The sequence below is a fragment of the Globicephala melas genome, chromosome 18, assembly GCF_963455315.2.
Source record: "Globicephala melas chromosome 18, mGloMel1.2, whole genome shotgun sequence".
Taxonomy (NCBI): domain Eukaryota; kingdom Metazoa; phylum Chordata; class Mammalia; order Artiodactyla; family Delphinidae; genus Globicephala; species Globicephala melas.
In genome coordinates, this window is record NC_083331.1 from 50,057,437 (window position 1) to 50,634,152 (window position 576,716).

The window sequence follows — 576,716 nt, forward strand, 5'->3', positions numbered from 1 at the left end:
ACTAGAGATCCTAAACTTTGCATTAAGGCAAGAAAAATATAAAAGGCATAAAAATGGGAAGGGAAGAAATAAAAACAGTTTTTAGTCACAGATGACATGACCATCTAAATAGAAAGTCCCAAATAATCTACCAAAAAAACCCCACAACAACTAGAACTAATAAGTTAGTTTAGCAAGTTTGAATGATAAATGTCAATATGCAAAAATCAAATGTTTTCCATATAGTGCCAATGCACAATTAGAAATAAAATTTTTTAAAACAGTGTCATTTACAATAGGACCATACATGAAATTCCATACATGAAATTCCTGGATATAATCTTTAAAAATAATTGCAAGATCTGCTGGAAATTACAAAAATTAATGGAAAAATTAATAAAATCTAAACAAATGGGAGTTACATCATACCCATAGATTGAAATAACTAATATTGTTAAGATATTAATTTTCCATAAATTGATATGCAGATTAAACACAATTCCAATCAAAATTCCAAAATGTTCTTTTTTGTAGAAATCGTAAAGTGACATATATAACGAAAACAATTTTGAAAAGAAGAAAAAAGTTGGAGTACTTAGACTCCATGATTTCAGATTAACTATAAAGCTGTAATGATAAAGACAGTATTAGTGTAAAACAGGAACAAGTGAAGTTTAGAAATGAACCTCCACACATACATATGGTCAACTGATTTTCAACAAATGTATCACAGTAAATCAATGGCCAAAGGATAGTCTTTCCAAAAATATATGCACTTCCACATACAAAAAATTAAGTTTGACCCATACCTGACACTTTAAGCATAAATCAACTCAAAATGGATTACAGACCTAAATGTAAAACCTGAAACTATACATCTTTTAGAAGAAAACATAAGAGAAAATCTTTATGACATTGGTTTAGGAAAAAACTTATTTGGACCAAAAAAGCATGTGCCATTAAAGAAAAAGAAAAAAACTTGGTAAGTTGGGCTTCATAAATCAAAATTTCCTGCTTTTTAAGAATGCTGTTAAGAAAATGAAAGGACAAGCCACTGACTGGGAGAAAATGTTTACAAAATCTGATAAACAACTTGTATCCAAAGTGTAGTTTTAAAAACTCTTACAACTCATTTATAATAATAACAAAAAACAATTTAGAAAAATGAGTTAAGAAATTTGAACAGATATTTCAACAAAAGGAACTAGAAGAGGTTAATAGGAAGGTTTATGTTATTTGATAAGATGAGCATGTTTGATAAGCTATTTGATTTCAAAAGAAAAATATGTAATTTCAGTAAAGATTTGGGCACTGTGTTTGACTGTGGATACAGTGTTAGGACTCAATCCCATCTCACATGTATATGAATAAACAGTCGCTTAATAATATGGTATTTCTATAACAGTATATTCACAGTACTCTATAGCAAAAGGGAATGTTTTCACACTTGTCCCTTTTTCTGGGATAACCATGAGATAATTAATTTTACTTTTGTTCACGTCACAGAGAAGTTTAAAAAATGAATTTTCGAGGTCATGAATTTGTTTAATAACAAAGCATGTTCACTCTAATATTGTATATTTATTCCAAAAGAACTCTCCTCAAGACAACAGTCCTTTCTGTTTTTTCTTTATAAAATATGTAAGATGATCCACGTTGTTTGAGTTCATACAATTGTTTGGAGCATTCAGCTAACTAGGTCAATTCGCTTCACTTTTTTTTACCAGTCTCATACCACACACTTCTTTTCTAATCATCATCTCAAAGTGAAATTTTGTATAAGCCCAGAACCACTGCTACAAAGTCAAGGCAAAAGTCTTGATAGAGATTTAGTATAATCAACTTGAATCAGAAGACTCAGGGACATACAATGAAGAGTAGGATCCTTTCTTGCTGATTTTCATTTGTCATTGGTGCTATGATTAGATCAGAGGTTAGTTTCACATATTCAACATCCTTAGCCAAATCTTACCGACTCAGCTGGCTCAAGGCTGTGTGAAATGACCTCCAAGGTTTTGCTGCTGCATCTCCTTGTCAAGCTTTTTTTTTCCCTTTATTTAATTCATCTTTTATTTCTTCAACAACGTTTTGTAGTTTTCAGAGTATACATTTTGTACTCCTTTTGTTAAATTTACTCCTAAATATTTTATTATTTGTGATGCTATTGTAAATGAACTGTTTTCTTAAAGTCATTTTTGAATAGTTAATTGCTGGTATAAAAAATACAGATGATCTTTGTACAAATGACCTGCAAACTTGTTGAACTTATTTACTAATTAAATTTTTTTTTAGTGGGTTCATTAGGACATTCTACATACAAGATCATGTCAACTGCAAATACAGATAGTTTTTTTTCTTCTTTAAAAAGGAGCATGTCTTTATTATTTATTTATTTGTTAACATCTTTATTGGAGTATAATTGCTCTACAGTGGTGTGTTAGTTTCTGCTTTATAACAAAGTGAATCAGCTATACATATACATATATCCCCATATACCCTCCCTCTTGCATCTCTCTCCCACCCTTCCTATCCCACCCCTCTAGATGGACATAAAGCACCAAGATGATCTCCTGGTGCTATGTGGCTGCTTCCCACTAGCTATCTATTTTATATTTGGTAGTGCATATATGTCCATGCCACTCTCTCACTTCGTCCCAGCCTACCCTTCCCCCTCCCCGTGTCCTCAAGTCCATTCTCTATGTCTGCGTCTTTATTCCTGTCCCATCCCTAGGTTCTTCAGAACCTTTTTTTTTAGATTCCGTATATATGTGTTAGCATACGGTATTTGTTTTTCTCTTTCTGCTTGTCAACCTTCTATTATGTTTTTTCATTCAATATTTATTAAATATGTTCTCTTTATGAAGTAATGTATTCGGCACTGGGAATACAATAAATATGTATTTAATGCCTATTATATTTATTCATTTATTTAACACCAATTTTTAAGTGTCTACTTTGTTCTAGACAGTGTATTAGTTGCTAGATACATATCGGTAAAGATAAGAGTTCTTGCTTTCATAAAACTTATAGTCTGGAAAGTTGGGAAGGATAATCAAAAGCTGTAACAGAAAATAAATCAGCATGCATGGATAGTATTCTTTAATAGCAATTCATGGGAATGTCTCTTTGTCTGCTTCTCTTTTCCTTTTTATCATCTTCAGGAAGCAGCTGTCTCTGTGTTCATTAATTGATGGAGGTTTGAAGCAAGGCAGGAAGTAGAAGTGTATTAGTAGACTCCTAGGCCTTTATTCCAAACGTCTATGCCCACTGATGATATTCAAAGTTGAGTTAAACAGATGCTACCTTCAAATTAAGACAGAGTTTTCATAGGCTGGGCAAGAGGAAAAAGGTTTAAGGACTCTAGAATGGAGAGAACAAGTTGCAGATATTGAACCATCCTTGCATCCTTGGAATAAATTCCACTTGATCATTGTATATTATCCTTTTAATATATTGTTGAGTTTGATTTGCTAATATTTTGTTGAAAATTTTTGTATCTATGTTCATCAATAATATTAGCCTGTAATTTTCTTTTGGAGGGATATCTTTGTCTGGTTTTGGTATCAGGGTGAAACTGGCCTTGTAGAATGAATTTGGAAACAATCCTTTCTCTGCGAATTGTCAAATAGTTTGAGAAGGGTAAGTGTTAACTCTTCTGTAAATGTTTAGTAGAATTCACCTGTGAAACTGTCTGGTTCAGGATTTTTGTTTTGGGGCAGTTTCTTAAATTACTGATTCAATTTCTTTATGGTAATTGTCTGTTCACATTTTCTATTTCTTCCTGACTCAGTCTTGGAAATTGTACATTTCTAGGAATTTACCCATTTCTTCTAGTTTGTTCATTTTATTGGTGCATAATTTCATAGTAAACTCCTATGATCTTTTGTATGTCTGTGGTGTTGGTTGTAACTTCTTTTCAGTTTCTGATTTTATTGACTTGGGGTCACACTCTTTTTATCTTGATTAGTCTGGCTAACAGTTTTTCAATTTTGCTTATCTTTCCAATGAACCGGCTCCTGGGTTCATTGATCTTTTCTATTGTTTTTTTAGTCTCCAATCCAGTTATTTCTGCTCTGATCTTTATGACTTCTGTTTTACTAATTTGGGTTTTTTTTTTTCTTTTTCAGTACCTTGAGGTATAATATTAGATTGTCTATTTGAGATTTGTCTAGGTTCCTGAGGTAAGCTTGTATTATTATGAATGTCCTTCTTAGAACTGCTTTTGCTGTGTTCCATAAATTTTGGAGCGTTGTGTTTTCATTTTCATTTGTCTTCAGGTATTTTTTATTTCTGTTTTGATTTCTTCAGTGATCCATTCATTGCTTAGTAGCATATTGTTTACTCTCCACATGTTTGTGGTTTTTGTATTTTTTTTTAAATTGCAGTTGATTTCTGGTCTCATAGCATTGTGGTTGCAAAAGATGCTTGCTATGATTTCAACTTTCTCAAATTTATTGAGACTTTTTTGTGACCTAGCATGTGATCTATCCTGGAGAATGCTCCATCTGCACTTGAAAAGAATGTGTATTTTGCTAGTTTTGGATGAGGCCCTCCTACTGGTAGGTGAGCCCTATTAGAACAATGTCATAGTTCTAGTACTAGCCACTGATGGGTGAGCCTTTTCCTGGGGCTACTGCAGGTGTGCTGGTGGATAGGCCAAGATCCTGGGCCCTCTGGTGGGTGGGGGCCAGGTCCCACATCGGCTGGGCACTCAGGGGGCCCCAAGGCAGACAGCCTCAGAAAATGTTTTAAAATTATTTTTTGAAGTAGAGAAGAGCTACGGAAGCATTTTAGTGGACATTCATAAGAAAAGTTGGCTTATGAGGTAGGTTCTAGACCTTCCCCTCATTGCCTCATCTTTAGACCTGAGATTATAATGCTTCAGAAGGGGGCTGCCTGGACTTTGTATTTCCTTGAGAGTGCTTCCTGTTCTAAGATCAATGATTAAAATAGTTATTATTATTGGGCATCATAATTTGCTGGGCACTCTTCTAAACATTTTACATGTGTGAACTCACTGAATCTTTGCAACCTAAGAGAAAGTATTGTAATTTTCCTAGTGAAGAAGTTGAAGCACAGAAGAACATGCTCTAGGAAACCCAGGCCACAACTTTGATGTTAGTCCATCCCTCTAGTCCTCAGTCTCATCTTAATCTAGAAATGTTGATTTCCCCAGCAATTTTTAAAATATTTTAATGTTGTTTTTAACTTATAAAATGTCAAAGAAGAAGATCCATCTCTCATTAGATCTAAACATATAGTAATGAATGTTGGTTTCTTCATCAATGAATGAAAAAAATAATTAGTTGCACAGGTAGTATATGTCCATTTGCCCACATAGCTGCATGAGTGCAAATGTCTTCATTTGTGCCTTCAATGAGTGTGCTGTATAATTAACACAAAACCTTCTTATAGGAAAAAATAGTCATGCTGTGTTTTTCTGGTGCCAACCCCATTACAGAATATCAGCATGAAGTTAAATATTTTAATTAATGATTTTTTTCACACTAATTCCCAGGACTTTTTTTAAACTATTTTATACAGAGTGAACTTTTAAAGTTATCAAAAATAAATATGTTGTCCCCAAAGTAACCACATACAAATATGCAAAAAATTATCCTGAAAGAGTCATTTATTTGAGTCTATAATTAAATGGCATCTCAGTTCATACACATGAGGCCATAAAACTTTTTTATTTTTAATAATGTTATTCATATATCAGTGTGCCCATCCCTTTCATATCATTTTCTGCATGATGAATAGGGTGTTAAGAATGTAATCTAAAACATCTGATTGGCAATTGCACATTATTTTAAAGTTTGACAAGTCTTCTCTTCCTGAGAATTGATATTGCAATATGAATGAGAGGAAAACATCAATCTCTTTCCCACTCAATATTTCAAAAACAAACATATGTATAATAAATATTTTATATAAATAATGTTATGTAAGTATGTACATAATTTTTAAAATGCTTATTAAGTATGTATATATGTAGAATATTAATCAAATTTGGATGTGATCAAACTTCTGTCCCTGGTAATTTCAAAGCTAAATTCATGATCCCCTAGATCAGGCAAACATGTAAATAATTAGAAATGGTCATACATAGGGTCAGTCATTTTATTTAGTTACTGGGAAAAGGTAAAGCTACGTTCATCTAATTCCTGGTAGGATTATAGGAAAGTTTTCCCTTTGGTTCAAATTGTTCCCACTTCATCAGAATCTGCAGAGCTCAGGAATAGAGAGGAACTTGAGACTAAGTATTTTTAACAAGCTCATCCACTGACCCTTAAGACCAACAAGCTTGGAAAATATCGGTTAGGGTATTTGACAATCCAGGTTGGTGGATTAGTTAATTTTGTTTTCCACTCTATTATAGATATTTCAGCTTCCTACTCTTACTCTGCAAGATACTGCTGGATTGAGGCATGTAGTGATGGGCTACGATTTCTTCAAATCATACAGTGTCTGGTTGGAAGGTAACTTAAAGATCATCTTGCCCAATATTAAGTGATTTCCTGATTTCAAATTTAGCCTGACCCTCAGGCTATCATCTCCCACTCGTCCTTCAGGTTTGTCTGTGTCAATTACATGAAGCTAACCTAATTCAATTAGAGAAAGTAATATATTTTAAAGAAAGCAATATAGTCCAATAGATTCTGCAATCCCCAGCCAGTCATTTTTGGCCTACCTTGTTCAAATATTTTTGGATTGATAGGTGGCTAAAATGAGTCATGTCTAATTTACATGCTAATTCATTCCCTAAGGCAAAAATAAGTCAAGCTAAGGCAGAAGAATTACAGTTCCTTAGTTGTCATCAGCAGGTGTTTTCCAAGATACCGGTGTATAAAAAAAAAAAAAAAAAAAAAAAAAAGGGAGGAAAATGACTATGAGAAAACTTAATTGGTTGGTGTTACGGTTATTTAAGTAGACAGTTCACATCAGTCTTCAAAACTGCATTTGCTACCAAATATTACTGCTATTATTGATGGATTTTAGGGCAAAAACAACTCTGAATCATTTATTCTGTGACTGAATTGCGCAGTATAACTTCATTGTGTTTCAACAAAAATTTTTCTGTAATTCAGAGTCTGGGAGACATTAAGCAGTTATGTATTGATTTTGATTCTTTTTTTCCCCCTCAAGTAATCAATTCAGATTCTGTGGTCTTAAGTTCCACAAAGACTGTAACATCCATAAACATTTTATTTCTGTGAGTATAAGGTTCTATATACTACAAAATGCCATCAGACAGTTTTGAGGCCCATCTGTACTGTTGTCACTTCAGCAACAGAAGTAGTAAAGAGAATTGACTCTAGCAGAAACTCCAGAAACTAAAAAGAAAAAAAAAGCTTTGCTGAAAATAAGATGTCTTAATACATGTTTGAAAGACATGAAATCCATTGGAGTCCACAGTTCTTTTCTGAATAGGATAGGAACAGGATTTTTCTTATAATTCTTATATTATTTATTGACTGGACATTTTTCCTTGACCATAGGTGACTGTAAAATGTTATGATTAAAAGACTCACTAGTCTAAAATCTTAAATCAATGAGGAAATTATAGGTTACCTGATACTGACAGTTCATTGAACAATAAACATTTATTAAGGGGTTAGTGTGTACCAACCACTGTCCAGGGCACTGGAAACAGAGCAATGAACAAAATAAACAAACCCTTTTTATCTTCATAGGCTTACATTCTAGTGGAAAGAGACAGATAATGAACAAACATGTTGTAAGGACTATAAAGCAAAATAAGTTCAGGTAAGGGGACAGAACATTTGAGCGGGTCCTCTGTGAAATGAAGTTGTGAGTCATGTAGATATGTACATGTCTCTGCCCCTCAACTAGGATTTATGCTGCTTAATGGCAGAGACACACTATTGTGTCTTTGATCTCTCCCCTCCTTGAACAATAGGGGTCCAAAAAATTTTAATTGCTTTGAAAGTTATTTCAAAGAGATCGCTAGCATCTCTTCCCAGCCAGTAAAGCAAAGATACAACTACTAAGTTCATGAAACAGCAGTACAGATCCTATCAAGCATAAGTGGTTTCCCAACTATTCTACTTAGTTCAACCCATATGAGAAATCTCATAGAACAAAATAGTAAACCCGTTTTGATAAATTGGAAAGAAATTCATTTTATGTTGTCCTCGTATCAGTTATCAGTTCACTGACTTACCAGCTCTGGTAGGGGGACAAATCTCTAGCTGTTTTGGCAGAAGTGATCCTACTGAAACTTCCATAAAAATAACGCAGATGAGAATTATAACACCTACTTGGAAAAGGCTTCAATCTGACAAAACTAGGCTATATTTTATTCATCCAGCAAACACCTGCTGTGCACATACTATGTGCCAGCTACTGGGGATGTAATGTAGAAAAGAGTCCTGCCCTCAGAGAGTTTATCTGCTGGCACATTTCAGATAGAACATATTCTCTCTCACTGTAAAGGCTGGTTCTTAGGGTCGAGGCACCACTCCCACCCAGCATTGCTGAAGAAATACAGAACACTCAGAGTCTAGTGAAAGGCAGCCCCAGGATTCAGTATTCCACTGTCCCAAAGGACAGCAGTTTCCTGGACTTGGCAATTCCAACCCAAGTGTCTCTTTGGAGACAGGGACAATGGTGTTCAAAACTGAGTCCCTTACTGAGCTGAAAGGCAAAGGCCCAACACAAGCAGCCATAAACACATACATCACAGCTGCCACCACTGTACCCACCGTTACTCCTGTCTGGGAGTCTGCTCCACCTTCTCCATTACTGGGCTTTCTCTGCCAGGTGTTGGTCCATGACAGACAGATAGTCCTTGAACCACTGACCTCTGGATGGGTCATTAAGAGGCCTCTGCTCCTGGAAAAATCAAGAAGCGTATGGGTACAAAGGAAAACATAGTCATGTCATTGTTTCGACATATTCAAATTACCAAGTTTAGGCTTTGGTTCTAGATAGGTATCTAAGTCCTTATAAATAAGGACTTATAAAATAAGTCCTTATTTTATACTGAAAAGGAGAAAATCTAGCATTATCTACTTTCCCTCTGTTTTATACTGGCTCTTACATTTCTCAGACCGCCCCTAAGTTACGATAGTTAGAGCTGGGGTTGGTGTCTTGTTGCTTTTAGAACCTCCCCACTCGGAGGGGAATACTCTTTGATTGGACATATTTTCCATCTCATCTGTCCCTTCTGCCGTTTGCTTTACCTGTTTCTTTGGGGAAACCATCATTTTTTTAGTAGCTTCCCAACATGACACTTCATGAGTACAGATGTGTCAAGCTGCTATCTGATCTTTCCAGAGTCATGTGGCTTTCCTGTCCAGTTCTGATGGGAAATCCGACATACTCTGTGATTGTGCTGCAATTTTGACAAGGGAAATCTAGCTGAAAACACCATTGTCTCCACACAAATGACCTAGAATGTCTCCTTGTCTTCTAGCCATAAAACAAATGGCTATGCCAACTTGAGGTGTAGAGCCATGAAGAGAATGACACATTATGCTGTCAGCGATGAGAAATTTGTGCTTTATAGGCTCAGGATAGCAACCTTCAGGCACACAAACAGGTTATATTATATTATATTATTATAGTATATCAATTTGTATTTTCTTAAAAATATTATACTTTTTTTTTTACAAGATATTGAGTATAGTTCCCTATGCTATATAGTAGGTTCTTATTGTTTATATCTAGTTTAGATGTAGTACTGTGTACCCGTTAATCCCCCCTTTCCTCTTTGGTAACCATAAGTTTGTTTTTTATATCTGTGAGTCAGTTTCTGTTTTATAAATAAGTTCGTTTGTACCATACTTTTTAATTGTTTTCTAACCAATAGAAAGTATATGATATTGTTATATAACCAGCAAACTAAAAGTCTGGGACTAGAAGAATGGAACTGGTGCTGAATTTTAGGATTTAGGGTCTCCGAAAATGAAGAGTAAAAGGAAAATGATCAATAAAATTACAGATTGGACAATACAGTATTTCCTTTTCTGCATAGTTGTAAAGATTCTATAATTTCACAATCTGGTCAATGATCCTTTTTAGATACAACAGCCATTTTAACACAGACCTCTGGGGAATTTGGAATTATTTACTGTAGCTTTGAAAAAAACAGTATTTACCCTAACTTTTGCTTCTCCATAACATTCACTATACAAAAACAATCTTCAAAAAAACCTGAAGTATCTGCTTTTTATCTTTGATACAGCATAGCCTTTTATTCATATGCAAGATCACCTTGGAAAAGTTAACAGGTTATATTTAATGAATCTTTGTTAGGAATGACAGAGTTCAAATGTGTCAATTCTTTCATTTTTATCAGAAGAAAAGCACAGTTTATTCAAGCTTATGCATCTCACATTTACAGAGCCTTCTGTTCGTACAGCATCATTTACTTTATTACAGGCTTTGCAAACCTTTTTTCATAAAGTGAATCTGCCTGTTTTACGACTGTCAGATTGGAAGCCAACAACTGAGAATTTTGAACTAGTATTTCTTATTATAGAATATACATTTTCATTCTCCTTAAAGAATACATACTTATTGTTTTTTAATTAAACAACAGAAAGTATATAATATTCTTGTAAAAGAACTTTTATTAAGCAAAAAAATGACTAAGTCATGTGTAAAATAAGATTGTGGTCAAAACAAATTTTGCCATAAGAAAGAGAAGTTCAAATAAATGGTCTACAAAAAGAGCCTTCCTAAGAAAGACTTTAGTTATAATCTGGAAGTAGTTTATGCTGGAAAGAACTGCAAGGCGACAGAATTACAAGATTTATAAAAAAGAAAGAAAACCTTAACTATAGGTCTTTCGACTAAAAACATGACCCAAGTTAATTATTTAAGTTACTCCAACCTGATTTCTCATCTTTAAAAATCTATATCTACCCAACAAGGATAGAATAAATAAGAGAATAGATATAAAAGTGCTTGTAGCTTATAAAGCACCCTAAACAGTCAAGTTACTTTAATTCTTTTTGTGGTATTACAAAACTAGATATCTTACAACCAGAAACACAATATTAGTTTCCATTTATGAAGTCAAAATATTATGTCTCATCAAGTGTGTGTATAATGTATATCGCTTTCAGAAAGGAAGAGAGTCTTAATATGTAACATGGTAGAAGGGATACTGCTTATTGAGTCTAATCTACCAGAATCTTGCCAGTTGGGATCCAACTGGCTCAGATATAGATCCACAAGAATACATGAAGTTAATGCATGACCATAAAAAGACACCAAGAACTCAACTGAGAATGACTGAACTTATGTTCTGAAATTTAGAGCTGTAGACATCTTAGTATACAATTGACAGAAGTATGGGTGAACACAACAAGCTATAAGTGATGCAAAATGGTGTTCCATCATTAACTCCCTCCCCTTCCCCTACTCACTGAAGAGTTCATGGGGCTGGGGGAATATTTTTAATGTTCTACGCTCCCTCTTGCTTCCATCTTTCTGACTTAATGATCTCTCCGTGTCCTCCTTGCTTTTGTCCCATTCTGCTTTGCACTGAGTCAACTGCACCCATATTTCTTTTCCCTTATAACTAAATAGAGCAAATTCTAAGTCTCTCTGGAATTGCTCAAAGTTCAGACTTCAAAGAGGAAAGACCTCATTAACTCTCTTGCTAAGGAGTTGCTTCCTCCAACAGATTCAGAAAAATGCCACTGCCATGTACTTTGATTTAGAGGATGACTCCTCTTCCCATTTGCCTTGCACTGAAACGTTATTTCTGAATACTTTGTTTGGAGTCATGTAGGTAGTTATACCATGACAGGCAAAGTTTTTGTTTTTATAATTCTTGCCTTTTGAGTTAGGAAAAAATTTTCTATATTTGTCTTGTCTGTAAGGGGTCTCCCTTTGGGTAGAAAATGGATGCCAAAACACTCCTAATTGCAGCAGTCTGAAACTACATTGTTTACTTCTGCATGCCTTCTATAATCGAGGCTACATATGTCTGATTCTTGAGAGATCTGAATTCTAACGTTTGCCAAAAGATGAGTCATCAAGCCATAGCTAATAAAATGTATACTACTGTTACTACTGCTAATACTATGAATTAACCCAGCTAGACTTTTAGAAGCTCAGATTTCATAAATAGGAAACAAGAAGAAGAAGAAATAGTCCTCTAATATTTGGATGCTCTCATACTATTTGAGAAATAAATATTTTAAAAAATCAAAAGAAAACGTTAAGAAAAACTTTGCCAGAGAACGCCTTTTTTCACTTTCATTTCATGAGCTGTAACTATTGTCAGTGCTACAGCCATCTCTCCAGTAAAGCACCTTGTGTTTAGAATCAGCCAAATGAAAGGCCTGCAGCTATTTTACAAAAATTAATTATTAATGACTGTTTGATTTAACTTTAGCTCAGGCCAAGAAAAGAGCCTTGTACTCTGCAGCTTCTGTTTCTACCTGAGGTTTTATTTTCTTTTGTTTCCAACGTGTTTCCTATTGAATCGTATCTGTTTATCTCCTATGTGGATTCTGTACCCAGTATATTGACAATTAGGCTATTTGTCATTCTTGCTCGAAACTCAGAAAGTTACATACTTTTTAAAGGCTTTAAGAACCCTTCAAGATTAAAGCCCAGCAGAAAACTCCTCTCTCCAGATTTGCATTTTACAATCCATTATTTATTATTGTTGTTTGCCCTCAGAACACTGTTCTTTATGTACTGCTGTGAGTTATATATACATAGTCCAAACTCATTATCTTTTTCCCTCTGTCTATCCAAACCTAAAACCCAAGAGAAGACTCTCATTTTCCATACTTGAGATAATGCCTCAAGTGGCAATGCCTCAGCCAAACAGCAGACCTGTTTTAAGTGACCTGTTTTCAACTTTGAGCTTGAAATGTCTAGGTGCATGTCATCTGTGGCAATTCATACATAAACCACTCCTGTTTCTGATTTCTCCAGGATCCTAGTGTCTGAATGGGTTGTTCTAGAGAGAAAATAATAAATGAAACATCAGACTAACTGCTTTCTAGCTCTCTTGGCTCATAACAATCTTTATTGTTCCAGATGCTCCCAATATATATCAACAGAATCAGATTCAAGACACAGAGCTCGCTTTCATAATTTTAACCACAAAGAACGCTTTCTCCCTTTCACTATTTCTAATAAAGTGACACGTTTTCCTTCAAAGGTTCTTCTATTTAGTATTGGGAGAACCACAGACAATTGTCTTTTCCAAACCATGAAATGTATATTGCCCAATAGCCTGAAAAATAAAAAAATAAAAGTCACGAGATAAAGGGGGCACACAAGAAAATCGATTCTAGTAACATAGAGTGTGTGTCATTTTAATCATTCTGCTTTACTCAGCTACTGACCCAAATCACTGGAAGTCTATCTTACTTACTGAGTTAAGCAATCTTTCAAATAGTATTTTGAATAAGGAATTGCTGTTACATTTTTTTTAGTTGAAATAAACTGTGGTTCAGCTTAAAGAAAACAATCCTGGTAGAGCTGATACAGCTGCCAAGAGTAGGATGTTACATGTAAAATTTACTTTTAGGAAAAGATTTAAGATCCTTTCAAGACAGATTTATCAGCCCAGACTCAGATAGTGAGTATAGGAAATCAATATTATGAATAAAGTTATTACCCATAAAAGTAAAATATTTTGGTACTTCTGTAAAATTACACAGCTATCTGAATAGCATGCTCTGCCTGGAATAGAACCTAATATAATAAGGCTTTTTACACATTATCTTGAATACTGATGTCTGTCATCACTCCGTGGTAATATATGTACGTAATATATATATATAAAATAAAAAGATAATTATATAAAATCCAGATAAAAATAATTATAATTTCTCATGCACATGTTTGGTGGTCTGCTGACTGCTGGCTGGGGCAGCCTGGTAATGGATACAGGAAGAACTGCCCCACTGACCCCAACCCAAATTGTTAACCTGTAAATTCTTAAACTAAATAGATACAAATTGTTTTAAGGCAGTGAGTTTTTCCAGTAGTTTGTTACACAGAGTTACTGGGGCTACAGATAATGGATGATCTTTTGATGGAGGAAAGAACTTCATAAAGGGAGGCATAAGGGTACCAAAGAAAATCCTCCAATTCGCCACTGCTGCCCGTCAACATTCTAGAGTCCTAGTCTCCCTTTCCAAGGTATTGCTTTAGTCTGCAACCTTGGTTGCTAAAACTTCATCTAGAGTTAGAAGAAAAAAAGGATTTAAATCCTAGTTCTGGAGCTAATTGCTTCATTGAACCTCTTTAGGTTTCAATGTCCTCAGTAGTAGTACCTATGGTATGGAATTACTGTGGGAAGTGTACTGGGAAAATATAAATGATTCACATGTTGCCTGAACCATAGCACATGCTCAATAAATGATAGGCACTAAGGAAACACTGGCCAATAAATGACCATGTGTTTTTCTCATTCTTCAGGAAGCCAAATGGGTAAACATAGAGAAACAGGCAAGGGCAAACCCAAATGCACAAGGACTGGTCAAGGCCCTGCTTTGCCAAAGCTGCTAACATCTCGCTAGACAAAGCAAATCACATGCCTGACACAGAGTGTAAGTGAAGGGACGTTAACCACGCTATACAGCAAATGGTTTGAAAACACGAGGTTGGACAATTGGGCCCACTAGTCAAATCAATATACCAGAATCTATAACTTTTAATCTTATTTCTGAAGACTCCTTTCACCCTTGGCTTTCTCAGGCTATGATTCCACAAGAACAGTGATTTACAATAAATATAGATGTAGCTATATAAAATGATCTTCCAATACTGCTGGGCTCCATCATCAGAGAAGCACTGATTGCTTTGCTACTCAAAGGTGGTAACTGGACCAGAGGTTTTGACATTTGCAGTACCTTGACAGAAATTCAGGATCTTGGGCCATACCCAAGGCATATTGAATCATAACAAACATTTTAACAGGATATCCAGGTGACTTGTGAAAAACCACTGGCTATTAGATTTAGAATTCTGTTCTTAAATTTGTTCTCAATTGTGTTTGCTAAAGAAACAAACTGATATAATCAGAGGATTTTTAACTATAAGAATGGGAAACAAAAAATGGGTTTGACTCTCCAGTAATAACCTAACTTTTAAATAGATAAAAGACACTTCAGCAAAGAATATACACAAATAACCTATAAGCACATGAAAAGATGATTCGCTCCATTAGTCATTAGGGAAATGCAAATTAAAGCCATACTGAAACCCACGAGAATGGCTGAAATTAAAGAGACTGAAAAGATCTGCATGGATGTGGTGCATCTGGGACCCTTATAAAACTATTTTGGAAAGCAGTTTAACAATTTCTTACAAAGGTAAAGTTGTACCTACAACCACAGACCAGCAATTCCACTTTGAGTACATATCCAAGGGAAATGAAAGTGTATATCCACCAAATAACATGTACAAGAATGTTCATAGTCATTTTATTCATAATAGCTAAAACTGGAAATAATCCAAATGTCCATAAACGGGGGTATGGATAAACAAAATGTGGTTTATTCATGCAATGAAATACCCCTCAGCCGTAAAAAGGGATGACACACAGAACATACATTATCTCACTGACATTATTTTAGAGAACAAGGTCAAGTACAAGAAAACACTTATTGTATGATCCCATTTATCTGAAATTAAGGGACAGGGAAAATGAATCTATTTCTATAGAAATCCGAATGGTGGTTTTCTGTGGGTTGGTGGGAGATGTGGCTTGGATTAATCATAAAAGAACAAAAGAGATCCTTTACAGTGATGGTGAGCTATTGTATCTTGCTTTGGGCATTTTTACACAAGTATATCTATTTGGCAAAAACATATGGAACTTTGTGCATTTTATTATTTATAGATTAAACTTCAATAAAGAGGTGTTTATCACCTCACAGTTTTCAAATCACATATTCCCACATATGATCCTGTTTCAACACCCCTGTGGGTCCAGCAGGGCAGGTATTACTATGAACTTTACAGATGAGAACATTAAAGCTCAGAGAGAGGTAACTTGCTAAAGTCTCCTGCACGCCCGTAGGTCTTTGACCACTATTTCACCTTCTTTACACTGTGTTTTCATTTTCCCAGCAGCAAGTGGGACCAAAACCCTAAGTATTCAAATAGAAAAGAGTTAACGGATTTAAAAGTGCTGAGAACTTTCCTGCTGGGATAGCACTATTTGAATACTAAGCATAGTCTTTGCATGTCAAATATACACTTTTGTCTCTTGCCCGCTGTTCCAGAGAATGCGGAAGCTTTCCAAACAGAGAACTGGAAAAGACCCTAGAAAAAGGAGACAATTGCTGCTAGGGGAGCACTCTTCTTTGTTTGCCCTGGAGCTACTCTTTCCTATGGTTTTTCCGAACCTTAGGGGAAAGATAAACATTTTGGACCAGTACTGAGAGACTACGTGGAAACTACAAAGTCCTGCGTCAAAGCCAACCTGAAGAGAGAAAGATTTAAGAGAAGCCATAGTGGGAGCCATGGGTCCAGCTAGCCATTGTGATTTGGTGATTTCTATACCCGAGGTGTCAGCAAGACAATAAAGAAGACAGAATTGGGATTGTGGCCTGGTTGCCAGAGGTCAGGGTAGGGCTTCAGATAGGACAGTTTCTCTACGCTCATCGGCTGCTTCAGAACACCAATAACTATTTCTAGTCCCCTGGCTGAACCTCTAGACCCACATCCTTGAAGCTAAGGGAATGATTTATTTGCTGGTACTAATATATATTTGAACCACTAAATCAATATGAAATTGATTCTATGCATATAACACACTGAACTGTCCCTTGCAGGAGAAATTGGTGACCTAACAAAAGGGCACCCTTGTGATACTTATCACAATTAGGCTTACGTGCACCTATGTAGTAAGACTGTATGTTGTTTACCATATTGTTGTTCTGATTCTTCTCAATAAAATCCAAGCTGGAGCTGGCTAGAAAAAAGACATGCGTATATATGGAGGGGGACGGTGTGAAGAGAATTGGTTCCTGTGATAACTGAAAGGTGGAAATAAATTAGTCCCGTGGTTTTTTTTAGCCTGGATGCACATTAGTGTCTTATCTGGAGCGTTTAATAAAGCACTTCTGTGTCCAGGTCTCATAGCCCAGAGATTCTAGTTTAATTGGTCTGAGGGGATAGAAAGGGAAGAGAGGTATGAATTGCCTTGGAAGCTCCACAGCCGTGTCTAATGTGCTGACCAGAGCTGAAGTAGGCAGAGGAGAGAGGATAGTTATTCAGAATGAAGCCCAGGTGTGTAGACCGGCCCTCCAAAATGCGTTGGTTCCAACAACTCCTACAGAAAAAAGAAAAGCATTCAAAGAGGTGGCCCTACTTTCAAGTCAGATGGAAAGTCAAAGGTAGACACACCAGAGACCCTAAAGCCAAGAAACTCTCCCAAAGGAAAAAGAAACACAGCCCCACAAGGGCCCTCATTGCTTCCGTCTTTGCTCCCAGCACATCTCATCCTGCTGCCACTTCTTATGCGAAATAAACATGGACTCAGGCTGTCGACAGGGGTTCTCTGAATTAGGTATTGCCCCACATCCCACCTCATCTTACAAAGTGCTCAACAGCAACTTTCCCACTTTGAGTCACTTTGATCCAAGTTACACAGATAAGTCCCGAGGACTACATTAAAATACATTCACTTTACTGTTTCCTCTATACTGGAAAGTTGCATACCCACATCCTCCCAGCAATTAAAGATATATAAATTACAACTATCAGATATTCTTAGGATCAGATTTAGAGAAGATTAAAAAATAATACTCAACATAGGCAACAATGAGGGAAAGATGCTTTCTCATATTCTGCTGTTAGAACTCTAAATTTGTAAATTTGCCTGGGAGGACAATTTTTGTTTTTATATCAAGAGAAAACTTAAAAGTTCAGAACATATTTGATCCAACATTCCTCCTCTGGAAATTTATCATAAGGATACATACAAATACTTACCTAATCATGAGGACCATAACATTAGAACAACCTACATATTAATAAGGGTTTGAATAATTAAATCACTAAGTCCTTTCCATAAAAAATGATAGAAAAGAATATTTTACAAGATTAATATATGATCAGACAAAAAGTGAGTCATAAAGCAGAACATACACTAAAATCCCACTTTTGGTAAATATATATGCATAGAAAAAAGAGTGGACGCATATATGTGGAATCCGAAAAAATTGGTACAGACAATCTTATTTACAAAGCAGAAACAGAGACACAGACTTAGAGAACAAACATATGGTTACTGAGAGGGAAGGGTGGCTGATGGGATGAATTGGGAGATTGGGATTGACATATATACACTATTGATACTATGTATAAAATAGATAACAATGAGAACCTACTGTATAGCACAGGGAACTCTACTCAATGCTCTGTGGTGACCTAAATGAGAAGAAAATCCAAAAAAGAGGGGATATATGTATACATATAGCTGATTCACTTTGCTGTACAGTATAACCTAACACAATATTGTAAAGCAACTATACTCCAATAAAATTTAGAATAAAATAAAATTAAATTTAAAAAGAGTGGAACTTGACAACAAACTCTTGGCAGTGATTATCTGGGTGAAGGAGCACTTTCTCCTATTGGACTATAACTTCCTGTTATATTTTATAACTTTAATTTGTATTCCTTATATAATTAAGGCAAATGCATAAGAGCAAAGAAAAAAGACTAAAAATCTATATGACAAAATATTAATAGTTGAGATGCAAACTTTGCCTACGTGTATTTTCAACATTTATAACAATGAATATCTATTACTATTATAACAAAAAATACCCCAAGTAATTTTAGTGTTTTTTTTTGTTTTGTTTTGTTTTTTTGTGGTACGCGGGCCTCTCACCACTGCGGCCTCTCCCGTTGCGGAACACAGGCTCCGGACGCGCAGGCTCAGCAGCCATGGCTCACGGGCCCAGCAGCTCCGCGGCATGTGGGATCTCCCCGGACCGGGGCACGAACCCATGTTCCCTGCATCGGCAGGCAGACTCTCAACCACTGCGCCACTAGGGAAGCCCCCAAAATTATTTTTAAAAACAACTGCAAATAAAAACTTTAAGCATTAACACAAGCCGACTTCAGCTTGAGAGGAAGAATCTGACCTTCCACTGCTGACAGTCTGTATGGGTTTTGAGAAGTGTCCTTGCCATTATGTGTAGCTTTGAGACCTCATAGCAGAAACCACTTGGACCTTTGTTCTACTTAGATATCTCCATTTTCTTTTGTGATGTTTCATTCTGCATTTAGAAGCAAAGGGAAATTTAACAACTTTGTGTCCTATGTTTTTTCACTCATATTTTTAATTGATCATTTTCCCACATTCAATTGCCCTCGTTCTTGACAACCCATACCCTATAAGCATCAAGCAATACTCTGATTACGTTGTGTCTGCAAATTTTCAGGTACCATTTAATACAGGAAATCCATCAGAGTATTCCCCTTGAAATTTCACATTCAGAAAAGGAGGAAGCTCTTTCAGGACTTCCAAACCTATCATCTTGAGGTACCAAAAGTATGCCAACTGAGAAAAGTTAACTGTCCACCAACTGTAGTCCGAGAATGCTGCTTATATACAAAGTTAACACCCCCTCCCCCACTTCCTTCTGTGGAAGAGCAATGTGTAATTTCCTGCAGACGTTACCTGAGATATCTGCCTCTGGACTGGAAGAACCTCTGCAGCCTCAGACTGACATGCTCTTACAGGAAGTGGTAAATGTTCACTGGAGATATTTCACAGTCAGACCCAGGCATTGTCCAGATAGATAAAAGGATATCTCAGGAAGAACTCCTGGGTTCATCCCAATACACACTTCTGGCCAGAGAGGCAGTGACATCACTCTCTACAACTCCCTGAGAGCAGACACTAAAACTTGTGCCCCATCATATTCTCAGCATTAGATGTACAGAAGTGTTTAATAATACTTACAGAGTAAGTGAATAAAAACATAAATGGATGAATGAATGAATGAATGAATGATGTTCCATGAAATTCTTCAGAGAGGGGAAATCTTTATACGAAAGAATTTTCATAGGATAAGATGTGGAATAAAAGCAAAAATTAAGACCCCATAACAGACAAATGACTGAAAACAGATTCTTTCTTAAGAATAAGTTTTAACAGATAAAAGGATGGAGACAGCACAAGGCCCCAAGCAGAAAAGGAAGAGGAGACTGTTAGAGGATGAATCTCCAGGAACACTGGAGGAAAACCTGGCCTACTTCAATGTTTACTGAAGACCATGGGGACCTTTCCACTGGTCCTTGCCATGGACCCACCAACCTCAGGGGTGTCTCAAGGATCTGCCCTCTTTGTTACCAAAGTTCTATCTTCCAAAATAGTTGACATAGAAGAGAAGATAGCCTCATTTCTGCAGAGAAGAAGCTGTTTCCTTCTCTTTTATCAGAAACTGAAATTATAAAATTCAAGGAGAGTTCCAGCTTCCCAAAGGAGTGAAAACAGAGCCATTGGGTGGGGCAAAAGCAGATTTAATCATTGTATCTGCTGCCTAACTCATTTCTGCTCCTCTCCTTCTTTACTCCTTGGTGATTAAAGATTAAAGATCCCATGGTGAATGTTCTGATAATATACTGCTATGTAATAAACTACTCTAAAACCTAGTGACTTAAAACCACCCCTATTTTATGGTATCTTATATTGATGTGGGTCAGAAATTCAGGCTCCACATAACGTCTGCTCTTTAAAAGACACTGCTAATATATCTGGTGAAGAACTTGTAACCAGAATATATTAAAAACTCTGAAAACCCAATAATAAAAAAGCAAACAATCCAAGAAAAAGCAGGCAAGACATTGAAAGATGCTGCACCAGAGAAGATATATAAATGGCAAATAATCCCATGAAAAGATACGCGATATCATTAGTCATTAGGGTTCTGCAAATCAAAACCATGAGGAGATACTGCCACATAGTAATTTAAAGAGACTAAAAGAAGATTAGTAGTTTTCTGCCTGGAGACAGGAGCTGAAGGAAGGAAGAGGCGGTATCACAAAGGGACGCAAGCTAATTTGGGAAGTGACAGATACGTTCACTATCTTGACTGTGGTGATGGTTTCCCAGGGGTATACACAAATCAAAGCACATGAAGTTATTCAATTTAAATTTGTGCAGTTTACTGTGTGCCAATTGTACCTCAATACAGTTGTTTAAAAGAGAGAATGGAGAGCAGGAATCTTCCCTCCCACCTCTCATCCCACCATGAAAACCCAGAAATTTAGAACTTGTGGAGACATTAGTGTTAAAGAAATTTGAGGCTGATACTTTATGTTCCAAATGAGGAAATCACACCTCAGACAAAAGAGGTGATTTGCTTAAGGTCACACAGCTGTTGGCTACAGTTTCAAGCTCCTGTCTCTCTACTTCCTACTGATCTCTGCAAAAAGGCGCCTCGTTTTACAACTGCAAAGGAAACACGCTCAAAGTGTTTCAGGATCAGTTAATCTGATTGAAAGTGTGATTTAAAAGTAGACTAACATAGGTACTAATTTAATTGAAGGACATCTAAAACTCTGATTTAAAAAAGCCACAATCTTTCTGGCCTAAAGAACTTGAGGATAGAGTTTGGAATAATCACAGGCCCTGGAAAGTGAGTGGGGGAATCCTGGAAAGGTGAGAGCTAGAAAAGGAGAATCCCAAATTTTATTTATAAATTCCACCCAAATCTCTGTTTAATCCCTGAGCCAGGCATGCATAAAACAGTCAAACAGAAGATAGAAGAACTAAACTGATATTGGAGTTGCTGCCTAAGATACAAAGTTGGCAGTTTCAGCCCATTCATTTAATTGCCTGCTAAAACAATACAATCAACACTCTTCAGTAGAATACAACAGAATCCAGAGACTCTAACATAATATTCAGGATACAATCCAAAATTACTAGACATATTAAAAATAGCAAAATGTAATCCATTTTCAACAGAAAAGATAATCAACAGAGACTGACTCCAAGATGGCCCAGATGTTAGAATTAGCAGACAGGAATCACTATTACAGCTATGTTCAATGATGTAAAGAATGATGTGGCTTAACGTAAACTCAACTATTGAGGTATTCTTCTCTTAGTCTACTATCAGACACTGAGTAATAGCTTACTGTTTTCTGGAAACTATACTGACTTCTGTGGGATATCTTTTCCATCCCTCACCCAAAGGGATTTCTGATCCCAATACTCCACTCTTCCAGCCACAGGTAGGTCCAGGCAGGGGTTACATGATCCAAACCATGTGAACCTAAGTCTCTCCATAGGATTTTTCATACTGAGATTTGGGATGGAGATTCTGAGATGAAAGACTTGAAAGCTACTGGCAGCCATCTCCCACACAATGGGGAGAAAGTTGATCTCTAGTAGAAGTAAAGTAGATGCAGCTTCCCTAAGAAAGAAGTCACATAAAAAATCTTGGCAACATTTGAATACTGGTTCCAGTTGATCCTGAGTCCAGCTATATCCACTGGTTACATGAGATAACAAATTCCCACATTTTTGTTTAATTTAGTTCAAATTGGAATTCTGATAACCAAAAACTAAGTGTTTTGTAAAATACAGACCTAAAGAACAGAGAAGATGTGTCAATGGAAGAAATCACAATGTCAAAATAAGTAGTGCCAGAGAACTTTCAGGATAGAGAGTAGTTTCAGAGAGAGAGATACCAGAAAACACAATGAAGGGCTTGCTTAGCACTTGCACACAACCTCTTCTTTCCACTTCTACTTCACTTGAGATAAAACATTGAGAGAGGTAGACAGGAAGCAGCAGTAGGAACTGAAAAGTCTTTGGGAGGTTGCCAAGGAAACCATTCATTCATTCATTACTAAAGACTTACCATGGTTGAAGGTGTATATGGGTTGCTAAGAATACAACAAAGAAAAATAGACAGTTCCTCTCCTCATGGAGCTTCAGTCTTGTGCTGTGCTACTTTTGAGAAAGAATACTATTGCTATAGCATAACTTGAGGCCAAGGAAGATGTCAGCTTAACACACCAAAAATCACAAGCTGCTTCTGGCATGCAGAACCAGGTAAGAAGTTGCTGGTACACTGTCACAAAAAAAGAGAGAATTCCAGAAAGATCAGTGATCAACGAGCCCTATAAGCATGTTGAATCCCATGACAGATCTTCATAAGTAAGAATAGATATGCCTCAATGTAGAGAAACACAAAGGAAGGAAATTAGGAGGATGTTGACATTGCTAGGAGGCATGTTTCTCCAGAGATTCAACTAAGAAGCCATCTCCACTCTCCTCTCTACCAGGCTTGGAGGAGAGGGGTTGTCTATAGATGGGTGCACAGTGTCCTTAGTGTCAGCTGAGCTAAAGGTCACGGACAGTGCATGATTAGAACTTGGAGGTCTGAAAGCAGACTTCTCCAACTGTGTGAAGGGTCCTTCCTTCTCCACAGGAGAGTTGGAAACACTGATCACAGCCAAACAAAGCAGTTCTGTGACCTCATTTAACAAGTAAATGAAATCTCATGGCCATCCCAGGATGTCAGCTGTCATCCCAGCCATCACATTCTGCCTGGCAGGCTGGGAAATGAGGTGCAGAATAACATATTCAGCTTTTGCCGATGAGCGCTGGCTCTTAGGCTCATCAGTCAGCCCTGGTATACTCCAGAGTGTTCCTGGAGGGGCTTTCAGCACCAAAAGTGTTTTCTGAAGGCAAAATTCTGTACAAATGGAGGAGAGAGTACCTTGATTTTATTCAACTGTCAGATGGCTCAAGATCACCCAAGTTGTCTGTGTTGTTAACAAGCCCTGTCTCCTGTCAAGACTGTCTACCCAGGAGTATCCTCAGCAGTCCTCAAAGTCTGCAAACTCTAAAGTAGATCAAAGTGCATACGTGTGAATACACGTATGGGCAGCTGAAAACCAGATCTGAGCAGGTCCGCAGTCAACAGGGGTTGTCTTTGGAGATGGGACATTTTTCTTGGATTGAGAGTCCTCTCAAGGACATTATATCAGGTGCATGATAAATATCTGTTGAATGGATCATGTTTCCAAGAACAGCTGAACATAGTTTTGTCTCAGCAGTTGGCTTAATGAGACTGAAGAGCAGTGAATGGGTGCTGAGCAGTAAAGCTTTGTCCAGGAATCAGGGAAGGCTTCCCTAACACAGTGGCCTGGAGGATGAGGGAAATGAACCCAAATTCAAGAGAGAGAGAGGATTAACCTTTGAGGCAAAGGGAATGTTATCTGAAGGCCTGGTGCATGTGGCTGGACCAGAGCAAGTGAGGAGTGATGAAATGAGGCTGGAGGGCAAGCCAGCTAGTCAGGACCAAAGACAAGGGCTAGGGAATGCAGCCCGCACTGGCGGCAGGGACTGCAAAGTTCAAGGCAAAGAGTTTGGGCACAGAAAGGGAGAAGAACTGGGGCCAATAATTCAATTCACCAGTGAAGACCACCACTACCACATTCTTTTAAGAATTAAAAAAAAAAAAGATAGAAGGAGGTTTTAAATTGTTTTGAAAATAACTACAGATTTAATAAAATGAAAATAGTGATGACCTCACTCTTCCTCTGGAATGCTAAGTACCAGGATAAATGGAACATGATATGGTAGGCTGAATAATAGCCTCCCCCCAAGAGGTCCCCATCCAAATTCCCACAACATGTGAATATGTTGTCTTACTAGGTAAAAGGGACTTTGCAGATGATCAGTTAACGATTTTGAGAGGAGGTGATCCTAGATTATACAAGTAGGCCCAGTGTAATCATAAGGGTCTTTATAAGAGAAAGGCAGGAAGATCAAATCAGAAAGAGATGAAATAATGGAAAAGCAGAGGTCAGAGAGGAGAGCAGATGTTATGGTGCTGGCTTGGAAGATGGAGGAAGCAACACTGAGTCAAAATGTGAGTGCCCTCTATAAGCTGGAAAAGGCAAGCAAACAGACTCTCCCCTAGAGCTTCCAAAAGGAACCAGTCCTGCTAACGCCTTTATGTTAGTCCATGAAATTGATTTCAGACTTCCAACTCCCAAAACTGTAAGATAACATATTAGTGTTGTTTTAAGCCACTGTCTGTGGCAATTTGTTAAAGGAGCAATAGGATACTAATATACATGGTCTAAAGAAATTTGAAGGGGAAAAGTTGTGCCTTAAATTTATTTACCTGCTAAGTTATTTTTAATGTATGAAGGAAATAGAAAAATACTATCAGGAAGTCAAGGGCTCAGTAAATATACTTATGTATAGCAATTTATTGATCAAATCTCTGTTTAGATAGTTTCAATGAATAATATCACTTCGTTTCATAATACCCGTTAGACACTACTGAATTTTTGTGATCAATTTTTTGGTTGACTGTAATATGTCTTAAGTAATTTATCAAGAAAAAGCATGTGCATGTTATTTCAGAGTTTTTGTGTATCTAGGAAGATATGTTTATTGCTGTAGTACATAAGCATTAGCTTGGCTTGTTTTAAATTTTTAGGGCAAAATCTTTTGTTCATAAACATAGCTTTAAGTGTTTTCATGTTGAACAATAAGGAATAAAAATTAATCGAGCTTTGTGTTAAACCTCAGATCTTTATGAAAGATACAACAACAAGCAAAACATAAAATAATTCAGAATAGAGTTAGTTACTGTTACTGTTGGGCAAAATCAAGCGAAATCAATCAAATGGACAGACTTTTGGCATATCCAATTTTTAAAAGAGAATAAAACACAAATAAGACTATTAGGAAAGATATATGAGAGAGAGAGGGAGAGGTTAACATTAATAAAGAAATATTTTTTACAATCACTATTAAAACTCTGCATTAAAAAAAATGGACAATATCTAGATAGAACTGTAATGCTCAAAACTTTTCTCAGGACCCCTTTAAACACTTAAAATGTATTGAGGAACCCAAAGTGCCTTTGTTTATGTTTGTCATACCTATTACTATTTACCATATTAGAAATTAAACTATTTATTTAATAATAAATTAATAGTCATATCTATTAGGAATTTTTTGAGTTAGGAATTGTTTTTCATTATTTTTTGTTAAAGAATAGTTGATTTACAAAACTAGGAATATTTAAAACACAAGAATATGGAAGCACGTTTCTCTCAGATATCAGAATAATGACATCATTACACATAATTTACTTTCTGGAAAACTCCATACACCCAGAAGAGAATGAGAATAAAAGAGCAAACAACAGCTTGGTTTTATTATGAAAATAATTTTGACCTCACAGTGCCCTAAAAAATATTTCAGACTGCACTTTGAAAATCAGTGGTCTAGTATAGACTACCAACTTACAACTGTGTAATGAAAATTATCAAAATTAATTCAAAGAAAGTTTAAAAATAAAAAAAGCAGAATAAAACAAATACCTACAAAGGACTTGAAAATGTTATCAAAGATTTAGGTACAAATAAGACTCCAACCTGAGGTGGGGCTAATATAAGTTGCATATAACATCCTAAAATAGAGCCCAAAATAAAAGAAGGAAACTAAAAATCAGTTTTATTAATGAAATTAGTGCAAAAATATTGAGTAAAATATTAGTAAGTTAGAGAGGTGGGTTAACAGTTAATAGTGGTGGTCAAGGATTGGTCTGGCCAAGCTCTGACATCAGTGCTTTTTCATGAAGCAAGGTAACCCCCTAACCCCTTTTGCCTGCAATGCTGCTGAACTTTTTGCTTTATCAATCCTTTTCCAGTTTTGTCATTTAAAGAGCTTTAAAATTTCTATCCTCTGTAAGAGTTATTCCTGTCTTTGCAGTAAAAGCAGGAAACAAAATTCTTGTATTGATAAAATATCTGAACCTATGTAAATGCTTAATGATGTACTAATTTCCTGTTTGAGTAGCTATAAGTTTGCACACTTTTCTTAAAAATTGTGTAAGAACGTAAGAGTATATTAAATTATTTACCCACACAAAGAATCGTTTTTCCCAGAAATTCAATGTTGACTTACTATTCATTTGATTCATATTGCTAATATATAGTACATTACATTAAGAAATTTAAAAATATTTCAATAAGTGTCAGAAAAATATTTGCTAATATTCACCATACTTATCACTGACTTTTTAAGAAAACTAAGAATAAAAGAATCTTTTTCAACATAATAAAGAATATCTAACTTATGCCAATAAACAACATAATACTGGATAGTAAAATACTAGAGTGATTTCCATTTAAATCAAAGAATCACATTAGAAAATCTTTAATCACCATTATCATTTTACATGGTTCCGAGAGATATTAGAAAGAAATGGGACAAGAAGCAAAATTATACATTCAACTGCATAAAAAATTTTTAAAAGCATGTATTAAGAAGACAAATTGGAAAGTAAACCATGAACTTGGAAAACATATATAACAATCTCTAATCAATCAATAAGAAAATTGCTTATGTGCAATATTAATTATCTATTACTGCATAACAAATAATCCCCAAATTTGGTGGCTTAAAATAGTAACCATTTAGTATTCCTCTCAGTCTCTGTGGGTCAGGAATTTGGGAATTCTAGGTTGGGTCTCACCTGAGGTCATAGTCAAACGCTGCAGTCACCTGGAGGTTGGCTGCGGCTGGAGGATCCCATTCACCCCTGGTTCACATACATGGTGCTGGCTGCTGGTGAGAGTCCTCACTTCCTCTCCTCAGGGACTGCTTGTGCATCTTCATGTCATGATGTCTGGTTACCTCCAGAGCAAGAGACCTAAGAGATCACGTCAGAAGCCACAAAGCTTTTTAATGACTTAATCGTGGAAGTCTTAGTCCATCAATAATCAGCTGGTCACATAGGCCAGTCTTAATGTAAAAGGGAGATGTTCAAGGGCCTGAATACCAGGATCACTGGGGGCCCTCTTGGAAAATAACAACTGCACACACCAATAGGAAAATGTGGCCAAAGACATTCGTGGACAGTTCATAGAACAATAAATACAAATGGCTAATTAATGTTTTAAAATTCTAATCTCATTATATTCAAAGAGGTAGAAAGTAGAATAAGAGAGTATTTTTCATACATTACAAATAGATAACTCAAAGTAAAAAACAAAACAAAAACAAACAAAAAAAACTTGAAGAAAAAATACAATGAAAAGTTTCTATTCCACTATCCCAAACTGAAGCAACTCATGCTACCAGATCCTATGTGCTTTTCTAGAAAGATTCTTTGCATATACAAGCAAATATGTGTGTTTTCATAATTAACATCTTATTGTTATTTTTAGGCTTATATTATATCCTGGAGTTTATTTGGTATCAGTACATATAAAACTACCTTATATATTAATTTCTGCATAAAAATTGTAGTGGATATCGAGGTTGCTTCCCAGTGACCTTCCACTTTTCCACCTCCTTTGTGTCTCTGCACTAAAGTTTGAGTGAGACTCATACCGTCTGTAACTCCAGGGATGTTGTCCCTGTTCAACAGTGATTATTTCAGTGTCAAATGGCCAATGTTGGCCCAATCAAAATGAAGCCTAGATTTTTTTTTTTTTTTAATGACTGGGGAGTTGCTCCCTCTCTCCATGAGATGAAGAAGCCCAGAGCATTTTTTAATCACAAGTGGAGGCAGCCAAGCCATGTACTTTAGCAGATAATGCAGAAGGCAGAGCAGAGAAAGTAGGTCTTTGGGGATAGTAAGAGTCAAGAATATGAGAGTCAGGAGGTTAAGGTCACCCTGAAGTCTACTCTGCCTCTGGACTGTCAAGTTATCAATGGATTTTCTTATAGTGTAAGGCAATTTGGGTTAGATTTCTGTTATTTTTAGCACTGAGAGCTCTAATTGATCCAGTAGTCTATGGTGTGACTATACCATATTTATATAACCAACCTCCTATAGATGGATAGTTGGGTGGCTTACAGCCTTTGGCTATTACAAACAAGGGGTCATGAATATTTTTGTACACATGACTTTGAGACCAAGCTTGAACATATCTGGAGAAACCCTAGAAACTAATTAAATTGCTATCAAAAGAGAAACGAAATTTTAGCAGGAGTTTCCAAATTTCCCTCCATATAATTTGTAGCAATTTTTACACATATTCACAAAATATGAAAATATCTGTTTCTCAAACACTCATTGACACAGTGTTATCAAAGTTTTTAATCATCAAAGATTTTGTTTCCAGGAGCAATATTTAAAGTTGATAAAGGTATCATAAAGCAGGTACCCCGTATGCTTCTGTTTAATTATGTACAACCTTTCTGGGAAGCAGTCAGCAATATGAATCAAGGAATTAAAATTCGCTTTTTTAAACTGAGATTTAATTAACATATAACATTATGTATGTTTAAAGTGTACAATATGTTGATTTGATACACACGTTGTATTGCAATATAATTACCACTGAGGCATTAGCTAACACCTCCATCACCTCACATAATTATTATTTCTTTTTTCTGGTGAGAACATTTAAGATCTTTTCTCTCCACTTTGGGGACTCAATCATGAGGAAAACTTCAGCGATGTGGATAGCAGTTTATACATAAGAAAACGCTGAATTATTATTTTTAAAGATACTGAAAATAAGAACAAGTTGTAAAATAAGTTATGGCTTATCCATAGGATGAATAGTATCTAGACATTAAATATCATGTTTTTGAAAAACAATAATAGTGAAATATGCTTCTTATATAAAATTAAATAAGCATTCATTTAAAGTAACATGCTAATTTTGAAGTATACACACTCATACACACATATGTATATGTATTCCTCTGTATTTGACATATATGTATAAATATGATTTATATATCTATATATGCATATAGGTGTTAAAGGATTTAGGCACCAAACTATTCTGGTTTTTCTTTTTTTGGCAGATTTAGCAGTAATTGATTCTTAATTTCTTCTTAAAAATCTTTTACATTTCTAAAATTCCATGTAATGAACATGTGTTATTTCATAATCAGAAAAATGTTCCCTTCTTTTACTATTCCTTGACTTAAGCTTGACAAGGAATTTGAATTCATAATTAATTGGAGGAAGGGAAATGAAACATCATGAAACTTTCTGGTTCATGAAACTTTCAACATGAGTGAAAAATGAATATTCTCTAACATTTCTGACATGCTGATATCTCTACTTAAGACCCTCCATTTTTTAAGTTGTTAGGCCATGAAAATATTCATTACCTATTTTAAATACCTCTGCCAAGGCTCATATATATTTTTTTGGAAATAATTAACCTAGCAGTATGAAATTCCAGAGCACAGGACACCTATGAGAGGAAGTTAACATCCAAAATACAGACTGATATAAATAGTTCAATATTTTATTCATTCGGTTTTCATTCCTTCATTTCTACTTGCATTATGTACCATAATAATGAGTAAAACAGATCATTATCTTTAGAATGGGAAAATAGACATTCACACAAATAAATGTAAGTTGTGACTTTGAAAAATGTCACTAAGGGAGAGAGGCAGCATAAGTAAGTTCCTTAAAACATGGACCCCTTCTGTTGGTTCCATGGATCCCCTTCATGGATCTGATGAGATTGATCCCTTCTGTCATATACTAGCTATGTGACCATGGGAAAGTTACTTAACCTCTCTGTCCTCAGTTTGCTGATATGTAAAATGGAAAATTTTAAAGTATCTATTTCATAGGATTGTTATAAGTATTAATCGAGCTAATATTTTAAATGCTTATATAATGTTTGACACATAGCCACTTCTAGTTGAATGTTTCATAAATAAGGGTACAGAATGGAGTACATGTATAGAGCACATTTAACGGGGAGCAATAAATGACTGAGATGGCCAGAGAAGTCCTTCCTGCATCACTGGTGATTGAATGGCAAGAGCTCCCTACTTGAAGAGCGTGGGGTGAGGGAGTTGTGTAAGATTAAAGCACAATGTGGAGAAAAGTGAGGACAGACAATGCAGGGCGTGTTTGGCCACATTAAATATTTGGGGTTTTATTTTACTAAACTGTTATACAGAAGGTGTGACTTGATCAGGTTTCTGTTTGAAGAGAAAAAATTATTCTGACTATGGAGTAAGGACTGGAAGAGGACAACTGACAATAAGGGAGAGTCTGTTAGAAAACGATTACAATACTCTAGGCGAGAGTATTCTACAACAAGGGCAGAGGCAGTAGAGAAGAAAGAGGGACACATTGGAAAAGCATTGGGAGGAAAAATAAATCTTCCTAGTGGGAGATCAGGTATTGAGAATAAGAGAGAGGGAAATGTTAAGATTAATTCCTTTGTTTTCTAGAGCTATACTGAGTCAAAGACCACTGGGTGTAAAGACTGTAAGTGGCAAATGGAGCATGACTTTGAATCTAAATAAGTTGAGTTTGAGGTAACATTGAATCATCCAAGTAAAAAGATTATGTACTCAGTTAGTTATATGAATCTGAAGCTCAAGGGGATTGCAAAGCTGGAATACAACATCAAATTTTATTACATGATAGATATTAAAACCAAATTGGAAAATTTTGACTATAAGGTGGGACAAGGTAAAGGGATGGAAACAAGGATAGATGGGAATTTGGGGTAAAGGAAGGATTTTCAGAGTTTGTTTTTATGGAGAGCTTCAAAAATTGATAAGAAAAAGCTATTTGAGAAGATGTTAAATATACAAGACAAGGAAAGTATAATCAATAGCACAAGAATTTTGAGTAGGCAAATAAATGAATTAGGCTTAAAGAAAAGAAGACCTCTATTGATGAAAAGGAGGACAGGCTAGATCCTGATGTAGGATCCAGAGCCTGTAGCAAATAGCCACCTCTTGTTCATCCTGCCCAATCAACATAATGTCATTGATATGATGTATGCATGCAATGTTCTGTGGGCTCCAGATCCCCTTATATCCTATTATGAGAGAAGGAGAATGAGTTAACATAGCCCTAGGTAGGGCAAACCTATTAATAAATACTTTTGTCCATTCCATGAAAATATGGACTATTTCTGATCCTCTTATTAGAATACAAAAAAAATGCATTTACCAAATTAATGGCCCAGTGTCATTTAGCTGAGGCTTTCTATATCTCCTCAAGCAACAATGAAACACCTGGCACAATGGCTGCTTACAGGGCTACTATGTGTTTGAACTTGCAGTGATCTACAGTTATTCTCTAGGATCCATCAGTATCTGAAAGAGGCCAGACTGACAAATTAAAAGGAGATAAGGAAATGATAAGGGACTACCGCCCCACTATCTGTGCCATGCTCTACTACACCCTTGCCCCAGAATGTGCGAGCCAGCATGGGTGGAGGAAGTTTCAGAGGTTTCTATTAGGCTGTCCTCATTATGTTATCTCTTATCTAACAGGCAAAATACTCAATGAAAAAATGACCCCAACTACAAGTATGTTCATCCTAGTTATGCATTCGGGAAATGACCACTGAGTAGATCCGTGGAACCAGTAGACCCATTAGAAACTGGATTTTAGTCAGAACTCCATTTATTATCTTACCTTCATAAACCAGTATTCTAGCAGGGGAACCGTGATGATGCTTTGGTTCCCCAAGCATCAAATTCACTTTCTACTTGTGTCTAATAGTCCTTGAAATGTCTGAGCATTTCCCTCTCCCACGTATGTAGCAATCTGAGTAAATGACTTAGGTCTTTCAGGGGAGGGACTGTGAAATCATTATAATATACAATTGCCAGGAAGTTGCTGTGACCTTCTTCCTAGGAATGAGGCCACCTGTTAGTCAATGGGTTCCAGATCTGAAAATTGGCTCAGGTCCTAGAACTAAGCAAGGGATTATGACTTTTTATTGGACTGGCTGCACTCAGCTTCCCGACACATATCTACAACATGATTTAGCTAAGAAAAATGAATGCATGTATTCATACCAAAGCTTGTACATAAATGTTCGCAGCAGCTTTATTTGCAATACCCAAAAGCTGAAAACAAAAACCCAAACAAACTCAAAATGTCCATCAACTTGTGAATTGATAAACATAACATTGTGGTATATTCATACGCAGCAATACAGTGGAATTTCAATACATGAAGTCAATTAAAATATGAAACACCATGGGTGGAAGACTGTAAAATGAAAGCAGTCAAAGACAAAAGCAACTTATACGATTCTATTCATATAAATTCTGGCTGGAAAAGGCAAAACTATAGTTCCAGAAAAATCTGTAATCACCTAAGTCTATGGATTAAAGGAGGATAGGTTTCAAAGATGCAGAGAAAACTTTTTATAGTATTAGAAATATTGTATATCTTGATTATGGTATGATAACTGTATGTAACTACCAAAATTCATCAAACTGTACACTTAAATGGATTTCACTGTACGTAATTATGGTACAATAAAGCTGGAGGGAAAAGATGCTATGCTAAGCACTAAGGAAATAAAAGGATATTAAAAACAATATTCCTGTACTCAAACAATGTATAATTTTGTAAACAAGAGAAAAATATATAGAATATGTTGAATAAATACATAATGTGAGGCATACCATGAAAAGAGTTCAAAATGTTATGAAGATTTACAGGTGAAAGAGGTCACTTCCATTTGGGGAGCTCTGACAGAGCTTACTGAAGGAGGTAACATTTGAATTAAATCCTGACAGATGGGTTAGATAGCTAAGGGAAGAAGAAATTTCAGAAGAAATGGATTAGGAAGGCATTTATCTTTATTTATATTTATAAAAACCATGGAGTATATTTGAAAAATGTTTAACTGGGACATAAATTTCATATAGGAAATTTTTCAGAGATAAGGCAATAAAGACCAATTAGAGCTTACAATTCTAGTGTGTAAGCAACAGAAGCTGCTGAGAGTTGTGTGGCCAGAACTTTGTTTCAGATGAAGATTATACTGGTAGCTCAGTGCAGGATGGATTGAACAAGAGGCATGGATACTGTGCTAGGCTATGGTACTGAAATTTTCCCATTTGAGAATGCTGAAATAAGAACAGATAAGAAAAGTATACATATGAGAGTTTGTAGAACAAGAAACTGGGGGCTGACTGGATATCTTGGTGGAAATGAAAGATGAGGAAGATAATCCTCAAAGAATGTTTCCTCATAAAATTACTATTGAGCAGAATTATTATCAGAAGTCTCTGAAAATTAAAGTTGGTTTGGATTAGGTGATTACCTGGTCACTCAGTGAACAGTTATAGAGTACCAACTCTGCACCAGACAGGATATGTAGGATATACAGTGAGGAACCAGACAGATAAAGTCTTTGTCTTGAAAGGGTTTTTATTCTCCTTTGAGAAGACAGACAAAAGCATGTAAATATTTGTGATTTATTTTAAATATAAGGTGATTCATTACAATTAGGAGATTGTGACTTCCTCTCAATGGAATACTACACATCAAATTGTGTTTATGGAATCAGCAAGTTAAAAAATGGAGCTAGTGAGCATAGAATGCTACTGAAAAGGAAACTCATAGAAAGTAGCAGTTTCAAGAAAGATACCAGCATGTTGAAAGAAAGAAAAGGAAAAAAAAAGAAAGAAAGAAAGAAGGAAAGGAAGAAAGAAAGGGAAAGAAAGTTCTTGAAGATGTGAAATAAAGGAAATAATTAATAGTTCAAGTTCTGCAAAAGGGATGGGATTGTGAGCATAGTATAAACCACTGGCCTTGAGAGGAAAATGAATCTTCTTTCTCCATTATAAGAATTAAGGCTTTATAAGAATTAAGAATAAGGTGACAGATGAAAATATTAATACAAAGTAAATGTAAGGTGGGAAATACCTGAGGGAATATGAGTTGGGAAACGTTTGACTTTTTTTTAGATGGTGTTATTAATCTTGGTGAAAATAAAAGGGGATATGGATTGGTTTCCAGGTCTGAAGAGAGAAAAACATCTATGGAATAGCAGCTATGAAGACTATGGCTCTGCAGCATAGCAACTGGCTAGCAGGGTTCGCTGAGAGCTCATCAAAGGTTATTTGCCATGAATTTAGAGCACCTAAATCAGTATGACTTTCTCCAGCAATCCAAGAGCAGGGAATGTAAAAAATTCAGGTTGTAGATCAAAGTTAAATCAAATTAAATACATAAATAAATGAAAAATACGGAGGAAAGTCAAGGGCATCAGGTATAAAAACGTGTTATTGAAATGGATGATGATGATGTGTTCAAATGTAAGTTGAAAATTCAGAATCTTGGGGAGAAGTCACCATCAGTCCATGATAAAATGGCAAGCTGATAAGAATAAGGCAGTTGTGAAAGCAGAAAGAAGACTGTAGACAGAAAGCAATAGCAGAAACTAAGATAAAGGATTACAGAAGTTCCTAGAAATAATATAGTCAGGAGGAGGTATTAGGCGTTAATTAAAAGTATTGTATACAGTAAAGGTTTCAAAAGTATTTTTTCAAATTTCAATCCACTGTTTATTTACAGATCTCTAAGTGAAATCCCAAGGTGTTAATTAAAGCCTTTATAAACATTTACACATAGTAATTTCACAATTCTTTGAGGAGATATGAAGAAGCACTTCTCTTTTGAATACGGTTTATTTTTACAAGTGGTTGTTATTAATGTGAAGTTTAAAAAAGGAAACTTCAGATGCCTTCTCTGTGCTGTTGGCAACAGTCTCTTTTTTGGCCAGAAAAGCAAGATGATGTGATTGGATTACAGACTAGAAAATTCCTAAATGGGCCTCATGCTACATTTATGATGATTGAATTAGATTCTGTTACCCCTAGGGTTTGGTAATCAACTTGGGGAACAAAAAAAACTAAAGAAATAGAAGGGAACATTTTCTCCTAATGTTGTGCTTCTCAGAAGTAGAGAAAATGAATTTTTAAGAGCTACGTTATTTTGACTGGAAGAAACAAAACTCTGGCAGGGCAGCAGGTGGTTATCGTTTTGAAACAAAAATAAGCACAAATTCCCATACCTTAAAATTCAAAGTATTCTTTTGAATTTAGTCCAACTGAGTATCAATGTCTCTTGAGTATTGATGTCCAGGGGCGAGCTCTGAAATCCTAATACAATGAATGCCTTATACTCTGTGTCACATACTCAAAGTGCCCCCCAAAAGAATAAGAAACAGAATATCTTACCCCTCCTTGTCTTATAAAAGACACATTTTTGAAAGCAACATCTATTAGGGAACACCCACTGTAAATATTGCCATGATAATAGAACCGAAATATTTGGTTATACCAGTTCCCTGAGAGCATCCTTTTACATTACCTGAGCAACACACACAGTACTGGGAGGTCTCCCCAGAATAATCTGCCTGTTTTAGATGAATTATAGAATAGCAAACTGACTACATTGCTTAGTCCAATTTGGTCACATCTCTATAGATATGTTTGTTTAGTTTGTTTTCTTCTATAATAGAAAAACTTTTTTCTCTCCTTTTCTGGAACACAGAGAGGAAATTCATCCTCTTAGTGTGGTTTAGAAGTTCTGCAAAAAGCTGATGGTCTGCACTGATAGGTATAAAACGGAAGCAGATGGAGCAAGGCCTCCAAATTATACAACACCAGGAGACATTATTCTCGGAGAACACAATAATGGGCCTCCGGGGGTGTCATTCACATTATATTCTATATTGTGCGATACGGTGGCCCCGTGGAGAGCACATGACAAATGAGCTGACCAGGTAAGTGTGCATGATCAAATGTTTGCTGTGTGGAACAGGCTGTCTATTCATCTTGCAAATAATAGGAAGAGCTAAAGTTCTGGCTGGCACTCTTTTAACCCTATGGGAAAGATAACATCATTTTCTCATTTTATACATAAAGAAGCTAAGTTAAAGAGAGCTTACGTGCCTGGCCCTGGGTCATAAAGCTAATCAGCGGCAGAGCCAAGATTTGAAAACAGGTAGTCTGCCTCCAGAATCGGGGCTCATCTGCTTTTTAAGTAGAGATCCTGTTTTTCTCCCCAAATCAAAGGAAAACAACAACAAAGCTTAGAGTTCATGAGATCTGCAATGAAAGAAATATTTGGTATGGAACTTGATTTAATATCCAGGCTGGGTCTTTCAAAAGCAAGTACTAGATATATTTTCTAGAAACTTATAAAAATATAAAGCAAAATAGATTGACAGTGACATCTGAGAGAGCAGAGTTAATTATGTAACAATTACTCCTTCCCTCTTAATATGGTAACATCAAATCTGCACAGAAAAATAAAGAAACCAAGAAGGCTTCTTTAGAGAGGATTATCACATCCTACTCTTCACTTTCATTTTTCTTCTTTTAAATGGAACACAGCAAAAGAAAAGTATGGGCTATATTTTGCCATATGTTTCTTTACCTTTAACATAATAAAATTAAAGTTAATAAACAACAAAAGAGAAATACACGAAAGCCTAGATTTATAAAGGATAAACCAAATATCCTAAAAGGGAGACCATTACTGATGCAATTACTTTTCTACTGGTTTTATTCACATGCTTCCTGATGATGCCGTATCTGATTTTTGTCCCTCCTCTGATAATGCCTAATAAAACTAAGTTCTTCAGGAACATGAGAGAACTTCTCACAGTATGTTATACAGAATTTTACACCATAATTTGCTTTTATCAAACACAGAAACTATTTTCCTTGAGTTAAAACAAGCATTGCTGATTTAAATGTGCCAAGCAACCACATAATATAGTTTTTTCCGGCAAGGTGTATCTTCAACTTGACAGTGTTCATACATCGTTCTCAGATCCTGACAGTTTACATGATTGTAAACATTTTACAGCCTCACTAGTAATGTATGCCAAGGTTCCCATAAAGAGAACTCTGGCAATGGTAGAAGGCTTCTCAATAAAACGCAGCACCCTTCCACCTGAAATAGCGATTGTTAAAGATTGGGAGATACAGGCATTCAGATGAATGTTGCTTGCCAAAGTTAAAAGTGGCAAACACACTTTCGGATCCAACTTGACTCTGTACCCCAAAATGAAAGTCACAAAACAAGAGTGAAGACATTATCTTCAGAGAGCAAGGATGAAAATTTCCATCTTGAAAGATTTTAAGAATAAAATAAGTTTCCCACCTAGGTTTAAACGTGCCAAAAAGCAAATGCCTTCGTGAGAACTAAACTTCCTTTTAGAAAAATGTTGTTGATTTTTCTGGAGGTTGATATAGCAAAGTTAAATTGAACAGAGTATTAAAGCCACTTCTTGGAAACCTCAAAAACCACAGGCTTGTTTCTATTGATCAGGAAGAAAAGTGAAGGCTGTATGCAATTTATTTTGCCATCTCTTTGAATGCACAGGAGTATTGCACTCAAGAGTATCGAAAATATTCTTCAGGAGAGAGTTACACCTGTCTCTGGTTGTAAGGAAGAGTACACCCTGAGCCCTCAGCTGGCTGAGTTCTCTACCCCAAACAGCGGGTCTAGGGTGCACTTGAGACAAGCCTTCCCATATAGAAAGTGTCAACATGTGTCTTTGGAAAAGCATAAAATTTGGTTTTTCCACCACCTTGTCTTTTATTGACCCAGCAAACAATTCATATTTTACAAAATATACATTGAAGGGGAAATTTTAGTCAAGACTGAAAAGTGAATTTGAGAAGCAGAAATAATGGGGGGTGTGTGTGTGTGTGTGTGTGTGTGTGTGTGTAGTTACTGATCTTTCTATTCCTCTAGCTAGCCCAGGAGCATGAGTGATGCATGATTTAATAAAGGGATGTAATACCAATAAGAGCTTTTCCTCATCCTTCGTTCTAGCTGGATTTGAAGGTCAGTGTGATTTTACAAACAAATGCTGCCTATGAGAATCCATGGCAGAAAACAAAGATAAGCAACAAGGCACAAACAAAACAGGAAAGTAAGGAATTGGAAGCTTTTGTTCCTTACTTTCTCCTTGCCCCTCTTGTCACCCCCCCAACCTGAGCCTCTCTGCCTGAATCTTGTGGACAATGGGCAGTTGTTAGGGTTTTGCTCTTTTGTTTCCAAGTAACAAGAAGCCACTTGGGTTATCCCAAGGGCAGAGGTACCTTAAGTATAAGGATGCTCACCTGAAGAATTCAAGCTGCTGTGCAAAATATTCGTTTACTTTCCATCTGTCTCTGTTCATCCCTGTTTCACTATACACGCCACCTGTCTTTTACTCTTTCCACCTGTTTATATCTTTTCTGCTCCCTTACAATTTCAGTTTGCACAAGGCTTTGGCTAGTCACAGTCATGATCCATGACATCCTTTAAAAAAAAAAAACTTCCTATTTTGCTTTGATTTCAGATTCCCAAGATAGAGAATGTGTTGGCCTCAATTCATCCTTTTGTGTCCAGTCATGGTTCATAAACATTTGGTCACTGTTATGGCTTGAACTGTGTCCCGCCCAAAAGATATGTTGATGTGTTAGCCTTCCTGATACCTATGAATGTGACCTTATTTGGAAATAGGGTCTTTGCAGATGTAATCAAGTTAAGATGAGGTCCTTAAGGTGGGCCCTTAATTCACTATGACTGGTGTCCTTATAAAAAGAGGGAAATTTGGGCACAGGCAGAGAGGGAAGATGGCCATGTGAAGACGGAGGCAGGGATTGGAGCCACACTTCCATTGGTGACAAAATGCCTGGGGCTACCAGAAGCTGGAAGAGGCAAGGAAGGATCTTCCCCTAGAGGCTCCCTACCAATACCTTAATTTTGGACTTCTGGCCTCCAGAACGGTGAGAGAATACATTTCTGTTGTTTTAAGCTGCTCAGCTTGCGGTACATTATTATAGGAGTTCTAGGAAACTAATACAGTCTCTGTAGTCCATTGTTCAACCTTCATCCAAATATTTAGCTGGTGTCTTATGTCCACAAAAATGACACTTTTGCTCTTTGGCTGAACTGTGGAAGACTTTTTTTTTCCTTTGAAACTATGGAAGTAAGTAGCTGATGTCCGTGTCTCTTGTCAAGAACATACCTGGTAACTATTGCTGAGAAAGATCTTCTCTAAAAAAAAGTGAAGGAAGGGTCTGTTCTTTTATCAGAGGTACATAGTTTATTCTCCAATTTCTGGGAAAGAGGAACTTTTCAAAAGGAAGAACAATCAGTTCTTTCTTCTAAAATTAGAACTAATGAAATTCCTTTAATATTTGTTTTCCTATACACAAGGTCTCATACTTTTCAAAAGAGAATTTAAATACTTAACATTGAAGAATTTCACACTTAACACTGACCATCATTCATCATTTTTTTGAAGTCATCTGTGCTTATTAACATCATGGAAAGTCCTTAAACCTGAGTTAAAGCCCAAGGAAGAAAGAGGTACAATATGCCATCCAACATATCCTATTCAGTCCCTTCAATTTTTAAAATTGAAATATAATGGATGTATAACATTGTGTAAAGGGGTACAACTTGTTGACTGAGTACATTTACATATTGCAATATGATTCCCAACACAGTGTTAGCTAACACCTCTATCGCGTTGCATAATTACCAACACAGAAGTAGAAAAATCAGGAAAATGAAGATGTGGGTCAGTGGAGCAGGGAAACAGGAGGAACTCTGAAACAATTCTTTGTAAAGGGCCAGAGAGGAAAGGTTGCTGGCTTTGCAGGCTGTACAGTCTCTGTCACAAGTTGTAGCACAATCAGCCACAGACAGCATGCAAATGAATGGGCATGGCCTAGTTACAATCAAACTTTATAAAAACAGGAACGGGGATTGGATTTGACCAGGAGGCCACGGTTTGCCAACCCCTCTTCTAGAGGATAAGTGCAAACACTCATGGTGGTTTTTGATGAGGCTCTTTATTGGTTTGCACTTAGCATGGACGTGTATAACATTCTATCCAGGAGGATGCTAGCCTGAATGACCTCATCCCTTCCCTGTTTCTCCAAAAATGGGTCTCAGCCACAGTCAATTCCAGTGTAGGGGAACACACGTGGTCAATGATAGAAGCTTCAAGGCATAGAGGCACGACCCCCTGGTGCTCCTTGAAGATGTGTTAAGACCTTCCTCTGTCACTTGGAACAACTTAGAAACACTTGACGTTCAGTGTGTGCTGGCAGTCACACTTCACCATTTGTTGACAGATTGCCACACTAATGTTCTTTCTCAGAAACGAAAGCAGAGGGAATCCTTACCACAAGCACATCTAGATGCAAAACCCCAAATAGGTCTATAGCCCCATAGACTGAACAAATTCTTAATGACAGTAGAATGCACATGAGTACCTACTGGTGTCCCTAGAGGCACAAAAAGAAGTTAGTACCTTGTTCTACAAGGACAGGACACAATATACACTGTCACTGGCCACAGAGACACATAACTCCTGATGCCATCCTGGCCAGTCCTCAGAGCCATTCACATGGTCAACAAAACTCACAAAGACCTTGCACCCACCAACACATGCTCAGAATGTTGCTACTTGCAACAACTCATGTCAAAGACTGACCAGAGATGCCACACAGTTTTCTGACCCACCAATGTCCAAATATCCCGAAGACCCTTGGCTATTAGACTGTACAGACATAAACCACTTCCGTTTATAATGGAGTATCCCGTCGCATACACACACACACACAGAGCACATTTCAGCCCCCGTCTTGCCAATGATGTGCTGGATCTGGCTCTTAAGAGCTTGTCAGAGCCCAATGTCAAGCTTCCAGAAATTTTTTGAGCCAATTGATATCACGTTGTAGCTTAAAAGCAGCCATCTTGGGGGTATTTATTTCATAAACATTAGCAAATGCTACAAATCAGGATCTTTTTCCAGAGAGCTGAATGTTAAACATCTACCAGAACAGCACTGACCCTGGTGCCCTAGTGCATCAGCCAAAATGTCCTTGTTTTTTGTCCTTCTTGAACTGACCAGCCACTCTATCACCAAGTTCCAGCTTCTCAGCGTCTTCCATTTTGGAATCACCCCCCCCTTCCCTCCCCCGCCATAGAACAATAATGAAACAAAATCAGCTGTTATGTCTCCCACCAGGAACAACAATGAAACAAATAAAATGAGCTGTTATATCTCCCACCAAGAACACATCTGGTCCACACATCAGAGAATTCATCTGATAATCACTCACGCTATTACTACAGCAGTGACAGCTATTATCACTGCAATCATTTTCCAACCCAACCTCACCACCTACAGATCCTCCAAAAGGAGGCATAAAATGCTTTTAAAAGATTAAATTTAAAAGTGAGCATTTAGTAATGAATATTTTAATTCCAGACTAAGTCAAAAGGAGCACAGCCCCCAAAAGAAATACAGAGTGAGACTAATTCCTCGGATAAGCTGCTTCTGCAAAGTCGAGAAGAAAGAGCAGCTGTGAATGTTGGCTTCAATTCAGTGTGACAAGTTAGGGATGGTCTGCTGCTCTTCATGGAAACTGTTCACAACTCCACTGTTTAAGATCTATAACAGGGGTTGTTTATCCCTTGAGGGTTTCAACTGATTTTTTTCCCACATAAAGGGAAATAAGCATTGGTCTAAGTGTAAACCCTTCTAGACTGCAATAATAACATAAGGGGTTGAATCCTACTTTTTCATTATTTTTATAACTGCACTCCTTTTGCCCTATTGTGCTAATGAGACAGAAAGAAATACTGATATAAAATAGCTGATTTATCAATAGATTATTCCTGAAATGTACACAAAAAATGAAATTCTGACTAAAAAATCACCATTATGAGCCAGCCATAATGTATAAACTTCTACCATTAGATATTCATCCCTTTGGTTTTAAAAAGTGCTATGTTAAACCATTCAAATTTTAATATGAACCAAATTATCCAAATTTTGAAAAACGTACACTCTCCACACTATAATCTCTGAATGCCCAGAGATTTATCAAACTGCAATAAAGGAATACATACATGAAACTCAGACTTGATGAAGAGAGATCTTCATGGAGATCACAAGGTTCCTTTGAAGTGTCTCTGAAGATGGTACTAGGACAAGTTTATCTCCAGTGTTGCAAGGTAAGAGGCTAGGTAACATGCCTAAGTTCACACATCTAATAAGTGGTAGAGCTGAGTTGAGGCAAATATATTGTGTTGCTTAGGGGAGTAGAACTGGGGGGACTAATCTCTGGTAATGTGCAACAATTCCAGGAATTATGTATAACATGTCTTTGTCCTGAATGTCAGCTTCTCCAGACTATGAAAATGTTAACTGGTGTTTTGTGAAAATCCTTGACCAGACAAAACATGATCTAATAATTTTGTTTTCTATATCTTGAAACTCATGTGTTAAGGATTGAAAGGAAAGTGATAAGGGTGATTTTCATTTAATAGTACTGTATTAGTTTCCCATGATTGCTATGACAGATTACCACAAACTGTGTGACTTAAAACAGCAGGAATTTATTTCCTCATAGTTCTGGAGACAGAAGTCCAAAACCAAGGTGTCAGCAGCATTGCACTCTCTCTGCAGGCTCTAGGGGAGAATCCTTTACTTGGCTCTTCCAGCTTCTGGTGGCTCTTGGCAGTCCATGGCTTATAGACACAGCTCTCTCTACTGTGTCTCCACATAACCTTCTCCTCTGTCTGTATTATCTCCCTTTGCCTCTCTCATAAGGATATTTGTGATGGCATTTAGGGACCACTCAGATAATTCAGGGTAATCTCCTCATGTCAAGATCCTTAATTAAATTGCATCTACAAAGACTCTTTTACCATTTAAGGTACCATTTACAAGTTCCAAGGGTTTGAGACTTAATATCTCTGAGTCATTATTATTCGACCCACTATAATATTATATTTGGTGGAATCTATTTTTCACTCACAAAGAAGAGAACTACATGTAGTAGAGTTACATTATCAGTCTATCTTTGCTTCTATGGAAAAAATGAACAAGATACTACACTTTATCCCTTTTTCTCCCATATCTCTACCACCCTCGCCACTCCCTAGTGACCCCCACCCCGCCTTCATCCCTTGCTAAATCGGGTCATGTTTAGACGGAACTGTTCCTGGAGTATGGTGAGCCATAGGCTGTCAGTAACACTGCCCTTAGACCCAGGTTACTAGGGCCCCTGCCATGGGTCCTGCACTTTGGGGGCCCCACAATGACTGCATCCTTCCTCACAAGGCAAGGAGTTTATGGGTCAAGGAGAAGGGCCTATGGAGAGCTCACACCCTCCCCTTCACATTCTAGACCACATTCTGGGCATCTGAAATCTTAATATTTCCTGCCCAAAGAGACCCCAAGTCTTTCCTCCTGAACATGGGCTGCACTGCCAGTATAGACACCCCTAGTCCCAAGAAATGCCCAAGATGAAACTACTTAAGGTGTGGATTTACTTGGATGAAGAAGCTGGAACACCTACACACATGCATTCAAAGACACAGTCGCATGTGGGAAGTGAAGGTGGGGGTCTATGAGTTGAGAGCTTGCATTCATTCTTTAACCCAAGGCCCTACAAATATCAGAGGTGAATCTTGCAGTGAGGATTGAGGTAAAGCCAGACATGGCTTCTTCATGACATGGTAGGAGACAAGAGAATATCAGATAATTGTGAATAGCCAGGTCACTGCTCTACTGATTTAATTTCTACTAAATGCTAAAAATATGTAATGCCTGCTTTAATGTGTTAATGGCCTTAATAATATTTCACTTCCTGGAATTTAGTCCTTAAAAATATTTCCAAATACAGAAAAGACCTTATTCACAGATTTTCATTCCCCATTTTAAAAAAATGTTATAAAAAGGGAAACATCCCAATTGCTCAGTTATAGACATATGGCTACTTAAACTGTGGTATATTGAAATCAATATAATGGAACTTATAAAAAAATGTTAACAAATTGGATAATAACATGGAAAATTCCTATAGTGTTGAGTAAAAATAAAAGATATAACATTATACCACAAAATGGTCTCAACTATGTAAAAAATAATTTTCGAAAAAAATGACTTCAAGAAAATTACCCACAGAAAGTAGGATTCTGGATTATTTTTATTACACTTTATAATTTAAAAATTTTCTAAAATAACACACAGCCAGATATTTTTTAACATCTTTATTGTAGTAAAATTGCTTTACAATGTTGTGTTAGTTTCTGCTGTATAACAAAGTGAATCAGCTATATGTATACATATATCCCCATATCCCCTCCCTCTTGCGTCTCCCTCCCACCCTCCCTATCCCACCCATCTAGGTGGTCACAAAGTACCGAGCTGATTTCCCTGTGCTATGTGGCTGCTTCCCACTAGCTATCTATTTTACAGTTGGTAGAGTATATATGTAAATGCCACTCTCTCACTTCGTCCCAGCTTACCCTTCCCCCTCCCCGTGTCCTCAAGTCCCTTCTCTACATCTGCATCTTTCTTCCTCTCCTGCCTCTAGGTTCTTCAGAAGATTTTTTTTTTAATTCCATACATACATGTTAGCATACGGTATTTGTTATTCTCTTTCTGACTTACTTCACTCTGTATGACAGACACTAGGTCCATCAACCTCACTGCAAATAACTCAATTTCGTTTCTTTTTATGGCTGAATAATATTCCATTGTATATATGGGCCACCACATTATCTTTATCCATTCATCTGTCGATGCACACTTAGGTTGCTTCCATGTCCTGGCTACTGTAAACAGTGCTGCAATGAACATTGTGGTACATGACTCTTTTTGAATTATCATTTTCTCAGGGTATATGCCCAGTAGTGGGATTGCTGGGTCATATGGTAGTTCTATTTTTAGTTTTTTAAGGTAGCTCCACACTGTTCTACATAGTGGCTGTATCAATTTACTTTCCCACCAACACTGAAAGAGGGTTCCCTTTTGTCCACCCTCTCCAGCATTTACTGTTTGTAGATTTTTTGATGATGGCCATTCTGATCAGTGTGAGATGATACCACATTGTAGTTTTGATTTGCATTTCTCTAGATTAGTGACGTTGAGCATCCTTTCATGTGTTTGTTGGCAATCTGTACATCTTCTCTGGAGAAATGTCTATTTAGGTCTTCTGCCCATTTTTGGATTCGGTTGTTTGTTTTTTTGATATTGAGCTGCATGCACTGCTTCTATATTTTGGAGATTAATCCTTTGTCAGTTGCTTCATTTGCAAATATTTTCTCCCATTCTGAGGGTTGTCTTTTTGTCTTACTTATGGTTTCCTTTGCTGTGCAAAAGCTTTTAAGTTTCATTAGGTCTCATTTGTTTTTTTTGTTTTTATTTCCATTTCCTTAGGAGGTGGGTCAAAAAGGATCTGGCTGTGATTTATGTCATAGAGTGTTCTGCCTATGTTTTCTTCTAAGAGTTTTATACTGTCTGGCCTTACATTTAAGTCTTTAACCCATTTTGAGTTTATTTTTGTGTATGGTGTTAGGAAGTGTTCTAATTTCATTCTTTTACATGTAGCTGTCCAGTTTTCCCAGCACCACTTATGGAAGAGGCTGTCTTTTCTCCATTGTATATTCTTGCCTCCTTTATCAAAGATAATTTGACCATTTGTGTGTGGGTTTATCTCTGGGCATTCTGTCCTGTTCCATTCATCTATACTTCTGTTTTTGTGCCAGTACCATACTGTCTTTATTACTGTAGCTTTTTAGTATAGTCTGAAGTCAGAGAGCCTGATTCCTCCAGCTCTGTTTTTCTTTCTCAAGATTGCTTTGGCTATTCCAGGTCTTTTGTGTTTCCATACAAATTGTGAAATTTCTTGTTCTACTTCTATGAAAAATGCCATTGGTAATTTGATAGGGATTGCATTGAATCAGTAGATTACTTTGGGCAGTACAGTGATTTTCACAATGTTGATTCTTCCAATTCAAGAACATGGTATATCTCTCCATTGTTTGTATCATCTTTAATTTCTTTCATCAGTGTCTTATAGTTTTCTGCATACAGGTCTTTTGTCTCCTTAGGTAGGTTTATTCCTAGGTATTTTATTCTTTTTGTTACAGTGGTAAATGGGAGTGTTTCCCCAATTTCTCTTTCAGATTTTTCATCACTAGTGTATAGGAATGCAAGAGATGTCTGTGCATTAATTTTTTACCCTGCTACTTTACCAAATTCATTGATTAGCTCTAGTAATTTCCTGGTAGCATCTCTAGGATTCTCTATGTGTAGTATCATAGAGAATCTGCAAACAGTGACAGCTATACTTCTTCTTTTCCGATTTGGATTCCTTTTACTTCTAATTCTTCCTGATTGCTGTGGCTAAAACTTCCAAAACTATACTGAATAATAGTGGTGAGAGTGAGTATCCTTGTCTTGTTCCTGATTTTAGAGGAAATGGTTTCAGCCTTTCACCACTGAGAATGATGTTAGCTGTGGGTCTGTCATATATGGTCTGTATTATGTTGAGGTGAATTCCCTCTATGCCTACTTTCTGGAGAGCTTTTATCATAAATGGGTGTTGAATTATGTCAAAACCTTTTTCTGGGTCTATTGAGATGATCATATGGTTTTTATCCTTCAATTTGTTAAAATGGTGTAGCACATTGACTGATTTGCGTATATTGAAGAATCCTTGCATTCCTAGGATAAATCCCACTTGATCATGGTGTATGATCCTTTAATGTCCTGTTGGATTCTGTTTGCTAGTATTTTGTTGAGGATACTTGCATCTATGTTCATCAGAGATATTGGCCTGTAGTTTCCTTTTTTTTTGTGCCATGTTTGTCTGGTTTTGGTATCAGGGTGATGGTGGCTTCATAGAATGAGTTTGGGAGTGTTCCTCCCTCTGCTATATTTTGGAAGAGTTTGAGAAGGATAGGTGTTAGCTCTTCTTTAACTGTTTGATAGAATTCACCTGTAAAGCTATCTGGTCCTGGGCTTTTGTTTGTTGGAAGATTTGTAGTCACAGTTTCAATTTTAGTGTTTGTGATTGGTCTAGTTATGTTTTCTATTTCTTCCTGGTTCAGTCTTGGAAGGTTGTGCTTTTCTAAGAATTCGTCCATTTCTTCCAGGTTGTCCATTTTATTGGCATATAGTTGCCTGTAGTAATCTCTCATGATCCTTTGTATTTCTGCAGTATCAGTTGTTACCTCTCCTTTTTCATTTTTAATTCTGTTGATTTGAGTCTTCTCCCTTTTTTTCTTGATGAGTCTGGCTAATGGTTGATCCATTTTGCTTATCTTCTCAAAGAACCAGGTTTTAGTTTTATTGATATTTACTATTGTTTCCTTCATTTCTTTTTCATTTATTTCTGATCTGATCTTTATGATTTCTTTCCTCCTGCTAACTTCTCCTTTCTTTCCTTTTGCTAACTTCTGCTAACTTTGGGTGTTTTTTGCTTTTCTTTCTGTAATTGCTTTAGGTGTAAGGTTAGGTTCTTTATTTGAGATATTTCTTGTTTCTTGAGGTAGGACTGTTTTGCTATAAACTTCCCTCTTAGAACTGCTTTTGCTGCATCCCATAGGTTTTGGGTCATTGTGTTTTCATTGCCATTTGTTTACAGATGATTTTTGATTTCCTCTTTGTTTTCTTCAGTGATCTCTTGGCTATTTAGTAGTGTATTGTTTAGCCTCCATGTGTTTGTATTTTTTACAGTTTTTTTCCTGTAATTGATATCTAGTCTCATAGCGTTGTGGTTGCAAAAGATACTTGATACGATCTCAATTTTCTTAAATTTACGAAGGCTTGATTTGTGACCCAAGATATGATCTATCCTGGCGAATGTTCCATGAGCACTTGAGAACAAAGTGTATTCTGTTGTTTTTGGATGGAATGTCCTATAAATATCAATTAAGTCTGTCTTGTTTACTGTATCATTTAAAGCTTATTTATTTTCATTTTGGATGACCTGTCCATTGGTGAAAGTGGGGTGTTAAAGTCCCCTACTGTGATTGTGTTACTGTCGATTTCCCCTTTTATGGCTATTAACATTTTCCCTATGTATTGAGGTGCACCTATGTTGGGTGCATAAATATTTACAATTGTTATATCTTCTTCTTGGATTGATCCCTTGATCATTATGTAGTGTCCTTCTTTGTCTCTTGTAATAGTCTTTATTTTAAAGTCTATTTTGTTTGATATGAGAATTGCTACTCCAGCTTTCTTTTGATTTCCATTTGCATGGAGTATCTTTTTCCATCCCCTCACTTTCAGTCTGTATGTGTCCCTAGGTCTGAAGTGGGTCTCTTGTAGACAGCATATATATGGGTCTTCTTTTGGTATCCATTCAGCCAGTATATGTCTTTTGCTTGGAGCATTTAATCCATTTACACTTAAGGTAATTATCGATATGTATGTTCCTATTATCATTTTCTTAATTGTTTGGGTTTGTTTTTGTTGGTCTTTTCCTTCTCTTGCGTTTCCTGCCCAGAGAATTTCCTTTAGCATTTGTTGTAAAGCTGGTTTTGTGGTGCTGACTTCTCTTAACTTTTGCTTGTCTGTAAAGGTTTTAATTTCTCCTTCGAATCCGAGTGAGAGCCTTGCTCTGTAAAGTAATCTTGGTTGTAGGTTTTTCCCTTCCAGCACTTTAGATATGTCCTGCCACTCCTTTCTGGCTTGCAGAGTTTCTGCTGAAAGATCAGCTGTTAACCTTATGGGGATTCCCTTGTATGTTATTTGTTGCTTTTCCCGTGCTGCTTTTAATACTTTTTCTTTGTATTTAATTTTTGATAGTTTAATTAATATTTGTCTTGGCATATTTCTCCTTGGATTTATTCTGTATGGCTCTCTCTGAGCTTCCTGGACTTGATTGACTATTTCCTTTCCCATGTTAGAGAAATTCAACTATAATCTCTTCAAATATTTTCTCAGACCCATCCTTCTTCTCTTCTTCTTCTTGGACCCCTATAATTCAAATGTTGGTGCATTTAATGTTGTCCCAGAGGTCTCTGAGACTGTCCTCAATTCTTTTCACTCTTTTTTTAAATTCTGCTCTGCGGTAGTTATTTCCATTATTTTATCTTCCAGGTCACTTGTCTGCTCTTCTGCCTCAGTTATTCTGCTATTGATTTCTTCTAGAGAATTTTAAATTTCATTTATTGTGTTGTTCTTCATTGTTTGTTTGCTCTTTAGTTCTTCTAGGCCCTTGTTAAACGTTTCTTGTATTTTCTCCATTCTATTTCCAAGATTTTGGATCACATTTACTATCATTACTCTGAATTCTTTTTCAGGTAGACTGCCTTTTTCTTCTTCATTTGCTTGGTCTGTTGGGTTTTTACCTTCCTCCTTCATCTCCTGCATATTTCTCTGTCTTCTCATTTTTCTTAACTTACTGTGTTTGAGGTCTCCTTTCCTCAGGCTTCAGGTTCACAGTTCCCATTGTTTTTGGTGTCTTCTCCCTGTGGGTAAGGTTGGTTCAGTGGCTTGTGTAGGCTTCCTGGTGGAGGGGACTGGTGCTGTGTTCTGGTGGGTGCACTGGATCTTGTCTTTCTGGTGGGCAGGGCTGCGTCTGGTGGTGTGTTTTGGGGTGTCTGTGAACTTAGTATGATTTTAGGCAGCCTCTCTGCTAATGGGTGGGGTTGTGTTCCTGCCTTGCTAGTTGTTTGGCATTGGGTGTCCAGCACTGGAGCTTGCTGGCCGTTGGGTGGACCTGGGTCTTAGCATTGAGATGGAGATCTCTGGGAGAGCTTTCACAGATTGATATTACGTGGCCCTGGGAGGTCTCTGGTGGTCTAATGTCCTGAACTCGGCTCTCCCACCTCAGAGGCTCGCCTGACACCAGACCGGAGCACTAAGACCCTGTCAGCCAAACGGCTGCTTGTGTTGGAGAGTCTCCTGGAAAGGCAGGGAGTGGCTGTGGCTCACCGCGGGGACAAGGACACTGACAGCAGAAGTTCTGGGAAGTACTCCTTGGCATGAGACCTCCCAGAGTCCAATGGTAGATTATTTTTGTTTTTAAAAATATTTATGATAATTAGCTGGCTAGAACAGATATTTGTACTATTTCCTATGCTTTCATTCTTACTCTGAAACCCCAGCAGTTCTAAGATTCCTTTCCTGCTACACCCAAGTTCCTGAGGAAAACTAGAGAACAAGTCTCAGAGAAACAGACTGTCTTTGCCAAAAATATCTTGCCCCCGGTCCTTAAACTTCTACCAGAGTGTACTCTACCCAATACACAGTGACTGTAAACATTCCCAGCATGTTGGAATTTGATGGAAAACTGTATGTGTTTCAAATGGTTCAGTGCATGTTTTTTTCCTTTTTGGTTAGGCAGTTTAGGTGCAACTACTGTTAGATTACAGCGAGGTTAGTGAAAATTTGGGGAGAAACTCCGTATCTTTTCTTATCAAGGCCTGGTGATTTTTGAGCTCAGTAGTGTTTTCCAACAGAATCCACTTTGATGATTGGCAACAGCCATCTTCTCCCTCCTTCTGACACCTTCCACATGATGCTCACTGTGGAAGTTCCAAGTTCTTTGACAAGTGCTCATGGAGGCCAGTTGGATGAGGCCAGTTGGATTCTCTTGAACAGTTTAAATTTCTCCACCCTACCTTTGGGAACCAAGTGCAGGGCAGGAAGCTGGGAACTGTAATTGATGAACTGATGGTGGCTCAGCACAGACAAGCCTGAGAGTTAAAAATCTCCATCGAAACCCAGTCATAGGGGGATTTACCTCCAGGAACCCGACCAGATTCCCTCATAAAACATCAGAGAAAAACCCTCTCATGCTTCCAGCAGAGGGAAGGAGAAAAGGAACCATTTTGAAATATCCCACAGTGCTCTGTTTTTAATAGGCTTGCCCTCAGGGGAAACTAGTTCCAGATTTTTTAAAGCAATATTGAAAACAAACACTGAGACCACTTACACATGGTGTTTATCACTTCCTTCCCAAAACCACACTGGATGACAGTAGAGAGATTCTTTTTTTAAGAGCATAAACTCACGAAGAAGAAGAGAACGAGAAAAAAGACAACAGCGAAACAACTTTGGAAACTAGAAAGCTGGTGGATAAGAGGTAATGGATGACACAGAGCTGAGAAAAGTGACGCACCACCAGCAGCGGGAAGAAGCCAGGCTGATCCACAGAAAACCTCAGGAATTGAGGCAGCCTATTATATGGGAGTGAGAGTACAGATGGGCTATAAAAACAAGAGGATAAATTGAAAATCTGCACAAAATGCATTTAGAACCCCAGAAGTCTCTCCCACCCCAACAGAAGACGGAGGTCTTACTCTTTAAAAAGAGTGAACCAGAGAGATTCTGAGCTCAAAGCATAGGCAGAACTGAGGGTCTGTGTGTTACATTGTAAATATGGGCATTAAGTAAATGGTGAGAGCCCTGCTCATTTCCTCCAGCATGCAGATAGAAAGGCTTATAACTTTCAGAGAGGAAAATGACCAAACCAAAAGAAAAGACTTGCATGTACTGACAGGTGGGGTCCATCAATAGAGAAGTCACCCATTGATAAACACTTCCCATTTATACATAGTGATTGACCAAATTTTATTGCCTCATTCTTAAAAATGAGTGGAAGTCAAGAATCATTAGTCATTTGAGGAAAGTTTCCAACGTGAAAGAGAGAAGTTAAGATATGTAAAAAGTAAAAAATAACTTAGGAAAAATAAAAATATTGCAGTAAGCAGAGAGGAACTCTGAATAAACTGTAATTGAAACCCTCAGGGAAGTAAGATAGTAGTATACTTAATCCACAAATTAAAAACACAAAACTAGGGGCTTCCCTGGTGGCACAGTGGTTGAGAGTCTGCCTGCCGATGCAGGGGACGCGGGTTCGTGCCCCGGTCCGGGAGGATCCCACATGCCGCGGAGCGGCTGGGCCCGTGAGCCATGGCCACTGGAGCCTGCGCGTCTGGAGCCTGTGCTCCGCAACGGGAGAGGCCACAACAGTGAGAGGCCCGCGTACCGCAAAAAAAAAAAAAAAAAAAAACTATACAGCTAAGAACATTGAGAGAAAAAAAAAAGGCCTTTGAACTTAAAAAATAATATGATGACAAAATTAAAATCTCAAAAAAGTTTTGAAATCAGAGTTAACCATTGCAGGGTGAGTGATACAGCTGATCCTCAAACCTGAGTTCCCAGTATTTCTCTTCCTGCCTTCCATCAATGCCTGCCCCCAATGTATTCTCACGGTTGGTGGCTATGGTTTAGAGAATTCATCCGGGGCATTCTAAACTTCTCTTAGAACTGTTACAGGAGGCACTCTAACTTCATGAGCAATGAAATTTTATTGCCAGACTCTGCCATTTATCTGGAAATAGAATAAGTCTCCCCTGCCCTCTACTCATTCTTAAATGCATTCTGTGTGGTAATTTTATAATACCAGTTGCCCACTGGGTATTTTGCTTTCTTTTTTTCAGGCAGCCCACACAAAATTGACTTTCCTTTTATAGACTTTGGAAATAGTAACTCGAATTAGGAAGAAGTATTTACATGCTCCCAGAGGCAATACACAGCTCCAGGAGTAACTTTCACTAACACCAGCCAGCTCCAGCCAGAGGGGCAGCCCCACCCTCAACCATTTTTCACTCAGCCCTCCAATCTCTCCAAGATCATTAATTACCCACTCCAGCACCTTCATGCTGCACTTGTAGGTGCTGACAGCACAAGCCTGTCTCCTTTTGTGTGGTTGTTTGAAACTTTCACAGCAGGCAAAGCTCAAATTTAATCATTTGATTCTGATGCACTTTCTAACAGCATTTTGCAAATTGTAACAGCATTTAAGTACAGTATGATAGATCTGGGACTATGACAACACTGTTGATCAGTGTTATTCTCACAGCCAGGGGTCTAGCTTTGTGGAAAGTTAAAAACCTGATTTTAAAAAGATTTCAGGGACTTCCCTGGTGGTGCAGTGGTTAAGAATCCACCTGCCAATGCAGGGGACACGGGTTCAAGCCCTGGTCCCGGAAGATCCCACATGCCTGCTGCGGAACAACTAAGTCCATGCGCCACAACTACCGAGCCTGCACTCTAGAGCCTGTGAGCCACAACTACTGAGCCCATGTGCCACAACTGCTGAAGCCCACATGCCTAGAGCCCATGCTCCACAACAAGAGAAGCCAATGCAATGAGAAGCCTGTGCACTGCAATGAAGGGTAGCGCCTACTCGCCACAACTAGAGAAAGCCCATGCGCAGCAACAAAGACCCAATGCAGCCAAAAATTTAAAAATTAATAAATAAATTAATTTTTTAAAGAAGGTTTCAGACTTTGAATCTGGTTGTGCTAAAAGCTTTCACTGGTTTTTGTTGTGATCTGAGAAACACTGGACTTCTAGAAAAAACAAAAATACAAGGATCAAACTGGCTTCTAGTTGTATTGAAACAGAGGTATTACATAAAACAGAAGTCCATTAAAATAGATGTGCTTTATACAGGAAGGGCAAGTGTGTCCTGCTATGAGAAATGTCAACGCCTAAACCCATAAAACAAAAGTTTTAGAGGAAGTCCTTTGCACCACTAAGATGTTTAATCAATTAGAATTTGTTTCAAAAATAAAATCCTTTAGCCCACCTAAACCACACCACACACTTTGCAATTTATGAACTACATACTTTGGAGCACACAAGTTTACTTTTACAAGAGCTACTATATTTACCTGATAGAGTTCCCCAAATAATTTTGCATATATTATCTAAGTTTATCTCATTTACATCCCTAAATATTCAGTACAACTCTTATCTCCAATTTACAGGTAGTGAAATGACTTGTTATAATGAGTGAAAACAGGCTTTTTTCAAATAAATGTTACTCTTTGCATATACCAATGTATTTGAAAGCAGTACCAGAAAGCTAGAAAAAGCTCAATAAATATTTCTAGAAAAAATATAAAACTGAAGAAAATCTTCACTTTTAAAGTTATATCTTACTTAAGGGATTTCAAAGAACAGTGTTTGCAAGCATAATGCATATGGTGAAATACTGATGCAGCAAGGGTACTGCTTTCTAGTTTCCTGGAGGACACAAAAAGTTTCTTGACTCATACTCAGAACCTAAGTCATCCTTTGGATGAAATGTCAGCCTTGTTTGCTGTATCTTTTACAGTATCCCTCTCTCAGAAATCAACAAGGTATATAAGGTAAAACCTAACTAATGTTGGGCTACTTGGTGAGTGGCCAGCCTTAAATAGTATAATCTGAACTACTGAAAGCTATTAAAGAAATGAAGTTAGTTCTACTATTTGAATTACACAAAGCAACTCAAAGAATGCCAACAATATGACTTTGGTAGAGCAATAAGTAAAATTCATTATTAGCAAATAAGTGTGTCTTTTGTGGTTACTTTGTGTACAGAGCTCAGTGACAGATTTGGCCACATTGTTTAGTGATCATCTCCTGCCCCCAGGCTAGGGTCATTTTGGTACTGCCAGAGCCTGTCTGGTCCATGTGTTATAAGGACTCAGTAAATGCTTAATGAGTAAGTGAATTAATTAATAAATAAGCTGATGAATGGTTGTTGGATGCACCTTGGCAAAGAAAATGGCACAGGCTGTGGAGTCAGAAAAACTTGGGTTGACTTTCCAGCTGAGCCAAACAGTACCTGTGTGATCCTAAGTTTGTCAACCTCTCTTCCACTCCCTTGTCTCAACTGTAAAAGGAGTTTATGGTGGGTAATAATGCCTGTCTTATAGTGTTGCTCTGACAAGGAAATGAGAGAACAAAGTAAGCTTTTTAACTGTTTTTCCTGACACTTTGTTTGCACTATAAGTTTACTTTAACTATGAAAAAGATTTTTACCAAGCAAGCTAAATATCAGATCTCAAACTAACATTACCTTAAATGATCAAGTTCCGAAATGGTAGAGTTCAACTAAATTCACTGTCCTCTTTCAATACACAAGGTAGGGAATGATTAATTTAAAATGTATACCAGTGACCATTAATTAAAATAACAAAACAAATAGTGCATGTCACCATCCATTAAAACATTTCCATGAATATGGCTTTGATATCAGTTTGAGTATTAATTTTATTGATAATGAATATTAATTTGACTGTTTTAAGATAAAAAATTTGACTCTGTAATTTGTTGAAATTTGGATTCTGGGATTTTTTTTTTTTTTTTTGCGGTACGCGGGCCTCTCACTGTTGTGGCCTCTCCCACTGCGGAGCACAGGCTCCGGACGCGCAGGCTCAGCAGCCATGGCTCACGGACCCAGCCGCTCCGCGGCATGTGGGATCCTCCCGGACCGGGGCACGAACCCTGTCTCCTGCATCGGCAGGCGCACTCTCAACCACTGCGCCACCAGGGAAGCCCTCTGGGGTGTTTTTTTTTTTTTTTAAACATCTTTATGGGGGTATAATTGCTTTACAATGGTGTGTTAGTTTCTGCTTTATAACAAAGTGAATCAGTTACACATACACATATGTTCCCATATCTCTTCCCTGGGGTGTTTTAATGATAGCAATTTCTACATAGGAAAAGTATGGTTCATGGAAGAAGAAGAAAAAAAAAAAGCTTTGAAACCAACGTTAAGCCCAAAAAATAACTGAAAGAAACAAAAACAAAATATTCGCAAAACCTCTGTAGGAATCCCCTTTTTTGATCAGAGCAGAGGGTAAAAAAAAAAATCTGGCCTGTGGTGATTTCTAATTCCCTGCAAGCCTTTCTACAATGCAAATGTCATGCAGAAAAATTTGTCAATTGCATTAGGGAAAGGTAAGTTGCCCAGATAACTGGAAAATGTTTTGACATTTATGTGACCCTTCCATTCTGCTTTACAAATGAAGTTCCAATTAAGTGCAGAGCTTTTCTCTTATTTACTATACTGACCCTGAAAATGAAAGCTGTGAAAAGTTGAATGCTTTTCTTGCTGTGGGAGCAGGGCTGAATCCTCTGCTCCGCAAGAGGGAACGAAAACTCTAAGCTGCCTCCCAAGAAGCTGAAAGCTGAGGAAAACTGCTGCTTTTCATAAAGTTCGTCACCATTTCCCCATAGCACTGGTTTCCTTTCCTTGGCTGCAGTCTAACACAGATGCTCACTTCAGGTGGTGGTACACAGGCAGGAGACATATCGGAAGGTTCTGGTCCTGGCTTTGCTTCTGATTTGTCACGTAATGTTGAATAAGCCTCTTCATTCCCTTGAACCTCTGTTTTCTCATTTATTAAATGAGAGGGTTGCACCAGATGATTTCTGAGCTCCTTCCACCTCTGATAATCTATGGGATGTGCCTTTGTGGTCAGTAATGAAGGAAGGAGAGGATAACGCTTGGGTAATGATGTGATTTGCCCAAAGCAGCCAACTGCATGGAAGCCTAAGTGTTGGAATGGAACAACTGAAACAATCAGGGGCTGAGGGTGGTAGACTCCACAGCTACTCACCTCCGGAGTCCAGAAATGAGACACGGACCCCAGCAGGTACAGGAGACTCTGGCCATCTAGACAGAGTTTGACTTCCAGACTTACTTGAAATAATTCTAGATGAAAGGCACAATTACTTCTTCTCTAGTTTTAATTAGGACTCTTACCTTGCAGGTAGCAGAAATCAAACCAATGCAGTTTGAGGAAAAAGGAACAAATGGTTACAGGAATATACTTTGGACCTAGGAAGGCACCAGAACTGTGAATCCCTCGGGAACACAGGTGGTCCTCTCCTTCTCTTACTGTCTCTTGCCTCCGCTTCTTTCTGCACACCTGGTTTCTCACACACCTCCCCTCTTCCTTTTTTTTTTTTTTGGTGGTACGCGGGCCTCTCACTGTTGTGGCCTCTCCTGTTACGGAACACAGGCTCCGGACGCGCAGGCTCAGCAGCCATGGCTCACGGGCCCAGCCGCTCCGCGGCATGTGGGATCCTCCCAGACCGGGGCACGAACCCGTGTCCCCTGCATCGGCAGGCGGACTCTCAACCACTGCACTACCAGGGAAGTCCTCCCCTCTTCCTTTTCCTCCTCATCCCTCATCTTCCTCCTTCTCCTATTCCCCTCCCCTCGCCTCCCTCTCGCCTCTTGCCCTCCCAATTGTCTTTCCCTACTGTCCATCCACATAGAGAAATATGAAGCTACCACCACTCCTGACTTTCAATGTCACACCTATCCATATCTAGAGAACTGGCTTCCTGAATCCATTTCCACTTTCCCTGGACAGAGACACTGAATGGTCCAGGTATCTATGCCTGGTCCAACTGTGAAAATAAAAAAGGTTGGGAAAGGGGGTCTCCTGGGAGCATGTGAAGAGACAACAGTTCTAAAACTTCAACTGTAAGACCTAGTCTTTTTAAGCTCTCCTCAGACATAAAGCCAACTTCAGTCACTGGGTTTCATTTAACCACTTGAAATTGGTTATGTGAATGTCCGACCTCACTCACCTTCATGATGTAGCTAATGGCCAAAATATTTTTTTTAAACTGTCAAGGTTAATACCGTTTTTTAAGCAGTGCTATACAATTAAGCATAATCACATTTAAAATAAGTCTTTAAATGACATTCAAAATCTTATTTGATACAGTTGCTACCACTAGGTTCACATGATTCAGAATATTGGACTCCAGAGATGATTTCCTCTGGAATTTCTTCTTGAGATAATTTACTCTTTATCAACAGGAAACATTGTGCTTGAGTTTCCTAATAGGTTATGTTTATACTTTGTATTATATGAAGATTCCAAGTTGATGTCAGGACACTGAAGATAGCTTCAGGAATTGCAAACAGAACGAAAGAAAACACCAGAGATATTTGAACACTTCTTCTTTCCTCAGGTAACATCAAAGAAATGAGTGTTGGTCCCTATGGGAGATTTATAGAGCCTTTCCTTTCTTAGCTATGAAAGCATGTCACTTTTCTTCTATTTACTCATTTATTCATTCAGCAAGTAGTTATTTGTTGTCTACTCTGCAAAATAATAATTTGCTAGATTCTTTCTTCCACATGTAATCAGAGTGGTCATTTGTTAGCACGAGAAGAATATTCTTCACTGTGCTCAGTTGAATATTCTCCACTGTGCTCAATTAAGTCACGTAAGAGTCATAAAAACTCTAACGTTTTCACCATTCTATGAGTTTTTTATTCCTGGATAAAAAAGCATGTGCTGTAAAAAAAATCAAATGATAGAGAAATAAATAAAACGGAAGGCAAAAGCCTCCTGTAATCACAACCTTTCCTCTGTTAACCGTTTGCTTGTAAATTCTGAAAGATTTTTTTCCAAGTATATACTGATATAAATTATTTGTGCATGTAATTCACAAATATATAAATGCACATAACACATATATACATTTTCTGATAGAATCAGAATGTACATATTTTTGACTAGCTTTGGTCACTTATCAATGTATTATAAAGATTGTCTCTTATCTACCTCAATACTTTAAAGGGACCATAGTAGTCCATTATTTGAATATGGCAAATGTCTTTCAAACATTCTCCTAATTATACCCATTTTAGTTTATTTCCATGTAAGCAATGCTACTATGAATGCTCTTATGTATATATATCTTTGTTCACGAGTCAGCATTTTTAAAGAATGAAATCGTAGAAATGAAATTGCTAAATCAAAGAGTAAGTACAGTTATCAGTTAAGTAATAAATGCCAAATTACTGTCTAGAAAGCTTTTACCAAATTACAACGTCACCTAGAGTTTATGGCAGTGTTTGTTGTTCCCTATACGCTGGCCAGCGCTGGGTGTCTAATAAATCACTGCTGCTTGTCCAGATTAGAAAAAGCTTATTTCAATGTTTTAATCTGCATTTCTTAGCAACACATATTTACCTATTTGTTTTTGGATTTCTTTTGACATTAACAATTTATTATTCTTTTCTCACTTTCTATTAGATTAGTCTTTTTATACTGATTTTAGTTTGCTTTGTATTAGCATTGTTTTTAACTCTTTTTTGTCTGCACATATATTGCCTTTTGTATAACCTTTCTCGGTTTTCAATTGTCTTGCAGCAGGTTTATGATTTGGAACTAATACAAAAAGTTTAAAACTTTTTAAGAACAGCCATTTTCCCTTTGCTTTTTGGTTTCCATCTCATATCTTCCTGTATTAGCTTTCTATGCTACTGTAACAAATTACCCCCAAATTGTGGCTTAAAGCAACACAAAATTGTTAGCTTGAAATTCAGGAGGTCAGAAGTCTTGCAATCAAGGTGTTGGCAGGGCTGCATTCCTTCTGGAGGCTCTAGGAAAGAATCCATTTCCTTTCCTTTTCCAGCTTCTAAAGGCTACTCGCATTCTTTGGCTCATGGCCCCTTCCTTCTCCATCTTTAAGTCTAGCAGTGTAGTATCTTCAAATCTCTCTCTCTCTCTCTAACACACACACACACACACACACACACACAAACACATCTGTGCTTCCTTCATCACATCTCCCGTCTCCATCTCTGATTCTGACCCTCCTACCTCCCTTTTATGAAGATTCTTAGGATTATATTGCATTTTCCCAAATAATCCGGAATAATCTCCCCAACTCAACACCCTTAATCTAATAAACTTTCAAGCCCCTTCAGCTATGTAAGGTAATATATTAACAGGCTTCAAGAAATAGGACATGGAAATCTGTGAGGGGCCATTCTTCTGTCTACCATACTTTTCCATCAAAAGATTATAAACATCATTACCTATATTATCTTCTAATATATTGTGAGATTCTGATTTTTATCATTAGAAAAATCTGGACCTTATTTCAGTATTGCATATTATTTATTTAAGCCTCATAAAAAATAAACTTGCCTCTCATATTTCTAGTGCCTTTCTTTCCTTGTTTCTTCCATTTAACCAATAAGCTTTCTGAAGTCTCACACGTTAGACAAACAAACAAACAAATAAATAAATAAAAAGCACTTTTGACCCTGTAGCTCTCTCAGGGTAGTGTCTCCCCCTCCTTTGCCTCCCAACTTATCTTCTCTGGGGACAAACCTGCACTTCCGGTAACACAACTCACCTTTCACTCTTCAGCCCACTGGAATCGACCTTCTGTCATCTGACTCCTTCTCTCACTGAATTTCCCAAATGTCCTCCAGCACCAGTATCATTCTCCATCCTCAGTGCTGCAGCCAGAATGTTCTTCCCAAAAGTCAAACCAATCATGTGGCCTCCAGGCTTTAAAACCCATCAAAATATCCCATTGCCCCAATGCAAACTCTGTGGTGAGGTGGACCTTACCCTGAAAGTTTGGACCAGTGAGGGTCTCTCTAGGTTTCCTTCTGCCAACCCCCTGTACTCTAGTCACACTGAGCAATTTGCAGTTCTGAGGATTCCCAATGCCTTCTTCTACTTTCAGGCTTCTGATTCTTATGCTCCTCTACCTGGAACACTCTTCCTTTCCCCATATCTACCAGGCAAAGGACCTCCATCTTCCAAGACTCAACACAAGAGTTGCCTGCTCTTTGGCGTCTTCCCTGACTGGCCACGCTACCTCTCAATCCACATCTCATAGACCAGTCGTATTATTACCTTATCAGGACCTTTATTATTCTTTCTAGACTGTAGAAACTAGGGAGACAGTACAAGGGATTGTTTGGGATGGCTGTTATACTCTCTCTGTTGTTTTTTTTTTCAAGCAGGGCATTTTAACAAATGGGTATTTATTAAAAGCCAGAAGTGCACCGGGCACAGTTCTTGCCTGGTAGGCTAAAATGATGAAACCAATTCACTTATTAGCTTACATGATTAAACAAATACATTTCATAGAAATGATTATAAGATGCATCGCAGATAGAAGCAAAATATTTTTTATACTTACAGATCTTAAGGTACCTAAATAATTATTTTTTTCCTTTATATTGTTTTATTGATGTATAGTTGACATGTAAGATTATATTTACTAGTTCCAGGTATACAACATATTCAATGTTTATATACATTATGAATTGATCACCACAATAAGTCTAGTAACCATCTGTCACCATATGAAGTTATTACAATATTATCGACTATATTCCCTACGCTATGCATTACAGCATTACATTCTCGTGACTTATGTATTTTATAACTGGAAGTTTATACTTCTTAATCCCCTTCACCTATTTTGCCCAACTCCCCCAACCCCTCCTCTCTGAGGACCACCAGTTTGTTCTCTGCATTTATGAGTCTATTTCTGTTTTGTTTGTTCATTTGCTTTGGTTTTTGGATTTCACATGTAAGTGAAATCATAGAGTATTTGTCTTTCTCTGTCTGACTTATTTCACTTAGCATAATAACCTCTAGGTCCACACTTGTTGCAAACGGCACATAAGTAATTATTAATAAAAACCAGCAAATCCATATAGAAGTTAGCAAACCGCCAGTTATTTATTTTAGTCAGTAAAAGAGAAAAACATGCTATCGTCATGCTGAAATGGGTTTCAGCATTCAATACAGACATCTTGTTTCAAAACTAACATAGTCTAATATAATGTTAAAAATTCAGTGTTTTTCTGTATCAAATCACTATTATACTTTTTGGTTTAAAGATTAGTTTTGGTTTCAAAGTAAGTTTAATTTAGTGCTTCGTCCCATGTCTCACAGATTCTTGACCTGGGATGGATGAGAATCATTCCAACTAATATTAGCTACAGGAACAAAACAAAACATAAATGGGATAGTTTAATTGGCTTTGTCTGATATTCTTGCCTATATTCAATTGAGAGGTTAGGATACACAGGTGATTTAAACCGGAACATAACAGCAGAAAGAAAGAAAAAAAAGACAGAGAAAATGTTGGTGTTATTTGTTTGGAGCAAGCGTATCCATTAAAGCCATTTATTGCCTAAGCCAACTGAAGTAAACACACAATTACAGAGACGCAAAGTGCTCGCCATGCAAATGACTTCTCCAGAAAAGTTCTTTACTCCCTCCCCCTTCCAAACAATTCCTCTCCCTAAACCTCTTTATATCCATCAGGCATTTGGCCAGGAAATAGATCCTACTCTACATATATAAATAAGAAAGAGATTGATTAAAGGATTAAGTGCTTATAAAATTGTTGGAAGGAGGAGAAGGAACGAGGGGTGACCCCGGAATTATTGGATTCAGGAACCCTCCGCCATAAGAATCAAGACGATCCTGTCACCAACCCAACTGTTGCAGCCATCACAACTGTCTTATGACTCATCACAACTGTCTTATATGACTCCCACTGTCTTATGACTCTTATGACTCCCACTGTCTTATGACTCTTATGACTCCCACAAGGCAAGTGATAGAGAAATTGGTTTTAGCTGCTATACCTGCCTCCGGACATTTGACATCCACAAGTCTGAGCCCAGCTTATCAGCAGGAGCATCAAGAAGATGACCTCTGCCTCTCTCTGCTTTCCAAGACTCATGCATATGCATCTCTTTGGCAGAACCTATTTTACACTGAGAACCCTAGCTGTAAGAGAGTCTGGGCAAACTAGACTTTTGCTTTCTAGCCTTTTGCAGCATAAGACAGGACATAGAAAGAGGTGGGAATGGATATTCAGAGCCAACTGACAAGATCCAATTGCCCCTTCTATATAGAACTTTTACAACTACCTTTGCTCTTACACATCCGAGTACTTAGAATACTTTCCTGCAATCTTTTAGTGATTATTCCTCTGCTTACAAGACCCTAAATTCCTTGAAGATGGGGACTGTGCCAGCTTCATCTCTATCTTACAGTATCTTGAGAATAGTCAGCAAGCAATGTATGAAACAATGAATTAATAAATGTGTACAGAGAGTCAGGCAATGTTGTTCACATATCTCTTCTTACCCCACTACCCACCCCTTGTCCAGCTCTCGCACTTACTTTTAAGATGTACACATAAACCAAGGGAAGAAATCAACCTATCTTAAGAGCATGGCTTTTGGAGTTAGAAAGGTCTGCATTCAAGTCTAGGTATTGTGTGATCTGGAGAAATGTATCCTTTCTGACCCTCAGTTTTCTTACCTTTCTCTCTTTGGAGGGGCTTTTTAGAAATATTGAATGAGGCAATATGAATCAGGCAACATCCTGCTCAACATACACTGAGTAAGGACTAGTTTTTGCCCCCCCAGAACCCCCTGCAAATGAATCCCACCCTTTCTGTTCTCTTAGCTCATCTCCTGTATCTGCAACAGGGGGGATAAGAACTAAGCATAATGGAATATGATGGACACTACATGGAACATTGATTTAAACTTTTTTCTGCTGTAACTAATCATTTTAATTACTTTGTCCCTTTAGAGTCTTATGTCTGAATATTTCAAAGGACTTTACAAGCAAGAATTATGATACATAATTGATAACTACAGTAGATGAGGCTTACAGGCTGAGTGATTTGTCAATTTTCTTGTGATCCTCAAAACACCAGCAGTCTACTGGGTCTTTTGCTGTGCTTTCTTTTGCTCTTTCTTTTCTTTCTTTTTTTTTTTTTTCAGCGTTTTAGTTGTTGCTGCTTAAAAGCTGATGCAAAAGACTTTGAAAAGATGGATTGTTGTCAAGTGGTCGGACCAAAATGACATGTTTAAGGGCAGAGGAGGATAAGAACTAAGGAGACTGGAGCTGAACTAGCAGATCTCTTTTCTGCTTCTAACCTGGTATAATTTAGGGATCATTTTGCATTTCATTATGTAGTTTATTTTTCCTCAGATTCCTGAATCTTCAGTCTTTAGTTTTGAGGGGAAGGGTCACAGACCCAATTTCTACCCCCAAATTTCCCACTAGTCGGCTTTGCTGGGTTAAGTAAGTCAAAATCTCTGGGTTTTGATGTCTCATCTCTAAATTAGGAATTGGGTAACCTCTTTTCCAGCTCAATTTTTCTGTGACTCTTTATGTAAAACTCCTAGGACCCTGAACCACAAGAGACCAACTGCACTTTTCATCAGGGGTACATGAGAAGCCCCAAATACGGTCTCTCTACTTTCCTTTCTGAGTAGAAACAGCAACAGACAGCCAAGAAGGACATAGGTCTATCTGTCCTTGCCAGGGACAGGGCAAAGAAGCCATAGGGTTGGGAGCTGAGAGTGGCTTAAAGGACCAAGCAAAGCTGGAGAGCAAGCTGCGAAGGCAGCTCACAGCCAAGATGCTGAGATGCTCAAAAAGCCTGCACACTCCCAGCCTGGCTGGCACCAAACTCAGTTGATCTGTTGATGGTTCCGTTTAGTGATGCAACCTGTAGTTCTTTACTCTAATAAAATCCCAAATAATTGAAGTGGCATGTCTATGCAGGAGCCTTCCATATATTAATTTGGCCCCTTCTGTGGATACACCTAAACTATCTAGGCATACAAAGAACTAAAGCAAAACTGTTTCAACAGAAGATCAGAGAAAAAAATAACACTAAAAACAGGGACCTTTGAAAATGGGTAAACTAACTCTTATCCACCCTTACGCCCCTTCATTTTTATGGATGATAAAAAAATGAGGCTGAGGAGAGAGATTAGTGATTTGTTCAAGGTCATCCAGTTTATCAGTATCTGAGTTAATTTAAGCCATCTCATTCCTAGATTGAATCCCACTGAAGTATTGTTCATATTGTATATGCTTTTGTGAACCATACTTGGCTACCCCTGGACTCAATCAGTACCAGAAAACCAGTGCCATTCCAAAGTATATACTCAGACTGGGCCAATCCATTCATTGTTCGTTTGGTCTGAATTTGCTCCAGGAGGTTAAGGCTGGAAGCGCCAGAGGCCCCAGGAACTCCTATGTGTGAAATCCTCTTTGGTCTCATTGTCTTCTTTGGTCTTTTAGCCTCAACAGCCTTCCACAAGTACCTCTCACATTTTAAGCTCTGCCCATGCAGTTTCTGACCCTGTTGAGCAGTCTAGCTGGAGAATCAGACATTCTCTTAGATTTTTAATAATAATAATAATAATAATAAACCTGAAAATCACAGTGGCTTACTCAACAACAATCATGTATTTCTCACTTATTGGTCTGCAGGTCATCTGGGGCTCTGCTTGTCTCTGCTCCACGTGTCTTCTCATTCTGGACGTTGGCTGAAAGTGTGACCCCCACCTAGATACCCTGTTCTCATGGCTGATAGCACAAACAAAAGGATGAACTAAACCACACAGCATGTATAAGTTGCTGTTTGAAAGGACACACGTCCACTCATATTCTATCAGCCAAAGAAAGTCATATGGCCCATCCTGATTACGGAACAGGAAAACACCATCTACTTGGCATCATGGCAAGTGTGGGGATGTGTTATACTCTTACAGGGGAAGGAGCAGACAATTGGAAACAATAATGTAACATACCACAGTATCATAATATTGGTATGTGAATGAAGCATTCTTGAAGCATAAAAAAAGCAACCAGCTTTGCCTACAGCAGATCAGTTAAAGAGGCTGAAAGAAATAAAAACACAGTCCAAAGGCCTTTGCGGGATGACTAGGAATTTTTCAGTCACAGAAGGATGCAAAAGCATTCTAGAAATAACACTATGAGCATTAGCATGAAAGCACTAAATAGCATATTACATTCAGAAAACTGTGAATAATCTTACAAGAATGAATCACGTTTGTTTTACAAGTGTCTTCCTTTCACCTTAGCTAGATCACAAGATTCTTCAGAGTGTAAAACACATACACATGCACACACAATGCACACATGATTCAAGGGGACAGCATGGGGAATAAGTAAGGTTTAGGAGATGATGTTTACCTAGATTTCCTAGGACTTTCTCAAACCTCTGAGATATGACATAGTGGCTAAATGTTCAAAACACCACAGAGTAACTAGGGCTGGGAATGTGGGCCTAAGTCAGCCAAAACTTGGCTCTAAAATCTCTGAAAGGCAGTGAGAGCTAAACCATAAGTTACATGAGTTGTTATGTTCGGAACATAAAAGCAAACCATAACAGGGTTCTTTTTCCAGGTAATATGGAGTAAGCACTCACCGCCCTGTCTCTGACACTGAATGCAGCCATAAAAGCTGGACAGAATGCAAGGAAGAGCTGTTTAAAGACTCTGGAATGTAGCAGGTATATTAGAAAAGCAGACCAAAATCCAAAGTATTGACGAACTGTTGGTGAGTTCAGCGCCGTCTTTCTCCAGTTGTTACAGCCAGGACTTAGAAGAAACAGAGGTAAGGGCATTAATGAGGACTGGAATAGCCCAAGACTGAGGCTCAAGGAATGAGAAAGAGGTCTACCGGCACCAATAGCAGCAGCACCTGGAACAGCAGGCAACTAACACTGTGGAAACTTCTTCCCTGATCAGAGGAGCTTCAGTCCCAAGAGAATGGGTGAACCCCTGATGCTTTTTCTCTCTCCCTGTCCTTTCACCTCTTGGCCCCAGACATGGGCACAATCATAGAAGTGCATGGCAATGTGAGGTAAATAAAGTCTTAAGTTTCTGGCCAAAAGATTGAAAAGAGTATCCAAAGAACTGGAAAGTACCAGGGAGATCACTGAGAGGGAAGAACTCAGGAAACTGATCCCATAAAGTAGTTTATGACCACTGAGACTCACCTTGAGCTGCACATGTGTGGACTGAATCCTAAACACCATAGTAAAGACTCTGAGAACGGAATCAAGCTATAGAATACCACCCAGGTCAGATCACCACCTGGGTCCTGGAAATGGCCACTGGGTAACACACATGTGAAATAGAACCGAATAGTACCAAAAAGGCTTTGAAGATGAAAGAACATTGAAACCACAGCCAATAGAAGATTGGTGGAAATATTCAGGCTGAGCCCAACTGGACTGATTGCCTGCTGAAAGAAAAATATCAACACCCTCCATTGGATTTAAACAATATGTACAGTTTCATAATATTCAAAATGTCCAGTATACAATCCAAATTAACTCAACATATGAAGAAACAGGAAAATCTTAATTTACATGGGTAAAGAAAACAAATAGATGTCACTACCAAGGTGACACACATGTTGAAATTGTGTGACAAAGACTTTAAAGCAGCTACTATAAAAAATGTACCAACAAGCAACTGCAAGCACAGTTGAAACAAGTGGAGAGCTAGAAAGTTTTGGCAAAGAAACAGAAGATTGAAAGAAGAACAAAGAAGAAATTTTAGGACTGAAAAAAATATAATAAGCAAAGTAAAAAAAAAAAACATACTATATGGGCTTAATAGCAAAATGGAAATGACAGAGGACAGATTCAATGAACTTGAAAATAGATCAATAGAAATTATCCAATCTGAAAAACACAGAGGAACATTGTGTTTTTTTTAATGAACAGAGCTTCAGGGACCTACCCATGAGATAATATCAGAAGATCTAATACTTATGTCATCAGAATCCCAGAATAAAAGGAAAGAGCAGAATGCAGACAAAATATTTGAAAAAATAATGGATGAAAATTTCCTAAATTTGATGGAATACAGAAAGTGCAGTGAATCCCAAATACAATAAATTCACGTCCATACGTATTATGATCAAACTGCTGAAAACTAAACACAAAGAAAATATCTTGAAAACATCCAGAGAAAAATAATGCATTGTTTATACAAGAACAATGATTTTAATTCTTGTGTATTTCTCACTAGAAACCATGGAGGCCAGAAGAAAGTGGAACAACATTTACAGAATACTCCACTCAGCAACAGCAGAATACACATTGTTTTCAAATGTCCACAGATACACTAAGATACATATATCTTGGACCATTTAAAAATCCTCAACAAATTTAAAAGAATTGAATTCCAGAAAATGAATCTTCAGATTTAAATGGTTGCACTGGTGAATTCTACCAAACATTTGAAAAAGAAATAACATCAATTCTACACAATCTTTTCCAGAGAACATAAGAAAAGGAAACACCTCCTAGTCATTTTATAAAGCCAGCATCACTCTCATAACATAACCAAACAAAGACTGAACAAGAAAGATAACCACAGAATAAACCACAAATGCAAAAATCCTTAATGAAGTATCAGCAAGTCAAATCCAGCAATATATAAAAAGTATGACCCATCACAACAAATGCAAAGCTGGTTTAATATATGAAAATCAGTCAATGTATCCACCATATTTTAACACTCTAAAGAAGAAAAGCCACGTGATCATATAAATTGATGCAGAGAAGACATGTGACAAAATCCAGTATCCATTCATGATAAAAACTCTAAGCAACCTAGGAACAGAAGAGAATTTCCTCAGCCTGATAAAAGACATCTACAACCCACAGCTAACATCACACTAAGAGTGAAAGGTGGAATACTTTCCTCCTAAGGTAAGGAACAACACAGGAAGTCCATCTCACCTCCTCTATTCAAAATTGTACTGGCATTCTTAGTCGGAACAGTAAGGCAAGAACAAGAACAAAAATGCATACACACTGGAAAGGAAGAAATAAAACTCTCTCTTTTGATATATGGCATGATTGTCGGCCTCGAAAATCCCATGTAATCTACAATAAATCTCCTAAGACAAATAAGTGAGTTTGGCAAGGATGTAGGATACAAACTCAACACACCAAAATCAATTGTATTTATATCACTAATGAACAAGTAGAAACTGAAATTTTTTAAAATACCATTTATATTAGCTCCAAAAGATAAAATATTTAGGTATAAATCTAAACAAACACCTGCAGGATTTGTATGCTGAAAATTACAAAATGATGAAAGAAGACCTTTATAAATCGAGTCACCTCACGTTTGTGGATTTGAAGACACCATATTATTAAGATGCCGGTTCTTCCCCCAAATGATCTATAGGTTTAACTCAATCTTAATCAAAGTCTTTGCAGGATTTTTGGTAGATACAGACAAGCTAATTCTAAAATTTATATGGAAAGCAAAGGCACTGAAATAGTCAAGGCAATTTTCAAAACTAAGAGTAAAGTTGAAGTAATCTCACCACCCCATTTTAAGTCTTACTATAAAGTTATGGTATCAAAACAGTCTAATATTGGAAAAAGGATAGACATATAGATTAATAGAACAGAATAGACAGTGCAGGAATAGACTCATGCAAATATAGCAAATATGGCCAGTTCATATTCAGAGCTATTTAACAAAGGAATAGGCTTTTCAACAAATGGTACAGAGCAATTGGTCATCCATAAGCAAAAGAAAGAAAGAAAAAAGAAGAACCTCAACCAAAACATTACCCCTTATGTAAAAATTAACTGAAATGAATGTCAGACCTAAATATAGATGCAAAATTATAAAACTTTCAGAGAAAAACAGAAGAAAATTTATGACAAACATTTCCTATGGTTAAGGCAAAAAATTGGCAAAAATTCATAGATATAATAGAAAAAAATTAATAAATTGGACCCAATCAGAATTAAGTAGGTTTACTCTGTGAAAGACACTGTTAAAAGAAAGAAAGACAAAGTATAGACTGGGAGAAAATATTTGCAAATCACATATTCAGCGAAGATCTTTTATCCAAAATACACAAAGAAATCTCAAAACTCAACAGTAAGAAAATAACCCAGTCTTTAAAAAATGAGCAAGAGATTTGAACACTTCACAAAAGAGTATATACAGAAGGCAGTTAAGCACCTGATAAGATATACAATATCACTAACCATTAGGGAAACAAAAATTAAAACTATGATGAGATACTATAACATATCTATTAGAATGTCCAAAACAATTACTGACAACACTAAGGGTTGGCAAGCATGCAGAGCAACCAGAACTCTCATACATCACTGGTAGGAATGTAAAACAGTACCCCTGCTCTGGAAAGCAGTTGGCAGTTTATTACAAAGGTACACATACACTTACTGTATGATCCCATATTCTCACCTTTAGTTATTTCCCCTGAGTTACAAAAATTTATACATGCCCACACACACAACAGTACATGAATGATCACAGCAGCTTTATGTATAATAACTAAAACCTGAAACAACCCAAACACCTTTCAATGGGTGAGAAGATAATGTTACATTCATATGATGGAATACTATCCAGCAATAAAAAGAAATAAATTAACGATACAACAACTTGGATGATCTCAAAGGCATTATGCTAAATGAAAGAAGTCATTCTCAAAAGGTTACATATTGTATCATTCTATTTTTATGATATTGTCAAAAAGACAAAACTGTAGTGATTGACAACAGATCAGTGGCTAGGGATTAGGGGGAGGGAGAAAGTATGACTACAAAATGAAAGCACAAGGGAGTTTTTTGGTGTGATGAAACTGTTCTGTATCCTGTCGTGGCGATGGTTACCTGAAGGTAGACATACGTTAAAATTCTACTGCACACCTACTGACTGTACATTCTACTGACTCTATGCCCCCCAAAAAGTTAATTTTACCATATGTTAACTTAAAAATAAAAAGATTTTAAATACTGGTAAAATGCTTCTAGTCTTAGTACTAAGTCCTATGAGAAATTTCTCCCATCCTAATGAATGTAGTGTGATGAATACCAAATACCTATGTAATCATTTAGTCATTTGTTTATTCATTCACTAAACAAATACTGAACACTTACAATTTTTCTACACACTCTACCACTCACCAGATTTAGCAGTAAGTAACAAAAGCCCTTAGTTTGAGACATCTAATGCAGGCTGACAGCACAATCACAAAACCCAATTTGTAAAAGCAATCCTACGTAAGCCAAAATGATACAATCCAGGTACTCAACTGTCCTGTTCTGACTTAAATTTAGCATAGATTTTAGAAAGCATAGAGGAATAAATGGATCACAACATGTAAGTATTAGTTCTCTAAACGGCGCTTTTTTTTTTTTTTTCTCTGCTGTACACGGGCCTCTCACTGCTGTGGCCTCTCCCGTTGTGGAGCACAGGCTCCGGACGCACAGGCCCAGCGGCCGCGGCTCACAGGCCCAGCCGCTCTGCGGCACGTGGGATCCTCCCGGACCGGGGCACAAACCCGCGTCCCCCGCATCGGCAGGCGGACTCCCAACCATTGCGCCACCAGGGAAGCCCTCTAAACGGAGCTTTTAATGAACAGTAAGTGGCAGAGAGTTTGAGATAATACTCAATAAGTACCTGAAGTGCAATATTTTATCTTTTCAGTTAAATCCAGAGCCACTTGTCTTCTGAGTCAGCCCAGCTAGGGGGGGAACTTCCATTCTTTTACAAAAGCTGAGAATTCTGATAATTGCTTCAGTCCTAATAGAAAGCCACACTGCCTCAGCCCAGAGAGGCTGGAGGAGGCACAGATGGGAAAGGTCATGAAAAATCTCCATAAGGGACTTGTAGAAAGTGTAACCTTGAACCATGTAAATTTTTGATATATCCTACAGAACGTACTGTATCACATGATTAACTATAAACCAATATTGAGGGAATTGACCACCAAAAATTATTACTTGGGTTTTAATATAGTTACTTTTTAGCTCTTTCATGAGTTAAAAGAGAAGACCAGTTGCTGTAAACTGAATTAGGTGTTCCCAGAATTCATATGCTGGAGCCCTAACCCCCATTGTGATGGCATTTGGAGATGGGCCTTTGGAAGATAACTAGGTTTAGATGAGGTCATGAGGGTGGGACCTCCATGGTGGGATTAGTGCCCTTAGAAGAAGAGACCAGAGAGCTTGTGCTCATTCACATTCTCTCTCCCTCTCTCTCTCTCTCTCTCTCTCTCTCTATGTTGGCATGTTAATCTTAGACTTTCAGTCTCCAGAACTGAGAAATAAATTTCTGTTGGTTGAGCTACCTGGTCTATGGTATTTTGTTATGTCAACCTGAGCAGACTAACATACCACTCCTAAGTCATGATAATAGTGAAAATCATTATAATTGCTAAAATATATTGAGTGCTTAATATATGACATATTATCTCACTCAATCCTCACAACATCCCTGTGAATATGGTACTATCATCATCCATTTCACAATAGCTAAACACCTTTTCCAAAGTCACACAGCTAGTACTAGTAGCTGGACTACTAAAAATAGATTCAAGGCATAGCTCTAGTTTACCCACTGCAAACTGATGTAAGAGCTATCCAAAATCTTTACTACTGACCTTGCATAAAGTGCAAATACTAAATAACTGTCAATAACTGGGTGGGACTGGTGTCTATGGAGATCATATTGATAATCCATAAACTATTCCTATCAAAGACAACCACAATTAACCTTCTATTACTCCCAGATTTCTCCAAGGTAATAAAGTGTGTAACTAAAGATGTTAATGGAACACACTATGCTTAAATCTTTCCTCTTGCTGAATAACTAAACTTTGTCAACGGCCTCCAGCCAAAATCTACCAGGAGAAACACCTCTGTATTTAAACATTAGACTTATTGCTCATTGTAATAAGGGAGACACACACCATGGAGAGCCATGGGATGTCTCAGTAAGAGGATATTAGAAAGAACTTACTACAGTTATCAGGCTTGGGTTAGGCGACTTTGGGGAAGTTTCAGGATGTGAAGCAATGCTTTCAGGAAACAGGAGAAATTCTAGAACCATATTTTATAGACAAGAAGGGGAGTGTAGAGTGAGGCTAAAGCTGTGATCAGAAAAGAAGCAGCAGTCACTCATATTACGGAAGATTGGGGAATGTGTGGTATTTTGTGGTTTGCACATAACCCTGTTCTGTTTGTGTGTAGACAAGATTACAGAGCAGTCTCCTTTTGTGCCTCACTTCATCTCATGGTCACAGAGTGGCCTTGCCTGATGCTCGTACTTTGTGAGACAGACAACAACAAGGCCTTGCTGTGAGTTTCTCAAGGCCAGCTCTGAGAAACACCAACACCCAGCTGATAGTGTCAGGCCAGTTCTTAGGTATCAAAGGCTACTCTTCCCTTTCTCAGCTTAAACCTTTCCTTCTCTTTTCATAAAATATAGGCCTAGGAGAAGGAAGTCTGCAGTATGCCAATTAGGTAATTGGCATTGAGCTGCTTTTCAGATGGAACAGCTAAGAAACTAATTAGCCTATAATTTTAAGGAAATAGTGCTGCCCTTTAACAAAAATGAGTTAGATCACTCCCTGAGTCAACAAGCTATATATTACGTAGCAGTGGGTGTCCTTTCAAAAATAACAAAAGCCCTTTTAGCCTTCTTCCTTGTCATTGAGATTATAAAACCATTTTTCATTTTATTCAAATGCATCGAAATGTTTTCTTAGTGTCCATCAATTCTTTCCAAGGCAAAAAGGGAAAGAGGTCACGGAGGCTAAGGGAGCAGTTAGATTTTAGTAGAGGGGCTTTCCCAGCGGTAAATACAAGTAGCTTGCTCCAACAGAAAGAGTACGGCTTTTGGAGTTAAGATCGTATTTGTCCAAACATCAACTCCACCACTTCGCATACATGACCTTGAGCTTGTTGCTTTGAATTTCTGTAGAATAGAAATATTATTTACATCTGCCATCATAGGTTAAAAATAACTGAGATAAAAAGAAAACACTCTGTAATCTCTCAAAGCATTCTAAATACTAGTCAATATTATTATTACATATATAAATATTGATATTAATTAAAAGTTCATCAATAATGTCTTAGAAATAAGGATACTGATATAAAAAATAAACTGATCGTGTTAGGCAATCCCTGCAAATTAGGCAAAGGATGTTTCTGAGTTGTAAAAATCCTCTAAAATTCCAAGTAAGCTTACATAGATGTTTACCTCCAGAAAGTTAAAAAGATTCTCCAAGAGTCACGGCACCTACTATCTAGCTGGCTCAAAGCCAGCAATGTAAAATAAATGACACAGTATCATATTGATTTATTATTTCACCTTATAAAAAATATTCCAGTCCTCAGGATTCTGAGGGCATGTAATTTTCAAAGAAGAATAAATAGTGAGACTAAGTTGAAATTAAAGTCACAGAAAATGGTTAGATTCTGAGACAGAGGGTTGGACAAACAGTTCAATCAATATGCCTGTATAAACAGGGAGTTGAACTTAGGAGTCTCTCCCTGGTTTTGAAGGTGCAAAACTCTTAAGGATGGAAAGAAACAACTCAAGGAATAAACAATAGATTTGAAGGAACACGTGATGAGCAAGGTCGAAATGAGATTCGTTGGGCTTTGCTGAGGAGGCAAAAAGAGACCATGTGGAAATTGGTGGAGCTTGGGACAAGAGATTCCACTGTAAAGAGACTGAAGATTGAAGCCAAGTCAGAAGGCAGAGATGGCCCAGCCAGAAGTCCAGGCCATTGCTAACAACCAGACACACCATGGGTGCAGAAACAGAGCCCATAAGCCACTCAGTCTCCACTCACGTGAGTGGTGCTTGTACCAAAGAGCTAGTTATCGTCCCCACTGGAGTTCAGAGAGGACCTCTCCTTGACAGCCGCTAGAACTGATCAATAGCTATTGACCAGCCAGCATGAACAACATCCATCAGAGCCCCAAGTCTCTGCTTGGTCTTTATCAACCTCACTTCTATGTAAAATCCCCTTGTCCCAAAAAACTCATAAGCCCACATCTGTATGGGGCTGGGAAGTGTGACATCTTGTGAAGTGGTCAAGGTGCAACAGAAAGCACACATATCAGCTGAAACTGAACATATCCAGTAAGAGCCCCCTCTCCAAGTAAATATGTACATAAAACTAGTGAGAGCAAAGACAGAATCCCTACTGTCCTCCAGTTTACTGAGCCCCGTGATGAAGAAGTCAAGAGTTTTATCATTTAAAGAGACAGAGCATAATGGAGTGGGCTTTCGGTTGATAATTAATTTTTATGGACAGATACATGCATGATTGACGGTCCCGTGTTGGTTCTACCACTCCTCATTGTGCATCAGCAGTGCGGTGTTGGGGATTGACCCTACTCCAGAGTTTGTACTAAGCAGTCTTTGCCAATAATGAAAATTTCTTCACTCACACAAACATCAAGAAGCCAGGCGTAGGCCAACGAATCACGGCATTTCCCCGGAAACAGAAATCAGTTCAGGAATAGGCATGTGACTCAAATCAGGTCAATGAGACATCAGGGGCCAATTTCCAGAGAGAGAGAGTTACAGGAGGAAATTCCTTCTCTCTTTTCTGCTGAAATGGCTGAAAAAGCAGGTAGCATCATTTGCTACTAGCAGTTCCTCTATGACTGTCAGGGATCCAGCTTTAGCATGAAGTCTACACTGTGAACAACAGATGAAATGGAAAGAATCTGGATCCTTTATGACACCCTGAGCTGCTGGCTCAATCAAACCTGAGGCCTGCCCTGCTTCTGTTAAATGACCCTATATATTTCCTCAACATTTAAGCCAATGAAGTCAAGTTTCTGTCACTCTTGACCAAAAGCAAATTAATTGATACATATGGCTCTGATGCTGGTTTAAGGGAATATCATATTTTGAGGTTCTAGAGGCCAAGCCACTTCCTATACATATAGCTAATTACCACCTAGAAATGTGTCCTGCTCTGGCATTCTTTTAGGGTGAAGGCTTGTCACTCAGGTTAAAAACCAAAAATTTGGAAGGGCTCAGGAAAGGATCGGAGTTAAAACACCCTTTCGTGACTTTGTAGCAAAGAGACCAAGTGAATAGAGGCATTTTTTTTCTGGAAACAAGGCACGAAATGCAATCGGGAAGCTAGAAAATGAGGAATTCGTCTAAAGGCCCTCTTTTAGGAATGAAGCTAAGGTTAGCCATAGCAGGAAAATCCTAATATTATTAGGTTGGTCAAAAAGTTCGTTCGGGTTTTTCATAAGATGGTACCAAAAACCCGAACGAACTTTTTGGCCAACTATATATATATATATATATATATATATATATATATATATATATATATATGCTGGCTGTAATTTTCTGCTTATAATTTCTGTATTTTATAACTTTGTTTGCCCTTTTTGAAAGCTCTAGTCTGTCTGCTGTTCTGTGAGAAAATCAAAGTGCTTTTAAGGGACTGAGTGTATCCCTAATGGTACAAGGATTCAGAGTGAGAGGACGCTCAGATAAAACAGAACAGTTAGGGCACCTGACGCTGGCTCCTCCCCTTTGGAGATTCTCTTCCAGGGCTTGACCCAGGAGGTCCTAGGTTTTATTTTGCTGATGAGCATCATGTCCCCTGCATCATGGTGACCTTGTGGCTGTGTTGGATCATAAATGGACCAAACTCAGCATCTCGGCTGAGCAGTCACATTGGTGACAGATACACAGTCCTGGTGTAGTGTTTCCTCACCTTAGAAATGTCCAGGTTTAGAGCCACTGTCCAGTGTACTCATAAAAGCCTCAGGCGCCACCAACACCCAGTGTGCAGTAGGAACCCACTTCCTTCCAAGTGGCACATGCAGCCTGAAAACAGAAGTTTCCCCGAATCAGTACCAGCACACCACTTTACAGAGGTTAAGACCCTGCCCATCCATTTTAGAGCACCTCGCAGATTCTCATTTCAACAGAAAATCAATATATGGAAAGTAATTCATGTATCAGCACAGTCAGCAGTGCACAAAAGCAGAGACTAGTAAAGTAAGCTTTTTTTTTTTTTTTTTTTTTTACTATTTGGAGTAAAATAGTAAGTTATGGCAATTTTTTCTCCCAATCACTCAGCAAAAGAAAATACAGTTTTAGTACGTCCACCTTTACTGGATGGTTATAGATCTATTTGACTTTAATGCCTTTCTTGGAGTAATTTTAATCTGTTATATGAATGCACCAGGCTTACTTACTAAAAAAAGCTTTAGAATCATTTCACTGGGAACACAACAAAGTTCCTGAAAGAAAACAGACCTAAGAAACAAAATACCATACAAATTCTGAACAATGTAATTTATGTTTTTCAATTCAGTTGCATTTTTCTGCATGTCCCCAAGCAATTGCACACATTATCAGTTGCTTCTTGTGCAATTTTAATTCAGAGTGATGAAAATATTTTTGATTTCTAAATATATAAAAAGAAAACATTAGCTTACTGTCTTGCTTTTGCAATTTATTTGAATCCCACATATGTGCTTTATTTTTTTAAATTGTGCCATAGTGTAAAATATCCTTGGTTTTTGCCCTTAATTTTAGTCCATGGTTCTATGTTTTATTGTTTTGAAGTTAGAAATCACTCAAGAGAGACACAACAGCACTCTTCTTAGAATGTCCCAGCTATGAACTCTATTTGAATGTCATCAATATTATATAATGTTTTTGAGTTCTTTAAAAAATTAGAAAGTCCAAAAAATCAAAAGGGAATTTCTTAGATATGTACCACATGCCACCTCTTTGTTTAAAAATGGAAAGCTAGTCTCTGGAGCAGGAATTTGTGGTGACACTGGATCTATGCTTCCAGTTACTGTTACTTTCAATATTGCTCCGAAATTTGGTTCATAGGCCACTAAAATATAGGACACCATGAGACACACTTTCAGCACAGCAAGCAGTTATAGGGTTTCACCATGCAACTTGCAATAGCCTTACTGTGCAATGAGAAATACACTTCCACCCACCATACTGAAATTGATGCCAGTAGGACCGCATTCAGAATACAGTACAACAGAAAACAGCAAAATACACCATCTGTGGTTGGGCAGGTAAAGCACAAAGAGAGTAGAGGATCTGAGAGATCAGTTAATTTGGACAAGGGAGACTACCTAAGTGAGCTCACTTAAGTTCTAAGATGGATCTAGGAACTAGTCTCCTTATTGGTCAAATTAATCGTATAATTGTCAGATATTGTTTGTGATCGTAGGCAGTTCTGTTTGCATCAGGTGCAGATGAATGTGATTCAGATACCTGGTTTTTCTGATTTACTAACATTACTAAGAGGGTCTGTGAACAGTGAATGAGGTAGTTTACTTTCCTAATACTTCTTAAACCATTCATGATATGAAAACTAACAAACCCAGCCAACAGTCATTAGTCACATCTCATTCCTTGAGAAATGTTCAGATTTGATGAATGTATTCATGCATCTATTTATTCTTCCCACAAACATGTAGTGGGACCTTCTGAACAAGGCACTGTGCTGGGAACTGTGGGTCATCGTGGGAAGAGGCAGGCACTGAGCCTGCTGTCCTGTGGCTGTCCACTAGAGCAGGAAGAACATAAACCAGGTGCCTATTTATTTCATTCTATTTCTATAGGGATTAAAGCATTACCTTCAGAGCCAGGTGGACTTGGAGCACAATCTGAGCTCAAACAGCAAACATCCACCACTTGGGTGCCTTTGCCACGTCAATTTCTCTATTGGTTCTCTTATATGTCAAAAGGGAAGAGTAATATCTACCTGGCAGAGGTTTTTTTTAGGAATCAGATAATCTTGTAAGATGCCAAGGAAAGTGCTCAAGTGACTATTCTTATTCAAATGATAACAACCACAATGATGAGGATGTGATAGTGACCAGTCGTAAATGAGCAAGGAAGTTGATTAGAATTTTAAACAACTAGAGTTGACCACTGCCTTCCATCTATGGCTTGAAATCAATATTCTAGCACTAAACACCAATGGAAATATATCCCATCTTAAAGCCTACCCTTTAGGAATTCGTGCTTTAAATTAAGATCTTGTGCCCTATTTAAATACAAAGACAGGGAAGAAAGAACATGCATAGATATTTTCAGTCATTAACATCTTAGGATGAATTATTTTATTATATCTTAAGTGGAGAACGTGCTGTACAAGGTTTTCAGTTATGGGTTAGAGGAAGGGTGGGTCCAGAGAACAGGGCACTGCTATCATATATACATGGGACCTACCCAGTCAGGAGTATGAAGCCCCAGCATATGTAGCCAAAGAGGGGAAATAGGGAAGGAGAAACAGCAACAAGTGGGAAGATGGGAAATTTTAAAATAATTGGTAACACATGACAAGGACTATTCTAAAAACCTTGTATGCACATCTCACACAGTGTGTCAGGGAGGGAGAAATTTTCTTTTACTTTCCTAGGCTCTTCTGGCTGGTCTAAGAATTAAATTGACATGACACAGATTAACAGGAGAAAATCAAACAAAAGTTTAATACCATGTATGCATGGGAGAGACCCAGGAAACCTGAGTAATTTGCCAAAAAGGCCAAAACCCTCACCTCAAATACCATCTTCAACTAAAGACAAAAGAGGATGCTGGGGGTAGTGCTTTGGAACCTCAAAAGGGAGGCAGGCAATTCACATGAAGATGGAAAAGACTATGTTTGGTAAATAAATGTTTGATGGGTCATGCAGAGACAACAGGACACAGAGTGGACTCTGGTCTCTAGCATTTCCCCCACTGCACCTGGCCCATACTCTGCAGCTATCTCAGCAAAGCTCTATTCCAGGAACAGGCCCTCTATACAAATTCTTTTAGACAGCTATGGGAAAGGTCAAAGTTTCTTCCTGGGCCTTGAATTTTTTCCCCTCCAAATAATCTGCATGCCAAGGAGGCATTTTGGGGTTGCAAGTTTTGCTCCCCTACAGATGTTTACAAACAATCTTATTAGGTAAGCACTAGTCATACTCCCAGTTTACAGCTGAGAAATTTGAAATAAAGAGCTGTCAAATAACTTCCCCAATATGCACAGGCAATGAGAACAGCAAAGCCAAGATTCACACTCTAGCAGCCTGGCTCCAGAGCCCTTTTATTTTTTTAATTTTTATTGGAGTATAGTTGCTTTACAATGTCGTGCTAGTTTCTGCTGTACAGCAAAGTGAATCAGTTATATGTATACATATATCCCCTCTTTTTTTAGATTTCCTTCCCATTTAGGTCACCACAGAGCACAACTACTGCCCTACACAGGCTGATTCAGGTCTTTAGTCACATGACTAATTTGAACTTGCATGATGACATCTAGCAAATGTATTAGTAGTTAGGATTCTCCTGAAATGCAGAACTAATGGGATGGATATACATATGCATATATATATATATATATATATATACTTACAGGATTTATTATGAGTCCTTGGCTCATGCAATTATAGAGGCTGAGAAGTCCCAAGACACGCCTGCCATCTGCAAGTTGGAGATTCAGGAAAGCCAGTGGTATAGTTCCAATTCAAACTTGAAGGCCTGAGAACTAGGGGAGCCAATGTCTAAAGGCAGAAGAGGAGGGAGGTCCCAGCTATAGCAGAGAGCAAATTCGCCCTTCCTCTGCCTTTTTGTTCTACTCAGACACTCAGTGAATTGAATGCTGGCCCCCTGCACTGGGGAGGGCCATCTACTTTACTCAGTCTACTGATGCAAATGTTAATCTCTTCCTGAAATGCCCGCATAGATACTCCAGAAATAATGTTTTACCACCTAGCTGGGTTTATCCCTTAGCCAAGCAAGTTGACACATAAAATTAACCATCACGGCCAAGACTCTCAAAGTTCTTTGTATGTGTAAGTCCACCCTCTGAATCAATGAGAAAACCCATTTTTACACTGAGAACTTCGTGAGGGTGCAACACAAAGGGTGGTAAAATAGAAATAAGACCAAGGGATTGTGTGTCCTAATATTTTTATGGAGAACATCTGAAGACAGTACAATATATGATGACACATAAGTGAGGCATTTTGGAAGCTCTTCATAAGGAAGGGACGATTGCTTACCGTGGAGCACAGCTGTCAGAGTGCAGTAAAGAGTGCTTCTCTGAGACAAGCCCAGACATTGATACTTAACAAAACAAGGCTCCCAAGTCTATCTACTTGGTAATAAATGAAATAGGAACACTACAACCTACCAATTTATTTTCTGGCAGTAAATGCAGCTTGGGGCTGTATTTGACATTGGAGGTCCAAACCTCAGCAAGAATTTCTATGGTGCAGAAATTTGGGAACATGGGCAGAGGGAGAAGGAACAGGGGGCATGTGAAATTTCTTGGCTAAAAACAGGAACATCTTGTGGTGTGGGAACTGAATCTTTTCTCCCTATTATAATAGTTCTCAGGGGCTTTCCTGAGTTAAAAGTAAAATGAATTCTCACCCTGAAGACCAATATGTCCATTTTAATTTCTGGCTTTAGCTTGGGACAACTTATGTCTTATTACTAATGTTCCTCTTTGCCTTACAGTAAGTGCACGTGGCAGAAATGGGATGCTAGCTCCCCTACTGAGGACGATTGCGGAATGAAGGACAGGATCAAAGGGTGGGAGAGGTCTTTTCCCTCCCCACGGACCAACGTTGTCTTTTAATTTCTATCAGTGTTATGACTTTGGAGGAGGGCATAGAATCAAGAAGAAAGAATGAGGAAGCTGGCACTTGCAAAATGACTTCCAGACCTATTAAAACATCAAAGCCAAAATATTCCCCCCAGGAATGAACTTCAGACGACAGTTTAAGAGAAGACATACCAAGGAATATTTCATTTCATATTCACAAAGCCTAAGCTTCCCATCTCCACAGTATTCTATGTTTTTATGTGTTTTAACAGCTTGTAACATCTTCAAATAAAAAGAGTAAAAATGTAAGCATGTGGCTAAGCTATATATATATATATATATATATATATATATATATATATATACACAATTCTTAATCATTCAATATCACTCTAGTCTTATCCAATACGGACAGGATAAAAGTCGAAGTTGTCATGCAAATTAAAATAGAGAAAGAGTGCTTTTACTGGATTACTCTTTACAGAGATCTTTTTTTTATTTTTACAAAAATGTTTCCAACCACTGGAACACAAAAAGGTACACAAATACATAAAAGCATGAAAGGGGCTATGAACCTATTGTTAAGAGGAAATCTGCTTGTAGAAAAGCACACATGTCCTTTTAAGTGTATAGCTCTGCGTGAATCTCTTTCATATAGAAAGAGCACAGTGACGCAGTTAAGAATCAAGCCTGACTTTAATCAACTTTTTAGTGCATAGTAAAGTTAATAAGATATGCAGTTTTGTGCTCTTAGTAACCTTATGAATGCTTTCCTGGAGTTTTTACATTAGAAAAGCCAGTGTTATCAAACATTGGAACTTTGGTAAGAGATTTTGCTACTTGAAGCCTGCTGATCCTTTCACGGGAATGGGGGAATGAATTTCCCTTCTCTGTCAATATCACCTTGAGAACAAGAGCTGAAGGGTTTAAATGGACCCTCTCCAAGGATCCACTTGTGCCCTCCGTAGCTGGCAGTGGTAGGCGCCCATATAGGTCCCTTATTCTAAGGCTTGTAGAAATCATAAAAGCCAAGTTGCAGGAATACTCATGGTATAATATATTTGGTGTTATTGTCCCTAGATAGACACACACTGGTCAGACCGTGTGTACTGATGTTTCATGCAGGAAATATGGTGACCATATGTTCAGGTTTCTATGTTTCACTAGTTCTATTTCCTCCCCCCACTTTCTTTAGCAGTTTATGGTTTCTTTTCATTGACAAATTGCCAACTGTTAATTTATAAAACAGACTAAGTGTAAAGTAACCACAGTGAGGAAACCAAAACGAAGACGACTAAAGCAAAGAAATAATTATATCAAAATATCTCCCAACAGGGACTTCCCTGGCAGTCCAGTGGTGAAGACTTTGGTTAAGACTTTGCCTTCCAGTGCATGGGGTGTGGGTTCCATCCCTGGTTGGGGAGCTAAGATCCCACATGCCTCACGGCCAAAAAACCAAAACATAAAACAGAAGTATTGTAACAAATTCAATAAAGACTTTAAAAATGGTCCACGTCAAAAAAAAAAAAATCTTAAAAAAAGTATCTCCCATCACAGAGGTATGCACTATCTTGGACCTTCATGATGTGAGCCCCTAGAACACTCAAGGGGAATGAGAACGACTCAGAGGTGACCAGACTACTACCATGTTCTACCTTTTATGTTTGTTTGGTGAGGGTGGGAGGAGACTCATTCAATTTTCAAACAAGCCAGGCTCCTAAAAGAAGTACAAAGGAACTGATAGTTTATTGAGCATTTTTAGAGAACACATTTTCTTATTCTGGCTTTATCAAAATAAAATGTCTTAAATTAGAAAACCCTGGGAAACTCCCAAATCCTCCCTAGTATCTAAGTGTCTAAACAGAATCTCACAAAGCTAGTAAGCAAGGATCTTTCCTTTGAGCTTCTTTCCCCCTCCTTCAACTCCTTAGACACAGCTCCCCTCAAGACTGCCCTTCTGTTAAGTCTGACATCAGCTAGAGGCACCCACAAAGGCCAGGTCACTGCCCTAATGGAGGATTATAGATTCTCTGTTCACGATAAAATACTTGCTTATTCTGACTCACTAAAACATCATTTATTTGCCTAAATCCCACCCCCTTAACCTGAGTAAAGACTTGATCTTACAGTAAAAAAGATAGAGTGCTTTCCATACCCTAAGGAATTATCTCCCTGCCTCTAGCTTTCCTACCTAAGAATGTGTGCTTGAAAGAAGATGAACGGAGTGAGGATTTGGAATAGAATTTGCAGAAGTAACCTTTGGCAGCTGTGCCTGGAATAGGGCAGGAGAGGTGCTATCGTGATGCTACTCACTAGTAACTCATCAGTTCTCAGAGTAGAGGGATGGAGGAGAAACCATCCTCCCTGCTTCCAGGCTACTTTCTATCCTTACTCCCTCTCCAGGCTCACAAGGTGCTCTGATGACTGGATTGGCTTCCCAAGGGGCTTGATGATTGGGGTAGTGCCCTGAGTGGGGGACATAAGCACTGGAAAGGGATGATGGTGCTTTGGTTGGTGTCAGTCCATTTCTGAGAGTCTCTTCGCCTCTAGAAATACTGGTAATGCCAAGGTCCTGGATCTGCAGGGATGAAGATCAGACCTGACCTCAGTATCTTCACCAAGGCCAGGTTACCCTAAAGAAGAGAAGCCTATTGATGAAGAGTCAGTCAATCAGTGATACACTTTGGCCTCACAGAACACTTCTGTTCGAAGGTCAACAAACTATACTCAATCAACCTCTTTTAATCATTTCTTTCCCAGGTTTATTCTTTCTTCCTCTGAGCCTCTATGCTGCTCACCATTCCCCTAACATGCCAAGAACATTCATATCATTATCCTTTCCTCAAATTGTTCTTTCTGTCTAAAATTCTTTATGACTAACTCTACCCAAAAAGTCAGGGGAAGAGAGCTTTTGAGGATAATTCTGATGGTGCCTAATTTAGATGGATGGAAGGATAGTAGTGCCATTAAGTGAACTGAGATGCAGACATAGGGTGAAGGGAGGGAAGGGGATATTGGAGATGAATTTTGGGACCTGCTGTCTTTAGAGTACCTATGAAACGTTCCAGAAGAGAGAGATGTAGCATATATTTCAGGCAGAGATTGGGCATGGAAATAATACATGAGAATCATCAAAACAAAGTGGTGATAGATGAAGAGATTTCCAGAGGAAGGGCACTAGAGTGGGAAAACAAACAAGAAGAATGAGGACAGTGCCTTGGTAAGTGTATGAATATAGAGCACACACAAAAAAGTAAACACTATAATAAAATCCACAAAAAAGGAAGAAAGCAGATAACTAGGAGAACCAGAAGACTTCATGGTCACAGAATCCAAGGGAGGACTGAAAGAGGAAGATTACCAGGGTCGAGTACTATCAAGATGCCAAGCAACAGGAGAACTAAAAACAAGTCATTTGATGTGGTAACTAAGAGCTCATGTAAACCTTGAGTGGGAGGCAGCCTGGGTAACTCTGGAGTGGGGCTGCCCGGGTTTGCATCCTAGCTGCACCTTTTGCTCGCTCTGTGATGCTGGGCAGGTTATTTATTCTCTCTCTGCCTCAGCTTCCACATCTATTAAATGGAGATAAGGACAGCACCTACTTCAGAGAGTGGACATGAAAATCACATGAGTTAACGTATTTAAAGTGCTGAGATCACTGCCTGATGCAAGCTTTATGTGAATGTTTGCTGCTATAATTTATTATTATAAGATTCCAAGGAATCAGAGAGCAATACATATATAGCACAATAAAATAATCTTTGAAGAAGCATGGCAATAAATGGAAGGGGCAAATAGGGCAACAGCTTAAGGAGCAGAAAGTTGAGTATAGGCACTTTTCCTTTTGATTCCCCCCTACAACAATACAAAGAGGAGGAGAAAATAATATGAAATTCATGGAGAGTTACAGTATAAATACTAGTAACATGGAAACCAAAGTCAAATACTGGAAATCTCCACGAAAGTCCTTATGGGCACTCCTACTCTTTCTTTAAAACATGAAGTCAGCACTTTCCTTTCTGATTTACTTAAGGTTTATTTTTATTTCTGCCAGCTCTGCAATTGTATAAATTGGTTAATTAAGTGTCTATCAAGTTTAATGCTTAGCCTCATTGTTCCTAACATGGTTTCAAGAAGTAAATATTGCTTTAAAATAAATTTATTAATAAATTAATCACTCTTTTCAAAGAAATATTACAGAATAATTAATCTAAACAACACATACCATTCGTTTAAGTAAGAACAAATTATACTTCCCCAAATAATTTTGCCTTAACTCTGGTCATCAATCATCTCATGATTAGTAAAGAAAATGGTTCTTCTAATTATATAAACCCTTACATCTATGAGTAAAAAGTGGGAAATAGAGTAAGAATTTATTATAAGGAATGCTTTTGTAAATTGAAAAATGACTATTATGTTTTAGTTTTCCTAGCATTTGACAGCATTCTGCTGATACAGTATTTCGTTGTATTCTTATTCCTTATCCTTACAAAGGCTTCCATTCACATCAAAAGTATGTTGAAGGCCCCAACCTTGACCATGAAAGTTCTCTTTGTCTTCATGATTACAGCTGGGGAACCTTAACTAGCCACCTGTTACCAATTATTTTTAATTAGCATCGTAGGATATTTTGGCCTGTTCAATAGAACCTTTTGAGTAGGGTTTGGTTGGAATTTTTTGTTTTGTTCCTCTTCTTTTTTTTTTTTTTTTGGAAGCAAGAGAAACTAAGGTAACAGGAAACGATTTTTAATTTACAAGTAAATTAATGAGTCACATTTGGAAAACAAAACAACCAGGATTTTCACAAGCAAGTTACCAACTGACCATAGCATTACCCGCATAGAGCCAGCAGGTATGTTGGGTGCTGTAAGTTATGGTTTGCCAAGTTATCTGCATCATGCTCCACCAATTATTCTACCAAAGAACCTTGGTCCCACAGTGGGCTCCCCTTGTAAAGAATATTTTTCATCAACAGTGAGGAGCAGAAGTGAACATTCACCTGACTGGACAGGTATTAAGGACGGGAAGGAGGACTTCCAGTGGCAGGAAAACTACATCCAAGAAAAATCCCAGCAGTCAATTCTGCCAAGGGAGAGCAAAACCAGGAGACTGGGAGGATCCCTAGTAAAGATCTCAAGCACACAACTTCCTTTAGACAGATCACTTTCAATCCATACATTTCTCTTGTTATCTAGAACAGTAGAGTTTATTCATAACTTGACATTTTCTATCATTTTATGACTATTAAATTTGTAGATTACAATGGATTTCTCATATGGGCAACCTAATTACTGGACTAAAAAAAGAAAACCTTAAAAACGTGTGTCCTCCTTAGAAAGAAATTCCTGTTCTTCTGTGGCTCATTATATATGGTTATGGACTATTTTCCAAAAACGTTTATGCTTAAGGTTTTATTTCCCCAGAATTATGCTGCATGTGACACCAAGCCCTGTGTGGCCTTAAGGAGAAGCTGCCCCATGGTTGCCCTGGTGAGGGGTAACCCCAGCTGCTGCCTGCATATCTGGTTTGGGGATATGCAAACCTGATTCTGGCTATGTGTACTGGCCACAGACCTGAAAGGGTCATCTACCTTCTAAGAGACTGCTGTGCCTCACTGCAGGATGTTTAATTCTATGGATAAATTGACTTTAAAATGCTGATTAAGCCAATTCCAGAAAATTAAAAATTAGCATTGGTTTAGATTAGATTGAGCATCAATAGAAAACACCCTGCTGCCCAGGATCACTGGCAAACTTGCCAATTGATGTAATTTTGTTGCAGGGGGTGGGGGGAGGGTAGGCATCCTGACTGCTACTCACCAGTTGTCTGAATTGTTGACATGGATGTGTAGAGTTTCCTCCTTGCTCTTCAAGCCTAAGACTCCTAACTCCACAATTAGACACAACAAGAACTTTGAAGGACACTGCATAAACCATATCCTATTCTCCATCAACTACCAGGGTTGATCCAAGCGTTACTTTTGGGTTAGTGTTTACTGCCACTTTTTATTGTCTTTCATTCCATGAGCCAGCTGATGAGTCAACAGAAATCTCACAAATAAATACTTTAACACTGGAATGTCTGTTGCCAAATTCAGCAAAGAATATTGAACAACTGTTTAATGTTTCCTACAGTAAGCTATCACACAACAATCATTTTAAAAAGGTAAGAGGGAAAAGAGGACTGCGGAGTGAAATTCTGTTTCTTGATGCAGAACAGACACTAATAACTTACCGGAAAAGTGTTCAATTCATACACAAGTAACTCAAATTCCTTTAAATAAATACGAATGTCAAATTTGTTACTTTTTTATCTTAACGATGATACCCTGGAAATAATCTTTTGAATCAAGAAACACCAGCAATTTGAAGTATGCCAACTAAATTTAGATTTCTGGCTAAATTTATTATTAGGACTTATTACCAGACTACAGCAAATAGCAATATATGTTTTACATTAATGAGATATTAAGAAAACTTTTTTTTTTTTTTTTTTTTTTTTGCGGTACGTGGGCCTCTCACTGTTGTGGCCTCTCCTGTTGCGGAGCACAGGCTCTGGACGTGCAGGCTCAGCGGCCATGGCTCACGGGCCCAGCCGCTCCGCGGCATGTGGGATCTTCCCGGACCGGGGCACGAACCCGCGTTCCCTGCATCGGCAGGCGGACACTCAACCACTGCGCCACCAGGGAAGCCTTAAGAAAACATTTTACGTGTGCATTGTTATGGTGTATCACATTCAACCATAAATGTGGCGTCAAAAAGCTTCATAGTCAATATATATAACAAAAAATTCCATCCCATCATCAAATCTCTAGTACTTATATTAACCTTCCTAGTTCAAGTATGCCTGTGTTCTCAATGAAAGAGAAGTTGATAAAATGGACGAATATATAATATTTTAAGTGTTTCTCCTATCTTTTAAAGAAATGTATTTTGGCTAAAGCTATTCCTCTGTCAAACTCATTACCTATATTGAATTTTACTACAGGATTGGTTCCTATTTGACTTATAGAGATGCTAAAATTTGGACAATATCTTCGTGAAGTCCACAAAGGAAAAAAAACTATGTCACTGATGTTAATCTTCATGATATAAATAAAGGCAGCCATGATCATTATGACCTATAAATAGCCATGGAGGATGACTAGGATACCTATCAGTAAGCTTTCTCATTATGACATCAATATGTTTTCTCTACTATAAATGTAGAGAAAACAAAGGTAGGTCCTTGATCACTGAGGGGCTGATACTCCATTGAGAATACAAAATAAAATATGCCTTGACTGTACAACAAAAATAACAGAAGACAAGGAGTGTTCTTTCATATAATTCTAGCCTTGCCCCTTCCTCGATATGATTTTAACCTAATACTTAATCTCTTCAAGGCCAGATTCATATTCTGAAAATGGGGAGATTAGAATCAATTCTTGCTTAGAGCACTCATAGCTCTAAAATGTCAATGAGTTCAGGTTAAACAAAAACATAAATACCTGAACAAGGTAGTTTATGCTAAGCGTTGAATAACTACAGGTTATCAGGTACTGAGCAGGTTCAGAGTAGGCATCAGTCACTGCAGCCTGGCCAGGGGAAGACACACAGAAGCATTGCAGAGAGGCTAGGTTTGAATGATTGCAGCTGGTTGGGGTCACTCAGAACCAGAACTGGTCTACCGAGGTGAGGTGGTGCAGAGTCTAGGAGCAGATTCTGGGGACCAAGGGCAAGGCCAGCTGAGCAGAAACAGTTACTTGAGGCTGAATCATCAGCCCGTAAACCTAATTTGGCCATGGTCAGGCTACGTCCAGGTGTTGGGATCAGGCTCCTTGTGCTGCGGGGACCAATTACACCAGCCGAGGGGAAAGAAGAATTACAGAAGCTGAGACCAAGCAGTTCTTAAGGGGTTGTTTCTTTCACATTTTGTTGACTTCATAAGTTACTGGTGCATAATTTTAAACCGGATATAAACAAAAAGCCAAATTCTATTTCACAATACAGCGTGTAACTTTCACTTTCTGTTGAAACAGTTACACTGGATTCTTCTTATTAAGTAAAGGATAAAAATACATCGTCCAGGGAAAACAGTGATTTAGAAATTAGAGGATCTAAGGAAATAGGCATGTATGTATTCCTTTTCCAAGCCCAAATAATACCCTGAGAAGCTGAGAATATGAATATCAGTTTCAATCCAAGGATTCTGCATTTATAGATTTCATCAGGATTTCTGGGTCTCTAACCGTATCAGGTCAGCTCCCACATGCCCAAGCTCCTGCCCAAGGATGAGGGTTGAAGAGTTCCTTGCTGCTTGCTCAACCCAGCCCCTCAGTTAATCAGCAAGCCCTGCCATGTACAGGATTAGCCCCACCCCTAGTCTGGCTGCCCTGTGGATGTTATCCAGTTTGTCCCACGTGAGCCCTTGAAGATCTCTTTGCTCTCAGGCTGCCAGTTTATGTCTGAGCCCTACCCTGTGTGCCCCATTCATGTGACAGGACTTCTCTTGTTCCTATTTGTTCCTTGAGTTCCCCCACTGACTCTTAAATTTTGTCCTAATTCCAACCTGCTTGTCTGGGGCCACGATTAACTAATCTGTGGCAATTTCGTATTTCTAGGAACACTGATATAAAAGACTGGACGTTTCCAATGAAAACGTCTCCATTGCTTACAGGGATGGCTGCTGTCGATATATTTATTCTGGCACTCCCAGGAAGCCCCTTTAGCAGGGCTCAACAGTGGCTTCAGCTGTCCTTTAATAGCACAGCAAATTCTTGAATTGCCCCTTAACCCCCAGAAACTTCCAGGATCTGTTTCCCCTGCTAGTCATAGTCTGTCCCCCAAATCTGATTGTCAGCAGCTCTTGTAGGGAAGGGGAAATTAACTGTTATTTAAGAACTGTTCTAGATCCCAGTGTGGCTCTCTTAGCATAAATTCTAGAGATGAGTTCATAGCACTCTGTACTGTGCTAGCTTTTTACTGCTATATAAAAATTACCATAAATTTAGTGACTTAAAACAATATCCATTTATTTCGTAGTTCTGTAGGTCAGAAGTCCAGGTGGACTCAGCTAAGTTTTCATGGGGCCAAAATCAAGATATTGACTGACTCTTATCTGAAGGCTCAGGAGAAGCATCCACTTTCAAAACCATTCAGGTTGCTGGCAGAACTCTCATTTCCTTGCAGCTCTACAGCTGAGATTCCTTTCCTTGGTGACTACCAACCAGAGTCCACCCACAGATCCCAGAGGATGCCCGCATTCCTTGATTCATGGCCCTCTCCATCTTCAAGCCAGCAACAACACAGCAAATCCTACTCATGCTTCAGATCTCTCTCAATTCTTATTCTGCCACCAGGCAGAGAAATTTCTCTGCTTTTAAAAGCTCATGTGATTATATTAGGCCCACCTAGATAATCTCCCTTTTCTAAGGTCAGCTATGCCTTATGTTACGGGTTCAACTGTATCCCCCCAAAAAGATATATTCAAGTCCTACCCCCAGGACCCCACAATGTGACTTTATTTGGAAATAGGGTCTTTAAAGGGGTAATCAAGTAAAAATGAGGTCATTAAGGTGGACCCTCATCCAATATAATGGTATCTTTATAAAAAGGGGAAATTTGGACATAGAGACTGGCACAGAAGGAAAATGATATGAAGACACATGGGGAAAATGTCATGTAAAGACAAAGACAGAGACTGACTGAGGCAAATGTAAATGAACGCCAAGGATTATACACCCCCATCAGAAGCTAGGAAGAGGCAAGGAAGTGTTCTATCCAGAGTCTCAGAGGGAGCGTGGTCCTGACAATACCTTGATTTCAGATATCTGCTCCTAGAACTGGGAGGCAATACATTTTTGTTGTTTTAAGCCATCTAATTTGTGGTGCTGTGTTACGGTAGTCCTAGCAAACTAATATACCATATAACATAACACAATCAAGGAAATGTAGCTCATCACATTCACAGGTTCCAGGGATTAAGAGGTGTATAAGGCTGAAGACCCATCCAAGAAGTTCTGCCTACCATACTTAGTCTATAGCCCATTAATAATCTGAGATTTAATCAGAAGATTATAAACTTCTTCCCCTTGGCCACATCTTATCACCACACCAACAGGGCTCTAGTATAAAACAGTGGATTACAGTTGAAAAAGCTTCAAGACACAGTCTCTTTTTGAGAAGGATTAATTAGGAAATCCCAAAGTCAAGAAGGGAAACAAAAACAAGGACATTGGAGGAATTTGAAGCCTCTAGCGCCTATAGCTACAGCAAACATTAAACACAGCCCAGCTCCTAGGCAGACTAACATAAATTTTCACATGAAAGATCCATTTACCTTAGTTCTTATTACCTGATACAACATGTCCAGCTTTCTACAAAAAATTACAGGGCATATGAAAAGCAAAGATAAAAAACAATCTGAAGAGACAAAGCCATCGAGACCTAGGTATGATATAGATGTTAAAATTATCAGGTAGGGAATTTAAAATAACTACATGTTAAGGACTCTATCCTTTTTCTGTTAGAAAAAGTAGGCAACATGCAAGAACAGATAGATAATGTAAGTAAAGGGGTGGAAACTCTAAAAGAATCAAAGGAAATGCTATAAGCCACAAACGCTGTAACAGAAATGAAGGATTGTTTCAATGTGTTCATCACTGCACTGGATATGACCAGTGAAAGAAAAGAAAAAAAGAATAGAGTATGCAGGAACAGTGGGGCAATATAAAAAAGTATAATATATACATAATTGGAATACTATAAAGAGAAGAAAGAGAGAAAGGAGCAGAAGAAACATTAGAAGTAACGAATATATTGGTATAAATACTCTTGTATATGTCTCTTGGTACACAAGCACATGCATTTCTGTTGGAGTGGCAACTTTGGAAGATAATGCCAAACATTGTCCCAAGGTTTGTTGTATTAATTTACAGCCTCACCAATTATATGGGCATTCTGGTTGCTCTATATCCTCACCAACACTTTATTATATCCGTTCTGATGGTTGTATAATGGTATTCATTGTGGTTTTACTTTACATTTGACTTATTCCCAATGCAGTTGAGCACCTTCCATGTTACTGGCCATTTGTACATCCTTCTTTGGGAAGTGTTTGGTCAAGTCTTCTGGCTTCTATTTCATTGCCTGTCTTTAGCTTATTGATTTGTGGGAGTTATTTATACATTCTGGATGTAAATAGATTTTCAGTCTACTTCTTGTTCATCCTTACTGTGATTTTGTACCCTTGGTCTCATGTAGCTGTCAAAAGCCCTGCTGTATTTTTCAGCCTCTCTGCTACCTCTTTCAGAATCAGCAGATATCCTTAGAGAAAAACTGACCCAAATGCTGGGCTTACTTCTCTGGACCTCATTTTTTTTTTTCCAGATCTTGCTTCTGTAATTTTTTACTGCCTTACTAGCTCACCAATGCTTTCTAGTAGGTATTTTTAGTTTATTTTTTCCACCTTTTAAAGCAATTTTCAATATTAGAATTATACTGAATTACCTTATCAGCCATTACCAGAAGTTGAAGTCCCAGGTAGATGAAACATACAGTCACTCTTTTTAATCTCTTTCCTCTCAGTGATGAAGAGTGTGAGGGTATATTTGTGGCTTGGCCTGCAGACATAGAGTAGTGAACTTGACTCTAGTATTTTACCTTCTTTTATATTAGGCTACAGTCTTCTTTTATACATAGTACTTAGCACTTTAGCAACATTTTTCAATTTACCTTCTAAACACTAAGTGATTATTTAACTACTTAATTTAGGGATTCTAGTGCTTATCCATGTAACCCTTGCCTAACCAGAAGTCTGATTTTCATTCATTCATACATCTATTCAAATATTTATTGATGATTTGTATGTGTCAAACATTGTTCTGCCTAGAAGATAGAGACAAAATGAATGCTTGAATAAATCAGAAAATTGACAGAGGAATAAAAATGATTACATATTAACAAACAATACACAAAGAATTAACATAGATTTACTTGAGAGAGTAAAGAAGAATCACACTTTACAACTGGAATCATAAAAGTCTTGACTGAAGAGTTGATGTTAAAACTGAGATCTGTGGGCTTCCCTGGTAGCGCAGTGGTTGAGAGTCCGCCTGCCGATGCAGGGGACGCGGGTTCGTGCCCCGGTCCGGGAAGATCCCACATGCCGCGGAGCGGCTGGGCCCCGTGAGCCATGGCCACTGAGCCTGTGCGTCCGGAGCCTGTGGTCCGCAACGGGAGAGGCCACAGCAGTGAGAGGCCCGCGTACCGCAAAAAAAAAAAAAACAACAACAACTGAGATCTGAATGATAGGAAGGAGCACAGCATGAAGATCAGAGAGAAGAGCATTCCAGGTAAAGGGATGATTTTGTGCAAAATTCCTGAAGCCAGAACAACTTGCCTTATGCAAAGAATAGAACAAAGGCCAGCATGGCTGGAGTATAATGAGTGAAAGGTAAAGTGGTATAAATGAGATAAGAGTCACAAAATGGAACCAGATCATGGTAGACTTTGTCAGCCAGTATAGGAAGTTTAAATTTCATTCTCATTGTGATAAGAAGTTTTGGGAAAGACTTAAATGAGTTTGGGAAGGGAGAGGTGACAGCATCTAAGTTTCATTTTTGAAACGATTTCTCTGGCTGCTGTGTGGAAATTATACTGTGTAGGAGTATATTAATTAATGTTAAATAAAGAAATGCTTTAAAAATCACTTAGGGTCTTTTAAACAAAGGACATTTAGTACTAGCAACTGGGCACACAGCTGATAGAAAAGCTAAGAATTCAAACAGGGTATGATGAAGCAATGTGAGTTTCACCATAGCCATAGCCAGGGACTGAAGGAACCAAGGAAAGAGGTAGTATGAGCAGGGTCACGATGCTGCAGTCATCCAACTGACAGTAGCATGGAAAGGCTTTCCAGTAGAGTTAGGTGGAACTATCTGGCAGGAGCTGAAGCCACAGAGAAAAATGTGTAAGAGACATCACAAAAGGCAGTCTTCCACCAATTCCTTCTTTTGGCCCAATCTATTCAGAAACCAGAGGTTAAGGGAGGCTGGGAAATTTAGTTCTCTGAGGCACAGAGCTGAACAAGAGGTCAGAGAACAAAAAAGACAGTTCACCGGCCCAGGTAAAAGTAGAAACAAAGAGACCAAGAGGGCGCTTATATAGTAGGTCAAATGACAATTATGGAAGATTGGACTAGGAGGGTAAAGGTGGAAATGAAAACAAATGAATGGGGTCCATGTATCTGAGATATAATCAACAAAACTTCCTAGGAAAGTGGATGCAGCAAGTGGGATAAATATAAACTTAGGGATAACTCCCAGTTTCTTTACTTGAGCAACTGAAGGGATAGTGACACCATTTATCAGCATGAGAAAGACTAAAAAAAAAAAAAAAAAAAAAAAAAATCAGTGGAGTTCTGGTGTGCCTAAAATTAAAAATTCTGTTTGGTCACGTTAAGTTTAAAGTATCAATTAGACTTCTATGTGGAGAGTTCCAGTAGGCACTGGGTATATGAATCTAGAATTATGGGGAAATATCAGGACTCAAGATACAGGGCGGGGAGTCGTCGGCCTATACTTTTTTTTGTTTTGCTTCTTTTTTTTTAATAGACTGGATGAAATTATCAAGGGAGAATATAGAGAGAGGAGAAGGGTCCCAGGAACATTCTAATGCTGAATGCTGTTGAGAGGTCAACAAGATTAAAAAAACAGAGAAGTGAACTCTACTCAATACTCTGTAATGGCCTATATGGGAAAAGAATCTAAAAAAAGAGCAGATATATGTATATGTATGGCTGATTCACTTTGCTGTACACCTCAAACTAACACAACATTGTAAATCAACTATACTCCAATAAAAATTAAAACAAACAAATAAATAAGCATTCTATTGGCAACCCAGAGGTCATTTCATGATTTTGACAGGAGCCACCCCAGCTTAGTTGAGGGGATAGAAGGCAAATTAGAGTTGATTGAGGGGAGAATATAAATATCATGTGGGAAAAAAGATAAACTATTTTGAAGAAATTTTGTTCCAAAGGGGAGCAGAGAAATGGGGCTATAACCACAGAGAAATGAGTTTTTCTTCTTTTTTAAGAAAGGATATTTAAGACAGAAGGGAAATTTCATTAGATATCAATGGAAATTATACAGTGGAAAATCACAGAAGATGCAAGAGTCAGAGGGAGAAAACTGGTGGAGCCAAGATATTAAAAAATTAAGAAAAATTATGATATGATTTCAATAGTGAAATATGAGACAAAGTCATCAGCTAAGAGTGAGGAAGGAGGGTGTGTAAGAGTTTGAGGAAAGTTTGAAAGAGAGTTGGAAATTGTTTTGAAAAATGAAAAATAAAATATGCAAAAGATGTATCGTAGGATTGCCCTGTATGACAGCCTCATTGGAGTAGCTGACTCATAGTGTCTAACTAGGCAAGGGCACCAGACCAGACGAAGGACTTCAGGGATGCTGTGGGTTTATAATGGTGAACCATGGAAACTAAGTTGTTTCACGTGGGAAGTAAGTAAATGGCTAGCTCTCTCCAGAGTGGATGCATGACACACTGAGTGAATTATTTACATGAGAGCATGCAAGACAGCTTTCTTTTAGTTCAAAAGAAGTGTGTATATGGCAGAACATCTGCTCATAGACAGGAATGACCAACTTGACCAAATTAAGGAACTGAATCCAAGAGTCTTCACTAAAATGTTATGTATGTCTTCTACCCTGGGAGTTCATTCTTAATTCCTTACAAAATACATGCTTGCATCATCCAATCCTTTCTTCATATGGGATGACTGGGTTTTTTTAATTAGTATTTTTATCTACTGACAGCATTTTTTTAAAATTTTGGTGTTGAGACCCCCTAAATGAAGCTCTGTAAACCCCACTAAACTTGGTCAAGTGAAGCAGATTCTGTCTGAAACAAAGATGCCCTTATTGTATAAACGATATAATTTTCGCCAAAAATATGAAGTAGCCAAGCATTAGGAACACTTTTAGGAATCAGAAAACAGGTCATGATAAGACGATTTGGGGAAAAATCATTTTAAAACCATTTTATACACTATTGTTTACAGGATATCCAAGAAGTTGAAAGACTTAAGGACAAAATTAATTGGATTATATATCACTATGTAGACCTAACCATAGTAATGGGAGTGTCCTTTTTTCTTTCAATAATTTAAGCAACTAAAAAAATTCCCCAAGCTCCATAAATATATTAAGCAATATTCAACCTTTGGGGGAACTTATTTCCTCTTCTGCTAAGTGAAGGGTTACTTTCCCATAATTTCAAAAGTTTTTTTCTTATTTTATGATTCTGTAACTGTGACTAAGGAACAGAGGCTAAAATTTTTAATAACAGAAGTCACAGCTGGGAATAAGAGTAAGCTTATTTAAAGGCCTTATACTGCATGTCTGTGCCGTTATTAAGAATGGCTGTGGCTTTATTTGTAGGAAGTGGCCCAAATAGAAGGAAGTAAGATCATAATGCAAATAACTCCAACAGAATATGATATCAGTGGGGAAAAAAGATGCAGATAACTGGGAAAAAGGAATGTGACGGATGAAGCAGTGGTCTCACTGCTTAATCTATAACCAACCTAATACAACAAGTGTTATGAACGACTTCGATATTCAGAGTGAACACGCGAACAATGCTGTGTTGCACACCATACCTAAGACCCAGTGAAAGAACAAAGCTTTGTAGTCACAGAGCTGAGCTCACCCTCCAGCTCCTCCTCTTACTGTGTGGCCTTGGGCAAACTACTTAACTCTGCTGATTTTTAGCATCCATGTGCCTCAAAGGGCAATATTCTAATTGCTGCAAGAGTTTAATGATGTTGAATATGGTGAAGTACGTAGTATAGTAACTGGAACTTAGTAGACCTGAATAAATGATAGCTATTGTCAGACAATAATAAATAATGCAGTGAACCCTGTCTGCTAATGTGCTCCAAATTCTAATACTACAGAATATAAAAAGGGAGTCACATAGAAAGGGAGTCAAGGAGTAATGTGAACAGGTTGAAAATAGGTGCCAATCATTCACCAAGGAAGGTGAACTTGCAGCTATCCTTGGTTGAGGCATCCTGTACCCAGCAAACCAAACTCCCTGGGGGTCTGTAGAAACATTTAATTAGAAAGCTTCTGATATAAAAGGCGAGAAGCTGGGAGGCTATAAGCACTTTTTTTCTCTATTATAGACAATTCTACTTGCTAAACTAGCAGCACCAGTGACAACTCAGGAGCTCAGCCTGTATAAAACTTGCTCCAAGAGAGTCCTAAAATACAAGACTAGGCTTTCTAGCGGATGTGAAACTTATTGGCTCTAAGGGAATGATTTCTTGAAACAACAGAAGACTATTGAAAGACTTGTCAGAAACCAGAAAAATAATTTTCTCTTCTGCAGTTTCAGTAAGCACATGGCAAAACATTCCCATCTAGGAATCAGTAATGTGACAAAGTAGCTTTTGTTTTACTCTAGGTAGACAATAAATACGATGGCAGTGATTTAATATAACTGTACGAACGTCTTTCTCCTTTACTGACATGCCACATGCATGATTTGTCATCTACCACACTAGCTGATATTATAAATGTACTGACATTTTACTCTTTAAAATAACCCATTTGACATCATTTGTGTGATATGCCCATGCAGAACAAATTTGACATAGAAATCAAATAACCACATATAATCTTCTATTGCAGAAATCCATTTGGAGACTGAAATTTCCAGTGAAGAACTTTAATCAATTTATAATCCCGAGATATTGGAACTACAAAGGATCTCAGGCACCGTCTAGACCAATCTTGTCGTCTACAAAATGAGGAAACTGAATACCAGAAAGAACAAGTGTCTTATACAGGGACACACAATTAGTTAGAAGCAGAATAGGGACAAAAGCCCAGATTTCCTGACTCCACAGAAAGCGCTCAAAACAGTGGGCTGGCAATCAATTTAGAGTAGATAGATCATTCCCAGAAATAACAGATCCATTTTAAAAATTTTCATGTAAAGTATAAGGCAGCTCTGTAAGCAAACACTCAGGAACTTAATGAAATTAGGATGAGATTAGTGAAAATTAATAACTAGACTAAGGAAGACAGGCAGCAATTATTAAACAAGTAGCTAACATATGTTAATCCTTTTCCCCCACTAACTTGTGTTGCCTTACTGGGGAATTTAACATTGTATGAGATTGTGTCTTACATCTTTCATCCTAGGTCTTAGAGCATCTGGAAAGGCCACTAATGCCAAGAAGTAGAAGGACAAGCAAAAGTAAATATAAATGTACAACCAAATTAACTTGAGAAAACTTAGGCAAGAGCCCATGCATCAAAAGTGATTTTGAGAACCAGGTGTTCTACAAACAGAAAGAATTTAGACATGGAAATCCAATTTTAGTAATCCACTTTGTGCAAACCAAAGTGGATTCCTAAACTGCCTTTGTGCAAAGCAGTTTGCAATGAGGTTGTCTGTCATTACCGAGAACGCTTTTACATTCATAGAAGGTTCCTAGGCAAAATCATGCCAAGAATCACTCTCTTTCAGGATGGTATTGTTAAAGGATTCAGCTGTAAAATCAATGCGTTTACCACAATAAAAATTCTATGTGTTTAATTTAAATATTGAGAAACATTTTTTAGCTGTGAATTCTAGTTCCCAAATTTAAAAATCCAGTGGGAAAATGGCTGCAATAAAAGATATTGAGCCTATGACTATCTATATTGAGGCACCAAATGCCACCAGCAGAGCCAGCCATCCTACAAGTTTCAGTCTCTTAATGACCAACAGCAATATCCATGGCTGAAATGATTGTGGGGTGATCCACATACGTCCCTGAGAGGGCCAACAGGCTACTTCAGCATTGCCATATGTATACATTTTAATCTCACAGTTACAACCTACAAAACCAAAACACGAATATCTGAGATTTTAAAGTTATATCTATGCTTAATCTCAAGAAAGAGAACTCTAAGATTGTATCTGATTCATTAAAATATTGAAAATCAACACTATTAGCTACTAACATTAGTTCCCATATTCAGAGATCAGCATTTCCTTGTTTTTAATTATCTTTTACATAAGAAATAATGTGTTTATTATAGAAAATTAGAAAATATATCTATAAATTAAAAGAATAAAAAAGAATTACAAGTGACACAGTGAGAACAAGGCAAGGATGTCGGCTCTCTCCTTTTCTATATAATATTTGAGGTCCTAGTCAGTCTGGCTATAAGTCAAGAAAAAGAAAAGGCATTCCAACTGGAAAGAAAGAAGTAAAACTTTCTTTGTTTATAAATGACATAATTTTGTACACAGGAAATCCTAAGGAACCTACAGAATAAGCTATGTAAAAACTCAATCATATTTCTATAAATCAACAACAATATTTATATTCCAATAAACAATTGGAAGCCTAACCCTAATTTAAATGCCATTTAGCATATTATTTAAAAGTAAAATACTGAGGATAAGCTTAAAACACATGTACAAGACCTCCAAACTAAAACTACAAAACAATGCTGAAAAAACAAATGAAGACCTAAATAAGTGGAGAAATATACCATGTCCATGGAATGATCGATACAAGGTTAAGATATCAATTCTCCCCAAACTGATCTATAGATTCAACGCAATTTAAAAAAAAAAAAAATGCCATTAGGTTTTTTTTGAACTGACAAATTGATTCGCATAATCATGTGAAAATGGAAAGGACCTAAAATAGCTGAAATAATTTAGAATATGAAAAACAAAGTTAAAAGATGTAAATCACCTGACTTTAACACTTATTATATAAAGCTACAGTTGTCAAGACAGTGTGATAGTAGCATAAAAATAGACATAAAAAATGGAACAAAATAGAGAATCCAAATATAGACCTACATGTGTCTGCTCCGTTTGGGGTGAGGTTTTTCAGGGAGTGAGGGTTTCGGGGGTAGGTTATTTTTTTGTTTTTTTTTTAGCAAAGTCACCAAGATAATTTGGGGAGGAAAAAATTGTATTTTCAATAAATGGTAATGAATAACTGGATGTCAGTGTGGAAAAAAAGATGAACTCTGACCCTTACTTCACATGGCAAACAAAAATCAACTCCAGATGGATTATAAACCTAAATATAAACATTGAAACTATAAAAACTACTAGAAAAAATTGAGCAAAACCCTCTGAAACCTTGAGAGAGACAAAGATTTTATAAAGAGAATACACAAAAATGAACCATTTTTAAGTAAGTGATTAATTAGAAGTTTTTAAAAATTTAAAATCTTGCTCCTCAAAACACACCACTAAGAAAGTGGAAAAGCCAAGTCAAAGAGTGGGAAAGCCAAGATTGGAAAACTTTTTGCAATACATATAGCTGGCAAAAGACGTATGTCCAGAAGATATAAGAATTCTTACAACTCAAGAAGAAGATAATTAAAAAGCAATGTGTGCAAAGGATTTAAACAGACACTTCACACACTAAAAAACATATGTATGGCTAATAAGTGCATGGAAGGATGCGCAATATCTTTAGTCATCAGGGAAAAGCTAATTGAAACAAGAATGAGATACTATTATAAGCCACTCACAATTGTTAACATTAAGAAGACAGATAGTACCGATTGTTGACATGAATGTGGAGCAACTGGAACTATTATACATTATTCACGGCAATGTAAAATGGTACAATCCCATTGGAGAATTCATTAGAGAAAGTTTTGACCCAGCAATTGCACTGTCAGATATTTATCAAAGAGAAATGAAAATGTGTGTTTACAAAAGCCTTGAAATAAATATTCATAGAAGCTTTATTAATAATAGCCCCAAAAATAAAACAACCCAAATTTCTATCAAAAGATGAAAGGATAGGGAGACCGTCAAGATGGCGGAGATCACCTTCCTCCCCACAAATACACCAGAAATAAATCTACACGTGGAGCAACTCCTACAGAACACCTACTGAACGCTGGCAGAAGACCTCAGACTTCCCAAAAGGCAAGAAACTCCCCACACACCTGGGTAGGGCAAAAGAAAAAAGAATAAACAGAGACAAAAGAATAGGAACGGGACCCGCACCAGTGGGAGGGAGCTGTGAAGGAGGAAAGCTTTCCACACACTACGAAGCCCCTTCGCAGGCGGAGACTGTGGGGGTCGGAGGGGGGGAAGCTTCGGAGCCACGGAGGAGAGCGCAGCAACAGGGGTGCGGAGGGCAAAGCTGAGAGATTCCCGCACAGAGGATCGGTGCCGACCAGCACTCACCTGCCCGAGAGGCTTGTCTGCTCACCCGCCAGGGCGGGCGGGCCTGGGAGCTGAGGCTCGGGCTTCGGTCCGCAGGGAGAGGGCTGGGGCTGGCGGCGTGAACACTGCCTGAAGGGGCTAGTGCGCCACGGCTAGCCGGGAGGGAGTCCGGGAAAAAGTCTGGAGCTGCCGAAGAGGCAAGAGACTTTTTCTGGCTTCTTTGTTTCCTGGTGCGTGAGGAGAGGGGATTAACAGCACTGCTTAAAGGAGCTCCAGAGACGGGCGCGAGCCTCGGCTAAAAACGTGGACCCCAGAGACGGGCATGAGACACTAAGGCTGCTGCTGCCGCCACCAAGAAGCCTGTGTGCAAACACAGGTCACTCTCCACACCTCCTCTCCCGGGAGCCTGTGCAGCCCGCCACGGCCAGGGTCCCGTGATCCAGGGACAACTTCCCCAGGAGAACACGCAGCGCGCCTCAGGCTGGTACAACGTCACGCAGGCCTCTGCCGCCGCAGGCTCGCCCCTGCACTCCCTCCCCCAGGCCTCCCTCCCCCAGGCCTGAGTGAGCCAGAGCGCCAGAAACAGCTGCTCCTTTAACCCCGTCGTGTCTGAGTGGGAAACAGACATCCTCAGGCAACCTACACACAGAGGCGGGGCCAAATCCAAAGCTGAACCCTGGGAGATGTGCGAACAAAGAAGAGAAAGGGAAATAAATCTCTCCCAGCAGCCTCAGGAGCAGCGGATTAAAGCTCCACAATCAACTTGAAATACCCTGCATCTGTGGAATACCTGAATAGACAACGAATCAACCCAAAATTAAGGCGGTGGCCTTTAAGAGGAACTGTAGACTTGGGGTTTGCTTTCTGCATCTAACTTGTTTCTGGTCTTACGTTTATCTTAGTTCTTAGTTTAGTATTTACAGTTTATTATCACTGGTAGATGTGTTTATTGATTTGGCTGCTCTTTTTTTTTTTTTGCAGTACGCGGGCCTCTCACTGTTGTGGCCTCTCCCATTGCGCAGCACAGGCTCCAGACGCGCAGGCTCAGCGGCCATGGCTCACGGGCCCAGCCGCTCCGCGGCATGTGGGATCTTCCCGGACCGGGGCACGAACCCGTGTCCCTTGCATCGGCAGGGGGACTCTCAACCACTGCGCCACCATGGAAGCCCTTTTTTATATATGTATATAGATATTTTTTTTTCTTTTTCTCTTTTTTTGAGTGTGTATGTGTATGAATCTTTCTGTGATTTTGTCTGTATAGCTTTGCTTTTACATTTGTCCTAGGGTTCTATCTGTCCGTTTTTTCTTTTTTCTTTTTTTTTCTAGCATAGTTTTTAGCACTTGTTATCATTGGTAGATTTATTTTTTGGTTTGGTTGTTCTGTTCTTTCTTTCTTTCTTGTATTTTTCATTTTATTACTTTTTTTTCAAATTTTTCAGAACTTTACTTTTTTACTTCTTTTTAACATCTTTACTGGGGTATAATTGCTTTACAGTGGTGTGTTAGTTTCTACATTATAACAAAGTGAATCAGTTATACATATACATATATCCCCATATCTCCTCCCTCTTGTGTCTCCCTCCCTCCCACCCTCCCTATCCCAGCCCTCTAGGTGGTCACAAAGCACGGGGCTGATCTCCCTGTGCTATGTGACTGCTTCCCACTAGCTATCTATTTTACATTTGGTAGTGTATATATGTCCATGCCACTCTCCCACTTCGTCTCAGCTTAACCTTCTCCCTCCCCATGTCCTCAAGTCCATTCTCTATGTCTTTATTCTTGTCCTGCCCCTAGGTTCTTAAGAACCCCCTTTTTTTTTTTTTTTAGATTCCATATATATGTGTTAGCATACGGTATTTGTTTTTCTCTTTCTGACTTACTTCACTCTGTATGACAGTCTCTAGGTCCATCCACCTCACTACAAATAACTCAATTTCGTTTCTTTTTATTGTGGAGTAATATTCCATTGTATATATGGGCCACATCTTCTTTATCCATTCATCTGTCGATGGACACTTAGTTTGTTTCCATGTCCTGGCTATTGTAAATAGAGCTGCAATGAATATTGGGGTACATGACTTTTTGAATTATGGTTTTCTCAGGGTATAGGCCCAGTGGTGGAATTGCTGGGTCGTATGGTAGTTCTATTTTTGGTTTTTCAAGGAACCTCCATACTGTTCTCCATAGTGGCTGTATCAATTTCCTTTCCCACCAACAGTGCAAAAGGGTTCGCTTTTCTCCACACCCTCTCCAGCATTTATTGGTTATAGATTTTTTGATGATGGCTATTCTGACTGGTGTGAGGTGATACCTCATTGTAGTTTTGATTTGCATTTCTCTAATGATTAGTGATGTTAAGCAACTTTTCATGTGCTTGTTGGCAATCTGTATATCTTCTTTGGAGAAATGCCTCCTTAGGTTTTCTGCCCATTTTTGGATTGGATTGCTTGTTTTTTTGATATTGAGCTGCATGAGCTGCTGTAAATTTTGGAGATTAATCCTTTGTTGGGCTTCCCTGGTGACACAGTGGTTAAGAAACTGCCTACCAATGCAGGGGACATGGGTTCGAGCCCTGGTCCGGGAAGTTCCCACATGCCGTGGAGCAACTAAGGCTGTGTGCCACACCTACTAAGCCTGAGCTCGAAAACCCGCAAGCCACAGCTACTGAATCTCGTGCACCTAGAGCCCATGCACCACAACAAGAGAAGCCACCACAATGAGAAGCCCGTGCACCACAATGAAGAGTAACCCCAGCTCACTGCAACTAGAGAGAGCCCGTGCGCAAGAGCAAAGACACAAAGCAGCCAAAAATAAATAAGTAAATGGATAGATAAATAAACAAATAAAATTATTTTTAAAAAATCCTTTCTCAGTTGCTTCACGTGCAAATATTTTCTCCCATTCTCAGGGTTGTCTTTTTGTCTTGTTTACGATTTCCTTTGCTGTCCAAAAGCTTTTAAGTTTCATTAGGTCCAATTTGTTTATTTTTGTTTTTATTTCCATTTCTCTAGGAGGTGGGTCAAAAAGGATCTGGCTATGATTTATATCATAGAGTGTTCTGCCTATGTTTTCCTCTAAGAGTTTTATGGAGTCTGGCCTTACATTTAGGTCCTTAATCCATTTTGAGTTTATTTTTGTATATGGTGTTAGGGAGTGTTCTAATTTCATTCTTTTACACATAGCTGTCCAGTTTTCCCAGCACCACTTATTGAAGAAGCTCTCTTTTCTCCATTGTATATTCTTGTCTCCATAATCAAAAATAAGGTGACCATATGTGCGTGGGTGTATCTCTGGGCTTTCTATCCTGTTCCATTGATCTATATTTCTGTTTTTGTGCCAGTACCATACTGTCTTGATTACTGTAGCTTTTCAGTATAGTCTGAAGCCCAGGAGCCTGATTCCTCTGGCTCTGTTTTTCTTTCTCAAGATTGCTTTGGCTATTCAGGGTCTTTTGTGTTTCCATACATATTGTGATTTTTTTTTGGTTCTAGTTCTGTGAAAAATGCCACTGGTAGTTTCATAGGGATTGCACTGAATCTGTAGATTGCTTTGGGTAGTAGAGTCATTTTCACAATGTTGATTCTCCCAATCCAAGAACATGGTCTATCTCCACATCTGTTTGTATCATCTTTAATTTTCTTCATCAGTGTCTTATTGTTTTCTGCATACAGGTCTTTTGTTTCCTTAGGTAGGTTTATTCCTAGGTATTTTATTCTTTTTGTTGCAGTGGGAAATGGGAGGGTTTCCTTAATTTCTCTTTCAGATTTTTCGTCATTAGTGTATACGAATGCAAGAGATTTCTGTGCATTAATTTTGTATCCTGATACGACTACCAAATTCCTTGATTAGCTCTAGTAGTCTTCTGATAGCATCCTTAGGATTCTCTATGTATAGTATCATGTCATCTGCAAACAGTGACAGCTTTACTTCTTTTCTGATTTGGATTCCTTTTATTTCTTTTTCTTCTCTGATTGCTGTAGCTAAAACTTCCAAAACTATGTTGAGTAATAGTGGTGAGAGTGGGCAACCTTGTCTTGTTTCTGATCTTAGAGGAAAAGGTTTCAGCTTTTCACCACTGAGAACGGTGTTGGCTGTGGGTTTGTCATATATGGCCTTTATTATGTTGAGGTAAGTTCCCTCTATGCCTACTTTCTGGAGGGTTTTTATCATAAATCGGTGTTGAATTTTGTCAAAAGCTTTTCCTGCATCTATTGAGATGATCATTTGGTTTTTATCCTTCAGCTGGTTGATATGGTGTATCACATTGATTGATTTGCATATATTGAAGAATCCTTGCATTCCTGGGATAAACCCCACTTGATCGTGGTGTATGATCCTTTTCATGTGCTGTTGGATTCTGTTTGCTAGTATTTTCTTGAGGAGTTTTGCATCTATGCTCATCAGTGATTTGGCCTGTAGTTTTCTTTCTTTGTGTCATCTTATCTGGTTTTGATATCAGGGTGGTGGTGGCCTCATAGTATGAGTTTGGGAGTGTTCCTCCCTCTGCTATATTTTGGAAGAGTTTGAGAAGGATAGGTGTTACCTCTTCTCTAAATGTTTGATAGAATTCACCTGTGAAGCCATCTGGTCCTGGGCTTTTGTTTGTTGGAACATTTTTACTCACAGTCTCAATTTCAGTGTTTGTGATTGGTCTGTTTATACTTTCTAGTTCTTCCTGGTTCAGTCTCAGAAGGTTGTGCTTTTCTAAGAATTTGTCCATTTCTTCCAGGTTGTCCATTTTATTGGCATATAGTTGTTTGTAGTAATCGCTCATGATCTTTGTATTTCTGCAGTGTCACTTGTTACTTCTCCTTTTTCATTTCTAATTCTAATGATTTGAGTCTTCTCCCTTTTTTTCTTGATGAGTCTCACTAATGGTTTATCAATTTTGTTTTTCTTCTCAAAGAACCAGCTTTTAGTTTTATTGATCTTTCCTGTCATTTCCTTCATGTCTTTTTTCATTTATTTCTGATCTGATCTTTATGGTTTCTTTCCTTCTGGTAACTTTGGGGATTTTTTGTTCTTTCTCTGACTGCTTTAGGTGTAAGCTTAGGTTGTTTATTTGAGATGTTTCTTGTTTCTTGTGGTAGGATTATATTGTTACAAACTTCCCTCTTAGAACTGGATTTGCTGCATCCCATATGTTTTGGGTCGTTGTGTTATCCTTGTCAGTTGTTTCTAGGTATTTTTTGATTTCCTCTTTGATTTCTTCAGTGATCTTTTGGTTATTTAGTAGTGTATTGTTTAGCCTCCATGTGTTTGTATATTTTACAGATTTGTTCCTGTAATTGATATCTAGTCTCATAGCATTGTGGTCAGAAAAGAAACTTGATATGATTTCAATTTTCTTAAATTTACCAAGGCTTGATTTCTGACCCAAGATATGATCTATCCTGGAGAATGTTCCATGAGCACTTGAGAGGAAAGTGTATTCTGTTGTTTTGGGATGGAATGTACTTTAAATATCAATTAAGTCCATCTGGTTTAATATATCATTTAAAGCTTTTGTTTCCTTATTTAATTTCACTTTGGATGATCTGTCCATTGGTGAAAGTGGGGTGTTAAAGTCCCTTACTATGACTGTCTTACTGTCGATTTCCCAGTTTATGGCTGTTAGCATTTGCCTTATGTATTAAGGTGCTCCTATGTTGGGTGCATAGATGTTTACAGCTGTTATATCTTCATCTTGGATTGATCCCTTGATCATTATGCAGTGTCCTTCTTTGTCTCTTGTAATAGTTTTTATTTGAAAGTGTATTTTGACTGATATGAGAATTGCTACTCCGGCTTTCTTTTGATTTTCATTTGCATACAATATTTTTTTCCACCCCTCACTTTCAGTCTGTATGTGTCCCTAGGCCTGAAGTGGGTCTCTTGTAGACAGCATATATATGGGTCTTGTTTTTGTATCCATTCAGCAAGCCTGTATCTCTTGGTTGGAGCATTTAATCCATTTACATTAAAGGTAGTTATCAATATGTATGTTCCTATTACCATTTCTTTATTTGTTTTTGGTTTGTTATTGTAGGTCTTTTCCTTCTCATGTGTTTCTTGCCTAGAAAAGTTCCTTTAGCATTTGTTGTAGAGCTGGTTTGGTGGTGCTGAACTCTCTCAGCTTTTGCCTGTCTGTAAAGTTTTTGATTTCTCTGTCGAATCTGAATGAGATTCTTGCTGGGTACAGTAATCTAGGTTGTAGGTTTTTCCCTTTCATAACTTTAAATATGTCCTGCCACTCCCTTCTGGCTTGCAGAGTTTCTACTAAAGATCAGCTGTTAACCTTATGGGGATTCCCTTATGTTATTTGTTGTTTTTCCCTTGCTGCTTTTAAAGAGGCTTAATGGATACAAAAACAAGACCCATATATATGTTGCCTACAAGAGACCCACTTCAGGCCTAGGGACACATACAGACTGAAAGTGAGGGGTGGAAAAAGATATTCCATGCAAATGAAAATCAAAAGAAAGCCGGAGTAGCAATTCTCATATCAGTCAAAATGGACTTTCTAATAAAAACTATTACAAGAGACAAAGAAGGAAACTGCATAATGATCAAGGGATCAATCCAAGAAGAAGATATAACAGTTGTAAACATCTATGCACCCAACATAGGAGCACCTTAATACATAAGGCAAATGCTAACAGCCATAAACTGGGAAATCGACAGTAAGACAGTCATAGTAAGGGACTTTTAACACCCCACTTTCACCAATGGACAGATCATCCAAAGTGAAATTAAATAAGGAAACAAAAGCTTTAAATGATACATTAAACAAGGTGAGCTTAATTGATATTTAAAGGACATTCCATCCCAAAACAACAATACACTTTCCTCTCAAGAGCTCGTGGAACAATCTCCAGGATAGATCATATCTTGGGTCAGAAATCAAGCCTTGGTAAATTTAAGAAAATTGAAGTCATATCAAGTATCTTTTCTGACCACAATGCTATGAGACTACATATCAATTACAGGAACAAATCTGTAAAAATTACAAACACATGGAGGCTAAACAAACACTACTAAATAACCAAGAGATCAATGAAAAAATCAAAGGGGAAATCAAAACATACCTAGAAACAACTGACAATGAAAACACAATGACCCAAAACCTATGGGATGCAGCAAATCCAGTTCTAAGAGGGAAGTTTATAGCAATACAATCCTACCACAAGAAACAAGAAACATCTCAAATAAACAACCTAAGCTTACACCTAAAGCAGTCAGAGAAAGAACAAAAAATCCCCAAAGTTACCAGAAGGAAAGAAACCATAAAGATCAGATCAGAAATAAATGAAAAAAGACATGAAGGAAATGACAGGAAAGATCAATAAAACTAAAAGCTGGTTCTTTGAGAAGAAAAACAAAATTGATAAACCATTAGTGAGACTCATCAAGAAAAAAAGGGAGAAGACTCAAATCATTAGAATTAGAAATGAAAAAGGAGAAGTAACAAGTGACACTGCAGAAATACAAAGATCATGAGCGTTTACTACAAACAACTATATGCCAATAAAATGGACAACCTGGAAGAAATGGACAAATTCTTAGAAAAGCACAACCTTCTGAGACTGAACCAGGAAGAACTAGAAAGTATAAACAGACCAATCAGAAGCACTGAAATTGAGACTGTGAATAAAAATGTTCCAACAAACAAAAGCCCAGGACCAGATGGCTTCACAGGTGAATTCTATCAAACATTTAGAGAAGAGGTAACACCTATCCTTCTCAAGCTCTTCCAAAATATAGCAGAGGGAGGAACACTCCCAAACTCATACTATGAGGCCACCACCACCCTGATATCAAAACCAGATAAGATGACACAAAGAAAGAAAACTACAGGCCAAATCACTGATGAGCATAGATGCAAAACTCCTCAAGAAAATACTAGCAAACAGAATCCAACAGCACATGAAAAGGATCATACACCATGATCAAGTGGGGTTTATCCCAGGAATGCAAGGATTCTTCAATATATGCAAATCAATCAATGTGATACACCATATCAACCAGCTGAAGGATAAAAACCAAATGATCATCTCAATAGATGCAGGAAAAGCTTTTGACAAAATTCAACACCGATTTATGATAAAAACCCTCCAGAAAGTAGGCATAGAGGGAACTTACCTCAACATAATAAAGGCCATATATGACAAACCCACAGCCAACACCGTTCTCAGTGGTGAAAAGCTGAAACCTTTTCCTCTAAGATCAGAAACAAGACAAGGTTGCCCACTCTCACCACTATTACTCAACATAGTTTTGGAAGTTTTAGCTACAGCAATCAGAGAAGAAAAAGAAATAAAAGGAATCCAAATCAGAAAAGAAGTAAAGCTGTCACTGTTTGCAGATGACATGATACTATACATAGAGAATCCTAAGGATGCTATCAGAAGACTACTAGAGCTAATCAAGGAATTTGGTAGTCGTATCAGGATACAAAATTAATGCACAGAAATCTCTTGCATTCGTATACACTAATGACGAAAAATCTGAAAGAGAAATTAAGGAAACCCTCCCATTTCCCACTGCAACAAAAAGAATAAAATACCTAGGAATAAACCTACCTAAGGAAACAAAAGACCTGTATGCAGAAAACAATAAGACACTGATGAAGAAAATTAAAGATGATACAAACAGATGTGGAGATAGACCATGTTCTTGGATTGGGAGAATCAACATTGTGAAAATGACTCTACTACCCAAAGCAATCTACAGATTCAGTGCAATCCCTATGAAACTACCAGTGGCATTTTTCACAGAACTAGAACCAAAAAAAAATCACAATATGTATGGAAACACAAAAGACCCTGAATAGCCAAAGCAATCTTGAGAAAGAAAAACAGAGCCAGAAGAAGCAGGCTCCTGGACTTCAGACTATACTGAAAAGCTACAGTAATCAAGACAGTATGGTACTGGCACAAAAACAGAAATATAGATCAGTGGAACAGGATAGAAAGCCCAGAGATACACCCACGCTCATATGGTCATCTTATCTTTGATAAAGGAGGCAAGAATATACAATGGAGAAAAGACAGCCTCTTTAATAAGTGGTACTGTGAATTCTGGACAGCTACATGTAAAAGAATGAAATTAGAACACTTTGTAACACCATACACAAAAATAAACTCAAAATGGATTAAGGACCTAAATGTAAGGCCAGACACCATTAAACTCTTAGAGTAAAACATAAGCAGAACACTCTATGACATAAATCATAGCCAGATCCTTTTTGACCCACCTCCTAGAGAAATGGAAATAAAAACAAAAATAAACAAATGGGACCTAATTAACTTAAAAGCTTTTGCACAGCAAAGGAAACCATAAACAAGATGAAAAGACAACTCTCAGAATTGGAGAAAATATTTTCAGGTAAAGCAACTGACAATGGATTAATCTCCAAATTTACAAGGAGCTCATGCAGCTCAATATCAAAAAAACAAATAATTGAATCCAAAAATGGGCAGAAGACCTAAATAGACATTTCTCCAAAGAAGATATACAGATTGCCAACAAACACATGAATGGATGCTCAACATCACTAATCATTAGAGAAATGCAAATCAAAAGTACAATGAGGTAGCCCCTCACACCGGTCAGAATGGCCATTATCAGAAAATCTACAAACAATTAATGAGGGAGAGGGTATGAAGAAAAGGGAAACCTCCTGCACTGTTGGTGGGAATGTAAATTGATACAGTCACTATGGAATACAGTATAGAGGTTCCTTAAAAAACTAAAAATAGAACTACCATATGACCCAGCAATCCCACTACTGGGCATACCCTGAGTAAACTATAATTCAAAAAGTGTCATGTACTGCAATGTTCATTGCTGCTCTATTTACAATAACCAGTACATGGAAGCGACCTAAATGTCCATCGACGGATGAATGGATAAAGAAGATGTGGCACATATATGCAATGGAATATTACTCAGCCATAAAAATAAACGAAATTGAGTTATTTGTAGTGAGATGGATGGACCTAGAGACTCTCATATAGAGTGAAGTTGTCAGAAAGAGAAAAACAAATACCATATGCTAACACATATATATGGAATCTGAAAAAAAAAAAGGTTCTGAAGAACCTAGGGCCAGGACAGGAATAAAGACACAGACGTAGAGAATGGACTTGAGGACATGGGGATGGGGAAGGGTAATCTGGGATGAAGTGAGAGAGTGGCATGGACATATATACACTACCAGCTGTAAAATAGATAGCTAGTGGGAAGCAGTCACATAGCACAGGGAAATCAGCTCGGTTCTTTGCGACCACCTAGAGGGGTGGCATAAGGAGGATGGGAGGGAGACACAAGAGAGAGGAGATATGGGGATATATGTATATGTATAGCTGATTCAGTTTGTTATAAAGCAGGACCTAACACACCATTGTAAAGCAATTATACACCAATAAAGATGTTTAAAAAAAAAGATGAAAGCATAAAGTATGGCATATCTACACAATGGGGTACCACTCAATAATAAATAAGGAATTAATTAAAATACATGCAACAGCACAGCTGAATCTCTAAGTCATTATGCTAAGCAAAATAAACCAGAATCAAAAGAGTATATACTTAAGGAGTCTATTTATATAAAATGTTAGAATATGCAAAACTAACACAGAAAACAAGTTAGTGGTTGCCTGGGTGAGGAATTAAGAGCTTGGCTTCAAAGGAGCGTGCAAACTTTGTTGGGGGGGGAGCGATGGAAGTGTTTTACATCTTTATTTTGGTGGTGGTTATATAGGCTTATACATTCGTCACAACTTAAAAGTATAATAGAACTTCCAAACTGACAAGCAGATAAAAGGAAAATTTTAGTAAGCCAACAAAAGTAGAGAAATGGAGAGGGAAAAATAAATGTTAAGTATCAATTTGAAAGGTATAAAATCAAGTATATCGCATGCTCTGATATATTTTTAAAGGCTTTCTGGCTTCTGTTTTGAGAAGAGACTGAAACCATAGAAGCAAGGTTTCTTCTAGCTGCTCCTTCTACATAGAAGTCTTCCCTGGCTCCCTTGTCTAAAGTAGTCACACAGAATGAGATGATTGTAATACACAGAAAATTTTGTAAACAGACAGGATGAATTATCAGGATTAATGTGATGCTACCAAAAGTTCTGGATACAAACATCAGTATACAAAAATAATTTTGTTTCTATATAGTATAAATAACTAAGTTTTTTTAAATAGCATTTAAAATAGCATCAAAATATCAAATACTTAGGAATCAATAACTTTTAAAACATTATTAAGAGAAATTAAATAAGACCTAAATAAATGGATGGTTATAACTGTTTTCATGAATTGGAAAACTCAGTGTTATAAAGATGTCAATTGTTTCAAAATTTGTCTATGGATTCATATGTCTACAGCTTTTGACAGAAGCTGGCAATCTAAACTCCATATTAAAATGCAAAAAATCAAGAATAATCAAGATGATGAACAAGGTGGGAGTATCTACTCAACTAGATATACAGCTGCAGTAATTAAAACAGTGTGGTATTGCCTCAAGGATAGATAAATAGACCAATACAGCCAATTAAAGTGTCTAGACAGAAACTTACATATATTTGATGACTTCATTTATGATAAAGATAACACTGCAGAGCACTAGAGGAAAAGGGAGTCTGTCAATAGATGGTTCTATGTCAACTGGATATCCAACTAGGAAAAAGTGAAACCAGGTCCCTACCTCATGTCATATAGAAGAGTCAATTTTAGGTGGATTGAAGATCTAAATGTGAAATGCCAGACAAATTTCCTAGATGAAAATGTTTTCATATATCTTTAGGACCTTGAAGTAGTTTGACTGAATATAAAAAGTCCTAGTGATAAAGAAAAAGGTTGGTACATTAGGTTAAAATGATGTGAAGAACTCTATTGAAATATCCCAAAACAAAACAAGTAATAAGGCAAGTCACAGAAGTGGAGAAGATATTTGCAACAATTATAACTAACAAAAGGTTCATACATAGACTAAAGAGCTATTACAAATCATCATTGAAGAGATGACTCTATAAATTTGAATAGGAATTTCACCAAAAAGGATGACCAAATGGCCAATAAAATTATGAACACTGTCCAACTCAATAGTAATCAAGGAAATGCAAGCTAAGATCATAAATCACTATCACTATAAACCCACCAGAGTGACAGAAATTAAAAAGATTGCTACCATTTGTGATACCACAATGATATTGTGATAATTCACTAACTGGTGTTTTTTAATGTTTCTATGCATATGTCCTTCGTAATAAAAGTTACAAGTCCAAAATCCACTGAAGTGTACATTTTAAATGGATAGATTGTATGGTATTTGAATGATATCTAAATAAAGCTGTCATAAAAAATAACAACAAAAAAATAGTAATAAAATCCCAACTAATTAAAAAATAAAAAGGATCTGTGTTGGGGTGGGTGGAATCAACATTATAAAGTCATTGAAGAGAGGAAGCAAAAATAGTCTATTGAGTGCACAAATACTCAAACAATTCTTATAAAAAGTAGGAGCTTCTTCCAAAAATTTTGTTCATCCAATATTAATTTAATAATTTAATGCAATTTCAATCAAAATCCTAATTTTGATGATCCTTTTGTTGTTTTTGGTGGAGGGATGGATCAAATTGTTTTAAAGTTTATAAATAAAGGAAGTGTCTATGGTAGAAAAGAAAATTATAAACAAAGAAAAACGATGAGGAGAATATGTTCATTATCAGATATTTAAATTTACTATAAAGTCACTATAGTCTCTAACACTGACACAGAAATAGACAAATATATTTGTGGAACAAAACAGAGGGCAGAAGTAAATCCACAAAAGTGATGTTTTAATTCAGTGGGAAATAATTGGTTAATTAATACATGATCCTGGCATAATTGGCTAGAAGAAAACAAGCTAGATCATCTGTCTCGTACCATATGCCAAAATGAATTCCAGATGGATAAAAGTTTAGTGCAAAAATATTTTTCAAGTTTTTAAAAATTAGAAAAGATATTCTCATAAACCTGAGGCAGAGGAAAAATTTCCTATGCAAAATGTAATTGCCTGAAATCATAAATAAAAGAAAGACATATTTTGACTTTAAAAAATTAAAACATATTATATGGCCAATTCACTACAAACAAAATCAAAATAAAAAAGATAAACTAGGGAAACATTTGCACTTCATGTGACAAAGGGCCAGTCCTTCCAAAAAGCAAAAAGAATGCCTCTAGTTTCAAAAAACGAAAAATAGACAAAAGCTGCAAACAAGCAATTCACAGACGATGAAACACAGTTGGCAATAAACGTGAAAAGATGCTTAGCTTCACTAGTATCCAGAGAAGTGGTATTTTTCACCCTAATCAGCAAAAATAAGCTTTGGGGCATTCGATGCTGATGAAGATATGGGAAAATGGGCGCTCCCATATTTTATTGATGGGACTACGAGTTGCTCAAGCTCCTTATAGTAAGCTAACGTTAAAGAGGTCCAGGGGTTTCCCTGGTGGCGCAGTGTTTGAGAGTCCACCTGCCGATGCAGGGGACGTGGGTTCGTGCCCCAGTCTGAGAAGATCCCACATGCCGCGGAGCGGCTGGGCCCGTGAGCCATGGCCGCTGAGCCTGCGCGTCCGGAGCCTGTGCTCTGCAGCGGGAGAGGCCACAACAGTGAGAGGCCCGCGTACCGCAAAAAAAAAAAAAAAGAGGTCCAGGAATTGCTATCAACATCCAAACTATACATACCGTCTGAATAAGTAATTTCACTTTGGAAAGTCTATCCTGCAGAAAGAAAAGTATCAGTGCATGATAATAAATACAAGGATGATTGCTTCAACTATTTTTGTGAAGATAAAAAAGAAAAAGAAAATACCCTGGAAACAAAGTATGTCATCAATACAGAAATAGTGAAATAGATTGTGGAATATCCATTCTGGAGATATGTCTCTTCAAAAGGAGAAGAAAGGAAGAGGGAAATGGGGGGTTGCTAATCTACAGGTATAAAGTTGCAGTAATGCAAGTTCTGAGATCTGGTGTCCAACGTTGTGCCTATAGATAACAATATTGTATTGCCCGCTTAAACATCTGTTAAAAGGGCAGATATCATGTTGTGTTATTACCACAGTAAAACAAAATTTTAAATTAAGAAAAGGAAAGAAAGGAAAGAAAAAATGGAAAAGAAAAAGAAAGGAAAATAAAAGAAAGGAAAAGACAGATCAGTATTCACTACAGGGATATCCAAGATGCATTGCTAATTTGCATGTGAGGAAGTATAGTATGATAAGTTTTTTGTGTGAAAGAAGAGCACATGAGATCCTACAAATGTACATGCATTTGTATGAGCACTGAGAAAATCATGGAACCATAACATCCAACAAGCAAATTAATTTGGAACAACCGGGAATAAAGGAAAGAAAAGCAAATCTTTAAGTACATCTTTGCATTGTTTCACTAATTTCAATAAACACATATTTTGTAATTACAGATTTTTATTAAAGTACTCTTTTCTAGAAAAATACAGTATTTTCTAGAATGCTTGTTGACTGATTCAAAATGGACATTTGACCCTGTTGATCTCACATATTCGGATATAAACTCTTCCCTTAACTTCTCTCTCACTCTTCTCTCCTAGATTTCCTTTTGACTTCTTTCTATCTCTTATCTATCTCTTCTATTTTAGCACATTTTCCTTACTCATTCTTGAAATAAATTATTTCTGCTAATTTCTTCCCATAGCCATTTTCTCCATGTGTGTATGGTCTCTTATTTATTCATTCTACTTATCTGTGATATCAAATCCCCCTACAAATTCAGAGAAATGTAGGAGACAGATATGGAAAATGAAAAATTAAAATAGAGTGAGATAATCCCTTAATGTAACAAAATGTTGAATCCCTAGAGGTAAGTATGCAAAAACACATTTTGAAATACCAAGAAGTAACCAGCTACGTGAGGCTAAGCCTTTGGAGCAGAATCCTGGAGAAAGAGAAGTAGCTTTGGCAGATGAACAAAAAGGAGGGCTGGCATTCCTGACACTCCAAACAGCGATTGTATGTTGCCATTCATTCATTCTCTCCTTTTATCGAGTAACATTCAGTTTTTAGATAAGCTGCATGAATTATAGAAGACTGCCTGCTGGACTAAAATTGTGCTAAAAGTAGATTTCCTTTTCTGAAAAACATAGAGAAGTAAAGATGTTGCCTAGCTAGTAAAAATGGTCAATAAAAAGTATTAATTTGGAATTCCAATCAAGGAGGAGAACATCATGTAAATGCTATCTGTTTTCCTCTAAGTTTCTGGCATTTATGTTCTTATTCATTTTATAGGACAAGTAGAGTCCCTAGCCTCACAGAGCTATGCAGGTATAATGAGCGTAGAAATGAAGGAAACACAGGGTGCTGCGGTAGTGCATATATTTTTCATCATTTTGTTTGCTTAGTTAGTTGATTATAAAAATATTTGTTATACATGTTGATCCTCATGGTTTGTTGCGGGGTAGTTTTCCTTGAGGTTGGTTGGTGGTTTTTCTTTAAGGAGAAATGAAGACGTTTGAGTTGGGAAGCGGAGTGAAAAGAAGCATTAAAAGATGATTGCTACTTGCAACTGCTCTGTTGGAACAAAAGAACCTGGGAGAATTCAGATATAGCTCTACAGGTTTCTTCTCCTCCCATCACACCACAGATTATGACTGCTACAGGAACAGGAACCAGAGGGGAGAAGGTGTTAGAATCAGATAAGCCTCTTCTGCTCTTTGGCTAGGTTATCTTTTACCACACAGAAATTCATTTGCACAGTGACATGAAAGAGACTTTTTAAGAAACTTTGTCTTGTATGTAGCAGAATTATAGACCTACAGAGAAGATAACTGGAAGCTCTCTTAGAAATACCTATCTCAGCTCTTTCCTTTTATAGATTAGATCAAAGCAGAGCAGTTAAAAGAGATGCTCAAGATCTCACAGCTACTGAGTAATCTTTCCTCCATAATTCTATGCCCCTAATATACATCTTTTAAATAAGAAGCAAGCAAATTTTGAATTTCCGCAAGCGTGAATTTAAATCTTTCTGAAAATTTGTACAATAGGAATGCTGCTTTAAATACACAAAGGAAATTGTCTATTAAAAGAAAGTCTGAAATTAATTAATTTTTTTTTTTTTTGCGGTACGCGGGCCTCTCCCTGTTGTGGCCTCTCCCGTTGCAGAGCACAGGCTCCAGATGCGCAGGCTCAGCGGCCATGGCTCACGGGCCCAGCCGCTCCGCGGCATGTGGGATCTTCCCGGATCAGGGCACACACCTGTGTCCCCTGAATCGGCAGGCGGACTCTCAACCACTGCACCACCAGGGAAGCCCTGAAATTAATTATTTTTAACGCAAATAAATATGCTTTCCGCAATATTAGGTTGGGATTTTTAAATACTATTGTATGTTCCTGAGAGAAGGAAGTATCTGTATTATATTCTTAAGCAGTGCCAATGAAAAATCAATGCTCTTGTCACAATAACTAGAGAAATCACTGCAATAATCCCGTCAACTTTATTATTAATTACTGAGAGATGCATAATATTTCTATTCTACTAGAAAATGTGTATTTTTAACCAATAAAGGAAATCTTGAGATTGTCCAATTAGAATCAGATCAGCACATTGAACCAAATTCAACCCCCCCTGGAAGTCCCGTTAATTCTGACTTGCCTTTTGCTTCTCTATCTACTGTACACCTTTTCTTCCCCTGGGATTTTAATTTATTGACTACACTTTTTTGTCAGCTGCAGGGCACCACAGATTTCTAAACACTTGGCATTCACGTCTGATAATGTCTCAAGACCCCTTCTCCCTGGCTGTTCCCACCACGGAGCTTCTCCAGTTCTTACAAACTGTAATTCCTCACTCTCATCTCTAAACATTCCCCTGGTGGCTGGAATTGGCTTTAGAGTCTGGAACTAGAATCAATCACTAATTTAGGGAGCCCAAAGCACTTCCTGCTTTCCACCCACAAACAATAACTGATATTAGCACAAATAAGGCATCAGCATAAGAGATCATGAACTCAGGATTAGGAAACCTGGCCAAAAAACTAGAAATGAAAGAGGTAGTAAAAAGAGTCACAGCCTATCAAGACAGGGCAGAAAGAAGATTTTAAGTGGAATAGCAAAGTCTGAGTGGATTTTCAAAGCGTTCTCCAAGGTCAGCAGGGTGATTGCTTCTTCTTCTCCTGATTTGGGGTTTTTGTTGGAGTTCTGTTTTGTTTTGTTTTGAATGCCTCCAATAGCTTCTTCCCACATCTTGATCACCCAAAAGAAAAACTATAGTTTTCTCATCATCCAGATGCCACATTTAGCCACTTCAACCCACACTTAGGGCACCAAGAATTCTGTGTAGAGAACCAAGTGGGGAGAAAACGTTAAGGGCTCTGGTTGCATCTGGATTTGATCAGTCCCAACCTTCCAGCGGGCACCTGAAAGGCTTTTTAAGCCTCACGATACTTTGAAGAAATCTTGCCCCTTCAAAGGCGCGTCAGTGAGAACCTTCCCTCAGTGTATTTTCTAGCTTCTCTGTGATCTGAATCTTCCCAGCTGAAACTCAGGTGGACCCTGATGTCTTCAGACTTCCTATCTCAGCCTGAGCCATGGAACACTTAGCCTGGTTTCTTTCTGTGGGAGAAGCTGATTCTTTGCTACTTGTCCCAGACTTTTGTGTGGTTATCTCATGCCTTTTTTGAAACTATAAACAACTTTGGGCAAGGAATGTCTACATGTTTTCTAAGCCAGGGTTTAAGAGCAGCTATTATCTAAGGGCAAGTTCTCCAGCTCTACTTCTCACACAGGATGTAGTGTTTTCGGGACTTCCCTGGCAGTCCAGTGATTAAGACTCCACACTTCCCATGCAGAGCTCACACGGGCTCGATCCCTAGTTGGGGAACTAAGGTCCTGTATGCCACATGGTGTAGCACGCCCCCCACCCCCACAAAAGATGTAGTGTTTTCAAACATCATCCTGTCTATTATCTTATAATATGCATCTCAACTGAAACCTTATTTAGTCATTATTCATCGTGATAATATTTCTTGTGTAAACTTGTGTCATGAAAATATTACCTTATGAATATTAAATAATAAATGTGGGAAGACAAAATTATTCTGCATTTTCTCAGAAAATTTGGATAATTTCAGCATATTTAACCTGAAATGCTTATATGAATCCTATGCAGTTCAGACCAAATAGGGACCAGTGTTGGTTCAAAGGTTTATCATCACTTATTTAGGATTCAGTGAATTTCTCCACAGAGACCATATAAATGATGTTTAAATGAGGGCACCAATCTTCGTTAGCATATTTGATTCCATTTGGCACTAGTCGTACCATTTCCACTGTAGCAAACCTCCAACTATACTCAAGAATCCAGAGCATATCACCTACTTCACCATACCTCCTCCTCTTGATACCCTTCCCTGTCCCACCTCCAGGACTGCATAAAGGGGTAGAAGAAAATTAAATTTTATTTAGCAACTATTAAGTTCTGAGGTAAGGCAGCATTTAAGTCCTACTTAATTTTCTATCAAGAGATTTGAAAATCCAGTCTTTGAAAATCTGATAGGGCCTATAATTATTATATATGTTAAGGTTGCAATCTTTCCAATTATTGCAGACATAGAACATTCCTCTATGTACCAGGGGATACTGCTTGGTGATAGATGTAGAGATGAAGAAGACAGTATTTCTACTCTCGGTGGAGCTCATAGAAGAGGGGGCAAAGTAAATACCTAAACAGGCAATGCCCTTGTAACAATATTGCATTCAACCTGCATCTTCACAAGCAGCATGGGACTCATAACATGTTTGGAGTCAGAATAAGCTGAGCAAGACAGTTTTGCTACGTATTAACCCTACAACTTTAACACATCGTGAAACCTAACTTCTGCCACTGTCTTGAGGTTTCCCCACCTCATGACAGTGGTGGAAGTTAGGTTTCATGGGAGAACACATGAAAACTACAACTTGCCGTGTCCCATATGAAATAAGAAATTTTAAAAATGCTTGCTCTCTTTTCTTCCCACTGCCCCCCAATATTTCACGCCATATGTGAAATTTTAAACACTTTTTAAAAAGATGAAATTCCAGATTTTTGAACCACAGAGATAAACAAAAGCTAGGAGCATAATCGCTACTCTGTTGGAGAGCCTGCAGAGTAATCATACCTTACTGGTACCTTACTTCTTCCACTGTAAACAGTTATTTTCTGATCCAAAAAGTGGTGGGAACGTGGATCATCTAGAGAGGATGGACCTTTCATTATCACTTAACACAGACCACAACTTGCTGTGGAGTGGAGCCCTACATGCAATAGCAGAGGCTGCATTGCTGAAAAAACAAAACAAAAACAAAAACAAAACAAAACCAAAAACCACATTTCCAAGCTGATCCAGTACCATTACTTAGAAATAACATTCTACTATTTTCCTTTATTTTCTCATTTAGTAAGTGTCCCTTTGTTCAGAGTGACCTGGCAAAGTGTAGTTAACAGACACTTGCAGTATATTTTTAAAATTCCTTTCAGAAGGCTCAGTTGAGGGAGGGAAAAACTGAGAGCCCAAGAACATTTGAGAAAATGCCAGGGGCTTATTCAGAACTTGCTTATTAAAACTCAAGACCTGGTTAGCAACAAGTTCTTCTATTTTAGGTGAATAAGGAATGATCTCTAAGGTGCCTTCTGGCTTGAAATTTCTATGATTTAAAGTGAGCAGGGTTTCCTTAAGAGATCAAGATTTTTAATGATATGAGCAGTGGATCTGAACCCTTAAGCTCTTCTTCAGAAATTCATTTCAAGGGACTGATTTCTGCTTTCAGTATTCATCAAAGCCCAAGCCTGTACATACTGCATGGAGGCAAGTCTCTTTAGAGGAGCTTGCCTTTATGCGTTGTGCACTGCCAAAGTAGCGTGCATTTTTAACCCAGGTTCACAGTATTGGAGTGAGTCCACAGGAGATGCTTTGAGCTGATCAAAAGTTCTCTAACCCCTTTGACCCAGTCTGTGGTAAGAAATGAAATACAATATTCTATCAATTCTAGTTGTCTATTTAATTAAAATTCTAATCTGTCCTCAGTCTAAATTCTTAATCTAGGCTCATCCTTAATTCTATCCAACACACATCTCTGAGTGATTTGAGACAACCCAATACACAAAAATTACCATGGAGACTGTCTTCTTCGAGAAAGTCTTCTCCAAGAGGCCCCACTAACAGCAAGAAACTGAGCTAAGAGAGACAAATAAGAGCTAACATGCCTGACATTCATCTAAGGGCCTCAGATAAACTCCTTTAATCTTCGTAATTACCCTCAGAGGTAGGGACAGTTAATATCACCATTTTATAGCTGGGAAAATAGAGGCATAATGTCTCCTAACGTTGCAAAAATATTAAGGGATAGAGACAGGTTACAAACCCAGGGTGCCCAGCACTGCCTTACAAAGGTTCTATGTAGACAGATTTCCTTGGTTTGATCCTCAGAGATTCTGATTCATTTATGGCGGGGCTGGGTGGGATGAGGGAGGAGGCAGTGGATACTGGTGCTGATACTGGCTTGGGAAACAGCCACTGCCCCCCCCCCTCACCCCACAGAGCCAGCTGGAAGGTATCAGCATATTTTCCAAACTCCTCCGATAATTCCAACAGACAGGTATACTTGAAGACTACTCCTGATAGACTGTTAACTCTAGTTTCTTCAAGGAGTGAGATCAGATGAAAATAAAGGTGGACTGTTCACTGCTTTTTACTACTTGGTGTATTTGATATAAACATGCATTTCATAAAAATAATTTGCCGAATTTAAAGAAAGCAGTAAGCAATAACTTTTTCAAGTTGCCACTGTCTTTTACTTATAAATACAGAAATAGCAGTTGATGTTATGCTTCAGCCATGGCAATGGGGTGGAGACAGCAGGTAATGAGGAAAGATCCTTATCACTTTCTGTAAGGAAAAAGCAAAGCTTCAAAGAGTCAGTACTGTGAACAGCCAAGAGCAGATTCTCAGCAGACAGAGCACAGTTCCAAGGAGGAGACTTCAGCGGGCTCTGGTACCAGGTAGCACACAAAGATGGAGGAAACTAGGCAGAGAGTTCTGACACCAAAGAACTGGAATCCAGTCCTGATGCCTGGGATTTGGAGACAAGAGAAGGGTTCAGATCTGACAAGATTGGCAAGAAACAAGAGAAAATTTGGTCATGGAGGAACTGGGATCCTAAGCAGAATGTCTGGATATAAAAAGAATGTGGAGAAGTAACACTGAGGCCTGGTTACTGAAAGACCAATTAACTAGGCCAAGGTTCTGAAAGGACTAGCAACAAAGCTGACCTGACTATGAGCCCCTGCCTGAGCTTGTTAAATGCCTGGGGCCTTGGCCATGTCCCTACCATATCCACAGGAACAAAGACAAACTGCTGGCACTGAAGTTCTGCAGGGGCAGTGGGCCAACAAATTTGAACATATATAGTTTCACTTCAGCAATTGTGACACTGCGATTTATAGCTTTTCTTGGTGTGCCACTTCAGTTACTAGGCCAAAGAAAATAAAATAAAATCAGACGCCATTACAATTAATGAACATATGAGGCCAAAGCATCCCTGTTACAAAATTTCTTATATAACACAAACTCTTTATCTTGGTCTAGTTTCATGATCTTTTGCAAAAAACAACTCATGTAGTAAAAGTGAATAAATTAATAAATAGGAAGAGTAGATGCGGACAGAACAGCATGGATGCAAAATATAAGGGATGTGTATCATATCAAAGCCAAAATTTAGAGCAGAGGACATGGCCCCATTATGTTCATATAACGCTTAAGTTATCCTTAAATTTCTTCAATCAACACAAGAGAGGAAACTTTTGAGAATGAGAAATGGCTCCCAATGCTGACCACTAAGAACTATGTAGATAGACAAGAAACCTACTGTATTGGCAAAATTTTTTCAGCAGCCTAATTCAGACGTATCCTTTGAAAACAGCTTCATCCTTTCAATCTGACCCATTTACTTAGCTGTGATAATGATAGAGCAAATAAAGTTATTGTCCATAAAACTTCAAATTCATGGAGCTCCCTGGAGACAGAAACTTCAGTAGTGTCTAACACACAGTAGATATTCAATGAATATTTACTGAATTGAAAAGATGGTGTGTGATGATCTCAATATTGTGTATGGCTCGGGCAGATCTGAGAGTGAAAGAATAGAAGGAATTTAGGTGATCCTCTAGAACGAATTCTTGATGAAGGCTTTTTGGTCAGTTACTGGAGTAAAATAAGGGTCTTTGGCGGGTTACACTTACTAGAAAGATATGTGCTACGGACATTTGCAGTCTTTAAAACATTAGAATTACTTCATACCATATATGGGACTATGTGGACTCATTTCCTTATTAATTTCTAGTGGCATATTCACCTAAAGTCCATTTTTATCAAAATTTAATTTATTTATGCTATATCAATATAACTCTTCCTGAGATTTTTTTCTATTGCTTTAGTTTTCTATTTTAACAAATTAAGTATTTCAAAAATGTCTTTAGTCAAGTTGGAGACATTTCTGTTTTAATTTCGTACTTCTAAAAAGAATTCAATAACTGACAGCATTTCATACATGTTTGCATGTTCTCAGCTTCTTTGATATTTTTGTCATCCTTTCAAATGTATCCTTTTCAATTTTGTTTATATTCAGAAATTTTTGCCCAATTTATCTAAGACAACTTTCATTTTATTTACATTCTTGCTGAATATTTAGCTCTGTGGCTATGCCAGGAGGCTCGACATTGGAGACTCTGAAGCTGCATAACAGAAAAGGCATGAATCACTCCTTTTTGCCTAAAATCTCTAATTAGTTGGCAGGTAAATTCCACTTGAAATAGATGCTCTGGCAAGGAGCTCAAGCTGCTGGACAGTAAAGGGAAGACAGAGAAGAGATATCTAGAGCATTCTGCCTCAGGCTCTCCACTAACCAGGGGTTCCACCCCAGAGAGGGTTTCCATTCAGGTGGGGCTCTTCAATTCTATAGGAAGCCAGAGCCAGCTCAGATCTCTTTTAAAAACTTCAGCATGTGCATTAGTTTCCCATGACTGCTGTCGCAAAGTACCACAAATCTGGTGACCTAAAATGTTACTTATTCTGACAATTCTGGAGACCAGAAGTCCAAAATGGTTTCACTAGGATGAAACCAAAGAGTTAGTAGGACTGTGCTCTAGAGGAAAATCCATTCCCTTGTCTTTCCCATTTTCTAGAGCTGCATTCCTTGCATTGTGGCTCTTGGTCCCATCTTTCATCTTCAAAACCAGAAGCAAAAGTTTTACTTCTGTGGTCACATTGCCTAAACTTGCAATTGCATTTAAGGGCCACCCAGATAATCCAGGATAGCTTCCCCTCTCAAGATCCTTAATTTAATCCCATGTGAAAAGTCTCTTTCATCATGTAAAGTAATATTCACAGGTAACAGGGATTAGGATCTAGATATCTTTGGGAGTGATTATTCAATCTATTACAATGTGTTACCATTCTTTCCATTTTTAATCTTTTTTTTACTAAACATATATCTGTATGTTTTTAAACCTTTGTACTTCAGTAAGAGATTTCTGTTATACTTACTTATTCTACTTTTCATTTTCTCACTCTTCCCACTCAGAGTCGAAACCTACTTTGTGCCAGACAAAGCAATAATAAAAGCAGATTCGTATATGACACGGATGTTGACATGATTAAACAAAAAAAAATTTAAGATAACTATGACTTATGCATAAAGAGCTCTAATATAAAACGGAGACCATAAGACAGGATAGGTGGGTAAGGTAAGCAGACAGAGGGAAACTATTAGAAAGAATCAAAAGGAAATACTACACATCAAAACACTAGCAGAAATGAAGAATACCTTTGATGGATTCATTCATAGACTAGACAGCTAAGGAAAGAATCAGTGAGCTTGAATATAGGGCAGTAAAAATTTCCCAAAGTGAAATTAAAGCAAAATAAGAATTAAAAATAAAATAGAGAAGAACATCCAAGAACTGTGAGACTATATGAAAAGACATAAGTACACATAATTAGCATACCAGAAGGAAAGAGAGAAAGAATAAAGCAGAAGAAATATTTTAAGTTATAATGACCAAGAACTTTTCAAAATTAATGATAGACACCAAATCACAGATCCAGGAACTCAAAGAATACCAAGCAGGATTAAAAAATAAACAAACAAAAAACTTAAACCCAGGCATATCATGTTCATACTGCAGAAGATCAAAGACAAAGAAAGAATCTTGAAAGAAACCAAGAAGCCAGAGGGAGAAAAAACACATTAGCTCTAGAAGAACAAGAATGAGAATGAGAATGAAATATGTAAAGCACTGAACAAAAATCACTAACCTAGAATTCTATTTACAGTAAAATTATCTTTAAAAAATGAAAAGAAGTAAAGACTTCCTAAGAAGTTCTCAGACAAACAAAACATGGAACTCATCACCAGCAGACCTACTGACAGAAGGAGAAGAACATTGGTCAGAAACATGGATCTACATTAAGAACGCAGAGTGTCAAAGAAGGAATAAATGAAGGCATGATGGTCAGTTTTATGCATCAAGTTGGCTGAGCTACAGTCTTCAGTTGTTCAGTCAAACACTAATCTAGGTGTTGTTATGATAGTATCTTGTAGATGTGATGAAAGTACATAATAAATTTACTTTAAGTAAGGGAGATTATCCTAGATAATCTGAATGGGCTGACTCAATCAGTTCAAAGTTCTTTAGAGCAGAGCTTAAGTTTTCCTAAAAAAGAAATTGCTTGTGTGGACAGTGGCTTCAGCTTCAGAAGCCCCAGAATTCCAGCCTTCCCTTCCTGACAGCCTGCTCTGTGGATTTTGGACTTGCCTAGCAAGCCCCCAAAATTACCTAAGCCAATTCCTTGCAATAAATCTCAATATATATCTCCTACTGGTTCTGTTTCTTTGATTGAATCTCAATAGATATAGAGTTAAAATATTTAAAAATTTTTTCTCATTATTAACTTATTTTAAAAATAACAGTTTGTTAAACAATATAGTAACACTGTATCGGGTGAATATAGCATATAGATAAGTCAAATGAATCATAGCAATATCATGAGGGATGGAAGGGAGGAATTGAGAATACTATGCCCTAAGTTACCTGCATTATATGTGATGTGGTAGAGAGTTATTCAAAACTAGACTGAGATTGGTTTAAAATGTATATTTTAAACTCTAGGACAACCACTAAACATTTTTAGGGAAATATAATTGATACATTAAGAGAGAAGATAACTTGGAATCATATGAAATGGTCAATTAAAGAGGGAGAAATACAAAGAATGAAAGAAAACAGTTACAAGTATTGCCGATATTTTCCAATTATATCAGAGGGTGTTATATGCATGAAGCATGGAGGAGTTTTAAGGTGGTGAATCTATTTTTTATGATATTGTAATGGTAGCTAAATGACATTACACATTTGTCAAAATCCATAATGCTTTTCAGCACAAAGAGTAAACGTTACACAAATTTTTAAAAATTTAGAAGGTCAGGGAATACCAGGATGGAATATAGTATGTGACAAAAGAATCTAACTGTATTACAAATATGTGAAACAACCTCACTGAAAGGAATGGAAGAAAAAGTGCTGATCTAAGTAACTCTGGAAATGAGTGGAGACTGTAAGACTAAAGGCAAAAGAAGTTATAGATAAGCACTATACTCTAGTTGACAAGTTATTTCCCATGGGAGTTCTGGTTAACAATTCTGTAACCACCATACAAGTATACTGGAAGTTAACAAATAAGTGGATGGTGGAGGGTTGGAACCATCTCTCACTGTTGTAGTAGGAGCTTACAGACAAGCAAGGTGAGGGGGAGGGGAGAGGCTAGAATTATCTACCTGGTAATGGATTAGAGTTGGAGTTATATATCCATCCATATAAATTGATGTTTAGCTTAATACAGATACAGATGGATATATTATGGAAATATTTACAGATATATGGATATGCACAGATTAGTGTACACACATATATTTCCTTGCTCTGTCAACTGCAAGGTCCAAAAAGCAATTACACCCCAGTAGCAGCAAGCACACTTCACACCCAAGTTGTGGTTTCTAATACCCATTCTCCAATAAAAGAAACTGGGGGCTTCCCTGGTGGCTCAGTGGTTGAAAGCCCGCCTGCCGATGCAGGGGACACGGGTTCGTGCCCCGGTCCGGGAAGATCCCACATGCCGCGGAGCGGCTGGGCCCGTGAGCCATGGCCGCTGAGCCTGCGCGTCCGGAGCCTGTGCTCCGCGACGGGAGAGGCCACAACAGTGAGAGGCCTGCGTACCAAAAAAAAAAAAAAAAAAAGAAACTGGGATTCCTTGGAGAAAAGGCCAATTCTAGAACTGGAGCACAAAATACACAAAATGAGCTTGGAGCATCTTGTAGTTCCAGAAAGTAAGGAAGTGGCTTTTTTTGTTTTGCTTTGTTTTAAAAAAAAAGGTAAAAACACAGTGACGGGTGTATGTAAAAGGGACACTGAAGCCAACTGAAGGAGCCTGGAATAGCCAAAGATGCAACAATTTGAGCAACAAAATAAATGAAGTAGTATTGGATTATAACCCAGATTATAAAATAAATACCTGAATTCATACAGATATAAATAAATAACTGAATAATAAATAAATGAGGGAGAAAATACAAATCTATGCAGAAGAATTCCACATTTATGTAGATACACTGCTCTCAAGGAGGTGGAATATAACTCTCCTTAAATATGGGATACACATAGTGACTTCCTGCCAGAGAGTAGAGTGTGGAAACTCTAGGAAAAAGAGTAACTTTACCGTGGAGAAACCTGACAAACTCTATGTCCCCCAGATGATCGACTAATATCAGCAAGGATAAATCATGTTGATAGGATATACCTTTGATATGATATGATGAGAATGATTATTTACTTCTGTGGTCTTCCTCCACTTCCTTCCTCTGATCATGAGGAAAAGATCAGACCCAATTGAGAGATATTCTGCAAAATACCTGAACAGCACTCCTCAAACTTTTCAAGGACATCAAAAACAAGGACAGTATGAGAAACTGTCATAGCCAAGAGGAAAATAGGAGACATGATAACTAAATGTAGTGTGGTGTCCTGGATGAGATCCTGGAACACAAAAGGACATCCAGTAAAAAACAAGGAAATCTGAATAAAGGATGGACCTTAGTATAAAATGTATGTGTATATATATATATATAATATTTATGTGTATGTATATATATTCATACATATTTAATTGGAATTTCAATTTGAAAGTCAGCTGTGAGTAAAATTGATTATCATTTCATATGTTTAATTCTTTTTTATAAGGACAGGTTTTACTTGAAAATTGGTTCTTTGTGAAAGGAAGGGAGGAAGGGAAAGAGGGAAGGAGGGAGGAGACAAGACATAGGATAAGGAACACTGAAACAAAAAGTGGATTTCTCATTTTAACATTTTTAATTCCTTTTATTTATATTACTCCTAACTTTGATTTTATTTTTTTATTAAATTTTTTTAATTTTATTTTTTTAAATTTTAATTGGTGTATACTTGATTTACAATTTAACTTTGATTCTAAATTTTACTTTAGTTTAAAATTTTTTCTTTTACTTTTATTCTTAATCTTTATAGTTTTAATTTATATTAATATTTTAATTGTTAATTTTCAATCACTTTACTTTTTAAATAACCATTTTAACCTTTTATCCTCCTCTTGGAACTCTATTTCAATTTCCTCTTTTTTTTATACAAACTTCATGTATTGACTTTGTTTATGAAGAAGGATGTCCTGACTACAGTGGGAAAAGCCAGCAAGCAGGAGAGGGGGAAAATTACTCTGCTGCCTGTACTGAAACCTGCTGCTGCATAATAATCACTCCAGAGTGTAGTGGCTTAAAACCACAACAGTCATTTATTATCGCTCATGATTTCTGTGTGTCGGAATTCATACAGGGCACTGTGGGGGAACTGGGGTCTACTCCATTAGACCTGGGGCCTCAGCTAGAAGACTGAAGGCTGGCACCTGGAATCATCTGAAGGCTTGTTTACTCACAAGTCTGGCATTAGATTCCAGCTGTCAGCTGAGTCTTGAGCTAGGGCTATTGCATGGAGACTCATACACACAGCCTCACCATGTGGCCTGGGCTTCCACACAACATGGTGGCTCTGTTCTAAAAGTGAGCAAGCTGAAAGAGAGAGAAAAAGAGAGCAAAATGGAATCATACTGCCTAATTATATCATAGACTTGAAAGTCACGCAGAATCACTTCTGCCACATTCTGTGGGTCAAGGCAGTTGCAAACACACACCTAGTTTTAATGGGCAAAAAATATCGTCAATGTCATATTCTCTGAAGAGCACGTGGGATGGGATACATATTGGTGCAGCCATATCCAGAAAACGCAATTGCTGGTGTGCCAGATGCATCTGAAACCATCCTTCAGGTTCTGCCTAAATGAACTTCACGCCTTCCCAGTTTGGCTCTAAAAATAAATAAATAAATGCGTGAATGAATGACTTCACCTGGTTAACTTAAAATGATTCAGAACAATACTTCTCTCTGCCCTCCATTTGGTGCATTGAAGATTGTTTCTCCTAGATATTGTCAAAAACTTACACTTTCTACAAATACTTCAGAGTGCCTACCATGTCTAAGTCATTGTGCTAGTATCTGAAGAAATAATGGTAACATGACAGAATCCCTGTAGCAATGGCTACAATTCTGTGGACAGGACAGAAAGTCAACCAGAAATTATAATTCGATGTGTTTTGTATAATGACAGTTGTTAAGTACAAGATTCTATGGAAGTACATGGGATAGACTCACTACCTAGGCCTGGGAATTGGGAACAACTTCCCAAGGGAAGGAACATCTGACCCAGGAAGGATGAATGAGTAGCAGTTAGCCAGGAAATAAGTATCCAAGATGGAGGAAGGGGAGGAAGCAGAATTATTCAAAACAGAAAGAAGAGCAGGTTCACAGTTTCAGAGGTAAGAAACAGGAATGCCGAGTCATAAAAGAGTAAATAGTTCATTACGGATAGAATGATCGTTTTGAAAGCAGGCATGGAAATAGTCAAGGCTAAATTGTTAAGTAAGAGTTAGATCAAGAAAGGTATTGTAAGTCATGCTAAAGAGATTAAATACATCCCATCACTCAGACCTTTCGATCTCAAGCCGCTCTACCCAGGGCTTCAGAAGGCCTATGCAGAGCATCTGGGTCTACACTCTTCAGCACAAAGACTCCTTCAGGCTCTACTCTACCCCCTACTCTACCCTTATATGCCATCTATGTATATGTGCTAGGTATACAGGTTTAGTATGCCTAAACCTGTGCCTCGTATATCTTATTGTACATAAGGATGCAATAAATATCTGTTGAATGAATAAACCTCTTTCACCTTATCTTTTCCCTATGGTTTCATACTTGGACAGCTCCAACTCCCATCACTCCTGAGTATTCCTTTTGGATGAAAACACCACCGGACAATCTTGCTATCAGTCAATTTCCACCTTGGATGCTGCCTTTTGACTTATTCTCAACTCCATTAAGTGTGGCCTGAAAACAAAATCTGTCCTCCTGCACTTTCCAGCCACTGCTCCAAACCAGGCTGGCAACAGAGTTACTGCTGCCCTGAAAGTTTGTCAGACACTTAAAAAGAAGGGTGCTTTTGAAAATTCATGGTCTCCAACATCTTCAAAATTTGCCAGAAGTCATGGCCATAGACCCAGGAGTTGGTTATACCCAGGGAATAATAGGGCTCATGCAAAAACCACTGATCTACCTTGGTAATGAGCCAAGTGGTGCTGGACCTCCTGATGCACATGCATACAAGATGGCACAATAGAAGGGCTACGGCCACAGAGCCGGGATTATTACATCAGCCTCGTCCTAGAGACTCATCTATAGTTTGGTTCTAAACTAAAGATCTGTCTTCTTTATCAGCAGTATTATTGAAAATATTATGGATACCCCATTTACTACCATCTAGCTCTGTTCCTGTTTCATTCATCAAACTTCCTGGAATTAGAGCATTCCACAACAGCAGGGAATCTCAAACTTTAGAGTTTCCTTGGGCAGTTTAAACAAATGATTCAACGAGATCACAGAAGTAAGGATCTCCAACATATTGCCTGGTTAGATTTTGATAACCTGATTTCTAGCCACTAGAACTAGCAAAGGGAAAAAAACCTGAGAAAATATTTTTGTTTGGAGTATGGTCAATCACATTGTGTAAGTTAAGATCTTGATTTTTGCCTGGGAATGCCTTTCTGGCAGCAATGTAAAAGAAGACCACCTGCTCCAAAATGGGTTGAGTTTTCACCTCTGTATGTCTAGGCCAGGTTATGTTCCCGCCTATAAGTGCCCTTAACTCTTAACTAACATTCTTAAGCTGGATAAAACATCTGCTGACAGTTCTATATCTTCAGAATTGTTCAAGGCCACCCTGCATGGCAGGCACACATATGTATCCTTTGACTCATTAATTATTAATTCTGGAGATATGGAGGTATCTGAGGCAGCCCTTATGTCCTACAAATTTGAAGATGCAAAGTTGTTTAATTTCAGTCACAGACATCCCTGAAATTGCCAGTCAGCTTCACCCTTGGCCTTCAGAAAGCTGAATAGCCAATGCATATTTCAACATCACTTGCAGCATCGGTAAACTTGCAGCTAATCAATTTTCATAAGAATGCTTAGTTATTATCATAACTACTCAGCCTAATAACATCTAATAAATGTTTGTTCGCATTCTTTATAGCCTTCATTATATCTGGACCAGAGATGATTTTCATGGATGTTGTACATTATTTTGAAGATTTTCCTGCTTTGAAAATCTTTGGGTGGCACAACTGACCTTCTGTTCTTAATTTTCCTCACAAATGTGAAGAAAGGATTTTTTTCTTAAAAGATGTAAGCCCTAAATGGAAATAAATAAGTAAAAATTAAATGCAAGTTTTACAAGTCATTTTGTTGACATTTATGAATGTTAATACCCCAGATGATTCTGTAATGTTTAAAATTATATTATCTACTCCCTCTTACTCTGTCTTGCATTATTTAAACTTCTAGAACCATATATCTAAAAGTATATACTATCCTTCCTAAAGTTTCCGAGTTAAGGCACTTGCAATATTTTAGTAACTGCCAATCTGTTTCCTTACTCAATTATTTAAAAGTTTTCATCACTGTTTTTATATAAAACGAATGACTTTTCTAATCATCTTTTATTACTGTACATTTGATTTCAGACATTGATAGAATTTCAACATGTAAAGCGCATAAAGATATTATTTGGCTCCAAGATACATCAAACATTCATACCTCTATTTGAAAGTGAAGTCAAATATTAACAATGACTCCAAAAACATGCCTTGTTCATATCGCTAATTTGTTATGGTTGATAAGATATGATAGAATCTACTTTGTTCAAAGTGCAAATGCCAGGATGCCAGAAATGAAGTAAACCTTCAGCTATTTGGCTTTCCAAGGGCTAAGATGCAGGCCTAAGAGCAGAGCTGAGCCAAAAGCAGTGGTCCAAGGTGCCCTTTGCTGCCCTAGGAGTTCTGATGGTAATCCCAGAATTCCCTAGGACCCAGTCAGCGGTGTCACAAGACATACAAGTTGAAAACTGCAGCTTTGGGGTTGGTTAGATACTTTTTCTCAAAGTTTTTGCCTCATATTCTAGTTCTCATTCAACCCTGGATTTAGGCTTTGACAAATATATAAAATATTATTCATATGAAAGGTAATTCCTCATAGTAGCTACTTTCTGCATTTCCCACATTTGTAAATATGCTGACTTTCCCCTCATTTTTTAAAATACATAAAATGTGCATGCTAAAGCTGTAGATAAGGGGAAATGCTTCCTGGAGAGTCTCAGATTTCCAATTGTCAGTATCTTATAATGTCACTGTCCTGAAAATTTGTCTCCACTTTTAGGAATTGGCTGGTCTCAGAAAAATAATCGGGTCAGCAAAGTTTATCCTTATAGCTACTTGTGCCCACTACACACTCCCTCCTTCCTCCAGAGGACTGCCGTTCCAGACACCTGGGCCTCCACACTTTCACCAACTCTCTCCCAGCCTTTTCGCCGCAACTCTTTTATCCTTGTTCGTATTCCCAAAGCCATGACCTGATTCCAGGTAACAAGGAAGAAAAGAAAGGGCAGGGGGATAGGTTCTGAATGTCACCCCACTTTTTGGACATATTTGTATTTTATTGAGGTTCTTTAGAGAAAAGACTTATCCCAAAGAAGTTATTACAACAGTGGCAATTTTAGGCATTCAAGCATTATGTTATTGAGAGTAACAGTTGATGATAGAGAGAAATATTCTTGAACAAGAGAGTTTTTCTGCATCTCACAAATTACACTGCAGACCTTGATATTAGCCTCTCAATCGCGGAGGGTCAGGTATAACCTCTTCAACATCCCCAGCCTTGCTGGGGCCCCTTATCCACATTTTCATAGCATCCTGGACTTGTCCCAATCAGTGCACATGCTATGCAGATTCCATACTTCTACTTGTATGTTGGTTTCCCCCACGTCATGCTGGCCATGAGTAACAACCAGTAGATGATGGAGTTAGGATTTGAACCTGGGGCTCTCTGATATCAGAGCCTATGTTCTTGTGATTTTTATGTTGCGGCTTCTTATCTGAAAATGTATACCAAAAGTGTGTCAAACCATTTATTTGGAATCATTACTCATGAAATAACAAATCCTATTACTTTGTATTCAAGTGCCCTTCTTTTAGGTGAATTATTTCTGTCATTTGTTTGGTTTGCTTAGGTCCAATTTCTTTTTCTTTTTTTTTTTTTCTTGCGGTACGCGGGCCTCTCTCTGTTGTGACCTCTCCCGTTGCGGAGCACAGGCTCTGGACGCGCAGGCTCAGCGGCCATGGCTCACGGGCCCAGCCGCTCTGCGGCATGTGGGATCTTCCCGGACCGGGGCACGAACCCGTGTCCCCTGCATCGGCAGGTGGACTCTCAACCACTGCGCCACCAGGGAAGCCCAGGTCCAATTTCTTAAACAAAATTTATTTAAATAACTGTTAATGTGCTTCTCTCAGTATATATACTCTGAAGTTTGGGAAGCCATAAAGATTAAGGAGAAATATATACCATATAAAAATAGCATCCTGAGAAAAATGGTCGAATATGTTCCTCACACATATCCCCCCCAACAACAGTAATTTGGCATCACTTCACGGACAAAAGTGCCTTTGTGGGAGCTTTGCGATCCAGGTAGAAGACAGTGAAAGTGCAGTCCAAGACCAAGGAGCTGTTTTAAGAAGACAGGCTTGTTATCTGGTAGCTGACCTGCCAACTCTGGTCTTAGCTGTAGAAATGGAAACAGCTCCATACCCCTGAGGACTTGGCTGCAGCCCCATTTGGCTTTGTATCTTCACCAGCACTATACACCAAGGGACCCAGGAGACCAAGGGACCCCGTCCTGGCTGTAGACTTTGGAGTGGCCCGTAAACTGGCTCCAGCCCTTCTCAGTCATTATTGGTGGTTTCACAAAATTGGCCCCCATACACTGAGGGCAAGGAGAGACAAAAGTAAGAGGCAGCCCACTCCAGATTGGTAGACGGCAGGTTTAATGAACGAGGGAACTTATATGTGAAGCTTGTCTTGGGCAGCCACAAGAGGAGTAGATCTCCACACCCTCCCACAGAACATACATTCCAAGGACAGGGGAGGGGAGAAGAGCCTCAAATTGCCCTGGTCCAGTTCATGGGTCAGCCAGTGGTCACAACCTCTTGATGATCTCCTCCAACAATCATCAAAAAGACAAGAGCTAACAAGTTTTGGCAAGGATGTGGAAAAAAGGGAACCCTAGTGTACAGTTGGTGGTACAGCTATGATGGAAAACAGTGTGGAGATTCCTTTTAAAAACTAAACATAGAACTACCATATGATCCAGCAATCCCATTTCTGGGTATATATCTGAAGGAAGTGAAATCAGGATCTCAAAAAGACATCTGCAACCCCATGTTCATTGCAGTACTGTTCACAATGACCAAGACATGGAAACAAACCAAGTGTCCATCAACGGATACATAGATAAAGAAAATGCTCATATATATATATATGTATACATATATAATATATATAATATAATATTATTTAGCCATAAAAGAAGAAGGAAATCCTGCATTTTGCAACAACATGGCTGGACCTTGAGGACATTATGCTAAGTGAAACAAGTCAGATAAAGAGAAATACTGTCTGATTACATTTACATATGAACTCCTAAAAAAAAAAAAAAAGCCAAACTCATAGAAACAGAGTAGAATGGTGGTTTCCAGGGGCTGGGGGTGGGAGGAAGGGGAATATGTTGGTCAAAGGGTGCAAATTTCCAGTTATAAGATGAGTAAACTCTGGGAATCTAGTATTCAGCATGTTGACTATAGTTAACAGTACTGTATTACGTACTTGAAAGTTTCTAGATCTTAAATGTTCTTACCACACACCAAAAAAATATTGTGATGATATGAGGTGATGGGTGTGTTAACTAACCTTATTGTGGTACCAATTTTGCAATATACACGTGTAACAAATCATTACACTGTACACCTTAAATATACCTGATGTTATGTGTCAGTTAGGTCTTGGTAAAGTTGAAAAACATTCAATTAAAGAAATGTCTCCTATATAGTCTTGGCATGCAGTAGGAGTTCAGTGAATGTGGAAAGGCTTCTAGATGAGAGGCAGCAGGTTGTACCCAAAAGAGCACTGAACTCTGCCAGTAACTTAGATGAGTCACTTTTCTTCTATGAGTTTCAGCTCTTCTTCTCCAAAATGAGGGGATGGGTGCTATTATTAAGAAAGCCTAGTGTTGAATAATTCGCTGCTGGCCCTGCAACTCCAAATCAAGAACACTTATAATGTTTTTCCTCAGAAAGGGACATATTTCTACGGAATAGTCCAATTCTAGAACTATAGGAAGAGAAAAATATTCTACTTACTCAACATATCAGTTTATATAAAAATAGAAGAGCCCAAGAAAACACTAAAACTTAATAAAGTGTTTTAAATGCCTAAGTGAAAATAATATGTATATGTAAAAACCCCGAGAGCAAAGAATAAACTTTCTTCGATATTTGGCAACCCCAGAAAGGGGTGATCGATTATGCATTTGCTTGTTTGGAATTCTATTTATATTCAATTCAGTGCTATAAGATTTAGAACATCACAAAAATGCTTCAGCTCCTAGGGAAGAAAAAAGAGAGAAGAGATAATAAAGTTAATCCTTCGATTAAATGAAAAAAAAATTAAAGGAAGATTAAACACATCTCAGAAAAAGACAAAAAGAGATACCTTCCAAGGAAAAAAGGGAGGGTATCATGCAGGTAAATGCAAGCTTAATAAAGAGAAAGATAAATTTATAGATTTGCCATATGGCTGAAGCATACGCCAGGGCTTCACTGTAGATTTAAACACATCATTGCTTCAGAGTCCTACGTACTGAATTCAAACCTGTAATTGTTTAAGTCCCTATTGTAAGCAAAGTTTTGCAAACTCAAATATGTTCAGGAAAAAATACTACACTCAGCTGTGGCTAGACGAACAATCAGAAGACATTCAATAGCATTTGTTAAGCTCTAAGAGAATATTCAGCTAATTTAGACCAGCATCCAATTAAACCCAAATCTTGCACAGATCTTCACTTGAGTATTAAAACCTGTTTTTATTAAAAACTTTAAAAAGCATTCATTTGAGCTTTCTTAAGTATTCCCAGCTGGTTGCATTATCTGTACTGAATTTATAATTCAGAGTAGCAGTACCAGGTGGTCCCATAGGCTTAATGAGGATTTGATTATAAGTGCAGGGGGAAAAACTGCAATGGAAATATTTTTAGGACACCTATATTTCTAACTTGTCTCAATATGCTACCTTTTAGCTAAAGCTTCATCTTTATCCCTAACAGAGACGTGGCAGAAATAGCAGAGCTTATCAACATCAATTGGACAAATTCCAACTGTGTTGGAATTTTATGTGGGCCTCACTTTCCCAGACCATATCCTATGTAACTAGAGACTCTGGAATAAACAGAGGCAGGTTACCTCCAAACAGTTCCAGATGGGTTGCTATGCCAGGGAGCAATGTTTGGGAGATAATTTTAAAGGAAGAGAGGCTGTAAAAGGAAAGAGGAAGAAATTCTTTTGTAGCTGATATTTGGGGAAGGAGAGCTATTGTAATCAAATATGACATATGTCTAATAAACTGCTATCTTGCCAAAGTGACTAGTTATCCTAGAGAAAATCATCTCCGAGTTTAGGTATGCAGGTTCAATGCGGGAGAAGGAGGGAGTGAAAATTACTTTGAAAAAAAGCAGGAAAATAATTTGGAACTCTGTGGTTGATGTGGAATAAAAGAGAGGCAGAAAAATAGAGGCTTTTCACTATATGAGTGAAAGTTCTGAAAATTAACAGAAATCATGAGGCAAGCTCTAAACTCTCAAAACCATGTATTTTAGCAAGGCTTTAGACATCAGGAGCATAAGAGGCTTTATTTCATATCTGGGTTACATACGAAAATAATCAATGGGGCATATAGGGGTCTAAATATGGAGACTGAAATTGCTGATACTTAACAGCAATTACAGTTAATTACAGGAAATGCTCTTCCGTCTAGAAGAAACCTCTAAAGTCATTTAGCCCATTCCTCTGATTGCAGCCTGGACACATTCACACCATCACAAGTGAACAGCATTCCTCACAGACTTCCTCCTGTAAAAGGAATCCACTGGCTCCTCCAGCTACATCTCCCAGTTTTCACATTTCACGGCAGTGTTTACTGAGGATTTGCATAACTAAATGACCACCTAGTGCTTACAGATTTACCTACCATAAAAAAATCAACAGAACTTGTCAGGTTTCATGAATTAATCCATTTTCCTAAGAAATACTTTAATAGTTTAGCAATAAGATTAATAGTAGAAAATGTTGCTGAAACTACAGCTAATATGTTTTCCAGAAGGAATTAGCAATTGTATCAAGGCTTTCAAATACCTTTTCTCTTACTTTTAAGTATGATTTCAAATTTAGTTTCTCCTAGAGTGAAAAAAATACTTTATGAAAATGTACTGGCTGAAAATTAATTTTTCAGAGTTGTTTACAGTTAATTGGGATAGAACCACTGTCATTTAAAATAGGTTGCCATACCCTACTAGACCAAAACAGCTGAGAGGCTACAGGAGAAATTCAGCACATCATTAAAATTTAGTGACACTCAGGGTTGGAAGTGGCCTTAACAAATGAGGAGACAAGGCCAGAATGGGTGACTAAAATATATTTCAAACAATATAATTTAGCCATCACTGTTAGTTCATTCTTTGTTAATCTTTAATTTATATTTTCTCTGGTGGAGCGACTAAAATGAAGGCAGGTTTTAAAAAAGAGAGAAAATAAAGGAACTAGATAATCCATGAATTCAATACACATCTGTTGAATAATGTAACATTTACCACAATAGAAATAGCCTACTTTGGGTTTTAAAAATGCTTTTTTTTTTTCAATCAAAAGTAGAGGCACCAGTGCTACAACTGAAACAGTACACTTTTTGTAGCCCCCAAACTTCTCCCTTTCATTCACCAAAAGACATTATAAACTTTGTTTTTTGTTTACAAATGGCATTCATAAAAATATACATTATACTATATTTAAATAATGGTCTATTTTAAATATTAGTTGGAAAGAAACATTTTTATTCTTAAACTTTTATTACATATTACTTCTAAGTGTCATATTCTGATAGAATGCCTATATATATATATATATTTTTTTTTTTTTTTTGCGGTACACGGGCCTCTCACTGTTGTGGCCTCTCCCGTTGCGGAGCACAGGCTCCGGACGCACAGGCTCAGCGGCCATGGCTCATGGGCCCAGCCGCTCCGCGGCATGTGGGATCTTCCTGAACCGGGGCACGAACCCGTGTCCCCTGCATCGGCAGGCAGACTCTCAACCACTACGCCACCAGGGAAGCCCCAATATATATTTTTATGTCAGTATTTTTCTTCCTGTGAATGTGTGCAGGCTACACATCATGGAATAAAGGTATTTATTACCTATAAAAACCTTTGCATCAACTGTCCATGCAGATGACCTTGTTGACTTTGGTTGTAATCAAAGCATTGAAAAAACCAAAACAATTTTGGAATAAGAAAGAGTTCAAGGTGCAAATAGAAAAAAACAATTAGCCTACTTTTCAAATGAGACTAAACAGGTAAATGCTGGTCCATTGCCACATCTTTATCCATCTGGGTTTAGGTTCTAGCCTTTGCTAGATACTGTTTAATATTTTGGGTCTTTCATGGAGGAATCCTCCCAACTAAGCCTGTGAATGGAAAAGGACCGACACAGGTGTTTCCACTGGAATCCCAGAGCACCAGTCACAAATGGAAGCCATAAGAAAACATAACACTGTACAATGTAATTCATTTAGAAAGTTTAGATTAAAATAACATAATTTAATAAAAATAAATTTATTTATGACAAAAGTGATTGGTCTCAGATGTCTTAAACTACTCAATTAAGGTAGATTTTGTTGATGCTGCTGCTGTTATCTTATCCTGAACTGCATATATTAGGTGACTGAGCAATTTCCAATTGAACGTTCTCCTCTCTCCTGGAAAAGCCCTGCTTGGAAGTTGGTAATTCTGTTTGCTTCGCTGAATGCTTTCTGTTTCTTTTTTGCTTCTTTCCATCTGATTGGATTTTGGTTTTGTTTACATCTATCTTTGACTTACTTTATAATATTTGGGTTTTCAGATATGTTAACGGCTTCATGTTTTTAAAATGCAATCTAATTTGTGAGACATTCTATGAAGTATCCACAAAAAGTCAATAAGAGGGAATTAAGTACCAAACTGCCTTTTTTATTTCATAGGAGAATGGGTTTACTTAGATATAAATAAATGCCCTCTAAAACTGACCCAGGCAGAGATTAATTGCTTTGTCCAGAGGTATATCACTGGCAAGGAAAGACTCAAACTCAAGATTTTTCATCTTGCCTTAGTTCAGGGGAGTATTTATAATCAACAAACAGTTTCTGAATCCTAAAATCCTAGACATTAGAATACATAGGAGATACATCTGTCTACAAAAAATTAATAGTTAATCTAAGAAAGAAATAGAGAATTTTATTCGAGCCAACCTGAGGACTGTAATCTGGGAGTTAGTCTTTCAGAAAGTTCTACGGACTGTTCCAAAGACGTGAGGGGGGAGGCCAGTATATATGTGACCATACAAAGCAGTATGTGTAATCAAGCACACAGCTTGGTAGAAGGTTACTGCTATTCACGAGGACAGATATCTTGGTTAATGGTTTTAGTGCTTTTCTAAGTATGGGAAGATGCAAGAAGCTGGGTTCATGAAATTTTCTCCTGAAAATATCTAACTATCTGAGCGCCAGTTCTGCGAGTTTTCCCAAAGCACAAAGTGCCTTATCCTGATGTTCACCATGAATTCCTTTCAGGGTATATTGTAGGTCAGTGACTGCAGTGGCTAATGACTTGATTCTTAGAGAACTGAATGATGGGCAACACTCTTTATTTTACAATCCCCTCCCTTTCAGTATTAATTTCAATGAAGGTTTGTGAGGCATCTCATGACCAGTTTGTCCCAATGTGTTAGTAACACATCCCCAGGTCAGGCAAAGATTTCGTTTGTAGGCCACTCAATGTGCTATTACTGGACCAGGCCCTGTTAACAGTAAGCAAAAGCCTCTGGACTGCCTGTCTTACTTGCCTGCGCTGGTCCAAGAAATGGTTCCCTGTTGTTGCTTTTTCCCATACCTAGAGTTACACTACTACAATCATTGATCTTATAGAAATGTATATTTGGTAATCATTTCAAGTCACCTAATCATCGTTATTTTTATCAGTCACACATTTGGTAATGCAAGAAACAATAATCTTGTAAAACAGGCAGAATACAAGTAATATAGCTAGTAACATTGACAGCATCAGATGTAAATATCTAAGCTAAGAACTTCCATTAGGTGCAGGCCAGTATGTTCCATACCAATCGCTATGCTTAAGGGAAATGATATATTGACTTTGTATATAAAGTTCACCAAAGATGTCTGCACATACGACACAAGTGGTGGGTCATCGTAACCCCTTACAGGATGAGAAAGGCATGTTACCTTCTAAGGTGCCAGAAGAAGAAAAAACGATCTTTACAGTTAAGCAGGTATTTCTGCCATTGGGGAGGTCTGGTTAATGCATAAGACAGATACACAAGGCACATTAGTGGGGAGGGAGGAGGTCCATTGGGCAGAGAAAAATTTCTGTGTTTAACTTTTTCTTGTCTTGCCTTAAAATATGAATTTTATTTCATTATGCTCCTTGCCTTAAAAAGTATATTCTCTAGTTAAGGAGATTAGGACATCAAGGAAAATAATAGACACATAGTACATGATATAATGAAAAGGCCTGGGGTCAGTGTCAGGAGGATGATGTTAGTACTATCACTTTACCTTTCTATCTCTGGTTTCTATCTCTGTGAAATAAAGACATTTATATTTGCCCTGCCTTCTTACATGGGTCTATTAAGGATCAGATCAAAAGAATGTGAAACGCTCAGGCAAATTAAATTGGAATTATGTAATTGAAAAATTGATAATGAAGAATCAACATTTTACTAATTATCCTATTTAAAATGTGACAAATGTCAAAATTCCACATTGAACTTCTTTATTCTAAAAAAATTGGGATTTTGAAAATCATCTTAAGGGTTAGTAAGGAAGACCTATTTCTTGCTGCTTTTCCCTTAGTGATGTCAGTATGACACATTTCCCAAGAATACAAACCACTCTTTAATATTTTTAACACCAATCTCTGAAGAAGTTCTTATGTCATTGAGGTTGCTCACACAATCTTGGAAAATGTACCTCTTCCCTCAGAGAAAGCTGATCCCATCTTTAGATCCAGAAGTTGTACTTAATTAGTCTAAGGGGACTCTCACTTCCTTTGTTAGTGACTAGTTCAGTAACAGGCTTATGACTCAACTGAGAACAAAGGAAAAAAGTATGAAGATGTCTTCTAGAGAGCTTCTAAGAAAAGTATCCTTGCTTAAAGAGAGCTGCTATATGGAATAGCTTCCCTTGTTCTACAGGGTTTTTTCAAGGAAACTACTATGGCCATGTTACTATCTATGCCTGAAGCCAACATAAAAACTGCAGATCACAGGTGGAAAGAATATGAGCTATGGACCCAACCTCCCCTTCAGGGCAGTAACCAGTGTCCTACCACTGATCTTCCTATCATATGAGAAAGTAAATTTCCTTAGTGTTTAAGCCAGTTTGAGTCAAATTTCTGTTACATTTAGATGAAAGCACTCTGATCTAACATACATATCATAATAACATTTATTTAGTTCTTATTATGAACAAGACCCATGCTAAAGAGTTCGTACATTATCTCATTTTATCTCATCATCCTCCCGACACGCTAAATGTTATCATTTAGAGATGAGGAAAGCAATGCCCCCCAAATTAAGTGACTTGTTCAAAATCACACAGAGCCAGGTTTAAAACTCAGCCAGTCTGCCTCTAGGGCACTCCCCCCTTTTTTAACAAAATATTATCTTCTAGAGAATTTAATAATCCCTTATTAGAACCATGGGAAAAGTCATTTTTCTTTAAAAATGAACTTGATAAATTAAACACGTAATAGGTAGATTATTACACTGTTTTCCAATCTTCTATCCATTTCACAAATATGACTAGCCAAAAGTTCGTTTAGAGACCCTACTTCTTGCAGACTTTCATGAGCTTCCCCCAAAGATGAAAAAAATAATAGAAATAATTTTACAGAGAAGCCAATGGAATGTGTAATTTTTAATGAATAAGCTGTAGTTAATATTAATTCACAGTTTTAAAATGGAAGTACAAACACTGCTATAATAACACAGAACATCTGGACCCCCTAACCAGAAAGCAGGAGTCTTACACTTACTTTGTTGCAAAGAACATAGAAACAGTCAAACAATATATGATTTTTTTCTTCTTGAGCAGGCTGCTGACCTGACTCAACATGGCTTATGATTAAGTATTTGGTCGAGATCAGGATCAGATTCCCTAGGTTTTAATGGAAACTGTAGAGGCAGTGAATACTCATGGCCAGGGGGTTAGCTGATGGAGAACCACTGGGAAAAAATGAGGTTCAAAAGCCCAAGAGAGAGAAGCTTAGTGTCAAATCCAAGAGTAAAAGGCAAGAATCAACACAAGAAACAAAAAGCCCTTGATCTTGAAGTCAAAATTCTAGCGGACCAGAACCAGTCCAACAAGACATGCATTTTCAGGAGAAGTGTCTCCACTACTTCTAGGTATTCATGCTCCCTTGAAGGAGCCAGAAGGTATATGATGGCTGGGAAGATGACAATGGCTTCAAAGACTGAGGCTGGGCAGACTTGCATGGATCTCAAAATAAAGGCCAAGATTTAAACACTTAAATGTGAATAACCTTAGTGGCTTGTAGCAAAATAGTTCTTGCCGTGGTGAAAACCTGAAAGCAGCATCTTTCTCTTGGTGCAGCAAAGTATCTCTGGTAAGAAATAGCACGAGAAGGGCTTCCCTGGTGGCGCAGTGGTTGAGAGTCCGCCTGCCGATGCAGGGGTTCGTGCCCCGGTCCGGGAAGATCCCACATACCGCGGAGCGGCTGGGGCCGTGAGCCGTGGCCGCTGAGCCTGCGCGTCCGGAGCCTGTGCTCCGCAGCGGGAGAGGCCACAACAGTGAGAGGCCCGCATACCGAAAAAAAAAAAAAAAAAAAGAAATAGCATGAGAAGACACAGGTGTTATGGTCATTATAAAGGTCAATAATTCTCAAGTACACTTGAGGATGTTAAAGTCTGAATACTATTCAAATGGTGAGGAAGAGTAGAGCTCAAGTGTCCTTTACATAATCCTTCCACCAAAAGACATCAAGATTCACTGAAATTCAAATCTGGACTTCAGGACAGCCATCTGAAAATAATGTTGCAAAACTACTAAACAGCAAGGAAGTTAATCTACAAAGATGAAGTGAACTGTAGCCTGCTGGAGATATGTACCAGAGGCCACACCAGACCACGCATGCCAGTGACTGTCAATATTCAAACTTGAAATAATTTCAGTGATGAGAATAAATATTAAATATTTACCAGCTGGTGCACTGCTGGATCGATGGGCTCATATTCCTCCCTTGAATACACACAATAATAAATGAATAGATTTGGGCTTCCACCAGCAGGATGGTTTTCCTGGAAATTGGAAATCAATGCTACCACTATCATTGGTTGATGATGGTTACATCAATAGGTTAAGCAGTAAATGGGGGCTGCTGTCATTTTTTTAACTACTATAATAACAAGAAAAAAAGACAAGGTAAATAAAAAGAAAATTTTTTCTTACGTTTGCTTTATTTACTTTGAATTTACAAAATGAAGCCCTACAGAAGTCCCAGGCTATGGGTAGTTTTTAAAGGAACATATTGTCCGAAACTAAAAACGTCTCCTAATACTAAGTCCAGTTCCTGTCAATCAGTCCCTAAAAATATTTTAGGTTCTGATTCAGTTCCTGTCTATGCTAAGAAAAAAGTATGATGACTAAGCTTGTTAAGGAGGAATGGGAGATGGAGTTGCAATAAATAGTGTCATAGAAACCTGTTAAAGAAAGAAGAATGCTTATTTTTTCTTTTAATCTCTATTGTATTCTATTAAATCTCATGCCATATAAGATCTGCTGAATCAAAAAAGTTCCCCAATCATGACTTAATCATGGAAAATTCTGGTGTTAATGTTGTCTCTCTGGAAAAATGATACTGGGCACTAAGAGTAGATAACTAGCCTTGGAAGCTTATTTAAGGAAATGGTTGATAGTAAGATTGCCACTAAAATACTAACTTAGTCCCTTTATCCATCCTTTCAATAGCCCCAGTGAGCATTTCCAGCAGCATAATAATAGCACCTTCGTCAAGTGGCTATGTGACAAAACCCGATCTAAGACATGACTGATTGAATCCCAGGCCACATCGGTCAGAGGCTTCATCCCTGACTACTGCATTCCTACTAACCTGAACCAAGAGTTGGCCCCCGTCGACTCTAGGGATGAGACAACAGTGACAGAAGATACTAAGGGGACATGTTGGTGGAAACAGAAAATATGTATCCTCTTTGAGAAGAGAATTGGCACTAATTAAAAGGGAAATATAAGTTACAATTCATTTCAAGCCAGGAGCCTTATAACATAGAAAGCCATTTTGGGAACCTAAAAATATTTTGTTTCTTCAATTGCTATTTTGAAAATTGCTTTTCCTTGTATGATAGTATTCAGTAGGTTTCAGAATATTTGAAATGAACAAAAAGACTTAGCTTTTGTCTTTGTCATAAGTCTATTCATCATTTTACACAATCTGTCTCTGTATCTTCTCATGTGCAATATAAAAAAGCCCTCCAGGGCTTCCCTAGTGGTGCAGTGGTTGAGAGTCCCCCTAAAAGTTAGATTATTTTTCTGTGGAATCTATCTTTTCTAGCAAAGCTAGAAAGCATTGCTTGTAAAATGATATGAAGGCAGACATGTGTCAATAGTAAGAGCTAGTTCAAATTCCCCTGTTATTAACCACTTAAGTTGTAGATTAATAGACTAATCTGGTTTGGTTTTCTTTTCCTTTCTTTGTTCTTCCAAATCTATACAGATTCTGTAAACTCCCTGGAGAAAAGGCACAGTCAGTGTGTGTTTCCTGCAGCTTCTGTATCAAGCCATACTGAAAAGCAGATACCAATAATGCCACCTCTTATTAAAATGACAACCTCATTTGATAAGCATTCAGCATTCATTTATTGAGCCTCTAGTATGAGCTACTACTGCTAGGTTACACCATGAAGAGACAAGACAGTAATCTGGCAGTAAATCATTCAATTCCTAGCTCTTCAATTTAATATAGTTCAAATGTGAAAACATACATGTAAAAAGTTGGAGGTAAAGAATATTTCAGTTCTCAAAATTCCTCTTGATGCAAGCGTTGCACATTTTAGTGAGATTTGAGACACCAGAGGACACACTCAAGTAAAAGATTTTCATTAAAGTGTTTGCTAAGGATTGGAAACCTCCGCAACGGGAGAGGCCACAACAGTGACAGGCTCGCATACCGCAAAACAAACAAACAAACAAACAAAAAACCAAAATACACTAACAAAAATTCTTGATGTTTATTGGATTTCTTGACAAAACCATTGAATGTACTATGTTCCAAATTTGGGTTGATGCAGCCTAAAACAGAATTAGGGTGTGGTTGAGGGAACCAACATTGCATTGGTTACATACATAAAGTCTAAAGGCAGGGTAGAGCCAGGTTTTCTGGGGCCTAAAGTGATAAAATTTGAGGAATTATCTTTTAAAGAAAAAAATTCCACAAAAATACAAAGTTAGATACAGGGGCTTGGAAGGAGCCCAGATAAGTGAGGGGTACTGAAACTAAAGCTTCATTTGCTTCAAAGTAAACCCACCTCTGCCTATAAGTCAGTGAAATTGTGGAGAATTTTCCTAAAATAAATACAAATATTGTGCAAGACTGTTTTTAAATAAGACAAGAACCACAGAACTCTGGATAGAATGGAGAAAAGATGGGAATATATAAAAATAAAGTTGTTTGTAATGTCAATGTTTATCATTCGTTATCTAAATTATTTCCTATATGCCTATCATTGACACATTCTTTTAATTAGATGGGTGTCAGATATAGAAACCATCTCATTATGCTACTATAATCAGATGGGAGCAGTTTATGTCATTACACTTAAATATATGGCAATTCCCAGTGTCGAGGTAAGTATGTATAGAATGTTGATTGCACTGGTTTCCAGTTACTCTTATTAAGAGTTGCAGATAATCTGCATGAATTATAGAGCATACTATTATGATAATTATGGGGCTAAAATAAACAGAAAGTAGATTGGACTTTTAAAAAAATTCTTCTAACAATGAGGGATGCCTATCTGAGAAAGAAGAAAGAGGTATCACATCACTGCCAGCAGGCTTTGACCACCCAACTTTCCTAATCCTGTCCTTCCAGACGCTTGGGGATTCAGCAATTACTTGGAATGTGTAAGCTCTCCAGAATCCTTCCTACAAAGTCCTTATACACTTAAGCCAGAAAGAATTGGTATCTGTTGCTTGCAACCAATATGCCCTAGCATAGCATGTGTTGATCTCTCTGTGGAGGGTAAGCTATCACTTAGTTAACAGGGCCTCACTTTCTGAGTTTCCAGTTATGTCAATTCTCCCTATAATCTTGGATCTGAATTTTGGGGAAATCTAAAAGCAATCTTCAAACTAAAAATTCCCTTCCTTTCCCCCTCAAAAAACTATCCATGCAAACTTTAAAACATTTAGTTCCTTTCATACTTCATTAAATCTGCCATACTGTGTCTAAAAATACAAACAAAATGCAATATGAGAATAATAGTGTCTCATATGAAAATCCCCAAAAGACAATTACTTTTTTTAAATGCTTATAAGGCCAGATGAATTTTGGAGTTAAAACATTCTCTCTTGTGATTTGAGACCTCACTGAGATTTTTTTTTTTAAATCCTCTTTAAGATCTAATGTGCAAGTTTGTAGTCACACTTGGGGGACTTTTAGTTTCAAAATATTAATTAAAAATGATTAGCTAATTTTTAAATCAATTAAAATATTTTTGGCAGATTTATATTTGGGTGTCTGTTTATATACCATAAAAGAGATTACTGTTGACAAATTGAAATTAGATAGCCAGTTACCTCTGATAGCAGCCTAATTGCTTTATCTATTTAAACAACAAAAAGGAGTATAGATATAGAGAATTTTCCAAGCACAGCATTTTCCTGATATTTTCACTACCAGCCTAGTGAATCACAAGACTCTCAAATATACACAGAGAAAGTGAGCCCTCTGTGGAATTACTCAGAAGAGACCTCCACTTACCTAGCTTTCCATATCAGATATGCAGGAGACAGGCCTTTCCTCTTCCCCGATCAAGACAGGACTTAAATTCAACAACTGCAGAGCTACCCGCTGTAGTATCTTCAACGTATATTTCTCAGAGTTGGGCCAAATGTATTTCTAGGCTTGGGTATGAAAGTGCTTTTTATTTACTTTTTTATTTGTTTGTTTATTTATTTATATTTTGGTCCTCGTTGCTGCGCGCAGGCTTTCTCTAGTTGCGGCGAGCGGGAGCTACTCTTTGTTGCGTTGCGCAGGCTTCTCATTGCCATGGCTTCTCTTATTGCAGAGCATGGGCTCCAGGTGCACAGGCTTCAGTAGTTGTGGCTCACGGGCTCTAGAGCGCAGGCTCAGTATTTGTGGCACACGGGCTTAGTTGCTCTGCGGCATGTGTCATCTTCCCGGACCAGGGCTCAAACCTGTGTCCCCTGCATTGGTAGGCGGATTCTTAACCACTACGCCACCAGGGAAGCCCCTGAAAGTGCTTTTAAAACAGCAAAGACATCTATGTCCAATGTTGTATTGCATTAAACATTCATAAATTGCTGATAATTACAAAATAACCTTTGACTTTTTCTGCCTGTACTTCTGAATCACTCAAATTAGGACATGCTCTCTCAAGAAACAGTGTATCTGATCTTTTAGAGATGACTTACTAACCCTAGTTCAAGGCAGGGTATGGGAGCGGAAAGCTATGGTTTCAGCACCACCTATACATTTCTAGATAACATTTGCTGATATTGAGATTATAGAGATGGTGTGTGCTATAATGTCAAAGAGACATGCAAATGATAAAAGTCTCGGTGACACCCATATTTTGGGTCTTCTTGAGAAATCAAAATTGAAGTGGAATATTAACTGGGATTTTTAAAAAATAGCAATGTGAGTTATGGGGTGGGGAGATGGCTTCAGAAAGTGTGGTTCTGTGGCTCACATAGCAGAGATGGCACACACGGCCATGTTTCCACGTGTCCCAGCTCTGAGAAAGGATCTCAAGTTGTCTCTCTTCAGTCACACCAAGTAAAGGCAGTAGGGTTTTCTCTCCCATGTTCCACATCCCCCTGTTTGTCAAGGGCCTAAATTTCTGGGTTTGTGTGTATTCTGTAGAGGGGCTTGGGAGTGACATTCCAACCTGTAAGTGTTCTGGGTCACTACAAGGGGAAGATCCATACTGAGGGTTTCAGATGGAGCTGAACAGGCATCAGTTTTTCCCATCACATCAGTTCTCACCAAATATCCACTAGAAGGACAGCTGCTGTAGCTCCTCTGCATAAAGTGCAGGCACAGGCTACATGGATGGGAATGCATGGGCACTGATGCACCGCCATGCCCTCAATAGTGGTCACATGGCAGGAGCCAGCAGAGGCTCAAGGTTCCTCTGCTCTTCCTCATGTGGTCCCTCCAAATCTTTTCCTCTCATTGTATGACCTCCTTACATGTCACAGTCCATGCATACTCCTCTTGTGCCACCCACCACTGCTGGCCACCCTACTGCAATCTGCTGAGGGATCTTCATCTGTTTTCTTCACTGGTAATTGTGTGCATGTGTGTCATCCTGCTTCAGTTCTCCCCTTGACTAGCTTTACTAGCTTTGCATTCCTACAAGTGACAGCTGCTGGCCTCTGAGTGCACCCCACACAACCTGCCCTTCCCAGAAGGTGGGACAGAGTTAAAAACTGGAATCTGTTTCTTCGGAGCAGTAAGCTACCCAAGAGCATGTAGGTGGAACCCAAATCCTAGTGAAGTGCTCACATCTTTCCAGTAGAGAATCACTACTTCTTTCTCTAGACACTCTCCTTACTCCCAGCATCACTGACCACACCCACCCCACCCAACCCAGATTGCTCAACCTCAGATATAGCCACGGCTTCCCTTGAGAGCCACAAGCTCGGGCAGCGCTTGCTCAGTGAGGGTGGGCAGCTGCTCTTGCTTAAAGGCAGGGAGAAGTATCGCGTGAAACACCAACACAATCTCCTGGAATTCCTTCTTCCTCCCCAGGGTCACTGAGTCTCTGAGGTGTGGTCACCTAGTTAGAGTAGTTTTTCTCTCCACTTTCTGGATCCTGTCTCATGCCCACTCCCACCCCTCCTTCAGATCTCCCAAGCCTGCTCTAGTATCCCAATTCCTAGCTTTAAAATCTCTTCCTTGCCTAATTATGGGGTGCATCCTCTCGTTTCAAAGCAAAGACCTTCTTAATATATCCCCGGACTCCGTACTTTTCACCTAAGATTGTACAGCGTTCTCTCTTCAGGAAGAGTCAATAGTTTCAGCACCTATATGTCTGCAGTTGGGGTCTTTCCATGCCCATCTTTTTCTGTGATACACTTTCAATCACGGGCCTATGATAGTCTCTGTTCCAAAATCAGCTGGGACTTCAGAAAATTTTCTTCCTTGCTGCAAACCATTTTTCTCATAGGCTCACAACTCTGATTTCAAGCTGACTTGTTCCAATGCTCATCTAAGAATATATTAGTTTGTGGAGCAGAGGTGCCGTATACCAGGATTCTTCATCATTTCAGACAAGTGTCCATGTGTAAGGGATATGAGTTTCAACAATCACAAAAGTTGAGTATACAGAGATAGAGTTTTCTTTATACCTTCATAACTAAACACACCTCAGACACTCCTTTTTTTCTGCTGATGCTAAAAACGTAATCATTTATGAATTGATTTTAAATCACAATCATTTACGAATATTAAAATAGAATGCTACAGTCTGAGTTGTGGCTGAAACTCCAAAATAATGGATGCCAACCATTCCCACCTTTGACTTCCTACAGTGGAGGTAATTAAAACAGAAACAAAAACAATTATGCAATCATTGGCTCCTAACCCACTTGTGAGTATAAAGGGAGTAGTGTGGACTCTTTCCTGCAACTTCTAACCAAGTGAGAAAAAGTTCAACGGGCCCAGTCACAAAGCTTCCCACGCACAGATGGGATGAGAAGCATTCAACTGTGTTCTTCTCTCACAATTTTCTTTGCATAATTGTTCAGCATGGAGAGAAAAGGCTAATTTATTCTTACTACTTTAGACGAACTCTAGGGCAGGCCCCTTAGGTTATCTGACTTTCCTCAGATGACTCCCTCTAGTCATGTCAGTGCTGCCTAAAACCGCCTTGTTTTAGTAATTAACGTGTGCTTTATGTAACAATCAAAAACTTAAATTTCATTCAGAGTTAAAGTTTCCACTTCCCTTAGCTCAAGCCCATGATGGATGGGAAGCCAGCAGTGGAAAAGAAGAAGGCAGATTCTTCCTTCTTTCTTCTGTCAGCATCTCCAGGAACCTGCCGTATTTACCAGCTACAGTTCCTGATCCCTCAGGGCTTGGAGCGTGGAAAGGGAGAAGAGATAAGGCAAGGAAAAGTTTTGCTCAATTGGCACCAATCTGGAATTGGTCTCCACAGAGATTGGCGGGTATGTAAAATAGATTCTTTCTCTTGTGGTTGTCTCTTCATAGACTTGGAAGGATGCTCTATGCCGGCCCCGGGTCTGTTTGCTGTCAGATCCACTCTTACTCTACCTGCCCTGTATTTCAACAGAGCTGGCTTCTTTGGGTTTCACCAACTGGAGGTGCTGAACGGGGATTGGAAGGTGGGTTGGGGGGAGAAGCCAGGGAACTTCTCCCCATCACTTTCCCTCCTGTGGCCTCTCCAGCAGCAAATGGCTGCACTTCCTCAGAGAGTCAGTCCTGCTGAAAAGCCCCGCTCTGATTCCAGCTTCTTTCTCGTGGTCCCAGCCCATGGGGTCCAATATCACCACCCCTCACTTTGCTCTCCAACCTGAGGATGTAATGGTTTCCTGCTCTTTCCAATCTCTGGGTTACCTCTCCATCCCCTTTCTGGTTCTCAGCTCCTCTGTTACCTGCGTAAACAGTTCCCTGCAGTAAGTTTCCTTCACGGTAAACACTTGAAGGTGCTTTCTGTTTTCCTAGTTAGACCCTGATGATACACTCCAACACACATACACACCGCCTCCCCCAATACTGGGGATCTCATCTTCAGTTCCCGGACATGGGCATGTACTCTGGCTAACCATTTGCTGCTTCTCCTTCCTTCCCTGGTCCTTGGGGATACTTGAGTATCTTTCAGTTGAGACCTCTTTTCCCTGCCAATGGCCATCTTAGATGGAATCTAAGTCAAACCAACTACACGTGTCCTAAATCTGATCCTCAAGAAAAACACACGGTTAGAAACTGTCAGTGGAAGTCTAATTACTTCCTGTTTCAGCCTGGGTTCCCCTAAAAGCAGTCTCTGAGCCAAAGGTGTCTGTATAAGCAATTTCTATGGGAATATGATCCCAAGGGATAGGAGTAAGGGATGAGGGAATGAAACATGGATGCCCTATTAGTTTCCTATTACTTCTGCGTCTTAAAAACAATACAAATTTATTATCTTATAGTCCTGAAGTCAGAAGTCTGAAGTGGACTTTACAGGCTAAAATCAAGGTGCTGGCAGTGCTGGTTTCTCTTGGAGCCTCTGAAAGTAGAATCCGTTCCCTCGGTTTTTTTCACATTCTAGATGCTGCCAGTATTCCTTAGCTCATGACTCCTTTTCCACAAAACTCCAACCTCTTGCTTCCATCATCATACCTTCTACTGCCTCCTTCTTAAAAAGACTCTTGTAATTACATTTTGGCCCATCCAGATAACTTGGGATAATCTACCCATCTCAAAATCCTTAACTTAATAATGTCTGAAAAGTCCCTTATGCCATAAAAGATAACATATTTACAGATTCCAGGGTAAGAACATGGTCATCTTTGGGTGTCATTTTTCAACCTAACACAGATGCACTGGCCACTGCTATGGACAAATCATTCCTGCGGAACCTTCTAAGTAGTCTTATGCAATCCATCTCAGGACCACCCACCTAGGGGAAGAGAGGGAGACAAAGTTCTCTGGCAGCACCCATCCCTTATTGATCAAGGTTGTCCCATGGGTGTTAACTCCCCCATAAGTCCAGGAGTCAGTGCATTAGTGCCAAGTGGGGTCCTACGGCATCCCATGCCACAGCCTTAGAGAAGCCCCAGCACAGGAAACAAGAGGTTCTAGGTAAGATATAGTCAATTTTCACTTCCCCAAATAGATTGAAGCCTTGATGGCTAGAGTAAGAGGTGAAACCTAAAGAACCTAAAGGGATTAATAATAGGTACCCAGTTGACTTCCTTGCTCTAATCTGAAGACACAGGAAATTTTAGTCAGTTTGTTTCTCTTTCTCAGGCATCAGGCCACTCTTTCTTCCATAGAACCCTTCTCACAAGGCTTCAGGTGAAAAGGAAGCATCCCATGGCCACATCTCATGGGGGAGAAAGAAGGACAAGGGTACAAACACTTCAAAAGCCTAAAATGAAAGAATCAAAGTATATCTCCAGTGACCACCACAAGAAACTGATACAGAAAGAAGCTCCCAAAGATTGGACTGAAGCACCAAGAAAGGAAATAAAAAAAAAAAGTTTCCCCCTCTGGCTAGAGACAATTATTACCAAGAGTTCAAACTCTTCTCAGAGAGCACCAGGGAGAGAGCATTTGAGTCCTAACCTGGCATTCTTCTAAAATGTTACCAAAGTGACAGAATCAGTAGGTAAACAAGATCAGCTTTTTAGGTCATTCATGTTCTCAAGGACAACTGCCCTTTGATGAATAAATATCTGGATTTGTTGAAAACCTTAGGGCTGACTTCACTCTTCTACCATTTATCAGAAATGGGAGAAAAGTATTTGCTTGTGTCTGGGGACTGGAGTTGGAGTAAAGCACAACACCTCCACACTGATGCTCAAGAGTGTGAACTAAGACACTACTGTCTCGCTTATCAGATAAGCAAAGACACAAAGGAGAAAATAAATGTAATTTTGAAGAGGGGATGAAAAAATGAACATTCTGACAATTGCTTGGAATGTATAAATTGATCTCTTTTTTTTTTGGTAAATTGATCATTTTTGAAACGCGATCTGGTCTTATCTATCAAAATACGACAGGTGCTTGCCATGTGACTCATAATTATACTTCTGGGAAAAAATATCTTACAGAAATACATAAGCAAATGAGCAAAGAGGTATGTTAAAGCATATTTGTTACAACATTGTTTTGAATTGGAAACCATCTGAGAAGCTATTTTAGAAAGAAAAAGAGTTAGTTCTTTATGTACTGACATGGAAGGTGCTCACAATCTATGAAGAGAAATTAGCAATTTGCAGAACAGTGGATGTGTTATGATCCAGTTTATATATTTTTAAAATAATATTTGCATCTGTGAAAACTTAGGTAGGATTTCATTATAATGTCATATCCTTAATATGTTTTGGAACAAACAGTGCATTATGTTGTCCCTGTCATGGCCAACATCAAGGTCATGGAAGAGAAGCTGTAGCACTAGAGCTACTTCCTCTGTGGTTCAGATAAACTCTTTTGTTTATCATAATAATGGTAAAATGGGTGATTAAGATGACAGGAATGAATATAAGCTCTGTGTTAATGAGAGTGCTAATAGTGATAAGAAAAGGAAATCTATTCCCTTGAACAGAAATTGTATATAATTAAATGCTAGATGTGCCTAGTGATGTTTACATTTTGTTGCTATTCTTACGAGTTACTCAAATCCTCAGAGGTAAAAGATAATTTTGCTTTAAAATTCTAAACTCTACAGTTCCAACTCCTTTTCCTTTTAAAATAATTTATTATGTGCCTTTTTAAAAAGCAAGACAAGGGGCTTCCCTGGTGGCGCAGTGGTTGGGAGTCTGCCTGCCGATGCAGGGGACATGGGTTCGTGCCCCGGTCCGGGAGGATCCCACATGCCGCGGAGTGGCTGGGCCCGTGAGCCATGGCCGCTGAGCCTGCACGTCCGGAGCCTGTGCTCCGCAACGGGAGAGGCCACAACATTGAGAGGCCTGCGTACCACACACACACACAAAAAAACAAAAACAACAACAAGAAAACAAAACAAAACAAAAAAAAGCAAGACAAGATTCCTGAAGAAGACAATTATTGAGCTACAGCAGAACAAATTTATATATGTTCATAAAAATCTAAAAAGTCTGAAGACTTCAGGCTAACGTGGCAGATGGAACGTGACTGTAACTTTCTTGCAAAACCCCACTAAAATAAGAGTGAAAGAATCAAATCAAGATATAAACCCCCCTCGTAGCATCAAGTTTTATATGTTACATCTGAGGGTGTATTTATTTTCATTTTACTGTTAATAAGATTTATTATATTTATTCAATATTTCTTCATATTGATGTATGTCATTTTTATCATTATCTTTATGGATGTGATAGTAAATAATGTTTTAATTGTTTTTATATATTATTAAATAGCTTAGGCATAAAAGGCATGAAAATTAATGTTAAGCATTTTTGTACTTTCGAAGCTTAATAAAAGTGAATAATGCCTTCAAAAAGAAGATTCACAAGGACTAAGAGAATGTAAGAGGATATAGTAGTAAAAAATAGGTGTCAACACAATTTTGGAAGATGGAAAAATGTTCAAGGAACTAAAAGCTGAACAAGTGCCCCAATTAGGGGGTGGGGAAAGGGAGGAGCAAGTGAATGAAGCAAGTCACCTCATTACACAAAGCCCAGAAAGACTCAGGTACTGGGGGCACAGTTGCCTCAAAAGTTGGGCTAAGGACCACAAACAGGAGGGGGGTCTGAAAGCCTGGGACAGGGAGCGAGACGTCCAGATCCCCTTTCTCATCTGACACATCCAGGCAATGGCTGCTGACCGGACCTCAGAAACATGCGGCTCTCTTGCTTTCCCATCCACAAGATATTGAAACTCCTGCATGGGAGTCGGGGTTAAGAGAGTCTCTGGAGGGAGAATAGCAAAAAGATTGGGACTGCCGCCCGCATCTTTGTAATCCTGGGAAAACTGCCACCACCCCAGTAAGAAGGAGGAGGAACCCAAGAGGGTGGAAAAGGCAGAGGAAAAGCTTGAGTCCTTGTAAAGGAGAAAACCAGAGAAGAAGAACCAGAATTTAACTTCAAGTCTGAAAAAGTAAAGCTGTTTAATCAGCATTATATGAAATGATAGAATGTCCCTTTGTAATTGGTTTTGCCTCAAAGCAGTACCCCACTGTTCTGAGAGCACTTTAAAAAAAATAACCATTGTCTACCCTGGGAGACGGAAAAAAGAAATGTTTAATCTAAGGTGGCTGAAGACATCAAATTTAAATTCCAGACTTGCACCCACTACAGTCAGCAGAAAACTCTGCCAACATAGATAGCTTATTTGGGAAATACCCAAAGCAGCAAAAACCTAGAGCAAGTATGAGATTTCCTGTTCTTGGAATTAGATAGAAAGAAATCCAGGGACATATTGTGGTGACCACAACTTCAGTCAGTATGCACAAGCCAAAGACACCAGGGGTTAGGCAAGCACCCAGAACTACCCTGTGTTAGAAGAGAAATATTTTTTCACGTATGAGATTTCTATTCAAATCCACTTGGATCAAGAGAAGGGGAACCTATTAAGAAGTGTTCACTATACCTGGTTACAAAGGTCTAAGAGCAGTCCCAAGAAGACCAACAATTTGAAAAATTCAACAAACTTAACTCAACTTGTCGGCAACAGTGAAACTTGGGTCACCATCCAGACCCAGCTGTACGAGTTATCTCTTGCTATAACACTGTTACCTAAATACAACCACAAACTCTAAGTGACTCACAATCATAAACATTTATTTTTATCACTAGTCTACAGGCCATTTGGGTAATCCTGGTGCTCTGGGATAGGCTTAGCTGGTCTTGGCTGGACTCACTCATGGATCTGCAGTCAGCTGGGGCCTGGCTGTCTACAGTGGCCTCAGTATACATCTGGGATATCTCCTGTCTCATTCATGTAGTTCCTCGATTCAGCAGGCTAGCCCAGCCTTGCTCTTATGAGGGAGGCTGGGGTCCAAGAGAGGGAGCAGTAGTACCTGAGGCCTCTTGGGGCCTAGGCTTAGAATGAGCACATCTTTATATCTGCTGCATTGTATTGGCCAAAGCAAGTCACAAGGTCAGCCCAGATTGAAGCCTGGGGAGGTAGAGCACTTCTTTCTAGGAAGTGCTAAAATTTCACATCATAAGGAGCACGGTTACAGGGATGGGCAATCAATGGAGGCCATTAGGACAATTAATCTACCACACCAGCATTTGACATAAGAGAATCAGTTCTGTGAGTAAATCAAAAGAACTTGGTTAAAGGCAATGTGATATCCTGGAAGAAAAAAAAAAACATATTAGTGAGAAAACTGCTGAAATCTGAATGAAGTTTGTATTTTAGTTTAGAGTAATATTAATTTCCTAGTTCTGAAAAATTCATCTTGGTTATAAGATGTCAGCAAGAGGAGAAGCCAGGTGAAGAACATATGGGAACTGTACTGTCTTTGCAACTTTTCTGTAAAACTAAAATTAATTCAACATAAGAGGTTTATTTAAGGGGGGACATTATAAAAAGAACCCAGAGTGTAGGCCATGTCGGTGTGCAGCACCCTTAACCGGGAGCATTCCTGCTCTATCCTGTATGCAGAAACCCTACTGGCCTGGGAAAGTTTGACAGCATGGGGGGCACTGAACGGCCAGAGCAGGTGGCTTGGCCAGGGCCACGTCTCTGCAGACCTCCCAGGTGACAGCTACACTGAGCCGCAGGCTTCGGCAGGGCAGGCGCCAGGCCCAGCAGGGCAAGTGTTTGTGCCAGGATCCTTTCTCAGTGCGCATAATGGGGTGTTGACCCAGCTGGGCCTGGTGCTCAGAGCACAGGGCACACAGCCACAGGGCTGCAGTGCTTGGAGAGTCTCTTTTCTTCCCTTTTTAAACAAGTGAAATCCAGACTGAACCGTCGTCGTCTGACTTTGTGAGAGGGTCAAACTGTGATCTTCTTCTCCATGCTGTATCTCTGAGTCTAACGTGGAGGCTAAATGAGACACAGAAACACACAATTATGGTACAACGCAGTAAGTTCCAGGAAGTGGGCATAGGTTTCTTGTCTGTTCTGCTCTCTTCCTTCAGGAAATGCCAACTTCCTTCCAGGGTGGTTAAGATGGGGTATCTCCCCCACCCCTGTGTGCTCCAGAGGCAGGCATATGACATAGGACCCAGACCTGGTTGCTCAGAGCATCCCATCCCTCTGGGCACTGTATGGTTAAGGGAGAGGCACATGCTCCAAGTGGGCTAATGAGACCTTCTCCATCACATCTGAGATAAGGTCTCTGGAAAAAGAAGAGTCTTCTTTCTCTGGTACCAGAAGCAGTTACAAAAATAGACTGTCTGGGGCTTCCCTGGTGGCACAGTGGTTGAGAGTCCGCCTGCCGATGCAGGGGACACGGTTTCATTTCCCTGTCCGGGAGGATCCCACATGCCTCGGAGCAGCTGGGCCCGTGAGCCATGGCCGCTGAGCCTGCGCGTCCGGAGCCTGTGCTCCGCAACGGGAGAGGCCACAACAGTGAGAGGCCCGTGTACTGCAAAAAAAAAAAAAAAGACTGTCTGAAGCTAAAGACTACCGGAGGGAAGAGCCAAGATATGGAGAGAAAAAAAATCATCATAAGGTAGTTTAAGGTCCTGGATGCAGCCAAGCCTGAGGTCAGGGACACCTCTTGGGTTTCCATGCTTCTGGCTATAATCTAGTTTGAGTTGGGTTTCTCTCACTTGCACCCACAAGACTTCTGCCTAATGCAGAGATCAGTAGTCGGAAGTCGGATGTTGCAATTGACAGGCATTACAATGTGAATTCGATTGAAAACAAGTGGTATGCTGGGCAGTGAAAGTGACCTTTCATTACCTGGGAATGCGACAGTAATTTGTAAGTGATAACAAAGCAGCTGGGAAGATTTTTCCTATCTGTGTCCTGGGGACTCAATCCAGTTCATTTCTGTGTGTCTGGGGAACCAACTATGACAAAGTTAAAATGGGTTGACTGTGTTTAAGTCAACCTTCAGTGTGGTCCTTAAAGTTTCAAGCCAAGCTCACCTTCTGACAGGAGACAGGAAGGGTCCAGGTAGCCTCACCAAAGAGATCATTTCTTTCTCGAGCAATCTTTATGAAGACACAAAAACTTATTTTTCTATATTGAAAGGAGATAATATTGAGGAAACCTAATTTCCCCAGTGCTTACCGAACACTTCAGGCTATACGCTTCCAACCTCAAAAACACTGTAATTTCACCATTTTAAAGGGACATCCCCAAGGATGAACCCCATCTCATTATCCCAGCCTGTTCCAAGGACAGGGACCAAGAGACAAAAAGGTAAAGACATTGCTGAGAGACAGAAACTCTGAAACCAAGTTGGATTCAAGGACCATGATGTGGTATGATTGCATCTTAATTGCTAGCCTATTGGATTTCCAGAAATTGTACAGGCTGGCCTCCCTCTGAGATTTTAAGGAAGTGTTATTTCAGAGACTCTGCAAGCCCTGTAAACAGGCTTTGTGATTGATTGCTCAACCCTTGAGGCAGTCCCCAGACCGCCGGAAACCTGCACCAAAAGGAAATGGGCTACAGTTCTCCAGCACCTCTTCCTGAACTTTATGGTTAGGTTCAAGGAAAGGACTGCAGGAAGCCATATTTTAGCCTGCCTCTGGCCCAAGCCCCAGTGCAGCGTGATCAGCGGTAAACCGGATACTGCATTTTCATGCCCATCTGGTTTGTGTGTCCAACACACAATTAATTCCAAATCTGGAATCAAAGGAAGAAAGGTAAATAATTAAGCTCTGCCTCAAACCCCAACACTGGGGAGTTGGTACTTTCTCCTGTAGGCATTCGGGAACAGTAGGGACTTATCACCAGTTTTAAACAGGTTTAAGGCAGATAAAACCTGTGGTGTGCTTTGTAAAGGTAACTACAGCAGCACAGTGGATTGGCAGGAAAAGGGTAAGACTGGAAAAATGAACAAAAGAAAATTAGTAAGCGATAGCAATAGGAAAACTAATAAAGACTTGAACAGAGTTACAATGAGTAGGGGAAGCACTGAGAGACACCCAGATTATGCAGAAGATGAAAAGCTCACTAATGTAGGAAGCACAGCAAAAGGAATACATCCTGTAAGAGAGCACCAAGATTAAACTTTGTGGATTGTAAATGGATACAAGTCACTGGTTTTGTTTCTGCTGGAGAGAAGGAAGAAGCAGACAGCTGGAATTCTGTCCAAAACAGAAGGAAAGATTTTTAAATCCCTGTTTATTTTACACTTGAAAAGGATTCGTCCTGAAAATTGCCAAGCTGTTAAGATGCTCTTTAGGGATTTTGGCAAGATACACACAAAAGAACGCCTTGGTTAGCTACTGAAACACAGCCCCCTGGGACCTTAAGGCATAGCGGGCACTCAGGAGACTCTAGGTCCACTGCACAAGGTTTTAGTTTAGATAATGAGGCTAATTACATTCTTTTTAGCTTCCCTTTAACCTGGATGAGAGCATGGTGCTAAGCAATCCTCAGGGACTCAGAAGACTATAGAAATATGCAGACCAGAAAAACTTACAACACACTTTTGTGATTTATAAAGGCCAAAAGAGATGATTACCTGCCCAAGGGAGTTTAGCATCAGTCCTGTTACTTGAACATCCCTTCCCTTACTGGGATTCTATTAAACACTGAATTTCTCAGTGCTGTACCTTCCCTGCTTTGTCACAGCTTTACTTTAGTCCCTAAATAATTCTACCAGGGGTGCTGAAATAAATACTCATTGGTCTCTCAGGCAAATGTAGGATCCAGTACGGCAGTTACCGTCTGTCCATCATACAGGGTCTCTGTGAGGATTAAATGAAATCTTGTGGGGTGAGTGCCTAGCTTAGATCCCAGCATGTAATGAGAAAGCACATACGGCGGCTAGCCACAATTACATATAGCACTGAAAATTGTGGCTTTAGCTACAGAAGAGTTTAGAGAAAAGACACTTTGCTATTACAAATATCTGATAACCCATCCCTATTTTCACTCCAGTATGTACTCCTTCCCCCCCGATGCTTCTCCAGAATTACATTTATGACAAGAATTCAGGAACTTAGATGTTTAACTTAAAAAAAAAAATTAACGGTAATCAAAACACCCCTCAAAACATTCTTTGTCTAAGTCTAAGATTATTATTATTATTCACTAGCATACTTATGCTTCTAACTCTTTGCAAAGAGTAAAAATTGTTTCTCACCATGAGTGAGAAGACAAGTTCTTTCCCAGAAACAGCTTAAAGTTCTTTCCCCAACTTGGCCTGCTGCACTTGAATTCAGGGTTTCCGCCCTAGAAAGAATGTGGTGTGTTCGGAGTGGAATGAGTCACTGAATTCTAAGCAGAGAAGTTTTCGCCTCTTTAAGAGGGGCAACGGTGAGTTGTTTTTTTATGGTGAAATAATGCTTAAAGTGGACCAGGACGAGAGCCGAGAGCCATCCCAGCTCATATCCTCTTTTCCATGCTTGGCAGCTAGGAGAGGAAAGGCAGAACTGATGAGAGAGAAAGAGGATATTTGAACTCTGGCAATGGGCCACTCGGCTTTGTTGATTTACCAAGTAATGCTGGCTCCGAAGAAAGGTCCTTGGGTGACGGTATGGAACATTAAGCCACTCTGGGATGCCCATTAAATACTCGTTGGCCGTCTGTAGGGAGCCCTAGACCTCATCAAGTCCTGCTGCCCTATGTGCTGCTGAGAGCTCTACATATAGACTGCATCCCAGCTCGACCTTCTTTGGACTCTATCTATAGAGCTCGGCCATTGTTTTTGAGATTTGCAACAGTTCAGCATGGCTCCATCATCAATCATGTAAAGATGAGGGGGATTTTTTTTGTTTTTTTTTTTGCTGTACGTGGGCCTCTCACTGTTGTGGCCTCTCCCGTTGCGGAGCACAGGCTCCGGACACGCAGGCTCAGCGGCCATGTCTCACGGGCCCAGCCGCTCCGCGGCACGTGGGATCTTCCCGGACCGGGGCACAAACCCGTGTCCCCTGAATCGGCAGGCGGACTCTCAACCACTGCACCACCAGGGAAGCCCTAAAGATGAGTTTTTACTGAGTAGTCCATACAAAGAATGAAGTTTTCAGATGGACTTATGAATATGTGACTCACCCAGGCTTTTTTTTTTTTAATACTGTTGAGGATGGATCGATTTAATTTTACCAATGGTCTTCTATATAATACTTCATGGAATCATCACATCTAATTTGAGAAAGATAAAGTCAATAACATAATTTCTATTTGACAGACTCACATAATAGGCATATAGTGAACACTTACTAGAGTGTGAGCTGTTCTGCTAAATGCTTTGGGAAATGCAAAGCTGAGTAACACATAGTCCCTGCTCTCTAATAGCTTATAATCAAGAGGAACGACAAAGCAAAGACACATGTAACTACAGTACAAAGTGGGCTATGAAAAGCTTTCGATTGTTTTCCGTAGACTAATGGAAAGCATTGAAGGATTGTATGCAGGAGAGGGACACAGTTGTAACTTTAGAAAGATCACTAGGCCAGCAGGGTGGAGAACAGATTTAAAGGGACGAAGTGAAGCAAAAAGCATTAGGAGGTTACGGCAACAATCGAGGCAAAATATAAAGGAGGCCCAACCTAGTGCATGGACTACAGAGGGAATGCATGAGAAGATTTTAATCAGAGGAAATTAATAAGATGGGGTGGCAAGTGATCAACTGATGAGGGATGCAGAGGGAATGTAAAAAGGAACAGCGAGACCTCTGCCTTCGGCATTGGGTGGGAAGTAGTATGTTCACTGTAGGAGACCATGGCAGGGATGGAGATGGGCATTCAGGCCAGGCCAAGACAAGAGAGCAAGGGAAGCCCTAGGGAACAATGCCACCCATGACAGAGTGCGGGGTACGTGAAGCAGCTTCACAGCAGACCAGGTCCGGAAAGCAGGCTGTGGATGCCAGGCACAGAGTTGGACTTTAATTCAGTGAGCAAAGGAGAGACGCTCAAGCAGTAGAACAACATGATAGAAGCAGTTCTCCCGGAAAACTAACCTAATCGACAAAGAGACTAAGATCCCCAAAGGTTAAGTGGTAAGAAGACACCTAGTCAGTGGAACTAAAATGCAGGTCTTTGGACTCTGGTCCATTCTGTGCAAGGGAGAGGAACTTAGCTGCTTCTCAGAATTCTAAATGTGCCCTCCTCTCTCCAGGAAGGCTTCCTCCCTTAATGAATTCCCCAGCTATGATATTTAGTTTGAACCAGATATTTAGCACATTAAGAAAATGAATGAATACTTCCACTATTTTTTAGTAACAACCAAAGAGCCCGGTCCAGTGTTCTAACCACAAATGCTCAAAAAAATCCCAGTGATTGCTAAATGTAAATAATGGCAATGGTCTTTAAGACTCCGTCAAAGGTAGGAATCTAGTGGGAATAACAAGGGTATAAAAACACTTTAAAAATAATAAAATGGCTTCCAAGCACACATCAGTATTATAAGACAGCAATAATAAGAGATACATTTTACTGAGGTTTTATTCTGTGATAGCAGTTATTCCATGAATGATTTCATTTTGTCTTTACAAATATCTATTTGATAGATGAGAAAACAGACAGAGAGGTTAAATAATTTGCTCGATGCCATGTAGTAAATGGCGGAGTCACAATTTAAGCCCCAAGGGAACCCTCCGACCCTGTTAGTAGGAACGTAAATTGGTGTAGCCATTATGGAGAACGGTATGGAGATTCCTTAAAAAACTAAAAGTAGAACTACCATATGATCCAGCAATCCCACTCTTGAGCATATATCCAGAAAAAATGAAAACTCTAATTCAAAAAGATACATGTACCCCAGTGTTCGCAGCAGCACTATTTACAATAGCCAAGACATGGAAGAAACTTAAATGTCCATCGACAGATGAATGGATAAAGAAGATGTGAGATTTTATATATATATATATATATATATATATAATTGAATACTACTCAGCTACTCAGCCACAGAAAAGAATGAAATAATGCCATGTGCAGCAACATGGATGGACCTAGAGATTATCATACTAAGTGAAGTAAGTCAGACAGAGAAAGATAAATATTATGTGATATCACTTGTATCTTCAATCTAAAAACAGTATAAATGGACTTATTTAAAAAACTGAAACAGACTCACAGACATAGAAAACAAATTATGATTATCAAAGGGGAAGGGGGGAGGGATAAATTGGGAGTATGAGATTAACAGATGCACACTATCATATATAAAATAAACAACAAGAATTCACTGTATAGCACAGGGAACTATATTGTATTCAATATTCTGTAATAAACTATAATGGAAAAGAATTTTTAAAAAGAATATAGATAGATAATGTATAACCGAATGACTTTGCTATACACCTGAAACTAACACAATATTGTGAATAAACTATACTTCAATAAGAAAAAAAAAAAAGAATTTAAGCCCGGATCTAACTCCAAAACCCAGCTTTTAAATAGTCCGCTATTCTGCCCTTCAAAGTAGTTGGCTAGAGAGAGTTTAAAAGAAGCTAGAAAGAGAGCAGCAGGGTTTGTTTGTTTTTCTCGTTTTTTTTTTTTTAATCAGGAAAACAGTGATTTTCATTGGGCTGTACAGGCCATTATAGCAGACAGTTGTCTTTTACTCAGAGCTACAGTGAGAATCTGCCAACTCAGGAGAAAAATGTTCCCAATTGCAGCCGAACTATTTGGGAAGAACAAGTTCTTATCACACTGGAAATAAAGACCGGGAAGGAGGACAGAATGAGAGAGGGAAGTGGGCTGCCATTAACCTCGTTTATTTTAAATAAGCACTTTGATGAACAAAAACAATCACGAAACCTCAGTAAACCAGCTTCTAATCAGCGCGTGTGCTTTAGGCACACGTGAGCTTGCGTGCACTCATGCTCTCCCAACACGCACAGAACTTGAGGGGAAGCGCTGGAAAACCGAATAGCCGAAGTCAGCCTAAAGCAGTGGGCCTTCCTGTGAACTTCTCAGAGCTATTATTTTCATGACATAAAATGCTGTGTTTTGGTTCTCCCTTTTCATTAAGGCCCTTGGGTAGATCTTTTTTTTTATGGATGTCATTATTTGCTAAAGTAAATTTAAGAGAGAAATTCCCATGAGAGCAAAATGATGAGTTTTTTAAACAAATATTTTGTAATATAACTTTACCACAACAGCTCTCTTTACCATCTTTATTCATGAGCAGGCAGCGAATTTTAAATCTGCTCCTTCTGTAATCCATCTCTTGAGAAGAATGAAGGTTGAGCTTGATGAGAGGGAAGGCTCACAGGAGAGTAACTCCTGTGCTGGGCTAAGCAGTCATCCTAGTTGAGAAGGGATTATGGGAAAGAGGAACCATAAAAAAATACCATGATCAAAGCAACATGTGGGAAAAGAAAGAGAAAGAAGTGGGGTGCTAAAAGTATATAAAAGCAACATGATTAGAGCATGAAAAAACTGATTTTTTTTTACAAGTACTGATTCTTTAATTTTTTTCCAACATTATTTGACCTAATATTCTCAGTTTCATAGTACTGTCTGGATTATATCAAAAGTGTTGGCCCACTGTAGTATCAAATTTGGGAGCAATATGGTCAATCCCATCAGCAGCAAAGCAATTAATTATATATGACTACTCCAAAATAATCAAGTGTTGATTCAGAGGAGGAGTATACACAGAAGTAAAGGATGAGAATAAAAAAGGCAGGGGGCAGTGGGGGGAGGAAGGGGGAAGGAATCACTCACAAGCACAAGAAATTATTCCTTATGGAACAAAATGCATGTTTAAATTTTATATTTAAGTTGCTAAGAGCAGACAAAACAATTGAAGTAGTTTAAGAAAAAGGAAACAAATAGTAAATCTCAAAGATGTTGTTACTACAGCTATTCAAAACTATAAATTAAATAGATATAATACACACTGAAATTAAATGCATTCAAAAAAAGAGAGGAAATGGAAAATATCAAATAAAGCAACAGATAATCTCAATAAATGTACTGACCCTCAAAATGTTGTAAGTCTAGATGAACACTTAAAGGCAACTTATTCAAGAATACCCAAACTTAAAAGAAAAGTTATTTGTTTACATGACAGAATTATCTGAGAGCTTATGAATACCGTTTACCATGTTTTACAAGTGAGACAAATGTCTTTAACAGAAAAATAAAAGATTTTTGCACTCGGTATGTCAAATGAGCTGTTAAAAAAATTTTTAAAAGGACTTGGTCTAGGATCACCAGAGATATTACAAGAAATTATTTACCATAACTCCTTCTTTCCTGGTTTTTCTATAAATAGTAGTTTTACATTGGAAAACTTGGGAAGGATTTACCATTGAATCATAGATCTGGAAAGAATCTCAAGCAGTTGTCTAAAAATCCACATTCTTCCAAATGGTAATGATTTCAAACCAGGCAAAACTCATTCCTATTTAACCTTTTCTTACAAGGCTCAGAAAAGGAGATGCTACAATCAGTCCTGAAAATGCCCAACAACCTTGAAAGATCGTTTTTAATTCTATCATGAGACCAATAAAAATAAAACAATCAACTTTCAGAAAAGACATTTTTCCTAAATATGATTGTCTTTTGGAATTATATTAATGTGTTGCTTTCTTCTTCTGATTAAAATGTATAAACTAAATTATTTTGAGCCTATTTTGATAAAATCAAAAAATTATTTAGATTAAGTAAAGAGGCCAGCTGGTCCAAGGAAGAGCCTGAGAAAGACCCAGACAAGCACCAGTCTGGCTCCAAGGAGACCCCATGTCTGCTGTAGGCAAACTACGAAGTGACTGACTCACTGGGTGAATCACAACAGCCTATCTATGTCTGGATATGACAATGCAGGCGTAATTAACACTGCTGTGCACTATCTATAGTTGGGATCTTCAGCCCTAGACTTGGAAAAGGCCCTCCACAGCCCAGCTTCCTTGTAACAAAGATGAAAAGCTAAGAGAAATGTTCCTCCCTTCTAAATCAATGCCCCTAATTTCAGCTTGGAGGATGTAAAAAAGGGAAAAGTTGGTACCTTGTGGAAGTCACAGACTCAACAGCAAAAGTGCTCCCTTCTGAATCCTCCCCATCTCCTCTCACACTCTGACTCTCTTAAAGTTCTACCCCAGATCTTCACATCCACAATTAATCAGTAATTACCATGTACCTCCTATGGGCCTGGAAATATGCTATCTGTTGTTGAATATAGCATAAAAGCATTTTTGGTCAGCTTGCCACCCTAAAAAACCCACAAAAACAACCAAAAATATCTAAAAATAAGGAGAAAAATCTCCCACTTCTACAAAACATGGGCAGTGGCACAACCACAAACTACACACCCTGAGGGCCAACCTGTCAGGCACTGTGCAATCTGGACTAAAGTAACTGCCTATGTGCACAGTTTCTCAGACATCAGGTGGGATAAAGACATCCCCTACTAGAAGTGAAGGTCATAGCCAATGATCTTTGAACTGAAACCATGTGTTCTTATCATGAGGACAGATGATAAGAGATGCAGGGAATGTTCCTGAACCGTCATAGTGCAATATTACAAAACTGGAGAAAGGAGAAGGAGCTCAGAGTGAAAGCATGTCATCTTGCCTTTTCAATGGGATGATCCAGCCTCTTATCCAAGGGAAATAGCCAGACATGAAGCAGAGTGGAGGGAAGAGAGGAAACAGTGATGGGCAGAGAACTGTGAGCCTGTGATCCAAATGGCTTTGCTGTTAGCTATACTATCCTCTATATACCGAAAAACACAGGGAAATTGTGTCCCTAGGCAAAAGGGGAATGTCACTTTGGGGAGGGAGAAAGTTTTCAAGACAAGAAACCCTAAGGGGGCAGTGGGTATCCATGACTTACTCCACCACTGCTATCCCTTCAATGTTACCCCCAATACCCCTTCTCTACACACACACACACACACACACACACACACATACACACCAGGACCAGGAGTAAGGTGAGGCAAGCAAGGAGACCAGGGAAACCCTGAAAGTCTGTTGTTTTTAAATTTTGCACCCCAGGCACCTTGCTTGCCTCACCCTAATCCCAGTTCTGACACACAAATGTATCAGTTTGTCAGTAAACAATTGGTTCTATTCAAAAATGAAAAATGAATAGGGAAAAGAAAGAAGAGGAAGGTAAGAGACAAATAGCTCTCCTTGGTTTCATAGAAAAGGTAGGCAAAATTATCTGAAGGAGAGGGGGGAGTATAAGCCCAAAGAAAAAAACAGTTCAAAGAAGAGCTTGTTCAATTATAGAAGAATATCATATGCAAGTAAGCAGAGCTCAGGAAATAAATGGAAGAGAAAAATAAAAACATCTCAGAGATAGATGCTACACAAGAAGAAATTAAGAAAATGGAATAAGCAGAACTGAAAATATCCTCAGGGACATAATAAATAGGAAATTAAACAAAATGAGGGACACAATTGAGAAAATTAAACAAAATGAGATGGAAAGAAATAATACAATTAAAATGTCTAGAAAAAGTGATAGATATGGAAGACAGACCAAAAAAATTAACATACACATAATATTTCTTGAAGAAAGAACAGAATAAATGGAACAGAAGAAAACATACAAAGATATCCTAGAAAAATAAATAAATTTTCTTGAACTAGATCCTTCCACCTACAAATTATAAGACTACAACATGTAGCTGTATAAACAGTACCAGTATGATCAATGGCAGTATATACCCTGGCAAAGTTACTGATTGCCATTAAAAAATAACAAACATTATTTAAATCTGGGTATAAATACCAGGTAACTAATCAGGTGGACCCCAGATTTCTCCACAAAATTTCTTAATTCTAGAAAACAGTGATGAAATATTTATAGTCTTGAGAATAAGTTTGAGCCAAGAACTTTATATACAGCCAATTTTTTCTTCAAGAGCTAAAACAAAAGCAAAAGAGAAATATCTTCAAGTGGGCAAGAACTTGGAAACTCCATAACCCATGAAGACCTAAAAAAGGAAAAAAGAATGAAAAACTGGGAATTCCCTGGCAGTCCAGTGGTTAGGACTCGGCACTTTCAGGTTTGATCCCTGGTCGGGGAACTCAGATCCCGCAAGCCATATCGCACAACCAAAAAAAACTTAATTTAATTTAAAAAATTAAAAAACTACTAGAAGGTAAAATTCAGTCAACACAAAAGTGAACCAAAATAAATTACTTTGGAAATGACAGGTGGTAAACACTGAATCAATGTGTACATAGAACTATGCTTAAACAAAATATGTATCCCCAAAATCTTGAAAATAAAAAAATTATAATATGAGTAATTTAAAAAACTGCCATAGAGGTGAAAGTTGGAGGGAGGAAGTGTGCTAATTTTGTAATCTTCAGAGCAAGGAGTCAACAGATACTGTCTAAAATTTAAATCTGTAGTTTTAAAAAGTCACTACATTCTCTCTATCCTCTTAGCAGGATTCCTTGAGAGCCACTTTGCCTTACAGTGAAAAATTATCTTAATTTCAGCAATACTTCATTTTAATTCAGTTTCTTCTTTTTTATTAAATTAAAATGAAAATGCATATCACGTTCAAGTAGCACACCTAGAATAACCCTGTTTTCCTTTTTTTTTTTTTCTTGGAGTACAGTTGCTTTACAATGTTGTGTTAGTTTCGGGTGTAGAGCAAAGTGAATCAGCTATACATATACATATATCCCCTCCTTTTTGGATTTCCTTCCCATTTAGGTCACCACACAGCACTGAATAGAGTTCCCTGTGCTATAGAGCAGGGCTCTCATTAGCTATCTATTTTATACATAGTAGTGTATATATGTCAATCCCAATCTCCCAATTCATCCCACCACCCCCCTTCCCCCACCTTGGTGTCCATACGATTGTTCTCTATGTCTGTGTCTCTATTTCTGCTTTGCAAATAGGTTCATCTGTACTATTTTTCTAGATTCCACATATATGCATTAATATATAGTATTAATTTTTCTCTTTCTGACTTACTTCACTCTGTATGACACTTTCTAGGTCCATACATGTCTGTGCAAATGGCACAATTTTGTTCCTTCTTATGGATGAGTAACATTCCATTGTACATATGAACCACATCTTCTTTATCCATTCCTCTGTTGATGGACATTTAGTTGCCTCCACGTTGGCTATTGTAAATAGAAACAGTGCTGCAGTGAACACTAGGGTGCATGTTTTTTGAATTATGGTTTTCTCTGGGTATATGCCTGGTAGTGGGATTGCTGGGTCATAAGTTACTTTTAGTTTTTTAAGGAACCTACATACTGTTCTCCATAGCGGCTATATCAATTCACATTCCCACCAAAAGTGTAAGAGGGTTCTCTTTTCTCCACACCCTCTCCAGCATTTATTGTTTGCAGATTTTTTGATGATGGCCATTCTGTCCTGTGTGAGGTGACATCTCATTGTAGTTTTGATCTACATTTCTCTAATAATTAGTGATGCTGAGCATCTTTTCAAGTGCCTCTTGGCCATCTGTATGTCTTCTTTGGAGAAATATCTGTTTAGGTTTTCTGCCCGTTTTTCGATTGGGTTCTTTGCTTTCTTGAGATTGAGCTGCATGAGCTTTTTGTATATTTTGGAGATTAATCCCTTGTCAGTTGCTTTGTTTGCAAATATTTTCTCCCATTCTGAGGGTTGTCTTTTCGTCTTGTTTATGGTTTCCTTTGCTGTGCCAAAGCTTTTAAGTTTAATTAGGTCCCATTTGTTTATTTTTGTTTTTATTTTCATTACTCTAGGAGCGGGTTAAAAACGATCTTGCTTTCATCGGTATCTTTCTTTCATCGGTATCTTATAGTTTTCTAAGTACAGATCTTTTGTCTCCTTAGGTAGGAAAATAGCCCTGTTTTTCTATAAGTATTTATATCTCTGTGTATCTATCTTTCTAATATACAAAGAAAGGTGTCTAAAATAACCATAGGTTATTTCTGGGTGGAGAAATTGAAGAAGATATTTAATTTCAGTTTTGTACTTTTCAGCATTGTTTGATTTTTTAATGGTGAGCAAGAATTTCTTTTTTTAGAGATAATGTCAATATTCTTTATATGATCAGGTACAGAGAGAAGGAAACAGGAGGAGGAGAAAAAAGAAGGGAGGAAGGTGTGAAAAGAGGAAATTTTCACTGCATACACTCAAGCCATGTGTGGCCTTTGAGGGAAACAAGACTAACACACATTGAACAATTAGTGAGGAAGTGCTGAACATGCTGCTGCCAATAAGAACTGCCCTGGAGATTCACTAAAGGAAAACTTCATTTGGGATGGAATCCTAGGCAGAACAGCAATAGTGATGGGCAAGAAGTGAGTTTGGCCCAGAGTCCTGCTGCTACGTTCTCACCAGCAAAGAGCCCAGGAGTGCTTGTGCACTTATCTCTCTCTTCCCCAACAAAATACAGCCAATTCTACTTCTCCTTCCTTTTGCTCTGATAAGGGGTGCCAATGGGAAACAATGTATGCTTGTGTTGCTCACTCCTTCCCTTGAAATATGCATTTGGTTAGCTTTTTGGTGGACATCGTGCCTTAATATAAAGGGGAAATTATAAAGGTGAGAATTTCTCAAACCATTGCTAGGCAGTGGCAGGGACTTTCTTGTCAAGGGAATTTCAGCTGAATTAAGTTCCTCAGGCTAGTACTTGTCAATTGTTTGTCCAGACCATCCTACCAGAAACAAAACTCTTTATTTCAATGTGGGAATTTTTGATGGCATGGTTCTGACATGAGGACATTTGTGACTTTCCCTCCATCCTGAGATATTACTCCACACCTGAGCAGTTCAGGAGAGGATGAGCTGCAGGAATGGGATAAGCCCGTGACTGGAAAAGGATCCAGGATACAGTCTGGCATAGAGATGGAATGGGGTATCTGTTACACATATTGTATAGTGATTTCTTTTTAAGATGGAAGTTTAACATTTTTTTAAAGGTAACCCTCTGCCCATTCAAGAGATAAGTAATTGACTCTTCATGCTTAAATGGCTTTCTGCATCTCTCTGCCTGTGTTGGCAGTCTCTGACTGTGGGAGAATCTTTGCAGGCTAGAAGTTGCCCCAGGAGGGACCCTCAATGAATGAGTGGTATGAGTCAGTGAATAAATACTCTGCAGTAGGAGGGTTCTGAGATGTGTTCCACAGTCCTTCAGAAGCCCCCCAGAAGGACTGAGACCCAATTCCTCATAGCCCCAGTCCACTCATTACTGAACTTTTCATTGGTTTTCCTCCTTTCTTTGTCTCACATCCCCACCATCTCACAGTGCTTTCTGGGACCACATCCCAAAGAAATTACTGGTACTCAAAACATTTATCTTAGGTTCAGTTTTTGGCAGAAGCCACCTATATTAGTCAGCTCAGACTGCTGTAACAAAATACCACAGACTGGGTGGCTTAAACAATAGAAATTAATTTTCTCACAGTCCTAGAGGCTAGAAGTCCAAGATCATGGTGTTGTGAGGGTTGGTTTCTAGTGAAGCCTCTCTTCCCGGCTTGTAGATGGACACCTTCTTGCTGTATCCTCACATGACCTCTTCTCTGTGTACAGACACAGAGAGAGGGAGAAAGATCTGATATCTCTTCCTCTTCTTATAAGGACACCAGTCCTATTGGATTAAGGCCCTTACCCTTATGATTCATTTAATCTTTATGACCTTCTCACAGGCTCTGTTTCCAAATACAGTCATATTGGGAGCTTAAGCTTCAAGATATGAATTGGGGGAAGGGGAAGACACAATTCAGTCTATAACGACATTTCCAGGAGGGAGACATCAGTTCCACTTTGCTTCCCCAGGGACTCTCCATCACAAATGTGAAAGGTGCTTAACCTGAGTCAATAAAAGGATGGGTAAGTTGTCCCACTGTCTGGCTACAGGCTTAACAAGTTTCAACAGGTGTTACCATCAGCACTGCAGGCAAAGCTTCAGAATGGCAGGGCATCACGGCTTGGAGGTTTCCAGCTCTTCTTACCAGCTCAGTTGAGATGAGTAGTATCCAAGTAGTGGCAGTGGTAGGAAGTGTAGGATCTCAACATACTCTCACAGAAGACAGGAGCTAGCAATTTCTCAAAAGAAATCTCATGGCCTTAAAAGTCAAGCTACAGACTTACGTTTGAATCCAAACCCCAGATATCCAATGAATGGAAGATATTGTTTAAAAAATTACTTATGGTCCATATATTTTTGTCCCTAAGTGACAGAACCATAGTTTCCTCTTTTGCAAAATAGTAAAAGTAATACTGAATTGCAGGGTTGTGATGAATAAATGAGACTGAAGATGCAGAATGCTTAGCCCAGGGCCTGGCACTCCACAAATATGAGCATCCTTCTTCCTCCCCAGGAAACCGGGACCTATACTGGTCCACTCGGTATATCATTCACACGTATTTTACTACTGTCATTATTAGTTTATAAGAACCACCTCCAGGTTCTTGTGTCTCCAATCAAATATTGTTAAGTGAAAAAAAAATTCTCTCTTTTCATTGGACTTCTTAAGCTTTCTGAGTTTAACCAATGTGAAATTTTGGATGCACTAAGAATTTTCTGCTCTGTTTTTTTTTTTTTTTTTTTTTTCTAGTACACAGGCCTCTCGCTGTTGTGGCCTCTCCCGTTGTGGAGCACAGGCTCCAGACGCACAGGCTCAGCGGCCATGGCTCACGGGCCCAGCTGCTCCGCGGCATGTGGGATCTTCCCAGACCGGGGCACGAACCCGTGTCCCCTGCATCGGCAGGCGGACTCTCAACCACTGCGCCACCAGGGAAGCCCTCTGTTTTTTTTTTAACATCTTTATTGGAGTATAACTGCTTTACAGGGTTCTGTTAATTCCTGCTGTACAGCAAAGTGAATCATCTATATGCATACATATATCCCCATATCCCCTCCCTTTTGCGTCTCCCTTCCACCCTCCCTATCCCACCCCTCTAGGTGGTCACAAAGCACTGAGCTGATCTCCCTGTGCTATGCGCTGCTTCCCACTAGCTATCTATTTTACGTTTGGTAGTGTATATATGTCCATGCCACTCTCTCACTTCGTCCCAGCTTCCCCTTCCCCTTCCCTGAGTCCTTCCCCTCCCTCTAGTCCTTGTGAGACTTAATTCAACAAGGACTAGAAGGAAATGCATGTTAAAATGTGTGGAAGGGCCTCCCTGGTGGCACAGTGGTTGAGAGTCCGCCTGTCGATGCAGGCGACACGGGTTCGTGCCCCGGTCCGGGAAGATCCCACATGCCGCAGAGCGGCTGGGCCCGTGAGCCATGGCCACTGAGCCTGCGCGTCCGGAGCCTGTGCTCCACGACGGGAGAGGCCACAACAGGGAGAGGCCCACATACCGAAAAAAAAAAAAAAAAAAAACGTGGAAAATCTATGTGACACTAAAGAGGATCACAGAGTCAAGCTAAACACGGGAGCCAAACTTTTAAAAAATTCTGATTGTGCGTCCATAAGCTAAAATGCAGCTGAACAAGTAGATATTAAAGAAAGCAGCAAACCCAGGCACAGTCCTGCTTCCTATATGAAGTGGGTAAATATTAAAAAGACACTGGGAGGTCATAGTTTAGAATCACTGCATAGCAGGCTAAGAATAGGGAAGGAGAAATGGAAGTCAAGGACAGAAGGAAGGAAGAGAAGGAAGGATTAAATCAGTAACAGAACAAACCAAGCCTACTTTCCTCTACAAATACCATTTCTGCCAAGAGAATAGAGGACGCTAATAGTGTTCCATCTTCAATAATCCACCTAACAACAACCTCTAGTGTAGCTACTGTAATGATTTATGCAGTAATTAGCAGAAACCCTCCTTATCTATATTATCTAATGTGGATTTGCAGAAAAGAACATAATGTAAAAACCCTGAAATAAGAAAATTCTAAGAGACATAAGCACACACCCAAAGCTACTATTGGACATAGAGGAGTAAAAAGAAACAATTGTTCTTTCCTGACGTCAGAATGTGGCAGGTTTAACACGAAAAGGGAAGTTATCTGTGGATTTGTCCTGTTTTGTTTTGTTTTGTTTCGATGATAACATCTGCTGAGAGACTTTTAAAAATGGAAGGAAGAGCTACAGCAGATCTAGCAGAGACAAAATGAAAAGCTGTCTTTCCTGAATCCCAAACAGCAGCAGATAAAAAGGAGAGAGTAAACGAAAAGGTCATCTCACACTCGTGGCCTTCTGGGTTTGGGGTTTTCCTTTTTCCTTTGGCCACTACCCTGCCATCCATTTCCATGTTGTTTTTCTTGTTGAATCAAAAGTGATTATTTTCCAGAAGCTCTGCTTGTTTAGGTCATGGGAATTGGAGGTTGTTATCATTGTTGTTACATTTGGGATGATTTTCCAGAGTAACAACAAAGTCTACAATGTTTATGAATTTATTTTCTAGTTTGATCTTTCTATCACCTTTACTCTTCCAGATGGGTTTCAATTGCATCTGTATGCCTCCCCTGTTGTTTATGAAAGTACACCTAATGTTCGTTATCCAAGGCTGCCCTGCATTAACCTCATAGAATTATATGAGCAGAGAAATTTTAAAGCATAAGAGACACAGAGTTTTTCTTAAGTCTTATTAATCATATTTTGAAAGGGATAAATGTCTTGACAAACTAGTCTGATTATCTGGTCAAGTAAAAGGAAGGTCTTCAAATCATCAGACAAAATGTATTCAATTTACATCTATAGTGTGTCTAAAACTATACCCAGGCACCGTAAGGGACGGGGCATTTTTAAAATACAAGACTTGGTCCTTGCTCCTACACAGTTTAAAATTTAACTGAAACAATTTAGAGAGCCATGAAAAGGCAAGCAAGAGGATGAGAGGTCTCAGGAGGAACAGAAATGCCAGTAAGACCTTGAACTCTTAGGATTCGTAGAGAGGTAGACAAGGGACTCCAGCCTGGGAATAGCAAGATTAAAGACATGTGGGAGGGTTGCTTTGAGAATTTTCAGGAACACTGAGTAAGCCTAAGAGGAAGCAAGCAGAGAAAGCCAATTAACATGTTAAAAGGGAGTTTCAATTATTTCAACTCTAAGAAGGGGTCATTTTTCTGCTCATTACGGCATCAAATGCTCTGACTAGATGAGGTATTTTTCCCCATTTATCTCAAGTTCTATTTCCTTTAATGCACAACTTTTTTGGTAGTAAACTAAATACAAGATCTGAAGTAGTGCTTCTCCATAACCGAAGTATGACCTCTTTCCTACAGAAACCACATGTTAGCAGCACATGTTCCTCACACCACCTGCCCACCCTACTGTCAGCCTAGTAATAGTTGGGTGCAGGGAAGGGCTCAGAAAGCATGAGGGCCATATGGGCTGGGTTTGACTTTTTCTGTTTGGGGGGTTTGGTGGGATTTTTCTGTTAGTAGTTTATATAGAGATAATGTTCTATTAATTACTTAACTTCCACTCCTTTGGAAATGGAAATAGTGCTAAAAAGCCACACCTGTAAAACTCTGGGTTCTGCTGTTTAATTTTGAAATTTCCCTTTAATTCTCCTCCTTCAATTGGACCAATGTTCAGGTAAAGCTGTGAAACAACCTGAAGACAAATAAAAGGGAAGACAAATAACAATAGGTACCATTTACTAGTATCTTTCATATGTCAGATCTCTGCCAAGGACTTTACCTGCATTATCTCATTTAATCCTTCCCACCATGCTAGGAGGTCGGCATTATAATCCCCACTTTATAAATAGGGAAACCGACAGGTTGAGCAGTTTCCCAAAGTCACGTTCTAGTGAGTGATGGAGCTAGAATTCAAGGCCTAGGACTGCCCTTAACTACCATGCAAATTTCAATATGGAATGTGGAGAAAGTGAAAGGGAAGAAGGGCTACAGAAGAGAACAACTGAAAAGATGGTACTGGTGTCAAAATGACTGATCTATCAGTCTGAAGCAAGAAGGTAGCTGAAGAAGTACCAGGATTAAAGACTTTAAAACTGATGAGAGAAACAGAACTGATGAGCAATACCTAGAGAGTTAATATTTGGTCTCAGCTATAAGTACTCTGAGCCATTAAAATGCAAATCAAAACCACGAGATAAAAAAAACAACCCACGAGATACCACCTCATACCTGTCATAATGGCTATTATCAAAAAGACAACAAATAACAAATGTTGGCAAGGAGGTGGAGAAAAGGAAAGCCTGTTGGTGGGAATGTAAATTGGTGCAGTCACTATGGAAAACAGTATGGAGTTTCCTCAAAAAATTAAAAATATAACTACTCTACAGTCTAGCAATTCCACTCCTGGGTATTTATCCAAAGGAAGAGAAAACACTAGCTTGAAAAGATATAAGCACCCCCATGTTTATTGCAGCATTATTTACAATAGCCAAGATATGGAAATACACAAGTTCCCACTGAGGGATGAATGAATAAGAAAAATGTGGCATATACATACAGTGGAATATCATTCAGCCATAAAAAAAAATGAAATCTTGCCATTTACAACAACATGGATGGATCTTGAGGGCATTATGCTAAGTGAAATAAGTCAGATGGAGAAAGACAAATACTGTTATCAACTCACTTATATGTGGAATCTAAAAAACCTGAACTCATAGAAACAGAGAACACATTGGTGATGCCAGAGGCAATCTAGGGTAGGAGAAATGTGTGAAGAGAGTCAAAAGGTACAAACGTACAATTATAAAATAATCAAGTCATGGGGATACAATGTACAGCATGGTGACTGTATTGCATATTTGAAAGTTGCTAAGAGAATAGATCTTAAAAGTTCTCATCATAGAACTTTGCTGGTGGTCCGGAGGGTAAGACTCAGTGCTCCCAGTGCAGGGGGCCTGGGTTCGATCCCTGGTCAGGGAACTAGATCCCACATGCATGCTGCAACTAAGACCCAGTGCAGCCAAAAATAAATAAATAAATATTTTTAAAAAGTTCTTATCATAAGAAAAAAAATTTGTAACTATATGAGGTGACAGATGTTAACTGGACTTATTCTCTATTTTTACCATCAATTATCTGTGTGGGCTCTGCTCTGCATGGATATAGTCAAAATGAAAAAAAGTGACCTTCTCAGAAAAGCCAAAGATTAGAAGCTCCAGAGGTGGTGCCCAAGAAGGAGAAATGGTCTCTAGTTTTATACTTTCTTATGAGGAAATAATATCAACAGAAGAACCAAGGAGTAGAGGAATAAGCTCTCTCAACAATATCATGCTTATCTGCAAAGCACACTATCTGGAACATTTTGTCATTTTTTTAGACCACCAGTGTTGAGAAAAGACTATTTAGAAAGACAATAATTTAAATGTAACAGGATCTTTTTTTGTAGGCTAGACCAGGATTTGTGTTGGACCAGTATCTGGATTTAGGCAACACTCCTGGAAGTACTTAGGATCTTCCCTAAGACCCTAAAAAATTGTCTTTCAGCATCACAGGATGTTCAGGGACATGCAAGACATGGAAAGGACTCAAACTGTGACAACAGCGATATTTAGGTACATTAGAAATATGTCTTCTGGAAAAGTCCAGGGAAAAGTAGATGTCAGGAAAGGACAGCCAAGTGCCCAAAGAAAAGCACTGTAAATAAGGAGAGTATCTGGGATGGTAGATGAGAAGCAGCACAAGACCTGAGTATCCAAAGCTGAAATGCTGACTGGTCCAGAGCAAGGAGATGCACGACACCTTTTAAAACTCAGTCTCTTGATGGTGCCTAAGCCCTTAAACCCAAGCAAAAGGAATTCACTAAACAACACCTGGGCATCTTTGTCTCTTGCGATCCAAGACTCAGAATTTAAGCACAATCCATAATCCTACATATCTGCTCTCGTCACTAGTTTGTTCAAGCCTCAGGGAAACTCTTCTCATCTCTCATCCTGTCTTTGAAAGAAATGACAACTGTGTCCACATGCCATGAAGGTTTGTGGGCTATGCCCCTGCCAACTTCACAGACTGACAACGCTTCAGAGCACAGGGATGATGTGAGCAGCAAAAAGTACTTAAGGCAGGGAAAAACATATTAAATAATGTGTCACAATCATCCCCAATATTATGAATATAATGGATTCTTGCATAATGAAGTATCATTTCCCGTTACTACTGAGCATCCACTGTCTTCCTTCTCTTCACGTCTCAAATTGGGGTTCTAGAGGCATTCACAAATCAGCACACCACTTACAGCAGTTGCATATGCAAGATGAGAAACGTTCTTCAATATTAAATAGTTCACATTACTCTTAAATTATACATACATAAGTTTATCTTTAAAACTATGCATAAAGATCTAGAAAAAACATGCATGAAGCAAAATATCTTTTTTTTTTTTTCCTCTGCAGTACGCGGGCCTCTCACTGTTGTGGCCTCTCCCGTTGCGGAGCACAGGCTCCAGACGCGCAAGCTCAGCGGCCATGGCTCACGGGCCCAGCCACTCCGCGGCATGTGGGATCCTCCCGGACCCGGGCACGAACCCATGTCCCCTGCATCGGCAGGCGGACTCTCAACCACTGCGCCACCAGGGAAGCCCCAAAATATCTTTTTTTTTTACATTGGCAACTAGATGGACATTGAACCCTAGAAGTAGTAATAGCTGTATTTTTATAGGTATATTTAAATTATTTAATTTATATTCAGAAAATTAAAATACCAGCTTTATTTTTTAAATTGATTAAAATTTATGATATTCATTAATTCCCATTTGAATTTTACCTCTTAATTTCAATAGATCTTTAATATTTCAGAAGAAAAAAAGAACCATTTGGAAAATATGAAAAGATTTTATTTTTCAATGTTTATATTTACCTTAATTTGTTTTAAAAAAGTGTGTTCAAATTTAGTACACTATAAATAAAATTATTTTTTTCATACTTTAGATCATCAAGGTTGAAAACAAGATAAAATCATGGTAGAAATACAAAATGGAGTTCAGAAAAGTAAAAAGATTGTAATTTAAAAAATAGAAATTTCATTTTAATGAAGGGACATTTGTCAAGAAAGAAGGATAAGATATATTAAAAAAAAAAACACAAAATTTTTTTTAATGTGCAAAACTGTATCAGCACGATCCTAAGCCACTCTGCTGTACGAATTGCCACTTGGCCACTGGAGAGCTTGTAACATAATTGAAACAGATGTATCTCTTGAAGTCTGTTTATGAGACAGTCTAATTATCTCCCACATACCCATGTGCCCAAGAAGGAGAGAGCTGGGCTCTAGAAGGAGAGGACACTTTCCTGTTGACCAAAGGGTGAAATGAACAGCTTGGGTCAGCAGCAGCAGAATTCCAGACCATGGCAACTCAGAGGATAAACACTCCAGGTCACTAGAGGTCAAGGGCAAGTTGTGCATGCCAAGCAGAGAGGCAGCAGCCAACTTACAGGACCAGAAGGGCCCAGACAGCCAGCTTCTGCCCTCTCTTCCTCTGTCTTCTGGAGGATTCCCTGAGTGACACAGTAGCCATAACAAATCAGGGCCTGCCTCTCAGAAGAAGTTGTCATTGACCCACCAAATGAGAGGACTACTACTGTGAAAGTCACCTCTACCGGGGGACTTCCACAAGCTGGTGGAATCTAAGAAATATTCAGCTTCTATTGATACAAATGAAAGTATTTTATATGAATATTATTAAGTAACAATATCCCAAGGCCAGCCCTTAAGTAATATAAAACTTAGAAATAAAGACATTATTAAGGGCTTCCCTGGTGGCACAGTGGTTAAGAATCCGCCTGCCAATGCAGGGGACATGGGTTCGAGCCCTGGTCCGGGAAGACCCCCACATGCCGCGGAGCAACTAAGCCTGTGCACTACAACTACTGAGCCTGCATTCTAGAGCCAGCGAGCCACAACTACTGGGTCCACAAGCCACAACTGCTGCAGCCTGCGCGCTTAGAGCCCGTGCTCCACAACAAGAGAAGCCACCACAATGAGAAGCTCGCGCACGGCAACGAAGAGTAGCCCTCGCTTGCTGCAACTAGAGAAAGCCCACGTGCAGCAACGAAGACCCAACTCAGCCAATAAATGAATAAATAAATAAAAAGACATTATTAAGCAAGACTAATCCATTTAAAAAATTTCCCTGAATACAATAAAATACTATTTTGAGATATATATTTAAAAATCTGGGATTTTCAGCTTCTTTTGTCTCACACTTTAACTACCTAATACAACATATGAGGTACTTTAAGAAACCAAAAAGTCTCAGAGATAACTTGGTGAACTTTAGGTTGGCTAGTTTCTTTAAGACATAATTGATATGTTATAGTCTTCTACGCCATAAATGTCATAGGTACCACTGAATAAACATACTTGAAAGAGAGGCTCTCTGTTCTAAATCAAGCATAGCAAAGAAAATGTGTTCGGAAAGGATTCTTTTTCTAAGAACTATAGAACTTATTATTATCAGCTTTTTTCTGGGGAGAGGATTCCATTCTTTTACAATTGTCAACATTTCCTTGAAAACAAATGGGAGTTTCTCTCTCTGCTTGGGATATTTGTCACCAAAGGACAATTTTACTGAAGAACTTATCTCTCCAGTCATTGGTGAAAATGTGAGAACTTTCCAGAAGAACATGTCCTGTAAGTCTCCCATCGGGAGGAACCTCTAATGCCCTCAACCACATTCAAATCTTTCCAGTGACTAAATTTCTATGCAGGAGGCAGTCTTCCCAGATTGGTCCACTCGAGGCAGATGAGGGGAACTGAGGCATAATGTAATGGAATTGTCTGAATGGTTAATATTTCTCTCTGCTACTTAGGGAGCTTTTCTTCAGACCATTTAAATAGGCATAATATTCACCACACATGTTAGCTGTCCTAGAACTATTTTAAAAAGACTCTTCCAACTGACCTCTTTTAAACAAATCACGCCTCTCTCTGCAGTTGGAGAAGCAGTCCACACTCAAATACCAGTTTCCCACTTGGAACACACAGGCTGGGGAATTTTCCCATTCATCTCTTCATTTTGTTGGCTCTCTTATGTTAGCTATGTCTCTCACTAAGCTATTTTGAGGGCAAGATCTTAATGATCTAGCAATCCCACTCCTGGGTATATATCCGGAAAAGATGAAAATCGTAATTCGAAAAGGTACATGCACCCCAATGTTCATAGCAGCACTACTTACAATAGCCAAGACATGGAAACAATCCAAGTGTCCATCAACAGACAACTGGCTTAAGAAGATGTGGTACATATATACAATGGAATATCACTTAGCCTTAAAAAGGAACAAAGTTGGGTCATTTGGAGAGACGTGGATGGACCTAGAGAGTGTCATACAGAGTGAAGTAAGTCAGAAAGAGAAAAACAAATATCATATATTAACACATATATGTGGAGCCTAGAAGAATGGTATAGATGATCTTATTTGCAAAGCAGAAATAGAGACACAGACATAGAGAACAAACGTATGGATAGCAAGGGGGGTAGTGGGCGGTGAGAGGAACTGGGAGACTGGGATTGACACATATACATTACTGATACTATGTATAAAATAGACAGCTAATGAGAACATTCTATATGGCACAAAAAAATCTACTTAATGCACTGTGGCGACCTAAATGGAAAGGAAATCCAAAAAAGAGGGGATATATTCATTTTGCTATACAGTGTAAACTAATACAACATTGTAAAGCAACTATACTCCAACAAAATTTAATAAAAATAACCTATAATAGAAAATAATCTGAAAAAAAATATTTATAACTGAATCACATTGCTATACACCTGAAACTAACACAATATTGTAAATCAACTATGCTTCAATAAAAAAAATTAAAATAAAATAAATTAATTGATTAAATAAAGCCATTAAAAGCCAGTATTTAATGAGCATTCACTATATGTCTGACATTGGGCTATAAGCTATGCATGAATTATCTCATTTAATCCTTTTGCAACACTGTGAGTTTGGATCTGTTAATATGCTCATTTTTCAGATGGAGGTGCTGAGGTTTAGAGAGATTAAATAAACTGCTCCAAAAATCTGATACCAGAATCCAGACTCTGAAGTATTTAATTGCATTATTTCTAAGAGACATATTTTTTCACATTTAAATATCTCTGGAATTGCTGGGATATCTGACAACGTAAAATTTATTACAATTAAAACTGGCAGTGGTTTTCTTCCTTAATGGTACTTAAAATAACACTGTGCCTCACAACCTATGGCATCTCCATTTCTCTGACCTATTTTAGTCATTTTTAATTTCCGTCTTAGTCATATTTAATTCTCCCATAGAACCTGACCCCATCCCAGTACAGGGTAGACATTCAGTAATTCCTTGCTTATCCTCCTCATTTACTCCTCTTTTCCCCCCAGTTTTACTGAGATATAACTGATATATAATATTGTATTAGTTTAATGTATACAACATAATGATTTGATATATGTTTATACCGCAAAATGATTACCACAATAAGTTTAGTTAACATCCATCAGTTCACAATAGGGCTCCCCAATGTGCCTGCCCCTTCAGGGTGATTCCAGGTCTCTCTTTCCATTGACCAAGTTGCCCTGTGATTTCAGGGTAAAAGGTTGGACATCCCTAGTAGCTTATTATACTAGCTTGTGAACTGGCACAAGAATGACTAGTGTGTAGTCATACTTATAATTCAGACCCCAGAAAATTTCATACACATCATACAGCTCAGACAAAAATGACAAAATAACTGGGTGACATGTTGTCTGTAGATCAAATGAGCTTGTCACACCTGCATCTGCTCTTCTCACGAAGCAATGGAGACCACATGGTATGGTGGTCTCCATCACCAGTTATACTCAGCACCCACATGTGTCTCCCACATGGGCAAATATCCCACACCCATCAGTGCTTGCAGCTCCCTAACACCGTCCTTTCAAACAGACCTGAGCAGCATCTTTTCTGGTCCCACAGAAACCTCCCAGACGCCCCGCCACTCTTTCCTTTATATACCACTGATGATAGCTTTGGTAGAATTCATATAACTTTGTTCTTAGAAAGAAAGCTAGACAAAAAATCCAAGTGTAAATATAATGAGAATGACCTGGAGTACCCCTCATTTACATATCATAAAAATGTCTGAGGGACAAACAAGAATCATACTAATTTTTAAAATAAGACTGCAATGTTTACCTAGAGTACGGGAGTAATCGCACCGAAGTGAGTTGAAGCCAAGACATAAACTTCCGGTGGTGCCGGAAGGAAATCTGCCATGTATGTGGGCCGTTCACTTTCCGGCCCTGGGCCTATGAGGCTTTAAAAGCAGGCAACACACATACACCCCAGCACCTCCAAACTATCTGTCTAAATTTGCATTTATGGAGTTTGTTTTCAGGTGAAACTTCTGCCCAAACCTAAAGACAAGCAAGCAAGTCAACTAAATGAAAACAGTAAAAAAGTAAAGAGGAAACAGCTCCTGAGGGGAGAATGAACAGGATTCGACCTCATTTAAATAAATTTCAATCACCTATTGTGGCTCTGCAGGCCTACCGGGGCATCCTCTAGTGCATGTGGTGGGTAAAATGGCGTAGAGTGGAGCCAGCCTTCATTTGCCCTCTATGCCTATCACCCTCCTGGCTCATTATTTGAAGCTCTCCCCTTCCTCCAAATTCTTGAGACTTGCAGTCCTCACCTGTCTCCTTACTGGCCCCTTTTTGCTCTAATTTACTTGGTTGACTTAATACAATTCACATTTTCCATCTTCAACAACACCCCCATCCCTTCCTGTCCCCCCCAAAAGTACACTACACCTTCAGAGCCTGAAATGTTCTATTTTTCCTGCCACATCTTCCCTACCTACCTGAAATGTTCTATTTTTCCTGCCACATCTTCCCTTCCCTCTCCACCTTTGTCAGGAAAGCCACTAATACTTCAGAGCCAGGAGACGCAAATGCCGAGACCTTGCCGTATACTCACAGTAGGCTAAATATATCCCAATCTGCAAATATAAACAACCCATCAGTCACCCATGAGACTCGGAGGCGCATGAGCTACCACAATCTGCTGACATTGAAGTCTGAACCACAGGGCAGCCTGAGTGAACTGGGGACTTGAGGTCAGCTTGGAAGGGCAGCCACACTTGGAATCCCCATGGCTGCCCACAGTTCCAGATGAAGTTCCCTCCAGCAGTCCCAAGAACACATGCTGAAGTCTCAACCCAGGATCCAATGGGCTTCTGAATTAGTCAGGGCTCTCTAGAGAAACAGAACCAATAGGACGTATATACATAGATTTATTTTAAGTGATTGGCGCAAGTGATCGTAGGGCCTGGTAAGTCTAAATTGTGCAGGGCAGACTAGCAGGCTGGAAACTCCAGCAGAGTTGATGTTATAGTCTTGAGTTCAAAGGCAGACTGGAAGCTGAATTCCTTCCTCTTCCAGGAACCTCAGTCTTTTCTCTGAAGGCCTTCAACTGATTAGATGAGGCCCACCCATACTATGGAGGGTAATCTGCCTTATTCAAAGTCTACTGATTTAAATGCTAATCATATTTGAAAAATACCTGCACAGCAACATCTAGATTCACATTTGACCAAACAATCATGGCCTAGCCAAGTTGACACATAAAATTAACCACCACAGGTTCCAAGAAGCCTGGTCTCTTCCCAGGAAGCTCCAAGTACTATCCCCTCTTCTCCAGGCCACTTAGCCTGGGAGCTGATCCAGCCTCCATAAGAACAAAGTCACACACACACACACACCCCATAGTCTTATCCCAAACATCGGTGAAGGATCCCAAAGGCCCAGAGACTTCTTAGTCACCCCAGATTCCAAGGGCAAGTCTCTCCTCTCCAGAGCACAACACGCTGTCTGAACATGGAGTGTGGGGTTCTCATTCCCTACACCCTTGCATAGATCTTAACAGAACCCCGTCACCCCACCAAAAGAATTGAACTGGGCAGTTGATAGAGTCACAAAATCCACCTGTCACATACTTCTAGACTGTGTCTCTTGAACATCCAAACAGAACACTCTTAATTATTTATTCTTAAATTACATTCTTAATTACTCAGAGATCTCTAGACTGGTATCATTTTACTTAAAAATTGGGCATCTTTAGTATGTCAACATTTATACACATCAGGAAATGTGTTCATTTAATCTCTAAGCTTACTCTTAATTTCAGAAATAGACCAATTCCCTACTGTTTTTGGTAACAGAAATGATAGCAGTGAGAAAACACACATATAAGAAGATACATCCCAGACTCAGAGGCCATGTGAATTTGGTCCCTGAAGCCACAAAGTAAGTCAGGAGGCAGAGATCACCGAAAACAAAACAAGGGGAAAGTCTGTAGAGCACTCACTTCCCTACGGTTGGCGTCACTTCTATACACAGAGGCTTTGTAAAGCATTCTGGAGACCAAGGGAGAGGAATGTCATTCAGCAGAGTGAAAAACAAAATATGAACCACGGCATCACCACCAGGGAGAAGATTTTCCAAATACCTCTTCATTTTCTGGCAAGACAATTTCAAGCAACTGTAACATCCTAAAATAAGTTACTGCAGATCCTAGTATCATTGTAGAAATGAAATTAGTTCCTCTATTCTTAGTACAATAGATTATTCAAATAGTAATGGACGGCTGCTGCCAGTGCCCAAAGAGCCTTGCATTCAAGGAGGAAGTGGCCACAATTTCTGCTTCATGCTGGTCTGCTCCCTCCCCTAAGAGGGAAGCGGAGCAGTGCGATCTGCTGATCTAATCTGCCTTGTTATCGTCATCGGTAGTTAACATTTATTGAGCGTCAGTGGTACGTAAGCGTCTGGCAGAGACTAAAGCTACTCAGTGGGCCCCTTGGCCTGGTTTCAGCCCCAAAATGTCAAAAAGACCAACCACCAAAAATCCATAGCAAGAGGGAGCAGACTTGCCTCATCGGACAGAGAGTTGCCTGATTACACAACAGGAAGAAGAAGTGGCCAGAAAAGAAGTTGAAAGAGGAAAGCAGATTTTTGGAAATGTGTCATTTCTTTCCTTCACCCGTTGGCCTCTTTGGTAGGGCTTTTGTAACGAAAGGATAATTATTTACAGAAATGGTTCACAGCCTGCCAGAGAGAAGATCAGAAAAATATTAAAGATTTCTTGTTGAACAGAGGAGGTTTTGATTTCTGAAGAATGACAAAGTTCTTCTCCACTCAAGTTGTAGTCAGTCTGGGAAAACCGAACATTTACAGTTGCCCTGGTGCCACAAGTTGAATCTGGCATACAGAGAAAATGTCCTCATACCAAACAGGAAAGTGTGCATACCTGTTTTCTAGTAGGTCATGTGGGCCTGAGTCAAATTCTTGGTATACTAGTCATGTGACTTTAAACAACTCACAACTTCTGTGTCAGTCTCCTCATTTGTAAAACAGAGATGACAATGAAACCAATGTGAAAGGGTTGTTGTGAGGATCAAGTGAAATAACACATGTAAAACTGTACTAACTCTGTAACTAGCACAGTACTTGGCGCACAGTAGGTACTCAAAAAATATTAACTATAATGTGAGAGCACTTTGCAAACATCGAGTAGGACACAAATGCCAGTTACCTTGTATGACATAAATGGTTACAGAATCATCTTTTAATTGCTTCCAAATAACATGTTTCCTTTCTGTAAACAGACCCACATGGTAAAAGGTGTCTTGTGATGGTGAGTTTCCTGTCTGGCTAGAGGCCGAGTTAAGAGGGAGGTGCCCTCCAGAGCTGAGGAGGAAGGTGAGGGAAGAGGTGCTAGTTCCAACCTCCCCCTCTTTCATTTTAACGGAGCTGGAGAGCCTGGACCCCTGGAAAGTTCTTCTGTTGTTCGTGCAGCCACATTTTTCATCTTGCTACGCAATATTATCACTTTAAAACATTTGAGAGTCAACTGACAGAAAGGGTCTCTCCTGGCAGCATTCGACTGGGGAGGAATGAGGCATTCCCCAGCCCTCACCATTTTTCCCTTTCCCCTCCTCTACTCATACCCTGCAATGGAGCTCTGGATCTCTGCACAGAGCTGCCATTCCTGTACATGGGACGCAGCCTAGTGTGATGCTGAAATGTCAGCCAGGGTCAGACGACATGAATTCAAATGCCGTGTGACTTTGAGAAAGTTACCTTACCTCTCTGTACCTCAATTTCCTCATCTGTTAAATGCAGATAACGGAAATGCTTACATCAAAGGTTTGTTGTGAGTATTAAACGTGATAACATATGTAAAAAATAGGTGATCAATAAACATTAGCTATTAGAATCACCATCTTCATCATCATCATTATTGCACACATTCCTCACTCCTCTCAGAACATCCACCCACAAGCTTGACAGTCATCCTCTCTGTGAAAGTACTAAATCATCTTCTATGGCAACTGGTGACACTAAGTGAGAGGAGACTAAGAGGACAAATGTAGAGGGGCCACAAATGCATTACCAGCGGTCTGAATTAGAATAGTTCACCATCATGAAAGACGGCAAGCCCTGTGTGGAGAGTTGAGCGGGGAATGAAATAGGATATCCTTGAAGTCACTAAGGTTTAATATCTAGTACAAGGTTACATTCTTTAGGAATGACTCATCTGTGCTTCAGGGCTACCGCCTGGTTTCACAGATGAGAAAAGTAGGGCCCTGGAGTAAATGAGTTGCCCAGAAGTTCACAACAGACACTAGAACCCAGGTCTCCTGACATCTAGTCCAGCACTCTTCCATGACTTCCATGACTCTCCCTTGTACTGACAAGTTGTACAAACTCTGACCCCAGGTTGAGAGGGAGGGAAAGGCAGGCTCAGGGCTGGAGCCTCACTCATTGGGGACCATCCCAGCTGCATCTACCAGTAAGTTGACCTTCTTCCTGTCCTGTCCTTACTTCCTTATTGGTCAATTCCTCTTCCTCTCCCAGGTCCCAGCCAGGCTTGCAAGAAGATACAGCATGAACATGGCTAAAGCAATAAAATGCAGGTTCCCAGGTTCAAAGCCCTTCTCCGGCCCCTCTCCTGTCTTCCTTACTCCCCCACACTTCCTCTGTGTTCTCGTCCTTTCCATCTAGGCCCTGTGACCACTAGCCCTATAGACTCTCCCTTGGAGCCCTTCTTTCCCTGCTTCCCTTCCCTTCTACTCTCACACACTGCAGGAAATGCCTTTCTTTGCCCTTCCATCCAGCCACCTGGCTATCCCCCCCTCCTGTAAGTCTCAACTGCGGCCTCCCTAGCTCAGCATCTTTCTGAATCACTCCCACCCGCTGTCGGATGGGATTCAAGAGCCACCCTTCCTGGTTCCCACGTGTGTATTTCTATCTTTGCATCCTTGCACTTACCACACTTTTTACAGTTTGCTTCCCTGGTACCTAGAGCCCTTTGAGGGCAGTGACCATCTGCTTTCACATCCCTGGGACATAGCATAGTGCCTGATCCAATACTAGGTTCTTAATAAGTATTGGTTTGAATGAATGTAACACAAGTAAAGCTCTCCCAGCTATGCCATTAGGTACAACTGCCCCTGTTTGCATGTCAGTGACTTAAAACCCTTTCACGAGTTCCTTAACTGATGAAATAAGCAGTGGTGTTATTTTCTGTTCTGATTCTGATTTTCATACCTCCTTTCATGAGACGTCCCCTCACTTCTTTTTCTCTCTTCCAAAATCTACAATTTCAAAATTAACCTCTCAACTTAAGAGGTTAAAACGGACTTGATGTCACAGGGGTTGCACAAATTGTGGAATCCTTGACTAAGCAGGAAATACAGTTCTTGCAATGACAGACACACCAAACTAATGGTAGAGAGGTCTCACTGCATTCAATACACATGCTATAGCTGAAGGAAGGTGTCCTGGAAAACCACACCTCCACGCTCAGGGTCACTTACTCACTTCTTGCCACCCAAGAAGCTTACGAGGTGCCCCTGGTGCATTCCTTCTTCTCAGTTTCCTACTTAACCCCTTTCTCCTCAAACCTCCAGCCCCGCCTCCTTATTCTCACCCTCAGCTGCTGTGATCTTGCTTGCCCTTTCACTGGAAAGAGAATCCACCCAAAGGGAACTCCCACAAGCTTGCACCTCGGCACACATACCTCACGCATCCACACCTGCGCCTTTGGACTCTCCTCCTCTATCCTGGAAAAGGCTAACGCTTCCACCTGTGCACTTGATCCCAACCCTTCTTGCCTCTTCTAGGACATTTCTTCAGCTCTTCTCCCCAATCTCATGCAGCATTAATTTTTTCTTCTTACGCTGAGTACATCCATCAGAAAACATGCTCTCTCCCACTCACCTGACAAAAAAAAAAAAAAAAAAGAAAACAAAAGCCTCTCTCCCTAGCTACTTCCACATTTTCTCCTTCCCTTTATAGCAATGCTCCCCAGGAACTGTCATGAGAAGTGTTTTCAACTTAATGCTCTCTGTTGTGACTTGAATCTACTCCAGTCATACTTTTACCCTCAAAACTCCATCAAGATCCCAAGCCCCCTCCGCATTGCTAAAGCTATGGTCCAAACTCTGTCTTCATCTTACTGATATTTCAGCAGCATTCGAGGCAGGTGATAACTCTATTTTTCTGTCACCTCCCTCTCTGACTTTAAGGACCCCTCACTCTCCTGGATTTTCTCCTACCTGTCTGGACACACCATCCTGATCTTCTTTTCTGGTTCCTCTTCATCTCTCAAATCTCTAAATGTTGGTATATCCCAAGCTCAGACCCCAAATTCTCTATCTATACTCACTCCCTTGATAATCTTATTTAGATTTATAGCTTGAAATACCGTTTTCATGTTGGCCATTTCCAAAGATGTCTAATTAGCATCTTCAGCTTATCATGTCTAAACCTGAACTCCTTTTTTTTTTTTTACATCTTTATTGGAGTATAATTGCTTTACAATGGTGTGTTAGTTTCTGCTTTATAACAAAGTGAATCAGTTATATGTATACATATGTTCCCATATCTCTTCCCTCTTGCGTCTCCCTCCCTCCCACCCTCCCTCTCCCACCCATCTAGGTGGTCACAAAACACCGAGCTGACCTTCCTGTGCTATGCGGCTGCTTCCCACTAGCTATCTATTTTACGTTTGGTAGTGTACATATGTCCATGCCACTCTCGCTTTGTCACAGCTTACCCTTCCCCCTCCCCATATCCTCAAGTCCATTCTCTAGTAGGTCTGTGTCTTTATTCCTGTCTTATCCCTAGGTTCTTCATGACATTTTTTTCCCTTAGATTCCATATATAAATGTGTTAGCATACCGTATTTGTCTTTCTCTTTCTGACTTACTTCACTCTGTATGACAGACTCTAGGTCCATCCACCTCATTACAAATAGCTCAATTTGGTTTCTTTTTATGGCTGAGTAATATTCCATTGTATAGATGTGCCACATCATCTTTATCCATTCATTCGATGATGGACACTTATGTTGCTTCCATGTCCTGGCTATTGTAAACAGTGCTGCAATGAACATTGTGGTACATGACTCTTTTTGAATTATGGTTTTCTCAGGGTATATGTCCAGTAGTGGGATTGCTGGGTCATATGGAAGTTCTATTTGTAGTTTTTTACGGAACTCTTGATACATACCCCCAAATTAGCTCATTTGACGCTAACTGCAACTCAGTTCTTTCAGGTGCTCCGTCAGAAACTCTTGGAGTCATCTTCAGCTCCTTTTTCTCTTTACCCTACAGCAGCTCTGTCGGCAAATCCTGTTGACTCCACTCATGTTCTGCCTTCCTCAGAATCTTCTATTATTATTAAAAAGCTCTAAGCCTTACACAACTACAGAAATTCAAAAGGAACCACAGATGCTGTCAAGAATGCCAGAGAACACAGACGACCCCAAGAAAGAGCCACAACTCTGCCTGACCCTCAGAGCCCTCCTCACTCCTTGCCTCCCGACACTTCTGCCCTACCCACTTGTTAGCTAATAACATTGCTTAATTTTTTGTTTTGAAATATTTACAGATTCACAGGAAGTTGCAAAGAAAGTACAGAGATCCCACGTATTTTTTTATCCACTTTCCATCGATGTTACATCTTACGTAACTATCGCACATTATCAAAACCAGGAAATTGACATCCGTGTGTATGTATTGCTCCATGCATTTAATCATATATGTAGATTCCTGTAACAACCACTGCAATCAGGAGACAGAACTATTCCATCATGAAAATGAAATTTCTCATGCTACCCCTTTATACTATCTACTTCCCCTCACCCTTAACCTCTGCAAATCACTAATCTGTTTTCCATCTCTCTGATTTTTGTCATTTCTTTAATGTCATACAAATGGAGCCATATCGTGTGTGACCCTTTGAGACAGGCTTGTTTTCACTCAGCGTAATACCCTTGAGGTCCTTAGAAGTTATTGTGTGTATCAACAATTTGTTCCTTTTTTATTGCTAAGTAGTATTTTGTGGTATGGACGTTCCACAGTTGTTTAACCACTCACTTGCTGAAGGATGTTTTGGTTGTTTCCAGTTTTTTTTTACTATTGCAAATGAAGCTGCTATGAATAACCCTGTACTGGTTTTTGTGTGAACATAAGCATTTATTTCTCAGAGATGATTGCCCAGGACTGCAATTGCTGGGTTATATGGTAAATGTACGTTTAGGGTTTTATGCTCATTTGTTCTTTTTGTTTTGTTTTAGAAACTGCCTAACTATTTTCTCGAGTGGCTGTACCATTTTACATTCCAAGACTTTTCCAGAATCCTACCACTTCTCACTACTAGGAGACTACCCTGATCCGAGTTGATGTCCTCTCTCCCCTGGATCACTTTAATAGCACCGTAACTGCTGCCTCTACTTGGTGTTCTCTCCCTACTCCTTCTATCTACTTTTCAATCCAGCAACCAGAGTGATCCTGGTGAAATGAAATTCAGGTTGGGTTACTCTCTTGCCTGAGACCATACAATAGCTTCTCATGCCACCCTGAGAAAAGTCAAATCCCTGACCATGACCTAGATAGTGTGCCTATCCTCTGACTCTGTTTCCCATTGCTCTCCCCATCACTCACTCCTCTCCAGCTATGACAACAGCTCCCTTGACCTGCCCTACACTCTTGTCGACTTCACATTTGCGGTTCCCTCTGCCTGGAACGCCTTCCCACATATCCCATTCCCAGACTCCTCAGAACTTTATTCAAACATCCCTCTCAGGGAGGCTTCCCTAGCCACCCTACCTCCCTACCAAACCTCCTCCCCTGTTTTGTTCTTCTCCTTAGTACATTATCACCTCCTAACACGTCACATGCTTTACTTACCTTATTACCTCTCACCCTTCACTAGAATGCAAAAGCACCCTGAAGGCAGAGATTTGTGTCTGTTTTGTTCACTGCTGAATCCCCAGTGTCTAGAATAATTCCCGGCACATAATAGATGCTCAACGAACAGGTTTTAAGTGAATGGATGGATAGGTGAGTCAACAATCACTAACTACAAAAATGTGATTGCCAGCATTTCATATTTGTACACAACATCCCTGGGTGGAATGCCATTCACAGCACATTGAAATGGAGGCCAGAACAAAGCATCGAGACCACTTAAAAATGTTCCCAGGAAATAATGACAAATACATATTTGTAAATGGGCTCATCAGTACTGCACTGGGCCACCCTGCTAGAGTCTTGGCATTTCTGTGTCACTAGAACAAAACTCTGGAACTGTCCCAGTTCTGAAGAGTCACATTGGTACACACAGCTCAGGAAGCTGAACAGCAAATCAGAAGTTTAGTCCCTGATAACCTGGACAACAAGGACACATACAGTTCACATCACCCTTTGGTTGTCGATCCAAACACAAAGATGGAATCCTTCACTCCTTCAATGACTGCTTCTCAAAGCCTAAAAGAACAAAATCTCACCTCATTACCCACTGCATTACACTTTGGAACCAACCTTATACTTGGTAAGAGATAAAATTTAACCAAAACACAAAGAGTTCACAGTGGGTAGAAGAAAGTTCAAAGCCAATGAAAAGAGCCTCTATAGACTGACAGGTAGCAAGGCATGGCATGGACATGCTAGAAAAAAATTCGGAGGCTGATTTATACTTACTGATATCAATTGCTAGTTTTTTGAGTGTTTCCTCTGCAAACAGCCAGCAATTCTATAGCACATATTACATACCAAGGACTATTCTAAACAGCTTACTAACTCAATCAGCACCCCCAGCCCAAGACAACACTAGGAGGCAGATACTATAATGAGCCTCAGATTACAGAAAGTTTCACTAATGTGTCCAAAGACACACAGCCGATGAGTGAGGCCCCCTGGACTTGAACCTGGGCAGCCTGGCTCTGGAATTCGTGTTCTTCACTTTGCGTCTCCATTTGGTGCTAATGTCTCTGCTAAAATGTTACCCTCATTATCTCATTGAGTGTTTAAAACCACACCAAGCGGTAAGAGAAGGGGAAACCGAAGCTTAGAGAGGTGAACTAAGAAGCCTGGGAAGTGGCAGCGAGGGTTTCAAACTCAAGTCGGCCTGACTCTTAATATCCATCTGCGCGGCCTCTTCCAGCCCCTACTACCTTTTCCTATGCGGTTCCCCTGGTGGAGGGTAGGTTGCTGTCCCTTGGCTACCCACCCTCACCGCCCTCTGTCCAGACCGCAAGCCTCCACACACACAAATTAACCTCTCCTTCCTGCACATTTCCCTCAGTTCTGTAGGAAAGGAAATGTGACTCGTGTCTCACTGAGGCTTTCCTTTGAATGAAGTCTGCTACTTAACTCAAATGAAGTTTTTTTTTTTTTTTTTTTTGTGGTACGCGGGCCTCTCACCATTGTGGCCTCTCCCGCTGCGGAGCCTGTGCTCCAGACGTGCAGGCTCAGCGGCCATGGCTCACGGGCCCAGCCGCTCCGCGGCATGTGGGATCTTCCTGGACCGGGGCACGAACCCGCGTCCCCTGCATCGGCAGGCGGACTCTCAACCACTGCGCCACCAGGGAAGGCCCCTCAAATGAAGTTTTTATCGGTCTGGCTTCAGACACTAAGGTAAGAATCTCAGAGAGCATTATGGACATATTTTTGACCAAGAAGGTCTCTTCCTGATAGGCCATAAATCATATCCCCTGAGCAGTCATCTAGATCTATAAGGAAAGCTGGCCAAACCACAGGAGGCCACATACTGGTTGTGTGAGCTCTGACAAGTCATATCATCTCTGTGCCTCAGTTTCCCATGTGCAAAAATATACCTACCTCGTGGGGTGTGAGAGGATTCCTTGAGCTATATACAGTGCTTAGAATAGCAGTGCTTAGAAAAGTTCCTGGCACAAGGTAAGTGCTGTGTAAGTGTTTGCTATTGTTACCACGATTATTAAATGCCTGGCTCACTGCCCTGGCACGGAGCGAGGAGATGGGCTCCCTATCTCTTCATTCCCAAAGTCCTCTCAATCTAGAAATACTTTCTGCCACGGGTTTTCAAGTAAAACTTGCTTTCTGCCTCGTGAAGTGGAGAATTTGGGCTGATTTAATAATACTTGCTATTTATATAGTGTTTTTCTTCCTTGAAAGACCTCTGCGCAACCAACAGTTCTTTCCATGACCCTGAACAAAGAAAGATTCTTTAATGGGAAATTTGTGAAAGAAATGTCGTGGGCCTCCTTTTCAGAAATGGCTGAGCTAGTCAAAGTCTGCTTACTGTGAGAAACATGACACAAACTACCACAAAACAAGAACTTGCAGGTTACAAGAAAATGCCCTTTGTTCAAATGCAAAAAAAAAAAAAACTCTTTTACATTTATCGGCATTTGAGAGTAAATTTGCATTATTCTGAACGCTTTGCATGCTGCTTCTTAGGCTTCTTTTAAAAGAAATTTAAGAGAAGGAAAAGAAAAGAGAACAGCACAATAAAAAAAAAAAAAGCATCCTTTCCTTATCTAACTCCCTCAGTGGACATTTAGCAGAATTAGACTGCTAAGCAATGTTATCCCATTTCTTTGCACAATCCACTGACAATTTTCACCTCCTTTGTTGGAACCTTCTACGTTTCCTCCCTCTTCTTCAGTGTACTGTTCATCTTCCTCATTCAGAATCTATTATTTCCCAATCCCTGAATTTTAAATTAGTCACACTTAACTCTTTCCTTACTTTGTGCACTAAGTTCTGAAACAGGCAGGAAATGCATTCTGCTTCCTACAACTTCAGAAACATCTGAATACACACTTCCATAATAATTCACCGCAGTAACTCACAACATTGCAACTTCAAATGAAAGGATTTGCTCAGGAAGTTATGAAAGAAATCAGATAAATGGTTAAACACTACATGGTCAGAGATGAAGGGGTTTTCCTAAGTAGGGTATCATAAGGCACTCTGCTTCCTGTGAGCCTGAGGACAAGAGCTCCAGTCCTCCGAGGCAAACCATCTATGTCTAGCCAACAGTGACTCCCCCCTTTTACCAATCTGATTAAAAGATCAGCTTCTGTACCCACGTGGCTTTCCTTTCCAGATGTCTGGCCTGTATTTGGCATAAAAGACATTGGGCTATTCACAGGTGGGAGCCCTGTGATTCTGCCCCATGGGTAAGACATGCCTGGCTGAGGGCCTCATCTAGAATGACAACTCAGTGGGGTCGGTCTGCAGCCACATCTCCCCCATGTCAATGGCTCTCACACATGCCTTTGACTGTAACCTCTGTCTGCAAACAGTGCAACCATTGCTTTGACTTCTGATTACCACACAGCCTGTTCACAGGCACAGGTAAGAGCTGTGTCCGAATAAGCAGAGTGCTGTTGTATTTTCTTCATTAGATTGAAGGATTCAGTTACCTAATTATGGGTGTCCTTAAGTCCATGGTGGCCAGGTTTATACAGTTGAGTAGGATTTGTGTTGCTGGGAAAACATACACTCGTTGTGCATTTTATCCCTGTAGCTTTGCTTGGTTCCAAGAATTCTCTGTTTTTGTTTTTTTTTTTGGTGGTACGCGGGCCTCTCACTGTTGTGGCCTCTCCCGTTGCGGAGCACAGGCTCCGGACGAGCAGGCTCAGCGGCCATGGCTCATGGGCCCAGCCGCTCCGCGGCATGTGGGATCTTCCCGCACCGGGACGCGAACCCGTGTCCCCTGCATCAGCAGGTGGACTCTCAACCACTGCGCCACCAGGGAAGCCCCAAGAATTCTCTTTGAAGTCAGTGCTCTTCAGTTCAGATGATTAGCACCTGACTTTAATAAGGTCAGAGCCATCAATCTATTCATTTGTCAGTTATTGTCACTCAGTTCCATGTCACAGACTATACTAGTCCTAGTCGATTGACTCAGAAATGATGGTAGGTTACCAAGAAGACCAACTTATGAAAATGCGGCCAGATCAGCACAAATCCACCATCCTAAGAGATGAAACAATTCAAGCATCTATCCCACCGAAAAGAAATGGGTCATTGCCCTGTGAAAACAGCTGCACTGAATATAGAAGTGTTCCATTAAGAGTGCCATTCACCCAGTGTTTATGTACACAGCTCCAAGCCAGCACCTGTATTAATACCTAATGTCTGTAATTAATATCTACAGTGTCAAAAGATGAGAGTCTAAGGTTCACACAATTAAGGACATCACCACAACCAAAGCCTTCATGGATTTTCTCTATGGTCTAAAAGCATAAAATGCAATGAAATTGGCTTTGCCTCCAGAGTAATTGTGGCAAAGTTTAGAATGCCATCAGAATGTATTACATCAGTAAACTGAGCATGAAGGCCGATCACCAATATAGATCATTTTTAACAAAAAACATAAAGAGCCGGAAGTCGGTATTTCCCATATCAAAACAGCCGGAAGTGAATGTTCTGGCCCAAGGGCAGGGCTCACTGTGTCTCAAGCGTAGATATATCCCCGTCAATGAAGACGAATTAATAGAGCTCCTTTTGCCAAATGCCAGGGATTAGTCAAATCACACAACTAACTCTCCTGGTTCTAAATAGAATACCTGTGGCTTGTCCATAGGGATAAGATGCACTCATCTGCTGATACCAGCACTCATATATTAACTAAGTTCAACAAATAAGCCTTAACCACCTAATTCAGGCTTGAATTCCAGACAGCCATTGATCAAAGAATTATATAAATACATATAAACTCCCATCTGTGATAAATACTATGTGTGAAAGGTTTCTAGTCCTAAAAGAGCAGAAAATAATCAGAACATATCAGTATTGTGATTATACTGATCAAGCGGAGATAAATATAATATTTAATTTTCAGAATTCTTGTGGAGATTAAGTTTGATATATACAAAAACATATTTTTAAACGATACATACTTAGATAAAAATATGGATCATTTTACTATAGTGGATAGACTATGTTGCAATAATAAGTAGTAAATAAAATCTCAGTAACTAAATACATAAAAGGTTTATTTCTTACTCGGGCAAAATCACTGGCAAGTCTGGAAGCTCTCCAGGGCAGTTCCCTTCAAGCAGAGAATCAGGAATCCAGTCCACTTGCATCCTGGGGCTCCAACATCGCAAGATGTGGCTTCTAGATCATGGTGGCAACAAAGACCCTCAGAGCAAGGGATCGCAGAGTCATGCACTGGTTCTTAAATGCTCCATCTTCCCACAAGGGCACTAGCAAATGTCAGGGAGACATGACTATTCAGTAAATAGTTCTGCTATGAGTGGGAAAAGCATGGTTATTGAACAAGTTATCCAACTTTTTCTGAGACCATTTTCTCATTGATCAAGTGGAAAAGGTGATTCACGCTATCTCACAAGGCTAGAGAATTAATGTGAAGAACTTATATACCGCAAGGAGCCATAGAAAAGGCTGTTACTGCTCTGTCTACCACAATCACCAATGACACCAACACCAAGGGGAAGAATAAAAACTGAGTTGAAGAATGATAGGCCTGGACTACTTTCTGTTGACGGAACAGGCCAGCCAGCCTGGCACCTAAGAATTGACAGTATCCTAAATCATGTTATTTGCAGGTAGAGTAGGGGAGTGAAAACAGCACTGAAGAAAACCGGTGCAGACCCTGGCCCTCTCCGCTAACCTCCTGGAAAGCACAATTTGGTTTCTGGGTCACTGCACATTTACCTAATTTTCTTACTGGGCTAGTCTAAAACTGTCTAATTGTTAAGAGACCCAGTTTTTTTGTTTTTTTTTAAGAAGGCTAAATATACCTCGTTGCCTAAGTACTTTCTCATCCTGAATCATATAATCCTGGGTCAGAGATGAGGTATATTACTTGTTTAGCTGGCATTATTATTCCCTATTTGACCATTATAGAGCCAATGGTCCTGATCTAAATTCCAGACCCTTCTTTACCTGACTAAAAACCAAGAAACCAATAAAGAAGCAATTCCTGGTTATCATTACGGCTCCCAGTTGTCTTTGCTCAGATGGAAACTCAGGTGGTATTTATCTATTTGAAAAATATTGTGCTTATTTATACTCTCTTAAGCAACCATCCTCAGCACCAATATGTCTGCTAAATATGCTCCCTTTATTGCTTTGGTGATAGATTCGACAGTTAGGTACACAGCATGACAAATGTATATCTTCTTCATCATGGGTTTTAGTCCTCTATTTGCTCGTGCAGGCTAGTCACAGCTAGAGTGAAGAAAGCAGTGTGCTGTAACATTAAAGGCAATACCAAAAGCAGAAAAAGGATAGTTCTATAAAAAAAGGATATTTCTATAAATATTTCTATAAAAAAAGGTGAAAGAGAATGAAAGGAAAGTAATTGACTGTAAGAAAAACGTCTCAGAGGTTCCAAAAATCAAAGATTAAAAAAAAAAATCCAAACGCTTGGGAGATTAATTTAACCACTACAAAAAGATGATTCTGAGAGAAACAACCTACAAGACCAACTGAAAAATAGATGGCTGTTTCAGAAAATAGAATAAAATTGGAAATGCTGAGAAGGTAGAAAGGATATGGTAGACAAAACGGCACTTATTTAAGAAGGTTGATAGCCAGAAATGTATGTTACTATTAAATAGTGTGGTGACCCAAAGCAAATAAAATACCCCAGTAACATTACATTTCTGTTGTCTATTAAGAGAAGTTATAGGATCTTGGGGGCTTTCCCTCAAAAATAAACTTTGAGAAATCACACAAAGGAAAGCGATTCACTACATGACCTTGTAGAGATTCATTCTTAACTAAGTAGTCGAGTGTCTTTTTTTAGCTTGTTTCATGAAAATTGTCTATGCATTAATATTACATCATATTATGAAAATAAATACATTGGGATGTTTCGAAAGGTGCTTGCGGGGCTTCCCTGGTGGCGCAGTGGTTGAGAGTCCGCCTGCAAATGCAGGGGACACGGGTTCGCGCCCTGGAAGATCCCACATGCCGTGGAGTGGCTGGGCCCATGAGCCATGGCTGCTGAGCCTGCGCGTCCGGAGCATGTGCTCCGCAACAGGAGAGGCCACAACAGTGAGAGGCCCACATACCGCAAAAAAAAAAAAAAAAAGGTGCTTGCGCATCTGTGTTTATGTGTGTATGTTCTGCGGGAGGTGTGACTACAGGTGGGTGATTGCTTGTATGTGTACGGTACGTTTACTTATGTCTGCGTGACTTGAGTGTGCCCACATGTGGTTGTGCGTGATGTGTGTGGTCGTGCATATGAATGCTGTGTAAGTGTGTGGCCTGTGTGTGTGAATGTGTGACAGGGTATATGAGTGTAGGTGACTCTATGCATGAGTGTCTGTGGGAGGTGTAATTGTGAATATATGCAACTCTGTGTGAATGTGGATGTACATGGGTGTATGTGTTTGTACGTATGTAAGTATGCGTGTATGAGTGTATATGTGAGTGTGATGTGAGTGTGCGTGTGTGTGCACATGGGCACATGTAAGCATAAGGAAGAGCTGTTACTAACAGTAGATCACTTCTAATAACCCCAACGGTAAGGTGTTTCCATGGCTTAGAAGGAGACAAAGAGTAGAGATATTTAGGGGCTAAGCAGCATAGCAACTTGCTTCTTATGAGATCCCTTAGACCAGAACCACATCAGTGCTGAGTCATTTCCTAAATGGTCCCCTAGAGGCTGAGGCCTGCTTTCCTCACTGCCCCATTCACTGCTCTTTTTATCCCCATTAGCTTGAGAAGGCAAACACCAGCAGTAGCCCTTATTTGCTGCTAACCAGGTCCTTCTCATTTCTAGGCCTCCTCTGTGAAGAAGGTGCCAGGCTCCACCTGTTCATGCCTGCCCATGACGCCTTCCAAGCCCTGATTACAAACACTTTCATTCAAGAAAGCCTCCCTATCCAGCGCTCCCTCACACTGATCTCTCCCTCAGCCCTTAAGAATAGCATTTATCATTTTGAATTACAGATTAAATTGAATTAACTGTACAAAGAGATGAAATCACGTGGCTATCTGCCCAGGGTGATTATAATTATAATAGTTAACTTTTATTGAGAACTTACTATGTGCCTGGCATTCTGACAAATAAGCCTTTTATATACATCTCAATTAATCGTCACAACATGCCTTTGACATAGCTACAAACATGACTTCCATTTTAAAAATGAGGAAAGTGAAATCCAGACGGTTTAAGTAACTTGTCCAAAGCTTTTTTTCTGTCTACGTTCTCTGCTGTTCATATCGATTATGTTCTATTGATCTGTTCTCGAATTCACAGATTTTATCCTGTCTTTTCCACTCTACTATTGAGCCCACCCAATGAGTTTTTACATTGGTTATTGTATTATTTTTTTGGTTCTATAATTTCCTTTCAGTTCCTTTTTAATATTTTCTATTTTATTTCCTGAAATTTCATAATTTTCCATTTGTTTCAAGAGAATTTGTAATTCCTTGGGAAGCACTTTTAGAAGGCTGTTGTCAGATCATTTCAAAATCCGATTCATCTTGGTATTGGCATTTGTTGACTGTCTTTTCAAATTCGTGTTCTGATCTTTCTGGTTCTTGGTATCAGTGATTTCTATTGTTCTCTGAGCATTTTGGATATAGTAGTAGGAGACTCTTGATCTTATTTTATCTTATTTTTAGCAGACAGCCCCCCTAGTGAGGTGTACTGCAAGAGTGTATATGTTCAAGTTCCCCCTGGGCCCTGCCAACACCAACTTGGCAAGAGCAGGGCACTGACTCACCCTGCCTCACTGCAGATGGGGTTCCTAGTCAGCTCCCCCTTCTGCCCTATTGATGTCTTCCTGGTGAAAGTGGGGCACCAGCTCCCACCTTGCTGGGCTCTGCTGCCACCAGGGGAGGGGAGGGAGTGGGGCGTAGTGCCAGCAAGCCCTGCCTCAAACCTAATTCTGTCTTGCTGCTACCGAATCGGAGCCGGTGGAGGCTCAGCTCCCCACTGGGTCCCGCTGAGCCCAGGGGAAAGTGGAGGGCCGACTAGTCCTGGCCTGTACCACCTCCTTAAGGTTCATTGCTGCCGGGTGAAGACGAAGACTCAGGTCAACACTGGGCCCTGCTGACACTATGCCAGCAGAATTGGTTCCACTGGGCAGGGCACCCCACTTGGTCCTGCCAACACCATCCGGTGGAAGAAGTGAAGCCCGCTTCTGCCGTGCACAGGAGAGAAGGTTAGCTTCCTGCTCAGCTCTGCTGACACCACCCTGTGGGGTTAAGGGAGAAGGCTGCCTGCCTGCTTCCACCCAGCCAGGGGGTAGAAGATAGAGCGGGCATCTTTCCACTGGTGTCTGTCACTTGGCTAGAGTGTTTTCAAATGTTCCTGATCCTTTGCTCAGGGAGAACAGGCTTTCCCTGGAGCTTTTTAGTCTGTGCCCGTTGGTGGCTCTGGCTTGGAGGCTTCTGCAGTGCCTGTACAGAATATATAGATGACAATAAGGTAACTCGGGGATGCACCACCGTGTCATTCCTCAAGGTCCCAAGGTCCAGTCAGCTCATTCTTCTTCCACCTCTCAGAGACTTCCTATGCTTTTTTGTCGTATCATGTCCAGAGATGTTCAGTTGTAATGGGGGGAACCTGGGAGAAATGGGGCTACTCCATCTCAGTGAAATAAGAACTATTCAAGTCTTATAAACTCAGAAATAGTAAGGCCAGAATTTGAACCCAGGAGGTCTAGTCATAGAAACTATTATTTTAATTGTCAAGCTAGCACTACTCATAATAAAATTTATATGTGTCTGAGTTTGCTAGGGCTGCCATAACAAAATACCATAGACTGGGTGGCTTAAGTGACAGACATTTATTTGCTCACAATTCTGGAGCCTAGAAGTCCACGATCAAGGTGTCAGCAGGGTAGGTTTCTTCTGAGGCCTCTCTGCTTGTCTTACAGATAGCTGCCTTATCACGTGTCTTCACATGGACTTCCTTCTGGATGTGTCTGTGTCCAAATGTTCTCTTTTCATAAGGCTAGTCACGTTGGATTAGGGCCCATACCAAGAACCTAAACCTCATCTTAATTACGTCTTTAAGACCCCATCTCCAAATACAGTTGCATGCTGAGGTACTGGGGGTTGGGACTTTAGCATATGAATTTGGGGCAGGGGACACAACTTAGCCCATAACAATGTATCAAATAATAATATAGTATATAAAAGAGTATATTACATAAAGGTAAGATATAATAAATGTATGTTATACATAATATGAGAAAAATAGCCTGAATGTACAGTTGGCTCTTGGCATCAGGGTGAATTGACCAATTTGCACAATTCGCACATTGGATGTTCTTTTTTTTTTGAATTTTTGAATTTATTTTCTTATACAGCAGGTTCTCATTAGTCATCAATTTTATACACATCAGTGTATACATGTCAATCCCAATCGCCCAATTCATCACACCACCACCTCACCCCATAGCCGCTTCCCCCCCTTGGTGTCCATACGTTTGTTCTCTACATCTGTGTCTCTATTTCCGCACTGCAAACCGGTTCATATGCACCATTTTTCTAGGTTCCACATACATGTGTTAATATACGATATTTGTTTTTCTCTTTCTGACTTACTTCACTCTGTATCACAGTCTCTAGATCCATCCACGTCTCAACAAATGACCCAATTTCGTTCCTTTCTATGGCTGAGTAATATTCCATTGTATATATGTACCATATCTTCTTTACCCATTCATCTGTCGATGGGCATTTAGGTTGCTTCCATGACCTAGCTATTGTAAATAGTGCTGCAATGAACATTGGGGTTCATGTGTCTTTTTGAATTATGGTTTTCTCTGGGTATATGCCCAGTAGTGGGATTGGTGGATCATGTGGTAATTCTATTTTTAGTTTTGTAAGGAACCTCCATACTGTTCTCCATAGTGGCTGTATCAATTTACATTCCCACCAACAGTGCAAGAGGGTTCCCTTTTCTCCACACCCTCACCAATTTTGTTGTTTGTAGATTTTCTGATGATGCCCATTCTAACTGGTGTGAGGTGATACCTCATGGTAGTTTTGATTTGCATTTCTCTAATAATTAATGATGTTGAGCAGCTTTTCATGTGCCTCTTGGCCACCTGTATGTCTTCTTTGGAGAAATGTCTAATTAGGTCTTCTGCCCATTTTTGGATTGGGTCGTTTGCTTCTTTAATATTGAGCTGCATGAGCTGTTGATATATTTTGGAGACTAATCCTTTGTCTGTTGATTCATTTGCAAATATTTTCTCCCATTCTGAGGGTTATCTTTCCATCCTGTTTATGGTTTCCTTTGCTGTGCAAAAGCTTTTAAGTTTCATTAGGTCCCATTTGTTTATTTTTATTTTTATTTCCATTACTCTAGGAGGTGGATCAAAACAGATCTTGCTGTGATTTATGGCAAAGAGTGTTCTTCCTATGTTTTCCTCTAAGAGTTTTATAGTGTCTGATCTTAAATTTAGGTCTCGAATCCATTTTGAGTTTATTATTGTGTATGGTGTTAGGGAATGTTCTAATTTCATTCTTTTACATATAGCTGTCCAGTTTTCCCAGCACCACTTATTGAAGAGACTATCTTTTTTCCATTGTATATCCTTGCCTCCTTTGTCATAGATTAGTTGACCATAGGTGCATGGGTTTATCTCTGGGCTTTCTATCTTGTTCCATTGATTTATGTTTCTGTTTTTGTGCCAGTACCATATTGTCTTGATAACTGTAGCTTTGTAGTATAGTCTGCAGTCAGGGAGTCTGATTCCTCCAGCTCCGTTTTTTTCCCTCGATACTGCTTTGGCTATACGGGGTATTTTGTGTCTCCATACAAATTTTAATATTTTTTGTTCTAGTTCCGTAAAAAATGCCATTGGTAATTTGATAGGGATTGTACTGAATCTGTAGATTGCTTTGGGTAGTATAGTCATTTTCACAATATTGATTCTTCCAATCCAAGAATATGGTATATCTCTCCATCGGTTGGTATCATCTTTAATTTCTTTCATCAGTGTCTTATAGTTTTCTGCATACAGGTCTTTTGTCTCCCTAGGTAGGTTTATTCCTAGGTATTTTATTCTTTTTGTTGCAATGGTAAATGGGAGTGTTTCCATAATTTCTCTTTCAGATTTTTCATCATTGGTGTATAGGAATGCAAGAGATTTCTGTACATTAATTTTGTATCTGGCAAGTTTACCAAATTCATTGATTAGCTCTAATAGTTTTCTGGTGACATTTTTAGGATTCTCTATGTACAGTATCATGTCATCTGCAGTGACAGTTTTACTTCTGCTTTTCCAATCTGGATTCCTTTTATTTCTTTTTCTTCTCTGATTGCCATGGCTAGGACTTCCAAAACTATGTTGAATAATAGTGGAAAGAGTGGACATCCTTGTCTTGTTCCTGATCTTAGAGGAAATGCTTTCAGTTTTTCACCATTGAGAATGATGTTTGCTGTGGCTTTGTCATATATGGCCTTTACTATGTTGAGGTACGTTCCCTCTATGCCCACTTTCTGAAGAGTTTTTATCATAAATGAGTGTTGAATTTTGTAGAAAGCTTTTTCTGCATCTATTGAGATGATCATATGGTTTTTATTCTTCAATTTGTTAATATGGTGTACCACATTGATTGATTTGCGTATATTGAAGAATCCTTGCATCCCTGGGATAAATCTCACTTGATCGTGGTTTATGACCCTTTTAATGTGTTGTTGGATTCTGTTTGCTCGTATTTTGTTGAGGATATTTGCATCTATATTCATCAGTGATATTGGTCTGTAATTTTCTTTTTTTGTAGTATCTTTTTCTGGTTTTGGTATCAGGGTGATGGTGGCCTCATAGAATGAGTTTGGGAGTGTTCCTTCCTCTGCAATTTTTTGGAAGAGTTTGAGAAGGATGGGTGTTAGCTCTTCTCTAAATGTTTGATAGAATTCACCTGTGAAGCCATCTGGTCCTGGACTTCTGTTTGTTGGAAGATTTTTTTTTTTTTTTGCTGTACGTGGGCCTCTCACTGTTGCGGCCTCTCCCGTTGCGGAGCACAGGCTCCAGACGCGCAGGCTCAGTGGCCATGGCTCATGGGCCCAGCTGCTCCGTGGCATGTGGGATCTTCCATGACTGGGGCACGAACCCATGTCCCCTGCATCGGCAGGCAGACTCCCAACCACGGCGCCACCAGGGAAGCCCTGTTGGAAGATTTTTAATCACAGTTTCAATTTCATTACTTGTGATTGGTCTGTGCATATTTTTTATTTCTTCCTGGTTCAGTCTTGGAAGGTTATACCTTTCTAAGAATTTGTCCATTTCTTCCAGGTTGTCCATTTTATTGGCATAGAGTTGTTTGTAGTAGTCTCTTAGGATGCTTCGCATTTTTGCGGTGTCTGTTGTAACTTCTACTTTTTCATTTCTGATTTTATTGATTTGAGTCGTCTCCCTCTTTTTCTTGATGAGTCTGGCTAATGGTTTATCAATTTTGTTTATCTTCTCAAAGAACCAGAGATTAGTTTTATTGATCCTTGCTATTGTTTTCTTTGTTTCTATTCCATTTATTTCTGCTCTGATCTTTATGATTTCTTTCCTTCTGCTAACTTTAGGTTTTGTTTGTGCTTCTTTCTCTAGTTCCTTTAGGTGTAAGGTTAGATTGTTTATTTGAGATTTTTCTTGTTTCTTGAGGTAGGCTTGTATAGCTATAAACTTCCCTCTTAGAACTGCTTTTGCTGCACTGCTTTTGTGTTTGTTTTTGTAGGTCCTTTTCTTCTCTTGTGTTTCCCACTTAGAGAAGTTCCTTTAGCATTTGTTGTAGAGCTGGTTTGGTGGTGCTGAATTCTCTTACCTTTTGCTTGTCTGTAAAGCTTTTGATTTCTCCATTGAATCTGAATGAGATCCTTGCCGGGTAGAGTAGTCTTGGTTGCAGGTCCTTCCCTTTCATCACTTTAAGTATATCATGCCACTCCCTTCTGGCTTGTAGAGTTTCTGCTGAGAAATCAGCTGTTAACCTTATGGGAGTTCCCTTGTATGTTATTTGTCGTTTTTCCCTTGCTGCTTTCAATAATTTTTCTTTGTCTTTAATTTTTGCCAGTTTGATCACTGTGTGTCTCATCATGTTTCTATTTGTGTTTACCCTGTATAGGACTCTCTGTGCTTCCTGGACTTGGATGGCTATTTCCTTTCCCATGTTAGGGAAGTTTTCGACTACAATCTCTTCAAATATTTTCTCGGGTCCCTTCTCTCTCTCTTCTTCTTCTGGGACCTCTATAATGCAAATGTTGTTGTGTTTAATGTTGTCCCAGAGGGCTCTTAGGCTGTCTTCATTTCTTTTCCTTCTTTTTTCTTTATTCTGTTCCACAGCAGTGAATTCCACCATTCTGTCTTCCAGGTCACTTATCCGTTCTTCTGCCTCAGTTATTCTGCTATTGATTCCTTCTAGTGTAGTTTTCATTTCAGTTATTGTATTGTTCTTCTCTGTTTGTTTGTTCTTCAATTCTCCTTGGTCTTTGTTAAACATTTCTTGCATCTTCTCGATCTTTGCCTCCATTCTTTTTCTGAGGTCCTGGATCATCTTCATTATCATTATTCTGAATTCTTTTTCTGGAAGGTTGCCTATCTCCACTTCATTTAGTTGTTTTTCTGGGGTTTTATCTTGTTCCTTCATCTGGTACATAGCCCTCTGCCTTTTCATCTTGTCTATCTTTCTGTGAATGTGGTTTTTGTTCCACAGGCTGCAGGACTGTAGTTCTTGCTTCTCCAGATGTTCTTAATATCACGGCAGGCATGGATTATAACTGCCAAAGGTATGCAGAGGAAGAAGCTATTGCCCCCTCTGAGCCACTCTGGTTGAGGAATAGGAAATCCATGGGCTCATCCTCCCCTTTTCCTGAAAAGACACCAGGGCATGGCCTCTCGCCTCCTGACCTGGGAAGGGGAAGCTGCTAGAGACAGTCAATGTCTCTTAACTGCTTGTTGGGGTAATTTGCAAGCTCAGTCCAGGTCCTAGTGCCCATTTCCACTGTTCCTCCAAAAGCTTGGTCACCTGAACTACAGTGACACCCAACGACATGGAAGAATCTTAGCAATTTAATATTAAAATTTAAAAGTAAGTTTCAAAACACTGCTTACAACGTGTTACCCTTTTTATAAAGTGAGAACAATTAAAACAAAACTGCATATACTTTGTAAGAACACTACAATGACACATAGAATTAACAGTGATAAATACAACAAACTATATAAAAAGAAAAGCAAGAAAATGATGACTATAGGATCCAGGATGGTGGTTACCTCTGGCAGTAAACATCCATACAATGAGGTGGGGATGGAGGCATGGAACAGGTTAGATTTAGTAACAGCCAGGGTCCCAGCTTTTGTTTTGGATGGTGGATCAAAGGAGATCATTACATTATTTAAAATAACAGAACAGTCAATTAAATAAACAAAAGTGGGGGGAAACTAGGTTGTTAAGAGTTGATCTCAGTCTTAAATTAGCTAAGAGTCAGGGTTACTTATTACTTTCCTCTCCTCTCCCATTCCTCCAGTTAATGAAGAATGAACTGTATATTTTAAAGGATGATATAGGTTTCCTACCTAAACATTTTAGTTTGTCACCACCCAAGCTGAAAAATAGCAGATCAAGAATTATTTAGGTGGGCTTCCCTGGTGGTGCAGTGGTTGAGAGTCCGCCTGCCAATGCAGGGGACACGGGTTTGTGCCCCGGTCCGGGAAGATCCCACATGCCGCGGAGCGGCTGGGCCCGTGAGCCATGGCCGCTGAGACTGCACGTCCGGAGCCTGTGCTCTGCAACGGGAGAGGCCACAGCAGTGAGAGGCCCATGTACCACAAAAAAAAAAAAAAAAAAAAAAGAATCATTTAGGTGTATCCTCAGCATTTGCTACCTAAGGAATTTTCCAAACATAGTTCCCAGCCCTAACCCCAGAGATTCTGATTCTACAGCGGCAATAAGATCTGAGAATCTATATTTTATGTTGAACTCCAAAGCAGCTCCTAGGAAGTTTGACTTCAGGGTCTTGGTGATTGACTGTGTCTTATACTTTGCTACTACATTCACTCTCTGAAACCTTTCTGTTTCCATATTACTCTTCCTTCAGGAATCTTTACTGGTTCATTTTTGCTGGCCAAATCTAAATCCCCTGCCCACCTTTCAAGGCCCTCTACAATCCGGTGCCACCCTAATTATGCAGATTTACCTTGCACATTCTCCACAGGCATGTGTCAATACAATCAGGCCGCCTCTCGCCGCCACCAAATGTGGAGCTCATTCGAGCCCCCAGTCTAGTTTCTGTGCAGTCCTTGTCTGGAAAAGCTTCTTCCCTCTCCTCTGTCTCTCCAGATCCAGCCCCAGATCCAGGCCAGCCCCAGGCCAGAATCAAAGCTGTCCTTCTCATATAAGCCATTTCTGACTTTACCAGCACAGAGTAGCCTGCAATGGATTCCTGTGAAGCGACAGACACATTTCCTCATTTCTCTTTACTCATAGTAGACCTCTGTGTGGCTACTTTTTTTTTCTTCCTCTTCATCCACTTATGATTTGGATTACACTGAAACCAGTGGACACTAACAGTACCATCACTTTGGCGATTCCTTCTAGGAAATGTCCATCTCCTTTTGCTCCCCGGCTAATGCCTGAGCCACGCTGTTGACAGAATGACATCCCACCACTGATCCTAGTCAATGGAATAGGAATGACTCTGTAATCCAAATCAGGCCAAGGAGGTCCTTCCCCAGGATTTTTAGACTCAGTGCCCAAAGATTTGAAGCAGAAAAAGATAACAGTTTGGATGCCGATGTCTTAATATCTGCCATGTGTTCTGCTATGGGTAAAAGAGAGGCAGAGAGGGCTAATGTTCCAATAGAGAAAAGAAGGAGCAGTTGAACAGAAACAAGCAGAATCAAGGACTGGAGAGAAAGTTCCGGTAGTGGTTGAGTGCATGTTTCTGGCTAGTTCCTGAGTCTTGACTGAATTCCTTTTCTTGGGTTAGTGAAACCCCTCAGTATTTAATAAATTCTTCCCTTTCAGTTTTGCTACTTTAAATGGAGTTTCTTTTACTTTCATGCAAAGAATCAATCTTCTTTATGATCCATTCTCCACGAAGCTGACCCTGCTCATCCCCGTCCACTTTCCTGAGTCCTCTCTCGCCTGCCAGTCAAGAAAGCATGTTGGGCTTCCCTGGTGGCGCAGTGGTTGAAAGCCCGCCTGCCAATGCAGGGGACACGGGTTCATGCCCCGGTCCGGGAAGATCCCACATGCCGCGGAGCGGCTGGGCCCGTGAGCCATGGCCGCTGAGGCTGCGCGTCCGGAGCCTGTGCTCCGCAACGGGAGAGGCCGCAACAGTGAGAGGCCCGCGTACCAGAAAAAAAAAAGCGCATGCTATGACAGGGATGACTACTATTAACTAGTTCAGTTCTCATTTACTGAGTGCCCTGTGACCATGTGATGCTAGGTGCTAGAGATATCAGACCCTAACACCCAGGAGAGAAAAGCAACATTAGACCACACTCTAAAGAAGGAGTTGACATTCAGCCATTCGCTCAGCTCACCTCAACTTTGACCTTCCCCAGAATCTCCTTTCGTTTCTAGAATGTAAGCTCCCAACATTCCTGGAACCACCCTTCTGGGTCTCAGGATTAACATTTACTGATTAAAAGAGAGAAGTGTAATTATATGTAATTAAATACATTCTCTCAGGTTTGGCAAAAAAGGAAAGAAGACTAAACCCTCTTCTTACTGCAGTGCAGGGAATGCATATTCTCAAACTTCACAAAATAGATTATCTCCTTGATACCTGACTTTCAGAGAACAAATCATTGACACACATATCAGCTCACTCAATGTGTTGACTATTTTTACTCCAAAGCTTCACATTTATATAGCATATATCCATATTCTTAAACTATGGATTTCATGAAGCAATAAGAATTCTGAGCACATTTAATACATCTAATATAAATTAGTTAATTATTTGCTCTGTGACCAAAGCAAGGATTGTGCTTTGCTCCCAACCTGGGTTTCACAGATAACACTGTAGCTGGTGTCCCAAACTGCACTGTGGCCATGAAGAAATGTTCCCACTCACTTTGCACCAGATCTATAGAGCACACATATTTATGCCTGCCAAGTATTCAGGCTTTTGAAAGGCTCACCCTGTGTCAGGGCTCCGAATTCTGTAGTATCAATGGAATTTCGACACACAAAATAAAGTTAGCTGTGGTAAATGATTAGCAAGGGAAAACTGTGGGTCCCATGGAAAAATCAGAACAATAAAAAGTGTTAAAAAAACCCCAGTCTTTTGGACACTCCCAGAGTCTCTCCCTGTGGATCAATTAACTGACACACTCAGATGCTGGCTGTCCTTCTTGTTTTCAGAAACACAGTCCCAATTACTGGGCTCCAAACTGCTACATTTTATAGCTGAGATGATTTACAGCCGATGTTTTCATTGCACAGTATGTGTTCCTCTTTGCTAAACAAAAAGTTCACAGAGAAGAATGGCAATTGAGGAGGGAGAAAGGGAAACAGGCACCTGAAAGATCAGACTCAAAAAGCCAAATGCAAATTAAGGAAAAAAACAGCAGTCTTTGGACTTCGGCCCATATTCTTTTGCATTTGTTGCCAAATGCGTATTTAAAGAAATACCCGCAGTTTAGAATTTACTTTTTGCCTTTGTTGGAAGTGCTGTTCTGCCATAGGGTTGGTTGAACAGTAAACCTAATTCAGTCACCAAAGGACAAAAAGCTATCAGTCAATCTATTTTGCTATCTTGCTTTATTTATGACCAAGTCAGATAGACTATCGGAGATCCTTTTACTTGCTTAATGCTCAACCATTAAAAATATTTCTAGTGAAGTGTGGGAAGTAGGCTTCAAATTTAATACAGATGTGGACGAAGCCTCAAACCTATCCCAAACCATCCGCTGAGGAGGAGAGTTTACTTGCTGTAACAGATTTGGACTATTTAGTTTAAATAAATGAGGCATCCACCTCTTCGATGTGATGGTACAAAACCACTCTTCCCTGACCTGTGGCTTATAAATGAATTTTATTTTCCAAGTTCTGTCTTGGGAAATTAAGAAATTACACACGATAAAAAGGGAATCTAACTCAGAAAACGGTACAGATTTATCTGCTGTAAAACCTTTGTACTCAGGGGTTTTCAGTGAGGGGAGAGAGGGATATTACCTTCCAGGAATCATCTGGCAATGTCTGGAGACACTGTTGGTGTCACAACTAAGGTGAAGGGGGCTATTGGCATATGGTGGGTAGAGGCCAGAGATTTGGTTAAAGGTCCTCTATTGTGGAGGACAGCCCCCCACAATAGGGAATTATCCAGTCCAAAGGTCAAGAGTGAGGGGATTGAGAAACTCCGCTTTATACCTTCACATGAATTAATTATCAGATCCTTTCATAAATTTAGCTAACTAACAGCAGGTTTCTGTACAGTTTTATCTCATCGAGGAAAGTGCCTTGGGTGAGGAGGAATTAAGAAAAAGGCAGCAGAGACCTCAGAGGGAAAGAAGAAAACTAAAAAGGGCAGTTACCAGAGTTGAACACAAACCTCTCCCTACGTTTCACCTGGGCTTAAAAACCAATTACCTACTAGAACCTAATTAATAATCAGCCTTGTTACACCCTCATCTCTGTTCTAAAAGATGACTTGGCTCTACTCCTGTTCCCACAGGTGTTCAAATTTTCCATTAACTTCTTTGCACAAGGAAACAAATTTCCCTTTTTTTCCTCACCTCTTGGGGCTTCTTTCTGGACTTTTAGGTCCTAGAATTTAGCTTTTGATGTTCAAGACAGAAAATAGGCCTCATTTACAACAACCTTTGTGTATTATATTTCAAAGTCAATTTCGCATTATTCACCCCAAAGTCTATATGTTTTGTCTATGATACAACACTGGGACAGAGGTATCTGCCAACTTAACAGAGAATTCTCAATGATATAAAGGGTACTAACCCTCTCAGTTCTTTAAAAGTATTGATACACATCACAATCTGTCAGATCAACATTTCCCATCACTTTTCCTTAGAAGAGTAGTTCCTTGTATGTTGCCTGGAGAAGAGTCATACAACCACATAAGATAATAACATTATACTACAAATGAGAAACTGAGTGTAGACTATGATCCTGCGCTCTGCGGAATGTTTTATATACATTATATTTTTCCTTTCCACAACAGCCTGAGTTGGGACTCGTTTTTCCCATTGTACAGGGAAGTAGCTTGCCCAAGTTTCATGGCTAATAGTGAGCCTGGGATTTCAGTACAAGTCCATCTGTGTTCAAATCAGTGCTCTCAAATATTGTGATCTACTACTGGGTTAAACAGTTAAGTAGAAATTCTTTACTGCAGAATTTCTTAGACCCTTTAATATACTACTTCTATTTATAAGCTCTGAACTCATTTCCCAAACTGATTTGTCCCATGCATCCTTTTCACCATGAAGCATCCTGCATGATCAGATCTCCACAGGACCTCTTTAGAACCAAACCATGTTCTGCACCTGGCAGGACCTGGTCAGAGAAAGATCTGAAGGGAAGCTCACACCAGTTAGTTGTTCACTGAGTAACCTGAACTGGTGACCACAGAATCACCACCGAAAAGCCTTGAGAAGCACGACAAGTGTCAGGGGGCTGATGAGAGAAGGTGTATTTTCTGAGAGCAGAGGCTAAAGGGAGTCAGGCTTTTTGTAGAGTTGCTTTTAGAACTTAAATCAAGCACAATTTTCTCCCTACAAGCTTCATGTTGGGGTCTTTACCAATGAACAGCTGGAGAGTATTGAAAGCTGTGTGAATATTTTCTTACATTTGAGAACAGGAGATGTTAAAATAAACTGGCAAGGCAGGTTTGGTGACTTATGAAGTGTCCCGCGCTATAAGCAGTCTGGCTGACTGCGAGATTGGTTCATAAAGGCCAAAAATGAAGTGTTACCATTGAATGCATTTCCACATTTCCATAAAAACATTGTTAGCTTGCTATGCTTTTCAAAACTTTCCTCTCTGTTCCTTATTTTTATAGTCAATACTTAAGTGGGATCATGATTCTGGGAAAATTCAGACTGGGAAACAAAGGACAGTCAGATAAAGGGATACAATGTATCCCATAAGTCATATACACTTAGAGAAACCAAGAGGAGAGACAGCAAAATAAAGCCAGATGCGAATTTGATATGATTATATCATCCCTTCCAATAAGAAGAACACTTCCAAATTCACATCTTTTTTTTCTCTTGGAATTAGTTGCATCACTGAATTCTTTCAAATAAGTGAAGCGTTGAGCAGCTCTTGCCCAAAAAGAATTACATGAAGCCCACACAGGGCTTTGAACATTCATTTGCATTTGAATGATGCAAATTGTAATTTGGTATAATAAAGTCTATGTGACTGAGCAGGAGAAATTATATGAACAACCAGAATTCCATTCAAGTCCTCTCCTACTTCTAATCCCAACATGCTAACTTCAATCTACATGTTCCATCAGAAATGTGTTTCTGTAAAATAAATAATAGCCTTCCTAACCCTGACACATCTGCCTGGCTTAATAGGATCAAATTATTGGTTATTATGGGCTATTTTCATTTAATGTATTCTCAAGGATTCCCCATGAACAATATATGTTTCTGAGTCTTCTTTGGTACAGCAGTTACAGCATTGTGGTGCCACAATAAGAGCGAACCTAAGACATGTTCAGGTTCTGACGTGGAATTAGCACAGTGACAAATCTGTATTATGAAAGATCATATCTTTGCAGGAAAAACAATATTGATCATTTGACTATCAGACTACAAACCTCTATAAAGGTACCTCCTTATTTTCAAATACAAATAGACAGCAAGGCAAGAAAAGCTGTCTGATCTTTCTTCAAAAGGGTTAATTTATATAATTTCTAAGCCTGAATATTACACCGTAGGATAAGGGGGACTAAGGTATCACAATTTGGCGGAATGCCAACATGAAGGGGAAATGCCATTTCTCTTCACCGTGTGAGTGTGTGTTTCTTTGTCACTATAGCATTGCACCGTCCCCTTGAAGCTGAGCTTAAATTTTGCAAAGCACTTTCATAAAAAAGTATGACTTTTTTTAGTCTTTGTATCGACTCCTAGACTTCAGAGAATCTTAGAAGTCATCTAGTGTCCCCACCAGCCCCTCCAATCGGGACTTACTTCTTCATTGATGGGCAGTAAGGCTCTCTTTAATGGGGAGGCAGCTAAGGATGCTTTGGGGTAGTTACATCCCCTGTTGTGTGTTTCCATGTTTTGAAAGTGCTTCCATAAACAAAAGCAGAATTTACTTCCATAAAGTTCTTCAGTACCCTCAGGAGGAGCAACACAGACTAAATCTAGTCCCTCTTTAAAAGACCAAAAGGCACACCAGCCCACCCTTGGAAGGATCTGCTCTCCCGAGAGCCAAACATGGCTGTTCATTCAAGCATTCCTCATGTGATGGTGAGGAGACTCAAGCATCCTTGCCTCCTTTCTCTGACACTCCTTCACAATCTCGTCTTCTCTACCCACCCTTTCATGTTTCGGTTTTCTCATTTTCCTTCCCCTTGTCTTCTCAAACCACACACTCCCAACTGTCATATGGATGAAGATAACCAATTCTGAATCTCCAATACAGATTTCTCTTTTGAGCTCAACTCCTACCTGAACCATATGCAGGCACCAAAGGCATCTCAATCGCAAAATGTCACAGCAGCGTCTTTCCTCTGCATTCCCAATCTCGATCAATGCTATTTACCATCACCCAAGGAAGACATTTTGAGTCATAATAAATCCTCTTTCCCCCCTCAATAAATTTCCCTTCCAGTAACTCTACTTCCTAGAAAATCCTTGAATTCTGTTCCCTCTTCTCCATACCTCTCCTACTAACCTTCAATCTGGTCTCCTTAGTTCCAGTCTCACCTTATTTCCCTCACTATGGCCAGGGTGATCTTCCCAAAACACAGCATGTTTGTGTCACATCCATTCTAATCACAATAAAGGAAACTGTATCTAACAAAACCCCCTTTCACATCATGCAAAAACTACCCTTATTGGTCATGTTCTATCGACAAAAAATATGCAAATAAATCGTATTCTGTTTTTTAGAAGAAGTTTGAGTTAAACAAAAGAAACAGTTGTCAGAAAGGAAGAACTGCTGCTTTCCAAAACATTTCCACCCAGCTCATCAGTTCTCAGCTGTTAGTTGACAGTAAACATATGGGAGGAAACTACAGTATCAGACAAAGATTTAAGAGCCCCATAAAAATACCTGTATATTTAAAGAAGACATTTTCCAGACCCTCATACTTGTGTAGAATAAAAGGATATGTTCTGAGATTCTTTCAGTTTTTAAGAAAGAAGTTAATCTTCCATCTCCCCCATCATTAGTAACTCCACTGGACTTTTATGCGTTCCTACACACAAACATTATAGGGGGTTCCGATAGAGTTCTCTAGGAGGGATAAATGCACTGAGGAGAAGAGTTTGAAAGGTTTGTGATTCAGTGGCAGAAACAGAAACCTTTATTACAGTTTTTTCATGAGGCAGGTTAGCTTCTATTTCATACAAATTGTCCCTGTCACGAACAGCATCACACTAGAGATGAAAATGGATTTCATTAATCTTCAGTCACTTTTATGGAACAAAGCAGGGTGATTTAATTATATATTCTTAGGATCCTAAAATTGACTCTCCCTTTCTTGGCTCTTACAATTTTCAGTAAATACACACTAAGACTCACAACTTTGGAGTTTCTTGATGAGTTTCCAAACAAAATATCTCAGATGTGTTCATTTGTCTAAATTTATTTGAACAAAATATTTAAAGGATGATGATGGAATGGACCCTTCCAGATGAGTAGGATGTCTTGAGTTTTCAAATTTACTTACTTCTCTTTTGACAAAATCCACAGTACAGTCTCATTGGCAGTGAAGTAAAATTAAAAAGTTCTTCTTTATTATTGTTATTTTTTAAATTGACATATAGTTGATTTACAATATTGTGTTAGTTTCATTTATTATTGTTATTGGATCTTGAAGAGTAATGAACTCTGAAAAAAATAAAACACTAAATCATTAATAATAAATAATTCCAGTTAGGTCCCAGGCCTGAAGTCTGAATTTTTTCATCTCAAAAGGACTGACATACACTCTAGAAACAAAACTGGTTTTCTTGCATGTTTATAAGTGTTTATGTAAGTGTGAAGCAATGAGTTTTATTCTTCACTTCCTTCAAAAACAGGAATATTTGGGGTTAGATTTGCTGGTGCAGATCTTCAAAGCCACAGTCAGGTGTTGCCAGCAGCTTCTGAATAAGTTCATTTTTACTTGGTGTAGGTTTAAAAAAAATTGGTCCATTAATGAATATTATTTGAATTGAACTTCCATAGTTCTGTGGAAAATCAAGCAGCACACATGTTTTGGTGGCCATATCACAAGCTCTTCACCCTCCCCAAGGACTTGTGAGGGTGGACATGTTCATGGTCAAGTCACTGTCCTGTTTGTCTACCCAAACCAGATGATCTGGGTCACCATTACGCAGAAAAATGAGACTTGATACTGTTTCAAAGAAGGAAAAATAATTGCAATAGTTTTTGCTCTAAATTTTGCTATAAAATGCTTTTTTAATCCTCTCCAGAAACTTAGAGACTATTTCAGATGCAACAGAAAACTTGAAAAAAAAGAATGGAATGGGAAAGAACGGGAAGGACATCCTTAAACATGATGCTTGAACAACATCAATCTCCTACCTAAATGCAACAAAAAATGAGGACAATAGCTCTCTACGGTGGATAAAAAATAAATAAAACCTGTGAGTGTAAAAAAAGAGCACTCTGAGAAGATGTGTTAACAGAGGATTAACCCCTGAAATGCTAATCAGATAGGGAGGAAATGATAAGAAAATTAGACTGCATTTCTCCATACTGAGCCAAAGAGGTAACAGTGCATCATTAGCCAAAACTTTTATATGTGTTGCCATATATGAAAATCTACATACATTTTGCCCTATTTTTAAAAATGGATGTGAAATAGGAACATTTTAAAATACCTCAAAACAGCACTAGTTTCAGAATATTTTATTTAACTTTAACCTCTTCTCAGGACCCATAACTCATTAATTAAGGATTCATCTCTATATTTTAGATCTTGGTTTAAGGCCCCTCCTACCACATCTGTCAATCCAGGGCTATCTAAAGCACTAATTTAAAATGTCAAAAGCATCATTTTTCTTTACAGCAGAAGTAGAATCATAAAAATTAGATCTTTCCATTACAGATGACATTTACCACTCTAATCAAGGTTAGCCTTACATGTGGTTGGGGTCAGAGGTTGAATGAGAATGATTCTCTACTCCAAAATAACTCCAGCACAGGTCTGCCATTGAGATTTTGCTTCCACCTTGGTAAATACTCCCATTATCCTGGTTCTGAGTCATAACAACCATAATCATAGTTATTGTATCTTATTGTGGATTCTCTATGAACCAAATACTATGTTCAGCTCTTAATAATTGACATAAATGAGTCCTTAAGTATGGACACTAAAGTCAAGCTCCATGTATTTGAACCCTAGTTCTTGAGAAAATTACCTTACCTTGCCGAACTTCTGGTTTTTCAAGTGCCAAATGGGCTTAATAGTATCTAAAATCATAAGGTGGCTGTGAAAATGATGAACAAGAAAAATTAAACAATTTTCCTAAGGTCACACACAGCTAAGAAGTGGAAGAAACAGATTCCAACCTAGTTCTTATAATTCCAAATTCCCATAACTTTCCACTATATCACACAGCCTCTAAGGGTGCCCAGGATGACATGCAGATAGAAAGTACCAGAGAAGAACAAGACACAAACACACACAGTGTTTCTATTCTTGGGAGGAGACACGGACCTTTTGGGGTCCTGGGATAACCTAAAGAAGACAGATTCTGTTTGACTCTCAAAATCTTAGGAAAGCATATTGGCGACATGTTGATCTGGACATCATGGGAGCTGACAAGGAGTTTCCAACCGACTGTGCCCAGCATACCACAGAATATAAGAAAGAGAAAAACTCTTTCTCCCGGTAAAACATTTTACAGTCCACTCCCAGCTTCAGCATCCTTTGAACCCCTCAAATACTTACATTTTATGATAGAAGATGAGGGTACCTTTCAAGAAAGTTGGGATGAGTGATGCTACTCCTTGGTTGTAAGCTCCACCAGGGCAGGCAGACCATCAGTTTTACGGACCACACTATTCATACTACCTGACACAGGCTGAGTCAACTCTCAATAAGTGTTTCTTGAATTGAATTCAATCCAATTGCTACTCTGATCTTCATCTATAATGCACAGATATTTGACCCTCCTGTTTTCTCTTGAACTCTTAATTAACTTCTAGCAAATATTCCATTTGTCATGCATTTGGATGCCACCCGCATTAAGCATCTGTAAGGCAAAGACCCAAAGCCACACAGATAGACATATCAGCCCGAGGAAAATGGAAACATTCCACATCAAAAGGAATGTGCATTATTTTAAATGTTTCTGCTTCACATGTAAGATAATTGATGTTGATAGAGAGATGTAATATTACATGATACTGACCTAGATTTAATGTAGACTTTCCTCCTTCTTCATGGAATCCAGAAAGTCTCTTTTCTTGGTAAGATGTTACAGTCATCTGAAGAATATATGGTCCAAAATAGCAAGGGGGGAGGTACAATCCTGTAAGACCAAGTCTCAAAGCCACATGCCACCACTCTGAATCTTTGGTGCCATCCTGCAGGCTACCTACCACAGCTTTCCTCCATTAAGTCAAGATTAGGAAGCTGAAATAGCATTGTTCATAAGACTATATAAATGCAACTACCTTTCTGTGAAGCTATTTGGAAATACATGTCAAAAACCTTTAAAATATGTCTATCCTTTGACTGCATAATTCCTCTTCTCAGAATCTATTCCAAGGAAATAATCACAGATGCAAAGAAACATCTGTGTTATAAGAGAAAATAAGTTTATCTTTTATAAATAAATAAATTTTTATAAATAAAAGATCCAGAATAACAAAATGGTCGATTAAATTCAGGTGCATTCATTGATACTAAGACTCACTTTTTTCCAGATTTTAACATCTCTGAAATTGGAATGTGTCTTATGGTAGCTGGCCCCTTATTGTCACCATCAGCTACGAAGTAGCCACAAAGTAGCTGTCACCGGCAGGCATGCATTAACTTGGTCACAGATGTTCATCTTGTCATTACCTCAAATGATTGATGTACATTGTTGGTACTACACATGTTGATTTCACTGCCATTTAAAATGTCTTCAGAAGTAACACTGTGATTGGGTATTGAGATGAAAAGTTATTGTGTACACAAATAGGCATGTAAACAGAGCTGCAGTGGGTAAATTTTATATTGGTGAAGCACATATTCATCCTAGGGGAAATGATCACTATTCCATATTTTGTTCCAAAGCAAAAAAATCGTGTGTTTTATAGAACCTAAGTAGATGAAACTGTGCTACATTTTGTTTGCTGAGGAATATGCAAAAGAAGCATCTCCTACACGCTAAGTAGTGCAACTCAAGCCAAGAGCATTGCCAAACGCTTAGGAGAGATGAAAGAAATGTCAAAGCATCAAAAGGCTGGTGTAAGCAACAAATGTGTTTCAGGAGATCATTAAGGCTTTGTGTCATAGCTTAATTGGAAACATTTTTTTTTCCTTTCGTAGTAGTATGTAAAATAAGGTGTTGTACAGTTAATGGCATCTTAAAATCATTTAAAATAAAGACTTCCTGGAGACATAGAGAAAACTTTGGGCTTAAATAAAAATATAAAAGAAGAATAAGAAACTGCAAACTCACAACCATGTGAAATAATTTTTAAATAGTGTAGAAAAGTGAAAGAAAATATATTAAAATGTTAAAAATTCTGTCAAGTGAGACTATAATTAATCCTTATTTTCTTCTTCCTTTTTATGTTGCCCAGATTGTTTTTTTCAACTTTCCATGTTTTTTTTCTAATAATAGAATGTAAAATTGGAAACGTTTTTCTTTTTTTTAAATTGAAGTATAGTTGATTTACAATGTTGTGTTAATTACTGATGTAGAGCAAAGTGATTCAGTTATACATATATATACATTCTTTTTTTAAAAAAGAATGTTTTTTTAATTAGTTCAAAATAATATTTAGAATATTAAAAACAAAGGTGGAAATGCACCCTCCAGGGTCTCACCACTTCCTTTAGAACCATGACTGTTATTTATCTAAGCCTTTTTTGAATCTGTTTATACTTTATATCCTTATTCTTCTGTGAGATTCATAAGCTTCCCGTTCCACCTCCTGCCAGGTATTCCTAGATTGGGCACGTGCATGTCAACCCCAACTATATTCTTTACACCTTCATAATGTTCAGTCAAACTTTCTTGGCCTTTGCTATTCCAACCACAAATGCTAATTTATTAAATTTTTTCTAAATATTGAAGCTCTTTCAGAAAAAGTAAGGATCTTTCCAACTCAACTTTCTTAATACTTATAATTATTTTGAGTTCACTACCCTAGGCTATTCTGAGATCAGGTCTATAGCAGAGCACGTTTATTCCTAAGTTATTCATCCAGTTGTGGCATCTTTCAGTTTCTTTTCTGTATGACAGAAACTAAGAGGAACAAAAGAGGAAACACATCTTTTTTCTGGGTATATTATCGATCAAAGGGCTGTCTAGCTGGTACAGTTTGCAGCCATGGACTTTTTGATAGTAACCTTACTATCATAAACTAGAATTTCTGAGTTCACTGAGAAGATGAACAAGGAGAGCATAAGGTGAAGATGGAACAGAAATAAGGAAACACAGAGGCTGAATTAAACCTCAGAACCAGGGGACTCTGGACAAGCTGAATTCATGCTGGGGAATGTATCCCCAGGCCCATCTTTTTCTCTGCCCTGGATCTTTCTAAGTTTTACTGCATTTACAAAATCCGTCTCTGTCTTCTCTGGTCTCTCTCATTCTTCTACAGTTGAAAAAAAAAAATGTGCCCAAATGCCACAGGCAGCCTTGGGTTGCAAACAGGAAACAGGATGAACCCCAACTTCACATGCTTGGGCTCCTCCTCTGACAGAAGACTTCCCCCAGAGGAGCATCTCTATTTGTCTCTGCAGTTAGCAAGGTTGCATCCTTTGTGCCTCAGGCACATACACACTTTTGTCACTCGTGGAATCTGTGAATGGCCCTCCTGCAGATGTGGCGAGACTATCAGAGCAATCAGTTCCACAAAGAAAGATCACCGTGCCCCAAACTAAGCTCTCCACTGGCACCATCAATCAGCCAAGTCCTTCAGTCCCCCACAAGTAAACTTATTTGATGGTATAATTATAAAATCATCTAAGCATTTAACCTGCAGCCCATAAGCTTGTTCAGCTCCCTATTTATGCCCCATCCCACCCCCAACTAGTTAAAATAATAAATAAATAAAATGTGGTTTGATGCTACTCGCTAACAACTGTTAATCAATACCTGACTTGGTCTGAGATTGAAGTTCAAGACTTAACTTTGCCGGAGCTAGACTTTTCCCAGCGACTTGGACACAGAGGCATGGTGGGAAAGGATGAGATGCAGAGATGACACGGCAATATAGAGCTTACTGCAAATCAGAGACACAACACATCAGCTCAGCGTGGGGAGAGGAACATCCGGAGTGCAAAGTTGAAGGAGATGGGAGAAGGGTGTGCTGGAAGTGTCTTGTCACCGTCACATTAAGACTTAGACTTTGTGGGACTTCCCTGCTGGCACAGTGGTTAAGAATCCGCCTGCCAATGCAGGGGACATGGGTTCGATCCCTGGTCCAGGAAGGTCCCACATGCCGCAGAGCAACTAAGCCCGTGTGCTACAACTACTGAGCCCACATGCCACAACTACTGAAGCCTGCGCGCCTAGAGCCCGTGCTCCGCAACAAGAGAAGCCACAGCAATGAGAAGCCCACGCGCTGCAACTAACAGTAGCCCCCGCTCGCCGCAACTGGAGAAAATCCACGCACAGCAACAAAGACCCAATGCAACCAAAAACCTTTTAAAATTTTTAAAAAAGACTTAGACTTTGTAAAGTCGAATCTGCCAAAACTTGTAAAATAAGGATACATCTCATTGCTCTGTCATGTGTGAGATGTTCATTAGCATTTCATGCAGGCAGGCAGAAAATTGCTGGGGGAAAAAGGAAGAAATCACATTCCGAGCTCATCCCTCACCAAGAGCTGCAAATGTGGCACTTCTGCACAGGAGGAAACCATAGCCTGCTGGCAACAGACGCTTCATCAACCCAACCCACAATGAAAACACAAAGCAAGCAAAAGACGCTGCATCTTTACTGCTCTCAGGACGCTGAGAGTATGTATCAGTCTTAGGAACATTTCCTGGGATCATTACATAAACTCTCTTTGCACCTGAAGTACTGTGCTCCCTACCTGAATTCTGTTTAACTCATTAGAACAGAGGTATGATTCACTTCTTTAATGATCAAATATACTAGAAATCCGGGGAAATGAGGAAAGAGGGAAGGAAAGGCATTACCGCAGCCAGAGCACTAGAGGGAGGCTGGGTTTCATCTCTGTCCCAGCCCCATTCTTCCAGGACTTTTCAGAAGAGGAGCCCTCTCGAATCACGCAGGGCTCCACAGCCCCAAGTGATAAACCAACCTCGATGCTGGATTTGACTTTCATCTTTCAGGTTATGTTGGTCCTTGCCACTCTGCAAGTTCCCAGTTATCCATGGCAACAGGGAACACATGAAGCAAACGAAGGCAAGGCCTTCAAATCCTTTACCTCATCCTTCAACACCCTTTTAGCAAAACCAATTAACATGGAACAAAGTGGACTGCTTGACATTTTACCCCTTCCGCCTTTAATTGCCCTGTTTCTGGTGGCAGAGTAATGAAGAGCGACATGTTCTAAAGGCCGGATGTCTAAAGAGGACAAAGTGGGCCGGACTATTGGCGCCTGAATTCTGAAGAGTCAGTTTTGTATCTGAGTCACTTCCAAGATGAGGGCGTTATCTTGCGGGAGCCTAGACTGACCAGTGTTTGGCCTAAGTAGTGCTTTGCGTTACAAATGTATGCTGAGGGGGAGGACAAAATAAGAAGCTATTACATTGTCTTAAATGTGTGTCTTTGAATTGACTTCCTGTCACCTGCCACTAAACACCCTCATGTTGCTGCCTGCAAAGGACTGACAGCTTTCAGCTGCTGCTGTCACCGTTCCTTGCACGCTGACACCTCAGATCGTAGCACCAAACCTTAGCACCCCTTTCTTTTAATATACCAGGATTTATTCCACATCATCCAGTTCTGACGGTTCATCTCTTAAAACAACAAGAACCACCTGAGACTATTATTTAGCCGTTTAAAAACCATACTGATGCAGAACATTCGATGACATGGGAAAGTGCTCATCATATAATATTAAATGAAAACACCCAGATACAAAATTATATATGCAACACGATCTGATTTGATTATGCATATATATGTGTGTGTGATTCCAAAATATTAATCTTGATCATTTCTTGGCAAAGTGGTTAAGAGTAATTTTGATTTTCTTCTTTATGCTTTCAAAAATTTACTAAATTGAGCATGTATTATTTTCATAAGCAGAAAAGAAATAATCTTTTCAGACTGCTACACAGAGGTAAGATAGTCCTCAGTTTAAACCTGCATGTTATTGTTTATTTATACCACATTCTACTCCACTAACTTCACTTCCTATCGTCTGGATTTCCCAAGGCCCACACGGTTCAACTTTGTTTCCGGCATCCGGGATGCAAATGAGGTCAGCAGGCTGACTTCTGGGTGACTCAGCGCATCATGTGTCAGGAAGCAGAAGGAACCAGAAGACCTGGATCCTGGTCCCCAACCTGCCCCCAAGAGTAATCAGGGCCTTGGAAACCCCTGAGCATCCTGGGCCAAACTCTCCCCCTATATGAATGGAAAGATTGGGCCCATCTCACTCAAAATTTCTACTTTCCATGAGCTGCTAGATCCAATGGCAACAGAATGCTCTAATCGCCACGAGTGTGAGGTTACTGCAAAGTTCTGTTCACAGAGCAAATGATTCTCACGCAACCAGGAATGGTGAAAGCCAAGAGTCATAAATATGCAGGAGATCCAGCATGCTGCTTTATCTCAGAACAAATCTCTCAGGCAAAATGTTCATTGCAGATGTAAATACAGCCCAAATTTGGGGCGGGGGCTCAAAAAAGAGATAGGCAAGGTAGTCTTTGAGAAACATTAAATTATGTAATATTCCAAACATAAATAAGGAGTTAATATTTAAGTTTATTATTTAAGTTTAATAGTCTGAATTCATCTGAATCATCAGGTGACCCAAGTATAAACACCTGGAATGATTACAATAACCTGATCTGAACAATTAGTCACAGAAAATATAACCCTTAACTTGGATGGGATTATTGACATTTTAAAGCTAAACTCTGAAAATTATACAAGCAATACATAAATTCACTGTAAGATAAAATTCAAACCATACAGATATACATAGAGTAAAAACTGGAAGTTCTCCTTCAAGTCTCACCCTCTGCCCACCCACGCCTCTACTTATAGGTAACCTATTTTAGACCTTTTAAAAGTACATATCTTTACATAGTTCCTGTCTGTCTCTCGCAAAACACCACAAGAATATCTATAAATATCACAAGTCTTTGTTCTGTCAAATTTAACCAAAAACTTGACAAATTTCTTACTAAAATGGAATAGTTGCTTTTCAAAGAAAAGTCCATTATTTATAGCTTCTAGAATTGATGCTGACCATTATTCTCTATCTCTGCTAAATCTTGTTATCTTTAAAATAATAAGCAAATAAACATGGATATTAGAGGAAGAAATGTTACTAGGACAGCAAGAACAGCACAGAAGCCTCTGTGTGCGCAATTCTTGGCCTCCCAGACACAGGCATATGCCACCCTTATTAGCTCAGACTCTTAACTGAGCTCAACAGATGCCCCAGGTTAGTTCCCATTTGACAACACATCCTGCCTGTGGGCACTGCTAGGAAACAGCATCACAACTCTTGCTTCTCTGCAAAACTCGGACAGAGCTTTGGGCTCGAGAGGAAGGATCAGGTATTTTGCAGGTACTAGAAGTCCAGAGATGGCACTTAGGGACCAGCCCTTAAGGTTTCATTATTTAAATGCTGACACGGACAATTTATTACTGGCAAAACCAACTCTGTGCAGAGATCACTTAAGTATAGAGCTCACCTAAGAGGGGAAAAACATAAGGAATTAAATACAATTAGCCAGACAGCTAAGGCCCTAAAAATTATTACATTAGGCTCAGGGAGGGGAAATGATGCTTTTGTTAAAGTAGAGGAAATACACTCTATCTACTAATAAAAACTATCATTTATTGGTGCTTCCTATTCTAAGCATCTTATGTGTAAGTTAAACAATTTAATTTTACAACAAACCCAGACAAAGGTGCTATTATCATATCCATTTTAAAGATGAGGAAACTGAAGAACAAAGAGCTAGTCAGCTTCATCTTGACAGGATCTTGGCTCTCCCTCCTAGTAGCAAAATGGCTGCAGTAGTGTCAGCCTTTACATCGCCTCACCACACCATTCAGAGGAAAAGAAGCCCTTTTCTGGAATCTACATTCTCACTGGCCTGATTGTGTTACATGCTCTTCCCTTATGGACAGGGAGACTGAAATATTCAGATTAGACTAAGCCAATCAGAACCATCTGATTACATACCTGGAGGTATAAGTAGGATCAGTGTCATGTAAACTTCCTGGGGGATAACAGATGCTGGAGAGGTGAACACCAAGCGTCTACTACAGTACTCATCAGCCAGAAAAGCACAGAGAGTTCCTCCAACAGTATAATTATAATCATACTCCAGCTTGAATCTCTTAATTCCCATTGGCACTATTTGTTCTGGAACAATATGTCCTCCACGTAGTTACCTTTTTTTTTTAAGTCAAAGTTTTATTCTATCTCCTCTTCCCCAGGATCAATTTTTCCTAGGGACAATAGGTTTGCAATACATGTTGGGCACTCTTAGGCATATATGTGATAATTATTTTAATTAGAAAATTTGATAGTGCAGAAGTATCATATACTTTGTGATTAGAGAAAAATCAAGATTTCAAATGAGAAGATTCTTTCTACCTAGTCGTCGTACGTATGCGTTATTTTACCCCTGAGTTATAGAGTTAGTGCTTACACACAAGCAAAGCGCACAAGTGAAAACAAGAACTGTATGAGCCCTTATGAAGTGCTCAGAATTGCTCCTCTGCTTTTATTCTAAACAGATAATTAGCTAACCAATTTAAAAGATGTTCTCAAATGAAGATGCCACGGTGTTCCTTGGGAACACATTTTAAAGTTTAATGAATGACCTTCACTATCAGTGTGACGCTTATACTGAAACTAACATTGAATTCAAGTTAATCCAATAAATATTTGTTAAATTTAGTGTACCTACTATGTAACCATCTTGATCATGCCCGTGTCTCAGTAGAAAACATCCTCTACAGTAGCCTCCATAAACTAGAAGACCACAGTTGTACATAAGTTGATCAACACATAGGTATCTGAGCATCTGTGCTAGGAAAATAGGCATGCAAACAAGTGTAAATGTTATCCTCGACCTTACCTCTCCAGGATACATGGTTGAATTCCATTTTCCTAGTTCTTCATCATTTCCATGGCTTTCCTCTGGACCTTCTGCTAGTTTTCCACAGGTACGATAAATTGATGTCTCACAATTGAACTCCACAAATACAAACAACAAAATGGATTCTAGAAAAAAATAAGTGGTTTATTTTGAGAAGCAGATTCCCAACCACAGTGCTTTTACATTAAGTTGTGCTTGAATGGAAAAGAAAAATAAATATAAAACTGAAAGAGTAAACATAAAAGATATCACCTAATAATCCAGAAACATCTCATATGATTGTTACTAGGGACGACTAATCCAGTACATCCCTTGGCTAACACCAGCTGTCCATAACTGAAGCAGACCAGCAACCATTCCCAGGCCTACAACATACATGCACGCTGCCGAGAAGGACTAATTCTATCAAAGCCTGAGCAGCTCCAAAGTTCCTTCAGTTCTGCTCTTAAAGAAGTTTCAGAATCATTTTAGACCTCTCCAGTGTGATTTAAAGCTCCAGAACAGGCCTATTAAGGGGTGATTGAGGTCATCTTGTTTAATGCAAGAATCCCTCTACACCCATGGTTATCCATCGACCCAGAAATGGGAAGCTAAGCATGGTTGCTCCTATGATTGTCAAGTTCCAAATATTGGGAAGCCATTCCTTACACTAGGTCAAAGCCAAGTCCTTATACACCTCCACTCTGCCATTCCTACCAAAATATGTCTAATCCTTCTTCCAATGACAAGCCTTTAAATAGAGGAAGTCAGCTATCATATTCCCTTCTTAGTCATATCTCCTCTGTCTTCATAGAACATCCTGCAGCTCCCATATATTTTGTATCATCTTTCTCCTTGTCACTTCGGTTAAGCAAGTTAAGTGATACAAAATCTAGACGTTTTGGAAAATGTACCTGCTTCCTTTTCTACCACACTGCTTTTGTTAAAGGTGTTTATATTCATTTTGCAGTCACTCCGAATTAAACAAATAAGTGAACCAGTATACAACCCAATAAGCATTTACCCTGAGGATGTCCATTTTGTCATGAGTCAACATTCATACTGCTTTGTGTCTCTTTAAATGATACTCTGCTGATTTCCTCCACCTTTGAGTCTCTCTGTATTCGGCCTTCCCCATTCAGTCATTCTTGCCCAGGAGATTAAGGTCAGGTAGCAAATGCCTCTTTTCTCCATCATCTAACTGATCATGCTGGGTGTGACACTTCAACCTCTCCTTCATCTGGAGAAGTGACCTCATGTTAGATGGTAATGCTATGGAGGAAAAAACAAAGAGAAAAAGCCTATTAACCTTCAGAAAATGATCGTACAATTTGTGCTTCTCAACACCTGATTATTTTCTAAGCAGCAAAACTTTCAATTTATTGAGCCCTAGGTGGGTAAGTGATGCTTTTATAAACAGAGAACATGAGATATCATTTTTCAGTGATCCTGTGGCAACTACACAAACTGGGACAGATTGAAGTAATGACCAACTATGAAAACCACAGATCTGAGTTCCAAACACAAGGTGTTCTCTCTGCACATTTCTACATTGTTATTTAGATAGGTAATTCTAACATGTAACTCCAAAAGGCGGAATTCAGACTTGGTCTGAAAGACCTGGGTTATAATTGTAGGTCTGACCGAAGTATTCAGTATAGACCCAGCTTCTACTGTGTATAGTACCCTTACCTATCTTTACCTTCAAAACACCCTGTCAAGACCCAGGAAGAAGGGCTCCATTTTACAGATGAGATCACTGAGGCTTGGAGACTTATGACTCGATGAAGCTCACGTAAGTGCCAGATGGAGTTAAAATAGGAAATAAATCAATCATTGAATCAGGATACCATGCTAAGTATTCATCGTAGTAGTCTTCAGTGTTTATTATAGCCTCTCTTCTCTGAGATCTAATATAACAAAATTAACTTCTGCTTTTACTTGCCCTAGATTTTTGACAAGTGACACAAGCAAAAGTCAAAAGAGAAGAAGGATCCTAAGAAGGTTGCAAACATGTGTCCTGAAGGATACATCCCCAGGGCACTGCCCGGCAGCCAACCCTAATCTTGACTTCAGGGATGAGAAGCCATCACATGCTCTGATAATGCACGAACACTGCAAGGTTATCTCAGCACCTGTTAGTGGCCACGCCTCCTTCTGTTCCTTGCTACAGAAACCTGACTCTAGATACCTATTTCCAGCAAGTATATAGGACCTTACAAAATACTGGGTCTCAAGACAGGAGTACCCAATGTTCCACCCTCTCTGGATTAAGGTATGAAAACATTTTTTTTTAATGTACCAGTGTGGGGAGGGCATATTTTTTTCTTTCTCATTTTCTGAGATCACTGGGAATTTTCTCACTGAAACTTTTTCAGAAAAAAAAATCCTTGGGGGGGCTGTGCAATTTTCCAGGTATTTCTGAACCTTCACACCACTTACTCTGGGATTAACCACATGAATATCATGAATCATTTTTAGGTAATTTAGCACAGAACAATTTTCTAATCTCTGCTTTGCCATTTTCTTTATAACTGTGGGCTAGTGACATATGTTCCTTCATCTGTAAAATGGTGATAATATTAGCCTACTCCAGGGAGACTTTGTAAGAATAATAGAAGAAAAACCTTTAAGTTCATCTATAGCAACCACCCCCATGGATGAAGATTTCTAAGGGATTTGGGAGGAGTCAGAGGGAGCACAGAGGGAGTGGGATGATATAAGGAACTGAGAGCAAGAAGCCCAGCCCACCCCTCCCCCAAATATATTATCCCACCTTATCTTTCTCTAGTACAAGCACTCTCTTATGATCTACTTCTTCTGGTGAAAGTTTCTCCATCAGACCTCCTGTAGGTCCCAGGTAACTACAAATCCCATGTTAAGAACACTTGCTTAAGATTTTGCTGGAGCTTCTCACATTTCTATATATGCATTGCTGATTTTAAGACTACCCGAAATATGTGAAAGCCATGGCTAAAGATTCTTTCATTAAGGAAATTATAGTGATGTGGAATCTGTTTACTTTTCACCTTGGAAACCAAATACATTACCTGCCACTTCCTGTTTTAGGCTTAATATGGTTGACAAGCTCATATAGCCCCATATCAGTAAAGCAAAAGCTGGTCTCCAGTGGAGACCATCCTGTCATTCTTACATACACAGTCAGCCTTGGAGGGAATAAAGTAATACCCACCACTGGAGAGCTAAGGAAAACAAAAGAGACTAACCTCAACTGAACACCAGCATGGCAGAATTGTGAAAAAATAAAGCCACAACTTTACTGGATTTAAAAGGAAATTACATAGAGAAAAGCACATTTTTTTTGGTTCACCCAAATAAATAATATTTAACTCTATTAGTAACTTCTACTAGTAGTTAATGCCTACTCTCTTCTACTGAAAACACTTAGTTTGCAGACAATGTGCATCAGTGCTTACAGGTCAAGACACTGACAAAACCTCAATTCAGGAGCTTCCCTGGTGGCGCAGTGGTTGAGAGTCCACCTGCCGATGCAGGGGACGTGGGTTCGTGCCCCGGTCTGGGAAGATCCCACATGCTGCGGAGCGGCTGGTCCCGTGAGCCATGGCCGCTGAGCCTGAGTGTCCAGAGCCTGTGCTCCGCAACGGGAGAGGCCACAACAGTGAGAGGCCCGTGTACCGCAAAAAAAAAAAAAAAAAAAAAAAAAAAAATTGATTCAAAACATAACAACTTAGACAGGATTTTTGATCACAGATGTCAGTGTTTTCAAAATGCTAGAATATCACTTAATAGCAAGCACTTTTTTTAAAAAGAGAACTCAACTGTATTTGTCTATAAATTTAATGTGATAACCCTACTTTTTTAATTACATAAAATTTTAGTATCTATATTGATTTGATGAAGATGTTTACCCATAAATATAGCTAAACAACAACTAACTCCTTCTTATGGGAACAAAATCAAGACAAAGGATATACTCGTCAAGTATAAAATCTGATAAATTTTAGTTTAGCTTCACAAGTCTTAAAAATGACCTAGACTAGATGATTACATATTCGTTCTCCTCTTCCTTTCCAACCACCTGCTTTGTATCATAAGCCATACCCCTCCATGCTTTTGATCCCTTTCCTGCATATGTTAAAAAGCCAGTGGTCCAGTAATTTCAACCCCTCTCTCTCTATGTGTTTCCATCTACCTTTTCAACAGTTATCAAATTAACGATCTGTTCATCTCCAAGTCACTACTGAAGCACCCCATAAATCTACAGATGTGCTTTTGATTCAATACATTTTACCCTCATTCCTTCTCTGCTAGACCCTAAAGAAGTCATTCAGATTAGGGAAAATTATTTCCAGAAGAGAATCATCAAAGGAGTGTTTCATAGCCTTCAAAAATCCACATCAAATCTGTAAAACTTTGACTGTGAAGTATTAATTAAGCACTACCATTGCAAGGTACCGTTAAAAAGTGGCAAATATCTGTGTATATACACAAATGCATATATGTAAAATCAATCAAATATAAATACATAGGTATAAACTATTTCAGTAGATAGTTGTGTGCATGTGTGTTTACTATTTTTGGCAGCTCAGTATCCACTTATCCTTTCTATAAAATACCAATTTTCTTTTGGAGAATTACATCTTTCCAGTAGTATTGTTTTAGTGGAACAGTAAATCCAGTGCCTGCCTCCCACTAGGAAAGTCAAATAAAACAGCATTCCTCACACTTTCTCAGAAGAGTCAGAAGCCCAGGGAATCAGCTGCTGTCTTCCAGGATTTACGTCTTATGTGAGAGACGCTGGGCTGGAGGAAACGCTTGAAATCATTCTTTCCAGCTATGGTTCCCTGACATGGCTGTTCCTTGTCTGGAAACATTCTGAGCCCTTCAGAGCAACCTTAAGAAATGACTATTGCCAAACCCTGTTCTCAGCCTTCCAATTGATTTGCTGAGCTCCTGGTCAATTTCCAGGAGATTCCCTTCTTAAATTGCCCAAAGTCAGTTTCTGTTGCCTGCAACCCAAGGACTCTGACCATTACAGTTACTGATGAAATAAACACTGAGTAGGAACACACATCAAACATATTATTTACATTTGGGGTAATTAGTATATATGGATAGATGCATCCAGTTGATCGAGGAGTAGAGGACCCAGGGAGGTTGAATTTCCAAGCAGGAAGGCTACCATGAGCTCTCTCCAGGGAAATGACAAGAGCTGAGAAAACATCTTTTTCAGGCATGATACACACACACATATACCTAGCAATATGTTCTGAAGTTTCATTAGTACCTCCAATGGAATATCAATTAAAATTCTCAACAGGGTTTTTCAGTGAGAATTCCAATAGTGAAGAAATGAGTCATCTCCCGGTGTTGAAAAATTTTGTACTTTATGCAGCAAGTTTAAAGAACATTTCATCCAACTATTCAATATATTTGTAGATTATTATACTCAAATGGCTGAGGGTATTTCATTGTTCACCCTTGCTATCTCTTTTAATAGCTACTTACTGTCCTGATTCCCCTACATCACCCAGCAAAGAGGGGATTTCTTCACTTTGTTGATGCAGAGCATTAACTTAATGTTGCAGAATTTAAGATCTTCTCTTTTATAAACTTATAATACCCTTTCTCTCCCTGTGCTGTAAGTCTGATGTAATTATCTCCCAGAAATCAGTAAAGGTACTATTATTATCTTTGCTTGCCCTTAATCCTTATTTGATTAAAGTACCACATGCTTATTAATTGGACTGGGTTTACCTCAACCTGCTCAATTGTAAATATCAAAGGCAACAGTGGGACTGCTGGGGTGACTTTAACAGGCACCCTGGATTCAACAGATGGTTCTGGGATAATCAGTAAACCGATAGAATCCACAAAATGCCAGTTCCTCTCCTTCGTGCCGCCCTGTACTGCCAAGCCCCCCGCACCTCCTCTGGGCCCAGGTCCCCTTCTCTTTCAGAGCTCTAGCCAGCAAGGGAAGGGAGATATTTATAGGAATCAGGAGGGTGTGTGAAACCTATTATTCCCCATTCGAACAGGCTGGAATCTTTTTCAGTCTTGTAGGCCTTTGAAAGACTTCAAGTGCTATTTGATTGAAGCCCTGCAGTATTGACAAGAAAGGGCTCACTAAAAATTTCAGCATTTGAAAAAGAAAGAGAAAAACATAGGCCCCTGTCAACACACTTTTTTAAAGAAAGTACATGTATCATTGTGATGCTTTTACCAGTGAGTGACCTTTAAGATTCTAGGACAAATAGAGAAGGAAGGAGGGAAGGGAGGGAGAGAAAGAGAGGGCTGGTTGTCTTAGCTCTAAGAGGGAGCAGTATTACACCAAAATCATTTTCCCACCAGTAGGCATTTCCAGGGTTTCCACGAATACCAGGCACACCTGCAGCATAGGAGAAGACATTTCAATATTACCCTAAGTGTTAGTTTCCTATAGGGCTGTCATAACAAAGCATAACGAACTGAGTAGCTTAAAGCAACAGAATATTTTCCTTTTGCAGCTCTGGAGTCTAGAAGTCTGAAATCAAGGTGCTGGCAGGGCTGGTTCCTTCTGGAGCCTCCAAGGGAGAATCCGTTCCTTGCCTCTCTCCTGTCTCCTGGTGCTTGCTGCCATTCCTCGGCGTTCCTTGGCTTGCAGCCACGTGGCACTCGCCCTGTATGTCTCTGTGTCCCTGTGTACAAACCTGCTTCCTCTTATAAGGACACCAGTCATTGAATTAAGGCCCCACCATAATCCAGGATGATCTCATCTTTACTTGATTACATTGGCAGAGGCTCTATTCCCAAATAAGGTCACATTCACAGGTACTGCGGGTTAAGACTTCAACATATCTTTTTAGGAGACACAATCAACCCACAACACCCTCTATAGTACAAAGTAGCCTTGTGCTACTGCTTAGCTATTCCGTGTTCCTCTTTGTCTATTCAACCCTTTCTTGAACTGGTTCTCAGTCACTGTGGGCCTTACATGGATGTACTGTCATATTTTAATTTAAATTTTATAGAGTAGAAGACAATTTGCTGTGAATAAGAGGTGAGGAACATAATCTATCTGGATCCAAATAAAGACTGCTCACTAGAACACAAGAATTTTGCCTTGTAAGTATATGAGAGAAGGGCAAGCAATAAGTCCACCAAAATGAACACCACTGGAGCAAACTAGTGAGCAGTGTGAGAAAGGGGAAGGCTTTCCTGGACACCTTGAAGCATCACTACACTGCGACAGCAATTGCACTGTAATTGTTGCTTGCTTGTTGTGCTGTTGGGAGACCCTCAGTCTCTTGCAGTGTGCTGTCAATCTGTTAATGCCTAGAACACAAAAATGTTAAGAACCTCTAGATTCATTGTTGAGTGTAGATCAAATGCTCCAACTCTAGCACCACTTCCACTGAATAATCATAATTTACCAGGTGCTTAACTCAGTACATTGTCTACAGATGAGAATTTCAGACCTATAAAGGAAATGATTTGGGGTAGCAGAGAACCTTTTCACGTTTATTCAGTGATTTGTTCCATGTATATAGGAAAATAAACCCAACTCAGGGCTCAGATAAAATCACCAAATGTCACTGGAAAAAAACAAAAACTGATCTCAAGAATATGAATCTCAAGACATTTGTAGCTTCTGGAGAGCACCTAGAAGACTCTGCCCAGGCTCTAAGCCCCAGCAGGTCACTGAGGAGCAAGAAATCCTGTCACTGGGGATTTGTTCTGAAGATGTGTGAAGAGCTGCTCGACACAATGCAATACCCACCCCCACGTAACAGCTAAGAACTTATAGAGATTCTTTCATCAGATACTTTTCCAGTCGAGAGAGAGGAAGGAACCTTTCTGGGACACATAATGAAAGGAGAAGCAAAAGGGACCCAAATAATGTCACCCTTTCCTGGCTGTGCCCAGGGTCTGGTGCTGTAACTCTTCTCCCCATGGAGCTTCTGTACAGCATGTCCCTAGATGACATTTTCCATAACTTGGATGATGAATCCATGAGGTATGAGATCTGCACAATTATTTTCTCAGAGAAAATTCATGTTCAGTGAAGAGAAATGAGGGAAAGAGATCTGGGGAAAAGGAAAAATAATGTGTTCTGTTTTTGCTCCAATGATCAACTTCTTCATCCCTCTGCCACCCTAACCTGCTGACTGCCGAGTCCTGTGTGTCTGATCCTGAAAGGCCAAGTGAACGTTAGGTCGTAAAATGAGAGCCCAGGTCCCAGTGGCCTTCCATCACTCTGTACAGTCCACAGCAATCTACTCAAGAAGACACTTCCCATGCCCCACTGAGATGCTGGGTCAGATGCAGAAACATCACCGATTAAATGCCAATAAGAGTGCGTAAATTTGTAGATGAGAGGAGGACTCTAGAAATGTGAGTGGTGCTGAATCTCTCCTGTGCTCACCTTTCCGTCTCTCTCCTTCAGAAACCTCTTCCCTACTTTTCTCCACAAAATCCTCCAGCCAGAACTCCTGGGCCACTATGCTGAGGCTATAACCAAAATAGCATGTTCTCTTTCATGGGACACAGTGGTGCTGCCGAGTTACTTATGCTTTTTGGTACTGAGGTGCAGCAAGACCATCTTGTGGCAGTGACTGGTAGTCATTTCCCTCTTCTTTCCTGGGCACACAGCTGGACCTCCCTTTCCAGCTCCCTCGTAGTTAGTTATAGCCACAAAATTGAATTCTAATTGGTGGATTGTGAGGGCTGAGTGACACTCACAGGTCTGGCCCATGAAACTCCCATGCACAGTAATCCGTGTTCTTTCTCCATCCACTAGTCTGATGCAACAAATACAACCACTTTGGAAGCCACATGGGGAGGACAGCAGAGCCACAAGATAGAAGGAGCCTGGGTCTCTGAATCACCACTAGGAGCCTCCAATCAAACCCTTTAGGGTGTTACATAAGTGAGAAGTAAACTTCTATTGTATTTGAGCCATTCTACATTCTTTACTCAGATTTGTTTGTTACAGCAATGAATCTACCTTAATTAATATGCACCTTCTTTCTGAGCTGCCCATCATGGGGCCTGTGTGCTTTCCTATACTGCCTATCACTAGAGCTTCTGAAACAATACAGCTGATATAAGAGAACTTGTTCCTTACTGGTGATAAAACTTTACTAAACAACAGGCTTCTATATTATTGTACAGAAGAAACAGGGTAAGTTTTAGAGTCAGACTGAGCTTGATCCCTTTTCCATAACATTCTGCCCAGGTGATCAACATCAGCTCACTTAATCTCCCTGACCCCAAACCCTTCTCTGTAACTGGGATCACTAGCCCCAATTAAATATTAGAATAGAGTTGCAAAGCATAATGTTTAAGGGGTAGAATCAAAGCATTTAGGACAGTGCCTGATACACAGTAGATCCTCAATGACTAGAAGGTATTATTATTTATATCTATTAGCATTTACTTGATTGTACCCTTTAAGTATAGGAACAATATCTTATTCATCCTTCTATCTTCAACATCAAGCATGAGTTCCTAGAAGATGTGGATTATGTCTAATTTATCTCTGTAACTCCAAATCTAGAACAGTGCTGATTACTTCAGTGAAAGGAAGCTCTCCTTAGTATTAATATTCTCACCAACTGTGACCTCCAAAGCAAGCATCGTGTCTATAAATCTTTCTCTAGAATCCAGGAGGGGGACCTGCATATAACAGGCACTCAACAATAGTAATTAATAAACTAATTTCTCGCTGGTAGGTAGATGATGTGATTCTGGTTATGGGCATTGGTAGGAGGCAGTGACTGTTATATCGCAGATGGGTCTGTGAGAGAATCTAGGTTCCAAATCAGTAGTAGCCTGAATTTTCAAAACCTCCTGTACTACGTATGTGGCAGCACTGCCCACCACAAACAGAACACTCATTCAAAACTAAGCATTCTCCAGTTCCCACTTGCATAAATAAGGCAGACAATGTAGCCTTCCCAGTGGCCTCACAAAGTTGTCATGAAGGTCAAACACCATAATAGATGTGAAATGATATACATATATAGAAGGATACTATTATGGTTGTTATTATCAAAAAAGCCATCTTCTGTTATCTTTGTTATCAGCACTCTCATGGTTTGCATTCTTTCCCCTCATCTGGTAGGATATCCTGTGTCATATCCTCTCCCTGCATGAGGCACGACCATAAAGTAAAATATTAAGACAAATATTCTTATATTACATATTACATAAAGACAAATACTTTTATTATTAAATTGACTGTTTCCTGGAAACACACCCAGAAATGACTCATCCCTTAGAATATAGGGTAATAAAGCATTTCATTTTGTCCAGGACAAGACTGTATCACACACAAGAAAGACTAGCAGGTGATAAGCCCCATTGCACTTTCTCAGATTGTTTCAACAATGAGTAGACCCGTAAGCAGCCTCTGAAATGAAAAACAGGAATTGGGAGGAGAAGGTAGAGCAAGAGCTGAAATGAGGAAAATAGGATGAAGTTAAGCTTTGACGTAGCTGGAAGAAATGTAGTTCAATTACACTGTATGCATATAAATAATTGCCCTGATTACATCAAACGAAGCTTGAAAGAAGGTTAGATGTGTCGCCAGGAGAGCTGCCAGGCTTAGGGCCAAATGACCCCACAAAGTTACATTCCCTTGGTGCTTTCTCCAAGTCCTCCCCTTTGGAGGCTCTGATATTTCACGCTGTTAGCACACACAAGTGAATTCATCTCTTGAGGATTTAAGCTCATGGGAGATTGAGGGATAAACAAAAAGGCCAGCACGTGCCTTTATGCTGAGCCATGTAGCATTCAGGATCTTCATGCCTGTCTCCTCAAGCCAGCCCAGCCTCTGCAATTATGAATACAACACGGAACGCAGACTGAAAGCAGAAGTTCACTTTGTGAGCCTAGCCTTGGAGCTAGCCTGAGTCCATGAGTGAACCACTTCTGGTCCATTCATCAGCACAACAGGAACACACCTGTCTCCAGGAGTCCGTGCATCAAGTCGGGGAAGATGGGTACCTTTTGCCTTCCCAGGAGACAGCCTGAAATGTCAATGCCAAAGTTGACCTCTCTTGATTCCCTGCATCCCACACTCACCTGTCCTTTACTCCCCCACCTAAACCTGGATGTCATACGCTTTCTCATTCTTCATAACATTGATAAGGTCACACAAGGTTCTTGAGCCTCATGTTGATTGTATGTGAAATGTCTTATTTCTAAGGTTAATATTGCCAATAGACGATCTCAAGGACAATGTGATTTTTTTGTGTGTGGTACGCAGGCCTCTCACTGCTGTGGCCTCTTCCGTTGCGGAGCACAGGCTCCGGACGCGCAGGCTCAGCGGCCATGGCTCATGGGCACAGCCGCTCTGCGGCATGTGGGATCTTCCCGGACCAGGGCACGAACCTGTGTGCCCTGCATCAGCAGGCGGACTCTCAACCACTGCACCACCAGGGAAGCCTGACAATGTGATGTTTTTATTCAAGTTGTCACCTCTGCTTAGAAGAACTAGTGCTACGTTTCCTTAGAGAAGAATATATTTGGCCTGTTTATGATGCAAGTGCTATTCATTTGATGGTCGCATCTGCAAATCCTCAGGTATTCAACTTTCTTCTAAGAGACAAATATTCTTTTTATTAAAATTACTTAATAAGCACAAATTCCTTGCCAAAGGAAGTCTGAAATGGCAGGTTTTGTAACTAAAATAACAACCGGTACCTGAGGCACAAGGAAGTTGTTGAAATAACAATAGACTGGGATTCAGAATACCTGGGTTCTTGACCTTGTGCAGCCACTAAAGCTCTGGGAAGCCTGTTTTTCACACTTTCATTCTCAGTTCCTTATCTAAGAAGTGAGAGAGCTAGATGAGATCATTTCCAGGGTTTCTTTCTGCTCTAAATTTTTATGATTCTAAGGTACTTGAGCTGGAAAACATTGCTAAGATGGAAGAAAAAGAGCTACCAGTGACTACATCTTTACCATGTTTCAGGTGTTTTGCACACACCATCTCATTCAGTCCCTAAAACCACCCTATGAGTAGGTCCTATCATTATCTGCGTTTCGCAGATAAAGAAACTGAGGTCCAGAGCTGTTACGTGATTTGCCCAGTGTTATGGATTGAATGTGTCCCCCAGAACTCATTTGTCAAAGCTCTAACCCTCAATGTGATGGTCTTTGGAGGTGGAGCTTTTGGGAGATGATTAGGTTTAGATGAGGTCATGAGGGTGGGATCACTGCCCATCCTCATGATAGGATTAGTGCCCTTATAAGAAGAGACCAAAGAGAGACTCCCCCTCCCCCTGACCTGCTCCCTCTCCCTCTCTTTCTCTCTCTGCCCTGTGAGGACATAACACTACAAGAAGGCAGCTGTCTGCAAGACAGGCATTGAGCCCTTACCAGGAACCAAATCAGCCAGCACCTTGATCTTGGACTTCCAGCCTCCAGAATGATAAGAAATAAATGTCTATTGTTTAAGCCACACAGTCTGTGGTATTTTGTTATAGCAAGCTGAGCTAAGACACCCAATGCCCTATAGTTAGTACAACGTCTGAGCCCTGTGCTAAAAACAGAGGCTGAATTAAACTACAGAAATGTCTGAAGAAACTGTCCCCAGGGCAATCAGCTGAATGCCAAGAGTTCCCGTTCTTGGGTGCCGCTACTCTGAAGGCAGGATTAAAATTAATTAGTGTCAGTGCCAACCCTACCCCCGATTGCATAGCAAATGACCTAGATGGTCTGTCTGATCTGAAGGACAGGCATCTAGAGGCAGCTTTGTATAGAAGAATCTCATTGGCCCAGGAGCTAGTAAGCGGGGCACCTGCTAAGCCACTGTTCGAAAGTCCATTCTTCAGGAATAAGCACTGCTCTCTCCCCGGGGCTCTCTTTCAAAGTGCAAACTCCACTGGATCAGGACGCAGAAGTTCATTGCTCCAAGCTGGCCTCTTAGGTGCAGTCGGCAAGGCAAGCAAGCCGCAGATGATGAGAGAGGGTGGGAATTGGGAGGACAGAACTGACAAGAGGGAGGAAAGAAACGAGGGGGAGGGCAGATGAAGACAACCACCTACTTCTCCCTTTGCTGGGACCAATCCTAGAGTAGAGAATTCTGCTCCAGACTCGAGCGCAGACGCTAACACCATTATTTATAGCTTACAGCCTCCCAAACCAGGCGGCACTACTCATATGGGAAGGGTACCAGAAGAAGCAGGGAGATATGATGGCGGGGACATTACCACCGCAGATGGTGGCCATGCAAGCTGTGGCGGCAGCTTGTTCAGAGTGGATTCTGTTCTGCTTTAATGGCATCTGTTTGCAAGTTAGGGTTGAGCTTCCAGGTCTGCTGACTCTGTTCCGCTTGAATCCAAGTCGGTGGCGGGCACCACATCCGGACCTCTCAGCCCTCGGGCAGGCTGCCTTGAGCCCAGGCAGAAAATGGAATTTCCCCTTCCTGCCTCGTTAAAGGAACCATCTAAGTTCACTTCTCTAACAGAAGCAATTTGGGCTGAACCGAGTCTTGAGCAGTAATGAGCAAAGGCATCAAGTTCCATGATCCTTCCTCTGTCTCAGTAACAAATGCACTGGAGTAAGAAGGAAATCTCTACACATGTCCTTACTCCCGCGGGGAATATGCGACTCCATCTGCTGTTTCACATGGGAAGGGCCGTGGATGGCAGCCGTTTCTAAGAAACCATTTAGAAAAGTTTTTTACAGGCCATACTTTGCATGTTTATCTCCATTAAGTATTTCGCTAGGCAGCAGGCAGAGAACATGGGGCACAAAATGTCCTCAGTGTCTTTAGCTGTATCTATATTCAAGGGAGCAAGCCATTCTAGAGGTTTCATCTGGAATATCCAGATAATGAAGTTGCCACATTAATGAGATGTTTCTTATAACACGTCTCCTAATCCATTCTTCCATCACCGTGTTGACCCAGCTTTCATTTCGGCCTCTTCAGCCCCATCTCAGGCACCAGATTTGTGGTTCAAGTGTGGACTTGTGAGGAGGAAAGTGTGAGAATTAGATCATAGGTTGAACCAAACCTCACTGCCTCAAAACACAATGAACCACTTTTGGCAGCCTGGCCAGTCCAACAGGAAGGCCAGCGGCTGAGGAACAGCGCCAAGCTTTAGCTAAGCACTCAAGTGTTGAGAGGTTTCATGCAAAAATCCTGAAGCAGAGCAGTGGAATTTTCCGGGAGTAGAGCCCCCTGACTCCTGTCCTGGAAATCATGCTTATTGGATGGTTTCTGGCTCCCAGCAACCCGGCTCAATTTCCTTCAGGCAAATAGAAATGAGCGCCAACTTTCCGCTGCCCCATCCTAACCAACAGGGGTTTGCAACAGGCTCTGACTCCTCTCAGCACCCTCTGCTCCACACAGAAGGTGGGTGGCAAACAGCCAGGCTCTGGGCTGGGTCAGGGGAGCAGAGACTCAAGCAGAGCCCTGGTTCTGTGCAACAGGAATGTGGGCCACCGTGGCAGCGGAGGGGGGATTTGCGGGAGGTTCTAAGTGTCCTTAGGGTTCAATTTCAACAGAAAGGAATCTCCGTCCACCTTCATCCTTTACTGATGCAAACACTACCTTGGTGGGGCACTGGGAACCCACAGTTACACAAAGGCAGAGCCAGGACTAGAACTCGAGGCTCCCGATGACTCCCCATCTACTCCTCCTCTCAGTCTCCTGGTGCAAGGGATGAGAAGAGAAGAAGGTAAAGAGGGTCCTGGGGGCTTCCCTGGTGGCGCAGCGGTTGAGAGTCTGCCTGCTAATGCAGGGGACACGGGTTCAAGCCCTGGTCTGGGAGGATCCCACATGCCGCGGAGCAACTAGGCCTGTGAGCCACAACTACTGAGCCTGCGCGTCTGGAGCCTGTGCTCCGCAACAAGAGAAGCCGTGATAGTGAGAGGCCCGCGCACCGCGATGAAGAGTGGACCCCGCTTGCCACAACTAGAGAAAGCCCTCGCACAGAAACGAAGACCCAATACAGCAAAAATAAAATTAATTAATTAATAAACTCCTACCCCCAACATCTAAAAAAAAAAGAAGGTCCTGGAGTGGAAAAATTTGAGAACGTCCATCAAGGGTTTTCTGAATCAGAAATTGTGCAGTTTTCATCTGTTGTGCCCACAGTGCTCACGAGGTATCTGACTGGCTCCTCCAAAGACCTGTCCTTATTGAGTGGTGCCAGCTCTGGATGCAGGGGAACAGAACTCAGCTCTGTCCCCAGGCACAGAGAAAGAGCCCTCTGCCTCCCAAGGCCTCTTTCTTGCAGGCTGGGCAGCCTGCAGCTACAGTGGAAACATGCGGAAACCTAGAAAAGGGAAGCTGTGGTTCAGCCTTAGCAGACAAAATGCAGAGATGGAGCATGGAGGGCTTTCAGCTAACCCACAACTGCAGAGGCCCCTGCCCTACTGCCTCCACGGGCGCTGTTCAAAAGCCAGTGTGAAAGCACGTGAATTCCCCTGCCTGTGGCAGAAACCGTCCCATTAACTCATTGTAAAACGGGGCTTTGAGAGTCTAAAAATAAAAGCACAGTTTCTTCTTCTTTAGATTGTGGATCGACATGTAGCACAAAAGCTAGATTTTAAGCCGGGGCTCATGCCATCTTTAGGAAACGTGTATTCATACTGAAATCCAAGCCTCCAGGATTTTTCTTGTGGGTCCTCCAGATGATATTACTTGTTTTGTCCCTTCTTATGTACAGAGATAACAGTAATCACTCTTTGTGGTCCATGCCAGGGACCTCAAATACATCAGACAGAGTACATGTTCTTATTCCCGTTTTACAGATGAATAAAATGAGGCTGAGAATGTCTGGTTGCATGATTTGCCCTGGATCGTACAGCTAACAGGTAACAGGGTGGTGACTCAAAACCAGGCCTGGACCTGGAAGCCGGGCTCTTTCCACCCACCTCAGGTGCAGCTGGCCGCATCTCACAATCAGTTCAATCCTACTCTCCGTAAAGCTGAGCACATAGAACCCCCAGTACACCCACCCACCACCCATCCCACACTCTCCTGGACCACTAAGACTCAGCAAAGGTCAACTCTACTCTCACCATTCCACTGAATGCTAACCGGAGAAAGGCGAACTACCTCGTTTTCTTTGATACCTAAAAGCTCTTGATATGCCAATCAGGGGTCTACTTTGTAAGTGTTCTCCCCATGCTGGCTGCCAGCAGGCTGGTTTCATCTTTCTCCAATACCTATACACTTGTGGCCATACTGATGGGTTTACCTGAGGTTACAATCCTAGACAGAAGGAATCTAGACTGTTTAATTTTTGATTCAGTATCAAATAGAAAATCACTTAGAATTAGGTCTTTAATAAATGTTTGCTCTCTAACTGGAGAGAGCGGTGATAATGATGATTGATGATGATGATGACGACGGGATAAAGGCCTGTGAGGCTCTGGTCTGTAAAAAGCATCCAGAGTGCTTTACCAGGATTATCTCTTGAGATTTCCCAACAAGTTGCAGTAGGAGACTCAGTGGACACGGGAAGCACAGTCTCTGTGAACTGGTTTTCTCTGGTGGTACCAAATACTGGTTAGGGTCTCCCCTCTCCCAGGGCACTGAATGAAGGGGCAGAAGAGGCTCAGAGGCTGTGGAAGGCAACTGCTTCAGGAAGAGTGCCTGTCAGCACACGGAAGCATCACCTGCTCCCATAACAGGGAGCCAACTGTGTCTGAGTCATCAAGCTCACAGCCAAACAGACAGGCTGGAGAAAGAAATCAACAAACCTTCACATTGGTGCATGGATTACTGGTTTGCCTGATAACATGCTGAGCATGACTCAACGGGGGGGATGCCGGAGGAGAGAGCCGGTCCCCCTGGTGAGCCAGCTGCATGTTGGGGTTTTCTCCCAGAAGGCTCTGCATCCCATGACCGAGCCCACGAAGCAGAGTCAGTGCGATAGCACGGAGCCTCACCCACAAACGGTTAACAGCCATAGCTGTGGTCTGAGTATAAAATGAGAGCAGAAATAATAGGGATAAGAATGGTGGGGACACTCTTGAGCCAGGATGGGGCATCCTCCCAAAGAAGACACTCAGACCCTGGCTGTGAATAGCTTTTAAAATGCTTCAAAACTGTTCCCCCAGGTATTCTACATCAGTCAAAAATTACCTTTAGCTTCTAAAGCAATTAAGTGACTGTAAATAAAGAATACAATAGCTTATGTTATGCCTTGAGTCCATACATCACACACCCCAGACTAAGAGCCATTGCCCTGATTCCATCTTGCATTTAGGACATTTGCTTTCCGTGGTTTGCTGAGTGCTTTCAGGGAGAATAAATAAGGCTTTGAAGGAACAGCACAGGAAGTTTATAAACTGGAAGTCTTTTTTTACTTTTAAAATAATTTTAGACATATAAACAATTATACGTCAATGGTTTGTAATCTGTTAAGAAGATGTACATTTTTTTTGGAAATCAAATCTTTAATATGAATACTTTCTGGCTTACTTTAGAAATAGGACACAGAAATTAACCCACAGATTCATATTTCAACCATCTCTAGTCAGTTTTGTTATTTTATTCTACAGTTCATGGAGATTAGAACTGTAAAAGAATTAAAATGTGTTTTTTAACTCATAGATCCTTATTCCGTTTTAACTGCAGGTAAAGATGACACACTATGGTGAAGGCATTTTATTACAGTTCAGAAGGGCAAAGACTGTGTGAGTTATGAGCTGTATGGGATGGGGGGCACTGAAAGATGCATGACAATTAAATTCAGAAATACCCATCATTTCTTGCATATGGTACTGGAACAGATAAATAACACTCATGTCATTCTTTGCATTTGCTTAAATAAATGGCCTTGGCTTACTAGAAATACTGAATGTTGTCTTTTATATTAGAGCAAGCATTAGTAATGATACCACTGTCTCTGCACTTGAGGTCAGTTGGAAAGATGAGCGTGCCAGTTGCTAAGATGATGAACTCTGAGCCTTCCTTCTCTCGGACACCCACACACCCACATGCAAACAGTGAGCAGCCCTGCCACGTGGTCTCAGAGCCGCAGGGGAAAGCGCACAGTCTGCAGCCAGCCCAAGCCCAGATCCTGACTCTACCACTCACTAGCGCTATCGCCTTGACCAGTTGCTCAGTCACTCACTCTCTGCCTCATTCTCCTCCTGTGGAAAGAGGGGCTAGTAACACCTCCTGTTATGTGGGTTCCTTGAGTTATATGGAAAGCACTTGGAACAGTGTCTGGCACATAATAAATGCTACATAGCAGCAGCTTTTCCGATGATAAGAATCTTTTTTTTCAGATCAGTGCCTTCAGATCAGTGTTCCTACAACCTCCACTTCTACTCCTCTCCAGATCCTACACCCACCCTCCCCAGGTCACTTGCAATGAGTAGGATCCTAGCTGAGCTTCCTGCTTCTAGTATATTCCACGCCACCCACCTCCAGTTCAAATCAAACATCCCCTCCTTTGTGGCTCACTCCACCCAGTAGACACTTCTATTACAGCACCTACTGCACTTTTGACTTTATTTGTCTATCTATATTCATGTGTAGTGGAGCTGAAAAACACATTTAAAAATTTTTTTTCAGTCTTATTGAGATATAATTTTTATACGTGATGGTATGAGTTTCAAACGTACAGAATAAATGTTCGACTTATACTGTGAAAGGATTACCACAATAGGTTTAGTGAACATCTGTCATCTCATATAGAAACAAAACCAAAAATACCTTTTCCTTGTGATGAGAAATCTTAAGATTTACTCGCCTAAAAACTTTCATATATAACATAGAGCAGCGTTAATTATATTAATCATGCTGTATGTTACATTCCTAGTATTTATTTATCTTATAACTGGAAGTACTTTGACTATCTTCCTGCAAGTCCCCCTCCCCTTATCCCCCATCTCTGGTAAACACATATCTGATCTTTTTTTCTATGAATTTGGGTTTTTTTTTCTTATTTTAGATTCAAAATATAAATGAACTTACATGGGTTTGTCTTTATCTGACTTATTTCACTTAGCATAATGCCTTCAAGGTCCATCCCTGTATGTTGTCACAAATGGTAGGATTTCCTCATTTTTTATGGCTGAATAATATTCCATTATACATATATGTTTATATATATGTATATATACACATATTCCATTAATATTCCTATATATATATACATTCCATTAATATTGCATTATATGTATGTGTGTGTGTACGTATATATATATATATATATATATCACAACTTCTTTATCTATTCATCAATCAACAGACATTTAGGTTGTTTCCATGTCTTAGCTATTATAAATAAAGCTGCTATGAACACAGGGGTGCAGGTATCTTTTCGAGTTAGTGTTTTCATCTCCCTTGGATATGTTCCCAGAAGTGGGATTGCTGGATCATATGGTAGTTCTATTTTTAATTTTTTGAGGATCTTCCATACTGTTTTCCATAATGGCTGTACCAATTTACAATTCCACCAACCGTGCACAAGGGTTCCTTTTTCTCCACACCCTTGTCAGCATTTGTTATCTCTTGTCTTTTGGGGGATCATTCTAACAGTTGTGAGGTGATATCTCACTGGGATCCTGATTTGCATTTCCCTAATGACTAGTGATGTTGAGCATGTCTTCAGGTACCTGTTAGTCATTCATATATCTTCTTTGGAAAAATATCTGTACAGAAGCTTTTTAGTTTGATGTAGTGCTTTAGGTGTCATATCCAAAAAAAAAAAAAATCATTGCCAAGACCCATGTCAAGGAGCTTTTTTCCTACATTATCTTCTAGAATTTTTCATGAAAAACACATATTTTGAGAGCTGATATCAGAAGCAGACTTAGATAGGAAATTGTCTTCATTTAAGAAAAATACCTTGACAGGTAAATTTTGGCAGGAAAGATGAGTCCCAAAGACTCTGACTGTAACGAGAAAAAGAAAGAGATATAGTTCCTGTGCATGAGAGGGACACATACATTTGGGCATCAGGGTGAGAAGGGAAGAATAAGTCGGGTAAATGGGGCAAAGGCAGTCAAACAACATGAAAAAGATTTCAGCTTGCAAGAAAAAGGTGGCCAGTGAGAGACTCCTGGTGACAGGAGCTGAAGGACATTTAAAACAGGAATGGGTCATCTTTAAGTTCAAATTGTTTGTATTTATGAGACGTGAGAAAGACCTAACACTTGGGTAAAGCCTGATACACCCACAAAGGGCTTGTGTTAAGTGGTTTGGGACCAAATCAAGGAAACGAAGCCGAGGTCCAGGCAGGAGTTGAGATGAAGTAGAGGGAAGAGGAGAACCACAGAAATGAGATAGAAGTGAATGTAGGAGTTCAGAGGCTTACAGCTTGGAGCCTAAATGAAAATATATACCTTCGGGAATTTGCAGAAATCTTGCTCATGAGGTTGGGCTTCCCAGCATATATGCAGTGAAAGGCTCAAGGCCATATTATTTAAATCCCAAAACCCAAGTGTCTTGGCTTAGGTCTGCCGAGAAGCAGACATGATTGGACATTTAAGAGATTTACTGGGGAAACACCTGTGAAAGAGTAAGGGGAGGGTGCTGGAGAAAGTAAGAAGAGACTTCAGAGAGAGATGTAATTCTGACACTCGTGAAAGAAGAGGGGCCAGGAAGGAAAATTGGGTGGAAAGAGCCTCAGATCACAGAGCAGTTCTACAAAAGATCCAGCCAGGTTGGTGGAAAGTCCTCAAGTCAAATACACTGTTGGAGGAGTCCTGAAATAATGCCCTCACCATGCTGGTAGCAGCCCACCAAAAGTGTGTACTCAGTGCAAACATGATAGTAGATCCGGGGGGGGCGGGCAGCAACTGGGGCTGTCAATTAGCCATGTTCCCAGAGCAGGGCATTGGAGCTGCACATTTTCATCACCAGCACCCAGAGGTACCGCAGCTGATAGGAATCATGCCTGATTCATCATTGGATACTCAACTGCTCAACCCATGTTTTCTGAATCGCTAAAGTGATCCAACCTGCACATCAAACAATCATCCTAAATAATCTTCAAAACCAAATGTTGTGTACATGAGGATTCATTATGCTATTCTTTCTATTTTGTGTATTTAAAATTTCCCTTAATAAAAAAAGTTTATTACAGGGAATTCCCTGGTTGCCCAGTGGTTAGGACTTGGTACTTTCACTGCTGGGGCCCGGGTTCAATACCTGGGAGGAAAACTGAGATCCCACAAGCTGTGCAGCACAGCCAAAAAAAAAAAAAAAAAAAAAGAAAGTTCATTACAAATATTATTTAGAAACATTATTGTGTTTCCTCAAAAAATTAAATATAGAATTAATTAAATCTAGCAATTCCATTTCTGGGTATATACCCAAAAGAACTGAAAGCAGGGACTCAACCAGCTCTCTTCATTCTCAAGTTCATAGCAGCACTATTCACAATAGCCAAAAAGTGGAGACAACAAAAATGCCCATCAGCAGAAGAAGGGATAAACAAAATGTGGTATATGCATACACTGGAATATTATTTGGTGTTCAAAAGGAAAGAAATTCTGACACATGGTACAACATGGATGAACCTTGACAGCATTATGCTAAGGGAAACAAGGCAGTCACCGAAATGCATACACTCTACAGTTCCACTTATATGAGGTAACCAGAGTAGTCAAACTCACAGAGCCAGAAAGTAGAATGACTGGTATTCACCGGGGGCCGGGAGGAGGGGGAAATGGAGAGATAAGCTTTCATGGGTGCAGAGTGTCACTCTGGGCAGAAGAAAAAGTTCTAGCAATGGATGGTGGTGATGACTGCACAATAATGTGAATATACTTAACGCCACTAACACACAGCTAAAAATGGTTCAAATGGTAAAGTGTACCTTGTACATATTTTACCACAATGCGCCGCGTGGCATGTGGGATCTTAATTCCCCAACCAGGGATCGAACCTGTGTCCCCAGCAGTGAAGCTCAGAGTCCTAACTACTGGACTGCCAGGGAATTCCCAAAAATATATTATTCAGAGGATATATCTGACAGGGAGAAAAAGGTAAACAGGGCTACTCCACGTGACCATGTGGTCTCATGCTTTGAGTCCACCTCTCTGCCTCCAGACCCCTAATGAAGTCAGTACAGCTCCCGACTTCTCCTAGCCCAGCCATGTGGCTGGTGGGCTGGGTCCAGGGCTCTCCCTAATTGTTTTCCTCCCAAAGTCTGCTTAGGGCAACTTCTCAGACTCCACACAGGAGCTTCCTCTCCAAGCAGCCATTCCCAGCCAGCTGATCCCACCAAAGGCCACAAAGCCCAGGAGTCTGTAGCTTCTTAAACCCCAGACGCTGGCCCTGTGCTTTGGCCCCTTTAACTGAGCTTCTGCTTTGTAAAAATAAAAGTTAACTTGTTATGGTGAAAGTAGCTTGATGGCCTCTCTTTCCCTCAAAGACTTCTGCCAGGAGATGGAGTGAGAAAGAAAACCCAGGTGAGAAGCAAATTGAGTCTTTGTCAGGAGGGTGCTACAAGGGGCTTGCCCTGGGGGGTACGTGTTCTCTGTGTTAACAACAAACCGGATAAACGGAGGAGGGGGCAAGAGGCAAGCCTGGGTGTGCCTTTGGTACCTGCTTTCCCCCTCTTCTTTTGCTCATGCTTCTGACCCCTGATCATGACACCCTTCTCGCTTTCTACTCTGCTTCAGACACTAAATGACTGCAGACACCCTGTCCTTCTCTCCACTTCCATCTTCCTTCCTGCACATCTGTCCACTCCCTCTAATTTTATCACTCTAGAAGTTCCAAGTCATCAGGAAGCCTGAGTTCAGAGTTTGGGCTCCACATCCTATGTGTTCAAGGCAGTGCATCAAGTGTGTCAAATAAGATAATATGAAATCAGTGTGATCAATTATGCTTATAAAGGTGGCAAAGACAGCTAACCCAAGGCACCAAAAAGCCTATAAATCACCTAGATGGATTTATAGATCAAGGCACCTGGGTCTATAAATTGTTCAGAAGGTCAGGGGAAGAGGACAGAGAGAGCATAGGATGTTCAGATAAAGGATGCAAAAGTGTGGCTCTTCTCTACGGTGAGGATACTCAGAGTGCCTGGCCCCCTCTGCCCCCTGAGCCACTTGCCGTGTTAGTTTCCTTTTAGGTAATCCAAAACCAGTTCTAAAGAGTTTAAGCAGAAAAAAATATGATTAAAAGAGATTAATTCACTTACAGAAAATTTAGAAAAGCCCCTCAGTAGGCTTGGGGGCCAAGCTGCCCAGAAAATGCCCCAAATCACATTGAATCAGCCCGGTGGTTACAGAGACCTAGGCGACCACAGCCAACGCTGCCAGCATGGGCACACCAGGCTCCTCTCGCCCCGCTGAGGCAACCGTCTCCAGACACTGGATGCTCTTCCCACAACACTAGCCAAGGTGCACCTCACACCATCCCTGGCTTCACTGGCTTCCAGTTCAAAGTCTGACTGGTGGGACCCATGTCACATGCCTGTGCCCTAACTGGAGGGATGCTGGGTAAGGGCCGGGGGGACTGGTAGGTCTCTTCATTGGGGAATTCTCCACTCATGGGCACAATGTTCATAGGTCCCACTTATGAATGTTGAGCACACAAAAAGAATGGAACATGTGCCTGGGGGCACTGCGGCCACCAAAATGCCCTCCTACTTCTATTACTCCTCAGCAGTGTCTCACATAAAGCTTTGCTACCTAGAAAATGAGATTCTATCCTTGCTAATAAATTAAGAAAGGCCAATTGCGTAGACTCAAAAACGCTCACTAGTACCAAAAGTACCCACAACCTTCAGGGAAAAGAGCAAAGTCCTTAGACCACCATTCAAAGTCGTCCACAACAGGCTCCCGGTCTGCCTTTCCAGCGTCTCCACTTACCTTCCAAAATTCTCTACCCTCCCACAGCCATACTGGTGGGCTCCTGCCGCCCATCCTGGGACCCAGCACGTGTTTTCACCTCGTTTCATATCCCTACAGGGCCAGCCACCATCTGCTCAGCCTACCCAAACCGTATATCCCTCAACACACAGCTCTGGTTCCACATCCACCACCCTCCATAATTTCCCTAATAGGAAGGACTTCTCCTCAAACTCCAGTGGTATGTAGAAAACAAATCTGTGGTTTCCAGGGAGGAAGGGGAGGGATAAATTGGGAGATTGGGATTGACATATACATACTGCTATACATAAACTAGATAAATAATAAGAACCTACTGTATAGCACAGGGAACTCTACTCAGTACTCTGTAATGACCTATATGGGAAAAGAATCTAAAAAAGGGTGGATATATGTATAATTGATTCACTTTGATGTACAGCAGAAGCTAACACAACATTGTAAATCCACTATACGCCAATAAAAATTAATTTAAAAAAACTCCAGGGGTAACTATTACCTCATACTCCATTGTCAGTAGATCATGTACCGTGTGACATTACTTCTATCATTGTCTCAAACTCTTCTTTGTGTCTTTTCTTATTTATTTATTTATACATCTTATCTCCCCAACCAGCCACTAAAGCCCTTAATGGCAGAAGCCCTTGTTAGATTTCTTGGAACACGCACAGCATTTCACATGAGGCTTCTTCATTGCAGGCAGTCCATAAAGATATGTGACTTTAAATTTACTTTACTCCACAGAGTTTTTACTTATCAAAGTGACAGTGTCTACCCTTGCTTCTTAGCATGGCCCTGCTCCGCATGCTGACACTCGTGCATTTCCTTAAGTAGAACACAGGGCGGAAGAAGTCAGCAGTGGCCTCTTCCCCAGCAGGCACGCTGGCAGAAACAGAGATAACACCTCAGCATCTCTCATTAATCTGGAAACATTGGCCCAACATTTATCGGAATGGTGCTGATTAGGTGTTAGGTATTCTGAGAGCTCACAAATCCTTACGGCAACTCCATCAAGTAAGTGACATTATTTCCATTTTACAGATGGGGAGCCTGTGGAAAACTCAACCGGGGTCACACAGCATGTAAGGGACAGACCCAGCACTGAACCCAGACAAGCCAGTTCCAGGGGCAGTGCTTTTCACCACTGGCTAGTGACCAAGATACCCTCTTTCATATTGCAAACTTAATCATGGTGTCTACAGAAAGAGTATATTCTAAGAAGTTTAAAGAAAAATTTCACAAAACAGTTTGTTTTAACATGGAGAATGGTTCAACAGAAGAAACCTTACCAATATTTCTCTGTTTCTAATTTTATTTGATAAATAAATATGATAAATAAATATTGAGAGATATTTATTTATCTCTCCTTCAGAGAGCACATGCTGAACTTCCTCTCACCATTCCTAAAGAGTCAAGTCAGATAAAACAGGTGAGAGAAACATCTGCCTTTTTGTGGCACAGAGATTCACGTAGAAACATCTCATACATTCAAAAGTGTCTATGAAGAAACCAGACTTGCCCTCACCTCTTCAAATTAATGGTATGCTAATCATTCTATCGGAGGTATGTCTGAGAATAAACTCCAAAAGCCTCAGTTTTCAAGAAAATACTAAGAGTGTGGTATAGATGGGTATATACATCCTAGAAATCAAACCCTAATTCAAATATTTGTAACAAGAGTTAATGGGAAGGTTAACATTTTCTAGTGGCCCAAGTCAAAAACCCTTTTTTGCCTTCTTCTTTTTCGTTCTGTTATGCTCTGTTCATCCAAGGAGAGTATTATTGGTAATCTCTTGCTAGGTGCTTGACTCTCTTCTCTCATCAGAAATATAGTTGACTTTATTTTTCCTACCTCAGTGTTTCCTACACAGGATGGTAAGCTTCTAAACATCAGTGTCCGATTAAAAAGTAAGATTTCCATAATATGTTATGCTTTCAGCTTTCATTGGGGGAAAATATAAAATTATAAAAAATCCATTTACTATGGGAATGTTGTGCCGTCCCTCTTCTGGTGTTTTCTGGAAGCAGGTACCACATGAGAAAATGTCTCTAAACTTTTGTTCTACAAAAAGTTTTCCCTCAAAATCACTTGTCTTACAAACAATGAAAAGTGATCATGTTTTTCATTTTACCTTGGCCACCAGGGAACTCAGGACCAATTTCAGGCCAATCATATTTATCTATTTTAGATACAACTAGAATTGAAGCCATTTATGACTCAGTAGGCCAGTTAACAATTTATTGCTTCTCAGCTCTAAATGCATCCTTTTTGTGTCTGCTCTGTGAAAATGGGCATGGGCCCTTTAAATGTTTTTCCTTTGTCAGCTGGCCCTATTAACCTTTATCAGCAGTGGGCTCTGGAGAGACAGTTCAGGATGAAAGGATTTTGTTTCCTGGTCTGGTGCTTGCTCTCCAGGCTCCTGCAGGATGCACAGCTTCTCTAGGGTCCTCTGACAGCACACATGGCTTCCCCAGCACCCAGCACCTGCAGCAGAAGCAGCTTCCCCAGGCCCCAGGGACTCCTGCAAGGCACGGTGGTCAATATCGCCCGGCAGCCAGCAGCTTCCCCAGCATGCCTTTGGGATGACTTATAGCAGAGTCAGTTTCTCCGGTCAGGCGCCTCCCTGTGTGTTCACCTCCCAGTGAACAGCTTACTTCAACACCCTGGAGGGCAGATTGCCAGCAAGTTCCTGGGGCAAATTTCTAGATAATTCTACAGCACAGCATCACAGTGACTGCTCTGCTAACCAGTCAGCCACAGCCGTGCCAACCGGGACTGGGTCTCAGCCCCGGGGGAGTCCTCCTCCCACTCTATCTCAGCCCTTGGAATAGTGTCTGCTCCACATCTCTGCTATTCCCATATTCTACAGAGTTCTCTTGACTTCCTCCCAGGCAACTCCTTTGTTGCTTCAATTCCCTGTTACAGTCAATAATTCTTTACATTAAACTTGCCATGTTCAAATGACTGTGTTTCTCTCTCCTGATCAGTTCCAAACTGAGAGGCTTAACACATGTGCATTTTATGTTTTCTTCCTACCCTGACATCTACCCAAAAATGTTTTACACCGTGGTTTTATTATTATTATTATTATTATATTTTTTGCGATACATGGGCCTCTCACTGTTGTGGCCTCTCCCGTTGCGGAGCACAGGCTCCGGACTCGCAGGCTCAGCGGCCATGGCTCACGGGCCCAGCCGCTTCGCGGCATGTGGGATCTTCCTGGACCGGGGCACGAACCCGTGTCCCCTGCATCGGCAGGCGGACTCTCAACCACTGCGCCACCAGGGAAGCCCTCTATTATTTTTAAATTTAGATTTTACTACTTTATTGTGTGTATGCTTTCTTTAGTCTACTTTAAAGTGTTTGTGGAATTTAAAGGTTATTAATTCACTGAAATGTGTATGCAAATGAGGGGCATGCCTATTTAATTTGCTGTGTACCTTTCCCAGAAAAGAAGCAGACTCAATACAGTAGACCGATTATTTTTGATGAAGATAATGAGGTTGATGATCTTAGGTCTTTCCGTCCCAGGTTAGCCTTTCCTACAACTGAAATAAGGACTCTAGAAGTTTCGATGTTAGTACAAAGAATAACAAAGCTAGTAGAGAGACCCATGATAATAATAGTTCATCATTGTATTCCTCAAATCAAAATTTTCCAACTAGTGTAACAGAGCAGAGGATGACAATTTCAGATGAATATAGGAGAGACTAGTGAGCTTTGTGATGACTAAGAAGTAAAGGCTCAGCCAAATTCCCAGTGTGGCCGCAAACTGAAAACTTCCCAGGTTAACCATCAATTCCATTGCCACTGCCCAGGGAACTGAGAACTGCAGTGTGGTGAGACGACCTGGCTTTTGTTTGAAACTCTGGGGTCTACTGAGCACTAATTATATACCCTTGAGCAATTATCTAACCTCAATATCATAACAATGCCTGCCTCCCAAGGTTGCCGTGAAGATAAAGATGACCACTGACTATGATATCCTTTTCACAGTGCCTGGCACATAGGAAGCCTTAGCAAATGTAATTACCTTCTCCCTTGATATTAGTTTCCTAGGGCAGCCACAAAAAAATACCACAAATGTAGTAATTTAGAACAACAGAAGCTTATTGTCTCACAGTTCTGTAGGCAAGAAGTCTAAAATCAAGGTGAAGCTTGACCATGCTTCCTCTGATCCCGTAGAGGAAGGATCCTTCCCTGCCCTTTCCAGTTGCAGGTAGTCCCGGACTGGGCATGTGGCAGCATAATTCCAACCTCTGCCGCCATCTTCATGTGACATTTTCCCTGTGTCACTTCACGTGGCCTTTCCTCCGTGCATGTCTGTCTCTGTGTCCAAATTTCCCCTTTTTATAAGGATATTTGTCATGTTGGATTAGGGCCCATACTAATGACCTCATTTTAACCTGATTAACTCTCTGAAGACTCTATTTCTAAATAAGGTCACATTCTGAGGTACTGGGGGCTGGGACTTCTACATACCTTTTTTTTGGGAGGGGGGCAGAATGCCCCCCTCTTTAGTTTTTTGCCTAGAGGTTGCAGCCTAGTTCCCTTCCTCCATAGTGAATTATCAATTAGCTCTTTAGAGTACAACTTGTGCTTTATCACAGATTCTGGAATATGGGCTTACAAAATACACCCATCGAGGTAAAGCATAAGTAAGTCCATAACTTAGAAAACTCCTAACTCTTCTCGGCTTCCCTCATTCTGGGCACTGGGCATCGATGGCTGTCCTCAGCCTTGCTCTCTCCAGCCTCTCCTGGTCTCTAACTGCTCCAGGCCCTGCCTCTCATTACCAGCCCTGAACTCACCAGATACTTTTCCTTTTTCCTCTTTCTTAATCTGATTCCTTAACCAAAGACCCATAACTATCTATCAGCTGTATTAAAATCTGTATACTCTGCTAAACAGGTGCAATCTATAAAAAATGGCCCAGAGGGGCTTCCCTGGGGCACAGTGGTTGAGAGCCCACCTGCCAATGCAGGGGACATGGGTTCGTGCCCCGGTCCGGGAAGATGCCACATGCCGCAGAGCGGCTAGGCCCGTGAGCCATGGCCGCTGAGCCTGCACATCCGGAGTCTGTGTTCCGCAACGGGAGAGGCCACAACAATGAGAGGCCCGCATATCGCAAAAAAAAAAAAAAAAAAAAAAAGGCCCAGAGGTAAGAAGGACATTTTAGTTCACCTAAAGGGAAGCCCTTCACAGTCCTATGTCTAAGTCCAAGTCCTTAACTGAAATGTAAGAACTTTAGGGATTAATCATTTGTCAGTTGCTTCATTTGCAAATATTTTCTCCCATTCTGAGGGTTGTCTTTTCATCTTGTTTATGGCTTCCTTTGCTGTGCAAAAGCTTTTAAGTTTCATTAGGTCCCATTTGTTTATTTTTGTTTTTATTTCCATTTCTCTAGGAGGTGGGTCAAAAAGGATCTTGCTGTGATTTATGTCATACAGTGTTCTGCCTATGTTTTCCTCTAAGATTTTATAGTGTCTGGCCTTACATTTAGGTCTTTAATCCATTTTGAGTTTATTTTTGTGTATGGTGTTAGGGAGTGTTCTAATTTCATTCTTTTACATGTAGCTGTCCAGTTTTCCCAGCACCACTTATTGAAAGGCTGTCTTTTATCCACTGTATATTCTTGGCTCCTTTATCAAAGATAAGGTGACCATAGGTGCATGGGTTTATCTCTGGGCTTCCTAACCTGTTCCATTGATCTATATTTCTGTCTTTGTGCCAGTACCATACTGTCTTGATTACTGTAGCTTTGTAGAATAGTCTGAAGTCCGGGAACCTGATTCCTCCAGCTCCGTTTTTCTTTCTCAAGATTGCTTTGGCTATTCGGGGTCTTTTGTGTTTCCATACAAATTGTGAAATTTTTTGTTCTAGTTCTGTGAAAAATGCCAGTGGTAGTTTCATAGGGATTGCACTGAATCTGTAGATTGCTTTGGGTAGTAGAGTCATTTTCACAATGTTGATTCTTCCAATCCAAGAACATGGTATATCTCTCCATCTATTTGTATCATCTTTAATTTCTTTCATTAATGTCTTATAATTTTCTGCATACAGGTCTTTTGTCTCCTTAGGTAGGTTTATTCCTCGGTATTTTACTCTTTTTGTTGCAATGGTAAATGGGAGTGTTTTCTTAATTTCACTTTCAGATTTTTCATCATTAGTGTATAGGAATGCAAGAGATTTCTGTGCATTAATTTTGTATCCTGCTACTTTACCAAATTCATTGATTAGCTCTAGTAGTTTTCTGGTAGCATCTTTAGGATTCTCTATGTATAGTATCATGTCATCTGCAAACAGTGACAGCTTTACTTCTTCTTTTCTGATTTGGATTCCTTTTATTTCTTTTTCTTCTCTGATTGCTGTGGCTAAAACTTCTGAAACTATGTTGAATAATGGGAATGTAAATTGATACAGCCACTATGGAGAACAGTATGGAGGTTCCTTGAAAAACTAAAAATAGAACTACCATATGACCCAGCAATCCCACTACTGAGCATATTTCCTGAGAAAACCATAATTTAAAAAGAGTCATGTACCAAACTGTTCATTGCAGCTCTATTTACAATAGTCAGGACATGGAAGCAACCTAAGTGTCCATCGACAGATGAATGGATAAAGAAGATGTAGCACATATATACAGTGGAATATTACTCAGCCATAAAAAGAAACGAAATTGAGTTATTTGTAGTGAGGTGGATGGACCTAGAGTCTGTCATACAGAGTGAAGTAAGTCAGAAAGAGAAAAACAAATACCGTATGCTAACACATATATATGGAATCTTAAAAAAAAAAAAAAAGGTCATGAAGAACCTAGGGGCAAGACAGGAATAAAGACGCAGACCTACTAGAGAATGGACTTGAGGATATGGGGAGGGGAAGGGTAAGCTGTGACAAAGTGAGAGAGTGGCATGGACATATATCCACTACCAGACGTAAAGTAGATAGCTAGTGGGAAGCAGCCACATAGCACAGGGAGATCAGCTCGGTGCTTTGTGACCGCCTGGAGGGGTGGGATAGGGAGGGTGGGAGGGAGGGCGATGCAAGAGGGAAGAGATATGGGAACACATGTATATGTAAAACTGATTCACTTTGTTATAAAGCAGAAACTAACACACGATTGTAAAGCAATTATACTCTAATAAAGATGTTAAAAAGAAAATAAAAAAGAACTTTAGGGAAGGGTAATGCATTTTGCCACTAACTCCTTTGTATGAATTGCAGGGGTAGGGTTCATATTAGGACACTGTGCTCCCTTGTGGAAAAAGAAGACCATAAGGGAAGAAGCATAGACTGTGCACATGTGTGTGAACAGAGACATAAATGTACACTCGAACTGGCCCAAGCCAAGGAAAACCAGCTAACGGAGCGGGGTCCCTAAGTTTTGTCATAGGCCTAAAGTCTTAGCAAAAATTGACATGTACGCACTGCCTCTCTCTGTGTCCCAGTATAGGCACCCCTGCTTCTCCTGCTCTATAAATCCCAGTAGAAAGGGAAAAGCTGGATGGTCTGGAGGAGGCAGCTCCACTTAGGCAGCCACGTGCAGGTGTGCTTCAAGCGGGAAATAAAGACTTCTCGGTGAAAAATCGTCTCCCCAACACTCCCCTCAGGTCTAAAACTCCCGTCATTAGGGTCGTTCTTAAGTTAAAGACATCTTATCTTCCCAAGACATTTGATAAAAGCAGAACACTTCCCAGGAGGGATACACTGTGTCCTTGGTGCCCATTAAGATTTTCACGAGCACTGGGTGTTGTATTCCCTGGTGGTCACCTTAGTCAGCTGTCCCAAGGGAATAAGTCCAACCGTAGACATACGTTCGTTTTGTTCTCTGCTATGTCCTCAGAGCCGTGCAAATCCCTGGATGTAAAATGCAATCTGAATCTGCCTCTATAAAGTGGAGACAGAATAGCACCTAGCACATCATGTCGTTGTGAAGAGTTAATGATTAATACCTCTAAAATGCTTAGAACAGTTCCTGACATATAGTAAGCTCATGATTATTATTATTGTTGTTGTTGTTATTACGACTGATTAAACACACAGGGAGAGGAAAAAGATCTAGGAACTCTGAACAGGAAGGCCCCATGGGGTGATGTGAATGAGGGGAAGGGTAAAAGAAGTGGTGGAGGAAGTGCAGGGTGGGCTGAAAGGGAAATAGAGCAGACCAGCTTGTCTCACCATCCGAGAGCGTACAGAACAACCTATGGACACTGCCCACGCCCCAGGCCCACGGCACTGACCAGGGCCCACTGAGGGCCTGGCACTGAACTGTGGTCCTCGTTTTCCTGCAGCGTTGAGCCAGAGGCCTTTGCCTCTCGGCCCTGCTGTGGCCGGAGAGGGGTGATAGAATGCAGGAGAGTGCGGTGGTGAGCAGCCTCCATACCTTAGAGAGTGACTGTGTCCCGAAATCTCTGAAACTGAACCAGATTAACAGGGAGCACCCGGCACTGGAAAGTAGGTACCCCAGATTCCCAACCAGGACCCACAGCATAGCATCCAGCCTAAAGGAGAGGCAAGGTGCTGCAACACAGTTTCCCTAAGTGTGTTACTGGTGGCTCATGAAAAGAAAAAGTATTCAAATAGGTTTCTGGGTTAAATACAGTTAAATGTACTTCTTTAGAATACGATTTCTCAGAGCCTGTAATATGCCTCAATGTATTGGGAATCTCCAGAGGTAGATACTGTGCATAGCGTTTCCCAAATGTATTTGATCAGAGAAGCCTGTTTTTAACACAGTATCCAGAGGCCAGTGTCCTGCTAGAAAACCCAGTGGGGTGTGGATAAAGCTGGATACAGTGTCTCCAAAGCCAAGACATCGAGAGTTTCGGAGTCCTCACTTCCTCATCTGAAAAAAGTGACGGGTTCTTAATTCAGTGGTCCTTATCTGAGAAGCTGGTAAAAGCCATGGATCCTCTCCCTGAAACTAGGCACATTTATATATGTGTCAGACTCTTTTATTCATACAAGTTCAGGGAATCATAAATTTCTCAACTCTAAGATGTTCTAAGATCCCATCCATCTCTCAGACGCTGAAGGTACCTGAATTAGAAGGACATCATGGTAGACAGCCAGCGCTTTCGCCTGCCCAGCATCCCTTCCCTTTCCTTTTGGTGACAGCACTAGTTCCCCTTTGTGAAACTACCTTTTTCCCATTCTTAGTCCATGCAATTCAAGAAAAGTGGACCAACTCCCTTCAACTCCAGAAGTGGGCACGTCACCCAAACTTAACCAGTCACAATACCTTATTCCCCTTGCCCCAGCAAAGAAATCAGGGATAGCACAATGTTGATGAGAGAGTTCTCTAGGACTTGTGCTAGAGCTATCAGATCAGAAAAAAGAGAGGAAGAGATGGAGAGAGGGAGGGAAGGAAAGAAGGAGCGAAAGAAGGGAGGACGGAAGGAAGGGAGGGAGGGATTAAAGACTACATTGTGGCTTCTAAACTAGCAGAATGAAAGTTGGCAGTCTAGGCAGCAACTTTTATCTTTGACAGGGAAAGCAATTCCTAACCATATTAGCTGAATCATCCCTAAAATCTACTTCCTCCCCCCAAATACCCCATTTTTGTGAGCCAATAAATCGTCTCCTCTGTTTAACTTGCAACTGAAAGAGTGCTACATAATTCAGACCTCAATCTTGGGACTCCCAGGCCTGCTGGGAGGCTCAATTAAGATGCTCACTGTATTAATGCTGAGTCTATACTCGACAGATAATAAGCCTGTAAGGATGTTTAATGGAGGACTGTGTGTTGGTAGGTACCGGTAGGACCTGACCACTGACCCATGTGAGCTGTGCACCAAGAAGACCCCAGAGACCTCAGCTAGTTTCTTCCACCTGCTACCTGCTGCCTGAAATGCCATCCTGGAGCATCTGGGACGCTGGCGGAGGTAGCAGGAGGTATGGGGGTATTGCTTAGCCTTTTGAGAATCTAAGGAATCTAATCAATCCTCTTCTTCGAAAAATAAGGGAACATATTTGTGGGCCGTTTCAGGGGTTTACAGACTCTCGGAAGCCCCATAGAGACTCCTTCCTCAAGGGGTCTCAGGGCTGCATGACCTCATTTAGGTAGAGAGGAGTTGCTAGACTTGTTCCATGAGAGATCTCAGTCTCCCAAAGGCCTGAAGATGCCAAGGAAGAAAAAAGGGAGACCACCACCAGCACAAGAATGGAAAGGAAGGTGGCCGATAATCTGCAAAGACTCTGGCATTTAAACACACAGCATGAATAAGTCTCATTACCCCCAACTGCCCTTTGAGAAGGTTTTCTGTTCATGGGACAGGGAGGCAGCATAGCTAGAGTCCCCCTCAGTCAGATTTGGAATTAACCTGTGGCCTAAGGTTTGGATTCCTGTTAAAAGTGATTCCCGGACAGAGAACATTTTAAACTCTTATCAGTCATTCATACCTTTTCCCAGGTAACATATTTTAATAAGAAGAATCGGGAACGCCTGAATAAAAAGCAGGAGGGAGAGTAGAGACGACAGATGTCCTCTGCGGGCGGCTTTGTCTGGGCTGCCTGGTGGAAGCACTAGTCTCTAAAAAAAGCGATCAATCCTAACTTTGAAACATTTTGCTGAATAACTGTTTTAAATGGCTACGTTCTTCCCATCTGTGGGAGATTTTCCTAAAAACACAAAAATTAAGCCAAGATCTCACAACGAAGGAACTACTGAGTTTAATTGCAAAGTTAGAAGCTGATGGTTTGACAAAGCCTCACCTATTTTTCTTCCCATCCTTAAAATATTTTTTTTATCAAAACTGGCCTCCCCTACTGAAGTCTGTGCTGCACTCCCAGCCCATCCCCCCAGCCCCCTACTCCCACACCCCACTCCCAGCAAGCCCGTGCTTGGGATCCTGCCCAGCCCTCGTGAGGCCTCCTACACATCCAAGGTCCAAGGCAAGGGAAGGAGGGGACAGCTGCAGCTCAGCTCCTGGCCACAATCCTTCCACCAAACCATCATCTGGGATCTTTTCCTCCTGCCCTACAAGATGTCAGAGCTAGGGTCTCATATGAGGAGTGCTCAGATGAACCTCCTGCGAAAAACACATTTTACAATCCAGAGCCTTTTGCCAAGGATAAGAATAGTCTCCCCTGTGCCTATTTCGGGCTCACACTGAGAACAGATAATAATTTACGTGTGCCTAACTCCTCCACAGCTTGAAAGTGCTTTTCTTTACCATTCTGCCTGTTTGTTTGTTCTACTCGGGAACCCAGAGGGGAGCCAAGATTGTCAAATCTGCTCCGTAGCAACTGTCTCCCTCTAATTTCAATAGGGCCCGAGTCAGCATCACTATGGCACATGCAGACGCAGCCTGAGATTCGGGCTGGGTCCTCGAGTTCACTTCATGGTATGGCTGCTGGTAGATGTGAATATTGTTAAAAGTTTGCCACCATAAATCCTTGAAAAATAAGAACAACTTATTTCTTATATGAAATAAGATTTTTACATCTAAAAAGCGAAGAATTAAGCCAAGCCGTTGAGTTTCACCTTGTTTTGAAAGACTTGTTTCAGTACCAAAATCACTGAGCTTGGCATATTCCAAGAGGAAGCTCAGGGTGGGAGGGAGGGAGACGCAAGACGGAAGAGATATGGGAACATATGTATATGTATAACTGATTCACTTTGTTATAAAGCAGAAACTAACATACCTTTGTAAAGCAATTATACTCCAATAAAGATGTAAAAAATAAAAAAAAAAACCCTAAGGAACAGCTTTGGGCAAGAGCCTTACACCATCAGCTCAAATCTGCTACAAACACAGGTCAAGAATCTGGTCACCAGGATCTGTGCTTTATGAATGACCATGTACTGGCACAGCCTCGGGCACTGAGCGGGGCATTTCACCGCAGCACCGCTAAGGAGGCTTAGAAAGTATGTGAGGTTTGTACGGGTGGTCCCCTTCTCTCTGTCTTGCCCCCTCTTACACTCTGTAGACTCCCTTGGAAGCCTCTCTTTGTTCTGCATCTTCACGTTGCCCGTCCACATCAAAGGGCTTTGTGCTTTGAACCACCTACCCAGGATGGCAGTTTGAAGACTTTGTGTTGCAGCTCGCCCGGTGAAAGCAGTTCCGTGCCCTGGAGATAGCAGGCACCAACTGGCAGGATGCTTTCGCCTTGGTCCCTAGCAACTGCTCCCACACCCACGCCTCTACTTACCTTGCTCGCTTCCCTAGCTACCAGGGCCCCCCATCCTAGCACACCTCTGACACCACCCTGTCTGTTCACAGTGTTCCCCGTGAACTCCTAGAACCCTACAGAGGGGGATCCCAGGGATTCCGCCTCTTGGAGCACGGACTGACTCTCAGCACTGACTCCCATTTTAATCCTGCCAGGCCCACAGTCTGTTAGTCAAACCCCCCAGTGCCAGCGTCTTAATTCAGTGTTAGACAATCTGGTCAGTAACCCAGTAGATCTCAATCCTGGATGTACATTTGGATCTCTTGGAAGCCTTTCAAAATGACTAACCCTCAGGCACCAGCCCCAGAGATTCTGATTTCATTGGCCTGGCGTAAAGCAGTATTTTTTTTAGCTCTGCAGGTGGTTCAAAGGTGAGTCAGGGTTCTGAATCAAGGGTCTAAACCCAAGACAAGCAGAGTACCGAGCCCATTTGCAAATGCAAAACGTAATTTCTTGCTCAATTATGACGGTTGAGACAAATACTGAAAAGGTTATTCCAATTTAATTTAAACAAGTCATTCCTCTAGATTCTTACATGTGTCTAACACTCAGTAAAATACATATTTTATAATGATATTTTATAAAAAACAACCAATTTTTTTCTCTTTCAGGACAGCTCCATAAAACTGTGTTACCTGTTGAATGTAAACTTTGTCTATGTGACTCCCTGGTTGAATATTATGCACCTTTGGACATAACGCTTTCACGCCTCCAAAGTGCTATGTAAAAGCCTGAAATAGTCGGGTTATGTCATATACAATGAGAATATCATTTACCATTTTTCCAATTAAATCTTCACAACTTTTCACTTAGTCCTCCAATCTGTTGCTGTGAGGTCCATGGAGTAGCAGAATGGTAGAAATGCAGAATCTACAGCCCCCACCCCAGACCAAGTGAATCAAAATCTACATTTTTAACTAGAGCCTCAGGAGAACCCACAGCTACATTCACGTTTGAGACACACCCTCCAGTAAGCCACTTTTATCAGCCTTTTTGTTAGAGCGGCTTCTTTCAGGGCTCTCCCTTTGTGGTCTTAGCCCCCCCATGAATGCTCTGCTTCCACCAAACCACACTGCCCCAGGTTCCAGGCCTCTCAGGCCTCCTCCCCACCATCTGCAAAGCCCCCTCCCCTTCTTTTTGCCTAAAGGCGGCACTCGTATTTCTCAATGTCCCAGTTGAGTCTCTCAACTCCAAAACCTTCTCCATAGCCCAAGGGCTCTTACCTGCCTCTAATTTTACAGAACCTGTCTAGCTACACTTTCATCCAGCATCGTAGCTGTGCTTGTTCTGTTATTTAACCCTTATTCTGCCCTTAATTTTCCAAGTACTTCTGCTTTGTGTCTCCTGCTAGTCTATCACTTACATGTTTTTGCACCTGTCATGGGACTTTGCATATAATAGATTCAACAAATATTTGGTGTTTGGCTTTGACTTGGATCTCTGATGGCAAACTATATAATCTGAAAAACCTATAAATCTGAGTCTAGAAACCTAGTAAAAAATATACAACCTCTAAGTTTTGCTGGTATTAAACCTTCCAATATGCTGAACCCAGAAGTTGCACAATAATGTACTGTACAGATACTGAACTATTTTTAAATAACTGGAGAAAATAAATATCAAAAATAAAAATAAGACAACATAATATCAGGTATCAACTAACACTGTAAGTAGAAACATCTCATATTATTGTCGCTAAGGACAACTAAACAAATAAAATCCCTTAGCTACCAGCAGCTGCCACGGACCAAAATACAATGACAGCCAACCCCAGCCTATGATGTGCAAAGAAAAGCATACAGGGCTTCTGACCAAAATTGTGTCTACCAGGATACAGGCAGTCTCAAAACTCATTCCATTCCACTCCTGGATAGAATGACCCCATACACCGTGGCAGGTGTTTTTCTCTATCCTTTCATCAAGTCCATAAGTATTATTAGAATTTAACAATGTGTCTTATAGCAGGTCATAGAAATACAAAGATGGCTAAGACATGTCCTTACTGTCAATGTGCTCACAGTCCTAGTGGGAAGAGGCATAAACAGATCATTCTAACACAATGTGGAACATACAGTACTACAGTACACGTACACAGGGCATTATGGGAACACAAGGAAGGGCTGCCTAACTCAACCTGAAGCAATCAAGATTGTGGACTTTCTGTGGCTTCCCTGGTGGCGCAGTGGTTGAGAGTCCGCCTGCCGATGCAGGGGACACGGGTTCGTGCCCTGGTCCGGGAAGATCCCACATGCCACGGAGCGGCCAGGCCCGTGAGCCGTGGTTAATGAGCCTGCGTGTCCGGAGCCTGTGCTCCGCAACGGGAGAGGCCACAACAGTGAGAGGCCCGCGTACCGCGAAAAAAAAAAAAAAAGATTGTGGACTTTCTGGAGGTGGTGATACTTGAGTTGAGACTTAGAGATGACAAAGGAATTAGCCAACTGAAAGATGAAGAGTGATATTCCAGGTAAGGAGAAGTACGTAAGGAGAGGGAAGAGGACACTGACAACATGGTATATGGAAGGAGCCTAGAAAGCTCTGCATAGTAAGAGGCCAGAAGTGATGAGGTTTTCTCTACAGAGGCAGTGGCCACTTGCTAGTTGATAAGCTTGGAGGCAAAAGACTTGGGACTTTATCCAAAAGGCAAGTGGAAAATGTCTAGGTTTGAAAAGACTTCATGCAGCTTCCAAGATCTAATAAGCAAAATTAGAACAGCTTTGATTCTAGATGAACCAACTACATTAAAGCCATAGAATCCTCATCAACATGGCTACTTAGATACTAATTCAAACATTTCATGAATCATCTCTGCAGATGGATATTGGAGAACAAGACCTCTGAGATAAATCCCTTCCAGCCAAGATTCTATTTTCTGATTTTAAATGGCCAACAAAACTATGGACCCATAACATGGATCTGTCCTTCTGAAGGCACTAAACCATACCGCAGGACAAATACCACAGTCTTATTAAGATAGTGAAGTGAAAGGAGCATTAAAAGGGCCATAGAATGGGAGCCTGCTTCTTCTCACTTCTAGCTAACTTCTCTTTCCAGCAAACTATATTTTTCTCCAATTATAGCTCACCATGTCAGGCAAATGTATGCGATTATTATGTCTTTATTCTGAGTATTTTAATTTAAATTTTTTACTGAGTTTTTTCATTTGCAACCAAACAGTTCAATTATTTGCTTTACACTTATTGATACACACATACACACACAGATTTTTACTCAATTTTGAGAGGTAAGACGCTGGTTGATTTGAATGTTGGCATTTTGTGAAATGTTGCCTCAGTATAAAAAATAGTTTACTCTGGATGTTCAAAACCATTAACACAGAAGAAAAATACCAGCAGGAAATAATTCTGTGTGGTTCAGGCAGATGACTAGATACATTATACCCAATGGTATATATGAGCTGGAATCATTCAACTGCCTGCCTTTTAAATACGTCATGTCTCCAAACTGCACCTTGCACACTGCTTCCTCTAAGAGCTCCTAATCTGGGCCAGGCTTCTCAAAATGGATGAAACTAAACTAACTCAGCCATCTTTTGCCAATTTCACTGTATCTGGATTCAGCATTTCATCTTCCCATATAACCCGTGTAGGTATTATTTTCCTAGCAGTGATTTTACTTTTTGGCGATGGGCAAATGTCCATATTTACAATTTTAGCCTTTTCAGGACCACAGAATTAAGCAATCATCAGGAAAAAATAACAGTGATGATAAAATTTAGAATAATATTAAAGAGGTAAGTGTGATAGTTAAATAAAAATTAAAAAATCAAGTAGACCAGGGATGAAGGGCATGGGCCCTGGGGCCAGACTGCAGAGTGTAGTTCTTGGTTTCCCCACTTATACTATACTAGTATAGTATACTATACTAGCTTTGGATAGGTCATTTAATCATTCAGAGGTCTCAGTTATCCAGTATGTAAAATGGGAATAATAATGCTAGTTCCTATCTTTAATGTAGTTGATAAGATTTTTAACAGTAATTTATACACAGCATTTAAATCAGAGATTGGCACATAAGAAGTTATATGTGCTAGCTATTATTAGTATTATCATCAACATCATCATCATCATCATCATTATAAGGTACCACAATCCATTAATCTCAATTCTCAAAAATAGTTTCATGGAATGTCACAGGGTATTTTCACATTCACATGTCCTCTTCTTTTCTAGCACTTCTTGGGATGTTTGAAATACAAGAGAAAACAAAAATAACTCTTCTCAAGAGATGATATTACAAAGATTAGCTAGCAGAAAATATGTTGCGGCAGACATTTTTGGTTGAATGACCCAACCCCATTTCCAGTCTCTTCCCTAGGTCCTCTTCCAGCTTGCAATGTGCACATGACACAGTGCAGCAGGAAAAGCATTTTCCCCTCTTCCTACTGAAATGATCGCCAGCCTACGAAGGAAGCCCCCAAAGAATCAGAGACCTCAATGCTAACCTTGCTGACCCCCCTTCAACCAGTGCCAACAGCTACCCGCCCTCAGACTTTTCATCATATATGAAAAGTAAACCCCTTTACAATTGAGACTTCATATTCAGGTTTTCTAATGCATGCAGCCAAAAGCTTTCCTGACTGATACATTTATAGACTCCACGTTGCTCATGAGACGACCCGAGAGATCTCAGTCTGCAGCAGTCATTCTCACTGATGCCTGATTTCTTTTCCTAGGGTAAAACTAGGTCCCTGGTGCTTGTGCTTCTGCGTTCAGTGTTCCAACTTGCCCTGCATAAGTTGCATCCTGGAGATCCAGGGAGCCCTTCCTTCTAGGTCTTCCCCATTCCATCTTTCTGCTCCCAGGTGCTGATCCCACTTCAGCTGCTCATGCTGCAGGCTTTTCATTTCTTGCCCTCCAGGAAGCCACACTCTGGGTGACCAGCATCCCTACACTGGTGCTACTTATTCCCCTTGACACCAAGCTCATAAGTTTTCTCTTCAGTGTCACCTGGTAATGGGGGCAGACATCTTCCCATCACTTGTCTCTCTCCACCTTATCAGTTTTATTATTGTGGCCAATTTTTCTTGTCCCCAGTGGTTCTCAAAAAGCCCACCTGCCCAATCACTCCTCAGCCCCTTCCGGTTCACTAACGAAGTCTAGTTGCAGCTGTATACACGATAAAACTGGTAAAAGCTACACAGCTTGCAAATAGTGTTTCCAATTGTCATACTGTATTATTGTTGTTTAGACAATCAAACTGTTCACTGAAATAATTACATTATTAAAATATTTTTAAATTGTCTATGGACTTATTTCAGATAGTACTTCTTCAGCTCTAAAATTATTCAACAACAAAGAAAAAACTGTAACTTGGACTTGGTGATTGATATTTTCTTCTTCATCAACTTAGTTCACAATTTGGAAACAAAGGTTTGTCTGTTTAATATCATATGAAAAATTATAGTCATCTTGGATAAACAATAGTGTCAATAAATAACATCTACATAAGAATGAAAAAGAAAACCTATATTCTTGCTGCCAGCAGACATAACTTTTGTTGACCTTTGAAAGCCAGGGGATTAACCAGCATTTGGGGGGAGACATTTTGAAAGACACAGAACCTGTCATATTTTCTGCTTCATGAGCTAAACATAAACAGTGGGGAGACTGTTACAGCTGTCTGCTAACAGATGAGGCTTTGGAGGTTGTGAGCCAAAGGAACAGCAAAGACCATTCTGTGTTTAATAAACCATATACCCTCCAGTACTGAGATAACCCCTGCCAGGGAGTTAACATTTGGAAAAAAAAAAACAAAACAGTTCTTCCAAGTCATGGAGGTATAATATAAGATCCTGTGATTGTAAAGAAATCACATGGGTTGTGAAGAGAAGCAATTGTGAGGGATGTCATTTTTAAAATTTACTATAATTTACAAATAAGAGAGACCTGAGCTGATAAAGTATCATCCAAATTACTATTTGAAAATGATTTATACCACAGGGAACACAAAACAGTATTTCTATTTGTTTTTCTAGCAAAACATAACATATGTGCAGCAAAGTGAATCAGAAACTCTTCCCAACTCAGAAAAACTTTAAATCATAATAATAATGAAGATAAAAGTCATTTTCTGGCAGTAGCTCAATAATACACTGAGAATGGAGTCACCACATACATAATTCAGGCATAATGTAATCCTCAAGACACATATTCCTAAAATAAAGAGGCAGACAGCCTAGGTGTGGATCTGGCTCTTGCTGTGTTACTTTGTGCAAGTAACTGAATATCTCTGAGCCTCAGGATCCACATCTATAAAATGCAGGTAATAGCTACGGTGAAGGGTTGTTAAAATAAGTGAAATGAATTGATATTTTTACAGTTTTAGAACAGTTCCCAAACATATACTAAGTGGTACTTAAGTATAAATAACAAATAATAACAGCTGTGTAGCTTACCTGATGCCTGATGGGATAAATTTAAACTAATCCGTCAGTGGAAGAGCTATGGAAGCCTCCAGTCTAACCTCTTCTCTCACACAAGAATCCTCTAAGAACCAAAACCAAAACCAAAAGCATGACCCAGCAATTCCGCTCCTGGGTATATATCTGAAAAAAACAAAAACACTAATTCGAAAAGACACACGGGTCCCAATGTTCATAGCAGCATTATTTACAATTGCCAAGATATGGAAACAACCAAAGTATCCATTAACAGATGAATGGACAAAGAAGATGTGGTATATATACACAATAGACTACTACCCAGCCATAAAAAAGAATGAAATTTTGCCGTTTTGCAGCAGTATGGATGGACTTGGAGGGTATTATGCACAGTGAAATAAGTCCGACAGAGAAAGACACTGTATGATATACTTTATATGTGGAATCTAAAAAATACAACAAACTAGTGAATATGACAAAAATGAAGTGGACTTGCAGATATAGAGAACAAACTAGTGGTCACCAGCAGGGAGCTGGGGAGGGGCAGAATAGGAGTGGGGGAGTGGGAGATAAAAGCTGTTGGGTGCAAGATAGGCTACAAGGACATATTGTACAACATGAGAAATATAGCCAATATTTTTAAATGGAGTGTAACCTTTTAAAATTGTATAAAAAATTAAAACAAAAACAATCCTTGACACACTCTGACCTGAGGAAGAGGACACTGGAAAATACCTCCCTGTAATTCCCACCTTGAATTCTAAATCTGAACCTATAACAAATAAATCCAAGCCTGCTTCCACATGGCAAACCATCACAATTTTTAAGGAACCACCATCACCTTCTCTTCCTCAAGCCAAGCATCCTCTATCTGTTCATCCTCTGAGACTTTGATGGGGCTCCAGCTCCCTCACCATCTAGGACACTGGCCTCTACAGACAGCAAGTTTGTTCGGTTCCCCAGGAAAGTTGGGCAGGAAGTACCGGGATGTGATTCACGTGGCGGCCTATCTGCCACTCTCATTCTGGACCTTGATTTCTATTAGCTGAGGCTCAGATGGCGCTCCAGTTTTCTGGCATCTGTGTCACGCTATTGCCTTATACTTAAAACTAGCCTCTTGATCTGCTGAAAAGCCAGAGCACTCAGCTCCATCCTTACAATGACATTTTTAAGCCTAAACTCAATAATGTGTATTTATCCCTATTAAGTCTCACTTGATTATTAATCAGGATAAATGTGCATGCAAATGGAATCACAGTAGTACACCAAATCAGATTTTAAATTCTCTAGAGGAAATTCATTTTTTTTTACAGGAATCTTATGATCAAATTTTGTAAAGCAAATATCCTTCAATTGATATTTTTGGTAACTATCTATTAGCATATTATAGCTGTCTACAGCAGGAAACATATATTAAGCTTTGGATTCTACCATATTATGTTATTAAAGCAGATCCGACTTCCTGTACTTTGATTAGGCTAATACTAAAATTAGTTTATTTTCCTGCAATGTACTGCAACCAGAAGATTAGCATGCAGAGGAGAGAGCCGGGAGGCCACAGACCCAAAACCTATGACCAGGTCTAAAATCTCCTAAAAGTGTACAGTCCTCAAAGGGCAAACCAAGAGTTAATTCTTGGCTTAAAATTTCCCTCCCATGCCTTTTATATGGATGAAATAATACTGTGAAAAAAACATTACCGCTGACCCTCTCCTATTTGTTCAGTTTCCACTTAATTTGGTTCCACAATTGGGTCACTGTCCTCCAGGGTTCTCTACCAGGTAAGGCCCTTAGGCTAAGCCTTCTACAGGCTGAGTCCAGTTCACCTCTCTTGCCTCATCTCTAATGACACTCCAACACTGTCACCCCTAGAGTTTCACCAGCCCACTCACCTGTACTCTCAGCTCCATCCATGTCTCAAAACCAGTCCTGACAAAGGAGGCAGTTGGTAAGGTCTTAAACCAATCCTGTGGTAAGATAACTAGTATCTCATGTGCCTGGGTGAGCCCTGGGAACCAGAACTGAGCTAATTCTACCCAACCACTGAGCACACTGTGCATGGCCTTCCTGCTCAGATTCTGACTGAGCCTTCCTGTCGTCCCCTTACTGGGGTTGAAGCTCTTCCCTAAGCCTGGACACTTAACTGAGGCCCTGAGAACTTTCCCCGCCCATTTGCAGATCCCTGTTATTCAGTTATTACCTGGGATCCAGCCATAAATCAGAAAAACCTCCACATACCACCATGTACCTCCCATTAGACTTTCAATGTCAGTATTACTGCCCATGGATCTCCCACCACATTGGAGACTGAACCAAAATTTACCCTGGATCTTTCAACACCACAATTTGAACTACTGATACTAAAGAAAAACTTGAAGAAGAAATACGCAAACCCATGCATAAAGAAAGTCACAACTCCTTTTTCTGAGGAATAAAAGACATCTCAAATAGCTGAAGATACATGGCATGTTCCTGGGAATGGCAAGTAGTCAAGGCCAAGATATACCAAGAATCCAAACCTTTGGCAGCACCAATCTACGCATGGGGAGATTTTTTAATCAGCATGACTCAGGTGTGGAAGACTGATGGTTTGAATTCAGCCAGGCTTGGGATTTTGCTAAGCAGGTGTGAAAGAAGAACATGGGGCAAAAGAGCTGATACTGTCAAAGAGAGACAGAAGTGATGGAACATAAAATCTAAATGGCTTGGGAAACAAATGTAGAAAGTGGGTAACAGAGAAAACAAGAATCTAGAGTCTGGAGAGCCTAATGGGACAAAGATGAATGAAACTTGCCAGAGGCTATGTCAAGAGACCAAGGTCTGGATATAAAATTTCAGTGCTGAAGACACTGGTGATGAAAACATGCTGAGTATGCAAACAGAAGGACATGATGAAGAGGGGCTATGGTAGAAGCTATTGGAGATGAGTAACTCAAAGCCCAGAGAAGCCTGTGTCATTTGGGCGGGTGTTGAAGTCATCCAGGATACAAGACAGCCTGAGGATCCACGGAAGGACTGAAGCCAAGTGCCAAAGTGGAGCCTCTTTAGAATGGTGGGAGCATTGGCTCATTTAGGACAATAAATTAGACACAGGACAAAAAACAGAAACCTGGCTTGTCTTTAACTTTTCCATTTCTAAGATTGAGAAAGGGGAGATAAGAGTTCTTGGTTTAAATGTTCTGGTTAATTTCACAAATCAAATTTAACTTCACTAAGAAAAGTTATGAAACACGGTTCCTTGGCAGTAACAGTACCAGTCAAGCGATATGGTACCACAGCATGAGATTTCAAAGATCTATATTTCAACACTAATGAAATAGAATCCATTCTAGAATTGCATTTAGCATGGCAAGGAAATGAACTCAGGGGGATTAATTATTAAAACATAAAATGTAAAAACATACATTTGACACATTTATTTCATTAGTTTAGAAAACTATTTACAAATCATTAAAATTCTTGACACCTATAACCAAAAAGAAAATGGTGGAAGAAAGGAAATGAGACTGATTCTAGCTAGGACAGTGGATAGGAACTAAAACAAAACTGTAGAATGTTATATAAAAGTGACTGCCATGGGAAAATTCCAATCACCTGTAGCCTCCCTAGTACCAGCCATCAATTTCCTTGGAATGCCGTTCCGTTTCAGTACATCAGTTCAAAGAAGATGTGCTTGAAGCACTGAAGTTCTAATATCAAACCAAAAGTAAAAACTCAGTCATGTAAAAGCAAAAGGTAAAGTTCTCTTGGTCCTGATTCCTTAGATAAATAATTAAATAACAATGAAATTGGAGGGCTAATTTCATTTTAAAAATTCCAACTTGTTCAGATGAAAGTCTACTAAAAATGGCATATTAAATGACCTTGCTTTGAGGCCCCAGTGCTTGATCCAAGGAAAAAGTCCTTTGCAGTTTTGGTTAAAGTAAAAGCTTCTCAACAAATAATCCCCGAGTATTTTTCTGATTATTACTCATACAGTAAGTTCATAAAAACTCAGAAAACTATTAGGTTGGGGAAAGAAAAGATTGCGCAAACTATGACTGACTTTTGGGTTTTCTTATTTCTTCTACGAAGTGAAATTCTGTTCATCTTGCTCATTGATATCTCAGACCACCAGACATCCTCAAGTTCTATACCTTATGCAACATCCAACTGAGACTATGGGAGAAGAGTAACCGACATTATCCACTTCCTCTGCTAAGGTCAGACCACTGTCACCACTGACTAATTTACCATGGAGAGTGGGACTCTTCCTAACACCATACACAAAAGTAAACTCAAAATGGATTAAAGATCTAAATGTAAGGCCGGACACTATAAAACTCTTAGAGGAAAACATAGGCAGAACACTCTATGACATAAATCGCAGCAAGATCTTTTCTGACCCACCTCCTAGAGTAATGAAAACAAAACCAAAAATAAGCAAATGGGACCTAGTTAAACTTAAAAGCTTTTGCACAGCAAAGTAAACCATAAAAAAAACGAAAAAACAACCCTCAGAATGGGAGAAAACATTTGCAAACGAAGCAACTGACAAGGGATTAATCTCCAAAATGTACAAACAGCTCATGCAGCTCAATATAAAAAAAAAAAACAAACAACCCAATGGAAAATGGATGGAAGACCTACATAGACATTTCTCCAAAGACATACAGATGGTTAAGAGGCACGTGAAAAGCTGCTCAGCATCACAAATTATTAGAGAAATGCAAATCAAAACTACAATGAGGTATCACCTCACACTGGTCAGAATGGCCATCATCAAAAAATCTACAAACAATGAATTCTGGAGAGGATGTGGAGAAGAGGGAACCCTCCTACACTGTTGGTGGGAATGTAAATTGGTACAGCCACTATGGAGAACAGTATGGAGGTTCCTTAAAAAACTAAAAATAGAACTACCATATGACTCAGCAATCCCACTCCTGGGCATATACCTGGAGAAAACCATAATTCAAAGAGATACATGCAGGGCTTCCCTGGTGGTGCAGTGGTTGAGAGTCTGCCTGCAGATGCAGGGGACACAGGTTCGTGCCCCTGTCCGGGAAGATCCCACATGCCACGGAGCAGCTGGGCCCGTAAGTCATGGCCGCTAAGCCTGTGCGTCTGGAGCCTGTGCTCCGCAACGGGAGACGCCACAACAGTGAGAGGCCCGCATACCGCAAAAAAAAAAAAAAAAAAAAAAAAGATACATGCACCCCAGTGTTCATTGCAGCACTATTTACAATAGCCAGGACATGGAAACCACCTAAATGTCCATCAACGGAGGAACAGATAAAGAAGATGTGGTATATATATATATAATGGAATATTATGCAGCCATAAAAAGGAACGAAATAGTGCCATTTGCAGAAATGTGGATAGACCTAGAGACTGTCATAGGGAGTGAAGTAAGTCAGAAAGAGAAAAACAAATATTGTATAATATCGCTTATATGTGGAATCTAGAAAAATGGTACAGATGAACTTATTTGCAAAGCAGAAATAGAGACACAGATGTAGAGAACAAACTTACAGATACCAAGGTGGGGAAGAGGAGGTAGGATGAATTGGGAGATTGGGATTTACATATATACACTACTATGTATAAAATAGATAGCTAATGAGAACCTACTGTTTAGCACAGGGAACTCTATTCAGTGCTCTGTGGTGACCTAAATGGGAATGAAATTTAAAAAAGAAGGGATATATGTATATGTATAACTGATTTACTTTGCTGTATAGCAGAAACTAACACAACATTGTAAAACAACTATACTCCAATAAAAATTAAGTAAAAAAAAAAAAACAGTTCTGGTAGAACCAGGATTCTTGACAGGAAATTAATTTTTAACTAAACATATTTATTTTAATATTTGTCTTTCTATGCAGTTCCCTCTCTTAAACTTGGGTTGGGTTTATTACTCTTTTTCATTTGAGAATGAATTTTTATTCATCCTGCTTACATATGTTGTACATGGAGACTGAGACCTTTAATTGAAACTTCAAAAGCTCTAAAGATTAATAACTTCATTGTTGAGGGCTCATATACCTTAACAGGTAAGTCAACTTTTGATATTAACGTTTGAAACCGGTTTTTGTTTTTAAATTACAGGTAGTAAATTAGGCAAAATAATGAGGGAAAAAAGGAAGAAACAAACAAAAAAACTTTTTGTTTTATTCTTCTAAAGTGACAAAGTGACAAAGATACTATCAATCAGTTTCTGGGTAGCATATGAGTATGCCAGTATAACAGTTAAACCAGACAAGGATTCTGTAACCTCTCTGTTTCAATTTGACAACTTAATCTCCAAGACTCAAGTCTGGAACACTTGCTAACCAAAGTATTTTATGACCTATACCTGGAATTATTCAAAAGAAAATAATAAAACATATCCTACTGAGTACTTTTTCTTTTTGGAACGCCAGGGTAAAATCTTGCAAAGATCTGATTGAGCAGCAGTGTCCCTCCGGAGATAAATTTAGCAAAGATGTTTTGACCAGGAAAATCTTTTTCTCGCAAGATATGTAAAAAGAGATACAAAGCAATACGTATTCATTTGTGCTTTTCCTTCCTACAGTGACAATGTACAAAGGTTTTATCTACCTTTATTTTTGATTGCAGCTCAAATTTCAGATAAGCTCTTCCCTTTGTAGACAATCCACCTGTAGATGCTTTGGCCCTGGAGCCTGTGTTCTTCCAAGTTCTTTCTCTAAGAAGAAATTCTTTATGCTCAGAAGAAATCTGTCACAAAATAATGCATGAATGGAAAGGGTGAGTATAACTCGGCATTTTTTCCTTTAAAATTAGTCACTTCAGAAGAAGACAGATCATTAAAATTTGCCTTAAATATCAAAGGTTCTAATTCAGCAAAATATTTTGAGATTCATGAGTGACTCAAAGTAGATAACGATTAGAGTTTAAATCAAGAGAAGGACTATAAAGCATTAGCCAAAATACTGGAGACCAAAGAAGAGAGATAATGATAAATAATATCAGCAAAACCACTCACAAACAAGTTTTTTACTTTGTAAAAGCTTCAAATACAGTGCCATACTAATTCATTGTATTGATTAAAATGACAGTTTCTCAACATGTCAGAATAAAAATAATCAAATAGCTTTGCCTTTAAACATCTTGTATGTTGTCGAGAGGGTATTCATTTATCCTTTTCGTCTTTGAAAAAGATTAGATTTTCAACCAAAGTGTGACTAGCAGACTCATAAAAATTGCTATCATATTCACTTTAAAAATATACTGCTCAACCTTTGCCAGATCCCCTGGCTTACCTTTGTTCTTACATCAATGAAGCATTTAATCTTGCCTGTCTTCTTCAACAAAACCAGTGAAATAGTCAAACCATCCAGCAAGAACTGTTCTTTAGAAATATGAAGCTTTGGTGTCAGATCTTAGCCAGAACGTGTGCTCCCACACACCGCCAGAAATTTATGGTCAGCTGGATAGAATCTTTCTTCTGCAACACCATTTGCCCTTTCTCCAAGTCCAAAGCAAAGATCTTTTTTGAGCAAAGTAGCTGAAAAGACAGGCTCAGGATAAAGGGCAAATACAGACTGATTTTGTATAATTGACCTTTCTTTAAGCTAGAAAGAAAATAATTTAGAATTTCTATACAAGAATCAGAGAGATGTTTTTCTTTTTGTAACTTTTTTTAAAAGTAAAAATGCACTTTTTACCCAAATTTTGAAGGAAATATTGCTAGAATAAGACATATGAATTTAACATATTAAACTAGGTAAAAATCTGAAAAATCTTTTTAGTGCAGGTGGCTTATTAATACTTCCCATGTATTACTTCCTCTCACTTTTCTACCTCTCTCTTTGTCAATTTTCTACTCTACTCTCTTTTGTGTTTTCTCTTATCCCTGTCCTCAGGTTAGGGAAGTTTCCATGGTTCAACCTTCTTCCAATTTCTTGTCTCTCTCCACTTGATATTTCATAGTTGGGTCACATTGTATAGCACTTAATACATTTTTACAACAATTACCACATTTGATTCTCATAGCCATCCTATGATATAGTCCTGTATAATCGTCCATTATACACCTGAAATCACACACCTATTAAGTGGAAATCACATACGCATTAAGTGGTAACATAGAAACTCACAAGAATCTTCCAATTGTCTTCACCCACTTCCAAGAGACCACACAGACCACATAGAAAAAAAACAAATCTGTCTTTTTCATCAATGTGGCCTCAACAATTAGCACAGAACGAGCATATAATATAGTTATACATATACGATATATGACTATACATATTTCAGCAGTGTAATGCGCTCAATATATTAAATAAATGAATGAATGAAAGTTATCTCTACTTCTAATCTTTGCAGGAATCTTTGTAGGAAATGTTACACTTTTCAAAGTGCTTTTTAAAATATGAACTTCTCTGATGAACAAAACATTTTACGAATTAGAAAGATCAACTACTCTGGTCCCCTATTTTACTGATGAAGATATTGTGGCTCAGAAAAGCTAAAGAACTTATTCATAAGTAGCCAATAGTAGTGCCAAGCTAGAGCCTAAAGAATATCAGTATGAAAGGAATTTTCAATCCCATACGAACCTGTGGGCTATTCTTTACTATAATGTTACAGTTAGGAGTTATGACTAGTTATTTTCATCATTCTGCACAGACCCGATAGTGCATACATATCTATTTAATGTCACATGGGCTAGGCTATCGGGATAGGGAAAAAAAACTTAAATATTTTTACAAGCAGATTGCCTTTAAGCTGTGCATTGAATTAAATACAATTACTCAGTTCCTTCTACATTTTAAAATATATAATTAAAAGATCAAAATATTTTGATAACCATTTAAGCCAAGATAATAGTTCCCCATGTCTCTGTTCTGTATTAACACTCCTTTAAATAGAAAGCATTCATGAACTGAGACATTCCTAACACATTACATGTATGCTCACACACGTGTGATGCACACACACTGTTTCTTGCAATATTCATCACGATTCACTGCCTTGCCTTTTGGCCCTCCAGATGGCCCATTGGTTCTATTCAAACTGAACTCTGAGATTCCTCTTTCCTAATTGCTGGCTTCCAGAAGGAGCCCTTTGTGGCAGCTATTCCCCCCAGTCAACTGCAACATTCCATTGCTTGAGCCTAAGTTTCAACACAGTCTTCAGGCTCTTCCTCTGCCTACCTAGTTCATAGCCACAACCAATCCTTGATTATCTAGGCAGAAAGGGGGGAGGGGTAACAATAATTTAAAATATCATCATCAAAGGAAAATTGTTTGAAAGAACAAAAACTGTCATACCAGCTCAGACCTGTGATCTCAGTTTTTTTGGTCTCTGAAAGCAGCAACTAGACTTGTGGAAGAATTTGGTTATCAAGATGAAGCGTATATTTCTTATTTGTCATATATTCACTCATTTATTCATTCAGTAATTTTAATAAAGAGTGTAGGATATATAAGACCTCAATTAAGTGCCTGGGGGATGAAATTAGGGGAGAGAGAAAGAAAGGAAAAAATAAAAGGAAGGAAAAAGAGAGAGAAAGAGAAAGGAAGGAAAGAAGGAAGGAGGGAAGGCATGCAAATCATTATTTCAAAGCACTTAAATCCTAAATGGAGACCTCCAGCTAACATTTCTGTGAGGTGATTTTTTTCTCTCAGCCTCTGTGCTTCTCCACTCTCTCCCCCTACCTAGTTAATGCTGATTCGTCTTTCACATCCAACATCCAATTTTGCCCAGTAGAAACTTTCCCTAAACCTACCTCCCAACCACAGTAGTTGCCCCTCTGATTTTGCCTTCCTCTCCCATCTATTATCACATTAGATCTAATTTTATATTTTAAATATATTGTTTTATTTTAATTATATTTAAAATATATTTAACATAGGCATTAACTAAGACATTGTATTTAATCATATTCCATTATTATATTTAATAAATATAGTATTATAGATTTCAATTATTTACTGTCTCCCCAGAAGCGTATACCATGCCAACCACTTAAGAGGTCTCCAATAAATATTCCTGAATAAAGAAATGAGTTAGTAAATGATAGATATAAGACAAAATGATGTAAGCTCTTAGTGGTTAAAAATTCAAGTTTTGAGTCAGATTTCTGGGTTCAAATCCTTCTTCAAACCCTTCCTAGCTGATAAAACTTGAGAACGGTGCAGAGGTTAAAGTTGCCTCAAGCAAGAGGAGATTTTTAGTAAGGATTTTGGGAGGGTTGATTTTATGTGTCAGCTTAGCTAGTCTATGGTACCCACTTGTTTGGTCAAACACCAGGCTACATGTTGCAGTGAAGGTATTTTTTTACATGTTATTAACAATTAAATCAGTAGACTTTGAGTAAAGCAGTTTACTCTCCATAGTGTGGGTGTGACTCATCCAATCAGCTGAAGACCTTAGAAAACTGAGGTTCCTCAAAGAGGAAGAAATTCTCCCCCAAATTGCGACATAGAAACCCTGCCTGAGTTTCCAACTTGATGCTCTGAGGCATTCAGACTCAAGACTGCAGCATCAACTCTTACCTGAATTTCGGATCTCAGATTTTCCAGTTCCCACAATCACGCGACCCAATTCCTAAAAATAAACCTATTTCTCTCTCTCTCTCTTTCTTTCTCTCCCTCCTTCCCTCCCTCATTCTCTCTCTCTCTATATATATACACACATATATGATATAGAATAGTATGCAATATAATAATACATAAATATATATTATATATTTTACATATATAAAAATATATAAATTACATATTATATGTATATCTATATATACTATATAGATATAATATACATACAATATATAAAGTATACATGTTTATTTACTATATATTATACATACATAATAATTAAATATTTATATATTATATATAATATGTTTTCTAGAGAAACAGCATACGTATATATATATTATATATATACGTATGCTGTTTCTCTAGAAAACCCTGCCTAATACAGATCTATACTAGGTAACCCAAGAGAAGCCAACAGCCCTGTCTCACACAGAAAAGGAAAGACAGAATCAGGCTCCTGGGACCAGGGCCATTTAGATGCCCAGTTACCGAGGGCCTCAGCAGCTGGAATTTGTACTTCTCATTCTATGGCTTTGCCATCAATGTGGCTCTGCTGCTCCTTCCCGTGTCTATCATTCTCCAGTAGCTGGAGATTGACTCTTCATATGCTGATCTGTTTATCTGTTCCCTGCCTTACCTGCTTATGCATAGTTTCTGTCTTTTCATCTTCCTCATCACTTCTGCTTCCTCATGACTTTGGTTTGTCGTGATTCTCACGGTGCAACGCTACTCCATCGCTTTTCTCTAAGCAGTCTTCTACTTTCAGCTCCCATGGCTGGCCTCTTCTCTATCATTACGATTCACAGATCACATTCCTGACAGAGAGAATTGAGTCGGCACAGCTCATCTTTTGGAGCCAGCTGATGGTATAGGGCTCTGTTTAGCCTGGGAATCAGCTGCCTTTGGGGCAGGTACCCGTCTCTGGAACAATGAACTACAACCGGGGACCAGAGTCATGGGATACCTAGCATGGCCACCTGAGACTGTTTCTTCCCATAAAAATATTTCCCTTGGAAGACCCTTAAAGGAAAATAGAACTACCACATGATCCAGCAATTTCACTTCTGGGAACATACCCAGAGAAAATGAAAACACTAACTTGAGAAGATATCTGCACCCCCATGTTCACAGCAACATAATTCACTATAGCCAAAGCCTGGAAACGAAGTGTCCATCAATGGATGGATGGATAAAGAAGTAATAAAAGGAATATTATTCTGCTACAAAAACAAGGAAATCCTGCCATTTGCCACAACATGGACGGACCTGGAGGGCATTATGCTGAATGAGGGAAGTCAGACAAAGACACGTGCCATATGATCTCACTTACCTGGGGGATCGAAAAGAAAAAAGGTCAAATTCACAGAAAAAGAGATCAGACGCTTGTGTTTACCAGAGGCAGAGGGCGGGGGAGGGGAAATTGGAGGATGGGTGGAAGAAACGTACAAGCTTCCGCTTACAAAAAAGGGAAGTACTAGAGAGGTAATGTACAATACGAAGACTGTAGTTAACACTGCTGTATGATATACAGGAAAACTGTTACGAGAGTAAATCCTGGGAGTCCTCATCGCTAGGAAAATATTTTTTCCTTTCCTTTCTTTTTATTGTATCTATATGAGAAGACGGATATTAACTCAACCGATTGTGATAATCATTTTACAGTATATGTAAATCAAACCATGATGCTGTATGCCTTAAACGTATACAGTGATGTATTTCAATTAGTTCTCAGTAAAACTTGGTGGCGGGGAAGAACGTGTAACTTCAGGAACGGCAAAGACATAACACACTAAATCATTATGATGCATTTGGATGGGCTGAAGTATTAGGTGTAGGATGGCTGTCCTGAGAGATATGTCACATAGGCTTTCTCTTCTGTAGACAATTTGGCTTTTAAATCATTAGGACTCGATGCTCCCTGGTAGTCTAGTGGTTAGGATTTGGTGTTCTCATTAGGACTCTACTGCTTTGGAAAACAGTTTGTCTATTCCTTGAAATGTTAAACATAGTGTCACCATAGAAGCCCATAATCCACTCCTAGATATACACCCAAGGGAATTAAAACAGCTTTCCATATCAAACCTGTACATGAATGTTCAAAGCAACATTATTCATAATAGCCAAAAAATCGAAAGAATCCAAATGTCCATCACCTGATGAATGAAAAACTACAATGTGGCATATCTACACAAAGGAATATTATCCAGCAATAATAAGGAATGAAGTGCTGACACAGGCTATAATGCTGATGAACCCTTAAAACTTATGCTAAGTGAAAGAAGTCACTCACAAAAGACCACATACTGTATGATTCCACGTATGTGAAACCTCCAAAATAGGTAGAACTGTCATGACAGAAAATAGATTACTGTTTCCTAGTACTGGGAGTGATATGATGAGGAGAAATGGGAATTAACTACTTATGGGTACAAGGTTTCTTTTGTGGATGATGAAAATGTTCTAAAATTGATTGTGGTAATGGTTGCCCAACTCTGTGAATAAACAAAATCCATTGAATTTTACAACATAAATTGGCGAATTGCATAGCATGCAAATTACATCTTAATAATGTTGTTTAAAAAAGTGTTAAGGAAGGAGCTGTGAGTACATGATGACATGTCTACAAAAAAGGAAAATGGCATCGGCAGAAAAGGGACCAGCCATGGCATCATGACTAGGGTGGGCGCTATCTCTGCCCAGCCTTGTGGAGGGATCATTTGCACCGTCAACGGCTGCAGCGCAGACCACTTCTGACCTGTACTCAGTCACTACCAGGGACAAAGAAGACTTGGAAGTTGCATTGGTTACAAAATTGAGTCAGATATGATGACATTATTCATAGTGTTGTTACGAATAGTATAAACAGTACTCACAGTATTCGTAGTACTACCGTGAGCCCTATTCTTTTATTCCTACATTAGATTGGGGAGCCTTCAGAAATATTTATAATCTTTGAGGGAGAAGGGGTTTGACCAGGAATAGCCCAAATTTCAGTGCAATATTCAGCTACACCATAGACTAGCTGCCCGCTCTTGATTTCAACTCCTTGATATTGTGGGAAATTGCAGTGAGACTTTGAAATGATCTCAGATCAATGTGGGCCCTTAAAGATCACTCCAAGCTTGGGAAGTATTGCTGAACTGAACTGCAACAAGGGCATCACTGAATAGACAGAGCTTAGAGCCACTGGGTTGGTATGGAGCTGTACTGCTCAATACAGCAGCCGCTCGCTCTAAGTGGCTATTTACATTTAAATGAACTTAAATTTTAAATTTAGTTTTCAGTCATATTAGCCACATTTCAAATACTCAATAGCCACATATAGAAAATGGCTATTAGGGCTTCCCTGGTGGCACAGTGGTTGAGAGTCCGCCTGCCGATGCAGGGGACGCGGGTTCGTGCCCTGGTCCAGGAAGATCCCACGTGCCGCGGAGCGGCTGGGCCCGTGAGCCATGGCCACTGAGCCTGCGCGTCCGGAGCCTGTGCTCCGCAACGGGAGAGGCCACAACAGTGAGGCCCGCGTACCACAAAAAAAAGAAAGAAAAAAAAGAAAATGGCTATTATATTGGACAGCCCAGATATAGAACATTTCCATCATCACAGAAAGGTCTGTTACACAATGCCATTTGACATGCTCACTTGATGTTCAGGATGAAAGGAATGGGAACACAGTCTTACTAGAGATTTCCTTACAGAAAAATGACCTTAAGATTTCTAGGAAGATACTTGTGAAGAGAGTTCCAAGAAAAAGAATGTTTGAGTCCCTTGCCTCTGATACTGAATTTTTAAAGTTCGACCCATTTCCTGGAAAGTAAAGTGAATACACTGTGAAATACGGCCAAAGCCCCAGAGCATGAAATCACCTTTGCAGTGCCAAATGCAGCCCCATTATATCATGAGAAATGTATGCCCAGATATTGGAGCACAAGTTGGGTGTGTAATTCAGCAAAGCCTTTATGGAAGCCATAAAAATCAGAAAATTGGGGATTTTCAAGACAAATCCTATACGAGTCTCTGAGAAAGAGTCCTGAAAGCTGACCAAAACAAACAGCTATGATGAACAATGGCAAGTTTGAGGAAGGAAAACCATGGAGCTCAATAGAGTTTCATGAACCCTTCTCTCCAGGGCAGCCATTCTTGCACATGGTTCCTACCCAGCTGTCGGGAGTGCTGAGTAGCTTAATCATTCAAGCAGAACAAAGAAAAAAGGCTAGAAATATTACAGGAAACAGCATAAAGAAGAGGACTTAATGAGTAACTGGAAATTGGAGAGTGTCTGGGCCCACAGTGTTCAACACTGACAAGTACAACAAGAACAGTTACCCTAGGGCTGCCTCCACCAGGTTACGAGACAACAGAAGGAGATGGGGCTCCACAGTTCCTCACATATTTTTTGTTGTTTATTCAACATTACTATGAATCACCTCCTTTTACTTTTTAACCCTCTCATAATGGGAAAACAATTAATATCACTATAGCCTCTTGGAATATTTATTATAACCTTTTCATTGTAATATTTATCGGTCAAGTTCTTTTAACCAGTTGGGTTGGAAACTGGGTTGCCAGTGGTAGAGCCTGTAATTAGTGTGTTCATACATCCTGGTTTGCTTCTATGGCTCTGGTTTATGTTGTTGTTCAGAAGTAATTATTAACAGAGCCCCCTTTCACTCACGGAAGTCCTAGTTTGGACAATAAATATATGGTTCCTTACCCATAATGCTATTCTCTACATGTGTTCCAACATGCCAAAGGCAAAATGTGTTGTTTTTCAGTGGCTGGTGGTTTTAGTGCCACTTTCCATTTCAGCAAATGTCACCTTGGGTGGAAGACATTACTTCACCAAGTTGGTATTGCTGACCATTTTCAAAACTATTTCATTCTGATGCCTTTTTTAACCTCCCTGTACTTCTCAAATTCAATTTTAGTGTCAATTTTGCTTAGCACAGTCTTCTTCCTGTCCTTCACTCTTCAAGAAGTTTTTCCTTTGGCTTTCTAGTTTCTTAACTCTGTTGTCTATTTTTCTACATTTACTGTAACATGTGCCTTCTATTTGTGGTTTCCTTTCTTCCCACATTCAATCTGTCTGTCATGTTTTAAATGACTATCTTTTTAATAAATGATAGCATTTCACAAACATCCACTGGTAGAAGGCGCAACACCTGATAACTAAACTTTTTATTCTACCTCAACTATATGATATGGAACTTTAGTCTGAGAGGTTAAAATTTCTAGTTCCTTTAAAACTGTCTGAAAAGCGGTAGTCTGCTGGTAAATGTTTACCAACCAGTTTGGCGGGGGCAGGGAGGGGAGCATGTGGAATGTCCTGATTTGTAGCATTGCTGATTTCTATGGTGTAAACACCCACACCACAGACAACTTCAAGCTACCAACATGACCTCAACCAATCTGTGAAAATTTAATAATTGTTCCAGATGAGCCAATACGAGCCAGCTCCAGAAGACCACAGCAAAACCCTTTGTAGAGATACAGAAATTAAAGTTCCGGGGGGGTCGGGTGGTGGGGAATCACATAGAAAAAAATCATTCTAATTATCTGAATTTTGTGTTATCATTAAAGGAGAAAAACATACACTGAAAAAATAGATTGAAATCAGCTTATATATGAAAAAATAACACTTAAGTTTCCATTTGGTAACTAAAAATTCAGTAGGAGCTATTTCTGGGACATAAAAGTGCCAGGTAAACTAACTTGATTCTATCCTCCCAAAGATTATTCCCAAATCCCCAGAACATTATTATAGAGTTAGAACTCCAGGTTACATGACTGCCACACTATAGCAAATCCATGGGTCAGAAAACTTCCACAAGCTGGAACTGAGCCTCAGGGCAGAAAGTGAAAAAGTCAGATACTATTAGAGCTAAGGTCACTTGACTAGCTATGGAAAATCCTTTGGCATTCAGCAAGGTTCTAAGATTGTCTTTTCTCTGTTCTGAGAGATTCCAGAAGGCCTAAAGGTTACATTTGGTATCAGCGCTTTTTTACAGATCTAAGCATTATTTTTATTCAAAGCCAATGTACAGCTTTGTTTAGTCTTGATGGCATAATACATAATAGAAACTAAAATAGGTTAGAGGTGGGGAAAGCCCTTTGAGGAATAAGTAGTCTAAGCCCACTCACATCAATTCAAATGCTTTCATCCGATGTAAGAGAATATGCACAGAATGCACTAGCTAGAGACACCCAGTGAAGGTGTCTAGAGGACATTCTGTAGCCAACACAATGTCACCTCTGAACTTGAAATATTTGGCCTGAAGGAAAAACATAAAGGCTGAAGATTTACTGACCCCAAATTTATTAAGATAAATGTCTTTGAACACATCAGCCATAAATCATTTTAGATTCCTTTAAAACTCATATGCTAAACTTTACAGAGAGCAGATTAAAAATAAAATAGGTTCTGTTTAGACTTGTAAATTGATGCATCATTTCTAGAAAGGCTCATATTTACTGTTAGACATTGTGCTAAAACCTCTCCACAAATTATTTTATTTAACCTATTATAAACCCCAGGAGGTAGATATTATGATCCTCATTTTACGATTAGGAAACTAAGACTTGGGTCAGTCACTTACCCAAAGTCACATACCTAGAAAATGGCAGAATCTGAGTTAAAACTCAAGCATGACCCAGAGCACCTACATTTAACCAAATTGCTGCCCTGACAAAAAGCCTTAAAATTATCTTACACTTTTTGAACCGCTCATCCCACTGTTACAAACCTATCCCAAGATAATAAGTCATAGGCAGGCACAATGTAGCAAACAAAAGTTGGAAACAATGTAAATGTTCATTAACTGAAGAATGTTAAATGACCTATTCAAACAATAGAATATTTTTCAGTCAAAAAATTGTATTTATCAAGAGCATTTCATGAGATGAGAAACTCGTCATATAGTATTAAGGAAAAAACAAGTTATAAAGCAAGATAGTATTTCACTATACAAAATAAATACAAATGTGGATGGGGAGAGCTAAAAGAGAAACAGCAATATATCTCTGATGATCTCTGTGGATTAGGGTTATATATATTTTTACTTTTCCTTCAGCATCTTTTTATTTTTCATTTTTTTATGATGAATACATACCATTTTTACCATGAGAAAAGAGTCATTTCTAAATTCGACAAAAGCATATACACAGTTCTTATTGCCACATCCGACGAAGGAAATGTTGGCACTAAGGAGGGTCAAAGAAAAGTAACTAGAATGGTCAGAGGAATGGATAATAAACTAACATTATCAGATCTGGGAATTATTCAAAAACTCCTGAAATGTGTAGGCGGGGAATGGCACAGCCAACACAGTCCTGGCTGGGGAGCATAATGAATAGGATTCCCAGCCAGGAACAGGACAGAGACCCGGGCCAGCTCCATTGTCTCTCATCTACCTCATAACCAAGACCCTTGGACAATTTGCCTTCCCTCCCTACCTCTACACTCTCATCCCCCACTTACTTTTTAACTCACCATAACCGGGTCTCTTCCACCTAATTTCCTCTGCCAACTCCACAGCGATTGCTCTCACCACCACCATCAATGTTCTCCTTGTTGTGAAATCCAATAGTCCCATTCAATCCTTGTCTTATATGAATGACCTCTCAGTCACAAATGACCCAACTGACTCCTTCCTTGAACATCTCTTTCCTTGAATCCTGTGACAGAATACCCTGCTGGTTGTCTCCTCAGTAGACATTACCCCAGTTTCCAGGAACACACCCCTACTTCTTTGCCAGCACATTGCCAGCTGTGTTCAGGTGTGGGCAGCAGTATACTCAGGGGAAGTAATCCCCTATCCTAGCCCCAGGAGATGAACCGTGTTGGCCTAGACCAATCAAGGGAATCTCATTCCCCTTTGCTGTACTTGGTTTGGGAGTTGGTCCTGGCCAATGGAACCTGAGGATGTGTTCCTCCTGATGTATAATTCTTGTCTTTAAACTCAGTTTTTGCCAATTGGCCCTGTGACAGCCTTTTTTGTGACCATGAGGGGAAAACCAGGAGAATCACCAGAAGCCAATGTAAAGCTTGGACACTGAAGAAATACTGAATTAATCAACCCTGGAACTACCTACCTCCAGACCATTATGTGAGATAATAAGCCCCTATTGTTTAAGCCACTCTTAGCTACATGTTCAGTCCCTTGCAGGCAAAGGATCCTAGTTGTTATTGATATACTTCTTTCCTGGCCTCCCTTCTACATTCTGCCTACTCTACAGGCCTTCTCCTCAACTCTACCACCTCCTGCAGGTTAATGTTCTGGAAAGTCTCACCTCTGGCCTACTTCTCTTATTCCATTTACTTTCTCTTCGAGCTTTCTCTCCTCTGCTTGGATGATTTCACCTACATGTATTTATTTGCAGTTTACATAAATATTATTGAAGGACTAGTATGAGCCAGATCCTGTTCCATTTTCTATGATCTGGGAACTTGCTGATGAATAGAACCACTGGGGTCCCTGGACAAGAGGGAGGGGGTAAAGGAGGAGGGGAGGGGAGAGGAGAAGTTGAGGTTGAGGATCTTTTCATGAGACCTACTGTACAACATTGTATCTTTCATTAACAATTCAATATTGTACACTTAAAAATTTGTGAAGAGGATAGATCTCATGCTAAGTGTTCTTACCACAAAAAAGGAGGGTGGGAGCAGAAGGAAACTTTTAGAGGTAATGGATACTTTATTGCCTTAATTGTGGTGATGTTTTCACAGGTATATGCATATCTCCAAAATCAGCAAATTGTATACATTAAATATGTCCAGTTATTTTTTGTATATCAATTATATCCCAATAAAGCTGTTTAAAAAAATTTTTAAATACAAAATAAAAAGGTCTTTTTGTGAAGATGTTCAAGTCTTTTGCCTCTTTTTCTATGGGACTGTCTTTTTTATATTGATTCTAAGCAGTTTTTATTCTAAACATTACTCCTCTTTTTCTATTCTCTAAGTTTGTATAGTATTGTATAGTTGTTTCTTGAAGATTTTGTAAAACTTCTGGTAAAGTTATCTGGACCTTAAATGCTCTCTGTAGGATGGCTTTTTATTTCTTCTTGAGTCAGTTTTTGGAAGTTGTGTTTTTCTAGAAATCCATTTATATTTTCAAATGCATTAGCATAAAGTTTTCTGAAATATAAATTTAGGGCTAAAAATTCTCCTCTGTGTACAGTTTTGGTTGCACCCCATCAGTTTTTATACATAGTATCTTTTTTTAGGTGTGATTCTAAATATTTTCTAATTTCTATTATGATTTATTCTTTGACCCATGGGTTATTTAGAACCTTGTTTCTTAATTTTAACATATATTTATTTTTTTCTACTTATCTTTTTTTTAGTGACTTTTAACCTAATTGCATTTGTGGTCAGAAAACATGTTGTGTATGATTTTACTATTTTAAATTTGTTTAGACTTCCATTATGGCACAGGATACATCAATTTTTATAAATGATCCATCTGTTCTTAAAGAAATGTATTCTTCACTTCTTGGATTTAATATATGTGACCATTAGATCAAACTTGTTAATATGCTGCTCACAATTTTCTCTCTCCTTATTGATTCTGTTGTTAACTAGTCCTGTTACTTAGTTACCTAGTTCTGTTGTTAACTACTTCTGTTACATATCCCACTATGATTGTAAAGTTATTTCTCTTCACAATTCTGTTGATTTTGCTTTATACATTTGAAACTGTATTGTTTGGAGCATACAACTTTAATACTGCTACATCATTCAAAGGCACAGAGCATGTTATCTTTATCTCTAGTGATGCTTTTTTGCCTTAAAAGTCTATTTTTTAATAAATTAATACAGCTAGCTTTAACTTCCAAAATAAGATTATTCACTTCTCATAAGAAAAAAGAAACAGAACTAACATTTCTGGAATTATGGTTTGTGGTTTTGAATATCATTGGTTTGCCATGGTAAACACTGTTCTTTCTCTGACAACCAGTTCTTGTTTTTACCGAGCTCAGGGACTCTGTTCGAAAAACATATATGGGTGGGTAGATGCCAGGGCAGGAAGAGGGAAGATGTGGGCAAGACAGGTAGAGGTGGGTAAGCAATGCTAATTGTAGAGTGGGTGTCACAAATCCAAATGTCTACAAGGGGCAAACAGCTGATTTAGGCAATTACACAAGGCAGGGGAGAACTGTCTGATCTGGGGAGCACTTGCCCTTCCAAAGGCAGCTATTTGTCATCCATTGATCCTTACCCTGTTCAGATGTTGCCAGATCTTTCTAGGAGGAACCTGAATCTAAATCTACTGAATTTGAAAATTTTGCAGCTAATTCATTTTTTAAATTTTATGCAAGTCAAATAAATCATGTCTGTTATCTACATCTGCAAATCCTTGCTTCCACTGGCAAATCCTGGAAGAGACTGCACTTAGGAGCAAGAGAACAAGTAGAGAAGGCCTTTCCCAGCCCTGCTTATCCTCCCAAATGGGTTAACCCACTCCTCTTTACACAGAGAAATTTCTCCTGGGAAATGCAAACTTAATTCATGTTCTAGGTCTTCAGAAATGGGTTTTTGAGATCTTTGGCCTCATTGACTGCCACAAGCAGCATGATACGCTGATCATCCCTAGAGACAGAATTGGAAAATAGTGAGAAGCAAAAGTGGGGCTCACATATGAAGGGATACCAAAAAGTTGCTACCAAAACAAAATTCAAAACTTTGTCCAGGGCCCCGTTAGCAGCCCTATGCCAATGTCCACATTTGAACTAGTCCAGTCTGAGAAATACAGAAAAAAGAAGGAAGGAAAAGACAAGACGTCCCCTCAAAAATATATAATATATATATACACACACACACACATATACACATATACATATATAGGTATATGCAGGCGTATGCACATCCAAAGTCCTTAATTCTTCCGCTCATTTGTTATTTCAAAATAATAAAATATTTGTGAAATATCTCCAGGGAACCAGTTTAGACCACCACCCAGAGGAGGTGCTTCGATGACTGGCTGAATAAGATGCTCTTTACAAAAAATAAAAAGATAGAAAGAAAGAAAGAAAAAGACTGAGTCCCTACTACTTACAAATCACGTTTAGATGTTTTCACATACATTATTTTATGTAATACTTGAAACAAAACTGTGCAGTACTTCCATTTTATAGTGAGAAAACTGAAGCACAAAAGAGATAACTTACCAAGGTCACAGAGTTAATAAGTGTTAGGATTCAAAACCAGGTCTCCTGTGTGGAAATCCTGTTTTCTACTCTATCACACCTTCTTTAGCTGACAATCAGGCGAGAATCTCAGCTCCAGCAGCCTGATTCCTAGATCAGCAAGACTTCTGATAAAGTGTGGGAGCTGGGAGGTGCCAGTGTTGAGGACTCAAAACTGTGAAATCAGACTTGAGTAGCGGGACTCAGTGTGTAGCAAAGGCAAGACCATTGGATGGTTGCAAGGAAACACTTAAGTCTGAGTTTTAAAACACTTTTATTTCTCACCCTCCCCAAACCGAATCCCCCTTCCCTTCCCTCCACACAAACTTATCCAAACATAAAAGACATTTTACTCCAGATTCAAAAAACTACTTTTCTATTTTTTTGATCCCCTTACACAACTCAATCAACTAATCACTTAGCAAATCTCAACTTTAGATGATACCATTTCACTACCCACCTTCTTATATTTTTAGTATATTAAGATAGGTAAGTCAATGTGTATTGCCTCAGATAAAGAAAACATACTCCTTATATAGATTAGAACACTTTGAATAACAAAAACATTCTATCTACTTTCACCATAGTTTCACTTAACAAAATCGTTAGTTGTGCAAAAAAAAAAACTCAGTGTTTTCTTTCAGATAAAAAATAGATAAATAATAAGCAACAGAAAGTGGACAATTAAATTAATTATTCTTTTCGATATGCACAATGTAAAATTTCCTAAGGAATTGTGATAAAAGAGATTTCACTGGAAAGGAAAATTCTTAATTCATTTGCCATCTCTCTGGTCAATCCTCAGACTGACACTTACAGAGCAAAGCCTGTCATAATTCTTCAGCTTTTAATTTATCAAAGCTTTATTTTACACATAAAAATCACACATGCGTAACCCACCTCCCAACTGAGTGAAATTTAACTTATTCTTGGTCTTTGTTAGATCCATTCCAAAGTGAACAGCTTCTCCCCTCTCAATCTGATCTCAGGCCCACCTGGCTCACAAATGCTTTGAATGTGAAAATTCATGAGAGCTTTGATAAAACATTTAAAAGAAAAACAATGTCTTATTTACATCAATCAGTATCTACTGAGCTGCCCTGGACTGAATTATGGAAGGGAGGGAGAGCATCTGAAAAGTGTAAACTCCTAGATTTTGTCCATAAACAAAATTAATCTTTAAGTAAAGATTTCCTCTACCATTGACTGAAATCTATCTTTGAAGAGTTCGGTGCGGGGTGGGGGAACCTTCAATATGGCAGAGGAGTAAGACGTGGAGATCACCTTCCTCCCCACAACTACATCAAAAATACATCTACATGTGGAGCAACTCTTACAGAACACCTACTGAATGCTGGCAGAAGACCTCAGACCTCCCCAAAGGCAAGAAACTCCCCATATACCTGGGTAGGGCAGAAGAAAAAAGAAAACACAGAGACAAAAGAATAGGGATGCGACTTGCCCCTCTGGGAGGGAGCTGTGAAGGAGGAAAACTTTCCATATACTAGGAAGCCCCTTCACTGATGGAGAAGGGGGAAGGGGTGGGTAGGCTTCAGAGCCACAGAGGAGAGTGCAGCAAAGGGGTGCAGAGGGCAAAGTGGAGAGATTCCCACATGGAGGATCAGTGCCGACCAGCACTCACCAGCCTGAGAAGCTTGTCTGCTCACCCGCCTGGTGGGTGGGGGCTGGGAGCTGAGGCTCAGGCTTCGGAGGTCAGATCCCAGGGAGAAGACTGAGGTTGGCTGCATGAACACAGCCTGAAGGGGGCTAGTGCGCCACAGCTAGCCAGGAGGGAGTCCGGGAAAAAGTCTGGAACTGCCTAAGAGGCAAGAGACCATTGTTTCAGGGTGCGCGAGGAGAGGGGATTCACAGCACCGCCTAAACGAGCTCCAGAGAAGGGTGTGAGCCACGGCTATCAGTGCAGACACCACAGATGGGCATGAAACACTAAGGCGGCTGCTGCAGCCACCAGGAAGCCTGTGTGCAAGCACAGATCACTATCCACACCTCCCCTCCCGGTAGCCTGTGCGGACTGCCAATGCCAGGGTCCCGTGATCCAGGGACAACCTACCCAGAAGAACACACGGCGCACCTCAGGCTGTTGCAACATCACACCAGCCTCTGCAGCCACAGGCTCGCCCTGCATTCCGTACCCCTCTCTCACCAAGGCCTGAGTGAGCCAGAGCCCCCGAATCAGCTGCTACTTTACCCCCACCCTGTCTGGGCAGGGAACAGACGCCCTCAGGTGACCTACATGCAGAGGCAGAGCCAAACCCAAAGGTAAACCCCAGTAGATGTGGGAACAAGGAAGAGAAAGGGAAATCTCTCCCAGCAGCCTCAGGAGCAGCAGATTAAATCTCCACAATCAACTTGATGTACCCTGCGACTGTGAAATACCTGAATAGACAGCAAATCATCCCAAAATTGAGGCGGTGGACTTTGGGAGCAACTGTAGACTTGGGGTTTGCTTTCTGCATCTAATTTGTTTCTGGCTTTATGTTTATATTAGTTTAGTATTTAGAGCTTATTATCCTTGGTAGATTTGTTTACTGATTTGGCTTCTATCCTCTTTATATATATATTTTTTCCCTTTTTCTCTTTTTGTGAGTGTGTATGTGTATGTTTCTTTGTGTGATTTTGTCTGTATAGCTTTGCTTTTACCACTTGTCCTATGGTTCTGCCTGTCCATTTTTGTTGTTGTATTTTTCAGTATAGTTTTTAGTGCTTGTTACCATTGGTGGATTTGTTTTTCAGTTTGGTTGCTCTCTTCTTTCTTTCTTTTTTTAATTAATTTTTATTTTTAATATTTTTTTATTCTTTATTTTAATAACTTTATTTTATTTTGATTTCTATTTTTTTTTTCCCTTTTCTTCTGAGCTGTGTGGCTGACAGGGTCTTGGTGCTCCAGCCTGGTGTCAGGCCTGAGCCTCTGCAGTGGGAGAGCTGAGTTCAGGACATTGGTCCACCAGAGACCTCTCAGCCCCACATAATATCAAACGGCAAAAGGTCTCCAAGACATCTCCATCTCAACACTAAGACCCAGCTCCACTCAATGACCAGCAAGCTACAGTGCTGGACACCCTATGCCAAACAACTAGCAAGACAGGACAACAACCCCACCCTATAGCAGAAAGGCTGCCTAAAATCATAATAAGTTCAGACACCCCAAAACACACCACAAGATGTGGTCCTGATGACTACAAAGACAAGATCCAGCTTCATCCAACAGAACACAGACACCAGTACCCTCCACCAGGAAGCCTACACAACTCACCAAACAAACCTTACCCACTGGGGCAGACACCAAAAACAATAAGAACTATGAATCTGCAGTCTGCGAAAAGGAGACCCCCAAAACAGTAAGTTAAGCAAAATGAGAAGACAGAGAAATACAGAGCAGATGAAGGAGCAAGGTAAAAACCCACCAGACCAAACAAATGAAGAGGAAACAGGCAGTCTACCTAAAAAAGAATTCAGAGTAATGATAGTGAATGTGATCAAAAATCTTGGAAATAGAATGGAGAAAATACAAGAAACGTTTAACAAGGACCTAGAAGAACTAAAGAGCAAACAAACAATGATAAACAACACACCAAATGAAATTAAAAGTTCTCTAGAAGTAATCAATAGCAGAATAACTGAGGCAGAAAAATGGATAAGTGACCTGGAAGATAAAATAGTGGAAATAACTACCACAGAGCAGAATAAAGAAAAAAGAATGAAAAGAATTGAGGACAAAGACCTCTGGGACAACATTCAACACACCAACATTTGAATTATAGGGGTCCCAGAAGACAAAAACAAAAGGGACTGAGAAAATATTTAAAGAGATTATAGTTGAAAACTTCCCTAACATAGGAAAGGAAATAATCAGTCAAGTCCATGAAGCACATAGAGTCCTATACAGGATAAATCCAAGGAGAAACACGCCAAGACACATATTAATCAAACTATTAAGAATTAAATACAAAGAAAAAATATTAAAAGCAGCAAGGGAAAAGCAACAAATAACAAACCAGGGAATCCCCATAAGGTTAACAGCTGATGTTTCAGCAGAAACTCTGCAAGCCAGAAGGGAGTGGCAGGACATATTTAAAGTGATGAGAAAGTAAAACCTACAACCAAGATTACTCTAACCAGCAAGAATCTCATTCATATTTGATGGAGAACTTAAAACCTTTACAGACAAGCAAAAGCTAAGAGAATTCAGCACCACCAAACCACCTTTACAACAAATGCTAAAGAAACTTCTCTAGGCAGGAAACAGAAGAGAAGGAAAAGAACTACAAAAACAAACCCAAAACAATTAAGAAAATGGTAATAGGAACATACATATCAATAATTACCTTAAATGTAAATGGATTAAATGCTCCAACCGAAAGACACAGACTGGCTGAATGGATATAAAAACAAGACCCATATATATGCTGTCTATAAGAGACCCACTTCAGACCTAGGAACACATACAGACTGAAAGTGAGGGGACAGAAAAAGATATTCCATGTAAATGGAAATCAAAAGAAAGCAGGGGTAGGAATTCTCATATCAGACAAAATGGACTTTAAAATAAAGACTATTACAAGAGACAAAGAAGGACACAATATAATGATCAAGGGATCAATCCAAGAAGAAGATATAACAATTGTAAATATTTATGTACCCAACACAGGAGAACCTCAATACATAAGGCAAATACTAACAGCTATAAAAGGGGAAATCGACAGTAACACAATCATAGTAGGGGGCTTTAACACCCCACTTTCACCAATGGACAAATCATTCAAAATGAAAATAAATAAGGAAACACAAGCTTTAAATGATACATTAAACAAGATGGACTTAATTGATATTTATAGGACACTCCATCCAACAACAACAGAATACACTTTGTTCTCAAGTGCTCATGGAACATTCTCCAGGATAGATCATATCTTGGGCCACAAATCAAGCCTCAGTAAATTTAAGAAAACTGAAATCATATCAAGTATCTTTTCCTACCACAACACTATGAGACTAGATATCAATTACAGTAAAAATCTGTAAAAAATACAAACACATGGAGGCTAAACAATATACTACTAAACAACCAAGAGATCAGTGAAGAAATCAAAGAGGAAATCAAAAAATACCTAGAAATAAATGACAATGAAAACACAATGACCCAAAACCTATGGGATGCAGCAAAAGCAGTTCTAAGAGGGACGTCTATAGCAATACAATCCTACCTCAAGAAACAAGAAATACCTCAAATAAACAACCTAAGCTTACACTTAAAGCAATCAGAGAAAGAACAAAAAAAACCCGAAGTTAGCAGAAGGAAAGAAATCATAAACATCAGATCAGAAATAAATGAAAAAAACATGAAGGAAAAACTTAAAAACATCAATAAAACTAAAATCTGGTTCTTTAAGAAGATAGACAAAAATTGATAAACCATTAGCCAGACTCATCATGAAAAAAAGGGAGAAGACTCAAATCAACAGAATTAGAAATGAAAATAGGTAACAACTGACACTGCAGAAATACAAAGGATCATGAACAATTACTATAAGTAACTATATGCCAATAATATGGACAACCTCGAAGAAATGGACAAATTCTTAGAAAAGCACATTCCAAGACTGAACCAGGAAGAAATACAAAATATAAACAGACCACTCACAAGCACTGAAATTGAAACTGTGATTAAAAATCTTCCAACAAACAAAAGCCCAGGACCAGATGGCTTCACAGGTGAATTCTATCAAACATTTAGAGAAAAGCTAACACCTACCCTTCTCAAACTCTTCCAAAATATAGCAGAGGGAGGAACACTCCCAAACTCATTCTAGGAGGCCACCATCACCCTGATACCAAAATCAGACAAAGATCTCACAAAAAAGAAAACTACAGGCCAATATCACTGATGAACGTAGATGCAAAAGTCCTCAAAAAATACTAGCAAATAGAGTCCAACAGCACACTAAAGGATCATACACTATGATCAAGTGGTGTTTATGCAAGGAAGGCAAGGATTCTTCAATATATGCAAATCAATCAATGTGATAAACCATATTAACAAGCTGAAGAATAAAAACCATATGATCACCTCAACAGATGCAGAAAAAGCTTTCACCAAAATTCCACACCCAATTATGATAAAAACCCTCCAGAAAGTAGGCATAGAGGGAACTCACCTCCCCCTAATAAACACCATATATGACAAACCCAAAGCCAGTATCATTCTCAATGGTGAAAAACTGAAACCATTTCCACTAAGATCAGGAACAAGAAAAGGTTGCCCACTCTCACCACTATTACGCAACATAGTTTTGGAAGTTTTAGTCACAGCAATCAATCATAAAAAAGAAATAAAAGAAATCCAAATCAGAAAAATAGAAGCAAAACTGTCACTGTTTGCAGATGACATGGTACTATACATAGAGAATCTTAAAGATGCTACCAGAAAACTATTACAGGTAATCAATGAATTTGGTAAAGTAACAGGATACAAAATTAATGCACAGAAATCTCTTGCATTCCTATAAACTAATGATGAAAAATCTGAAAGAGAAATTAAGGAAACACTCCCATTTAGTATTGCAACAAAAAGAAAAAAATACCTAGGAATAAACCTACCGAAGGAGACAAAAGACCTGTATACAGAAAACTATAAGACACTGATGAAAGAAATTAAAGATGATACAAACAGATGGAGAGATATACCATGTTCTTGGATTGGGAGAATCAACGGAGCTGGAGGAATCAGGCTCCCAGACTTCAGAATCTAGTACAAAGCTACAGTAATCAAGACAGTATGGTACTGGAACAAAAACAGAAATATAGATCAATGGAACAGGATAGAAAGTCCAGCGATAAACCCACACATATAGTCACCTTATCTTTTTTTTTTTTCGGCACACGGGCCTCTCACTGTTGTGGCCTCTCCCGCTGCGGAGCACAGGCTCTGGACGCGCAGGCTCAGTGGCCATGGCTCACGGGTCCAGCTGCTCTGAGGCATGTGGGATCTTCCCAGACCAGGGCATGATCCCGTGTCCCCTGCAATGGCAGGCGGACTCTCAACCACTGCGCCACCAGGGAAGCCCTAGTCACCTTATCTTTGAAAACGGAGGCAAGAATATACAATGGAAAAAATGACAGCCTCTTCAATAATTGGTGCTGGGAAAACTGGACAGCTACATGTAAAAGAATGAAATTAGAACACTCCCTAACACCATACACAAAAATAAACTCAAAATGCATTAAAGACCTAAATGTAAGGCCAGACACTATCAAACTCTTAGAGGAAAACATAGGCAGAACACTCTATGACATAAATTTCAGCAAGATCCTTTTGGATCCACCTCCTAGAGAAAGGGAAATAAAAATAAAAATAAACAAATGGGACCAATGAAACTTAAAAGCTTTTGCACATCAAAGGAAACCATAAACAAGACAAAAAGACAACCCTCAGAATGGGAGAAAGTATTTGCAAGTGAAGCAGCTGACAAAGGATTAATCTCCAAATATACAAGCAGCTCATGCAGCTCAATAGCAAAAAACAAACAACCCAATCCAAAAATGGGTAGAAGACCTGAATCGACATTCTCCAAAGAAGTTATACAGATTGCCAACAAACACATGAAAGGATGCTCAACATCACTAATCATTAAAGAAATGCAAATCAAAACTACAATGAGGTATCACCTCACACCGCTCAGAATGGCCATCATCAGAAAATCTACAAACAATAAATGCTGGAGAGGGTGGAGAGAAGGGAACCCTCTTGCACTGTTGGTGGGAATGTAAATTGATACAGCCACTATGGACAACAGTATGGAGGTTCCTTAAAAACTAAAAATAGAACTATCATACGACCCAGCAATCCCACTACTGGGCATATACCCAGAGAAAACCATAATTCAAAAAGAGTCATGTATCACAATGTTCCTTGCAGCACTATTTACAATAGTCAGGACATGGAAGCAATATAAGTGTCCATCGACAGATGAATGGATAAAGAAGATGTGGCACATATATACCATGGAATATTACTCAGCCATAAAAAGAAATGAAATTGAGTTTTTTGTAGTGAGGTAGATGGACCTAGAGACTGTTTTACAGAGTGAAGTAAGTCAGAAAGTGAAAAACAAATACCGTATGCTAACACATACATATGTAATCTAAAAAAAAAAAAAAAAAAGTGGTTCTGAAGCACCTAGGGGCAGGAGAGGATAAAGATGCGGAGGTAGAGAATGGACTTGAGGACACAGGAAGGGGGAATGGTAAGCTGAGACAAAGTGAGAGAGTGGCATGGATATATATACACTACCAATTGCAAAATAAATAGCTTGTGGGAAGCAGCCACATAGCACAGGGAGATCAGCTTGGTACTCTGTGTACACCTAGATGGATGGGATAGGGAGGGTGGGAGAGAGACGCAAGAGGGAGGAGATATGGGGATCTATGTATATATATAGCTGATTCACTTTTTTATACAGCAGAAACTAGCACACCATTGTAAAGCAATTATACTCCAATAAAGATGTTAATTTAAAAAAAAAAGAGTTCGCCCATTTCCAACAGGCAGGTCCTTGGGAAAATAGAATCATTTACGTTTAACTGAGAATTTACTTAACAATTTTGTCATAATATTAAGTCTTCAAAGAAATGCTTGCTTATTGATATCTTTTGGTAAACACATAGGCACACATAGCATGATTAAAATTCTTTGCAAAACATAGCCATTTCAGTTTTTCCAACCCTATTATAAAGTTTTGACTGTTCCCTTTAAGAAGTGCTTATTGTCACACAAGGGGGTCAATGATTAAAAAAGAATTATGTCTCTCTGGTTTTTTAATAGGAGAATTCAAGAAGTGCTTTTACAAAGAACATTTTAAAATCTTCAGCAGTTTGTTTCATTCATAGCTCCAGGACCTTTGGCTAAAACCAAAAACCCATTAGCTTTTCTGAAACATTTCACTGGGCATCACATCTTATGTATGAATAGGCTCCCCTAAGGGCCCACATTATCCTCAGTGACACCTGTATTACAGTGTCCCATAATTCATAAGCCGGCCCCAGTGCATCATGGTCATATCACAGCAGACGAAGCAAAGTCTGACAGTACTCTGCTATTGACTAAACAGGACAAGGACATCCTGGTTCTATTTTCTCCACTTCAGTCTAGAATCATAACAATCTGTAACTCATACCAATAACCATTCCATAGAGTATAATTCCAGTTCTAAGGTAGAACACTACTTTATACTGATAAAATACAGTGGGTCTATCCATCTAATGGAAACTGGAAAGGAAAGTAAAATGCTGAAATGATAAGCATTCAATATATAGCAGAGAATAGTGTCTCTCTTTCCTGGAATAACAAATCTTCTGGGTTACTTGTTCACAAATGTTTTGCCCCACGTTTGGGGATTTCTTTAGCAGATCAACTAATCCTACAGCTCCTCTACCCTGCTTGTCTCTGGTTGCCCAAATAGAAAGGACTCAGTAGAATGAATGGATCCTAAGTAAGATACCAAATGAAAAATATCAAGAAAATTAACAATTTCTAGAAAAAATACACTGACATTGACATACTAGAAAAAATAAGCTACCTGTCTAAAACCATGGGATAGACTCTTATAGACTATATTAGTTTCCTATGACTGCTGTAACAAATTACCACAAATGTGGTGGTTTAAAACAACAGAAATTTATTCTCTCATAGTCCAGAGGCCAGGTGTCCAAAATCAGGTTCACTGGGCTGAAATTACTGTGTTGGCAGCTCCATACTCCCTCCAGAGGCTCTGGGGGAGAATCCTTTCCTTGCCTCTTCCAGCTTCTAGTGGCTGCAGCATTCCTTGGCTTATGGCCCCATCACTCCAACCTCTGCCTCCACAGTCTCATGACCTCTTCCTCTTCTGTCTGTGTTCCAATCTTCCTCTGCCTCTCTAATAAACACACTTGTGATGGCATTGAAGAACCACCCATATAACCAAAAATCCTGATCTCAAAATCCTTAACTCTATCAACATCTGCAAAGACACTTTTTTCACAATTACACATTCCAGGAATTAGGAAGGAGATATCTCTTGTTTTCGGGGTGGTGGTGGTATTTTTCAGTCTATCACACAGACCAAGACCACAGTTCAAAAATTTAAACAAAATTTAGACAAAGAAAATGGTAAAACAAAACAAAACAAAACCCTGAGTTGTCCATAAGCCTCACACCATGTCCTTATGTCATGACTGTGTGATGTCAGGTGTTCAGAGTCATGTTCAGGCCTCAGTCACAATGATGCTTGTGGATTAATGGATTATCTGTCTTTAGGCAGCCACTGACCAACTAAGAAACCAATTTCTCTAACATTTGTCTAATAACAGAGATCATTGTAATGGGAGAAGGCAATATCCTTACCCGATACTAAAGTAGGACCCAACCTGTTCTCTGATTATCCTTTAAGGTTTTTGATCAAAGTGTTTTAGCTTAAAAGTTATCTGGAGACCAACAGTTTTTTTTAAACTGTTCACAGGATAGTGTCACTGACACCGATAGTTTACAAATAGGGAGGAAGAGTTTATTTCACAAAATGTCAGGTGAGGCTCTGGGAAAATATCAGGCCAGCTTCTGGGTCACTGGTGCTTAGCTTTCAGCTGCTAATGTATGTAAATGAGTCCATCCAGGGGCCCAGCTGTTGTATGTTGAAATGTACTGATGAAACTAAATTGGGATTTTAGAGAACACAAATCAAATTGCAAGCAAAATGACTGAAATACACCAGCCCTCCTTTGAAGCGTCATAGGCCAACCCAAGAAAAATGACTAATGGGTAATAATACACAGTCCCGACAGGAACCATAAGCTAGGAAGGAAGTCGCATGTAAAATAATAATAAAGAATATTAAATTGCCACCAGGCCCTGCTAGAGACAAATGAAAACGGAACAGACTTCTCACCACCGGTCACTTATTCAATCCCTTTGAAAATGTCCCCAGAATCTGCAGACAGAGAATGCTTTCACTCATATTCCGTTTCTACTAGAAATGACTGTTTTCTCAGATCTGGAAAAGGCTGATAAGGGATAACCTTCTGAAAAGGAGGCCCTTAGAGGTAACCTCTGGCCAGTTCATCATCCTTCCTTGGGCAACGAGGTAAGAAAACAGGCTGCCTTTATCAGCTACTGGTAGAGAAAATCATGAACTTTCTCCAAGATATCCATAGTTTGATGGCTTTTCATTTCTTCTCTTATAACATCATTCTTTTTTTTTTAAGTCTACATCTTTATTTTTTATAACATCATTCTTATATGTAGAATATGAAGTAATTTTTAATTGTCCACGTAACTTACATAATATTATTATTACTTTTTTTTTAATTTATTTTTTTTTTGTGGTACGCAGGCCTCTCTCACTGTTGTGGCCTCTCCCGTTGCGGAGCACAGGCTCCAGACACGCAGGCTCAGCGGCCATGGCTCACGGGCCCAGCCGCTCAGCGGCATGTGGGATCTTCCCAGACCGGGGCACAAACCCGTGTCCCCTGCATCAGCAGGCAGACTCTCAACCCCTGCACCACCAGGGAAGCCCCATAATATTATTTTTACTTTAAGTGATTTCTTTCCTTCACAAGGTAATTAGGGGATTCTGCAAGTTTAAACCCAAAGCTCAGTCATTAGTCACTAGTAAGGAGTGAGCCCCTGCTGCCTGCTCGCTCCTTATATCAAATTATAAGCAAAACCCAGCCTGAAGCTCCTGGCCCACGCACCTCAGCGACAGCCCACACAGACCCCTGCAAAGGACAGGTAGCAAAACACCGCAACACAGGACAAGCAGCCCCTAATCTTAGATGGCAGCTTATTTCAGAGTATTGTTCTAGTCAGTCACCCTGTTTGCTCCTCCTTGACTTTACTGACCTGTTAGGACAGCAGTTCTCAGCCCTAGCTGCTCATTAGAAATATCTGGGAAATGTCTGTCAACATACCTGAAGTCCAGAACCCACCCTGGTCTGAGATGGGGCCAAGGCATCAGCATTTTTCTTAATTCTCTAGGTGACTCTAATGTGTAAAAGGTTTGAGAACCATTGTTCCACCTCGTTAGCTTCTGTTCCTTTTTACCTTCCACTTCTTCCCAGACTTTCTTCCACACTCACCTACCCAGACCCACCATATTTACCCATTCCTTTTCCGATCAATTCTTTTCCAGGTCCTGGCTTCTCCTGGCTCTTCCCAATGGAACACCCACCAAGGTTACAAAAATACCTTAGCAAGAGTCTAACTACACACCCACCATTTCCCTCCTTCACTTAAGCCCAGCTCAAATCTGACAATCCACATAACCTTTTCTTCTTGGAACCCAGCAACATTCAACACCTTGCTCTACATGTGGACCAAACGTCTTACCTTGGCCAGTCCCTTGTCCACCTAGCCATTCTCCTTTCTGTCACAGGGCTTCTCAACTTCAGAACTATCACATGTAAGGGCAAATCATTCTTTGTTGTGGGAGGCTGCCCTGTATACTAACAGAATGTTTAGCAGCATCCCCGCTCTCTGCTCACTAGATGCCAGTAGCACTCTTCCCCCAACCTGTAAAACAAAAATGTCTCAAGACATTGCCAAATGATCCCTGAGGAGGGGGAAGAACTGCCCCCCATCCCAAATCCTATTGAGAACCACTGCTCTGTCTGTATGTCTAATCCCCCAAACTACTTCAATAGAGTTGGTTCCTCTGCCATCTGGTATGTATTTCCTTCCCAGTTTCAATTTCACCCAAGTTTACAATCCATTACTCTGAAGCATCTACTTCCACATGAGTTGACAACCTTCAGCTTTGATTCAGCTTCCCAAATGATGCCAACTTCAAAGCAGCTAAAACAGATTCTCACATCTGTTACTCATCCTTAACCCTCCTGTTGCAGAGGAACAACTGTAACTTCTCCATTACATACCTTTGTTCCATAAAGACTGGCCTTATGCTATAAGCCCCTGTAAACACTAAATTAATTTATATAACAATGAAAATATTAATAGACAGAACATAGACCAAACCCTTTCTTAACATTAGAAATGCTAAGGTGCTTCCTGACTCTGAACACACTTACCTTCATTCCTCCCTTTGACTTGTGGAACAGGAATTATAATGTTCTTGCAAAGCCCTTTGAAATTCCAGATTGGGTGGAATTTCATTTCAATTCATTTTGAGTAAGAAATCTTAATTATTTGAGCTAATGGAGAGGAATGAAGCAGCAAAAATAGAAAATCCATGAAATACAAATTTAAGCACATACTGACACAAACACATATTCTCAAATTTTCAGAAATTAAAAGGTTACTAAAAGTTATTAGACTGGTTTTATTGTGTGACTCATAAATCATCCAAATGGAGAATTGCTAATATGTTTGAGAATTACATTACTGGCATAACATAGCCAGAGAAGTGACCTTCCATAGTTCTTCATCACAATTGGAGGTGATTTTAATGTCAACTTTTTTGGTAGCGTTAAATAAAAATTTTTATTTGCTTTATAGTTTTCTATATTTTATATTATCTTTATTAAACCCATATTATTTTTATTGTGATAAACTATACATAAAATTAATCATTTTAAGTGTACAATTCTGTGGCATTACATGCATTCATTGTTGTGCAGCCATAACCACCATCCACCTCCAGAACTTTTTCATCTTCTCCGACAACAGTTTTTTTTTTTGTTTTTTTTTTAACATCTTTATTGGAGTATAATTGCTTTACGATGGTGTGTTAGTTTCTGCTCTATAACAAAGTGAATCAGTTATACATATACATATATCCCCATATCTCTTCCCTCTTGCATCTCCCTCCCACCTTCCCTATCCCACCCCTCCAGGTGGTCACAAAGCACCGAGCTTATCTCCCTGTGCTATGCGGCTGCTTCCCACTAGCTATGTATACCGACAACAGTTTTTAAGAGATACTCCCTCCCTTATGTCTACTAATAATCTGCTAAATGTCATTTTAAGTTAATTTCCTGTAGCTCTTATTAAAATAAATGTAAAGTCTACCAAAACAGTAGTTCAAAAAGTTGTTTTGAAGGACAGCATTTATATAGGTTTGTAAATTCAATTTTCTTATACAAAAAGAGAATTCTTGTCTTTCATAATCATGCTTCAAACATTCTCACTACTCAATGTCTGACTAATCCTGTCCATCCTCCATCTTCCTGTCAACAGCCTACACGGACTTAACATGTGCAAGCCCCAAAGGTTCTTTTCACCTGTTAGATCCAGAAACTAAAATAAAAGTAGTGATTTTCCTCACTTATACCCAAATTGACTCAAACCTAGAATGAAACTACATGATGATAAAAACATGAAGCTTTTTTGAGAATTCTTTTAAGATGCTGGGTAGAAGAAGACTATGCATTACAGGGGAGAAATATAACAACAATATAAGGAAGTTTCACTGTTGTGAAACTTTGTCATAGTCAGTTTGGGCTGCTGTAACAAAAATACCATAGACTGGCTAGCTTAAACAACAAACATTTGCTTCTCACAGTTCTGGAGGCTGAGAAGTCCAAGATCAAGGAGCTGGCAGATTTGTTGTCTGATGAGGGGCTGCTTTCTGGTTCTAGACACCTGTCTTCTCATGTGTCTTCACATGGTGGGAGAAACGAGGGGTCTCTCTGGGGTCTCTTTTTTTTAACTTTTTATTTTATATTGGAGTATAGTTGATTAACAATGTTGTGTTAGTTTCAGGTGTACAGCAAAGCAATTCAGTTATACATATACATGTATCTATTCTTTTCCAAATTCTTTTCTCTGGGGTCTCTTTTATAAGGACAGTAACCTCATTCATAACGGCTCCATCCTCATGACCTAATCACCTCCCAAAATCCCCACCATCAAACACCATCACATTGGGGGTTGGGATTTCAACATATGAATTTTGGGAGGACATAAACATTCAGTCCTTAGCACTGTTTTTTTTCTTGCTCACGTTTTAAAATAAACCCTCTCAGATCCCGAGGATAAAACTTTGACCTTACAGCTGTGCTTCTGACATAAACTCAGGGAGAGAATTTATACTTTGAATACACATGGTTCTGAGCAGAGAAAAAAAAAAAACATATCTGCTATTGTAAGGTCGGAGCATCATTGTACACGTCATTTATTTTTTAAAAGTCCCTGAAACTGTCATTTAAAAAACCCACAACTCTCACCAGCTGAACATTTGGAACCGTATACTCTAGCATTTCAGGGAAGTCAAATTTCTTTCCTACAACTCTTAAGAGGCACCTCTTGAAACTTTCCAGTTAAGATTTTCAAAACTGTGTGACAAATAACAGCCCTAGGGGAAAGCCCATAATATGGCTGTCAGTGAACTTAACTTCCATCATAAAATGGAAATGTTGTCAAGTATTTTGGGCTTTGGAGCAGCTGCCACCTAATAACTATTCAGAAACAAATGCCCAAATCAGTTTAGGTCTCATCATAAACTCTGACTTTCAATTCAAAGAGAAGGATAGTCATTTTTATGTATTTATTTATGAAAACTACAGTTAGAAATTTCTCAAAAAAAACACATATATAGGTACACAGAGGGATAATTGATTCTTGGTAGTGTTATCAAAAAAGTTAAGGGCAATTTTAAGTTAGTTCTTTTTCTCCTTAATACCTAAATTAACATAAGCATTCATTCATTTATTCAACAAATTTTTACTGAAGATCTATTATGTTCTAGGCAGCATGGAGCCCTGAAACAAAAATAAAGAAATAAATGCTTTTTTCCCCCTCCTACGAATGGGCAGATAGAGGTCAAAGGTGAGTGAATATTAAGACCACGCCATAAAGTAGAAGTAAGCAACCCACGTCACCAGGAAATCTAAAATCCTAGTTTCATTTCCCTTACATTCCTCTCACTCTAACCTGTGACTTTTATTCAATGCTTTCCAAAGAAGAAAGATAAAGGCTAAATAAGAAAATACTTCTACTCCCCTTTCCTTTTATATACAGAAATGAGGGCTTGCTCTTACCTTGGATTCTTTCTCACCCACTCAGAAAGTAACAGAATGAATTCATGAGGAATAATTTGTAAATAATTTGGGAAATTGATGTCAGCTACTATAACAAAAGAGAAGCCCAAAATTTTAGAATCTGCCATTACTGTGCTTCATCTTTTCCACTTCGAAAAACCAGGTGGGTGGGAAGAGGGGGGGCAACACGCACAGGGTATCATTCCTAGTAGCTATTAAATGTATCAATATTTTTTAAATTGTAGGGGGGAAGTGCAAACATGCAAAGTGTGTAAGGCCTAACATGGCTAAGTTTTCTGTGATTTTTGGTAGTTCCAGAGGTAAAGGCCCTTTAACTGACCTGTTCACCATTTTGCTCTCTGTTGTTGAAGGTAAGGAAAACACACCTGAAAGGATATGCCTGTGTCTCAAATATATTAGGGGCTCAATTAATGATTGTTGAAAGTTGAACAGATGAGCTGCTATTTCAGCATTCTTGACGCATTACAGCAGGTGCTTGATAAACTACCTACTAAATAAATAATTTATTATGTCCCTCTCAACACTCCCTAATATGTCTCTTGATGATGAGATCTAGGGATGAGCAGAAAAAAAGAGTTTCTCATTCAAACACGGTGTTCCCAATATTATTGCAACCGAATCTCATGTAAAATTGCATGACCTGAGAGGTTTGAAGGGAGAAGAAAGGTGAACAAAACCTTATCCCACCCCTGCAGCCAGGTGCTCTGCATGTGACTTAATGTACATAAACCTTACCCCATAAACAGCTGCCTAAGTAGTTTCTAACTTGCTGTGCCCACCAAACACATCCCCCACAGAGCCTCAAGGGGTCTTTGCAAAAAGGAATCCTCTGATTATTCCACACTTGCTTAAAACTCTTCATCCCTAATAACTAATGTCCAAATCCTTCAACATGGTATGTGAGGCTCTCATTGTCCCTTCAGCTGTTTTTTGTTTGGTTGGTGGGCTTTTTCAGTTTTTTTTTGGCTGTGGGTTTTTTTGGGGGGGGGGCAGGGGGCTTTTTTTCCCATGAGTTTCTGGTTCTTACTATCTCCAGGTCTTTCCTCATTAAGTTGGCCTCTGCTTAGAAGGCACCTCCACTTCCTCTTCTCTACCTTTAAGCCTCACTTCTGGCATCTCCTCCTCTAGCAAGTCTATGGCAGGACTTAGATATCCCCCTTTCTCACTCCTATAACTTCTCAGACTATCCCAGAACTGCACTTCCTACTTATTTTGTCATTATTCATTCAGCCCCCTTACTAATTCTCAGTGCTTACTCATTCGTGTATCTATATCAGACTGGCACAGTCCAGCACATCGTAGGTACTCAAGAGATTTTGAATGAATGAGTGACTGAGTGGTTGTACATGGAGAAATGTTGCAGGACCAAGTTAAAAGCTAATGACTTAAAGTGGCCCGTGATACCTCTTTTTTACTCAGCCCCATAGGCCACTCTTATCTGTGAGTAGAAGGAGAGGTGATTTCTGGCTCCAAAGGAGCATTGGCCTTGAAACTTATTTTGTGAGCAGAGTGAAGCGGAGAACTTGAGAGACTAATATTTCCCTAAACTATCCATCAAATACAAGCCCAGCAGATACCAGCAGTTTTCAACCCCATCACCACCACCCCCATCACCAAGTTCTTTTTTTTTTTTACATGTTGTTGTTTTTTATTTACTTTCTCATATAATTTTTTTTTTCACATCTCCACTGGAGTATAACTGCTCTACCATGGCGTGCTAGCCCCTTGCCTACAACAAAGCGAATGAGCTATACACATACACATGCTCCCACATCTCTTCCCTCCCACGTCCCCCTTCCTCCCACCCCCCCACCCCACCCCTCCACCACCAAGTTCTTAACCACAAATGAAGGTGAACTCCTCCCTGTAATTCTACAAGTTCAGTATATCTTTAATGTTTAGGACTTTTGTCTTTTAAATTCATGTAAATTTCCAGTGAACCGACTTAATTCCCCAACTCATACATCCACACCTCAATTAGCTAAACCGATGTTCCAGGAAGGTGTCCCATATTCACTTTATAGCTTCCCATCCTTTTCCAACTCCCCCAAGAAGTGCCTCGTTAAGAAATATGGGATACGTTGTAGTTCCTCTTCCGTACTACATTCTTACAAACCAAGCATCAGCCATAATTAACGAAAAAAAAACTAGAATAAAAACAGAGTGGGGGGGCTTCCCTGGTGGCACAGTGGTTGAGAGTCCGCCTGCCAATGCAGGGGACACAGGTTTGTGCCCCGGTCCGGGAAGATCCCACATGCCGCGGAGAGGCTGGGCCCATGAGCCATGGCCGCTGAGCCTGCGCATCCGGAGCCTGTGCTCTGCAAACAGAGAGGCCACAACAGTGAGAGGCCCATGTACAAAAAAAAAAAAAAAAAAAAAAAAAAAAAAACAGAGAGGGGAGGACCTTCAGAAATAGAAAAAAGGGGGAGACTCGTTCAAGATGGCAGAGTAGAAGGACGTGTGCTCACTCCCTCTTGTGAGAGCACCGGAATCACAACTAACCTCTGAACAATCATTGACAGGAAGACGCTGGAACTCACCAAAAAAGATATCCCACATCCAAAGACAAAGGAGAAGCCACAATGAGATGGTAGGAGGGGCGCAATCACAGTAAAATCAAATCCCATAACTGCTGGGTGGGTGACTCACAAACTGGAGAACACTTACACCACAGAAGTCCACCCACTGGAGTGTAGGTTCTGAGCCCCAGGTCAGGCTTCCCAACCTGGGGGTCCGGCAAGGCAAGGAGGAATTCCTAGAGAATCAGACTTTGAAGGCGGGCGGGATTTGGTTACAGGACTTCGACAGGACTGGGGGAAAGAGAGACTCCACTCCTGGAGGGCACACACAAAATAATGTGCGCATCAGGACCCAGAGGAAGGAGCAGTGACCCCATCGGAGACTGAACCAGACCTACCTGCTAGTGTTGGAGGGTCTGCTGCAGAGGCGGGGGGAAGCTGGGGCTCATCGTGAGGACAAGGACACTGGCAGCAGAATTTCTGGGAAGTACTCCTTGGAGAGAGCACGCCCAGAGTCTGCCATTAGAGCAGACCACCAAAGAGCCCGGGTAGGCTCCAGTGTTGGCTTGCCTCAGGCCAAACAACAAACAGGGAGGGAACCCAGCCTCACCCATCAGCAAACAAGCAGATTAAAGTTTTACTGAGCTCAGCACACCAGAGCAACAGCCAGCTCTACCCACCACTAGACCCAAGCTTTAACACAAGCTTTAAATGACACAATAGAGCAGATAGATTTAACTGATATTTATAGGACATTCCATCCCAAAACAGCAGATTACAGTTTCTTCTCAAGTGCGCACAGTACATTCTCCAGGATAGATCACATCTTGGGTCACAAATCAAGCCTCAGTAAACTTAAGAAAATTGAAATCATATCAAGCATCTTTTCTGACCACAACACTATGAGATTAGGAATCAATTACAGGGAAAAAACCGAAAAAAACACAAACACATGGAGGCTAAACAATACGTTACTAAATAACCAAGAGATCACTGACGAAATCAAAGAGGAAATCAAAAAATACCTAGAGACAAATGAGAATGAAACATGACGATCCGAAACCTATGAGATGCAGCAAAAGCAGCTGTAATAGGGAAGTTTATAGCCATACAAGCCTACCTCAAGAAACAACAAACATCTCAAATAAACAATCTAACCTTACACCTAAAGGAACTAGAGAAGGAAGAACAAACAAAACCCAAAGTTAGCAGAAGGGAAGAAATCATAAAGATCAGAGCAAAAATAATGAAACAGAAACAAAGTAGACAATAGCATCGATCAATAAAACTAAAAGCTGGTTCTTTGAGAAGGTAAACAAAATTGATAAACCATTAGCCAGACTCATCAGGAGGGAGAGGACTTAGATCAATAAAATTAGAAATGAAAAAAAAAATACGACACCACAGACATAAAAAGCATCCTAAGAGACTACTACCAGCAACGCTATGACAGTACAATGGACAACCTGGAAGAAACAGACAAATTCTTAGAGAGGTATACCTTCTAAGACTGAACTAGGAAGAAATAGAAAGTATGAAGAGACCAATCACAAGTAATGAAATCGAAACTGTGATTAAAAATCTTCCAACAAACAAAAGTCCAGGACCAGATGACTTCACAGGTGAATTCTATCAAACATTTAGAGAAGACCTAACACCCATCCTTCTCAAACTCTTCCAAAAAATTTCAGAGGAAAGAACACTCCCTAACTCATTCTATGAGGCCACCATAACCTGATACCAAAACCAGACAAAGATACTACAAAAAAGAGAAAATTACAGACCAACATCACTGATGAATACAGATGCAAAAATTCTCAAAAATATACTACCAAACAGAATCCAACAACACATTAAAAGGATCATACACCATGATCAAGTGGAATTTATCACAGGCATGCAAGGATTCTGCAATACACACAAATCAAACAATGTATTACACCATATTAACAAACTGAAGAAGAAAAACCATATGATCATCTCAATAGATGCAGAAAAAGCTTTTGACAAAATTCAACACCCATTTATCATAAAAACTCTTCAGAAAGTGGGCATACAGGGAACCTACCTCAACATAATAAAGGCCATATATGACAAACCCACAGAAAACATCATTCTCAATGGTGAAAAACTGAAAGCATTTCCTCTAAGATCAGGAACAAGACAAGGATGTCCTCTCTCACCACTATTATTCAACATGGTTTTGGAAGTCCTAGCCATGGCAATCAGAGAAGAAAAAGAAAAATACACACTGGAATACACACTGGAAAAGAAGAAGTAAAACTGTCAGTGTTTGCCGATGACATGATCTATACATAGAAAATCCTAAAGCTGCTACCAGAAAACTACTAGAACTAATCAATGAATTTGGTAACGTTGCAGGATACAAAATTAATGCACAGACGTCTCTGGCATTCCTACACACCAACAATGAAAAATCAGAAAAAGAAATTAAGGAAACACTCCCATTTACCATTGCAACAAAAAGAATAAAATACCTAGGAATAAACGTACCTAGGGAGACAAAAGACCTGTATGCAGAAAATTATAAGACATTGCTGAAAGAAATTAAAGATGATACAAACAGTGGGAGAGATATACCATGTTCTTACATTGGAAGAATCAATATTGTGAAAATAACTATAGTACCCAAAGCAATCTACAGATTCAATGCAATCCCTATCAAATTACCAATGGCATTTTTTTACAGAACTAGAACAAAGTATCTCAAATTTTGTATGGAGACACAAAAGACCCAGAATAGCCAAAGCAATCTTGAGGGAAAAAAACGGAGCTGGAACAATCAGACCCCCTGACTTCAGACTATACTACAAAGCTACAGTAATCAAGACAATATGGTACTGGCACAAAAACAGAAATATAGATCAATGGAACAGGATAGAAAGGCCAGAGATAAACTCACACACCTATGGTCAACTAATCTATGACAAAGGAGGCAAGGCTATACAATGGAGAAAAGACAGTCTCTTCAATAAGTGGTGCTGAGAAAAATGGACAGCTACATGTAAAAGAATGAAATTAGAACACTCCCTAACACCATACACAAAAATAAACTCAAAATGGAGTAGACACCTAAATGTAAGACTGGAAAATATAAAACTCTTAGAGGAAAACATAGGCAGAACACTCTATGACATAAATTTCAGCAGGATCCTTTTGGACACACCTCCTAGAGAAGGGGAAATAAAAACAAAAATAAACAAATGGGACCTTAAGAAACTGTAAAACTTTTGCACAGCAAAGGAAACCATAAACAAGACGAAAAGACAACCCTCAGAATGGGAGAAAATATTTGCAAACGAAGCAATGGACAAAGGATTAATCTCCAAAATATACTATATATATAAATAATCTCCAAAATATATAAACAGCCCATGCAGCTCAATATTAAAAAAAACAAATAACCCAATCCAAAAATGGGCAGAAGACCTAAAAAGACATTTCTCCAAAGAAGACATACAGATGGCCAAGAAGCACATGAAAAGCTGCTCAGCATCACTAATCATTAGAGAAATGCAAATCAAAACTACAATGAGGTATCACGTCACATCTGTCAGAATGGGCATCATCAGAAAATCTACAAACAACAAATGCTGGAGAGGGTGTGGAGAAAAGGGAAGCCTCTTGCACTGTTGGTGGGAATGTAAATTGATACAGTCACTATGGAGAACAGTATGGAGGTTTCTTAAAAACTAAAAATAGACTACCATACGACCCAGCAATCCCACTACTGGGCATATACCCAGAGAAAACCATAATTCAAAAAGACACATGTGGGCTTCCCTGATGGCACAGTGGTTGAGAGTCCGCCTGCCGATGCAGGGGACACGAGTTCGTGCCCCAGTCCGGAAGGATCCCATATGCTGCGGAGGAGTTGGGCCCATGAGCCATGGCCGCTGAACCTGCGCATCTGGAGCCTGTACTCCACAACGGGAGAGGCCACAGCAGTGAGAGGCCCGCGTACCACAAAAAAAAAAAAAAAAAAAAAGACACATGCACCCCAATGTTCACTGCAGCACTATTTACCATAGCCAGGACATGGAAGCAACCTAAATGTCCAATGACAGATGAATGGATAAAGAAGATGTGGTACATATACATAATGGAATATTACTCAGCCATAAAAAGGAATGAAATTGAGTCATTTGTAGAGGCGTGGATGGATCTACAGACTGTCATACAGAGTGAACTAAGTCAGGAAGAGTAAAACAAATATCGTATATTAACGCACATATGTGGAATCTTGAAAAATGGTACAGATGAACTGGTTTGCAGGGTAAAAATCGAGACACAGATGTACAGAACAAATATATGAACACCAAGGGGGGAAAGTGGCGAGGGTGGTGGTGGCGTGATGATTTGGGAGGTTGGAATTGACATATATACACTAATATGTATAAAATGATAACTAATAAGAACCTGCTGTATAAAGAAAAAGAAAAAAGAAATTAAAAAGGAGAAGTTACAATGGACACCACAGAAATACAAAGCATCATAAGAGACTACTACAAGCAACTCTATGCCAATAAAATCGACAACCTGGAAGAAATGGACAAATTCTCAGAAAGGTATAACCTTCCAAGACTGAACCAGGAAGAAACAGAAAATATGAACAGACCAATCACAAGTAATGAAATTGAAACTGTGATTAAAAATCTTACAACAAAGAGAAGTTCAGGACCAGACGGATTTACAGGTGAATTCTATCAAACATTTAGAAAAGAGCTAACACCCATCCTTCTCAAACTCTTGCAAAAAACTGCAGAGGGGGCTTCCCTGGTGGCGCAGTGGTTGAGAGTCCACCTGCCGATGCAGGGGACACGGGTTCGTGCCCCGGTCCAGGAAGATCCCACATGCCGCAGAGCGGCTGGGCCCGTGAGCCGTGGCCGCTGAGCCTGCGCGTCCGGAGAGGCCACAGCAGTGAGAGGCCCGTGTACTGAAAAAAAAAAAAAAAAAAAAAAAAACTGCAGAGGAAGGAACACTCCCAAATTCATTCAACAAGGCCACCATCACCCTGATACCACAACCAGACAAAGATACTATAAAAAAAGAAAATTACAGACCAATATCACTGATGAATATAGATGCAAAAATTCTCAACAAAATACTAGCAAACAGAAACCAACAACACATTAAAAGGATCACACACCATAATCAAGTGGGATTTATCACAGGCTTGCAAGGATTCTTCAGTATATGCAAATTAATCAATGTGATACACCACAGTAACAAACTGAAGAAGAAAAACCATATGATCATCTCAATAGATGCAGAAAAAGCTTTTGACAAAATTCAACACCCATTTATGATAAAAACTCTCCAGAGAATGGGCATAGAGGGAACCTACCTCAACATAGTAAAGGCCATATATGACAAACAGCAAACATCATTCTCAATGGTGAAAAGCTGATAGCATTTCCTCTAAGATCAGGAACAAGACAAGGATGTCCACTCTTGCCACTATTATTCAACATGGTTTTGGCAGTGCTAGCCACAGCAATCAGAGAAGAAAAAGAAAAAAAAAGGAACACAAATTGGAAAGGAAGAAGTAAAACTGTCACTGTTTGCAGATGACATGATACTATACATACATAATCCTAAAGATGCCACCAGAAAACTACTAGAACTAATCAATGCATTTGGTAAAGTTGAAGGATACAAAGTTAATGCACAGAAATCTTGTGCAGTCCTATACACTAACAATGAAAGATCAGAAAGAGAAATTAAGGAAACAATCCCATTCACCACTGCAACAAAAAGAATAAAATACCTAGAAATAAACCTACCTAAGGAGGTAAAAGACCTATATTCAGAAAATTATAAGACACTGATTAAAGAAATCAAAGATGACACAAACAGAGGGAGAGATATACCATATTCTTTGACTGGAAGAATCAATATTGTGAAAATGACTATACTACCCAAAGAAATCTACCGATTCAATGCAATCCCTATCAAATTACCAACGGCATTTTTTTACAGAACTAGAACAAAGTATCTTAAAATTTGTATGGAGACACAAAAGACCCAGAATAGCCAAAGCAATCTTGAGGGAAAAAAACGGAACTGGAACAATCAGACCCCCTGACTTCAGACTATACGACAAAGCTACAGTAATCAAGACAATATGGTACTGGCACAAAAACAGAAATATAGATCAATGGAACCAGATAGAAAGCCCAGAGATAAACCCACACACCTATGGTTAACTAATCTATGACAAAGGAGGCAAGGCTATACAATGGACAAAAGACAGTCTCTTCAATAAGTGGTGCTGGGGAAACTGGACAGCTGCATGTAAAAGAATGAAATTAGAACACTCCCTAACACTATACACAATAATAAACTCAAAATGGATTAAAGACCTAAATGTAAGACCAGACACTATAAAACTCTCCTAGAGGAAATCATAGGAAAAATACTCTTTGACATAAATCACAGCAATATCTTTTTTGATCCACCTCCTAGAGTAATGGAAATAAAAACAAAACAAATGGGACCTAATGAAACTTAAAAGGTTTTCCACAGCAAAGGAAACTATAAACAAGACAAGAAGACAACCCTCAGAATGGCAGAAAATATTTGCAAATGAATCAACGGGCGAGGATTAATCTCCCAAATATATAAACAGCTCATTCAGCTCAATATTAAAAAAACAAACAACCCAATTAAAAAATGGGCAGAAGACCTAAATAGACATTTCTCCAAAGAAGACATACAGATGGCAAAGAGGCACATGAAAAGCTGCTCAACAACACTAACTAATTATTAGAGAAATGGAAATCAAAAGTACAATGAGGTACCACCTCATGCCGGTTAGAATGGGCATCACTAGAAAATCTACAAACAACAAATGCTGGAGAGGGTGTGGAGAAAAGGGAACCCTCTTGCCCTGTTGGTGGGAATGTTCAATACAGCCACTATGGAGAACAGTATGGAGGTTCCTTAAAAAACTAAAAATAGAATTACCATATGACCCAGCAATCCTACTACTGGACATATACCCTGAGAAAACCATAATTCAAAAAGACACATGCACCCCAATGTTCATTGTAGCACTATTTACCATAGCCAGGTCATGGAAGCAACCTAAATGCCCATTGACAGATGAATGGATAAAGAAGATGTGGTACATATATACAATGGAATATTACTCAGCCATAAAAAGGAACGAAAGTGGTCATTTGCAGAGACGTGGATGGACCTAGGGACTGTCATACAGAGCAAAGTAAGTCAGAAAGGGAAAAAGAAATATCATATGTTAACGCATGTATGTGGAATCTAGAAAAATGGTACAGATGAACCAGTTTGCAAGGCAGAAATTGAGACACAGATGAAGAGAACAAATGTATGGACACCAAGGCAGGAAAGCAGTGGGGGGGGGGATGAATTGGGAGATTGGGATTGACATATATACACTAACATGTATAAAATAGATAAGTAATAAGAACCTGCTATATAAAAATATATATTTTAAAAAAGAAATCAAAAAAAAAAGTGTGTGTGTTTTTAGTGTGTGTGTGTGTGAGGGGGGCTTGTCCTTAATATGAAAGCTACGCAGAACTTCATACTTGTATACCTAATGATTCTAGAGTTATTTCACACCACCATCATCCACATTCCCTTGAGAGCTTCCAATGAATCCTATTATTTCCATAGTTCTTAAAGAAGAAAGAAGTACCTCCAGGTGCTTTCTCTCTTGGCATCACTTCATACAAAAAAGACTCAGATATATTTGCATTTATGTAAAAAGATATTCAATACAGCACTCTTTGAAGTAGAAATTTTTTTAAAAACCTGGAAATTTAAACGCCCATCAAAGAAAGACTGGTAAAATAAATGACAGCACATCTAGACAATGGCATTTCATGCACAGTATCATGTAGCCATTAAATAAGATGAGGTAGATAGATCATTGTTACGTGTACGAGCATGCATTGCAGGAGCTCCAGGATAAGTGGTTAAGAGAAGAAAGCAAGGCAAGGAATAGGCATAAATTCTACTGAATACAAAAAAAGAGGGGAATTAGTTATGTATTCATTCATTCATATATTCATTCATTTATATGTAATGTCTCTGTAAATGCACTAGTGATTATCCCTGGGAAAAACTAGGGGTTACTGGAGGGTGGAGATCTACTTTTTACGATACACACTCTTATATTGCTTAAATTTTTCACCATAAACTTTTCAAAAACTAAAACAAAAGCTATCTGGAGGAAGTAAAGGCAAAAGCAAAGAGGAAGGGCAAAGCCTGCCTCACTGCCCACCTGATTCACTGCTTCCTGGCCACAGTCCAGCAGCCCGGGGCTGGTGTGATGGGCTCCAACTTCTGTGATTTCTCAACGTGGGAGACACTATGCTTTCTCTCGAGACGGGGGACATCAGTGACTGAGGATGGTTCAGGAAAGAGCCCCTATATCCGAAATGCAGAGCCTCTCCCCACATTCTTTAGAATTTTATCTTCATGCATTATACTTTTTATTAAGGCCCATCTCGCAGCATCTATTTCCTTTTCCCCACAAACTTTAAGAGGTCATCTCTACCTACATCCCCCATGTTCAAAGTAATTCACACGTGTTGCCAAGACTGTGGTCAAAGAAAATGTTTGTGAAGGACTTTTACTCCACATTGAGGACCAAACCACCTTGACAACAGGGGTTTTTGACAATAAACTCTGGGGAAAGGGCCCATTCATTCCTGGCCCTCCTCGCCAATTACCCAGTGAGGAGTCCTTCTGATGCCATTAGCCCTACAACAATTTAGGAAGCATTCCCAGTGTTCAGAGAACCCCTGAAATGAAATTAGACCAGTGTTTGAGCCATACCAAAGAGCCAAGACGAATAATTAAAGGGTGAATGTTTTATTCTTTAGTGTTTAATAGAATACATCACAAGTCACATAATCAATGATTCATTACTTCACACGCAGGGAGGAAAGCAATATTGAGGATTTCTGTTATACAACTGGTTGTGAACACAGAGAGAGAACCAAAATCTCTAGAGCATTTAGATGGTTGAAGAAATTCTCACTTAAAGTTTGGGCATGTCTGAAAAAACTTCCTCAGTTCTTAAAATATAAAAGGATTTTTCTTTTTCTTGGCTTTCTGTTTCATTAGAAAGCCTGATAATTGTATAATGATTTTTTCCCTTTCTCCTTCAATTTTGAGAAAATGGCTCAGTGATATGTATCACCGAGCATATAATATTTTCAACAATTTCATAATCCCAGATAACTCTGAGGGAATCTTACATTGTTTCTCAGGTAAGAGTTTTTCAGATGCCCAGAAAAATTTAAATAACGCGTAATTTGCATCTTCAAAATTAATATCCACAATGGATGTTTTAACCTTTGTCATTAAATGTCACAAATGCTGTTTGAGTGGTCATAAATGAATTGTCATCCTTTGTATTCAATATTAATAGCAAAATTCACCAGCCTATAAAGTCAGAAAGACAGTTGTATAATAGTTTACATTACAATTAATGTTCACGTACCTCAAAACACATTTAGAATTAAAAAAAGAAAAAAACCTTGGAAAAAAATCACAAAATGTATAAGGTGACAAGAATTCTTGGTCAACTAGTTCAGCTTCCTACCACACGAGCTTATACTCTAATGTAAATATTCTGGTTGAATTTCTTCCATCTTAGTTTCAAGGGCCCCAGTAGAGAATAGAAATCTTCAAACATTAATACTTTTAGATGTTTATCATCCAAAACTGTGACAAAGAAAAGTTAACTTCAACATAGCATGTTTCTGGCTCTAGGAAAGCCTATTTTAGGTACTATAGCCACTGGAAACACATGACTATTTTATTTATTTCTCAAGAGATAGATTTAGGTTATCTAAGAAAACTAATTCAGCTTTTAAATGAGTTATAATAAGGAAAAACAGAAAAAAATTCCAAAGGATTTATTTACTCTGGTAGGTTTACAATAAAAATACTCAGTTTACAATTTTGAAATTTAAGTCAACTGAGTAAAGTATTTATGATTTAGATTATAAAAGAAATTCTTAAGGAATTCAATGCCTCCAGTCAATACTGTTCTAAATGCCTGCACTATCATTTATCACTTTTCATGTGGAGTACAAAAATGTTTTTGAATATTAGATTAGAATTTACCATAATTTAAAAAGTAAAAAATTATCAAAGCCTCACCTTACATGGCTTTAATGTAATAATAACATTCCATGGAAAATTCCAATAAAAATTGGAATATGTTATGAGCATGCCAGTTGCCTATTTTGTCTGAGAATTCACAGATTATGCATTTCCCCAGAAAAGCAACAGGCTCCTTATATATATATGGATCTGGTTTGAAAGAGAAGACAATTTTGTCTAGTATTATAAATTATCACTTTGCTATCAATGCAAAAACCAAATCAAACACAAGAATAAAAATCGTACTGAAAGGGAAAATATTTAAGTCCCACACATTCAAGGAATATTTTCCACAACACGTAATTTGAAAAACTAAAATGAACATGGTTCATAGTCTACATGTTTTAAAAAACAGACAATATGTCAAACACTTGGTGCAAAAGCACTGAACATGGTACCTGTTTTTTAACCACCACTGTCAACCATTCTTTTTTAAAAAGTTAAATTTGTTATTAAAATCTAATGTCACTCAGTTGTATTTATGAACCAAATGGTAATTAGAGCCATTACATATGTAAATGCATGCTACGCTGAGTCAGATTAATGCAGTCATAATTTCTGAATAATTTATGACACCCTCCCAGGTTACTGAATGTCTTTGGAGAGCTTACTCAAATGGACGCTCAATATCTCATCCAAGCTCACAGATGACAACCAACACTCCAGCCCACTTTGTAGACCACTAAGGGTCCTTCTGTGGCTCAGAACACATGGTGAATAAGGGACCCAAAAGTGCAGAGGCCAAGTCATCTTATCTCAGTTATAGTATCCACCCAATGTAAAAATGAGTTTCCTACCCAGCCTTTACTTTGGGCTAAGGTAGAATTTGTCATGTATCAACTTCCAACTTTAGAGGGGATAATCATCATAGAAAAAAGGTTGGTTTACCATCTCTAACCATTCAATTCCCAGTCCTTGAGATAATGAAAGGGGTTAGGGAGTACTGCGGGGCAGCAAGGATGTGTGGAGGAGTGAGACGTGCATGCACAAAGCTGTGAAACAGTTCAACTCAAAGTTTTACAAGATAAAACTTTTAAGACTTGGGTGGCAGAGACAAAACTTGAGCAATTTCCCTTGACTCCTGGAGCTGAGCAGATTTAACAAGGCAAATCAGAAATCTCTGAGTCTTGCCATACGTCAGTGGCTTTGATCTGTCCCAAGATGTTCTCAATTACGTGCTTTTTGTTGCACAATCTAACAGAATACCACATAGGGTGCAGAAGTCTCTGTGACACTTACTTTTGGCCAGTGAGTGACATTCCCAAATCACTTCAGGCTTGAAACAGGGGTAAGTTCTGATGTGTTACCTAGCCCGAGAATACACCCAACACATAAGCAAGTGTGACTTCCTGAATGTTTCTGCTTCCCTTACAATTACGGTCTTTGTAATTGTAAAGCTAACTTTACTTTTCTAAACAGGCACCTCCAACAAAAGACCTCAAATCTTTCTCTTCCCCAATTAAAAAAAAAAAAAGAATTGGTGGATTAAAAATACAGGCACCGTGGTTTATGTAGACAATTAATCGACATATTAGTATACAACTAATATCCAAGCAAAAAGTATGGGGCAAACTCAGCTTTATGTATTTTTTTCCTAACCCAATTTCCCAATAGACAAGGATATAAGAAACTCATTGAAACATGTTGCTTTAGTATATACACCATCTGATGCAAGTTACTGGGGGTAAAGACAGGAACGTTTATAGCATTAGTAAATTAATTAAAAAACTAAGTGATTCATGTAAAATGTTTATATATGGTATATACAGATTGGATCACGTGAGTCTAATAATAAAACTGTTCCAATTCTTAACATCTGTTATGGACATATAGTAAGATACAGTACAAGATTCATTTTTAAAAAGAAGAAAAAATAGCGCTAATTTAAACACTGAAAACGACTCTTACAAAATCTTTTAAAAACCTACTTCAAGAGAATGATGCTGAAACAAATGAAAAAGGACAGGCTTCTCCATCATCACAGAATATCCAAAGGAGCCTCACAGCATGAGAGACAAGGATTCATTTCCCTTCACTTACAGTGTAGATACGATATACAGTGGGGATTTATTCCATGTTAGAGTAAAGGTATAAGGCAACCAGGTCTCCTTCTGTTTCAGTTGCATTTACGTGGAACACAATTTTATTGCTCAGCTCACTTTTAAGTACTTATTTGCCTTCATTTAAAAATATTCCACTTTACAGCTGTCTACAGATGGCAGCCCTTGGCGATTCTATTCTCTGCAGCTCTGTCATTCGAAAAGATTCCACCTTAACTTCAAACAACCTGCATCAAAGTGGCATTTTTCAGGTTTGCCCAGAAGTCAACATTGGCTGGGCTTGCAGACAGTTAGGATTTTTAATAAGAGAACTTAAGTCTAAGTAACCTAAATCAACATATTTTGTTCAAGGAAATAGATTTTAAAATCAGGACTTATAATCAACAAGAAAATAAAGTTCAAAAACTAAAACCCTACTGGGTAACTCTTTGGTTAGGTTATATAAGTATCAGCAAAACAGTTAGTTCAATAAACTGCCAGGTGAGAGTAGATCTGTGATTCACCTTTACAAAATGCTTTGCATGTTTTCGTGTGCTATTTTGTTAATGTGCATGTACTCAGACGGACGGTACAAACTTCCAACTTTCAAATAATAAATGAGTATATCCGCTCCTCCCTTCCCACCCCTCCTACCCTCCTTCCTCCCTCCCCACCCCACCCCCCAAGGCTTAAGAGCTAAGGTCCTACTGACAGTCACTGCAATAATACAGGTTTTCTTAATACCCACGACGTGCATTACTACCCCGCTCCGTTCACAGTCACAGCCAGGTGACCTCCCGCAATGCTCGGCGACCTGAGCTGTCATTCTCTCTTTCCCCCTCTTGCCAATAACGGGTGCCATGTCAAGCAGTCGAACCAAGGGCTTCTGGCGGTGAGCCCAGGAGAAAGGGTGCCTCTTCAGGCAGGAGGGGGACTTTCTACAAGTATAAACCACAGACGAAGACCTTTAAATCTGCACAGAAACCAAACGCTCCTTCATTATGCCATCACCATATTCTTCTCCTACTTCTACCTGTAACTTTTCAAAACTTTGTTCATTTATAGTCCCTGAACGGCCTCCGCGGGATCCTAATTCCAGCTCTGGAGTCTTCCAATCAGCCTCCTAAAACTTCACCTTTAAAGAGGGTCAAAAGACTACGCAATAAATGACCTTTCAAAACTATTCCCACACACTGCTACCAACTCTCTCTCTTAAACCGCGAATGAGTCATCAGGGCTTGAGAAGATTTCAAGGAATCTTCTATACACTGGACAGGGTCCAGTTAGGTTCGGAACAATTCAGTCATTCCCAGGTACTAGGTGACTTTGTAGCCACACTGCCCCACTACATCCAGACTGAAGGACAATCCGGGGGAGGGGTGGTTTGAGGCCGGGGGCAGAGGAAGCATGGGGTGGAGAGGTACGTCTGGGCGCTCTCTTTTAGTGGGGTCCAGAGAAGACGAAGAAGCCGAGAGGATCTGTGGCTGCAGGTACTAAAGTGAGGGGTCAGTGGGTCTACCGCAGGTGGGGAACAGGGGAATGGGAGAACGTGGGGTGGGAGGGGAAATCTATAGCCCTTTCCCCGGCAAGAAGGAGAGGGAATGGGCGCGCTGGAGTCGCAAGAGGGTGTGGGGAGTTCACTCCCTGCAGAAGACGTACTCGGTGTAGCTGGTCCAGATCTTGTCCTCGTTCTGATCGGTGCTGCTGGCGAAGGCGCAGGTGCCCGTGGAACTGCACGCCACCATGTGGAAGCCCGACTCGGACAGCTTGTCGAAGGCCTGCTCCAGGAAGTTGAACTTGAGGTAATAGCGCGAGGTGTAGCGCTCCGGAGGCCGGTCGGGGTCCCGGCTCTCGTTCAGGGTATCCCCGAAGACCTCCTTGGCCAGCGATGTCTTGCCGCACACGGTGATGCGCGCCACTCGCCGGAACTTGGCGTCCGCCTGCGCGTCCCGCCCGATGGTGTAGGAGCCGCGGTAGCCGATGGTGATGTAGCCCGAGCGTCGGCTGCCGTCCAACGACTGGGACGGCGTGAGCAGCGGGCCGGCCGCGCCCCCCGACGGGCTGCGGCTAGCCACCTCCAGGGTGGGCGACGGCGCCCCAGCCGAGGCGCCCTCCTGCTGCTCAGGCTCCGCGTAGCCGAGCGGCAGCAGTTCGTCGCCCAGCGAGCCCTCCTTCTGCACCCCGCGCCGCGAGTGCGGCGGCGGCGGCCCGGGGCCGGGCTGCTGGGGCTCCCCGAGGCGGCGCACGAGCTCCGGCAGCTCGAAGTACTCGGCCTCGCGCTGCAGCCGGCTGCGCTCGGGGAAGTAGTCAGGCAGCACGAGCTGCAAGTCCCGCAGGTAATCCAAGATGTAGCGGAAGAGGAAGCCGTCTCGGTCTAGAAAGAAGCGGCCTTTGCTGTCCCGGGCCAGCTCCTGCGGCTGCTGCTGCGTGAACATGCGCCAGAGCAACGAGTCGGGAACCGACACCACCGTGCAGCGCCGGGTCACATACACCTGGCCCCCCACGTTCAGCTCCACGATGTCGGGAAAGAGCGGCGGCTCAGCCGAAGACGACGAGGAGCCGCTGCCGCCGCCACCACCCCCGTTGGGTAGTCCACGAGTGCTGTCCGCCAGAGCCATGGCCAGGAGGTGACCGGGCTAGGGCAGTGGCCGAGAGCCGGGCCGCGCGCCGGATCAGCCGCCGCCGCCTTTCTCGGACGCTCGTTCAGCCCTGCGCCCCGGCCCGCCGCTGCCACCGAGAGCCGCGCGGAGCCGAGCGCACGACGCGAGCGCGCCTCTGTGCGCCCCCGCGAGCGCCGCTGCACTCCTCCCGCCTCGCCCGCGCGCTTCAGGGGAGTGCCGGGTGGCGACCAGCGCGCTGCTTAAGTAGAGCCGGGCGCCGCGGCGCGCAGAAGGCGGGGGCGGCTGCGGAGCGGCGGAGCCTCGCTCCCAGGGCGGGAGGGGGTGGTGGGGCGGGGAATCGATCTGCATCTGAAACGCTGACGCCGCGGCCGGCTGCTGGCTCCACCCCGGCTCGCGCGCCGCCGGGACACCCCGACTTCCCTACCGCCTCCTCGCCCGGTGCTCTAGCCCCTTCCCGCTCCTGCCCAACTTTCTTCCTCTTCCAAAGCGGACAGAACCTGGGCTTGGCCGCTTCGGAAGACGAACCTTCTTTGGAGGGGCAGTCACTGCGCCCCCTCTCCTCCTAACTGCAGCCGGAGACTGTGGAAGGAGCACGTGAACTTTCGGGCTCCCCCCACCCGGGGAGTGGAAGGGCCTGGCTGCCCCCGGAGACTAGCCGCTTTAAACACGCGGCTCGTCTCGTTGCTGAAAGTTCTAGAGAGAGCCCAAAAAATCTGGAGAGGCGGTGGGGCCGCCCCGGCCTGGAGGCAGCTAGATTTTGTTCGCGCGTACGAGTAGCCTCGTAAAAACCCTAGAAACAAAAAGCTAACCTCGGTATCCTGCTATAGAACGCTCTCCCATAGTTTATTTTCTGGGTAAAAAGGCAAACTCATTAGTTGGGAGGCCTCAAAATTGGAGGAAATGGCAAAAGGGGAACTTGGGTGAGTTCAAGGAATGACTTCGGGGCGTGTTCCCCTCCCGGTGGCGGACGCGACCTTCCCCCACTCCCGCTTTTTGGCCAAGCTGAAGGGGCATGCACTGTGAGGCCTAAGGGAAAGCTACGTGTCCGCGGCCCTATCAGCCCCGGGTGAATCGCGCTATGGAACTCGGAGGGTTTGAAGATCAAATATAATTTAGAAAACCTACCTTTCAAACCCTGCGTCTTTATCCTCCCAAAGGTCCAGGCTCACCCGCGGGCCTGGGTCACTCTGTTCAGCCCTTTCCGAGTACCCTCTAGCCTAAGGGTCCTTGTACACTTGAAGGCCCGCTCTAGATCCCTTCCGGTCCTCTCCCTTCGCACTCGTATTCGCCCTTCACAATGCAGCACCCAGGTCTCCGCCGCCGCGAAAGCTTCCCTGACTTCTCAGGTGGGTGGGGCTTCGGATGGCCCCTTCCACGTGCCCTAACGCCCAACACATTCTGACATTACGCGTCTGTGAGTGATTATCTAATCTCTGACTTTGGTAAATAGCTTCCTGAGCACTGCAGAATGAGGACGGAAGAGAGGGTAGTGAAGAATGTTTAGCAATCATCAAGTCAATGGTTATTTGTTGTGCACCAGCTATTCATTCGGCCGCGCCGGGTAGAAGAATAATGTAAGACGGAATAGGCTCCACAGAGCTTTCCGTGTAGCCTGGTAGGCAAGGGTCAGAAGTCTGAGCAGTTATCAGATCGGTTTGAAGTACAGACTGTCAATCAGTATAAATCAGGCGAGATCTTTGTTCTTGATAATAATGTTTCACCTTTTGTTTAACTACCCGATGAGCTTTACAGTCTCCTCATGGATGTGTGTCATTTTTACTTTGAAATGTTTATGTCTGCTGAACAGTTATCCATGTCAGTGTACTGAAATAAGATCAAGTAAGACCAGCTCACTTAACTGCAAGTACAGATTGTGATACTGAATGTATTTGACCACTCTTTTTTTGTTTGTTCTTTGGTATAAATAATAGCTGACACAAAAGTTCCAAGTTCCAAAGCTGAATTTCTAGGCGGCTGGGCTACTACTTGTAATATCAGTGTCAAAGCCCTAAAGAAACCAGTCTCTTTTTTTGTAAATCCAAGAAAAGCCTTTTTCATATCAATTCCGTACATATTTTTGTATCATTACTTTGTTCATCATATCAGCAAATCCTGTCAGTTCTGCCTTCAGAATTCTTCCAGGCTATTAACATGTTTCACCACCTTCCTGCCATCACCCAGGACAAAGCCACCCATCACCTCTTGCACTGGCCTCCTAACTGCTTCCACCTTTGCCTCCTACAGTCTTTTATCACCAGAACAAAAAGAGAGATCCTATTATAACCTAAGTCAGATCATGTCACTGTGTCCAAAGCCCCTCTCTGGCTTCCCATCTCACCAAAAGTAAAAACCAAAGTACTTTCATTGCTTACAATACTCTACAAGATTGGAGCTGTCCCACCAGAACCTCTTAGACCCGTCCCCTGCCACTCTCCCAGGAGCTCCATGCTTTAACCACATTGCCCCCACCCCCTACTGTTTGCTCAGGGCCTTTGCACTCCCTGCTCCCTGTGCTGAAAGACTCACTTCCCCTCCCCCTCTTATCGTCCTCATCTTGTTCAGGTGTCTCCCTTCTCACCTTCTTCAGCCTCTGCAGCAAGACCTTCCCTTGATCACCCTATTTAATATAGCACAACTCCGCCCAAGCGGCATCCATTTCCCTGCTTTAGTTGTTTACTGTTTGTTTCCCTGCATTAGAATAGAAAGTCCAAGAGAGCATAGATTTGGGTTCGCTTGATTCATCACCACATCCCCAGTGCCTAGAACAGAACTGTCATATAATAGACATTGGATAAATATCTGTTTCCTACTTGTTTATTCCACCAATATTTATTAAAGGTCTACTACTAGGTTCTAGGCAACATGTTAAAAAAAAATAATCTCTGCTTTCTTGGAGCTTCCAGGCTTGTGAGGGAGACAGATAATAAATATACAGATGAGTAAGTCTACTTCAGGTAGAGATAAATGCCATGAAGAAAATAAAATTATGAAATGAGATAGAGGGACTGAGTACAGGGATACTAGTTTATATAGACTGGCTGGGAGCCTCTCCACGAAAGTGGCATTTGAGCTGAATAATAAGCAAGAAAGCCATGAGAAGTTCTGGAGGAAGAACATTCCAGGCAGAGGGCAAAGCAAGTGAAAGGAGTTTGGGTTAGGAATGATTTGGGTACATCTCACAGTAGAAGTCTGTCTATTGTATCATCTGCTTGTATCTCCAGAGTGCCCTTGAAGAGATCAGCACAAGCTCAAATGTGAGCCATACTGCAGGCCTAGACACTACCTTCATTCTCCATCACTTAACACATTCATCCTCCATAGGCTGGTCTACTGCAGGAAGCCATCAGGATTTCCTTACAGAAGTCTCAGTTGTGCATGAGAGGAATAATAATGAATGAAACAGGTGATGTGAGACTGAAGGAATAATTTTCTGGTTAATTTGTATGTTCTATTTCCTGCCTACTGGTTGGTGTCATGAAATTCAAGAGGAAATAAAACAGGGAACTTTAATGCTGGGAGTTAAAGGCCTGAGTGTTTATAGAGGAAGGGAGGGGCCATAACTCTTCAGCTTCTTCAATAGGTTAAATATGCTTAATTGTCAGAGGATAAGGGAGGATTTGGGAAGCCACTAGCTCTGTGTCTCATCTCAATCCAGCTTCTAGTGATGGATACGTTGATGGTCATTGTTTCTTTTCAAGTGACTGTGTACTTTCCTCCATAACAGACAGCTGTCCTTTTATCCTAAAGTGTAGGGTATTGGAAACATCTCTGGACCTACATTCTCATCTGATTTGTATCTCTTCCCCACCTATTGCCTTCCAATCAGCTTCCCACCCTACCTCCACTGCACGTAGTAAATATTCTGAACACGAAAGATTTAAGAAAAGAATGAGGAAGACCACAAGAAATATAAAGTTAAAAGGGGAGGAAGAACTGGGGTGAAATGAAGTGAGTGCCTCTGAGGACTGAATAAATTTAATGTATGTGAAAACGGTCTGTAAGCTGTAAAACACCATTCAAGTGTCAGAATCAGTATTTTCTACTGTCTATCATGCTTGACAAGTCTACTCAGTAAATACTGAATGAATAAATGAATGGCAGAAACATTAAAATGAATGCTGTGAGGAAAGGGGAGAAGAGACAGAATCAGAAATTGTCCCAAGCAAGTGTTTAGCTCATTCATCTTCCTCCCAATATGTGTGAATCTTATCTGTATGCAGGCTTTAAAAAGCATTGACTTTTTGCATTCAGGGAGAGAAAAGAATTAGATACAGAGAGATTAAATAACATTAAGCTTAAATGAACCAGGGGGTAAAATGATCTTAATGAAGATCTGGTAAAAGATATGCCAATAACTAATCTTTAAAAAAGAGAGTGAAAATGTTATGTGAGGGACATTGCCGAAATACTAGGTCTAGAAAGTAAATTCCAACATCACTATTATATGATTTTTATACCTAAGAGAACCAAAAATTAATAATGTTGGAAATTTTTATTTCCATATCCTTATAAACAGTATCTGAAGCTTTTCCAGGAAACAGGTAATAATATGATAGCAAGCATTTATATAGCACTTACTATGTGCCAGCCCAGTTAATAGAACTATACGAGTATTAGCACGTTTAATCTTCACGATAACTCCATGGGGTTGGTACTGTTATTACCTGATTTTTAGAAGAGCAAATGAGTGGTGGAGCTGGGATTTGAACCCAGGCGGTCTAACTTTAAAATCTGTGCTTTTAAATACTGTGTGTGTGTATGTAACTATGTATATAAAAACACTTCTATGAATGCTTTATATGTAGGAAAGAAATAGGTTCTATGATTTTCCCCACTTTACAGATGATGAGCCCAAGGCAAAGAGAGGTTAGGTAATGTGACCAAGATAATGCAGCCATTTAGCCCTGCTAAGCACAAGAATGGTGTCCTAACGTCCATGGACTTCTGATCTACAGGATTGGTAACCAGAAACTCAAAGTAGCTACTGTGAAAGAATTAGGATTAGGAAGGAGTTAAATCCTTGGCTCTCGTTTCTCCTTCTATCGATGGCACAATCCTGCCTCAAGTAAGAATCTCCAAGGACATACTAAGCCCACAGACAGAATGGACACATTGTTGTCCTACACACAATTAATACATGATTTTACTTCTGGCTCTCTAAAATACCATGATGCTTTACAAAGCACCAGGTTTGTGGTATGTTTACTCAGTTTTATTCTGATCTCATTTACTGTGGACTAGGATAAAGTGAGTCCATGGAAACTGTTGAGACCTAGGTTCTAGTATTCAAAAGCAAGTAGTATCTACTGGTCTTCTGGAGCTTGTAAAATTGAACAAATGTATTCTACTGTGGCGTTAGATGTCACACTGAGCACAAAAATAACTGGCCCTCATGCACATGGGTGATTCTGGAATTTCTGACAGAGGCTAATTATTAACATCACTGATGTTTCATGTGAATCTGAGGGTTTTGGTTTCAAATTGTGATATTAAACCTAGAGGTTAATTATAAATGAGTTATCACATGGTATTCTAGTGCTTCACTGTTTTGAGGGCTTTCATATTGTCAGGTTCACTTGATGATCACAACTTTGGAGGATGTTATTCAACAGTGTCACAAATGAAGAAAGAATCTCAGAAAGGTTAGTGACTGACATTGCCTCTCAGGTAGCACCAGAATGCAAATGGTGCCTTTCGGGTAGCTGGGATGCAGTGCTGGGATGCAAATGGATGCTTCCTGACTCCTCGTTCAGTGCTCTTCAAACTCCTTAGCAGCCCTATCAAATCTGCTCCATTAATACCCCCAATGAGGGCTGGCACTCAGAATAATCACCTTGGGGACTCTAGGCTTATTTGAGAGATGTCAGAATCACCCACCACTTTTGGCATATCTGTTTAGGAATTTTCTTCAGGGCTAGTTTACACAAGAATAGTATTTCATTAATTTACACCTATGCCAAATTTTGGGTTGATCACTTTTTACAAGGCTGTAATACAGGGCACCACACTGCAGGACACACCCACATGCCTGAGAATAATTAGGACAAAGCCAGTTTTCATGAGTGTGAAACTAAAGTAATGATTATCAGACAGTCAGTAAAGACTAGACTATCACCTTTTGACATTGGGTTTTAAAGATCTCATCCCTGGAATTCCCTAATCAGCTGAATGGCATTGAGTTTAGGTTACTCAGAAAGAAGAAAGGCTGATTCAACTTCAAAGATTTTAATATGTGGTTCCAGAAAGTCTGCATATTTCACTGTGTGTATGTATGTAACTATGTACATAAACATTTTCACATAATGGGCAACTACTTATGTAATTGTAAGATCATTTGTTTGATATAATTAAGGGGGGGAAAAACACCTTTCCCCAGTTTGCTTTCCAGAAATATGCATAATATTTCACAGTAGGGAAATGGCCTCAAACTATGCTAAACTTTAAATTTATATTACATAATAGGATTTGTTTTTAGAAAATAGGTTTCTTTTCCTACAGTAAAGTATAGATGAGAAAATCATACACATTGGAGTTGGATGAACCTACGTCCTTCTTCTGGCCTTAAAATCTAAGATACTGGGTGAAGTTATTTAAATATTCTGAACTTTAGATCTTTATCTTATAATGGAGCAAAAACACCTGTTTCATCAGACTCCTGTGAAGTTAAATGAGATGATATAAAGCATTTCATTTCACACTGTCCAGCACATAACAGACACATCATAAACATAAGTTTCTGCCTCTACCCTCCCACTCCCCCGTTTCCATTGACTTCTGTAACCCAAACAGTTTCTTGTTGAGTGTGCTTTCCTTGCTCTCCTCCTAGCTTTATTTCTTTTTCTTGGATGACATCTCTTCAGTAGTATCTATAGTGGACCAGGGTCAACAGCATTTCATCTGCAGTTCTCACTCTTCCCAGGAGTCAGTCATTTCTCACAAATTTGCTCTTTGGTTGGAAGATGTAATCAAAATCTAAATAGCTTGGGACTCTCCATTTCAGAGCTTATTTCTCATCCTAGTCTTTGCATCTCAAGTGACAGTTACTAACATAGCTTAGTTTTATCTCTAACTAAAAACTCAGCCTGCCATTGGCAACACCTGGGAGAGAAAGTCTAGGTAGAAATGGGCAGAGGTGCTGTAAGGAGGGGCCTAAAAAACTCCAGATGTCCTCAGAATCCTGAGAGTGACTTCCTCCAGGAACTGATGAAGATCCAAGACTAAAGAGGGCGGAGCAGCAAGAATGCCATCCCCAAGGGCAACTGTGGTGGTTCCCCATATCTCCCAGGCTGTGATGAGGCACAGGAGGAAGACACAAATGCAGACTGCATCACTGTAGCAGATATTACTGGAAGGAATATCAACAGTGCAGGGGATGTTTAGCTCCTCCTTACGTTGTATTCAACATCCCTTCAAGTATTTATGAAGTGGTTGCTATGTGCCTGATCTTCCTGGAAGTCATGGATGGTCCATGATTTATAAGAAAGTATGAAATATCAAAGTGAGTGGCCAGTAATGGCAGGAGCCATCAGGAGTTCCACATGTCACATATGCAGATCATAGGGAGGGAAGTTACCTTCCTTGTCACTCAGTATTCTCTAAAGAAGCAGAACCGGGCCTCCCTGGTGGTGCAGTGGTTGGGAGTCCGCCTGCCAATGCAGGGGATGCGGGTTCGTGCCCCGGTCCAGGAGGGTCCCGCATGCCATGGAGCGGCTGGGCCCGTGAGCCATGGCCGCTGAGCCTGTGCGTCCGGAGCCTGTGCTCCGCAACAGGAGAGGCCACGACAGTGAGAGGCCCGCGTACTGCAAAAAAATAATAATAATAATAAAAAAAAGAAACAGAACAAATAGGATAGATGTCTGTATATACAGTTGTATCTATATCTATGAAATGATAGATATACAGAGAGAGAGGTTGATTGATTTTAAAGAATTGTCTCACATAATTGTGGAGGCTGGTAAGTCTTATGTCTGTAGGGCAAACCAGTTGGCTGCAAATTCAGGCAAGAGTTGAAGTTGCAGTCTTAAGTCTAAGATGGAAACTCAGGCAGGATTTCTATGCTACACTGACGTGGAATTCCTTCTTCTCTGAGAATCATCAGTTTTTTGTTCTTATGGCCTTCAGTTGACTGGATGAGGCCCACCTGCATTATCAAGGATAATCTACTTAAAGCTAACTAATTGTAAGTATTAATCATGTCTTCAAAATACCATTGCAGCAACATCTAGACTAGTGTTTGACCAGACAGCTGGGCACCGTCATCTAGCTAAGCTGACACGTAACATTAACCATCATGATTTCCAAGCAGTGTTTTATTGGAAGTGAGACTGAGCTTCTTTTGAGGAAAGATGCCTATTCATCAGCAAGAAGCCACAGCTTCATAAGCTATAAAAAACTGATACTATACTCGTGTTTAGTGTAAGAGCATCTGTGGTTTAGTCTTCTTAGTCCCCCTGTACTTATGATTAAGTTTCAGACAGACTTGTGGAGTCCAAGCTGTTTTTAACAGAGGAACTATAGTAGTTCCACTCTCAGCTTTATTAGTTTGGGAGTGGAGGAGACCCTCTACTGTATTTATAGTACCATGAGTAGAGATAAACTAGGTGTTTTGGATACACTGCATAAGGTACATAAATGCTCAATCATTGATGAAGATATTCTCTATTATTTATTAATCTATTATGTATCATTTATTATGCCTCTATTCAAAAGGCATGAAGTGATCACAGAGGAAGGAAGCATTTTGTAACTAAACTGACAACGCTCAAATTCCCTCCGAAAATCACTTTTCCCACCCCCTACAGATCTTTCTATGTCTTCCATCTATATGAACAGCATGTCAAAGGGTTGACCTTTCCTACTCATGAATGAGACAATCAAATGTTCTGCTTTCCAAGAAGAGAGAAAAGATGGTTCCCAGAAAATAGAGACTAGAAAACCTAACATTCCTCCCCATAAAAATTCCATAATGGATGATTAAATAGACTGTTTTTGACCTTTTGAGAGAGAGGGAGAGAGAGAGAGAGAGGGAGAGAGAGAGAGAGAGAGAGAGAGAGAGAAAGAGAGAGAGCGAGAATTGCCTTCTGGAGACAATATGAGCTCACCCTGAGTAAGGCAGGTCAAACAAAATACTTTCCCTTCTTGGACAGCATTATTAATCTCATGAACTGTAGTAATACTGTAGACACAGTATATTATATTTTTGCAAGGATTTCCCAGCTCATTCATGATATCTTTTTGAACAATGAGAAATGTAAGCTAGATAATAGTTTCAATTAGATGGACACATTGTTGATAAGACAGGTCTATTCAAAGATTGTTGATGAATGGAACAATGGCAAACTGAAGAGAAAAGCTAGAAATAAGATTTTGTTTTAGCCCTTTTCTACTGAACTTTTAATTTATCAACAACTAAGTTAATCAAAACTAAATGAATCGGGCTTCCCTGGTGGCGCAGTTGTTGAGAGTCCGCCTGCCGATGCAGGGGACACGGGTTCGTGCCCCTGTCCGGGAAGATCCCACATGCCGCGGACTGGCTGGGCCCAGGGGCCATGGCCGCTGAGCCTGTGCGTCCGGAGCCTGTGCTCTGCAATGGGAGAGGCCGCAACAGTGAGAGGCCCGCATACCTCAAAACACAAACAAACAAACAAAAACTAAATGAATCAAAATAAAAAATTAAGTGCATATGTGGGAATCATGCTAAAAAATATTTATAGATGACATGGATCTTGGTGGGCTAACCAATCCAACAAATAGGGAACTGACATTCAAAATCATTCACATGGGTTTCAGTAACAAAGAGAAACAAACAAGAGAGGACATAATAAGGATAAATGTAAAGTTATGCAGCTGCTTAAGATATAGCTTAGCAGAACTTCATGTGAAAAATTATCTGGGAATCTGCATCAGCTGCAAGTTCAAGAAGCCAATAAGATGGCATGGCTGTAACACACACATGCACACACACCCAAATACAATAGCTTTTAAAAGTTGGAAAGGACCTTAGAAATTATTCAAGTCAAATCTCCCATGTTTCAGAGAAAAGCTGAGCATGCAATAATAAAAACACAAGTGATAGTAAAGCTACATCTGATATTTACGTATGTTTTATTGTAGACATCGTACTCTTTAAAGTTACTTTATTGTGTTCTTGATTTGCATGTCTCTAATGATTAGTGATGTTGAGCACCTTTTCATATATTTCTTGTCCATCTGGATGTCTTCTTTGTAGAAATATCTATTCAATTCCTTTGCCCATTTTTTAGTTGGGTTACTTGTTTTTTTGCTCTTGAGGTAAAGGAGTTCCTCATATATTTTGGATATTAACCTCTTATCAGATATATGGTTTGCAAACATGCTCTCCATTTCTGTTGGTTGCCTTTTCATTTTGTTGACTTTTTCCTTTGCTGTGCAGTAGTTTTTTACTTTGATGTAGTCCCATTTGTCTATTTTTGCTTTTATTGCCTAAATCTATTCATCGACAGATAAATAGATTAAGAAAAGGTGGTATATACACATACAATGGAATATTATTTGGCCTTAAAAAAAAAGAAGGAAATCATGCCATTTGGGGGACAACATGGATGAGTCTGGAGGACACTAGGCTATGCGAAATAATCCAGACACAGAAGGACAAATACTACATAATATCACTTATATAAGGAATCTAAAATAGTCAAACTCATAGAAGCAGAGAGCAGAATGTGGTTGCCAGGGGCTGGGAGAAGAGAGGAACAGGGAGGTACTAGTAAAATGACACAATATTTCAGTTGATAGAATGATGAAATGATGAATATGTCCTAGAGAAGTACAGCACATCATAGTGCCTATAGTTCACAACACTGTACTGTATAGTTAAAATTTTGCTACAACAGTAGGTCTTATGTTAAGTGTTCTTATCGCAAATGATAATAACAGTAAGTAAAGAAAAAGAGTTACTTTAATAGCCATGAATGTATTTTCATAGAGTGTAAGGTTGTGAGGAACCTAAAAACCATATAACAAATATAAAATGTCAAGAGTTTTTTTGTGGTTTTTTTTTAGCCTAGAATATAGTAGAATAGCATAGAAGGGAGTACTATTAGAGGCAGCATGGCAGGTGTATTCTTTACAAAATGAAAGGGCGAAACTAGAGCCTACAGATAGAAGTTCTTAAAAGGAAAAGTTCAGGTTTAGCTTAAGGAAAGTTTTTTGAACAACTAGTGCCACCCATTGATGGGAAAGGCCACTTCAACAAGAGCTGGTTTCCTATTCCCACCGTAGATCTAAGCTATAGACCCACCAAAGACAGGCAACAGAGAAGGGATTCATGATTTGAGTTAAGAAGCTGTACTAAGTGATCTCTATTCCTTTCTATTTCTAAGATTCTACAATTTCAGAGCACAACAGGTGCTGTTTCTTTCTAACTTTGTCTCCCATTTTCAGGGACCTGTACTTTCTATTCAATTTTTCTTTACACTTACAATTTTCTAAGAAATAAATTCTAGGGCTCACTTCGGCAGCACATATACTAAAAATTAGAACACAGAGAAGATTAGCATGGCCCCTGAACAAAGATGACACGCAAATTTGTGAAGCATTCCATGTCTGAGGGGGATTAGCAGATACAGATTACTATATATAAAACAGATAAACAACAAGGTCCTGTTGTATAACACAGGGAACTATATTCAATATCCTGTAATGAACCATAATGGAAAAGAATATGAAAAAGAATATATGTGTGTGTGTGTGTGTGTATCTGAATCACTTTGCTGTCCACCAGAAACTAACACAACATTGTAAATCAACTACACTTCAATTTAAAAAAATGCATTCCCTTTACCCCAGCAATTTCACTTCCAGAAACCCAGCTTGAAGAAATATTGGCCCATGTGCAAAAGATATACATACAATGATAGTTGTTGTAGCTTGGTTTGTAATAGCAAAACCACAAGGGGTTGGGGAATTCATAAATGTACATCAATAGGAGAACGGCTAAATAAATTATGGAACAACAGAAAAAAAAGAAATAAAGTCTATTAATTTTTTTAAATGAATCAGTCAAAAGTTCATCCGCCCTCTGATTATTTACCCTTGGTCCATGCCCTAAAAGGGTCTACCACCCTGCATTCATAATTGTTTACAAATATCTCATCCATAGAGATACTAAAAATAGAAAGAAACAGCTTTCATTTATCTCAGGAACAGTTCCAATGAGTGACACTGTCATAATCTGGAATTTTAACTTAACCTTACCCAATTTAATATAAAACCAGGTGTCCTTAATATATATCCCAAGGACAGTGGGATAGTTTTTCCACGGTTAAGAATTTTATACATATTTGGATTATCTGATCCCTTTTCCTGAAACAGTCTTCATCACCCTTCTGACTCTTCTAACCATCTAACTAGAAGTTACACTGACCCATCCTATGCCACCTAAGTATTCAGGGATGCTGTTTTGGGCAGTGGAAGTAGCTGTTGAGTGCCTATCACACATAAAGCACTGTGTTGAGTTCTGGGTCTACAGCTCTGTCTAAGGCAGGCAGAATTCCTATCCTCAGCAGCGAATTCAGACAGAGGACAAACTCATTTTACAATAAATAAACAACTCTATGTTTATTACATTCATAACATGCACTCAATAAATATTGGTTGAATGAATGAATGAACTCAACTGATGAAGAAAATAACTTGGACTTAATTAAAATTTTCCTTTATACCACCTAGAGTTTACTAAGAAAAAAAGAAATCAAATAATGTATGCATATTCAACCTCCTTAAAACTGAACATCTTTTAAAAACATTGGAATAACCACTTACTTGATAAGTTTCAAATAAGCTGTATTTTTTATTTAATATTTTTCCTGAGTTATACAGCAGTTTTAACCAACCAAATGATTATCCCTGAATGCTTTGTCAGAGCACTTTAGGAAAGCTAAATATATACTAATATGTGTTAGGTATTTAAATATTCTGATCAAACCTTCAGATACTCAATCCGAGAAGTAATGAGTAACTCTTTTTTTTTTTTTTTTCTGCCCTACCAGCAGGTTAAGGCAATAACAATGCACCCTGTACAGCACCATCAAAAGGCATATGTTTTCTTCCTCCAGCTACTCAGGTGAAGCTAAGAGTTGGATTTACCCAGGGAGAGAGTTGAAGGTGTAGTCAAGGGAGTGATTAAAATGATGGAATGAATCCAACCTGTGCAAGGAGGAAAATGAGGTCACGAGTAGGGCCTGCTAAAAATAGCACTAAAAGACACGGGATTACTCTTCAATATTCTTTTCTCCTCAAAGGAGGAGTTCAGGGAGCCACCAGAGCATATAATGGGATTTCCAACCAAGAGGGGATAAAGGGAAGATGGTTCCCCACCTCTCGCCTTTGCAGTCTCTCATTATCTCTTTAGCCTCCTTTTTACACATCATGTGTCTGAAGCCCGCAGCTCGAGTCCGTGAGAGCAGAGCCTTTCCAGCTTCTCCTGGATTCATCAATATTTCCTTCACTTAAATTCTCTTTCGACCTTCAAATATAACCTTTGTTGGTGACTTGCACTCTTGCTTGTATGAAAGAGGTTGAATTGCTAGATTTGATCATTATGTTGTTTCTCTTTATTTGTCTGGCTGAAAACTTGATCCCATTACAGTCAATGGGAGTAGATCTCACCACTCCTGACCTTGGCACGTGCTGGTGGTGGCGGAGAGGAAGGCAGACAACACCTGGCAGCTCAGCTGTCCCAGAGGTGCCGTCCAACACTTTCACATCAATCTCTTTGGCCAAAACTTAGTCATGTGGCCTCATCCAGGGCAGTGACATAACAGGGGTGGGCAGGTGGGAGCACCTGAAGGACTGTCAGGCGATGGGACAGCAGGCCACCAGCAGGGCCAGCAACACATCTGTTCAGTCAGTGAAACATTTTCATCCACTTAGTCTCAAGATGTGTTAGAGTCACCAAAAGGCCCTTATATTCATATTTTGTTGTTATGCCCAAATAAAAGATGATCTCGTGAGCTGTCACTGTGCCACTTTTCTGTTTACAAATCTGACTCCTTCTCCTCCTTACCAGCCCCACTTTACCCTAATCTTTAAGCCTCCACAAAATAGAGGCCATTTTACTTCATTTTTGTACCTGAAATATATGAGCTCGCCCACTAAAAGTTTGTTCAATGAATAAATGAATGAATGAGACAGTGAATGAACAACTAAACCGGATGGGTGAATCTGAGGGAAGAAGTGAATAAATATGTTCCAAGTATCTAATTTGCCGGGTTGGCTCGTTCTAATTTAGTTTCTAATTATTTCAGTGTATTTAGCAGTGTATTTAGCTTCTAATTATTTCCTGCCTCATACTTTTTTATCCATTGGGGAGAGAAATTTTTAAAATTTCAATAGTTAGAATTGGTGGATTTAAAATCAGATGCCTTGGTAAAACGTATGACCCTTTTCTCGAAAGGGCCTAGTAGACATAAATATGAGGGTGGTTTATGTCCTCTTTATCTTCAAAAATGTTCACTGTGCATTCACAGGCAGAGGGTGGGAGAGATGCTTCCAAGAAAGTTAAACAAAAAGTTACCTTCTAGCTCAAAATATTTAGCAGGACACTATAAACAGATGCTATACATTTCCCTCTTTCATGGATGTACAGTATATCAATAATAATACCTTTGGTTGATTAATAATACATAATTCATAGCTCAGAATTTTCTATTTTTAATCATCTCACATGTAAAATTGTTTAGATACTACAATATATCACCTTTTCAGGGAGAAGTCATGGGTAAGTCAGCTATCTTTTTTAAACCCTGTAGCTTCCTTCCATTAAGAAGAATTAACAGCAACTAGAGGTATTGATCGTCTTTAGTTTTCTGACACCTGGTGTGGGATGATACTACAGAAAGCAGAAATAAACTTCACTGTCTACGGTGCTGAGTGCTCAAATGGTTATGACGATAAGTAAGTATTCGAGGTAAAGCTGTATCTTGGGTTCAAACAGTAGCCAGGAGATAGAGAAGTTTGTTGCTTTTGGATGCACAACATTCTTTTGAGACTAGATTCATATGTGATGGAGGAAGAGTAGCACCTAGTGGTAAAAAGTATCAGCTGCACCCACCGGGGAGCTGACTGCAAGTCTTCCAGGAAGTATTTCAGCCACATTTTAAAAAAACACATTTCAGGCATCTTAAATGCTGGTATCTTTAATTCCCAAGATGGTGTTTGTCATGTATGTCAGTTACAGATTTGAGTCAACTTAATGTGTTTGAATATTTTCAAATAAACTGTATAGATGATCAATATATCCAAGAATTTAGAAAAAGACCCTAAACTTTTCACAGATACCCAAAGCATATATAGTAAAATGTACAGGTTAAAATAGTATATTTCTTAGATGATCTGAAAGTTTATTTAATTATTACTTACGTAAGTCTACTAACATATTTGAGCGAAAGAGTGCTGCTTTCTTAAGCAAGACGTTGTATTTCAGTGAGATTATTTCGAGAACTTGGAGGTACCTGTAAATAGCTACTCTGAAATTCTCTTTTCTTCCAGGGATGGATATTGTAAACATAATGCAGTATTTCACACACTTTGGACACACAATAAATTAATAATTGAACACTTAAAAACTTATATAGTGGAAACTAGTTTTAATTATATAGCTTATAGTTTGGTTGACAATGATAGTGGTAAGGAGAAATAATTGGAAAAATTATGAATAAGCATTTGTGCATACTTCAATTCCTAAATTAAATGGAAACTCAACTAAAATTTTATTCCCTTGGTGGGAGTGTAATCATATGAATGTGTCATCTGTCCTTGAGACCCTGACATAAAAACAAAGAATTGTGAAATTCAAATCACACCTATTTTTTTAAAGATGCTCACTCTGTATCTTTTCTTTTTTAAATTAATTAATTAATTTTTATTTTTGGCCGTGTTGGGTCTTCCTTGCTCCCACGGGCTTTCTCTAGTTGCAGCGAAGGGGGGCTACTCTTTGCTGCAGTGTGTGGGCGTCTCATTGTGGTGGCTTCTCTTGTTGTGGAGCACGTGGGCTTCAGTAGTTGCAGCACACAGGCTCAGTAGTTGTGGCACATGGGCTTAGTTGCTCCGCAGCACATGGGATCTTGCTGGACCAGGGTTCGAACCCGTGTCCCCTGCACTGGCAGGCAGATTCTTAACCACTGCGCCACTTGGGAAGTCCCACCTATTTTGTTTTTATTCCCCAAACTCCTTTCTCTAGTAGCAGACATCACACAGGCGTGCACACACACACACAGGCCAGGCCAATCATCATACCCCACCCCTTGGCCTTTGGGAGTTATTCCAAGATTGTCCAATCAAAGTGCAGCTTCCAGAAGTGATGTCTTGAACCACAGCAGGCAGAGAGGTCCACTCCTTCCCTTTTAATGGGCAGCTGTAAGAGGTGATGCTCCAGCCATAAGAAACTTAGCAAAGCAGAGAATGAAGTCAAATAGAGAGGAGAGGAGAGGAGAAAGACCCCTTAGGACAGGAGTCTCTTGTTGTGGTTGCTGATGTCCGTGGCTCCTCTTTCCTGTTCCTGCTTCTCTCCCCCAGTTTCCCTTCCCATAAATCTCTTTGAGACAAAATTTACTTTGAGATAAGTTTCTGCAACATAAAGATAACTGACTTATACTGCATTTTAAAAATAAGGCACAGGGCTTCCCTGGTGGCGCAGTGGTTGAGAGTCCGCCTGCCGATGCAGGGGACACGGGTTCGTGCCCCAGTCCGGGAAGATCCCACATGCTGCGGAGCGGCTGGGCCCATGAGCCATAGCCGCTGAGCCTGTGCGTCCGGAGCCTGTGCTCCGCAACGCGAGAGAACACAGCAGTGAGAGGCCCGCGTACCGCAAAAATAAATAAATAAAAATAAGGCATAACTATGGAAAAGAGTATAGAGGCTCCTTTAAAAACTAAAAATAGAGGGGCTTTCCTGGTGGCGCAGTGGTTGGGAGTCCGCCTGCCGATGCAGGGGACGCGGCTTCATGCCCTGGTCCCGGAGGATCCCACATGCCGTGGAGCAGCTGGGCCCGTGAGCAATGGCCGCTGAGCCTGCGAGTCCGGAGCCTGTGCTCCACAACAGGAGAGGCCACGGCAGAAAGAGGCCCTCATACCACACACACACACACAAAACTAAAAATAGAGCTACCATATGGTCCAGCAATCCTACTCCTGGGCATTTATCCAGAAAATACTAAAACTCTAATTCAAAACGATACATGCACCCCAGTGATCATTGTAGCACTATTTACAATAGCCAGAACATAGAAGCAAAATAAACAAAATCTCAAACAACCTAACCTTATACCTAAAGCAATTAGAGAAAGAAGAAAGAAAAAAACCCCAAAGTTAGCTGAAGGAAAGAAAACATAAAGATCAGATCAGAAATAAATGAAAAAGAAATGAAGGAAATGATAGCAAGGATCAATAAAACTAAAAGCTGGTTCTTCGAGAAGATAAACAAAATTGATAAAACATTAGCAAGACTCATCAAGAAAAAGAGGGAGAGGACTCAAATCAATAAAATTAGAAATGAAAAAGGAGATGTTACAACGGACACCGCAGAAATACAAAGCATCATAAGAGACTACTACAAGCAACTCTATTCCAATAAAATGGACAACCTGGAAGAAATGGACACATTCTTAGAAAAGCACAACCTTCCGAGACTGAACCAGGAAGAAATAGAAAATATGAACAGACCAATCACAAGTAATGAAATTGCAACTGTGGTTAAAATCTTCCAACAAAGAAAAGTCCAGGGCCAGATGGCTTCAGAGGTGAATTCTATCAAACAGTTAGAGAAGAGCTAACACCCATCCTTCTCATACTCTTCCAAAAAATTGCAGAGGAAGGAACACTCCCAAATTCATTCTACAAGGCCACACTCACCCTGATACTATAACCAGACAAAGATACTACAAAAAAAGAAAATTACAGATCAATATCACTGATGAATATAGATGCAAAAATCCTCAACAAAATACTAGCAAACAGAATCCAGCAGCACATTAAAAGGATCATACACCATGATCAAGTGGGGTTTATCCCAGGAATGCAAGGATTCTTCAATATACACAAATCAGTCAATGTGATTCACCATATTAACAAACTGAAGGATAAAAACCTTATGATAATCTCAATAGATGCAGAAAAAGCTTTCAACAAAACTGAACACCCATTTATGATAAAAAAATTTATGAGTGTAGGCATACAGGGAACTTACCTTAACATAAGAAAGGCCATATATGACAAACCCACAGCCAACATCACTCTCAATGGTGAAAAACTGAAACCATTTCCACTAAGATTAGGAACAAGACAAGGTTGCCCACTCTCACCATTATTATTCAACATAGTTTTGGAAGTTTTAGCCACAGCAGTCAGAGAAGAAAAAGAAATAAAAGGAATCCAAATCGGAAAAGATGAAGTAAAATTGTCACTATTTGCAGACAACATGATACTACACATAGAGAATCCTAAAGATGTTACCAGAAAACTGCTAGAACTAATCAATGAATTTGGTAAAGTAGCAGGATAAAAAATAAATGCACAAAAAGCTCTTGCATTCCTATACACTAATGATGAAAAATCTGAAAGAGAAATTAAGGAAACACTCTCATTTACCATTGCAACAAAAAGAATAAAATACCTGGGAATAAATCTACCTAAGGAGACAAAAGACCTGTATGCAGAAAACTATAAGACACTGATGAAAGAAATTAAACATGATACAAACAGATGGAGAGATATGTACCATATGTACCATGTTCTTGGACTGGAAGAATCAACATTGTTAAAAGCACTGTACTACAGAAAGCAATCTACTGATTCAATGCAATCCCTATCAAATTACAATAGCATTTTTACAATAGCATATTTCACAGAACCAGAACAAAAAATTTCACAATTTGTATGGAAACACAAAAGACCCTGAATAGCCAAAGCAATCTTGAGAAAGAAAATCAGAGCTGGAGGAATCAGGCTCCCTGACTTCAGACTATACTACAAAGCTACAGTAATCAAGACAGTATGGTATTGGCACAAAAACAGGAATATAGATCAATGGAACAGTATAGAAATCCCAGAGATAAACCCACGCACATATGGTCACCTTATCTTTGATAAAGGGGGCAAGAATATACAATGGAGAAAAGACAGCCTCTTCAATAAGTGGTGTGGGGAATACTGGACAGCTATATGTAAAAGAATGAAATTAAAACACTCCTGAACACCATACACAAAAATTTATTCAAAATGGACTAAAGACCTAAATGTAAGGCCAGACAGTATCAAACTCTTAGAGGAAAACATAGGCAGAACACTCCATGACATAAATCACAGCAAGATCCTTTTTGACCCACCTCCTAGAGAAATGGAAATAAAAACAAAAATAAACAAATGGGACCTAATTAAACTTAAAAGCTTTTACACAGCAAAGGAAACCATAAACAAGACGAAAAGACACACCTCAGAATGAGAGAAAAATATTTGCAAACGAAGCAACTGACAAAGGATTAATCTCCAAAATACACAAGCAGCGCATGCAGCTCAATATCAAAAAAACAAACAATGCAATCCAAAAGTGGGCAGAAGACCTAAATAGACATTTCTCCAGAGAAGATATACAGATTGCCAACAAACACACGAAAGGATGCTCAACATCACTAATCATTAGAGAAATGCAAATCAAAACTACAATGAGTTATCACCTCACACCGCTCAGAATGGCCATCATCAGAAAATCTACAAACAATAAATGCTGGAGAGGGTGTGGAGAAAAGGGAAGCCTCTGGCACTGTTGGTGGGAATGTAAATTGATACAGCCACTATGGAGAATAGTATGGAGGTTCCTTAAAAACTAAAAATAGAACTACCATATGACCCAGCAATCCCACTATTGGGCATATACCCTGAGAAAACCATAATTCAAAAAGAGTCATGTACCACAATGTTCATTGCAGCACTATTTACAATAGTCAGGACATGGAAGCAACCTAAGTGTCCATCAACAGATGAATGGATAAAGAAGATGTGGCACATATATACAATGGAATATTACTCAACCACGAAAAGAAACAAAATTGATTTATTTGTAGTGAGGTGGATGGACCTAGAGTCTGTCATACAGAGTGAAGTAAGTCAGAAAGAGAAAAACAAATACCGTATGCTAACACATATATATGGAATCTAAAAAAAAAAAAAAAAGGTTCTGAAGAACCTAGGGGCAGGACAGGAATAAAGACACAGACGTAGAGAATGGACTTGAGGACAAGGGGAGGGGGAAGGGTAAGCTGGGACAAAGTGAGAGTGGCATTGACATATATACACTACCAAACGTAAAATAGATAGCTAGTGGGAAGCAGCCACATACCACAGGGAGATCAGCTCGGTGCTCTGTGACCACCTAGAAGGGTGGGATACAGAGGGTGGGAGGGAGATGCAAGAGGGAGGGGATATGGGGATATATGTATATGTATAGCTGATTCACTCTGTTATACAGCAGAAACTAACACAACAATGTAAAGCAATTATACTCCAATAAAGATGTTAAAAAAAAAAGAAGAGAACTGACTCATACTGCATTGTAAAAATAAGGCATAACTGTGGAGAACAGTATGGAGGTTCCTTTAAAAACAAAATATAGAGCTACCATATGATCCAGCAATCTCACTCCTGGGCATATATCCAGAAAGGACTAAAACTCTAATTCAAAAAGATACATGCACTCCAATGTTCATTGTAGCACTATTTACAATAGCCAGGACATGGAAGCAACGTAAATGTTCATCAACAGAGGAATGGATAAAGAAGATGTGGTAAATATATACAATGGAATATTACACAGCCATAAAAAAGAACAAAATTATGCCATTTGTAGCAACATGGATGGACCTAGAGATTATCACACTAAGTGAAGTAAGTCAGACAAAGACAGACAAATATCATATGATATCACTCATATGTGGAATCTAAATTTTAAAAATGATACAAATGATCTTATTAACAAAACAGAAACAGACTCACAGATTTCAGAAACAAAATTCTGGTTATCAAAGGGGAAACATGGGTGGGAAGGATAAATTAGGAGCTTAGGATTAACATACATACACTGCTATATATAAAATAGATAACCAACACAAGGACCTACTGTATAGCATAGGGAACTCTATTCAATATTCTATAATGATGTGTATGGGTAAAGAATCTGAAAAAGGATGAATATATGTATATGTATAACTGAATCACTTTGCTATACACCTGAAACTAACACAACATTGTAAACCAACTATACTCCAATAAAATTTTTAAATTAATTAATTAATTAATTGAAAAACAGTTGAATGGATAAAGAAGATATTATATATGTACATACACATATATACATACACATACATAGAGTGGAATATTACTCAGCTCCCATGTTTATATTACATTGTATGGCATATTGCTCAGACATAAAAGAGAATGAAATATTGCCATTTGAAGCAACATGGATAGGCCTAGAGATTATCATACTAAGTGAAGTAAGTCAGACAGAGAAAGATAAATATCCTATGATATCACTTATATGTAGAATCTAAAAAAAACGATGCAAACGAACTTATTTACAAAACAGAAACAGAGTCACAGACATAGAAAATAAACTTACAGTTACCAAAGGGGAAAGGGCAGGAAGTGGAAAAATTTGGAGTTTGTGATTAACAGATACACACTACTATATATAAAATAAATAAACAACAAGGATTTACTGTATAGTGCAGGGAACTATATTCACTATCTTGTAATAATCTATAATGAAGAGAATCTGAAAAAGAATATATGTACATATTTGTATAACTGAATCACTCTGCTGTACAACTGAAACTAACACAATGTTGTAAATAAACATACTTCTATTTTTAAAATAATAAATAAATAAATAAACAAATAATAAATAACTAAATGAAAATAAGTCATCGTTCTGATCATGTTACTACCTTGGTCAGAGAATCTCCATGTTCTCCAGTGCTTGAAAAATAATCCCCAAACCCATTTGGATTTGTGACGTGGCTCTAATCTACCTTTTTATCCTCACCTCACTCAATCTAGTGAAACTGAATTATTCTTTTTTTCTTCAAAATACCTACTACTCTACTTTATTCATTCTGTCCCATGAAAATGATTTTCTACATCCAGCCACCCAGTTTCCATCTTCTAAAACTGTATTCATTTTTCAAGGTCAACCACAAATGATTGATCTTCCATAAGTCCTTCCTCATTGCTCAATGAATCAGTTAAATTTAGGTTAAGATGCCTAATGAAAATCTAAAATCACAATGGCTTAAAGAAGGAAGAAATTTAATTCTTGCTCATGTAAAACAAGCCTGGAGGTAGGCATCCCTGGGCTGTTACAGTAACAACATGGACATCGATGTATTAGTGTTCTATGCTGCATAAGAAATTAGCCCAAACTTAAAAGCTTTAAACAACACACATTGATTATCTCACAATTTCCATGGGTCAGGAGTCTGGTTATGTCTTAGTTGGGGCTGTTCTCACAAGACTGAAATCAAGGTGTTGGCTTGGCTGCATTCCCTTCTGAAAACAAGGGAAAAATCCCTTAGGTTTTTGGCAGAATTTATTGCCTTGTAGCTGTAAAATTCCTGGAGCATTACTTCTTCAAGGCCAGCAACAAAGGAAAAGTCTCTCTGCTGGTTGTGGTCTCTGAATGCAGGGAAGGCATAGGCCTTCTTTTAAAGGGCTCACATGATTAGGTCAGGCCTACCTGGAATAATCTCCCTTTTGACAAATTAAAAGACAACTGATGAGGGACCTTAATTACATGTGCAAAATTCCTTCACCCTTGCCATACAATGTAATATAAACATGGGAGCAATATCCCATCTCCCTTGCCATATTCAACTGATTAGAAGAAGCAAGTCCTGGGTTTCATCCTAACTCAATGAAAGGGCATTACACTTTCATTGAGGGTGTGACTCATTGGTGGTCACCTTAGTGTGTGTCCGCACAATCAAGGACCCAGGTCCTCTATTTTTCCTGGTCTACCCTATCACTAGCTTCCATCCTCAGATTCCCCTCATGGTTCAAAAAAGCATGCTAGATCTCTAATCACCACATTCACCTAACGCACTTTAGAGAGGAGGAAAGAAATAGAACAAGAAGGAGTATTCCTTCCTGCAGTCAGCTTGACTCCAGCAGAGAACAGGCCAGTGGGGCAAAAGTAGAGGAGGTGGAGCCTGGTGGCTCTGCCTCAAAACTCCTGTTCCTTCCAGGATTTCTCAAAATGGTCTTCTGTGGCTCATAAGAGATTTGCCCTTCCAGACACCACCTAAAGCCTAAGTCAGTAAATGATTCTGGGACAGATGCTCCCAAGATTACAATTTGAGAAACTCTGACCTTTTAAACAAACTGAGCTTGAGATCGTTTTAATACTACAGAGTAAAACAATGCTTTAATGGTAGGATTTAGCTTACTGGATATATAAGACCAATGTTTTTTAACTTAACACAGAAATTAGCGGGAAAGGCAAGAAGAAAAAGTATCAGAGACAAACCAGTGAGGTTGGGTGGGGATGTTTGTGGGCTCCAGCGAAGTGCAGCCCTGAAAGGAAATACACGAGGTACAAACTAATGAGAATCTGAAGCCCCAAAATGCAGATTAAAAAGGTTTACTCCATGAGAAAAAGAATGCCCTGAGGTGGAAAAACCAATCTTGGAAAATTTGAATAAGGCCTCATAAAACCAAATGCAAAGGAGACTCAAAGAATAAATTACAGCAAAAAAAGTTTTTTTAAGCACACAGAATTTTTTAATGTATTATTCAGCACCCCTACACACACACACACACACACACACACACACACACACACACACACACACGGTTTTCTACTTTGCAATAGTAACCTTCAGTGTCAGCAGAGATTTTTCTAAGCAGATGTTCTTTCTCCTTTAGGGGCCAAATTGTAAAATTGACATCCAACAGTTTGCCCTGGGCTGGGATGCTAAGTCTGCACCCCATCCAGCTACTACCCTCCCAGCTTTTCTCCCTCGTTCCATCTTTCTCTTGCTACCCCTGCTGGTGATCCCCTGCCCTTGTGCCCTATTTGCTATTCTCTGTCTTCTGTAATCTCCGACATTCCTTTTCTACTGACTTCTTGTCTGGCCATAAATATATACCCTGTCTCCTTTCATAAAAGATACCCTCAAGTGCCCCTGTATCCCCCTCTATTTCGCTTCATAATGGAGCCCTACCAAACAATCATATGCAAACTGTCATCTCCACTCTTCCACTCCCACTCTCTTCACCACTGTACACTGTTCCTGCCCCCATTAATGCGCTGAAAATGACAAAGATCCCCAGAGGCCTCCTCATTGCCAAATCTAATTTCTTTTCAATCCTCAGCTTCCCGCAAACTCTCTGTGACACGTGATTCTCTTGATCACTCCATGTCTTTGAAACTTTTCCCTCCTTTGGGTTCTGACAAAACACTCTTAATTCTGCTGCCTTCCTTCTATTCCTGCTCAGATTCTTCTCCTGGTTAAATGCTGGTATTGCCCATGGCTCTGCACTCATGCTTGTCCAAACTGCGGTGTCCAGACCAGCAACCAGAGTCCTTGCTAGAAATGCAAATCTAGTTGCCAGATAGAATACAGGACACCCAGACAAACTGGAATTTCAGATAAGCAATGAATAAATTTTATGATAAAAAAATTCAGGATAAGTATGTTCCGTGCAATATTTGGGATATACTTATCCTTTAAAAATTTGTTATTTACCTGAAATTCAAATTTAGTTGGGATATTGTATTTTTATTTGCTAAATCCTGCCATCCTGAATGCAAAATACTGGCCCCTCTTGCAGTCCTATTGAAATCCATGTTTTAACAAGCCCTCCAGGTGATTCTTTTTTTTAAACATCTTTATTGGAGTATAATTGCTTTACAATGGTGTGTTAGTTTCTGCCATATAACAAAGTGAATCAGCTATACGTATACATACATCCCCATATCCCCTCCCTCTTGCGTCTCCCTCCCACCCTCCCTATCCCACCCCTCTAGGTGGTCACAAAGCACCGAGCTGATCTCCCTGTGCCATGCAGCTGCTCTTTAAAGTTAGAGGGGCCAGGCCCTACATCACACCCTCAAGTGACCTGATCTGCTCCCATGATGCTTATCATAAGTGTGGGATGTTCTCAAACTGCTACCTGATGTGGGTTTTCCTGAAATGGATTTAACCGCTTGACCCACCCTTATATGGAGAACCAGGAGGAATGCAAGAAAAAAATTATCACATTCTTGACTTTAGAGCAATTTTGACCTGTATGGTGCGAGACAGAAAGATTTGGGGGTAGACATAATGAGGGAGCATTTGTTTTTTCTGCTACTACCTGCATAGAGTTACGAAAAAATATTTTTAAAAAAAGAAAAAATATTTAGTCATTGGAAACAGGTTTCCTGTTTCCCACCTCTTCAGTCAAGGGAAGACGACAGAGGGCTCCATGTGAGTTTGGGGATCTGAGAGTAGAGGAGCCACTGCCCTGCGATCTACCTCTAAGTCACCACGGAGAGGGAGAGGAGAGATGGAAGTGTGGGAAACAATGGGAGATGGGCTTGGGCAGTGCCACAGTCCTCGTGAGCCCAGAAGGAAAGGGAGGTAGATGGGACCTTGAGAGCTGGTGGTCTCCAAAGGGTCCCATAGACATGACAAGGGGATTTAGCCCCAGACGGCAGTGTGGCCTATGCCACAGAGGCCAGGTGGATTAGGGACAGCTCAGCAGGTGCAGTCTGAAGGGGCGGCCATTCCCAAGAGCAGCTGAGTCTGCACATCAACGCGTGTCATCACAAGACGGCCACAGACAAGATCCTGCTCTCACCACACTGCGGCTCTCGGCAGCTTCAGCTGCTAAAGGCAGTGTGTATGAGAAATCACTGATACGACTGAGCTGACCTGGAAGAGACTAGATTAAGTGCCCATTGGGCATTTAATATACATTAATATACATTGTGAAATGATTACCACAATCACGTTAATAACACATCTGTCACCTCACATAGTTACTTGTGTGTGTGTATGGTAAGAACACTTAAGATCTACTCTCTTAGCAAATTTCAAGTATACAATATGGTGTTGTTAACGACAGTCACCTTGACGTACATTAGATCTCCAGAAATTATTCATCTTGGAACTGCAGGTTTGTATCATTTGATCAGCATCTCCCCATTTCTCCCACCCAATCCCCCACCCCTGGCATCCACCATTCTACTCTCTGCTTCTATAAGTAGTTTATAATATACAATGGGGTATGATTCAGTCATTAAAATAAGATGGAAATCCTGGTATTTGTGACAACACGGATGAATTTGGAGGACATTGTGCTAAGTGAATAAGCCAGACAGAGAAATACCATATGATCTCACTTATATGTGGAATCTAAAGAACTCTAACTCTTAGAACCAACTCATTTTAACAAATGAATGGAAATAGAAAAGAAGGGATGCCCTCAGGAACCTCTGATCTGCGGAAAGACTCAGACAGTGAATTGTGCTTCACAGTTGCCTGTTTTTCCCTCCAGAATAGGCTTTAAGGACTTTAAGGACCTCTGAAATTTTGGAGGAAAAAGTAGCCTTACATAGAAATAGCACCATGCAAACACTGGTAGATCGCAAGATCAAATTGACTGAAAGCAATGCTTTCTTGCTACTCACTGCAGCTTATCAAGCACCCCACGAGGTGCTTAGAACTGTGTCAGATACAATACAGCTTGTAACCATTTTAACTCTGGGCATTACTGATAAAACAAGGAATATTGAAAGAGCTGGATTCCAATTAACTTTACCAGTAATTGTGGTATCATTCTTGGCGTGTCACTATTTTATGGAAATAAAAATCTCAACAGTGAAAGAAGGTTACTAAAAGTAGGAGCAGTGATTATAAGCCTCCAATACTTACATAACTTTAGAATGAAAACATCAAGAAAGGGAAAGGGAAAATCACACAAGCAAATGAGATACGTTCCATAGAATAATGAAAGACAGGGACTTTTTTAAAATGCTGAATGCAAGAAAATGTCACAAGCAAGATAATGCTTATCATCACGTGGTGAATGTGTTCTATACCTCACGCACATGGCTTTTCTAGTCTACGAGAGGTTTTAACTTAAACTTGCGCTGTGCTGACCAGAAAATGAGTGACTTACTAGCTTCTGCCCAGGCACGGGGCTGGGAAAGCAATTTGCCACAATAGGGGGCACCGCCTCCCCGGGTTTCTCAGTCAGTGTCACGTGGCTGTCCCAGAGCTCTCCCCAGGGGGCCTTGTGATCCGTGGTCCTGCTGCAAGCTTCCTCCCGGCTCACCTGCTGCCACTCCCCTTGGGTCACCCTGGGCCCAGCCGTGCCAAAGTGCCCACCTTGCCCTGAAAGTCCCCTCTGCCAGCAATCCCCTTTTCCCTTTTGCTCTACTAGCAAGTGTCTCCGCATCCTTTTCCCTAAGGCCTTAATGAAATATCACCTTGCCTGTGATACCTGCTTGGGTCTTCCAAGCCGAATCTGTAATCCCTACTTCAGTGGTTCCTCAGCGCTCTATCCATGCCCTCTGTTTTGCTGCACTAACACCCTATATTCATCCATTTATTTCTTCAACAAATATTAATTGAGCATCTGGCGTGGATCAGACATTGTTATCTATCCCTGGAAATGGAGAGATGAATGGTCCCCTGTCAAGAAGCTGGCAAACTAGACAGGGGACAGGAGCATATTTACAGGATGGTACACTGAGGCTGGACCAGGATTTGCAGCAGTGGGAGAGGTGGCGTTAGGGAAACACAGAGGGGGCACAGTTATTGAGCCTGCAGTGGCACGCTTGGGGAAGTCAAGAGACTTCACAAGAGGAAAGGGTACCTGAGACGGGCAGTGGAGGAGCAATCAACAGCTTGAAGGAAGGAAAAGGCATCCTGGGCACAGGGGACACTGGGAAGTCCAGTGAGTGAGTTGTGTGTGCGTGGAGTTGGGTAGAACACATAAACTGCTGGGTATTTGGGGAAACTCTGAGAGACTGGTAAGAGAGAAGGTTGGAGAGAGGAATAGAGATCAGAACATTCACATCCTTTTAGGGTGCTTAGATTTTATCCAGGTGGCAAATTAGGAATCACCCTGGTAGCATCATGAAAGTACACATCCCTATGCAGCCCCAGAGGTGATGACATAGCAGGTCTGGGCAAGGCCCAGAAATCTTCCATTTTAACAAACTCCCACGTGGCTCTGATACATCTTACCCAAGAACCACATTTTTAAGAAACACTTCTGTAAATGATGGGAAGCCTTTGAGGGATTTCCACAAAGAAATAACAAAGAGTTGTATTTTAGAGAGAACACTCTTTGGGTTTAAAGGAGGATACATTGAAGAGGACGATACTGGAAGCAGAGAGACCACCTAGGAGGCCTTCTCAGCTGTCAAAGTAAGAACCGATAAGGGCTCCAACCAGAGCAACAGTCAAGGGAAAATGAAAGTCCCCAAACTTGGTGATTATATAGACTGGAGGATGGGGGGAAAGCCCAGGTGACTCCTACTTCTCCAGCGTGGATGGGCCCACTGAGATCTGGAGCACACAGGAGAAGTCACTTAAGGGGGAAAGATGATGCATTAGGTGCCTAAGGACATCCAGGTGGAGGTAGCTGAGAGACAGCGGAACGTCTGAGCCTGAAGCTTGGGGTGGCAGAACAAGCCAAGGAGACAGATCTGGGAGTCAGGGCCCACAAGACCTACAAAGAGCCCCTGGCGAGAGAGCTCAGCATGAGAAGAAGGAAGCCAAGGCGGAGCTCAGACAGCACCAGGGGAAGTGGGCTGGCTGAGGAAGAGGAACCATGGGGGACACAGAGAAGCATGCTTAGAGGGGCTGGAGGAGAATCAGGACAGCCTGGTGTGATGGGGTCCAAACGAAGGGTGTTTCAGGAGGGAGCACAGCGCTGGGATTAAGGGCATAGGTTCCGACTTTAGTCTGCCTCCGTGCTGGTCCCAGCTCCAGCACTTACTAATTGGCTGAGAGAGAGTAAATTATTTTTCACTCTCCGTGTCTCAGTTGCCTCAGTTGTAAAAATGGGCACACTGATGGGTACCCATCTCATAAGGTCTATTGTGATAGTGCAATAAGTTAACATAAAAAGCATTTAGACCACTACCTGCCACATATTATGTTCTTTTTTTAAACAGCTTTTTAAAAAGAGTCGTATATCAACTGAGGTACAGTTGACACACAAAAACCTGCACATATTTTATGTATGTAATTTGATGAGTTTGGACATATGCATACACACATGAAACGATCACCCCGATCAAGGTAACAGAAATACTCAGCACCTCCAAAAGTCTCCTTGTACCCTTTTGTATGTGTGTGTGAAGAACATCTGACATGACATCTTTGCTCAACCAATTTTTAAGTGCACACTACAGTTTTGTTAACTAGAGACACGATGTTGTGCAGCACATCGCTAGGCTTAGGTGGGCCAGAGACCACAGGCCAGAAGGAGCAGGGGTGTCTCCACTGAAGCCAGTTTAGACAGATGATGACAACGCCGCCCTGACAGCTGACACCTGGTGTCTCCTACCCAATCCCTTGAGACAGCGCCACCCCACCTCCCCACACGGTACAGGAAGATGAGGGAGGGGGACATCCTGGCACCAACTGAGATTTAACTTCTGACATTCAGCAGAATAAAGATTCAGTGAGAAAAGATATTCAGTTATAGAAATTTTACAGAAGATACGCTCCTTAAACACCTGTGTTTATGGATGGAGATGCATGCCCGCCCCAGAAATCATGAGAAACTCTGACAAACGTCCTGCTGAAATCACACAGTACTGTGCGATGGTGTCTATGGTGTCACCCTGGCCCACACAGGGTGACAGCTTTCCATGAAGGAAGTGACAGGACAATGTGGCAGGCCTTTTCCCAAACCCAGCGCTGATCTACACCAAATGCCCACCACCCTTCCATTTAATGAGCCAGGAATGGCCTGTCAGGTCCTTATCTGGCTGAAGCAGTCCATAATCAAAGGCCCTTAAAATGTTCAGACACAAATAATCTTTTACAGGATATGTTTTATGGTGCTAAATGCTGGTCTCTTAAATAGCTAATGAAGGATTTAAGGAAATTTAATGTTCCTTTTTGAAGAAAATATCGATCCTTCCCACAGTCCCATGGGACTGACGGATGACAGAAGACAGAAATCAGGCTCTTGAACTTCTACAACACGTTGGCATTTCTGCCTCCTTATGGCCTCTAAATTGAACGGATAGATGGATTCTTCTTGCCAACAACACAGAACATAATTTAAGGTTAGGTTTGGGTTGAAAAATCCCAAACACCCATCACTTCGAAAACAACCCCTTCCATAGGCTCATGTGAGGCCGCTGATATGAGAGTTCCAAGGGTCATCTAACGACATACGCGTCCTTGTCCCTCTTCCAGCAGTGCCGTTCCCTCCCCCACCCACCCCTGCCATGGGTTAGACAGCACAAAGCAATCAATCTGGCTTATATTACCTAACTCCCTGCAGAAATGCCTTCCCTTAATTAAGATTTTTGTTTTCAGTTTTTATAGATAGTTTATACCAGGAATCTCCATTTAAACAATGTTCCCGTGACTTCTGCAAGGCCAAATTTAGAGTTATTGCCTGTTAAGTTGTGAAATGCCTTTCATATGAAGACCCAGTTGATAAATTGCTTCTCTTTTTTTTTTTTACTGGTACGCGGGCCTCTCACTGCTGTGGCCTCTCCCGTTGCGGAGCACAGGCTCCGGACGCGCAGGCTCAGCGGCCACGGCTCACGGGCCCAGCCGCTCCGCGGCATGTGGGATCTTCCTGGACCGGGGCACGAACCCGTGTCCCCTGCATCGGCAGGCGGACTCTCAACTACTGTGCCACCAGGGAAGCCCGATAAATTGCTTCTTGATTCAGGGCAGGAAAAAGTTCATTTCCTCAAAGATCTAGCCTGCGTCCTGCTGTCAAACAATAAGAACTGTATTACCCAACTATCTCCCTTTTTGCCTTAGCTCCAGAAAGTAGAAATAATTATTGTGCCCTACTGCGGTAGTTGGTTCATCTCACGGCCCTATGACATTGATTCCTCTGCCATTATTAATGTGTCTCTTGTCTAAGTTCTACATTGTGTTTGATTTCGCAAACAGCTTCAGGCTTTTCTGGAAATAGGTGGGGTATCATTTTAAAGAAATGCATGTTAATTTTACCAAGAATTGGTTTCCTTCAAAACTTTCACTTTTACGTTTTCTGTTTGATTAATTTTTGTCACTTCTCTTAGAACCTAAGTTCCCTGAGGGGAAAGACCACACCTAATCAGCTCACTGTTGCATCTTCAGTGCCTGGCTTCGTGCCTGAGGACCGATGGTATCTGTGTCAGTCAAGATAGACCAAGTTGTGCTGCAGTAACAAACAGCCTGAAAACCCCAGTGGCTTAAAAGAACAAAGGGCTTTTTCTTGCTCAGGCTATATATCCATCATAGAGGTTGGCTATACACAGCCCAGTCTACCTCATATCTGCTAGAAGAGTGCCATGGCAGAGAGAAAAGAGATATGACAAACCACAAATCACTTCCTAGCACTTCTGCTTCCCTAGCCAAACCCCAGTCACATGGCCTGGAAGGGGGTGTGTGGGGTGTGTACCCCTCCCAGGGAGGGGCACTACAAGGAGGGAACCGAATACTTGGTGACCCGTAATGCCATCTGTTTATAACACTACCCTAGGAGCTGAGTCACCTGGACTTACAAATTACATGTTCTTAAATTAGTTAGGTGCTCTGTTAATTACTTCTTCCCATGTATCTTTAACCCTTGGTACATTTGAAATTGTTTGTTTTATAATAACCTGACTTCAAAGTATCTCACCATACCACTGACTTGGTCATACTTTGGTCAAATATAATTTATCATGCATAACATCTCCCTCCTATTAATAGCTCAGAAAGCCTGGAGACTTTTAACTTTTAACAGCATGTTAACTTTCCCAACACCAATATAATATCAGAGAACTTAGTTGACTGTTTCAGAACCTATGTCCTAAGTTCCATCTTCTGTGATAGGGCAGACCAGATAAACTGAAACCCTTTCACTTCAAAACATCTGAAAATCCTGGACAAAACATAACAAACATTCTCTTCAAGGCATGCCTGGACTTAGAAGAAAATAAGACAACTCCAAGGGGCCGAAACTGAAACTGAAAACTGCAGCAGGAATCCAGAGAACCAAGAGTGCAGCCGTCAAGTGGGTTGACTCAACCCAGGGCTGAAGTTTCCAAGGCTTCATGGAAGCAGGAGACCCACCCCCATCATGTTGGGGAGTTACCACTGAGACCCCGTATAAAGCTAGACTTCCCAAAGACCTCAGCTTCATAAAAGGTACACCCAGGGCAGCCATATTTAGCAAGAAAATACAAGACATCCAGTTAAACTGCTGTTGTAGATGAACAACAACTAAACATTTGAAACAAGCATGTCCTGTGCAGTATTTGTGATACACTTACACTAGAAAATTATTTGTTGTTTACCTGAAATTCAGATTTAACTGGGAGCTCTATATTTCACCTGGTCACCCTAGGTACACGAGAAAAATTACTCACCAGTATAGGAAGTCAACAGGAATACATGTGCATCTCCACATGGGCTCTCAGTTGGGGGCAGTGGGGAGAGTATCCTCCCAAGAATTAAGTCATAGGCCTGCCCTTACGTGGATTTATGATTCAACTTTTTTTTTTTTTTGCGGTACGCAGGCCTCTCACTGTTGTGGCCTCTCCCGTTGCGGAGCACAGGCTCCGGATGTGCAGGCTCAGTGGCCATGGCTCACGGGCCCAGCTGCTCCGCGGCATGTGGGATCTTCGCGGACCAGGGCACGAACCTGTGTCCCCTGCATCGGCAGGTGGACTCTCAACCACTGCACCACCAGGGAAGCCCATGATTCAACTTTTTATCCTACCTTCATGACCCTCACCTACCAGGCCAGAAATTACTATAAGAAATGTGCAAACGGTGATACCCCAGGATTCCCAATACAAGCAAATACAAACCCACTCTGGGTGGGGAGGGGTCACACCCTCAACTCAGGCCACTGTGGAAGTTCACAGACTAAGCCTCACTAAAGATAAGCTCACAACCCCAAATTACAAAACACAGGTGGGAGTGGGAGTGCTTGTGTAGCAAGCAAGGTAGGCATTTTCACTTCCCAGCTAGAAAAGTCCAAAGGCACAAAGTCTTGGAGACATATCCAGAGTGAGGGTCCTTCAAAGCTGAGTTCTTCCCTGTGTTCCCTTAGGTCACTAATCACAGTATCTATGACTTCAGAATATGATTCTCATCTGGCCATCCATCACTACCACTGAGAATAACAAAGCAAAACCAAAAAAAGCCAGTTCTAGTGACAAGCAGGTTCAGCATTCTTTAATCCATTCAGCATAGACCTTCAGTGCTTTTAGTTCGCTTTTATCATAAGAACTGCTTGTTAACTAAAACTCGAGAAAAGTTCAAGCAATCTGCTTTTATAGGCTTGGCTCCAATGCTTCACTTCCCTGAAATCCCAATAGGCTGATCAACTGTCCCAATTTGCCTGAGACTTTCTGGTTTTAGCACTGGAAAAAAAAAACAAGACAGCTGGTCACAGGAAGTATTCTTCATTCTAATTAAAGGCAAATTAAGTAAATCTGTGAAGGTATTCCTCTTTATCCTCCTACCAGCAACATTCAGGCAACATAAGCTAATAATTATTTCTTCGGGAGGTAGGTTATGCAGAGTGTAACTGCAGTGTACATGTATTAACATGCATACATACATACTCACTCTTAAGCCTCCTTGAGCTTCGGTTTCCTCATCTGTAAAATACAAATCACTGTAGAACCCAAAGGTTTTGGCAAGGATTAATGAGATCATGTAGAACATATAGATAAAGCACTTAGCTTAATTCCTGGCACACAGTAAGCACCCAAGAAGGATAGCTATTTTGAGTATTAAGTTTCAGACTGTTGTAGCACTTAGATTTTATACTTCAGAAACATTTCAAATGCTTCCATTTCCCACACTGTTTGGTTTGAAGCAGTAGCTTTGCTGATATTGCTTGTTCTCACCCAGCTTGTCAGAATCTATTGACAGATGCAAGTTATTTTCTCTTACTGTGTTGGAGACTTATCTGATTGTTCATCCTTTGACTTCCAAAATCCAAAAATCTTTATCAAGACAGGGAAAATAACAGTAATCTCAGTAACTATTTTCTTCATGTTTTAAAGAATCTGGACTTCCCTGGTGGCGCAGTGGTTAACAGTCCGCCTTTCAATGCAGGAGACACGGGTTTGAACCCTGGTCCGGGAAGATCCCACATGCCGTGGAGCAACTAAGCTGGTGCACCACAACTACTGAGCCTGAGCTCTAGAGCCCACGAGCCACAACTACTGAGCCCTCATGCCACAACTACTGAAGCCCTCGAGCCTAAAGCCCATGCTCCGCAACAAGAGAGGCCACTGCAATGAGAAGCCCGTGCACTGCAACGAAGAGTAGCCCCCGCTCACCACAGCTAAAGCCAACGTGCAGCAATGTAGACCCAATGCAGCCAAAAATAATTAAATAAATTTATTTTTTAAAAAAAGAGCTCGATGTTTATCTTGTCTGCCTATCTTTTTTTCCAAAATATAAAAGAAACAGTGAAAATAGCTTTCCCTTTTCCCCACCTCTTAACCTCAGTGACCCAAAATTAGCAGTTTTAATTTCTGACTGCCTGATTTTCAAAGTATTCGAACTCTAAATAACCTTTAAATGGAGTGTATATTTTATGCCATTGTTTTACTGATAGAAAAGGAGCTAAAAATCTCTTTCGCCCACCCCCCAGCATTAGGCTGCATGGAGCATGTGCATATTAACAATCTTTTAAATTGCTATCACTTTGAACACATCATCCTGCCTCTGGTGGAAAGACACGACGCTGAGCCGTTTGGAGCTTGGAACGACTTCTGATAGATTTGTCCCAAATCACCCACATAATCTTATTTGGTCTTTTTTGTGGCCAGAATATAGTTTAATGTGGTAACTATTTTGGATATTGCTGCCAAATAAGGTTTATCTTTGTTTGACATTAAAAGTCCCAGAAGGAATCAAGACAGGCGACCTAAACCCGTGCCTCGTTCAGACTGTAATGTGCATACATAGCACATTTTGAGAAACTTGTTAAACACAGATGCTGAGTCTAGAGGTTTGAGCTATGGCCTGCAATTCTACGTTTCTAGTAAGCTCCCAGGTGATGCCGAGCTGTGGACCACACAGCAGCAGCCCGGGTCTAAGGCAGTGGCTCTCAGAGTGTGGTCATGGGACCAGCAGCACGGGCATCGCCTGGGAACTTGTCAGAAATGCCAATTCTCTGGTCCCATCCTAGACCAGAATAAGTCTGGGTTTGAGAAAGCCCTCCAGGTGACTCTGACACACAGAAAGTTTGAAACCCACTGCTCTAAACAAGTAATCTCTTTGCCTAAAGGGACCAGGTATTGCATTGTTTCCCGTAAGGAAGGGAACCGAGGCTGTCTAGGGGCTGAGACACCCAGGACAGACAAGCCAGTGCTCAGTTAGCTGCAGGAAAGGAGTTTGTAACGGATCTGCCTACGTTGGCGAGTGGGCTTTGGGGAGACAGGCCCTGCCAGGGACTGGCCGAAGCCTCATCAAGTGGCTGCATTCTCTGCATGCAAATATCCGGGGTTGGTGGGGGGCACTGACGCAAGCTTTCAACATCAGGGAAGCCTGACATGGGTTAACCGAGCAGCGGTGGATCATCTGACAGTAGGAATAGGCATGTGCTTAAGGTATCTGCTAAGCAGGGACACCAAAAGGATGAGAAAAATGTTTTTGAAAGAATTTGACATTTCCAGAAAAAGAGCATCAAAGTAGACCCAATGGGAAAATCACATTATTCGCCTCCTTTAAGCTCATTTTACTGTTTGGCGTGGCTTAGTGTAGTCTCTGGAGCCAGACTGTCCTGGCTGTACCGTGTACCAGCTGTGTTGTCCTGGGTTGGTTACTTGTCTCTCACTGCCTCAGTTGCCTCATCTATAAAATGGGGATAATGATGTTTTGTGGAAATTAAACATTGCTTTAATACAGCATATGTAAAACTTTTAGAATAGTGCGTGATATACAGTAAGTGCTTCATCAATATTAAATTTTTATTGTAAGTTGGGGAAAGAGCAGAAGGGCCCTACATTGTTTTTTTCAATGCTTGGGGTCTTCAAAGAATTCATTTGTTCCCCAGTGGAGCCTGACACAGCTTGTAAGAAATCAGACAAAAGTCAGAAATGCAAGGAGACAGAGACAGCATCTGGAGGGTTCTGTGGGTCCTGGGGAAAGACCCAGCAAAAGCAGGGTAGAATCAGAGGAACAGTGGGGCTCTGCACAAAGTCAGGCGCGTCTCAGGAACAGAACAAGCCTGAAATCCTGGAGTATAAGCCAGGACATTTGTGAGTGCTGAGCACCCATGAGGGGGTAACAGCAGCAGTAAGCCCCAGAACTTCAGGCTGGACCACTACTGGCTCACACCTTGGCTGCAAACAGAATCACCTGGGAGCCTTAAAAATTACTGATGCGTGGGGCTCCCCCCAGGAGTCTGGTTCATCGGTCTGCGCATCAGATTTCTGAAATCTCCCTAAGTGAGTTTATTAAATAGCCAGGGTTGAGCATCTTACACTCCTTTACACTTGTCAGCACTGATCCTGGAAGTTGCGATGGGCCCAAACATAGGTAAATGAGAAACAAAATGGCTAGAAACACATAATCCCTGTGTATTTATCTCCTCCTTCTCTCCTTCATAGTTATGCTCTGGGCTTACCTCCTTCCCCAGCCGCTGCTAGTCTATATAGTGTCTTTTGTGATTCAGAAAAATGTTTCCCTTCTTTAAGACACTGTGTTAATAATTGAGAAGGGTCTGAGGTGTCAGACCTACATGCAAGCTAACATGTTAGCCAGCCAGTTTCATGTATGGTGGCAGAAGACCATCCATGAAACTCCTGGGCCAGAGACAAAGGACTTTATTACTCACAGAAATAGCTGTAGCCAGAGTATCTGCTTTTTCTTGCACCAATTCCCCAAGCTCCTTTTCTCACAACAATGCACAGAGGGCCAGGTGACATCTGCACATGCGTGGGTTTTGCTACAGGAGAAGACTCCTGAACTTAGGGAACCTAAATCTTTTATAATGACCAGTAAGCCTGCCTACCCTTTACTCCAGAGAGGTAATATTTCTACTTTCCATGGCTGTTTGCTCCATACATCCTTGAAAAGACAATCCAGAATAAACAGTCCGTGCCTCTGCTAGCAAAATGTGAAGATACATGTGAGACCCATGAGGAACTATCTCCCAGCACACTTGCACTGTCAGAAAAATTGTTATAATATACTGATTTTATTAGAATTAAAAAATGTTATGTCCTCTCTTCTGCAATTATAATAAATATGCAAAACTACAAATGCCTATGGTGTGAATGGAGCCTCTTATGTACGGCATCATTGAACAGTTCACAACCTGCACAACTGTACCCTGGGGCATTGTATCTCAGCTCTTATTTTTTTACCTCACTCTCCTACTCTATCCTTATTGGTCCTTATGCAACCTTGCATTTAGACTTATTTTTTCAGTCATCTCATTCCTAATCATTTTCTTTCTTCCACCCCAACTTTCCACTAATTATTTACCTTAAGACTTTGAGACTTTCAGACATGATTAGTCTCATACACTCATGGGTCTAATCCTTATTATTAGCACATTGGAGCAATACAAGGTGCCCCCCAGACTGGGACTGATTCTACAGATTACCACTCGAAGTTACACTAGCAAAATCTGCATATAATGACTGAGTTCTCCACAAATGACCTGTGCTAAGGAAGGGAGGAAAGGAGAGATTTCTAAGAGTTATGACAGGAACTCAGGACACGAGGATACTTCAGGGACACATGATTTTCCAAAGTAAGCTGCCAATTTCCCAGTTACGAGAACTCAGTTTTAACTCCTTATTAGAACTACACGGTGGCCAAACAATGTGCTGTCACGTGTCTGTGTGTTGCAGCAACGGGAAGATGATCAATATGGAATTTCAAAAGAGGAACAGAGTAAAAAAAGCAAACAAAGGCAAGATCTTACATTTGGTGAAGACCAAAGAGAAGTATCCATCGTGTGGAACAGGGATGTCTAGATTTTCCAAAGTCCTGGTAAATGTCCCTCAAATTTCTGCCACTGCTTACTCCAGTTTCACACTCAGCAAGCAACATCCTATTACTCATCTGACGTCCCAGCCACAGTGCCATAGGGAAGGACCCTACACAGTGAATACATCCAGCCTTGCAATGTAAAGGAACATCCAAAGTGTAAAATGATACACTGGCCTACTGGTCCATGCCTCAGCCTCCTGTGAGGGGTGAGATCCCTCACCAGAGGAGCTGAGCACTCAGGGCTGGATCCAGCCCACTCACTCACGTAACCCCATGGAGATATTTTCCCAGAGGGACCTGCTGGAGTGGCCAGCTTGCCTCTCTAAACTCTCCCTCTTTACTCCCTGATGGTAACTGGTCCCACTGTCAGCTTTCATCCTTCCCCCAGGTGAGTTCCCGAACTGAAACTGGTCCCTGACATTCCAGAAGTCCATGGATGCAGAGCAATTCCAGAGCCTTTCAGGAAAGCCCCACTGTCCATTGTGGGATATACAGGTGGAATGTCACTCCCAGCACTAAAATGCGATTTCTCAGCTGGTCAAAAAACAGAACAAGGTAGGGACTTGGAACCACCATACTCACCTAGGGTCCAGATGTATGCACTCCCTCACACATTCATTCACACAGCACCCAGAATGGCGCAGCGACTGCTGATAGGTACTGGAGCCTAACTTTGGTGGGTGCCTTGCTCCAAACTGCAAAGCTACTTCCTTTCATGAAGAGATGAGAAGTGTGTTTTTCCTCTGGATAAAGTCAATTAGCCAACAGTCACCTCAATTACCAGGTAAATTTAGAATGAAGTATGTATGACAAAAGGTGCTATCAAGTCCTCTGACTTGAGGACTAGTTATTGTTTATCTCGAGAACATGTATGCAATGCATAGTGTCTGCTTGGCTATAGAAGGGGGTGAGATTCTTTTCTGTCTTTGCAGTCTCTTTGGGGATTGCCTGCGATGGGCATCACATTCTGGTTTAATGCTTATTCAATAATTAAAGTGTTTTCTTTCTCTGTTACCTCTGTGGAGCAGATTTCAGGGTTGAGAGAAGATTTTGATTTTAATTACATCTTCCCACCATCTTATTATTCTGTTGCAGGAAAATGGGATGAGAGAGGATGGTCATGTCCCAGGTCTCGGGTGAGTCCCTGGGATGGGACCACCAAGTGAGGGTCCTTGGCTTTGTGCCATAGTAAAGTGAAAGCAAGTTTCTTCAGGTAGATACACACTACAGAGACAGAGTTTGGGCCATCTCAGAAGGAGAGGCAGCCCCAAAACATGGGGTGGTTAGTTTTTATGGGCTGGGTAATTTCATAGGCTAACGAGTAGGTGGATTATTCCAGCTATTTTGGGGAAGGGGTGGTGATTTCCAGGAATTGGGCCACTGCCCACTTTTTGGCCTTTTATGCTCAGCCTTGGTACTGTCGTGGCACATGCTAATGTATCACAACGAGTGTATGATGAGGCTCAAGGTCTGCTGGAAGTCAAATCTTGGGCCATCTTGGGCCAAATCGGTTCTGACCAGTTTTTGTTTTATCCTCAGCAGTAATGGTTGTGCCCTGCCCCCTTCCCTCCTGTCTCACTTCCACATCCACAGTCCTTAGCGCAGTGTTCTCCCACATACAGAAGATTCTTGTTGATTTTGACCATTCCTTTTCCCATTTTTCACACATCTGAGACCAAGACAGATTTTTTTTTTTTTTTACTTGCTGGAAAAAAGAATAACACTGATTCAAGGAATGAAACCAGTCAGAAATTTTAAAAATCTTTGCAAACTACATTCTGTTATGTTTGTTAAACTGCAGAAAAAGAAGAATGTTCTCTGTCAATTATAGAGGGAGGAAAGGAGCAGGGCTAAGTAGAAATGTCAGAAGGCAGAACCCAAGTAGTCATATGGAAAAAAAAAAAAATCAGAAGACGCCACATTAATTTTAAGTGTTTTTCTAAAATTTTGAGGAAATACTAAGATGTTGAAACGCACGGCTAATTCTGTATACTTTGAATGAATCAGGACAGACATTTCAACAGACAGGAATTTTTCTCTTATTGAAACATGACAACAGTGAGTTTTACCTATTAGTTTTCATGCTGTTGCTACCCAGAGACTGTGTTTTATTGTGTAGTAAATGAAGAGGGTATAGAGCTCACCCAGCATGTCAACAGACAAGGCTGATGTGTTTGGGGCGTAAGTTAGTACCATGTCTTCACAAAGCAAAGACTAAAAGGCTAACAACATAAAGGTAATTTATGGAGAGCAAAGTAAGAATCTGGCTAAATGTATCTAGCAGAGAATCTGGTGGACGCATGTGTCTGGGCACCAGGGAGGTGGGAGATTTCATGGGGCAAGGACAGCAGTTCTTCCACGGCCTGGACAGGCAGCTCTTAGCACCCGCTCCTCTGCTACTGACCAAGTGAACATTGCTAACTTAACTTCTTGGGGACCCTGATACAGAAAAGGGCTTAAATGGAAGACCCTATGGAATTCTGATCAATGTGAATTAACCAATTGGCATTCTGATTAACTCTCTGTTCTCAAATAATTTGGGTTAGTGTGAGTGAGCCCCCAAGACTCAAGTCAGTCATGGGTGCACTGATAAAAAAAAGACCTGCGAAACTGATAACGAGTCCTGTGAATGTGCTCACGTACCAAGGTGGGTCCATAGCTGATGTTTCCATGTGGCCCAGCCCCAGCTGTCACGTGATGTCTCTTTGTTCTCTCTCTTTCTCTCTGTCTCTCCCCCTGCTCTAATTTCATGAAGCAAGTTTTAGAACTCTAGTTTATCAACCATAAGGAAAATACGCAAATGGAGGACAAGGGGATAAAATCACTGAGACATCAGCAAAATATCCTGCTTAATGGCCTACGCTGAGCTGAATGGGGGCAGTCAAAGCCACATGTAAGATAAGAAAAGAATATGAAAAGTAGACAATGACAAGGAAGATCATCACACCTGAGAAGACAAGCCAAATGTACGGCACACCCATGGTCCCCCTCTGATGACTAAGTGACCACACAGGTCCCACAAGACCCCAGCACCCCTGCCATGACTGACTGGCCAAGCAGCAGACACTGACCTAAGGAGAGAAATCTAGAGACTACCAGTGGTCTGGTGGTGGTTTGATCCAAAATTTCTACCAAAGTGAGATGGCATTGAGTAAACGTGAAGTTCTCTCTGTAGGTTCTGCGGTCTGCAGATTTTTTTTTCTTTTTGTGAGTTAAAACTGTAATATGCAAGCATGGCTGACCATGTTAGCCCTCATATATATATTTTTTTATTTTGCGGTACGTGGGCCTCTCACTGTTGTGGTCTCTCCCGTAGCAGAGCACAGGCTCCGGACGCGCAGGCCCAGCGGCCACGGCTCACGGGCCCAGCCACTCCGCGGCATGTGGGATCTTCCCGGACTGGGGCACGAACCCGTGTCCCCTGCATCGGCAGGCGGACTCTCAACCACTGCGCCACCAGGGAAGCCCAGCCCTCATATTTTTGTATCCTGACCAGTACCTCTCACCTTAGCTAAGTTTGAGAACTACCTTAAGATCTGGCCCCATGGTCTCCAAGCCCAGGAGTCATCATTCTAGATCAGGGGACTGAAGGGATGGAAGAGCATCCACCATAGACAGAGTGATGCTGCAGTCAAGAGTCACGTCCCGACACTGGTGAGCTGTCTGGGTGGGACTCATCATGAATAAACAGCAGAAAACCAACAGCCTGAAAGAGAGGTACCAGATGAAGAAGTACTGTGAGTGACCCCAGAAGAAACAGAAAAAAAAGATTATTTTTTTAAATTTTAAAGTAATTTTCTCAAGGAGATTAACTTACAGTAGCCATAAAATAAGAAAATGATGCTATGTAAAATGTTAATCAGAGAACAATAAGAGTTCTTATAAAATAAAATTTAAAAAAAATTATTGCCAAACTAAGAAACTCATTAAAAGAGCTGAATAGCAGAAGGGCACAAATGAAGACTAAATTAGTGATTGGAAGACCAGGCCATGCAGTCCTATCAGAACATTAGACAGAAGTGTAAAAATATGGAAATTACAAGAATCAAGTGGAGATATGTAGGATACAGGCAAGAGAAACAATATCTACCTAATACATATTCAGAAGGAGAACAGACAGGGAACTGAGTCAGGAAAACAACAGAAGAAAATTTCTTGGAGCTGAAGAAAGACTTGATCGTCTGAAAAAGAGTCTCCGGTGTGAAATGGGAATATCAAAAGGAAATAACTAGACTTTTGCTGCTGAAATGCTTAACCACATTTCTTTTGAGGTCCACAACAATTCTAGCTTCAAAAGTGGAGGAAGTACTTAGAATCTATTCTGCCTGGTAAATGTGCATACACAATTTCCGAAGGAATATTTTTTAAATGTCTGCCAGATTTCTTCAGATAAGGCATCCATCCATTTTATTCTTCTTTTTGCCAACATCTGATGCAGAGCAATACAGCCTGTGGATAATCATTCAGCATTTACGAGTTAACTAAGAAATATTAACAAGCTATTTTGTGCTTATGAGAAAAGCTACAAACAATACTTTTCTTTGAGGTAGAGTGCTTTAGAGGATAAATTATAACCACCCTCAGCTTCCACAAATGGAAAAATGTTTTCACAAAAAATGATGCTGAGTCAATTATATTGAAGTGATGATTTTACAGCCACACATTCCTTTGCTATTTTAAAGTCCTCACTTCATAGGAACCTAATTCCTTCCTGAGCACTTTCAAAATTCCATCCAAAATTTAATAAGTTGGTAAAAAGTTCACATACACACACAGAGAGAGAACATATAAAGAACATATACACAAGGTAACCATTGACTCTGTGAGACATTCTCTTAAATATTGCTTTAAAACATTCTCTCTTGATGTCTTACTGAAGTTTTCACGTTAAAATTTGGTTTTATCTTATTGTCTAGGGCCTGGGGAAAATGGAACCAGAACAATGGCAGATAGATAATGGTGGAAGGCTTGGAGATTTTGATGGCTGTTATCACTGTGTTGCTGTTTTAAGGAAATTAAATACACTTTACCCCAAAGTTTTCTCCTTTACAAAACGTTCTTATGGTAAGTATGTTTCAATATCCCAAAGGAACTAACAAAGAACTAATCAGGGGAAGGAACCCTGGTTGCTACCACTGTGCTCTCTGATAAAACATAACCGTTCCCCAGAAATGAAACTTAGTAATTACAGTTTGGAGATTGACTCATCAGACTACACAGGAAGGGCAAGGCAGAAAAAGGAAAACCGAAATTCAAATATGCGAAATCAGCTATTCTGGGCAAAGTTGACTGTATTAAATGGTTTTTCCTTTTTAGAAATAGTCTGCATTCTCACATTTCTCATTTGTTGTTTCAAATATTCCTGATTTACTCTGATAGCTCATGTTCACAAGCCATCCCGAATACGTGGACCTGCTGTTGTCAAGAGAAACAGAAAGATCTGTTCATTGTATTCTTCTTGCTGGCAGACCAGCACTCCACAGTAGTATAAAACCACAGACATTAAAAAGAATACCTTCCTGACACATTTCCACTGGGAATAAAGAAGGATTAAATGTCATTCATGTGTTAGTATGATTGACTTATAGAAAGCATTGGGTTTCCATTAATTCATTCAACAAAAATTTATTGAGCACCTATTATGTGTGAGACTCTGGAGGTAGTGATCAATGGGGTATATCAGTTCCCTTCCTAAACAGAACTACCCTGTCTAATAAGGAATATAAAGAGGGGAACTTTGTGCCCTATAGGTACATGCAGGTGAGCGTGTTGACCTAAACTTGGCATGTTTTGGAGGCCTCCTAGATGTAACCTCTACACTTAGGTTGGGGTTTCTCAACTTCGATACCATTAACATTTTGGACCAATCAATTTGTTGTTGTAGGGGGCTGTTCTCCACATCGTAGGATGTGTAGCAGCATCCCTGGGCCCTACCCACTAGATGCCACGACTTGGTGAATGTCTCCAGACATTGCCAAATGTCCCTTGGGGGACAACTCATCTCCGGCTAAGAACCACTGACTTAGATGGAAGATGAGGAGAAGAAAGTTGTGGGGTGAGGGGAGAAGAAAGGAGTATGATGTGGGGAGAAGACACAGGAAGTAGGAGGGAATCACTGGTACAAAGGTCCCTAAGGCATGAAGATCTTGGCCCCTTGGGTGGCCCAATGTGAGAATGAAGAGAGAACTCAGGTCCGATCCTAAGGTCCCGTGTAAGGCATATTAACAGGTTGGAGTTTGTATTGTCTATTACTGTGTAACAAATTACCCTCAAGACTTTTCCCCTTAAAAGAACAAACCTTTATCATCTTAACAGTTTCCGAGGGTCAGGATTCCTGGAGCAGCTTACCTGGGAGGCATAGCTTTGGGTCTCTCAGGAGGTTGCAGTTAAGTTGCCAGCCAGGTCTCTGAAGACTGGGCTTGCTATGGAAAGATGCTCACCCAAACCCACCATTAGCAGGAGGCTTCAGTTCCGCCCCACGTGGGCCTTCATGGGGCTGCTCTCTACACTGCTTCCCCTCCAGACAGTGATGGAAGATCAAATTTGCTTTTAAAAATAATCTGGCTTCTACTTAGAGCTAGGAGCAAGGAGGCAACTGGAAGCCATCAATTGTTTTTGATTAGAGAGGTGTCGGTCAATCTACAATTTATCATTTAAGCCCCTAGATAGTTAGAAAGTGATTCTAATTACAGAGGGCTTTAGTCTTTAAATTGGTCACAGTTCCATAAAAGTACGAAGTATTTAAGCAAGCAAATAATTGAACTAAAGCGTCTTCGAATTCAATAGTGACAAAAAGTGAGAGCCCAGAGACGCTACATGACAGCACTTCCATCAAAGCTCATCAGAGTTGATGAAGCTCATCATCACTTTATAAAGTTTTTCCATGGTGAGACGGTTGAAGCCAGCATAGCCCATTCTTCACTTTCATGTAGAAGTGGTCTTAGGAGTCTCTAAATATCTAAGTAAGCTGAAAACTCCAGAACTCCCAACTGAGATAATTCTTAGAGAGTTCTATTTTGAGTGTTTTTCAAACTAGATGTCTGTTTCCTTTCAACTCAATGAGATTACTCTTAACACCAATTTATGTAAACTATCTAGCAATAAATCACAAAATCTTATAGTACGATTGTTCTTACTTGCTGGAGTCTATCCAAATGGCCCCAAATACCCAACTTGCTCCCTATTCCCAAATATTCATTTTACTTTTGGATACAGAAATTCACCCGTCCACTGGAACCTGGGTTTGGAGTCCACTGATCTAAAACAGATTGTCTGAAACAGTACCCTGTTGCCCACAACCAATGTGGGTGTCAATACTGAGCCTGGCTCTGGGTTTCCCCAATCTGGACCATGGTTGGGAAGCCCGCCTCAGGCCACAGTTGGCTTAAGAAGAGAATCCAAACATCCCCCAGTGTCATCCTTTCAAGTCCCTCTTTCTTGTATCATTCAACTAGATACAATCAGACCCCCTTCTTTTGACTTTTCTACTACTTAGGATAACCAAAATGTACCTCCACCCCCAGTCTGCTGCCGGTCACTTCTCCCTCTGACTGGTACCCCCAGCCTTCTTTATGCACAAACAACCGCCCTGCCATCACTCCCCAAAGCATGGCTGACACTAGGTTGTAGTATGTAACAAACTTTCCTGAGGATGACAAACAATTATTATATTGCAAAGAAAAAGTTCAAAGTAGATATTTGATTCCACTGCTCCTTAAATCTGTCTGCCTAAGTCCTTCCACATGGGGGTCCCCACTGACCACCTCCCCACCTCCAGCCTCACCCCTCACCTGTGTGTAGTTCTGACTTATAACCAGGGTATCACCCCCAACAATCCATGGGGATTCCCACTGACCCTACCCTTGACCCTGTCTCCAGAGCCCCAGACTCTTTCTTCACAGGCTCCAACCAAGAGAAGCAAACCATCTAACCTCTTCTCCTAGAGGTACTGTCTGATCACAAGAAAGACAGCCTTTTGCATGTTTATGCAGAGCCATTTAGTTTCTTTTTGTCTCAAACTCTCCCTGTAACAGGATGGGGGTAGAGCCACAAGGCTCCTGGAGACTTCCTCTAAAATTAAAATACAATCCCCCCTCAAAGAAGAATTCCGCCACTACACCTGGAACAACAAGCTCAAATTTTAAATAACCTGATTGTTGGTACCCACTGTAAGTACAAACCAGTTGGCCAGGACTAGACAGCCCAAGGGCAATCACAATTCCCTAGAGGACCAGAGCTGCGTTCAGACTAGCCAACTCACAGTGACTGATTATAAACAAAAAGGCTTGGACAAGCTGTGTTGAAGCCCACTTGGGCAACAGCAGGGTGGCAGGCAATAGATCCCAGAAGCCCGGAGAGGACCAGCAACCACAGATCTGCATATACTGAAAAAATGCAGTTCAGGAACAAGTCAAGGAACACCTGAGAAGAAGTGTGATTAATGCCCAATGCCCTTCTAAGTTCTCAGTCGCAAGCTACCAGGAACTTCTGGTACTTTTGTCCCTTGACAAATGGTGACTAGCAGATGTGAAATGGAAGGGAAAAATGAGAGTGTACCTTAAATACCGTACATGCCGTATTTTACTTAACCAAGCCACTATTGGGGGGGGCATTTGATTTTTTCCAATTTTTAATATTGTAAGTAAGTCTATGAATTTTATTTTATTTCATTTGCTAATTTTTCCCCATAAATCCATGTCCATTTCCTTAGGATAAATTTTTAGAAGTAGAATACCTAGATAAAAGAGTGTGAATATTTTTCTGATTTTGACATATGGCGTCTAGGCACAAGATGCAAGCCTAGTTTTTTTGTTTTTGTTTTTTTAAATTTATTTATTTTATTTACTTTATTTTTGGCTTTGTTGGGTCTTTGTTGCTGCACGCCGGCTTTCTCTAGCTGCGGTGAGCGGGGGCTACTCTTCGTTGCGGTGTGTGGGCTTCTCATGGGGGTGGCTTCTCTTGTTGTGGAGCACAGGCTCTGGGTGCACAGGCTTCAGTAGTTGTGGCTCGCGGGTTCTAGAGCACAGGCTCAGTAGTTGTGGCGGTCGAGCTTAGCTGCTCTACGTCATGTGGGAATCTTCCTGGAACCAGGGCTTGAACCTATGTCCCCTGCATTGGCAGGCGGATTCTTAACCACTGCGCCACCAGGGAAGCCCACAAGATGCAAGCCTAGTTTTGCCATCAAGGTACTTTTCTTATATCTGTGAGGAATCATATGATCATCGCTCCTGTGCTTCTTAGGTTTGTTTATTTATTTATTTATTTATTTATTTATTTATTTATTTATTTATTTATTTATTTATTTATTTATTTTGCGGTACGCGGGCCTCTCACTGTTGTGGCCTCTCCCGTTGCGGAGCACAGGCTCCGGACGCACAGGCTCAGCGGCCATGGCTCACGGGCCCAGCCGCTCCGCGGCATGTGGGATCTTCCCGGACTGGGGCACAAACCTGTGTCCCCTGCATCGGCAGGCGGACCCCCAACCGCTGCGCCACCAGGGAAGCCCAGGTTTATTTATTTAGTTTACTGGTAAGTTAAACAACTCATGGAAGAGGAAGTTGAAGTAAGTTTAACTGGGAGGTGTTGAAATGGTGGAAATTTTCAAGTTAAAACAAAGTGAAAGAGAGTGAGTTTGAGAGAAGAGAGGAGTATAAAGACAGACAGCAACCAAATTTCTCCCCAGTTCACTCCTGAGACAGACCTCCTCTTTAGAACAACATGATGCTCAAGGTATTGTTTCCTTTTATGTGGCTTATTTAAATTGGTTTTTCTAGCTTTCCTTTTCTTCTCGATTTCCTCAGTTGCCCTCTCCTTTTAAGAGCTACCTGCTTCTACTTTAAAAATGTGATTTTAATATTTCTCATAGCCTCTGGGTGGTCTAATTAACTGCATCTTGTTTTTATCAATGTTTTACCAAGAATAGACATAATTCTCTAGTATAAAATCAGGAAGAAAATGAATCATTATAAGTTCATAGGATTTTAACCTTCTCGTTTGGCATGTATCCATTATGGCATTGTCAGATTGATTTTCTAATTATCTGTCTACTGTCCTTAGTCCCCTGGGGAAGATAAGCCTTTTGTGGTGGGAGCCATAACATCTGGTTTGGTATTCTAGAGTGCTTAGCACAGGGCAGACTCATAACAAGAACTCCTGAAATATTTATTAAATAACTGCATATTTCACCTTAATTTATACATTAATCATAGTATTTTACTAAGAACAGATGTAAATGCCAGGAGAAAATCAAGAAGACCAAAAAGATATTTTAGAAATAGATGGGCACAAGGCTAAAGACAGCGGAGCAGCTGCAGGCTTATTTCCTACTGTTCCCTTCCTCAGGGGCCAGAAGGAGGCTGTCTGCTCTTTGGCACATGGGGTGGTGTGCAGGACTTGTCAGGGGGTCCATTGGGGCCCTACTTTCAGAAGTCACTAGCACCATGGGATCGTGTGGATGGATGCCCCAATCACCTCTCGCGCTCCATGGTGGCGCCCTGAAAATACATGCTCCCCAGGCATACACGTTGCCCCAGAAGGCACTCCCAGGTCAGATCTAACCCTGAAGAGATGAACAGTCCATCATTAATTGCCTCCACTGTGGGAACTGTGGGGATGGGAAGAGAGGTCAAAAACAGGTAGTTTTGCTTATAAGAAAGGACCCAACCAGTGCTTGAATCTCTAAGTTTTAGTTGGCAAATCATCAAGCCAGTTCTTTTCCCTCCTTCCCTTCTCTGTCCCTAAAATGTTTACCCAGATTTCTAGCCACATGAAAATCCAAGTTGCTGTTATTCTCCACCCTAACCTGAAACTTGAATCCCACACCCCTTTCTCTGTTCCAGCCATCTCCTCTCCTGCTTCCTCCCACGTCAGCCCCCTCTCATTGTTCTAGCAAAGCTTCAGAGACATAAAAAGCAACCCATTGTTTCGCAAATGGCAAGGTTTCCCTGGCTTGACAGCCTAGGGGTTGAAAATATAGGACAAGTCGACAAGCCAGGTTGAAGGACTTTCAGCTGGGAACTGGTTCTATCTTTGCGCCTCTGCTCTTGCACTGAGCTTAGCGTCAGAGAGCCCCAGACACCCCAGATCCTCTATCCAACAAGCCCCCACCCCCATCCTATAGCTCACGCTTTAAAATGAGTTATCTGATGTTCACAGAGACAAAGAAGTTGTATAATGATGCAATAATCAGAGCAGGGAAGGGAAGCGACCTAACATTTACTAAGTGGTACCAAGTGCTAGGCATATAGTGAAACATGAAAGGGTGTTTTTAACTACGTAACAGACATGCTCTTTATCTGGTTTGTGGGTAGAAACATAAGGTCTTCTCGATTAGGATGACCACACGCACGTCACATTCAACAAGTTCACGATGAGCCCAGCATCGTTGCCCAGAAGTCTGCTCCTCTTTCTGTGTTACCTCTCACGGCAAATGGCACTGCCGTTTCCCCATCCAGAACCTGTGGCGTCGGTCTCTTACCTGCCCTGTCTACCCCTCCCCATCCATTCTCTACATGAGTACCTACAGAGATCTTTGCAAAACACAGTTGTGATCACGCCTCTTCCTCTCTTAAGACAGCACTACTATGGCTCCCTGATGACGTCACAGTCTTTGGCATAATATCACTTTCACCATTGGGCCCTGGCCTGCAAATCCATTCTCCCTGTCATCTCTGCCCCTTGCGGGCAGCCCTGCGGCTGGAGTTTGCCCAGTTCACGGCACCGCCCCGCACCAACACCCCCAAGGCCCAGCCCATGCTGCTACCTCTGCCTTTAACCTCCATCTTCATTCTCAGCACCTTCGCCTGGCTGACTCCCAGAAGTTTTCATAAGCAGCTCAGGTATCTACTCCTCCAGCAAGTCTCCACCAACAGAAAGAGCAGGCAGTGGTTCTCGAGTGTAATTTTAAAGTTTCCAGTAGCCATATTGTAAAAAAGTAAGAAGAAACTGATGGGGCTTCCCTGGGGCTTCCCTGGTGGCGCAGTGGTTGAGAGTCCACCTGCCGATGCAGGGGACACGGGTTCGTGCCCCGGTCCGGGAAGATCCCACATGCCGCGGAGCGGCTGGGCCCGTGAGCCATGGCCGCTGAGCCTGTGCGTCCGGAGCCTGTGCTCCACAACGGGAGAGGCTGCAACAGTGAGAGGCCCGCGTACCGCAAAAAAAAAAAAAAGAAGAAACTGATGAAATGAATTTTAATCATATATTTTATTTAACCAATATACCCCAAATATTATCAATTTCAGCATGTAATTAATATTTTAAAATTATTAATGAAATGCTTTATATTCCTTTGTTTTCCTACTAAGTCTTCAAAACCCAGTGTTTATTCTCCTCTGATGACACGTCTCAGTTTGGACTAGTCACATGTAGCGCTCCATCACCAGATGTGGAGAGTAGCTACCACATTGGACATGACAGCACTACAGCTATCTTAGGAATCACTTAGGGATCACCTAGAGAGCTTAATGGAAACCTAGAACCCTGTACTAAGCTTCCAAATGTTCTGGTTCTGAGAAGGGTCTAATTCTGGAGGTGTGGGATGGAGAACCAGAAATGTTCATTCTCAGCAAGAAATCCAGGTTTCTGATGTATGTGTTCCACAGGAAATGGGGGCTTAAGAGCTAGATGCATCGATTTTGGAGTTAGACCTACAGGGGTTTGTGTCCAGACTAAGTTACAGCTGTGTGACTTGGGGACTTCACCTTTCTGGGTCTTGGTCTCCTCACCTGCAGAAAGAAACTCACGATACATACCTAGAGACCAGTGAGTATTAAGTAGACACTGTATTTAAAACATTCGGCTCAACACCTGGCACGTGTCTACCAGTGCCAGCTCCACGCCCAGGCGTGCCCACATGGTGGGCGAGACGTCCCTCCCCTGCTCCCCCTCTGAGCCTCTGCGTGCCTCCACCAGAGCCCACCACCCAAGCACACATTATCTGCTTGCTACTCTGTGTCCTCCACTGGACTGAGGACAGAAACTGGCTATCGCTCATTTCCACATCCCTCTGCCTCACACATGTGTTCAGTACACATCATTTTTTTTTTTTTTTTTAAGTTTTGGGAAGGATTTGTGACTTATTTGTTGCATGACCTTGGTCAGTTAATTTTAATTAATTAATTTTTTTATCTTTGCTGTGTTGCGTCTTCGTTTCTGTGCGAGGGCTTTCTCCAGTTGTGGCAAGCGGGGGGCCACTCTTCATCGCGGTGCGCAGGCCTCTCACTATGGCGGCCTCTTGTTGCACAGCACAGGCTCCAGACGTGCAGGCTCAGTAGTTGTGGCTCACGGGCCTAGTTGCTCCGCGGCATGTGGGATCCTCCCAGACCAGGGCTCGAACCCGTGTCCCCTGCATTAGCAGGCAGATTCTCAACCACTGCACCACCAGGGAAGCCCAGTACACATCATTTTTTAGAAACTGAACTTAATTTAACCAACTGCGTTTCCTATAGTGGAGTATAAAGTCTTTGCGTAAAAGTACCTCCGGTTCTCATGTAGAAAGGAAGTGTGTGAATACAGAGTGAGTGAAGCATTGTTCTAACACTCTTCCCTTTAAAGTCTGTCACAGAAAGCTTTGCCAAAGTGATCCATGGCTTGAAAGTGGGACACCTGACAGATCGCGTTATCCAGAGGAGCAAGAGGATGATTCTGGATACCCTGGGTGTTGGGTTCCTGGGAGCCAGTACAGAAGTGTTCCAAAAAGCCAGGGAATACAGTAAAGTAAGAAGCTCAATGTCTACTTTGGAGCTAAAAACCAAGTGTGCACATGCGCCTTTTTGTGAGGTGTACCCAGAAGCGCGCCCAGGGACGTGCGTTTGTGTTCTACTGCCCTACTCTTCATTTTAGAGATAGTGCTTTGTGTATACAGCATCGTTGTATATAGTTTTATGCTTTTCTATGCTTTATTACCTGAGTCTTAATATTCACCCACATCCTTTACTAAGTCACTATCTTAAGACCAGTCTTAATCTTAAGGCTAGCAAAATCTCAAAGTTGATTACTAGTCTGACTGAAAGCACATTTTTACCTGAGAGTCTTAGCGGCCATAGCCCCAGCCCATTTGTTCATGCAAAGACTTCAAGACTCTCTGGAGAAAAGCCTGGGCCAGCACCCTGAGCAGAGAGTAAGTGATTACGTGAGAGATGTAGCATCCACTCTCCAAAGAATATGCCTGGTCTATAGACGATGAGTCCACCTTTCCTAGTATTTATCCTCAAGGAGTAAATCAGAGTAAATTCAGACTTCATTCCTTGGTGCACTTATGGATCACGGTCTGGGACTGAGCAACAGCTTCTCCTCTCCCTTCCACAGAAAAAGTTATATATTCTTCTACAAGGAAGAAAGAAATCCAATGACTAGGGCTTCAGTCTAGCACAAAGGGCTCAATAAGAAGTATTAAAGTGATGCTTCCAAACATGAAGAACAACTCTTGAAATAGTGACTTGGCATGTTGGGTTCACACTCTGTATCACTGACTGATACTCTTTTGTTTCAGATCTATAGTTCCAACGTATCCAGCACTGTTTGGGGCCAGCCAGACTTCAGGCTACCACCAACATATGCTGCTTTCGTTAACGGTGTGGCTGTAAGGAGATTTCCATGCCTTTGTAACTGTTCAACAATCAGAACAATTTCAGGGCCAGAAAATATCTCAGAAATTGCCCAGTTTCCATATCTTACTGATGAGATCACTGAAGTTCAGAGAGGTGAAGTGGCCTGCCCTCTCTCCTTGTAGTAATTTCAGTTTTCACGTTTTTACAGTGAATTGATGTTTTTCAAACAAATTGTGAAGTAGAGGAAATAAGATGGACGTATTTAGATAAAAATGCCCCTGAGGTATCTCAACTCTAAACTAAATATCCAGACTCAGTTCCTTGTCAGTTCTTTCTGTGGTGGGCAGTATCAGCTTCTATCCAGTAACCAGCCTTTCATTCATTCATTCATTCAACAGATACTTATTGAGAAAGAAACAATGACCATAAGGTGTCTACATTTTCTGAACCGAAAATCAGCACTTCTCATCTGACAATTTTTATGCTTTTTCTGTGTGTCATGGGCAGTCTAAAGGATATAATTTGGACATGAATCTGTTGGGATTTCTGAGATATTTTTATGGTTTATGGGACAGTAGTTCAGAATATTGAAAGTCAAACCTAATGGTGCATCCCGAAGTAAGCATCCAGTAAGTAAGCGGTGGGAAAGGCACCAGCCACAACTAGTAGACAAAAATCTATCTTTAAATGAACTTCTGGTTATTACTATTTCGTATAAGGAAAAACCAAATGATTTTAAAATGTAGCTTAATAGTTAAACTGGGTTCAAGAGTTCTTGCAACTTCTCCATAAGTTTGAAATTATTTATAATAAAAGGGTTCAAAAAATATGGCCTGATGTGGAATAAATGACATTAAGCTTTTCATGTGACTTGTTTGAAAGGTGGAAGAGGGAGGGAGGGAGGAACAGCCACCTAATTCTACAGCTTTGTTTGTAAGGTAGATAAAGATCTTTCCAAGGGCTGTGGCACCTGAGTAAGAGCCAAGCTCCCTGTGGTTCACTAGCTGCTCCCAAGGTCGCACCTGATCTGGACAGAGGACAGCCTGTCTAGTGCCAAGTCATGTGATTAAGAATCGCAGCCAGGGCCTCCCTGGTGGTGCAGTGGTTGGGAGTCCGCCTGCCAATGCAGGGCACACGGGTTTGTGCCCTGGTCCGGGAGGATCCCACATGCCGTGGAGCGGCTGGGCCCGTGAGCCGTGGCCGCTGAGGCTGCGCGTCCGGAGCCTGTGCTCCACAACGGGAGAGGCCACAACAGTGAGAGGCCCGCGTACCGCAAAAAAAAAAAAAAAAAAAAAAAAAAAAAGAATCGCAGCCAGTTCATAGGTTTAATTTTCAGAGAATCAGATCTAAAAATCTCACATCAAACAAGGTTATTATTGAACTAAACCCTGACTGGTCCAAAAGTCATTGCATTCGGGGAAATACATTTAGGTTTTGGTTGTTGTTTACGTGTCTGTTCACATAGGTTCACTCAATGGATTTTGATGACACGTGGTACCCTGCCACCCACCCTTCTGGAGCTGTCCTTCCTGTCCTCATGGCTTTGTCAGAAGCCCTGCCTCCAAGTCCAAAGTGTTCTGGCCTTGACCTGCTGCTGGCTTTCAACGTTGGTATTGAAGTGCAAGGCCGATTAATGCATTTCTCCAAGGAAGCCAAGGACATACCAAAGAGGTACGGAGAAACTGTGCCTCATCGTGAGGCGGCCACATTCCTCTTCATCTGTTAGTCGTTATCTCTGTAGATCTTTCTGACATAGAGGTTGGCTCAGTTGAAGATGTTGACGTTAGTGCTGGCAGATAAGTCAACTCAACCAGTCACATATCAAACTGTACATCCATATACAAAGGTGTGACCTCAGAAGTACTAGTGAAAAGTCTCCTCTGGGTTTAGAGAGCCTATCAAGCAACGAGGACCATGCACTAAATTGGAGCCTCCCACCCCAGGATGATCATGTCATTCTGGCCTCTGTGGGTACTCTGAATATCCCTCATCTCATCTCAAAGCGGAGTCTACTTTGGTATTTGCTAGGGTCCTTCAGACTAATGGGAACATTCAGAATATCCTAAACTCGACTGCTCAATCCACAGATCAAAAATGGTCAAACGTTGACTGTATCATATGGTTCAATCGAATATTTATTTTGCCCCGTGGTCCAGCCTGCTGGGGGAGGAATAAATCGGAATACTGAGTGAACTTTCACGGTTTCTACAAGGCCCTCAATTGTTACAGTTATTTACACAGGCTTTCAGCACTCAACAACTTTTGCCTTTTGGCAATAATTGCAGAAGTACCATTTATAAATAATTTACTATGTCGGGCACTGTTGTAATCATGCGAATTTGTTCAAAACTCACAAAACCCTATGAAGTAGATACTATTATTATGACCATTTTATATAAGAGAAAACAGATACAGAGAAGTCAAATAACTTTTCCAAAACTCACACAGCTAATAAGAGGAAGAGCTGAGATTTGAACCTAGGCATTAGGGCTGCTCCATTAGCTAAGCTCCTGACCACTGTGCTATACTGCCCCCTGGGGGCTGAGGTTTGTAAGTCTCCAACTCTTGTGTTTTTTGTTTTTCAGATTCCATCCCCCCTCAGTGGTGGGAACTTTGGGTAGTGCTGCTGCGGCATCTAAGTTTTTGGGGCTCAGCATGACAGAGTGCCAAGAGGCCCTGGCTATTGCTGTTTCTCATGCTGGGGCACCCATGGCGAATGCCGCCACTCAGACCAAGCCTCTTCACGTCGGCAATGCCGCCAGGCATGGGCTAGAAGCTGCTTTTCTGGCAATGCTGGGTCTCCAGGGAAACAAACAGGTCTTGGACATGGAGTCAGGGTTTGGGGCCTTCTATGCCAACTATGCCCCCAAAATCCTTCCAGACGTAGATTCACACACTTGGCTGCTGGACCAGCAGGATGTGGCCTTCAAGCTTTTCCCTGCCCATTTGGCCACGCACTGGGTGGCAGACGCAGCTGCATCTGTGAGAAAACAGCTTGTAAGAGACAGAGCCGTGCTTCCCACTGACCACATGGAGAGAATTGTGCTTAGAATTCCAGATGTCCAGTATGTGAACAGGCCCTTCCCAGACTCGGAGCCTGAGGCCCGACACTCCTTCCAGTACGTGGCCTGCGCCATGCTGCTGGATGGTGCCATCACTGCCTCATCATTCCACAAACACCAGGTCAACAGGCCACGGGTAAGAGAGCTGCTCGGTAAGGTAGAGCTGGAGCACCCTCAGGACAACCTACCAAATTTCAACACCCTCTACTGCGAGGTAAGTGTTGCCCTCAAGGATGGAGCCATCTTCACAGAGCACTCTGATACCTTCTACGGTCACTGGAGGAAGCCTCTGAGCCAGAAAGACCTACAGGAAAAGTTCAGAGCCAATGCCTGCAGGATGCTGTCCTGCCACACTGTAGAAAGGCTTATAGAGATAGTAGAAAACCTAGAAGACCTGGAAGACTGCTCTGTGTTAACTGCACTTCTGAAAGAACCCTCTCCACCAGAGATAGTTTCAAAATCTCTCTAGCATTTAACAGTTCCATCATGCAACCTCTCCTGAGGCTTAACGACATCTAAATGATTTTATATTGGGGAAAATTCAATGCTTTGCTTTACAGAGCAAGGGTCTGTTCTTGGTCTGCCTGGGAATAAATGCAGCATGCTGAAGAGAGTCCAGACACAGAACTGGATATACATGGAAGAAGTCTTGTCCTGTAAATTTTGCAAGACAGTTCCAGTTACCTATAGCAAGATAATGGTGCAAGAAACACAGAGAAATTTATTTTATAAGCATTCATAAGGCTGAAATTCAGGTCACCTGTGATTTGCTTAATCTTTTCAGAGGAGTTATTTATGAACTTCAAGAGCCTCAAGGCTTGAGAGGGATTTGAACTTCTGCATACAACTTGCTGACAGAAGAAGGGCTCTGGTCTGTTGTGCCACCAATGGACTTCTTACTCTATGGCTTATCAGAAGCCCTTCACAATGGAGGGGATGCCACTGGGTTTAAAATAAGGTCTTCGTGGGTTCAAATCCTGCCTCTGCCATTGACTAGATGTGACCCTGGCCATGGTTCTGGATAACCCTCTACTTAAGTTTCTCTATCTTTAAAGCATAAATTAAAAACAGTCTAAAAAATAAAGCAGTTTGGCTCTAGAAGTCATGCTCTTAATCACTACAATAGATCACCTTTCATTACAGAAAAATTTTTGAGACAAATATCATGGATGTAGAGTCTGAGATGTAATAAAGAATGACAGCCAAAACATAGTATATATGTGGGTAGTCAGATATATATTAAACTGTATAAAGTAATAAAAATGTCTTGTGGGGTTAAAAACTGCAACATTAGCATTAAATACATATTTATATATATATATATATATATATATAAAAGCAGGGAGTTATTATAGTTAATGTATTCTAAGTTCCTCATGTTGTTCAAGAAAAGGGCAACACTATTAACTCTAGACTTTGATTTGTAAGTATGTATGTTGACATTTCTAGGGTGACTTATAAAACAGCAGTGGAACGTATCACTTCAGGTTAATAGAGAGAGAAATATGGAATTAGGAAAAAAAATAATCCAAAGAAAGGTAAGAAAGGAGGGGGAAAAGAAATATAGAAAAGGCAGGACAGAAAGCACAATATAAAATGATAGGAGGGACTTCCCTGGTTGCTCAGTGGTTAAGAATCCACCTGCCAATGCAGGGGACATGGGTTCGATCCCTGGTCCGGGAATATCCCACATGCCGCAGAACAACTAAGCCCATGCACCACGGCTGCTGAGCCTGTGCTCTAGAGCCTGCGAGCCACGACTACTGAGCCTATGTGTCACAACTACTGAGGCCCACGCGCCTAGAGCCCGTGCTCCACAAGAGAGCCACTGCAATGAGAAGCCTGTGCACTGCAATGAAGAGTGGGCCCCACCTGCCTCAACTAGAGGGAGCCCGCACACAGCAGCAAAGACCAAACACAGCCAAAAAATAATAAATTAATTAAATAAATTTATTTAAAAATAAATAAATTTTAAAAATGATAGGAAAAATCCAAATATATATATATAATTATGAAGAGAGTAAATGAACTAAATGCTCCAGTTAAAAAATACGAAGACTATGAACACATTTTAAAATGTTTGTTTTATTAACACCTACTGTACATATCATTAATTCATCCATTTTACATTTTATGAGTTTTAGTAAATGTATAGAGTTGTGCAAATATCACTGAAATCCAGTTTTAGAATACTTCTATCACTTCCAAACATTCCTCAGGCCTGTTTGCAATCAATTCCCAATCTCCAGCCCTCAGCAGCCAATGATCTGCTTTCTATCTCTATAGTTTTGTCTTTTCCAACATTTCATATAAATGGAATCATACAATATATAGTCTTATGTGTCTGGCTCTTTCACTTAGCATAATAGTTTTAAGATTTTTCCACATATGTATCAGTACTTTATTCCCTTTCATTACCAAGTAGCATTCCATTGTATGGATATACCGCATTTGTTTACCCATTAATTAGTTAAAGAGCGGCTGGATTGTTTCCAGTTTGGTGCTATTATGAATAATGCTTCTATGAACACACACAAACATGTCTTTCCATGGACGTATCTTTCCATTTCTCTCCGGTTGATTCCTAGGAATTGGAATGCTGAGTCATTTGGTAAGTACATGTTTAACTTTAGTAAAACCTGTTTTCTATAAAGTAGTTCTATCATGTTACATTTCCACCAGCAATGTACAATGGTTCCAGTTTTTCCTTATCCTCACCAACCTTTGGAATTATCAGTCTTTATAATTTTAGCCAGTCAAGTGTGTGTATAATGGTATCTCATTTTGGTTTTAATTTGCATTTCCCTAATGACTAACTCTTGCCCATTTTTGCCTATTATTATAATTAGGTTGTCTTCTTATTGAGTTGTATGAGTTCATTTTATATTCTGGCCATAAGTTCTTGAACAGATATCTCTTTTGCAAATATTTTCTCCTAGTCTGTGGCTTGTCTTACTGTGATTTTAATGGTCTCTCTCTCTCTCTTTTTTTTTTTTTGCAGTATGCGGGCCTCTCACTGTCGTGGCCTCTCCCGTTGCGGAGCACAGGCTCCGGACGCGCAGGCTCAGCGGCCATGGCTCACAGGCCCAGCTGCTCCGTGGCATGTGGGATCTTCCCGGACCGGGGCACAAACCTGTGTCCCCTGCCTCGGCAGGTGGACTCTCAACCACTGCACCACCAGGGAAGCCCTAATGGTCTCTTTTGAAGAACAGAAGTTTTAAATTTTGTTCAAGTCCATTTTGCTATTTTTTAAAAAAAATTTTTGTTCCTACTTCTGGTGTTATTAGAAGGATTTTTTTTTTTTTTTTTTTTTGGTCGTGCCATGCAGCATGTGGGATATTAGTCTCCCAACCAGGGATTGAACCCGCACCTGCTGTATTGGAAGATTGGAGATTTAACCACTGGACAGCCAGGGAAGTCCCTAGAAAGCATTTTTAAAATTCAGTTATATACTTTATTCAAGACACACAAGGATGTAGAAAAGTTGAAAGTAAAAAATATAGGGGAAATGTGGATGGAATATTAACAAAAGAAAGCTAGAATAAATAAATGTTAATATTAAACAAAAAAGAATTATTAGAAAAGAGATAATAATGATAAATTCAAGTCACTAGGTAACTAAAATAATTCTAAACTTCCATGCATCTAAATACTATTAAACTGCAAGGAGAAACAGATAAATCCAACACTACACTGAGAGAATTTAAACATTTCTCTTTTAGTAATTTATATTTCAAGGAAACCAAAAATAAATAGACTATATAAGATTTAAACACAATCAACATGTCTTATCTAATGGACATATAGAGGACTCTGTACTCAAAAACTAGAGAATTCACAATATTTTAAAAATCTCACAGAACATTTACAAAAATTGACCATATACTTAGGCATAAAGCAAGTCTCAACTTTTCAAAGCACTGGATCATCCAGATCATTTTCTCTAATCATAATGTAATCAAGTTAAAAATCAAAATTAAAAAGACAATTAGAAAAGCCTGAAGTGTTTAGTAATAAACATTCCTCTAAATAACTCTTGGGTCACAAAAGAAATTACAGAGAAAATTATAAAACATTTAGAACTAACCAATAACAAAAATACCACATATCAAAATATATAGAATGTAGCAGAAGCACTACTTAGAAATGGGTAGAATTTTTTACTGCTGGCTCTGTATTACATGGATTATATTGTTCCATAGGACACATCATGGTAACACTTATAAATTTGAACAAGGTTGATAAAAGAGGAGATAGAAGAGGTGGTTTCTACCGTGACCTTGAGATTAAATTTAATTATCCTATCTTGATACATTTCAGAAGTTTCTAGGGTCAAGATCTGAGGGCCATTAATAATATCCTCAGATAACCCCTGTTATAAACAAGACAACAAACCCCAAATGGAGTTATGCTAAGCCCATATCCACCAAATCGAGACTAACTGAATTACACTTTTGGCTCTTCCAAAAATGGAATCTTGAACCAGCAAATCAGGAATCTCTGATCAGCACTAGTTAGGTAATCTGCCTGATAGACCCCTGCCATCCCCTAAGGAAAGGAACCTTGCAATAACCAATTTGTTGTTTGTTTGTTTCTTTGTTTTGCCTAGTGTAACTTCCTTGCTTCCACTCCCTTCTGCCTATAAAAGTCTTTCATTTTGCACAGCTCTTTAGATCCCCTTTCTACCTGCTAGATTGGGTACTGCATGATTCAAATCGATTTGTGCTCAACTAAACTCTTTAAAAAAAAACCTTAATATGACTCAGTTTAACTTGTAACACCCCCAAAGCTTGTTTCGGACCAACAGCAGGTATTGGGGAAGACAGTCTCTCCTGAGGGGGACAACAGCACTCAAGGTGACCTTGATATTGGCTATTATGCCCACTGAGTTAACTGAAGGCAGGAGAAAATATGGGGGGCTATGGGTCTGTAGAGAGAGCTCAAGGGTCCTCTTCACTGACAACCCTGCACACCACCCACCCCCATCTTACCACATACAAATGATAGAGGAGAGAGAGAAAGAGAGAGATTGGCTCCCCACGTTCTTTTCTAGATGATTCCTTTCAAAAAGCTAGGGCCACAGTGCTGGTGGAGACTTTGGATGGAATGAGAGAGTTAAAGCTGAGCTAGCATCTCTTCCTTCCACGAGGCTGGGGAGCAAGGACAGCTTGTGAGCTATTCTATCCTGAGAAAGCCCAAGATGGGACTCCGGCAGCTCTGATCTGATGTCTAGGCATTGTGGCAAATGGTTGTTTCTTCCCTTCCTTTCCCTTGGGTACAACAATGAAGGATGCAGCTCAGCCCACTGTTAGTGTGATAGGCCCTGTGTGTAGGCAAATGAGTCCTCCACATGGATCAGGCCAGATGGCCAAGGAGAAAATCCACCATGAGACTGAGACAAAGGCTCTAGCTCACAGAGAGAGGTTTATTCCAGCTCCCTCTCTGTATTTCTGCATCCTCAGCACATACTCATGACCTTGAGCCAAAGTGCCTCAGTCCCCAGGCATACCTTTGCCCACTCTGGGGACCCCTGGTGCTCTAGCATATATCTGGGGGACCCCCAAGACCAGGCACATATTTGGGTGCATGCCAAAAGAACTCATGGGGCTCTGCATATAGCTGTGCTCATGGTTAAGATTTACTATAGTGAAAGGACACAGGATCCACAAGAGAATAAGATACAGGCAGAGTCTGGAGAAACCCCTGCATAGGCTTTCAACACTCCCTCCCTCCAGGTTGAGGAGGGAGGTGAATGTGTTCCTTTCTCCAGGAGAGAAAAGTTCAGTAAAATGTGTTCAATGCAAACACATGAGAGAATGCTCAACATCATAAATCATTAGAGAAATGCAAATCAAAACTACAATGAGATATCATCTCACACCAGTCAGAATGGCCATCAACAAAAAATCTAGAAACAATAAATGCTGGAGAGGGTGTGGAGAAAAGGGAACACTCTTGCACTGCTGGTGGGAATGTGAATTGATACAGCCACTATGGAGAACAGTATGGAGGTTCCTTAAAAAAGTACAAATAGAACTACCATATGACCCAGCAATCCCACTACTGGGCATATACCCTGAGAAAACCATAATTCAAAAAGAGTCATGTACCAAAATGTTCATTGAAGCTCTACAATAGCCAGGAGATGGAAACCACCTAAGTGTCCATCATCGGATGAATGGATAAAGAAGATGTGGCACATATATACAATGGAATATTACTCAGCCATAAAAAGAAACGAAATTGAGCTATTTGTAGTGAGGTGGATGGACCTAGAGTCTGTCATACAGAGTGAAGTAAGTCAGAAAGAGAAAGACAAATACCGTATGCTAACACATATATATGGAATTTAAGTAAAAAAGAAAAAATGTCATGAAGAACCTAGGGGTAAGACAGGAATAAAGGCACAGACCTACTAGAGGATGGACTTGAGGATATGGGGAGGGGAAGGGTAAGCTGTGACAAAGTGAGAGAGTGGCATGGACATATATACACTACCAAACGTAAAATAGATAGCTAGTGGGAAGCAGCCGCATAGCACAGGGAGATCAGCTCGGTGCTTTGTGACCACCTAAAGGGGTAGGATAGGGAGGGTGGGAGGGAGGGAGACGCAAGAGGGAAGAGATATGGGAACATATGTATGTGTACAACTGATTCACTTTGTTATAAAGCAGAAACTAACACACCATTGTAAAGCAATTATACTCCAATGAAGATGTAAAAAAAAAAATGTGTTCAATGTTCCTGCCCTGGGAAGAGACTTACCACCCAAGGTTTTTATAAGCAGCTGGTCAGGAAGGCATCCTCTGCCCAGCAACAATGATAATTCCAAACTCCAAGAAGGAAAGCAGGTGTTCAGCATAATTCACATTGTTTGCACCGTCTAGGCAAAGTGGATCATTTTTATCAGTTAGGGAGTGGGTCAAGTGCCAAGTTCCCAGATGCCAGCCAAGTACCAACCCTGTAAAGCGGTCCCAATTAAGATAGTAGCCTCCAGCCTGCTATGTTCTCTCTTGTCTGCACAACTTGTCCCATCCTGAATGCCTTCCATTCCTGTTCGTGTGGCTTTGTAGGGTAGAATAATGATACAGAAAAACTGGACATTACCTCCACTTGAAGAACTGTCTCTGCCCTGTAGCACTTGAGGTCTATAAACGGTGTGTTTTATCATTGCATTAAGTAAAACTGATATCTTCAGTAGGCTTAGAGCTGCCACAGACCAAAGAGCTGTAATCATTTTAACCCAGGCATTTAAAATGAGAATGTGAGTTTAAAGGGAATTTTTATATGTTATAACAAATTTACTTTGAAGTCCTATCTAAAAAATATCTCAGACAGACAGATAAGTCCCGTACGAAAACTGGGCCCGCCTTAAGGTCTGTGATAGTTTATGTAGGGGAACCTCTTTGGGGATGTGAAGTAAATGGTGGGTGTCCATTCAATTCAACAAATGTGTACTGAAGGCTTAATATGTGCCAGAGGATGTTCTTGGCGCAGGTGATTAGAGCAGTGAACAAAATAGGCAAAAACCCCTTACAACCGTGAGCTTACAACCTAGAGTGAGTACAGAGACAAGCAACAGGACAAAGAAAGTGCTCTGTACCTCTTCTGGGCCAGCTGTGCTTCCTTCGTTCCTCCCCTGGTGGGAATGTGAGTTTCTGGAGCCTGAGTTGGGTTCAGGGACCAGGGAGCCCAATGCATGTGAATAAATAGCCCCAGTTCTTCCTGGGAGAATATAGTCTGTGACAACAAAGGAACTGTCGGGGTGTATCTTCCTTGTCAATTCTGGCAGGACTGCCCTGCATGGAGCAAAGCTACAGGGAACTGAAGGAAGGAGGAAACATCACGACCAGATGCACTGTTTTCCTTCCAGGAGAGCTGCACACGTGCGTGCGGGCACCCACCATGGTGTGGGGTCTCTTCCCACCACTGAAATCTATCTGCAGCACTGCAGTTTTTATTATGCACTAGTGAAATTGCCCTATTATTCCTCTCTTCTCCTACCCTACATTTTAAAAAGTAGCTTAGTGATAGTTCACAGAAAGTGACCATTCAAAAGGCATCCAAAGCAGGTGTTTCAGAAGCCACTACTCTGGCTCCTGATGAAACCCTGCCCAGCAGTTGACAGCTGCACAGCACATTAAAAGAATGTATGATGCTTCAAGTGTCATGGCTTTATCTGAATCAGACAGAATAAATACCTTCAGAGAAATAATGAAAATTTGTCTAGTCGCCAAGTTCAGTTGCTAATGCAGATATCTACACTCAGATATCATTGTCTTAAAAAATTCTCCTTGCTCTTTGTTGGAGTTAATTCTAAAAACAAGTCAACCCACTCCAGTGACGGCTGGTGCCCATATAGAAGCCAACCTGGAGGTTCAGTAAAAAGCCTTTGCAATGGCCCAATGCCCAACTGTTTAAAACACGGCATGAAAGTATTGCTTCTGACTTTAACAAATGAAAAATAAAAATGACAAGGTGCTTGTCTAGAAACCACGGATATCTGGATAATTCGATGACAGTTATTTCATCGTTGAGTCATGATCCCATTGAAAGCACCTATCATCAAGTGGTAAAATGTGTAATTCAATTGGTTGGAGCTCAACTATTTTTACTTGAACAATTTCTTCCAAAGACTGTGAAGTATCACTTTTCAAATACATTATAAAGCACTCCCCACATCATTTTCCCCATTCCATCACGATTTTCACGCGAGGGACCATGCCACGAAGGCACATGTCTGCACCATCTCGTTGGTAGTATCCTGGCAGGATTCCCTCACATCCCCATAGCTGTGTTTGCATCTAGGCTTCTGGGTGGCAGTGGCTGGGTCTGCATCAGCAAACCTATCAGAAGAGGAGCTCTAACTGAGGGGGAGAAAATGTTTCTTAGGCACCTGACAGCATGACTGTGAAGAGAGTTAAAATTATCAGCTCACACCAGCCTCTCAAACACTACAATATTTGGAACAAAAGCTCACAAGCACTGTGCACATAAGAAATCTGTTCCAACATGAGGCTTCATTGAAATACCCAGTTAGTAAGAGAAAGGAAGGCTATATGGACTAGGGTCAAGAGGAAATAATTCAAGTAAGCACAAGTGGATCCATGTAGCTGAATGACATCATACAAGAGGACTGCTACATTGAAACTGTTTCCTTACAGACTAAGCCAGAGTATTTTGTAAGAATACGTCTTCTCGATGGTTCAATGCCACCTGGTCTTATCACTTTAAACCACAGCCCCTTGCCATGGCCGCCCCGACCTTAAGGCCAATCACCAAATACTGCAGCCCCATCATGAAAGATACTTTGTTAAGCTATTAGAAAAGCAGTCACACATATTCATCTGGAAGAAGGGAAACAGGAGAGTGCTTACCTGACAGGAAACTTTTCATCCTTTTCTTCTCCATCCACAATATTATCCTGACCCACTGTGACTTCACAGGCAGGAAGGTTTCAGCTGCCAGCACAGGGAAAGGCAGCACCAGCTCATGGGCTTCTTAGCGCAGCAGAAGGGTTGAAATGTCCTTTACAGAACTGTTGACAGTGCAGCTCTGGGTCACCCCAAAACCACCTGCAAAGACAGGGGGCCTGGGATTATTTGAGGCAGAACCTATGATCAATTAATTTTTAAGCAAAGAATTAAGGCATATAAGAGCAATAACACGTGAATCAAATGGCAGAAGAGCATTTCCTTAAAGTCTTCTGGAGTTGGTAATGATTTGATTAATTCATTAACTTAGTTTTTAAAAAAATATTTATTTATGTATTTATTTGGCTGCACCGGGTCTCAGTTGCGGCACGCAGGATCTTCGTTGCAGCATGCAAACTCTTAGTTGTGGCATGTGGGATCTAGTTCCCTGACCAGGGATCGAAGCTGGGCCACCTGCATTGGGAGCCCAGAGTCTTAGCCACTGGTCCACCAGGGGGGTCCCTCATTAACTTGGTTTTAAAGTCAGGATAGCAATCTATATATGTCAAAGTGGCTCAGAGACGTTTTTGTAAAAGTTGGTGCAAAATGCTAGAACACAGACCTAATCATTATGGCTTCAGTGTAGCCCTTGTAGCAAGTGGACTTTATAGACAGACATAAAGGGTTTATATTAACCTAATAATAATAAAAATAATAAACATTTTGCATCAACAGTATGAAATTCTGAATCGCAAGCTGGAATACCCATCATGATGCTAATTTTTGCTAAATATTTCAAGTTTGGTACAAAGTAGAACTATATATATTTTTAAAGCATTTGAGATAATTTCATTTCTCCTAAAAACAAAAACCTCTTTTTATGTGCTAGAATAAAAGAGTTTTTTAAAAATAGCAGTAATTTTTTTATTGATTTACAAATAATACTGTCTTAGATGTGAACACACTAATTTTAGCATCAGACCTGCCAGGCAATAATCTTTATAAAGTTGTCTTAGGGCAAACCTATTTGCAATGGAAGAAAAGAATAAATTGTCAAAACACCAGCAGCTCAAATACGATAATTTCCCTCACCCTCCCTGGGGTTTTGTAAATAGATATTTCAATTTGTTTATACATAATAAACTTGGTGCACACATAATGTGTAGCAAGTCTCCAAAGATGGCGTCCCAGTATCCATGCCTCCCAATGTTCATGCCCTTTTATAGTCTCCCCTCCTTGAATCTGGTCTCACTTTTAATCAATAGAATGTAGCAGAAATGATGCTGAGGAACTCCTGTGGTTAGATAGTAAAAGGAAAGCCTGGTTCTCTTGGAACGTTTGTTCTGAGCGATGCCAGCTCTCACATGAGCAACTTAAGTACCTGAGGTCTATGGGTTATAAGGAAGCCCAAGACTGCCACGTGGCCACACGCCAGCCAATCCCAGCTCAGGCACCAGACATGGGAGTGAAGACACCATCGTGGTGTTTTGCAGCCCCAGCTACTACCCGACTGCAACTGCGTGAGAGATCTTAAGCAAACCCAGCTAAGCCCAGTCAACCTACAGAAACAGGAAAGATGATAAATTACTGTTTAAGCCACTCAATTTTGGTGCTGCTTTTTACACAGCAATAGATATCTGGAATACTGTATATGTAAAGGAGCAGTAAGCAACCAATTTAGATAGATAAGTATCCACATATTAGGGTTAGGAGCAACACACTCCTAATCTAAAACAATGACCCCCAGTTCTCACTGTGGGACATCTCCAAATTGCCTCCCAAAATATCAAGAATATTGTGAACGTTTAAAATAATCTTAGGGGCTTCCCTGGTGGCGCAGTGGTTGAGAGTCTGCCTGCCGATGCAGGGGACGCGGGTTCGTGCCCCGGTCCGGGAAGATCCCACATGCCGCGGAGCAGCTGGGCCCGTGAGCCATGGCCGCTGAGCCTGCGCGTCCGGAGCCTGTGCTCCGCAACGAGAGAGGCCACAACAGTAAGAGGCCCGCGTATCGCAAAAAAAAAAAAAAAAAAAAAAAATCTTAAAACTGATTTTAGCTGTTGAGTTTGAAAAAGAAGTATATAACATATAGCTCCTTATGAAGGGAACTCAATTAAAAGAAATCAAAAATATCTAAGACAGTTATAGTTGTAAATCAATCTTTTATTTTAAAAGATGGAGTCACCTATTTATAAATGATTCCTGCACAGAAAAGGTCCAGAAACAGTCCTCCACTGTGATTCCCAGAGCCCAACTGTCAGCCGCACTCCTCGTGCCACCTGTCACCTAGGAGCTGAATCAGAATTGCAGTGTACCAGGATCTCCAGGTGATTCGTATACTCATTAGGTCTAGATTGGTGGCTCCCAAACTTGCTTGCATATAAAAATCATCCAGGAATCTTAATTCCAAAATCCAGGCCCTAAGGCCACAGGCCTTGATGGTTTTGAAGCCCACCAGGTAAGTTCAGGTGCAGCCATGCCTGAGAACCACTGGCCCCTCTAGGGAGAGCACTGGTTCTCAAACTCAGCCACATAGTAGAATCACCTGGGGAGTATCAAAAACCACTAATGTCTGTTTCTACCCTCAGAGTCCTATGTAACTGGTCTCAGGTGTTACCTGGGCATTGGGAGGTTTTAAAAATTCTCCAAGTGTTTCTCATGTGCTGCAGACCCAGAGCCTGGAACAGAGGTTCAAAATGGTAGCTGAACGTGCACCACTCTTTCAGGAAGACGGTTTGGAAGTCAGGGAGCATTAATAAAAATGAACAGTTGGCCTCACAGTTTTCAGCTCACTCACCAGGTATCCTGACTGCATCAAGCTTGCTGAAGTTCAGGTCTGCCAAGTCTTGTACATCCCCATGGGCCCTCCTGGCACTTTCCTCCGGCATATTTCTCTGCTCTTCTGTTGGGCTCTCTTTCAAGTGATTAATAATGTGCATCTGCTCAACATTAGGAGCAAATATCTTCACCTTCAAAAATAGAAATAAAAACAAATGATGTCATTACCTCTATGAAAACAATCAAGCAAATCAATCTCAGATCCTAAACCAGAAAGGAAAGTCAGAAAACTACTAAGTAATTCTGTGTGTCTTCACGGCCAACACCAACTGCAAATATTACAGGCCAACTGCAAGGGAGAAATTGCAGGGGATTTCTAGAGGAAAAAAAAAATAGAGCTATAAATTAGCTTCCAGAAAGGAAGCCGAACAGAAAGAGGTTGGTTGCCTGTATTGTGTGTGAGTGTGTGTGTGTAGTTAAAGCATATATATATGCTTTTTTTAAAAATTAATTCATTTATTTTTGGCTGTGTTGGGTCTTCGTTTCTGTGCGAGGGCTTTCTCCAGTTGCGGCGAGCAGAGGCCACTCTTTATCACGGTGCGTGGGCTTCTCACTGTCACGGCCTCTCCCTTTGTGGAGCGCAGGCTCCAGACGCGCAGGCTCAGTAGTTGTGGCTCACGGGCTTAGTTGCTCCACGGCATGTGGGATCTTCCCAGACCAGGGCTTGAACCCGTGTCCCCTGCATTGGCAGGCAGACTCTCATCCACTGCGCCACCAGGGAAGCCCTACGTTTTTTAAACAGATGGATGAAAATATCCAATTTGACAGACAGGAACATATAGGGCTGCAAAACATGGGAGAATTGATTAAATCAGCCCTTGAAATATTTCCAAAGCAGTGATTCTAAACCCTGGTTGCATATTAGAATCCCCTGGGGTGTTTGAGGCCAAATAGACCATTTACATGGGAATCTTTGGGAGTAAAGCACTAGCCTGGGCAATGGTATGTCTTAAACCTCCCCAGGTGATTCCATCATTTGCCAGGTTGGCAATCCAGGATCTAAAGCAAGTGAGATATAAAACTCACAACCTCAGGGCTCTGAGTTAAAATCCCAGGGCTTTTAATACCAAGAGCCCAAAGCAGATTTGGAAGTTCTCACTTGCCCCACTTATATCCATCTAGCCTCACCAAACTCTGGATTAACACCCACCCAGGCCTGCCATCAGAAACGCTTGGACGGGGAGGGAATCACTGCAGTTCCCTTGCCCCCAACCCTTAAGTCCTGCAGGGGCACTGATGTGGGGAGACATGAGAATTTGGAGGTTCAGGGCAGGCATCTGTATACTGGGGGACAGCCTTTGAGTCATACCTTCTTCACTGCCTTCTTCTCTACTCCCAAGCTTGAGGTCCAGTTCTTCTGGAGGTGGACAGGGCTGGTCTGAGTCAAATGTCCCCTGACTCTGAGAAGGCATCACTAGGGCTAGAAAGCATAAGGTCATGAGTCTCAGCCTTCTGTTACTAAACTTTGTATTTGATTAAAATTTATATTAATATTCTAAACATGCTCTCTGCTCCATAGTTTTGTTTTTACAAAATTGAGTAATATCTCCTACCTTTGATATATGTGAGAGAGATTCTAAACACATACATATCCCATTATTTGTGAAAAGACTTAGAACATTCTGAAGGGAAAGACAGATGCAAACAAACATGAAGTGGTTTTTAAACCAATAATCTGGAAACAGATTGGCCCGCAGTTGCTTCATGGAATTAATTGGATCCACCAGCCCAAGGTGGAGGTGAAGGTCAAACATACTTCTACCACTAGGGTGTCCCTTGGACCCTTTAACAACGTGTTGCATTGTAATCAAGAGTAAACAAGTCCCCAGAACCAAACAACCCAATCCAAAAATGGGAAGAAGACCTAAGTAGACATTTCTCCAAAGCAGACATACAGATGGCCAAATGGCACATGGAAAGATGTTTGACATCACTAATTATTAGAGAAATGCAAATCAAAACTACAAGGGGGTATCACCTCACACCAGTCAGAATGGCCATCATTAAAAAGTCTACAGAGAAAGCTTCAAAATGGAGGAGTATGACATGGAGACCACCTTCCTCCCCACAGCTACATCAAAAATACATCTAAATGTGGAACAGCTCCTACAGAACACCTACTGAACGCTGGCAGAAGACCTCAGACCTCCCAAAAGGCAAGAAACTCCCTCACGTACCTGCGTAGGGCAAAAGAGAAAAGGAAAAACAGAGACAAAAGAATAGGGACGGGACCTGCACCAGTGGGAGGGAGCTGTGAAGAAGGAAAGGTTTCCACACACTAGGAAGCCCCTTTGCGGGCGGAGACTGCGGGAGGCGGAGGGGGAAGCTTCGGAGCCACGGAGGACAGCACAACAATAGGGGTGTAGAGGGCAAAGCACAGAGATTCCCGCACAGAAGATCGGTGCCGACCAGCACTCACCAGCCCGAGAGGCTTGTTTGCTCACCCGCGGGGCCGGGCTGGGGGAGGGGGCGGTGCTGGGAGCTGAGGCTCGGGCTTCGGAGATCAGATCCCAGGGAGAGGACTGGCGGCGTGAACACAGCCTGAAGGGGGCTAGTACGCCACAGTTAGCCGGGAGGGAGTCCAGGAAAAAGTCTGGAACTGCCTAAGAGGCAAGAGACCATTGTTTTGGAGTGTGCAAAGAGAGGGGATTCAGAGCACCGCCGCGAGCCATGGCTATCAGCGCAGACAACAGAGACGGGCATGAGACGCTAAGGCTGCTGCTGCAGCCACCAAGAAGCCTGTGTGAAACACAGGTCACTCTCCACACCTCCCCTCCCGGGAGCCTGTGCAGCCCGCCACTGCCAGGGTCCCATGATCCAGGAACAACTTCCCGGGAGAACACACGGCACGCCTCAGGCTGGTGCGACGTCATGCCGGCCTCTGCAGCTACAGGCTCGCCCCGCATTCCGTACCCCTCCCTCCCCCCGGCCTGAGTGAGCCAGAGCCCCCGAAGCAGCTGCTCCTTTAACTCCGTCCTGTATGCGTGAAAAACAGACGCCCTCAGGCGACCTACAAACAGACACAGGGTCAAATACAAAGCTGAACCCCAGGAGCTGTAAGAACAAAGAAGAGAAAGAGAAATCTCTCCCAGCAGCCTCAGGAGCAGCGGATTAAATCTCCACAATCAACTTGATGTGCCTGCATCTGTGGAATACCTGAGTAGACAACAAATCATCCCAAAATTGAGGCAGTGGACTTTGGGAGCAACTGTAGACATGGGGTTTGCTTTCTGCCTCTAATGTTTTCCTGGTTTTATGTTTACCTTAGTATAGTAGTTAGAGCTTATTCACACTGGTAGATTTGTTTATTGATTTGGTTGCTCTCTTCCTTTTTTTTTTTTATATGTATATATTTTTTTCTTTTTCTCCCTTTGTGTGTGTGTGTATGTGTATGCTTCCTTGTGTGATTTTGTCTGTATAGCTTTGCTTTTACCATTTGTCCTAGGGTTCTGTCTGTCCGTGTTTTTTGTTTGTTTTTAGTATAATTCTTAGCACTTTTTATCATTGGTGGATTTGTTTTGGTTTGGTTGCTGTCTTTCTTTTATTTCTTATTACTTTCTTATTGTTAATTATTTTCTTTTTTTTTTTAATTATTTTATTTTTTTCTTTATTTCTTTCTTTTTCCTCCCTTTTCTTCTGAGCCATGTGGCTGACACAGCCTTGGTGCTCCAGCTGGGTGTCAGGCCTGAGCCTCTGAGGTGGGAGAGCCGAGTTCAGGACATTGGTCCACCAGAGACCTCTCGGCTCCACATAATATCAAATGGTGAAAGCTCTCCCAGAGATCTCCATATCAACACTAAGACCCAGCTCCACTCAACAACAGCAAGCTACAGTGCTGGACACCCTATGGCAAACAACTAGCAAGACAGGAACACAACCCCACCCATTAGCAGAGACGCTGCCTAAGACAATAATAAGTTCACAGACACCCAAAAACACAGCACTAGACACGGTACTGCCCACCAAAAAGACAAGATTCAGCCTCATCCAGCAGAACACAGGCACCAGTCCCCTCCATCAGGAAGCCTACACAACCCACTGAACCAACCTTACCCACTGGGGGCAGATACCAAAAACAACGGCAACTATGAACCTGCAACCTGCAGAAAGGAGACTCCAAACACAGTAAGTTTAACAAAATGAGAAGACAGAGAAGTACACAGCAGATGAAGGAGCATGGTAAAAACCCACCAGACCAAATAAATAAAGAGGAAACAGTGGGTCTACCTGAAAAAGAACTCAGAGTAATGATAGTAAAGATGACCCAACATCTTGGAAATAGAATGGAGAAAATACAAGAAATGTTTAACAAGGACCTAGAAGAACTAAAGAGCAAACAAACAATGATGAACAACACAATAAATGAAATTAAAAATTCTCTAGGGCTTCCCTGGTGGCGCAGTGGTTGAGAGTCCGCCTGCCGATGCAGGGGACATGGGTTCATGACCTGGTCCGGGAGGATCCCACATGCTGTGGAGCGGCTAGGCCCATGAACCATGGCCGCTGAGCCTGTGCTCCACAACGGGAGAGGCCACAACAGTGAGAGGCCTGCATACCATAAAAAAAAAGAAAATTCTCTAGAAGGAATCAATAGCAGAATAACTGAGGCAGAGGAACGGATAAGTGACCTGGAAAATAAAATAGTGGAAATGACTACTACAGAGCAGAATAAAGAAAAAAGAATGAAAAGAATTGAGGACAGTCTCAGAGACCTCTGGGACAACATTAAACGCACCAACATTCGAATTATAGGGGTCTCAGAAGAAGAAGAGAAAAAGAAAGGGTCTGAGAAAATATTTGAAGAGATTATAGTTGAAAACTTCCCTAATATGGGAAAGGAAATTGTCAATCAAGTCCAGGAAGCACAGAGAGTCCCATACAGGATAAATCCAAGGAAAAACACACCAAAACACATATTAATCAAACTATCAAAAATTAAATACAGAGAAAAAAAATTAAAAGCAGCAAGGGAAAAGCAACAAATAACATACAAGGGAATCTCCATAAGGTTAACAGCTGATCTTTCAGCAGAAACTCTGCAAGCCAGAAGGGAGTGGCAGGACATATTTAAAGTGATGAGAAAGAAAAACCTACAACCAAGATTACTCTAACCAGTAAGAATCTCATTCATATTTGATGGAGAACTTAAAACCTTTACAGACAAGCAAAACCTAAGAGAATTCAGCACCACCAAACCAGCTTTACAACAAATACTAAAGGAACATCTCTAGGCAGGAAACACAGGAGAAAGAAAAGACCTACAATAACAAACGCAAAACTAAGAAATTAAGAAAATGGTAATAGGAACACACATATCGATAACCACCTTATATGTAAATGGATTAAATGCTCTAACCAAAAGGCATAGACTGGCTGAATGGATACAAAAGGAAGACCCATATATATGCTGTCTACAAGAGACCCACTTCAGACCTAGGGACACATACAGACTGAAAGTGAGGGGATGGAAATAGATATTCCATGCAAATGGAAATCAAAAGAAAGCTGGCGTAGCAATTTTCATATCAGACAAAATAGACTTTAAAATAAAGACTATTACAAGACACAAAGAAGGACACTACATAATGATCAAGGGATCAATCCAAGAAGAAGATATAACAATTGCAAATATTTATGCACCCAACATAGAAGCACCTCAGTACTTAAGGCAAATGCTAACAGCCATAAAAGGGGAAATCGACAGTAACACAATCATAGTAGGGGACTTTAACATCCCACTTTCACCAATGGAAAGATCATCCAAAATGAAAATAAATAAGGAAACACAAGCTTTAAATGATACATTAAACAGATGGACTTAATTGATATTTATAGGACATACAATCCAAAAACAACAGAATACACTTTCTTCTCAAGTGCTCATGGAACATTCTCCAGGATAGATCATATCTTGGGTCACAAATCAAGCCTTGGTAAATTTAAGAACATTGAAATTGTATCAAGTATCTTTTCCGACCACAACACTATGAGACTAGATATCAATTATAGGAGAAAATCTGTAAAAAATACAAACACATGGAGGCTAAACAATACACTACTAAATAACCAAGAGATCACTGAAGAAATCAAGGAGGAAATCAAAAAATACCTAGAAACAAATAATGAAAACAGGGTGACCCAAAACCTATGGGATGCAGCAAAAGCAGTTCTAAGAGGGAAGTTTATAGCAAAACAATCCTACCTCAAGAAACAAGAAACATCTCAAATAACAACCTAACATAACACCGAAAGCAATTAGAGAAAGAAGAACAAAGAACACCCAAAGTGAGCAGAAAGAAAGAAATCATAAAGATCAGATCAGAAATAAATGAAAAAGAAAGGAAGGAAATGAGAGCTAAAATCAATAAAACTAAAAGCTGGTTCTTTGAGAAGATAAACAGAATTGGTAAACCACTAGCCAGACTCATCAAGAAGAAAAGGGAGAAGACTCAAATCAGTAGAATTAGATATGAAAAAGTAGAAGTAACAACTGACACTGGAGAAATACAAAAGATCATGAGAGATTACCATATGATAATCTCAATAGATGCAGAAAAAGCTTTTGACAAAATTCAACACCCATTTATGATAAAAACTCTCCAGAAAGTAGAAATAGAGGGAACTTACCTCAACATAATAAAGGCCATATATGACAAACCCACAGCCAACATCATTCTCAATGGTGAAAAACTGAAACATTTCCTCTAAGATCAGGAACAAGACAAGGTTGCCCACTCTCACCACTATTATTCAACAGAGTTTTGGAAGTTTTAGCCACAGCAATCAGAGAAGAAAAAGAAATAAAAGGAATCCAAATCGGAAAAGAAGAAGTAAAACTGTCACTGTTTCCAGACGACATGATACTATACATAGAGAATTCCAAAGATGCTACCAGGAAACTACTAGAGCTATGAATTTGGTAAAGTAGCAGGATACAAAGTTAATGCACACAAATCTCTTGCATTCCTATACACTAATGATGAAAAATCTGAAAGAGAAATTAAGGAAACACTCCCATTTACCTCTGCAACAACAAAAAATAAAATACGTAGGATTAAACCTACCAAAGGAGACAAAAGACCTGTATGCAGAAAACTATAAGACACTGATGAAAGAAATTAAACATGATACAAACAGATAGAGAGATATACCATGTTCTTGGATTGGAAGAATCAACATTGTGAAAATGACTATACTACCCAAAGCAATCCACAGATTCAATGCAATCCCTATCAAACTACCAATGGCATTTTCACAGAACTAGAACAAAAAAATTCACAATGTGTATGGAAACACAAAAGAACCCAAATAGCCAAAGCAATTGTGAGAAAAAAAAACGGAGCTGGCGGAATCAGGCTCCCTGACTTCAGACTCTACTACAAAGCTACAGTAATCAAGACAGTATGGTACTGGACAAAAACAGAAATATACATCAATGGAACAGGATAGAAAGCCCAGAGATAAACCCACACACATATGGTCACCGTATTTTTGATAAAGGAGGCAAGAATATACAATGGAGAAAAGACAGTCTCTTCAATAAGTGGTGCTGGGAAAACTGGAGAGCTACATGTAAAAGAATGAAATTAGAACACTCCCTAACTCCATACACAAAAATAAACTCGAAATGGATTAAAGACCTAAATGTAAGACCAGACACCATAAAACTCTTAGAGGAAAATATAGGCAGAACACTCTATGACATAAATCACAGCAAGATCCTTTTTGACCCACCTCCTAGAGAAATAGAAATAAAAACAAAAAGCAACAAATGGGACCTAATGCAACTTAGAAGCTTTTGCACAGCAAAGGAAACCATAAATAAGATGAAAAAACAACTTCAGGATGGGAGAAAATATTTGCAAATGAAGCAACTGACAAAGGATTAATCTCCAATATATACAAGCAGCGCATGCAGCTCAATATCAAAAAAACAAACAGCCTAATCCAAAACGGGCAGAAGACCTAAATAGACATTTCTCCAAAGAAGATACACAGATTGCCAACAAACACATGAAAGGATGCTCAACATCACTAATTACTAGATAAATGCAAATCAAAACTACAATGAGGTATCACCTCACACCAGTCAGAATGGCCATCATCTAAAATCTATAAACAATAAATGCTGGAGATGGTGTAGAGAAGAGGGAACCCTCTTGAACTCTTGGTGGGAATGTAAATTGATACAGCCACTATGGAGAACAGTATGGAGGTTCCTTAAAAAACTAAAAATAGAACTGCCATATGACCCAGCAATCCCACTACTGGGCATATACCCTGAGAAAACCATAATTCAAAAAGAGTCATGTACCACAATGTTCATTGCAGCTCTATTTACAATAGCCAGGACATGGAAGCAACCTAAGTGTCCATTGACAGATGAATGGATAAAGAAGATGTGGCACATATATACAATGGAATATACTCAGCCATAAAAAGAAACGAAGCTGAGTTATTTGTACTGAGGTGGATGGAACTAGAGACTGTCATACAGAGTGAAGTAAGTCAGAAAGAGAAAAACAAATACCGTGTACTAACACATATATATGGAATCTAAAAAAAAAAAAAAAAAGGTTCTGAAGAACATAGGGGCAGGACAGGAATAAAGACGCAGACGTAGAAAATGGACTTGAGGACATGGGGAAGGGGAAGGGGAAGCCGGGATGAAGTGAGAGAATGGCATGGACATACATACACTACCAAATATAAAAAAGACAGCTACTGGGAAGCAGCCACATAGCACAGGGAGATCAACTCTGTGCTTTGTGTCCACCTAGAGGGGTGGGATAAGGAGGGTGGGAGGGAGACACAAAAGGGAGGGGATATGGGGATATATGTATACACATAGCTGATTCACTTTGTTATACAGCAGAAACTAACACACCATTGTAAAGCAATTATACTCCAATAAAGATGTTAGAAAAAAAATGCCTACAAACAACATGCTAGAGAGGGTGTAGAGAAAAGGAACCCTCCTACACTGGTGGTGAGAATGTAAGTTGGTACAGCTACTGTGGAAATCAGTATGAAGCTTCCTCAGAAAACTAAAAATAGAATTACCATATGATCCAGCAACCCAGCAACCCACTCCTGGTCATATATCTGCACAAATCTATAATTCAAAAAGGTATATGCACCCCTATGTTTATAGCAGCACTATTCACAATAGCCAAACCATGGAAACAACCTAAATGTCCATCAATAGTTGAATGGATAAAGAAGATGTGGTACACACATGCAATGGAATACTACTCAGCTACAAAAAAGAACAAAATAATGCCATTTGTGGCAACATGGGTGCAACTAGAGATTATCATACTAAGTGAAGTCATAAAGAAAAAGACAAATTCCATATGATATCACTTATATGTGGAATCTAAAATGACACAAATGAACCTGTCTATGAAGCAGAAACAGAATCATGGACATAGAAAACAGACTGGTGGTTGCCAAGGGGGGAGGCTTGGGGAAGGGATGGAGTGGGGGTTTGGTGTTAGCAGATGTGAGCTTTTATATATAGGATGGATAGACAACAAGGTTCTACTGTATAGCACAGAGAACTGTATGAAATATCCTATGATAAACCATATTGGAAAAGAATATTTTTTAAAAAGAATGTATATATATGTATAACAGAATCACTTTGCTGTACAGCAATAATTAACACAACACTGTAAATCAACTATACTTCAATAAAAAACGAGTAAACAAGTCCCTCTACTTCTGAGGAACTTCACCTCAAGGACAGACACCTGGCTTCATTAAACAACAGCAACAACCCAGAGCTGGTAGGACGTTGCCCTCCACCCTCTAGGAAGTCAATAACACCCTGTTGAACAAATGAATGAATAACAGCCACATAAATTTTAATACCCTTCAAGGTAAATAGGTGCTAGGTTTAAATGGTTTCTTTTCCTAAGTTTTAGAAGCAGGAGACCTGTTTTCTAAAAGGAGGAGCTTTGTCACTACCTAGTAATGACTTTAAGCAAGTCATTTTTCCTCCTGGGGAAACTCAGTGAGTTCCTCATGAATAGACATGTTCTCTGACTTCAAACTTCAAGTCTTGCAGTCAAAAAAATGAACGGGTAGCATATCTTAAACTATTATTTAAAAGAATGGTGTAGCCACTGTGGAAATCAGTATGGTGGTTCCTCAAAAAGTTAAACATAGGATTACCGTATGATCCAATGATTCCACATATAGGTATGTACCCAAAAGAATTAAAAGAAGGTACTCAGCAGATACTTGTACACCAATGTTCATAGCAGCATTATTCACTATAGCCAAAAGATAAAAACAACCCAAATGTCTTGGACAGGTGAACAGATCAATTAATGTGATATATGCATACAGTGGAATATTATTCATCATTAAAAAGGAATGAAATTCTGATACACACTACAACCTGGATGAGCCTTGAAGACATTATGCTAAGTGAAATAAGCCAGCCACAAAAGGACAAATATTGTATGATTCCATTTACATGAGGTACCTAGAGTAGTCAAATCCATGGAGACAGAAAGTAGAGTAGAGGTTAGCAGAGGCTGGGAGAGGGGGTAATGGGGAATTATTGTTCAATGGTAAGATTCCACACCCAACTCCAGCCTGTCCAGGTTTTCTCCACCTGAACTGACAAGCAATTTTCATAACACCTGCTGGGTGTCCTACAATTCAACTCAATTCTGACACTATCTACCTGGAGATAGCTTCAGATCCCACAGGGTAAGGACTCACCCTACAACACTGCCCCAACTTCAGACACTAGTCTCAAGTCCAGGTTGTCACCTGTGCTTCTGACCAACCAGCTATAGATCAGAGACTCCAATGACCGCACCCCCCCCCCCGGATTTGATTAATGTGCTAGAGCAGCTCACAGAACTCGGAGAAACATTTTACTTCCTAGATGACCAGTTTATTATAAAAAGATATAACTCAGGAACAGCCAGACAGAAGAGAAGCGTAGGGCAAGGTATGGGAAAGGGTGTAGACTTTCCAAGTACTCTCTGAACCTTCCAGTCTTCCCAAATTACCACGTGTTCACCAACCCAGAAGCTCTCCCAACTCTGTCCTTCTGGGTATTTAAGGAGGCGTCATTTATAGGCATGATTGATTAAATCACTGGTCGTTGACAATTGAGTCAACTTCCAGCCCTTCTCCTCTAACGTGGACATCAGGGGATGTGGGACAGGAAGTTCCAATCCTCTAATCATCTGGTTCGTTCCCCTGGCAACCAGTCCCCTTAGGTGCATCCAAAAGTCACCTTATAAACATAACAAAAGACAACTTTAAAGTTCACTTCACTTAGGAATTTCCTTGGGTTTTAGGTGCTTTGAGCCAGAAACCGGAGGATGACCATATGTATATTTATAAAAAAACACAATATCAAAAACGGGTACAGAGTTTCAGTTTGCCATGATGAAAATGTTCTGGAAATGGATAGTGGTATGGTGGTACAGCATTGTGGATGTACTTAATGGCACTGAATTGCACACTTAAAAATGCTTAAGATGGGGCTTCCCTGGTGGCGCAGAGGTTGAGAGTCCACCTGCCGATGCAGGGGACACGGGTTCTTGCCCCGGTCCGGGAAGATCCCACATGCTGCGGAGCGGCTGGGCCCGTGAGCCATGGCCGCTGAGCCTGCGCGTCCGGAGCCTGTGCCCCGCAACGGGAGAGGCCACAACAGTGAGAGGCCCGCATACTGCCAAAAAAAAAAAAAAAAGCTTAAGATGATAAAATTTGTTATGTATTTTTTACTGCAAGAAAACCCAAACCAAACCAGAAACACGCTGTTGGCCATGGGCAACCACGTGGAGGTGCCTGTCAGGCTGCTGCAGATGAACGATAGGCCTCTTAGGCCGAAGCCCTGCCTTCACACTAGGATGGTTAACATTCCCAGGGGGCCCGCTTTTCTTTGTCTAAAGCGCAGTTCAGTAGCTGGCGACCGAGTGGAGGGGACAAAGGGGGAGAGTTGAATACAGTTCAAAATTAGAAAGACGTAAACCGCACGAAAGGAAAAAGTCCTCGGATGCGTCTGCCCCGCAACTCCTCAGAGGGAAAGCGCGCCCTCCTCCTGCCCTCGGGCTGTCCTGACCTTGCCCTGGTGTCTCAGGTGCACCAGCCTCGCCAAAGTTTGATGGGTTGCCATAGAAACGGGCTGCCAGGGCTGCCATAGAAACGCCACATCCGCCAGGATGAAGGTGAGACAGCTGGGCCTTGCTGCGTGATGGGACTGCAGCTGGCTGCACTCGATCGCTGCCTGGCGGCGGATTGGCCTCGCGCACAGCCTGATGGAGAGGGTGTTGGCCAGGGGTCACCAGTCAGGCGGGAGAGAGAGCGCGCCTGATGAAACTGCACATCCGGACTAGGGGAAGCTGCAGCTATTGTCCTTTGTGCTGGCAAGGAAGAAAAGGTGTGCCAGGCAGCCGTAACCCAGATTTTATTAACCAGAATGTTTCATTTCAAAATTAAATTTAAGAGGGAAAAAAATACGTAATCTACCTTTACCTGGACTAAAGTAACTTCCATGCAATTTATTCCAAAAGAGAACATCAATATTTATATACGATAATTGTTTAATTAAAAAAATTTCAATAATACAAATGAATCTATATACAAAACAGAAATAGACTCACAGGCATAGAAAACAAACTTACGGTTACCAAAGTGGAAAACGGGGGAGAGGGATAAATTACGAGTATGGGTTTAACAGACACAAAGTACTATACATAAAATAGATAAGCAACAAGGTTTTACTGCATAGCACAGGGAACTATATGCAACATCTTGTAATAACCTATAGTGGAAAATAATCTGAAATACATATATATATATATATATGTATAACTGAATCACTTTGCTCTACACCTGAAACTAATACAATATTGTAAATCAACTATATTTCAATTGAAACAATTTTTTTCATCGTGTTCAATAGATTTTTTAACTGCTCAGCTCCAAAGGCAGAAGTTGAAGTGGTGTTTTTGACAGAAAAAAACTGAACAAGAAGTGCGACTGCATCCTTTCATCTGCATCAGAGCTGAAGGACAAATAATTTCTTAGGTCACTTAAAATGGAAAGGTTGATGACCAGATACAGTGTGGACTGTAACTGAGAGCGGTGAAAGGAGGCAGTCTTGGCTAGGATGCAGTGTTCCTCGTGATATTTTGCGTTTCACAAATGTAGCAAGCATTTAGAAAGTCCAGTAACCATATCTGTAACCTAGTTTTCTTCTACGATCACAGGAAAGAAACAGCGAAGAATGTGTTTACCTTGTTTAGCTAGTATGCCCCCCGAGTTTCTTTTGTATGACCTCATATATTGACCAGATATCTGAAAGAAATTTAGTCTTGTATTATTAAAGGGTGAAATCTACAATCTCCATCAATTACATCTCTACTTCCCCTGTTAGATCTTTAAATTACTAACCCTATCTTCCTCCAACAAAAATTTACTAAGCCCTTGTTATGTGCGGTGTTATAAATAAAGGACTACATCTACTTTCAAGAAGAAACCTACCTTTCTTGGCCTGGAGATAGATGCTGGTCATAAGTCATAGATGGAAGATTGCAAACCCATGAGGCTGATTCTAACTCTTGACCCAGAAGGACATTTTCATAGCCTAAGACTGTCAGTGATGCCTAAATTTAGAAAGAAGAAGTGTACATGGTACCGACATCAGGCAGGGGAAAGAGCAGCTGCCTATGAAAACGCATAGGCATCCGCCCACATCACTGAGGATACGGAGGAACAGGAGAAGAAGGAGGAGAAGATATTAGTCAACTCGAGAAGCAGGATAACCTGGTGGCCGGAGCAAGTTCCATGTCTGCCTGTTGGGGATCTACCTTGAGTGATGTTGCGAAAGTTACTAATATCTCTGTGTCAACACTTCCGCAATCTGCAAGAGGGAAGTAGCACCTTTTTCACAGTGCTGTTGGGAGGATTAAACATAGTAAATGTCAAGTGTGTCAAAACCTTAACAACGGGCTTCCCTGGTGGCGCAGTGGTTGAGAGTCCGCCTGCCGATGCAGGGGACACGGGTTCGTGCCCTGGTCCGGGAAGATCCCACATGCCGCGGCGGCTGGGCCCGTGAGCCATGGCCGCTGAGCCTGCGCGTCCGGAGCCTGTGCTCCGCAACGGGAGAGACCACAACAGTGAGAGGCCCGCGTACTGCCAAAAAAAAAAAAATTACAAAGAAAAAGAAAAAAAACAAAAAACCTTAATAATCATGTATTTCTGCTCACTGAATGGTAGGCACTGCTTCCTTTTGCTTGATATACATGAAAGCAAAGAGATATTTTTGTTCTGAAGCTGGCTTTCTTGACAATATTAGTAAACTGTTCACAACAAAAGTAAAAATATATGCAATAAATAACTAGAAGATTGTAAAGAATTGTTTAAAAGATTTAATGTAACAAGTAAAAGAGTATAAATCCAGAATTACTTGATTTAGGATTAGGGTAGAGGGTTAATTATAGCTCCACAGTCGTTTGTTTTAAAGTATCACATATTAAGTATGTGACACTAATTCCTTCATGTGGATATAATGTGTAACTTTATTAAATTCACACTAAATTATACTGTTAACTTATCTTTGACCTAAAATAAGTTATGCTGTAGGTAAGTGAAATGCCAATAAAAATCTGAAAATAGGGCCTATATATTGCTATATAGTTGATTGTATTTGTTTAAGCCAGTTAAGCACCTGTAAAACAGGTACGTGTACCCAAGTTTCATAGCTTTTGGGGGAGGGGGGCTGTTAATGAATTGATTAACATCAAGATACTATTAACCTCTTGCATTAAAATTAGTACAGCCCCAGCCCTAGGGCAAGGGCTCTTAACCTTTCTTCATGTTCCATGGATCTCTTTGGCAGCCTGGTTAAACCCCTTCTCAGACTAATGTTTTTTAGTAAGTAAAATAATATTAACACTGGATTTATAATATTGACAGTGCATTATAAGTGTCAATGAAGAAACTAATCAACAGTCTAAGAAAGAAATGGAAAATCTCATTCAAGTCAAACTGAGGATTATAACCCAGGAGACAGTCTCTCAGAGAGCTCTGAGAACTGTTCCAAAGAGTGAAGAGGGGAGGTCAGTATATATGTGATTCTGGGGAAGCCGGTGTGTGCAGTCAAGCACACAGCTTGGCAGAAGTTTGTTGCTAGTCACGAGGAACAGATATCTTAGTTAATGGGTTTTTTTTTTTTTAATGTTTTTCTAAGTATGGGAAGATGTAAGAATCCAGGTTCATAAAATTTTTTCTTCTGAACATATCTAACTCTCTGAAGGCCAGTTCTGTCAGTTTTCCCAGAGCACAGAGTGCCTTATCCTATCTTCACCCTTAATTCCTTTTAGGGTGTATTGTAGGTCAGGGACTGCAGTGGCTAATGAAATGATTCTTGTAGAACTGGATGGTGGGCAACATTCTTTGTTTTCCAATCCCTTCCCTTACAGTCTTAATTTCAGCCAAGGTCTGGGAGGCATTTCATGACCAGTTTGTCCCAAGGTGCTAGGAATGTGCATTCTCAGGTTAGGCAAGGATTTCCTTGGTAGGCCACTCAGTGTGTTGTCACTAAACTAGGCCCTGTTAACATAGGCGAAAGCTTCTGTACCACCTGTTTTATTAGTCTGTTATGGTCCAGGACATGGTCCCCTCTTGTTGCTTCTTCCCATATCTACAGTTACACTATTACAATCATTGATCTTACAGAACTGTATATTTGGCCAATCATTTCAAGTCGCATAATCATCATTAACTTTATCTGAGGCTCATCACACATTTGGTAATGCAAGAAACAATAATCTTGTAAAAGAGGCAGAATATTTACTAACATAGCCAGTAACATTAATAGGTCATACGTAAGTATTTAAGCTAAGAACTTCCATTAGGTGCGGCCCAGGATCTCCCCAGGTCCTCTGACCAGTCTGTTCTGCACCAATCCCTATCTTTAAGGGAAATGATATATTGGCATTGTACATAAAGTTCATTAAAGATGTCTGCCCATACAAGGCCAGTGGTGAGTCATCGTGACCTCTTACAGGACTGAGAAATGAATGATATCTTCTAAGGAGTTACAACATGGCTGGTGCCAGAAGGAGAAAAATTGATCTCTATGTTGAGCAGGTATTTCTGCCACCGGAGAGGTCTCGTTAACACATAATGCAGATGCACAGTGCACACTAGAGGGGAGCGAGGAAGCCCAGATGGAGAGAGAAAATATTTACATTTAAAATTTTCTTGTCTTGCCTTAAAATATGAATTTTTATTTCATCATAAGTGAGAAAGTAAAATTAGCTTGGACTGTAAAAATCTGTCTGCCATCCAGGAGCCTGGAATAAAAGGCTGATAAAATCAGTTGCAAAATTAACATAAAACAATATTTCTCCCCAAACAGAGCTGTAAAGTGTCATAACCACCTCCTGCTTTCTGACTCACTGAGAAAATTTGTTCTCTAAAGTTAAAGACTTAGAGAGTTTTTGCTGTTGGAAATTACATCAGTAAGAATGAAATATCTCACCTTTACCTGGAGATTCTCAGCCCCTTGACACAGATAAGCAGCTTCAATTTACAGCCTTTACAACCCAGGTGCAGAGCTCGCAATAAGGGGTTTCTAGACACAAAAATTCCATCTCTATTTAAACTTCATAGTATCCAAGGAAATAGGACCCCAGGTCCACTTTGTCATCTAAGCTGCACATTGACTCTGTGTGTTGACACAGCCTTGCTTTGAGCCTACCAAAATACTGCTCACTTAAATTTCACTTAAACTCCACCCTATCTCAGAATCCTATAACTCTATATTTTCCTTTGCTTGGGGAGATGCCACGCAGTTCCTCTGTGCGCAACCTCCCACGATGCAATGGTTAATAAACCTGATTTTACTAGACTACAGTATTGTTCCACTATTGTGGTCTTAGGCTAATTGGAAAAGCCTGCAAAATAAACCAATTGGATTAAAATTCAGTCTATTTGTTGGGTCCTCAAAGTTTAAAAACGTCGGACTAGAGAGAAGTAGCAAGTATGATGAGGGATCAGCCAACAAAAGTCTGGAAGCATTCTTAGCCCGGGGTGCTAGGGTCATAGCCAAGAAGAACAGAAGGCAGACCAGAGCAGAGCAGATGGGAGCTACCGAGAGACTGAGTCAGGGCTAATATGAGGAAACGCTTTGTTAACCATGAGAGCTCCTTGCACACAGAGTGGAGAGACTGCACACCCAAGAGGGGAGATCCCCACCACTAACCAAGGTCGATCTGAAGCTTGGTTTTGTAGCTCTGGGAAATCCTGAGCAGGATAGAAAGTTCCACTGTGGCCCTCTAGCGTCTGGTCTCTTTATTTGTAAAATCTATAATGTTTCTTCCGAGAGCTGCTTCTTTTAGCTTTAAGCCATGCTCAAGTGTGGGCCCACTCAGAATCCTACAGGTGCCCTTCAGATCAAGCAGTACCCGTCTGCTGTCACCGCTAGGATGAGTTTCCCTCTCATCTTGGGTGGGTCTTTGGAGAAGCCAGCTTAGGTTTGGTGATTTTGAACTGGGTGGTGGTATACGGAGGAGGGCTAGGGTTGGAGCCATCTAAATGCTTAGGTAAGTGAGGGTTAAAATGAAGCCCTGCCTGAACCTCCCCAGAATCCCCAACCTGCTGTAGCAAGTGGGCAAAGGCGTGTGTGCGTAGAGGGGAACAATTCCCATCGACCCTCAGAAGGCCTGGCAGGCGTGGGGAAGCCAATGACGCTCCCACCTCTCACCGTGCCCTCACCCCCGACCCCCCGCCCACCGGGTCACAACAGTCCCCTCTGGCCACTGCAGTCACCCTGCTCATTCCAACATACTTACAAATACTATGCTGGTTCACTCATGTTGTGGGTGACGTGAAAGCGTTGGAAAGCCCTGGTCTGAGTCCTGCAGGCCGCCCTCTTGTGACACGAGTGACTGTAAGTGACCATAAGTGACTATAAATGATTATGTGTCTTTAATACACTATTTATTTATTTATTTTTGGCCGCATTGGGTCTTCGTTGCTGTGCGCGGGCTTTCTCTAGTTGCTGTGAGCGGGGGCTCCTCTTCCTTGCAGTGCTCGGGCTTCTCATTGCAGTGGCTTCTCTTGTGGAGCACGGGCTCTAGGCGTGTGGGCTTCAGTAGTTGTGACACGCGGGCTCAGTAGTTGTGGCTCGCGGGTTCTAGAGTGCAGGCTCAGTAGTTGTGGCCCACGGGCTTAGCTGCTCTGCAGCATGTGGGATCTTCCCGGACCAGGGCTCGAACCCTTGTCCCCTGCATTGGCAGGCGGATTCTTAACTGCTGCGCCACCAGGGAAGTCCATAATGCACTATTTATAGACATACGTCAACCTCTGTCTATGAGAGCAGGGCAGGCCATGAATGCCTCATCAGAAGCAGGGCAGCTGATCCCATTGTTTTCTTCAGGTGGCTGAAGGGTCAAAGAAGACAGAGTAATGCAGAATCTCCTTCGCAACTGAAGCGGTAGATCCAACAAGGATGAACATTGAGGGGGGGAGGTGGGTGGATGTGAGCTACTTGTTAGTGTGGCCACTGTCGTCACCGGCTTAGTCAGGTGAGGGCCAGTCACTCCCCCATCATTGTCTTCCTCAGTGCACTCACCTCCCCCATATATTCTCCTTCACTCAAATGTCTGTTGTCTCCTAGTCTGGGCCCTGAGGGATGAGGTAAGAGTTCGGTGCTAGAGAATCCAAACGAGACCAAAGCTGGACTTTCTGTTTGCTTGCTTGTGGTGACTGTAGCTGGGGGAACGTCAGCAGAAGCTCCAAAGAAGTGGTGACCTTTAAACTGAGACGTGAGGCCGAAAGAACTCGTCATTAAGAGTCAGAGAAAAAGAAGGCCCACGGCCTGTTTGGGCTGCTCGGGGGAACTGGACCAAAGCGCCTTCCGGGTCGGCCTAGTCCAGAAGCCGCCCGCGCTCGGGACGGGCGCGCCGGGACGCGCCGGACCGGGGGTGGAGCCGCCGTCGAGGGCGTGGCTCTGCGCATGCTCTGCTCGCCGGCCCTCCGCCGTCGCGGGGCGCGGGGGGCGCTGCAAGCAGCGGGAATCGCCTCATGACGCAGGCGGGGAGAGTTGGTCCGGGGGCCTGGGGGCGGCGGTGCGTGGGCGGGGATGTGGCTCCGGTCTGCGCGCCTTGGCGCTGGGCCTCCGCGCTGCTCTGGCTGGCGGCGGCGGCAGCGGTGGCGGCGAGCGGCCCCTCCCGGCGCCAGTGGCCGGTGCCTTACAAGTGAGTGCGCTGGCGCGGCGGGGCGGGCGCTCGCGCGCGCGGCCGAAGTTCGCGGGTCAAAGGCGGGGGGGCGGGGAGGGGATTGTGTCCCGGTCGCGCAGTTGTGCGGGGGCGGCGCTCGGCGACCCTGAGGGCGCGGCGTTGAATGAAGTAAGAGAGCTGTTGAGTCGCGGCTGTTTGCTGCGCGCCGCCCTGGGGTCACCTCCTCCCGGGACCCTTGAGCCAGTTACGAGGTGACCTAGACTCAGGGCTGCCCCGAATCGTGGATGAAAAGGGAGTAATGTTATTTCGTCGCGTGACTGTCGGGTGCAAGTCACTGACAGTTTGAATAGTTTGGGGAGACCTTTAATATCGCATTTATTACCGTGCCATGCCCTGTCATTTAGTTATCTTGAGTGCATAACATTTGCACGTCAAGTGTCCAGTTTACCCAGCTTGCCTGGGTTTGCCTGGGACTTCCCGTTTTTAGCACTATAAGTCCGGCGACCCGGGAATCCGCTCGGCCCCTCGGTTGGCGACCTCGTTTGTCCACTGTCTTCAGCCTGGAGGTAGGACGCTGGTCATAAGCTGAGGACACGGAGACTGCAGATATGCGAAGCATATTTGAGCCTTTGAACTAGAAGGGTATTTACATGGCCTAATTGTCAGAGATGGCTAAGCAGAGAGAAAGAAAGAAAACATGGTGTCAACATCAGGCAGGGGAAGGGCCAGCAGCTTTTGGAAATGCACAACTATTCTGGATGACGAAATGGTGAGTTGGGAGACAGGATAACCTAGAGGTCGCGAGTGAGTTCTGGGCTCCGACCACTGCGGATCAAGTCAGGCTCCACCATCACTAGCTGTGTGATCTTGGGAAAGTTGCTCAGTATCTCAGTGTCCACATGTCCTGAGTCAAAAAGTAGGAACAGTAGTTACTTCAGGTTTGTTGGGGGGATTAAATCTAGTAAATGCTAGCCAGCTATTTTCAAACCTGAATACAGTATTGGTGTATTCTGCTCACTAAATGGCTCGCAGTACTTCCTTGTTTTGCTTGATATACATGAAAAGAGAAATTTGAGTTTGAAGCTGGTTTTCTTGAAAGTGTTAATAAAATGTTCAAAAGAAGTAAAAATTTAATATTCAATAAAACAAGGAAGAGATTGGAAATCCAAAACTACTTGATTTAAGGACAAGATATTGACTATGACTTCTTATGTTTCTTTAAAAGTTTGAAGTGTTAAGTACATGCCTTCATCTAATCCCCATCATAAAATTTTAACTTTATTAAGTTCACACTTAAATCATACTTTTGAAATTACCTTTGACCTAAAATAGATTTTGCTGTGGGTAAGTGAAGCCTATATGTAGTTGCCCATTTGCTTAAACCAGGTAAGCACCTATAAAACAGTTAAGTATATCCAAGACTCGTAAGCTTTTAGGAGGGGTTGTCAATATTTTTGTCTAAATAAAGGTGTTTTTTTTTTGGCTGTACCGCAGGGCTTGCGGGAACTTAGTTCCCTGACCAGGGATTGAACCCAGGCCAAGGCAGTGCAAGAACCGAATCCTAACCACTAGACCACCAGGGAACTCCCTAAATCAAGATTTTAACTCTTTAAATTAGAATAGACATTTTTGTTGATGTGTTAGGATTGTAAAACAATAGATTGGGCTAGAACCTGAGGGAATCTAGGATTCTTAGAGGATAGAGGCAGCTACTTTCTCTTTCATCTTTCTCTCCAGTGAAAGGTGTGTAGTGAGTGTCTGCTGATTTGAAATCACCACAGTCCCTCCTCCCCAGTCCTACTGCCGTGGCCTTCTCAGGCTGCTTCCTTGCTTGTTGTATTATTGCTGTGACCTCCTCACTGCCCTCTCAGCCTTAATTTGGCCTTTCTCCCCACCCTTTTCTAATTCATAAAATGAGGCTTATTTAGAGCAAATTCAGTTATATCACATCTGCTACTTCAGATCCTTTAACTGATCTCCCTCCCGGGCTCAGCCCTCCCCAAGCTGTGGCACTCGAGAGGGTGCCCTTCACATTGTCCAGACATACCTCTCGTTTTATTGCACTTCTCAGATACCGCATTTTTTACCAACTGAAGATTTGTGGCAACCTTGTGTGGTCAGATGGTAGTTAGCATTTTTTAGCAGTAAAGTATTTTTTAATTGAGGCACATACAATATGTTGGGGTTTTTAAGACATAATACTATTGCACGCTGAATAGACCACGGTATGATTTAAACGTAACTTTTATATGCACTGGGAAACTAAAAAGCTCGGATGACTCCCTTCCCTTTACAGCGTCATCCGACACATGTGGTGGTCTGGAAGCGACCCACGCTGTCTCCGAGGTGCACCTGAATTAGGGCGAAGTGACAGTCCCTGCCTCCCTCTCCTCTCACCGCTGCTGCCTTGAAGCCTGAACTCCAGTCTTCCTTACCCACTTGAGACTCTTCCAGTGTGTCATGCTTGTCTTAGAGTATTTAGTGTTTTGTTTCCTTTTCCGTACTGACTTCCTAAAGTATTTTAAAAACCTAGGCTAGGCCTTCATCTCTTCCTTTGCCTCCTTACCCCCAGGCATCCCGCAGCAGGTAAAAATGATTTCTCCCTCTTTTGCACCCTCAGGCCTTTGTGTATTTCTTTGTAAGCACTCACCGTGCTGCGCTTCATCACTTGTTTAATGTCTTACCAGCCCTCACCCAGAGCTCCTTGAGGGGAGGAACAGCATTTTAACTTTTGTTTCCCTCCTTTCTAGTATAGTCGTAGATCCTCGATAATATTGGTTGAAGGGGATGTCGGCTAATCCTCAAGAAAATAGAAAATGTGTTCTATTTAATTATGATTATCTTTGAATAATCTTAACATATGGATTGTTTGGGAAGTTCAATATCATTTGAAAGCTATTCCTTTATTCAGTAAATATCTGTCTACTAAATAAGGTGTGGAGCTATAAACATTTTCACGTGTGGTCCGTCTTCAGCATTCTCACAATGGGAGCGGGGAACCAGGAAGCATGCAATTATCAGTTGCTTTCAATGTATCATTTGCTATTAAAGACATCATTGGAGTTTGTTCACAGGATAACATATAAAATGTATATGTATACACTATGGCTGAGCTTTGGGTGTTTTTTCTAAAAATGTGATTGACAGTGAAATTAAAATCTGGATTCTACGATGTGCGAGAACCAAATTCCTATTAGAATCTAAGTTGATGATTTTTTTTTGTTAGACGCTTTTCCTTCCGTCCGGAACCAGATCCTTACTGTCAAGCTAAATACACTTTCTGTCCCACTGGCTCCCCTGTCCCAGTGATGAAGGATGATGATGTCATTGAAGTCTTTCGTTTACAAGCCCCAGTGTGGGAATTTAAATATGGAGACCTCCTGGGACACTTGGTAAGGCTGCATCTTGATCTTGTGGCTGGTTAATTAAGTGATTTGATTAAGTGGATTTGAGGGAATAATCTCTATTCAGTCACTAGTTTTAGATTATGTTTATTGGTGTTCCTCTTAGCACATTTTAAATAAGTAGTCCAAAAAAATAATCAGGTTTTATGATCCTGACAATAATCAATGCAATTGCTTTAATCCATTTTAATATTATGGATCCAAATGCAATTCCTGTACCCAGATCCTGGAAAGAAAGAAAGGAGGAGGCCCCGAGCAAGGGGCAAGGCAGGTGGGAATCACTTCTTCACATCCAGTTCCTATTGTGCACACTTTTCCTAGGTTAGCTCACCATTTGAGCCTCTCATCACCTGAGAGGTACACAGACTTCCTTCCTGTGTCTGGGGCATGGAGGCTGCTCAACATGAGAATAGCAACAGGGAAGGGGAATAACTGGTCTACTCTATATGCAGCTGCGGTATCGCACTTTCTCCCATCTGGCTCCTGAACCAGCGGTTACTTCACAGATGCTTTGATACATGTATGATCTTTACACAGAAAATTATGCACGACGCCATTGGATTCAGGAGTACTTTAACTGAAAAGAACTACACAATGGAATGGTATGAACTTTTCCAGCTTGGAAACTGCACATTTCCCCATCTCCGACCTGAAATGAATGCCCCTTTCTGGTGTAATCAAGGAGCTGCCTGCTTTTTTGAAGGAATTGATGATATTCACTGGAAGGAAAATGGGACGTTAGTTCTAGTAGCAACCATATCAGGTAAGTTTCAAAACTATGGCAGCATTTGATGATTGCATCAATATCCAAAAATGACAGAAATTACTTTCATTGAGGCCTCTCAGTAACGGTCTGCTTTTCAGAGATCAACTTATAAAATACACTTCTGGAATCACTAACCTTTGATCCAAACTATTACTCATGCAAAACTTCACCTTATTTACAGATTATCTTTTCTATTTTCAAAATAAAAATAAATGATATAAAGTTGTACAATTAAATTGGACTTTCTAAATAAAATAATAGAGGTAAATCTCTATTTTAGAGGTGACCACCAGTTTGTTCTCTGTATCTGTGGGTCTGTTTCTGTTTTCTTTTGTTTGTTCATTTGTTTTATTTTTTAGATTCTACATACCGTATGAAATCATATGGTAATTTGCCTTTCTCTGTCTGACTTACTAAACATAATATCCTCTAGGTCCATCCATGTTGTCACAAATGGCAAGATTTCATTCGTTTTTACGGCTGAATAATATTCCATTGTATGTACATGCCACATTTTCCTTATTCATTCATCCCTCGATGGAAACTTGGGTCATTTCCATGTCTTGGCTATTGTAAATAATGCTGCAGGAAACTTAGGGGTGCTTATATCTTTTCAAGTTAGTGTTTTCTCTTCCTTTGGATAAATGCCCAGGAGTGGAATTGCTGGATCATATGGTAGTTCTATGTTTAATTTTTTGAGGAACCTCCATACTGTTCTCCATAGTGGCTGCACCAATTTACATTCCCATCAATAGTGCACGAGGGTTCCCTTTTCTCCACACCCTCACCAACACTTGTTATTTGGTGTCTTTTTGATGATGGCCATTCTGACAGGTGTGAGGTAATATCTCATTGGGGTTTTGATTTGCAGAATTGGTATCTTTTAAATGTAATCTGGGAATCTTTTAACTATTTATCATGCTGTTTTCTATATTTCTTCCTATTTTCTAATTGCTGTGCCCCAAACCATCCAACAATATAAAAGTCCATTTCTCTTTTAGCAATGCTCATTGTGGTAAATAGCTATCCTTCTTTCATTCCAGGCCAGTTCACATCTCTCTTTTCTCCATTTCCACCTACCTCATTATCTACAAAATCTTCCTTCTGACATCAAAGTATGATCATATGAACAAGTGATCACTATTTTCTGTAGAAGAGTTTGCAATATGCTGGTACTTAAATCTTTTAAGTTATCCATCTGCCTTGTGATTAATCCTGTTCATTGACCTTTTTTTCACATTACAGAATAGGGTTTTGAAGCATTCATATCTCTTCATTACAAGCAGTGGCTTTTCAAAGTTGAACACTATGAACAGTATCCCCAGCTCTAAGAAAACAGGATTTATATTATTTCACCATTTTAATACCATAAAATTGATAAAAGCAGCTACTCTGTTCATTCTGTAGGGCTTTAAATATTGATTTTATGGACTCAAGCTGGAGTAACCTAAGAAAGATTCACACACAGTGACAAAGTGAAATGTTGGGGCCATGCTGTTTTAGGCCCAGATGTGGTTGCAGCCATGCAGAGTATTTTGTTAACATTTGGAGAGATTCCTCTGGTCTGGTACAAGGTGGTAAGAGAGAGTGTTAGCCATCCTGGAGTCTGTATAATCCATGAACTTGGTCAAAAACATTTCCAGTTTAGTTGATTCACTGGAAGAATTTGTGTAGTGGGTAGAAAGGTTGTAAGCAGTAGCCACAAGTACAGGGAGCAAAGGGAGATACCATATATTGAAGGTGAATGGGGCACGGTGCTTCCTTCTCAAGTCAAGTAGCTGTTCCTCAGGCAGCCATTCATACCTTGCTTTGCACAGAAAAGCTTCATGTTTCACCTTCCTCAGTTCTTCTTACACTGTCTTTGCCTCATTCACTTTTTCCTCTTCCACAATTTTTCCCTTGCTTCTTTTTTCTCTTTTGCCTCTGAATCCAAGATTTGTTGAGTGGAGTAGAGAAAGAGGGCTTTGGCACATGTACAATTTAGCTTTTGACTGTAGCTTAAATGATTACAGAATTTGTATGTAAGACTCCTCTTTATACACCTATTATATCTAATGTTTAGTTCAGAAATACCTTGTGCCTTGAAAAATGGAACAGTAATTGGCTGAGCTTGGATTCCTTTTGTGAGATGCAGGTTTGGAAATTCAAAAACTGTTGTTTAATCATGTAGTCATGGCCTTGATCTGGTTAGAGCATTTTACTTAAAACTAACATGATTAGCTTTGATGTTCACATAGTGTTGTGTTTTTTTGTTTGTTTTTAACTAGGAGACATATTTAACAAAATGGCAAAGTGGGTAAAACAGGACAATGAAACGGGGATTTATTATGAGACATGGACTGTCCAAGCCAGCCCAGAAAAAGGGGCAGAGACATGGTTTGAATCCTACGACTGTTCCAAATTTGTGTTAAGGACATATAAGAAGTTGGCTGAACTTGGAGCAGACTTCAAGAAGATAGAAACCAACTATACAAGAATATTTCTTTACAGTGGAGAACCTACTTACTTGGGAAATGAAACATCTGTTTTTGGGCCAACAGGAGACAAGACTCTTGCTTTAGCCATAAAAAGATTTTATTGTCCTTTCAAACCACATTTGTCAACTAAAGAGTTTCTTTTGAGTCTCTTGCAAATTTTTGATGCTGTGATTATACACAGACAGTTCTATTTGTTTTATAATTTTGAATATTGGTTTTTACCTATGAAATTCCCTTTTATTAAAATAACATATGAAGAAATCCCTTTACCTAACAGAAACAGAACACCCTCTGGTTTATAAAACCTTAATTCTACTGCTTTTTTTTTCCTACTAGCTCATCAGTTTTTCAGGGAGTGGTTTTACATGTGTGGATTTCTTAGGCCTTTCTTCCTTGGGACAGAAAGGTAAAATACACATGGGCAGAATTGCTGCATAATAATATCTCGGGAATTTTTTTGGAAAGAAGCTGAAAACTCTTATTGTGTTGGCCAAAGTGAACCCATTAGGTGATCTTGATTTCAATCGCCAAGGCTTTGTTAATATGGAGAATTATATCATGTCATCAGATATACAGGATCTTTGGACTCAGAATGTGAAATTGTGGATATGGTGTGCCAAAACTAAAAATACTGTCAGTGACATTGTCATGGTGGGAGCTACTTTTTGCAGATATGGTAATTACACTTTCTCATTTAGGTACTTTCTGGTAGTTTTGACTGACTTTACAGCCTTTGTAACTTCTAGAGCCAGTCCTAGTAGTTTGATTTTGTTCTATTCACTTAACCTTAAAGAGTAATTGGGACACCACAGCTGGAGTGGTCATGCTTCCAGATGTGGTAAAATCAGTGATAAAGAGCATAAGTTTCTGGCTAGCATTTTAGAACTAGCCAGTAACTGGTATTTTGTGATTTAAGCAACTTATCATTTCCAAACCTTAGTTTCCTTATCTCGAAAATGATTCATCTGTCACGAGCGTTGTAAAGACTGAAGCCATGTATAGTTTGGCCTAGTAAGGTCACAGTAAGTGGTAACTATGACGATTAATCAGAGAACAAACTGCCATCATTGATCTTGCCTAATGTGGTTTACAGGCCAGCCTTTCCTGGCTTTGTAATAATCACCCAGACTCTGAGCGGGCAGCATAGTGCTTCTGCGGTTCTTCACACATATGGAACATGGAAGTATCTGACTGCAGGTACATCTGGGTGAACGGGCACCCTTTACCTAACTCCTTCACTGCTTCACACAGTCCCTCCGCCGCCCACTAAAGCTGCCAGCAGTGGAAGAAGGTACACTTCCCAGAGAGAGGGCAGGTTTTTGTCAAGGATCGCCAAGTAGCCGTGCTTCCATTAGGGCCATCAAACAAGGTTTCAAGGTCCTTTAAGTGTCTGATAACTGAACACCTTGTTTCTATTCATGGAAAAAATACCTACCAGTCAGGAAAATGATGAGGCAGAGATCAGAGAAAACAGTCTGTATTTAATATGTAAATGTACCAATTCTATTCAGTTTCTGCCCACATTTGAGTGCTTCCTAAGAGGTTAGTACATTGAGTTCTCATAAAAAGCCTAAGCGTAGGTACTCTTCACGTGACTCAAATGAGGAAATTGAGACTTAGAAAGGTTACGTGACCTTTCCACAGCTACCCACCTAGTGGTAATGGAGCCTCATTTTGAACCAGGTTCTGCTGACTGAATGGGATGCACCAGCAAGCAGGTTTTTCGGCGCTGCTCAAAGTGTGGTCCTCAGACCAGTGCCTGGACCATAAGTAAGTTACTAACACCATATGTTCTGGTCTGTGAGGAGGAACTCTTAAAGCAACTTGTTGGACTAATTTTGTTTCTGTTGAATCCAATTAAAAAAAAAAAAACGGGGGCTTGTACTTTGCTTTTATTTCGTCTAGGAATTTATCACTGTCTTCAAAACTATAGGCACTAAAACTCAGTCTAAAAATAAAAACCCAGTCCTTCAGCACAGATAGAAGCACTGCATCATTATGATGCCTGCTGCACAGAGGATGTCTCACCCTCAAGCACAGGGAGAAGTGGCTTTCACTGCCTACAGTTTAGCCTTGTCTACTCATGTTAATAGCGCCAAACATTCCTGATTACTTTAACCTCTTTAACCTGCTAGTTGTCTTCAAAATATGTCACAAGAAAACTTGGATCTTTGCACTGGCACCATCTAGCGGCTAAAATCGGGCAATGTCAGCCTCTACGGATTCAGGAAAATTGCTCTGGAAAAAGTGTTTGGATTTCCAGACCTACATTGGGGTAACAAGCAGAAACTCCTATGCCAAGTTTGTATTAACTGTAAATCACAGAACTTGGTTCCATGGCAACAACAAATGAGGACATCCGTACATGGAACTTGAATATTAAAGCAAGAATCTACTAGTTACATTAAAAAGCGTTCATGATTTTCCACTGTTCCTAAGAATACTGATGTGAAGAAATTCTACTGAGAATTTGACATACAGACTCAGGATACTATAACAGAGTGTGTAGCATTCATATAAGTAAGTACTTCTTAAGAACTTATCAAGCCTATCAGCTATACTTACAAGTTGAAGTAGGGCTTTGAAGCAGACATGATTCAGGAAAAAGCTTTTAAAATGGTAGCTGGAAAACCAAGACACAAGCCAGGCAGGAATCTGCCAATTAAATTTTGCTGTCCTTTGAACTTCTGTATAACTAACTTAAATGTGATTTCTGTTTTTCTCGTTAAGTTGTAAATGTATAAAATTTCCTCTACAAGAAACCATTAGTTGAAGTCTTAAGTTATATTAGGGCTTTAGAATAATCTTATTAATAACTTATTAATTCTGGCTCCATATTAGGTAAGTATACCCACAGTGTGTCATCAGTTGTAGGTACAGGAAAATAGGCAAAAGGTGAAAATAAACTGTAAATATTTGGAACCCTCACTCAATATTGGCTCCTTATTAGAAATCAGAAAAATAAAATAAAAAATCTTAAGACATCTCATCCAGTTTTATAATCTGCTCTGGTGGCACTTAACAAATTCCCTAGGACTGTATTTCCTTTAAGATGACTTTTTTTTTTAAAAGAAATTATTGGTATGTTAAAAAAACAGCAACGTTCCCAAACCCCACACACGCTTTTCCCCTCACAGCAAATGAGTTGGCCAAAGTTTGTTTCCAGCATCTTCCTCGTATTTACCCTTTGTTGTCCAAATAGCATCCTGCTTCTTAAACCATCTACATTTTCTTTCCCTTATTTAAAACAAAACAGCATGGTAATCATATATTCTTTTACTGGACTGATTATTCTAAGGATAAGCTCTTAATTCACTTTGGAGTAAAAGGCTTTGTGTTCTTTTTTATATATCATATGATATGTCCTTTTTTTTAAAGGAAAATTGGGTATCAGCAAGTAGGTAAAATTTTTCTGGCTGCTTGGTAACATTTAAAAACCAGCCCCACAGATAAACTGAGCTGGAATCTGTGCAAAGATTGTGCCCAGCTGTGTATGGGGTAGAGATTACTTTACAGCTTATTAAAGGACCTAGTTCAGGCCTGAGCCTTCTTCATACCAACCCTTGCCTTCTATCCTAAGCTTTTCCATAAATATAAAGAATTCTCCTTTGATTGCAGTAAATTGACTTATCTTTAGTCATGCCTTTTTACTGATAATATTGTTAATAAAATAGCCCAGATTAAGATTACCAAGGTAAACCGAAGTTATTTTATGGAAGCTGGAGATGAAAATAATTTCAATAGTTTAAAAACTATTCTGATTGTATGGATTTATATAAAGGTGTTTCTCTCTAAAAATGCTAGCTGGTTTCAAGGATCCTGACTAAGATTTCTATTCCTGAACAATCTGTTTTTTAAATTCTTATTCTAAATGCCTAATCTTGTATCTCAAAAAGGCCACTCTACCATAAATATTTAATATTAAACATTACATCCATCAGATATGGATTTGAAACTAAAACTATAAATCTGTAAGCTTAACTTGTTTTAAAATCAAATAAGTACATTTGTTAGGGTAGTTTTAAAAAATAATACAACAGCATTAATAACTATCTTTATTCTAAAATTGATAAAAGCATTTAACATATACTTTACAGTATAAACAAGTGCTATGCATTTTGCTTAAGAAGTGACTTAAAGTTTTTCAAGCATTATATAATTCAATTTGTACAGAAAGTAAATTTCCAAATAAAGCTTTGGTTAGTAGAACTGATTACATACTGTCAAATCCATTTTCCAAAGCTGTTCAAAGAAAAAAGTTTCATCCACTAACACAGGTATTTCTTGTACAAAGTTTTTCACTGTTTAGTAAGAGGGAGGAATATTACAATAATTGCTTTTGATTTCCATGTCTGGACCAGCCTTTTTTCTTCTCATTTATATGCGCTCAATACCATCACTTTTGGAAGCATAAATTATGCAGAAAATCACCTTTTTACTTGATTCTTAGGAAGGTAATCTATTTTAAAAATAGATCCGTAAGACTGTTAGCTTCCATATCTACCAAGATGCCTTCTAAGTTTCAAGCACTAATACATCCCACTGGGGGTAAATCACTTCTAATTTCCCTTAGGAGGGTAATATCTACTAGCACTAGTGCTCAGAATCAAGTTTATGTAATATCTAAAAAAAACTAAATATAGCCCCAAACAATATTTTTACAGTTTCTACAATGTATGGATTACCTTTATTCATATGAAAGTAATAAAAATGCTGCCTAACTTAAATAATATATCAGTTTAACCAAATAAACTATCACAAAACTGCAGACATTTTTCTATTAAAATTTTCCAGTCCACTGAGCAATATTTACTCAAAAATATGATTATGAACTTAAATATATGCTCTTTTAAATTTACTGTTTATGCTGAACTGTACATTGGTGCTTTTATGATTTTTGAAAATTCTACTTACATAACTATATAATTCCAAAATGTAAAAATAAGCCATCACTAAAATTCACTGGAGACGAATATTCTTTCATGGAAACAATTTATAAACATTTTAAAGTTCTACCTTTAATTATTTCAATTTGGCTTTTTAAAATAAACTTCTCATTTCAATTATTGTGTAATACTTCAAAACTAAGTTTAAACAAAGATAAACCCAAGAAGAACTAGTAAAAGCATTCCTTACTTTACATATGATGCCCCAAGTGCCACATACATAGTAATGTATCACAGAAAAGAATTTATATAGTTTAGCAGATTACAGAGCAATCCTAAAAGTTTATACAAAGCTAAACACTGCCTCCCTTTTATTCCACTCATTTTCTTTTAATTTGATCTTGGCTCTATTTATTATTATCTTTCTACAGTAACCACTGTGTGACATTTATCAGTTTTTCTAAGTGTTCCAATTAATTGTATATACTACTTTCAACAGCTTTGTAACATTTTAGAACATTCAACCAAACTTTTTCATTAGATACAATATATCCTACATTTTTCTCACAAAATGCTCACTTTCCTGAGCTATATTAAACACCTTATAACAGGTGTATGTATAACTGAAGACCCTAAAATGTCAAGTTTACATTTTTAAAAAATGCATAGAGAACATAACATTTTGGAAAACCTATTAGTACTCACTTATTAGATATTACAATATATATGTTTTGTTTCCTTCAGACTGTAAAATGTTTAATCTTTACTACTTTCAGATCTGAATCACTTTTCTAATTTTTTGAGATTTAACTGCTATTAGGCTAAAGAAATAGATGAAGTTTTCTGACCAAAACTGGTCCATGAGTCTTCCAAAAAACAATCCTTATATACTCAATGAAGATATCAAATTTCTGTGCCACAAAATAGTAGAATTATATCAGACCTACAGGAAATAAACTTTTATTATAATACAATATGCTTAAAATTAAGGTGCTATTATTCATCATGCCCTATGTCATGTGGTCTTTACCAAGTGGGCATCATGTCTGGAAACCATACTCTACCAAGATGCTTAGACACTTCCCAGTGAATCTGCTCCAAACTATACTTTTGGTCAGGAATTAATACTTCTTCCATAATGGATAATTGAGACAGGCGGCCACCACACATCTTCACAAACTCAACAAAGGCACTGCATGAGACTTCGCATTCCCCTAGTCCAATAGCCGACAGATTTTTGCAACGTTCTGCAATGCGAATTAACTCTTCATCAAGTGGCCGTAATCCATTAGCACACACTACTAGCTCAACTAGTCTAGGACATGTCATTCCGACACGGCCAAGCACATCTTTGCTTACTGATCTCCCAAAGTAAAGATGGGTGGCAGGTATTTCATACCGAAAGAACGGATCAAATTCCTCTTCATATAAAAAAAAATACATTACTAAGTTCACTTTGGGTGAATGTCTGATGAAAGCATCCCAGCTGCTCTTCTGAATAGCATGGAAGTGTGTCTGTCCAGGATTCTCACTGACCACGTCAATGCGCAAATGTTCTAATCGAACGTGTTTTTCAGAAGATAGAGCAAGCAGCAACTCATCGCTTAGCAAGTGGTAATTCAGGGCCAGTTCACGTAAGCCATGACACCGATCTGCCACACAAAGGACACCTTGGAAGAAAGAAGACCCAGTTACTTATAAAGTTTTCTACAAGTCCACCATCTCCAAGAATTTGATCAAGTACATGGCCTACAATAAAGTTTTACCACGTTTCGTTACCACAGAGCTATACAATTTACAATCTAGTTGTACTGACTGAACCAGCAGGAAGTCACACATACTTAAAAATCTATTACCAATTCTGTCCGTAAGAAAATGAGACCAATTCTAAATCTGATACCTTAAAAGAAATGAAGCTCACTTACCAACTCAGAAAAATCTTAAATTATTCACTATCATTTAAAAATATACCATGACTAAATAAGACTTATCCCAGTAATGCACAGTGTCATATTTTTTTTAAAAACTGATGACTAACACTAAGTTTATAGGTTAAGCAAGAAAAATCACATGATCATTGTGACAGGCTAAAAGACATTTTTTTGAAATTCAAAATCTAATCTTAATGAAAAAAATAAGGTAAAACCAGATAAAATGAGATTTATGTAACTAAATAAGACATCTGAAAAATTTTAAAAAAAGACTTCCATCAAATGAACAAAAAGTTTAACTGCTAATAGTAACGTAACAAGCCTGTCAAATTTCTAAGAAAAAAATACCAAGATATCAACTAGATAGATGAATCAAAAGATAACTGCTCAATTCACATTAATGGAAATATACATCATGACTTTTAAAGCTCTAACGTTCTCAGAAAGCAACTCCTTATATGGTTCCTTATACTTCGGGCACTATGCTTCAAAAACTGCCCAAAACCCCTAGCACAGGAGCAGGTTTCACCAAAGGTCAGTATCTGATCTCTGAAGTGGTCTAGTGTAAGAACTCTGCCGCAAAGAGACACACCCTGATACTACTTGATAAATGACCCACTCAAACCATTTCTTTTCTGTGTTTAGAAACAAGGATAGGAACAACAAAACAGACAACATATTATCTACTATTTATTGTACAAGTATGATATGTTAGGTTCTAGATATGTTATCCCACAAATACTCAAAAAAAATCTAGAAAAATAAGTGTCTTTTTTAGTTTGAAGTTGAGTCAGCTAGCTAAAGATAGCAAAGCTGGAATTCAAACACAGACTGAGCGACTCTTAAGTGCATGTGTTCACCTCCTGCCTAAGAAGCAACAAGACGGAGGTCACCAATAAGCCAAAGCTTTATACAGCTGTGGGAGGAGAATACAGGCAACAGAGTCAATGACGTGATAAACTGAACCACCAGTATAAGAGAGTCACCAGAAGAGGGAGTAAAAGACATCTGTGCTTCACTATTCAGCCACTGCAAAACTTCTGTTCTCCACAAGGTATGGATATACTTTGAAATAAACCCTGATCATCCAAGGTAACCTGGACACATCTCTGTTCTCCGCAATCTCATAAAGCCTGATATAAAAAGAAATAAACACATGGGAAATGGTAACCAAAGACGCAAATAAAAGAAACTTTGAGGTATCATTTAATGACTACTAAAACATTTGTGGCAGGCATAATTCTAAAAGTTGTCTTCAAGATTCCATGCCCTAACCTCCAGAACCTGTGAATGTGGTAAGATGATCACTCCCATGATTTTTGTTATACTATAGACAGCACAGTTAGCTTTAAAGTAAGATTAGCCAGGCGATCCTAATCTAATCACATGAGCCCTATAAACAGTTTTCTCTGGCTGGTTGCAGAAGAGGAAGTCAGATTCAGAGCTTCTCTAGCTAAACAGAGAAGCCTGCTGAGCCATGCCTCTAGCTCTGACCTACAGAACTGGGATGCTAATAAACGGGTGATGCTTAAAGCTGCTATATTTGCAGCTGTTGGTTATGCAGCAATAGAAAACACACAGTTACAAGTGCTTAAATACTTAACACGAAATAGTGACAAAGATAAAACTGGTAAACTATTACAACTCAATAATACAAAGACAAGTAACCTAACTGAAACATAGGCAAAGGATCTGAATAGACATCTCTCCAAGGAAGATATACACGTGATCAATAAGCACATGAAAAGACATCTGAGTCATCAAGAAAATACAAATCAAAACCACAAGATACCAGTTTACATTCACTAGGATGGCTATACTCAAAAAGACAAATAAGTGTTGATGAGGATGTGAAAAAGTTGGAGCCCTCGTACACTGCTAGTGGAAATGTAAAATGATGCAGCTGCTTTGGAAAACAGTCTAGCAGTTCCTCAAATGGTTAAACAGAGTTACTACATGATTCAGCAATTCTAATTCTTGTTATACACCCAAGAGAAATTAAAGTGTCCACACAAAAACTTGCATATACATTTTCACAGCATTATTCATAATAGCCAAAAGGTAGAAACAACCCAAATATCCATCAACTGATCAACAGAAAAATGTGGTATTATCCATAAATGCAATATTATTTGGCAATAAGAAGAGAAATACTGATACATGCTACAACATGGATGAACCTTGAAAACATCACACTAAGTGAAAGAAGCCAGTCACAAAGGACCACATACGGTTCCATGTACATGAAATGTCCAAAATAGGTACATCTACAGAGACAGAAAGTAGATTAGTGATTGCGTAGGGCTGGTTGGAATGAGGGTTTTGGGGAGTGACAGCTAAGAGGTACTTTTGGGGATAGTAAAAGTTTTTTAAAAGTCACTGTAGTGATGGATGCACTACTCTGTCAATACACTAAAAGTCAATACATTGTAAACTGTACGATATATGAATTATATCTCAATAAAGCTGTTATAAAACTGGTACAGAAATCCATTGGTGGTGGTGTATAAACTTATACAACTCATGTTGGAAAAAAACACAGCAAGAAGCATTAAAAAAATCTAAACCCTTTGACCTAGCTCTTCCACTTCTAAATAATTTGTCCAAAAGAAGAAATTAACAGAAGCAGACTATATGCTAAAACAGTTCATTTTTTAAATCACAGCAAATAGCAGAAACAAGTTAAGTGATCAACTGTAAAAGAACTATGAGGCAAATGTTGGCCTATCAACAAGACAGAAAACTAAGTAGCTAAATGTTCATTAGTTCAGCTGATAATTAATGAGTGTCTTATATGTTAACAACTGGTGCTAGGATGGTAAAGAGTCAACAGAAACAAAACATCCTTATCCTAACAGAAGCCAGCAGATAATTAAACAAGAATGCTCTGGGAGTCACAGCAAGGAAATCAGGGAAGAATTTCTGGAACTAACACAGACCTACAGAATTTAGAAGGATCAAGCTAGGGCAAAAGGCGAGTAAAGAAGGAAAGAGAATAGCATTTCTGTGCGAATACTCAGACATGGACGAAAACACAAGCACTGTAAGAAATGAAGGGAGCTCAACATACAGTATGTAAGTAAGAGAATATCTTAAAGGCCGAAATCCAATAGACAGGCAAGGACCAGATCATATGGGACCTTGTCAGCCTCAGTAAGGAGTTTGGAACTTACCTAAAGTATAGTGAGAAGTTTTGAAGGAAACTGGAGGGAAAAAAATCAGATGTATATGTTAGAAAGATTACTCTGGCTATACCATGGAAATCAAATTAGAGAAGAGCAAGACTGCAAGTTAGGAGATCAGTTAAGAGGGTACTCACAAAGCTCACAGGGCTAGATTAGAGTGGACATGAAGAAAGGTAGAGTGTATTAGTTTCAGCTGCTTAACAGAACACCACAGACTGGGTGGCTTAAACAATAAACATTTATTTCTCACAGTTCTGGAGGCTGGAAGTCCAAGATCGGGTGCCAGCGAGGTTGGGTTCTGGTGAGGCCAGAACTCTTTCTGGCTTCTTGCTGTGTCTTCACATGGCAGAAAGAGAGATCAGATCATCTTTCCTATCCCTTCTTAGAAGGGCACTAATCCCATTTATGAGGATTTCTTCCTTATGACCTAAATACCTCCCAACCCACTTTCAAACACTGGGGAGTAGGGCTTCAACATGTGAACTGGGGCAGTGAGTGAGGGGTGGAGGAGAACACCACAAACATTCAGTAAATAGCATAGAGATTCAAAGCATATATCAGTGATGGAGTCACTAGACCTCAGTGACTAAAGGGATGTAGAAAGTAAGGGTAGAAGAAATCAAGGATATCTGTTCGGTCCCTGACAACCAAACAAGCAGTACCATTCACTGAGACAGTAAAAAGGGAGAAGCAAGAGATTTCAATAGGGGGAAAAGGAAGTTCATTAATCTGACGTACCAGTGAGACATTCTAGAGGCACTAGGCCATCAGCAGCTCAACACATAGCTCTGGAGTTCCAGAAACACTAAAAGTAGGAGGTGTTAACATATAGAACATAACTGAAGCCACTGATGAAGCTGACACAGCCCAGAGTTTACAGAATAAAACAATAAAGGGCCCAGTACGGAACACAGTGAAACACCAAAATTTAAGGAATGAAAAGAGAAACTAGCAAAGGAAACACAGTAGGAACTATCAGAGAGGAAGGAGGAAAATCAAGTCACTAGTGTCAAATGGTGCTTAGAGGTCCAGTAATAGACAATTATAAGGACTATATGAAATGGGAAACATTTTTTGATAAAAATTGAACTGAAAAACTGTTCAGTGAAGAAAAAGGCATAGAAAATTGCCCTTAATTACAACTTAGAGAAAGAAACTATCTAAATATACAAAATATGGATAGAAAAAAAATACGTAAGTGTTAAATTTTATATTAAATCCTGTGTTTATACTCTTAAAGTATTACAGGTGCTCTTTCTCTCCCCTTCCCAACAACTAATCCAAATGCCATTAAAGCTCAGTAAGACCAAGCAAGCTTATACTATATTATGAGCACTGATCTGTATATTTAATAAAAATAAATGAGCATGAGATGTACCAGGATAAAGAGAATAATGAGCTCAGTTTCACAGAGAAACCAGAGACCCAAAGGTTCTCGTACAGTGTGGTAAGTGCTACAAGCTATGTTGAGAGTGCTATGGAAACAGCAAGTGGGGCTTCTAAACCAGACGGGAGGAGGAAGAAACTGGAACAGCTGAACTAAATTTTGAAGGCTGGACTGGAGTTAGCCAGGTGAAGAAGTAAAAAAAAATTTTTTTATAGAGGCATTCTCCAAGGTACAGTGTACTGGCCACACACACATACAAAGAACTGTTGTTACATAGGGCTCAAATAAAAGCTACACATGAGTAAAAAGCAAACAAGATTAAAGAGAGAGGTGGGGGTCAGGATACAAAGATCTTTGTACACTATGAAGTATGGACTGTACTCTCACAGGAACCTATATACGGTAGACAGTAAAATGTGACCATGGTCACATAAGGAGCTGCCAATGCCCGATCTTCTTAACTTCTATTTTATTTAGATTATCACCTTCAATGATAATCTAGAAGCGGCAGAAAAAGATAGGAAAACACTGCAATAGACCTCACCATTCCCATCACCACACCCTCCGTGTGGGAGACATGGGAGGATAGAAAGTAATCTCCATCCAAGAAGGAATCATTTTCTTGGGGGAAGGCCAGGCTTTAGTTATGGCAAAAAGGTGGGAGGTGTTCTGTAAAGAGATCAAAACAGGTTTTCCAAAGTAACACAGCAAAATGGTTGGGAGAGATGTCAACAGTTGGAGGATGAGTCAGGAATGAAGCATCAGACTAACACAAAGTGTAGGTTTATAACTGCTTTATAATACAAACCATTTGGAATTTAAATGCTCTCAAAGTGAATAATCTAGTAATGCTTAGTCTATACAAGAAAAGCTGGGAAGAGCATTAATAATGCTGCTCCTCCATTTGATGCACTCGGCTCTAAAACTCAACTTAGGAAAAGGACTATTTTGCAAAATGTAAGGTAATAACTTCAGCACAACTCCTCTCCCTCCACATAGTGAGACAAAAAGCAACTGTGAGATTTCTATGACTCAAAACCTACCCTGTTAGCTCAACCACAATTAGAGAAAATTCTACTTTACCTAAAGGGCCATCTCAGGCTGACCTCGCAGTGTCCTTTCCTTTTATTTTTTTAATTTATCCATTTTCTAGCACAGGTTGGACACAAATTGCCAAATAAAAAGATTAGAAAATAAGTTGAAAGTAAGTGGCTACACTAGGAATGCTACAGAATTTATGCTACTGTATTATAACAATAAAAATATTTTTATTCAATAGAGAGGAAATAATCATATGAACTCACCTTCAAGGTTAATGATCATAATTCTCCTTAATTTGATAAACACATCAATACATTTTACTAAAATATTATCTGGCAAAAGCCACACATACCTGCTGGAGAGACGTGAGGACAGCTGCTCATTTTTAGCAACTTGAGTGTATCACTGTTGTTGGCCACTAGTACTTTGAGGGAGGGATCATCTACTGGGGTGTCATCTATCTTAAGGGAGGACAAAGACTTGGAGTTTACAAACACAACCGTCAGTGCAGAGATAAAGTGAGACTGAAAAACAAAAAAATTGAAACACTGTTTCAATTTTTACAAATGAGAATTGAGGGGTTTTCATATAATACACACATAGTTCATCTGAACCCTAACGTATTTCACAACTGTTTTGGGGTAGCAGCCCCTCACTCTGTTGTGGGAATATGGTAAAAAAGAGAGGTGACTTCCCACCATCTTTGAGAACGACCTTTTTACGTGGGGGAAAAAAGATTTCAAACCTCAGGATGGGTGTCTCTGAATCACAACAGTCACTGGTAAGTAAAAAGAGGAACTCTGGAACACAGAATGAGAATACCTCTCAGACACTTCACATCACCTTATCTGGAAATCCTACTCCAGTGTATTAACACTGAACTGCATTCTTTTTTGGTGATAGTAATGACCACTAAAATAGTTAATAACTATTAGCAAAATCATCAAAAATTAAAACAACAGTCAATCAACCTAGAAGCTATGAAAGACTTATTTGGAATATGGAAGCTCATACAAAATTTGATTCTAAAATAATAAAAATCATAACTAAATAAAATTCCAAACTTAAAACTCCTTTAGGGACTTCCCTGGTGGTCCAGTGGCTAAGACTATGTGCTCCCAATGCAGGGGGCCCAGGTTTGATCCCGGGTCAGCGAACTAGAGCCCACATGCCACAACTAAGAGTTTGCATGTCGCAACTAAAGATCCTGTGTGCCGCAGCTAAGGGCTGGAGCACCCAAATAAATAAATATTAAAAAAAAAAAAACTCCTTTAAATTTGCTAAATTATCTACAATTATCTATATATGTAATATTCTGTTGGACACAGAATCTGACCTAAAGACCACTGTAGGAAACCATTTCCTAACCATTGTAGGAAATAGGAATTAAAGCACAAAGTATGGGACTCTGGATCAGAGCTAATAAGCCATAACCAATGGACTCACTACAGCAGTGAAAGGGAGGGATGAGGGCCAAGTAGTACAAGTAGTAGCCAAGAAAGTACAACGAAACATCTTCTTGGTCACATTCCCTAAATTACTTTTTTCCTACTGTGATTAAATAACTACTTAAATTTTGATTAAGTATCTGTTTAACAACTTAAATGTTAACATCTTTCTCCTAATATTTCCATATTAAATTCAACTATATATGTATTAGTATATGCATGACTCCATCACTGACTTCTTTTTCCCATTTCCCTCAGAGTTAGCTCTGGTCAAATACAGTTGTTTCACGTTCTCTTCAGTTCTCCCAGGATTTCCAAGATATAGCAATATAGGCTTTCAATATTCTACGAAAGCCATAATAAGAAAAGAAAGAAAAACAGCATAAACATCCTAGGCCCATTTAATAAGGAAGGAAGAGTCCCAGATGCACCCATAGTTCCCAAAACCAAAATGACTGCATGTAAGTATAATACTAGTACTAGATATGCATAATGATCATCCTGAGTAATAAAAAAAGAAGGAAATTATGTTCAACATACCTTTTACTATGGTATCTTTTACATACTGTATGTGTACTTATATTTTAACTACAATATGTACACAGAAAAATCAATTCAAAATAATTCATTTCCCATATGAAGCTTGAACAAGGCATTACTATACCACATAACTCAGTGCTTCTTAGAGGGCCATGAACCATCTTAATCAGAACCACCTGGACTGCTCTTAGGAAAAGGAAATTTGGAAGGATACCCAAAACTTAGAAGTTCCTCAGATGATTGTTATGCATATTAAGTTTGAGAACCACAGTGATTGAACTCCTATACTTAGAACCTTAAAATGTTGACATGAACAGACTCTTGCTGATTTCCCTCATGTTACACATGAGGAAAACAATTTATCTCAAATGTACATATTCAATGAACCTTTTAAAAAATTAATTAAGACTTTGAAATCAACTGGTGATACATTTGTTACTGATATTCCATTGAACAGCCTGGGTTATAATATAAATTCAATTTAGTAATACAGACGTACCTCGGAGATAGGGCAGGAACTGGTTCCAGACTACCACAATAAAGCGACTGTTACAATAAAGCTAGTCACACAAGTTTTCTAGTTTCCCAGTTCATATAAAAGTAATGTTTACACTACACTGTAGTCTATTAAGTATGCAATAGCATTATATTTAAAAACACAATGTATATACATTAAAAAATACTTTATTGCTAAAATATGCTAATCATCACCTGAGGCTTCAGCAAGCTGTCATCTTTTTGCAATAGTAACGTCAAAGATCACTGATCACAGATCACTATAACCAGTAAAACAATAATGAAAAAGTCTGAAATACTGCAAGAATTACCAAAATGTGACATAGAGACATGAAGTGAGCAAATGCTGTTGGAAAAATGGTGCCAAGTGACTTGCCTGCACGCCACAAACCTTCAATTTGTTAAAAATGCATTATTTGTGAAGTGCTGCAATAAAGTGAAGTGCAATAAAAGGAGGCATATTTCTTTCTGAATCATCCTAGTAAATTAAACGATTAGGTGTTTAAAGGGGTGTCTATATTTTAGTTTGTGGCGTATTCTGATAAAATCTTACAGATTACTGCTGGATACTAACCTAACTGAACATGAGCTAACTTACACAGGGATTTTATCAGTTGCCTTTCTAAAAATGCACACTTATTTTTCTATTTTAAGAGAATAGTTATTAGAGAAAGAGACTATCTCGAATTACATGCAGGACCATGTCAGAACATATATATGAATATAAAATTTATATAAATTTCACCAAAAAAAAGTTTTAAGTAAAGTCTGTAAATTAATCTAAGCTGTACTTATACTAACTCTGCTCAAGAACAAATCTGTACACACTTACCAGAAGACTTCCTAGGCGAGCTCTACCTGCTCTTAATACTGGCACTGTCTACTTTTCTTTGATTATAATCTCACCAATCTGCTCTGAAAGTCCAAAAGGGAGCATCTGTATGTCTCTTTTTTTCTAATACGCTTATTTCTCAGTTTTACTTAGTCTCTTTCAGTGCTTCCTATAGAATACTCTGCAAATTCACTCACTCTTTAATATTACCCATAAGGAAACACAAAGTTTTTAAAAAAGGAAAAGTGCTCTAAAAAATCTTAATACTTAACATTCTAAATAGTAACTGGTTTTCCATTTTACATACCACTTTTCTTACATTCTCATTATCAGTACAAGAAATGGGTAGGATTTCACTGGATTTCTCAGTAAAAGCTAATAAAACAAAACCAGCAGATACCTTTGGTAAATCCATAAAGCTTGGCCGAGCAGTTGAAATAAGTCCAAGTGTTTTTAAAGAGCAATTCACAAGTTGTGATAATATATCACAAGCTGCTTCAGCTGATTCTTTGCTGCTGTCCACCTGGGAAAAGAAAACATCCTTTACACATGAATATGGTCGCATTTCTCCGTGCATATTTTAACTTTACAAAAGCAAGAAATACAGTTATTAGTTTATTGCATTATAATTTAAAGAATTAATATTTATCCTTTCAATCATCTACCCTCACATACAATGTCAAGCTTCTCTGAATCTCCCTGAAAAACTGTAAGGGCAACTGTCAAGGCTTAACTTTCACTATGATAAGATATCTATTTAATGTTAAAAAGACCTGGCTTTTAAGTTGACTTATTACAAACAGACTATATAACCTAATGGAAATATGAACTTACAATCTTTGAAAAATAATTATATATTTGGCAGTGGATCAGATCATACATGTAAATACAGTGGCTATGGTACAAATGCTTCAAAACAAACTGAATGAGTATTTACTCAGAAGGTTCCAGTGAATCACAACCTGGGATTTACCATTAATGTTATTAATTGAAAGATGAATGTGAAGTAAAATGAGGGTGTCCAACTAGTCAAGCATGAAAATCTGAACCAAACAAGAAGTGGCTGCTCCCATGCACTCTTTTGCATAGACATTTCCTGGGGGAAGGAAAATATGGCCAAAAAACTCCTTAAGGATATAAGAAGGAGCTCGTCTATCAAAAAGGAAGCTGTTCCCTGGGCTAAAAAGCATCTTAGAGTAGTTAAAAGTAATATTCCTTTAATTTCCAGATTGACGTAAATTACCTTAACCCAAAAATGTCCTGAAGAGCTCGTTGTAAAACTGATATACCAATTTACATTACACAGTTTCAGAACTATTTTCAATCCCACCCTTTGGCTACGTTTCTCTACACCAGCGGTTCTTTTGAGAACTGCTGTTCTGGACCAGCAGCAGCAGCTGGGGACTTGCTAGAAATGCACATTCTCACGCCCAATACAGACTATCCGAATCAGTAATGGAGCGCTGGAACCCAGCAAACTTTGTCTCAGTAAGCACTCCAGGCATTTCCGATGCACATAGAATCTGAGAACCACTGTTCTACATTAATAACTCTGACTATAAGACTCTGGCCTATGGTCAGTGAAGAATTAAACACAAATATTATCAGGAGAGCTCAGAAGAATCCTGGGATGTGGCTCTTTCTACAAAACAGAAATTTCCTCAGAAAAATAAACAATCCCTAATAAAAATGTTTAAGCTTATAGGACAAATGGTTTTGTGAAGGTTACACATGTTGGATACAGCTGAATTGTGTCACAGGTTAACACTGACCCAGCCAATCCACTGGATGGCACTGGTCTTTAGACCTAGGAGATTAATGTATTATACTCATCTTTTTATAGGATTTACCATTATAACACTTTTAGACAACTCAAAGATGACTGAAACCGAGGGGAAGGCTCTTCAGGTTTCCTCATGGGCAGGCGGAGAGGGACAACACATAAGGAGTTCCTGGATTTTTGTTTGTTCTATCCTCCCACTATTCCCCCACCCTTGTCCTCAGTTAGGATGCAACATAACATCCAGGACATCCAATTAAATAAGTATTAAGTATGTCCCAAATAATGCCAGGGATACTTACACTAAAAATTATCCGCTGATTATCTGAAATTCAAATTTAACTAGGCATCCCCTATTTTTATTTGCTAAATCTAGCAATCCTACACTTGGTGGCCTAAGTGCCTTTGTGCATTTTTCTGGAAAGACAGCCGTAATACACCCAACCATTCCCAACACCAGGTCTCTCTCCTCTTGTGACACATATGGGAGAATAAACAGGTAATCCCCATTTTAAAAGGAATGACAGGGCTTCACTGGTGGCGCAGTGGTTGAGAGTCCGCCTGCCGATGCAGGGGACACGGGTTCGTGCCCCGGTCCGGGAGGATCCCACATGCCGCGGAGCGGCTGGGCCTGTGAGCCACGGCCGCTGAGCCTGCGCGTCTGGAGCCTGTGCTCCGCAACGGGAGAGGCCACAGCAGTGAGAGGCCCGCGTACCACAGAAAAAAGAAAAAAAAAAAAAGGAATGACAGTCTTGGAAGCAGATAAGACTTTAGTTTTGGCAAGGGATCTCTGGGTTAAGAACCATTGCTATATATGGGTTAAAGTGACGTGTTTAACAACAGCTGCATATGGCAAATCAGGTATTCATGTGTTACTTTTCAACAATAATTATCAGGTGTATTAAGGATTTAGTGAACGTACCCACATTTCATTACTCAACCCCAAAACAAAACACTACAAGCCTCTGTACTCATACAAACCACTATGATTCCTTAAACTATTCTGGACATCTCAAAAAGCCACCCCTTTTCATTTATCTCATCACTACCTAATTTCCAGTACGTCCCTGCTGGCAATGAAAAGAAACAAACAGTTCTGTCTGGCATTCTTCCATGTACCTTTGTCTATTTCTCTCTAAAATATACTCATCCAAACCTTTTACAGAGAGTTTCTGTATCTCTTTTTTCTTTAAAAACTCCATATCACAAAGCCATCAATAAGCAAAACTCAGTCCTATTAAATAAAAATAACAATTAAGTTTTAGTGAAAATTTCCACATCTTTTATTTATTTTACTGTATTATTTCTTTTGGTTCAAATTTGTTCACAGTAATTCAATGTGACAGCTTTGGTATATGTTTATTTAATGGTTGCTTCCACTCTTTTAAGAAATTAGTAACATTTATAATAAAATGGAATAATTTAGCTCAATATAGTTATTGATGATCGCCTCTAAGGTACACGATTACTCTAAATCTTTCAGCACTTTCCCTGAAAAGGCAATAGTTTAAAGACATGAGAAGAGGTATTGGTTTAGGACACAAAAGCCACTAAATATGCTTTATTTTTAAAAGAAGGATTTAAAGTATTACCTTGAAGCTGACATACTGTAGATGGTTTGAATGTCTTTTAATAATCTGTTTGATCAGCTCTGGATGTGTTGCTTTCAAATAAGATGTAGCTGGCTGATTCAGTTCAAATTCAAAACATCTCCACAGGTCAGGCATGTGAAATACCTGGTTCCAGTTGCGGCAAACTTGTGAAGCACGAGCCCGGTCAAGAAGAGGCAGATACTTAAACACTTGGAGAATAACGTCCTGAAGGAGATTACCCCAATCGCAAGTCTGAGAACGCTCATTTGTAGTCCTCAGTTTCTTGGAGTTCTCTGCAGTACCTTCTTCTGATGAATTATGGTCACTATCTCTTCCTCCTCCTCGTTTCATCCTATTCAGAAAAAATGCATCATTTTTTTTTATACTTTTCAATAGAAATAAATCCAAAATTCATTCTTCTGTCACTGAGATGTGTGTACATGTGCTTACAAATACCAACAGAAACATGCAGGAAGAAGTGGATCAGGAATTCAAGGAGACGAATGTCAAAACAAAATATAATGAAAAACGCCAGCAGAGACCAACTGTCGTTTTACAAACTTATGTCTTTGGTAGGTGCTTTTAAACATTTGTACTGTACTACCTGGGGGGAGAAGTTGATCATAATTTTGAAGCTAAACCAAGAATTTATATTTCAAAAGTTGCAGTCAACTAGAAGGAATGTAAAAGAGAACCTACAGTGACACTTTCTCAAGATTTCTTAAAAGTCATCTAAGGGTACCTACTATATTTGAATTCCTGAATTCATGGCAGAGTCCCAGGAACCTCCAGAGAAGACCTGAATTAAGTAATCAACAGATCTCTCCACACTGGGTAGCCTGTGATATGTGTTACTGCCAGACCCAATCTCTGCTTAAAATGAGCAAACTCATCCCCACTGTGCGTATTTGGTCTGGAATGTGGCTGCTTCTTCCAACACATCACTTGCTGTTGCAATGTTTTATCCAAGTTGTATTTTTGAATGAGAGTTAAGTGTTTATTCTATCTGTTTGTATGACCTGCATTCCATTTGATTTTTTGAAAGTAGTTTTGTTGTTGTTGTGTAAAACAGTAGTACGGTTAAAGAGAATGGGTTCTGGAATCAAGCTCCCTGGTTTAATTCCTGGCTCTGCCTCTCACTGGTTATGTGGCCTTGAACAAATTACTTGACTTGCCTGTGCTTCAGTTTGTGAAATGGGAATAACAGAAATACGCAGGGTTCTTGTTAGGAATTAAACAGTTATTAGGGCTTTTGAAAGGAGATATCGATGATTGCTGAACTCAGGTATAGGAAAGCAGTCTAGTATTAAGGACATTAAAGTGCAACACAAGAAACAGAGGTTACCAACCAGAGGGCAAAGAATGATCCTAGATTTGTTTTAAAATGAAGTGTGTATGAGAGAGAACGAGAACGCAAGCTTATGTATGAGAAAGATACACTGGAAGTAGATTACCACATTAATATAGTAACTATAATAGTGGGATTATATAATAATAGTGGGACAATAATAGTGGTGGGATTACAGGTGATTTTTTCTTTTGCCAGTATGCTTCCCTATATTTTACACGTTTCTTTTAATGTCAGTGAATTAAACTGTAATCAGATAAAAGGTCTCGTTTTGATTTATTTGGAAAAATAAATATTGCAGGCTCTAACTAAATGGGGGTAACTGCAGACCACTCACTGGTATCCCTATTTAGTTTAGAGCCTGCAATACTTTTGTCTCTAGAGAGCAGTTCTGGCAGGGTATGGTTTGGATTTAGAGTCACAACTTTTTCACAAAGGATGGCTTGTAGCTCTAGCTCCCTTCGTCTGGCACATCAGTATGTAAGAATTCTGACTCCTGTGTGGGACAAATGTACACAAGCATGGCTCTTAACCAAATATGTCTCTGCAGACTCTCTCTCTAGTAGCTAGCTAAAATTGTGAAGGAGGATTAGGGCCTGGAGGAAAATGGCAGAGGACCCTGACTTTCATGCCATTAAAATCAGCCCAGGAGGTCTTAGTACATGTGCAGTAAACCACCTATTCCTCATTACTCCTACTTCCAACTCTAAGTTAAGTAAATTAAATTATGTATATAATATTGTGCAGGGGGAGAGGAAGGGAGAAAACAGAATGACAGAGGTGATAGCAAGAGGGTAGTTTTATAGAAGACTAAAACTTACATCTGAATCTAAGAATACATTTTTAAAATGTGTTGAGAGACAAGGCAGTATAATCTACAATGTCATATTTAATATTAAAAAAGGTCTCTCCTAGGAATAATTCTCACTAGAGGTTGAGATAACAGTGTCATTATGACCCATTTTTCTGCTTTAACTTATCCTGAAGGCTTACTTTAGTTTTAGCATATAAAATCTGGGTCAAAGAACAAAGAGTTTGCTACTCAGGGCTTATAATTTCTCTTCTGACTACCTAAAACTACTCAGAATTTTGAGAAACAGATTAAAAACATAATGAAGTTATCTTTATAATTTCTACTCCTTATTAAAGAATGCTGATCTATTTCTGGAGAAAAGTCTTCTAAAACCAGAACTATTCAACTTAAAGACAGAATGATTCGGGCTTCCCTAGTGGCGCAGTGGTTGAGAGTCTGCCTGCCGATGCATGGACACGGGTTCGTGCCCAGGTCCAGGAGGATCCCACATGCCGCAGAGCGGCTGGGCCCTTGAGCCATGGCCGCTGAGTCTGCGCATCCGGAGCCTGTGCTCCGCAATGGGAGAGATCACAACAGTGAGAGGCCCGTGTACCGCAAAAAAAAAAAAGACAGAATGATTCATTTTACTTTAAAGTATATGGCCATATAAACAAAAATGACAGCCTTTTTTACACAGTTATCTTTGCTGATCCTAACAAATACCTTCTTTTGTCTGTTGCAGTCTTGTTTTTAAATAAAGTATATTTCAATACCTTTCCAAATTGAGGGGAGAAAAAAGTTGACATATCAAAAAAAAGTATGCAACATTGAGGAAAAGTATCTCTTGGTCTAGATATATAACACTATATGATCACCAAAGTATATTTTAAGCACTTACTAGTCTATGACTAGTCTGTAAATTATCAATATATGACTGTAATATGTCAGAATTACAGTATACTAAGCAATAGAAAAAATGTAAGACCAAATGCCAATATAAATGTCTCTGTATTATCCTCATGTATGCATAAAAATGTGAGCTCATAGTGGGCACCTAAGAAAAAATTTTAATGTCTAATTTTTTCCACGATGATCTCATTTATTCATGCAAAAATTTACATTGCTTTCAAAAGTATTTTATTAAATCTATTTACACATGAAGCTGTTATACAGAAAGTTAAACAATTTTGAGCATCCACCAGTCTGCAAAGAATTTACTTCAATGGATTATCTTATCTCCTACTTTTAGTCAAAGTGAAAATACCTCTCACACTTGAACAGGAGTGCAGAGGAGAAGCTGGATGATCAACATCTCTTAGATTTTGTAGAGCACCCGAACTAGGCCTCTTCATGCCTCCGGCAGTTCAGTTCAAACTGTAACTTTTCCAGGCCCCAAATAATCGATGCAACTTAGGCCCCTAAAAGCATCTGGTGAGGGACTTATACTGCTACGAAGCATCAAAAAGCAAACTAATGAGGAAAGACTCCAGCCTCGTTGAGCAGCACAGGGAATTATGCAATTTACTCTTCACATTTCCATACACTCTGAAAGAAGCAGTCCACTTGAACATCAGTTGAAGAGCAGCAGAGGAAAACACTTAGCCGCGTGCCCCTCGTTGTATTTTTAGTACATTGCACTGGTAGTAATTTTAAAAGCCCATTTGTAGTTAGCTCTAAAAAGCCTGTTTTGGGCAACACACTTCCTTTCCATTTATGTTCTTCTTTGACTAATATCACAATTAATATGCATTCTTTGGCTGGAACACAAGACTAAAACAGCGCAAAGAGCTTAACTCAGGACTAGATGGTATCAGAGAGTGTGGTGGTGCGATCATTTGTAGATACTAGAAGTTGATGGCGTGTTTATAAAGATTTCAGGAGTAGAAGGAAGACGACTCTAATTAAAAGATCTGGGCCGTTCCATTGGACATGATCAGCAACAAAATAGCTCATCTCTTAGCCTGGAGATACAGGCCAATCATTTAACAGGCTGTTTTCCCGATCCCTGCACGCAACCCCATCTGAAAGGGGTGCTCTTGCTCAAAGCAGGCGCGAAGCTGCTAATCACAAGTTGACCAACTTTTCCACGTGGCTACGAGCGGCCCGGGCGTCCCCTCCTCCCGCGCCACCTCCACGGATTGGCTTTCCCTGACATTTCTGCTGCGCCCTACCCCGGGCAGTCTGTTTTGACATCTTAATGCCCCTCATTTCTCAAGCTACAAGCACGGCCTTAGCCGACACCGGGAAGAGCCGGACAGAGCGCAAGCTCAACCGTGTCGGTCACCAGCCCCCGCCGAGGGTTAACAAAGCCGGGCGACAGGCTCGGACGTGTCGCGGGGAGACTGCTGCAGGCCGCCGCCGCGCACGCACCACGCCTTGTTGACTTGTTTTGAAGCAGGCTCTACGGGGAAATGCCCCGGGGCAGGGTCCGCTGCGCCGCGCCCCGCCCCGCGCTCCCGAGGAGCCACGCGAGCGCACCCGGGGCCCCGCGCCCCCCGGCCCGCCCAGCCGCCCGCCCACGTCGGCGACCCTCCCCGGCCCCGCCCACGCCCCGGGGCTCTGGCCCTCGGCAGTTACCTGCTGCCGGGGGCGGCTTCCCCCACACTCCACCCCGGGCTCCGCGGGCGGCTTGGCTCGCGACTCTCACATGAGGCCCCGCGCCTTGCGCTCCCGCTGCCGCGGCGCCCCGCGCTCCACCCGCATCCGAAGCGCTGGTCCCGGGGCGGGCGCCAACGCGGCTCCGCCTTTGCGGCTCTGGCTGCCCAGGGAGAAGCCGCCCTTCTCAGTCCCGCGCCGTCCGCGTCCTTCTCCCAGGTCTCTCGTCGCCGCGCGAGAGACGCCTTCAGCGAGCCGCAGCCACCATCACCGTGTAGGTCCTCTGCGCCGCGGGCCAGACACTGAGTCCAAAATGGCGCCCGCCTTCGCAGCCGCCCGCTTCCCCTGGCGCGTCTCCGCTGAGGGGGGCGGGCGCGTCTCCGCCGCGGCGCGTCCGCGGAGGGCGAGGCGGGGGGCGGGAGGAGGCCGCGCCCATTCGGGAGCGCGCCCCGCCCCGCGCGGCCGCGGGCCTCAGTCACCTGGTTCAGGCTGGAGTGTCTGCCGCTTTCCTCCCGGATACGTGACTGCGGCTTTTCGGGGTTTTTCGTCTTGAAACCGACGGTGGGAGGGCTGGAGCCAGCTAGATGCCTAAGAGACTCTCTGCGGTGGAAACTGTAAGTTTAGGGAGGTGGAGCAGCGAGAAGAAAGAAGGGCGAGTCTCTGGAACCGGCTGTAACCCAGCAGCTGGCTCGGGCCGAAGGATAAACGGTAGCTGCTGCAGCGGACACACCTCCGCGCGCGAGGCGGGAACTCCTATGGCCACACCTGCGCCGCGTAACCCGAGGGGGTAGAATACAGCTTGTAATAATACACACCATATAGACCATGACAGGTATAGCATAATAATATTCATCATGTATGCATAAGGTGTCTTTTAAAACTGCGGGGAATTAAAGCCGAATGGTGACAGTGTTAACTCTGGGATTACAGGTGATTTTTTAAAAACCGCCTTTATAAAGTAGACTCCTGAAATTTGTAAGTTGCTTTCTGAAACACAATGAGGAAAGTGTAAGGGAGTAGATGGCTATTTAAAAGAAAACTCTGGTGAAGCCTTTTGTAAGTGGAGGCATCTTTTTAACTGCTACCTGGTTAGCTTGTTTTAAAAGTTTGGATTTTGGGGATACTGGGTTTTCTTAAAGTTAGAACTGTCCTTAGGTGCAAAATCATAACTTGAATCATGCACCTTCCCTCCCTCAAAAATAAAAAGAAAGTAATTTTTCATCCAAACATAGATGTCTTTTCAAGGATCTGACCCATGTGTAAGAGACTAGAAGGCAGTGAAGCCCAGGCAGCCCTCCACAAAACTGAGCTAGGAAGCCGTGTGTAAGATGATAGCAAGATTCAACGCGGGAAGATGCCACTGTTCTTCGTTAGGGCCTGGCTCTCTGATCATCAGGTCACAAGGAACAAAGTCTCTAGCAACATAATAATGTGTACCTGCACTGCAACATTTTTTAGGTTCCTCCGTGACTGGCTGCTGAAGGACAATAGGAAGACAGCCTGTGATAATTATAAGAGGAAGAAGATAATTATAAGAGAGGACCTTGCTGAAGAGCAAGAGCCCCCTTGACCTCTTTTTCCTTTATCACAGCACGTTATCACCTCCTAGCATATTACATATTGTATGTCTGTTATGTAATGTCCCAAGCCCATTTATTGAAAGCTAGATTAACAATAAATGATCAGCAAAACACATTAAACCAAATCAGCAAACATAACTAGTATATATTACATCACATTAAAATTTTCACACTCTAATTGTAGTCCCCTTTTAATTCCTCATTACAGTCTATCCTCTCCCTAAAGAAGGCAAGCATGGGATCTTGGCACACCTTGCCTATCTAACGCTTCCTTTTCTTTTCTGTTTTTGTTATTGAAAGATTTTATTTCACATTTTTGAAAAAAGAAACTTGTGCTTATTTTAAAATCATTCAATACCTATTTAAGTTTTCCCGTTGTGTTAGTCAATATCAGTCTGGAGGGAAGGGAGAGGGTGGCGGTGGAGTAGTGTGGTCCAACAGCGAAGAATATTTTGTTACCAACCCTGTTGGACAGGGTTGCCAGAATTGCCAGTGCAGAGATTACGAAAATTTTTCTTGTATGATAATGAAAATACCATATATATCAGTATTTGTGAAAAATATCTATGCTAACTCTTAGAGTGAAATTCATAATTTTAAATATAGTTACTCAGAAACAAGTACAATTCAACAAAAGCCAAATATTTAACTCAATAAATCACAAGAAAAAGCAACAGAAAAAATCCAAAGCATCAAGGATAGTATAATGTTGTTTACAACGTGGCTACCACCTGTTCTTCCCTTGCGTATGGTCAAATGCTGCTTCTCACATTAAGAGATGAAGTCCAGGGAATTCCCTGGCGGTCCGGTGGTTAGGACTCTGCGCTTACACTGCAGAGGGTGTGGGTTCGATCCCTGGTTGGGGAACTAAGATCCTGCAAGCCACATGGCACGGCCAAAAAAAAAAAAAAAAAAAGGAGAGATGAAGTCCAGTTCCCTTGCCCTTGAACCTGGGCTTGCCCTGGTGATTTGTTTCACCAGTAGCATGAGGCAGAAGTGACATTTTAAAACTTCTGAGGCTAAGTCTTAAGAAACCTTACAGCTTTGATTTGGGTCTCTTGGGATGCTTACTCTTCAGACAGTGTGCCAGAAGAACCAGTCACCATACCAGAAGAAAACGAAGCAGCACAGTGCAATGCTCAGTGAACTCCAAGAGACAATGATAAATACCCGTTTCAGTCCAGTAAGGCATTAAGTGGTTTGTCACGCAGTCGTAGATAACTGGAAGAGAATTAAATAATAAAGACAAGGACAGGAATCAACAAAATAGGAAAAAAATAATAGAGAAGATTATCAAAAACAAAAGCTGGTTCAAATAAAAGTGAATAAGGTAGATACAGCTCTAGTCAGATTGATTAGGAAAAAGTTGCAAATTAACAAAATACAAAATTTTTTGAAGGGGGAACAAATATAGCCACCATAGGTATTTAAAACAATAAAAGTATGTTGTAAATAATTATTAGCTAATAAAATTGAAAGCCTAGATAAAACAAGTAAGTCCTAGAAAAATATAAAATGCCAAAATTGGCAGGAAGAAGTAGAGAATTTGAAGAGATCAATAAACATTGATGTAATTGGCAAAGCCCTTTCCTCCCAAATAACCCTAGACCCGGAGGGAATTATAAGTGAGCCCTACCAGACTCCCAAGTAAGAGTTAATCCTTTCTTCTACAAGTTGTTTGAGAAAAAGGTTGAAGAAGAAAAGCTGCCCAGGTCATTTTATGAAGCTAGTATAATCATCGCTCCCAAACCAAATATGGAAAAGAAAGGAAAACCGAAGCCCCATTTCTCTTATGAAAATAGGTGCAAAAATTCAAAAAGAAATATTAGGTAATCAAATTCAACAATGTACTACCAAAACCAAAAAATAAACAAAACCAGGACAAAACAGTGACAATAACACTCCGGAGCCCCTTGACCTCTTTTTCCTTTATCACAGCACGTTATCACCTCCTAGCATATTACATATTGTATGTCTGTTATGTAATGTCCCAACTCGGATATAATAAGCACCATGAAAACCTGAGTCTTAGTTTGGTTTGTTTGCAGATCCTAGGCTCCCGGAACAGTTCCTGGCTCGGTAAGTGTTTCTCTGAAGAGTGAAAGAACATGACAGGATGGGGCTTCTGTTTGTATTACATGGTGTAGTGTCCCGGATTTGAGCCACGTTGCAACTAAAATAAATCCGTCGTGGGGAGTACATGGGCAGATAGATGTTGCGGGAGAGGGAGAATCCTAAAAGGTAAATGGGGATAAGCAAGTTTGATTATGGACCAGAGGCTCCAAATCGTACAAGGAACCCTGTGCTTTTGTGATTCACCAGTATCACAAGTCCCACAAGGAACGGGGAGCCCCCTCACAGAAAACAGGAAATCTGTTAATAGAACAGGAGAAAGAAACTCTAACTATCGTGGTCCTCCTTCCTCCTCCACTGTCTACAAGGTGCTTGGTGTAACAGAGGAGGAAAGGGACAAGGTCTGTGTCTTTCTATAGCTGTCTAAAGGGATAACATCCACCAATGAAACAGAAAACACTTGTACAGTGATGTATTAATAAGTTCCTAATAAGGTAGTATACAAGAGTGCTGAGGGCACGAGATGCAGAGTAGAATAGGGATAGGTGGGCAGAGCTCATTCATTGATCAAGGTCAGTTTTGAATCGAATCTCAAAGAAAATAATGGAATTAAAGAGAAGAGAGGCAGGCAGTCTATCCAACTGGCAAGGGAAGCACAAGGCCAGGATTTGGTAAGATTATAGAATCATAATTAGAAGGTCATTGTGTTCAACTACTGCCCAAGACTGAAATCTGTAGTGAACACTTAGTTGTCGCCTAGTAGCTCTTTTGGGGAGAAGCCCCTCCCCATCTGCTTGGTTTTAGTAGTGGTTTCCTGTAGCACGGGAACCTAGGCCCCGTCCACAGTTGATTGGTCCAGAAATGGACACGTCATTCAAGTTAAGACAGTCCTCCCCGCTGGGAATTTGGAATTAATACGGAAGGAAAGAGAGTATTCCCTTCCTTGGGTGTTTGGACTGGGAACATACAGACACAGGGGTTATAGGTGGTCACTTTCTACCACATGGTCTGGAAAGCAGAGAGGCGTGGTCTGCAGTGAGAAGGAAGGAGAGCAAGATGGATGCAGAGAGAGGACCTAGAGGAGAGACGAAACCACAGCCCGAGAGCTGGTCCTACCCTGTTCTCAAGACCCGGCGGTATCCCAGCGATTGCCTTTTTTCTGGCTTGCTGAAGTTACTCTGCATTTGTTTTCTTTTGCTTGCAACCAAAACTCCTTACCAGTGCCAACTTGACCTGGAAAGGCTCCTCCTTAGTTCTTCAATGATTCCCTTTAACTGAAGGGCGATCATGGAATTTGTTCCCGCTGTGTCCTGTGTCTGGGAGTGGGGCTAGGGGTGGCATCTCTCCATAGCTGCCGTTAACCAAGCATGAGTCTGCCGAGTAACACAGGGGTGGCGGCTGGGGGTACACTCCTCTCGGATGGAGTTCTAGGAAAATGAGTGGGCCTGACGACTGCCTCTTTTTGCAGGATGTCCTGCCTTCCATGTGGGCAGCTCAGCCACAGATCTTGTATGAGAAAGATGCATGGAGTTCTCTTCTGAGGTCAGGTAGCTCTCCGAGGAGCAGTTGAGTTGGGGAGGGACAGAACCTTTAGCGTTAACGTAGTCATCCCTTTGAATCACACAAGGGACGGGCCTTGTAGATGTATGGTTTTATAAGGAGGATGCTCACAGGTTCTTTCCCACTCTTTGACCTCTTTTTCTCTTTCCCCAATTCCTCTCCTTTCTCTGAAGCTCTTTCCTTTCAGGTCCCCCAGTTTGGCATTTCCCCACAAGAGGAGGAACTCGCATCTCCTCAGGCCTTTCTGGGGTCCTGCAAACTTGAGAGCTGTAAGTCTCCACTGCTCAGTCGAAGCTGCTCCAGAGTGGGATGGAGAAGGTCTGGCACCTGGGTCGGGGGCTTAGGTTTTGATCCTTGTTCTGCCTTTACGGGATATGCAAGCGTGGACAAGTTACTGAATTTCTTTGTGCTTCAGTTTCCTCATCTGTAAAATGGAATAATAATAATGTTATTATTTTATATCTACCACAGAGTTGCCATTAGAATTGAATGAGTTAACGGTACGTGAAGCACGTCTGTCAGTCGCAGGCACATAGTCAACGCCCAGTGAGTGTTAGCTACATTGCTCTTATTATCACCACTCCAACTCCGCACATGAGGACACTCCCGCCTCTGTGGCGTCTTACCTCAGCAACCCCACTTCTCTCCTCTGAGTTACGCCAGCATACCTCTCCCTCTCAGGCATATTAGCCCAATGAAACTACTTCATTTTAGGCTGTCTCTTGGAATTTTAACTCTATCTAGGACTAGACTGTAGACTCCTCAAAGGAAAGAAGTCTGTTTTAAGAACCTGTGACAAGAACCTTTATCAACTCTTCCTGAGACTTCTCCAAGGGCAGTGTCTTTCAGACCACCTAACCTGCTTCTTACGTTACCTTCCTAAAGCCCCTGTCTTTTTCTCAAAAAAATCCAAAGATGCGTGATAAAATCCAAACAGTTGAGAAGGAGATTCTAGGCCAGGATAGTTCATTTAGAAATATATGCAAGCCATATACATATAACTTAAAATTTCTAGACTCCACATTTTAAAAAAGCTAAAAAGGAATAGGTGAAATTAATTTTAATATTAAATATTTTATTTAACTCAGTATATCCAAAATATCACCAGTTCAATATGTAAGCAATTTAAAAAATTACTGAGATATCTTAAATACTTTGTCTTTTGATACCAAGTCTTTACAAAGCCTTGGGCTAGTTATTTAACCTCTGTGAGACTGGAATTGCCCCATCTGCAAAGGGAAAATAAGAGTTAATAGGTTTGTGGGAAGATGAAAATGTCATAATGCATGTGAAGCCCATTGTGTTTGTTTCTTATTACCTCAGACTTAGTGGCTTGAAATAACACAACTTTATTATTGCACAGTTCAGGGGGTCAGAAGTCCAAATGGGCTCCAGTCAAGGTGATGGCAGAGCTGCATTCCTTCTGGAGGCTCTGCGTGAAAATGTTTCCTTGTCTTTTCCAGGTTCTAGAGGCTGCCTGCATTCCCTGGTTTCTGGCCCCTTCCTCCGTCTTCAAAGCCAACAGTGTAGGGTCTTCAAGTCTCTCTCTCTGAGCTCTGCTTCTGTCACCACATCTCCTTCTGTGACTTTGACCTTCTTGCCTCCTGTTTCCCATGTTAGGACTCTTGTGATCCCATCGGGCCCACCAGGTTAATCCAGGAAAATCTCCCCATCTCAAAGTCTGTACCCTTAATTACATCTGCAAAGTCCCTTTCACCATGTAAGGTGACATAATTACACCCGCTGGGCATTAGGATGTGGCCATATTTGGGGGGCTGTTATTCTGCCTACCATACCCAGGCATTACACAGAGATCGGCCACTGTAAGCCCTCAACAAATGCTCTCTCTTATTTTTAGAAAACTTTGATTATAGTTCTTAATAACATTGTGTTACTTACATGGTTCTGTATTTGTGTTCTGTGGCCGTCTCATCCGTAGCACCTGGCCCAGTGCTGCATGTATTTACTAACTTGTACAGTTCACTTCTCAGGCAACTTCTGTGTGCAACTCATGGTTACTAAGCAAGTGGGAACACAGTTCCCATCCTTGTGAGCATGTACTGTCAAGTGGAAATAGAACAGGTGCTCAACTATTTATTAAATGAATTGATGAAGCAAAACAGCTTACTTCCACTTTGGAGGAACACACCAACACCTTAGTTTTCACCACACTCTCTCCCTGGAATGCCTTTTTCACTTGTGCCTCTCAAAACTTATCCGTCCTGCAAGACTGGGCTGAAATACCAGCTTTGTTCTTTTTGGGGAAATGGACATTGTAAGTCCTAACCGAACATGTTTCTTGTCCTGCTTTGTTAACTAACATATTGTGAAGTTGATGGCCTTCTCTCTAGAGACTATGTAAGACTGTGTAACCATAGTTTATGCAGTCACTTACTGGACGCTCTCCTCCAACCTCGGCTTTGATTTTGTTTCATAATTTTTCTTCACTGTAACTCCCTCCAGTACTTTTATAGCCTATGCATTTTTTTTCTTAGCTCCCTTATGTCGCTTGTGAAATGAAGCAGCCGTTAAGTCAGTCATTTAAAACTTATTATCCTGTTTCACTCAGCCAAGTCCTCTATGCCAAGATAAAGTTAGAAGTGCAAGAAATCTGTTGGGAGTGGTGCCTCTGAAAGAGCCAGGTGTGAGGGGGCAGGAGTGGGCGAGGGAGCGTTCAGACTGCCACGCAGGTTTGGCATCTACCCCAGGACAGGGGGAAGGAGTGCTGGGCAGGAAAAGGCTCTGACTGCAGCACAGCTCCAAGGAACCTCTCTCGGCTGGGCTAGCCCGCGTCCTGGTGTACAGATGGCCCACAAAGGAGCGCTTCTTTGGGCAGACATGGCCAGGCCCTGGTACCCTGCCATGCTCTGTCACTGGCCAGGGCTGCAGGGGAAGAGTGTGGCTTTGGATCAAGTGCCGTGGCGGATCCCCTAGGTGGGGCGGGTGCAGGCTGGCAGCTGACCCCTTGCCCACACCCGCCATGAAGAAGGTGGGCGCCGGGTCCCTCTGGATCTACCCTGCACAGTCCTTGAGGCAAAGCCTGTCTTGTTCCCTTGGCAATCTTGCCCATATTACTGGTATCCAGTTTCCATTTCATGAGTTACATCTTTTCATAGGACCAGTTGGTAATGTAATAGTAATAGCATGATGGGGTAGGAAGAACTTGGGTTTGAGACACAGAAAGATCTGGATTCACATCGCAGGTTTTTTCCAGCCAAATCTGTATTAGATCAGCTGGCATCTAATGCAAGTTCTTTAACTTCTTTAAGCAGCTGAAATGAGATTAAAGTCATCTGCTGAAATGAGATTAGTAACTGTTTTACCTACTGAGTTGTCTGCCTAGCAGCTCTTTTGGGGGAAGCAACAGAGTTGCTGGGAGGATTAAATAAAATGCTTATAATTCAGTGGCAGCTGTTGAGGAGGCGTTGAATAAATGTTCTTCTCTTCTTTACTCTTCACTTTCAAATAATGCTTTACGTGAGATAAAGCACTTTTGTAAATGCTTCCTCAACTGATTTAGATTAGGTATTATTATTTCCAAGAAGTTGTGACCGAAAGGAATTAGTGGCTGACTCAAGGTCACACAGCCAAAACCGAGGCAGAATCAGGGCTTGAACCCAAGTCCCCAGGCGTCTGTTTCAGCACCGTTTATGTACTGTTGGCAGTTTTCAGGAAAACAAGAGGCGGTGTTCCATCTGTCAGAAACACGTGTGGCTAGGTACTGGTGGAATTCAGTGACAAAGTGGCCAGGGAGAAATGTTGGGCTGAAAAAGAAGGTGAATAAGTAATTGTTATATATGAGAAGTTAACAGTGAACTGTGTATATTTTTCAAATATGCTTACTGATGGAGTAAGGAGGTTTTAGACCTAAACACACTGTCCAGAAAACTGCTTAAGAAAAATGGCTTTTTCCAGGCCTGAAAATATAACAGGAAAAGAGTTTGTTTCCAGATTCCCCGACACCTGCTCTCATGATTTTGCTTTCTGTTTCCTGCCTGGTGTCCTGCACAGCATTTGAAACCTTCGTGCACAGTATGCTTGAGCCAGAAGTATGCCAAAGCCATCTGCCTTCTGTGCTTTGTCAGAACGTATTTATCCATAAAATGCTTTTCTGGTTTTGAGATGCTTGGAATATGACTAAAAATAGCTTCCTCATAAACGAAGATAAGCTGGAGTCATTGTGAGAATGTGTTAGGACTTTGTTTTTATCCCTATTACCAGCGTATTAATTTGAGACGGCTCATGGCTGTCAAGCAACCTCCATAGTTTCCCTTTCTTTTTCCTTCCCATTTACACACTGCAGCTTACATTTCTCAAGTGTCCATGACGCCTCCGATCTGCATGGCATTCTCAAGGTTAGTTTCATTACTGTGGCCGATGAATTTAAGTCAGATATGTTCACAATGGCCTCATCACATCTGGTTTTCTGGGGTAAACCTACGAACTGCTTCTGTCTCTGACCTACTTTGTGTTTTTGGGAAACACTGAAAGCCAATCCTGAATCTGTGCCCTCAGTGTTCTCCCACAGGCTTGGGCATGAAACGAGATTACGAGATTACTGTGAAAGGCAGAGCTTTGCGAGCAGGTGCTGAGAGGTAGAAGTTGGGGCTGAGGGGTTGTCTGGGAGCAGTGTCGCCATCCCTTCCTGATGCCTGTTGCCCAACATCCTCATGGTAGAATGATCGTTTTGAAGAAAACAACTGTGTTGCCCTGAAGGTTCTGGAACCTCTTTTAAACATGGGTAGAGGATCCCAGCTAGCCCTTTGTCAGAAAATGTGTGTGTGTTCGGGGGGCGGGGGGGAGGATATAAACACGCGAGTGCCTTTAGGACCCTTTTCTGTTTCTTCCCGAATCATAAATCCAAAGTATTCTGGAGGTTGAAATTGAACTAGCCCTGCCTGCAACCCTTTCAGCTTGACTTGGGACCACCCAGAAGTGCCCTCAGTAACAACAAATGACTCTCCTGGCTTTTGAATCCATTGGGCAGTTAAAAATTGCTTGTAATTCTGGGGCATTGTCACTAATGACGAAGGAAGTTTGCATAATGTCCTTCTCCTGAGAGATTTTAAAAGAAAAGTGTTATCATTACTTTTTCAGTGATCGTTCAGATGTATCTTATTTAGATGAAGAGGGACCTCTGTACTGTTTCAAAGTCCTTTCTTGCTCAGGAAGGCCCCGCGCCTGTACATACAGTGGATCCACAAATTATATCATGAAGAGATCAGTCTTTGTGATCTTCAGATTTTTTTGTTTTTTTGCAGTAAGCTGTCCAACACAAGGAAAGTTGGACTATTCACACTGTTCTATCACATTCTAGAATTTTCTACACACATACCTTTTTCCTCCTGCCTTTCTCTACATCTCCACGCTTGAAATGCTACTTATTTTTCAAGGGGAAGCTTAAGGGGCCTCTTAGCTAACCGCCCCCCTCCCAACAACAATAACAAAAACAAAAAAAACACTAATAACCATCTTTCCTAAACCCTGAAGCATTTGGTGTGGACATTTTTATGCAATTTATTAGAAGATTCTGTAAATAGTTACCTGTGGTCAGGCTAGATCTTTTCTTTATATTTTAAGTTCCTTCAAGGCAAAGATTATTTTAAAATTCTCACAAATGCTTAACAAAGTCATTAAAATAATGGTTATTGGGGCTTCCCTGGTGGCGCAGTGGTTGAGAGTCCGCCTGCCGATGCAGGGGACACGGGTTCGTGCCCTGGTCCGGGAAGATCCCCCATGCCGCGGAGCGGCTGGGCTCGTGAGCCATGGCTGCTGAGCCTGCACGTCTGGAGCCTGTGCTCCGCAACGGGAGAGGCCACAACAGTGAGAGGCCCGCGTACCGAAAAAATAAATAAATAAATAATGGTTATTGACAAATGATCTATTTTCAACAGTGGGAATTTAGAACAAAACTGATCAGAACTTTTGATCAGTCTGCCTCATGAAATAAATATAATCTGATTTATGACTCATCATAAGTTAACAGTGCGTCAATTTCATGAGTTAACTGTAAAAAACATCTACTAAAACACACAGTCTATAATAGATAAAGAAAAGACTAGTGATTCTGTTGATTGTTATACACGTTGAAAAAGGAGCTGGTTAATAAGGTGGAGGTTGTTGAATTTCCTAAATATTTTCTTCTATCTTTCGCATATGTCTGTTTATGAATACCTATCTATCCATCTCTCCAGTGTTAAGATTCCAACATTGTACCTCATTACTACTCCTATTTTCCCTAACAAACAGTTTTGAAGGTTATGATTGTGCTATGTTAGTAAATTTCTTTCCAAGGAAAACTGGATGGAGTTTTAGACCTTAGGTATTTAAATTTTGTTTCTCAAGCCAACACCTTACACACTTGTTAGACTTTATCACTGTATAAAAATGTACAGTGGTTTATTGACATGTACATTCCAATATGTTTACAGCTGCAAGATAATGAGGCACACTCAGTATTGCACTTCATTAAAATTTCAGGCTCAAACTTAACCTAGAAGTTTAAATGAAACTGCATTTGTAATTTAGTAATTCTTATGCAGGACAAACATTGATATGTTTATATACAGTGTGATACTTATTACATTTATATGCCGTCCTAACACATTTTTTTTTTTTTAAATAACAGTCTAGGAAATAAACCAGAATATTCCTCTTTTTATCCCCACCCGTGATGCAATTGTACAGGATTACAAAAAGGCAGTATACAATAAACAATGATAATTTTTCTCTTTTGCTTGAAAGCCAGCATCATTCTTAGTCCATGGGCATGGCAATTCTTTGATATCAATTATCTATAAATGTCCAATGCTTCACAGGCCAATGACGATAATGGCCACATGCAAACACCTCACAAGTTTGATGTCTTGGTTCAAAAGAAGATAAACTGAAATAATAGGGAAACTTTCCATAGCAAGAATTATGTACATGGTATTTGGCATCCTTCTTGCACTGTGAATGGTTCATTTTCATGGATGTAAAAATGGTCCCGTCTTTATCCTGAGCAGAGTTTAAACTTCACCACATCCGCCTGGGGGGATGAAGGTAACTTTTCTCTCTGTAGACAAAGGAATCTGAGTGTTCTAAAAAGTGTGAGCATTTCTGCACACTCCACAACCCAGGGCAAACTCTTCTCCAGTGGGTGGATGCACAACATGGAGAGGACATTCAGTTCCTTCTAATTGTTTGCCTTTGGGACCTGTATAAATTTTGAAGGAGGCAAAAAACTATAATTAAAACACACACACACATACAAACCTAATGTAAATATTAATCACCTGTAAGTTACTTAGAGAAATAATGTGACTGTAGTTATGCAAATATAAAATTAAAAAATTATTTTCTTCTAACCACAAAAACAAAAACATTCACTATAAAAAATTCAACGTACCACATACATGCAGCAGGAAGGGATAGGGTCCCTATCCCGGGCCAGAAGGATTATCTCCTTCAGCTTCTTAATCTGGACTCTTGTCCTCATCCATACAACACCGCCCCCTTTTCGCTCCCTTCCTTCGCTGGCCTCCAGCTCACCACCCTCCTCCTGCTCGTCCTGGCTCACGCCTCTATTCTGGCCATCTTCCTAAACACTCTAGCCTCACGTTATTCTCATCTTGCTTCTTTAAAGCTTCTTGAAAAGTCCTAAAGTACTTCTACTGTAAAGGAAGTGGAGGAAGAATAGTATAACAAATTTTACTTGAGATGAGCAAATAGAAAAGAGTAGCCGTACTTAAAAAAAAAACCTATGCATCTTAGTATCCTTGTTTTTGAATAGATAATATACTTTACACGGTTTAAAAATCAAAATGTTAAAAAAAATTACATACAAAAAGAAGTCACCTTCCCCCCATTTTTATCCCATTTTTCCCTGTTTTCCCCAATAGTTAATCAGTTTTATTAGTTTCTTGTCAATCTCCCCAGTGGTTTTTTAAATGCATATGAGTATATATTCTCATTTCCCCCTTTCTTACAAAAGGTGGCATACTACACACACTGTTCAGTAACTTGATTTTTCATTTAACAGTATCTGCTATAGATCTTTCCATATTAGTACACAGAAACTCCATCCTCAGTCACCTTCCTTTTTAATAGTGTGTAGTACTGAGTGTTTAACCAACCTCTTACTGGATGCTTGCATTGTTTACAAACTTGTATTATTATAAACAATGATGCAATGAATAACCTTCATATCTGCTCTTTTTTATTTTTCTCACATATGTGGGTATATCCCCGGAAGTGGGATCGTTGAAGGGTAGGTATATTGGCAATTTTGAGAGGCACCACAGGGTTCTGCCATTTGCACTCTGGTAAGCAATGGATGAGACTGTGTGTTTCCCAGCTTTAACAACGTTGTACACTGTGGTGTATGTGCTCTTGCGTGTATTTCCACTCGTTTCAGATCTGTCTCTTCTGTGGTCACATTTACCTCCCCTTCCACTCTTCTCACTTCTGTTAAGCCTGGTATGCCACCCCACGGTGATCACCAGCCTCCTAACCTCTTCCAGTTTTCTGTCTCTTTTTGGTTTCATATTCACTTTTTCTCAGCCTGACCTCCATAGACAATCATCTCTCCTGTATTCTCAGTGGCTTCTTTAATTCCCTTGGCTTTCTGATGCTCACTATGCCGCCCATTCCCAGCCATTCTAGATCAAATCACTTGTCCATTTTATGGTGCTGGTTCCAGGCTTCTTAAAAAATATCATAGCTGCTCACAATAAAGGCAGATGTGTGACCAAAAAAAAAAAAAAAAATCACGAAATCCTTTTAAATGGTTCTATTATCAATTTATAATTTCAAACTTCTCAGGGCCCTTTAGTGCTGAGCAGCTATCCTTCTACTAATCCTTAGCTGACTTCCTTCTCAGTCCCCACACAATTGCTTCTTACAGCTTTGAGCCCCTCGTTCATGATGGTCATCTTACTTTTTACTCCACTCAGAAAGTCAGACGCTTACAAGGGCCGAGGAATTCCCTTTGTTTCTTTAGGATAGTTTGAACTGGGTTTCTGCCACTTGAAACAAAGTGTTCTCATGTGATCATTAAACAAAACGAGATACCATATACATTATAACCATATTTATGAATATTAAAAGCATACCTGCAGGACAGTGTGGTAGTTCTTCCTTAGGAATGCTAGTCATTCTCTGAAAATCATCATGACAAGCATTACAAAAATGTGTTGTTCCAAAACAGAAAAAGACTGCCACTGAACAGCAGTAGCGACATTTATATTCCAAAAAGTCTGTGCCATGTTTCGGACACATCTACAGCAAAAGAAAATAAATACAAGATTATGGCGAGTCTATTCCAACGATACCTAAGAAAACCATACACTTAACTCAGTGATTCATATTTTGAGAGTACACACACCTCTCAAAACTGACTGAAAAACTGATGATACACACATTAAAATATTGAATAAATGTGTGGCTTGGCCCAAAAGGTTTGGACGAAGCCCCAAATTTAAATCCCAGCTCCATAATAACCAATATTATTTAATAAGCTAGCCATTTAATTTCCTTGTGAATGTTTCTTGGTCAGCCAAATTGAAAAATTAATAATATTTCTTCTATCTCTCAATCTCATAGATGTATTATTAAGATTTCACTGAAGACGGGAAAACCTAAAAGTGTGACTGCAGGTTTAAGAAAATGAAGTAAGTAAATTTATTACTTGTTGAAATATGGTAATTATCTTATGGGAGACAAAATTATAAAATGCAAATACCATCCAAAAGAAATAATATATACAAAATGATCTGGAAAATTATACACTGCCCTACAAACATCAGAAAGCACTGGGGAAAAAAACGTACTATACTATCCCCATCATATTCGTTATATTATTATTTTAAAAACACAGAAGCTTAACATTTCTAAACTGTCCTTTCTAATAAAATGTTCTGCCCACCTGAGCCCTGGACACATCAGAACAGGCACCGCAAATGAGCTCTCTGGGATCATAATCATCTCCCTGTCCAGCCTCAGCATCGCAACGAGCTTCACCACCGAAATATGCCTAAGGAGGGAATGCATTCAGATCACAGCAGGAAACAGAAAACTCTGCCATGGGAGGTTCAGTGTGGGTGCAATGGAAGTGAGATCGAGAGGTCTCAGGAAATACTATTGTCTATTGACATTCCCTTGTAATGCCAAGTGGATACCCATATTGCTGCCTGTAAGAAATAGATCAGGGTATGAAATAAAGCTACTTCAGTTCTGGAATGCATTCATACTTACAGTAGAAAGTTCAGACATTGTACTGTCAAAGCAAAATAACAAAAGAATGTATAATATTCCAAATAAATATCAAGAATAGGATATTAAGTAGTAAAGAGAAGCTATGATTTTCCAGGGCCAAGTTTGAATAGTTTTTCTCTTTTTGAAATATGAAATAACATATTCCCTTCTACTATTCTAATTAAATGCCTAAAATAAATATTAGTATAAAATTATAATCCTGAGGCTAATGGGAAAGAAAAAAAAATCAATTTTGATCATATAAAAATGTTTAAAAAGGAAAGGCAAATTTGGATATTCTGTTCAGGACATTGCTCATACTTACAGAGCTGCACTACATGTAGGAACTCAACAGTATCTAATACAGATACTTGAATATATGAAGTTATCATCATGGGTAATTCCTCTCTATTTGCTCTGGGCACAAAATAAATTAAACCAATTATAACTGGGGCATTCTGCATATATAACATGTCTCATAGACAAAAAAACTATATCCATAATTGGGTATAAATAAGATGAGTCAATAGAAATCTACTATTTGTACTGGAAAAACAAGATGAAAGACAGGCTTCATTGATAAAGAGGCTATAAATGGTCATCCACCAGCTAAATCAGGCCTCAGAAGTATTTCATTTGTCCTGGGGGCCTATTCCAGCTGTTTTACTTTTCTAGATTCCCTGCGTGGCTTCCTGGACATCTGACTGTCATCTGTGTGGTAGCGCAGTATTCATTTATGAGGTTCAGTACATTAAACACACAGAAGAAATAGTATTTTATTATTTGTAACAATTCAAGTTTCACAAATGTACACCATTGGTCTTTCCTTGCGTGTGTGTATTTGTCTGCCTTTCTGGCTACCATCTATCTACTTAGCCTTCCATTCATTATCTGTATTTTCTTTCTGTTACTTCGGGAGACTATGCATCTTTCATATATTGATTCCTTCATTTATTCATTCTCCAATTAACTTAGTGTCTAATAAGTGCCAAGTACTAGAGATAGAGAACTTAAGAAACATAGTCTTCGTCCTCATGGAACTTATCAAGGGGGACAGAGACATGTGAACCAGTCACCGTTAATGCAGAATAATGAGCGCTTAGACGGACGTATGCGAGATGTCAAAATGGCGTGGCGGTGGTGGGGAGGTCGGGGCACGCTGCAGAGGAGGCGAAACTGGAGCCGAATCCGGAAGTGTGATTGCACAGATCTGGCCGTGCCTATGAGCGTGTGCATGTGCGTGGGTGGCAAGTGAGAGTAAGATGCAGAGTAGGAGGCAGAGAAGAGCATTCCATGGACAGAAGAGCCCGGGCGACGGCGTGGAGGTGTGGGTGAGTGAGCCAACACGGCCCAGTTTGGGGCACTGCAAGTTGTTCCGTGTTCCGTTGCACGGGGCACAAGTGGTGGCATGCTGGGAGATGAGACTAGAGAGGTGGAGGGGCCACAGGATTAGAAGCTGAACAGTGACACGATCAGATCTGGGATCTAGAAATGTTCATGTGCTAGTGGAATTGTAAGTGTAAAGCACGGAATGGAGCGGTTAGGGGCTCCACACAAGAAGCCCAGTAAGAAGGCTACTAATAATTACCAAAGAAAATGATTAGGGTTGCTAAAGATATAATAATAGAAAGAAAAAAGAACTCAAGAGAGATCTGGAGATAGAATTGACTTTGTTCATTTGTTAATACAGACTGGAGATTGAGAGAGTCAGAAGTATCTGTGAGAAATCTAAATGTCTGGTAGACAGTTGGGTATTTGTATCCAAATCTCAAAAATTTTGGAGGGTCGGAACAATACAGGTGGTAGGCAAAGGCATGGGTATACAGGTCACCAAAGGTGAGGAGGTATGATCAGGCAAGAATGGAGGGCTGGGGAAACAAATATGTAAGGAGTAGATGAATAAAACGGAACTCTGTGAGGGGGGTAAAGACAAGTGACCAGAAAGGAAGGAAGATACCAAAGAGAGTCTTGTCCTGGGAGCCAAGGAGGTAAGAATTTTAAGAAGGGAATGGTCAAAAGAGTTAAGCAAAAGAAGTTTATTCCAGAGCCAACTGGATTTGGAAAACAAGAGGGGATTGCTGATAGGAAACAGCTTGTGTAGTGAAACACCTCATGTTTGTTTTGGAAATAGTCTGTATATGTTAAAAAAAAAAGCGCCCCAAAACAAATTAAGGAAATAAATTCTACTTGAAGCACAGCACCAAACTTTCTCATTTTTAACTATAGACTTAAAACGTAAGGATAATTAGACATCACTATACTATTCAACTTCTTAATCACACAGGTAATCTTAATAATTCGTAGTATGATTAACAGCATACCTTTCTGCATTTGTAGCAGACATAATATGCATATCTATTCATGGCATAGCCAGCGGGGTCATTATAAAATCTCACACCAGGGGTTGTGATAGCTTCGCTCTTATGCAGACCTTCATATTCCAATCTCATTAGGGCTTTTCTTCTGACATCCTCATAGAGCTCTTTTATAGGATCAAGCAGGTCTTTTAACACAATATGATTTATTTTGTTCTGCAATTTTGAAAAATGAACATTCTTTAACAGAATCATTTATTTATTAATTCAACAAACACTTAGTATTCACCTAAGTGCCAAGCACTGCGCTAGGACAGGAGATAACCAAACATTTCCTAAATAAAATGCCATTTAAAAATAATCCTGTAAAGTCCTCACAAGCCTATAGTTTCCCAAGAGCAGGGAAAGTGGCGGCAAGTGGGGCACAGAACACGAAAATTCCATTTGATTAGCTTCATATTCCTGAGTATGACATATATCTCCTGCTGCCTTAGCTGTTCTGGGAATAAAGGGTTACCCTGCTGCCACAAATATCCCTCTGTGTGTGTTTTTGGTTCCTTGGGGGTGGGGCAGAATGTTAGATAATAGAAATGAACAAGTAGTATTTTCTATATCACTCTCATCCATCATTTCCTGAATGTGACTTTTCTTTGTGGCAACAAATGAGAAGGGAGAGAAAATCCTATCATCTTTTTGGATATTGCTCAGTCTAAGCAATGACTGTGCTAAGTCCATGTTATACCCTAAACACCAGTCTGGCAGTACATTCTTAAACAAAAGTTTTTTGTTAAACATCATTAGCTTGCCAAAATAACCTGCTGCTTTGGTTCCTATCTTTGCAGGGACGTGTCAAAATGTCAAGAATTTTCTCCTTATTTTACCTGAGCTCTAAAGAATCTGTCCTAATAGCACTTTAAAAAGTTCAGGTTTCACTCTTTCACGGCAGGTATCAGTACCTACAAGCACCACAGGCTCATTCTTCTTTTTGGTAGTCACCCACTGACAAGTCACATGGACTGAACTCTCAGCGGGTCTGAAAGCAGTGATGCGTGCCCTTCAATGCACGATGATATCTAAATGAATTTTCTGATGCAACAGTTTAATTTAATCAGCTTTTAATGGACAATTAATGTCTTGAAATGTAGTATAATAGAAAGATCTTATTCTCAGGTACTACCTGGGTGAAGAGAGCAGAAACTGATGGGGGCTGGTGGTAAAAAGTAGACTAAGAAGGACACTGAGAGATGCTGCCATGTTTATTTTGAAAGATGAAAGATGAAGACAAAGATGAAAATTAATAGAAAGCAGATAATTTCCGATTCTTTCCATACCTTGCAAATGGGACAAGATATAAATCCAAATGTTATCCTTGGACCAAGCCATCTGTTTTCCAAAACTCGTCGACAGCACTGTAAGTGGAATATGTGACTACAATCCAGCTTAAATAAAGAAAAGAGAAGGATATAAGCAAATGTAATAACAATAAACACGAGTAACTGGCAGATTAGTCAATGTAAGGTGCTACTTAGGGCAGGTAAGAGAAAAATCTAGAAATTCAGTACACTGAAACTTCGGCACTTCTCTATTATTCATGTGACATTATGAACGAGATCTTCAGCTTCTCCCAATTTTTACCATTCATGTATTAACGCCACCTTATAGAGAGTAAGCTGGGCTAGGGAGAAATGTGAAATTATTCAATTTTGTATCTCACAGGAAGAAGAGGAAACTACTGATTTAAAGATTTACAATTTATTTTTGAGAATATTTATTGTCTTGGAATCACAAGAACTGGAAATATAAACAAACAGCCAGTAAATGTTAAAAAAAACTTATTTAGCAAATTGTAACTTCTATAATATTACTAACATTATAGATATATGTATATATATTATATATAGAGGTATGTATCATGCATAGATTAATTACATAATGCTATAAAAGGCCATGCTGGATTCTGGAAATTAAGAAGAGAGAAGCTACTGGATAATCTAATTATTTTTTTTCTCCCTTATGAACATTTTATACTTTCAATTGATTATACACGCTTACACAAATCACAGATTAAAGCTCACTGCACAAAATGGAGACAGAACATAAAGAGACAACATTTGCTCTGTAATAAACTGGGGGATATTAGTGGGATATTTTCTCCCAATGGTATAAGAAAGATTCAGTCGTTTGTTTATTTGACATGTATATTTATATTTCCTATTGAAAAATCTAGGCACACTTAACACGTTAAAAGCGGAGACAACCTGAATGGCCGGTGCTGCGGAGAGCGCTTCTGTGAAACAGATCATGCACATGTCGTCAGCGTCCTGCTTCAGGGTTACGGCATTTTTATCACAGCCGTGTAGACAGGGCAGACAGCGCTCTTCGTTTTTAACACCTCCGCATGGATGGCCACAAGGATGCGTCTTGCTACAGGCTATCTTAGCATATTCCTGTTAAAGATGAATTACAACGGCACAGAAAATATCAAAAAAGGCACACATCCTGGTAATTACATCCATTATATTAATTTTCCAAGGTACTTTCCCCCGGGAAATAGATATAAGGCTAAGTAACCATAAAGTAGTTATTTTTATTCTTTGTTTGCATATAACTTAGGATTATTAACAAAGTCTAATGTGATTTAAAAAAATTTCACTCCACATTAAAGGGAATGCTGATTAAAAAGTGAGCTGCAATTTTAATCTATTTGTTATCATGCATAGCCATGAAGCAAAAAAAATTCCTGACATATAATCATCCAATCACCACCTACCTCTCACCAAAATGGGGATTAAAAAAAATACAGGTACCCTTCACTATCTGGACACTGTCCAAATTCTTGTTAACTAAATTGAGGAATCAAAAATATTTGGATAGCATGGAATGTGTACAGATGTTCATGCATAAACAACTTTAAGGAAACAAGTGAATAAAAAATGTGTAACAAGCAAAGGAAAGGCAGCCCACAGATTTTTATCTGCTTCTAGCACAGAAGTAAATGTTAAATATATATGATGGTGGTAGTTGGGAAACACACACAAGAGACTGATTTGGGTTTGAGAGCTTTAACTGATCCATTCTCCAGCTTTGATAAAGCATTTAACTCTTGACATGGGTAATACACTAATGTAGAAAACGAAAGTGATGCTGAGCTCAGAGTCCTATTTATATGAAGTGAAGGTGTCATGAGGGAACACGTGCTACTCCTTACATGATGGCCTAACTAACTATACACGCACCTGGCAATCTGCATCAGAACAAACACTGCCAACAGCAGACAACTCTGTTCCACTCCTGGAACCACAGAAACGGCATGCTTCCGAGCTACTTGTGGTGGGTTTACCTAGGTTCAGGCAGAAAAGGAAAGTCCTCCTTAAGTATATGCTTTCTACATATTTTAATATAACTAACGGAAGAAAACAAATCAAGCAAGCAGGGATATGTACCAGGTGCTATCACTGAGAAATCAGCCCGGCAGTTTTGCAGCTGAAGGGTTGTAAGCTGCCCTAAGTAGAAAGTAAATAATCACACACAAAAAAGGATAAGAGACTAAAGAGCTACCTGAAGCCAAATAAATTATTAACTGATTTATTTATACTTCTTTAGTACACAGAAACCGACTAGGCTTCTAGTCAAGACAGCAGGTCGAGCAGCTATGGTAAGCCCCCTCATTACAAAAGCACAATGCCAGACAAAATATAACAACAAAAATTAAATAAAGATACATAGAAGAAAGGGAAATCATTAGGTACCTTTCCCAATGACAACATTACAAGGTATAGGAGAAAACCTATCAGCAGAGAATATGAAACGTGAATAACAGAAGAATTCCCACCCAGGGAACTAAAGATAATAGAAACATTTGAAAAGGAATTTAAATATGTTTGAAATAGTTAAAGGAGGAATGGAATCAATAAAACAAAGAACAAAAGGAAAAAGAACAAGATTTGAAAAACACAGACCAAGCTCATTTTAAAACACAGGTACAAAATTCTAAATATGATAAGTGAACTTAGCAATATTTACAGAAAATGTTTTTTAAAAAGGATAGTTTAGGTCATAAATACAATGATGGTTCAAACACTAGAATATTCATTAATGTAATATGGTATGGAGGGAAAATAGGAGAAAAAAAAATCAGCTGTGAGAAAAGAAAAGACCATGCTCTTGCAGCATGAAAAGTTATTCATATTTAAATTTGTCAGATTTACATCTAACACCAAAATCAGAAATTTGTGTCAGATAAACGGCAGACTACAGAGGTGCTGAAAATTGAGAATCTGTAAGATTCAATGCACCTTTAAGCTGGGAATACACCAGGCTTTAGAAAAAAAATCAAAATGAAAAATGCATATTTTGGAGATAAAATGACTTGCCCAAGGTCACACAGCTAGTTCATGGCAAACCAACTTTCCCGACTTTTAATCTAATGTTCTACAATAGAACACTGAATACTGTCTAGTAAATATAAAAATACAGTGATCAATGATCTCATCATCACTTAATAGAAAACACTCAAAATTATTCACATTAAATAATTAAATTAAACATCTAGTTTAATCGTAATCAGTAGGGATGGTTCAATCTATTTGTCAGGCACGGTTCACTCTTAAATCCTTTTACCTGTGTGTTCTCGGAATTCCACCATTGCCTTCATGGTTTTGGAATCTGCTAGTGCCATCAACCAAAACAATTTGGTTCTACCACAGCCTTCATGAAGGTCAACCTTTATAGCTTCTTCTTCTTCTTTGAAGACCTATTGTATCATTAAAGAAAAGGGGAAAATATATCACTCTGAAAGAAGTATGAATTTTAATTATTCAATAATGAAAACGGCTTTTATTTATTAAGCAGTCTAAGAAATTCCAGATATTTCTAGTCTTCTCTTTAATCTTCACAACAGCCCCATTTTTATAAATGTGGAAACCAAGTCTCAGAAGTTAAACAACATGCTTGATTTACACAGCTGGTAAATGAGACAGCTGGGAACTCCAGCTGGAGGAGTGGAGCTGGAACTCCACCCTTGGTCTTTGATTCCAAGGTTCATTTTTCTCCCATTACGCCAAGTCTCCTTCCCACATTTATTTCTTACTGGATATATTTTATGTTACAGATACTATTCTGCATGTAAATGCAGAAATTTTCACCTGTCTTTGATGAGTTTTGGTTCGCCGATGAAGATGAAGGAATCTGTCACAGTCAGTACATAAGTTTCCACATACGTTGCACAAAATGATTGCTGCAGTTTCACCGTCATCATGGTTATCACACATAGGCTAGAACAGGACATTTCCATACGTTACAAAAGGTTAACAAGAAAGTCTTAAATACTCATACAAATTTAATGTGATTTATTTACAACAGGAACAGACTGTTACTCTGAACTCAAATAAGAATTTAAAATCTGAACATTAAACAGAATTATGGCAAGTGTACTTAACTATAAAAGCCCTCGGGCTTCCCTGGTGGTGGCGCAGTGGTTAAGAGCCCGCCTGCCAATGCAGTGGACACGGGTTTGAGCCCTGGTCCGGGGAGATCCCGCATGCCACAGAGCAACTAAGCCCGCGTGCCACACAACTACTGAAGCCCACACACCTAGAGCCCGTGCTCCGCAACAAGAGAAGCCACCGCAGTGAGAAGCCTGCGCACCGCAACGAAGACCCAACACAGCCAAAAATAAATAAAATAAAATAAATTTATATATATTTAAAAAAAGGCCTCAGAATCCCCAAATCAATGATTAAATGCGCTATGGGCACTCAATGATTAACAAAATAAACATGTATACTTTTCTTAGCGACTTAAGAAAATTTCTTCCATTATATTCAAACATTCTGTTTGCTAAATTAATAAATAATGCATTTTTGAAACTTGGATGTTAAAAAGAAAATGCTGAAAGGGCCTGTATAAAGTTTTTCCTTCCAGTGAAGCGAGGGATACTTATCAAACCCACTTTAAGTACATCTGTGAATAAATGGTATATCATGTTGTTCTCTTACTACTTTATTTCCTTCTTATCATAAAACCGATTACATTTTAGTACAAAATCTAGATATAGAATCAGAGTCTGGCTAAAACCAAACTTTGATATGGTGCAAACATGACTCAGAGAAGAAGGGAACAGTTTTTTAATGTAATTAAATCCCCTAATATACTATGAAGAGGGAACCCTAAGTGAAATAGACTTGTGAGATGAACTTGGGCAGTGTGACACAATTTTTCAAGAGTTCCACTAACTGTGTATTTTGACACGTGAAGTCCTTTTTTTTTTTTTTTTTTTTTGCGGTACACGGGCCTCTCACTGTTGCAGCCTCTCCCGTTGCGGAGCACAGGCTCCGGACGCGCAGGCTCAGTGGCCATGGCTCACGGGCCCAGCCGCTCCGCAGCATGTGGGATCTTCCCGGACCGGGGCACGAACCCGCGTCCCCTGCAACGGCAGGCGGACTCTCAACCGCTGTGCCACCGGGGAAGCCCCTAGAGTCCTTTTTTTTAAAGCTAAGCCAAAGCTTACTGTAAAGAAAAACAAGCTAAATTTTTATAAAATAACTCTGATCTTACCATTTGTTTTTGTTGTCCATCCTTTCCCATCCATCTCCCTGAGGAGAGGCGATCCACGTGGTCCTGGTCGAGAACACACAACGACGCCAGAGCAAGCCAGAGCTGCCGAAGGGAAAGGCTGTTACACTACAGAGCGTGGGGTTACGCCTTACAGAGCACCCACCGCCACAGCTCAGTGAAGGCTAGCTGGACTTGAAAAGACGTAGATCCCCAGTGGCACTCAAGTCTTCCTGGTGTGGTACCAGGTAGCCACGCCCTCTACTGTGTGTGCCATGCACAGAGTAGGCACTCAAACACATACTGAGTAAATGACTGTTGCTCTGATGAACCATTCTGTTGTCTACCTGACATATAAAATTAACCTTTATTATTCTGATATGTAAACAACATATCAATACATAAATTTACATATTTAATAAACCAATGCCTTCTACACATTTTCTAACTAATATCTGCTTGAGGCATTAAATTCCAAGGAAATCTCTATGCCTCTAACAGTCTAGCACTATGCTGGGTACACTTTGTCAGAAATAAGTAAACGTCTTACAAGCGTTAGAAAATTGCCCTCAAAAATACTTTAAAACTTTCTGAGGCTTTAAGAGCAAGCTTCATTTTTACATAGAATAACATATTTCTTCATTACTGAAGAACAGAAAATAATACTTAACTGTCTCAACTCTGAGAAGTGCATGTGAGCATCACTGGACATGAAGAGTAAGGGGGAAATAAAATAGGGAAAGAGAAGCCAGAAGAAAAAGTTATGCAAGGAGAAAGGGGAGAGCCGACTGAAGAACGAGTGCAGCGTATACGTGGTGGGAAAGGTGACTGTCAGAGCAGCTGCTTCAGAGGCACAGTCACTGGAAACATGGCATAAACTGGCTTTTTCTGCCCAAGGGAGATAAAATGTCTCTTCTTTTTCAGACTTCTGAGGATTAACTTAAGCAATTTCTACCAGCTTTGACTTCTTCCTAACCCTGTCACAACTGCCCTGCTTCAAGGAAATCTCAAATCTCTTTTGGAAGTATATGGGACATAAAATTTGGTAGATTACAATTTACAATAGATTACATCTCATCTGAAGGATGCAATCTCACTTCCTAAGAGATTCTGCCCCATTGTGCCCTGGGCACACACTTTCTGCTTTTGAAAAGTAAGGCCCACACATTCAGTAAGTAGGCTACAGGACTCTATTTTAGGACAACTGAGTTATTACAGAAGGAGTAGGCAGGGGCCCTGTCTTTAAAGGACCTTCAGTCTATCACAACGTCATGCTGACACTAAAATTAACAGTAAACACATCATCAGAAAGGCAGTACACTGACATATAGGTAATTTAGCTTTTTTTTAATGAGTATATCCTTAGCTCCCTAAATAATAACAAAAACAAGTGATAAAGAACACGTAACAGTGAACATTAAAAATTACCAGGCTTAGCTTATAATTCAAAAAAGCCCTTCATACTTTTTCAATAAATACAATATTTGGTAAGAAAAAAGAGTGAGGTGGGTAGGGGAGGGATGGATTGGTAGTTTGAGATTAGCAGTTACAAACTATCATACAGAGAACTGACAAACAACAAGGTCCTACCGTATAGCACAGGGAACTACATTCAATGTCCTGGGATGAACCATTATGGAAAAGAATGTATAGATAGATAGATAACTGAATCACTTTGCTGTACAATAGGAATTAACACATTATAAATCAACTATACTTCAATAAAATAAATTTTTTAGAAAAGTAAATTAAGCTGGCTTATTGATTTAAATTTGTTCAAATCTGTTACTGAAAAAGAACATGCAGCAATATAGACCAAATGAAAGGAAACCTACCCTAGTTGTTGCAATACATCTCACTGGAGATCTAAATTCTTCCTCCATCTTGGTCAAGGCAATGATGGTTTCTGCAATGGCATTTTTTGTCACTCGGGACCACGCTTCTGACAAATGACCCTAATGAGCAGGACAGAATAATTTAATAAACAACCAGAGAGGTATAATCAAAGGAGCAGATTCTGTTCTCTGAACATCTTTCACCAAAAAGGAAAATTTATTTGCTAGTGGAATCTTAGATCAAGGGGCATACTTTAATATAAAAATCCTTCACAACTATATGAACAATTCAACTTCTACTTACTATTTTGATGATTCAAAAGAAAAGTAAATAAAAATTTAAGTTCTCAATACTCTTCTCTTACAGAGTTCAAGGGCATTTCATCTTACATGTAGATAAAAACATAACAAATACTAGGTTGTCTATGACTGAGAAATTCTGATCATGAAACCCTGTTATTTGACACGGAGCTCATACAGCTAAGCTAAGTGCTTTAGAAGAATATTACTGGAACCTGAGAGCATAAATGGGTTTAAATTACAACTACCTTAATTTGCTAATGTGATTTTTACTGAACACCAACATGTTACTCCTAGAGAGTTTCAGTGTTCCTAAACATCTTTCATAAATATTTTCATCCAATGAAAAGCCTATTTACTCAGAAAGCCTATTTGAGAATGGAAAAAATTCTCCATTTCTCTGATTGAGGAAATATCCAAACTGTTGGGAAAAGTGACAGAACTTCATATTTCCCCAGAATATCCTTACTCGTCTCATATCTACACACTATCAATCTTTAAAGGGACAGTTCACATTCCAATTCCTCCTCTTCCAAAATGCTTGCCGTCTACTCTACCTCTCAGGAACCTATCATCCACAGTGTCCTGCCCTCCTCGGGCTGAACTCCTGGAAATACAATGGAATGTGAGGAAACTAACATGGAGCAACCAGTGAGAGCCAGGCACTCTGAGAAGTAATTCCCTTTCCTCCGCACTCCGGGATCTCCCTGCAAAAGCAACACCTAAAGACAGCAGTACAGGACGTTCATAAACTGTGAGAACTAAAAGACAGCGAGAAACCTTTGCTCTGAAAAGCCCTTTTTTTCCTTTAGGCTCTTGTGCTCAGGCTGTTTTTTTAGGGTTCAAAGAGTATACTTTTTTTTTTTTTAAGTTTTAAAGTCTTAGAAGACTTATGTGATAATTCTCAAGTAAATTAATTGGGAAGCTTGAAATGAACATAGTTTACACAAAGGGAAAATTTATCACCAGCTGGAAAGACAGATCGTGAGATAGTGAACCTACTAAATGGACCTTGTAAGTAAAGCAAAATAACATGAATGTTCTCTCAATTCAGCAGAATGATTATGCTACTCGTTTTGTTAATCAGGTTCCTACTGTACTTCACTGACATAATGATCAGGAGGATGGGAACTTACTGCCGCCATATCCTTAACGAGTTTAATGATGATCTCTGAGATCTGGGTAGGAGTTGAGCCCTTCATCCACCAGTGACTCTCACCTCGTCGGATATAACTACAAGAAAAGTCAGCGTTTGTAAACCAATCAGTGAGAGTTACAAATGAATAAGATGAAAACTGTTATTTCAGCATGCAGCATTTTAATTTTTAAAATGATTCAACCAGTCAGGACATTTTAAAAGAAAATTAATGACAACATTATTTGTAATCCACCTCTTCAACCCCAAGGGAGTAGCTATTCTGATATGTGTTCCCTTTCAAATATTTCACTGTTTACATATTATTTTTGTATGCATCTTTTAGAACAGTACTATTCAAACTATATCAATAGAACACAAACTATTTGTTACCAGTCCACATAAAGATAAGAGCTTGCACCAGAATATGTCAACTATATCACTGAGTATACAGCAAGTCCCCTACATACAAGCCTTCAAGTGACAAACTCTGAAAGATGCAAACGTGCATCTGGTTCCAGCAAGGAGCCAGAACCTGTGCCATCAGCATCAGGCGTGAGTGAAATTGCAGCTCGCCCTCCGTCTCCTGTTGCTGACGATCCTTCAGCTCTGCCACCTCCCACCTCCTCTCCCTCCTCCTGTCGGTAACTCTTCTTGTCTGTTCACTCGATGCCAGCCCCTGTAGGCCTGCCAGCTGTTGTACTATAGTACTGTACTTTTCAGGGTACTGTACCCAGTAAGATTAAAAATGTTTATTTTTTTGTGTTTGTTTTTTATGTATTATTTGTGTGAAAAGTATTGTAAACCTATTACAGTACAGTACTATATAGCCGCTTGTGTTAGTTGGGTACCTAGGCTAACTTTGTTGGACTTAATGAACAAACTGGACTTACAAACGCGCTCTTGGAATGGAACTCATTTGTATGTAGGGGACTTACTGTACTACTGTTTAGTTCAGTTCACATTTTTTTCCCCTAGGAAGACTATCCAGATGAAGGAAGCAATATACTTATTTACATTCTAGTGCTATTTGCTTAATGTTATGAATTGGCTCTTTGACTAGCATCTGGAATACCAGATGTAATACCAGATGACTAGCATCTGGAATACCAGATGTCTCTAATCTGCTGCTGTTACACACAATTCTATAACAAACAGCCCTGTATATATACCCTTCTGCACATGTATGAACATGTTTGAGAGAAACAGTTCTACAGAAGTAGAATTGGTAGGTCAAAGGATATACACATTTTAAATACAGTGATATGTTATCGAACTGGCATCCAAAAAGGTTATGGCAATTTACACTAGATGTCATAAAAACTGTCTATTTCTTCATAATTATGCCAATGCAAAGATATTTTACTATTGTTTTAATCTACATTTCTCTGAATACCAGTGAGGTATCTTTTCATTTACTTATTGGCATTTGTAACTTTTCTTCTCTGAAGTGACTACTCTTGGCATTTATTTTTGTATCAGTTGTTTGTCTTTTGTTTTCATTGATTTATAGTCATTCTTCTAATATTATGACTAATAATTCATTGCCTACTATATAAGTGTTAAATATTTTTTTCCAAGTCAGTTGTTTGTATTTTAAAAGTATTGTCGATCAATTAAGTTTCACTTTTATGTAGCCAAATCTCTGAGTCTTTTCCCCTGTTACTTTTGGGTTCTGTGTTTTATTTAAGGACGTCTTCCCAAATTGAAGATTACAAAAATATTCTTCTATAATTTGTCCTACTAGAGTGTAAAAACAAAAATATACAAACCTTTAATTGATCTCAAGTTTATTTTGTAATGGTGCGAGGGCCTACAGTTTGGTTTTTTTTCTTTTGTATTTGGGAAGTACTCTAACATCATATACTCAGCAGATTTTCCTTTCCCCACTAATTTTTTAAAAAATTTTTTGGCTGTGCTGCACAGCATGTGGGATCTTAGTTCCCAGACCAGAGATGGAACCCATGCCCCATGCATTGGAAGGCGGAGTCTTAAACCACTGGACCACCTGGGAAATCCCTCCTCCTTAATTTGAAAAGACACTTTTATTATACACAGCATTCTCTTTCATACATGGGCCAGTCATTTATGGCTTCTATTTCTGGTAAATAAGCAAATAAGAGGGAATTTGAAAGGTCTGGATTCTTCAAACAGTAGCTTACTCTGTTCTATTTTTGTACCAAAACATATGCAATGACCAACCTGGAATTGAAAATCATTGGAAGGGTAACTGTTGTAACTCCTTTGCCCACGGAGGTACCAGCTGTTCCTGTGATGGTGGTTCCTTTGGCTTTTAGCTGTACTGTGAGTGCTTTGGCAATGCATCCTAGAAACATGTCCAAGATACCTAGCTTATTCCAATCTCCTTTCTCTGTTGAATGAATAATATCACTGATATCTGCTGGGGGGAGGGATTTCACTCCTATAATGCTGGCCAGACGATTAGGGGTGACTTCAGGCAAAACTCGTCTTAGTAAGGAGGTCACCTGGTAAGAAAAATAAAAGAATCCTATTTAAAGATTTGGGATTGACATGTACACACTGATATATTTAAAACAGATAACCAACAAGAACCTACTGTACAGCACAGGGAACTCTCCTCAATATTCTATAATCATCTAAATGGGAAAAGAACTTGAAAAAGAATAGATAACGTATATATGTATAAGTGAATCACTTTGCTGTATACCTGAAACTAACACAACATTGTTAATCAACTATACACCAATATAAAATAAAAATTAAAAAAAAAAGATTGGTGTTTTAAAGTTTTCATCTTTTTTAATGAGTCTAGCTGCTGTTCTATGACTTCAAAAGCTTTGAGAAGGACAGAGAAATGATTTAAACACGATTTAATTTCTCAAGTGGTAACTACCACTCCAGAGCAGCAAGAAAAAAAAACGTCGCTTACTTGGTCATTATATACATTATATATCTCATGAATAACATATTCAGTAGCAGAATACTCTTTTATCACAATAACACATTACTAAAATGGAACATATTATGTTCTTCCATATTCTCATTACAATGAGTCAAAAACAAAAAACATGGGGTTAAAATACAATCCAAAAACCAAAACATAACAACAAAAAATAACCAAACAAAAACCCCTGATTCTCTTTGCTAGAGTAATTTTTTAACAATATTTCAAGTAACAAAATAAGCCTACAGGTAAGTGGTGTGATCAGTCACCTGTCTCTGGACGCGTGGAGAGGCGGTGTGGAGCAGTGAAAAGAGGTCCTGGAGCAGAGTCAGCTGCTGGGCCAGATACTGCCGGCCCACGTTGGAGCCACTCAAGGCTAACACCATGGAGAGCAGCTCAAAGCAGTAGGCATCGGAGGAGGCATCTTCATCGTTGGGCTGCGAGTTGGCATTTTCTTTGCTTGATATGGCATGTTCCCATTCTTCACGAACTCTGGTGGCTTCCATGCGAATAGCCTGGACGATGTGAGCACACACCTATTTGAGGGCAACATAAAGAAAATGTAAAAACATTATTTGTAAGGCCTAGTTAAAACCAAAACAAAACAAGAATACTAGTTGATAATTTAATACTCTTCCTCCCAGCTAATTCTCCATCATACCATTCTCTTAACTCATCTTAAAAACAATTAAGGAAAACTAGGCAAACCATGATTAAAAATCTGAGTATTTAAATCAACTAGTATAGAAACAAATTATATACTAGTTACCAATTCCCCTGCCTGTGGTTTAAGACATGAAATGAAAACAAATCACCATATTTAATCACTTCTAAGACACATTTCCCCCCACACGCTAACATTTCTATTCATAATGTGCTTTATAATTGATGCAATTCATAACTTAATTGGCTGCAAATTTTTTTAGCGATACATAAAATAACAGCACATTTTACAATTGGTAGCTTCTTAGATTCAATAAAATGCTGTTAAAAAGATAAAGCACACATAAATCTATGTGATTTATTTAAAAGATTTAATGGTGTTGAAAGTTAAAATAATGGCCAATTTAAAACCTAATTCAAAAGTCAATATTTTATTTGACTTCTGAAGGGCTAATTTTGTTATGTAGGCACCCCTAAACGAACCCCCATTATATGAATGATCTAGGCTACTCCCCCATCTCCTGAGAGTTAAAAATATTAACACTGGTTTAGTTAACATTATAATTGCTCAGCAAAATAATTAAAAAAAAATCAACCAACAAACAAAAAAACAGGGGGGGAAAGGAACACAGAAAATGCAAATGAAATCTGATATAGCTGGGTACTTGACACCAAAATTTAACAAGCTACCTGAAAATGAGAAAAACAAAGAGCAGCAAGGTAAGAAAGTTAACATTCATAACAAAATCTTTAAAGTGATGCAGGTATGCTAATATGCTCCTTCCTCTCTAGAAAAAGGCAGACACATTCTGCAGGACCTATGAAAGAGTCAGCATAGAATTGCCTCCATAAAGTTTGGAAAATGCTTTACACCCTAAAAACAAACAAACAAAAATTGATGAAGACAATGAAATGGCTGTTAACCAACCTGTTTTTGTAGGTTAGTCAGTTTACTCCTGCTGAATATGATTCCAACCATATGTTCTTTCAGGTCAGCATCTGAAGTTGCCTTTATACAGCAAAAAGGAAAAAAAGGAAGCGGGCTCTTTCAATAAAATATGTATATTTGACATTTTGAAGCATCTTGAGAAATAATTATGCAGGTATTTTTACAAGGTGGATTTATTTTAAATGGAGATCTGTAATACTAGGACAAAGGATAAAAAGCTTGAAGAAATCACTGTTGGCTAAGGTGGCTATAAAAAGGGCAAAATTTCTGAATTTAAGAAATCCAGAGAAGTATACTTCACGGATTTCTTTAATCTAGTCAATCTGTGTCAGTTTGATTGAATCTATTTCTCAACTCTGAACATTATTAGTTCATATCCTACATTTGGTTATGAGAAGAGCAACTCAGGAAAATGACATTTGGTTAAAAGGAAAGTGTCTTAAGAAAACTCTCTGACAATGGTGGCCTTAAATCAAGCTACTCCAACACCAACAGTAAACAAGCATATCATAAGAAGAAAAATGAAGGTTGACGTTTTATAGTGCTTAGCATGTGTATGGCACTCTCTCAAGTGGTGGATAAATATGAAACACATAAACACACAATCTTATTTAATCCTCACAAAAACCCCATAAGGTAAGATCTGATGTTTTGCCTGTTTTACAGGTAAGAAAACTGAGGCAAACCACCCTTGTATTAGAATTAAAAATAACTCTTGGTTTCACTTTTCCGAGGATCGAGAAAGCCACAAGAGAATATCACTCCCACCTTAACAATGAGAAAAGCTGATAATCTACAAAACCATAACTTTTTGGGTGCCCATCAGAGAGCTGAGATGGGCAAGCAGGTAAACTAAAATCTAAAAAGACAAATCCATATAGTTGGACACTTCAAAATTCTTTCTGTATCTGACAGAACAAGAAAATGAGCAAAGAAACAAAAATCAGCAAGGTTCTTACAGACCTGAACAAAACTATCAGCCAAATGAATAAATCAATATTTATAGAACCCTTCACAGAACAACAGCAGAGTTCATATTCTTTTCCAGTGTACATGGATATTCACTAAACTATACCATGCTATGAGTCAGAATTCAGGTCTTAACAGTTTTAAAAGGGATGAAATTATACGAAATTTATATATATTTTTTACTGTGATAGAATTAAACTAGAAATCAGTAATACAAAGATATCAGGAAATCTCCCAAATATTTAGAAATTAATTACCCAGGGGTCAAGGAAGAAATCAAAATAGAAGTCAGAAAATATTTTAAATTTAATGAAATGAAAAAAACAATGCACCCAAATGTGTGACACTAAAGCAGTGCTTAGAAGAAGATTACAGCATTACTTATATGAGAAAAGAAAGGTCTCGAGTCATCATATTAGGACCTTAGGAAACCAGAAAAAGAACGAATCAAAGCCAGAGCAAACAGATGGAAAGATATAATAAAAGAAGATACATCACTATAGAGTCTAAGGATAATAAGAGTATATTATGAACAACTTATGCCAATAAATTCAGCAACTTAGATGAAATGGGCAAATTACTTGGAAGACACAACTACCAAAGCTCACTCAAAAAGAATGGGTAACTGCAATATCCCTGTATCTACTAAGGAGAGTAAATTTGTAGAATAATTTTTTTTTTTTTTGCTACTTAAAATACTAGTAGATTATACATTAACAAATGAATTCCTTTTAGATAGGATGGCCTTTTAACTTCTTTCATAATTCATTTTGCTTTTCTGACATACCATACTATTCATTCATTCAAAGCGTACAGTTCAATGGTTTATATATTATACATGCACAAATCAGTGCAACCATCACCACAGTCAATTTTAGAGCATTTTCATCACCCCAAAAAGAAACACTGTGTCACTCAGCTATCACGCCTCTCGTTCATCTTCTTTTTTATTAAAGAAAAATAAACTGCATATAAGCAAATACAGCATATCCATTAACAAACATAGCAATATATGGATTATTTTACTTAATAAAAGAAAATGAAAAAAGAAAATTACATAAGAAATCCATTCTGATAAAAATTCTCAGCAAACTAGAAACAGAAGGAACCTCCTCAAACTGATTAAGAGCAGTTACAAAAAATCTATGGTGAAAGACTGAATACTTTCTTTTTACGATCTAGAAAAGGAAGACTAATCTCACTACTTTTATTCAACATGGTAGTGAAGGTCTTAGCCAGTGCAGTAACATAAGATTGGAAAAGAAGAAGTAAAACTGACTTTCTTTGAAGATTACATGATTATCTATGAAGAAAATCCCAAAGATACTACAAAAAAGCTTCCAGAACCAATAAATGAATTTAAGGGGACCAGAGGATATAGGTTTAATACAAAAAGTCAACTGTATCTTTATACACTAGAAATGAATAACTAGAAAGTGAAATTAAAAATATCATTTACAATAGCATCAAAACCATGAAATGTTTAGGGATCAATTTAATAAAATGTGTAAGACAGGTACACAGAACTGAACTATAAAATACTGCTGGCAGAAATTAAAGAAGATCTAAATAAATGGACAGACCTAAATAAATATCATATTCATGGACAGGAAGACTCAATATTAAGATGTCAATTCTCCCCAAACCGACTCAGCACTTTGGTGCAATTCCAATCAATATTCCAGTAGGTTTCTTTTTATTTATTTATTTGTTGGGGAGGAAGAAATTGACAATCTGATTTTAAGCTTTCTATGGAAATGGAAAGGACCTGGAATAGCCAAAACAACTTTGAAAAAGACTTGGTTGGAATCTTATCTCATGATTCTCTATAAAGCTACAGTAATCAAGACAGCCTGATGCTGGTGTAAGAATATATGTGTAGATTAAAGAAACAGAATAGGGTTCAGAAACAGACCTACATATTTACAGTGAACTGATTATTGATAAAAGATAGTCTTTTCATCAAATGGTAGAAGAATTGAACATCTACATGCCAAAAAAATGAACCTCAACCGTTAGCTCATACTGTATAGAAAAACTTGAAATGTATATAGCTCTAAATAAAAGAACTAAAGTTCTAAGGTTTCTAGAAGAAAACAGGAGAAAATCTTTGTGACCTTAATTAGATGAGACACAAAAATCATGAGTCATTTAAAAAAATAGATAAATTGGACTTTATCAAAATTAAAAACTACCTCAGAACAGATTAAAGAAAAAAAATGAAGAGAATTGAGGACAGTCTCACAGACCTCTGGGACAACATTAAACACACAAACATTTGAATTATAGGGGTCCCAGAAGAAAACAAAAAGAAAGGAACTGAGAAAATATCTGAAGAGATTTTGGTTGAAAACTTCCCTAATATGGAAAAGGAAATAGTCAATCAAGCCCAGGAAGCACAGACAGTCCCACATAGGATAAATCCAAGGAGAAATACGCCAAGACACATACTAATCAAACTATCAAAAATTAAATACAAAGAAAAAATACAGAAAGCAGAAAGGGAAAAGCAACAAATAACATACAAGGGAATCCCCATAAGCTTAACAGCTGATCTTTCAGCAGAAACTCTGCAAGCCAGAAGGGAGTGGCAGGACAGATTTAAAGTGATGAAAGGAAAAAACCTACAACCAAGATTATTCTCACCAGCAAGGATCTCATTCACATTCGATGGAGAAATTAAAACCTTTACAGACAAGCAAAAGCTAAGAGAATTCAGCACCACCAAACCAGCTTTACAACAAACGCTAAAGGAACTTCTCTAGGCAGGAAACACAAGAGAAGGAAAAGACCTACAATAACAAACACAAAACAATTAAGAAAATGGTAATAGGAACATACATATCGATAACTACCTTAAATGTAAATGGATTAAGTGCTCCAACCAAAACATACAGACTGGCTGAATGGATACAAAAACAAGGCCCGTATATATGCTGTCTACGAGAGACCCACTTCAGACCCAGGGACACATACAGACTGAAAGTGAGGGGATGGAAAAAGATATTCTCCATGCAAATGGAAATCAAAAGAAAGTTGGAGTAGCAATTCTCATATCAGACAAAATAGACTTTGAAATAAAGACTATTACAAGAGACAAAGAAGGACACTACACAACGATCAAGGGATCAATCCAAGAAGAAGATGTAGCAATTGTAAATATTTAGGCATCCAACATAGGAGCACCTCAATACATAAGGCAAATGCTAACAGCCATAAAAGGGGAAATCGACAGTAACACAATCATAACACCCCACTTTCACCAACGGACATATCACCCAAAATGAAAATAAATAAGGAAATACAAGCTTTAAATGATACATTAAACAAGAAGGACTTAATTGATACTTATAGGATATTCCATCTGAAAACAACAGAATACACTTTCTTCTCAAGTGCTCATGGACACTCTCCAGGATAGATCATATCTTGGGTCGCAAATCAAGCCTTGGTAAATTTAAGAAAACTGAAATCGTATCAACTATCTTTTCTGAACACAACACTATGAAACCAGATATCAATTACAGGAAAAAATCTGTAAATACAAAAATACAAACACATGGAGGCTAAACAACATGCTACTAAATAACCAAAAGATCACTGAAGAAATCAAAGAGGAAATCAAAAAATACCTAGAAACAAATGACAATGAAAACATAACGATCCAAAACCTGTGGGATGCAGCAAAAGCAGTTTAAGAGGGAAGTTTAGAGCAATACAATCCTACCTCAAGAAACAAGAAACATCTCAAATAAACAACCTAACCTTATACCTAAAGCAATTAGAGAAAGAAGAACAAAAAACCCCCAAAATTAGCAGAAGGAGAGAAATCATAAAGATCAGATCAGAAATAAACGAAAAGGAAATGAAGGAAACGATTGCAAAGATCAATAAAGCTAAAAGCTGGTTCTTTGAGAAGATAACCAAAACTGATAAACCATTAGCCAGACTCATCAAGAAAAAAAGGGAGAAAACTCAAATCAATAGAATTAGAAATGAAAAAGGAGAAGTTACGACAGACACCGCAGAAATACAAAGGATCATGAGAGATTACTCAAAGCAACTATATGCTAATAAAATGGACAACTTGGAAGAAATGGACAAATTCTTAGAAAAGTACAACCTTCCAAGACTGAACCTGGAAGAAATAGAAAATATAAACAGGCCAATCACAAGCACTGAAATTGAAACTGTGATTAAAAGTCTTCCAACAAACAAAAGCCCAGGACCAGATGGCTTCTTCACAGGTGAATTCTATCAAACATGTAGAGAAGAGCTAACATCTACCCTTCTCAAACTCTTCCAAAATATAGCAGAGGGAGGAACACTCCCAAACTCATTCTACGCGGCCACCATCACCCTGATACCAAAACCGGACAAAGATGTCACAAAAAAAGAAAACTACAGGCCAATATCTCTGATGAACATAGATGCAAAAATCCTCAACAAAATACTAGCAAACAGAATCCAAAAGCATCTTAAGAGGATCACACATCATGACCAACTGGGGTTCAGCCCAGGGATGCAAAGATTCTGCAATATATGCAAATCAATCAATGTGATACACCGTATCAACCAGCTGAAGGATAAAACCATATGATTATCTCAATAGATGCAGAGAAAGCTTTTGACAAAATTCAACACCCATTTATGATAAAAACTCTCCAGAAAGTAGGCATAGAGGGAGTTTACCTCAACATAATAAAGGCCATATATGACAAACCCACAGCCAACATCGTTCTCAATGATGAAAAACTAAAACCATTTCCACTAAGATCAGGAACAAGACAAGGTCACCCACTCTCACCACTATTATTCAACAGAGTTTTGGAAGTTTTAGCTACAGCAATCAGAGAAAAAAAAGAAATAAAAGGAATCGAAATCAGAAAAGAAGTAAAACTGTCACTACTTGCAGATGATGTGATACTATACATAGAGAATCCTAAAGATGCCACCAGAAAACTACTAGAGCTAATCAATGCATTTGGTAAAGTAACAGGATACAAAATTAATGCACAGAATTCTCTCGCATTCCTATACACTAACGATGAAAAATCTGAAAGAGAAATTAAGGAAACACTCCCATTTACCACTGCAACAAAAAGAATGAAAATACCTAGGAATAAACCTATCTAAGGAGACAAAAGACTTGTATGCAGAAAACTATAAGACACTGATGAAAGAAATTAAAGAGGACACCAACAGATGGAGAGATATACCATGTTCTTGTACTGGAAGAATCAACATTGTGAAAATGAATAAACTACCCAAAGCAATCCACAGATTCAATGCAATCCCTATCAAACTACCAACGGAATTTTTCACAGAACAAGAACAAAAAATTTCACAATTTGTATGGAAACACAAAAGACCCCGAATAGCCAAAGCAATCTTGAGAAAGAAAAACGGAGCTGGAGGAATCAGGCTCCCGGACTTCAGACTATACTACAAAGCTACTACAGTAATCAAGACAGTATGGTACTGGCACAAAAAACCAGAAATCTAGATCAATGGAAGAGGACAGAAAGCCCAGAGGTAAACTCATGCACATATGGTCACCTTATCTTTGATAAAGGAGGCAAGAATATAAAATAGAGAAAAGACAGCCTCTTCAATAAGTGGTGCTGGGAAAACTGGACAGCTACAGATAAAAGAATGAAATTAGAACACTCCCTAACACCACACACAAAAATACACTCAAAATGGATTAAAGATGTAAATGTAAGGCCAGACACTATAAAAGTCTTTGAAGAAAACATAGGCAGAACAGTCTTAGGACATAACTCACAGCAAGATCCTTGTTGACCCACCTCCTAGAGAAATGGAAATAGAAACAAAAATAAACAAATGGGACCTAATGAAACTTAAAAGCTTTTGCACAGCAAAGGAAACCATAAACAAGATGAAAAGATGGCCCTCAGAATGGGAGAGAATATTTGCAAACAAAGCAACTGACAAAGGATTAATCTCCAAAATTTAAAAGCAGCTCATGCAGGTCAATATCAAAAGAAAAACACCAAACATCCCAGTCCAGAAGACCTAAATAGACATTTCTCCGAAGAAGATATAGATTGCCAGCAAACACATGAAATTGAGTTATTTGTAGTGAGGTGGATGGACACAGAGACTGTCATACAGAGGGAAGTCAGTCATAAAGAGAAAAACAAATACTGTACGTTAACACATATATATATGGAATCTAAAAAAAAAAAAAAATAGTTCTGAAGAACCTAGCGGCAGGACAGGAATAAAGACATAGACGTAGAGAATGGACTTGAGGACACAGGGAGGGGGAAGGGTAAGCTGGGACAAAGTGAGAGAGTGGCATGGACATATATACACTACCAAATGTAAAACAGATAGCTAGTGGGAAGCAGCTGCATAGCATAGGGAGATCAGCTCGGTGCTTTGTGACCACCTAGAGGGGTGAGATAGGGAGGGTGGGAGGGAGACGCAAGAGGGAGGAGATATGGGGATATATGTATACGTATAGCTGATTCACTTTGTTATAAAGCAGAAACTAACACACCATTGTAAAGCAATTATACTCCAATAAAGATGTTAAAAAAAAGACCATATTTAAAAAATAATAAAAAAATAAAAAGGCTACTTTCTACAGGGTTCCATTAAATAACACCTGGGAAAAGGCAACATTATAGGGGCAGAAAATATCTCAGTGGTTGCCAGGGGCTAGGAATGAGATGAGGGGATTGAATGCAAAGGAACAACGAGGAAATTCTGGGAGAGATGTGTTTTAAAACTTGCTTGTAATGATTTCACCACTGTATACATTGGTCAAAATTTGAAACAATGCAGTTTAAAAAGATGAATTTTTTGTATGTAAATTTTACTTCAAAAACCTGACTTATAAAATGATTCCCTTAAAAGTTATGTTATCTCACCACCATCGAACCACTAGCATAACCTTTCCTATTCAATCTTAATGCCTCAGCATACACTCTCCTAGAGTTAGGCCAGCCTCTTCAAGGCGCCCTTGCTCCCATCCTATTAATCTGACTTTCATCCATTCTCTTTCAGGTCTAACACAAAGTCTAATATCCCCCAAGAAGCCTTCCCTGACCACTCCAGGGCACAAACAATAACCTCAATGTACTCTGAAATCCTGATATGCAACTGATGTGCAATTTTTCACACATTTAGTAAGTAGATTATATACTGTAGAGTATTCCTGTTGATCTGTTTTTGGGAGGGAGGGGATGGACTGTTCACATCTAAGAACAGAAGGTAAGCTTTTTGAGGGCTTGTAAGGTTATTTAGCAAAGAACTGACATTTGTTAAGATTCAGCTGATTTAATGAGTAGTTACTCAGTCTTGCAGTCATGCAAATATCTCCTAAAGATGCTGAAAAAAATCACCAGCGTTTATGAAATCCCATTTTTTTTTTTTTTTTTACAGAACCCAAAATGTGGATGATTTAGATGCTACTGTATCAGAAGGCACAGGGTTAGCCTAGGTAAGTCCTTGAAATTATCTTTCAAAGGGCTGTCAAGTTGATTATTTACAGCATCTAAAGACACAAGAATATGAAGACTAGTCAGGGTTGACCTCTCTTTTTGAAAATGGATGAGGTTCTCCTCTTAGATCTAGTGCTTTAGTTTAGACCAAATAAGTTAGGCAAATGAATTTTAGAAGAAATTTCAAGAACAGTATAAAGAACAGGTTATTCCAATAAAAATTTACTGAACACATGTGTGTTTATGCCATGGTGGATATAAAGACAAACCAGACATGTACTTGGTCTTTAAGAAGGTATAATTAAGTAGAAGATATAAAACATGTATACAAATAAACCTAACAAGAGAGAAACCAAGAAGAGACACAGAAATTACTATGAAGCTTAGCAGAGGACATACTACTTTGTGCCTTCTCCGCGACCTTCTTTATGATTTCCCCTGAACAATCATAAAGGAGGCTCATGGAGAAGACAGTATTTTTGAGCTGAACCGTGAAGGACAGGGAAGATGGCGGAAGGCGCACAGCACAGTCAATGACGAAGCTGATTTTACAAGTGCCAACATTAAAACACAACAGCCCAAGGTTTAGAGCAAATTTTGTTGTTACTTAAAATACCAGCTAGATCATACATGAACAAAAAGTGAATATCTTCTGGTAGTTCCTTCATCTTCTTTCTAATTAAAGTAAAAACTATTAACTTTAGTTTTAGTTAAAGATTCAGAAACTAGTATCCCATATACATTAAAATACACAGCAGTACATGGATTATTTCAGTGAACAAAAGTAACAAAGTGAAATAAATATTTTTAGAATATAAATAAATACATTGTATACTTTTTCTTCTCCTTCAGGTGATGACAATAGTGCTTTTTCCTCTTGTTCTGGTGTGGGTTCAGCATCTCCAGAGATGAGCTTTCCAAATACCTGGTGCAGAAGAGAAGGAGGTGAGAACAACTCAATGGCAGAACCTCCTCTGAGAAGGCTAGAGAGGAGTCAGTAGCTGGCTCTGTGGGCTTTATGCTACTAGGCTATTCCTACTGCACACCTCTACTCTTCAGGAGATGAATGCAAAGTGAAATACAAGAATTCAGGGCTATGAGAAGAAAAAAACGGGCCACGTTTGTAGCCAGCAATCTCTAACAAGCTTTCCAAAATACTTTTTTAACCTCTTGATATTACTGTTGAAGTAGTATATTATTTCAATTTATCCTGTGCTAGAAAATGTGTAGTAAGGACACTCACCTGTGATGTAATAAGTCTGAACACTCGTAGAGTCTCAGCTTCACAGTTCCTTTGCTGGGCCACGCTGGCTGAAATCTGGCCAGCAATTTTTGTGCTTTCGCCATCCTTCCAGCCCAGAACCTTAACTTGTCGAACTCTCAGTGTATTTTCTGGGCCCTTTAATTCAATTTTGATGATGTGATTATCCCCTCCTGGAAGTTCACTTGTTACCCAACCAATGTGCCTGGAATCCAGATCGACCTAGGAGAGCAGAAAAGGGACAGAAACCTGATACAGGTGTACTACTATTTTATCACTGTCCCAGACTTTGCATTAATAACGGCAAGCTCAAATAACAAATAATTGTAGCCACAGAAAAGCTAATTAGATTATTTCACACTGATTATCTTATTTAAACCTTGTGAGGATAATACAATACTATAGTAGCTACAGATGAAGAAAGTGAGGTTAATTGACACAGATGGCAGACGTCTAGTAAGTGATGGAGTTGAGAATTAAAATGCAGGTCTGCTTACTATATGGCTTCCGAGCACAAGTTACGTTAAGTGAAACCACTGCAAACAATTTACATGACTGTACCTACACTGACTGTAAGTAGAAATACTCACATGATCAAGCAATGAAGTCCTGTTTTGTGCATCTTCACGTGAAAGCACATTTAAAGCAAGGATTTTTGCTGTGCAGTTACTTAATATATTTTACTTTTGAAGAAAAATTATATAATATGTAAATTCACATTGGTCATTACTTATTTCAGTGTATTTCATTGAGAATACAACTTTTTTTCAAGGATTAAATTTCAGTGTACTGTAAAATGGTTTTTGACACTATTCACTCACAAGTAAGTGAGTTTATACAGAATCTCGGTCACATGCCCAAATAGAACTTAACTTGTTTCTAGAGTTGGTTTGTAAATTGATTTTCAACCTGGATATAGTCGCAGTGTTGTAACTGAAAGATTTTCAAGCTACAAGACAACAACCTAAATTTCAACCTGAAGTGTGGGTGAATCAAGGTGACAGTTGTGAAGCGGATCTATGATGAATTTTAAGGCACCGTGAGTCTCCGCAGGGGAGCAGGAGTCAGGGTGGAGGGCTATAGAACGGTGTACCTGCTCATCACTAGAGAGATTTAGGGAAATAATGGCTAAGATGTTTAGAACAGAGATGGTTGTAACTATTCCTATACATGGACCATTTGCCAATTGAGTGTTTTGTAAATAGACGATTTCCTATAATACTTGTACTTGGGTGGCATGCCAAAATTAGAACTCAACAGTGGATACTGAGAAGAAGAAATTTCTCCCTGGGCAGTAAAACATTTAATGACAAAGTTTTAATTACCTGCTTTATTCTGCACAAATCTTCTACTGCTTTGCCAGTTAAGAAGGTCATCGAGGTAACTTTATTCTAAAATAAACAATTCAAAATAGTTACTATGCCATGTTCCTGGCTCCAGAACTGACAGTGATTTCTTACAGCCTATCAATATAACATCAACTCTTCTGCCTGTCTTTTACGGTCCTTCCGAACTGACTTCATTCCATCTGTCCAACCAACGACAGTTCCTACAACTCCACTCTTTTCTTATTCTCACAAACTCCATCTTGAATCTCACATTTCAGCCCTCCTCTATGGGCTCTGAGAGAGAAGGTTGGCATTCCCTCTTTTCATCCAAAGTCTAATCATTTAAATTCTATCTTTATCATGAAGCCTTTCAGCAACTTGCCTTGCTACTCATGTGCCATTTTTATCACATTATTCTCATTGTTTCCGGCTGTAAAAAGGAGGAAGACAGGTAGCTTAGGCAACAAATACTTGTGAGTATCACGATGGACCCAGACGGCCTTAGGGACTTGGAGAAGGATATATGAGAGGGATGGGTTCTATCCCCTCGAGATCCTTGTCAAACTAGGGAAGGAACATTAACACACAAAGTAAAATATCAAAAGAAATTCAATACCTTTAAGTACTGAAAAGAGTCACACTGGTACTAGAGCCAGAGACCTTAAGTTTGAGTAAGTTTTATGCCAAGCACATCAAGAAAGAGACTGACATACTAATTCCTTGGAGAGCTGCATACTTTAAGTGCTATAGGCTGATGCAATTCAAATCAACAAGTGCTGTGTTTATGGCAGTGTGGTGGGCAGGCTGCGGGGACACAGAGGTATGTAAGTCTTAATGATGCATATAAATTAGAGGAGGTTTCCTAAAAGAAAAGCTGATGTCAGCATACATACTGGGGCTTTTAAAATGAATATTATCATGATTATCTCTCATAAAAGACAAAAATGTCAAATTGAGTGCAACCATTGTTTTGAGGGAAAGTGTGTCCTAGCTTACAACATGCATCAAAGATAACACTGCACTGAGCAGTGAGTTCCTGACAGAAAAATGTTTTGATTTGTTATATCTGACTTTCAAGTAAGATAAAGTAGTTGTACCAACTGGACTGTTGGTGTCTCAAGAGGAGGTAAGCTAGTGATATATCAGCTAAGCCTTTATTCCTTATTCAATCTGAGCTGATGGACAGAAGTTGGGGTGACCGTGGATGGCAAGGAGTGCTCTGACTGCACACTGAACCTCTGGGGTTGGCGTTCTCCATACAGGAGACCCAAACCCATCACTTTGGCTGTCCCTGGGAAAGGAAATACACAAATGGGATCAGAGCAGCTTAGCAATGGCCCAAGGGGACTTATTAATGCTATATCTGCTAGCAAGCCACTTCCATTCAGAGGGAAAAAAATCCCAAGAAGTATTCTTCCCCAGGAATGGGGTAAAAGAGTGGGAGTTTGGTAGTTGGTGCTAATTTTTTCTTGGCTCTGAAGCACTCAAGTGCTTTTTCCTCTTCAGTGCTTTTTGTAGAAGAGTGCTCAATTCAGTGGAAACATGTAGACAAGCTAGAGCTAGGGAGAACATGAAGTATGATTACTTAGGTTAGTCCAGGAACCTCCCCCAATTCCCTCATGATGGCCGGGGGTGAGGATTAAAAACTGAAAGCTAATTACACTATCGGTCAAAGTGTATTAAGTGCCATCAGAGTAATAGAAAAAAGAACCCAGAGGAGAGAAAGAGTAATTTTTATAGATGAGGTACTGGGAGAGGATTTGTCTATCGGGTCTTAGATTTGGGAAGGTTATGAAAAGCAGAGTTTAAGGAGAGGACTTCCAGGCCAAGGAAATAGCTGAACAGGGGGCATGGAGGTAAAAAATCATGGAATGGATATTTATATTGCTTAGCTATAGCCATGATATATTTGTAATCAGACCTTTTCTTAGAATTGGTATTCCACAGCGCTCCCAGTCATATTCATCTGTTTTTAGACTTAAGATTTATTTTAGAACTATAAAAATATAGTTTGGTTGGTGAATTCCAGATGAAAATCTCTTTGCTAAAACTCAGAAATGAGACTGCATGATAAATAAAGGTCTGAAAAGAACTAACGAACCACAAATTAAGTTTCCTTTCTTACCCCAAGATCTCGGGAATTGTCCACATGAACAGATACATAGCGGGCATTGATTCCTTTCACACAGTTGATGGTGACGTTCTTGGTTTTGTTTTTATCCTCATCTCCTGATTCCCAGAAGGTTTCTGTGGAACCATCTGTCAAACTGCCAATCATGGCAGGTCGGCTAGAAGTTTTTATGTCAACAATGCTGGTTAAGTCCTTTAAGCACATTACAATGCATAATTCCTACCAGAAACAAATATACATAATTATAACACTCAAATGGACATCTCCCATGAAAATACAATGAACAGACATGAGATAAGAAATAGCAGCAAGAATCAAATTATTTAGAAGTAATTTTCAGTTTCTCCTTCAATACATCGTTGAGTATTAACGATGCTGAATTACTGACCTGACTCATAGCCTCAAAGCCAGACTGTATGCTGATGCTGAAACTCTCTTCACTGTCTCCATCATCTGATTTTGACAAAATATTGTTAATGTGATGAAAGACATTGCTCTGATGGAGGAACTGGTGATCAGATTGCTTGAATTTCAGACTCCAGCATCTAGAAAGGCATAAGTAATACATTAAAAAATTCTTTTTCGGGAACCTCTAAGGGATTCCTGGAAAAAAGCACTCTGTAGCTAATATTTCAAGAAATCTTAATGCTCTAGGTACAAAAAATACAAATTTTAAAAATTCAAGAAACAAAATTATTTCTACTGGCTTTTATTCATTCCTTTTTTTTTTTTTTGAGAAATAAAGGTCATTTCTTTCGAACAATATAAATTCTAAGGAAAGTTCACCCATTTTCAAACTGGATACATGAAGGTCAAGGCTACAGAAGCAAAAAAGGTAACAAATCAGTTTTGTAGACAAGTGTTACCCCAACTATAAGAGCCTCTTAAATGTATTAGTCTTACAATTCCATACTAATCCCACATAGTATAACACACTTTGTACTTCAAAAATCTTGTGAGGAGGAAACAAAATCTCCTCTCTGCTGGTCTTATCGTTAGGCATGTGGGTAGCCAAAATCACTCCTTCACCCTATTTCTTATAAAAATCAGTGGAGGATTTATTTATATGTGTAGTCTAGTACCTGGCTCTACTGACAAGGTCCACAATGTAAAAGTAATGTTGAATCTCAGCAGGTCTGGACTTAAAAGGAGGCGATGCTCTTCAATGTAGTTTTAGGATTGGCTGCATATGACTAGGCTCTATTTCTCTTGATATTCTTTTCAATTCAAAATCCTATTTTGATTTCTGTTTTTGAGATTTCATTCCCTCTCCCTTTTTGTGACATTTAAGACTGTACTGTTGAGTAGCACTGAGACACGTGACTTCGGGTAGAAGAGGGGAAAGTGAGGAAGACTGTTACAGACTATGATAATTTAGAGGACTAAGTAGTATATTACCCACATTTTACAGAGGGGCCAACAGGCACGAACTAAGAAGGACAATTCTAAATTATGACAGTCATGAGGGGGGCACCATTCACATAATGCAGGTATTCTTTCTATCTTACTATTTAAAGAGGTCTTTCAAGCATTTTGTGCTTTGACTACTCCACAAAATCCCTTTTCCAGGGTACCAACAATACTTAGATATAAGATTACCTCAGGGCCATTTGCTGTAACGAACTGCCGCTGGGAAGAGACATCATAAGATCAGAGATCGTTTGAAGTAAGCGGTGAAATGTATGTGGTAAAGGATGAGCAGCTTCCCCTGCAATCACTATATCTGAGAGTGGATGTTCACATACTCTTGTATCTTTCTCCTAAGACAGAAATTGAAAGCAAGTTGATCCATTTGTCTGCTGGAAGGAATTTTCCCCCCATACAAAAAATGTATACTTTAAGGATATTCATGTAACAGAAATGTAAACAAAATCAAACCATACCCAAGGCATCCGTTAAGATTAACTAATTATGTTTGTATTATTTTAAAGGAAAAAATGATAGGGTCACCTATAAATAAAATCACCAAACAAATAAATGCCACATATGAGTATCAAGTCCAGTGTACTCACTAGTCTACTAGCAGAAATGAGCCGTTCCCTTCAGTTGAGCCTCACCCAAATTGCTGACCCACAGAGCTGTAAGCCAATAAGCAAGCGTTTTCATCCACTGGGTTTTGGGGCGGTTTGTTACACAGGAGTAGACAGCTCTCGTGAATGCGTGATAATCTCACATTGTAATTGTGGGTTTTTTTCTGTTTTTACTTGCAGCTCTGTTGATTTTTACTTCTTTAAAGGCTATATTATTAACTACAAACCTACATTAACTACACAGAGCTACTCTTATCATTTTGTAGAAAGCCTCTTTATCCCTACTAATAATTATGTCTTGAAGTCTGTTTTTTTCTGATATTCAACTAGCTAATTTTGGTTGGTATTTACCCAGTATATCTTTTTCTACTTTTAATCTTCCTCTATTGTTATGTTTTAGATGTGATGCTTATAAACAGTATCTAGCTGTTGTTTTTTTCTGCCTATTCTGACAGTCTTTTAAATGGAGGATTTAGTCCTCTACTTTTTTATTCTAGAAATAGAAATGAGGCCCACAAGTCACAGCTACAGAGGTGGAAATGGGGCTGGAATCCAGGCTTCCAGGGTCCAAGTTCAATGCTTTTCCATGATACAGCCTGCCTCCTATAAAATACAAGTCCCTTCTAGCCAAAGGTTTTTGAATTTCATGTCCCTACGCAGTATCATTTTCACTCTCTGTACCGTACAGTAATGTAAAGTAGACTGATCCTCTCTGTAGTAATGCTGCCCTGTTCATCTGCCTTATACTGCACTGTGACAGTGTTTATCTTGCAGTTGACTGCTTCGAGACAGTGATGGCTAGGGAGAAATCAGAATTGACTGACAGCGTTTTTGGAGACAGAAGACTTTCACTCAGCATAGTTAATATGTTGCTCATAGCACTGAAATTTTATTCCTGCCTTTAGGTTATATAATCTGTGAATGACCTCATGAAAATTACTGCACTATCTGAAAGTAGTTCTACTCTTCTATAAAAATATGGACAATTAAAAAAACCAAGAACCTCACTTACTTGTTCTGCATTTTCTTTGTTTGTTTTATTTTCCTCATCCTCCTCTTCTTCTGGTTCCACTGGAGCAGGAGTCAGTGATGCCACAAAATGCCACAGAATATCATGGAGAGAAGTTGTTTGGATGACATTACACAGAAGCCAGTTGAAAGCCTGAATAAATGATGGTTAAATAAGTCCAAGATAAAAAGAAAATATACGAGTGAACATAGCAGGACTTTTCTTATTCGGAAACAAAGAACCTTCCTGGACTAAGTCTTTTAAGGAAAGATACTAGGAAGTCTGATCTTCATTTCACTGAAAGTACACTGAACTTACACAGTCAATAATTTTGGGCCTAATTAAAAAATTAATAATAATAGGGAAAATAATACCTATGAAATGCAATACCAAAATACTTTTTATTTCAAAAATTTGTCTTCATATTAATTTACCCATGCACATTTTTCTTCCAACTTGCATTCAGGATCAACACAGAATGTTTCTTAAGTTCTACACAAGCTACCATTTACTTAAATAAACTCATATTGCTCCCACTGATGAAATGGCAGGTTACCTCCTACCCATGATAAAGAAAAAAATTTATTATATACAAGTCTATGATATATAGTAATCCATTTCCAGAGACTCAAATAAGTTATTACTGTTAAATTTACAACTCAAAAGTGCACTTTTCATCCCCTTTGCAGGATTATTCTAACTGAAAAGACTCTGTGATTACAAAAAGCTTTTTTAAAAAGATATTATCAGGATTCAAATAATGAAGCAATGCAGAAATAAAGTTTTTTAGAGCACTTAACTATGAAACTCTAAATTCATTTCTATTCATAAACTTGAGTTTAATTTTATTGCGAACATGATATTTTCTATTCACTGAAGTCTCTTAATTTGTCACAATTTCTGTTTGGTAGAAAAGTACATCATTAAATAGAATCATCACATGAACTGTATGATGAATGAATCAATAATCCTATTAATGTATTCTTACCTCCATAGCAAAAACTCGACAAGCAGATTTCCTTAAGGCCTGTTTCATTGCTATTTCAAGACCTTCCAGATCATGATGCTGTATAACAAAGGCTAAAACTGGCCACTGGAAATTTCGTTCTCCTTTGGAAAGAGAGCTGTGGGCTGAGATTAGCCGGGAAAGCTCAGGAGATGGATGTCTCAAGAGGGAAGAACCAACTTCTATTTAAAGGAAAAAAAAAAAGAAAATTATTAACTTTTATAGGTAATACATATGATTAACGTATTTAAGGTGATATTAATGAATAGTATCTAGCTTATTCACTTTAGAGTCTTTGCAGTTTTTTTGTTTTTATTTTTGCAGTTCTGAATCTAAAGTCCACACGAAGTGATTTATTTTCTCCCTAAATGGAATCTACATCTTATCCCCATCATTTTCTACAGGACTGCTTTATAACAAATGTTACTTCAATAAGAGCTCAAAAATACTTGTTGAATGAACCTATAAATCATTAATATTTGATTTATCCTCAATAATATTTTCCTTGAAGATCTTCAATAAGATACATAATTATTTACCTATAAATATTAGGTCAGATTTTCATTTAGTAAGTGGTTGGCCTGATAAATCATTAACACATTATCCTTTTTTTCCTCTTTATTCTTGAGACAGAATCAATCAGCCCTAGTTTGAGGCTGTTGATACCAATTGGTCCAGATTATCTTACATTTTTACTGATTAAGAGCTAGCCATATCCCCAGTTTTTATTATCTATTGGAGTGGTAGTAGCTACAGGAGTTAAAAGCTTCTATTGTGAGTGGGAAGATCACTGTGAAAGTGTTAAGTCATTGAAACTGCTGGTTCACTGAAGCTTAGTGGAAGGGAGAATGGTAGCAATATTTGGCTTAGATATCTAACAAGTAATGTACTTTAAAGGTCAATTTATTCTTAAATAACACTGGATGATCTCTGGGTGTCTCTTCCAACTGAGATGTGAAATTTAGAGAGGCACATTTATGGCTAAGTCACATAAAAGGAATGTCTACCACAATTTAAAATTAATCCATTCCTCTGCCTTCAAAAATTAGATTTTAGGGCTTCCCTGGTGGTGCAGTGGTTGAGAGTCTGCCTGCTGATGCAGGGGACGCGGGTTCGTGCCCCAGTCCAGGAAGATTCCACATGCCACGGAGCGACTAGGCCTGTAAACCATGGCCGCTGAGTCTGCGCATCCGGAGCCTGTGCTCCGCAACAGGAGAGGCCACAACAGTGAGAGGCCCGCGTACCGCAAAAATAAATAAATAAATAAAATAAATTAAAAAAAATAGATTTTAAAAAATATCTACAAATAAAACCATTTGGATCACTCAACCTTTTTTTATTTTATACTTACCAGTGTCTCCACTGTTAACTCTTCTTCTAGGAATGGCTTTAACTCGTGCAGGTAAAATGGAGTGTTGTTTATCATATTCAGAAGCAACAACTGAGTATGATCTTTGGAAGACAGTTCTCTTGGCAAGATCAGTATCAGTTATGGGACTGGTTTCCAAACTGCAGATAGAACAGATGACAGATAAAAACTCAAGAGAAAAAGTGAATGACGTGACAACTATATTTATTTAGTTTTTAACAGTGTAGTCAAATACAGGAACCCGTATTTCATGTGGAAGAATACAAATTCAAAGCCAACTTGACAATCCCTCTCTAAATCACAATTTGATCTTTCCAAATGTAGCCACATTTTGACTGATTTCAGAACTGCATCTTAAAACTTTTAGTTTTCTTAAATCTACTTTGCATTTCAAATGAAAAAGAAGAAAAGGCTTCAAATGTTCTAAGCTCCTTTCAGAATCAAAAGCACCGTGGTGGAAGACGTGTGTCATGATATTCAGGAAAATCAGGCAGATATATTCATAACAGCACTGAATAGAAAGAAAATGGATATGTACATACAGAGACCTAATAAAATGGAAAGTGAAAGGACGCAATTTTCCTTTGGCGCTGAGTGTTCTATGAGGTTTCTCATTCTTTGGGGGAGCTGCCCAAAGCCCTATCCAGAGCATGGCTGCACCAAAGTGTACTGAGAGGTGACAAACTGAATTCCAGTGTCAGTTATATTATACTTACATCCATATGAGAACTCAATGGTTTTCATGCGGGCTTTAGGAAACCAACAACTTTCTATTTACTATAGCAGCATTAAAAAACACTTGAAAAAGTATTAAGATGGTTATATAATTTTCTTTATTGAGACATTTTATAAAAAAGAGAAATACCTTTCTTTAATTTCTAAGGCAAATTTATAAACTATTCTTTTCATGTATTCTTTTCTCTGTCACCTCATTCCATATTGGGCTATTTTCGCTCTCACCCTGAGTTCTAGAATTGTTTCTTTTCCATCATTAAAGCCAGGTTTAAAATCCTATGTCCCTCAGTAAAGCTTATATACTTTCTAGTAAGTGGCTAACGCCCTGGCCATTTTCTTTCCTCACTGCTGAAGTGTGTGCACATTCTTGTTTGAACAGATGATAAATGTTGCACATAACTAACTGGGGTAAAGGTGCCTGGATGTCAGTTTCCGCTGCTTGGCTCCAGAATGACCAGAATATAGGGATATGTTAATTTAATTCACTTTCTATATGGTGTTACTATAAAGCACAAGACATCTTTTCTGCTTTTAGAGGAAGTTTTATCTATCAATGTAAATTGTTGTACAACCTAAAAAATAATGACTTGTTCTTATAAAATTGATCAAGCTTGTGAAGAAACTGAAGCAACACAAGAAAACCCAAAGGTTTCCTTTCTACTGACATCGTGTTCACAGTTACTCATGCCTGAACTCTTGATTCTATCCTAAACTGATCCTTTTCATTATCCAGTCACTCAACAAGTCACACTGATTTTTCCTCCAAAATATTTCCTTTACCCATCTGTCTTTAACAACCATTGCCAACACAATCCGGTTCCACACACACAGCTGAAATCTTTGATTGAAATGTTCAGCTTCTCAGTTGACAACTGTGAGACTATTTCTGCATTTGTACCACGTCTTTCCTCCTCTAAAAACTCTCAGTGGTACCCTGCTTCCTTCTGCATCATATATATATATATGCTTCTCTTCAGTTTTCAAGAAGCCCTTTACTCTGATACTATAAGGGGGTAGGGTGGGGCCGGTGAGGGGAGCAGTGCAAGTAATAATCCAAGAAGCTCAAGATCTACTTTCAGTGCTACTTCTCCCATGAAACCTTCTCTAAGTACTGCCTCAAAGTGATCTTTCTCTAGTCTGATTTACTACAGCATTAAATGATATAATACACAATGGAAATGGAATCCTTTATTACTTCACTAGTTGATCTTTTCTCTCCAACTGCATCTGCCTCTGCTGTCAAGGACCTTACCTGATTCATGAATGCATGCTTTTTCTTACTGCTCTAACAGTTAGCAGAGTTGACACAACTTCCTTCCCGAGATGGAGGTATGTATGAAAGAACTTCTAGAGCATTCTCTTCTAGCTTACAGTCTTTCTTCCACCAAACACTGGACTCAACAGAAAGACAATAACTCAAATACCTGGGTGGCATGGACTTCATGTTGCTCTCTGGCTCTTCAAATACATTAGGACTCGCATCAGGAGTTACTGATATGTACGGGGCAGGTACAGATGTTGAACGCAGGTATCTCATCTCATCCTGGAATAGGTTGTCATCTTGATAACCCACAAAATTTTCATGATGATGCCTGCATTAAATTAAACCCAACAACTTAAAAAGTATGATGGCAATACAGATAACTTTCTATTTTTAATCTCCTTCATAAAAGTAAAAGCAACTCATTAAGTCTGTAACTGAGGATTAAAGTATTAAAAGAGTTGTAGATGTAAGCCAAAGGAGATAAAAGTCTGATAATTTCACACATAGATATTCCTGGTACCATAAACATTTCAAATCCAAAATTGAATTTATTTTCTTTGCTTTTTAGAACTTTCCCATCTTCTAGCTTTAGTGAGTGATCCCACCAGCTATCCAGGTGCCTTACACTGAAGTATCTCAGTGTCACAGCAGGCTCAGCCCTCGACCACGACCAGTTACTTAGGCCTGTGGATACCAGGTTCCCTCTCACTATTCCCCTTCTTGTTCCCCATCATCACTGCCTTGCTTCAGGCTCATGACATTTCTTGCATGGACCACTAAAGCACAGGCGGTGACCGTTTTTTTTTTTTTTAAGAGTGAAATTTGAAAAAGATTAGATATATGAAATGTTCCATGGGCTAGAGGGATATCTATTCCCCATAGGGCTAAAAATATAAAATCCATAATTAGAGTATGCCAGCATTTTTTACATGTTTTACCATTTGATTCTATCCTTTTCAAACTGGAACAGAGAGGTACTAGCCTAAGTACAGTAAACAGGTGACTGAAGCTGAAGGCTTGCTGTACTCGGCATTCCTGATGATTTCCTCCGCAGTCCCAAATGTACTTAGTCTCACATTTTCATTTTTGTTTCCCACTCGTTTTATTGAATAATAAGTACAAAAACAAACAAACAAACTACATAACTCTGCTTCTCAAAATGGAACTGTTGGTTAGTAAGCCACGGCAGCAGGCAATTTCTAGAAATCTTCATTTGTCAGCTGATGAAAAAAATCTGAATTTGGCCTATGAAAGGCTGTTTTAGAGTATCAGTGTACAATGCATGAACATATGGGTTGCACCAGCAAAGCCCAATATAGGAAAAACAGTACACTGTTAACAAGCTTTTCTCCATCTTCACTTATGCCCTTTGATCCAGTTTCCACATTAGCAGCGAGTGATCTTCCAACTGCAAACCAGTTCACGCATTTCCCTGTTTAAAATTCTTCTTTATCCACTGTTTCCTCTGTGGGATAAAATCCAACCTTAGCATGGGCTACAGAGCCACGCATTACCTGGTCTTGGGAAACAACACTTCATATATTTCTCCTGGTAACCAATACTTTAATAAGCCTGTATTCCTTAAATGGGTAATGCTATTTCATTTGTGTCCTCACATATGTGGTTTATGTCAGGAATTGCTTTCCTCTCATTTCCTGCTTGATTGATTCCTAGTTATCCTTCAAGACTGCTAAAATGTCAGATCCTCTGGGAAACCTTTCCTTATTTCCTTGGCAAGATTCATGTACTCTCTACCTTTTATGCTATGACAGTATTCTATACACACTTCTATCATAAGTACTCCTCACGTAACATTTTAAATGTTTCCTTTACAAGTACTCCTCACGTAACATTTTAAATGTTTCCTTTACATATCTGTCTCCACCAGAGTGTGAACACACGAAGTCAGGATTTTATTATATTCATCTTAGTGTAACACAAAGCTGGTACTCAGCTAACCAACATTTAAACGCTAACAGAATTAATAATTTGAAAAATGAAAGATTTTGGATAGCAAATATCGGTTTATTTCCATTTTAGCATTTCCCACTATTAACACACTGACGTCTGCCTACCAAAGAGTAAAAGATAGCTGAAGTCTTACTAAGACATACTGTGTATTAATAATAATACAAATCAACATAGTATTTACATATTTTTTCAAATACCTACTAAAGTTTATACCTCTACCAGTCATATTTCTGAGTTAAGGCAACTCAGAAAATAAATTCCTGGAGGTCACTTTACTGTATACAATATGTACTGAAGTGTGGAAATTCAGGGCATGATATTAAACAGTAGCTGTTAATCCAAAGTGATTTAAAAAAACAACAGCCGAGTGATATTACCTAGCTAATGTCTGCAGGTAGAGACAAGGCATTTTAACCGGAAGATCCTCAGAAATGCCCTCTTTCACACTGGGAAGTTGAGACTGGAATGGCTTTGTAGGATGGTAACACAGAATGCTTGGTTCGGCCGCGCTGCTCAGGGACAGCAGGAAGAGGGCGTTAGCTTTAATCACTTGGTGAGCTTCCATAGTGGGCAAGGCACGAGGCGTCTTGACTTGCATTGGCTTCCTCCTAGACTGTTTGACCTGGAAAGGAAATTTGTACGGATCTTTTCCTACTTATACTCAAATTTTAAATTTCTTAACCTAAATGTTTCGAGTTTCCAATAAAAATTATTCAACACTGTAGAACTGCTTTAAAATCATAATAGTGATTCCCAAAAACAACATTCACTTCATGCTTCTCCTGAACTTATTAAAACTAATTTATATCAAATGCAAACTACATTTTTCTCTTTCCTTGGGAAAGTTAAAAAACCTAAGTAGTAAAATCTAAATGTAGTTATCTAAATAAAAGAGTAAATAGGGGCTTCCCTGGTGGCACAGTGGTTGAGAGTCCGCCTGCCGATGCAGGGGACACGCGTTCATGCCCCGGTCTGCGAAGATCCCACATGCCGCGGAGCAGCTGGGCCCATGAGCCGTGGCCGCTGAGCCTGTGCGTCCAGAGCCTGTGCTCCGCAACGGGAGAGGCCACAGCAGTGAGAGGCCCGCATACCGCAAAAAAATAAAAATAAATAAAAATAAAGAGTAAATAATCTGTGTGTGCGTGCATGTGTGTGTATATTTGGCAAATATTTTTAGCTAGGTGTGTCACTAGTGTGAATGATCCTGACTTTCCAGAGTCCTCAACGTAATTAAGGATTAAGAAAAAGAGAGAGGAGATAAAGAGTAGAAAAAGAAAAAGAAAAAGAGAAAGTTAAGAGAGATAAAGGTGAAGAGGGAAACCTATATACATGTGTAGAATAGCAGACAAATTAATAATACAAAATTACGCAGTAAACATCTGTCAATAAGGTACGTATGCTACAGGAGAGTTGTTTTTGTGTTATCCCAAGATATAATTTGTTTTTGTAATTAAAAACAGCTGACCTGGTACATAAATTAAATTTATATATTATTCCTGTTATGAAGGCTGATCTTTAATATCAATTATGTGGAGTTGTCTGATAATATGATCATAAAAAGAGACTTTTATAAGGTTTATCCTTATCACTAACAGCACAGCCAGAACAAAATAAAAATACCTTCTCCCTTGCAGCAGCCTGTTTTTCACGGAGGTATTTTTCTCTACAGCGATCACACACCAGGTACCACGTGCTTCCCCCTATGCCACCATCACCACAGTTACCAGCCCATCCTCCACAAAAATGCCCAATGCTATTGTAACCTTGTCCACCAGCATACCGGCCACAACCTTGAAGTAAGAACATAAATAAAAATTTAACACTTTAAGTGTCCTTAATAGTTTGCTCTTTGTCACCTGTACATAAATGATGGCTTTTCCTTCTCAAAGTAAGCAAAATACTGAAGCAAATATCTAACCGCCACCTGGGCTGTTAATTATATCAGCAAAATTGCAGGTGTAACCAAAAGTAATCAAGTAAATGATGCCTAAAATACTGACGATACTCTATACAGGCAGATGAGAAGAACTGTTAAGATATGGGTACATTTAGATTTATTTAAGTATGCTAAAAAAACTGGAGAAGACAGGTATTAGGTATAAAACACTCTGTGAGAATAATATATTTTACAAATCATGTATTTTACAAAAGGTTGCAGCGTAATATGTAGGAAGAGAAAAACATTTACCCAAATCCATAGTAAGTGAATTTTGGAATATTAATTGTTACAGAAATCGTTACATTTACCTAAAACATAAAACTGTCTTCTGATGAAACAGTTAATATCTCTTCCACAGGAAGCCCATAGAAATCAGTATAATCTAATTGAATTTGCAATTCTGGACAGGAAAACAATACAATCAAAGGAGACCTAATGTTGCAATCTTTCCTGTGTGCATGGACATGTCCTTATTTCTATTGTGTGAATGGACACGTCCTTATTTCTATTGTGTGAGACACCTTAACAGCATCCCTTGGGTAACACATAAAATATTTAAAAAGTTAACAATATCTTAGAATGTGATACATTAAAATGAAATAGTACTAGACTGCCTTACCACCATACTATTAGATTTCTTTACCTATTTTTCATGAACCCTATACTGTATTGATAAAGCACTTTAAAAATTACATTTTAAGACACTATAAATTCTGGGCAAACGTTTCCCTGTACTTTAACATAATTCATGGAACCGCTTAAGCCAAAGTGACCTAATTTGGTTTTCTACACAAAGTACTTACATATATTCAATAACATCACTTACCTGGGTGAGCCTGTCTCATGTGGTATGTCACTGGGTATGGATGTGACTCTCCACAGAGCTCACAGATGGTGTCTTTCTCTGGTCCTCCTACCGCCAGCTGGGCCATTTCACCAAACAAATTACCTCTGGGCCGAACTTCTGTCTTTTCCTTTTTCTTTTTTTCTTTTTTGGCCTTTTTGTTCTCTTTCTCACACTCTTTCTTTTTAAGGACTGCACAAGAACCAGGACTTGGAAAAATCATATTCTGGGAAGCTGCTTTGATAGTAGCCAAAGAGATGTCTTCCCAAAAAGCCACTAAATGTTGCAGAGTCAGGGGAAGAGGAGACTTAGACTTCATTGGGTGATGCATGGACATTTCAAAAGTGGCCTCGGTTTTCCCGTCTTCACATTTTTCATGCAGAGGAGGTTCCTTAAGCATAGACAATACCTTATTTTTGTTGATACTACCCATTTTAGATATATCTGGTCCATGAGGTGCAATATTAAACATATTCAGTGCAGATGATATTTCTAATGAGTGTCTATTTTTTAATTTGGTTTCCTTTTCTTCTGAAGGCTGCTGGCTGCTTAAACTGCTTCTTATAGGAGCATGTTCTTTGGAAAGTTCAGGATTAAATTTTAAGAAAGAAGAACAAGCCATTGCATCGTGTACTATGCCTTCGTGCCACAGGAAAGAGGCAAAGACGGCTCTGGCACACTCAGCCACGGAAGGGGACATGGCTTGCTTGGCTGGCTCTAAAGGTTTGGATCCATCTCCTTTGAAGAGGAAGCTGGATTTTTCCTTCTTGGGCCTGGTGTGCCTATTAGCACATTTCCGACTTGTTTTGGGGGATGCTCTCGTTTCCTGTTCATCTTTCAGTGGTGCTTTTCCTATGCTGAAATGAACTTTATTCGGACCTTCATCCACACTCTTAAGCTCACTGCTTTCATCACAGGTGCTGTCTGTTAGGCTATTCGTTTTTAAAGTACTTGAAGTGCAGACTTCAACCACCTCACTGTGGAGGTTTTCTTGTACCACGTGGGGAGAAGGAGCCCTATTTTCGGATCCAGGGGAGTCTTTAGAATCCTTTGGTACTGGTTTTGGTTTCGGTGATGTTGATCGTCCCCTTAATGGCTCTGTGAGGGGCATTTTCTTCTTGCGGAGGGTATCTGGATCAAGGGTGTAAGAGTCCGATTTGGAACGTTCCCGAGGAGGATCCAGTCTCGTCTTAACAGGAGCAGCGCTTTTCTGAGGTAGACTTTTATCGTGAGGCGAGGAGGAACGTGTAGAGCTAGCACTGGATGTGCCAGACCTGCTGGCTGGGAGGGTCTTTGGCTTAGGAGATGATGACCGAGAACCTGGTCCTGGGGATTCGGCTCTGAAGCTAGAAGACATCTTCCCATCAGATTTTAGTGTCTGCAAGGTGTTATGGTTGGGGGATAATGACCTACTGTGAGAATCTGACCTCAACTTTGCAGCGTCGGATTTCAACATGAGAGATTCACTAGCCGACAGCCCTTCCGTACCCCTCTGCTTCTTCTGGTCAGCGGTAGTCCGGCTCATACGTCCATCGGGTTTCAGTGTTCTGCTGTGTTTGGAGGACAGTTCTGATTTTCCTGATGTACAGACGGGTCTAGAAGATGTTGAGATAGTCCCTCGGTCACCTGTATGGTCCATTTCATAGTGAAACTTGTTAATATAATTATAACTTACTGATGATTTACACTAAACAATGAAATTAAAAACATAGCTAAAAAAATTTGTATTGCTTGTCACAGACAAAAGTACTTCAAGAATAAAGAAAAAAGGGGGAATTCTCGTCAAATTTCGATCACATCATTTTATAATTCTAATATTCTAATGTTTGGATTAGAATAATTTATAATTAATGTATGCATGCCCTAAAGCTACTATTTAATTACAGGTAATGCAGGCAGTCTGTTATCTGTAAAGAGGTTATGTTCTAAAAGCTTAGTTCATAAGTTTAGCTGGTTAGAACTCAGAGCTTGAAGAAGAAAAATGGTGGGATCCTCAGAATTAGAATTACAAGTCTGAATTCCGGGGCCTTTCAACAAGGAGTCAGGAGAATAACAGAAACAAAAAGGATAAAAAGAAAAATAATCTCGCTCTTTCCTAGGCAAAGCATTAGATGTTTCTACATGAGCACCACTTGTTTTTGGCATCCTGGCCCTCATTCAGTGTCTCTCCTTCCTACTACTTCATGCTTTCCTTTGAGGCATTAGAGTCAGGTCGTCTTTGCTGTCAATCCGTGGTACAACCTTCAAGATTATCTTTCCTCCCTAAAATCAAAACTTCTACCCTCAGTGCAAGTGATACTAGTTCATTGGTTAGGAGGAAAGTAACCTGATTGAAGTGATTCAAGTGACATGAAAAACTGAAAATCCATAAACCTTGCTAGAAGCATTTATATGTTTTGAAAAAGGATACTTAGTAAATTGAGATGACTCTGGTTACATTGTAGTTCTTTCTTTTTCCTTTTTACAGGGATATGAACAAATGTGGATAAAGTAGAAACGTGTTTTGCGGCTTGCTTGCAGTGTGTGTGTGTGCAGAGTCACAGCCTAGTTACCTATACGTCAAGAGAGCTTTGCCATGGCATCTGCCTCCTCACGGAAGGCCTGCAAGGGCTGGTATTTTTGCTCATTACTACACTCCACTGATGTAATGTCAAGAATGGGTCAGCATAGTAAGTGTCAGCATAGTAAGTGTTTTTGTTAAATGAGCAAACAAATTCCTATTTTCTTAGTTTCCTTCCCTTCTGCTAGTCACAAATCTTCAGATTCTCTGAAAACTCACTTTTTACTTTTATGGCTCCCATGGCCACAGGGCAGAGGCGACAGTAGCCATTGTTGTGTGAGGGTCAGATTTTATAAACCAATGTACTGTATTTGGTAGAATCAAGCATCAGCTTAGTCCTGGCCACTAATTTGGAGTGACTGATGTCTGGAGCACTAGCTTTCGTTATTACTCTGACAGCTGGAAATGCCTTCATCATCACATTTATTTCATGAGCTGAACCATACATAATGCTGAATCTAGACAAATAAGCAGTAAATCTTTAATATTTGGCACCCCTCTCTATACAAGATTAATTCGTGAATTGAAAGAGGTTTGCTTTGTAATTAATGATGCACAATTCCTCATAAAGGAAATCTCCACTGTGACTGGCTAAACAATTGAATCTTCCAAATATCAGGTACACCACCTGTCATACGCTAGCAAAAATGTCTGTTATATAGAGAGGGCCAGAGAGTATGGGCAGCTGTATACCTTATCTCTATGCTTCAAGTAATGGTGAATATTTTTTTCAGATCTGTAAGTGGTGACAGCTGAATACCTGTTGGAGTCTAGGCACATAAATAATGCAAAATTATTTCTTCCCAAGATGTCAGATTACAATTAAATCCTGCTGAAAAAATTTACTTTTCCAAAATATATTTCATATATTTTTAAAAAACAAATACGTCAAGTTAGTTAAGTGTGGTAAACCCACATACTAACTAACTGATGTTCATCTTCTTCATTTGGGTTTCAAAAGTTTTGAGGCGTGCAGTAAGTATTACTAAAAATGGTCATGTGGCTGCTTTAAGTATCAATAAATATCAACACAATTTGTTAAAAAGCTTTAGATCGTAAAAACTTTCACATTCATCACTTAATTTTGTTTAACGTTTATCATATGTAAGTTTAAGCAATAATGGACACGTTTTAATCTCAAAAGTTTCTAAAGAAAAAATAATACAGGACAGGATAAAAATTTAGTACATTCAAACAGATTAGTAAAAATATTAAATATTAGGTATCATTAATAACCTGCATATTTTTATGCCAGAATTATAAATAAAAGGTTATATAATACCACCCTATAATATAATCATAATATAATACTCTACTGTAATATGATATGCCATAGTATATACTATATATCAGGTTACACAAGACTATATACTACAGAGATCAGGTTCTATAATTATACTACAATATTATATAGTATCACTGTCAACTGTACAAAGGAGAAATGTAAAACTGTTTTACTCATTTCTAGGAATACAAGATTTTAAATGTTTAATTAAACATTACACTAAGACAAAAATATGTGACTAGGTTATCGACAGTATTTTATAACATCAGAGCATATTTTAAAATCGTCTGGCATTTTATCAATTGTCAATAGTTTAAACATTTCTAAGTTTAAAGTATTAAAACTAAGCAGCTAAGAAAATACTACAAGGAAGACTCATGCCAGACAGGACAGCCCTGAAAAGGTAAGGTAAACTAAAGAATTTAATTATCAAACTGTTTCTCATAAAAAAACTAAAACAGGAAAATGATTTTTACATTACCTAACAGAAAAAATGAGTTGAAGACTAACCTGTCACATGAGATACTCTATTCTTACAGATCACAATGTGCTTTACGGCTTACACATGTACCACCTCGCTCTGGTAATAATGGTGTTACAATTCCCCAAAGGCATTTAGTTCTACATACTTATTTTATTTAATATCTCATATAGGTTTGAAATTAAGCAAGAGTTCTATTTAACCTACATATAGTAAACAGGCATATCAATTAGGATAATCAATACAATACTGAACAGATACATCACAAATTACCCCAAAATATCAAGTTTTAAATAAAACTATAAACTTTAATCTTAAATGGAATGAGATGAAAATGACTGAGGTGAACTAAAACTTCTTTCTTGAAACCTCCTAGGTTTATTAAGAATGGCCCATCCGTGAAGGCACGCATACCCACCCTTCAGTTTGTGAGACAGAGATGAGAGAGCAGAGGCAGGCCCAGCTACACCATAATTTTTGTAAATGCGCTCACGAGAAGCAAGGTTGCGAGATGGAGATTCTACAGTGGAAAACATTGGCAAAGAAGCAGCACAGATTCAATGGAAAAAAAATTTAGCAGAGAACACAAGCAGAAACAAAGCATTTCAAATGGTATGCGCGACTACTAACTTATTCAAAAGTTTATATTCTGCTAAATTTTCCAGCAAGTTTATTATTTCTCTAAAATTAAAAACTGAATACAAAGGTCAAATTAATTAATTTAGACTAATAGCGACAGCGCCAAATGTGCTAGCCTAAAAGTTAAATAACATTCATAGCACTGATAAATCAAATTTGAGCATTTCTTTTCAGACTAATATTTCTTTAACTCAGTTTTCCTTAATTTGGTGCTCACTTACTTATAAATGAAAGTTTATAAGTAATTTTTTTTTGTAAATAGTGGGAGATAAAGAGATGTTACTTACAGTTTAACCTATTGTCACCTGTTTTTCTGTATGGACACATGACTATAATTTTTCCAGTATGTATCTCAGAATGGACCCAAGTTGACATTTATGGTCAACTACTTTTCTGAGTCCATCCTCAGTAAAAAATGTTAGTGCTAATCCCAATATTTGGTGTTTGTTTTGTCAATCTTATTACTGAGATATCAAATTCTGTTTATAAAAAGTCTCACAACACAAAGCAAAAAAGATTTACAAGTCACTGAAAATGTTAGACACATTAATGATTCACCATGCAGAAAATGAAGTACTTAAAATTAAAAAAAAATTATCTTTCTTCAAAAAATTAACAGAACCTTTAAAGTGGTCTTTCAAAAGCAGTATGCTAAAAAAAAAAATCTCTATCTAAATCTGAAAATAAATCCACTATTTAAAATTTTAACTCGTGGCAATGAAAATAAATGTAATCAAGTGAGCTGAAATAAATTCAGGTAATAAGGAGACAACTTTCTTAACATTACTGAAATTAAAAAAATGAATACAACACACAGTTTTCTCAAAACAGAAAAAGTAATAGTTGACTGATTCATTATTATGGCCAAGATTAAAGATGAACTATTCATAAAACCAAGAATCCTTCCATATAAGGTACTGAGTATGTATTATGTGTCAGACATTGTCCTAGGAATTGAGCATAAGATGATGAACAGAAATGAAGTCCCTACTCTTATGGAACTTATCTTCCAGTAAAAGGAGAGAGACAATGAACAAATACACCCTAGATGGAGCGGTGATAAACCTGAGAGTAACAAGCACGCAGATTTTGGGCAATACTCCATGCCTGGATAAGACAACTTAGGCAGCAAGGCCTAGAAGAGACCAAACCCCTGGGACAGTCCTAGGAATACAGAATAGACGAGGATGTAGAAAAGAGATTGGACATGAAGAGCTGAGGTAGGAGACATCCAGCAAGGCAAAGGAAGAAGGTGTTTCAAGGAAAAGAGAAAGATCAATCCTGTCAAACACTGCCAACAGAGCAAGTAAAATGAAATCTTAGAACTGACAGTTGAACTTAGCAAAACAAAAGTCAAAAACTGAATAGAGCAATTTCTGTGGATAAGGACAACTGCAAACACCCCTGTAGTTGGTTCAAGAGAGAATGGTAGGAGTGGATGGAGGGATGGAGACACATGCCAACAAGTCACGTTCCTCTAAGTTAAAGAAATGTTAAAATTTTAATATTTTTGAGCATTCTTCTTTTTAAAGTGGGTAAAACTCAAAGGCACCAGGAACTGCAAAATGAGGTCTTATGCTATTTCAATCTCATATAATACTTACTCTGCAACTCTCACTGAAAATGTCAGTTAGGAGAGTGCCAGCTTTTGATTGGAATTCAAGGCCGATTCAAACTGCCAATGTAAAGATGCAGTCTCGTAGCTTGGTCACTAATATCTGTGAAGACTGGGTTTAGCAGGAGGACACAGGAGCAGGAAATCAGATACTATCTTAGTTAAAAGCACCCGTCACATAAATGTACAAAACTACATGGACACTTATTAGATAAGATGTTAGAGGTTTAAGGACAAACTCCTGGAAAAAGTTTTGAAGCCAAATCATCCTTGAAGTCTTTCCAACATGTTACAAAACTTAAAGAGACTGGATTCCTAGGTATGATTCAAAGTGAATAAGATGAAAGAAACATCTTTTGACAGTCTACAAAAGGTTACTGTTAAATGCCTAAGTACAGTAAGCTGTGATTTCACACAACACTTGTTCTAGACATTTAATTTTCACAAGCTCAAGTTTAAAATACTTTGAAATAGTTAACTTTTTAAAAGATTTATATCTTTCAATTTAAAAAGGGAAGTAATTCTTAAGAGATACTTTGCTATCTATGCACAGAAGAAAAAACTGATCAACTTTTAGACATCTGATGAAGATTAATCATGCTCCTTTTTACCTTGCTTTATAGATAAAACAATCATTAAATTAATGTCTGTAGAATTTTGATTTTTTTGTCATAGTATAGTTAACTAAGGAGAATAATGTTTAAAACAATATAAAAAGCTGGATTTTTTCCTCCAGTACTCATTTGAAGTCAACGTTGTTTGTTTGGTATAAAGTATCCCATTATTAACAATACGGTTCTTTATGTGTCATTTATTCTTTGTTTTCTTTGTTTTAAATCCCGAGTATCAAGTTCCCTGGGGTACTTCATTCATTCTCTGGTCATAGAAACTCTGAGCTCATTGTAAATTGTATTTAAAGAAATTGTTCCCTAGGCTAATGATAATAATAAAACAGTATAACTTTTCTTTTTAATAAGGAAAGCATTCTCATTTCAGTTGGACAAAGACAAATTGTGGTTTTGCTGTATTAGGACCTTGACCTTGTTATTGGGACAATACACTGGAAGAATCAAGGCACCTGTCACCATCTGGTGGCAGTACACAAAACTGCAGTTCTGAGATTTAGAAAGGGGCGTATACTCTTTCAGGTTTGAGTCAACAACGAAGTAATGATCTTCTTCATCCATTCACCTGTTGATGGCACTTAGGTTGCTTCCATACCTTGGCAATTATAAACAATGCTGCTATGAACACTGGAGTACGTGTATCTTTTCGAGTAAGTGTTTTCATTTTCTTCGGATTATACCCAGTGAATTTGCATTTAAAGCTGTCAGTCCAGGCAGCTGCTGGCTAGAGGACGTAATTATCATCACTATCATCTTATTCTAAATCCTCCAAAACATCAATAGACAGACGTGGGAATAATACTTACACTTAATTGTACTTATTCCTTATCTGCATGTTGTTTGGTTGCTCACATCTTTTGGCCAGGGTGAAGGTATAGTTTATATATTGTCTCCTCACTAACCAATAAACTAGTTTTTTATATTTTTTAAAATAAATAGTTTTAAAATAAGTAATTTCCAGAATATCTGAATTATACGTTAAGCTTAACCATTTACTGCGTGTGTTAAGAGTCTATTTGTCAAAATATCTGTAGTACTATTCAGAGAAGAATGCAAATGTACAATTACCAGGGTTTAAATTGAGTGAAGAAAGTCAGAAACACTGCTCCTGTCATTCTACTGTAAACTTGACAAAATGTTATTATCATTGTTTGTGAAGGATCTATAGAATTAGGTTTCTTTCTATATCTTAAAAAATATATACACACATAAATGCAGATATGTATAAGCACTAACAGAATGTGGAATCCTACCAAATGTATCAGAAGAAAAAGAGCTTAAGACACAGAATAGGAACTAAAATTTACTTATATAAATGTTAGTACACTAAATGAATTATAAAAGAATGACAGCTAGAACAAAATTTCCAACTTAAGGCTAAAATAGAAATAAGCTTTTCACTAGAATATAACATTCATCCATATGATACAAATGCAGAAAGGAAGATGGATAAAAATCTGTAATGATGTATTTTCAAACTGTCAGTCAACAATGCCATCTTCAGTTACACAAATGCTAAGTATGTTTCCCACATTCGAATTATATTACAGCTTACTGGAGGCTAAGTTACCCAATTGAACTCATTTTTTCTTAAAATCTGCTTTTTATTTTGTGTATTGGCATTAGGTAAGCATATAATCTTTCAAAACAAAGACAGAAAAATGGACGCCGTTCTAGACTGGCTCCTTCAACTGTGATTAGCAAGTCCTGTACAATTTTACTGCCTACGTGTTTCTAAACTTGTCCCTTCTTCTATACGTCCACTGTAATTTACCTTAGTATAAGCCCTACTCAGCTCTTCTCTGGAATCCCTGCCTCTAACGCTCTCCCTTTCTCCAGAACCTTTTTCATAATATTTTTAGTTATCTTTCACAAATGTAAGACTGAGCATATCATTCTTTTTGTTTAAAATTCTGCAGAAGTATATATGCCTTCATCTGCTCCCTCCATTTTACTCACTACTCACAGGACAAAGTCTAAACTACTAAGAGTGGCTTACAAGACCCTTCATGATGTGGCCCCACCCTCTCTAGTGTAAGAAACCGCCACGAGGACACTAACACTCTAAGCTACAAACGCATGAAGTTTCTCAAGTGAATCATGTTTCCTAACATAATCAAATGAGTTGATTCATTGGAAGTGGTTAAAATGGTGCCTGTTATGTGGTAAATGACTGCCATGTGTTAGCGATTACCATTTCATAGCTTCTCTTTCCTCAAACCACCAACACTTTCCCCATGCTAACTCTGAGCTGATGACGGCTTCCTATTTTACTGAGAAAACAAACAAAACAAAACACAAATGGACAACATTCTCAAGCTGCTAACACTATACATTCTTTCCTCTCCTGTTATGATGGATCACCTATTTCTGCTCCTACTTGGCCAACCTTTCCCCTTTGCGCTACATCCCATCCCCTCTCCCACGGATGAATACTGTTCCAGCAGTCCTCCCCTCTCTCCTGCACCAGCAATTTTTCTCTCTATTGGATCATTCTCATTAAAAAACAACCCTGATGTTACCTTTTCCCCATTAAAAACCAAACCAAACAAAAATCTCTCCAGATCTCACATCCTCTGCCCTGGTTTCACTTTATGTGTTTTCCTTCCCTTTACAGTAAAACTTGACAAATTTATCTATAATAACTGTCTCCAATTTCTCTTCCCCCTTTTCTCTTGAACCCACTCTAATGGAGCTTTGGCATCTCATCCGACTAGAGTTGCTCTCATCAAGATCATCAGTGACCTCCACGTTGCTAAATCCAATGGTCCCTTCTCAATCCTCACTTTACCTGACCCATCAGCAACATCTGATACAGCTTGTCACTATTTCCTTGAAATACTTTCTTCACTTGGCTTCCAGAAACACCATAATGACTCGGTTTTCCTCCTATTTCTATGGCCACTTGTCAGTCTCTTTTGCTGATTTCTCCTCCTCTCTCCCATGTCTAAACCCTGAAGTGCCCCAGCGCTCAGTCGTTAGGCATCTTCTCTTTCCTCCCTATACCTACTTTCCTGCTGCTTTAATCCACCCTTAGGGCAACTCTCAAATTATTCTGCTATAAGCCAGTGAACTCCCAACTTATGTGTCCTGCCCAGACAGTTCCCATGAACTCCAGGGTCTTACATCGATCTCAACTTGATATCTCCACTGGACTTAAAAGGAACCTCAAACTTAACAAATCTGATCATTTGCAAACACAGTGACAATTATTCCTATCCCTGTACCATGCCCCTTTGCAGCAACTCTAATCAAGAAGTGAAGTCTATTTCTCCATCCTTGAACATAAGTGTCCTGCTTTGACCAACAGAGTATGGCATGTGTGATGCTGTGTCAGTGTCAAGCCTAAGCCTCAAAAGACCGTGCATGCTTTTGTTTTCGCAGAATCCTGCAATGTCCATGCAAACACACCCAGGTCAGCCCACTGAATGACAAGAGATATTTGGCCTAGTCACCCTTTTCATGCCAGCCTGGCTGACCTACAGATGCATGAAGGATCCCAGGCAAGATCACAACAACTACCCAGCTGAACCCAGCCTACTCTGCTAACCCACAGAACTGTGAGCAAAAGAGTGCTTGTTTTAAGTCATTACGTTTTGGGGTGGTTTGTTATGCAACAGTAGCTTACCAATATAATGTCCAAAATTAAGCCTTTGTTATTGCCCTCCAGACCCAGTTCTCCTACAGTCCCCATATTAAATGGAAATTACATTCTTCCAAATGCCTAGGCAAAAATCTTAGATTTGCCCTCCACTATTTTGGTATTCTCATTGCTTATTGAATCTTTAGGCAAATCCTGTCGATTCCCCTTCAAAATATATCCAATATTCCATGATTTAATACCATCTCTTAGGCTACTACTCTGGTAAAGCCACCATCGTATCTCACCTGGATTACTATGAAAGCCTCCCAAACTGGACTCTTTGCATGACCAGTACTTAGAAGAGTGTCTGACATGTAGATGGTGGTCAGTAAATATTTTTGAGTCAATGAATCCCCAAAACTTAGCTCATGCTATTCTTAGAGAGGAAAGACACCTGTAACCTCCTTCCCCACCCCCACTGCTGCCTGATAAATTCCTATGAGTCCTTCAACACTCTGATTAGGGGCCATCTCTTTATCTAGTGCCTTCTCTAACCTTTCCTAGCTGAGTCAGCAGCTTCTTCTCCTATGTTTCCAATGCATTCTGTGAATATTGCTCCCGCAGACTTAAAATAATACCATCATGTTTTTCAACATGGCTGCCTTCCTCAGTATTCCAAAAGCCCTTCAAGATCAGTGATAATATTTTCTTTACGTTATTGCGCCCTATAGCCTAGCATAGACTAGATATTTAACAAACGCAGGTAAATAAATGATGGAAGAATAAATGACCCATCTGAAGAAAAATGGTAATAAAGGGTGGAATAAATTTAGTAGCCAGTAAGGAGATGGGAGCAAAGGGAGAGAGAGACAAAAGGTCAGATCTGGTCAGGAGAAAGCAAACAGATGCACTCAGGCACACTGTCTTATAAACAACAGCAGCATTCTCTGTGGTCTAAATTCCTAGGATGAAGTGAGGACTGATGAAGAGGGAAAGGAACATGCGTCGAAGCTTTCCTACCACAGAGAAGATGGAGACACTGAGTCAAGATAAATTCTGGCCCATGACTGAAATGACAAGGATTTGTAGGGATGCTAGTGATGTTAGAGCCCAAACTGAAATAAATATATTGGCCATTGGGACAGATGCTATCGGTTCAAGTATGAAAAGTTTTACTGCACTTGACTATTTGATTTTATGAAATCTTTGTTGATATCATCCTTTAATTTTCCTTAACAAAAATTATAAAGAGGAAAAGGGTATGAGAAATCAGCTTAGTGTCACAAAACTAACTGGAGGGAGAACAGAGCCTAAAACACAGGTCTCCTTCCCAAGTCAAGGGCTCCATCCATGCCACAGCTCACACCAGGCAAGCAAATAAGTAGACAGATTCTGGGCTGGGATTATAATCCAGGATAAAAATGAAGTCTAAGTCTTAGAAAAAAACCTGGCTTTTACACTGATATTCATACTAACATCTGAATGTAGTGTTACCATAGGAAGAATTAATCTCAAAGCGAATAATGAAGTTAAGCTGTGAAAATGTACTGAGGAGTAGCTAGGAAACCTCATTTGTGCCTTTCCTGCAACTCACTCCACAGAGAATAGACTGCTCTCCCTGAGACTGTGATTTCCTCCACTTTTCCTTGGAGCATGAGAGATGTTAAATGTTTGCATCAAAAGGCAATATCAATATCAACAGATAACGTTTATTAGGCACCTCATTTTATGGAGGAGGTAAAAAGGGCTCAGATGCATCAAGTAACTTAACTAAATAAGTGGCTGGAAAGGAAATCTGAGCTTAAGGCTTTCCATCACTACATCTTTATAAGCTAAGTAAGTAAACACAGTGCTTTAGTATATGTTAGTATTCCTGAACACAAACCAATATGCATGCAGATACTCAGGTGGACTCTTTTGTCACATTTAGCAAAAGTTTTGTCTCACTTGAGAATGTGATTATGGGTATAACAGAAAAACTCGTTGCAAAGTAACCTAAAGCTCTCATATCTGGGCTTGAAAGTACGACATACTTTGATATATATATTATATGTTTACCTATTTAAAATCTCTGGGAGAATCGTAAACTGTCTTAATGTTCTATTTACCATTTCTTTCTACAAAAAAAATAAAAGCAAATTATTTAGCTCCTTGGACAGTAGCTAGAAAATGTTTATATTAAACAGAGTCATGTGAAATACAGTTTTTCAGCTGGAGGATCTTTTGTAAAATTCCATCAGTATAAACTCAGAATTATTAGATATCACATCATCACATTATAGTTAAATTTAATTACTACTGAAGTATTCTTCCTCTATTTTGAAGATGTACTCTGAGTAAGGACAGGAATATCAACCATAAGATAACAAGAAACACATGATCTTAAACTCATAGCTTACACTGAAGAAATGATCATCTTAGGCATTTCCAGTCAATAAATACTCCCTGAATGCTTATGATGTATAAGATATTGTCAGAGGATATGGGACAAATAAAACGATGCTTTCAAAAGAAATGAGGAAAGATAATGAAAATACAGAATGTAATATTCTTAAAAGAAAGCGGGCACCTATATCATTCCCCACCTCAGTCCACTACAAACTTACTGCCAAATTGCTTACCAATTCTAAAACCTACATAAATACTTTTGAAATAAAAAAGTAAATTATGGAACAGTAAAGGAAAAGTTTATATACACATCTCTCTTCTCTCTCATGCCTTTGCACACATATAAATATGGTAAGACAAGGAAACTGTGTGACTTTTATTTCTATAATTATTCTATTTCACTAGAATAACAGGTGAAGTAATTTCTATGTATATATGTATGTGTGCATGTATAAAATAATTTTGCAACTTAAAAAAATTACCAAATGAATTTAATGTGCCAGATTATTTTCAATTCCAAAGATTAATTTAAAAAAAACCCTATGCTTCAGGGGAAAAAAAAAACTAAAGAAATACTGATTAATAATGCTCATAAAGTTGACATGTGGAGCAGTTTATGTATGTCCCTACTTTATGTATGCCATCTACTTAGCTGGGAACTTGAGTTACAGTATTTAGGAAACCTTTTCCTTTTAAACCATGCTACATTCTTAAACTATGAAGGGGAAAATAACCAATCCAAACCAAGCTAATACTCTGGAGGCTAGAACCAAATGGAAACAGAAATGTAAAAACTATATATTAAAGAACAAATTTTTACATTATTTATTAGTAGGCAAAGCTAGATATTTAAAAACATGGCCTCCTTTGTAGTCAGGAGAACTCGGCTCATGTTCTGACTCTACCATTTACTATGTATATTTCTAGGGCATATCATTTATCCTCTTTAAGCCTCCGTCTCCTTAACTGTAAAATGGAGACATTATCTCAAATGAGGATGTACTAAAGTGCTCCACAGTAGTAAGTACATAGTGGACTTATCAGAATAAGCAAGAACTAGTAAATACAGTCTTCTATACATAATATTTGATACAATATTTTAGAATCACAAAAGTGTAAGACAAAAATGATTCTCATTTTACTAATTAGTAAAGGGAAGTTCAGTATAAATAAGCCATCTTCTAAAGCAAGATGAAATGCTAGTGTGATGGACGGCAGTGAAATTCAGGAAAGAATATCTTAGGTAGTTTTAACTCTGCCATATTTAATTCTCCTATGATGTACTTACTACAATTCTAATATATCTATAAAACATTAAACTATTTTTAGATTCCATACTTGTTTTTAGTTGTGCTAAAGATTAAGCCTTCTGATTTCTGGAATTGGGTAGTCAAACTTCAGTGATATTCTGCTGAGAATAAGAAGTCTGTATCATTGGAGTACACGCAAGTAATGATTCAGAAAACTGGTAATTTTGAGACATTTCTAGGCCATGATTTCAAATTTGCTCCAAGATGGTGGTAAAGGAAGTGGTGGTACTGATAACACTTAGACACAATATGAACAAAATTATATTGACACAATGTCAGTTAGAAACCTATTATCCTTTAAGAGAGGCAAATCTGATTTTCTTATGGTCTTTACATTTTGTTTTACAATATTTTATTAAGTAATTTGGTAAAATAAAACCAGTAATTATACTTTTTTTTAGAGAAGTTTTCAAGAAGACTTGCAATAACCCTTTAGGTAGAACAAAACGGTTCTTATTCCTTAGTTCTCTTGTCTGCTGCCACTATGACTTTATCAGGGTAATTTCTCTTTTACAATTTTATATTTAATATGAATTTTCTGCCTGGTTATGATGGTTTTTTCCCTTTTACTTCCTTGTCCTTACCTTTAAAACTTCCTGCAACCTGGGTATATCTAAATGTAAAGTGTCTGTCACTCCATTAAATGGGTAAACTAAGTCTTCACTTCTCTTTCATTCTTCTATAATGCTTATCAAGGAAGAAAAAACTATTTCACACACATGACACTATTATGTTTCCTTGAAATTGTTCTTTTAAGAGACATTAAAGTGAATATTACACACGAATAGAGATGATTATCTAGAAATTGATACTTATATTTACAAACTAATTTCATTAATTGAACTTGCCTAATGTATAGTGCAAACCTAAAAAGTATACTCTTGTATACTCTTTTCCGAAGACAGGTAATAATATCATAATGAATAACATCATTTGCTAACTATACACTACCCTGGTTCCTAATAAAAACTAAACCAGCTGGCATTCTCTTAAGTAATCCTAATAATAGCTATAAAAGTATTTTTGTTGAAAAATAACTTAGATCTAAGTGTGGATGTATTTTACTAAAGTAAAGCGAAGAGGTCATGCATTTGAATTCAAACAAATGGGTGTACAAGCTGAGGCTTCCAAAAACTCTCTCAATTCAGTGAGTGTGTTTATACACTGTATAGCCAATATGTGAACTGAAGGCCAAGAAGAGCATATTGTTGTCATACTAGGAGGTTTGAGAAGTTTATGGGGAAGCCTCAGGAGCTTATTAAGAAAAAAGAAGACTCAGGTAAATGTAATTTGTTTTGGGTCTGTTTTCCAGATCAGTATGAATTACTATCATGGATAAAGGGATAGAACAATCCTAGAAGGCAGAACTGGAATCAACTGATTGGTTTAACTTATTAAGAACAAGAACAAGAACAACAACAACAACAAAAAGCAAGAGAAGAAACAACACTGTGAGAACATTTGGAAACCTAAGTTGCTATACATTTCACAGACACCAAATTCACTTAAAAGAAACAAACAAACCTGCCCAGTACAGCCTCTCCTCCACCCACTGGTATAGTGAAATAGGTTCATTCTCTTGGGGCATCTCTAAGTAACAAAAATTCGGTGTAAAACAATGAAAGTTATCCTTATAACTGACGCTTACCATAGTCGTGCATATTATAAAATTTTTTTTAAATCAATGTTTTCTTAATATATTTTATAGTGTGATTTGCTTATTCTGGAATTAGAATAGAAAACATAAAAGTCATATTTTAATAACTACACTTAATAAAAAAATGTGATTAAAAACAAATGTCTTAGCTGCAGAATGTCGTAGGTCAGAATAGCTTAAGTGCTTCAAAAATGTGGGAAGGGATAACGTCCTCATTAAATAAAACCAGTTAGGTGAGTTGATAAATAATTAGTAACTGATAAACAACTCAGAACAAAGCTTCAGAAATGGTTTGATGAGGCAGGTAAGGCTGACAAGACTTACTCTGAAGCTGAGGCTGCTGGAAGGAAAGGGGCTGTCCGAACACAAATGGGCTGTGGACTAGGGAAGAGGGAGGTTTTGCAGCTTGATCAAAGATGGAAGGAGCTGGGAGATTGGGCCGTGACTGAATGGAATTCAATATGGCACTCAGTTGGTCACCTGCAGTGGGCAAAACAGTCAAAACTACAACTTGTTATCAATTAACATCCAAAATGGCAAAGTAAATGGTGCTTTATGACATTCAGATAAAGTTAAACACTAAATAAAACAATGCCAATTCAGAACTGTTGTGGAAGTTGGTGACTGTTATTCTCAAATTAGGGACCGAATGTTGTATGTTGTTTTAATAATGGAAGCACCCCAACAAATTTTATATAATGGCCCACTTACAAAAACAAATCCATTTAAATTCATATACAACATCTAGCAGCAGCATGAGAGGATACAGAGTCTATGAGGTAAGTATGATAAGTTGATTCAATACCATACAAGTATAAAGGAAGATCTAAGTCGATGATGTCTTCTGTGCAGTACCTGACATTGACTATTATCACCCTGCCTCATACGCAGTACACTTCATGCAGAAAATATGCAAATAATATGAATAGTTCAATGTAGGACTCAAGGGAGGCAAATTATATGTTATTAATTTAGTAATACATTTATATTACAGTTATAAATTAATATTCTCTTTTTTAAAGTTGTTATTGCCAGAGAAATTATACATTTTTAAAAGCATGAACTCTTTTGCTCGGATAGGCAATGTAAAAATTTATAAAAGACCTATAAGAAAAAAAGGAACATGAGGTACCTTATTTGAATAGTATCTCAGACATGAATTCTGATATTTTCTTCAAAATTAAATACAAAGGACATTAACAGAAAAATACTTTTAAAAATAAGAAATGATATATTGGATGGATGACAGCTCCTTATTTATGAGAATATAAATATTAAATTGTTTAAATGATGCTGAAGAAGAAAGGTTGTGGGGGGGAACCATATACAGACTAGCTGATGCAGAAACTGGAAAACAGTACCTTTCCAGGAATATTTTCTAGATATAATAAAGTTTCATAAATAAAATTTTAAATGAAACACCAACAAGAAACAGATTAATATGGAAAGAACTGTGCACATAAGCTACATCTCTTCACTTAAAAAAATTAATGCTGCAGATTAGAAAAGGATTTTAGAGGTGATGAAGAATTTTATAAAATTGTTTTAAGGAAAAAGAATTTTTGCAAAAAACAATTGCTTGATGTTGGATAGCATAAAGAGTTAAAGAAAATGGGAACTACAATTAAAGGTAAGATAATAAATAAAGGTTAGATATATTTAATCAGATGAAAGTTTCTTAATATTTCTTCACGCCATCTAAATATTTTAAAAGCCTATTAAGAAGTACATGCTATTTTTGAACAATATTAGCAATATCACTTTAAAAAAGTAATACATTATTTCTAATTATTAACAAATGTTCTCAGCAATGTTTGTCTCTATTGAAAGTTGGTTTCTATTCTTATGATGTTTTAACAAATTCTGTTTTAAAGACTGATTTAATGTGACAGCCACCAGTACAATTTAGACATTTTAGAGACTGAAAGCATACAATTTGAATTAAACATGGCTTTAAAACAGATTACTATACAAGTATATAGTGGTAAGTAAACACTGAGATTTTAATTTAAGGACTGGGAGCGGCAGAAGGAAAGGGACATGAAGAAAACACCACAAAGCATTTACCCTACTTAAGCATGAAGGTCTAGTTTAAGTTAGTTGAAATCTGAGCTACCAGAAATGAGCAAGCAGATAGTACCCAAGCCTGTAGGATAGAGCAACCCGATGCAGGAGGAAGAGACAAAAAGAAATCTTGTAGCTAAGGCTTCCTTCTTAATAAAAATACTTTGTGGAAAGTAATAAAGGTATCAAACAGAAAGTGGTTTTATTTTAAATTGAATATTTCCTCTATACAGATGTAATTCTGTATCTTGTTGACTATTTCATTATTTCACTTGCTCTGCAAGTCAGGTATTAAAACAACTGTATTTGTGTCTGGAAATCAAATCTCATGAATTAGTTTAAATAACATTTTAAAGTAAAAGTATTTCCATGTAGGCTATCTTCTCCTTCCTACCCATTGTCCAGCTATATGCTACCTTCTGACAATATCGTCGATTTTGAAGCTAAGAGTTAGGAGCAGGTTCATAAGAAAGCATGTCAATGTGTCCAAATTTACATACAAATGGAATTTTGGATGAAATTCGAGCATAAATTACTCCAAAATAATTATTATTTGGACTGTCCATGATGCTGGTCTCTTCTATTAATGCAACCAAAACAAGTTGTATACATTTTATATCCATATGGCTTAGCGGTTTTGTTTTTACAATTTTTTGGTTTCATTATACATACCAAACCCAAAGCTATCTTTCATGTCATTCGAAATTAACTAAGATAAATTGATTAGACATTGAAAACCACACATGCTTAATAAAGCTGATGTGCAATATTACTTAAAAATATTACTTAAAATATTTTGATTTTAAATGGATCATTTTGGAAAGTTCGTTTTTGCTCATTAACATTTAATAATAACTGGATGATAAAAGTTCTTCTACTGGATATAGTGACACAGAATCTTTACGATGTGAATTCAAAATGAGTGTCTACAAAATAAGAACAGGTAAGCAAGAACTATAAACTTAAGCTAAAATGGATAAAACCAATACTGTAAAAAGAACACTGTCGTAAACATTTTGATTGTTAGTTTTCTAGGAACAAACTTAAAGTTTTGTGTGTGAACAGTAATAAAAATGGTTATAAGAGAAGGTAATAAAAATATTACAGTTAGGTAAGTAAAAGACTCACTTAAAACACCTACCTTTATTATTTCCGAGTCCATAATCAAATCCTTGGGCACTGCAACTTGCCCCTTTATTAAAAGCTTGTACTGAGAAAGGGCTTGGAGGAGGAGTTTGAGAATTTTGATCCAGAAGAACTTGTTCTACAAAAAAAAGAACATCTATAAAATTAGTTTCTTATGTGCTATTCTCCATTTATAAAGAGAGAAAATTGCAAGAAAGATTTTTATGATGGTTAAATTTTAAAACAACCTCACAGTTAGATTTGATAATAGATCTACCAATTAGGTCACTGACACCAACAAAGTAAAGTATATGACAAAATCTTTGTTTTCATCAATCAAAATCACTATAATATTTAGAAATGGGATATGCTCTTATGGAGTCAATTTGCTTTTATTGTGCTATTAACATTTGCTATTATTGCTTTTTTTTGCTTTTATTGTGCCATATATATATATATGGCAAAAAATCATTAAGTGATCACAGAGAAATTTAAACTTCTCTCACACCTCTTTTCGGGTTGAGTATATATCTTAGTAGAAACGATATCCTAATTTAAGAAGCATTTTATCTAAAAAGAACCTTCTACCTTCTAAGTATATGGGAATACAACTGCTATCCTTACCATCTGATAGCTTTGTTATTTCTTCACTTAGCTTTCATATAGAACTTATAAAGTATCTTCACTTTGTAAATGAGAAAACCAAGGCACAGAGATATTAGGTAATTTAGACAACTGAAAAGTTAAGAGCTGGCATTTGTACCCTGGCAGTCCAGTCCCAGAGCCTACTCTTACACATTATGCTCATTGCTAGTTAAAATGATTACTAAGCTAGAAAGACCCTGACAGTCACTTAAACCATTCTCAGATTATTTAATTATGTCTTATATAAAGCTGATCTCGCTTTAGGTTATTATCATTTATATCTGAATATCCCTATATAATGAAAATGTTTAAGAATTTATGAATATGTAATAATTATATATGTAGTAAGTATACTGTAAATGGGAAAGTTGTCTTGTAAAATGTCTGATTTACATGAAATGAAGACTTTTGCTTTTCAAAACATAATGAAGAATAGTTCTACCATCTCAGGATATTATTTTAGGATGACATCATCTTTGACTAAGAAAAACTGGTCTGTAAAACAAGGGAGGAAGTAGGTTCTCAAATTGGGTTCAGTGGATTACTGATGCAGTGTGGTGTAATGAGCACAGCATTTGAAATATGAATGAAGATTCTGGTTCAAGTCTTTCACCTGCCCTGTTTCCAGTGGTATGACCATAGGCAAGTCATTTTAAATTCTATGAGCTTAGAAATGTAAAATGAAGATTATATAACTGATCTCAAAGGCTTGCTGTGGGGAAAAAGGGGAGAATGTTTAATGTACCATGTTAATATATCTAAACGCACTCTGTCATTCACACAAATTCCAAACCTTTCTTGAATCTATTTATATACTATAGCCATATTACCTCTTGGATAATGGTTATTATAACTATACTCTTTTGGATAAAGACGCATATTCATTTAATTGTCTGACCCTCTCCTATAAATTCTGGGATTTGGTAGAAAAGTCTACGTTTGGTTTATCCACTCATTGTGATGTCCTAACTAATACTTCTGTGACTCAACTTGTATAGTTAGAAAACTTAGTGAGCAACCAGTATGTGCGAAAACTGCTTTAGAACTAGGAATACAAAGATAAAAAACCTGTGCCTGTCCACAAGGGACTCACAATCTGGGTACGAAGAAATAAAAATTAACTTCAATATAATATCATTTTTGTTCTAGTGGTGAATTCAGTTCTTTAGGATGAGAGGTAACTCTTCACTCTGTGAGAATCAGTTAAAGCTTCACCTAAGTGATGACATGGTCTGAACAAGATTTCGCCACCAGGAGAATGAAGAGAAGAGGATAAAAAGGAAAATCTTTTATTAAAGGAGATCATTGTTGAAAAACGGTAAAATAAAGTTTAAAGCTGAAACTCTAACAACAAAATAGGAAACCCCCAGAAGAAGCTAAGCATATATTCAATGCTCCTTTCCTGAGACAGAATTCAAACAGAATGAAATTGCCTGGGAGAAGTACTACAATCAGTGGTTTGAAAACTGAACTTCCATTTAGTGGTAGAAAGAGTAAAAGGTTTAGTCCCAAACTGGCACAGAAGAATTATCATTTAAATTCGTATTAATGAAATGAAAAGCATGTTTTACAAAGACCAATTCATATGTTTCACATTTCCTTCTAATTCTCTTCTTTTATGTGTATTCATTTAGTACCTATGTATTTTACATAGGAATTTTAACAATTGCAAGATTTTTAAACCTTTAGTTTTGATTTTACTTAAAAAGTAAACACACAAAAAAGCTCTTTACAACAAAAGAAATACAGTACAGTTTAAACTTCTGTACTGCAAAGGTAAATCGGAATAAATCACAAATTTAAGCCAACTTGCCATCTTCATGTCGGAGGTACTGGTTTCCGCCTCTGTCTCTAGCTAAGGACCATGCCTCTCCTTCATCACTCTCACAGAACTCTACCATGCTGTTCTTATCCAGCTGCACCCATGTACCTTCAGAATTGGTTACCTAGTACATAACAAAAAGCATGATTGATTGGCTTGATTCTTTCAGGGCATTCAGGCTGAAAACCAGCAAAAAGTTTAAGTGAGTAATTATTCCAATAAATCTCTATCATCAAATTAGTTTCTGAAATTAAGACCACAGCCTGAGGTAAGACAGAAATCAATAAACAGTCTTGTAAAATAATGCTCACTGATGACTTCAGTAAAAATATTTTTTTAAGGCACAGGATAATCCCTTAATAATTTTAAATGCTACCCCAAAACACACGGCTCTTTGTTTGGCACCTGAAATGTCCTAACACAGCATACTCTCTATTATTTAGGTTGGTAGTGCCTAAAATGCAACTTGAAAATAACCCTGACACTGAGAAATAGCATGACACACTACATCTTTAAGCTCATCAGCTGAGGCAAATGCCACAGTTGACTAAAGAGTAATGTTATTTGCTCAGGACTTCAGTGACACCCATATATGGGAACGAAGAAATGAAACCCTTTGAATATAACACATCTCCAAACTGATTCATAGCAAATATTTCAAAGTGCTGTTCATCCATGACAGTACAGTACACATTTGCAATAGTGAAAAGATATTTGCAAATACCGAACATTTATATATACAATACAAATCACTTTGTTATATAAATATTGTTTTCACAAGGATAATTATGAGAATAAAATTATTAAAAAAGAAGCACAGAAAAATTGCATTAGTATTTTCAATACAGGTAAAGATAAAGAACATTAACATTTAAAGACCTGGGATGGAAATGGCAACCTTTGGAAGAAAGAGATGCTTTGGTTGTATTATATTAAAAACGAATATCTTAGAAGTCATGAAGCTACAAGAATCCATACCTCTCCCACTGCTTTGACTTTGTTTCCCAGAACTAACATTCCAATTGGGATACCTCTAAGGTTAGGGCAGCTTCTGATGTTGTGACCGGAAGGTCCCGTCTTCACTACCTTGTACATGCCTGGCCCTCCTCGCAAGAACGGCATATCCTGCTCTTGCATTGTTGCTTCCTGTGGGCAGCAGGAGTTTATGTCTTTGAAAAAGTCATCAGTACTAGTTTTAGGTTCCTGAAAATTTGAATAGGAAAAAAAAGTAAACAAAATACAATCTATTATCACTTTCAACATCCTTCTTAATTGCTTTTACAGCAAGTCCATAATGCATCAATTAAGAAAAAGAACACATATCCAAAGATAGCTCAAGGGTTGGTTAATACTACTATTAAAGAATCTTTCAGTTATTCACTTCTGAACAATATTTAAAATAGAGTTGAAGAGAAGAAAAGATAGCAGGAGAGGAACTGAACCTCTAGCTTCTGTCCACCATAATTTGAGAAACACAGTAGTACTTGATTTTACTTTTATCTTTTAGTGAAATATTTAACAGTAGGATAAACAAAAATAGTTTACTATATGAACCACAACTGAATAATTTTGAATCATTATTACTGCATTACTGCCTGTCGGTATGGGTTAAAAAGTCTAAATCTTCATTTCCTTGTACTTTCGTTTATAACTATTAATAGAGAAAATAGGTATGAGGATTCTGGAGACTCATCTATAAACAGAGATAACAATGATGAAAAAATGTGCATGAAATATAGCTACATGTTAATATTTACTAGTTATGAATGAAATAAGAATGCTTATAGAATTTTAACAACTCACACTTTCTTAATACAGTACAAATAAAAATGCCTTGTTAGATTTGCTAGACCATTGTTAAACAGTGATATACTAATGCTTTTAACAGAAAAAGATGATTATATTTTAGTAGAGCGGAGAGATTAACATTAAAGATGTGGTTTTATATAAATATAATACATTTGGATATAAAAGAGTCACTTCTAAAATGAAAGAAAGGAACATACCCTAAATTTCCTGTTGAATCTGAATGCTGTGACGAAATTACTTCCTACGTGAATGCAATAAAGAGAAATAATAACCTTCCCATATTTGCTCTTTTTCCCAATTAAATGTAAAGGAAAGTTCTACACTGGAAATTCTTCCACTGTCATTATTACTTCTTTAAAACAGACTTCAACTGCATTTTTAAATACAGCAATATAGACTCTACAAATTGCTTTATTCAAATACAGTAAAAGATCATAATGGGACACTTATTCAAACATTAGGTTAAAATTAAATTAATATTTAGTTATGATATAAATAGGATAAAAATGAAAAAACCCACTAACATATTATGCAAGATAAAATATTACTGAATAGCTCTATCCCTATGAGTAGTCTCATTCCAAAAGAAATGTCCATTACATAGTGGAAAATTAAAAATAAATTCATAAGGTTAAAAAAATGTGGATTCAAGAATTCTCCATACCTGTGACTTTAATATATGGTTGGTCAGAAAAAATTTTAAATCCATTATTAACCTTCACATAATATCTTGTAAATTTCATTGTGGTGATGAATAATCATCAATTTTTACTTACACAAATACGTGCTACGGACAGTATTTATTTACATTTACTATAATTACTGTACCATATTTGTCCAACATTCCTTATTTATATATTGGCAATTTAATGGAAAGGAGAATTTTAAGTACTTGAAAAATTTAGATTTACAATCTAAAATAAAATATGCATTTTATATACCCATGCATGCATATTTGTAAAAATTTATATATGTGTACAACTATATGAATACAAAGAAAGCACTCAAAATAAAAATGGAGAGTAAGGTCTAAACTTTAAATTGTGCTGTTTTACTCATGAGATTTTCAGTATTTAAAAATGTCATTGTGAATGATCAATTTTAGCAAATACATGATGCTATTTCATAGATGGAAGAGTCAAATTAGTCATATGTACAAATGATCTTTTAAAAATTACATGGCATGATGTAAAAACTAAACAAATATTCACAGGTTTAGTGAAAAAACAATTTCCCTGGTCTTTAATGATACATCTCGAGCATTTAATTAAGTTATAAAAATATTTCCAATTTGACCACTCAGGGTAACAGTGAGAGAAAAGTCTTGGCAAACACTAATAATAATTATAATAATTGCAAGTTATTCACTGAAAGGCAATATAGGAGAACTGTCCTAAAATATTTAATATTTTATTGATTAGTTAAAGAAACTATATAAATTAATAAATGTACAGCAAAGTCTATCCTTTTTCTTAATACTAAACAGTATAAAAAGAACTGATAGACCTAAAATCACAGAACTGTGTCTGTTATTCTCAAGAAATCCTAAAATGCATGTTTTATTCTATACAGAAATTTAAGACCTGGGCACCAGCACATGAAATTGATGAACTGCACTGTTAATTTTTGCTCCCTGCAATCCCATCCCAACATTCAAAAGGCCACTGTGCAAGGCTAGGAAAAAAACAGAAGAGCCATAGGGTTGGAACTCTCCCACCTAAATAAGTAAGTTCTGAAAAAGCTAGACCTGTATATAATTGTTGGAGAAGCTAGTCATAAAGTTAGATATACCAAATTTGAAGTCAAGTAAAAGTTGAACTTACACTAGTAATACAGTCTTTGGCAGAATTAGAGGGGAAAGGTTTATGGGGAAGCTCAATTGCAGAACTCTGTATAGATCGATTTTGGTAAAAAGAAATTTTTTTAAATTAATCTTAAGTAAAGGCTTCAAAGATACAATGTAAAATTTGTTATACAAGCTGAAATACCTGAATAATGTATGACTGTTCCTTACAGTTAACTCACCTGGGGGAAAAAAGCTTTGGAAGTCCATGAAAATACGTCCAAATCCCTGACTCCTTGGCTAGCATTAAAGATATTCTGAGCAACAAAGTTTAAGAAAGAAAAATATCAACAAAGAAAGGGAACAGGATATCATCTGCAGAAGATGCGTTCACAGTAACAACAATGTTCTATACTCTAGCACCAGCACTGGAATATTATTTCACTAAAGGGAAACTGAAGCCACCTGAGTAAACCACACAGCAAAGAAATTCCGATACATAAGTTTTTGTCAAAAGCTCTCCATGGATATAGTGTGTCATGCCATTTACTACAATTAAGAGCCAGACATTGATTTAAACCTTAAGACAGTCAGTGCAAGAAGGACACCTTCAAACTCCTTTAAATGATGACGTGTCTATTCCAGTACAAGCCAGATTTCTTTTATGACAGAAGACAGTCTGCTGTTTTATAAAGAAAATGTGACTAACACAGATTGTATAGATAGAGCAAATATTATTATGAATAATAATGGCATGTAGTATATGTGAATTCGTTATCCCTGTTTAAAGTACAAAAAAAGTCAAAAAGAAAAAAAATCGAAGTCATTTTTCAATTTTGCTCTCTTCTATAAATGAGAAAACAGTCACTTGGAAATGTTACTGAAAGCTGTTAGCAAATTTGTTAAGAAAAGCATAGAGAAAAAGCATACAATCTGAACTTTTATCAAAAGGCAGACCTAGTTTTCTGCATCTCAAAGTTTAGGAAATGCACAGAGCATTTAGGATCTCTACTTAAGAGTCTAAAAATATTTTGTTACAGAACAACCAATTCACAGCAACATGGTCCCAGAAAAATCAACATTTTCACAAAATGTTTTCATAAAAATTAAAATGATATACATTTACATAGACATATCATCCTATTGAACATATTTATTTGATCGGAAATTAAAATCCTTCCAGAAACCAGCAATTACACAATTTTACTGCTTATATAAATACAAAAAAGAGGACATTCAAAAAGTTAATGAAAGTTGTCATTATCCAAGACTTCAGCACAAAAGAAACAACACAATTCCCAACCAACTGTAAGCCATTTTAGATAATGAGAATTTATTTAATATTCTCCAGTTCTGTATTTTCCTCATGTATGTACATGTAGGGACAGATGGAGATACAGACCCATATACATACATATATGCTAATACAGAAATATAAAACATATAAAAGGCAGAAAAAAAATGAGCTTCTATTAGTGTGCCTACAGATAAATGCAAAACAAAAGAAAAAAACAAAAAACCAAAGCCCCCTTCATATTTAAAAATAGACAGCAGACAGGGCACTTCCTCTTTAGGTGAAGTGGAAACATGTTGCAAAGTATTTTGAAATGCTATTTTGGGGGGAAAAAGATGTCTTTACTGGTTCGTCCATGTATGTAAGAATTTGTGGAGTATTTGCTCAATGGTTTTTCTCCTTTGCAGAGAATAGCGGTGCAAACCTTTTGACATAAAACAATATTAATATTTTTTAGCATATTCTGTTTTTTAGCATAAATTTTTCTAGCATCAAAAGGAATGTGAAAAGCGTTGTAAAAAGCAATGCAGATGAGTTAGGAACAAAGCAGCAATGTGGTGACTGACAACTTTAAAGCTTGTATCTCTCTTTTATTTTTATTTTTTTAAAATTTTTGCTGTGCTATGCAGCTTGTGGGATCTTAGTTCCCCGACCAGGGATTGAACCCGCACCCTCGACAGTGAAAGCGCAGAGTCCTAACCACTGGACTGCCAAGGAATTCCCTCTCTTTTATTTCAATGTGCAAACCCAAGTTTCCTCAGTCTGAGGACATGAGTTAACATATACAATGATACTTTAAAGTGATGTAACTGCTAACCATGGTAACAAATTGCCAATAAAATCAATTTTGTACATGTTAATTATATGTGGATTCAAATTTGACTCTTTTGCTTTTGTTCTGCATTTGTAGAAAATTCTTTCTACACTGGTTTACTATAAGATTATTTTTAAAATGTGTTATCCTAATAAAATTGCATTTATCAAGTATCAAAAAAGCACCAGATAGAAAACTGGAGTTTAAAATTAAAATGTACTTGCATAGTTTTCTTTCAAAAATTTAGGAAAGTTTAGTCTAATGATACGAACATGCATGAAAATATTAATCTCTCCAAAGTCTCAATTTCTCACTATTAAAATATATAAATTAGCTTTCATATTGTATAATTTTATAGAATAATATGAGCACCACTATATATGTATGTAAAAGTGTGTGTATATATATACACACATGTATACGAATACACACATATCTACAATAATCTAAATCATTTTATTCTCAAAGACTATTGTGAAGGCAAAAAAGTTCTGTCAAGAAAATTAGAAACTGAAGCATGCTAAAAACCTAACTAAACTGATGAGCACCAAATTGCAACTCTAAGACAATAATCTTTCAAGGCATAGAAGAGACCAAATAAGCGAATAATTTTAATGGAGAAATACATGACCAAACATGCCAAATGCGCACGCAAAAGAAAAAAAAGAAAAAAAAGAAAAAAAAAAGATAAAAAAGATAGTAATTGTTTCATTGTGCTGGATGATCACAGAGTTAAAAATTGCCAATTTTAAAGTGAAAAAGATAAAATATCTCAGAGAAATTAAACACAGCATATATACAAACAATTATAGTGTTATTTTAATAGAGGCTTAAATTAAGGCTTAAATGGAATTTAAGCCTTAATTCCATTCTGTTTAGGAAACTTAAACATCAAGCTAAAGTATGAAATGAAGCTTTTGATAACCATCTAAGGACAGCATATTTACTAATGGTGTATTAAGTAAATACTTAGTATTTAGTAGGACTGAAAAACAGGTTATGCATACATATACACACAAATTTATTAACGAGACAAAATCAAGAAATTTGGGGTATATTAAAGCTGTGACTATCCGGCATCATTAGGTATCCCAAAAGAATGAAACTGATATAAAATGCAAGAAACATTTGCTAATTTTACCAATTACCCTGAGTAACATTATAAGAGAGAATACCAAATGATATTTTTCCTTCATCTCTCCCCCAAATCTTCAGAGCCCCCAAATTCAGAAAAATCAGCCTACTTTCTATATGTGAACACCAATCAGCCTAAGTAGGTAGAAAGCGGTTTGTATAATTGCACGGCGTGTTCGTAGACTCAAGTTGCTTCTGCAAGAATTTGGATGATATGGGCATTATAAAGATATCTTTGAATACTTCTAATGAGGTATCATATACTTTCCTTGATATAAACTTTCTCTACCACTCAACCTCATTCACAATGTTAAAAGACCTCATTTTTGACAAAGAATCCAAAGAACTGGGCCTATAAGTTTCCGATCAGTAATATCTCCTACTTTAGAAGCAAACTTGCTTTCCAAAAAATTTAGGCTCTATTATAGGCAGTCAAATGTCTCCCAGGTCATGTGCATAACTGATTTTCTCTCTCTTTTTAAACGTATTTTCCTTGGTCTCTGAAACATTCTATTGGCTTACATTTGTAGTTTCCAAATCTTAAGAATTTTAATTTAAAATCAGCCTTCCCCAGGTATACCTTCAACATACATCACGATATTCATCCTCATTCAGCCATTAAAGTTATTAGTATTCATATTTATTTAATTGTGGAGTTCTAGCCAAAGTAATATGATTCTTATAGCTAGATTTACTTTATCCTTTTATAACTATTTATCCTTATGGCTCCACTAGATTAAGGTAGACTAAACATAAAAAAATAGGCTTTGGAATCACATCACCTGGAGTTCCAGAGCTAGCTCCACTACTTACTACTTATGATCTTGGGAGAATAGCTCTCTTCTGTCACTGGAAAAATGAGAATGATAAAAACTTAACATCAAAGGGGCACAATGAAAATTAAATGAGAGAATTAAGGTATGGAGCATAAGAGGGTCAGAAATTATTTTAAGCAGTATGATCCTGCCAAATGCCAAGAACTAAAATTTAGTATTTAACAAATGTTGAAAGCCCACCACGAGCAAAATGTAATATTTAACACTCTGGAAGAAAAAACATAAGAAGGGATTCTAAATGAGCCCTAACCCTGGAGGAGCTTAACAGAAATAAGAGGTATATAAATACAAATGGGCTAAAGGCCAAAAAAAATCCAAACTAAACGTTATGGGTAGTTGGAGAAAGACATTTATAAGCCTTTTCCGCTTTTACAGACAACGTGCTACCTGAGAAAGGAGAGAAAAAGCTAATTTCCCCAGTACTTATATGCTTTTCACCCTCAATTCTTGCTTCACCCGTATCGACCATTTTTTAGTTCCCATACATAGCATGCGTCCATAACTTTGGACATCTGACTCTCTAATGTGAAATTACTTTACTTTGTCCTGGCAATTTTTCTTTAAGATTTCCTCAAATGTCACCTCCTAAGTAAAGTCACTCTATAACTTAACACAATGTGACTTAATTATCTGAATATTGTATGTCTATCCCATTACATAGTGAGTACCCCAAGATCAAGAACTGCACTCTTACTTATTTTGTATCCCTCCCCTTTGCCTCTCCACCCAACACCTATTTCCCAGCTTAGTATCTGGTACATAATAAGGACTCAATAAATATATGCTGAGTGAACAATTAATGAACTGATAACTACAGCATTATTGGGATGTACAGGGATGAGAAACGTTGACAGAAACTTTTGAGTCTGGCCAATTAGGAAAATATTAGAAAAGTTAGAAAAAAAATGGAAGCAAAAGCATTTTAGACAAATGAAACAACGTAAAGAAAGACTCTAAGATGTAAAATTAAACAGTGTGTTCTAAAAGGGGCAACAAGTTCTAAGAGACCGTGAGCACCTCACAAAAAAGAATCTGCACTCTTCATATTTATCCCTGTTCTTCCCACTGATGTAAAAAATATTTTTTGATTTAAAAATATTCTAAAAAAGACATAGTCATAATATGGATGTCTAATGCTATTTAATCTCTAAACTAGAGCATTACTAAAGTACTAAAACACAGTTAAAGTCATATTTGAACTAAGTTAGGATGTGATTATTTCTTAGTAAAGTAATGATGTTTAAATAGAACTGCTGGTAGGTAGGCCAAAATTTAGCTAAAGTACTTATCTACAATGAAAATGATAGTTCTACAGTATGAGTAAATAAATAAGACAGTGCAACAAAAATCATTTTAAAGCTCATTCTAAATATGACTATTTATGGTAATCTTTAAAAAAAATAGTTCATCAAATATTTAGTCAGCGTTCAATTTCCAATCCCTACCCCCATTCTCTCCAACAGTCTGTTTGAGTCAGGCTCCAAATAGGGTACACGCACTCATGTGAATACAAAATTGTTGTAACTAGAAAAGGCTGAAGAGGTTGATGTAAGGGCTGCTCAAGGCAACTTTTTGGTACTTTTGCATCTAAGTTAGTGGCATTAGTCCTCGATAATTTCTAATTTTATTTCCAATCTCCTAGCTTTCTTTTTTTAATTGAGTAGTGTTTCACAATGGTTAGCCATAATTTATAGTTGATCTACTCACAAACGAACTGAAGTATAAAAAGGGAGAATAGGTGGTCAGCATTTTTCTAGTAGTAAATGAAGTAAGAGATGTAAAGGGAAGAAGCAGCAAGATGTGTTTGTTTAGCTCTATTAGTTCCTTGAGGAGATGAGATGGAATCATTATCCCCTCTATGTCCTATCATGCTCTGCCCTGTAGAGTAAGGTACTCATTAAAAACTTATTGACTGTATGAGAGGCCTGTCCTGGTCCTTAAAATCAAAACCTTGGAAAACTAGCCTGTTCTTGCCTATGCCAGGCTCTGACTCTGTGGGTCCTCATATAACACCCTCATTGAAGCAACTTTATACCAGATCTATTTGAAGCCCTAGGCCAGTTGTCACACATCCCCTCTGTCCTCTTTGGTCACCACATAAAATATAAACCCTTATGTCATCTACCTGTTCTCTTCTTATACCAAAACTACTCTAGGCTTCCTCCTGATCCAACATCTAATTATTCCCATTTGTCCCATGACTTTATATTGTATCTAATGGGACTTTTCTTCCAATTGTATACAAACTCTCTTTCAAACCTTGCAGGTCACAGTGTTGCCATCACTGGTATGTCTTCGTGTCGATGTGGATATCATCCAACTGCCTAGCCTTTTAGTTCTTAGACTTGGGCAGTTCCAATGACCTTTACTTCCAACATTCTTCAGCTGCCCTCTCACAGCCACATTAATAAGCCATTTCATTCAATAAAATGCTCTAAGTATGAAATCAAATTCAAATATGCTATGTTATCACAAAAATTGCCTATCTCCTTCCAGCTCTTCAAGTATAGCACACTCACTATATTGTTCTATTTTATTAAGTCCTCCAAGTCCCCTGGACCATCCATTTGTCCTTTCACATTTCCACCTTAGGCTGGATCCCACAGTTGGTGATCTCAATTGCTCTTTCATCAGCATCTGAAATTCCCTTTTGTCCCTATTTTCCTGTCATAGCAGCTCAGAAAATTCCAGCCAATGCTATCATCTGTTTTCCTGGATCCTTTAATGCTGGATACTTAGGGCCATGGGAGAGGAAGGGTATCCAGAATGGATCTATCCAGTGGTCCCACTGGGTCCTTAGTGGCCCAATAATCCCCAAACAAGTAATTTTTTTGTCAGATCCTGCTCCTATTTCTCTCAAACATTACTCCAAATCTTTATGGCATTTCTAAACTCTCTAGCTTAACTCAATTGTTTCAATCTCAACAGATGACTTTTCTCCCTTCTATATGGAAATCACAGTCTCCTTCAACCTCTTCCCTTCCTCCCTCAACCCTAAAAACTTACCCACTGCCATACATACCCCCTCGTCCTTCACAGAAACAACTCTCCAATGTGCCCTCAATTCTATTTTCTCCTCCTCTTTCAGCCTTCAGATTTCTTATCTACATCTTTAATGTCTCCCTTTTCTACTGGCATCTTTCCTTTAATTTGTAAGGATCTCAAGTCACTACCATCCTTGAAATAAAGGAACCAGAAAAACCTCAGCCTTCTTAATGATACCAGATACTCTGAGTTACTTAACATTAAAAGAGAACTCATGCCATTCTTCAACATAAAGACAAGCTAGAAAATATCAAAAACTACTTCATTTTACTTTTTATCTCCAATATCCTTCATCTAGATTTTCCAAATAAGTCAGTGATAATCTCCTCATTCACATACCAGTGAAAAGCCATCAATGAGTATTTGTACGGCTCACTCCATTTAGCGTTCCCTCTTGCCTTTATTATGTCCTCTCTCTCTGACCTCAAGACTGCCTACTAAAAACTGTCTCTTGGCTAGAGTTTAAAAGCATCAAATAACAGAACAGCAGTGGTCCAAAATGAAGCCATGGGATTCAGAACTTCAACACACAGCACACTTCTGGCTCTTCCTTTCTACCTTTGTTTATTTTCTTGCTCTATCTGTGTGAATATCTTCCTCTTCCAAAACCACCTCCTCAAATGAGCAAACAAAGGAATTAGGAAGAAAATTTTGAAGTGGGGAAGGTAGTAAAGATAATATAATCTAATATAATGCCTTATTAGGGCCTTAAAATACACAAAACTCTGAATTGGTCAAAATTTAAAAAATATGCTGTTAATGACATAAACAAAATGGCTATTATAATTATCTCATTTAAAATATCATTTTCGTAATCCTGAAGAACAGTTGGTTACCATAATGAGAGATGGGTTCAAACAATTTAAGGCCAACTTTCGAGTTACAGATGAAAAAAATCAAAAAAGCAGTAGACCAACACTCTCCAAACTTTCTTTATCACGCATCTATTTGTAAACAGTATATAGATAGATATATCTCTCCCCACTGTACTATTATAAAACATATACAGAGGAAGAGAGAAAAGAATGAAATCAATAAATTTAAATAGAAGTTCTGTTATTTTCTTTCCCAAAGAATCATCTTGTATACACCCCTTTGCAGAACATTACTCTGAACTATTAAGGAGAAAAACAAACAATATATTAAAATGATTTGATATAAAGAGCTAGTTTTATATACTGATTTTTAAGAAATTCAACTGTTTAAAATACTAAGGTTTTTTCAAAATAAAAATTTACCTGTTCTATTCATTAGCGGTGTCATAAGGAATACATTTGATGGAAATGAAAAAGAAAAAAATCATATATTTCTGTTTAAATTATAAAAAGAGCTGTGGGTTCCTATCATATTTAGTGATATAGAAAACTTTTGAACACTCTAAGTATTCTACTACACTGTCAAAGAGGCTCAGTGAATTCTCTCAGACACTAAGATTTAACTTCAACTAGAACACTACAGCACCACAAGTCTAAAAATCCACCTTATTTTAACACAGCAGTATCACATGCCAAGAAAGAAAAGATTCAAACTTAAGCAACACAGAATTACAAAATGCCAACATAAAAAAAATACATTATACATATTTCTGAAATGGATAGTAACACTGAATTCTTAAATTTTAGTTTGGAATTCATTCCAAACAGTAGTGTGAATAAGAAAGGAAAAAAAAAAAAAATGTAACCGCTCTCGTTCCCTACCTCTGTGTAAGGAATTCAGCAGGCCTAGTTTTAATTTACTACTTCCTGCTTGTGATGGACCATAGTAAGTAGTAAGGTCCTTAGCCTTGCCAAACTCCCTCTTTATTACACAGAAGCTCTCAGAATTCAAGCACTTAAAGTTATTTAGTTGTGGTTTACCTCAGAACTGAGAAGCCTTAATTAAAGAAAGCCCTGTAATGAGGACAGAGTATACCTAGAAAGCTTTTTACTTACGTCAACAGGGACCAGAAGACTCTTCCCAAGATGCTGATTAAAAGAGAGGCACCAGGCTTCAGTGTAACCATTCATGTTAGGAACATACTTCTTTATCGTCTCATCATTCAGCCTCAGCCACACACCATCATCATTGTGGATCTACGGAATACACGCAACACAAACAAGCCACGCCCTCCTGTAACTCCTATGAGGGTAGCAAGGTCTGATAGGCTACAAAGCAGGCAAATAATGCTGGACATGGAGATTAAGCATCTAGTTTTTGCAGAAGGTAAGAATGGGAGAACCTTTAAGGAAAAAAACAGCAAGGAATGCCAAGCAACATGATAATTCACATGGTGAGATTGTAAAAAACAATGTCACTTAGGAGTAAAAAGCACACAAAAAAATCACACTTTAAGATAAATATTTCAAACATAAAATCAGATGTTTCCCAAAAGAACTTAAGACTTTCTTTCCCTCAATTTAGATTTTCATAATTGGAAGTTACTTGACTGTATTATTAGAAAAATGTACTGTCCAAAGTTAAGGCAATATAATAAACACATTCAAAAACAAACCACATTTTAAAAATTCAAGAAAAACTGTACTCATTTTCATTGAATCCTTGTACAGGCTCTGACTACCATGTTAACTGAATTCCTTTTATGCTAAAAATATAATTTTAGTTACTTTTTTATTGATAAAGAAAAATGAATGCAATGTTTGAAACTCAATGAACAGAATTTTGAAATTCTGTGAAATGATTTCCCAAACACTACCCAAACTGCTTAAAACACATTCTAACAAACAATTTAGTAAACTTACACTGTGCAAACAATGCAAAAACTTTCTGTCCAAAATTTATTACCAAGTGTTTCCTTACAAATTACCTCATCAATGAAAGTGATGGTTCCATTGACCTTCACTATGCCTATCTGCTCACTCTGAAGGGAAGGGTGGCTACGGATACGGAGCCCTGCACTGTCCTTGGCCACAAATCTTCGAACCTGAGAAAGGCAAAGACAGACAGGTGAGACGGGAAATCACAGAACAGAGACCTTATAAGTAAGTGGTAAGAGAGAAAATTAAACAGAATTGAAAGTGTAATTCTCAGAAAGTTTCCAAAATTATTTGTAGCTGGTTTCCCTGTGCAAATAACAGTGGTTAATTGATAAAAACAACAACAGAAAACATTTATAAAACAACATTTAAAAAAAATGTTGTTTTTTCAAAATGTGTAAAAATGTAAATTATTGAAAAAAAAGAAAATTATTAATATACGTTTATAATTTCTTTTCTAAACTTTGAAGACATGATAAAAAGGAGAAAAGAGCCATTTTTTTCCTTTCAGGAAGGTATATAAATTCTATTATCCACGTTTCATTTTTAATAAGTAGTTTACTAAAATTCCTATAGTGCTTACTCTTTAGATGTTAGGAAATGAATTTTTTCTTTTAACAGCACAGGATACGTTAACCTTGTCAACTTTATACACTCAATTTCGGTAGACGTTTTGTGAATTGTAAACTTTTTTTTTTAAAGGGTAGCTTTTATTTATTCATTTGGCTCCACCAAGTCTTAGTTGCGGCACGCGGGATCTTTCGTTGCGGCACGCGGGATCTTTCGTTGCAGCATGCAGGATCTAGTTCCCTGACCAGGGATCGAAACTGGGCCCCCTGCATTGGCAGTGCAGAGTCTTAACCACTGGACCACCAGGGAAGTCCCAATTGTAAACTTTCAATAACAGAAAGTACACAAGACCTATAAATTACTATAGCATTATACAAAGAAACCAAAAAGTACAGGTTCTACAATTGAGAAATGATTAGAATTACCATGAACTATTGTTCCAGTTCATTTAGGAATACTTAGAATTCGAATACTGAAATAAAGTAAACTATGAGGTGTTTGATGGCTACCTTGAAGCATCAATGAAGAAAATTAATAAATCTCAGACCAGTTCATGCTCTGATTTCATTCTACCCTAACCTTATTTGGTTGAGGCTCAGTCTTTGGTTTGACCAGCTGAGTTCCTGGCGGTATCATCCCTTTCGGTGGGTCTTTCACTTTTACTTCGAGGCCAGCATCTGTAAGAAAAGGAAAGGGAACTTTAACACTTGAGAACACAAGGGAGGGAGGACCCTTAAACCTAACTTAATATACATTCACAGGCTATTTTAAACAATTAAAACAAATATCTGAATTCTGTCCTCTTAAGGTGATTAATATTTAATAGCTAAGAGAGAAATATCTGAAAAATGACCTTAAGATTCCAAAGGGGTGTCTCAGGGGTTCAAGGAAAAGAGGAGGGGCTATGGAATATGTAAAATAATACTGAAAAATTCAAAATAATCAAAAAGAAACCCTTGTGTGATCAAACGTTATCTCATAACACCCAATCAGAACACTACTTATCATCTATACCAATCATCTCATGAGTAACAGGCAGCACAGCATGGTGTTTAAGAGTTGGGCTTCTCACGTTAGACTTGGCTGTTCCCACATCTGCCACCAACTGTTTGACTCTCTGTGCCTCATTTTTTTAATCTATAAAATAGGGATGAGAATAGCACCTATCTCACTGAGATGCTGTGAGAATGAAATGATTTTAAAAATAAAATATGTAAGGTGTGTATAAAATTTTTTAGATATATATTAAATGCTATTATCATCCTCCTTATTCTAATGAATTATTATCTGTCCTTGACTGCAGTCAAGCAAGATCCTAGTCTACTAACAGTTTGGTTACCTTTGGAAAAAGCTAAGAAAGTGGGGAACAAAATGAATGATTCTAAGTAACTATGAATCTTTTTCTTCAGTGTCTTTCCAGAAAACAAATATAAGCGGATTTTTCTTATTTACTTTGTATCAGTTTCCTTTACCCGCTATTAGCCAAGAAGAAACCATTCTTGACTATCTCCACTTTTGAACTGCTGTAATGTGTGCCCCTTGCACATCACTACTTATATTCTACTTCATGTAATTTTGCTTGGCTGTTTTATCTTACAATCATCAGTAAGTTGTCAACACTTGCCAGGAACTGCCTTACCTAGAACAATGTTTTGCCCAGAACCAGCGAAAGTTTGCTGAACTAAAGGCTTTAAAGATATGCTGAAATAAGAGTGCAGCAAAGGCTGCCACTAAATGTCTCTAGGATGGTATAGATGAATCTAACATATCTGATCCTATAGTTACATTAATGTATATTCTATACATCTATGGTTACAACAATGTAAAGTACCTCTTTATCTTCACTGTAAAAACAAACTACTGAAAGTTTCCCAAAGGGTATTTTGGTGGAATGTTAATCAGTATTCCTTTTATCTCTAACCTGTCTCCTCTTCCCTACATGTAAGGTTCTCAAGATAAGGATTAAACAAATTTAGAGAGGCTTCTTAATTTCAAGGTTTCTTAGAATCCCAAATATGATAATATGAATTGTATTAATGTCTAAGATGAGACTACAATATATTGGGCTTTCTAAATCTGCCTGATCATAGGAACCCTTCTGCTTGAGGAGCATTAGGAAAGACAGTGTTATAGGAATTCATATTGATAAACACTTATTAGAGCTTTGTTGTCCTACTATTGTCCTATTATATGGATAGTTTAAAAATAAAGAAAAGAGAAAGATTAATGCCCAAAGGAAAAGCAATATATTTTTCAAAGTTAGTGGTAGGTAAAAAAAATTCATATTTTCGGCAAGTATTTATTGAGCAGCCATCATACACCAGGCACTGAGCCAGACTGGGAGATCCAAAGATGAAAGAGGTGTCTGCTCACAGCCAGGAAGGAAAGACAGACCTACCACGGGGTAGGGAGATGAGGCATGAATATGGTTATAGCACAGCACGGAGGAGATCGAACCTGACCAGCCACATCAGGGAATGCAGGGAAGGAATCATGAGGGCTACAATGACCCATAAATTATTACAACATACCTTAACAATGCACGAATTAAGTACTCATTATAAAGGAGGATATGACGCCCCCTAAAAGTTATGAAATCTGTCCATGTCTGTGATACATGTTAAAGGGCAAACTAGAACAGAAAGAGGATTTTGATTCTAGTTCTTTGCACTAAGTAACTCACAACTTAAAAAAAAAAAATACCTATTTCAATGCCATCGATTGTAACATGAATGGTGTAGAGTCCAATAGCCCCCGGAGTCCAATTTGCACAGTAAGTGCCATCGTTATTGACCCGAATCAGCATATTCTCACTGGGTCTGAAAGGAAATAAGATAGGTACTGCAACATTTACTTTTGGTTAAACAGCTGACATCATCATTAACATGTATCAGCGAACATAAAATTTCTGATTGTATTATCACAATGAATAGCAATCCTACTGTCACAGCACGTTTTCCTACTCTCCATGATTGAATTTACTTTTTCCTCCTCACCTCAAACCTCTAGCACCACTCTTCCTCACTCTCAGCTGATCATGACCTCATCACTTTCTTCAGTGAAAAACAGAAGCAATCAGATACAACCTCAAAGTTGCAATCAGATTAAACCTATTTTTCTCTACCTCCTGTTACAATGGAAGGAGTGTCCTGGGTCTTGCCCAAAGCCAGCCACTCCATTTGTGCTGTGAATTTCATTCCGTCAGCACTTCTGTGATGCAATTGTCTCTCATTCATCGTCAATTTCTCCCACTTTTCCTGGATCATTTCTATTTCTTTTTCCTTTCTATACAAACAAACTCAGAATCTTCCATCTTAAACACCTCCCCTTGATATTACAGCCTTCCCTAATATGGTCTCATATCTTTTTTCCCATTTACAGCAAAACTTATCTAAAGGATTACCTACAATCACTCTCCATTCCCTCATTTCCAGTTCTCTTCCAAAGCTTATTACCCTCACTAGGCTTTTGCTCCCAACACTTCATTGCAATTGATCATGTCACAGTCACCAATGACCACCATGTCCCCAAATCCAATCATTGCTTCTTCATCCTCAGCAATCTCTCAGTAGCATTTGATAACAACTGACAACTCCTCCTTTCTTGAAAAAACTTTTTTTTTGCTTCTGCAACATTTTTCTGGTTTTTCTCGTACCTCACCGGCCATTCTTTCTCAGTGTTTTGTTGGCTCTCCCTTTTCTGAGCACCCTTTAACTTATGGAATGCCCCAGGATTTGGGTCTAGATCTTCTTTTTTCTTTCAGTGTCATCTCTCTAGTTGACCAGTCATCCATTCCTCAGTTTTAAATACCATATGTATAAAGATGACTCAAACATTTATTTCTCCCCTGAATTTCGAACTGGTATTTCCCGCTGCCCTGGAAATATCCCCACTTGCATAACTAAGAGGCGTCTTGGCATCTCAATTTTAATATACCCAAAGAAGGATTATTATTCCTCCTAACCCCAGCACCCAGCAAAACAAAACACTCTTGCTCATTTCTCAGACTTTTTGATCCTCACAAAAATCATGATACCAGGGGTCAATAACATTTTCTGTAATGGTATTTTAGTCTACTGCGCCAAGCAGTCTTTGTCACAACTTTTTAACTCTGTCACTGTAGTGTAAAAACAGCCACAGACGATACATAGGCTCATGAGAAAGGCTGTGTTCCAATATGACTTTACAAAGACATGCCTGGTTGGGTCTGCCGGCCAATCTTGGCAAACCCCTCTTCTGCTGGATAATCTATCCTGCTGCTGAAGCTGAAGAAACTTACATTCACTCTTGGATCTTCTCTTTCCTTCACCTCCCATTTCATTGTAGCAGCAGGCTGTTGGCTTCACCTTCTAAGTATATCCCGAATCCATCCACCCCCTCTTCACTTCCACCGCTAAGGCCCTTCCACCGCTAGTCCAAGCCACCTTAGAGTCGCTAACTCATCTCTCTATTCCCACTCTTGCTCCCCTGAATTTCATTCTTCAGAGAGCAGCCACAATGATCTTTTTAAAACTATAAATCAGATTATATCACTCTCCTGCTAAGAGCCCTCCAAATAAATTTCTTACAAGAAAACTCAAACTTAACACAGCCTACCAGTCCCTATGTAATCGCCTGGTTCTCTGATCTCATCTTCCACCATTTTCTTTCCTGCTCACTATTCTCCAGCCCCACTTTCTGTTCCTCAAAGACATCAAGCTCCATCTACCCCAGATTTCCTCTTCCTAGATTGAACTTCCCCAAATCTTTACACAACCAACTACCATCTAGCTCTCCACTCAAGTAACGCCTCCTCAAACAGCCCTCCCCTGTCATCCAATACTTTGGTGACCTATCCCATCCCCATCACTCTCTATCAAATACCCTTATTTATTATTACTATGTAGTTTACTTATAGTTTGTTTCTCCACAGGAATGTATCTGCCATGAGAACCAGCACCTTCTCTATCTTGTTCATAGAAATATCCCAGTGCTTTCCACAGAGTAGATGCCTAATATTATTTGCTGAAATAATAAATGCATTCACTTTGACAAGAGACTTTTAAAATTGAGTTTAAAATGCCCAATGCATAGAAAAACCTATTTACTGGCAAATGGCTAATTTGTTCTTATTTAACATGCTATAAACCTACAGAGTCCATATTTAGTTTACAAAAATCATATGCTTCCACTGAACGGACATTTTGTAATTAAAACTAAGCCAGAGACAAAATGCTACTTCCCTATTCCTAGACAAAGATACATTCTCAAAACTTCGCTATTTTGGCAGAACACTTTCTAGATTGTGCATTAAAACTCTACTTTGCATACGTACCAGAGTAAAGTCATAGTAACCTGTTAATTTCTAATAAGTCATTGATATATGATAAATACAAGTACTTATGCTGTTTCAGATTCACTTCAGAGCTTTTTCTAAATTCTATGGAGGTGGTCTGTCTAAAGTACAATCCATCTAATAAGTTTTTCCAAGCAACTGTTTTAAAAAGTATTTCTCCTAACAAGCAAATAAAATAGTAAGCCAAAAACTCTGTTTCAGAAAATCTGCTTCAATCTGGAGTTAAAAGAATTACCCAGGGGCTTAAAAATAAAGGACTTCATAACTGAAAATACAAATACAACATACACTGAAATCGCTCTGCCACTCATTAGGTGAAGGAGAGAGGGAAACAAAAAGAGAAAAAACAAACTAACCAATGTTTTACAAGCCAATTTATATACTTTTAGCTACTAGTTATTTCTTTATTACCTTAGTATTATGTAACATATTGGCAGTGCTATAGTTCAATATAAGTACATTCTACCTGTGAATCTACACATTATAAAACCTGTTGTAAATCTCTACCAGGGGATATGGGGATATATGTATACATATAGCTGATTCACTTTGTTACAGAGCAGAAATTAACACAACATTGTAAAGCAATTACACTCCAATAAGGATGTTAAAAAAAAAGAAAATCTCTACCAGGAATTTTTAAATCCTATATTTATTTATAGAAAATAAGGTTGGAACACAGGGTGATCTTAGTTATAAGTAGTTGGCAACACATGTTTTGGCTACGCTTTGAAAAAATGATCCTCACCTCTTAGGAGTCGGTGATGCAAAACGCAGTTCTTCAAATGAGTAATTTTCATAAACCTTTAAGAAAGAGATGAGCAAGAATCACAAAATCATTAGAAACATTCTTAACTAACGCACTGATAGAACATTCAATAAGTGGTGCTGAGGCTGAGACAACTGGTTATCCATACAGGAGAAAAAGAAAAAACTCAATTACCTACATCACACCATTTACAAAAATAAATTCTAGGTGTGTTAAAGACATAGATGTAACAAATAAAACATCAACAAATTCAGAAGAAGAAAAAGATAGTATGTTTTGAGCACATTAAAATTTTAAATTTCTCCAAAACAATGACACTATAAAGAAATGGCAAAGTTAAGCCTTCACCTGGGAGAAGGGGATTCGTAATTCATTTAACCTTAACGGGATATGAATCCATAATATATACAGAACAAATCAATACAAAAGACAGAAACAACACAAAAGAAAAGTGAGTAAAGGCAAGTCACTGAAGAGGGAAATCTGAAAGGCCAATAAACATTTGAAAAGTTATTCAACTAGACTGCGGATCAAGAAAATGCAAATTAAAACAACAAGATGATCCTATCCCAGTCATCAAGTTGTGCTGGTAAGAACCAAATGCTGGTGAGAACATGAAGTACCTAGCATTTTGATACATTGCTCATGGGCATATAAATTTTGGCAATATTTAATATAGCTGAAGACAGGTATGTCCTACTATCCAGCAGTTCCACTTCTAGATATATATCTTAGAAAAACTCTCGCTCATGTGCAAAAGGGGACATATACGAGGATGTTTATTTCAATACAATTTACAGTAGTGAAAAAAACTAGAAACAACCTAAATGCCCATCAGTAGGGGAATGAACAAATTATGGAACAGTAATACACTGGAATACTTCAAAGCAGATAAACTGAATGCACTACAGCTACATGACTAAACCTTAAAAACAATGTTGGACAAACACTGGCAAAGTGATGGGTGCGTATGATACCATTTTTATAAACTTCTGAAAAATACACAAAATTCTAAATACTATATTCCTTATAGATTAATTTGTACTCAGTAAAATACAAAAAAATGTATCTGGGGAAGAAGAACCATTAATTACCTTCAGGACAGTGGTTACCTCTAGGGAAGGGATGGGAATGGGTCCAGGGAGAAGGGTTTACAGAGGGTTGCAATTGTACTGTTAACAATCTGTTTCTTAACAGAAATAACAAAAAGATCTGAAAAAGTTTGGTGAAATGTAAAGATAAAAATGGGTTGTAGGTACATGAAACTTGTCGCATTATTTCCAAAACTTTTATATTCCTGCAGCAATTCCAAATTAACCTTTCAAGGTTCAGGTAAAGTTCTCCAATTGCTCATTCATTTCTAACTACTACTATACTTACAGCAAGGAGAAGCACACCCACACCACTCACAAGCCCCCTTCCTTCACCCCACCCTCGCTATTTTCATGAAAGTGATTTAGAAATGACCTAGCTTCTGTCACCTACTAAAAAGTTCCAAGTGAGGAAAATGCAATTTCAGGGTAAGTCTAACAAGATTACAACGGTGTTAACAGCAGGAAAACTCAAGTTTCCAGATTCACAGTACAATGGGTTTTCTACTCCAACAATTTCCCTCAAATACATATTATTCTATTTAACAATGAAACGATAGATCATATCTCACTTTTACATCCTCCACCATATTTAGTTCACTACTGGGTAGCACACGGTATCTGTGAATGGTTGATATAAGAGAATCCCCTTTCCTGGAACGTGAATTAATATCTCAAAGAGACAGTTTGGAAATGGTATTCTGTTAACTGCCTTAACCTGGGCCTCTCAGAACATTCCTGAAATACTGAATTCAGTTCTGGTAACTAGATTTTCAAAAGAAATTACACAAACCTAAGTATGTTCATAGGAAACTAAAAGAATAATTAGGGAGGTAAGGAGTCCAGAAACTAAATCTCTTAAAAAAAAGTTGAAATGAATGAGAATATTTAGCTTCAAATTCTTTAATCATGGACAACGCATCAAAACTCTAGCTTTTCAGTTCCTTTATTTCTTCAACCTCAATAATCTCAACTTCAACTTTGTTTCAGCCACTCGGACTAAAAGTCACAGACCTGTGATGTTACTCAGAACTGTTCAATCTCTGATACCAAAATAAAATGGCCTCCTCCATTCTCTGCCTCTATAACTCCTACCATATCTATTCTTAGATTTCTAGTCCTTCTCACCTCCTTAAATTTCTCTCTCTGAATCCACTTTTATTTTCCCTTCCAAACCAGCTGGGTTCCGCTGTCTTTTCTTTAACCACCATATGCTCAACTTCCTTCTCAGTCACTGCTCTTTTGTTGAACTATCTGGCACAAGGTCCATGCCGACTCAATCCAAATGATTATCTTATTCGCGTTCATAAGACTCATGCTGCACTGTTAATACAGGATCTTCAATTCAACTGATTCTCCAAGGATGTCTGATAAGTCTTTTCTGATCAGTTTCTCTCCGTTCTCTACAATGACTATTTCATTTTTTCCCTTTGTTTCAAAATCTTGACCCTAAGATTAATCACTCCAATCTCCAATCTAAAACATATAATTGCTATCATAAATAATTCTTTGCTGCACAACCTACAAATTTATTAGCAATTGTATTAATTCTTTTCTTCTCCCGCTCCTGGTACAGTGAAAGATGCAATACTCCTCCTATGTACAGCCAATCCCTCCACCTGAGCAACAGATACTATTATTATCTCTTGGAGTATCTACATTGTTCCCTTCTTCTCAATTGTCTCCTCTTCAGTATTAAAACATGTCTTTCTATATTCAGTCTCAGACTGTAAAGCCTTCACTCAATCCCATTTCCTCTGTTCCTTTTTATAACCAAACACCTTGAAAGACCTACCTACATTCGTTTTGTCTTTAGCTATCTTCACTTCTTCTTCATCTACAAATTAATCAACTGACTATGTCTCTAAAGCTGCTCCTGCCAAGATCACTGATCACTGCTAGATCCTTTCAAGACTTCACTCTGCAGCCTAACATTGTTAACCCGTCTTAAACAGCTTTCTGTGACTTTCAGGACACGGCATAAGGTAGTTGGGGGAAGTAGGAAAATCAAATCTGGAATCAGACTCTCTGTCATTGTGTGCCCTTGGGCAAGTTATTCAACCTCTCTGTGCTTCAGTTTCCACATGTGTAACATGGGAATAAGAAATAGTCATTTATAGGGTTGTTATGAGGATGAAAGGAGTTGCCATATGCAACATGGGGGGAAAAGTGGCAAAGGTAAGAGCTGGTGTCCTACTTTGTACTAGCCCTTTGGCTAGTATTCTCGCCAATGTTGTTTCCATTTTCATTTCTTTTTTTTTTTTAATTTATCTGTCTTGTAAATCAATATTTCTCAAAGTATAGCTTTTGAACCTGAATCATTCTGCATATTTGTTTTATACGTGAATTTTGGAACCTCTTTTCAGACCTACTGAATCTAAATCTTTGGATGGTAGGAATATCTCCGTTTTAAATAAGTGCTCCACGGGGTTTCCCTGGCAGCGCAGTGGTTAAGAATCCGCCTGCCAATGCCGGGGACATGGGTTCGAGCCCTGGTGTGAGAAGACCCCACATGCCGTGGAGCAACTAAGCCCGTGCACCACAACTACTGAGCCTGTGCTCTAGAGCCCACGAGTCACAACTACTGAGCCCGCGTGCCACAACTACTGAAGCCTGCGTGCCTAGAGCTCGTGCTCCGCAACAAGAGAAGCCACTGTAATGAGAAGCCCACGCATCACAATGAAGAGTAGCCCTGGCTCGCCGCAACTAGAGAAAGCCCGTGCACAGCAATGAAGACCCAATGCAGAAAAAAATAAATTTATTTTAAAAAGAAAAATAAATAAATAAGAGCTCCAGATGATTCTGATGTGGACAAATGTTTGAGAATCACTGATATTGATGTTCCTCAGGACCCGGTCCTGGAACTTCCCTCTCCTCTCACCACGTTAGATAGAGATCATCTGTTCCCATAATTTCATGAGTAATACAAGTACTGATGATTCTCCAATTCATTTCTTGAGGTAAGACTGATCACTTCAGGTCTGTAGTTCCAACTTCTTTTTATATATCCTCACATGGATATTTCAGAGATATCTAAAACTTATCACATCAAAAGCTGGACCTCTTATCTTCCTCAAGCAAAATCTGCCCCTTCTCCAACATTATCAATCTCACTACTCAAGCTCAAAGTGTGAACTCCATTTTTTATTTCCTACCTTTCTCTTTACCCCATATCCATTAGCCACTAAGTCTTAATCTATCCTAAATATCTCGAGTCTACCCTAATTGACAACTCTCTAGTCCAAGGGATCAGTATATCTCACCAGATTAAGTCAACAGTCTCCTAAAGAGACTTAAACCAAACCATGTCTCTTGATTATCCTCCCAACTACATTCTCCATATTCCACCATGATCTTTATAAAACACAAATCTAATCATGCCATTCCTCCAACTGAAAGCCTTCAATGGCTCACCACTGCTCTCTGAAAATAGCATAATTCCTAATTTCTATTTCAAGTAACAACCATCTTGATAATTTAGACTAACATTGCCTCTAAAGATAACTAAAAAAGCTGGACAAAAAAAAAATTTTTTTTTTAAATCTGTCTAAAGGCACCAAAGAGGTAAAAAGCCTAAAGAAGTAAGAAACCCAAAGAGATGAGCCTGGCATTTGGAAGAACCCAAAGTTAAAGGGGACCTAGGTAAACTCTGAATCCCTGAAGGGCTATGTCCTAGGAGTACTGGTAAATTGAAAATAGACAAGTACGTTTGCAGGAAATGAAATCCAGTTTCCAAACATCTCAATCTCTGATTGAATTAACTTGATCTACAACTGGAAACCTCTCTAGACTTCTGCCAAGAACAAATGAAAATCCTCTTTGTAGGAAAATAACATTATCCTTAAAAACACATTGCAAGTTTGACATCTGTCAACAACTCTCTAGACCTGTGATTTGTATCTGAGTTTGAATCACTGAAATGTCTGTTAAATGAATGAATGGTGAAAAAATAAAATTTTTCTGATAAGTAAAACAAATTACCTTCATCATTGTTATGGCAATATATCGAGCCTCCTTCACTATCATTGGTTCATATGAAACATCCAGCTTTGGTGATGCCAGCCCACCAAAAGTCATGTCAGTATTAGAAGGTACAGTTGTTACTGCAGGACTGCCAGGAATCCTTTGAGGTTTCTTTACTTGCTCTTGTTGTAAAGATGTTTTTTTCTGAGAAACAGGAACGGCTTTCACTTCCACCTAACCATGATATTATAAAAACCAAATGTTATTATTATATAACTGTCCGTAACACATCAAAAGAAGCAATTTACACAATTATAAACTCACAATTCTATACATTTTGTTACCACTAGTCCCTCTTGGGCATTCCTTTCAAAGATTATTTAACATTGCCAGAATGATCAAGATGGTTCCACCTCAATAGGGATCCTGGACACAGTGTAAAAGAGAGGCCTTGTTTTTGGGAATAAATAATCAAAAATATCAAAACACAAAATAAAAACAAAGGCCGCCATTAATAAAGTCCAGGAAAGGATAGTCAAACGAATCTGCATTCTTGCAGGGACTAACATTAAATTATTTTATCCAGTAATTCAGGTATAAATACTTGCCAGCAATCTTCACATATTTTAAAGCACTGATCTCAATTTTAGCCATACTGTTTTGCAGAAGAAAAAGTACTCCATTGATAGGTATCTTAGAAATTAACAGTTAATAAAACAAATCTTATACCTAAAACTTAAAGATGTTTATTTACTCTGCAAAAAGAGTACTATTAGATAGTTTTGTCACCAACACAAACTATTAGAGCTAAGCAACCTATCGATAATTAAACTTTCCAACTCAGCTTCTTCAACAATAATATGGGGATATCTTTTATCTATACTTTACTGTAGAGATGCAAAGAACAGACTTCCTAAGGCATTTTAAAACACTGAAAGTATAAATTGTCTCATAAACAATATTCAGAAATACTTTCCAGGAATTATAACAAAACATTTTATTGTTATTTATTTGTTTATGCATTGGCAAAATACACTCAATCCCTAGGCAACCACAAAGTTACAAACAATTTAAATACCACTTTAGCTCTTTATCATTCTGAGAGTCACCCAAAATTTCTTCTGTTCTTTTCAGACACTACTTTTGTGGTTGGCAAGAACAGCTAATTCAACATCAAGCTCTTCACAGAAATAGAAAGGTTTGCATAAAAGAAAGTGACAATATTACTTAAGTAATTGAGAGACACCCCAGAAATGTGGAATGTCTTTAACGTGTATTATTCTTATTAATGCCATTCTAGGGAGTCAGTAGTTTGAGACTCTTAGTGTCTATATATAAAGTTAAGTGTAGCTAGCAAATACATTCCATTAAATAACCACAATCTTTAGTTGGGGTTATGAGAAATCAGTATTTGGGTTGATATAATGCTCTGAAAATATTAAAAACCCATCTTACATTTAAAACACAGAAGTTTAAAGATACATGGTAAAATTCTTCAGCTCATATACATTGCCACCATTAAAAGTTTTAAACTTAAATGTAATAAAAAGGAAAAAAAAGCAAACACTTCCAAATTCTAAGACGTTTGATTTTAAATTATAGCCACTATTTTTATACGTACTACTTTGATTTAATCTTTCTTTAAACAACTATATTTACCCTAAGTAAATTAACAGCAGAAGTACATCTGCCTATGTTCTACGAACCTTGAAGTAAATCACTGAATAATTTCATACTCTAGGAGTACTGAAATATAAAATGATAACCATTCTGCTTTCTTTCATAAACTGTACTTCTTTGTAAAATTTGTTATTCTTTTATTTCCTACACAAGTTTCTCTTTTCATTAAATAAGATTTCCTTGGAATAATCATTTTGTAAGTTAAAGAAAAACCCAATAACACTTGCTGCTTTAAAAAGGATTCTGGATCTCACTGAAATATTACCTGCAAACCAACTTCTTTGTTCCAAATAATTGGTTATTACTACATAAGGATACTTCAACAGTTTCTGAGAAGTCTAAAATGATCCTAAAACTTCATGTGCTATCAGGCTGAAAACAAAACAGATTGAACTAATTTTGTTTTCAGCTAATATGATAATGTGATATAATAAATTAAACATCAAGAGGTATGCAAATCACTTTTCCTAAATAGTATTTACTGGAGTTTCCTAGATACGGTTTCTAAATTAGACATAAATCTGATATGAACTTGAGCATACTGAGTAAGAGATTTAGGGCTTCTCGCCCTCAAGAAGCAAAATATGTAGGGAAAAAAAAAAAAAAGAGGAAGTAAAGAAAGACAGATCATGTGGCTAAAACAAGAACCCAAAGGGCTTCCCTGGTGGCGCAGTGGTTGAGAGTCTGCCTGCCGATGCAGGGGACATGGGTTTGTGCCCCGGTCTGGGAGGATCCCACATGCCGCGGAGCGGCTGGGCCCGTGAGCCATGGCTGCTGAGCCTGCGCATCTGGAGCCTGTGCTCCGCAATGGGAGAGGCCACAACAGTGAGAGGACTGCGTACCGCAAAAAAAAAGAACCCAAAGAGGAGAACAAAAGATAAAGCATAAAGTCTGACTCTGAAATGTAAGATGTAAACAACCCAGGTACCAGAATGGAGTAAGAGACAACAAAGCAAGGTGGAAACACAGGAAAATACAGCTGAAGATACACTGTAGGCATAACAGTATAAACATTAAAAAGAAATGAAATGTTATGCCTACCTGGAAAATGGTAACTACAACATAGTCACATGAATAAGGAACTTACTGTGGGCTCAAAGACTGGATTTAACAACTCACTACATACACTTAAGTGAGAAATTCATCAGTGAATACACAAACCCCTTAATATATTAATGTATATTGTATTGTGATCAAAACTCTGTCCTTGAGTGGAGTGATTTTTTGTATCACTTTCAGAATTACTTTTTTCTCTGTTCAATTTTTTTCTTATAATCTGTGATGCTTTTTGCATTCTAAAGAGTAATTCTTAGCGGGCCTGAAATCACTTTGATGGGGTGTGATCTTCCTTTAAAAAGTAAGATACAAGGGAAAATATAAGAGTGCAGCATACTGTATGAATGTGTATTATATATATTGTATGTAACTAAGAGTACATACTCTTCCACCCTATATATGTACGTTTGGGTCATAATGCAAATCCTTGCTGGGGGTCATGGCCAAAACTTTGAAAGCCACTGGTGAAGAGCCTGATTTTTGTTTAGTATCAGGGTCAAATACTTTTCCATACAGTTTTACTTACTGGTCTTAAGACATGTGAACTATATGTCTCGTGTCTTTTTTTACTATGAGTCAAGTTAGAGGCTCCAGTGGCACTGTGCTTCTTCATGGTATAAATCAAGTGGTTGAAATAGTTCTGGGACTTCCCTGGTGGTGCAGTGGTTAAGAATCTGCCTGCCAATGCAGGGGACATGGGTTCGAGCCCTGGCCTGGGAAGATCCCACATGCTGCAGAGCAACTAAGCCCGTGTGACACAACTACTGAAGCCCAAGCACTAGAGCCCATGCTCTGAAACAAGAGAAACCACTGTGATGAGAAGCTCGCACACTGCAGTGAAGAGTCGCCCCCGCTTGCTGCAACTAGAGAAAGCCTGCGTGCAACAACGAAGACCCAATGCAGCCATAAATAAATAAATTTATTTATTTTTAAAAAAAAGAAGAAAAAAAGAAATGGTCCACATCAAAAAAGTCTTAAAAAAAAAAGTAATATTGAGGTAAAATCAGCTGCTCTGTGAGTAAAAAAGATTTTGTGGCTTAATCAACTCTAAGTTCCAAACAACCAAATCACTTTGTAATACAACTTTGGGGGGCAGGGGCGGCTAGGGATTGCCTATACAAATTTTCGTTCAATATTGACTATTTTCAGAAATATAATAAAAGTTTAAAATAAGATATTTAATTAATAGATTATATCACAAACGACTTAATATCATGCATTACAATATGCTCTGAAATGTCATTATTAATTCATGTTTCAGGGAAAAGGTATCCAAAGAACTATATCCTTCAATATAGCACATGACTAGTTCCAATCCTCATTCTTTTACAATCCAAATTTATGTATAAGTATCAATATTATATTTTAAAGCTTGTTTCAACAGTACCAAATGCAAAATGTATTTGAGTCTTTTAAAAGATAGGTACAAAATTTTAAAATGTATTCTTTCATTGATTTATTCAGTCACTTATGTATTAATGGCCTTCCCTCTGTGTGCTTAGCACTCTTTGTACGGACACTTTCTTATCCTTCCTTGGAATCACCACAGCACCTAGCAAAATGTAAAAAAACAAACCAAAAAATAGATACCTTGGAAAGCTGAGTACTGATTAATATAAACAAGCCATTTAAACAATTTTTTGGCTTCCTTCATTACGTATATCTAAAGTGGGTACTGCATGTGGACTCTAAGCACTTGCCATTTCTAAAATTTTATTAGTTACAACAGTCAGTACATAGTTGTCTAATACAATCCCAATATAATTACCTTCATGTTGGGAACGTGTACCACATCCCCATACTGGTCTTTTGTTTGAACAGTGATGGTGGTAGGCCAACCACAACGAATATCATCCTTATTCAGAATCAAAGATGTTTTCTGAGGATCAGCATAGGAATCTGGCTGAAGCCACCTAGCAGTAAATGAAAAAAACCAAACATTCATCAACATCTTCAATAATTAACATGAAACTAAGCCAAATGAATAAAACTTGTATCAAACAAAATGCTAAAATGGTATCTTCATTTCTGATTCAGTGATAATGACCACAAGTGTATCCCTTGGAAAGAGTTAATGACAAATTCATTAAAAAATATGCTGAAGCATATAAGATTTCTGATGATTACAAATAAAATAGAAATAATTTTAAAATCAGGAAATTTGAAATTTTAACTATAGCTGATTTAAAATAAGCAAGAAAATGAATTTAAGTTGCATATACTTTGAAGTCCCAAATACACTCTTTAAGGGAGGCCTGCTGAATTTGCCAAACTGAAAGCCTGGAAAAGAGCAGGGTGTCTGTCAAAGCAGGGACAGAAGTGACATTCTGCTGGCTGGAGAGCAAGCAGGTTAAAGATATGTTGTCTATCTCCTCTCTTTTTTTTTTTAACATCTTTATTGGAGTATAACTGCTTTACAGTGGTGTGTTAGTTTCTGCTGTACAACAAAGTGAATCAGCTATACGTATACATACATCCCCATATCCCCTCCCTCTTGTGTCTCCCTCCCACCCTCCCTATCCCACCCCTCTAGGTGGTCACAAAGCACCGAGCTGATCTCCCTGTGCTATGCGGCTGCTTCTCTTTACACAATTTCTTAACTACCTTCCCTTACTACCCTCTCTTCCATGTAAATTTGGCCTATTTTCTGTACTTTGTGATATCCATGCCTGAATTCATGATCATCATATCCATGATCTACATTCAAGTTGTCCTGTGAGATGAGTAATGAGTAATTCTGCCATGCATTACATAAAAAGTCCATAAAGATAGCACGGAGGCTGACTTAAAAGATTTTCTATTCTTCTCCAATCACCATTTTGGTTTTTAAAAACTAAAGAGTAATCTCTGTAGTTTTAAAATTAAAGCCAGAAAGAAGTCAGATTTCTATATTTACTAGTAAAATCACAAGTCAGCATATTTGTTTTCATCATCACAAAAAAGCAGACAGCAACAAAATAAATGAGAACTCCATAACCTCAAATGATTTAATTTAAATTCTAAATTTATATTTGCATTAATTGTAGATTTGGAAAAAACTCATATTAAAATAAATATAGGGATAGACTTAGGAGTTTAGTACAGATATTAAATACTACCATCAAGTACACAGACTTCTCAATTTTACCTGGTGTTCTACATATTTTTAACAACTATTATATATTTTTAAAATACTTTGAAATATTAACTACCATTTTATACTTCGGCAAGTCCAAAACACATAAACTAGATTATCTTAGGCAGCACTGTAACATCCTAACGACTCCCCTCTCATTTCTCTTCAGAAATGAAGACTGAGGCAAGCCCTGAAAGGAAGTCATTGTAGTACTTAATATACATTACCTCGCAAGCCTTCCACCACTTGATCCTGGGACACAAGCAATAAAATCATCCAAAAAGGACTGTTCATTGCTTTGGATTTGAAGTGGTAAGTTTCCTTCTAGTGCCTCCAATATAGTTGGTGAATGAGAAAGTGCTAAACCCTTTCCAAGAATACCAGAATGGGTTTTGCACACCTGTTGGGTAAAAGAGAACATTTGTATAAACATTTTGTTTATTTTTTTAATTTATTTTATATATATATATATATATATATATATATATATTCTTGTATCATATAACAGACTTTTTTTCGAATTTTATTTTTTATACAGCAGGTTCTTACTAGTTATCTATTTTATACATGTTAGTGTATATACATCAATCCCAATCTCCCAATTCATACCACCACCACCTCCCCACAACCCCGCTTTCCTCGCTTGGTGTCCATACGTTTCTTCTGTGTCTCTAATTCTGCCTTGCAGGCTGGTTCATCTGTACCATTTTTCTAGATTCCACATATATGTGTTAATACACGATATTTGTTTTTCTCTTTCTGACTTACTTCACTCTGTATGACAGTCTCTAGGTCCATCCATGTCTCTACAAATGATCCAATTTCGTTCCTTTTTATGGCTAATACTCCACTGTATATAAGTACCACATTTTCTTTATCCATTCATCTGTCAATGGGCATTTAGGTTGCTTCCATGACCTGGTTATTGTAAATAGTGCTGCAGTGAGCATTGGGGTGCACGTGTCTTTTTGAATTATGGTTTTCTCTGCGTATATGCCCAGTAGTGGGATTGCTGGGTCATATGGTAATTCTATTTTTAGTTTTTTAAGGAACCTCCATACTGTTCTCCATAGTGGCTGTATCAATTTACTTTCCCACCAACAGTACAAGAGGGTTCCCTTTTCTCCATACCCGAGAGCATTTGCTGTTTGCAGATTGTCTGATGATGCCCACTCTAACCGGTGTGAGGTGATACCTCACTGTAGTTTTGATTTGCATTTCTCTAATAATTAGTGATGTTGAGCAGCTTTTCATGTGACTCTTGGTCATCTGTTTGTCTTCTTTGGAGAAATGTCTGTTTAGGTCTTCTGCCTGTTTTTGGATTGGCTTTTTTTTTTTTTTAATATTGAGCTGCATGAGCTGTTTATATATTTTGGAGATTAATCCTTTGTTGATTCGTTTGCAAATATTTTCTCCCATTCTAAGGGTTGTCTTTTCGTCTTGTTTATAGTTTCCTTTGCTGTGAAAGAGCTTTTAAGTTTCATTAGGTCCCATTTGTTTATTTTTGTTTTTATTTCCATTACTCTAGGAGGTGGGTCTAAAGAGATCTTGCTGTGATTTATGGCAAAGAGTGTTCTTCCTATGGTCTTGTATTTAATTCTTTAATCCATCTTTAGTTTATTTTTGTGTATGGTGTTAGGGAGTGTTCTAATTTCATTCTTTTACATGTAGCTGTCCAGTTTTCCCAGCACCACTTATTGAAGAGACTGTCTTTTCTCCATTGTATATCCTTGCCTCCTTTCTCAAGATTAGTTGGCCATAGGTGCGTGGGTTTATCTCTGGGCTTTCTATCTTGCTCCATTGATCTAGATTTCTGTTTTTTGTGCCAGTACCATACTGTCTTGATTACTGCAGCTTTGTAGTATAGTCTGAAGTCAGGGAGTCTGATTCCTACAGCTGAGTTTTTTTCCCTCAAGATTGCTTTGGCTATTCAGGGTATTTTGTGTCTCCATACAAATTTGAAGATTTTTTTGTTCTAGTTCTGTAAAAAATGCCATTGGTAATTTGACACGGATTGCACTGAACCTGTAGATTGCTTTGGGTAGTATAGTCATTTTCACAATGTTGATTCTTCCAATCCAAGAACATGGTATATCTCTCCATCTGTTTGTGTCACCTTTGATTTCTTTCATCAGTATCTTGTAGTTTTCTGAGCACAGGTCTTTTACTTCCTTAGGTATGTTTATTCCTAGGTATTTAATTCTTTTTGTTGCAATGGTGAATGGGATTGTTTCCTTAATTTCCCTTTCTGATCTTTTGTTCTTAGTGTATAGGAATGCAAGAGAACTCTGTGCACTAATTTTGTATCCTGGAACTTTACCAAATTCATTGATTAGCTCTAGTAGTTTTCTGGTGGCATCTTTAGGATGCTCTACGTACAGTATCATGTCATCTGCAAACAGTGACAGTTTTACTTCTTTTATTCCAGTTTTTATTCCTTTCATTTATTTTTCTTCTCTGATTGCCATGGCTAGGACTTCCAAAACTATGTTGAATAATAGTGGCAACAGTGGACATCCTTGTCTTGTTCCTGATCTTAGAGGAAATGCTTTCAGTTTTTCACCATTGAGAATGATGGTTGCTGTGGGTTGGCTGTATATGGCCTTTATTATGTTGAGGTAGCTTCCCTCTATACCCACTTTCTGCAGAGTTTTCACCATAAATTGGTGTTGAATTTTGTCAAAAGATTTTTCTGCATCTATTGAGATGATCATATGGTTTTTATCCTTCAATTTGTGACTATGGTGTATCACATTGATTGATTTGTGCATATTGAAGAATTCTTGCATCGCTGGGATAAATCCCACTTGATCATGGTGTATGATCCTTTTAATGTGTTGTTGGATTCTATCTGCTAGTATTTTGTCGAGGTTTTTTGCATCTGTATTCATCAGTGATATTGGTCTGTTATTTTCTTTTTTTGAAGTACCTTTGTCTGGTTTTGTTATCAGGGTGATGGTAGAATGAGTTCGGGAGCACTCCTTCCTCTGAAATTTTTTGGAAGAGTTTGAGAAGGATGGCTGTTAGTTCTTCTCTAAATGTTTGATGGAATTCACCTGTGAAGCCACCTGGTCCTGGACTTTTGTTGGTAGTAAAATTTTTAATCCCAGTTTCAATTTCATTACTTGTGATTGGTCTGTTCATATTTTCTATTTCTTCCTGGTTCATTCTTGGAAATTTATACTTTTCTAAGAAATTGTCCATTTCTTCCAGGTTGTCCATTTTATTGGCACAGAGTTGCCTGTAGTAGTCTCTTATGATGCTTTGTATTCCTGTGGTGTCCGTTGTGACTTCTCCTTTTTCACTTCTAATTTTATTGATTTGAGTCCTCTCCCTCTTTTTCTTGATGAGTGTGGCTAAAGGTTTATCAGTTTTGTTTACCTTCTCAAAGAACCAGCTTTTAGTTTTATTGATCTTTGCTACTGTTTTCTTTGTTTCTATTTCATTTATTTCTGCTCTGATCTTTATGATTTCTTTCCTTCTACTAACTTTGGGTTTTGTTTGCTCTTCTTTCCCTAGTTCCTTTAGGTATAAGGTTAGATTGTTTATTTGAGATTTTTCTTGTTTCTTGAGGTAGAAGTGTATTGCGATAAACTTCCCTCTTAGACCTGCTTTTGCTGCATCCCATAGGTTTTGGATCATCATGTTTTCATTGTCATTTGATTTCTTCAGTGATCTCTTGGTTATTTAGTAATGTATTGTTTAGCCTCCATGTGTTTGTGTTTTTTACGTTTTTTTCCCTGTAACTGATTTCTAATCTCATAGTGCTGTGGTCGGAAAAGATGGTTGATAGGATTTCAATTTTCTTAAATTTACCAAGGCTTGATTTGTGACCCAAGATGTAATCTGTCCTGGAGAATGTTCTGTGTGCCCTTGAGAAGGAAGTGTAACCTGTTGTTTTTGGATGGAATGTCCTGTAAATATCAATTAAATCTATCTGGTTTATTGGGTCATTTAAAGCTTGAGTTTTATTAATTTTCTGCCTGGATGATCTGTCCGTTGGTCTAAGTGCGCTGTTAGAGTCCCCACTATTACTGTGTTACTGTCGTTTTCCTCTTTTACAGCTGTTAGCATTTGCCTTATGTACTGAGGTGCTCCTATGTTGGGTGCATATGTATTTATAATTGTTACATCTTCTTCTTGGATTGATCCCTTGATCATTATGTAGTGTCCTTCCTTTTCTCTTGTAACATTCTTTATTTTAAAGTCTATTTTATCTGATATGAGCATTGCTCCTTCAGCTTTCTTTTGATTTCCATTTGCATGGAATATCTTTTTCTACCCCCTCACTTTCAGTCTGTATGTGTCCCTAGGTCTGAGGAGGGTCTCTTGTAGACAGCATATAAATGGGTCTTGTTTTTGTATCCATTCAGCAAGCCTGTGTCTTTTGTTTAGAGCATTTAATCCACTCACATTTAAGGTAATTATTCATATGTATGTTCCTATGACCATTTTCTTAATTGTTTTGGGGTTTTTTTTTGTAGTTCCTTTCCTTCTCTTGTGTTTCCCACTTAGAGAAGTTCCTGTAGCATTTGTTGTAGAGCTGGTTTCGTGGTGCTGAATTCTCTTAGCTTTTGCTCGTCTGTAAAGCTTTTGATTTCTCCATTGAATCTGAATGAGATCCTTGCTGGACAGAGTAATCTTGGTTGTGGGTTCTTCCCTTTCATCACTTTAAATGTATCGTGTCACTCCCTTCTGTCTTGTAGAGTTTCTGCTGAGAAATCAGCTGTTAACCTTATGGGTTAACCTTATGGGAGTTCCCTTGTATGTTATTTGTTGTTTTTTTCTTATTGCTTTTAATAATTTTTCTTTGCCTTTAATATTTGTCAATTTGATTACTGTGTTTCTTGGCATGCTCCTCCTTGGGTTTATCCTACCTGGAACTCTCTGTGCTTCCTGGACTTGGGTGGCTATTTCCTTTACTATGTTAGGGAAGCTTTCAACTATAATCTCTTCAAATATTTCCTCAGGTCCTTTCTCTCTCCTCCTTCTGGGACCCCTATAATGCGAATGCTGGTGCATTTAATGTTGTCCCAGAGGTCTCTTAGGCTGTCTTCATTTCTTTTCATTCTTTTTTCTTTATTCTGTGCCGTGACAGTCAATTCCACCATTCCGTCTTCCAGGTCACTTATCTGTTTTTCTGACTCAGTTATTCTGCTACTGATTCCTTCTAGTGTAGTTTTCATTTCAGTTATTGTATTGTTCATCTCCATTTGTTTGTTCTTTAATTCTTCTGGGTCTTTGTTAAACATTTCTTGCATCTTTTCGATCTTTGCCTCCATTCTTTTTCCGAGGTGCTCGATCACCTTCACTATCGTTATTCTGAATTCTTTTTCTGGAAGGTTTCCTATCTCCACTTCATTTAGTTGTTTTTCTGGGGTTTCATCTTGTTCCTTCATCTGGTACATAGCCCTCTGCCTTTACATTTTGTCTATCTTTCTGTGAATGTGGTTTTCATTCCACAGGTGCAGGACTGTAGTTCTTCTTGATTCTGCTGTCTGCCCTCTGGTGGATAAGGCTATCTGACATTTGTATATTTTAAAATATAAAACTTTAATTTCATGAATTTTTTTGTATTTGCACCCAATTTTAGACAGGCCTTTTTGGGGAAATAATTTTCTTCCCATGCCCCAGTGCTCCTTTAGCCTATAAAGTAGAAAACTTTCAGGAGGGAAAAACTTGGGATACTATTTCCAGTGTCTTTCTTCCCTCAAAAAAGAAATGATTTATCAGAGATCTGCATGCTAGATGCAATGGTGCATCTCCTCCCATTCTAGCTTTCTACATGTGCCACGTCCCTCTTTGCCAGGGCCAGGGCTCCCTTTCGAAGACAGCTGTAAAGGTCTCCCTCTTTTTGTGTCTCCATTACTGGCAGCTATCCTGGGTACGTTGTGTTTGTTCTCTTGGGCAGGTGGGTACCAAGGTCTTGACTTTGGCAAAAAGTAGATGGAAGTCTGACTGTGGCTGCACATACACTGCATTAGCCTGTGTAAGCCTTATTAAAGTTAAGAAAAAAAGGCAGATAAAACTGAAATTTTAGTTCTCACCTATATGAGAAGCAAGCCTTATATTTTGGAAAGACTTGCTTTAAGGGCTAAAACTCTAGAAAAATTTTTAGTGACCATATAATAAATTTCAAAACATAATAGTTTTCATAGAGAAGGATTATATTTCCATTTCTATCAATTTCTACCACAAGTAACTTGTGCATTCTATAAGCCATGCAATTTCAAAGTCGTAATCTTTAAAGTCAAACAGACTTGAGGTCAAATCCGGACTCTGGACAAGCTATTGCTGTGTGCTCTCGAGCTAACAAGTTACTGACCATTCCTGAATCAGTGAAATGTATAAACTGGTGATCAAATGATATCTCTTCTGTGGTTATTATAAAATTTAAATTAAATAACACATTTAAATGCCCACCATCTGCCTAACAAGCAGTAGGTGTTAGACCATCACAGTGATGACCTTACATGCCAAAACGGTGGGTACTTTGGGAAATCACTTTTCTCTTTACAGGGGTACAATAAAGACCTCTTTATATCTGGCCTAAATGACATTCTATAAGCCGTAATAATCCCTGTAATGATAATATGAGGTACTTGATGGTTTTCCTTAGCTAGAATGTTATCTGACACATAGTATGTTTATTAAATATTTTTTAAATTAATTTTTATTTTTTGTATCTTAAAATACAGAGATTTAACTTTTTTAAAAGAAAAAAAAAACAAAAGCTGGTGGGTTTTTAAGACACAGACGTTTCTTAACATTATTGAGGACACCATGACTCCCTATGATTAGAGCACAGTGATCAAGATCATGGACTTTGTCACCAAACTGCTAGAGGTCAAATTCTAGCCCAGCTGCTTACTAGCTGTGTGATTCTGGGCCACTTAAGTTCTCTGTGCCTCAGTTCCCTTACCTGTAAATACGAGTCTCTAATTCATAGGGTTGCTGTGAGGACTAAGTTAAAAATATGAAAAGTGTTTGGAATAGTAAGTGATAAAGTTAAGATCAAATAAATGTTTGTTTTTATTATTACTGCTGTGATCGATTCATTTCAGAAAATAAATAAAATGTAAACCACTAACTCTAAGTATTGATATTAGAAGACCTGGATATTAGACTTTATCTCCCAGTTAGCTGAATTCTTAGATAAATCACAAAACGTCTCTGAACTGAAGTTATTATAATTGTAAGATACAAGAGAAAATACTAACCTCAAAGTGTAATTGCAGAAATAGACAAATAACATCAAAGACATGGTAAACTATAACATGCTCTACAGATGTTATTTAAATTACTATTACTAACAGCTTTTTCCCCCTTTTTCTAACTGGTCAATAAAACTTCTTTCAAGATCCAATTTAAATGTCCAATGCTGGGCAAAGCCTTCCCCTGGACCCTTGGCACTTGGTAGCTCTTCTTCCTCCAGCAGGGCTTTCGCCTTACTCCAGAGTTAACACCCACCACACAGTACAACACGGGCTCATGTGGTGGGTCTCTCCAATCAAGGGGAGAAATTATGAGTTATTTATCTCTATAACTGCCAATTATGGAATGAAATACTTCATGAATGAGTGCTATGTTCAAGAAAAATAAGGTTGATCTGAGTGAAATTTCTGCTTAAAATTAATGTACAAAGTTTACCCTTACAATTATCAGGACAATACCTGTAATGCAGCCTCTTCAAGAATTTCAAGGTCTTCTTCTAATTCATTACCTGTTGTGTAAATGAAAAGGTTTACTAAAATATATTCATCCTTAGTTTATCTTTCTAGTCTTCTGCATTCATGACATCTTTCCCACAAATCTGATATTCCAAATTGAAGAGAACTATTATCATTCTGGATAAATCTCAGTGGTTTAAATTTTCAAATGCTGTTTTCAGTGTGAATATAAGCTGTAATTCTCAAGACAATACTCAAAAAGCAACCATCAAGGGATTTTTAAAAGATATATACTATGTTTATGTACACAAATGTGTATTTTTGACTTTAGCATATTTACTTTTAGAACAAAAAAAAAAAAGAAAAATGAGGGAACTGAATTTTCAGAATCTGAGCCTTTCTAGTTTGGTTATATTGTAGAAGAGCTTTACCTTTAGTAAACAACAGTTACTTAGAGGAAAATGTAAGATAGTGACTGTATTCTCTAGCCATTTTCTCCTTTACTGCTTTATGTAGAATATATTTTAGTTATTGAATTTTCTTTGATAGTTTAATTAATTCATAAAATATTACTACTAAAGTAATACATATTCAAAGCGAAATATTCAAAGTATGCAGAAGTGTAGAATGAAAAATTCTGCTACCACTCCCTTCCAAAGATAAAGAGTGTCAACAGTTTCTTATGTATTGTTCTAGAAATTTTGTGTGCAAATAATATGTACGTACATATGTGTCAACGTACACACATGTGTACGTTGTGGGTACATACACATATATTTATATACTTACAATATAATGTTCACAAAAATGGGACCCTCTGCTGCAGCTTGCTATTCTTAATTAATATAACTTGGACATCTTCCTTGGCCAGGACATAGAGGTCTAATTTTGTTGCTGCTTTTTAACAGGCTGCATACATCCCAAATGACAGGCATTTTGGTTGCTTCTAGGTTTTATAATCACAAATACTGCTATATTAATCTATCTTACAACACACCTTTTTTGAGCATTTGTGCAAGTATGCATAAAAAATTGCTAAATCAAAAGCTACATGCATGTAAAATTTGAATAGCTGTTGACACATCTCCTTCAAAGAGGCTGTGCCATTTTCCCTCATATGAATAGAACACAGATGTCTCATTTCCTCATCATGTGTCAACACGAAGCAGGAACAAGGGAACAGAGAAGGGTGGAAGGGAGCAGGAAGAGGAGAAGGATTAGATAGGGAAGAAAGGAGTAAAGAAAGAAAAGGGAGGAAAGAAAGAATAAAGTGGGAAGGGTAGCCCAAGAGGGAGGAGATACAGATGCACCTTTGGAGGTGAGAATTGGCGAAATACAATCATAATGCCTTTTATTCCCAACTACTGTAAAAATAAAATGTTTGACCATGGATAAACATCATGGAATTAGTAAATATTTTAAGCCTTATTTTCATTTTTACAATTCTGATAATAAATCAACTCACGTATCACACAATTCCGTATCCTAGAAATAGGTACTCTTTGGCCATTGCCTCATTGCTCTGTTGTGCATCACAAGAAAACTCTTCTAAAGAGCCATCTACGTTCAACCTGACTCCCCCTCCTGACTTTCCATTCTCTCACCCCACTCTAAAAGTCCTTATACTTCTCTCCTTTTACTGATACATATGTATTTCTTCTTGAGTATATAAATAGCCAACAAGTTTAACCCAATGACAAATTTTAATTGCTTTCTCAGTTTCATTAAAAAATCCCACCAATATACACTCTCCTGAGGTTTTACATCTACCTCATTGGCTGCTGCTTCAGTCTTTCCTGCAGCCTCTTCCTCCTGTTCCATTGGTCTTTGAAATTTTGACAAGTCCCAGCTTTGACCCTTGGCTATTTTCTCTTTCTCATTTGCATTCTCTTCCTAGCTCATCTTTCATATTGTTCTTTCATACGGTCTTTAAATGCCAACTACGTCCAAATGACATTTCTATTGACTTGTCCCCTGAGCTCCAGACAATAAGCATCCAATCGCCTATCTGATATGTCCACTAGGATTTCTGAGAGATATCTCAAGCTTTTGGTTTAATACTCTATTTCCAGTGCTTAACCCAGGGCCTGGCGCATAGCATGTATGTACATAAGAAAGTGCTTGTAGGCATATATGTGTGTGAATAAAAAAACTAGAGAGATACTCTTCAGTCTCCATTTAAAAAACCCAAACAACCAGTTTATTAAGCAGTTGCTCATGAATGTATGTGACTACTGAATTCATTTTGCTAATCTATTTTCAGAATGTTCTGTGATGAACATATGCTATTCTTAAATTTTTTTTTAAATCATAAACAAACACCGAGTACTTGACCACACTTACCAATAGGAAGTGCTAGATCCTTTTTCATCAAAGCTGCTGCACAAACCCCACCAAGATTGGCTAGTTCTTTTTCCAACTGAATGACTCCCTGGAGAATTGCAAAAACAAAATCAGATGGTTTAAAAAATGTTTGCAAGATGAAATTTTTGAAAGATGATGTGGATTATCAAAAAAAAATGTGACTTGCATTCAAGTGTAATGTTTGAAACTAAAAGGAAGCATATGTTAGGAGCTAATGGTTAATTAAGACTGTAAGAGATTTAATATTATGTCTCATGCTGGTTGTAAGTTTCAGACCTACAGGTTCATTGTCCAAAGAATTTTTCATTCATTACTTTGAAGGAACATGATCACTCTTTCACCTTGACTTTTTTTTTGTTGTATGATTTGAAACATTTAGAAGAGATACTAAGTTAGTCCCATGGTGAAATTAGGTTCTATAATTTACTTAGAAAGGTATAGCTACCAGAGCAGGTTTGGAACAGGCACAACTATACTAAGTCTTTAAAGGCTGGGTCATGTTGCACAGACTCCATTCTGTTCACATATTAAAAGTAGCAAAACCAGACCACTGCACAAAATTAAACTACAGAGTATTTTAAATTATACACTCTAGCTTAAAATAAATTTCAGACTTCTTGAATACAGAGAGCAACACAATTTAAGTCAACAGCAGCCCTTAGAAACACAATCTTCCTTAACAGAATGAGAAGATAATTCATCCTCACCTCATCAGGTCCAGGGCTAAACTCATATCCAATTGCAAAACATTTGAAACCATAGAAAGAAGCTTTGTCATCTTTCACATAATCTGATGCAGTCTCCAGTGAAAAAAGGGCCTCATTTCCTAAGAAAAAAGCTAACATTGAGTTCAAAATCTGAAACAATTTTATCAAAATTTCCTTACTTTTATCTATCTCAAGATAGGTAGCAATACAAATCAGGTACTAAAAAAACCAAGTCCTTTTTTTGGGTCCCTATATCTAATTGAACAAAGCTGTGCTTAAAAACGACAGTATAAACAATAGAACCATGCCAGTTGTTTGTTTTCTTTATGATCTAATTCTCCTTAATCACATGCCTTAAGTTACACACAAGTGATAACTGTCAATTATCCGTCAATTACTAAGGTGACCTAGGTTAGCCTCTTCTGTTTCAGAGTGAGCAATCCTCTCTAGGCTAAAATCTGGCTTTGTCTGATTTTTCCACAAACAAACAAGGCAGCTCAGACTAGAAGAAAGAAGTTTCTAAATTCAAATTGGCTATTAGTTTGAGAGATCACAAGAGTAGTTATGGTTAATTGGTTAAAAAAAACAACAGACTGTAATAGCAAAAGTGCCTCCACCCACCCGGCCACATACACCCTCAAGCTCGAAAACAATAACTTCACATAACTCAGTGGGTTCGGTGGTTCACCAGTTCTCTTGAAAGGAAGAAGTCCTTGGTAACTTCTCAAATTTTAGCACTTACTGGGAAAATAAAATACCTGATCCACTTTTTCTATAGTTTGGCCCCAACTATACAGAGAGCCACTGCTCAGTATTAACTCTCTGCTTTTGTCAAGCTAATCTCTTCTCACAAGATCCTCAAAACATTCTCTTTCCTAAAACTTGGTCATGTTATGCCCCATGCCCAGAGAGTCTTCTTTACTACCCAACTGCAATCCAGATACAGAGCAGGTCTTGAAGAAATTCTTCTAAAAATTAAATAAACATTTTCAATGATGTATCCTTACTAAACATAATTATCATAAATGCATATAGTTTACCATATAAAACAAAAAAGAAAAAAAATAACTTACCTGGCAACACTAAAACCATGGTAGGCCACCCAGAGGATCCTGAAAATTTCTTTAATTCTATCCAGGAATTAAGATTTTCATGAACAGATGTCAATTTTGGTCCATATCCTGAATTCTGAACAGTTCTGACAGGAATCAATAAGCGGAGGACATCTTCTGACTGTGCAGTACCACACTGAGGGTCAAACTCGATTGTCATCCACCGTACACACTCTGGGAATGTCACCTGAGGTCAACAGGCAAAAAGTCACTCGCACAAGATGAATCAGATTTTAGCATTTTGTCTAGTTTAGAAACAGGACATCATACTGTAAAGATGATGCCTTCAACATACTGTAAAATAAGTTTTAAGTAAGGAATTAAATGATCAGAAATCAAGGTATTAATGGTCAGTATCAATTGTCTCGACTCCTCACTTGAAATATCTATTGCTTTCTATCTAATATTTGCATTAATGTTTTTAAGTACACACTGATATCATTAGAAAAACAATTACAAAGCTGCTTAATTTCCATGAACATTCAGCTATCTGACTTTCCTCTGGAAGAGTTTATATAATAAATTTTCCACTTCAGTCAGTATGCATTTAAGGAATGTAAGTCGGTAACTCACAATATAATTTGATAGGTAAAATATAAAGATACATTGATGGAAATTAATAAATCTTTAACATGTAAGGTTTTAGTCACTTTTAGGTTATCTACCATTCATAGTATCCATTACAAGTGTTTCTTTTCATTAACAAAAAAACTTTGTAACTTCATATATTATGAGAATAAATATAAATAAACACACACTTATACACTTGATAAAAGCCTAGATTTTTATATTTTCCTAACCTGAAATTTTACTGTATATATGAGATTATGATGGCACATAATTATATATATTTTTAAGGCCACTTTTAAGCTTCTGTCACCATTATGGTAGAAGGAATGCTGTAATGGTAGTCAAATTACAGCTAAGTAGGACCATGTCAAGTAGTAAACTATGAACTGGTTGCAGGACATGATATAAACCTTAAGAAATTTCCTAAATATTATATTAATCTAAAAAAAAATTACCTCAGACGATGGCAAATATTTTTAGTAGAGGATTTTTTACAATCTCTATTTAAATAAAAAGCTCAACTTTATTCATAATAACATAAACATAAATTAAAACTAAACTGAGACACCATTTTCCCACCATTCCTTCCATTATATTGGCAAAAGGCCCAAAATTTAACCACAAACTCTTTTGGGGAGGCTGAGAGAAAACAAGCATTCTCATACATTGTTGGTGGGACACAAAAAGACATAACTTCTGTGACTTCCCTGGTGGTGCAGTGTGTGGGACTTCACACTCCCAGTGCAGGGGGCCCAGGGTTTGATCCCTGGTCGGGGAGCTGGATCCCGCATGCATGCTGCAACTAGGAGTTTGCATGCCACAACTAAGGAGCCTGCCTGCTGCAACTAGGACCCCGAGTAACCAAATAAATAAACAAAATACTAAAAAAAAAAAAAGAGAGACATAACTTCTATGGAAGGGAACTGTCAACATCTAGCAAAGCTACATATGCATTCACCCTCTGAATCAGCAATCCCAGATCTACTGAGCACAAGGCTCCTCATTCTATATTTGTTAACTCAGCCATCCCACTTCTAGGAGTTTACTTTGAAGAAATGCTTCTAACAATATGGAAACAAAAAAAACAAACAAAAAACTCTAAACACAGGCACAAAGTTATTCATTGCAAAAAAATGAAAACACCCCAGATGCTCACCACATAAGATTGGCTGAATAAACTATGATAGGTCTTTACAGTGGAGAACTATGAGGCTGTAAAAAAGGAATGAGGATGGTCTCTTTAAATGGATATGGAGAGATTTCTATACACAGTGTTAAATTTAAAAAGCAAAGTACGAAGTAGTATACATAGTGTGCTACCTTTTAAAAATAAAGATGGAAAATAATACTACAACTAAATCAATCTATCTATCGTTCTGATTTTTTCCAAAAAAGAACGCAGGAAGGATACACCAGGATACTTACTGGAGTAAGTGAGAAGCAGAGAAGGAAAAAGACTTATAATTCTGAGTATGTTGTTTTGTATAATTTTATTTCTGGAGCCATATTAATATTTCACATATTTTAAAAGTAAAATTAAATCAACTAGGATAGGAAAAAGACTCATAAAAATTAAGTACAAATAAAAAAATAAGCCTAACTTTACATTAAACTGATCACATACCCACTTACACATATACATAAAATGAACTACCCCAAGCAACGTCTGAATGAAGTACTTTGATTATCCTAATGTCAGTGGGATTAACAAGACAAAATTTTTGCAAAGAAACTTAATTTTATATAATATTCAATATTATTATTATTCACAGTGGCATACGTAAATGAAAAGGGTATAAAGAAAAGACCTCAGTGGTGTTGACTAGAACTAAGAAGAAGTGCTCAAAATCTGATGAAAACACAGAAGAAGGACACAGAATCCAGCTTGAACCGATTTTCCCTGGACAAATCAATTAAAATTTGAGCATCAAACTGAATGACAGCAAAGGATTATAACACTGAGCAAAAAAGAGAATCTTTGAGTCCATATTGATATAAACACATAAAATAAATAAATAAATAAAATTTTAAAGGGGAAGGGATGGGAAAATTCTCCTTTACAACAGAACACCAGCTGGGAGGAATAATAGAATTAGAAAGCCACCGTCTTTATAGTAATGAATGATTTGGGTAAGAATAACCAATGGATACTAAAATTTGTTGAAAGGCCGTATATATATATATATATATATATATATATATATATATATATATATTTTTTTTTTTTTTTTTCCTGGCACACGGGCCTCTCACTGTTGTGGCCTCTCCCGTTGCTCCAGACGTGCAGGCTCAGCGGCCATGGCTCACGGGCCCAGCCGCTCGGTGGCATGTGGGATCCTCCCAGACCGGGGCACGAACCCACGTCCCCTGCATCGGCAGGCGGACTCCCAACCACTGCACCACCAGGGAAGCCCGAGACAGTATTTTTTACACAGTCTCTAACCCATAGATATCTACCCATAGACACTTTCAAAGGGAAAAAAAGATTTTTTTTGGTGGAGCTATCACCTTAATCAAGTGACTAAGTACTTCCTGATGGGATGCACTGAGGAGAACAGGACATCGCTTACGTGGTGTTGCCACCCAAAACGCACAACGTGAATCTAATCATTAAAAAAAAATCAATTACATCCAAATAAAAAGGATATTTTTACAAAACCACTGATTGTGTTCTTCAAAAATGCCAATGTCATAAAAGACGAAGGAAGGCTGAGGAACTACTGCAGATTAAAAGAGATCAAAGAGGCCTGACAACTAAATGCAATGTTTGAACCTGATAGGATCCCGGTCTGGGTTTAAAAAGATTCTATGAACACCATTGTTGGGAAAAAATGGCTTATAACATGATATACTACTACTCTTTATTGTGGTAATAACCCTGTTTCAATGTTACATTTCCTAAATTCCACTGGTACATTAGGGTTATACAGAGAACTTCACTGTTCTTAGGAACAAGGTGAGGGTTCATGATGTTTGCAACCGGCTCTTAAATGGTCTGACAATAATAAATATAGATAAATAAAACAATCATGGCAAAATGTTAACTAACAAAGCCAAGTGAAGGGCATATGGGGGTGTTCACTGCACAAATCTTATTACTTTTTTATACAGGTTTGAAATTCTTCGAAATAAAAAGTTGAGAAACATGAGGAATGAATACACACACACATCTGCATCTGTATTTGTGTGTCTATGCTTACATTAAAAGAAATAATGGAAGGCTAAACTATAAAATTATAATAATATGAAATGTTACCTGAGAAGAAGACATGACAGGGAAGAAGGGAACAGAATGAGGGGACAGAGATAAAAGCTAGATTTCTTTGAATACACTTTGTTTTACAGATTTGACTTAAAACTATGTAACTGAACTATTATCAAACAAAACTTAAAAAGCAATTCCTAAAAATCTAGAATGAAATAAAATAAATGATGCCAAATGTACATCCCATTAGCGGCATAATCACAGAGAGAGGGATTATTCCAATTTACTTTAAAACACAGTAGTTGACCATACCCACTTACTTTGAAAACATGGTCATTTCTCTGTACTTCCTAGTTGGGAATATGCCCAAAAGACAAAACACACACACACACACACACACACACACACACACACACACAAAGAGTGAATGAATAATTAAGTGATTTTCTAATTCTAACATTCCCAGTGCCATCGAGAACAGGAACTTTTGGTTTACGAGAAAGGAGATTCAGGTGTAACATCCTGTTGTCCTTATTTTGAAAGAGTATCATCAGTACAAACTCATGAGGTATTTTATCTTTAAAAAAATACGTATACACGTAGATGTGTCTGTTCATAAATACACCCACATACATAAATATATATACAAATAATATATGCCTGTGTATATAAATACGTGTGTGTTTATGTGTGAGTGTATGTACTAGTTCTATACACTATAGATACCTAGAAACAATGACAGCCCAGGAGAAATGAGCATTCCCAGTGCTATATTTTTGGCTTTTAAAGACTCATTACCATTTAAAGGAATCACGGCACTTTGAAAAAATGGTGGGTTTCAGATTTGAGGCAGGAAATGTGTAAGCTCTTATAACGTCTTATACCAGAGCCTGTAACATCTTATAACATCTTACACCAGTGAGTGAGGATGTTATGAATGACTACAAGGGGTGTGTCTAAAGGACTCAGGAGTCAAGCTGAAGAGGATCCTATCAAAAAAACACATGATCCAGTTTCTTAAATAAAATTCAAGGAAACAAAAAAGAGAGAGATGGAGGGGGATCAACAGATTAAAAGAGACTTAAGAGACATAACCAATCACAATGTATGAATCTTATTTGGATTCTAATTCAAACAGCTTAAAATGCGCACATTTGATAACCTAAAGGAATTATTCGTTCTTTTAAGTGTGATAATAACATGGTTATTTTTTACAGGTCCTTACATTTTGAGATACATAATGAAAAATCCATGAATGTGAAAGGGACAAAGAGGGTGAGGAATAAATGAAAGAGGTCTGACCAAGAGTTGATAACAGCTGAATCTGGGATGATGGAGAAAAGGGGTAAACTGTACTAGGCTGACCTTTCATATGTTTACCATATTCTACAATAAAAAGCTGAATATTTTACAAGCACATAAAACTTAAACTTCTAATTAATTTAAGTGGACAAATTTTCTTGCTCTCCCTTAATTTAAGTGATACAATTTAGAAAGCAAGGAATAGGATTTTGGATACTCTATAATAACAACATTATACTTATAAATATTTTATAGGTACATTTTAACATTATGTATAGTATTTTAAATCCTACACTGGGTATGTAAATTTTTAGAGCTCAGGCTGTGGTACAAATAATATCAGTTCAAAAAAAGTGGTTTTTAAATTTTAATGCTGATATCCACTATTACAATATATAACTGGCAGTTGAGCACTACACATGCCCTGTACTTACAAAAAGGTATGAGAACAACTTTCCTAAACCCTATAAAACTATACTCTTTAACAGTAAAGACTGTCTTAAACCCTGGTGTGCATTTGACAGTGTCTAACCACCTGCTGATTCTTTTTATTTACATATAGAAGTTATACTTGAACAGAGACCAAGTATCCTTTGAGATATCAGTATAGAACATCAAATCAAGTTTTAAGTTTAAACTGTCCCTAGGAACTGGTGCCCACCTTGTAGTGCATCACACATGCAGGCTTATAAGGGTGCTCGCTCTCTATGACAGCATAGTGATTAGAGGTTGTACAGGCAGAGAGGCCTTGTTCAGGCTGGTTTCCTGTGGTGCTATCTGTTGACTGATTAGGATTGAATGCAGGGGGTGCATACTTCTGATTCAGAATGGCAACTGAAGGAAGCAACTGTTGGACAAGGCCAAAGACTTCTACAGCCACCTAGTATAAAAAAAAAATGATTAAATGAGATAAATGTGAAAGTTGCTTTAAAAAGATTAATTACTATAATTGTTGGTTATACTTATTAATCGGAATTTCTATTTAGAGTTTCTTCTAGCTAAGTTTTCATTCAAAGAGAAATCTGTTCTATGGAAAGAAAAAAAAAGACTTATCTTAAATTTATCTTAGATGTTACATATAGCCTAGTCCATATTTTTAAACCCTTCTGCCTTTTCGGGACCTGCAGTAAACTAGGTTTTACTCAAATTTAATTATGCCAAAGAATCAGTAGTTTATAATTTCTTCCACGTCTTGAATATTTCACAATTTTACAACACTCCTATCCTTTAACATTGTTATTTTTATTCAAAATGGAGATTTGGCATCGACATTATAACTTTTAAAGATCTCAGTGAATTTAAGCTTTCCTTACATATCATATTCTAAAATATATTTCCTATTCCCAAGTTCTTCAAATGTAAAGCCAATAAGTAAGCATGGTAATCCAGTAAACAATACTAAGATCAGAGAATTAGTTATTTAACTAATAACTTCTACCATTTACATGTCTACCTGCTTGTTACCTGTAACCCAGATGCCTCAAATATTGAAGTAGTTTTAAAGGAAAGATATAAAGTCTAAATAAAATTATATTTACAAAAAAGATTCAAAGTTAGAGAATTAAATCACACACCTTGGGAATAGCAGCAGCTACTGGTCCTATGTAGGCTATAATAAGGGGAAGCAGCATGGAAAACAGACTGGAAGAGCTAAGCAGTTCTGGAATGTCATCAGCTAAAAAAGGCATTAAAACTATAGTTAGAAGGTAATTTCATTGTAATGTATATATGCTGTACTAAGCCTGTATTCTAGTCTCTTGAGTAAAATTATAGTTGACATTGATTGAGTGCTTATAAAGGACCTGGCACTACTCTAAGGGCTTTACATACATTATCTCAATTAATCCTTACAATAAGGTACTTTTATTATCGCCCCTTTTAGAAGTGGAAACCAAGGCACATGGTGTTTAAGTATATTATCCAAAATCATACACCTGTAAAATGACAGAGCCAGAATTAGAACTTAGGGTAACAGTCATGATTTTAAACCACTAATCTTGGTGCAACACATAGCTATATTTCTGTCATTAGGCAAACTACGTAATCTTTGTGTGCAGGTTACTCATCTGTAAGACAGGATAACAATACTTCCCTCACTGGATGTTGTGATGATCCAGTGAGTTAATACATGTAAAATGCTTAGAACAATGCCTGCACATATTAAGTACTCCAAAAATGTTTGCTGTTATTAGCTATATTGCCTTCTATTTTTTCCAAGGAAAAAGCACTTTGCTGATGAACATTTTAATTATTTCTCCATGAACATGGTGCTGGGAAGATAAGTTGAATTTACGTTATGAAGACCTTTATATTGAAGGCCAATTATTTCCAAATACTTGTTTCTAGATCTGCTGTTGCATCAGAGTAGGCTGGGCAACAGTTTCTTAGTTCAGCCTAAACCCCTAGTTTGGATGGACCAAATATTCTTTATTTTCAGCAAGTTTCTCAGGTGATTCTGATGTGCAACTACATTTAGGAACAAATGTTATAGCTAACAGTAATGTTTTTGTAAATGTAACTCTGCTGCCAGTGTGGAAGATGACTAGATAACTAGATGGGGAGTGGGGGAAAGGTGGCAGGGAGATTATTAGGATGTTATCAACCCATGAAAAAGAGGACATGTGCTTGAACCATGGCAACTTGAACTATGGGGGAACAGATAGAGAGGAGAATACGAACTGGAGAACTTCCAGTGGAAGAATTTACAGAACTCAAATGAGACAAGTGAATCTGGGGAGATGTTTGGGATTACCCAGACCTTTGCATGAATGGTGATACTATTGCTAGAAATAGAACACAGAGAAAGAAAAACAGGCCTAAAGGAGAAAACGAAATTTTTTTTGACTACTGAAAGAAGCAAAGACTCAGTTTAACCAAGAGTTTTTCTCTTAATGGGCTAACTAAGAAAACTACAGTGTAAAATCATTACTTCTGAACATTCTAAAAAATTCTGCATTGGTGTATGGAGTATGGCTGATCGCAAATTAATGTACGTATATGTGTAGATCTATAATGAATAAAACCTTCTGGGATTCTACAAGATGGTTCTTCTTCAGTAGCTCTGTGCATAAGCTGGGGAATAAAGAATCTAAAATATGACTATTAAGGAAGTAAAAGAGAAGTCTTACCATCCACGGCAAGAGCTCTGTGCAAGAGGTCTTTTGCAGCTCGAACAACAGTGCTTACCACAGAGAGAGCTCTGCTACAGTTTTTATCTTCTTCATTGGCTTTACTCAGAAGTTGAGATTGTAAATCTCCATCGAATTCACTCCTATAACATAAGTAACACATGAGATCATTTTACATGGCGGGTAAAACACGATCTAACTCTAGGAATCATATCTGGATCACAGCTCATTTAAGTTAAAAAAGTTCCAGTTAAAAAAAGTAAATATAGAGCTATACAGTTTTAAGGAGTAATAGGGCTTCAAAGAAAAATAAAGCCAGATAAGGGCACAAAGTTATTTTAAATAAGATCATGATGGAACTGCTATTTAAACAAAGCCTGAATTGTGTTAAAAAAGATCTGAGCTGAGAGAAGAGTATTCAGGCAAAAAGAACAGTAAGATAAAAGTTCAGACAGGAACAAGATGGGTGAATGAAGACAGAATGTCTTCATTCTATTCCTTGAACTCACCCATCTTGTGAGTTCCTTGAACTGGAATGAAAGGAGAAAGAGTGTGTGCGACTAGAATGAAAGGAGAGTGAAGGGTGACAGGTGGGCAAGGTAAATAGGAGTCAGATCACATGAGGTTTAAACACCACAGTAAAGACTTTACATTTTACCCTGGAATGGGAAGGGGAAGCTATGAGGGGAATGTGAGCAAGGGCAGAACTTGATACAATTTACATTTCTCTAAGATCACTCTGGCTGTGCGGTGGAGGACAGACTGTAGGAGAGCAGCAGTGAAAGGAGGGAGACTTGTTTGGAAGCTATTTCCTCTAAGATCCAGTTATCCAGGTAGCTACCCGGGTTGGCGTGATGGTTTGGGCTAGACTGTTAATTATGGGAGCGGTAGAAAAGGTTAGATGTAGGACATTTTAAAAGTACGGCTGCCAAGACTTACTGACGTAAAGTGTGAGGGAAAGAGGGATGTCAAGAATGCCCCCAAGGTGTTTGCTGTACCTGTACCTGTGGGTGGGGAGGAGGACTGTGGACTAGTACCACTAAGACGTCTATTAGCCAACCGTAAAGAGGACGTGTGTGTGGTACAGTGGTTAAAGGTGGGTCATCTGGAGTCCAATTTCCTGCCTACAAACCCCAGGACCATAATTTACTATGAGTGAGACTTCAGGCAGGTTGTGGAGCCGCTCTAGGGCTCAGTTCCCTCATCTGTAAAGGAGGGATAGGAAACTGCCCACCTCACAGGGGTTCCTGTGAGGACTGACTGAGCTAAGACAAGGAATGCCCTCAGAGCACCGCATGGCATAAAGGAAGTGCTCAGTACATAGGAACTCTCATCACCATCTCCATTACTGTCACTCAGATGAAGATATCAGAGGGACCTGGATATTCATTCCAGGGCTCAGAGGAGATGGAAGCTAGAGATATAAACTTGGGAGCCATCAGAGTAGCATGGTTTTAATGGTCAAGTGATTTTAATCTTTTAAAACTTAATTAATTAAAATTTAAAGCTGGGCTTCCCTGGTGGCTCAGTGGTTGAGAGTCCACCTACCGATGCAGGGGACATGGGTTCGTGCTCCGGTCTGGGAAGATCCCACATGCCACGGAGCGGCTGGGCCCGTGAGCCACGACCACTGAGCCCGCGCGTCCGGAGCCTGTGCTCCGCAATGGGAGCGGCCACAACAGTGAGAGGCCCGCGTACCGCAAAAAAAAAAAAAAAAAAAATTAAAGCTGAAGATATTTAAACCTTGGTGGAAAATATTAAAATATCAAAAACACTGTATTTTGTGTAAGATATAAAGTCTGGACAGCAGATGTTTTTAAGGGGCTCTCCAGCTTTTCGAAACATATAACTCTTCTTTTGTGTCTGATATGGCTTCCAATCTACTTTTTGAGAAAGCGAATAATGTACTGTTTACTGTGGGGCTGTGTAACAGAAAAGGTTTTTCATTAGGGTAAAAAGATTAGAAAGCTTTTGTATCTCAGCAGCAACATGCCACTATGTAGCTATTTAATGCCTACTATTTCTATTCTATTTTACATGGAGAAAGAAAGCAGATCATCTACATCTAGGGAAAAACATTTTGTGCCTAGGCAGTGTCCTCTTGACTGTTTACGAAGGAAACAGAGGAAGCAGTAAGCCTCTGAAAGTGATATGCAACTTCAGTGATTTGATGTCAAGTCAGGTTGAGGACCAACGTGGTGAATGGAACTCACTACTACCTACGATTCCAGCTAAGTTGCTAAAAGAAAAATTCAGATTCAGTGAGAAATGTATATTTAAAAGTGTATTTTTTAACTCAAAATTGTTGTAATTCTTTGTTTTCCACTGTTTACCTAAGGAATAGCTTTAGTTAAAAATATTAGAAATACATCATTATATATTCTAGGGCTCCAAGGACTAGATTCACAGACACCAAAATATTTTGCAGACTGGATAACTGGTTCAAGGTAACAACAGTACTTTGGTAGAGATGATTTGATCATTAACTTTTGGTATTTAAAAAAAATGAATAAATTCCATTAAAATTAGAAAATGCAGACCACAAAACTATAAGAGTGACAACAAACACATATGCCCAAGCACATATGCCCAGTATATAAATATTTCAAAGATATTAAAGAAATGACAAAGAACATTTTAAAGTAAACACTGAATTTACATATGAAAATGAGATCTTTTTATACAAATTAGCAAGTGCAATGAAGATACGCTATATAATTCAATTATCACTGCCCATTTAGCGTTTTGTACCTTGGTAGTAAATTGCACATGTTCTACCACTGTAGAATAGCTCCCTGATCTCTATACACACACCTACCTGT

At 39.2% G+C, this 576,716-nt stretch overlaps 5 protein-coding genes, 2 long non-coding RNA genes and 2 other non-coding genes across 11 annotated transcripts in view; 3 read left to right on the plus strand and 6 right to left on the minus strand.

The window, feature by feature from the left end:
* Positions 1-8,730: 8,730 nt before the first annotated feature.
* Positions 8,731-277,318, minus strand: LOC115843048 (uncharacterized). The gene is made up of 6 exons (XR_009559784.1): positions 277,187-277,318; positions 270,617-270,766; positions 229,261-229,508; positions 228,237-228,382; positions 27,477-27,653; positions 8,731-8,838 (listed from the first exon to the last, which is right to left on the minus strand). It is a non-coding gene; the product is annotated as an uncharacterized lncRNA (long non-coding RNA).
* A 42,406-nt stretch (positions 277,319-319,724) lies between these two features.
* Positions 319,725-325,949, minus strand: KCTD12 (potassium channel tetramerization domain containing 12). Its single transcript, XM_060287912.2, has one exon. The coding sequence runs from the start codon at positions 325,702-325,704 to the stop codon at positions 324,724-324,726; it is 981 nt and encodes a 326-aa protein (XP_060143895.1). The 5' UTR covers positions 325,705-325,949; the 3' UTR covers positions 319,725-324,723.
* An 11,240-nt stretch (positions 325,950-337,189) lies between these two features.
* LOC115843066 (U6 spliceosomal RNA) lies at positions 337,190-337,294 on the plus strand. Its single transcript, XR_004035580.1, has one exon. It is a non-coding gene; the product is annotated as a U6 spliceosomal RNA (small nuclear RNA).
* A 30,319-nt stretch (positions 337,295-367,613) lies between these two features.
* Positions 367,614-382,011, plus strand: ACOD1 (aconitate decarboxylase 1). Its single transcript, XM_030838634.2, has 6 exons — positions 367,614-367,671; positions 375,621-375,829; positions 377,486-377,647; positions 378,423-378,512; positions 379,946-380,151; positions 381,066-382,011. The coding sequence occupies exons 1-6, from the start codon at positions 367,614-367,616 to the stop codon at positions 382,009-382,011; spliced, it is 1,671 nt and encodes a 556-aa protein (XP_030694494.2).
* Positions 382,012-388,223: 6,212 nt separating this feature from the next.
* LOC115843045 (uncharacterized) lies at positions 388,224-395,210 on the minus strand. Of its 2 annotated transcripts, XR_009559786.1 has the most exons (4): positions 395,100-395,210; positions 393,750-393,921; positions 390,920-391,117; positions 388,224-388,425 (listed from the first exon to the last, which is right to left on the minus strand). It is a non-coding gene; the product is annotated as an uncharacterized lncRNA (long non-coding RNA). The 2 variants fall into 2 exon arrangements; XR_009559785.1 differs by lacking the exon at positions 395,100-395,210 and having other exon boundaries at positions 393,750-394,003.
* A 17,648-nt stretch (positions 395,211-412,858) lies between these two features.
* CLN5 (CLN5 intracellular trafficking protein) lies at positions 412,859-422,635 on the plus strand. 2 transcript variants are annotated; one of them, XM_030838632.3, is made up of 4 exons: positions 412,859-413,031; positions 416,240-416,405; positions 416,955-417,180; positions 419,451-422,635. In XM_030838632.3, exons 1-4 carry the CDS (start codon positions 412,859-412,861, stop codon positions 419,960-419,962), a joined length of 1,077 nt encoding a protein of 358 aa, XP_030694492.2. In that variant the 3' UTR covers positions 419,963-422,635. The 2 variants fall into 2 exon arrangements, with proteins under 2 accessions (XP_030694492.2, XP_030694493.1); XM_030838633.3 differs by lacking the exon at positions 412,859-413,031 and adding an exon at positions 413,147-413,181.
* A 1,067-nt stretch (positions 422,636-423,702) lies between these two features.
* FBXL3 (F-box and leucine rich repeat protein 3) lies at positions 423,703-443,911 on the minus strand. The gene is made up of 5 exons (XM_030838629.3): positions 443,517-443,911; positions 438,799-439,150; positions 435,827-435,949; positions 432,443-432,614; positions 423,703-426,216 (listed from the first exon to the last, which is right to left on the minus strand). Exons 2-5 carry the CDS (start codon positions 439,147-439,149, stop codon positions 425,573-425,575), a joined length of 1,290 nt encoding a protein of 429 aa, XP_030694489.2. The 5' UTR covers position 439,150; positions 443,517-443,911; the 3' UTR covers positions 423,703-425,572.
* A 10,849-nt stretch (positions 443,912-454,760) lies between these two features.
* Positions 454,761-576,716, minus strand: part of MYCBP2 (MYC binding protein 2) — a 273,476-nt gene continuing 151,520 nt past the window's right edge. Inside the window, exons 37-83 of the mRNA XM_030838623.3 lie at positions 576,713-576,716; positions 573,895-574,037; positions 572,341-572,441; positions 571,428-571,646; positions 565,651-565,876; positions 564,578-564,696; positions 563,850-563,937; positions 561,510-561,559; positions 554,064-554,236; positions 552,490-552,634; positions 548,004-548,219; positions 542,911-542,966; positions 539,531-539,646; positions 537,407-537,504; positions 536,308-536,424; positions 535,436-535,576; positions 523,768-523,992; positions 522,781-522,913; positions 520,339-520,461; positions 500,972-502,615; positions 499,827-499,996; positions 498,584-498,828; positions 496,396-496,563; positions 494,219-494,376; positions 492,850-493,049; positions 491,865-492,014; positions 490,422-490,582; positions 489,211-489,367; positions 488,817-489,041; positions 486,689-486,754; positions 485,346-485,585; positions 484,929-485,027; positions 475,638-475,718; positions 474,316-474,582; positions 473,323-473,606; positions 471,122-471,218; positions 469,686-469,805; positions 467,854-467,955; positions 466,443-466,571; positions 465,919-466,051; positions 464,535-464,638; positions 463,557-463,745; positions 462,630-462,737; positions 461,305-461,514; positions 458,655-458,762; positions 457,843-458,008; positions 454,761-455,945 (exon numbers count right to left, since the gene is read on the minus strand). The exon at positions 576,713-576,716 is cut by the window's right edge and continues 175 nt beyond it. Of these exons, the coding sequence (XP_030694483.1) occupies positions 455,830-455,945; positions 457,843-458,008; positions 458,655-458,762; positions 461,305-461,514; positions 462,630-462,737; positions 463,557-463,745; positions 464,535-464,638; positions 465,919-466,051; positions 466,443-466,571; positions 467,854-467,955; positions 469,686-469,805; positions 471,122-471,218; positions 473,323-473,606; positions 474,316-474,582; positions 475,638-475,718; positions 484,929-485,027; positions 485,346-485,585; positions 486,689-486,754; positions 488,817-489,041; positions 489,211-489,367; positions 490,422-490,582; positions 491,865-492,014; positions 492,850-493,049; positions 494,219-494,376; positions 496,396-496,563; positions 498,584-498,828; positions 499,827-499,996; positions 500,972-502,615; positions 520,339-520,461; positions 522,781-522,913; positions 523,768-523,992; positions 535,436-535,576; positions 536,308-536,424; positions 537,407-537,504; positions 539,531-539,646; positions 542,911-542,966; positions 548,004-548,219; positions 552,490-552,634; positions 554,064-554,236; positions 561,510-561,559; positions 563,850-563,937; positions 564,578-564,696; positions 565,651-565,876; positions 571,428-571,646; positions 572,341-572,441; positions 573,895-574,037; positions 576,713-576,716 (8,390 nt within the window). The 3' untranslated portion in view covers positions 454,761-455,829. The remainder of the gene's footprint in view (positions 455,946-457,842; positions 458,009-458,654; positions 458,763-461,304; positions 461,515-462,629; positions 462,738-463,556; positions 463,746-464,534; positions 464,639-465,918; positions 466,052-466,442; positions 466,572-467,853; positions 467,956-469,685; positions 469,806-471,121; positions 471,219-473,322; positions 473,607-474,315; positions 474,583-475,637; positions 475,719-484,928; positions 485,028-485,345; positions 485,586-486,688; positions 486,755-488,816; positions 489,042-489,210; positions 489,368-490,421; positions 490,583-491,864; positions 492,015-492,849; positions 493,050-494,218; positions 494,377-496,395; positions 496,564-498,583; positions 498,829-499,826; positions 499,997-500,971; positions 502,616-520,338; positions 520,462-522,780; positions 522,914-523,767; positions 523,993-535,435; positions 535,577-536,307; positions 536,425-537,406; positions 537,505-539,530; positions 539,647-542,910; positions 542,967-548,003; positions 548,220-552,489; positions 552,635-554,063; positions 554,237-561,509; positions 561,560-563,849; positions 563,938-564,577; positions 564,697-565,650; positions 565,877-571,427; positions 571,647-572,340; positions 572,442-573,894; positions 574,038-576,712) is intronic.
* On the minus strand, positions 537,064-537,136 carry TRNAG-GCC (transfer RNA glycine (anticodon GCC)). Its single transcript has one exon. It is a non-coding gene; the product is annotated as a tRNA-Gly (tRNA).

What these genes read in the sequence shown, in the direction of transcription:
- KCTD12 (XM_060287912.2), bottom strand. Translation starts at nt 325,704, where the DNA reads ATGGCTCTGGCGGACAGCACTCGTGGACTACCCAACGGGGGTGGTGGC.
- CLN5 (XM_030838632.3), top strand. Translation starts at nt 412,859, where the DNA reads ATGACGCAGGCGGGGAGAGTTGGTCCGGGGGCCTGGGGGCGGCGGTGC. An exon ending in CAGTGGCCGGTGCCTTACAA is followed by an intron (nt 413,032 to 416,239) that starts GTGAGTGCGCTG and finishes TTTTTTTGTTAG; the next exon opens with ACGCTTTTCCTTCCGTCCGG. An exon ending in TCTAGTAGCAACCATATCAG is followed by an intron (nt 417,181 to 419,450) that starts GTAAGTTTCAAA and finishes GTTTTTAACTAG; the next exon opens with GAGACATATTTAACAAAATG.
- FBXL3 (XM_030838629.3), bottom strand. Translation starts at nt 439,149, where the DNA reads ATGAAACGAGGAGGAGGAAGAGATAGTGACCATAATTCATCAGAAGAA. An exon ending in TACAGTATGTCAGCTTCAAG is followed by an intron (nt 435,950 to 438,798) that starts GTAATACTTTAA and finishes TTCTTTTCCCAG; the next exon opens with GTGGACAGCAGCAAAGAATC. An exon ending in GCTTTATGGATTTACCAAAG is followed by an intron (nt 432,615 to 435,826) that starts GTATCTGCTGGT and finishes TTTGTTTTTCAG; the next exon opens with TCTCACTTTATCTCTGCACT.
- ACOD1 (XM_030838634.2), top strand. Translation starts at nt 367,614, where the DNA reads ATGAATAAACAGCAGAAAACCAACAGCCTGAAAGAGAGGTACCAGATG. An exon ending in GTACCAGATGAAGAAGTACT is followed by an intron (nt 367,672 to 375,620) that starts GTGAGTGACCCC and finishes CCTTGCGGGCAG; the next exon opens with CCCTGCGGCTGGAGTTTGCC. An exon ending in CTTTCGTTAACGGTGTGGCT is followed by an intron (nt 378,513 to 379,945) that starts GTAAGGAGATTT and finishes CTGTTCACATAG; the next exon opens with GTTCACTCAATGGATTTTGA.